We start from the raw sequence: 474,138 nt of genomic DNA, 5'->3' as shown, positions 1-474,138 counted from the left end.
GATAGTTATTGCGGGAGTAAGCAATGGCACTGATACGAGTATTAACCATGTCAGGATTCATGTTGAGGCTTGACATTGATCAGGAGAAGATCTATTCTGTGAGCACCTAGGCTATTCTTTTTTCTTCAGTTCATAGAAGAACGCAATAAATACTACTGGCTATTTATAGCACCGGCATCTGCTAATGACACCTAATATGAAGCCATGGAAATCTGATTACATTTTTTGCACACAGCTTATCAGTTTAAATCAATTTTCCGCACGACAGTCGGGGACCAGGAATAATTTGCTTCTTAGATACACATTACGAATCCATCAAGCCAATCTTCCAATCATCCACAGGCTGGCATCTATCACAAGTGTATCTGCAAGCTCAGCTCCACTCGAGTCCACTCGAGGAGTCGGCCTCTGAATGGAGATCGAGCAGCTCTGCCATAACACTAATACGCAACTATTACCGGCCTCATAGCTGACGGCCTGGGACTGGTTTGCTTTATGGCCCGAACAGTTGCTGCGTTGGCTCAGAGGCCTCAGCCCCCATCGGCCCACGGCTGGGGGAATAAATTAAGCCAACGTTTATGGAATGGCGCTGGGGGCGGTTATGATGCATTTTTAATTGGCGTTCATTTGAAGAAACGCGAAGAACACTTCAATTCAATTATGCGCCGCTTGCCAGCCGCTTGCCTCCACTGCTACCTCTCTGCAATGAGTTGCAGTTGAAGCTCCAACTCCGTCTCTGTCTCTGACTTCGACTCCGATTCCGACTCCAACGGCGTGTCCAACTCCGACCCCTGTCCGGGCCATTAAAGGCACTGGCAACGGTTTTGGGCCAAATTGCCACTTTGTGTGCAAATTTGAATTGTGGAAATGCTGGGCATAAAATGGGAATCGCGCGCCTGCCCATTGTCGAGGCAGTGAAGCAGGCAGTACCAGTCGCCGTACGGGCATTCGTATCTCTCGAATGCAATCTCGGAACACACACTTTAAGCGCTGCAGCTCGTCAAGAAAGCTGTGTGAGGTGCCCCACCCACGCTTTTCAATTACCGGCACCAACGTTGGTGGCAGGCAACTCCCAACAACAGCACGCCCAATTGTTGCACATACAGTTGACAGGCGGTCGGTGTCGGTGGCTCGACGGTGGCACGTCAACTTATTCATTAATCCATCAAATCCGAGTCTCGCTTTGGAATCCCCTCACGATTTATTCGCAACGCGCAATCGCAATCGCTTTTGCAGTCGTCGATAGTCTTAATTGGCTTCGATTCGATTGTATAAAATAGTCGTTAGGAAACGTGTTCTGCTTAATTGGAAAATTTGTATGTCTTGTCCGTTTCTCGGGCCTGGGTTTTATTGATTTTCCGCCAGCGGAGCGCAGTTCTGTGTCCAGGTCGTGGATCCTTGGCCAAATCCAAATAACGGTGGAACGAGCTTCAAATGAGCGTAGATGTTCCGTTAGTAAAAGACGTTAAAAGACGTCTTAAACAAGCTAAACTAGAAGGAAGTCTCAGGCCCAGGCATAGGCCGATGGATCAGATCTGATTTGAGTTATGAATCCTTTCAGGAAATCATTTTCGAATGCCATCTTTGCTGGAATTTGGTTATTTTTGAAACTCCGCGCCGTTTAAGCCCGAATAATTGTGGGGCAACCAATATGCCGGTACCAAATACCTAACTTTGTGCATCGCCCTCGCCCTGTGCCCGCAGCCCAGGGAAGAGCTCAGGGTGCCACCTGGAACGCCACTTCGATTTACCTGCATTTGACGATGTTCGCACACAAATCGGCGTTAAGTTTAAATCCGCAAATATTTATAAATCCGTATTAAATTCATAATGCAGAATGCTTAATGCATAAATACATAATAAAATTTTACGACTTTTACCTTATCTTGTCACACAAAAACCATAATAAACTTTCATTTTAAAACGAAACGGGACATTTTTTCAGCCTTTACTCCACGCTGTACCATTTTACGAGTATTTTATTTGTGCACGTTGCAGTTGCAGTGGCAGTTGCAGTGGCAGTTGCAGTTGCAGTGGCAGTGGCAGCACACGTGCACGGACAGGCGCCACATGCGGCTGGGGCAACCAATCGAGCGCCAAACAATTTGTCATTTTTTGCCCGTCCAGCGGTGGGTGCGGATACTTGGATTGGCGGCGTAGGACGAGACGATGATCAATGCTTTGAATTATGATGAGGATTTATGCTTGACACTGTCCCAATGTGGCAGATAGTGCCGGACAGCTCGGACAGCAGATGGATGGATGAATGGACAAGCATTTACTGCCCTCCCACTTCCCACTTCCCACTTCCACTATCCACTTTCCACTATCCCATGCCTCTATCCAGTGGCGCTAGTTTTATGGCTTCCACTTCCACAGCGACGAAGCGTCGTCAATGGAATGAAAACGAACTCTGTCGGCTCCACTCCGCCCTTCCATCGAGTCGATCCCATGGCCCCTCCTATGATTTATTAAGTGTTAATAAAGAACTTAAATCCGTTGGATTGCATTTCGCATTTCGCATTTCACATTCTGCATTCTGTTTGTGCTTCTGTTTCGCTCTCTGTTTGTCTGGACCCGCTTTTGGGTCGGAGTCCTGGCAGAGCAGAGCCCGGACTGGCCCTCAGGATTTCCTTATCAATGCGTTCCATATTCGCGGCGCGCCGATTTCATTTGTGCCCTCGCCAATTTCGCAATAAAATTTCGCCGGCCTGCAAATTAAAATTGCAATGTAATTGGTTAATCCATGCGTACATTATGGCCGTGCTAGCCGGGCCATTCAAATTTGCAGGAAGTGTGCCCGGTAGTTCCATTTTACCATTTCTCTCTCATTTTTTGTGGATTACATTTTTCATTAAATTTTTCGGCGGGGGCTGGCCATGTGTGGGAAATATCTCTGGTGGAATTTATTTTAAAAAGTCCATGTAGTTTTAGTATCTTTAATCCTCTATATTGTTTATCCCGAAAGAATAATAAGAGGAAATTTCCACTTTTTGGTAAATAAAAAACCAACTGCCCAGGCAAAAAGCAAAAGAAGAGCAACTGCGTGTAAATTCCTCAAAGAAACTCGATTTGCGCGTTGGATTAAGGAATCGAAATCATCCCTGGGATTCACTGGGTCTGTGATTATTGCGGTGAAATATGTTTTAAAAAACAATTCTAGTGGGAGGGAAATATTTTGATTATATCTAGCCGTTGAGTTGATGTTCCACCGAAGGCACTTCACAGCCAATCGATTGATACTGAAGGCATTTGAGTGCTGCATGCATCAAATTCGCCCATTTGTCGCCCCATCAAGTTGTCGACACCATCGAAAATCAACGGGTTGGGGCTCGGACTCGGACTCGGTCTCTTCAAAGCCCATTCTGACAGCAAAATGTATTGACTTTGAAAATTGTGAACGATTGGTGCAATAAATCTGGAGAGTGGCGATAAAAGCGCCCTTCAAACCAATATCGAACACGCCACATCCCCCATTCAGCGTCCGGCATCCAACAGGTGCCAAGCGAGGATGAGGATGAGGAGGAGGAGGAGGATAAGCGCCAGTAGCCACCCGAAAAAAAAGAGCCAAAATCTTTATAGACAAATGCATAAACAAAGACATGTGTATGCGAGTACGGGTATTTTGTTGAGCATTTCTTATGTAAATAAACCTCCATTTCTGTGCGTTTGATCTCTGGTGGCAGAGGAGAGCTGGTACTGGCCTTTTGATGTTTCGACTGGCGTCAGCGCCGGCGCTTTCAGCTGCCGAATTGCTGCTTTATTAGCTGCGTAAGTGGCTGACTCCCAGACCCAGTCCCTCCCCCTGCTCCGATATCTGTTTTGGGCCATGATTAGATTGTCTGCACCTATCCCTTGGTCGCATCGCTTGATTTGAGCGGTTATGGACAATAAAACAGCAGGGACAGGGCAATGAAACAGCTTGTCTAATTGCCCTGCACCAGTTTTCGAAAGCGAATACAGCCCCAGCCCCCATCAATCACCCAGTACGAGGGCCGGGGTGGCGGAGGAGTCACAGGTACCTCTGCCTTTGGGGCTAATTGGCCGCGCTTAGCACTGTCCATAAGCAATGGCCACTCCGGACAGCTCAGGTGTGAGCTTTTCAGCCCCCAAGCCAAACGAGGCCAGAACGGAAGCTCCCGTAAATTTTCGCCACAAGCTACTGTTGACAGAGCTGGCAGGGAGCGCCTGCCGAGGAGGGGCAATATGAAAATGAGATCGCTTTGTATGCAAATGCCTGGGAATCAAAATTCGAATTGAGAATTTCTCAAAGACAATTCAAGATTCAAGTAGTTGATGTGCGGGGGCCAGCAGTTCCTGAACGAGAATTAAACTTCTTCGGGGTGATCTGGCTAAAAAAGAATATATTTTGGCAATACAGAAAAAGGACGACAACTCCTTCCACTAGCACAGGCTTCTAAAAAGTTAATAGAAGGAACTTAGAAGCCTCTTATATTATTGCTTACATTATCTGGAAAATCAAGAAGAGCTCTAAATAAATTAGGTCCGTTTTGAAATCGATGGAATAATAATGGAAAAGGTAATTATCATCGTATTTCAGCTACAATTGCCGAGTATTACTTACAAAGCATAGAACCCTAAGCCTAGCACATCTCCCATCTCCCATGGCCCATCTCCCACGTTTTCAGTAAAATTTAATCACTAAAGTAAACGCTGTTGGAAGAAGGCAACTCTGATTCAATTCAAACTTCAAAAAGCTACCAAAGAAAAGGTCGAATGATTCTATCAATCACGAAATGTAAGGTAACCCCGCATAACACATTACTTTCCCCAAACCACAGGAAATACAACCATCGATTCCAAGAAAAAACACTCACCGAATCATGTCCTGGGCACACCGAGCTCCTACAGGAGCATCCGCCCAACGACGGCAGTCAGACAGGCAAGAGCCAGAACCAGAACCAGAATCAGCCCCATTGCATACCCCATAATGTAGCAAGTTTGAATATACTCATACTCGTAAGATTCCCGAGTATATTAGGTAGCAAAATTTTTACGAGCTCATTATGGCTCATTTCGGCGATTGTTGTGATCCTTTTATGCGCCTTCGAATGGCTTCAAATGGTTATGAGGCTATTTTCTCTGTCATCCCCGCTTCGGCAGGGCTGCTGCTGTTCCTCCTGTGGCTTGTGTACGGGTACGGGTACGGGTCCGGGTCTTGGTCCTGGTTCCGACGCAAGATATTTAGTTTGCACTTGCGACTGCGATTTTTACTTCTCCGTTTTGCCGTTCTTTCGGTTGGACTTGCTTTTTGCCCTTGCCACCCCCTGCCCCCTGCTGCTGGGGGCTTCTGTGGCTGCCGCATATTTGGAAAATGTCGCCGCGTCTCCGACTTCGATGTCTCTCTCTCTTTGTGCTGGACTGTGTGTATGTGTGTATCTCTGTATGTTGTGCAAGTTTTTGTATCTTTCGCTTGTTGTTGACATTACAGACTTGGCACAGAGCGCGAGTTTCAACTGTGGCATCTCAGACACACAACACACCCCGGCATAAAGGCATAGGGGCATAAGGGCAGGGGCGGGAAAAGTAAATTTCTTCTTATAATAAGTTTATTTTGCAAACACTTGTGGCAAGCAACTTTGTTTGTTCGTCGTCTTTCTGGTTTCTGGCTTAATCTACGAGCCGTTTGTGCGAATGTGGAAACGTTGACAAATATTTACGAAACTTTCGCGATGGACGGGATCCGATCTATTTTCATTGTGCATTCCAATTTATTAGCATCTATTCTCGGCCACATTTACATTGACATTAATTTACCATTGAGAGGAGAGTCAAGCGAATTCGTCTATTGAACACACAAACCAAGGTTCAACCACACTTTACATATATTTCAAATATCATAGTTTTAGTTTATCATTCAGATGCATTTCCTATAATCCATTTTTTCCCATATGTACATACATGAGAAAAATGCAATCAAACGAACGGTTGGATTTTAAAATATATCTATATGCATTTGTAAATTTAGATCTACGATGTTTTTAAAAGGAACTTTTTGGGTTCCCAACAGAAGCTGTTTATAGTATTCTTTAGTTTATAGAATGTTATATTAAGCCATCTCTTCAGCAATATTTATTTGTTCGTGTGTCATGGAAATGGAATTCATTTTAATTTCTGGCCTTCTTGATGCCCGAAAATCTATCTAGATATAAAATATAACCCCATAAATATAAGTCCCGTGATCAGTAGACTGTAGAATAAAAGGAATAACTTTATTGATTGTATTTATTCATTATTATATTGTAGTATTATATATGTTATAAAAGAGGTATTTAAATTAATTTTGTGGCTTTGTATAAGCATATTAATCGATCTATATATTCTTTTGAAGGAAACCCATAAGATATTTGGTTCAAGTCGTAGGTCGGCCTGTGTGTCCCAAAGTGTATAGTATTGAAGCTTCTTTGAATCGTTTCTCTCTTCAATTTCGACAATCTCAGCTTACGATTTCCTTGGTAAAATGATAAATGATTTTCCCCTGAGAATCTGTTGTTTTTTCCCTAAACTAACAGTTTTCTTAGTCTCTAATCAAGTTGGCAACCATTGGGGGGATTTCGACATTGAATTTGGACAGTTCTACAGTACTAGTAATAAAGTGAATCCTTGTCCAAAGACTCGTAGTGACCACTTGGGCAAATCACAAGAACATGGCTCATTGAAAACTAAATGTGCGAATTCTTTTGTTCGACTTATGTAATAAAATTACGATTATAAAAAATAGCCATTCTCTCCATTAGCAGAACACTGCTAATACTTAAGTCCGGCCCCGTATATTTGAGTAACTAAATACAGATTTTGATAACACCTAATGGGTCCATCAAATAAACTCAGATGTTTTAAAATGTATCATACCAACCGAGTTTAAACGCTTGTAATATCTTTAAAAATGTATCAATCCTTGTGATTTGTTTCATAGATTCTTTAGTGAGAAAGAAAACAACAATAATTTCAATTAAAACAGATCTTTTTCCTTAAAAGATTTTAATTTTTTAAAAGAAAGTCCATGTACATATGTATCCACTTTTGCACGTTTCAAATTTTTTTACCTTATTCATTTTCTTTAAATATTTTTTCCAAAGAGCCTTATCATAATAATTGAAATTATTATTTTTTCTTTTTCACTTTTAATAAAATATTTATATTAAATTATTTATTATTCATTTAATTAAAATTAAAATTATTTAACAAATTTCTTAGGAGTAGCTTTCTGCAGCTGCAGGTATTCGGGTATTCAGATGAAATTAATGAAAATACAAATTCTGAATGTTCGGAGATCACACAGCGCGCTATTAGGGTTATGGTAAATAATAATATTCCTTCCCAATATCATGGAATTATTCTAAATTAAAACGGTCTGGTCCATAAAGCTTGTCAATAGCTCAAGGCTTAATAGCTCGCAAAACGTTTAGCTTAAGTTTTCAAAGCGGAGTAGCTCAATTATTAATACGGAACAGGAGAATCAAGGGTCTTTTTGGGGACTAATTTGCTGGCATTTAGGCTCATCGTGGCACAAAACCTACGAATAATGCACAATTGATTTATCGGAATGCACACCATCCACGCTCCCCTGTAAATAAACACAAACATGTGAGAAAACTTAATTTTGTAAAAAGAACGCTCTCTGAGGCAGCCATAGACATGGACATGCCTCAAAATGTAGCATAGCGTATCGTACACTGAATTGTCGACTGGCGACTGGAGAGTCGAGAGTCGAGCAGCAGTTGCTGGCTGCCAGTTGGTGTCGGCTTCGAGTCGAGTGCAACTCGATTGAGTGGAGAGAGGGCCGCCTATAGGAAAATCAGCCCTCCTGATGAATTTTCCACCCGGAGCGCGGACGTTGGACGGTGCTCAAAACATGTTCGGAGTGAAAATGAGCGCAAACTCAAATAAACGCAGCGCTTGAGTGTGAAGGCGTTCATTTCTGAATCTCGTGTCTCGTTCTGCTTCGGCTTCGGGTTCGCTCGCGCTCACGCTCACGCTCGCGCTCACTCACTCGTCTTGTTTTCTCTCTGTTTTGGCTGCTTCTTCTTTGGGTTTCGGGGAGCAGTGGCGCGGCGCGACAGCGACAGCGACGTCAAAATACGGCCAACTGCGATTTGGTGGCCCATTCACTCGATAGCAGCGAATTCGCTCGGTTCGGTTGGCTAGAAGGCGCGCGCTTTGTTTTATTATCCACAATCCACATTATCAGCGGCATTATCGTTACTGAATGCACTCGCAGTGGCCGCGCGAATATCCGGCAGTGCGACTCCACTTCCATCTAAATCTGGATCCGAATCCGAATCTGAATCACAATTTGAGTTTGAATTTGTATTTGAATTTCGAGCGGCATTCGTGAGATTGTTTGGGAACCGCGCGCTCGTCGCTGTCGTCGGTCGTTCGGTCAGCAAAAGCAGCAGCAGCAGCAGCAACAATAAACCCAATAGAAATAAACATAAAAATAAAAATAATAATAATAATTGTAATAACAATAAGCATAAGCATAACAGTAATCGTAACGCTAACGAGCCCTCGATAGTGCCCCAGAAATCCAAACAAGTGGAAGTTCCCGTGCGACTCGAATGAGTGCCGAGCAAGTGCAATTGGAATCGAAATTAAATGAAACTTAACAAAGTATACGAAACATTTGTGAACATTTGTGAATATTTAAATTTAATCATAGTACTATGCCAGCGGAAAGTGCAATATTTAAAATAGGATAATTCCATCAAGTGCTATCGAAAAGTGGAATCAACTCAATCAGAACCGAATTAAATCTCGTCTGAACATAATTAACTAAAATCCAAACGCCTATCGCCCATCTCGAACTCGATCTCGATCTTAATCCCGATCCCGATCCCCGAGCAAGGATCAGCTAGTTCAAGGAGCTGCCAGCAGCAGCAGCCCAACCGCCAAGATTCTCACCGCCAGCAGCAGCATGAACTCGTACTTTGAGCAGGCCTCCGGCTTCTACGGCCATCCGCACCAGGCCACGGGCATGGCCATGGGCTCCGGCGGCCACCACGACCAGACGGCCAGCGCCGCCGCGGCCGCCTACCGGGGCTTTCCCCTCTCGCTGGGCATGTCGCCGTACGCCAACCACCATCTGCAGCGCACCACCCAGGACTCGCCCTACGACGCCAGCATTACGGCCGCCTGCAACAAGATCTACGGCGACGGGGCCAGCGCCTACAAGCAGGACTGCCTCAACATCAAGGCGGACGCTGTCAACGGCTACAAGGACATCTGGAACACGGGCGGCTCCAACGGCGGCGGCACAGGCGGCGGAGGGGGCGGCGGCGGTGCCGGTGGCAATGCATCGAACGGATCGAACGCTGGCAATGCCGCCAACGGACAGAACAACGCCGCGGGCGGCATGCCCGTGCGCCCATCCGCCTGCACCCCCGACTCGCGCGTCGGCGGCTACTTGGACACATCGGGCGGCAGCCCCGTCAGCCACCGCGGCGGCAGCGCCGGGGGCAACGTGAGCGCCGGCGGCGGGGGCCAAAGCGGCCAAAGCGGCGCCCCAGGCGTGGGCGTCGGTGTGGGAGTGGGCGTGGGCGCCGGGGCGGGCACCGCCTGGAACGCCAACTGCACCATCTCGGGCGCCGCGGCGGCCCAGACAGCAGCCGCCAGCAGCTTACACCAGGCCAGCAATCACACATTCTACCCCTGGATGGCTATCGCAGGTGAGTGCCCAGAAGATCCGACCAAAAGTGAGTGTCCACGGTGCCATTGCTCATCCTCATTGCCCAACCCCTGAATCCACAACCCGCAACCCCCTGACAAAGCTTTGCTGTTCTTCGCCGTGTGTTTTCCCAGTTGTTATCGATGGGTTCTATCAGATCTATTAGACATCGGACCCAACAGATTTTCAGATTTTCAGCTAAAACAACAGCAATCATGTCAATCGTTTAACTTCCTGGGAAATATGTAGGTGTTGCTTTATTTCGTAGTAAATGAAGAGCTTAGATCGAAAAAAGTGAAGCAACTAAAATAATAATAAATAAAGCTGCGTGAACAAGATTTCAACTTTAGTCTATTTTAAGCCGCTCATTCAGGTCTTCAATCTGCCGATGGTTTATTCGTTGTCCGGCAATTTAAGCGATTTAGCCAGCCCATAAATAAAGCCAGTGAGCTCCCCAGGTCCGAGGCAATCTCTATCCGTCCTCTTCCACCTGCAGGAGTCTCGCACACCTTGCAGCGCTCCGTCTGCCTCATAATTTTCAACACTTTGTTTACTAATTTTTGTCACCTTTAGTTTTAATGATGCTCAGCACCGCACCAGTGGGGGCGACTGAGGCAGCGTCCTAGTCGTCGTCGTCGTCGTCGTCGTCGTCGTCAGTAATTGTTGCGTCGGCAAAAGTGGCAACAAAAGTGAGCTGCAATTTGTGCAACAAGAGAGCTGCGAGTCGGCAACATGAACAGCACACGGCGAGCAGCGTAAATTATGGCATGCTGCTGGAAGAGCCACAGAGCAGCCACAGGAGCCAGCTCTTTTTCAGAAAAATTCAGCAGCAAGGAACGGGGAAAAACGAATCCTTTCAGGACACACACTGAGAGCAGAAGTCGCGCTTATTACAGTTAACTACGCCATTATGTAATTATGTTCAGGACCTCGCACCCAGCCTGCAGGGAAGCCACCAGCCGAGCGAGGCGAACGGCTTGAGTTTGAGATTCCAGTGAGGGTCAGAACAATGGCTGGAGTAGGTCACGGTTCCCCTTCTGGTCCTTGGCGGAATCTAGGCGGCCAGCGATCGAATATAAATTACACTTTAGAGCTCCGAACTTGCCAAGTTCTCTGAATTCAAGAGGACCAGAATTCGCTCAGAAAATCAATCAAATTTCACTTACAGGCACCGCAAAGAGCTGGTTAAAAAACAATTAAAGTTGAACTAAATACGAGACTAAGGGCTGGCCGGAGAGAGGCCCCAAGACTACTACGACAGGTTTTCAGACAACAATCTGGCCGCCGCATTGGGGCTCAATCAATCGATTCCGTTTATAAGGCAGCGAGATGATCAGCGTAATGAAATTTATGCGCTGTCCCAGCCCGGTCTGTACTGTCGGTGATGACGGTCTGGTGCCCTGCCGAAAACTCTCCATACAGGGTGTCTCGATCGGGCAGCCATCAAACCTTCAGTGTTACAACACCAAGTGGGATTCCCACAGAAGAAGTTCTAACAGAAAATCGTCTTACCTGAAAAAGGAATTAATTAACACGCCTTTTGGGATTTCTTTTCTTGCACCTTATACGATACAAGGGCTCTGTCTACTTCAAGTCAGAAACTTACGTGAATTTGCTTCTGATAAGAAAACGATACAAGGGTTGGGACTACGATATTCACCAAAGGGCGATCGTTAGCACCTTGAAAGATATTTGAAGTTGAAATTTCACTATTCTTAAAAGTCTGATTAGCCATATACTGAAAGTAAAACATATAATGGTAGCAGACTCCATAGTCCTTTACTAGAATTCGAGTTTCCAATCAAACTATGCAATAGATTGATGAACAGCTCCCTATCGCCATTTCATCCATCCAAAATCAATATCAGGAACCATTTGGAAATCGCTATCGCTGGTTTGATTTATTCCCAACCCCAATCCAGGCATATAATGTGAAAATAATTTAATTTGCATCGATCCGCTCAGAGCAGGCTGATTAAATCGGGCGACTGGGAGAAGCGGGAAATCAAGTCATAAATAAATCGGCGCACACTTGCAGCGATCATCGATCATTTGCCGCTGATCGCCGGCCAAAATGCAAACCGAATTCTATTTTATCGTATCTAAACATGGTTTCAGATTTGAAAACCTACATCAGTGCCTGGCTCCGGCTCTGGAGTTGGGGCCCAGTCACAGTCCCAGTGCCGGCGAACACGGCGATCGGCGGTAGAGGCGCATTAAATCATTGTCCTGAAGGCTTTTAAGTCATTATCGATAAATTTCAACATAAATTCGTAAATTTGCTTTATTTGGCCTGGCCAGCGTGTGAGGTGGATGTTGAAGTGGTTTATTGGTTCGTCTGTCCGACTGTCCGACTGTTCGACTGGCGCTCTGTCCGACTGGCGTCCGAAATTTGGATAAGTAGTGCCTTATTTCGGCCTGGCCTGTAGTTTTGGTCCACTCCAAGGGAGCACAGAGCGGTCCGTGTTATTTTTTTTTGTCACCCAATGACCTTGAGAATCGCCGGCCAGGCCTGCAATTGACACGTATCGAGTAATCATAATTCATATTTGCCACAGTCCCTTCCCGCTGTGACGCAATTATCAGGATGCATCCTTAGCCGGGCCATGTCTATGCCTGCCGACCCGATTCTACCTGCACCACCAGGGCAATTGTGGTCCGCACGTACAAAGGACGAACCGAGGGCACGTCGGGCCCGGTCAAGGTTAATGTGCCATTGTGGATCGCGGATGGCCAGAGTTGCCACTGCACTGCGACTGCAGCATGCCATGCAACAGTTAGAGCACTTGCAACATTCCATTAATAGGCCGCAAGTGCCACCACCTCCGCCCCTTGTAGCAGAGAGTGAGAGAGAGAGCGGAAGCCAGACGACGATGTTGATGATGATTATGTAAATGGGAGTGCAAGCACACACAGGAAAGCATTTCATCGCGCGCTTTTAATCATTTTTTCGCCACACAGCATCAAAATCAAAAACCAAAAAAAAAATCAACAAGCACGAATCGAAAAATGCGAAATGCAAAATGCAAAATCAGAAACGAATCAAAGCGCTTCAGAAACAATTTTGTTGCGGCGGATGCGTCGGACCAGCTGATGGGGCACGGCTCCCCCCATGCCCCCGCCCGAGCTCTTCTTTTTCGGGGATTGGTTTTCGGGTTCTGGCGCAGCTTCTTGCATTTTTTTAATGTATTTTTAAATAAGGAATTTAATAAGCACCTTGGCGGTCCTCAAGTCGTTGGACTCCGACCACGGGTCCGCGTTGCAAGACCTCGACAACGACGACAACACAAAGTGGCCCAGACACATGGGCCAGCCACGACGTGGATTGCAGCAATTTTGGTCTCCCTTTTTGCCCGATTCCCTCGCACAAACTATGGGCAAATGCCAGCGATTTTGGTCACAAAAAATCCACGGGTTTCTTCTTACCAAAAAGGAGTCGAAGAATCCGATGGCCCTAAGAGTAAAGCAAAATCTAATCAATAACTAGCTCTAATCACACAACACTACAAATTTCTCTCAGGGAAAGCAAAAACATTTCTCCAGCCTCCAGAAAATTTAAACATGTTTAATGCAGATCGCAGAGAATATATTTGGAGTAGACTGAGTATGATCCGCAGTGTAAGGACTGTCTGTAGTGTAAAGAAACAATCGACTTTCGATACTTTTAGAAATTAAGTTAAAGCCTATCGTTTTTAAAGGACGTTGCTGAAATCAAATTAATGTTTTTATTTTTTCTGTATAAAGATTAATAGGAAAATCGTTACCGTAGTTGTAGCATTGTTTCGCTTGGCAAATTTTGAGTGTACTCAACAACTCACTTGTCCCAAAAGCCGTCTTATATATATTTATATCCGTATTCCACATCAATGTCAGCCCACTGTGCAGCCGCCTTTTCGTGGCAGTTGCAAAATCATGTTTTAAGGTGTTTTTGATACCTAATAAAAACAACAACACGGCCCGACAACACATCCAAAAAAGAGCGAGACAGAGGAACAGAGAAGTCGAGACCGAAAGAGAGAGAGAAGAAATGCATGGAAAACGCGCCATGCCAAAAGGGCCAGCTCTGAATGGGGGAGTAGGTAGTAGGAAGCAGGGAGGTTCAGAAGGCAGCCGTTAGTGACCAAAACATAAAGCAGAGGGTCCGGACCCCGGACCCCGAACTCCACAGTCCCCCAGTTCTGAATACGTCATAGCCGAGGAGACGTCGACGACGACGACGACGACGCCAACGCCAACGTCGTCGTCGTCGCTGTGCGGTGCGGTGCTCGGCGCTCGACGCCCGACGCTCGACGCTCGGCGTGTTTATTATAAAACAACAAATCATTCATTATAACCACTTGTGTGTATGGATGTGCCATACAGATGCAGATGTATGTAGGTATGTACATACATACATATACATATGAGAATGTCTGAGAAAGTGGCGTAAACATGAAACGACCTGGACCGGACCCCCAATTCCATGTAGTTTCCGATAATATGCATATTTGCGTATTATTTTGATTTTAATAATGATTTATTTATTATTAATAATTCATTGGTGGTGGGCTCTCGCCGGGATTGGGCCTCCGCCTCGCTGCCTGATTGCGATCTGATCGCCGGCTAGAGCACCGCTCCCCTCCTCTCTGACATCCCCCCAGCTGGGGGGAGCTGGGGGAGCTGCCAGGGTGGGTGCAAAAGCTGCCCACGATCTCGTTTGAATATCGGTTGTCTTCGGGTTTTGTAACAGAAGTTGCGCTAGTCTGGTAGGAAACGCATATTATAATGAGCTTCAATTAAGATAGAAATCTCGAAGACTAAGGAGACAAAGATTTATGGGTTCACAATTGTTCAGAGGCTGCTCTTCCGATAGAAGTAGACTCTGAGCGGACGGGGAGCGGGGAACGGACAGCGGGGAACGGACAGCGGACAACGGACAACGGACAGCGGACAACGGACAGCGGACAACGGACAGCGGACAGCGACAGCTGCTACACATGTTCCAATGCCACGAATAGAAAGAGTAATCAACGGACTTGAGATCATCGTGTTGGAGTTTTTTTTCAGCCATTTGTTGACCAGGCCAAAAGGTTGCTATCAAAAAGAGTTTAGTGCTCCACCGAGGAAAGTCTTCATAGAGACACAGGCTAGCAGATCATCTGTCGAAATATCCCGATTGAGTGTAGGCCATCACACTTTCGTTGAGGCCCTTCTATCGGGCCATCTTCCACGGTAGATGGAGCGTGTTTTCCCTGTTTCTGTTTCGGCCGAAATGTGGGTAACTGTTATAGCCGTTCGAGCAAGATTTTTTCGCTGCTGGGTCATCGAATCGATTTGTTCGTAGCGCCCTGCAAACATTTGTTTATGCAACTTAATTTATAGGCACTACTTTGATTTATTCTGTCGTACGTTGAACTCTGTGGTGCAAAGTTTCGATTCCGTAGGAGGTCGACACGGCGGACCCTGCCCTACCCCTCGGTAGGGGGCTCATGGCTCCCAGCTCCCTCCCACATTAATGTCAATTTAATGTTTCCTTAATGACTTCTTTGGCTGGAACTTGTTGTTGTTGTTGTTGGCTGGAAGTTGTTATCTGGGCCCTGGTCAAACTTGTCGGCCGGCTGGGAAAGTGTTTATGCTAAACAGCTAACGAGTTTTCCCCCCCCCCGAAAGTGAACTGAAGTGAAGTGAAGTGAGGCTGCAACTGAAGTGTCTCGTTCGAGATGCATTGTCTCCCAAAAGTTTCGGATCAGCATCAGCATCAGACACTTGGCTCAGTCGATGCCACAGCCAGTGCCAGTGCCACTGCCACTGCCACTGCCATGTGCTTGGCGTCTATTTATTTGGGTCGGCAATTAAGATTTATATCTGCCCCTTTGATGGGGCAATAAAAGCCCAAAGACGCCGCAAGCTGCAGCCAGAAAATGGAGCAAATCACGCGCTCTCTCTCCCTCTCAGGGTGCAGTCTCTCTCTCTCTCTCTGTCTCCGTGGCTGGCTGCCTCATTTATGCGGCTGGCGACTAATCCTCCCACAGAACAAGGCGTGCGCCGCCTTAAAGAGTCATAAAAATCATTTTATTGCCCCTTGCCCCTTGCCTGTGCCCCTGCCCATGCCACAGTGCCACAGCACGGTCCAAAAGGTGTGAAAACGCTGTGCTCCGAAGGGTGGAGGGATGACTCTTTCGGTGGCCAGGAGTCGGAGTCTCGCTGGAAGCCGCAAGCTAAATGTTTAATTTTTACAAGTCGCGTCGCATGTAAACACTCTCCGGACCCCCCTACATGCAGCATCTCCCTCCCCCCCCCCCCCCCTACACCCTACCCCCGCCAACCGTTTGTTTGAATTTGTCTAAAGTGGCTGCTGCCCCTGGCCGTGCCCCCAACCTCCCCCACGGCTGGGTGTTTTTTAGTTTTCCCCTTCTTGGCTTTTCATAATTTTCATTTGCGGCTGCCACTGCAAAAAAAAAACATGAACCAACGTTTGTCAAATTTTCCATTTTCCTCTCCTCTCCACCGCGACCATAGTTTTTGGGGCTTCTTTTTGCTCTTTCGTTTCATTTGGTTTCTTTTCTTTTTAATTTGATATTTTCTTTGTTGTTTCCTTTTTGTCTATGGCTCGGGATGGGCATCTGTCTGGGTTTTGGCCCTGGCTCAGGGTCCTCTGCGCGTTCCTCTGCTGGAAATTACGTTTACTCAGGCGCCGGGCGCGCATATTTAAATACACACGTGTTTTATCGCTGCCATTAAATCATATTTTTATACTTTTACCTTTTCTATGGAAAACTGCCGACGCCCCCCTTACGCCCTCCGCCCACCGCCCCCCTGCCCGTTCGAGGCGTTGGCATTTCTGATTGTTTACATTTTGCACTTTCGCGGCATAAACAAACGGAGACGGCGCTAAATATCGTTAAAAGGAGGGAAATGTGGGGCAGGGAGGCACTGTGAATCAGACTGAAGGGGATTGATCGTTGGATAGATACGCCCTCGTAGTGCCAGACGAGCCATTCAAGTGCTGTTCAGGGCACGAATTTCGGAGCAGCCGAATACCGTTCTCTAACCGGTTAACCGGATCGACAAGTCTGTGGGATATGGGATCCTTTCAAAATAAGGACATTCTGGAGACAGATGAGACTTGGCTATATTTTAGGGAGAACTTTCATAGTTATAATTGAATAATGAGTTCCCCTTCCCATCCCAGTTTGTCTTCTACTTTCTTTCAACCTGAAGAGTGCCCACTGTAGAGGTTACACTGGCCGACAAGAACAACAAAGCTCTGTTTAGCTGTGAAACACGTGCGGCTCCTTAACCTGAAATCTCCCTACCTCCTCCCTACCTCCCTACCTCCCCACCTCCCTGAAACATCCCCACAGCTCCCCACAGCTCCCCGCAGATCTGTCCGCAACGCAGCGGAGAGCAAACCATTCTGATTTCACATTTTTTAAACGTTTCTCCTCTCTGCTTTGGTTGCATTTTCAGGTAAGATAAGATCTGATTTAACACAATACGGCGGCATATCAACAGACATGGGTAAGAAAATTTCCACTTTTATTCTGATTCATTATTCTCTTAAGTTGCGAATAGCTAAAAACTAGAGAGACTAGCGGTAGAGTGTGGGCATGTCTACTACTAATGGTATCCCTATCCTAGAAATTAAATCTAATTACGATTACGATTACGATGGTGTCGGTGTTGGTCTCTTTACCCTAGCATACACCTAGGCGATCGCGCGAGATGCACTGCGGTGGAGGCGTTGCCGTGGGTGGACCGGGAAAACCTGGAGGCCGCCGCGTGTGGAAATGATTGATTCACTCTCCGCTGATTAGCTAAAAGCTTGCCATGTTGCTCGCTCGCGCTCTCCTGCTGGCAATTAATATTAAACATGGCAATTCAATTGGCCACCAAAGCCGACTGGGGCCGACACGCACAGCGGCAGGTGGGGAGGGGGTTGTGGGCTTGGGGCTACCTCGTCGTTGGCTCACTATCGGCCCCGGTGCTATCAGCATTTGTTCTTGCCGAATGCCTACCCTACACTGGCAGGTAAACACCGACTATGCAATGGAGTCGAAGTTGGATTTAACACTCCACTGGGGGAACTGACTTATGCCCCCCCCTGGGCTGGTCTCCATCACTTGGGAGGCCAGAGATCCGGTCAGGGAATTCCGAATTCGTTTAGATTCGATCCATGCCCCATGGCCACTGCAGGCGTGTATGCCAGTCTGTTGTTTGGGACCTCTTGATGCGAGGTTATCAATCAGCCTGTTCGATCCGGACGACTCAAGCAGCTACTTCTCAAAAGCCAATTACACACGTGGAAAGGGAGGGGCATAGGAAGAGGGCGCTGATCAGCCCCGGTTCTCGGTTCCCGTGTTCTGCGGTGAGGGGGCAAGCCTCTCAAATTACAGGCATTGATGGCAGAGCATTGAGGCGAAAAAATTGCAGGGGCATTCACGAGAGAGCCACCCAGGGTCTCCTGCTCGTGCTGGAGCTCCCACTTATTATTTATATTCAATTGATAATCTCGTGCAAATCGGTAGCTAAATATTGGCACAGGCTCAACAAGTGGGCTTCGCTTCGCTTCTCGCAGCGATTCACGATCCAAGATCTCAGGTCTATGCTCGTCGGGTGGGCAGCACTTTTGGCACTCACAGATAAGATCAGCGGATAAGCCGCTTCCAAGTAGGTGCTACCACAGGAGCTACTGCAGCTGTGGATTACGGGATGCCTAGGATAGCTGCACCAGGGGCAGGGGCAGGTGCCGGGGCAGCAAGAGAATGCTCTTCCGGCTCGCCGGCACATTGAACGCGGTGTTTCGGGCCGCCGCCGCCGCCGCGAGAGATAATTAAATTGCGGCCCTAATAGAATTAAATGCCGTGTTTGCATTTCAAAATCCGCAACGTGCCAAAATGGAATGGGCCAATGGGCCCTCGCTGCCTATTTGTGCGTCCACCTGGCCCGAACCAAATGGCCAGCAAAAATGTCATTTTGGACAAGTTTTGATAATTGTAGGTCCGCCAGACGCGTCTCCGCGTCTCTGCGTGGTGGTGGCTACTGTGCGGCACGTTGCACGTACTCGCTCGTACCACGTCGCATGTTGCACACTGTCAGGGCTAGGCCGGGCTGGACTGGGACTGGGACTGGGGCCATGTTGCATGTTGCAGTTAATAATTATTGAAATGTGCGGCCTGCGAGGAATTGTGCTGTGCTCCTTGCGCTTCCTGCGCGGCTTCCTCCGTCCGTCCGTCAGTCAGTCATTGGCTGCCACATCCCTCGGCGTCCGCAACGTCTGCATGCTTCGTTACCTCTGCCTCGTTGCCTGGCCAAAAGGCTAACAATGCTTGCATTTTCCCACCTTTTTCACATAACTTTTCTGTTTTACTTTGTTTTTTTTTTGTTCTGCTGTGTTTTGTATGTTTTGTTGCTGCCGCAGCCACTGCCTCTGCCACTGCCACTGCCGCCAGTGGCAGGGTAAACAAGTCGGCCACTTGGCCAACTCGTTACTTCCCCCAGGGACCCCCCCCCCTTTCCCCTGGCACCGCACATGTCGATGCCGATGTCGAAGTTGTTACCACTTTGAACGCGCGGCCGGCCTCCGTCGGACGCCGTCGGCTGGCACCCTGTAATAAATTCGTATTCAAATTGTTAATTGAATATTATTTGTTAAATTTGCAAGCATTAAATGTAAATGTCAGTGGCGGATGTCCGACGGGGCGTGTCCAATCGGGGGCGAGCGAATTTTCAGCCTTCTTCGAGCGTGTTTCGGGTCTTATTTATAATTGGATTTATGCGATTTTAATAGCGGAATGCCGCACGAGAGAACTATGGAAACCAGACCTTATAAACGGGTGGAAATATTAGAGCTGTTCAAGCGTTTTTCGGCCATTTTTCGCCGTCAGTCCCACCGAAACTCGGTCACTGTTCCAACGACCTCAAAATGGTCTGCATACAGCCGAGACCACCCAAAAAAAAAACAGACCCCTCCCAAGAGAGTTTTAAAATTTGCAAGCAAATGACAAAAGCGGTGCAAAAAAATGTGCCAAATGCGATTGAGTCTGAGTGGGAGTGTGAGTGTGAGTGCCAGTATTTTGAATACCGAGTGTAAGTGAGCGAATATTCAGACTCGGGTTTGCTCTGCCGCAGTCCGCTGTCTGGTGTCTGGTGTCCTCTGCCTGTGCTGGTCGTTGTCCTTGTCGTACTCCTTGCTATTGCGGGGCAATTTCCATAATTCATATTCATAGACGTTGCACAACAACTCCCAGCAGAGAGACAGAGACAGCGAGAGTGGAAAGGAGGAAGAGAGGCAAGGGGGCAAAGGGGCAGAGAGAGACAGAGTCCAGACAAACAAACGACAGCACCTGCAATACGGACAAGTGTCTGTTCGAATGCTACACCCAAAAAAAAAGGAAAGTCGAGCAAAAAATGTGCAGTGCAAAAATTCCACATATGCTAGAGCCAGAAACGAGAAAAGAGACAGGGAGAATCCATAGAAGAGAGACAGAGAGAGAGCAAGGCCACGCTTATGCATAAATTATCCATTCAGAGAACTCGAAGAATATTGCCATTAACTTGATGGAATCACGGGCAAATTAGGCCAGCGACAGCACCAGAGACACAGACAGATACAAAGTATCTGAGAGCTACTTACTCTCCCCACATCCGCCCATCCTCACATCCACACATCCGTACATCCACACATCCACAACGTGCCAGCAATTTGATTTTACACACTTCGAAATTATTAACTGGGGAGCATTTTGTGCGGCAAGTGTAAGTGCCGTGTCCTCTCCAACAGAACAGAGCAGAGCAGAATAGAACAGAAACAGTTCATAAAATGGCAACACGGCACTTTCGTTTTTACCGTTGGCATGTGCAGTATGTGGATAGGTCCAGATAGGGGGGGAAACAAGAGAGGGGGGGCTGGGACAAGGGTCCATGGTCCATGGCATGTGCCGCCTGCGAGTGTGATGCTGTGGGAAAGGACATCTGGGCCTGGCAGGACTTTCCTGGTGTGTCCAGGTTTCAATTAATGAATTAGTAATTTTGGCTTCATTGCTGTAATGAACACTTTGGGGAGGGCGACTACTGAGGGGGGGCAAGGGCAGTGCCTAGTGTGGGGGGGTAGAGAGTTTTGCTAATTATACGAGCTCAGGTGTTGAGGGATGAGTCGGAATGGGAGATAGAATCAGTCTACCAGCTGTATTAGAGAATGGAACAGGAGAATGGAACAGTCTTCAAGACTCCAGAGCCGCATAACTTACGTTTGAATTAGCAAAACGTCTATTTTGAATCAAGAAACAAATATATAAAATGATTCACATTTAACTTTTCAACCGGAGATCTAAGATATTCGGCCACAGACCTCACAGACAACATCTAAAATGGGTTCCATTTGCACTCAGATATTACCCAAATAAAGCCATAAACTGGAATCCATTACTGCTCCGCACACACTGTTTAGAGTCCATATAGCTGTGGGTTTGATTGCAGGGTATTAGGAGTCCCGTTCTGTTGTGTCATTAAGGCTTATCACATCCATAACCCCTGAATAAGGGACTAATCAACGGTTTGCTGGCTTATGTTTGCCGAGAGCTTGCAGCTATGAATCGGAGTAGGGTCACGCCCCCTCCGTGGGGAATTGTGACTGCACTTGGGTGAAAGCAATGCAATATTTACTCAACAGCAATTAGAAGACATGACCGGGCTCGTCCCGGTGCCAGCCTTATCAGTGGGGAATCAGCGGGCATTCCGCGTAGTCCATCTTTCGCATTCCTCACTCCACACTCCACACTCCTCACTCTCCACTCCTTTTGGGTTTGTTCGATCTCACGACGCTGTAGGTATGCAATTAGTCAATTAATTTGAAAATTTATTAACCGCCAAAAAGCAATTTGCTCCAGATCAACAAGAACACACACTACTACACAAACAAACAGACCCACTCGGTCGAAAACCGAAGATCGCGAAATGCCGGCGGTAAACGGGTCCCGACCCTGACCAAGACCAAGACTGGGGCCGAATCGGATCGGATCGGATCGGAACGGAACGGCGGTCACCGTGTGTGTCCGTTCGACGCGTTGGTCAGATGGCAAATGAAGAGTAGTCCTGCCAGGCTAAATGTGGGCAAACTTATAGAGATTCGCTTGAAACTTGGAATTTGAAAAGGTGGAAAGGAAAGGAGCTCGAGCTGGATCTGGATCTGGATCTGAATGCGGCATTCGCATTCATTCAGTGGGAAAATGTGCTGCAGATAATTTATGGGTTCAGCGGTAGCCCCTTCCTCGCCCCTTCCTCGACCCTTGCTCGCCTCTTTCAACCCGCTCATCAGCGGAAGTGCGTGCTCCGTTCTTGTGTGTGTGTGTGTGTGTGTGTATGTCCATATCTTGCAGATACGAATCGCAGCTACTCGGGTTTACACAGAGCTCTCGGAGCTGACCGATTTTCTAGGTCAATTTGCTGGTGGGAAAAGCAAGGCAAAAATAAAATCACTAAAATAGGAACACAAAAAAATAAATGACTTTTGTGCATGTCGCGGACTGCTTGCCGTCGGCTTGGCTTGCGGGCTCCAGGCCATAAATTTTCCGAAATGTGTTCCAAAATGTTTCTCAAATAGTTTCAAAAGCCGCTGCCACGTGCTCTCGCTCGCTTACTCGCTTACTCTCTCGCTCTCGCACTCTTACCTAAGGCAGGTATGATTAATAACGCTCAGCCGAAACCTGCTTTTGGCGGCCATCATGATCAGCTGATCCGCAGCCGAAAGAAGACGAAGAAGAACCGCAGCAGCGAACCAGCGGCAGTCGAATGAAATGGCACTTCAAAAGAGATCTCTAACGGATGACTCAAACTGCATGTTTGAGCATGTCTGTTTGTGTGGGTGTGGGTGTGTGATAGAGAGAGAAAATAGAGAAAAACAAAACACAGTTGAAACGTCACCTGATGCTGATGCTCACTCTCGCCCCCCCTCCCCCACCTCTTCCCTCTATCAGTCTTCTCAGCGCACAGGCACAGGTATGCGCGCCCTCTACCATTATCGCTCTCTCTGCTTTGGCGCTCTCCGCCGCTCTCTGCTCTTCGAGGCGATGGTGATGATCGATCATCTTTCGGCTCAGCCGGTTTTCGCCCCTCGCCATGTCTACCTGGGCGCGAATTTACGTGCAAGTTGTGCTCTCATCTAGCGAGAAATCGAATTGGAATACTGCCGCGGTGGTTGACCGTATACGATATTCGCCTGCTGTTCGTTTGAGTGCGAGTCGTCTGATCAGAAATTTCGAAGAGAATCTTGAAGATGTGTTTTATACAGGTAGTTCTTACCTGGTTCTAACTGCTTCAAATGGGAATTTCGACTGGATATTAACTGTTTACAGCAGTCAGCTTTTGTAAGGTAATGCTAAATGATAAATATAACAGAAACTATCAAATGAAAACCTGTAAGTCATCGATTACCCATTTAGTTAAGGAATATCCGAATCAATGAAAGGAGATTGACAATTTTTAGCCGTAAGGACTAAAGAAGTTTATCTGGTGGGGCTTAGTTTCAAAGAATTCAGATGGGAAGCCATTACAGAACAGGAATGTGATCCTCCCATAGCTGGTGTTCTCCTATGCTATAGGATAAATATAGAACTAGATTGATCAACACCATCACGTTCCGAAAAGTCGCCTCACTTCAACGGAATTTCACCGTGACTGGACCCACCGCGTCGCGCCGTGGATTAGAGCAGTTCCCTGTAATCACAATCGATGATCTATTAACGAGTGTCCATAAAAATTATGCAACTTTCCGCTGCAGCTACAAAATGGATGGCCGCATCCACTACGGCTACAATGCCAGAGGGAGAGGGAATGCCATTTCCTTTGTCAGCAGGGACTATAAATCTTGGACATATTAACATGGACGTACGATGAAAGTGCCAGCCAAATATGTCATTGTCAGCTGAGACTGGGTCTGGGTCTGGGTCTGGGTCTGAGTCCGGCTCTGGCCAGGGACGGGTCTCGGGGCTCAGGGTTGGTCAGGGGATAGAGAGGGGAGGGGGGGACTGGGATTGGGACGCCTCTGCGGCTGCCGTATGTGAGTGTATTGACACCTGAGCAGGCCAAGTTTTGACTTGGATGCTGATGAAGAAAAAGAAAGTGGAACTGGAATTAGAGTTCTCTCTCTCGCTCTCTCTGGTTTGTATTGATAGAACAGGTAGTTGGGTAGGTGTGTTTTGCGTTAAGAACACTTTCGGCCATAAATCACTGATTGGCCGGCCGTAGGGGTGGGGGGCAGATAGCTGGCCGAAGTATTTCGGTCTGTTTATCGTACATTTGGAATTGGTCAAAGTATTTCTGTTTTTATTTAAACGAAATTTCGGTGTGTGGCTGTGTCACAAACACAAAACATGACCAAATTTTAGGGCGTGAACACCACACAAAAACACTCGGGCAAAGGCAGAGAGAAAGAGAAAGAGAGGGAGAGAGAGAGAGCAAGAGCAACAACAACATGGCTCAAAAGGCAGGCGACGTCGTCGTCGTCGTCGTCCGGCGTGACAGCGCACATAAATCTCTGTAACATGACACTTTTGGCAATGGAAATAAAATATGGCAAGCGGCGCACCAAAATGTCGCACCAGCAGCGCTGGATCTCTGCTCCTTTTCTTTTTTTTTTTTGGCAGTCTGCGCGCTTTGTGGCCCCACGTGGCCCACTGTGCCATGCGACACTCGGCCCAGTACTGCATTCAGCTAATTACAAATGAAATTACAATGGTCTCCCCATCACCGTCCCCGTCCCCATTCGCGGTTCCGATCCTCTTCTGCCTGCAAGCTCCTGCTCCTACTCCTGCTCCTGCTCCTGCTCCTGCTCCTTCTGCCGGCCAAGTGTCACTTGCTGCTGTCATTTTCGTTTCGTTTTCATGTGTCACTTGGCGCGCCTGCGCACGCGTCCCGGCCAACCTCTGAGCGCAAGGCCCGTCCTTGTAATAAAGCAAAACGACTGAGCATGCGCGCAAGTCGCTCAGCAGCCAACACCAACAACAACAACAACAACAACAATGGACAAAGCAACAACAACGGCAACCGGCTAAAGCCGCTGCCTCTGTCAGATTTTGTGAGTGTCACTTGGGCCAGCTTTGTTGGGGACGGGACCCGGGTCCGGGGTCCGAGACTTGGGTGTTATCTGTCGACCGTCGACCGTCTTCAGTTTCGCTGCCGGGATGCAACCCGGGCCCAGACCTTGGCCTGGCTCTGTCTGTGGCTCTGGCTGTGAATTCCTGGCTCACAAAACACGCAAAATCTGCGCGTCTGCGTATAAAACTGTTAACTAACTCAATTTTGTAGCTGTCAGTGGGTCTCCTCTCCTGCCCTTACAGATGTTCCAGAGTTCAGCATGGGTTAATGAGCTGTTGCCGTTGCCTCGGCAACGTGCCGCTTACATGTGTCACAACAAATTGCTTACCGTTCAGCCTGGCCTGGGGTCTGGCCAGCAAAGCCTCCCCAGATCGTAGTCTGACGAATGTGGAGCAGGACCATCTTGAATTACATTCCTGGATGCCCCTTGGATCCCCAGGCGCGTGTGACACGGGACACTGAGCGGACTCACGGATGCACGCGCACATGTCTGTCACAGAAATGTCACTTAGAGTTGCAAACACCGCGGACGCATAACAATTTCATAACTCCGAGGAGAGCTCGAGGGAGCTCTGGAGAACGTACAATAGAGCCCGGCATTGTGTATTCGGAGCGCGTTGACGAGGCAGCCAAGTGATCTACTACGATACAGAGGATCTGGCCCCGGACAATATTCGCGGAGGAAGCGGACGGACGCGGGGTTGACAATTCAATCATCGAACCCCACAAGGGCCTGGCTTCTGGAGGCGCCAGGGGCAAGCTCTATAGAAAATAGTTTTCTCTAGTTAGCTACTACAAGACTTTTCCCCTTTTATTTTCATTCTTTTGTTCGTGACACTGGGCAGGGCTAGCAGCAAGGGACTGGGGCAGGGGCAGGGGCAGGGGCAGAGCATTTGCAACAACAACGCTGACAACGGCAACAATTGCAGTCGCAACAGTAACATGGGAGGGGGGGGCGCACCACGCGGTAATTCTGCCATGAAAGAGTTTCCCACACGCATACACTCATAGGGACACACACACACGAGTACGAGTACGTGTATGTGTGTTTGTGTGCAGGCAAACAAAACTTGGGGCCATAAATTTCCAACGGATCACATAAATCACATTCAAGTGAAGCTTAACACACGCGCCCAAGTAGAAGACAGACACACATACACACACACACACACACACACACACACATACCACACACACACTCTCCGCAAGGCCCTGCTATTTGGTGTGCCTGTGGATGGGCGAAAAGACACAGTTAGGAGCTTGAAAAGGAGACCTTTTCATTAAAGAATTTCTAGGGTGCAAAGTGCCACACGGGGTCAAAAGGAGACATTTCGTATCGAAAGAAAAGGTGAATGGTCTATATAGAGGGGGACTTTCGACTGCTAAGTAACCTGATTCCTAAGTTCTTATCGATGGGAATCGGTGCATCTTACTGCTCTCAGTAGCCATCCAAGAGATATATGTATCTCACTAAAGCACCTGATACTACCCCGTATGTATTCCTATAACGTTTAAATGACTATTTAAACCTCGAAAGAGCTGAGCTCGCTGCTCGAAAGTCAAACTTTCGGGCCAAATTAACTAAACGGTTAAAGCAACAATTGCGAATTGGCAACAAATTCACAGATCATAAAGTGAGCGACCAACAAGCGCGGGACTGCGAAGAGAGGAGAGTAGAGGAGAGGAGCCCACGGCCAAAGGTGGAGCAGTACCAGGCCCAGTCCCAGTCTCGTCTTCCCCTTTCAACCCCTGAGCATCATTTCATTTGAAGAACTTTGCCATTTGAACTTGACATTTAGCACACGGTTCTGGAGGGGCTTCTTTGGAAAACAATTGCAGGCCAGGCCAAACCAGCACACAGCCAAAGAGAGAGAGAGAGGGAGAGAGAGAGAGAGACATAGAAACAGACAGCAATGCAGTTTTGGCATTCCTCGACTCGACTCGACTCCGACTCCGACTGCCATGGAATTCCAGAGAACACCCAAACAGCAGCAACAAGACGGAAACAGTTACAGCAGCAGAAGTGGAAAAGAAGGGATGAAGCCCAACCCCCGGCCTCTGCGAGAGAGAGACAGCGACAGCGGGCGAGTCGGGGGATGGCGATGGGAGGCCCACTCAGACGGTCGGCCATTGCAGCACCTGTCGGCCATGTCGTGCCGTCGCAGTCGACGTCGACGTCGACGCTTTATTTGCTTCCCGGATTTTGCGCCATTAAAAATATGGTTTTCCCTTGTTCCGAGGGGAGGGCTTGGACTTGGGCAGGGACATCGGCTGGCGCAGAGAGTGCCGCGCCGTTGATTTGCTTATAAATTAACCCATTGGCGAAATTAAAATATTGTCTGTTAATTGATCAATGTGTATGCAACGGGAGTGCGGCTGGCCCTGCTCCTGCTCCTGCTGCTACACACATACTCGTGCGGCCTGCCTAATGCAGCTAAAATTTAATTAGATTCCATATTTGTTGTTGCACGAGTAGTGTTGCAGCCAGGCAGGCACCAAAGCGCTTAGTTCGGCCCCGGGGTCGGGGGTCGGGTGGGGCCTCTGGTCTTGGCTGGCTCGCACACACAGCCGTACTTTATGTGGTACGTGCAAATTTATTGTTATTGAAATACAATTGCGAAATTAACTGTCAAAGTGTGCGACCCATCGTCGATGCACTGGCCCTCCCCATCGCAGGCAATATGTTTCCCCACTTGTGAGAGGGGGGGGGGGGGGGTCCTTCTCCGATGGTGTGCGTGTGGGGGGTATTCCACCCTTGGCGAGGTCCTTCAGTGCAGATTCCACAACTAAAGCTTCTCCCATCGAACAGCTGCCATTGTGTCTCCTGACTGGGAAAGTACCAATTATTATGGACTGGGTATAAGCCGGACTCTAAACGTAGAGCCTGGCACTCCACGGATTCATTCAGTTTTCTCCTAATCCATGATCAATGTTTTCGTGATGCAAACTTTTGGATATTATCGGGTTAGTCCTCGTACTAAAAGCACCGAATGTCCTCAATCAGCGACCGAAACTCGCCCCTGTACGCTGGCAGGGGGGTGGCACAACCCCAATCAAACCCGCCACCCCTACCGCCCTGCCGCCCTCCCGCCCTCTCGACTGTTTGCGCTAAACGAGCTTTGCATATTTACTGTACTGCCAGCAGACATTTTACGATATATTGAGAATTATTTGCAATATATTTTGCAACGGGCAACAGCAGCAGCAACAAGGACGACAAATGTTCCACCGACAGCAACAACAAAAGCAACAGCAACACCAGCAACAACAACATCAACAACAAGTGCAGTGTTCGGTGGAAATGTGGAAATGTGGAAATGCAGGCAGGGAAAGCTTCTAATTCCGGCACTGAAACCATAAGTCTTTGTCGCATTGTACACACAGAGCCACACAGTGTGGCAGACACTGCTGAACCCCACTCTTCTTGCCCCGATTTGGATCGGGTGGGGCAAGACGGGTAAGACGGCATTTCAGCAACTACTCCAGGGCTATGGGAAAGGGGTCCTCAGAGTCCTAGGCCTGACTAAGGACCGAATCGGAATGGGAGTCTGAAGTTGGACCAATAATTTAGGTTCGATACACAAGTTTCGCATATAAATTCGAAACTTATTTTTCTGTTTTCAAAGATTTTGTTTAATTTACGTAAATTTGCATAAGATACAATTGCACACCCCCCAGCCACCTCTGTCGCTCTCTCCCAGTCGGCAGTCTCGGGCTGTTGCAGTCTGTAAATTTGTACGAGAATTGAGCCAAAGTTCAGAGGCAACAGCAGAGGCAGCAGAGGCAGAGGCGGCGGCAGAGGAAGAGGCAGAGGCCGAGGCAGAGGCAGCCCCGAAAGAGGAGCATACAGTTTTTTTCTGCAGTTTTTATTGCCAGGGCCCGGACTAAATTTGAATTCAGCTCAAATTGAAAGTTTCCAAACGCGCACACATAGATACACAGATACACAGACACACAGATACTCTCCACTCTCCACGCACACACGCAAAGGGACACTGACACCACCCATATTTATGCGTTTTCGAATGCAGCTCAACTCAGCTTTAATTTAAATGGATTTCTCCGCCGGCAACCCTCTCCGCCGCCCGACCAGACATATGGCAGCATTTGCCATTCCAGCTTGGGGTTGGCGTTGGGCAGGGATGCCCGGGTTGAATGGAGGTCTCCGGACTCCAGGCATGGCTCCACTGACTGCTGAGGATTGATTGTGCTTGTTGATATTTTGTCAAATAACGCAAATAAATACACAATTACACACTCAAGTGAGTCCAGGGGAGGCAGCCCCGGCCCTCGCTCGGGGGGTGGCCGGAGGAGTCATGGGGTTAAACCGAGCATGGACGTGCTCTCTCTGTGTGTTATCCTCGTTTAAAGGATTTTCATTTGTTTAAATGTGCTTTATCGAAAATGGCCAAAAGGCCGCTGGTCATTGGAATTTATCCCCCATGCACAGTAGAAGGAAAGCGTTAAAGATGTGATGCAATCCTTCAAAAAGGTCCCATAAAAGAAGTTAGAGGACTTGAGTGAAATCTGCCTCTTTCGATGCGTTCGTGGCTTCGATGCCCAAGGTCCTTGGATCCTTGGATCCTAAGCAATAGTATTCAATGGAAGTTCATTCGATGAACCCACTGTCCAAGCACATATCTGCCAGGAAGCTTTGCAAATCGGCCCACTGTGGCTGTGCCCCGACTTTTGACTTTGACATTGTTTGTTTCTGCCTTTGGCTTGGGTTTTGTTTTTGTTGGGGTTTTTTCGCCGCACGCCCGTAAATTCCAATGTAAAACGCTGCATTTATCTTGTAAAAATAATAAATCCAGGCAGGGGACTTTACTCTCTCACGCTTGGCGGCCCAGAGAGTAACAGATTGGGATTGGGATTGGGATGATGCCTCCGCTGAGGGATGGCGGGGAAAGGGTTGCAGATGGGTTTGTTTTTCGGCCATTGTTAATGGCCAAATGGCTGAAGAGACGTAAATTTGGCTAATTTGGGCAGCCGTCAATCCTTGGGCAGCGGTGGGTGGGTGGATGAGGCAGTAGATGAGGGCGTGGAAGTAGTTGTGGCAACAAAAAATTAGCCCACAAGCAGCCATTAATTTAATTTATTTATTGGCTGCCGTTTTCATTGGCACGCATTTATTCCAATTCGAAAATCCCAAACTGTTCTGCGATAAATTGAGTCAAATGCGAAAATTGTGTTGCAGCATTTCCACTGCACTCGGTTCACTCACACAGATACAGACACAGACACGGACAGAGGGCTTTCATTATAAAATATTGTTCTAGGAAGGCATGGGAGAGGGGGATGGGTGGAGGAGGGCAGAGAGCCAGGCGACAGTGGCAAAAGAGTTTGCAATTTATTTAAAAATAAAAGTATCTAAGAGCATGACAAATACGAGTAGTGTGAGGAATGTTTTTGCGCACTGCAGCAGGAATCGCCACCCGCCCCTGCCCCTCTCAAACACGACATATGATGGGGCGCCACTGATTTATTTGCATACAAAAGCGCAGCAGACACCAGCAAAAAATCAGCACCAGGGGGGAACCCCTCTGCTCTTGGCTTTGCCACAGAGCCAGCCAGATCCAGCGAGCGCTCCGCCCATTTTTGACGCCGGCTTCTACGCGTCGATTGCCAACTGGGGGGCGTTCACGGGGCGGGGCGTTAGTGGGGGGGGGCAGAGCTGGCGGAGTTCATGAAGAGTCCATGCAATATCAAGAATCAAAAATCAAAGTACGGGAGGTCCAGTATGGAAGGTATTTAAAAATATATAATCCTAAATAGAAAACAAGAAGAAAATATTTCTCATCCCGTTTCTGAATGAAATAGATCGTTCCAAAGCGGGAAAGTACAATCTACGAAGTGTTTCGGCATAGTAGCTGAGCTTTAACCTCTGACAAATGATAAATCAAGTCCATAGTTTCAAATAAACAACAAATCCCATCCCAATCAGATTTGCCTAAATTGTTTTATCTACAAGGTTAAACATCGAGCCCATCTGATGTCGGATTGCTCTTCATTTTCGACGTATCTTCCTCTTCTATCTCTTCATCCCACTCAGAGTCGTCCTCCTCCTCGCTCAATTCATCATTTGGCAACATTTTGCCGAGCGTCAAGTTGCATTTAGTTGTTATTTATGCAAATTTTACATGTTTCAACTTTCTCGCCAAGTGCGTCGTGTCGTTTTCGATTATTTAAAACTTTGTACGGAATTTCCTAGAAGAACAGGGGGGGGCACGGTGGGGAGGAGGGATCCCTTTTTTAATGCGCACACCTGACGCGCTTCAACGTCTTCCTTTGGCAGCTCCTTCGGGACCGGGTCGGGTCCTGGGAGCAGGATTAGGGTAGGGTACTGTACTTGTCCAAGGCGTGCTCTCCGTGCATAATTTTGTGCGCTGCTGTTGAGCCAAATAAATTCCGGAGACGGCTAAAGTTATTAGATTAGCATTAGACGGGGGGAGGGCTTAGCATCATGATTTACCTGGGCTTATTTACATGCATATAAAGGAGGACCCAGAACAGCCTCAGATTGTGCAAATTTATGAAAAATTTAGCTCACTTTGAGGCGAGTCATGTGGCTTTTACGAGCATAGTTCCTCAAGGAACTCCCAGAACAGCAGCTTCGCCCGCAAACATTATAATTTATTAAATTTTATACAAAAAGTGGAAGTTTTCTGAAACACAGTACATACATTTCTATTTTGTGATATTTTTACTGCTGAACTTTGATTTGTTTCCGCTCTTTCCTCCTGATTTCAAAGAATTTTTACTTTAAATATCGTCGGATTACATTTATAATTTATCTTACATTTATAATTAATTTATTTCCCAACTAAAGATTGACCTATTGTTTATTTTCGTGCTACTAATATATTTTTTGAACCCTTCTATTTGTATTTATTTTTAAATATTAAATCTAACAGTGCTTATATTATAGTTTGGACTTGTTATAATTTTAACAAATTAGCTATTTTATTTCGTGCAACATTTGAGGCATTTTCCCGCCCATCGACGTGCCGATTAAACCCCGTTTTTCTCTTTCTTTTTTCCAGGTAAGAGATACTCAGAATCTCTTGCGGGCTCTCTTCTACCAGACTGGCTAGGTAAGTCGACTTTTTGTTCTATTTTGTGTATCCTTAGCTTATAGTTTCACCTATGATTTATTTTCAATTTTTGTGAGAGTATAATTTTTGTATTTTGTGATTTTTCGATTCGCATTTCTTTTTTGCGTTGCAAAGCCATTTATCATTTGTGAACAGACTCTTTTGATTTTGAGAATGCCAAATCCCCAACCCAGCCATCTTTCTGAGATCTACTCTACCCCTCCCTTGCTCCAATTCTCCAAACTGTCTCCAATTCTCCCACTCTCCAACCCACCAACAACAAGCCAACCAACAATCCAATCGAACCGAGCTTCTTTGAATTTTGTGTTGATTTTTTCGTTTGGTTGTTGTTGCTGCTGTTGATGTTGCCACATCATCATCATCATCACCATCATGATCATCATTTGTCTTCGTTTTGTGTCAGTCAAGGAAGCGCCTCCGCCCCTGCAAGAGTTCGAGAGGTAAAGCCAATTCAAATTCCAATAAATCTTTGTAAGTTTGTGTTGTGTGCATAAATACTCCTCATACTCGTAAATACCTCCCAATATACTCCTAAAACCTATCTATCTATGTTTCTGTGAGCGTTCAGCATGTGCATGCCCCATACTAGTCCTAGTCCTAGTCCTAGTGCCTAGTGCCTAGGCCCTGGCCAAATAAATTCTGCTCCTGTACATATATTCGTACTCGTACTCAGACTCGTAATATGTGAAATTATCAGCTCGTAAAATTTGCCCAAAATAATTGCCAATTATTCAGTTTGTCAACTCGGAGCAAACACACACACACAGACACACATACAAACACCGTTAGTGAGAAAACACACACGCACACGATTATAGTGAAAGGCTTTCTTCGGGGCACAATTAAAAAGCGAGCCAGCCAGGAGGCCCCCGGGAAAAGTATCACTTGGCACGCAAAGAAAATCAGCGAGAAAATTGGTGATGCCCGCCTGCGAATTGTACAAAGCGTATCATTTTGTTAGCAATTTTTCAGCATGCTGCACTTGACAGGAATCGCCCCGGGGCACGCCAGTGCGGCAGTACAGTAGTGCCTCACGATACACGACCAATTAAACACACATTTAATTTACTTTTGTCTGCCATGCCCGCTTAGGCACTTGAATAGTTGTTAATTCCTGTTTTTAGTTATGTTAACCAAACACTCTACTCTCAGGAGTACTCAAGAGCCAAGAGCACATACATATGTATGTCTGTCTGTCTGTATATGCAACCTCTGCAGTTTCCTATATGTTTATTGGCAATTTATACAGCCGTATAAATTACCAGTGCAAACATAAACAAAACTTCCATCCACCGAATGCCATTTGCCAATCGTAATCAATTCTGTCTGTCTATAAAAAGGCACAGAGCACTGGCAGGACCAGGAACCAAAGAGTCCTGTCGCCGACAGTGACAGCAACAAAGTCAGATCCGTGACCTCCTGCCCCTCCCCCCCCCCCCCCACCCCCCAGCGAACTGTTCGCATAAATATCTATCCGAAATGTGGAAATCTTCAACTGCAGAAAACGTAAAATCCATTAGAAAATTAATAAAGTCTATGGAGAGAAATGTATTCCTTTGAATGCGGTTTCCACTCGCCCCCTCCCCCCGCATTGGATCATTTTTTGTGGCTGTTTTTTGAGGGGCAAATGTGTATAATGCCGACGCTAATAGAATGAAATCCCATTGATTATAATAATGTTTCTTTGTCTGTATGTTTCCTTTGTCGGAGGCGTTTTTGCTGTTGGTGGGCTCTCAAGGACAATCCATTAGTTGCTCGCAGATGTTGCACGGGAAGGGAGACATGGATGTTTTTCGAATGTCAACAGAAATAAGTAGAAATAGCTTCTAATTGATAATAGCTATATATTTATTCCAGTCTATTTGTTCTTAGATTTCTTAGATTTTCATTTATAGCTCTGTAAATATTTCTCTAAATGGTTTTAGCAAGCAGTTTAAATATTTTATTTATACTCGTAGCTATATTTATAATATTTAAGCGGAATAATTAATATAATATATTAATATAATTTAGTCTTTCGTGGTTACAGCCAGAAATAAGATAATTCTCTACTCTACTGAATAACAAAGCTGATTCACAAGATATTTACACAGACACACACACACACACACAAATGCATGCATTCTCCCCTTTGCCTGGGGAGAATCTTTGATCGGTCTGCGGGCCAGATGTTTGCACACTCTCCGGAGGAGTTCGTTCTCTTCATTATCATGCGGATTGGGTCTATTTATAAGAGAATCGCTTGTCTCGACAAGATCGGCGCCGTCCCCTGCCCACCCCTCAGACACATCAGACACACAGACAGAGACAGACAGATAGCGAATGGCAGGCCATTCAAAATACTCGTAATAACATAATAATGTGCAATAAAGTATCTTAATTTGTTGAATTGTTGATAAACTTTGGCGCCACTTTGCTGCAGATAAACATGAAACAAAGCAATTGGAGGGAGAGTCGTTCCATTTGGTCGAACGGTAATTGTGGGTGGGCATTGGCCAGGCCAACATTTTCGATAGATCCGGAATACTTATGGCCTGCTCTTTCCGTTCGGGTTCACCTGACAATCGGCAACTTTTGCCTGCCTGCGCTGGTCTACCATTTCCGGTATTTCTTCCACACTCTCAGACCCAACATTGTTCTATTGAACCTATCTCTATTCTTGACTTTCGACGTGAGCAGGTGACCCAGGCACAAATTCCAACTGCAACAAGTGGATCTATCTCGCACTCACTCCTACTCGTATTCACATGTATCTGTGTATCTATGTACGTATGTGTGTGTGTGCACTTCCCTATCTGGTCGCTGTCCGTGTCCGTTTAATTGCCCCTCAGAGAGGGACTTGGCAAATTAGTTAATTGGCGGACAGTTCGCTTTGAACTGCTCTTGCTGGATGCAACGTGCTGTCGCCGTATCTCTGAGAGGCAAAGATACACTTGGAAGGTATCGCTGCAGTCCATTACCCATTACCCACTCCCAGATGCAGACCCTCGCCGCCTCCTTAGAGGTTTACTGAAACTCGGTAGAGCATTCAGGCTCCGTCATTGGCCCTGAATAATGATTATTTAATATTTAATAACTTATTCACTCAATGTTTCTAAACTTCAGATTTTGATTGATGGCCAACGAATTCGAATAACAATTTTCATAAGCAAACAACTTGGCATTTACCGAATTGTGAGCACAGAAATGAATGTGCCTCTTCGAATCTCCCCCTCTGCCACTCCATTCGCACGCAATTAAGACACTCGCCGTGCCACTCGCCCTGCCACTGCCACTGCCACTGCCACTCGCCCTGCCACTGGCTCCGGCTGTGGCAGGTGAACAGTGAACAGGCTTCTCCGGGGTCTGTGTAGCCTTTATTGATTTTTGTAGGCCATTAGATTTTGCACAGTTACCCATATTTTCCGCCATTTGCCATTCCAGGGCGGAGATCCACTCCGACACCCACCCATTGCCGAAAGCAATGTGGCAGATACTTTTCTTCTTCTTTTGCCAGCTCAGCAGATGAATGCGTATAATTTTCGGTTTGATTTATGGCCGATGACCCCGCTCCGGGCCACCTTAAGCGCACACATGGCCGGAGCCACCCGCGCTCGCCCCCGATGGCTGCCAACCTCAGATTTGTTACGGCTCTGGCCGGGGGCGGGTGGAGGCCGATCCTGATGCTGGCTTGTCCTTTTATCGCTCAGAATGCTAAACGCAGGCAATCCATTTCCCCCGCTCTTCCCTCTGGCTCTCGCTTTGGCTCTGGCTTTGGGGCGGGCTTTATTACATTAGGCGTTCGTAAAATAAAAATTGTGCCACTTTCTCAAAAACACGCACACAACAACAACTGCGGCAGCACAATAAGTGGGTGTGTATCTCTCTTCCTGCCCCCCAATCCGGATATCAACCTGCTGCGGCAAACTGCCGAAAAAAGGGACCCGGAAAATGCCAGGACCTGAATATGCTTGCCTGTACGCTTTTGTTGTGGCCCAGGCTCGAGCGAGTCCTAGCCGCTTTTGCTTACATAATCAGTCATGTTATCCTTGTTTCGCACGGGCACAGAGACACGCATACATAGATACACAAGGAGTCAGAGACAGAGACAGAGACAGCGACATAGGCATAGACATAGACATAGAAAAAATTATTTATTTATGTCGCTGGCCTCATGCAGATATCTCTTTTATATTTTCATTGCGTGCGGGCTCCAAGGGTGCGAAAACAGTGTGCCTGGGTTAAAAATCGGTTAGAAAATGAGAAAAAACATTCCAAAACATCTGTTGGAATGTGTCAGAAAGCATAAATGTTGGATTACCAATACTCTGCAACTCTACAACTCTACAAAAAACCATCACCCATCCATAGATGGTCAAATATGATCCATTCGCGTTTAAGTAAGTCACCCTTCCATTCAAGGGTTGGCAGCCATAACTACTGTATAGCCATCTCCCTCTACCATATGGGGAACTACAAACTCCATACTTATATGTCTTGTGGGGTTGGTTTTCCAACCATTACTACAGATTCCTATGAATGCAGAGGTATTTTAAAGTATATTTCATTTAGGAAAGCCATTACCAGGCTATCGTGCCCAAGTATTCGACTAGTGGATTGCAAAAGTGGATCCTTACACTGTAAGGTATTCACTATAGATGCCCGATTTTAGATACATCTGATTCCGATAACCGAACACTCTCTCCGCTCTACAGACCCACTTCTTCGCCACTTCTTTCACTCTTCCGCATTTCCCTTGGCTCTCACGCATTCCCTTTCTCTGTCGCACTGCTCATTGGACCTCCTCTCTCCTCTCTCTCTTGGGGCCCGGTCAACAACAACATTGTTTTTTTTTTGTGCTTTCCGCGCCGCATTCCGCTTGCCATTGATAAATGGCATTTTACTCCGAGTTTGTTGATTTTATTGCTCTCCGGCTCGACTCGACTCGACTCGACTTATTCTTCCTGCTCTTCTGGCACTTTGCTCTTGCGCTTTTCGCACTGCTTTTCGCACTGCTTTTAGACCGTTTGTCCTTTCGCAGTCACCGTCGCCGTCGCAGTCACCGTCGCCGTCGCAGTCACCGTCGCCGTCGCAGTCTCAGCCCGCTCGCCGACGGCGAAATGTTTGCTTGTTTCCACTTGCCTGGATCCGGCTTTCTCTCGCCGCTCTCGGCATGGAGTTCCTTTTTTCTGCTTGCTCGACGGAATCTGGGCTAGTTATTCACCCAATTTCTATTTTTTTGTTGTTCCTTTCGCTCCGCACATTTATCATTGTGCCTTCAGTCGCACACAATCACACACACACACAAACACAAACACGTAGTTCCACCCGCCAACTTATACACTTGCAGAAATTACATTACCCATCTACGACTCTGCGCTGCGACCTTCTGCCAGATACTTTTCCCTGCATCTATTTCAGGCTTTTGACATTTGCCATTCCGCATCATGTCTATAATCAACGATATTTTATTAATCATAATTGTCTTTATTGTTCCTTGTGTCTTTGGGTGCCGCCGTTGGAGAGGCACCGAACTGAGGTGCGGCAAATTCTCTATACAAATTACGCTTCAGGACTATTCGATTGGAGACAAATTTTTGGGATCATTTTTGAGCCCATATATAATAGGGAAACAAAAAATTATACTTCATTTAATGACTTATTTCGTAAATTGTCGACTCCCATCTTTCGCTGTTCTTTCGCACAGTTTTCAGCGAACCTCATTGGAAATGCCCCGTGTGTTCCGCCCCAACGAACTCATAAACAACTCTCAGGTTGTAGCGGATTTGTGCAGAATGGTTTGGCTACGCACGTTGAGCCCCATCCAGCGCCTGGCTGCTTGATGATGACGCCCTCGTGCGTGTGGAGAACCCGAAAATAGCTTCGAAGGCTTGGCCCGTTGCTGCTTATACAATTTTTGGGTTTCGTTTCTCCTCAGATTGTTGTTGTTGCTGTAGAGAAGGGTTAGAGACGAGCAAAGGCAAACGAGTTCATGTTCATCCAGCCGTTCTTGTTCCACCAACAGGGCCTCTGCCGGCCAGAAGCGGCACCACGACAGGCAGGACGGACGAGCTTTTGCTGAGCGCAAGCTTACGGGATCGGTTACACTGTGCAGCACGACACTCGGATGCGACCACATCCTCTCACCGACACACACTCGCACATACATACATATGTACGTAGGCTCTGGGATATTAAAATGCAACTCAGGCCCCCACGGACGGGTGGAAAAACATTCGTTTTGATGAGGTGTCGACTGTAATTTAAATAACAGCGTTAACGAAAATCAAAAACTGAATGTCAATTCATGCAATCGCCGATTATATAATTAACTCTCCCCACACCCACACCCACACGCACACCAGCAGAGCAGGCCACCCAGCCCAACCAAGCCTATTCCCAATGGAATGACCCATATACGCTTCGAATGCCGTTCCATGACGATAATGATGAGTGCTTTATGGCTCGCAGCTTAGCGAAAAAGCACTCGAGAGCGCGCTCTCAAGTCGTTTCGCGGTTCTGCTCTGTTCTCGAGTCGTTTTCGTTCATAAATAAAATCGATGAGCGTTCGAATGGCGCCGCTGGCAGGCAATATTCTTCTATTGATTTGTTTTGGTTTGTTTCGTTTTGTTTTGTTTTGTTTTGTTCCGCGGACGGACAGTCTCCAACAAAATGCGGCTTCTGCGCTGAGAAATGCAATAAGGATTAGTTTAAAAGTTAATAAAACATTGCAGAGTCGCTCTCGCACGCTCTCTCTCTGCGCGCGATTTATGGGGAGCGCCGCAAGTGCGATAAATTGTGGTGCCCTGCGGCACATAAACCATGCGGCTGGCTGCAGTTGAGTAATTCTCGTTATTTTGTGGCCCAAGCCATTCACGGAACATGCGCAAAAACCGAATCGAAGAAGCAGCATACCGCGTCGCGTGTGCTGAAAATTAAATACGTTTATTGTATTTGTATTGTTTTTAGCCAAGAAATACACTTACAGCACACGAAAAAGTGAGATTAACGAAAACAGCAGACACAAAATACAACAAAAAGCGAAACCGAAACCGAAATCGCAAAACAGACAAAAGCGCGCGTCGCGTCCCCCGCACAGTGGGGCTGAGCTGAGCGTGAACAAATTCGCACATAAATCGCGGCAGAAGACTCGCTTAATACCTTAAATGCGTATTCGTTGACATTTGCAAAACAAACCGAAATATTTACGGCCGAGAATTGTAGCTGAATTATTGTTTAATTATTGAGTTATTGTTGCTCGTAAATCGCACGCCGCGCAAATACACCGCGAGAAATAGTTAACGATTTAACAATGCGATGAGCCACTTGAGCATTAAGCAGTTTGAATGGAACAAAATTGCTGACAAGCAAAAGCAAATTAAGTAGCGACGCGGCGGATAATTAAGAAATAAAGTGCCTCGAATATTATTCGAAAACATTTATTAATTGCGTGACAGTGTCTGGTCGCCCGGCAGAGAGAGCGAGAGAACTGCTCTCTGAACGGCTGCTCGGAGCCTGATTTATTTCCCGTAAGTCAAAGCGTGGGCCAGAGCGGGACGGCACCAGCGCAGCGAGAGAAAGAGCGCACATAAAGAAGAGATGGGGCTGGGTTATTTGTCTTGCGGCATCGCCATTATTCATTGCCTCAGCGCTCTCTTTCACTCGTGTTCATTTCTCACTTGGGCGGCGAGTGTATTCTCTCTCTCTCGGCATTCACTCGCTCTCTCGCTCACTGTGATTTTAATGGCCGCTCTGAAGTGTTTATCGTTGGCACACAATATTCGCAAAGTGGCATTTCTTATGGCAATCGTCGTCGTGTTCGTCGTCGTCGTCGTCGTCGTCGACGTCGTCTCGGCCCTAATAACGCCGACGGCCAAGAAACCGCCCGCCCCCTATTTCGCTCGCTCTCGCTCTCACTCTCTCGTATTCGCTCTCTGGATTGTTCCTGTTGCTGCTGCTGCTGCTGCCGCTGCTGCTGCTGCTGATGCTGATGCACTGCACTCTCGGAGTTTTCTTTTCTTGGGCTTTTCTTGGCAGCAGTTGAGAAACCGCGCCACAATTGGCAAAGCGTCGTTGCCTCTTCCTCTTGCTGTTCATCTTCTTGGCAAAAAGAGTTGTTTTAAAAATTGTTTATGGCCGCGCTGCTGACGCTGTTCATTTTCCCCCGTCTACGAAGGGGGGAAAACTCCTCATCTCCATTCTCATTTTCCTCTTCTTCGCCGTCTGATTAATAGTTTTATTTATTTTTAGCGCTCATCTTCCAAGTCTACGTCGTTTTTGTCGCTTTTGTTGTCGTCGCTGCCCGGATTTATGAGTCTTTATTAAATGTTGTATTTCTCTTGTTCCCATCTTATTTTACCCTCATTCTCGTTTTTTTATATACATATTTTTTTTTTTTTTATCAGTAAAACTCAATTTTGTTTTTATCTCACTTTCTGTCACATTCCCCTGATTTATTGGGCCCTGTATTTTATTTTTCGATGTTTTTCAAATAACGAGATCATCAAGGGTGAAGTTCTGTAGAAATACCAAACGGAAAGCGAAGTATATAAATCTGTACTGCGGTGCTATTCTTGGGGCCCCGGGAAGTGTTAATTGATTCGGGAAAGAGTTTTATGGTTCCTCAATTAGTAGATTTATGATATTGAATAAACCATATATGCTGCAGTGAATTCTCGATTTTATTAGAGCTCAGTAATTTGAAAAACCCATTTCAGAAACAGAGACAGAAAAAGAACAGTAAATTACAATTTCTAATTATTGGGAGAATTATTCGTAATTTTATGAGAAATCAATGTTAAAATGGATCATCTGAATTGTATTATCTTTGAAATTGAGTAGTTTACAGATCGTAAAAGTGCGGAATTTTTGTGTTCGAATACTACTTTTCGAATAACATCGAATGTGAAGATATTTGGGAAGATATTTCCCCCGACTTTGGCCACGGATTATATTGGTTCAAAATTTGTTTCGGCTTTCAATAATACACCGAAAATACTTGTTCTGTCTCGGAATCGGTCCATACGTTCCCTACTAGTCTATGCGGACTTTCAAAACTAATCTTGTGGAGTCCAGAGATACTCTTCGGTGCTCTTCATGTTTGCCCGGGCGACTTCTTTATCGCGGACCGTTGACAACGTCTGCAGTTCTGCTCCCAGAGAGCGGCACGACGACGACTCCCAGCTGAACCCGAACCCCGCTGACCCCGGGGGCCGCATGTGAGAACATTGTTCCTCCATCTGTGGTCGCGTCGTGTCCCTGTCCATGTCCCTAGCCGCCGACTGAGCCAGAGTCCTCGCTGGACCAGAGCAGCGATCGAATCATGACAAGATTTTCGTGCTCGAGTCGGGCCAAATGAGAAATGTGGCCATACCACGATAGTATTTCTCTGCGGATTTCGGCGGGAAAACGTTGTAAATTCTCGGCCAGCACGAATTCGAATTCGAGCCCAAACCCGATTTGCGACCAACAATCGTTAGAGTTATCCTTGACTTGGTCATTGTCTGTTGGTTTTTTAAGAAACCCACTCCCGGGCCAGCGTCTGAGCAACACATGAAAAACATTCAACATTTTTTAGTGCTGGATCATTAACTTTGTGACGGCGCTGCCAATGCCAGGAGCTGTGCGATGTCAAGGCCTTGAAGGGCAGGCCTTTCGCAGCCTTGGATCGGCAATCAACCAACAGCGGGAAAAATGTGTGCAATTTTTTTACGATGCCATAAAAAGTGCAACGCTAAGTGTCGCCTCGGTCGGCGTCATAAACAAAACGCGCGCGTTGAAACGGAGGCAGCGCTGCTAATTTGCACTTCCGCCGAAAACTCAGTGCCGCAGGATGCTGCCAGATAGGACTGGGACACGGACATGGCCAGGATACACGCTGTCCCCGGGCCCTGGCCTCGCCGTCCACTGCCATTTAGGTAGATGGACCCCTGCATTTGGCAGTTTTTTATGGGCCCACTGGCAACTGCCAACTGCCTGCCAGCAGGAGACGCAAAAAAAACACATGCAAAGAGAATACAGCAGCAGGTAAATGCCTCAAATTTCACTCCCTGTTAGGGCTTCACCTGATGAGTTTACCAGGACCTGCTAAGCAGCAAGGATTCGCTTTTGATTGGATGTGTTTCGGAGATCATTTCGGAATACTAAGGAACACTTCAGAAGAATATAGTGCGCGTTCCGGAATATTCAGGAAAATAAACACACGTCGGTGAGATGAATAATCCCAAATGAAGGCTCGTGAGCTTTAAATATAATTTGTGGCTTAGATACTTCACTATTCCTTATACATATGTATTTCCAGTAGGACCTTAGATATTCCACTTTAGCAATTTATGGCCTTAGCCGTGCTTCTCTGTGAGCTGTGCTGGTTCCTTGATAAGAACCCTCTAGGCCTGAGAAAGGGGCAACGGCAAGAACAAGATCCAGCACGGGAACCACTCGAGTGCTTTGTTAAAGCAAATTAACTGAGGCGCAATTCGAGTGGAATTCTTATCAGATTTCTAATTAATTTAATTCTGCCCCGTCTGCCCAGCCACCCCCCAGCTACCTCCCTCCCCTCCCCTCCACAGAGTTAGGGCCTGAGTCGACAAAAATGCCCGAGACTCAGGTGGAGCTGGAGGGGACGAGGACGCAGACGGACGACGCCTGACTTCCTGACTCTTGTCAAAGTTTGCTGATTAAATCAGTCATAGAAATGTCGAAAGGAAAACAGAGACAGCGGCAGAGGCAGAGGCTTGGGAAAGGAGAGGAGAGCAGAGGGAACGAAGCCACAAATGAAAAACCTTTAGACCAAATCAAATATTTGCCTGGCCAGGATGGGGCTAGGACAGGCCAGACCAGCCATTTAACCGTTAGTTTTGTGGTCTTATTATGCAAGAAAAAAATGAAAAGAAACGAGTCGAAAAAAGTGTACACAGTGGGACCACCACCAGACCAAGGCTCGACTCGACTGGAGTGGAGTGGAGTCGAACGGTCGAAAGAGCCACGACACAAGAGGAAAAAAGTCAGCTAAAACCAAACACGAAACAGTTAAAAAAGGCCAAACCGAATGGGGGGAGGAGCGTGGTGGCAAGGGGCAGTCGCAGTGGCAGTGCCAGTGGCAGGGGCACAAACGGACGTACAAGGAAAAAGTCATCGTCATCGGCAATTCAAACATATGCACGCCTCTGCCTCTGCCGCTGCCCCCAGTCGCTGCCGCTGCGCAGCTGACGTCGCTGCTGCTTAGTTAGCCTCATTTAGAAAACGTTTGTTATGCAATGCCAACATTTGTATTCGAAAATGTTTTTTATTCAGTTGTTGACTTTTTTCGCTGCCTTTGTATTGTTGTTGCCTGACTTGGCGCGGCCTAAATGGCTGACTGGGGTCTGGGACTTGGACTGGGCCCGGGACTGGGCCTGAGAACGTGGTCGTAGGAGATGGCGATGGCAATGGCGACATGGCTTTGTGCCGACTTCAGCTGTTTTCCGACCCGACCCGGCTTGAACCGCGCTCGAGTTTGAATTTTAAATGCAATCATTTCCTTTGCCGCAGTTGGTAACCCTCTTCGAGACTCCTTCCGTGCACCCCCCATGGAGGTGGAGGTGGAAGTAAGGACTTCGTGATTTTTGCTATGATTGTTTAAAATGTTTCACCAACTAACGAACCGAGAAGAAATTGTTTAAATATGCGCCGAGATACATATAAAACATTTCATTTCGTGACAAACGAGCGCTTAGACAAAGCCTCACAGTTCGATGCAAATGAACACAGTGGAATGGGATTGGGAATGGGATTGGGAATGGGGAAAGAGTCCCAGTCAGTCGCAGACGTTTTCGCTCAGTGTACGAGTCGCGTCGAACACTGATTTTGATCGCTGCACGCCCGCAGAATTTCCACAAAATCCCAAAACAAAAGTCTCGCTTGATTTATGCCGAGGGCCATTTATAAAGATGTCGACTGCAAGTCTCTTGATATTTCTATATACTTTTACTTATAAAGCATACATTTTTCGAGTTTTCGAGTTTCACGTTTTGGGATACGTTTACCTGAAACTCCCCAACGGACGCCATCAGCTAAAAAAGATACAAAAAAACATTCGAGTTTCGAGTTATTTCGTCGCTGACGACGCTCGCTGTCAACCCAATTCAAATTGTGTACAAAATCGTGAGGCGCATAATTAAAATTTATTTCTTATAATCATGGAAGGAATTCAGACAGAAATTGAGTTGTCTCTGGAGCAGGATGGAGCTGGGAGAGCGCCTAAACGGGCCTTCAAGCGGTGCCCATTGAAATTCAATCAACAACATGTCTCTAAGATACACAGGACATAAGGTAGAATCCATAGGTATCCACCTAGGTATACATATGTGTTCATAGATACATGGTATATGGTATGTGTATTTGTAGATCTAAGCAAATCGATTGCCATGCGTATTTAGTACTTGACTTAATTGTTGTTTATTCAGTTGCAATTTAGTTTGATTAGCACTTGGCAAATGACTTGTTAGTCATTACGAATCGGTTTAATGATCGATCTGAAGGCAGGTCGAGCCGTTAGCGGCTATTTTTAGACAAGTCATCGATCAGCAGCAGCGAAATCGAGGCGCCAGCTAGGGGGGGGAGGAGCCAAGGAGGGGACTGGTCAGGGCCGCTACCATTTTTGGTGGCGATGCGAAAAGCTTTACAATGGCAATTAAAAGTAATTACCAAAGTCATTAACGCAGCACAGGCAGCAGTCGATACCAAAATCGGAAAACGTCAGTTGAAATGCAAGAAAAAGCCGAGCCAAAGACAAAAAAAATGCATGTAATTTATTTGTCATCAATCGGCTGGCAATAAGTCAGACAATCACAAAAATGCTGTCAACATTAAGACATGTGAATACGAATACATTTGCAACAGCGGCAGCAGCAGCGGCAGCAGCAGGAACAGTCACAGATACAGATACAGATACAGATACAAAGTTGCTGCCGTTGCAGTTGCCGAGACGATGGCGACAACGACGACAACGATGTCGCCGGCATTTCAAGATTTATGGGCGTGTAACCTGTTTCTTTAATTGCACATTTGCAGCCCCACGACGACATCAGGGGGGGAGGGGGGGGCAGCGACAGCAGCAACAAAAACGTGAAAAATGAATTAAATAAAAATGCATACAAAGCAAACAAGACGATTTGGAAAATGAACTGAAAACAGTAGCAAAAACACTCGAGAGCTCTCGAAACAAAAGCAACAACAGCAGCAGCCACAAAAAACTTTAATTTAATTCGCCTTTTTGTTGCAGGCTGCTGGTTGGTTCCTGTTTCTGTTGCCGCTGTTGCCGCTTGGCTGCACTGCATCAAAATTGGAGGCTGCAACACTGCGGCTTGGCAAGAGAAAAGGTTTCCCCATTCGTCAACGACTCTGCGTGGCAGTCTCTGATTTGTCGCCATTTTTGGGTTTTCCTTTTGCGACGTTGCAGCTGCAACATCGTTAGCCGCTCTCCATATAAGTGAATGCAATCCATCATTAAATTCTATAGCAGGCCAGCGTTTAGGTGATTCGGAGCTAACGAATAGAAATTCAGCTCTGAAGATAAACTATTCAAGTGCATCCCCATGTACTTTTCTCGTAGGCCCCATCCTGGATGAAGGCGATTTGCACATCAGTTAAAAAGATTATTAGTAGACCTCGGATTTTGCATATTTGCATATTTTTAAAGGATTAAGATAGAAAAATTCTGATGACTCGTACTCGCAGCACCTCCGATCCTCCGATCCCCCAGCCAAGTGCTTTTCAACTATAGTCAAAGGAAATCAATTGAACAAAAATTAATAATGAGCCCACGACTATGCTGATGAATCCGAGGTCTAATTATTAGTTAAGTTAATTTATAAATTATTTCCATTACCAAAGGGAGCAGTCTTTTAATCAAAAATCCATATCGCAATGCTGCCACAATAAATAATTAGATATGCCAGCTAATTTGGTATCTTTTGGAAGCGGCAACATTATACGTTCTCGTGATTGTTGTTGCTGTCCATGGAAAATGGGAATAAATACACAGACACAGATACAGACACAGACAGAGACAGAGACAAAACTCAATGAAAAACTTGCAGGCAAACAACATCCCAATAACAGTTTTGAGTTTCGTGTTTTTGTCGAATTAAAATTTGCTACAAGGCACGTTTCGGCGAGCGCCAAAGTTTGCTGCCGCTGATCCTGGCCCAGGACGACCCACTTGCCTCCACTTCCTGCGCCGCTCCTTTGCCCCCGACTGCCCCGCCCTTGCTTAGTTATTCATGTACATTTGTATCCTGCGCATAAAATTGCGGCTGCGGCTGCTGTGCGGAAAGGCAGCAGACAAATAGTAATGAAAACTCTTCTCGACTGCCAGGACACTATTTCTTCTGCTGCTCCTCCCGGCTTTCCATTGTTCGTATATATGTGTGTGTGTGTGTGTGTGTGTCTGCGGGAAGAGAACGGCAACATTTCGACATAATGTAAACTAATTAAAATTCAAAAGCCATAAACAGATTTTGCCAATAAAACTTTGCTAGCTAAATATTTTTTGCACACACCCCTGGCTGGTGGGGGGGGGCGCCGTCGGGAGGGGAATCCCCGGGGGAAAACAAAGAAAACTTCCGACTACACAGAGAGTGGAGAGGATTTTTGGATTCAAGTTTTTCTTGCTCCTTCTTAGTATTTCGTGCTCGATTTTGCTTTCTAGCCCCGGGCCAAAAATCCCAACTTAAAGGCATCTTCAAGGCAAGTTTCAACCCGAAGACACATTCTCGGTTGTTTCTCGTGCCATTGTGTGTTGTATATGTACAGGCGGAGATGTATAGATATGGATGCAGATGGATGTACGTACGTATGTGTGTGTGTGTCGGTGTGGATGCAGCTCGAGTGGAGTGCAGGAAGTGGAACGTAGGAAGTGTGGCCAACAACATTTTATACTCGAGCGCATAATATTCATATGCAGGCCATAAAAAACTTTGGCAGCTCAACGAGAGATCTTCTTCCGACGTACCGACATCCCTCCCTGCCCCGGAGCCTGCCCCACCCACCTAGAGACGGCCACAGTGGGCCGGGGGAACATGAATTGTGCTCAAAAATGTACCATGTTCATATTTATATTCGATATGAATCTCTTATTAAGTTTCCACGAAGATATATTTAAAGTTCATCTGATCCAAGAACAGGCTAGGCGAGACTTTTCGGGTTAATATCGAAACTTAATCGAACAAAATCTATTCGAATGCATAGATTTGTGCCAGAAATGCTATGATGGAATAATTTGCCAGTTCAGATAGGAAAAGGTACCAAATGAGAGCATTTTTCGTTCGAGGTGTTCCCTCGGTTGTATTTTGATGAATTATTCTCCAGGCATTCCCACAGTGCCCCCATAATGCAACGCTCGATTGTTGGGCAGACATTTGTGCAATATACGAGACACAAGTCGAGTCGAGAGCCAAGCAGCGCCGCGTCCCCTTCCCCCATCCCTGTCCCTCTCCCCATCCCCCTTCTCCTTCCCTGTCTCTGTCTCTTTCCCGCTTGTTTGTGTTTGCTGCCGAACAATTGAAGTTCGCCGGCGAAAATATAAAAAGTGGGCAAAAAGTGCGAGCAGGACGGGGCGAGCGATAGAAGGTGAGAGAGAGCGAGAGAGCGGGAGAGAGAGAGACAAGTGGGAACGCAGAGAGTTGAGCTCTCAGCTGAGTGTTGTTGGTGTCTTTCCTGCTGCAACGCCTCCATTTTGCAGAGCTGTGGGCAAAGTTGTGGAAACGGGAGCGGCGGGAGCTTAACTTAACTTTGCTTTTACTGCGATAAAATGAAAATTGCACACGCGCCATAAATAAGGATTCTCGCAAGGATAATTTATAAAACTTTGCTCACAAGCGTTTTACTTATGAGAAGCGGGCGGGCGACTCCACCAGACAGCAGCACACTCCACACCTGGAATGGGAAGGGGAATGGCGGCCTCCCCCCCGAGGGCTCCTGTCCTGCCCGAGACCCTCACCGAATGGAGTTTGTAAATTCCGCCAGTGCCGGGGACGTACCTGACCCACGCCCGCTCCCGTGGACCCGTAGGTCATCCCCGGCATATGCCGGACGGACGACCTATACGGCCTCCCAAAATGGCCAAAACCCGGAATGCGGGGGGGGGAGCGACACTCGCAATTGTAATCGATGTGCGAAATAAACAAAAGCGGACATAATTATCAAGTTATCGCGCGGCGCCTTGCTGCGGGTGTGGCCTGCCTCCGAGTCCTTCCCCCCCTTTGCATCCCCGCTCTGCCAAATGAATGGGTTCTGGCCTGGTTGGGAGCTAAGCCCGCACCGAAAATTTTCGTTACGACGGCAACGCATCGATATTTATGATGTCATGGATTTTATTGCTGCCTGCTGCAAAATATTCATATGCGTCGCTCCCTTACAGTCCAGCCCTGGCCGGAGTCCTGGCCAGAGTGCTGCCCCATGCCCCATGCCCCACTTCCCCGTGTTCCCCTCTCCAGCACGGAAACAGTAAAATGACCATCAGCCATACAGGATGTAAATTTTGCAGTAAAACGAGACAACGCACAAGGATGTGGAATGCGGAGAGAGAGAGGGAGGGAGAGAGGGAGAAGCCCATAGAATGAATGTTGTGTTAAAGGCGGGTGGAGTGGGCGTCGGCGATAAGGCGTGTGGCTGGACGGCAGAGAGATGACGCTGCTGCGATAGTCCTGGAGCGTCCGGCAGGATGTTCAGAGTCAAATTTGAGCAGGTCGTGGCCCCCAGTATGCCCCTCCCTCACCTAGTCCCCAGTCAGCGGATGCTCTAGGTCAGAGGGCAATAAAATGTTGCCGATATTATTTCGCTGTTGCTGCCGTTCTATTTTTTTCAGTTGCCTGGCTGCTGGCTGCTGGCTGCTCTCCTTCCTTTTGTTTGCCGTGCGCTGCCTATTGCCTATTGCCAAGTTTGATGGGGTCCGGCTTTGGCCAGCATCAGCATCAGTTAAGCTCCCAGCCAACATCGCACGGAAGTTGCACATATGCCTCGGACCCTACCCGATCCGATCCGATCCAATGATGCGGGCCGGGGTCGTTGGGCCGGTCCGGTGGTGTCGGATTGCCGTTGTTGTTGCACTTGAGTTATGCGCATAGATTGAAAATCGGCGATAACCGAAAAAGAATCGCACGAACTGCCGCAACAACCAACAAACAGCCAACAAGCCAACAACAAACACGCGCAGAGGGCAGCCTGGGATGTTCGATGTTCGATGGTGGGGGTTGGGGCAAGGTGCGCCCCCTCCGAGTGGGCGTGTCCACACGAAGTTGCAACGCGTGATGCAACACGCCATTATAAAGTTATTAAAAGGGAACAACGCCGAAGAGGAGACCAGATAGCAGGGACAATCGACAACAGGTACAACCGCCAGGATGGGTCGCTCAGAGGGTGGGACAGTGGGGCAAGTGTGTTGATAAAGGAGAGCCAAGTCTATAGCTCCAACTCCAAAGGACCCCCACTCCAAAGGACCCCAATCAATCAGATTGAGGGAAGATCCTTCCTGCCTGGCAATGGAATTTTCCTGTGATATCTGTGCAATGGGAAACTTGTTCTTCAATGGGAAAAATACATATAAGATATGTATATTTAAAAGAAAAAAGGAAATTAAGCTATAATTGTCCTTCCACTCTCGTTCTTTGTTCAATTTAAATATATTTGTAGGTACTTTTTCCACAATACTCGTACTTTTTTGGTTGAAACTGACTCTTCTACAACCTTCTGCTTTCTGCTGGCAATCAGAGCGAATTCAAGTAGCAAAAAGCCAATAAGGGGTGAGGGGTGAGGGGTGAGGGTTGAGGGTTGAGGGAGACGCAACAATACAGAAATTGTTTATGAGATTAAGCTCATAAACTGTGAAAATGCATTTTAATTGAAGTGCAGCTTTGGGACTTTATAATATTTCGATTTTTTGCCGCCATCGTTCGAAACGTTCGTTGTTGGCAGCATTGTTGCTGCCTCTCAATGTGGCAGGCTGCTGCTGATAGTAAATTTTGCAATATCGGGGCAGAAAAACGGAGTCCAGTCCGGATAAAATGTCCGGACAGAGTCCAGGGGGAGGCCCCTGGACAATGGTGTTGATTGTTTGAACTCTGGCTGGCGCCTCGATGGATGTTTTTTTTTTCCAATCTTGCAATAAATTGGCAATAAGCATAAATCGTGCGGATTTATGGCCAGCAGGCTTTTGCGTGCTCGTATAAAATAAATTAGTTTTTTCCCCATAAAGCAGAATAATGAGATTAATTAACAGTGTTGACGGCCAGAGTTCAAAGCTAGTGTTGGAGTTGGACAAATTTCTGATCTACTAAAGGTGGATTTGATTTACATTCCTGCTCCCAACGGATGCGGATGTTGCACTCAAGATGCAGCGGAAATGCCTGCAGACAAGGCAGTAATTGGCCGACGGCGGGTTGGCTGGGAGGTGCAAAGACCCGGACCCGGGTCCTTCGACCTTCTCGACCTCATAAATACGACATGTTTTGCATGAATTCGAAATGAAGTGTTGTCTGTGCCGAAAATACAGAAAAACATGGCATATAATTTGTATGGAATCCATCAGCGATGGAGGATCCTTTGTCTTGGCTGGCACTAAAAAAAAAAGCGGCAGCGACCAGTGAAAGGGGAAGCCTCTGCCTCTGCCCCTGCCTCTGGGTCCCCCCCCCCCCAACCAGCTCCTTTGCAGTTTTCATGGCTTTGTTCAAAATTACCATCAAGTTGACAGTTCTATGGCGCGTTGACAGTTCACAGATAGACACACACACCGACATACACACACACATATGCAAATGTCGCCAACCCGTACTCGTTGGCTCATTCTTGTGGAAAATGTTTTTCTGGTGGGTCCCCAACGCTGTGCAGGAAGGAAGGAACTTCTGGCCAAACGAAACGAAACGAAAGAAGAATGAAGAATGTGCCCGCAAAAAAAGTGCAGAGCGAAAGCTCAGAGAAGGGTGGAAAAAGTGGAAAAACGCTTTCCACCAACTTGAAAATGCAAATAAATGTAAGTTTTGTCATTTTTCAGCCCTGCTGCCCCGCTGCTGGCCACGTCACGAATTCGTCACCGTCCGTCCACGTGAGGTTGCCCGTCTCCGCCGCACTCGGAACTATTTTAGTCGTTGGCATTTAGAGTGCCACATTTATATGGGATTTTTATACGGTCGTACGAGTATGACACCTCACATCCACCACCACCTTGGCTCCGCCACGCAAATGTGTGAATTTTTCGTTGCGCCTGGGTTGGAATTTTAAAATGTGGCTTCTCCCTCTCCCAACTCTGGGGCTCATCTCCATCTCCCAACTCTGCCCAGCCAGCCCCCATCTGAATGGTCGACAACGACACTTGAATGGCCCCCATTGTCAGGAGGGGATTGGGAGGCTGGGAGGTTGGGACGTTGGGAGGGAGCTGGCTGGAACTGACGATTGTAATGTATCTTGTCAATTATATCCTATCTCCATCCAAATATAGCATCACCAACTATTTTCCTCCAATGTGGAAGAGTATTTTAAGGTTATACTTGATCAAATAATTTCCTCATTTCACTGTGAAAATGGGCTTATGTAAGATTTATTCTGTTGTTCGTCTTTGGAACGATCCCCCAGGAAGCCAAGCCTTGGGTTACAGAAGAATTGATGGGAAATCGTTTCTTGACAATGGGTAGAAGCTGATAAACCCCAAGAGACTTTCAGAACTCTCTTATCGCAAGAGATAATTGTGAGGCCACGCAAGGCATTCGAACTCCAATTACAACCATTCTTACCATTCGCTTTCGTTTCTCGCCCTTTCTCTGTCTCCCTCTTATTTTGAAAATACAAAAAAATGGAAACATATTAGATCCTTGTCTTTGGAAAACATGGCAGCCATTACTCAAGTGGCGCACACAAATGTCGCTATTTTTGGCCGATTCCGAGGTTCGAGTACTTCTTCCCACCACTTCTACGGGGCGGCCGTGGCCTTCTCCTTCGCCAGGGAAATGTCTCACTAACTAGCGCATATGCGCACATTTCTCTCTCTCTCTTATAGAGAGGTGGAGGGATATGGACTAAGTACCCTTGAGCCGGCTACAACATGTTCCAATCATAAATCATAGCTCAATATGGAGTACAGCCTCCTCTCCCACTCACACTCGGTCCGAGGGCAGAGGCATTACCACAATTCAAATGAAATATGAATTAAAATTGCCTACCAATCGGCCGTGCTGCTGCTGCTGTGGATATGGATATGGATATGGTAAAATAAAACCCGATCGGCTCTAGGGTTACAGAGCCATGTCCAATTACTCCCCGAACTCTCGGTTGTGAGCGATATTTTTCCGTGGAAATTCATTGTAATGTGAGTTCTGGTTGGTGCCTTTCCCTTTGCCCTGCCTCTGTTTCCCTCTCCCTGGGACTGAGGCAGGGGCAGAGGCAGAGGCACTAGTCCATCGTTCATTTGCCAGACTTAGTCGAGTGCTAATTGCATTAAATCACATGAGGATTTCGGCCGTCTGGGCCAAATGCATGTAGTACATGTCTCTGGTCAGTGGGTGCTTCTTTTGGCAAGCAATTGAATTCCGGATTGGCCAGCGGCTAGCCGAATGCAAAGTATCTTTGGCCAACCGCAAGGAATTAGCTGAACAACTAAAGGCCAACTAAGAACCCAAAAAAGTCCGCATAAATTGCCTTTGTGATCCCAGAGTTGGCATACAAGTCGGCCAAAAGATGGCTGCGACTTTTCAGGCGGATTACGGAAGGATTGAGACACAGAGCTCACATGATTATGCAATGAGCACTGGCCCCTCCTCCTTGCCGATTCCCATTTCCCAGGCCCATAAAGAACTTGGCAATAGTTCGATGACATCGATGTCGATGCCAGCATCCAGCACAGAGGAAGCGGTGGAAATGCCTGCTTGAGATTTAAAAGTAAAAATAGCTACTTATTCATCTTCGATACACGGAGCAGCTGAGGAGCACGGAGCACAGAAGGTAGGGGGGAAGGGGGAAGGGGAGGAGTGGCATCCTCTTGCTACCCGCCAATGGGGGTTCAAGTTGCAGTCCCAGTGCCAGTCCCAGTCCCAGTCCCATTTCCATTCCTATTCCCGGAACGTGCAATGGCAGCTCGCATGTTGCATGCTGCATGCTGCATGCTGCCTGCTGCACGCTGCATGTTGCACCGCGTGTTGCTTTATTTGCATACGACGACGCATCCAAAGGGATGCTGCATGCCGCACAGAGGCAGACAGATGCTGGAGATTGTCTCTGGGTGTGGGTGAATGCGGGGGAAATGCAAATCAGCCTCCACGACGAAGATGCAACTGCAGAAGGGAATCGCAAGAGGAATTCAAGTTTAAAATGGCGGCATTAAGAAAGTTTTGGAGAAATTGAGACTATACTTTGGCTGAGCTGCACGCCACTAAAAGAATCGATCTATGGCCTATGGGGAGAGTTACTTAATGAAGAAGGACAGGACAGAAGGATACTAAAATGGACTGGGAAATATCTCGGCATCTAATAGAAGCAAAGCCATCGGCTATGCCCAAAAGATGAAGTCACATCAGGGGACTTTCTCGGAGAGCATTCAGGATTCGATTTAGGGACTTCTGTCTTCCAACTCACCTCGAATCCTTTTCCTCGCTTTCGATGCCGGTCTTTCCATTGTTTTGGCATATTTGGTGTATCTGTGGATCTCTTCCCCACATGCAGCTCCCTTCCAATCGCCTCTTGGGCCCCTCAGAGCGTCAGAGCGTCGTTCGTCGGAGTTCGAAATGCTGTCGGACTTGCCAAAAGATTTGCTTTTGAGATATGCCCACAATAAAACACACAAATAAAACTTGCAAACCTGCAGCAAACTGCGACTCACCTTTGGCTGCCCCCAGCCCCCTCATCCCCATCCCTGATCCGTGTGTATCAGCTTCTTGGTTGCGTTTTCTTCTTCTCTGCTCTACTCGCTGGCCAAAGCTGGCGGCGGCAAACCTTTTGTTTATTTTATTATCTTTGGCTATTTGCTGCTCCTTGTGCTTGCCCCTGCCCCCTGCCCCCTGCCCCCCACGGCAGTCCCAGTGCCAGCCCCCGCCATTCCCCCGACCCCGCATCTCGCCTCTTGCCCTTCCTTGTATATGGAGTGTGGCGAAAACGCTTAAAACGAAATTTATTTAGTCGGCCCAGCGGAGGTCGCGAGAGATTCGCAATGCGACAAAAATGCGACTAAAAATAAGGCAAAACGCGAAGAAAAAAGAGTCCGAAATGTACGGAAAATGCGGCTGGGAAACTAAAAATAAATAGAAACAGAAACACAAACGGAGGCAAACATTAGCGGGCGACAGCAAAATTAGTTTTATTTTCTATATTGCCGGGCGAATATTTTATTTGAAAAATGTCGCGTATGAGAGGGCGGGAGGGGGGTGGGGATGTGTGTGTTCTGGGGCTTAAAATAGCTGTCGAATCAGTGGAAGAATCTCAATCTGAATCCGAAACCGAAACCTATTCGGAATCGGCTGCCAAATCCAATTTTATGATGGCGCGCAGACATTTGCATAAATGTTTTCCCCCACTGGGGCGAGCGGGATGGCAGCTGAAGCCGCGCGAGAGAGAGATGGGGCTAGGGACAGCAGCAGCAGCCGCAGCAGCAGAGGCGCAGCATGTGGCAGCCTTGTTGATGTTGTTCGAGTGGCGAGTGGGGCGAGTGGGGCGGGTGGGGCGGCTGGGGTGGAGGCACGGACATTGGAGTGCATTGCATGTTAGCCGTGTTCTGCAATTCTCACATGCAACAGCAAACAGCACGCGAAGACAGATTAGAAACGGGCCAGCCGGGGGCATGCTACAGCACTTCTGTCGAGGCGGCCCAGAGGGCGGCTAGGGCTAGGGAGCAATGGGAGGCCTGTCTGTGTCTGTGTCTGTGTCTGTGCCTCGTGTTATCATTGCAAACACAGCGGGCAGCAGAGCATTGCTACCACACGAATGAGAGACTGTCCACCGAATCTAAGCTTCAAATTGAATATTGGGCACAGCCCGAACAGTGCCTCAAGCCAAGTATTATTCCAGGCCGACATATCTTAAATCCTAGGTAAGTCCTGGCGATTCATCAATGCTCAACCTTTGAACTCTATCAACAGAATCTCTCCCGCCATTAAGCTCTTTGGTGCCTTTCGAAGGGAGTTTCTAGTAAAATATTTCCACAAGTGAATGCCATGAAACGTATTCTTTAAGCAGTGGCTTCATTACTTCACCTCTCCCCTCTCCCCTCTCTCCATTGCCCCCTCGTGCGGCATGCTCAAGTTTAGTTGCATTCTGGTAAAAATTTGCATATGCTGCCAGTCGGCAGCGCGATGAGGGGGAGCCAAGGGGCACGGTGCGGCAAGAGCTTCTTAGCATTTTCCTCTTTTGTTTGGTTTCTGTTTTTGTTTTGCTCCACTTGCCTTTGTCCATTTGGCTTTGCAACTGTTGGCATTTCCATTCCATGGCTGTGGAAAACTTGCATAGAAATACGAGCCCGGACTTGAGGCATGGCCAGGGCTTTTATTCAAACAATTTCTTTAATTTTCTAAGCGATTTTAAATTTATTGCCACTGTTGCAACAACAGCCAGCATACAACATCTTCTTCAATTATATTCCGTCTCCAGTCTCCAGGTATGGAGTGAGTCTTCCCTAGGGGCATGGCTGGCTAGTTGAAGCTGCAATAATGTTAATTTTTTGCAACTATTTGCCTCGTCCCGCGGTCCATCTTTTGCCGCCGCCAAAAAGGGTTTAATTTCATTTCGAGTTTCGCGTTGCACGTTGCGCGTTTCGCGTCTCTCGTCTCCCATTGCCCCAAGTACGCTTAAGTGTGTGTTTATGCTGGGGCAGGAGTCGGCAGCCGTTGTTGCCGTTGCTGCCGTTGTTGTTGCAGGCTCTGTTATCTGCAAAACTCCATTAGAAAGGCAAAGGAAGCAAATGGCGCGCTCATGGCAGCTAACGAAGGCCAACACAAAGGAGGTAAAGGCACTGGCAGTGGCAGTGGCAGTCGAAGTGGCAGTCGATGTGGCAGGGATCGGAGTCGGAGACAGGGCCGAGGCTGGAGCCAGAGACAGGCGCAAAAAAACGAACGACGTCGCTTAACGACTTTAAAGAAAAATTAAAAACATCCCAGAAGGAATACATCTTCGCCCTGCCGCATACTCGTACATCGACATGGCTGGAGCTGAAACTGGAACTGGGACCGAGACTGAGACCGAGTCCGAGTCCGAGGATGGGAGCTCACCGGGCATGGCTGTTGCATGTTGCCCATCCGCTGTCCATGCCGCGTCCCGCGTCCCGTCCCGTCCCAGCCGATCCGTCTGTCCGCTCAACATTGTTAGTGGCTCTCGAATTTATTTTAACGAACTAGTTTGGTCACTTCATACAACATTTTTTGCTCTGCTGGGGCAGGGACTGGGGATGGGGCAGGCAGCAGAGGCCGCTCGCTGTCCGGCGGGACTGGGACTGCATTTGCTTCGGGTTATAAAATATATTCGCCTTATATAAATAAATAAATTGGTAAATGGCGTTTCATTTGGAGCTCTGTTCTCCATCCGCCATCCTCCATCCGCCATCCGTCGTCGCTGATGCGATGATAAATGCGACAAAAACCTGTCGCAGCTCCCTCTGACCAGCAGCAAATTGAATTTATTCGCTCGCAAATGTCGCCGACCAATGCATTGGCCAAGATGGAGACACAGCCAAAATGGGAACAGAAAACAGAAAACGCACGAGAAGTGCCTTTTATGGCTTACAGCGGCTTGGGCTTGTCTGATTGCCAGCAATGTTGGACATTCGGAGAGGAGGAGGGTGAGGCTGGAGGCTTGAGGCATACTCGTGAGGCATGCATCATGAAGGGACTGGCTCTGAGAATTGTCAATCATCACATGCGGGCCCATAACGAAGACAAATCTTTACCGAATCGGGGGTAAATAACCCCAGAGAATACTTTCCCCCGCATTCCACGATTAGCTTCAAAAGTATCTCTCCGTAAAGCTTATTGTACAGCGCTGCCAAGACATGAGATAAACGAAACGGAACCACTTTTCGCAGCTGACGCGCCATTTCTTGGCCTCCACTTCCTTTCCTTCCTCAGGGTGGGGCAACAACAGCAGGAGCTGCCCCACAAATGAACAAAAAGTCGCACACAAAATGCTTAACGAGCAGAAGGCACTTGCAAAAATGCTCAAAAGCAAAAGCGAACGGCCAAGAATTATTTACTTCGAATTCCAAGTGCAACATAGAATTCGTGCGGCGGCAGCAACATGCTATGCACGGCAGCAACATGTTACCGAAAGCAAGGGAATGCGGTCGGGGAGGAGTGGGGGCATGCAGCTAAAACGCCGATAAAAGCAACGTTGGTAGTTCAGCTTCGTTTGCTGCTCAGGCGGCCATGTTGCAGATTGCCATTGCCATTGCTGTTGCTGCTGCCGTTGCCGGCCACTCGTTGCAAATGCAACACAACTGCGCGCCTTTCTCAAGACTCTGATACTTGATACTGGATACGACGACAACGGTCGGCCAGCATCATTACTTCCATTCAAGCTGTTTGGCTTGGCGTGTACATAAAAAAAATTCAAAAGCACAAAAAAGTTGCCCCCAACCTCTCAACCTCTGCCTCTGCCTCGGCCCGGACCATTTTGGACAATGCGACTGGGCAGCGAGAATGGTTGCCATTGCATGTTGCCGCAGTTGCTGTTGCATCAGCAGCTCCCAGCGAGCCACTGCCAAATAAAGCAAACGCATTGCGAATTCCTTGTCTGCCGTTGTTGACTCTTTTTGTGGCTGCTCGCTGCCTTTTAATGATTTAAAATTCCATTTTAAGAATTTTATACTTAATGATGTGTTTTGCGTTGTATAGCATCGTTGGCCGAACGGGTCCGAGGGGCCCTCCTCCTGCCCCAACCAGTCTCCTCTGTTGGCCAGCTCCCTCCTGGCAAATGGCGATTGTCGTCGTCGTCGTCGTCGTCGTCTTTGCTTTTGATCTAAACGCTGCGTGCTTTTCGTAAATTGCTTTTCGTTGTCGTCGTTCAGACCTGGCTCTTACCTTTTGTGGAAGCCGCATGAAATGTGTGCGAGTTTCTCTCTTCCTGCCCGTGCCCTGCCACATCGCAAAAAGAGCAAAAATTAAGTGCAATTGCAATTTGAGGGCATGAAATCGCAGCAACCAAAATATTTGCCGCCGCACAAACAAATAGCGGAAGCAGATTTATGGCCCCCGTCCTGCCTACTACAGGTTGTAAATCAAGGACAATTTTCCTTTTTGCCAACTGTTGCAAAATTGTCAAAATTCTATTGACGCATGCAAATTTCACGGCGCGCCTCCTGCTGGTTGCCGCTTTCACCGACTGCGGCAGGTACGGAGTTTTTCCATTTCCCAGGCCGGCCAAGTGCGTGCCGAAATATGAATTTTCATAATTTTTTTGGCACAGTTTGCGGTTTGCAAAAAAGGTCGACTTCTGAGCGAGAGGGTCATAAAACAGCTGCAGCGAATATTTCATTTCTTTTTTTTGGCATTTCTAATAGAAATTCCGTAACAATAGAATGCCAGCTTGGAGGGGTTTTCATGTTTTGTGCTGTTTAGAAAGTGCGTTATCTGGCCTGCTCGGAAATCGGCCCAAGAGACAGAGAAGAGCCTGATTTATGGCAGGAGAAAGTGATTGGAATACGAGGAAAGCTGCCACAGCAGCGGCGGCAGCGGCAGGTCACTCTGTGGAAACAACTGAGAGATTCTCTGGGCACTGCTGCTGGTTCTCACTGGAGCTTTGGATGGAGCAGGGGGGAGAAGGCATAAAAATTCAATTATCACTTAATAACAAGAGGAAAATGAAATGAAAATTGCGTGCGGGGCTGCACAGCCGCAGAGGCAGTGGCAGTGGCAGTGGCAGTGGCAGAGGCAAAGGGCAGTGGCATTTACGCATCGTTATTGCTGTTGCAGGAACTGTCCTGCAGGTGGCAACATTTGCACTTTGCGTTATTAACAGAGAGGTCGTTAAGGCACTGCAACTTGCTTTACGCGTTGTCCATATTTCCATTTTAATTATTTCATTTTCTGCAATTACGAAACGAAACGGAAGTAAAATCTTGGAAAAATAGTGCTTGAATCTTGTTGGCTGACAAATGGCTTTGCAACTAATTGGAACGGTAAAAGTTCAGATTTAATTATTCCCTATCAGCATGATTAACCCAAGTAGACTCTCAAACTTCTTCCTGTACGTACGAATATCTGTGTATATTCTGGAAATTATTAAACACCCTTTAACTAAATAAATATATGTTTTCTTCTCTTCTTTTAGGTAAGTGTCAAACAAATTATTCCCATGTATCCCACCTCCAAAAAAACATTGACAAAGTGAGTAGATATATAGAACATATAAGGATAGAAGTAGCATACCAGCTGCAGGATTTGTAATCCCCCCCTTTAGCCGATCCCCAGCTAGCATCATCGACAGAAGAAAACCATTTTCCAGATTAGCAGGAGATGTGAAACAAAAATTGGAAAATTACTCATGCGTGTTACCGCCACCCCACTCACACACACACATGACGGGATTTCCTTTTGCCCCAAAGGCAGAAAAACTTGCAACTTTGGGGGAAATTGGGAGAGGGAAAACGAAGCTGAGCGGAGCGGACTCCACGCCCCCATTTAAATTTATTTGCACAAGTTTACTTTCTCATAGCATGAAATCAAATCCAATCAATAAGTATCTTAAATAAATTCATGGCACCCACCACACACACCCCACCACCCACCACACACACACCCCCCTGCCAGCCACTCCCCCCCTTCTGGGACAGCCACCCACAGCCACTTAGCTACCTCATTTTTTGTAATGCTAAATAAATTTATTTGCTAATGTAGTTTTTCCACACCACTCTCGCTTCTCTCTCTCCCTCTGTCTCTCTCTCTCTCTCTGTCTCTTGAGAAGTGCAGCGAGGCAGAGCAGGAAGATGGAGAAACGAAACGAAACGGAATGAAAAAGAAACGTTGGTACTTGTTAGTTTTATCTGCATATCATTGAGATAAATTTGGTGCCGATCAACTGTCCCGGGCGAAGGGCTTGTGGCAAGGGGGCATGCGGCGTCTGTCGGCTGCCGTGCGGCAGCTTTGGGAGGCGGCAGCACATACAAAAAAAACTCTGCAGAAAAGCCGCTGATTTGCATACGAAAGTAATTTGATGTCTTTTGAGCAAAACACACACTGAATCCGGGGAAAAGGGCCCGACCTGGAGGGAAAAATTCGATGGCGAGGGCGAGGGAAGCCGAAGGAAAGCCGGTATCAGCGTAGGACACGTCATGGGCCGCATTTCCCAGTCATCGATAAGCGTGCGAATCGGCCGAAAACAGGGAAGGAAGGGGAGAGAGTTGCAGAAGCAGACTTTGAAATAATTTAAGAAAATTAAAGACCTTTGAATTGTACGAAAGTTTTCATAAGGAATGGTTAGGCAGTCCGCATAGAAACAGATGAAATGTTTTTCAACACTCCAAAAATACAGATTCATTTGAAATAATTGGAAAAGTTGACATAAATCAATACCTCTACCATACATATTGTGTATCGAAACCTACTATGAAACATGAATGCCACAATTATTCATCGACCGGAATGTGGCAGCCAGAGTGATCATCAGAATCAGGATTTATTGCCATTTCCACACGTACTAATCTGCCATTATATTCCCTGTTTTGCCAGGAACTATGTTTCCCGTTTTCTAATTTGGTTTCTGGAGAATTTTCAATTAACCGATTGTCGGCTGAGCCGCCCCCTGCGCCTCCTGTCCGTTGGTGGACCATTTTGCGAGGCCATAACAGTCGCGGCCATTGCAAAATGGCTGCCACAGAGGGAAAATTTAAATTGAAATTTCCCAGAACTCCCCAGAACTCCTGCCACCCCTGGGCGCACATAGTTTTATAGTTGTTTGGTCAGTGCATATGGAGATTTTCGGCTGACCTGACAAAAGGCCGAGCCCACCCATCCCACCATCTGCCTGCTCCCCGGCGACCCCCACACGATTTATAGTCCTGCAAAATTCCTGACACTTAATTGTCTGCGTTTAATGAATGAATAAATGCTCTCGACGTGGCCGAGTGAGGGAGGGACCGGGGCCGATCCAGGACACCAGCAAATAATTATCACAGCCGTCGAGGGGCTCCATTAGCTCTCGATTATTATTAGTTTTTATTCGGTTTTTCCATTTTTGATTTTCGATTTTAATTGAATATTAATGAATTTAATGTGGCGTGCGCCGAATGATTTTCGAATTTATGCCTACGAGAGTTTTAATGGCTGGCACTTTCGGAGTTAATCAAAGCAGGCTTGATTATTATTTTCGCTAAATTAAATGTTAATCATAATTCGGTGGGGGATTTATTTCGCGTGCAACACTGTGCAGGGTCGTTTTAATTAGTTTGCACTGCTCTACAAAATTCTCCGAGTCTTCCACTCCCACTCACACTCTTTTATCCCCCTCCATCGCTCCGTCTCCACTCGGAGGACGACAAACGTTTTATTTTCGTTATCTTTTTGCCGCAGGCAGCTGCAAATGCCACGCAAATTAAACATGCTACCTTTTTTCGGGCCTGCCCTTGCCCCTGCCGCACGGCATGTCCTTTCCTGTTGTTGGCTGCTCGGTTGCCTTGCCTACTGATTTTTTTACCTTTTGCCGGCTGACAAAGTGCGCTCTCCATTCTGTGGGTCTGAGGAGGCCATGGTTTTGGGGCATCCGGTTATTAAACACCCACTTATTAGCTCTTTTTATTTACATATTCATGCGGTGCACTCCCCCCCCCTGCCATCCACACAGCTTTAATTGGCAGCCTTCTTATTTGGCCACGTAAATCTCCCACCCAACTCCTTGCAACCTGAGCAACGCCAGCAGCCACGACTGGGCCTGACTCCTGCTAATCGCATCATAAATATTCCGAGTGCTTCGGTTCGGTTCGGTTCGGTTTTGATTCAAGTTTTCACACCCTCGGGCGTTCGGGGCGTTTAACATGCTTTATGGCAGGCGCACAGAAAGTGCTGCATACTTCGCGGCGCACGCATGTGAAAGGGTTTCTCTGGCACTTCGGGAGGCTGTTGCGGACCATGGCATAAATAATTTCACTAAATTACACCACATGGAGAGGTGCGACGCGACGCGAGCAGCCTGTAAATAATTTTTCGGCCAAAAGTTTGTTGAACTTCCCCATTGGACTGTGGGACTGTGGGACTGTGGGACTGCCGACCCGTCCCGCTGCTCGGAAATTAATTGCTTAATTAGTTACGGCCAAACACTTTGAAATATGGCCGACATCGGTCGACTGTTCCCGACTTTCAACTGCTCATAATTGCTCTATTAAATGGGCTTACGCTCCTCTTATTTTATTTTTTCGACGGCCAGCCTGCGCTAATGGCCAGAGACAGTTTGAGGCGGTTTGAAAGCCTTTCGGGCGCATCGCATTGAGTTATTGGATGACTTTGCCATTAGGCATGCAATATATTCTATATCGTACATACTGCCGTACATACTGTCGGCCACTGCAACAAAAACATGGTTTATGTCGCCCCTAATGACCCCGGAGCAGGGCCAGAGACAGCGTCGAGTCTCGAGGCGACTCTCTCTCGAGTCCTCCTCGGCGATGTCGCACTTAATCGCTTTGAATTGCAAAAGCAAATAATGTGCAAAAAGGCATAAGGATAAAGGATAAACCAAAGCGTCGCCGGCGGCATGTGTGTGTGTGTGTGCGCTCGTCCTAGCGGATCCTCTTGGCGTCTTTGTCGACCACCACCCCCGTTCAGCTACCCCTCCCCGGTTCGCCGGCGACCACTGCAGAATGACGCCATTATTTTGACAAATTTTTTGGCAGTCCTTGCTGTTGTTGGGGCTGATGCTGCCCCCTGCCCCTGCCCCCCGGCCCCTGCCTCTCCGCCCGGCTTTTAGCTGCGACTTCTGTCAGCTTTTGTTGGTTTTTAAATTGCATGCAATAATTCAATTTTATATTTCCGCAAAAAACTTTATCATTTTTATTGGCGAGCGGATTTCTCGCATCCAAAAGTTGTTCGCCAAGGATTAGCGCTGGGGTGGGGTGGAGCCCGAGTTCCTTGGAAAAGATTTTGCATGAATTTAATTGAAATAAATTGATTAACTAAGACTAACCTTAGGGGGACATTACGCTTATCCCAAACACAATTAAAGATTAAAGAACACATTTTTTATATATATATTTTATATATATTTTGTTATATATTTGGGCCCTGTCCATTCCATTCAATACGATTCCATTTCTATATAGATGCCAAAAATTGCTTATTTCGAATATTTGTCGTTTTGGAAATAGTCACAGAAATTGTTTTGCCATCGAGTTTCGAACAAACGAACACAATTCCAACTATTCCGAGTTTATAGCAAACTTTGCTCAATGGAGCACAAATATTCGAAGTCTCCTCCCGCCTGTGGCGCCACATAACTGTCCCCCATTGTTGTGGATGCTGCCGCTGCTGGCTGGCAGAGGCAGAGCCAGATAGCAAATATTTGCAGGAAACCCTGAGACCCTTAATTAGTGTAAAGAAGCCTTGAGCCCCCAGTCCCGAGCCCCCAGCCCCGTCGAACCACTCTGTGGGGCAACTCCACTCGTAAAATGCGAGCAAGGAAGCAATTTATCAAAGTTTTGTTGCTTAATTGTCGTTTGTGCGGTGTTTGGCCAGTGAAAGTTTTGACTGTTGTGGGGGAGGAGGCGGAGCTAGGGCCATGGCCGGGGGCGTGTCCCGTTCATTTGCCCCTCCCCGGCCAAGGACGAGTGTAATTATCCTGATAAATGTGGCTCAGGGCGGGCAGAGGGCAGAGCAGAGCAGAGAAGATCCCCATCATCATTATCGATTTCGCCTGCCCGGAATCGCCTTCCCCGATGCCTTCCCTGATGCCTGCCTGTGCAGTTTTCAAGATATTTTCCACATCATAAATATATAAGTACGCAAAGTGCGGCGGATGGCTGAGTAAACACACGGGTCCGGGCCGGGGCCGTCGCCGTCGCAGTCACATTTATAACAATTTAAAATTGCTCGAAAAAATGGCAATAAAATCCCACAGACAAACGAAATTACGTGACCAATGTGTTTTATTACGATTTTATTGCGAAAATGCCAAGAAGAAGTCAGGTTCGTGCGGCGCTTGGGCCGGAGGTGGACGAGGATGAGGATGGGGGGAACCGCAAATATGACTGCGTCTGGGTGGAGCGGTAGAGCGGCAGCAGATTATTTATCTTTCGGCTGAAATCGGCACAGAAGCGAAAGATGGTAAACAGGAGCGGGCAGAGGCAGAGGCAGAAGCAGAGGCAGCATGGCCAGCAGAGGCAGGGTGGCAACGTGCCCCGCACGTGAGACATGGCCGAGGGTGGCTCTGGAAGTTGGTGAGGATTTATGTCTCTGCTTTACGGAGCTATGCCGCATCAGGTTAATGCACAATTTATGAGGACAAACAGAAAACTGAGGAGAGAAAAAAAAGAAGGTTTAATTGGATCTCCATCGAGGCGGAGGAGGCGCAAGAGCAGGTCCATCATTCCCGGGAACTGTGTCACATAAGAGATTTGCACCGCCAACCCTTGTTCAGAGTTCAGAGTGCGAGATGGCGGTCCGAAAGGGGTTGGGCCTGGCCGGGCACGAGGGTAAACCTTAATGGCCAAACACTAACGCCCCTTGTCCGGCAGAGCGAGACGGGCTGAGACTGAGGGAGAGAGGGCTAGAGAGAGATATTGGTCTATTGAAAATGTATTTTGTTGTTGACAACATTTTATTAAGTAATTTGCATAAATTTCCATTGCCATATGCTCCTTAAACCAGAGCAAGGGAAGCGATTTTAAAGGGGTAATTGTGGAGGTAATCTGAAAAAATGAGACAATAACGAAAGAAGCAGATCTATTGTCTTTCTATGAAGTTTCATGATTAAGAATCGAGTGCGCAATGAGTAAATTTAATTAAAGAAAAGCGACTTACAATCGATTTTGAGAATCCGATTATTCGCAGGCATTTAATCGAAGACTCCGATAAATTTCTATATCTGTTGACTTTGTGAGGGCAGCACAAAACATTCCCATAACTCCAGTTCCCCTTGGCCATTTCGCTAATCTTGATGGCTTGATCAAATGGTTTTCAATATTTTTGATTGGTCCGCTCCAGTTGCTGACTTTCGGACCATCCATTTTCCAGCCCTTCACTGAGCCAATCCCGCGCTGCAATCCATCTCGGATAATAGTTGGAGCTGCCATATTGTCCGTGGACGTATATTGATTAAAGGTAGGGGAAAATAAATTACGGGTCTCCGGGCGGGCTGGGGCCAAGCAGGGGGCCATGGTTATGTATAAAATGTAATTTTCAACAAATTATAGCAATTTTTATGCTTATAGAAAAGCGAACTCTCCCCTCGCCCGACGACCAACGACTTGGTTGGCATTCAACTTGCAATTTGCTCCACTCGCTAACCCTAAAGGGTAAAGAGCGATTACTTTTATTATTCAACCGGACCGGGACTGGGACTGGGACTAGACCGAGCACTTGACTGGCCTGGACTGGACTGGACTTGGCCCTGGCTTGCCAGCCGGAGGAGAGCCACAGAGTGCACGGTGCAGGTCAATTCCCTTAAATCCCAAACTGATTGATGGGTGCCTAGGCAATATATATGTTTCGTAAATTACAGACAGATATTATTATACGAATAATGCAGAATGTGTTATTACGAGGCCAGCAGGAATGTCCTCCCTCTGAGGATATCTGTACTATCCCGTACCCCTCGTAAATCGCATCCAGCTGTCCACAGTTCTTAACTCATTTAGCCATTTAGCCAGGCCAAGCGACGAAAGAGCCAGGGCATAACGCGCGACGTTTATTGGCTGCGTCTGGCCATTTATTTCACTCCTATGATCGTTGGCGGAAGCCATTAAAGCCACCACCACCGACATGGGACAAGCATGGCCAAGACGACGACAACCGGCTGCCGGACCCAGACTACCTGCCCACCGGAGAAACCGGTTTGTCTGTGCTGCAATGGAAACCATTTAACCTGGCCAAATGCGAGCAGCGGGCAATTCATCAGCCGCAATGCATCTCAGGGAGCTCAGGGAGCTGTCCCTCTTTTGGCGACCCATTAGGCCATCGCGCTCCTCCACGTGGCTTCTCCACGTACTTAGAAGTGGCATGCCACAGCCCTGCCACAAAGCTAATCATATGCGCAAGTGCTGACGGCGAGCCGGTTTGGCCAGTCCCGGATCAGCCTGTGTGTGGTCTCCCGGCACCAGGTCTATGAGGCCCCTGCCCACTGGCGATCGCGGGGCCTGAGCACAGTCATTAGTCTAATTGTACTGTTTATGGAGATGCAGTCGGCGATGCTTGCATTCGGTATCGAAATCGGTATCTCAATACCCGTCCCCCCGTCGCCCCTCGGCCCCTTCCCCCTGCTTATTAGCATTTCGCATGCCGCGGAACCATTCCGACCACGTTGTTTGGTCTGCAAGTTTTAAATTAAATTAAATTTAACGTCGGTTAATAGAAAATATGTATATGCGAGGTGCTGGAATAAGCGAGGACTGGCCTTCATAGCCATTATTACGTTTATCAAGAGAGAGATAAAACAGAAATGCTTTCTAGATCCCCAAGGGTCCGGGCAGCTCTTCACTTATTTTCATTGCAATTCCGCGCTCTCCCTGGACATCGGGATATCTTAATGGAGATCGAAGGAACGGCAACAAATTGCATGTAATGTGAACAATCAATTTGGCCAGCTCGGTTGTGTTCGGCTCAGCTCGGCTCGGCTCGGGTTATCGACGTTCGAGCGACGAATGCGAGCAGCAAAACATTTAGAAGCAAATAAAAGCAAATTTCAAAACATACTTAAAATCAATTTACTTAATAACTGGGCAATTTGAAAGCGAGGGGACGCGACGCATGTGTACCCACTAAACATGTTGCATGCCACAGAAACCCCTTCTACTTCCACTTCCACTTGTCCTCCTGCTGCTCCTGCTGCCCCTCGGATCCGGCTGCTCAATTCATTTTGGCATGCGAATAATAATTTCCAGCCAAAGCAGAACAATGGCCGCAACAAGAGGCAGGGGCACGGCGTTGCACTTGTAAAAAAAACAACAACAGCAAGGAGAGTGCACGCTTAATAATAGTTGTTCCGACACATACCAAAAAGCGAGCCTCCTAGCCGGCGGGTAATCGTTTTACTCACCCGGCAAACTGGGAAACGGGCAACGTGCAACGGGGACGCGGGGGGCAGCGTGCAACGGGCAATTTGAAAGAGAACAACAACAAGAGCAACAACTGGCCAAAACAAATCAACAGAAACAGCAAGAGCAACAGCAGCAGCAGCGCCCAGAATGAGAGCCAGAGAGCCAACCTGCTCCTGCTCCTACTCCTACTCCTGCCCCTGCTCCTGCTCCTACTCCTACTCCTGCTCCTGCTGGCCAGTCGCAGCTCACTCTTCTGGCCATCATCATTGCGATGGTCATCGGGCTTCGTTCCTTTTTTTCACGCGCCCAGGAGCATATCCCTATCCCTCTACCTCTCCCTCTACCTCCACCTCTCCCTCCACCTCTCCCTCGCCATCGTCATCGCCATGGCCGGTGTTCGGTGCGTTGCATGCCACGCAGACGGAGCGAGCAAAAATATGCAATGTCGGACTAAATTGTTGGGGCCCCCACTCCCCTCCGCCTGCCTGCCACATCTCGTGGCAAGTGCAATCAACTCTGGCTGCCCTCGGCGTGCATAATTCGTAGTTGTTGTTGCTTGTTGCTCAAATTGCAAATTTATAATAAATAGAAGCCTCCTCGCTGCGTTAATCAACTGAGCCACGGATTAGTGAATGCATTGCCCATCGGAGGGGGGGGGGGGGGATAGGATCTCTTTAAGCACACATTTCATTTACTTACCTTCAATGGCAGTCTCGTTTACAGGTTCTCACAGTGTGAGAAAAATCCTGAAGCTACACATTTCAAAAGAAGGGGTTCTCTTTTTAAAGATTCAGAGAATATTCGAGAATATTCATTAGAATTCTTAGTGAATTGACGATAAAGATTCTTCTTTGGCATCCGGTATCAGAGCTTTTATTGGGCTTCCATCTCCTTCCGAATCGTTTGATAATGGGAATTTCTATACGAGCGAAACGTTTCCTTTAAATTGGAGAATATTCTGCAGCTCAACTAATTAAAACTGAGCTTTTTTCTAGCAACTTATTTGTCAAATCCACTTTTGGTCACGTTCTCGTTGCTGCCACACACGCTCCATGTATGTATCTATCTATGTATCTGCTGGATGCCTTTTCTAGTTAGTTTCTGCTGCAGCAGCATTCAGCATTTTAGGGCAGAGTTTGTTTTGTGGCTATTTTATTGCATATATTTTGTGTTATACGAGTACGAAGAGCAACAACAGCAGTATTAATACAAAAAAATATACATATATATAGATATCGTATATGTGTGCTGTATGTGTGTGTATCTATCTGCAGAAATGTGTGTGTGTGTGGAGATAAAAGTGGCAGGGCAACTTGTCATAATAAATTGTTGCTGGCTCTGTGCTGGCTCTGTGCTGCTTTTTGCCGGGTTTTATTTATGCGCTTTTCATAAAACACAATAGCTTTTGTTTAATAACGGTGCGATTTATTTTTAAATATGCAACCAAAGCAGCAACAACAACAACAACAGCCAGCAGCCGTGGCAGCCTTAATGAAGCCGCAGCCACGGCACAGACCATTTCATGGGCTTCGATTTCAGCTTTTGTTTTTTTCCCGATTTCTGTAATTAAGAATTTGCATAAGTTTATGCTCGCTTTAATAATCTGTTGCTGGGAAAGCAGAGAAAGATGAGAGTCCGATGTGCAGCCAGAGCCAAACAATGGAAAGTCGAAGCAAAAGGTTTATCAATGACTGCCAGCCCAACAAATAACCATCGTCCGGCGATGCCAATAAACTGCAACACTGTTTAGAGACTTCCCCCCCCCCCCTGCCCCCCGCCCCTGGTCGAAAACAATGTGCAGCATTCAAATGATTAAAACAGCTCCAAAATGCTGCAGCCACAGCCACAGCCAGGCTCAAACAACGGCCACAAGAAGGGGCAACAAAACGGGGGGGGGGGGGGGGGGGCAGCAACAACTGCACTGGCCAACAACTGGCTGTGTGTGCGCCACGTTAATCTTTGAAAATCCGAGTGCTGTATGCGGTATTATGCGAAAATTTATCTGATTTAACACCTAATATACAATAACTTAATATGCAGTGTGCTCCAGCACTTGCCCGAGCGCGCCCGGCCTGCAGTCATCCAGCAAAGCCGAGCCCCAGACTCCACCACCGTCATCCCTTCTCCGTGGCTCTGATCACGGCTAGGGCTAGGCCAGGCACAGTGGAACTGGTTGGCGAGGGAAGCCCACAAAATGCCGATTTGGGTCTTGGGTCTATGAGAAGTTTAAGGCTTTGTAACAGCCTTTGTTGCCAGTCCACTGTGATTGAACACATCGAAATGGCCTTGGCTCTGTATGGATTATTTTGCCTGGCTAAGCTGCTCTTCGTTCCACTGTATTTCAGCAGGGACAAAGGCAAAAACAACAACTGCAAGCTGCAATGCTCGGCGCACATTTGGCGCCCAAAAAAGCTCCAACAATTGCGGCTGGACTCAGTCTCCCTCACACGGATACACACGCACACCGATCCCCACACATGGATGGGGGGGGCATACATATGCACATTTCACAGACGCACGCTTGCAGTGTCCGTGCCACGTCCTCATCCCATGCCCCCCCGTCCGCCCTGTCCGCCCTGTCCTTTACCCTCTTGTGCCTGCATCCGTGTGCTCTTCGAATGCTGCTGCTGCTGCTGGGTCTGGTATGCGGCGTTTGGAAAATGTGAATATGAACTGCATAAATCTTCCAGGGGCAACGGCGGCCGAGGCGGCACTCTTTGCCACTGCGCCTACCCCACCGTCCATCGTCCATCGTCCATCGCCCCACCGCCCACCGTCCACCTCCCTTTAGACGATTCCCCCATTCAAGGCTTTACGGCTTTTGAGCTTCGTAGTCGGAGTTGACTCGCCAAAAAAAAAAAAAGAAGAGGAATAACAGGCGGCCCGCTGGCGACGGAGCGAGTCGACGGTCGGTCCTAGTCCGGCCAGGAGAGATATATGGTCATAGGTAGTTGGAGCCCAAATGCGAATAGAATGTGGCGGCATCAAAGTTCAGGCTCACTTACTCACCCGGCGATGATGGTCGGGGAAGGACGGGGACGGCCAGAACTCTGAAGGACTCGATGGGTGGGGTGGGGGGAGCTGCAGCGCTTTAGTTTGCTGCAGTTTTATGCCTCCGATCGGGAGTGGGAGTGGGGGGTGGACGGCGGGGTCTGGCCGGGTCATAACTCTCGTATTATTATGCATTCATATCGCCATTTTAATCACACTCTCACACGCACACAGAGATGGGTACTGCAGCCAGAGGATGGGCTTTAAGCCGGTGATATGCGATTAGGGGGATTAGGGGGATTGCTTTTCGATTGGGTATTGGGACTGGGACTGGGACTGGGACGGGGACCCCTCTGAATGGAGGAGGCCAATGGATGGACTACTGACTCCAAATGTTTCATCTCTCTCCGTTTTCGATCGAGTACCTTGCTCCAGACCCCACTCTATCGATACTCGAACTTCTCGGGCAGTCTAGCCTCCTTCGCTGGCATATGTCGCAACATCCATCCTATCCACTCTCCCCGAAGGATGTGTGGCAAGCCGCATATAATTTGTAGCTAAACAAATTCCAACTGTGCCGAGCATGAGATCTCGGGCCCATGGAAGTAACACTTTGAGGCCCCCCCCAATGATTTATTACCCAATTTTACTGCCATGTTTTCTTAATTTCGCATTCGACATTTCCCGTGCACCTCCTTCTGGCATGCGCACCGAACACCACCACCCGCCCCCCGCCACCGCCCCCGCCACTGCCCCCGCCCATGCGGCACCACCCACCCCTAGGCGGAAGGGAAAGCGTATACCGTTAGATGGTGGATTGTAACTCAACGAAATAAAATAAAACACGCACCAAAGCACATTCATCCCTCGAGAAATATCGCTTATTTGGTCGGTAATAATTCTTGGGCCGTGCCAGGCCCAAGAACCCACCCTCCCCGCTCCAGGCGCACTCGGAGTAAAACAAAAGGAATGCCAGGCGGCGGCAGCATCTTCTGCTTCTGCTCCATGCTCCTCATCCTCCTCCTCCTCCTCCGCCTCTTGCCACGTGCGTGAGGCTGAGGCGGAAGGCGTGGAGCGCCGCAAGGAGAAAGTTTTGTGCGACCAGCGAACGCAACTTGAGCAAGACGCATGGACCCAGAAAGGGACAGAGACACGGGCAGGATCTGGGGCAGGGGCAGGCACAAGGATTGCCAGAGAGAGAGAGAGAGCGAGGTAGGGAGACCTCAGCTGAAGCTGAGACTCTGGCAAATTTTTCTCTCGTAGACACTTTTTACGAAATATTTCATCGAAATGTGTCCCTGGTGTAACATTTAATATTAAAGGTGGGCGAGTGCGGTGGCCGCGGCGGCGGGACGCACCGAAGGGGGGGCGGACCCCATATAAATTAGCTTTATTTTCCGAGACATTTTGTTGCGAATAAAGCAGCGCCAGGAGAAAGTTTACAAAATGAACCATGAGCCAGGAGACCAAAAACCGAAAAAGGAAAAAGGAAAAGGAAAAATGGAAAAACGAAAAGGAAAACATCTAAGAAAAGCAAAGAAAATGAAAGAAAAGGCCGCAAATGAAGCGGACCCTCAGACCGAAGCAGAGACGAGGAAGAAAGCAAAGAAAGCCAGGAAGAGACCGCTAAAAACTTGAGCCAATAAATTACAAGTTAATTACAAGCCGCGTATTAACTCAAGGCAGTGCATCCTCCGCCCACACACTCAACCACCCACCACCCCAGTCCCCCCCATTGCACCCCCACCCTTCGGGCTACAAATTTCATAATTATATTTTATGCGATTTATTTGTTCCTCGTTGTCATGTCTGTTTGCCCAAAGATAATGCCATGATGCCAACGTTTGTCTGTGTGTCTGTGCCTCCCCCGCCCCCCTGCCACGTCTCCCTCCCCTCTCTCTCTCTTAATTGCCGAACTTTTCCCGATGGGTTATACGGGGGCTGGGTGGGCCTGGGCAAAGGGCCATTCGAATCTCTCGAACCCTCCGCTAACAAATCAAATGAATTACTATGATTATTAATTTTATTGGTCACCCATCTGTATATGCTGGCTCTTCAGCAGTTTCAAAGTACTCCAAATAAACACTTTAGTATTAGTAGGAAAGAAGTTATCAATCCACTTCAATGCAGTAGAGCAATACAATCCCCCAATTCGCACCCCCCAAATCCCACTCGGATCAGCCCCTCAATTAAAAATATATTTATTTAATTTGATTGCCTGCTTACCATATTCATGATGTCACTTCCATAGCAGTTCCTCTCATAACTCGCCAAGTTTTCTTTACCGAAAAGTTTCGTCTCGGACAAGTGCGTCCTGGACGAAGGACAAAGAGAATTGGCATCTGGTCGAGGCTCGAGGCTCGAGGCTCGAGGAATTTTCACTTTATAAGACAAAAGTTTTCATGGCCCTCTTTCTTTTTGTTTCGCTTCTCTGTTTAATGTTTTTTATATACTTTTGTGCTTTTTGCAAGTAATTTACATATTTCCAGCCCACGATCCATCTGGGCCTGCTCTCCCTTTATTCATTAATTCAAAGTCCTGCGACATAAATTAGTTAACTTCGAGTCGGACGCGGAATCGAGTATTTCTCTCAAGAATTTGTAATCTGAGGGGGAACTCTGAACCCCCGGGGACACCCAGAACTGACATCTTTTTTTGGGTGTGGGAAGGCGATGGCGAAGGCCTAGCATAAGCTGCGGTTGCATGTTCGAGCCAACAGCCAACGGGAAACCAGCAACAATCGAAACTCTGGAGCAGCAGTGCTACGGGGGGGGGGGGGGGGGGGGGGGGGGGGCTGTGCCAACTCAAGTAGAAAAATACTCGCGTACAATGCAATAATACAACAAGAAACGAAAAACAGACAACAGAAAGACCGAAAAACCGAAAGGAAAAAAGCACATTGTAAAATGAAACAACGGGCGTGAGCATGAAAAGCGGGCGAGAGCCCCAGCCAGGGTCGGGGAGGGGTCCGGGTCCGGGTCTAGTTGGTTGGGCAAAGTTTTCCTTTGCTATGGCCCAGCCGATCCGTTCCTCTGTTTTGTTTGGGCTTGCAACAATCTTGAACATTTTGGCGCTGTCTTTGCCGTGAAGAGTGGAGAATGGGCCCCATTGGGGATTGGGGAATGGAGAATGTGGGCCGCAGGCGGAAACACCCAATACAAGTCACAGCTGGATTTATGTCATGCCTTTAATTGGCTGCTGTGCCGATGTCGAAGCCGATGCCCATGCCCAGACCAGCAACAGACCCAATCCCAGACCCAGCACCAGACCCAGACCCAGCACCAGCCTCCTCTTCCAAAAGCAACAGCTCTGCCTTCATCCATTAGCTGGAAAATCGAGTTTTTTGCCCACTAAGGACCAGAGAGAGAGAGAGAGGGGTGGGGGGGGGGGGACTAAAAAACACAAGTGGCAATATTTCTGCTGGAGTCTGGGGATCCGGCATACTCCGGCATACTGCGATTCTGGGCAGCAATTAAAATTAAATTTTTCTACCAGCCGCCATCTTCGGGATTTCGCGATGGCAATTAAAAACGAATTTTGCGCGGCTTCATTAGGCGATGGCGGAGGGCGGCTTAAATATTCATACGAGACTCCGTTTCGATCTAATAAGGAATGAGGAATGATATAGGTGCATACATAGATACAGATACAGATACAGATACAGATTCGAGCGAGGACCCGGCTATCAAGTGCCAGATGTTGCGGGGGCCATTGTGCGAATTCAAATTAAATTCAATAAATTTTTGGTGTATTTTTTCTCCGCACTTGCAGAAGTCAAACGAGCATCGAACGAAATATCAGCACTTGGGAAATGTGTGAGGCGGCTGAAGGGTTACGGCGGGACTTGAGGCAGTGAAGCAGAAGCCCAGTTCCAGTCCCAGAGCCGAGCCGTCTGTGCCCCACTTGCAATTTATGCGCTCCGGCGACAACATATGGTCACGTAAATTCATGCGACAATATACGATATGATGTCACACACACATGACTCGGTGCTTTATTTTTTTATGCAAAGCGTTGTAGGGATTTTTTTCTGTTTCGGTTTTCTCCCTTCTTTTTTTAATATGTGAGAAAAGACTTGAGCGCTTGGGAAACTCCCGCAGCCAGCCCCCGGGAGGAGGCGCTCCGGCTCCAGAATCGAGTGGGGAAGAGGTCTGATTTACGGGAGACAGCCGGACGCCATTCGCTTCACTTAATAAGCGTGCTGGGCAAAAAGAAATACAATCATTCCGCCGGATAGCCTCGGCGAAAGTCGATCCGGAAGATGATATTGGAACGGAATTTGTATGCCTGTAGATGGAAGCTACAGCTTTCTGGATTTCAATGGTGTTCGATATTAGAATATTCTTTTCATAAAATATTATTTAAACTGTCCAAAAATGAATGTACTCATCATTACGAATGTTTCCTGAGTTTTGGGTCTTCAAATGAGAAATAACTGAAGATCTTGCACATGGAATCCCGTGTGTGAGCAGCTAGAAATGTCACAATATTTTCCACATTTTCGGACCATGTCCCTGGCCCATCCTAACCCCTTGCCTTGGCGCACCTCGTGCCTCAGCAACCTATTGGCTGGAAATTATTGCCCGCCCTGCAGCGTTTGGCAGAGTGTGAAATTGGCAAGGAGCAAAATGAAAAACTTTCGGCCAGGCGGAAGGGACAAAAGGGAGTGTGGGGGGAGCAGTCCAGCCAGCCATGCATCCAGCCAAGTTCATAATTCCCAAAGAAGATTTCACAAAATATTAGTTAAACAAAACATAAACCAAAACCCTGCAGACGTTTGTGCATACAAACGTGGGCTAAATCACCTAAAAGCATGCAACATAACTCACCAGACGCCAGCCAGCTCCTTGGCTCCCCAATGCACACAGCACACACACACACACACATGTGAGGGGGGGCATCCCAAGAAGCGACGAAGCTCATCGTTTCCGTTTCCTCAAGCAGCACTCCAGCGCCAGCGCCAGCGTCAGCTCCTGCCGCCACCCACTTTTAATGGCTCTGGCCGGGCACAGTTTCCGGCGGTTGGGGATCCATCCCCAGCGTCTTTTGCATGTGCAGACTAAGTGAATCGGGAGTCTGAGACGGAGCGTAGTCGGAGCGGAGTCAGAGTCAGAGTCCGGAGCACGCATGGGGCTGGGGACATCAGCAAGGTTGACATTAGCGGGCACGGCGCACAACGAAACCCAATTAGAAGGAAGATATACGACACCAGAGCGAGGCGACGAAACAACATGCAAAATGGAGACCCTCGACGCAAGCGGGTCCATCCAAGATGACTGCCCCAGGAGTAGCTACTGCTCCTGCTCCTGCCCCAAGTCCTCTTCCTGGGTCTGTTCCCTTTCAACAATGAAGCGTGTAATTACAAGCGTAAACGGCAGCCAAAGACTCGGCGGTGGGTGGTGGGTGGTGGTTGGAGTACCAAAAATCACACGACAAGAGCCATTTTTTGAAAAGGGTTGCCTTGCGACTGAGTAATGCCTGGGTGTGGTGATGATGGAGGCGCCGCCTTGGGGGTGGTTCAGCTCTACCACCGCCAAGGTGGCACATACATACATACCTACACGTACGTACGCGTCGCAGCGCATAATTACTTTACAAGTTCATTATAAACCATAATAAATCTGCGCAGGGAAGGAGGGAGGACAATGGAAATGGAAATTTCAACTTTGTCACTTTCTTCGCCCAGAACACCTTCCCTTCCCCTCTGGGGCTCACTGGGCTCAGTCCTGGAGCCCATTCTTTGTCTGAGGGATGAGCGAAACAATGGCAAGTAATTCACTTGCGAAAATGTTATTGATTGCAAAAAAGTGTGGGAACTGTGGGGGGAGGACAGCAGCAGCAGTCGACCAACTGCATCCCCCCCATTGATACAATGGGATGAATGACTGGGCAAAAAGTGTGCGACTTACATATACATACATACGTATTCATGTATTACACATACAGGCTACATATATAAAAGATAGATACAATTTTGAATAGTTGTGTCCTATTTAAGTACGATTTGCCCCACTGTATCTGGGCATCGTTTTTCGTTTTGTTCGATCTGGTGCCACGGCAATTTCCACATAAATCTTCCCAACGACACTCACACACTCACAAATACACTCATATACAGGACGCCGTGGACGCGCAGGATTCGCATCCGGAATCGGCATCGGGTGGGGGAGGGGGTGGGGGCTGCAGTCTCGAAATTAACTGTTAGTTTCACACGTTCTAGCAGGGGAGATGGGGCTTAAAAAAACAACAACAAATACAAAGAGGAAAAGAATTGTTGCTCTTAACTTTCACTTTTTTCACAGTAGAAACAACAGACAGAGACAGAGAGAGAGAGAGAGAGAAAGAGAAAGAGGAAAAAAAGAAAAAGCGCTGCCGTGAAGCAGCTGCTGTGACCCCAAAAGACCGAACACAGACCTCAGCCCGATTTCGAACCGAATTGCCAAGGACCAGGACCAGGACTAGGACTGGGGGGCTCTGCCTGCTCTCCGCATGCGACTTGCACAGTCGGACGGACCATAAGTTTGTCGTTCAGTTGGGGCCAAATAAAAGTAAAAACTTCAAGTGCCAATTATGTGTGAAATTCCGACACTTTTCGCTTGTTTACTTTTATGTGCCCTTAATGAAGTTTCGGCTGCACCCACAGTCCACCCCCCCACCGCCCTCAGAGCGGGGACTGCGAGCTAATGGGTAATACGAGCCAAGGTGTTGCATGAGATGGGATAAGCGGAGCTTTCCACTTTTAATTATTAGCCAAAGTTGGGCTCCACTCGAAATTTGACTAAGCGAATATGAGAAAAATGGTACCTTTTATGGAGGTCTTTTCCCAATGAGCAACACTCTGGGAGGACATTGGTTGGGCCCGAAGAAACACTTGTCTGAGTTCCAAGTTAAGTCCTAAGGCAGGACTGAGATATGCAAACGTATATTTTTCACTAATTGTAATCATTTAAGGATGAATATATGCAGTGGCATAGCCTGGGGCCATACTTCGATTTCGAAGAGGCAATTAAATACAAATTCAAAGCGATTTTCTTGGCCGATAAGGGAGAAGAAAGAGACCGTAGACCGCAGTAAACCAGAGTCGCAAACGAGTGGGCGTGACAGATCAGATGGGCGCACTCGCACTCGCACTCGCGTGCAATTAAAAGATACAGATACAGATACACGAAATGGCGCTGCAGCCGCCGTCCGATCTGTATCTGAGAGCGTTCCGCTGACACCCACCCCTCCCTCAGACATACTCCTGTTTACGAGCCGGAGTCTTATCGGAGCGGCAGCCATTTTTTCTTCACTCCAAGGCATTTCTTTGCCGGCTATCGGTAGTTAGATTTGACATTTGGCGCTGATTTTTACGAGTTGTGGCCCGTTTTTGGGTAAAGTGCGGAAATGTTGCACATTTCCGTTCCCGAGCTGCCATAACTCCAATCGATAATTATCGGGGGCAGCCTGACGTCAGACCAGACCCATCCCATCGTATCCCATCCACCGAATCGTATCTATCCGGGCGTATTTCTGAGTTGTGCGTTTTTAGTTTTTGTCTAATGAGCTCTGAAATCGAAAATATACGAGTGGCATTCCGACTGGCCCGGGGCAGAGCCAACATCGTTGTCCTGCCTGCGATGCTCTCCGCAGATATGAAACAGCTTGACATCGTGCCACTTATTTATTTATTCAATGTCCGTCCGTCCATCCGTCCGCCTGTCCGGTTCGGTCCGATCCGAGTCTGCTTTCTGATATCTCTGGCTGTGAATTCTGTGCTTTTTCCCCCATCGAACAACTTCATCTTCGTAGTCACGCTCTGTCCGCATCTTCTTCAAATGCCTTTGCTGTGTTTCGTATTTGAACTGTTAAGATTTTGTCTTTGTATCTGTATCTGTATCTCTGAATGTATCTGTATCTCTATCGATGCGTTCCGCCAGCTGTCGCTCGTCCGTGGCAGTGTGTGTGCTCCCGCCTGTGTCTGCGGAGATGAAACTGGAAATGGAAATAGAACTTGAAGCGGAGCCAAAATAGAGTCGTTGATTATTTTAATGATGACGCCGAGGTTAAAGCACGATGAGAAGGCGTTTCACACACACACACACACATACATAAACGGCTCTATATGGTTTGGTTTTGGTTTTGGGTCTTTGCAAGTATGGAAATGGCGGGTCGCCCCCTAGGAAAAAGGGGTACGGCGTAGCAGGGCCATTAATTGAGCTATTAAGATAAACCCACATCAAATGCCGCGTTCAGCTTCGTCGCGCTCTGGCCTAGGCCTAGGCCTGGACTCGGGCTAGGGGTTGGGGTTGGGGTTGGGGTTGGGGTTGGGGTTGGGGCACTGGGTCAGTCGGCTCCCTGCCAGTGTCTGTTCGGTGTGCCAATGATGGCATTATTATACAATTCACATTCAAAATCGAGACAATAAACAGTCGAATGTATTCATTCAAACACAAATTTTGTTTTAATTGCCATGACAAGGCAGCCAAATTCAATTTGATGGACTGCGAAGAGAGAGGGAAGACGTTCAGGCTTTCCCCGATATGAAAGGGAAAACGTTTGAAGATTACCCTAATTGTTATTTCGTGTTTTTCAATTGGTGGCAATCAATGGGAAGTGCAGCTTTACAACAAGTGATCGATGGGTTTAAAGATGTTCTTTGTATCTGCTTTCATCGCTGGTCTCCTCTCGGCTACTGCTCCCCCAAAATAAGAACAGTCCCTACTAAATTGCTGGCTCAACAGTACATGCCCAGCCATAACTCAGAACCGAGCACCCTGCTCTTCCAGCCACAGAGCACCCTGCTCGCTGGTCACTGGCCCTGGGACCCATCGAGGACCCGTCGAGGATCCGGCTACCTGTTGCAGCGTCAGCTACCGCAGTCGCAGTCGCAGTCGCCGTCGCCGTCGCAATCCTCCTGCAACCGCCGTGGCAATGAATTATTTTAATGACGAGCGGGTCCCTGCGCATGCGCAAGAGAGACGCCGCCATGTCGGGGTAGGGCCCAAACCAGTTTCCCTTTCCCCTTGCCCTTGCACCGTGCCCGTTCCACTTCTCAGATCATCGGGCGGCCATTGAAAGTTGCGCACACAAGCCACAATTACCAAAAATCGAACACAAGTCGGGGAAATAAACCGTGCGTGCGGCTTATGCCCGTTCGTTAAGCCGATTTTATCGGCGATCTGACAGAAATTTCACCAACGCGTTGCAGAGTGAGTTTTCGGGGCACAATTATGCTGAAGTACAATTTGGGAGGCTGTACGCGCCACGAATCCACGTCGATCAGATGAGTGGCATTGGGATGTGAGCCACACATTCCGCACGGCACATCCTTTGGGAGAGAGCGGAAGGGCAAGTGGCTGCCAGGTGCCACCACCTGCTCCTTTGTGGTTGCGGGAATGCAGATGCAGTTGCACTGTAGTAGAGGTACTCTCCTCCTCGAGAGGAGGGGAGTGCGCCAACGAAAAGTAATTAAAAACTGATTGCCCCCGCCCGCCCCAGTCTAGGATATTTGAGAAAAATCGCAAAAGCCCAATGCTTTGAGGCAGGCTTCGGGCCATAAGATACTTTTGGGGGGTTGCCGTGGTGGGGGGGGGGGCACTCCCTAAGCGTGTATCTCAAAATTTGATAGCCACACGCACACACAGTCGCCAATCCGGGCTGCAGTCTGCCGTTTGCCAGCTGCAGATACCTACATATGTGTGTGTTTATCTGCAGTGTGCGTGTATCTCAAAGATTGCGTCCGTGTTCGTGCTCGCAATTGCAACTCAATTGCGCATTTGCCACCGCAAGCATCAACATCCCGCATAGCCATAGGCATAGGGGCCATAATCACGTCTGAACACAGATCCAAGGAAGCCGGCTCACCGTCCGCCAACGCCTTTCCCTCGTTCTCCCTGCGGCCAATTTAATTGACAGATTTAGTGGTCCTCGATTGGCAGTGCGGAAAATTAGTTTTCCGTCTCCCAGTAAACCTCAACCGACTTTCTGTGGCTTTTGTGCGTCGTCGTCGTCGTCGTCGTCGTCGCATTTAATTGTTTTATAGACACTCCAATTCAGAGGGGTGCAAGTACTACGCAGATATATATGTACAACAGATGCCTATGTATAGCCAAAGCCAGAGTGTGGGTGGGACGTGGGTGGGACGTGGGTGTGTGTGTGCACATCATAGGCAAGGTGAAACACGCCCATGACAAACACGCACGAAAATAGATTTAATTAAATTGCGAATAAAACTCGTGAGGCAGGGGCTGGATTCGATGGGTTCGATGGGGTGTTAGAGAGACACATATGTGCCAAACGGACCAATTAATCGATTTGCCATTGATTTCTCCTGGTCGGGCCCGAAAAGGGTTTCTCCCAAGTTCTTTCGCCCCTCCTTTCGTTTGCTCGAAAAGGGGAATCAATTTCCGGTTGATCCAAGTCTTGGCATACCGAAGATAGATGGATTCCAGTTCCCAGTAATCTCTGCGCATCTAAATGTTGTGCCTTACAGATACCAAGAATAGGTCCTCTATCGTAACCCCTACAGAAATTCCTGCATCAAGGTGGAGAAGAGCTACGCGACAGAAATATCAGCTCCTATATAGGGCTCTCTCGGACAGGCTCGTGACGATGGCAAGAAAAAGAAATAAATTCGAGCAGGAGGAGGAGGAGGAGGAGGAGGAGCAATTGGGTGGGAGAAACCGAAAAACAAAATCGAATTAAATATAAGTAGTCCTCCCCACACACACACACACACACAAACGCACGACATACCACACATGCACTCATACAGATACATTTGTATCTGTATCTGTATCTGTGCTTGTATCTGGGTATATAAATAGTTATAATAGAAGCATAGATCACACGTTGTGCCGCATGCAACATGGAGTCGCCGTCACCTGGAGATTTATTGCCGCTGGAAACGGCACCCGAACAGGGGTGAGTCAGTCCGAGGGACACACACCCATAGATGGATAGAGAAGGAAGACACAAGGAGCGAGCGAGAGAGAGACGGAGAGAAGCTTCTATCGTTTCGTTTCGTTTCGGTTCAAAGTTCGCTGCAAATGGGAGACACGTAAACTGTCAAAACTTTAAATCCCTCAGGAATTTAAGTTAAAAAATATAACACGTACTGAGGACTCGACACGGGCACAGCTGCTCGCCCAAAACGATGACGGAGACGACGACTACGACAGAACCTTGAAAATGTATCTCCAGAATGGGAAAAGGAAAAGGAAAACTCAGGGTGGCCCCACGGAAAACCAACTGGAAAAAATAAATATTCTGGAAAAAGATTTCCACTTCTCTCTGCTGCTCCGACTCCGACTCCACCATCCATCCTCATTCCCGTTCCCATTTCTCTCTCTTTCTCTCTCTTTGGCTCGTTTAAATTATCTACGGGAAATTTCGCGCCTTTCCATACAAAGTTTTATTGTGCCGCCCCCTCGACCGTACCCAGCCCCGGCCCAACCCCGCCCCGCCCCGGGCCGACCCCTCACATACCAGCATTTAAATTATGTACTTAGAAATACACAAAAATTTTCGAAAAGTCTACAAAAGAAACTGGCACAGCACAGCACAGCAGGACGCAGATGAAGAAAGAAGCCAAAGAAGCAAAATGAATTTCGCACTTTTTCGCATAATAAATTTTGAAACTTGGCCAGTGCGATGGAAAAAAATCCAAGCGGGAGAGGAAAAGCGAAGAAAAGGGAAGAAGTAGGGGCAAACCAAAGTTTCGTAAAAAGTTTTCTTTTTTTTTGCATATACGAGTACAAGGCATGGCAGGGCTTCGGGGCGGCCATCTAAATAGTCGGCCGCCGAGTGACAAATTCCATTTAAAATTGTCGAGCACAGCTCACGTACTCCGCTGCCGGCAGCCCCAGAGTAAGATGAAACTTTTGCTAAAACCCCGGCGTGATGAATACTCCAGGAGGAGCGGGAGCGGATTTAAGTTAATCAGCAAACAGGTTTAGGGCTAAATAAATTTATTTATGCGTTCTACGCTTTTCGTTTTTCCTTATTGTGTTTTATCTCGATATAAAAAAGACGACTGCTTGTGGAAATGCTATTATATTTAAAATAAATCTTAACTAACTGCTAGTATTTACCTAATATATCTTAATCGTATCTACATACCTCTGAGCCTCAGTGTATTCTACTGAGAAGCATTCGGACTTGTCACTGGCCAATTTTCTGTCACCTTTAATGGGTGTTTACAATTCTTTCACTTTGATGGCTTTATAAATGCGTTTAAAAATGTATCTGCAGATATATAGATACTCGTATACTCGTGCATATTATATGGATGATTATTTTCTTTGTTGGATGCTGCCAACTTTATTTTCATATCATTTTTATTGTCTATAAAAATTGTTCGCCATTTATATCACGTAAGTCTGTCGCACACGGACACACACACACACAAGTGCACTCGCCTCACATATACATATGCAAGTGTAATAATCGGGCTGGGCTCGTCTGTGTATGTGAGAGTGAAAGATAAATGCGTTTTCACTTTATGACTTTCGTGTCGGCATAAATTTGTTAATACCTTTAGGCCAAATTTATAACATAATAAATGCTCATAATATTTAACTTAACATTGCGCCCAGGCTCAAGCCCAGGCCGAGGCCCAGGACCAGGCCCAAGCCCAGAATCGGAGAAAGAGACTCGGAATTCAAAATGCGAAAGTTAACATTGCCCTTTCGTCCGTCCTTCGTTTCGTGGCGAGGCGAGGCGGAAGCGGAGAGTAAATTCTGATAAAATCAGACATGGTCTGGTTCTGCAGAGACAGAGGCAGCCATGGATGAATAGGGAGAGTGAGAGTGCGAGTGCGAGTGCCTTGCAACACACACGAAATTGAGTTATTGCACTGGCTGGCAAATTAAACTTCATAAATATTTAAAATCAGAGATTAAACACGCCAGCACCGACTGCATGTTGATGAGACTCAATGCCTGTCCGACTGCCTGTCCCTGTCCTTGTCTGACTCAGGTTGCCAATTAAACGGGCATTATCCGGCATAACTGCAGTTTAAGTAGACAACTCTCCCCGACTATACCCCGTTGCCGAATGCTCGCACGTTTCTCCTTTTCATTTTAATGTTGCAGCAATGACAGTCGGCAGCAGCAACATCAGCCTGCCACAGCAGCAAACGATCAATTTAAAGTAACGATCTCGCCAAAGAAACAAAAACCGCAAATGCAACTGGCAAATGGCCATACTCGTAAAAATGAAATGTATTTTTTGCAGTTGAGGTTTCTGCCGCTGGAGAGGAGATCTCCTTTGCTTTCCTTTCCTTTCCTGCTGGCTGCAATTGCTGGATGTTGCTGCCTACGTCTGTGCTGATGATCGTTTCAATTTGAGTTCGAGGAGGGGAATTTATATTTACGACATTAGCCAAACAACAGCACAAATGTTGAGTAGCTTGTTGCAGTTTTTCAATTTTATTTGGCCGATGAAAAAATGTATAAAGTCGGGTTTTTCGACTTGCTCATCAACGCACAGCCCAAACGGAAAAGACATACTTCCTTTCCTGATGGAAGCGAGCTAGAAAGACTTTGTCAATGTTTTATATAATTCCTTAGGAGCCCTACTAACATTCTCCTTGATCTTCTCTAGGTACAAATGGTCTGCGAAGACGCGGCCGACAGACATACACCCGCTACCAGACGCTTGAGCTGGAGAAGGAGTTCCACACGAATCACTATCTGACCCGCAGACGGAGAATCGAGATGGCGCACGCCCTCTGCCTGACGGAGCGACAGATCAAGATCTGGTTCCAGAACAGGCGGATGAAGTTGAAAAAGGAGATACAGGCGATCAAGGAGCTGAACGAGCAGGAGAAGCAGGCGCAGGCGCAAAAGGCTGCGGCGGCAGCAGCCGCGGCGGCGGCCGTCCAAGGCGGACACTTAGACCAGAATTAGGCGGAATTACAAAATACAAATACAAAGCAACTCTATATTGTAACAAAAGAACTATTTACTTAAATGAATAATATTTAAATTGCGATGGTAATGTGCGAATACGAAACTAATCTAAAGGCATTATTTCAAGCGTTTGAGAAGCAACCGAAAATACGTAAAACAAAACTACAAACTAATTAAATAGATTAAGTAAACAAAAGTAGTGGAAGAGCGCAACGCAGGCGGATTACAAACCTACTTAGAAGTAAAACTAAAAAAAAATACAAAATATACGAGAACAAACACAATTTTAATTTAGTTTCAAACAAACAAGAATGGAAATTGATTCGCGGCGTAAGATTATGTTTATAAAAATACATACATACATATGTAGAAGGTCTTTCCAAATTCGAACAAACCCCTGCCCCGCCCACCCCTTTGTTGCTTACAGGTATGTTTAAATTATGTTTCGCGAAAATACTCAAAAATACAAAAATAAAAACTACGAATATAAATGTTGAAAGAAAGCATAGTTCTGTTGATATGAATTTTTTGGTAAAAAAAACAAGTTTTAAACCAATTTAAAGATATGTATGTAACAGAAAGAAGGAAAACAAAACAAAAATGATTGAAAAGAAACCTATTAAAATGTAACTTAAATATAAATAGAATTTGTTAGCAAAGTAAAATATTACGAGAGGGAAACCGAAGAGGAACGTATTGAAGGATACTCGTATAATATTTGAATGTGTATAGTTTGTGCTAATGGAATAAAATAATGCAATTTTAGTTAACTCTGTTTATTTGTAAACGAATTTGTTTAGTTCGCGCCGAAGTTCGACTAAACTGAAGCTGTTTCTTTAAGTAATGTGTAGTGTTTTTAACTCTTAAATTAAATTAATTCCTAATTTTATTATTATTATGTTTAGTTTAATGACAAAGCGTTGATGAGATTATCCGACAGTAGCCCCGAGAAGGAGGACGACGACAAATCGTTTGCCCTGGCAAACGAAAATAAATTATTGGTTTTGAAAAAATCTAAAAAACAAAGAGAAAACGAATTGATTATTGTGTTATTATTATTATTATTATTTTTATTTTTATTTTTATTTTAGCTATACCATCTTGTTTTTCTCCATTTGTTTCTCTAGTCTCTGGATAGAGCATAGAAACAGAGACCAGAGACACCAGAATATTTGAGAAATAGTAGTAGTTCGCGAGCTCGCTTTGTTTTCCCGCTCGCATGCGAAATTGCTTTTGATCTCGTTCCGTTAATTGATCGTAAGTTGTACGCTAAAGAGAGATATGATACCCGTGACCCCATACCCATACCCATACCCATACCCATACCGATAAGGATAACGGTACCGTTCCCGATACCAATATATAGTTTAGTAGATTCAACGAGCTGTGCTCGAACCAAGCCACAAGATACATCTAACCCGACGTGTATCGAGTCTTTCTTCGTCTTTCAGTTCAGTTCGGGAACTTATCCCCAATTTATTGAGGGTTATCCGAAAGAAAACCCACACAAGATGTATACGTAATTAGAGCCTAAGATTCGAATATAGATATACACATATGCAGATCTTGATATACATACATATATACATTTATGTATTTACGTGGAAATCAAGTATAAATGGACAAACAATAAGAGAGAAAATATCTGCAGAACGGAAACAGATGCAAATACGTAACTAAGAAATAAGTTAAATGTTATAGATTTTAGATGCAAAGGCAGCGGCAAAGGCCAACGCCAACGGCGGATGCAACCGAAATACGTTGATGTATACATACACTGAAACAAAAAATTAAAAGAAGAGCAGCGTGGATCGAGAGGGTATTCCATTCCCCGCCACCGTAAACCACAGAATAGACGCTAAAATACAATACTTACAGATTTAAATGTGGATTAACTTAGTAACAGATATACGTAAATAGTAACAGTACAGTACAATATCTAGTACTACCCCCCTACCAACTACTTAAAAATGTAATAATACCACGTACTAAAGTGCGTAATTTCTAGTGGCTTTTACTTTAATCTCCGACCCGCAGACAGACGGAGGCCGAAGAGATATTTGAGATACTTCTTCTCCTCAATATGTATTTCCGTCAGACCTATCTACAACTTCTTTGCCGTTACATTTTCTACTTGAACTCTACTTCCCCATCCCCCCGCATAAGGGGGGTCCAGATCTCCGATCACTCGGGCCCCGCCAACACTCCGTTTATACTTAACCTACTCGTATGTAACTCTAATTTAAAGCCATTCTATGCTAGCTCCGTAAGTTGTAAATTATCAATATAAAATATACGTATAAAAGAACAAGCACAAAACAAACAGCAACCAGTGAGAATGTGGAAATGAAACAAATAAATTAAACAAAACGATTTAAACCATTTTTGATTCAATTTTGGATTTTGGACTTCCAGCTGAAGCTGAAGCTGGAAATCGCTGTGCCCGAAATGTGTTAATCAAATGCACTGGAAAGACTTTGTTGATCATTTATCTGAAAATTATCTCTTTAAATACATATATGTATATGTACATATGTATGTATCAATGTGCGTTCTATTATTCACTTTCTCTGAACATACCATCTAAACGGAGGGTCCCTTTTCGCCAAATTCTTCGCATCTTCAATACGTACATACATATGTATCTTCCACGTTTTGGAGTGAGGAGCAACCAATTACACTAGGCAACAAAATTGAAAATAGAATTTCCGCTTCGAACAAAACAGTTTCTCTAATAATTAGAGTTGCCAGATCTAGTGCAATACATCAGTGTTATGAGTCTCTCCATATTTACGGTATATTTTGAAAATGAGGCGGTATGCTTCGGTATATTTCTGAGGGTCGGACGGTATATTTTATTGATAAATCCGCGGTCACACTGCCCACTACTCCGCCCTGCCTCAGCCCCCTGAAGACGAATTCTTTAGAGGATGGGGGTGGAACAGCTGGTTCGGACACCGGCGTTTCAGGATTCTGGCGTCTGGTGCGTCTGTGCCGTGTGGAATGGGGCCTGCTCCACCTCTGCATGTACATGTGCCTGCCGCCTTCCTGCTGTTCTCGCGCCAGTACAGCGAGGGGATACCCTTCAGGATGTGGGCGATGCGTACGCCCTAAACGTGTCGGTGGCGGAGCGGTGCATCTACTGGACTGACCAGCCACATCTACTGGTCCGTCTCATCGAGGTCGCCCGCCTGGATGGCAGCTGTCGGCGCGTCCTCTTGTGGAAAGGGTTGTAGTAGCCGCGTTCCCTGGTCCTCGAGCCGCGTCGCGGGGGTACATGTACATGAGCAGACTCCATACGCCGCGCCACAATGGACGGATCCAACCAGCAACCATGGCCGGGAGTTTATATTCGACCAGGAGACGAGACGAACTGGTTGGCTGCTAGGACTACGTGTACTGGAGCGACTGGAGCACCGGGGACATTGATCAAGACGGGCCAGAGCCGCAGCCTGGCCAAGGACGTGACCTGCATCCCCCAGCTACGACGGACTGCCCGAATGTGCCGCTGCCCAGGTGAAGCTCTCTCGCCTATTCAGCTGTGTTCTAAAACGTTTCCTCTTTTAGCTTCTTGGGCGAACTCGCAGAAGCCTCGAAACATTGCCGTGCATGCCACGAAGGCGAGGCGTCTGCTCTTCTCGACAGATGTCGGCAGCCATCAGGCCATCATTCGGGCCCGAGTCGATGGCAATGAGCGTATGGAGCTGGAAGGAGGAGTCACTGTGCTGACCCTGGACCAACAGTTATACCATGCGTATCAAAGTTATAGACATCAATGGGAAGAACAAGTAAGCTACCATATTGGACACCTCTGGACACATATGTAATCTCCTGTTCCCTCTACAGAAAAACCTTTGCTTCCATGCATATCCTGCAGGTGAACAACATTACTGCCTAGGGGGGATTTGTGTACTACTGCTGGACGACAAGACCGGATTGGAGAGGATCACTGTTAACGGAGAGCGTCGTTCCGTAGAGCTGCAGCGTCTGTCGCATTTCACGGACATCTGGGTCGTGTGGACACCGGATGCAGTCACGCAGTACTCACGACGACTGCTCGTGCCCCAAGCATCTGATGCTAATGGAGGACAACGAGAACTACGGCGTGTATCCGGCCAGATAATTTTAAGTGGCGGGATTAGTGACATGAACAACGACTGTATATCCGCCTCCTGGCACTGTGACGAAAGGACTGCCCGGCGGATCAGTTAAGCTGACAGTCAGCCGAGGGCAGCGACAAGGCTCTGATCTGCGATGGTACCACCTGTGACAACTGTGACAATGTCCATGAGGCCGACTGCTGCAAGCAGCCAGGAGAGTTTCAGTGTCCCATCAACCAGGTGAGTGGAAAGACACGATATCTGCCCAAATTCCTAAACTAACAATATCCTACTCCACCTTCCCACCTTCTACTAACTACTTCCCGCCCGATCAAAAAATTAAATTGAATCTAAAAATATCGTTGCAATGTATGAAATCGATGATTGCAAATTGGATGTTTCTCCCAAAGATTTCTTTCGTGCTACAAGAAACCTTTGTTTAGGGAAAATCCAATAAAAACGAGTATTTAAATTAAGCCAATCAAGTAGAAAATTGATTCATCAATTGTATAAAATTATTTGGGCATGGCTAAATGTTCTATATAGCTGGTAATATTCCTTACCAGTTGTCTGTTATATCGCCATGTATCTTGGAGGTTATATGCAAACTTACTCATTTCTTAAGAGACTGGAACTAAAGCCGCAACTGTTGTATCAAATTCAGTCTAGCTGCTCTTCACACTAAAATCAAGTCCGATCTGACGCTCTTTAAGCTTCAAGATTATTTTAAGAGTATTCATCATATTATAAGATTCAGCTAAAACGTATATTGAGTCAGTTCGATTTGTGAGCTCGGTCGGATTCGTTCAATGTTCGGTAGCGAGTGCTGTCCGATGAATTTAATATCAACACGCATTTAAGCCAAACATAAAGACACACTTGTAGGGAGTACCGATTGTTATGTACTTATGTACATATGTCCGTGTGCTTCATTGACACTCCATAGAAATCAGCTTCAAAACGGAAAGAATGAAGCTTAAATTATATTTATCGAATTTATTGTACTTATGGGCGGTAGTGACGTTAAGGTCCAGAGCAAGTGAGTAAAGTTCGAAATGATAATAGGAACCATACGAAAATAAACATATACTATGTACAGAATATTCACAATGTATGCTACGTATAGTACACAATTCACGCTCACAGCTTTATTTACTCTCTGAGCACGTCTTCCAGCATGTTGATGCACGATGCTAAAACAAGATTTGAGGCGGTTCATCTTGAGATCTCTCGTATTATTTCCATACAAAATCTCTCTCTCTCTCCCTGCTTGTATTATTCTAAGAGAGATAAAACAGTATGCTGAAACTGTGTTCGGATTGAGTGGTGTCGGAAATAAACTAAACGAGGGGCAACGTTGTGAGTTGCTGCGGACGCCGCACTGATAGGGACGGACAAACAGACAGGGCTCAATCGACCGGCTATTGATGCTGATCAAGAATATACATATATACTTTATGGGGTCGGAAACGATTCCTTCTGGACGTTACACACATCCATTTTCTACTCATTTTGAGTATCGGGTATAAAAATAAATATGCAAAACATTTAATCAAACACTTGATGCAGGGACAGCATAAAATAGCTAACTAGAACTCGACTAGCGAAATCCAAAAAAAAATTAATGGAGTACATTTGGATTTCTGAGATCTGAAGGGCAACATATTAAGCAAAGCAAGGTTCTGACAAGAGCCGAATACAATTGGTACAATTGGTACAATTTTTTAACAATTTTTAATTACAGTAAACGCTCAATGTTCGACTTCCCAGTTTGCGTGCGAAAATGGCGGTTGCATTTCGCAATTCGACGTTTGCAACGGCGTGAAGAACTGCCCCGACGGATCGGACGAAACCCCGCTGACGTGTATCTCCCAGCGGCAGCACTGTTTGAAGCCCTACTTCCAGTGCAGCTACGGCGCTTGTGTCATAGGAACAGCCGGATGCAACGGAGTCAAAGATTGCGCAGATGGCTCCGATGAAACGGTTTTGCGCTGTGGCAACGAGGACGATTTGCGAGAGTTCGACCGCCGTTCACAGGGTAATTGTCAGTGAGTAGAAGACTAGTAGTAGAAGAGGCCGCAATCGGTAATTTTACTCAATTATCAAATCTTGCAGAGACGACGAGATCAAATGCCCATCTGGCATATGCCTAGACAAAAGCAGGTCTCTCTGTGACGGCAAGGACGACTGCGGAGACGGCACCGGCTTCGACGAGTCGGTGGCTTTGTGCGGGCACCTGGAGTGCCCGGGCTACTCCTTCAAGTGTGGCACCGGCGGCTGTATTTCGGGAGCCCTGAGTTGTAATGGACAGAACGATTGCTTCGATGGCTCGGACGAAGCCCCACTCCTGTGCAACACTACCAAGAAGGTGACTTCACCTACCCCCGTCGTCATACCGCTGGAGCAACTAGGCTGTTCCTTGCCGCTGGAAGATGAACGCCCAATTCTAAAGGATCACTACGATCGTGTTCTCCTTCCGCCGATCACCAGTGGCACGGTCCGCTTCTCCTGCCAACCCGGCTACATATTAGAGGGCCTCGAAATAAGTCACTGCGCTAACAGACAGTGGAGTTCCGAGACAGTGCCGAAGTGCGTGAGTGAGTAGATCCCTAGATCCCCACCCTGCCGATATCAACTCTTAAAGCCTTCTCCGCTTTTCCCTGCAGAATACTGTGATTCCAAGGGCGAGTTCGATGGGTATTCCACCAAGGCCATATGCACTTCCGCTGGGCAGAACGTCGACTGCAGTCAGCGTTATCATCCGCCAGGCACTGAGGTCAAGTTTGTATGTGCCACCGGCTTCCAGACTCGCCGCACCACTCTCCCGGATATGAAGTGCATGAAAGGGGGGTACTGGAATCGCCAACGGCAACGCTGCGACCAGGAGTGTGGCCAGATAGCCACGCCAACCAAGAGCTTCTCGGCCAACGGGTACACCATCAACAACACTGTGGTCCCGTGGCATGTGGGCCTCTACGTTTGGCACACTGAGAAGAGCTATAGCTTCATGTGTGGCGGTTCGCTGCTGACGCCGGACCTGGTGATCACTGCTGCCCACTGCGTGTACGATGAAACGGTACGGCGGGCCTACAGCTATGACACGTTCCGCGTAATAGCAGCGAAATTTTATCGGAACTACAAGAATACTACCAGCGATGAGCGCTGGCAGGACGTGCGGGACATCATTATAGCGCCGTACGTACAGTTCAGACAAGCTCTCGCAGATGGTTTATTACCATAATGTTTATTACAGTGGCTACAAGGGCAGGACGAACAACTACCTCAACGATCTAGCCTTGCTAGTTCTGGTCGAGCCCTTCGAGTTCAGCCACGTCATTCGGCCGATCTGCGTCCATTTCTCAGAGTTTGCCGAGAAGGAGACCATTAATAACGATGTACAGGGCAAATTCGCTGGCTGGAGCATCGAGGATAAGCGCGAGCTGCAGTTTGTGCCGGCAGTGTCCAAGATGAACTCCGTGTGCCTGCAAAATTTCCCAGACATTCAATCGGACAAATTTTGCATCTTCACACAGGGCAAGTCGCTGGCGTGTCGGGGCGATAGTGGCGGTGGATTCACCGCCGTCCGCCAGTCCTACGCTTTCTCCCGAGACACTTCCCGCCATTTCCTGTACGGTATCATCAGCAACGCACCCAATGCAGATCAGTGCGCCCACAGTCTGACTATACTGACCAACATACAGCACTTTAATAAAATAATAACCACTGCAATCGAAAATAGCATAAATACCAGATCCTGAGCGCAGAGTTCTCAGCTGTGACCTAGACTAGAGTATATCCAAGGCTGGATATTTATATATATACATATCTACGATTATTTTGTTTAAGATTCAAATAAAACGAATTAGAACCGATGCAAGAGTTAGCCGTGCAAAAGAAAATTCTATGGGTGCGTTTAATCATTAGGCAATAACTATTTATTAGGGTTCTTAATGCATGAGCTCCAAGAATAAGCGATACTTTATTGTGGTGAGTTTATGATAATGATGTTGAGAGAGTAAAACAGCGTAAGATTGTCCATAGTTCGAGACTCATGCAAGTACATAATTCTTTCTTAATTCAAAGGCATATTTTAGTATTTCATATTTTAGTATAAATAAATCGATTAATTAAGACGGTAACAACAAGAAAAAGTTTGACCGAACAAATACTAATTAATAATTTAAATAGTGTTTAAATGTATTGATTAGAGATGAGATGAGACTTATCTAGTTCTTTGTTTTAGCCGATTCTCGGATGTTGAACTTGGGCACACGATCTTTCTTGGCCAGTATCTTGTTTGAATTGTCCTCTATATTAATCGTGCTGATAATGAGATTGACTCTACGCTCTATTACGCCAATGAACAGCTTTACATTGTGGACAGTTAGAAAGGTCTTGGTGCTAAGGACGTTGAGGATGGGAGCGTCGTCGCAGGCCAATTGTCTGGGAATTGTTTTTATTTAGTTACAGAACTTGACTATCCTCCTTGCCAATATCAAAAATCTTACCTGAATATATCCTCGATCCCCTTAAGTAGTTGCTCAAGTCTGATGCTCAGAGTTTGCTTCTTTTCGCTGGTCTCCTTGGCCAGTTGTTCAATGCGACCCCGCTCTGCATTTAAATAATCCAACGCCTCGGTCTTTAGCTTCAACTCTTTCTCGGTCTGCTCCGATTTTTGTCGTTCTATGGTAATTGTCGTTAATATGAGTGTAGATTTGACCACATCACGTGTAACCCACCTATTTCATCAGTTAATTCTTGAGTGGAATCGTTTAACACCTCCACCTCGTGACTTAGCTCATTAACGTAATTAAAAAGAGCGAAGTTCTCATCCTCCTGGCGCTTAAACTGAGCCACCAAGCGGTCCGGATCTTCTTCGCCATACAACTGCTTGATCTTCTCAATTATCTCCTTGTATTCGAAAAGTTGTCGCTCATAGTTTTCCTTTTGATTCTGCTTCTTATCCAACTCTCGCTGCTCTAGCTCTGGATTAAGCCGCTTTTGCCCCTTGATGTCGAAAAACTTCTGCAACTTGGCATCGTGCTCCAGACGCCTCTGCATCTCACGCATCTCCTGGATGTGCATCACCTTGTCATTCTCATTGCGGTCCTTCAGAACGGACAACTTGTTGCAAAGCTCCTCGCGCTGATCGAAGGCCAGCGTTGATTGGTCAATCAAGTCCATTATGAATTTCTTACCCTCATTGAACTGAGTGACCATCGCTTGCCACATATCATTGAAGTTAGCCCTGAAGCAATCGGCACATTTAAAGCGTTTGTGGGGCCTTCCCAGTTGTCAAAAACATCTCACCGATCTTGCAGCATGTGGTTTATGGCATCTCGCATTTTGCTGTTCTCTGTGAGGACATCGCTGCACTTTTTGTTGACCACATCCAGACGGTTCTCCAGCTTGACAACGCTTTTTTGAACCGTGCAAATTGTGTGCTTGTAGCAGCTGTCGGGCACCTCATTACGACGAAGACCATCGATTTCCTTTTCCATTTTCCGTATGTGCCCCTCCAGCTCCCACAGATTGGTTCGCTCGTTTTGAAGCACCCTCTGCAGATCCGTCTGCTGTCTCTGCAGTGCTCCCAGATGCCGTTCCTTCTGCAATTAGAGTACAGCTTAGGGTATCCCTATTAATTTGACTCCCTCTCACATTTGTGTTTTTCCGTGCGTGCGTTCCACCCTCCAAAGTCTTGATCTCTTCCCTCAACTTCTGATGCTCGACCTGCAGAACATTTATCATGTTATTTTGCTTCTTCAGTCGCTTGGCTTTTTCTTCTAGCAGGCCTCGAAGATCAAGTTGAAGCGATCGATGTTGTCTCTGGAGCCTCAGCAACTCTGCTGTGGCCAACTGGTCCAGTTCGCTTTGGTCCGCCATGATGTAAGTACGATTATTCAAACGATTTCCTTGATTCCCTTGATTCCTTGATAATTTTACATCTATTGATTTCAATTGTAAACAGCGTTTCTGCGGTATTGTCGCTTAGCTACGGTTCATGGCTTGCGCCGTTTCCTTCGACATTTCAGTGCAGTCCAACTGAAAAATGTATGCGTATGTATTCTGTTGAGTGGAATTATCTTGTAATTGAATTTTAGAGTTACGATTTTATGCACTTGCATATTATTTGAATCAGCGGCAAGGACTGCCGCTCTACTTTTAATCTTCGTACTCAGATGCGGCTGCTCCCTCTCTCTCTGGCATCTATCTTTTGGTATTATATGTTGACGCTTTTTTATTAAAATTGGGGTTTTTCTTGCCTATTTTATATATATGTACATACATATGTATATAGATTTGCTACTTGATACACCGCAACAGAACTTGCTTCCCCTGTCTTCTGGGAGATCTCAGCTTCGGGTGGGAGCTCTCACATTCTGTTCTCTTCTGGAATTGTGAATATGTTTGTCATCCCAGGAAAAACACAATTTATTTTCAATATATTTTAATATTATTCAATATTATTTTCAAAATTTCAACGATATTTGAAAGCTTTTAAGTCTTCTTGTACGGACCAAGAATGGGTATCTGGATCGAGATATATATAAACAAAACACTCATCATATACATGAATATGTCTAAAAAATATCAATTTTTACGTTTTATCAGTACAGTATACTGTATGGTTAGTGGTTTTATATTCGTATCAATATTTATACTTTCATATAAAATTAACAAAATAGGGTATACACTACGGCTTACACTTACAATATAGCAACTAATTTTTTGTTGAACTTTTTCGTTAAAACCGTTTTTTACACTAAATACATTAAAAGCAAGGATTAAAAACTATCCAATCTTGTAGAAAATTTATTCATCAATGGGATAAAACTATGATGGCATGGCTAAATGTTCTATATAGCTAGTAATATTCGTCGGAATATCAAAAACGAGGAATATGTAAAATAGAATTTCAATTCGTCAGTATATTTACACGGTATATTTTGAAAATGAGGCGGTATGTTTCGGTATATTTCTGAGAGTCGGACGGTATATTTTATCGATAAATCCGCGGTCACACTGCTCCACTCTTATCAATGTTATCAATGAGAAAATGTTGACGCTGCATACAAAAACTGAGAATGAGCGATTCGCGGTCTATTTGGATCACAGAAGACTTATTAATGAAGCCTACAGTACTGGAGATGGTGCGAAAAGTACATATCAGCTCAAGGCGGAACTGTTTCAGTTTCAAGCCAAAAGAGCTAACCAGCCGGTTAGCGAACAGAAGAAATCAAAGAAGCGCAAGCGAATACCGGACAGCATACCAGGCGCATCGGATTCACAGACCATCGACAGGTACCTGGATCTCTTGCCCACGCCCGTTGGCTCTGAGTCAATTACGCCTCTATCACGGTGTTGGGAGGCTCCATACATCCTTCCCCAGTTGCACGGAGCCAACCAGAGCGGGCAGGTCCAACGCTTTCCAAGCGGAGACGAGGCCAACACCATCTACCTCATACCGGACAGGGCTCGCTTCTACAACCACAATGTAGACCATCTGCCGGCACTATTGCCCCAACTCTTGCCCAGCTACGATCTGATTGTAGTCGATCCTCCGTGGCGCAACAAATACATTCGCCGGCTGAAGCGTTTCAAGCAGGAGCTCGGTTATTCCATGCTAGACAACGACCAACTGGCTCTTCTGCCGCTTTCCAAGCTGACCAATACACGTACCCTTGTGGCCATTTGGTGCACGAATTCAATCCAGCACCAGACGGCTTTGGAAACACAAATTTTGCCTAGCTGGAATCTACGCCTACTTCACAAACTGCGCTGGTACAAACTAAGCACGGACCACAAGCTTATTGGCCCTCTTCAATCAGACCCCACCCAGAAGCAGCCGTATGAAATGCTATATTTGGCCTGTCATGCCGATAGCCATGAGAATTATGGAACGGATATAACAAAAACAGAGATGATCCTCAGCGTTCCCAGTATTGTACACTCTCATAAGCCGCCCCTTTTGCCATGGCTGCGCCAGCATATCAAATTGGACCTCAATCAAGCGGAACCCAACTGTCTAGAGCTTTTTGCACGGTATCTGCAGCCACAGTTTACATCCATTGGATTAGAGGTACATAAATATAATTCCATAAATAACAAGTAAAACGAACTTAACAGAAACTATATTTAAAAAAGGTACTAAAGTTGATGGATGAGCGCCTGTACGAAGCTCGTACCGAACTATCAAGATCTCCATAGGTAAAGTTTAGGTATGGTATGCCAAGGTATACACTAGTTGTATTGAGTTTTCCTATGACCTCCGCCACTGCTCGTTCATCTTTTGTGCTGGCCGCAGATTATAGACTGTATATAATCTGAACATATGTCCCAAAGTATGTACTTTAAATCGTCATGGACAGCTTAACTCACTAGCTTAAATGCTGGCTTGGAGTCAGTTGTTGAAGTAAGTAAATCATTAAAAATAAACAGTGCTTGATTTTGACAGTTTTATTTGTATACGGATTGTTAATGAGAGAAAATGCAGCGCAAAATTTTGTGTGGGAGACAAGGGGCAATCTGCCTGGGTCTCTTAGCCCAAGATAAATGTTAGACATTTGGGTGTGATTGGTGTGTGTGTGTTTTGTGTGTTAAATTAGATATTACAATTTATTAAGCATTATTAATACACATTGTGTTTGTTCAAAGACTATTCCTGGCCTTGGGCCATGGCGGCCGGATTGGTTGGCTCGTTGCCACCACGCTTCTTTGAGCCGGAAACAATGTCATCAATGCGCAGCAACAAGATGGCTGTTTCCACGGCGGTTTTATAGGTCTGCAGTTTGACGGCCAACGGCTCCCAAATGTTCTTCACGTTCATATCAACAATCTCGCCGGACTCGCCATCAATGCCCCAGGCGCACACACCGTCGCCGGTATGGGAAGCATGCTTGGCACGCAGGGCGGTGAGAGCGCGAATAGTGTTGGCACCACAGTTTTGGGCCAGGGTACGAGGTATGATCTCCAGGGCATGAGCCACCGCGGTATAGGGCCCCTTAACTTGCTTGCGAGAAAGAAGCTGTGAGACAGCCATCTCCACAGCCCCACCGCCAGCCACAAGACGCGGCTCCAACACCAGATTGCGAGCAACATTCAAGGCATCTTGGAGATTGCGCTCAGTTTCATTGAGAATATCCTTGCTGGCACCGCGCAACAGTATGGTGCATGCCTTCGGGTCCTTGCACTCCGTGACAAAGGTAAAGTACTCATCGCCAATTTTCTTGATCTCAAAGAGACCGGCTCCAGTTCCAACATCCTTCTCGGTCAGCTCTTCAGTACGGTTGACAATGGTGGCTCCACAGGCCCGGGCAATGCGCAAGTTGTCCGTCTTGCGCAGGCGACGGATGGCAGTGATGCCTGCCTTCAGGAGATAGTGTTGCGCCAGATCCGAAACACCCTTCTCAGTGAAAACAAGATCCGGCTTGACGGCGATGATGTCAGCACAGATGCGCTGGACAAACTCTTCCTCGATCTGCAACATGCGAGTGAAGTCCTGCTCTCCAATGATTTCTACATTGGTCTGACTCTCTCCTTTTTTGTATTCGAGAGAGCAGTCGAGCAGAACGATGCGAGGATTCTCAATATAGCGACGCATTTTAGGATGCGTCACATCCTTGTTGATCATAACGCCCTTCAGAACACACGACTCTTCGATGGCACCACCCGGAATCTTCTCCACCTTGGCATAACTGTCGGGATGAAAATACTCTAAAAAAAAAGGACTCAATAAACGAAATTCAAGCCCTTACCGCTTGATGTCCACCTCCAAACGGCCGTTTTCATTAAGCGTAACTGTCTCCACTGCATCCAGTGCAATTTTGACAGCCAGATCCGACCACTTGCCAATGAATTTCGTACCAACACAGGCCTTGACCACTTGAGCCATCTTTGCCTTGTCCTTGACGTCCAACTCCACACTTAGGCCAGACAGCAAGTGACCCACGATGTCTTCGAGGGCCTCACGGTAGGCGCGAATGATCACTGTAGGATGGATTTGCTGCTGAAGGAACGGCTCGGCGGCGGCCAGCATCTCACCAGCCAGCACAATAACGGAGGTGGTACCATCGCCTACCTCTTCGTCCTGTGTGCGGGCTATTTCAATCATGCTCTTTGCCGCCGGATGCTGAACGGTGATCTCACGGAGTATGGCATTTCCGTCGTTTGTCATTACAATGCCGCCCATGGGATCCATCAGCATTTTCAGCATTGCCTGTGGTCCTAGGCAAGTGCGAATGACATCGGCAATAGCCTAGAAAACAGCAATAATGTCAGCAGATGGTCACCAATGCAGGCGAGGAGCTCTCGACAAACACAGCCATGTGAGTCACACACGCACACACTTACCTTTCCGGCTTGAATATTCTCCAACTGCACTTTGCGGCCAGATTCGCGTTTTGTGTTTTGACCTACGGACAAAGATTGTAGGCCCTGGCGAGTTTAAATTGATTAAAATTCAATACTTACTCAATACGAGTATTGGTTGCTGTCCACCAAACATTTTTTTATATTCTTTAATTTATCTCTACGTGAAAACAAAAGAACTCGTGCTGCTGTCGCTGCCGCTGTTTGAAGAATGAGTGAGGTTATAGACGCCGATGACACACGATTCTAGAAGATTCGATAAATATTTAATTGGAATGTCTAGTTTTACTGATCTTGGCCTCTTCTATAACAATTTGGTAATAATTATAATTTAAGCACTTGATATTTTGATTTAAAATCAAAGATATTGTTCAAAGTTTGAGTTTACCGTGGAACAATCGTGTTTCTGTCGATAGATTGAAAACTGAGTTGGCATCCCAGTAGTTACCAGCTGTGGAGGCAATGAATGCAGACGGTATTTTTTCACTGGAAATCAGCTATAAAAGAAATAATTTGTACACATCATTGTAGTCATTGTAGTCATAATTAAAGATTCCCGACTCATCCCGTACAAGCTCGTTTTAATAGAATAAATAAAATATCCTTTCGGTATATTGAAGAGAGAGTTGGCATCCTCGTTGTTTATCAGCTGTTGCGGTTTTGTTTATAAATCTTTTGTACACTATAATATACAAAGGGATAAATAAAAACGCCGTGCAAGCCATGGACACAAACAAAATATCATTTGGCTTTATTAAAGTGGCCAAGAAGCCGAACATTTTGCCCAGCAAAGTCGCAAAAGAGGAAAACAGAGTGGAGCTCATAAAATGCGTGGAGGGAAAGGAAATCAAGCTGGTCGCGTAAGTGAATACTTGTCTCACAAAAAACCATTTCATTCAAGGGCTTCTGGCTTTTCAGCGAAAGAGCAGAGGCTGCGCCGCTGGTTATACAAATGCAGCGCAATCAAAAGACCTCTTCGGCGCTTGCAAGTTTAATGAAAAGGAGGCAAGTTCTGCTTGGAGAGGATGAGCCAGATCCCGATGAGTCGACATCCGCACCTCAATCAATTGCCGAGGTCACTGCAGCAACTTCGACTGACAGTCTGGAGCAAAGGGCAGCACGTGAATTGCTAGCTGCTGCCCAAGCCAATGGAAGCGAAAATCTGAATGGGGAGAAGCTCGTCCTGCCTGCCGTTAAGGCGGATGATCTACCCCTAGAAGGTGCCAAAGAAGCCAGCTTAGATGATTATGAATCCATACCCATTCAACAGTTTGGCCTGGCCATGCTGCGTGGCATGGGGTGGGTAGACCCCCCACCCAAGAAAAAAGGATCAGCACCTGTTGACGAGGCGCCATTCCTGCGGCCAAAGGGCATGGGCCTTGGAGCTGACAAGGCACTCAAACCCAAGGCCCTTCTTGTGCAGCCGGAAAATAATGAGGTGCTGGAGATCAAAAAGCAAGCATTTGTCCGCATCCTAGGTGGAAAACAAATGGATCAATACGGGCAAATAGAGGGATTCGATGACCATGCGGGGCGAGTGATTGTCAAAATGGCAATTGGTGGCAACAAGGAGGCATTCAATGAGTTTCTCTGTCAGCCAGTATCCCGGAAGGAGTACTCGCAGTATGGAAAGTGCATAAGTAAGTAAACTCAAGAGAAATCAAAGAAAGAAACCATAACTAAAAATTGTGATTCGAATTTCAGATAGTGCCAAATACAATGAGTTCAAAAAGCAGGAGAACGAACATGGCCAAATCATTGTGAGGCAGGAAAAACCATCGGAAGTCAGAAACAGAGACCGTAGGGAGGAGAGCAAGTCGAATAGGAATGAAGATAGGGAGCGAAAAAGCTTTAAGAAGGAGCATCAGAGATCATTTAAAGATGAAGACCGACGGAGCTGCAAGGATGAAGACCGCAAGTCATTAAAAGCGGAAAATGACAGGTCGGAGAAATTCGAAAGCAGACCCAACAAGGCGGAGGATCGAAAGCCACAAAAACTGGAGGACCACGGAGAAAGAAAGAAATATATCCAGGACCCGCGAAGCAGCAGTACTTCCACATCCAGGCCGAGCACCATACATGAGCGTGAGCGGCGTCGATCCCCGAGCCCAAGAAGCAGTCGGAGGCAGAAGAGCAGCTCAGACGAGGCGGACGACACTGGAGAGTCCACGGAAAGTGATTCGGACTCTGCCTACGAGCGCAAAAAATACAAAAAAAAGTCTACTAAGAAGTCCAAGAAGCACTCAAAGAAATCTAAGAACAAGCCGTGTCGGGCCAATGACTCCAGCGCGGAAAGCGATAATAGCTTGGAAGATCATCGCCGGCACCCAACGAAGCACAAAAAGAAAACAAAGAAGAGCAAGCATGCCCGATCACGGTCCAGATCGCGGGGACGGGGCAAATAATAGGCTGATTTGATCTATTCACTTGAATTCTTTATTTAATATAGTTAGACGCTTAGGTCTCATTTGTATCTTAGGCGGAATTATCATTAAATTTCAGTTAACTCAAAATAATCACAAAAATGTCTTTTGTTGCGCTTTCTATTTCTCACACCCGTCGCCTCTTAACCAATCTGACAATCTTTTGTTACTAAGAACTTAAAGTGTAAAATATGATGGAGCTACCGCCACGATGGGCTCTTCCGAGAGTTTTAGAGATGGATTACTTATAGTTTATGATATAAATAGTTCTTGCGATGCTCCACAGTTCCACAGATGTTTTTGTTTTGTAAATGCGTATGCGATGTGCTTGATGTGATGGCAAGTTGACTTAGGTTTGTTTAATATTTGGTCATATGTGATGGCTGTGTGTGGTGCATAAGTGACGAGGAGGAGCAGCTGCTTAGGTTTCTACTGCAGCTTCCGTTTGCCGCATTGAATTTTCTCGTTGATAATCTTGGAGGCCTTCTTTGTGATGCCCTTGAAGACATCCTTTTCCTGCAGACCAGGCCACATGGCAATGAGAAGAGTGCCCAAGTACATCAACAGAAGATTGTTGACGATGGCTCCAATCCAAGCCAGGGCCACGAGGAACACGCCTATCATGATCACGAACTGGGGAGGTGAGCGAATCCCAAGATTTAATACGTTTGTGGGAACCAATTGAGTAATCATTTGTGTACTCACCACTGTCGACTTGCGCTCCTTGAATAGATACTCATACCATACGACCAGGTTTGCTTTGATGTTGTACATCTGTCCGCACACATCCTCGAATTTAGCCTCGTGGTCTCCGTCCCAATTGACACCACTAAAGAGCAAGCGGGAAATTGTAGGGAAGACATAGTCCAAAACGGTAGTCAGCAGTGCCAGGAGGGACAGCATCGTTATGACCGATAGATCCATGTACCAGAGTACGAGAAAAATTACGCTTATGCTGCCAAATACCACCCCTGGGTAGTAATTTTTCTCCCAGGTGAGAACGCCATAAGCACTCACTATAGCTGTACGAAAAGGCTCCAAATCATGCTTGAGCTTGTTCAGTGCGCGCTTCTGCAATGTTAAATTTTCATTAAAATTGAGGCGGCGTGTTTTTGGGTAAATTTTTTTCCATAATGGCGACGCTATTTACCCCGACGCATTTCGAGTTCAGCGCATCGACATTTACTAACCTGATCAACCTGCGAAGTTGTCATCTTTGCTGTTCTTTGTTTCGTTTCGACTTGGATTGCAGTTGTAAACGTTAGTTGTTGCCTTTAATTAAAGTGAAAAATCAATTTGTTTAGCGCCAGCCAACGCCAACGCTGTGAAAGCAGTGTTAACAAACGCCAAAAGGCAACGTAGTCGAGCTTTTCCCGATTACTCGTTCACTACTCGATAGATTTGAAAGTGACTTGAACAAATTTGTGAGCACAAGCTAAAAAATTGTATTTGTTATTTATTTTATTAATTCATAAACTACAACATGAGCTGTCCTGGATTTGGCGAAGTTAATATACCCTCGTCGCGCGCCTTTTGGGACGACTGCGAGGAGGACGAATTTGAGAATGTCGGCCAGGCCGAGAAGTGAGCGATTCTGTACTCTGTTCCTGGCATATTCCTTATGAATTACTTTCCGAAACAGGTTGCAGCTAAAGTTCGACGGGGAATCTGGCCAGAATGTAGCCGCTCTGCAGAGTGAGATTCTAGTTGTTGTTGAGGGTCCGAGCGTAACACACTTTGGCAGCTCGGTGCTGCTGAATGGCACCAAACGAATATGCGGAATTCCTCCGAAGACATCTTCGCTGCACTGGAATCCGACATCCAAACAGCTACTGGCCGTTCTCGAAGATGACCTCACAAGCAGTGGGGAGGTCACAGAGCTGCTCTTACCATATGCCAAATTGGCCAAGAAAGCGGTGACCATCACGCTGAAGTCAAAGGTCGACTTTAAGAGCGAGGAAATTCAAAAATATAGTGACGATATAGCCATTGTACGTGGGGTTGGAGTGAACGGGACGGATACGACTGAGCTAGAGGCTCCCAACTTCATAGCCGGTGTGGCGGCGGGCAGTAAGTACACTGAGGAAGCGACGAAGGACCCCAAATTTCTAAGTTCTTGTGTTTATTACAGTTGCCAGCTGGCGAAATCAGGCGGACCTGCCCGTGAGTTCGTTTGTAGTCTACACTGACAAGCTGCCTTTGGACTCCACGGCTGCCCAACCAGTGCTCAAGCTGCTCAAAGCAGTTGGAGTGTCGTGCAGTCCCAGTTACGTGCCGGCTCGCAAGGAGAGCTCTTACTTATATATGTAAACTAATTGCGGTGCAGATTTTTATTTTTAATGCGGTTTTGGTAGCAACATTTCACAATAATATACAATGATGGACCTGATTTATTTCAATACATCAAACATGCTCAAGTTCAAGTCCCGGCTACGGCTCTCCATGTGAGCCTTGGCGATAGCAATGAATTGCGGGCGCTGGAGCATCGAATAGGCAGGCACTATCAGCGAAGATGCAAGCATATGCAGTTCTTTGTGGCCGCTGCTGAACAAGTCGATGCCCAGCTCCAGGGCACTACCGAAATCGCACTCATCCACAGCGATAATAGCAGCGTTGGCCACCGGCTGCAGCTTCTCCAGCACAGCTTGCTTGGCAAGGCCATCGCCGAGATCTTTGCGCTCAAATAGTGCTAACATCTTCTTGAGCTCGGCGTCGCTAACAGAGAGAGGACGGTAGCCCAGCTGCGTCTTGCGATCGAAGGGCACCACGATGCCACCTCGGTGGAACGCCTTAGCGACGACGCGTTTGTTGCGCTCTCGTTGCAATCGATCTAGCTGCGCCAGCTCCAATGAGTTTTCCGCCAAATACTTTTGTACTGCCTTTTTGGTGGCGGTCACTTTACCGGTCGTAAAAGGCGTGCCGACAAAGTCGTGCTCCAGATAGTAAAGGAAAGCGTCGAATATGTTTCCGGACACAAACTGAAACTCGCAGCCATTGGTCATGTCGTTGCGGGCAATCAATAAGTTTTCCTTATCCTGCGGCACGTCCCTCCAATAGCCGTAGTGAACGCCAGTTCCCCTCCGCACAAAAACCGTCTGGAACTCGGGTGGATCATAGTAAAAGCGCCAATGCCTTAGGTAATCTCCGGGCTCGCCCATCGTGGCCCGATGAAAGGCGCCCGACAGAAACTCAAACGGGCCCACCAGCTGCAACTGAAACACAGTCTCGAGGTGTTCGACGGCAGCGCGATTGGACTTCGAGGAGTCTTGTGTCAGGGTATTGATGAACTTCCAGAATTCGTAGAAGTCAGGCGGCATTTCGACGAGGAATTTGTGCCTAATGAACTCGTTGGACTCACACAGGGTATCGTACTCCTGCTGCACTGACAATCGGATGCGCTTCTCAAGGATTTCCATGTAGTTTTTTCCAGATATGTTGCTCATGGCCTCCCTGTGCAATTCGGCTGTCTCCGACTCGAAGGTGCCTTTCGCTTCCCCATGACTCTTTTCCATATTCTGGCTCTCTCCACTGGAATTGCTTGTGTTGGGCGCGACAGCCTCTTCCTCCCCGCAGGACGCTTCCTTTCTTTTTGGCGCCAGTTTTACTACTTCTGCTTTGTCCTGCCCGTCATCTGTTTTGTCTGGGTGGTTGTACTTGGCGAGATGGGCAGCATTGCGTTGATAGCACTTTTCTCCGTATTTGCAGTCCTCTTTTGGCATTTTCAGTTTAAGATTATAAATGATTCAACAATTGGTGTAAACAAAAGAATAACAAACAAACTTTTCTGTGCATAAAAGATATTTTGCAGTGAAGCAGTTCACGTGTTGAAAAACGTCAATGTTTCTGTCTATTTTTTGACGGTCTGGCAACATCCTACGATTTGGATTTGAGGGATTTTGTTTGGTTTTAATATTGTAGTTCATTCAATGAATACAAACTGCGAAAACATCGAAGAAATTTTGATGGTTGGATTGTTAGTAGAGCTACAGGTATATATGGGCAGGCGTTTTATAATAAAACACAATCTAATAATAGAATAAGCAACTAATCCTCGACAGCACACATGACCGAGTATACGCACTCCTCCTTGTTGATCAAGTGACATGTTTTGTTCACCAGGGACATCAACTGATTGACATCGGTTGCCCAGTTGTTCAGGATGTCGGAGGCACTCTTCTTCGTGGTGAAATAGATAATACCAGCGGGGCGATCGATCTTCACGCGAATTGTGTCGCTGTTGGCCAGCTTGGACAGATATTCTTCACAGCGGCTGGCGGGCAAATTGAGGAGCTCACTCATGCGCGCTATGTGAAGCCGGGAGTAGTACATAGCAATAATGCGAATATTCTGAAACAAAATGTATACGATTATTATCAAGAAATAGAGCAGCCTTCCAGTACATATCAGTTTATCAGCTTACATGCTCTATTAGACGATCCTTGAGCTCGGCAATGCACTTTTTTCCATGCTTGGTGGCGTCCTTGAACATATCGTTCTCGGCCAACACTAAACCAAAGTCGGCGTTAAATGTATCGAAGTTAATCAGCTCCTTCGACATGAACAGGCGCAGAATTTCCCTAAAACAAAAATTTAAACTCAAATCTGTGACTAATTTGCTGTTTCTTTTCATACTTGTAGACGGGCACATCCTCCAGTTTCTTGTTTTTGGACAAGTGAGCCATCATGTCGCTTTGTTCGTTGTCGAACGGGGCCAGGACACAATAGATTACAGCACAGACTAGCTTATCCGTCAGCTCCTTTTTCTGCGATTCAGTCAGTTCGACCTCGACTTCCGGCTCTGCTGCGGCCTCAGTCTTCTTCTCCTTTTCATCATCGTCCTTCTTTTTCTTGTCATCATCTAGTTTCTTCTTGTCATCCGTGGCAGAGTCGACGGGTGTAAGGGCAGCTTTTTTACGCGACGGCTCTGCAATAGCCTGGTAGTGACGCGAGGTGTTGAGAAAAGATGTATCGCGATTCAGTTGAATCATTAAGTTGTAGAACTTTAGCTTGAGATCATGCTGAGCCGGATCGTCAAAGAACTTAATGCTGATCTTCTTGGCTATGATTTGAGTCGACACATTGTCCTCCTTCAGTAGACAGAGACGCATTTGCTCCAAAATGAGCTCCACCTTCTCACGCTTGTCCATGGAACCGTACGTCTCTACCTGCAGCTCTTCCATAACAGACGCTGCCGCTGCGACGTCGCCATCGGCCTCCTTGATGTCGGCCAAGGTTTTGGTGAGTCGAGCCCGCTCTATTTCCACATAGATCTTCCCCTCAGTGACCGAACGTAGTGTATCTATCAGCTTGAGCTTGGTCTCCTTATTGGGCGTTTTGTCAACGTACGTGCAGCACTCCTGGATCATCTTCACGACAGCCTGCTTAAGCTGGGAGCGCCTACGCACCAGAAGGGTGACGTACTCATTTAGGGCATTCCAGTTGGATGCATCGAAGCATATCTGGCAAATCGCGACAAGGACGCGCGAGCACGACACCATGTCAGCGCCAAGACGCGTCTGTTTCTCCAGTTGCAGCATCATCTCGATGGCTTCGTGAAAGGCGTCGGGATTCTTTTTGGCCAGCTCCTTTGCCAGAGGAATTTTCTCATTGCAGGCAGGCTCATAGTCCACCTCCATTTTAGTGATGCGGCCGCCATCGAACAAGTAGGTATCCATTATGAACTAACAACAATCAATTCAAATCAATCATTCAATTCAATGCGCATCTCGAGGCGGAGGCGGCTCTGCTTCGGTCTGCGGTCGCTATGACGAGGCATTTTTGTAACTTACCTCTTTTTCTGCTGTTATTCCGCAAAGATCAGATCAAGGTAGTTTTTAATGGGGAAAATGCTAATAATCCAACAAGTTCGTGCTAAGCTTTCACGTTTCCTCCTTCTGGATGTTGTTTAAAACACAAGTGCCGCTTTTTTTGATTAATTATATTTTACTGCATAAATTCTGCTTACAAATGCTGTGTTAGAGGTGTCAAACCATCGATGGTAATATCGATAGTAACGATGTTTTAAATAATTCCATTCACAACTATCGAGTGCGCGCCAGTTTCAAGGAGACTATGATTTTTAAATATAAATCAAATGGAAATAGTTTTTTTTTAATGACATTTCTCTTTCTATGGAATAACAAACAAATATTAGACAAAATACGATGCAATTTCATTGATAATTGATAAGTGATAATGAAAAAGCGAGTGGTAAGTTGTGCAACACTTATTGCGCCTCTTTCGTTTTTAACACTGTAAATTATTTGGCTTCGGTCTTTTGTTACCGCGAAAAATTTTGCTAACTAACAGACCCGAAAGCGTTTGCTATTTCGACGCTACAGCTATCAGCACATTTTGCGGCGCAATTTTAGACTCTGCAAACGCAGACCGCCCAGGTCAGTGAAAAAAGCAAGAATGGCTCAAATCCAAGAATACCAGGAGTATTTGCTGGACGCCCTCGAGGTGGTCGACTTCAAGTTGAGTAAGTTGTTTACAATTCACCTTAATCTTCTATTGCAATACGTCTGTTTCTAGTACGCGACAAGGCGGACATCAACAACGATGATTTGATTTTTCACCCCGTTATGGCTCATCAGATATTTGGCGAGACTGAGACAATTTTCGGATATCAAGATCTGCACGTGCGCGTATTCTATACGGCAGGACCGTTGCACATTTACTTGGGCGTGGAGTATGGGACTCGTGTAAACGAAGTGTCTGCCGGTGAAATGAATGCAGACGATGTGGTCGGAACCATTGCACATAGTTTGCCAGACGGCTGCTACTTCATCAACCTAGACGAGTTTCTGAAGACGCTGGACAAGGCAGACAAGTTCCAGCCCTTCGGCGAGAAGATCGGCGAGTACACACGGCCCTCTGATGACGGCAGTGAGAGGCTATTCGAGTTCTATCAGTGCGACTACAAAGTTCCATCTTTCTTGAAATTCTTTGCGCGCCTGCAAACTTTCATACTGTGGTTCGTGGACGCTGCCTCATACATAGACACTGATGACGCCCAATGGTGCTACTTTGTTTGGTAATAAGGGAGGGCTTTACTATTTTTTATTGTATATTCTAAACGACTTTCTTCCAGCTATGAAAAGTATAAGAACGGCGATGGCCAGTATCAGTATGCCACAGCTGGCTACACAACCGTGTACGAGTACTATGCCTATCCGCAGAACAAGCGGCCACGGATTAGCCAAATGATGATATTGCCCCCCTTCCAGAAGCTGGGTCTGGCCACCCAACTAGTCGAGACTATATACAAGTACTACCAGTCGCAGAAGAACGTGGTGGACATCACTGTAGAAGATCCCTCGGAGGACTTTCAGCGGCTGCGAAATTTTGTAGATGCGCGCTTCTGCAAGGAACTGAAGTCATTTGCCCGCAACGAGATCGTCAAGGGCTTCAGCAAAGAAATGGTGAGGGAGGCTCGCGAAACTCTTAAACTAAATCCGCGACAGGTGCGAAAAGTATACGAGCTGCTACGCCTGTACTACACCAATGTGAATGATGACAAGGAGTACAGAAGCTATCGTCTGGAGGTAAAGAAACGCCTTAATGCAGTTTACTATAAGCAGATCAAGGACCTTAAGAAAATGGAGCGCCACAAGATGGACACGGAAATGCTGCGAGCTCGATTGCCCAACATGAAGCAGCGCATGGAACAGCTTCAGGAAGAGTACGCCGTGGTCGAGGAGGGCTACAAGAACACTCTTGCCAAGCTAAAGGCCTAAAAGAAGGAATCGATCCAATGGTGTCGAGTAATTTATTTTTTGTTCTAAATATGTTGATTACAAAATACATTTTGTTGCTATAAGCCTTCTGTAGGATTCTGTCGAATAAATATTAAAAATTACATACGTCCTTTATATGTATATATTTGTGCATCAGATTACCATGTGCGCATAGGGTTTGTGGCTGAGGGCTGAGAGCTAAGAGCTGAGAGTGGGGCACTTGAGCAATTAAGCGTATACAAAATAATTATACATAGCTAACGCATATTGTTTATACAGAATTAATAAACAGTATTGCAATTTTAGGTTGGGCTGGAAGTACGCAAGGGGGAATACAATCATAGAGAGGGAGAGTGCTGTAGCAGCAACCCGTACAACTAGCAGGACCCGTACTCCTCCATCCACTTCTCGAAACGTGCTACATCCTCGGCCGAAACGGACTTCTTGGTGCGCTGTCGCGCGTCCTGGAAGTCCTGCAGCGTGATTGGTAGATCCACGTCCTCGCGGCGTATCTGCTTAATCTCTTCCGGAGTTCGTCCCGAAATGAGTCGACGCATGGCCATCATGGACGCGTCGCGGCACACGTTGCTGATGTCCGATCCGGAGTACCCCTGCAGCTCCTCCCCGATCATGGACGTGTTGATGTTAGGGGAAAGGCAGACATCCTTCAGGCACAACTTCAGCAGTGCCGAGCGCGTTTCCTCTGTCAGGGGAGTCAGTGGGAACTTACAGTTGACTTGATGAGGAACAGGACCGCCTCAGGCACTTACCGTTCGGCAGAGGGATATATATCCGCTTCTCGAAGCGTCTCCTGAAGGCCTCGTCGATATCCCAGGGATGATTTGTGGCTGCCAGAACCATGATGACCTTCTCCTCCTGCATGCTCGCATTGAGACCATCCATTTGTATGAGCAGCTCCGCCTTGAACCGCCGGCTGGCCTCGTGCTCTGAGTCGCTGCCCCGCGATGCGCAGAGTGCATCGATTTCGTCAATGAAAATCGTGCTCGGCGCATAGAAGCGCGCCATTTCAAAGAGCAGACGCACTAGCTTCTCGCTCTCCCCGCGGTACTTGGATGTGAGTGTGGAGGAAGACACGTTGAAGAAGGTGGTTCCACACTCCGTGGCCACTGCTTTAGCCAGCATGGTCTTGCCAGTGCCCGGCGGACCCACCATGAGAACGCCCCGCCACGGCCTTCGAATTCCCTTGAAGAACTCCGGCATGATTACGGGAAGTACTACCGCCTCCTGCAATTGAACGCCGTGGACCGTACATCATCAGTGATTGGACAGAGGGTTAAAGGTAAATAAAGAAGCAATAGATTCACCTGCAAGATGGTCTTGGCCTCGTTTAGGCCAGCCACGTGGGTCCACTTAATGCAGGGGTGGCGCTGCAGGATGTCCTTCTCCAAAGTGTCCACCAAGCGCCCTTCGTAGCCCAGTGGTGAGAATTGCTTTGCCTTGGTCTTCGGGGACCACTTGGGTGTGTTGTGCGTGGTGGAGACTGATTGTGCCTGAGAGTTGTCCTCCAAGGACGTGGTGGCATCCTGGTCGTCGGAGTTCGAGTTCTCGTCAAGCGAGTTCTTCTTCACCGGCTTGTGCTTGAGCGTCATTTGTGCGTTTGTGCTTTGCTTGCGGGCCCGCAGGCGCTCCACGGATCGACTCTTGCGCACGGCAGCAGTCAGAGCTGAAGCCCGCCCTGGCCGTCCAAACCGCATTGCTCCCACACTGGGGGCGCCTGAGGGTCCACTTCCCACCAAGCCTACTCCCACATTTCCGGCACTGCCATGGTGGCTCTGACTGAGACCCTGGCTGTTGCTGTTGCTGTTCGCATTGCTGTTGATGGAAGGCAATGTGGGCTGGAGCTCTGGATCGCGGCGCCGCAGCGATGACACCCAGCGGTTGTCCTGCTGCTGGGAGGGGAAAGGCATTGACGGCTGATTGGAGCGTGGCTGGGGGGCAACTTCTGCGGCGGACACTGGGTTTTATCAATGAGGTAAGGATATTTTCCCCCTTGGAGCACTCACCTTGTGTGGGCAGACGGTTGCTCCGCAATGGAGCAGGTTCGCCGATCCCAAGCCCGGCAGGAGCATTGGCCCCCAAATTGTTGACCGGCCTGTGCTGGCGGGCGGCTGGTGTCGCGTGTCCGCTCTCCACCGTAGTCTTCTTGACGGTATTGGAGGTGCGTGAGGGTCGGCTGGTCGCTGTTATCTTGGTGAAGCCGAATGGCGACAGTGAGTCCAGTATTAACGTGTCCATCATTCGGGCCACATGCGACAGGCTTGTGGGCGGTGTGGATGAGCTGCAAGTGTAGAGAGTTCGCTAAAGTTGATGGTTATGCCATATCAAGGTCTACAGCCCGAAAATATCCCTCCACCGCTTAAAATACGAATCACTTACATCGATCACTATACATATAGTAAAAATACCTTAATGTTAATGGTGAAAATTTAATTAAATAATCAATGAATGAACATATGTACATACATATCTGCATTCTCCTTTGCACACCCAAAGCCCTCAACATTTCCCATTTTCATGGTCTGACAGGGTCGAGTGCCAGGTGATTTCTATCCCTACCAAAGACTCTTTTCCGCAGCAGAACTGAGAACCCCCATGTGTGTTACTTTTGTTGGGAACCACCATTTCTTTTTGGTTTATAACCCATAAGTTTTAAGCTTGATCCTGGGCTCTTGCCATTCAACTTGGCCGTGTCGCAAAGGTCGTTTGCTTATCAGCCGCTTACAGCAGTGGCGGCAGGTCCTTTGCGTGTCCTGTTATGTGCATACATACACACATTTTCTATATTCCTTGTGTCTGGCCAAGTCTGGCCAAACAGCCTGTCTAATATTAGCTAGTCCTTTCCCTCTCACCTTCACTGACAATGCTTAGGAATTTCCAGGAAGCGACGAGCTAGTGCGGGGGCCCAGCACAAGCCATATGCAGAACAGTCAGCCGCTAGCAGTTGGCTGGAGGGTTCAATAAACTTGTTGGCTCTCCACACAGGTTATTGACGTGCCGGCGACAATTGTTAACTTTTTATTCGCATTTGGGGCTGCGCGCCCCTTGCTATTTGCATGCGTCATGGGGAGTCATTAAACCTCTTGCATACCATACCAACATTGTAGAGCAAGTTTTTAGAGCTACCATCTATCTGGGAAGTATACCACAGTATGAGTATTCTTTGTGCGGCTAATTGAGTTGGCCGCAGCATTGCCATGCCATAACTCTTGTTTCTGCCGCCTGCCGCCCGCATCCGCTTCATATTTATTGTGCGCTGTACTCGTTGAAATTTGGGTTAATGTTTCCTATGCGCTCGCCTACGGTTTCCGGCTGGGCAGCGGAATGGGCAGCGATCCACTGATTAGCAGCAACTAAATAGGTCATCTCGGACCCCGATTGATTTGCGTTTATTTTTCCTACTCCCATACCTAAGGACATGGCTTTGAAAACTGTTACAAGGCCGACACTGGAATGGAAAATTCCCAAACACTGGCCCTTCGACGATGGCGGAGGCCGGAGTCTAGTCTTAGTTTGTGACATTCTCTTTAAGATTCGTGTCACCAGAGCTAATAATGCTAATTCCCACCAAGCAAAAGCCATTGCCACTGCAAAAACAAAAACACTTTGGCCTATGCAAATTACAGTCAGCAATGGCAATTATGACTGGCATAATATGTTAGAAAGCCTAAAGGAAACTTAAGGATGGTGTGGGGTCACACGGTGCATTATGTCGGAGATCTTGGGAATGGGATGATTAGTCATTAAATGAATCGAAAGGTATCTATTATTGGTTACAACATCTGACTTTAAGATTCATAAGGTACTAAAGTATAAGGAAGGAAGTTAGTTTGTCTACTAAATCTTTCAGTAGATTATTGGGTATGTATGTGGTAGTTTCATGGTTTCGTCCTCCTTACCACTGGTGCAGATCCCATAGCGAATGATATGGTGTGTGTCTGTAGGCAGAAACGAATGGTACGGCCACCTCGTACTCCACCTGCAGATTGGGTGGCGATTGTGGACGAAGAGCCAAGGTAGAGCGCTCAAGGGCTGGATTGGAGCTAGTCAGGGAACGCTGGCGCATGAAAGGATGCTGCTGCTGCTGCTGTTGGTGTTGGTGGTAATGATTCGATTGGACCCCTCGGGAATTATTGTTCAACAGCTGGGCAACACCGCCGGCGGGAGCCGTCGAGGTCTGCCCCATGCCGAACCAGTTCTGGGTACTTGTGTTGAACATATCGCAGTCGTCGCCGGACGATCGGTCGGACGGATAAAAGAAACTTTACTTCAAATTTAAAGACACACACGTGTAAGAAAACGATTCATAAAAATGGATTCCCTGACAGTATTTTCTGAGCCGGGCAACCGAAGGCAACAAAAAGTATACGGGTCGCGAGCCGAGGCGTCCACCTGACGACTCAAGGGCTGTGCACCAACTGACCACGGAACTGGACGACGCGTCCACAACAAACAGGACCAACGGCGACGACGCTGCTCGAAAGCACGGCGGGTAGTTTTGGATTTGGATGAGTGTGTGTGTGAGTGCGAATTGAGGTTAAAGGAAGTATTGCCTGGGCGCTGCTTGGGGGCGGTTTCAATCATACATAAGTATTCCCACGGATAGGGTATAATAACTTTAAGGAAATAAAGCTGGACAACATACATAGACTAGATCGATTGGCTTTATGTCGGCTCTTAATGCTATTGCAACAGTTTCGAACAGAGTTTAACTAGTATTCCTTCTCGCTTTACATAATTATAATGAAATTCAGTTTAAAAATTGGTTTGAAAAATTGTCAAATTCTACTGGGTTTCAAGCGAATCTTGCATGGATTGCACTCTAAAATATCGGCAAATAATTTGAAAGGAAATTCAATATTCGATGTGTTTTGTTGGTTGTGTTACTCAACGTCTGGCGGACAGTGGTCAATGCACGCTACGGCCAAGCTACCGTCAGCTCAAGCTGGATATTCCATCGATTTCCGCGAAAGCAAGGCGCTACACAAAAGGAAGGTGGCATGTGTGTGTATTTACCCACTCAAGTGGGAACGAGTTCTTAATAATTTGCCGGCAATGTAATTTAATGGCTGGCTTGCATGCCGGGTCTCGGTCTCGAGCTGCAATCGGAGAAGCTAAAGAATAGCATACATTCGAGAGCAGCGAAAGCGGTTCTTCTGAAGTGCTCCGTCAACGGTATGAGTCTCGGTAAACGATACCGAAGGTCGCTACGGACGCATACGTATACGTATAACGGCTATACCTATATCTGTAGCAGCATGCGAAATCAGCTGCAGCCGAGATAAAAATCGATGCCATAACATACGCACTCAGAAGTCAAGGCAGAGACCGGCACGCCCGTGGCAGAGCTCCACCTCCATCTGCTCCCCCATCCGTGCTGTGTGCTGTGTGCTGTGGTCCCCCTGCTCACTTACCTGGCAGGACTCATCACGGGCAGGTAGGACGTGCAGTCTACGGTCCGGATGGTCGTGTTTCCACGCAGCACAATTTTCTCGCGGGTCGTCCGCCTATAGGTCGTCTCCTCGCCGCGCATCTTTGGTTTTCGATGTTTCTTAACTTTTAAGCAATTTGGAATTTTCGTCACAATTTTAAAAAAGAAAAAACCAAAAATATTCTTGTTTACTTTGATCCAAAATGGTGAGTGGTGTGTTGGAAAATTTTCTATGTGCTTTTCTCACAGTCAGCCGAGTAATAAGGACTGAGAGCGCGAGCGAGTGGGATGGATGCTGTGAAAAAGCTCTGACGGCTCTCTCCTGTTCAGTAATCTCATAGCTTTTTCTCTCTTCTTGCCTTTTCCTCCCCCCCGCAGTCTCTCCCGGAGTGGCCAACAATTGCGCAATTTTCGACAACAACGCGACGAGGACGATTACGAGGCTGTTGCTGTGGCTGTCCTCCACTCGCATCAATGCACAAATGGTCACTAAAACGTCGGACTGTTGTGGCCAGTTTCGACCACATTGCAACGGTAGCACTAGGGGGTTGATATGATATGCATGTGTGTTGGGGTATTTGCTTTGGGAAAGCCAACAAAAAATATTGCCTCTAAAGCAGTACAATAATAAATAAAATTCTAAATTTTGTATAGCAATACTTGTGATTATTTTCTGTATTTTTTGCTTGCGCGATCAGAGAATTCTTAGGTACGATTTTGTTCGGATTGAGATAGGGACTTGCCGGATAAGTTTCCTCTGCTCCATACTGGTTTGGGTATATTCTAGTATATCAAGTGATTTTAAATTCTTCAGTAAGAGGTGATCTTTAGTTCCCTTCTATCAGCCAGTGATGCTCGTTTTTTTTTTGGATAAAGTAATTTATAACAGACCAATCAGAAAATGAAATTGGTTGAGCTTGGCTTTTGGAGGATATTTTCTGATTCAAACGTACGATGGAATGAAAATTTAAATTGGCAATTGAAGAGAATTGTTTTCTTAAAAAACTCTTGCACCGATTGTCACATAAAGAAGACGAGGTGTGTTTTTTAACCCACTCAGAAGAACAAATATATATGCATTTTTATTGAGACATTTTTAAAAAACTACCTAAAAAGTTGGAGAACAAGATGCGATTTAAAAAACAGGTTGACTTTAAAATTAATTTCTCAATCTATTGTATTTGATTTGTTTGTTACATTTTTCTGATTTGTCTCTCGTTTTACACAGTACACATATAATAGGTATTATTGACGATCAGAACTGGATAAACTTTGCTTCATATGTCATATGTATGTCAGTGTATACCTGGATAGTAGTAGTTGTAAATAGTATGGGGCAATCCTCTCAACACTCAACACACAGGCTGATTCTGTGTGCTCAAAATCAGTTAAAAGTAAAAAATAATAAGCGAAATGAATAACCAACGGATTTGAAAGTCGTAGAAAAAGAAGACTAACTAAGACCTAGCGACGAAGTACTCATCCATAGACATGAACACAGATATATATGCGTGTATATATATATACTGTATATATATATAATTGTGTGTAAATATATATAAAACGTTTCTAACAAACACGAGGCACGTCGAAATGTAAGTAAGCAAAAAATGAAGTTGTCTAAGTTTTTGGTTTTGCTTCCGACTCGGGGAAATTTGGTGGCTTCAGTTGCTTTGTCTTCAGTTGACTTCACAAGGCTGCGTGTGTACACATTAGGGTGTACATAGTATTTATGTATGTATATGGATAGTGTCTGTTTATTTAATCTTTGAACGGTTTAACTTTCAACTAACAATAACTTTAACGTGATTCTCGTTTGGCCACGAAAATATGTGCTCCTCTCCTGTAAGACTAAAATGTGCGATACCTTAACAGCTGTTTCGTTTAGTTTAGTTTCTGTACGCTTTGTGCACTAGAGATTAGTTTAAGTTCCAAATTATTTACATCTAGCCCTACAGCGTTTCGCTTTGACGTTTTAGTGATTTGGCGAGTATTTAGTACTTTCTCCGCGACCTCGACTTCGACTTTACTGGAACTTGCGCGTGGCAGTTCGGGCCTTCCAGACCTTGACTAGATTGTAGGCGAAATACAGCGTGAATCCGTGGACCTGGAAGCCCACAAAGCAGAAGGCGTACCAGAACACACCATAGGGGTAGCCCTGCAAGCAAGAATTCAGAATTTAGTCGGTTTATACAGGAGCAGGTGTATTAGATACTCGATGGAGGTATTTTTCACTTACGCGCCAGATGAAAATGTCCGCCTCGTCCAACTCCACGGACTTGTCCATGGTCGCAAACTCCCACACGTCCGAAAAATAGTAGGCGAAGCAGTAGAGCAAGGGCAGGATGGCAAACACCAGGATGGCGATCATGTATTTCTGCATTTCGCGCACCTTATTGCCACGTGCCGCCGACAGACCCAGGAACGAGGTGAGCAGCGAACCGGCCCACACGTACTCCCACCAAAGTGGCGAAGGCACCTCCAGTTCCTCAATCTCCAGCACGAAAATGTCCAGGCGATCCAATATGTCCGAGGTCAACTTGGCCAGCATCACGAAGAAAAGAAGAGCATGGAAGAAAATGCAGTACTTCAATCGTGATTTATTCAACAAACTGCAACGACAAGAGAAGGTTTCCACCGTGAATAGCTGTCTCTGCTTTACTTCCTTCTCAAACATGTACACAGTGTTACTGCCTCTGGCAGCCAGGCTCATGCCATGCCATGCTGGCACATTGCCCACCAGGGTAGCGTAGCCGACTGCTCCGTCTGAATGTGTGTTCTGTCCACGGTGTGGGTGTTGGGGCCCACGGTCGCATCTCTCCAGCAACCTGCTTGGCTAAGTATGCTGTGGCAGTCGCAGCTACTGTGGAAGCGGCTAGTAATTAGATAATTTCCTGCCGTTGAGTGTAGGTGTTCTGGGGAAGGGTTTTCGAGTGTTATTAACCTAATTTGATATGTGCCAGCTACGCGCTGTCTGAACTCGAAGTCGTTTCCGTCGGTGCCCGCGACCATTGGACCGCCGCGCGTTGCCATTTCGTTGTCGTCGTATTTCGTTTTTACACGTCGTTGCTTTTATTTTTATAAATAATTGCTGGATATTTTGTTCTTACTTATCGATATACCGTCCGATATATACCGATGAAAAAACGAACTTAGCCCACCTCAGCCCCTTTATTTAAACAGGTCCACAGTTTGAATACAACCGCGGAAAATAATACATCATTATATACCGATATATCGTAAAAATATCCTTAGCTCAGAATATACAGAAAAGTATATACAATACCGTAAATGATAAATAATGGGGATCGATGTATATACAAGTGATACATCGATATATAGATACAGTGACGAACCAAAGTATTGGCACAAAGGAATATTTTAGGTTGCTGCCTTTTCCACAGTAAATGCTTAGCATTTTAAAGAATAACTAGTTTAATAAATTCAACAAATTTAAGACTCACTTAAATCATAGTCATTTAAATACTTTAAGTATACTTAATTAATGACAATAATGATATTGATATTTTTTAATGAACAACTATCGTACTGTGCATCGTGACGTGACGATTTGCTTCAACAATCGAACGGTTCACTATAAAAGCGCTAAGGTGCAAGAAAATCCCGTTTCGGTTACTTTTGAATTTTATTTTGAAATATCACGATTTTAATTAAAGAGGATGCAGATTGCAGATAGAATGTTATCCTGTAAGATGGTAATTAAAAGCAGAAGGAGAGAATTAGGGACGGAACCATCCCATATCATTAGAAATGTAAGATCATAACGTTTGGCTTGGAAACTCGTTGCGACTACGTCAGAGTGAAATTATCATAATTCAGGGCACTTACGAGTAGCATTAGGCAAATTGCATCCAGCTGAAAGCTTTGTCCTCCAATCAGCTTTAGTGCGGTAAGAGTGCTCGCCCGCCCACTGCTTCTTGAACTTAGGCCTATTTCCCCACCTGTTGCACCTAAATCCATAAATCAATCTGGCAGAATAAGGAAAACCCATGGGGAAAGCTGGTTGGGAAGGGAGGGAGGGTCTTTGGGGCATAATGGCGGGATGGTGCATATTTAAAAATAAAATAACGAATTTTGCATTCTTGCTCTGCCGCTCGCGGGCTTTCTTTATGCTCTGCGTCTACAAAAGACGAGCATGCGGACGTGTGTCATCAGTTCTACGGTGCTGTTTCTCCCGCTTGGACGTTGTACACGTACCCGCATGCGATCGGTCGAACTTTGGTGTAGTTCTTTCTGCGGTTTCTCCTTAATGTGCGTTGTTGATAATTTCTGTGCGAATGTTGACGCCAAGCTCGGCAGTTGAGAGATCGGAATTAAGAGATTAAACAGCTCCGGAACTTACGGTTTTATCGGTAATTTCCCAAAATAACCCGAACCCTCATAAGATGTTAATGAAATTAATTGCACTTCTGCGCCAAGTCGTTGAATATTGTTTGTCTTTCACTGTGGCCGCCACAAAAATTATACGTATGTATGCATATACATACATATGTATGTATATAATATCAGACTTTGTTGTGGGACTGTCCCCTGTCGGGCAGCAGCCCGAAATATATGTACATACATATGTACATACAATATATGAATATGCCTCGTCTTACGAATAGACTTCCGCGAACCTTGTGATATTTGCCTAAATATTAGAACCTGACATCGAAATCGAATCGATCAACTGCTTAAGATAAGCGACTTCTTCAATATTCACAATAACAATAACTTTAATCCCTTTCTTCGATTTATTTTCTTTGCAGTTGCGGTCGCCCCAACATCCTATCCCCAGTGATACCTTGAGACCCACCCAAGCATAAGTATATCCCATCCGTTGCCATGTCTGCCATTGACAAACGCGCTTCCTTCGCGCGCCGCGCCGAAAGCCTGGTCGAGCGGGTGAGAATTATGAATGCCATTTACGAGGTACTGGTATCAAGTGACCACAAATCGTGAGATATATGATTCTGTTCTGTTTGTTCTGGCTTCCCCCCAGTAGAGCTCCGTATGTATGCACTGGTAGATGCGTTCTGCTTTCCCTTCCTTGCTTGAATCTATTTGGCCAAAGTCATGTGCTGTGCGCTTGCATGGCTCGTATGTCATCGCTCGGGCGGAAAATGTATTTCACACTTTCACACAATTCAAAACAAAGCAAAACGAAAAGACGGACGGCGTGGAAAAGTACAACACTACGAGTATCCGTACAGCAGGCCCGCCCCTGCCACTGAGCAGTGGCATCCGTGTGCCATATCGATATTTATTTGATTAGTGGCAAATTGCTCGTGGGCGGGGGTCAGACACTCAGGTCACGTACCGTAAGGCCTCTGGTGTGCGCCTATGCTTGGCTCGGCTCGTCTGCTTTAATTAATCTAAAATACATACATACATTGTACACATTGGCCCAATAAGTGGGGCCAAAATGTACTCGGATCAAGGTCACAAGAATGCTTGACGCTATCACAAGAGTGATTGCTGGCCTTTTACGGGTGTGTGCCATTGACGCTAATGCTCTTGTGGCTGTGGCTGTGGATGTGGATGTTGTTTTAGGCAACGCCATGCCCGGAACGGGACAGAGAAACTGCTTGTCTGTTGGACCCAAATAGAGGGGACGGGATACTCCTGAGCTAGGACACGAACCATTTGGTACACTACTCGCTTTGACTGACTTACACACTGCTTTTTATTGGGTTAGTTGGGTTAAGGTAGAATAGGGGAAATTTCTCAACAACTCGGCTTGAAACTACACTGCTCTGCGATAGGGACAGCAATTTTAGCTTAAATCAATACTGAATCAATAATGCGACTTGGCTAAAAAGAAATGTGCCAGTGACCATCTATTCCTCCTCAATATCGAGCGTACATTGAAAATACACCAATACTATATATATGTAGCAGTCTATATAGTACGTTTACCCAATTATTCGGAACTTCTGGGCAATGCATGCCATATATCCATGTTCGTAGGGTATTAACAAGTCATTGCTCGCCGTCTCTTCCGTTGTCGGGCTAAAAATAAATGTCCCAATGCGAATACCCGATCCGAAATTGCATGGTCATTGTGGCAGTGGCGGGGGCGGGGGCTGTGGCTGTGGCTGTGCTTATGTGCATCTACGGAACTGCAGCACAATGGAATTCCAACAGAAGAACAAACAAATTTGTCAGTGTAATAATTGAACGACAGCGAAGAGTTGCATCGGAGTATGGACTGACATTTACTCGTATTCCACGTCCATTTATTAAGCGGGTTAACCCAGGCACACACAGATGCACGACTACGTACCCATACACCCAAGCCAAGAGCAATTTCCCGAGTTCATTGTACCACCGAGCGATGTCCGACCCATTTCAATCCATCTCTGTGTCTGTGCGAGAGTGTAAAAATGCCTGGGTAAAACATACTCATAAACATTTGAATATTCATGCGAGTCCCATTTGCAGATATGGCAACGAGACCGAGAAGTCCCTCAAAAATAACCCTGATAAGCAGTGTGTGTCCATATCACAACTGCTCCCGCAAACATGATGACAAATTTGTCATCACGCTTTAGTTTTTAGTCGAAAGACCCAGTATTTTTGACTGATTTTCGCACAATAATAATTATTAATCGGGATATACGAGTATGTATAAATCTCATATGACCTATAATTAACTAAATAGCGGTAAAGGTGTGGCAAAGGTACCTTCAACCTTAATGTGTCCGCGACTTCTTCGCCGAAAGAGTGTCCCATCTGCTGTCATATTTGAATAAATGCATATATCATGTATCAATCAATGAGGAATTTTGCCCAAATGCACTTTCAGCTCACTTTTTGTAGATTTTACTATTTTAGATAACACATCTAAAAATGTAAATTTTATTTTCTTTGTTGGCCACGAAAGAGGAAGAATAATAAATATAATATTTAAAAATGTATTTCGTCATTCTTGCTGTGAAAACGATTCGATTGTGACGGTTTTTGGCAGCTCGTAAAACTTTAAATATTCCCCAGAAATGCTCAGATAAAGATTCTCCTTATTCTGCAATAAATTGCTTATATTTCTTGCCTTTCATAGGTACCAAATTGCCGAATACGGCGGACTGTTGTCCGTTGATGCCACTTTTCTTGTTGTTGTGGCTAAATATAGACCCGTGGTAAAAATATTCCCTTCGTTTGAATTGTCGGGGGCTTTCAACCTCACCCCCACCCCCACTTTTAACCCCCCAAACGTAGGAGGTGTTCTTAAGTATTGCAAAGTAGAGGAATTAAAAATGTTAATTGAATTTTCGGGGCTACAGAGGCCTGTAATTCGTTTAGCTTGGACCACAGGGTGGGGAGTGGGAGAGATATGTATATTTGAATTCCAATTTGGTCGAGTGGAATCCGGTGGGGATGGTGATTATGCTTATCAATCAGCTGGGGGATTTGGGTGACCAACAAGTTCATTTGCATTCCATTCGGATTCCGCTCCCCTTATAGCCACCCCCCGCATGGATGATCGATGTATTTATCAGGCTTATGCCCGTGAATGCTTGTACTCGTACGAACGATTGTGTGTTGCCTCCTTATCGACGGCTTGGGAATTGCGCCGAACAGTCCAAAAATAGCAGAAAAAAACGCAAATACGAGAGTCGCGACGCGAACCTAACGAGCAAAATAAATGAACGATAAAAAGCTAATAAAGAGCAGCATAAATAAATGCGTAAATATCGAGCAAGAATTCATCTGGGAGGAGGGGAAAGCCCCTCTCGGAGCTCAGGAGGCGGGGGAGGAGGGAGCAAGTCGCTGTGCTTGCGGTACTAGATGCTGATTGCTTTCTGTTGGCACTTGCCACACTGTCATCCTTCGGCTGTAGGCAGTCATCCTTCCTAACACGTGTGTTTGTGTTGCCTTTTTGGGCCTAAGTGTTCCTGCCTGCTCCGTCAGGGATCCACTTCCTTCAACAGCCTCCTTAACCGGTCTGTAAATGTTTGCATACAGTTTATGGAGTGCTTTTAAGGACCGTTTTGAAGTATAAAAATTAACCTTATGCACTGGATTCTTCCAAACGAAAAGCCACCATAAGTGGCTTATATTTCATTTTGAGTCACTGTGATCTTGAAAGGGTAAATGTAAATATAGACATAGATATTTTATATTCCACGCACTCCCACTCCATTTTATTCGTACATTTTTGGAGCAACGAGCAATAGCTCGTAAGGTTTCTTTGCGAATCAAATATGTTTCTGGTTGTACCTTGAGTAATTGTTGAGCTGTATTCACTCTTTATATCTGCTTAAGGAGTTTTTGTTTCCGTTAACCGTCTCAAGATAAGACGTTATTTACCCCGCAAGTATTTAATGTTTGGGGGCGAATGCAAGTTGGGTTTTTCCTTACTCCTCTCCTGGGGTTCCTTCGCTTGCCATATTCCAGTCTCAGGCCCAGTCCCAGTCTCTTAGCACTGCCAGTGCCACTCCCACCTAAACTTGTGTTTTCATACGGCTGCCGCCTTCGGCAATCGGCTTACAGACTTTCAATTGTACTCATCCGTGCCTCGTGCCTTGTGCCCTGTGCCTCGTGCCCCGTTTCCCTGCCCCTGCCATCTCTTGGCCTGGCTGCCTGCGGGGTTTGGGGTCTCCTGGTAGCTTTCCCATTGCTTGTGAGCTGCGCTTGCCACACCTCACCATCTTACACCCCCACCGGCTAACCGCTTAAGTAACGCGTATCTTGAGCTCATTCGCTTTTGTTTTCCTCGACATTTTCCTTCGCACATGCATAAATCGCTTTCGTTGTCGCTGCCTGGAAAATGGTTGTTTGTGCACCGTTGTTTGTGCCCCTGCCACCTTTGTTTAATTCCTTTGTCAGTCATACGTCCTCTGCTGGCTTTATGCTCTTTTTATCATCATCGTTGTCGGGGCGTTGCTTTTTGTTTAATTAAAGCGCCAGTGAAAGTGGAAACACAAATACTGAATGGATATCGAACGTGAATGGAAAGTGGCGAGCTGTAAACAATTAAACAAATGCTGTAGGTAATGTAATGTGCATACATACATACATATATCTTAAATTTAAAATTTCCACTTTTCATAGATACATATAACAATTCATAATGCTATGCTTCCGTCTGTCAAACGATTTCAACTTTGCCTGCATTAATTGAAGTTTAAAGTTCTAAGGACTTTATCTGGCTTTCCATATTTTCTGCAGCACTTTGTGGTGCTTCGCACGCCCCTCTTCGGTGCGTCGTGCCTTTTTTCAATTTAAGTTTAAATTACTTTGAATTTATTCAGCAAGTTCGCGCTGCATCAGCGCATCAGAGGGCGATGCCAGCACGATTTCTATACATATTGATGTACATATACATACATACATACATCCATGTGTACGTTCATATTCCTCAATCATTCCTTTATATCCGTCCCGAAATTGTTTCGCCAAAGTGCCACGCCCCCGCATGCCCAGCTTGACCTAGGACACGCATATTTCTAATGCGCATTTCGTTTCGGCAGCGGGTGGGAGGGCGAGTGTAGAGGGTGGGTGGTGGGTGGTGCGTTGTGCGTGGGGGGGTGGGGGTTGAGGCTGCGGGGTGTGCGCATTTCCCGCGCGCTGGCAAATTAGCACATCAAAACAAAAAGCCAGCGTTCGCTGGCTGAGCACACCGACACCCACAACAACGGACTGCAACAGAAACAATGAAGAGTCTGCTCCACAATACGGCAGAGAGCAAGGCTCTGAGCGAAGTGAACAAAAGATGCTTTTTGTACTACAGTACTGGCATAAGCCCCAGGAAAAAGCCCCCATAAACATAATCCAAGACACATACACAGACACACACACACACACACGAAGAATAAATGGACATGGACAATGTGTGTGTGTGTGGGTGGGCGCCAAAAAGCTGCGCGCTTTAAAGTAGGCAACGGAATTGGATTGCTCTGGGAGTTGCCAGATCTGCAATGATTAGGAATCATTCTGTTACGTGTTATTCTGCAGTCTGCAGGGAATTTCCAGTATTTACGCCTCGTTTAGATTTTCGAATTTTACAATTTCGAAATTACGCAGTTTGCGTGCGACTGTCTGGCAGCTCTGTGGCGGGCATCGGAAACAACACCTTCCCCACTAACTGCCCTACGGCAACATTTCAACACTCATTTCAACCCCTCACCGCACCTCACCCGCTTATCTGGGGCAAGGCACATCTCTTCTCTGTGAGAGAGAGAGAGAGAGAGAGAGAGAGACGAGAGCCAGCTACCGATGCCGTTTTCCCATTTCATCTTCCATCGTTTTGTTTTGCTCCCCACTTCGTCGTTCGCTTGACTTCGTTTCTCTGCCGCGTCGCACAGTGGGGGGTTTCCTTCGTACAAGGCGGTCTCTATTTTAAAACTATCTATATAGTTAACTAAAGTAATGCCACAGCAAGTAAATCTACTTCAAACAAATATTTCCTATTTACAAACGAAATATGTATATGATTCGTATATCCCTTTATGTTGTATATATGGATCCATGAATTAAACGACACTTTTCGGATAAAACCCCATTGTGAAGCGTCGGAGGCTTTCGGGTCTTGCATGATGCGACGACGATGGCGATGCGATGGCGATGCGATGCCATGCGATGACGATGACTGGCTCGCGTCGCTGGTTCGATTCTGATAAAGCTTGGCACAGTCGTCGGTGTGCTTTGAACGTTGCAATACAGAGGAGCAACCCAAGCCGGAGGCCAGTCAAGAGCGTTCTTACCCGATTCGGTGTCGAGTGCTGCTGTGCGCCTATTAGGAGCGATTCCAGGACACGACGTTTGTGCGTTGACTCAGAGCTAGAACGCAATACGCAATACGCAATAAGCCCAGTCCGCGTGGAAGAACCGCGTCTTCTCCACTGACTGAACCATGTCGAAGCCGGGCACACCAAAGCACGGAGGCAGCGCCAGCTCCTCCTCTGCGGCTCCCGAGAAGATAAGCGTAAGTTTTGACGGCTTTGGGTTCAGATTGCACTACTTTTTGTCCGTCCCAGCATTGCCGTGTCCTGTCAAGTGCCCGAATGCGCTTCTTGAACTCTCAGTGTGTGTGTTTAATTGTGTATGAGTATGAGTGCATGAGTGAGTAGTACATTCAGTATCGTTCAGTTGTTGCTCAAGGAATACCCTGGTTGTATTCAACATTTTTGCATTAATCACGAAATTGTATTTGTGTGTCGGAAACTCGCTTATGGGCGAATTTTCAACAAATTCAGACGCTGGGAAATTGTTCATTGTTATAAGAATATATTTCATTTCTTCTATTACAAATTATTATCTAGCAAAAATCTATTATACATACATATTGATATGTATTCAATGCAATTGAAAAATAGATATTTAAATTATATGATATCCTAGTACACCTAGCTACGGTTCACCACTAGATATATGTAGCTCTAAACTTGTCTCTAACACGAGCGGATGCCTTGACAGGCCCGAGCCCCAGAGCTTAACTATGGTAGCTGCTGCTGTCGGCCTGCCATTTGCAATTTGGTGCTGTTTTCCGCTTACCTTTTCTCTGGGGACTCGGTCAAAGGGCATATCCGTAGCATACTTTTTGGCTTGCGGCTCATAAAAATTGCATAATTGTCGTCCTGCATGAGCTTGTGTGAGGCTGTGGCACGGCACTGTGTGGGTGACCATTACATTGAATGCTTCTTTTTACGACCCATCTGCGGTCGCATCTGGCACATAATAATTACGTGGGCCAGGCCAAAGATATTTAGGTGCTGAAATGGCACAAATTATTGTCTTTGCTAGCATAAAGTCGCCTTTGTTTTCTTGATTAACATTGCTAATTGGAAAGAACACGCTGGTTTTCGATTTACCAGACTTTGCTAAGAAAGAAGTCTTTAGACTCAACGCAATGTTGTCATAGACCCCACATAAATATGTAAATAACTTTGGTAGTGGAATTCTGCATTCCACACTGAAGTCGCAGAACTATTGCAAACAAAAATGAAAACTTGAAGAATGGCATATTTGTGTCTTGGTTATTCTTGAATGAAATTAATTTAAGGGAAAACTTGAGAGGGAGCAAGAAAACAGGGACTGTTTGAGCCTCATAAACCCTTCCATTCCAGGGAATGATTTCCTCATCTGCTTGGCCCGAGAGCCCCGAGAGCAGGACCAGGCCAGGAAGGGGCTGCACTGCAATTCAAATATGCTGACGAAAGAGCTGTGGCTGGCATAAACCGCAGCTGTATATTTGTCTCTTTGCTAGCTTGTGGCTTTTCTCAGGTCTCAGTTTTCCGCTCTTCGCTGACTGCCCATCCCTTTATGGGAGGATAAATGCGAGGGGATTTAATTAGGGAAAACGCACAATGTCGAGGCGGCTGAAACCATGACCATACGAGCCCAAGTCTATGCATTATACATGATATTCCCCGGGCCCACTTTCATATACGTACATATGAGCTGCATGTCGTAGACACAAACGCGCTTTTCAACGGATTTTTCTGCCTTTTGAGCTCTTGACTGAATAATAAAGGGCAGCCCGCGGGGCTTCCATTTTCAGGGCCCGTGGCAAATATCCTGGAATTTGTCCTGGCTACACGCTGCGCTACCCCTGGACAGTCCCTTTGAGGTTCATGGCATCAGTTGGCCAAGTCCTGCACATTGAACGAACTTCCATTCCCCCACACGGAAAAGTTTATTTTCTTTCGTTGGTTTTTCCGTGAGCACATGAAATTTCCTTTCCTTTGTTTGGTATCCCCTTACGGCTAGACCGGAGGTTCTTGTTGACATCGCCCCTGGAAAAGCCAGCTTCCCATTTATCTAATTGTATTTTGTATTATTCTTCCCCGTTCCTATGCGATTCGGTCTGCCTCCTGTAATAGCTCTGCCATTGGAAAAGTGTCAAACTTTTCAAGGCAACGTTGCGCATACGCCGCGTGTTACCTTAACCTGACGTCCCCTTCCTGGCTTCCTGCCCAACTTAAAAAACATTTAATTGGTGGCTTTTAGCACCGGCCTGTCCTTTTTGTCTATTAAAAACCGCTCTCGCCTCAAAAAAACTTTTTGCATCTCTGCTTTGAGAAGTTTTCCATAAGTTTCCAACACTTGCATATAATGGGCTTGGCAGCATTTAGTGCAGAGATATGTTGGCCTTCTTAATGGGTTCGCAAACTTCCATCAAGGCAGTCTGGCTGAGAGAGTGTGTGAGAGCCTTGAGAGATCATATAGCAGCATCCTCCTGTGAATACATTCCCGAAATTCTCTATGATTTGCGATGGCATGATTTCATTCAAATTCAAATACATATATCGCGGAAACTACGTTTGCAGAAAATCACATTTTGTATGTGTATCCTGAGACCTTCTTATCATTTGCCCTCCGTCCAGTGTACGCACGGAACATCTCATTGCAACATGTTGAATCCACACAATTCGCCCTGCGGCCTTTTCAAATATTAATTAAGATTAATGCGCTTTTAATTGAGCTCATTCCGGACTGTCAAAATGCAGAGTCATAAATACTGCAGGCTAATTAAATTTGCATTAGCTTTACGCATGCTGGTCAGCAATGGACCTGCAGAAAGAGAGGCATCAATTTCATAGCCCACCATTGGTGGCTTGTCCTGCCCAGTCCTGCCCTCATCCAAGGCGACTCCCGGCGGGATTGGGCAGGCATGGATGTGGAGTGACAGGGACGACATATGACAGCACTTAACCACGAGTGGGTCAGGGCGCGGTTGGGCCTGTGGGCAGGGGGGACAGGGGGGGCAGCAGACTCCCCAAAGTGCTTCGCTGCAAGTGCGGTTATGAAGCGAAAATCCATTTACTTGAATACTTTTTCGAAACGAAATAAACTTTCCGTCCGGCCATAAACAAACCAGCCCAAGATTTTTCTGCACAGAGCAAGGGCAAAGAGGAGAAGACAGGGGGATGGGCTCTGGGCGCTTCCCCTTTAAATTACGAATGCAATAAATGTAGCCAAGAGAGAAATCCCGGCGATTGAGTTAGGCGTGTCTGGCAAGGGAAATGCTGATTAGCGGAACGGAAAACCGAAAACAGTGGAGGAGCGTGGCAAGTGGCAGAGGAAGGAGGAAGGACGAAAGAGGAAGGAGGAAGAGGAAGGCAGCAGGAAAGCTGTGGCTGTGGCCAGGGATTGAATGGCCAGCACTTTGTTAAATAAACTTTCTGTTGGAGTGCCGCACACTTCTGCCAGGTACTTGACTCTCTCCCTTTAGAGTACTCGACTCGGGCCTCGGCTTTGTTCTCCACCGAAGCTCATGAGCTGAACAGCTGGACAGCTGAACAGCTGGACATAGCGCTGTGGTGGCTCCGGGGCCAGATCACAGACAGATTGTGACCCATTTCCAGCTGGGGCTCATTGCACAGACAAACCCCGAGATTTGAATGGGGTTGTGGATCCTCCTAGTGGGTGGTTGTTGAGGGGAATTATAGCCGGAATATACCTCTCCCGTCGGTCTATTATAAGTGTTATTCTTCTAGAAAGGAAACATGAAAGCCTGTGCACACTCGTCTAGACCGAGTTAAGCCTTTGCTAATTGCTTTAGCAAACATTTGGCAACATTCCAAAGATAGATTTCCATAGATTAGGAGATGACGGAATAATCGAACCGCTTGAACAAATTAAAATAAACATGGATTTCAACTTAGTATCCGCTCTGCGGAAACGGGATCCATCATCCGTCATCCGTCATCCATCAGACATCAGAGGCATCAAAACCTTTTCACTGCAAAATCCATCAGGTTACAGCAGAAATCCAAAGGAATCAACCGAGTGACAGACGGGCCAGGGCAAACACACACAGGGCACACGAGGGAAGTGATATGGGGCTGTCGTGCGTAATAGGCACTTAGGTCTCTGCCACATGATTACGACATTAGGCGGGGAGTCGTGATGGGTGGGGGAACGTGAAAGGAAGCAGGATCTGGCTCAGCACTAAAAGTGAAAGCGCAGTCAGCCAGGAAGCTGCGAAAAGCTGCAACACTGGCAACGTCAGCGAAATCAGGAAAAATATGAAACAGTGGCTGGCGAGGGCGCGTACCCTGCATCCTGCTGGGGAACACGGAACACGGAACACGGGGAAGGCAGGAGCAACGAGGTCAATGAGTTGCCACGTACCATGTAGCAGTGGCAATGCCTGAGGGCAATGCCTCAGTTATGCGATGGCCTCCGCATCTCCAGCCAAAGCCACACCCACACCCAGTCGCAGGCTCACAAGAATCTCATTCCATTCCCCTTCTGGGCCAGCAGCAAGAGCAAGTGATACAGTTTCATGCATGTTTTCCAGGCATTCGAGCTCCGTTGCATGCAACAAAAGACAACAGTTCGGGTGCAGTGCGGTGCATGGAAGACATACGAGTGGTATGCAGATGTATGCCATGTTTGCCACCTAAATAGGGGTACATCTGCTCCGGATACCCGACGAATCAGATTGAAACGATACTCCGACTATAGGTTACTCTCGATTCAGCTTAATCTATGATGGATGTTCTTCCGCCCCATTTAAATACCTATGTATACGAATCCATTATCCTTGTACTCTACGTGTAGCTGGTATAAAAATGCTGCTTCAAATTAATGCAAACTTTGGCAACAGAACATGAAAATGCCATTCGTGTAACGAACTTCTTTGTTGCACAATTCGGTTGATGGAAAAATAGATTCCGTGTTTTCAGCCCCATCCCACATCTGAACGTAAAGGATGTGTAAAGGATACTGGGGAAACAGCACAGGAGGACTTTACACAGGTTTCCGCATGTTCCCTGAAAAAAAAAAAGTCAAATGAAAAGAGCTTTGGTGCGGTTAAGGTCGAAACGGAAATTTCGAGAGGAACTACATTAAAATGATTGCAGAATATAAATTCTGGTGAATGCCGTGGGGCTTTGGGGATGCAAATATTGATTGATTAGCATCTGGCAGTTTTCAATTGAGCCAGCTGACCCAGACGAGTTCCCATCAATTTTTCCCTGCACCAACTACACGTGTTTCCGTCACAGGAAAACTAGTCATCCGCCGTATGTCTCAATCAATTCCCGGGGATCCAAAGTACTACCGTTGGGCAGTCAATTAATATGCGCGCTTTCGTGGGACAGACGGGGAGGGAGGGACACATTCCAAGCATAAATCAAACGATTGAGCCAAATGGGCTTTTAATTGACTGATGGCTCCGACGATGTAAACAGCCAGCAAACAAGCTGGAAACTGTCTCAAAAGCCCTTCTGACGCAGACGACTCACATTATAATTGAGCCGACAGCAAAGGAAAACACCCAAAAACCGGGGAGAAATTTTACTTGAAAATAAAACAACCTTTCCTCTTTTCCTGACATATGTATACGTGCATACTCGTATGTGGTGTTCATGTCCTTGTATGTATGGCTATATATAAAGATATACGGGTAGCCGGGTAGACGGGTATACGGGCATTGACGGGTAGCAGATGCTACATTCAATCCGAGTCGAGTAAAGTCGCTGTGGCAACCGCAAGACATCAATCATCAATAATGCCAGCATGAGAGGGCGAATGAATGAGTATCGGCATGTCGTAAAGTGCTATCAGCAGGTGACGCACTCTCCTGCCCCCACAAGTGCCCTCCGCTCGGGTTGCACACACGATTTCATTATTTATGAGCGATTTTCATGGCATCAGTGCTCTGAACGTGTTCATATTTGATAGTTCAGTGCGGATGACAGGTGCATTCAAGGTTTAGTTAGTGGACACATTTCCTGATGGCAGTTGTTCGCTGTGGAAACTTCTCCTAAAAAGTGGAGCCTTGAAGAACGAACCCCCTGAGGGGTCCACTGTTTATATTCCAACAATAGAATATGTACATTTCTATTTCAGAGTGGAAATTGTCGATATTTAAGATCTTCCTCCTCATTCCTAGACCCAACGATGGTCATGATTCTAATCATACCTTGGGATTTGGGGTTTTTCACACGGTATAGACCGTCGCAGTCGAAGAACCTCCGCCACGTCTACGAGTGTGTCGAACCACTTAAGTTGGGGCTGAACATTTTCCATTATTCTTGTCTTTTACTCACACACACTCGTAATCAATTAATGCCAATTGATTTGTGACGACAATGTGCGCCACTTTGTTGTTGTTTGCTCTGCCATTATTCCGGACTGCCATTGCCAGACCTCCCATTCCTCCCACTTGGGCAGTGGGCCCACAGCACCGCTGTGGTTGTTTGTCGATAGTCGTGTCGTGCCAGTGCTACTGGCTGATCCTGCATCCTGTCTCGGCTCTGTTGGACCAGCTGGCTTTCAGATATGCAAATTCCGCTCAAGAGCCGCATGCGAATAAAGGCACAAACGCAAACGGGCATCATTTATGATTTATTTATGCTTTTAATTTGAATGCAACATTTTTATTGGCATTTTTGATCCTCGCAGGTGGAGCCTCGAAGTCCCTAGCTCAAACGAGCAATTTACATAATACCAGTACTCGTTCCGTTTATTTATCTATGTACTTGCTTATACAAATCCGCCTCTGCTCCACCCCACTCCCAGGAGGGACTAAACGGAACGAATATTAAAGAGCTTAGATATTCTCCGTATCCGTCCTTGGCAGAGTTTGAGTTTTCCCTCTGCTGGTCTTTTGACACTTGTACAGTTTCACTCAATTTCAATAAGTGTTTGATGGCTTTATGTATACATATATACTGTGTATGTATTCATGCGTGTGTGGGTGCGGCTCTGAGTGTGTTTGTCTTCATAAAGGATGCCCAGCCCGCCTGGCAATGGACCGCCTCCCCGGCCTCCATGCGGGGGGAGCTTTGTGAGTTTATTTGCTGGCCGCTTTAATATATTTTGAATTGAGCTTAGGTAGAGCAAGACCCATCTGAAGTTGATAGCCAAACACAACACCTTGTTCCAATATTGTATACAGTGGGCCCCGCGACATTTGTGGGAAGTTTCAGTTTCAGCGATCGATATCGAGGAGCTCCGAACCAAGCGACTGTCGAAAGAAGTAGTTTATGGAGTTGAGATAGCCAATGGCATTCGTCCGCTTCTGAAAAGACCCCCGAAAGATATTTTACAAATGAGAAAATTCCACAAACAGGTGGCTGGTACTTTCTGTGGATTTTCATAGCCCTGAGAACAAAAGTTCCTTCTCACTGCATTTCCTTAAGTTCCACTTTCGCCAGTGTTTAATTTCCATGAGCATTGTCCCTGGGTGGGTCGTCATCAAGGACCTGTCAAAAGCAAACGCACACAAAGTCAACAACATTTTTTGGTTCTCGTTTCTTTTTTTGGTCATTTCATGCCCGTCATTTTTCACGCTTGAGTTTGTGTTTATAGCATCGTGACATTACTTTCAAAGTTTTCAAATTTCCGAGCATTCCGTTCGTCTCACACTTCATTTATTGAATACCGTCTTTGCAGAAATACAACATCAGCACAGAGAAATGCGGAGATCTGACTGTCATAGTGCAGGTAAGGAAACGAGACGAGGACGAGGACACGAGGCGGCCGTAGTGATGGCTCACACTGTTTTTCGTGGCATAATTTAGGGCGACCTGTCGCAGCAGGAGAAGCGAGCAGTTTTCATCACTGTCCATGACCTGGGCTGCAATCGTAAGTAGAGCCTATAGATGCTGAGTGTCGTTAAAGCCGTCTGCTAACTTCCCGAATCCGAATCCCGGCAGATAATTCCTTCCAGGAGTTCGTGAGCAGCCCCTGTATGACAGAGATAAAGGAGCGCTCCTGTTTCATCCACGTCGATGTGCCTGGACATGCCGACAACGCCGAGGCCCTGGCCGATGGCTTTCCGTTTCCATCGCTGCAGTCTCTGGGTGAAGACCTGGTCACCGTTCTGGATTATCTGCATGTGAAGTACGTAATTGGCCTGGGTGAAGGGGCCGGCGCCAATGTGCTTGCCCGGTTTGGCCTGGCACATCCGGGCCGGGCTCTGGGACTCATTCTCATCAACGCCACGGGCAGCGCTGCCAGTGTTCTGCAATCATTCAAGAGCAAGGTAGGTCCGGCGGTGTGATTGCCCACTTCATGAGTTGCCCAATTAACTCCGTCCCTTGCAGTTCATTAGCTGGAAGAGCGATGAAGTGGCCCAGTCGGCTGAGAGCTTTCTTATGTATCACAAGTTCGGACATGTAAGTAGTTGCAATTACAGTCGTGGCCACAGATGTTGTGCCCGCCCTCTCCGTTCAAATTAACCACTGGTTGTGTCCCTGGAGTGTGTGTTGTTTTACCTCGGTGTTGTACTCACTTTACTTTTACTCTATTTTATGTTCGATTTTGTAACAACCAACCAATCGTCCGAACTCTGTTCGTCTACGCTTAAGGTCATGGAGGTAAACAAATCAAATCGTTTCTTACACAAGTCTCTTCCAAAGCATACCATACCATACCTCATTTTTCAATTGGTACAACAACGCTTGTCTACAAAATTTCCCTGAATATTCCCAGGCCCATTTTTAGCATGATCGATTATTTATTTATTCGTTTAATTTCCCCTTACCTTCTTTTAGCGCTGGGTACGTACATATACTAGTTTCCAGTCCTAGCTTGATCCAACAAGAAATCGGCCTGAAGCCAAATTTACCAACACTTTCAAAAAAACTATCAAAAAACTGTCAAGTGCTTTCCCCAGTTGCTTTTGTATTTTCTGCATTTTTTCCTTTGTGCATGACTGTACGCTGTAGCCGTTGTCTTAGTGTTGGCCTGTTCTTGCTAATTGATACACTGTAGTATATAGCTTAGTGTTCAAAACTTATCAAATGTTCTGCTTACTTACACTGCGCAAATAAAAAACATGGGAAAAAAAACTTTATAGCAAATCGTTGGCGAAAATCCGGATAAAGACAAGATTGTGGCCGAATATCAGAAGCGTTTGCACCGCTCGTTGAACAGCAAGAACGTGGGACTCTATGTGAAAGCATTTATGAAGTGAGTTTGCATCTGGATTCGAGCCATTATTTAACATTCAATACCACTTGCCTCTCGTAGTCGAAAGGACCTTACCCTCAAAGGCTGCAAAGTGGATGTTATATTGATTACGGGTATGCTTAGCCCATATGCCTCCATGGTGGAGAAGCTGCATCGCGATGTTGAGAAGGAGCGCGTGACTATCCTGAAGATCGAAAGGGCTGGCGATGTTCTGGCCGATGCAGTGAGTTTACTCAGTTGTCCTTTCTGTATAAGCTTTCATGTCTCAATACTTTACTCAATACGTTTTTAGCCCGGAAAAGTGGCCCAATCCATTCTACTGTTCTGCAAGGGCCAGGGTCTGCTAACCTCGGTGGTGATGCCGGGTGTCGATCGTGGACGCGCCTTCTCCACCGCCAGCTCGGGCTCCTTTGAGAGTGCCAACGGGTCACGACGTCTGTCGCGTGGCATCTCCATGGAGGACTACGACAAGCCGAACATTCGGCGCCTGAGCATCATGAATAGTGAGTTGGCAAAGAAGGAGTAAACTCGACCACACAAATTGCTTCAGCCACAGCGAGAACCACAGCTACAGCTACATTTTAGCATCGTTGGAAGATTACACATAATTGCATACTTAATTACTTCAACTAGTGAAATATGTTTAGTCTGACCCGAAAACAAACATCCGTGTGAACATTGAAGCCAAACAATCATCTCAGATGTAATCGTATTACCTTTAGTCAAATGAGCAACATTTTAAGCCAAGTTTTAATTAGCAATCGCTTTGAATCGCTTTAAAAAAACAACAGCGCAAACACAATATTATATTATATTCTATCCTAGTGAAAAGTGAGCAGACAAACGATGTTAGCTTCTTTCTAGGCTTAGTCTTATGTAACCCCAAGGATCCCACCTGTGAAGACGAAACGAAAGCAAAGAACTCATATCTACTCGTAAATCTTCCAATCGAAAGAACTTAAACACAACTGCTAAATACTACGAAGAAGCAATCATCATTGTAATACCTCCGATTAGTAAACTGTACCTAAACACGTAGAAACTAAATGAAAGTACTCTCAATGTGACTCCTTTCCTAACTTATTTCCCCCAAGTTTTGTACATTTTTTTGAACAGACCCAATCGTTGCTGTTTTGATAAAATGGAATCATATACATACATATAAAATTTACATAGCATAAGCACCACAACGTAAGCGGCTTATATAAAGTATTTATAATAAATGTAGTAGGCACACGGATTCCATTACACATATGTAAACAATCAAAACCAAAAGCAATTTAAAAACCAAAGAACAATTGATAGCTGTCAAGCAACCTTTTTGGAGCAAGTATTCAGCTGGTTTTATCGCATTGGCTTTTAGCATAATTTTTAGTGTTTACAACTTGGTCAACCGAGCACTCAGCATAATAGATGCAACAACACAGTTACACAATAAAGTTGATAAAGAAACAAAGTGCAATTCTTTTATTCCATTTGCTTAAACCAAAACAAAAATGACAAGCGCCAAAACTCATGTGAGAACCGGCTTACACGCACACATATGTACATGTAAATGCGCTGCCGAAATGACAGCCGAACGCGACATTTCCTAGCCGAAGCTGACATCTCCGAGAGCCGAAGACCTCTGGGAGCTGTCGTTGCAAATTCGCATATATTAAGTGCACACTGTGTGGTTAGTGGTTAGAGCCGATATATCGAAACTTCGAAAGTACCCTCAATAGTTTGACATCTGAACAATCGATAGTTAAATCGATAGTTTGCATGGCCAATTATTCATTTTTGTGCTGATTTTTTGCAAACAAATTTAATAATTACCGAGATTACAATGTTAATACAAAGCTAACTTAAACTACTATCGTTCACCAGGACAACCGACCTATATTTTTAACCACATCTACATGGACGCTCCCCCGCCAACAAAGCCTCCCAGGGGCGTGAAGTATGGCAAGGATGAGGTAAATTTCTTCAAGCCATCGCTGAAAATGATCTTCGAAACGATAAATAGATGAAGTTCTCATTAGTATAGTACAAGTATTCAATAAACAAGTACTACGAATCTGGCCTCTGGCCCATAAAATTGTTTGGTAACTTATTATTTTGTGTGCTGTGTCCCACAACCAAGTTGATGACGACACCACTACATTGGACTGTGGGTCGGTTTTTGTTGTTGCACGCCCTCTTTTGTGATATTTTGTTATAATATGATCACTGCGGGCCTGACTTGTGCGTGTTCTTGCTTGTGTAGTCCGCAGGTTGTGGTTTTCTGGTCAACGTCATCAAATCCCTGGGATTCAGCGAGACGACTGAGGAGCGTCAGAAGGAGAAGCTTAAAATCGAACAGGAATTTAAGCGCTCAGACCTACGTCTCAATGAACTGGTGTCTCGCCACGATCAGCAACTCACACTAGTACTGCCACTCTTCAGCCAGGTATCTACAGAGGTGACGGCCAGCAGGGAGCGAATACATGCCGTGAAGGAGAATCTGAGTGCCTGCAAGCGATTGCTCCAATGCCGACGGGATGAGCTTAAGAAGATGTGGACAGACGCAGTTCAGCACAAGTACGTGCTGGAAATGTTGGAGCAAATGTAAGATTATTCGCTTACAGACTCGACGGATCTAATTTCATTCATTTACTTTTAGTCAGGAGCTACGAAAGGTCCCTCAGCGTGTTGTTAGCTACACCGCCAAGCGTCAGTATTTGCATGCCAGCAAGGCGTTAACAGATGCACTAGCCACGCTTAATGGACCTCTGCAGGCTGTCGATGGCCTCTCCGACTTGCGGGCAGATCTGCAGACGCGTCGTCAGCAGCTTTATCAGCGACTGCACGAGGAGCTGGTCACCCAGGTCTACACGATTTCGGCCAATGAAGCGTTCTCCTCGTTTCAGCGTACCAATTCCAGCCGCCTTAACTCTAACTTCATTCGGGGAATAGGATCTCGCCGCTCAACAGATCGCATTGAAGCTAATGCTCGTGTTCGCAAAGCCCTTTCCGAAATGGCCCAGTGCTTCGATCTAGAAAAGGCCGAAATTATCGAAGATGCAGATCTTATATACCCGGAGTTAAGCATGAGCTACTTCGTTGCCATTATCGTGGAGTCATTTGGCATGCTGCACAAGGTGCCCGATTCCCTGGAGACGCTGCGAGTTCAAATACAAACGGAGCTGCTCAACGTGGTGCGTCACACAACGCACCAGTTATCGCTGACTGCAGGAGCTGGTGATTCCAACCCGCTGCTCATGCTGCTGGAGATCATTTTCAAGCAGTTTAAGGCCATTGCCAAGACGCATACGCTGCTACTAAAAAACTATTTGTCTGTGGGCCAGAAATATTCAGTAGTTGGGCCGCAGCCCTACGATCTAACAGACTTTTGGGCGCAGGCTCAGTCAGTGGTTAGTACTCGCTCGATAAATGTAATGTCTTCATTTAATTTCATTCTAACTTGTGAAAACTCGTTTTATATTTACAGCTGCAACTGCTGCTCACCGACTATTTGGATATACAGAATGGAGCATCGGACGAGAGTGCCCAGACAGGGTTTACGGAGCCAACCAGCAGTATAAACTCATTCTTCCTAAGGCGTAAGGTTCCAAGGTGTGTGGCTGAAGAAGAATTTCAGTTAAACGATTAATATGTTCTAATCTATCGGTGCGTTCCACTTGTTCGACAGCACAAAGAGATCAATGTTCAAATTTGACAAGTCCTCGCACGTAGGCAATGGTCCTCGTAGCAGCAATGAACCATTAAAGGAGCATCGTCGCAACGCCTCGGATGCGTCGGTAGATGATAATCTGTCCGCTCAACTGGGTGGCAGCGGCAAGGGCTCCAACAGTGGGCTCTTCCCCCACGAGAAGAAGCAGCGGGAAAAGCTGTTGATCTGCACTCCCGATCAGAACATTATAACCAAAGTCTACTTACCTTTAATGGGATATATCAAGGAGATAGAAAACTTTATGAAGTGCAAGCCGGGGTAGGGTGTACACACCGCACCGTAAAAAAGTTCGATGTTTTTACCATCTTTGCCTTACTTCTAGCCAACCGTGCAGTCTTCATGACTTTGTGGACAACTATATAAAGGATTCGTTCCTGTCTAAGGGCCACAACCGAAACTTGCAGCTGACCATCGAATCGTTGTCGAAAAATCAAGACGCCTGGCGGACAATCATCACTCCGGAGGAAATGAAGTCGCTTAACTTGAGTAGACCTCTTCTGCAGTCCACTGTGATGGTCGAACGGCGGCTTATGGAGACGAAAAGCCTCATCCATGACTTGCCCTGTTACTCGGAAGACCTGCTCAAGATGGTGTGTGCGTTGTTGAAGGCGTATCGGGAGATATGCCAGGGCGCCTACAGAGGGATCGTGCAGCCAGACTCAGAGGATCGGAGAATCTACAGCGTCGCATGGCTCAAAGACGAAGACATAAGCCGATTCTTAAAGTAATTATGGGATGAAACTAAGACTAGGATAAGATTTGGTACAATGATGCAACTGATTGCTCTTCTTTCAGGACACTACCAAACTGGACGGACCTCAAAACCTCCAGTCAAAGGTCGCGGTACAATCGAAAGCTGCAGCGGGGAAGCTTTGAGCCCTCAGAGGAGGAGAGTCCCTTGCAGGTGCAGCAGCGAAATATTCGTGAGGCAGAAATGCTAACCAGTAATTTGGGCGAGGGTGGCATCACACAACAGGAGATTTTGGTCGAGATCAGCGTCCTAAAGGAGCTGGCCATACTTCAAGAGAGTATGGAATGGTTTTCCTGCCGCGTTTCAGAGTTCGCCAACGACCTACGTCGGCCGATGGTAAACGGATTGAACGCCGTCTCGGCTGAGTGCACCGCCGACATAACCGTCAAGGATGGGACGATCAAAGTGATGACCAACTTGGCCCTGGAGTTCGATGAGCTGGCAAACACATGTCTGCTTGTGCTTCATTTGGAGGTTCGGGTCCAATGCTTCCATTACTTGCGTTCAAAGTCCAGTGTAAGAACAAACAGCTACGTTGGTTCCAAAGACGACATTCTTGAGCCGGATCGTCAAGTGCAGGTACTAACCAAGCGACTGTCCGAGATGGATGAAGCCTTCAGTGCCACTCTTCATCCGCGAAAAACCAGGGTATGCTCCTCAACTCCCCCCCTTGAGTTCATATCTATCTAATCCATTATCTTTTAGTACATTTTTGAGGGTCTGGCACATCTGGCGTCGCGCATACTTATCCAAGCATCAAACTACTTGGAACACATTGACCAAATCACCGTGCAGCGCATGTGCAGAAACTCGATTGCCCTGCAACAAACGTTAAGCAACATAACCGCATCCAGGGAAGTGGCTTTGGATCAGGCTAAGAATTTCTACGAGCTCCTCTGCATGGATCCAGACGTAAGTGAGAGATATATAAGCTGAGACCCGGTGGCTAAACGTTTTTACTTGATCCAGGAAATACTGAATGCGTTGCTGGAACGTGGCACACAGTTTTCGGAGATGCAGTTGCTCAATGCCATGCACTTGTCCTGCAAGGCCTGCAGCATAACCGACGCCAATTTATTGGCTTCCTATCAGCAAAAGCTTTCGGATATACTGGGCGCCAAGCCCTCCAAAGGTGTGGTTGTATAATGTTCGTTTAAAACAAAAAAAAACACAAATTTTAATATGTGTTTAAGGGTGGATACCATGCACACACACATTGGCGGTAGTGTAAGTGCAAAATGTATGTTGGTCTTAAACTAAAAATGATTATGAATGTTTTGAACATGTTAGCACTTGGTGTTGCGATGCAGTCGTTTCTGTGTATTTACATATTCTAGAATTCATTAACGATATTTTAACGGCTTATACACAATAAATGAAATATTAACAACGAGGTGTCTGGCGGCTACTATATAGTTGTCAATGTACTGATTTCTTTGTTGAGATTTTCATACCCAGAAAGTGCGTAATAATGGTTCACCCTGGAATTCTCTCGAGTAAAAGATCAGGCTTTATAATAACAGCGGGTGTATTAGATTTGCGGTGAAAGTGGATATGTGTAACACCCTGAAGAAAGCGTTTACGACCGCATAAAATATATAAATTCTTAATCATCATTAATAGCCGAGTCAATAGAGCCATGTCTGACGATCCGTCGGTCCTTCAGTCGGTCGGATCAGCTGGAAACGAAAATGGAACGTTTTTGCTGAAAGCGCAAAACGCAAAAGTAAGTGAAAACCGGAGCCTATTGATTCAATAACTTGCTGCGAAGAGAGGGATAGCATGATAGACATAACGCTTTTCGCCAGCAATATTGATGTACACCCACATTTCACAGTTTTAACTGATAAGATGCATACATATGTATATATTTTTCGTCCTTACTGCATGCTTTTCCTCTCTCACCAGGGCATACACTGGATGTTATAGAATTGAGAAAATGTTTGTCATCCTAGGCTCCAATTAATACAAAAAGAATTTAGTCTCAGTATTAAATATCACGATGATTTTTTGCAGTTTATTGTCTTCCTACAAATACCAAGAATAGGTATAAGGAGATATATATGTATATATACAAGATAAAAATCATATGCATAAATATGTCTATACAATATCAATTTGAGAAAATTTCTGTATTAATTTCGGTTTAAAAACAGTTCGGAAAACAGGATCTTCATATTAAATTAACGAAATAGGGTACACAAAGGCTAAAACTTGCGACTGTTGTTTATTTTTTGTTGAACTATTTTAAATAAGCCAGTTTAGTAGAAAATTGATTCATTAATCGGATAAAATTATGTGGGCATGGCTAAATGTTCTGTATAGCTGGTAATATTCGGCGGAATAAAGAATTGAGCAATTTGAACGATACTCGTTTCTTTATGCTACTGTTGTATGAGCAAAAGTGCCTTGTGCGTCTGCCTACAGTGGCTTCGAATAACAGTAAGTTCTGATGTCACAGGGCACTCCCAAAAACAACCGCTGATCCTCGGCTATTCCGTGCTTTCCACCTTCTTCGCATTTACAGTAAATGTCGAGCCACAGAGTCCGCAGTTGCGATGCCGAAACGACGAATCCCGCGTCATGCGATAGTATCGATAACGCCTCGCATGTAATTTTAGTTGTTCCAAGTACAACACAACAAGGCAAAACTTCCCATCTCTAAGGAAGTATAATGGTATTTACAAATTCTTTGAAAAAGAAAACATCAGCGCGTACCAAACACTAATTGACTTCATCGACGAAATTGCTGTAAAGCTATAAACAGTAATCCAACATCTTCAATTCTTTGACTTGGCAATTTCCACCTTCAAAAGGCGGGCGGCCAAATAATCCCACGCTACGCACGGGTGAATGGTAACTTAAACACTCAAAAAAAAAAAAAAAATAAATAAAAAAATAAAATATCTTCAAATGCCGGAACAAGTGGAAAATTCAGAAGTGAAATCGCCGACCTATGATATTTCAAAGTTCCGACTTAAGCGGATACTTCAGAACAACAGTGTTCGAAAGAGTATTGCATTGCTGGGCACCTTCCCGGATCTCTCCGAGACAGACGATGCCATTGTGGTTTTTGAGAAAAATGGTGTGTTTAAAATGGTAAATGACGCGGTTCTGAAATGTGTTTTACTATCAGTTATTATTCTCTGCAGCGTATCAGGAGAGCGACGTGTCCACGTCCAAAGAGTTACCGGCAAAACCAAGTTACTTTAGCGCGGAGTTAAAGGTAGACACGGAGTTCATTAATAACATATACGGCAGTTTTCAGGTTGTGCCCAGTCCGGATCTATGCGGCAAGTGGAAATCGGTCGCCTTTGCTGCTCACGTAATCAAGATTTTCCCATTTTATAGGTGTTAAGAGCACAGTGATTTATCCGGCCACAGACAAGCACGTCGAGAAGTATTCCATATGCCAGAAGTATCTCATTAGAGAAACGCCAGATCTCTACGAAAGCACAACGCTTCCGTACATCAACCTGAGCCAATTCTCTCTGGAATGGGTCTACAACATACTGGAACACAAGAAGGAAACCGAGAGAATCGTATTTGAGGATAACGATCCAGAAACCGGCTTCATTCTGCTGCCAGATCTAAAATGGGATGGTCGGAATGTAGAAAACCTCTACCTGCTCGGTATAGTTCACAAACACAATATTAAATCCCTTCGTGATCTGAATGGCAGCCACCTGCCGCTGCTGCGGAATATGCGCCAGTCCGCTAAGGATGCCATCTCGAAACGATATGGCCTCAATCCCAACCAGCTCCGAATGTATTTCCACTATCAGCCCTCGTTCTACCATCTGCATGTGCACATTAATCCCATTAGGAACGATGCCCCAGGCATTTGGTGCGAGAAATCTCACATGTTGGACACTGTAATAAGCAACTTGGAACTTTTGCCAGACTTTTACCAGCGCGCCACTTTACCCTTCGTCTTGTATGAGGGTAATAAGCTATTGGATTTGTATGAGGAGAAGATAACCGTTCGCAGTGTAGCAGCACCGATAAGTGACTCGAAAGAGCTGGAAAAAGTGCCTGCGGTGGAATCATCTATCGAAGGTTTTAGTGATGATGACCCAGGAGAGAGGGAATGCAAACGCATAAAGTTGGCCACACCAGAGCCAAAGGAGGCCGAGGTACCTGCTCAAGCGTGTGCATAGGCTTAAATCAAGCAAGCCCACGAAATAAGAGCAAAATAAACGATTTCTTCGGAAGTACATACCACTTTAATCGTTACCTATTACGGGTACGCTATTACCTTATCTGCAAAAGAAATCTAATGTTTTATCTATCAAAATAGTCTAGTTTTTATACTTTATTTAAAGCAAAATAAAAAGAAAACTATTCCATTTTTGGGTCACTTGCTCACTTCCTGGATTGTATAATAATTTTTCTGGAGAATTTATTCTGCTACTGATCAAGACGTGAAATAGCCGTGTGGAATTATTCATCTATCTCAAGTCAATTGACTTACTTTGAGTACATATATTTAACGCTTCGGTTGCTGTGCATCGCTAGTCGAATCTCAAGCGCACTGTCTTAACTAGGCCACCTACGCTACTAAGCAAGCTCTGAGCTTCGGACATCTGGTCTGTTTATCAGAACACATAGACGAACTGGCTAGCTAATCAAGTCCAATTGCCAGCTCGATTAATTGAAATGAAATGCTCGCGAAACATGTCTAGAGTTAGTCAGCTGTTTGCCTTCTTTATTTATCAATAGTGTAGCTATGTCTGTTGTGTATTGTTTTTTTTATGCTCTGCCTGTGTTATATATTTTGTTTTTTATTTCAATAATTTATTTAATATTTTTTCGTGGCCTTGCGTATTTGATCATATTTGTAATACAGTTAAATACACGCCACTGCCTTTAGGTTTGTTCTCGTCTCGGCGTGGCTAAACTATCAAATTTTATGTAATTCTAGATGTCATCTTGTTGGCGCCAAGGCGCTCTTTTGAAACGTGGGGGTTTCGTTATTTTTCTGGATTTAGTTTTCGACTTGCGTTGTGTTTAGCTTTGAGAACTGCGAATTCGATTCGAGTTCGCTCCTTTGAGCGGAGCTATGCTAAGCGAATGCTTGGATATTTTAAGCTCGTTAGCTGCTGCGTGTCGTAAGTGTCATGTGTGTGGGCGTGTCTCGAAATCATCAGCATGGAAGCCTGGTTCAACATCTTTTATGGTACATACATACATAAATATTATTTCGAATACATACATACATATACATATACATATATAGGTATAGGCATATATATAAAAATAACAAATAATCGTAGTAATAAAATCGTAATGTGTAATTTCCCAATACATATAATAAAAACAATACGATAAGCGCCGGCTTGCCCTGAATACTAATCATATGCTCTCTCTCAATTGCTCGTCGTGCCCGATTGATCAACGTCCGCCTCCTGCTGCTGCTGTTGGTATTGCTGCTGATCCTGTGGCACGTACATCATAGCAGTTGCTGGCGAGGACATGCTGCTCCCCATTGTCTTATCCGCATCGGAAATTGACCAGTTACGCTCCAGCTGCTCCAGTGCCGCCATGGTGGCTGTCGTGGTCACCCCAGCTCCCGAGCTTTCGGCACCAGCCCCATCGCTCATAACGCCAGCCTTCAACGTCTCCTCCAGTAGAACCTCAATTTTGTCTTGGTCGTCGAGATGAACAAAGCCGAGACGAACCAGTTCGCTGGTGAGATCAGCCGCCGTATCATTCTCGTTTACTTGACACGTCAGCTGGCGATTCATTTTGTCATCCATGCGTAGAAGTATTGTCATTATTATGTCATTGCTGTCCTCCTTTATCTTCACGCTGCACATCATGTTGACAATGCGACGCGACTCCGTGTCCACCGGCTCTGGGGTTGCAGACTTAACAGAGTCGGCCCGTTCCGGCGAGGCTGCCCGTGAGCGAAAGTTGGGCGGCTTCTTGCCGTTGTACGTGATCAGCGGATATACCCCATACTTGACGTCCTCAACAAACTTCTCCAGCTTGTCTGCTCCGGCTACATCGGCCAGTCGGTACTGACGTTCCTGTCCGCCAGACATCAGCTGGGCCATTATCACATCTGGCTGATAGTAGCGCTGCATCAGTCCGTCGAATGCAGTCTCTGAGAACATGGTGCGGTTGGCGGGTGAGAAGACCAGACAGTGGGCGGTCAGAAGTTTGAGAGAATGAACCTGCAAAGGTCAAAGATGGGATGAATCTGATGGACTGACTACCACAGTAAGCATGCCACAGGACTCACCTCAAAAAGCAGTGGATGAAATAGCAGATCGTTTGCGCTGGGCCGGCCCTGGGGTTGGGGGTTGAGACACTTCTCTATCAGATCCCTTTGCAGATCGCTTTCTAGGCTGCAGATTGTGCGCTGTATGGTCTCTTCGTTGATGGCAGTCGATTCGCTGTTGCTGGGCTGAATTTCGAGAGCTGCCATCTCTAGGGCGCACATGCCGAAAGCATAGATGTCTAGGGCGGCAGTCAGCTGCTCGGCGGCTCCATACTCCGGCGCCTGGAAATAGTGCGCGCCTCGCTCACGCTCCTGCTCTCGAGCGCTTTCGCGGTCCCACTGCCGGCGAACGCTGTAGTGAACAGCGTCGGGCACCACGGAGCCGATCTTGACCAGACCATTGTGCTGGATGAAAATGCTATCACAGGTTAAATTTCCATGGATGATGGGCGGCGTGCAGGAATGCAAATAGCTGAGCGCGGACAGGATCTGAGTACACCAGCGTCGCCACGACTCCAGCGGCAATCGCTTGGCGTTGCGCTTGGTGCGTTTGAGGAACTGTTTTAGAGACCCGGATGACATGTACTCCGTAATGAAAATCACCCTCGGCCTCTCCGCCTGTTGCGTGTCCGTCCAGTAGCGATGGAACTTGACGATATTCTGATGATCCAGCTGCAGTAGATTGTCAAAGACCTGACGCATCTTCTCCTCCTGAGACTTAAGCTCCTGCATATTGGCATATTGCACCTCATTCCAAACGACCTCGACACCCTCCTCCGTGTCCATGGCCAGATGGACACAATCTATCCCGGGCACATCCCGCTGGTCGACCTCCTCGCGCCGCTTCAGCCACCGACCGCACGGCGACTCTTCCAGAATCTCGCTCTCATCCTCTGAATCGTCGCCGGATTCCCTAGGCGATGAATCCAAATTGACTCCCTCGCTTCCCCCTGCGACGACCACACCAACCCCGCCACCAGCATCAGCTGTTGAAGCTCCCACTATGTGAGGTGGTGGCTGCGGCTGCGACTGCTGTTGCTGCTGCTGGGGAATTGTTGACGCTGGCGTTGCTTGAGAGGATGCATTCGTTGTCGTCAGGTTGGGGACCAACGTGGCCGATCCCGACGGGTTCAGGGTCGGTTCATCCGCGCTACCGCTGCTGCCGGCATTCGCTTGACTATTTGACATTAGGGTGCGGTCACCGATGCTGCTGCTGCTGCTGCCTGCTGCTACTGCTGCTTTCCACCTCAACAAACCTTCAGTTTCGCGGCCCAATGTTTGTTTTCTCTCTCTCTCTTCGCTCTTCGGATTCGTCGATGTCGTCTATGTTTGCTTTTCGTGGTATCCGCGGTGCCTGTGCTCCAAACTACATCCGCTGCTACTCCACAGCCGCCACCTCTGCCCACTCACAAGCACACACATACACACAGGCACGCGCGCACACACACACACACACACCTCCCTCTACGCCTCCCCGTTGTTCAATAACACTCTGCGTTTCGGCTGCGGATGTTGGCTGCCAATGAGCTGCGGCTGCTGGGGCGTTTTTCGGGCTCCTAGCGCCTTCGATTGCTTTATTTTTCAACTGCAGCGCGGACGTCAATCAATTTACTGCACTTATTTGCTGACACGCGGCCGTTTGGTTTATTTAGGCGTTTTTTCACGCTTTTTAAAACACACAAAAAATGTGAGTAAATCGATGCAATCGAGTCTATCGATACTCACCCATCCGCTCATTAGTGATGCCAACTAATAAAAGCAAGAAGCTAATTTTCATTAAATGTCTATCATATTGTCTTTTCCGACACATTCGTCATTCGTATCGGGCTTATAGGCATATAGGTATTTGGCCTTAAAATGTAGTACCACACAGTTGGAGAACAAAATATATATTTTAAAAAGCAGATTTTAGGCTACAGATTTCCCATTTGTCTAGCAATCAAATATCTGAATAGCAAACAGCTATAAAATAGCTGAGTTCGCAGCACTGCCGCTCATCGATACATCGCTTGGAACTTACGCAAATGTGAGCAGTGCAATATCGATATAATTCTATCTTTTTGTGTCATCTGTGCCGAAAGGGTCAATCAAATAAATACATTAAACACTAAGTTTAAACGAATTAAGTATTATCTTTCAAAATGGACAGTATAATTGGGCGCAGTCAGTTTGTCTCAGAAACCGCCAATCTATTCACAGATGAAAAAACAGCCAACGCACGAGCCAAGGTAATGTACTGTTCACTACGCCGACGGCGCTTCTAATTTACATTGTTCTCTATGTTTGTATATCCAGGTGGTTGAGTGGTGCAACGAGTTGTCTGCGGCTCCTGCCACAACAAAATGCGAGCTACTGGTGAAAGTGCAGGAAACCGTTTTAAGCTCCTGCGTGGAACTAGCCGAAGAGTTCCTGGAGCCAGTTCTGTCGTTGGCACATGATCAGAACATGGACGTGAGAAAGCAAGTGGTTTGCTTTGTGGAGCAAGTTTGGTAACTATCACCAGCTCAAGGAAGATATCATAACAGTGGTCCATTATAATATCTGACTTACAGCAAGGTGAAAGTGGAGCTGCTTCCATACGTGATCAATATAATCTCCATGCTGCTGAGAGACAATTCCGCGCAAGTCATCAAACGTGTGATCCAGGCCTGTGGTAGCATATACAAAAATGGCCTGCAGTACTTATGCAGTCTCACAGATCCCAGTGACAGCGCCGAGCAGGCATGGAATATCCTTAGCTTGATCAAGGCTCAGATTTTGGACCTGATTGACAACGAAAACGATGGCATACGTACCAATGCTATTAAGTTCCTAGAGGGCATTATAGTCCTGCAGAGCTATGCCGACGAGGACAGCCTCAAGCGGGAAGGCGACTTCTCCCTAGTAGACGTTCCCGAAAATTGCAAGCTCATCCGCGCTCAAAAATTGCAGGAGGAGGGTACCAACATATTCGACATCATGCTGCAGTTCCACGGCACAACGCACATATCTTCTGTGAACCTGATTGCCTGTACCAGCAGCCTGTGTACAGTGGCCAAAATGCGACCCGTTTTCATGGGAGCTGTGGTGGAGGCCTTCAAGCAGCTCAATGCAAATCTTCCGCCCACACTCACCGACTCCCAGGTGAGCTCAGTCCGCAAAAGCCTCAAGATGCAGCTACAGACGCTGCTGAAGAACAAAGGAGCCTATGAGTTCTCTGCCACGATACGAGGCATGCTTATGGACTTGGGTTCCACGTCCAATGAGATACAGAAACTAATACCCAAGATGGATAAGCAGGAAACGGCTCGACGACAAAAGCGCATTTTAGAAAACGCGGCCCAGAGTCTGGCGAAAAAAGCGCGGATCGCCAGCGAGCAGCGTGAGCAGGAGACGCGGGAACTGGAACTCGACGAGGAAGAGCTAGAGCGCCAGCGACAGAAGTCCACCAGGGTCAACGAAAAATTCCTGGCCGAACATTTCCGCGCTCCAGAGGTGGTGGTCAGCTTGGTGGTGGAGTTTCTGCCTGGACTGCCAGTGGAGGTCCCTCAAAAGTTTCTCACCGAGTATACGCCCATCAAACAAATGTCTCTGCAGCAGCAGGTCAGCAACATATCGCGGATCTTTGGTGAGCAGCTTACAGAAAATCGCCTGGGTCCAGGCGCTGCTACCTTCAGCAAGGAGCCACCCATGAGAGCCAAGAAGAGTCGAGAAGTATCTACTACCTCTGAAGCTCCTCAGGTCACACCAATGGACGTGGATGAAGAATCGGATCGCAAGTTGAGCGAGGAAGAGCTGCAGCGCAAGGAAGAGGCCACGAAGAAGTTGCGCGAGACCATGGAAAGGGCTAAGGGCGAACAGACTGTCATTGAGCGGATGAAAGAGCGCGCCAAGACGCTGAAGCTGCAGGAGATTACCAAACCCCTTCCCCGCAACGTAAAGGAAAAGTTCCTGGTGGATGCAGTCAAGCGAATACTGAACTCGGAACGGCAGTGCGTCAAGGGGGGAGTGTCTTCCAAGCGCCGCAAGCTGGTAACTGTCATAGCGGCCACATTTCCAGATAATGTGCGCTACGGAATCATGGAGTTTATTCTAGAGGACGTCAAACAGCGCATAGATCTTGCCTTCTCCTGGCTCTTCGAGGAGTACTCCCTGCTGCAGGGTTTTACCAGGCACACCTATGTCAAGAGAGAGAATCGCCCAGATCATGCCTACAATGAGCTGTTAAATCAGCTCATTTTCGGAATTGGCGAGCGCTGTGAGCATAAGGAGAAGATAATTCTCCTCCGCCGTGTGTATCTGGAGGCGCCAATCTTACCAGAAGATGTCGTGGGGGACCTGGTCCAGCTAAGTCTGGTCGATGAGTTTTCACAGCATGGTCTGGATCTGATCAAAGATCTGGCCGTACTAAGGCCTCCGCGAAAAAACCGCTTTATACGAATTCTACTCAATTTTTCTGTACACGAACGTGCTGATCTGCGAGACCGTTCTCTGAGCCACTTGGTCGACCTATACCATGTGCACAAGATTCTGCCAGCACGGATCGATGAGTTTGCTCTAGAATGGCTACAATTTCTTGAGCAGGAGAGGCCCCCGTCCTCTATTTTCTCACAGGACTTTGGCAGGCCCACCGCCGAGACAGACTGGCGCGAGGACACCACCAAGGTGTGTCTGGGCCTGGCTCTCACGCTGTTGCCCTACAAACCGGAAGGTAAGTGAGGATTTCAAACAATTAGTTCAAAATAAGCATATAAAGTGAATCTCGTTCTCGTTCCTCTTATTATAGTTTACGTTGAGAAAGTATGCCAAGTTTTTGTGACCACTTCCGCGGAGCTGAAACGCACGATCTTGCGCAGTCTGGACATTCCCGTAAAGAAGCTTGGTGTGGAGAATCCTACCCTTCTACAGTTAATAGAGGACTGCCCAAAGGGAATGGAAACCCTTGTGATCCGCATCATCTATATACTAACAGAGCGGGTGCCGACACCACCTGTGGATCTGGTGCGACGAGTGCGGGACCTTTACCAGAAAAGGTTGCAGGATGTGCGTGTTATGATACCCGTGCTGAGTGGTTTGTCCCGCTCCGAACTGATCAGCGTGTTGCCCAAACTGATTAAATTGAATCCTGCCGTTGTCAAGGAGGTGTTCAATCGGCTGCTCGGCATTGGGGCCGAGTTTGCCCATCAGACGATGGCTCTGTCGCCCACTGATCTCCTGGTGGCCCTTCACACCATCGATACGAATGTTTGTGATCTAAAGTCCATAGTAAAGGCTACGTCACTATGTCTGGGCGAGCGAGAGTTGTACACGCAGGAGGTACTCATGGCCGTCCTTCAGCAACTAGTGGAAGTTGTTCCATTGCCAACCCTGATGATGCGAACAACGATCCAGAGTCTAACGCTCTATCCGCGACTATCTAACTTTTTGCTGAATCTGCTGCAGAGGTTAATAATGAAGCAGGTTTGGCGACAGAAGGTCATCTGGGAGGGGTTCCTCAAGACGGTGCAGCGCCTTAAGCCACAGTCGCTGCCGATTCTATTAAACCTTCCGCCAGCGCAACTTCAGGACGCGCTCCAGCAGTGCCCAGACCTGCGACCTGCTTTGCTAGAGTATGCAGAGAGCGTGCAGGATGAACCGATGAATGGTAGTGGGATTACACAGCAGATCATGGACATCATCTCAGGAAAGGCGGTAGATGTCTTCATCACGGTAAAGAGTATTTTTCCCCTTTCATAAAGATTTCTTTAATAATCTGTATTCGCAGGACGAAAGTGGCGGCTACATGTCTGCGGATCAGATTAAAAAAGAGGTGCAGGACCCCTCAGACATCTGCGTGATTTCCACAGTGCCCGTGCTGACGTCTCTGACGCCCTTGCCCGTTCCCGCACCAGTCTCTAGCGATCTTAACCAGCCCTTGCCACCTGGGGAGGAATAGGGTGTATCACGAGGCGAAATATTAATTGTTTTGTTTGGATACAGATTAGATTTTTAACTTTAATGAATAAGAAAAATATTAGACTGTTACTTCGGCTTCCATTTTTCCTCCTGTGAGGGCAGCCAGGATATTTCTCGCAGTGATGCGCGACATTTCCTTGCGTGTTTCGATATCGGCGCTTCCAATATGAGGCAATATGACCACATTATCCAATTTAAGAAGAGGATCATCAAGAGGCAGTGGCTCTGGTGTGGTCACATCCAAGCCGGCAGCTAGAATACGTTTGGATTCTAGTGCTTCATGCAAAGCCTTTTGGTCAACAACCCCACCACGCGCAGTATTTATAAAAATGCAATTGGGTTTCATCTTCTTAAAAGCGCCAGCGTTAAAGATCTCCTTGGTTTCCGGGGTCAAAGCACAGCAGGCCACGATAAAATCGGAGTTTCGCAGCATTTCGTCAAAGTCCACATGACGGCCGTTCACCGCTGCCGCCTCTTGGGGCCGAGCCGTGCGGGTCGTGTAGGTTATCTCTGCTGGCTTGAAAGGAAAAATTCGCGCTGCTATCTCCTGACCAATGCGTCCAAAGCCCAAGAGCCCCACCCGCGACCCCTTCAGGCCCTGACCACACATCCACATGGGCGCCCAGGACTTCCAGCCGCCGTTGTAGACTTGCTTACTCGCCTCAAACAGACGTCGATTGGTAGCCAGCAGTAGCGCGAGCGTCAACTCCGCCGTGGCATCGGTCAGCACATCCGGAGTAAAGCCCACTCGTATGCCACGTTTCCTGCACTCCTCTACGTCGATATGCTCATAGCCCACTGAGATGGTGGACACGCACTTTAGCTGAGAGCCGGCAGCATCCAATACCTCTGCATCGATCTTGTCTGTAAGAGCGCAGTAAACGGCCTCACAACCCGCAACCTCACGAAGCAGTACTTCCCGAGGCACGGGCAGAGCTTCCTTCCAAGTGCTTACATTGCAACTGAAAGATAAATAGTCTATTAATTAAATATGAATTTTATCTCAGCAGATTACTAGACCACCTCTTACGCAGCAATTCCAGACCGCTGGCATCAACATCTGGTCGAGTCACATACACTCTTGGTATTGAGCTCATTGTTCTTGTTCCACGTAATCGTAATACCGGCAACAGCTTTATGCTTTGTGTCAATAGCAATCGTGGTTGCATTAATAAAGAAGTTTGAAAACTACAAAGAGTGCCAACCAAGTAACAGGTTTCAGCCCGGTACAGTGTTGTCAATTAAGCTCTTTTCTCGTCAGATCTAGCTTTTTTCAAAACAAGGAGAGGGGAAAAATTCAACACAAATTCCTGCTCGCTATCCTCTTATATTCTAGTTACATATCTACATCTAATTGAATGCATTACACCCATAAATTCGTTCAATGCCAGGTGTAAACATGATTTTGATTTCTGTCAATCTAGCTGTTTTGTTGATTTATGCTATCTGGCAACACCGAACAAAACATCATCGTGAAACGCCAAACAAAAAATAGCAACCTTGTTGTTACCGGTCAAAAAGTTCTCGATGCATGGCATTCGTAATATTGCAAAGCTGATCAAACAAGTACGTATTATTCCTGTAGCTATTGCCTCACATCAACGCGGGTTGAATACACGGGCCAGTCGAATGGGGCCGTCTACTCCACCAAAGGAGCTGTCAGCCGAAATGGTCTCACAGCTTGGAAAGCCACCGAGAATGCGTGCGGACCCTGCGTTCACGAAGGTAGATACTCCCGAGTTCCATGGCATTTTTACTCCGGAAGTGGACTCGTTGGTGTCCCTCTTCAAGAAGTATGACTATGAGATAAGAATTGCCGGCGGAGCCGTCCGCGACATTATAATGGGTATCAAGCCAAAGGACATTGACTTCGCGACCACAGCCACGCCAGATCAGATGAAGGATATGTTTACCAAGGAAAACGTGCGTATGATCAACTCCAAGGGCGAGAAGCATGGAACCATTACTCCGCGGATCAATGGCAAGGAGAACTTCGAAGTTACCACTTTGCGCATCGACGTCCGCACCAATGGCCGACACGCGGACGTCGTTTTCACTACCGACTGGCAACTGGATGCGAACCGTCGTGACTTGACTATAAACTCTATGTTCCTCGGCTTTGATGGCACTGTTTATGACTACTTTTATGGCTACGATGATTTGCAGCAGCGTCGCGTTGTTTTTGTTGGTGATGCTGACATACGAATCAATGAGGACTACTTGCGCATTTTGCGCTACTTTCGCTTTTATGGACGCATAGCAAAAGATGCAGAAAGTCATGATCCCAGCACCTTGGCCGCCATCAAGAAAAACGCTGAAGGTTTGGCAAGGATCAGCGGTGAGCGAATTTGGTCAGAGCTGCAAAAGATTATTGTGGGAAATTACGGAAACGAGCTGGTGTTGGAGATGCACCGCTGCAACCTGTTTCAGCATTGCGGGCTTCCTGTTAAGCCCAATTTGAACGAATTTCAAATCCTTTGTGAAACCTTGGACATTTTTGAGAAGCCCCACTATCCCATTTTGTACATGACGGGGTTGCTTCACTCTGTTGAAGAGGCTATGATGCTGCACGAGCGCTTAAAGCTGTCCGCTTTCGAAAGGGATCTGGCTTTGTTTATTACACAGCAGCGAACGAGGGTAAATACAACGCTCACTCCCGGTTAAAGATATCTTATTAAAATGCTTGTTTTCCAGGTGGACTCGGAGTATACTACCCTACGCGATTATCAAAAACTATGCCTGCAGCCGTACGCCAAGCGCGATTACGTCGAGCAACTTCTCAAGTATACCCGCAAAGTGGATCTCTACAATCAATTGAAGGCATGGTCTACCCCCAGTTTCCCCCTCAACGGCAATATACTCAAGGATCATGGACTTTCTGGCAAGAATATTGGCACTGGTCTATCACTGTTGCGTCTTATGTGGGCAGATAGCGACTTCCAGCTAACCTCTGGTCAGTTACTGGAGAAGATTCCACAGATTTTAGAGAAACTACAGCCACCTACAGGTGCACCAAGCAAAAAGAAACGAACTCAGTAGCACGATCTGTAATCAATAATCTAAATTTATTTTCTGTATATAGCTTTACCTAAAATCCTCCTGTTAATGAAGTGCTTTTCTGGAAACTATACAATCACCTTTTATTTGAGCTTATTCCGGTTGGCATCAAATAACTACACTTTTTTAAATATTTGAATGGGTCGCTTGAATCCAGTTTTGCAGTGTTCAGGTATGCCCATTAGCTCCATACTGGCAAAGCCCACCTCTGGACTGAGCAGATATTCAGGGAATTGGTCTGGTCGGAATTTGATGGAATTGTAGTTTTCTCGGATGTTCTCCTAAATGTGAAGTACTTTGAAAGTGAATGATTACCATTTACGAGAAATATGCACTCACTTACAGATATTTTTTTACGTCTCCTGTAGCCATCAAAAGATTGAGGCTCTAGGATGAGTTTTCCGTCCGGCCGCAGCTGCAAGAACATGCGGCGGAAAGCCTGCTTCAGGCCAGCATCACAGAAGTTAAGGTGAATCCACTTAGTGACTGAGAGACACAATATCACATCGAACTGGGGACGCTCTATCTCCAGTAGTACATCGTCATCCAGGACATAGTTGCCATGCAAAAATTTCACATTGTAAGGAAACCTAGACCCTGGAGGCGTCAGGTGCTTCAAGGAGCTAATGGTCATTTGAGCATCCTTCACAAGACCGCGGTCAATGTCCAGGCCGACGAGACTCTTGGCATTGAACTTTTTGCAAATTTCAATGGACAGATGCCCAGAATTGCAGCCGATGTCGAGCAACTGCTTGTCGCGGAAAAGCTCCGGCTGAGTGCCCAGCACATCCAAGCGTATGTCGTGGAAGTCCTTATCTAGTATGCGCTTCCCGTAGTAGTGCTTGTAGTTACCATACAAGAAATTAAGATCTTTGTTGCGCTTGGTTCTGTTGTTTTGAGGTTTTCCGTCTAGTTGCAAGCGCTTTTTTGGGCTCTGCGGTGGAGGCCGAGGTGTAGTCTCCACCTCGGAGCAGTCCTCTTTCAGTCTTTTGATTTCCAGTGGCTTGTCATCGAAGGTAGCTTTTCTCTTCTCGGGACACTTTTCTGGTGTATTTGCAGGTAGCTGCGTGTTGTTATTGTTTTCCACTTCCATGGTGAAATCTACTAAGTTTTAAAACAAAGCCAAATGGTGGTTATATTTTTATTTTTTTGAGTGTTTGTTACCATTCTACACGTGCGTAGCGTGGGATTATTTGGCCGCCCGCCTTTTGAAGGTGGAAATTGCCAAGTCAAGGAATTGAAGATGTTGGAGTACTGTTTATAGCTTTACATCAATTTCGTCGAGTCAATTAGTGTTTGGTACGCGCTGATGTTTTCTTTTTCAAAGAATTTGTAAATATCATTATACTTTCTTAGAGATGGGAAGTTTTGCCTTGTTGTGTTGTACTTGGGACAAATAAAATTACATGCGAGGCGTTATCGATACTATCGCATGACGCGGGTTTCGTCGTTTCGGCATCGCAACTGCGGGCTCTGTGGCTCGACTTTTACTGTAAATGCGAAGAAGGTGGAAAGCACGGAATAGCCGAGGATCAGCGGTTGGTTTTGGGAGTGCCCTGTGACATCAGGACTTACTGTTATTCGAAGCCACTGTACGCAGACGCACAAGGCACTTTTGCTCATACAACAGTAGCATAAACAAACGAGTATCGTTCCAATTGCTCAATTCTTTATTCCATCGAATATTACCAGCTATACAGAACATTTAGCCATGCCCACATAATTTTATCCGATTAATGAATCAATATTCTACTAAACTGGATTATTTAAAATAGTTCAACAAAAAATAAACAACAGTCGCCATGTATACCCTTTGTAAGGCCTTTGTATACCCTATTTCGTTAATTTAATATGAAGATCCTTAATTGATATTTTTAGACATATTTATGCATATGATTTTATCTTGTAATATATCTCCTTATACCTATTTTTGGTCTCTGTAGGATGACAATAAAATGCCAACAATCATCGTGATATTTAAAACATAGACTAAATTGTTTTTGAATTGATGAAATAAATGTTGTGCACCCCTGAAGTCTAGTGCTGGAAAACGTGTAAGCTTAATATAATTAGTGAGACCAGCTCAATATGAACGTTGGCGCCCAATTCAAATTTGTTTCTTCTTCAATTTAAATTTCAAGTAATTCGATTTTATTTCTTACATTTGCATAACAAAGCATGCGTATACGTTTATGAATTTGCAATTTTAAATCATGACAATTGTTTGAAATATTCGTTAAATGTGTATTCTGGTAGCCGGGGGCGAAGCGTATTCCTGACCAGTAGAGCGCACGCCGCATGTTGACCCCGCTCCGCAAAAGGGCGAGCAAAGTATACCAATGATAATTCGGACAGGGCACTGGTATAATGCCGGCAAGGGTTGAATTTTAAATTTTTCATTAGTTGACACACGCATAACATAACAATGATCTGGCAGCGACTCGGGTATGTCCGACATGTGGGTGATTTTTATAAGAGGGAAGTCTTCGTAAAGAATATGTAGATATACGACGCCTTTGTTTATGTGGCTTCAGCTATGACTTCTAAAATCCTTTTAATTTCCCAACGCCTTCCCAACATACCATTACCCAAAGTGCTCATTAGGCGGCAAGAGATAAATTCTATCAAAATAAATTGTAAATTTTACAGAAAAAGAAAGGGTTTGCACAAGACATTTCCCAGGCAGAACTTGCCCAATGTGAAAGGAAAAATTAAAATAAAATTTCAGTTCGAATTTTGAGACACGGCAAGGCAGGGGAGAGGGTTGGTCTGCCTAGAAACCAGTTTTAGCTACTTTCCTGAACAAAAGGATGCAACATCTATTAAAACTTCAAATGACTTGTTGTTTTTGCCCCTCTGCAGCTTCCGCCCGTCCGCATCGTCCACGTCCCTTGATGGATGGGTCACGCACACACGGACAACTGGCATCCTGCGGCATATGAAATTCAAAACCCGTTTGTCGTGCTCGACTGCAAGGAACCAAAGCTGCACAGCGTCCACCAGTAATCTGCTGCACATGCGCAGCACTCGGGGCTCGGAGCAGAAGCGAAATTAGAAAGGATTTGTTTGGTCAAATCCATCGGAGGGCATGAAAAAATTTGAATACCCATATGCACGCCGTTGCCCTGTAGGGCGGCGTCGCTAACAAGCGCACCACGCACAGTACCCGGAGTTGACAACGCGATGGGCAAAGCAATGAGCTGCGGCTGTCCAAGGGTCCGTGGTCCAGCAGCAGGGCCCTGGTAATTCAAGTCGTTCGGGGGTAGCAAAGGGTTGCCCGCGCTATTGTAACTTTATAATTTTGGGTCAGCGTGCTGGTCTACTCCCCATACGAACTCCGAGCCCACCTCCCGCCATCCCTTCCACATCAAACTTTTTCCTTTTGGGCATACAAATGTGGCATCAAATTATTTTGAAAAATCTATGTTCTTGTCGTTGTGTGGCTGCGGCTGCATCTATCGATCATTTGCATATTTACTGTATGAGTGGTCCACTTTTTTTTCTACGAAATATCCATTTTTAGATAAAGGTAGAATGTGTATACCCTAGAAGAGGGTATTATGATTTTGACCAGATTTTTACAACGCACAGGAAGAAGCAACCTCCGACCCCACAAACTATATATCTGCATACTATGAAAGAGTATTTTCTTGATCAGAAGACAGATCAGAAAACTGAGTCAATATAGCCATGCTCGTCTGTCTGATTCTAGAGTCCTCTGTCCGTCAGTTTTTAAACTTTTTGGCTAAAACACTATGCAGACACTAATATTGATACCTTGGAACCGCCAAGACCTGTCAGTGGTCCAGCTTGAACTACATATGATGCAGTTCATACCTTCATCTGAATGTATTTCAAAGGATAGAAATTGGTGTTTTATTGGTACCATATTTACCTTAATGAGATAATATGGCATTCCTAATTCCACATATTGCCCGTTTTAGTATGAGTACGAGCATATACGTATGACGACTAGTCCGTTTCGGTTTTTCCAATTTTAGGTTGTGCTAAAGTGCAGAACTTTGCATAGTCGAACAGAAGATGGCGGTTCACCTTTGGGACACTCTCTCATTAATCTGCATGACTATCGGCACTCGATGCCATAAATCCAGCTTAATGCGGCACAAAAACCACAAAACCAGGCCGTAGTCGAGGCCGGATACCTCTCCTTAGTCAGCAGTCTTCACGGGTGAACGCATTTAGCAGTTCAAGCTGGCATAACAAAAACCGAAGGCGAACTCTGAACCTACCCCGCAGTCGGGTCAATGAAAAATCGTTTCAGTTTTGAGGCAAAAATCATTAAATTCGTCACAAAAAATAGAAGAAAAGGGGGAAAACTAAGGAAAACTGCCAGGCAAGGGTTGGAGACCTCAGACAGACCTTTGGCAAGGAGTAGACGATCTCCTTTTGTTTGTATTTCACCTCTACGCGTAATTTACTGTGAACCCTGCGAGGATCAGGGCTGAGGATGAGGATGAGGATGAAGAAGGCTGATGACTATCTTCGACCCAGTACTGGGTATTGGGGTTGGTGCTGCAGCCTCGGCAAAAGTGACATCATAAGACGTGACACATTTGAACTCGAGATCGGAGCATAGGACCTCTTGCAATACTCTGCACCCTTTGATACCTGGCCTGGGGTTTTCGGTTATTTGATCGCTCGTAAATTTCTTTTCGCTGGGCTACGTTTCATGATCTCAATCGCAATCTTTTGGCGATTTTTGCACTGTGGGAAATTTTTGCGGAAGGAAGCGCGATCATGATCGATGGCTGTATAGAGTTTCAATAGGGTTAAAGGGGCGGCACTCGTTGGTCGCCTGAACGACCCGTCCGGAATGGGGAGAAAGGAAACTTTTTGTGCGCAGAAAGCGAAACCAGAAACTCAAGTTCTTTAATTGTAATTTGTTTTACAAATGCGCTACATTTCCTCAAATTTCCGTTCTGAAGTTTAACCGCTTAATTATTGCCTAAGTGCATTTTCACACCATTTTCCAGGCGTTTTTCGGGCGGAAAACCAGTTTTCCCAAATCGTGTTATGGTCTGCCCATCGTGTCTGACCACAGCCCATTTTGACTCTACCGTTTTGATAAATTTTCATTGTTTGTTTGTAGGTTTTCGTGGCGCGTGTCCAAACAAGTTAACCCCTTGACAGCCAGGAGTGACCGCTTGACCAGCGCCCGGCACGATTCCTGCTCGACCTGGTGTTGTCCGCACATCCTCTGGGCACGAAACCCAAGCACGTGCGTTTAATTAGGAAGTCGCCTGTGGTCAACTTGTCGGTCAGTGAAGGAAAGGTTTTCAAGATCTCAATAAGGGAAATCATAATGCCAAGATACACGCATAGGTACACACATACATAATATGTACATATGTCTAACTATATATGTATTTAGGTACTACATAGACCCACTCATGACTGGGATCTCCTGCTGGACTTGCATTCACCTCCCAAGCCCATATCCACCCTTTTTTTGTTGCCTCTCAGCTCTTTATTTTCGTTGGAAATTGTGTGATTTGAAAAATTTATAAATGCTACATTTTGGCAAAAGGCTGTCATTGTCACGGCCATCATGGAAAGGGGTAGCTGGGCTCCTATGTACTGAAAGGATAAAGGATGCTGTGCCCTGTCGCCTGACAGCGTGTTCAATTGTTGAGGACATAGAAAAGCGTTACGCGCTCAGATGTTTGCTAAATACAACAAAAAATTGGCTGACCTTCCCGCAGAATTTTCGAAAATCTGTTCACTGAGAGAGGGATAAAATGCGCAAGAGGGGGGAAAGTGTGGTAGGTTGAAAGAGCGAAGAGAGAGAGAGAGAGAAAGAGACGAGACCGTATTCCCTGCGTTCTCTTAAATGGAATTGGAAACTCAAAGTCAAAAGTTTTGGGTTTTTTAAGGACATCAACGCATTATTAATATTTGCTTGAACTTTTACGATCATCTATCAATCGATCTATTGTCAGTATATCTTAAGGTATCTAGGCTTTGCTCGCGACGGCAAGTCAAGAAAATCAATGGGAGATTCTCGTGTGGGGCGAATGAATCAATCTGCTTGTACTCTCTAAAAAACGAAACGGATAGTCCTAGAAATCTTAACTCTTAACTTAAGAGCGCAGGTCCATGTGCCATAAATATCTGGACTGGTAAACATCACCTGGTGGGTTGAGTCTTTAAATGTTTCTGCAAAGATTTCTTTAAGCAATGATTGCAATGATTTGAGCAATGTTTCTCCATGAAAATCGTATCGGCTTTATAGTTTTCAATATTTTAAGTATCATGTCGGAAAAAACTAAAACTGAGTGATCTCAAGAACAGAATATATGTATAAGCTTTATTATGACTTCCGACTTCCCCAGTGCCACTTCCTAAATTCGAAATCCTAGCAGTAGAAAAACTATAGCTATAAAAATAATTTTATTCAGAGAGCGTAAGTTATAAATGATAAACTGAAAATGGCGTTGCATATATTTTCCGAGAATTCATTCCGCTAGCATGCAAATTTTCCACAGCCTCCTGCCGACAAATGTGACCCAAATGATGCACATCTGAGTTTTTTGTGAAAATTTGCATAATTTTGGCATTTTCAATTAAGCGGGTGTCCGTGGGTCCTGGCCTGCAGGCGAGGGATGAGATTGGGCTGGGCCGGGGGATGCGGGACTCATTTTTGACTTGTGCCAATGTTATGCAAATTTCCCGGATTCAACACCCCGGCCAATGGGTTAGAAGTTCCCGCAGCCAAGTCCTTGATTTCATTTTGATGCGTTTTTGTTTGGCAAGCACAGTGCTAAATGTTAATTCTCCTCAAGTGCCAATACGTTCGTCTTGAGCCCGGTATTCGTTTGGCAGGCAACTCCTTTCAATCCTTTTAAATATTCATGAAATTCAAGGCGCATTTACAAACGATGTTAGGTTGTATGAAGTCGATTGGAAATTGGCAAATATATGATTAAGTAATGAGGTCGGGCTTCCATTAGGAGAACAGTCGGAAAATTTAAGGAAATATATGTAGGGAGTTGCAAGTCTAAGATCTCGCAAGGTAGAGACTTTATCTTTATCCTTTTTTGAGGTAATAAACTATTTACAATTTAAATCTCCTGGTTCCACTTAAGGAACACCGTGTGAAATGTCAAGATGTCCTTACATAATATCTTTTAAATACCATTCCATCTTTATAAGCAATACAAATTATTCAATGCTCTTTTCGAGCATATTCTGCAAGTGTTTGGAGACCAACAGACCCATATGATATGTTAACATATCGGTTATTCCTTTGCAAAGATCACTTCAACATATGCCACACATATTTTGTATATTCCAAAAAGGGGAAAAGAGAGGTATTCGAAGGTATTTCTTTGCACTAATGAATAGTTTTTCTACTTCCACATCGAACTCTTTACGAACAATCAATTTCCGCAATCTTGCTCTGAAATTTTCCCAAGCCTCAGATATCGGCAATCTACGAATGCAAAAATGCTTTTCTGCGGAACCCTCAACCCTTTTGCCGTCTTCAATCAATTTATTAATTTCCCATGCTCCTTGTTTATGCAATTTGCAGTATCGAATGTCGGGGGAATGGCAACAATCGTGGAAAAAATACACAGTAATAAGGAAGGAAAGGATTAGGCATGAATTTTCGATGCAGCCCGGGCAAAAGGAGCGCAGAATGCAGGTTTCCCTTGTGCGAATCCTTTTGCTCAGACAGGCAGAAACACGTAAATACTTTTTCTTTTTTTGCATGAAGGTTCCCCTTCCCCCCGGCAAGGGTTACATTACCCTTTCGGAAGGAACCACCTCGAGGAGACTTTCACATAAATCTTGGTTGCAGCAGCTGACATCATTAGGATGGCATTTGTCATTCGATTTCCGCGCAAGGGATTGGTGTAAAAAGTATCAGTTTTTCGAAGGGTTTTCCTAGTAGGAAATTCGAGACTTTCATAGTCCGTGGCCGTGGAGAGGGCCAACCCCTGGCAGGATGATCAATAGTTTTTGACCAGGCATAACCATCAATCAATGATTGGAAGATCACGTAACGGACTAGGCCTATTTTCGATGAAAGGTTCCTTAAAATTCGAGTAGCTAACAATTTGACTATTTGGCAGTTTCGGCCACCCCTGAGCTGCTGCCAAATGACCAATGGAACTTGACCTCTGGCCAGTCAACTGTCAACATAGTGCCTATGTGTCCTTGCATATTTAATCCTATTAATTGCTTTATTAGCAGGACCAGACCCGGGACCAAAGCGAACGTAAACAGCTCAATAATTTTTGTTTTTGTGTGAAAATGTGAGAAATTTTCCCAGGCAAATGGCAGATAAAAAGCAGATCTTAAGCGAAAGTAACCCTCAGTCGAAGGGACAGCGCCAGCTGATCTGATCGCTGCCTGCGATCATCATCAATATCATTTAACCTAATGGACCCTGACCTTGCCCGAGCGAGCTAAGCTGCGGCAAAAGTGCCTTCATGCCTGACTGGACGGGGATTTAAAGGAGAAAACCATCTTCCTATCTCTTCCTATTTTTCTTTAATTTCCGTTGCCGAAAAATGGCAAAACCATGGGGACCAAGGGTGGGTTTCGCTTCCCTCCCGGGCGACTCTTCCTCTTGACTGTCCAAACAAATATTAATCAAAGTTGGTACCTAATTATTTGCTTAGGCCACCAAGATTCACCGCCATCCCACTAAAGCTTAACAGTTTTTTCCCAGATCCTTAAAGAGTTCGCAACCGCCGATAATAAAGTCAGCCAAACTTAATTGTTTCGCTTTTCCAAAGTTTGCAGGCGAGAGAGAAAGAGCTGACTGCCATCGGACATGGCCCTTCAACGCCCTTGTTTGACACTCAATTTGCATAAATTTTGGCTGTCATTAGCAGACTGTTGATGTCGTCAGCTCGGACAGGTCCAGGGGCGAAGTGCAGGGCGAGAATATTGATTGAGACTTAATGATTGTGTTTACGTTTCGAGGTTACACGTATCGAGGAATCCCCTTTGCACACTGTTACTTGGATACATTCAAACCCCAGATCGCATTTCCACTTTCTGGTTATTCTTAAATATTACTATTTTTAACAACTTCCAGTAGAGCTCTGGCTTAATGTGAACACATACAGACTGCAAAGAGGTGACATAACATACGATCCTCCCGTAGATAATTAAAGATTTTCAGTAATTATCAGCAACTAACTAAATATTGTTCTTAAGAAGTTACTGTGCGATACAGCGCTGATATCCTAAAATATGTTTTCATGTTTGAAGCTAACTATATATTTTTCTTATGGCAAGGTGTTTATTTTTTTTTATTTATTTCGGTTATCTAGTGGTGCTAGATCCCAGCAACACAAGCTAGTAATTACGAAAATTGTCCAATAAATAAGGTCTAACATTTTTAGTAAATCAACCCACCTTTTTTTTATTATTGTATTATATTTGGTAAATTATAGAACGTATTATCCCATTTTAATTTGATCTACAATACAATTATCTTATCAAAATAATGCAAAACAAGAAATATATTCAAGGAATAACACTAAATAGTTTTGAAACACCCATCTGAAAATTGTTGTACAACATTACGTTCATAGTTTTGATTGAATAGATCAGATCAGGATCAGAAATTGTATTTAAAGATAAGACAAGAACTATTTTGAAGGACAGTATTGGACGTTGTATCAACTTAGAGGTTGCATGGCATTCCAGAACTGGCATTGATGTTCCTTCCTTCGGAGACAATGGAAACGGAAACCCAATCAGGCTGCAAACGTGCCCTGATCATGATATCCCGATCCTGTTCCCTGGAACAGTGTTGGCGTTGTTCGGCTGATTGCGCAACTGCCAAAACCAAAACGAAAATTAAATCAAAACTAAAGCAAGGTCGGAGCATTTTCCACTAAACAAGAACGGAATTTGTACAGAAAATGCCAAAAAAAAAAAGAGGAAACCGATTGAGTATCGAGAATCCACCCTCAAGCTGCGAAGAGAGAGGGAGATGATGCCGAGCACATAACAAGATGTTCCCTCCAAAGCATTTGTCTAAGCATGCTGCGTAATCCTTTTTGTAAGGACACGTCTCATTGTGTGCGCCGTGCGGTGTGTGTCTGAAAGGATTGCTCTGCGAAGAAGGGAATTCGGGACAAATGTCGGTATCTCCGGCCGGTGCGCAGTTTCCTGGCAGGCAAGCATCCAGCAATCCAGAAAGGCAGCTGAAGAAGATCGAAGGATGCCATGCCCATGGGATGCCAAGGGGGCGCCGAGTTGCGCTGTTTGTTGTGACGATGTAATAAGATTATAATTCCATATTTCTCCTTTCGGTTTTCTTTCCAATTTTTATTTTCTCCACATTCGCGCTGCAGAGTTCAGGGAACTTTGGCAGCTGACCCCTGGCAAGGACATTCGCTAGGGGTTGCAAAAATGCGGAAAATGAAACTTTACGAAACTCCTTGAAAACGAAACCCTTTCCTGTCAATTAGAAAATTCGCCAGATTCTATGCTCTCCTACCTGGCAGGGATGCGGAATAGAAATTGCAGTTTCCTAAATTAAGGCAACATTTCGCCCAGAAAAAGGGTAAATATTTGCAGGGTGCTCCGTAAAGTATCTTATAACATCGCTTGCGTTCATTAATTTTAATATTGCCATTAGTTTTACGAAAAAAACCCTCCAGAAAATCGAAAAAAGATGCCCCGAAAATCCTTAAAAACTCGTGAGAAATTTCTGCGATCGGTAACTTGACTCGGAGCTAATGATTTCTCTGGCAATCCTGGAGACAAGTCCAAGGAACTCATAACGATCATCAATCAAGTCGGACAGCTGCTGAAAAGGCAAATATTTTTGATAAATTGTTCTCCAAGTTTTAGGTTTTGGTTCCCTAAAAAGTGTGAAAATCTTTCTGCCAGAATCTTCCTCTGCGAAAATGCTCAAAAATGCATTAAACGAAGTCTAAAAATAAAAATCAGCTGCTGACAAAAAATAACGACTATTTGCACTGCAACCCTCCGCATGGCCTATCCCATGTATGTGATTAATAAATTATGCAAATTTCCAGCACGAGAAGGGACCTGATGCCCAAAACGCATTTAACCAATATTTGCATAATTTTGGCACAGGCGACTTTTCCACCAGGGCCTTGCAAGGCAGGCAGCCGGCAGCCGGCACCAGGACACGGGCACGAGAACCGACACCGAGCCAGTGTTATGCAAATGGACCTGCAATTCCGTTCTCAGTCGGGGAGGAGGGTTACATTACACTCCAGGCCCGCAGCACGCAGATCGACTGCGCACGCGCGCCGTGTGGAAACTTATGCAAATCAGCGAGGAAATCCCTCGAACATCGAACAAATCGATTGGCGAAGGGCGGAAGCTGGGGGACGCTTCGGCTACGGCTGGGCTGAGGATGGCTGAGGCCATCGATTGATTTTGAATTTGCATTTGCATTCGGTCCTGGCTAAGCAAGGCACAGTGGAAGCATGGAAATAGGAAGGATGGAAAGGAGGAAGGAAAGGAGCTGGTTTGTCACTTGGTTGGCGAATCGGGATTGAAGTGGATTTTCCAATTGTTGCCATAATTGAGTGACATGGATAACACAGAGAGGGACGGCGAATGAGAGGGAGAGAGGGAGAGATAGGAACTAACCCATGTTCTGTGCTATTGATTACAAAAAAGGTTCCACGCCAAAATGGCAACTGGAATGGAAATCTGCATGAAAATGCAGACAAAAGCCCATACGTTTCCATAGTATAAAGGCGATCCATAGGTCGGTTCAAGGCTTGTTTTAATTCCCCATGTAGGGTCATTCATAGTTGCTTTTATGCTTTCACATTTACATATGAGAAATTCATATTCAGTTACAAATGGAAAACTTTTGTAAGTCACGTTCAGTGTTTTTACTGCTGGCTCGGTTGATTGCAGTTAGTCCTGAGGAGTCATTTATTCAGGGGACACCAAGCGACAATTATTATTTCGGGCTAAACTTTAGAATTAGCATTACACTGGGAAATCAATTAGGGAATACCCACCATAGGGCCACCATGATCGCTCAGAACCAGCGACCTTATAGAGTTTTAATTGCTGGCGAATTTCTCTCCTATGTTGAACAGACCCCGGGAGGAAGACGGCTCTGAGTTATCACTGATGTCATCAACGTGAGAAAATCCCTGGGAACAATTCCAGCACTTCCAGTGGATAGCGTATCTCCCATCTTTGCCCCTCATTACGTCAATTGCCTGTGGCACTTCGATCCGATCCTCACAATCTCTACGATTTATGCTAAAAAGTAAACAAAAAACGTTTGAATATTCTGAATATTCTGGAGGGGCGCTTCATTCAGAGGGCATACTATGCACACCCCATTTACCTATTTTCCTTTTCTTGAATATTTTCTCTATTTTCCTCCTCTTTGTGATTCTTTGTTTTGGGATGCGTTTAGCCACAGATTTATTGCCTCAACAAAATCTCAACATCTATCCCTGAACAGGATGCGTGTCTCCTTCCCTTGATCGATGATATTTCAATATATTCATTGGCATCCCTCGCACTCTGTTTCTCCAACAATGCTGACCCTTGGGCTGCTGCCTTTTTGCATACGTATTTGGCAGCTGGGGTCGGGCCATCAATGACCACAGGGAAGGCTAATAGGATCTTCATTTGCGAACGATCTGTCCACACTCTTGGAGGGAGCACTCGACCACTTAGGGATGCAATGGATATGGATGGACGGCGGACAGTGGCTCAGGATAAAGTCATTGCATATGACAATGCAAATGTGTGAAGTGTCGGGTCCTTGGGCTTGGGTTCGTTCTTAGGGGCAGTTTGTCCATCTTCGACTGACCAACCCCGCGAATGACACGCGTCCGAGTGCTTCGATCGATTAGCGCTGGTCAAGAACCAGTTTTCGAGGGTTAAGGATTAAGAAAAGGGTTTGGAATGGTGGTCAGTATGGCACGCGATACCCGGGGGCACTGTCCTACCATCTATCTGTCTATCGGCGCATGTTGAGATCTCTTATTTGGGGTTCCATTTGGGTTCCCATTGATTTGTTTCGTTTGTGGAGTTCTTGAGAAATTTCCGTTAATTCGAGAACATATTTGTGTTTAACAAAATGGCCGACCTCTCGCCGAGGAGCCATAGCTTCCCAGGCGGGACGGGGTCATTGGTAAACATGCTGAGAACAAAATAGAAAGATAATTTGAATGCATGACCGCAAGGCTACCCTTTGAACCCGGTCGCCATTGTCCTGTCTGTCCAACTTTCATGCCCGACTGCCACCCCAAAGCTGGCAGACGCAGCAGCTTCGGGAACAGGATCAGGATCAGGACAAGGACCATCAGCAGCCGTTAGGGGACACCCAATACCCAAGCTGGCTGAACGAAAGGTGATGCTGCCGCCGCCTCTAGCCTCTATGCTTCCATGTTGACCAGATCCCGCTATGGACCGACATATGGTCCATATATTCTTCTATGGTCCCATCCTTTCGTCCTTTTTTTTTGCTTTACTGTTGAAATTTTCTTCGCTGCCTTTCTGAAAATTAATGCCGATGTCCAAACCGGTTTGCTTGTGATTTTCATTTTTGATTCGTGGCCACGAGTCCGGTCCGGTTTTGGGCGAGGAGATTCGTCGAGCGACCCTTCAACCCTTTTGTTACCTTTTAATGTACGCTTCCGAAAGGATGCGCAAAAGCGAGTTTAATTGCAGCATTCGGCTTTGCTGTGTTTGGCCTGACCCAAAGGGTCGGGATTGTATGAGAAATCTTTCTCAAGTTTTTTTTATTCCTTGAAGGATTCCTTTGGAATAACCGTTATAAATTAGCCAATGTAGAAAAATAAGTAGGACTGACGGAAAATGGCGCCGTGTCGGCGTGACCATTGACCACCTCAATTACCCCTTGTTGTTGTCCCATCCACGCGCCCAAAGGATGTCCGACTAAGATGACCACTGAGCACCCTCCAATAGAAAACCTGTTTGACTACCCAATAAGTAACCCATTATCCTTCACCAATAGGCACGCGCGCTGACCATTGGTCAAGGCGATCCCTCTCCATTGTCCCTCCATAGATAATCTCCGATTTCACGCCCGTGTCCAGCTTATTCCTAAGATCCTACGCGTGTCCATTTGCATTTCATTAGCATTTTTGATCATCATTGGCATCCAACCAACTTCCAGCATTAGCCAAGGGTCAGCATTGTTGGAGAAACAGAGTGCGAGGGATTCCAATGAATATATTGAAATATCATCGATCTAGGGAGGGAAGACACACATCCTATTCAGGGATAGATGTTGAGATTTTGTTGAGGCAATAAATCTGTGGCTAAACGCATCCCAAAACAAAGAATCACAAAGAGGAGGAAAATAGAGAAAATATTCAAGAAAAGGAAAATAGGTAAATGGGGTGTGCATAGTGTGCCCTCTGAATGAAGCGCCCCTCCAGAATATTCAGAATATTCAAACGATTTTTGTTTACTTTTTAGCATAAATCGTAGAGATTGTGAGGATCGAAGTGCCACAGGCAATTGACGTAATGAGGGGAAAAGATGGGAGATACGCTATCCACTGAAAGGAAGTGCTGGAATTGTTCCCAGGGATTTTCTCACGTTGATGACATCAGTGATAACTCAGAGCCGTCTTCCTCCCGGGGTCTGTTCGACATAGGAGAGAAATTCGCCAGCAATTAAAACTCTATAAGGTCGCTGGCTTTGAGCGATCATGGTGGCCTTCTACTTCCCTAATTGATTTCCCAGTGTAATGCTAATTCTAAAGTTTAGCCCGAAATAATAATTGTCGCTCCGTGTCCCCTGAATAAATGACTCTCCAGGACTAACTGCAATCAACCGAGCCAGCAGCAAAAACACTGAACGCGACTTACAAAAGTTTTCCATTTGTAACTGAATATGAATGAATATTTCTCATATGTAAATGTAAAAGCATAAAAGCAACTATGAATGAGCGTACATGGGGAATTAAAACAAGCCTTGAACCGACCTATGGATCGCCTTTATACTATGGAAACGTATGGGCTTTTGTCTGCATTTTCATGCAGATTTCCATTCCAGTTGCCATTTTGGCGTGGAACCTTTTTTGTAATCAATAGCACAGAACATGGGTTAGTTCCTATCTCTCCCTCTCTCCCTCTCATTCTCCCTCTCATTCTCCGTCCCTCTCTGTGTTATCCATGTCACTCAATTATGGCAACAATTGGAAAATCCACTTCAATCCCGATTCGCCAACCAAGTGACAAACCAGCTCCTTTCCTTCCTCCTTTCCATCCTTAGCCTAGCTAGGACCGAATGCAAATGCAAATTCAAAATCAATCGATGGCCTCAGCCATCCTCAGCCCAGCCGTAGCCGAGGCGTCCCCCAGCTTCCGCCCTTCGCCAATCGATTTGTTCGATGTTCGAGGGATTTCCTCGCTGATTTGCATAAGTTTCCACACGGCGCGCGTGCGCAGTCGATCTGCGTGCTGCGAGCCTGGAGTGTAATGTAACCCTCCTCCCCGACTCCCCGAGTTGCAGGTCCATTTGCATAACACTGGCTGCCAATGGGCCCGAGGACGAGGTTGGTGCAGACCCCGATTCGATCGTCTCACCCGCTCTGGCCCCGGGCGGCTATGCCAAAATTATGCAAATGCTTCTGCGTGCCAATATTTTACAACAATAATTTATGCAAATTACTTTCTGCGAGGGAATCGGTGCGCCTGCGCAGCGGATGTAACATGTCGCCTCCTTCGAATGGAAAGCGGCTCCTCGAACGGTTTGCTCTTGTTCGGATTTTCTGCAATGGTTTTTTTTATATGCAAATTTTTTTTGCAACGGCTCTATGAAAATTTGGGTATTTTTGCACGATTGTAATGCAGATTTTTTGCTCGATTGTAATTTTAATTTTGAACAATTTTTCTATGGCGTAAAAATGTATGTTTTATTTTTTTGCATTTGAATGGTTTTCATTCGATTATGTCTCTGAGGGAGAGCAGCTGCTCCAGTTCTAAGGCGCGCCAATCCTTTGGGTTTTGTTTGGTTCTCAGTTTTGCCGAAATTCGCCCGAACAATTTGCATAGAGAAGCGATCCTCCATGATCCTGAATGATCCTGACAAAGATGCGGCATGTACACTTTGTGAGACTTTAGATTCGATTATAGTCGTGGAAAACAGTCAATGCTGTTGGGTAAAAATTGTAGATTGAATTTTGCTAGTGTGGGAAAGTTTTAAGACAATGATAAATTAATCAAAAATATATTGAAATTATTAGGCAGCTAGCTTAGCTATTATATGTATATGTGAATATATGTATATATATACATATATATATATAGTGGGGTGAGATGTATGCCATTAGAACTATCGCAGTAATGCCTTTTTCATTCAAAAAAGATTCGTATTTCAACATTTACACAAGAATCTACACTCTGCCAGCTTTCGAAATACGAGTATGTCTATCGACCATAAGTTAATAGTTAATACTTTATAAGTACCTAATATTAGCTGATCATCATTTTCTTTAAAATATTTATAAATGCATGCATAGTATGTACAAATGTATTTCTATGTAAACAATCTTTATGAAATTCCCTCACTCGTCTATTTACTGCTCTATAGTCTCCGCTCTCGCTCACTCTTTTGGTTGAGATACATAGATTCCTCTACATTCTCTCCTCTCTTGCATTCAATGACATTTTTTACCTAAAAAACTCTCTTTTGCAGATAAATTTACATGAATGCTGGCATTTTATTGGTCGGGAAAAAAGTAACGAAAAAACGGCACCAAACCGAAAACACGTAACGCAAGGCAGCGAAGAGCATGGCATTTTCCGAGAGCATTTTCCGGCTAAGGGTCGCTAAAAAACTAGGGGTTGTGCGGCCAGCCCAGCCGCCACAACGGGGTTGGTTGGCCGCCCGACCGTTTTTTAAGAGAGTCGAGAGCGAGCGAGATCGTTTGTGGCACAGAGTGTGGCAGCAGAGGAGAGGGTTGCAGCTCGAAGTTTGGGCTCGAGTTTGCGCAACTTCTGCTATATTAGCCGGCGGCCGTGGAAGAGTTGAGACACTCGAAGCCGAACTTCGATGATCGCCAGACGGCCGTGCTAGACAGTCGATCGAGGACGAGATTTCCGTGTTCCGCTGTGCTCAACAAACTGTGCTGTGACAAAAAACAAACCAAAAATCTTCAAGATCGAGGCCAAATCTTAAGAATTTTTTAAAACGAAACGAGAGAGATCTTAGTTCAGTGCTGTGTTTGACTAGAAAAATAAATAAATAAAAGTGCTTTGCCAAAATGTCCAATCAAATGGAGTTTATAATGCAACTTTATATGATGAACTTGCTTCAGCAGCAGCAGCAGCAACAGCAGCAGCAACATCAGCAGCAGTTGCAGCTACAGCAGCCCCAACAACAGCTGGCTGGATACACCTATACACAGAACGAGGACATCTCCAGCAGCACATGCCTGCAACAGCAGCAGCAACATGAACAGCAACAGCAACACCAACAGCAGCAACAGCAGCAGCTCGAACCTCTCAAGACACGAACGCACAAACGCATTAGCTCGCAAAACACGACCTGTAGTACTCTTAGTAGCCGTAGTTGTAGTCCCAATAGTAATTTGATTGCTCTTCAACAACAACCATTTGCCCATGCTGCCGCGTCCACGCCCCCAGCAACTAACCACTTTGTTGGCCAGATGTTGCTCAACACATTGCCCCCCCTGACGCAGTTCATGCTGCAGCAGCAACAACAACAGCAGCAGCAGCAGCATCAGCAACAGCAACAGCAGCAACACTTGTTGGCAACATCGAACCTCCTACTAACACCCACCCACACGCCCAGCTCCCTGAAGCAGGAGCAGCTGCAACAAAACATGATGCTGGGCCAGTTCTCAAACGCAGTAAATGTCGAACAGCTTACCACAAATAATTTTTTGCAATCCTCCACAGTGACATCAACGCCAATCGAGAACGCAGCGCAACATGCTGCCGACGCAGCCATCACTCCAGCAGCAACATCTGCAGTGGCTCAGGGGGCGCATGTTGCCAGCAGCCTTTCGGCCGTCACAGTCAAATTTGAGCAGGATTTCGACGATGAAGATGAAGATGATGATGATGATGTTGACGATGACGATGACAAGCCGCTGTCCAGCCTGAACAGCTGCAGCTCCTCGGGGCTGGTCAGCACCAATGCCAGCTCCGAGAAGCTGCTGGTGATGTCCGGCGTGCAACCGTTGGAGTCGACGATAGACAGCGTTGACTCCCCCAGCATGGTAAGTAGTTCGTTGGATCACATTGGGGATCCATTGGTATTCCTACAAGGCGAATAGAGTGAAGACAAAGCTCTATTATTCGAATTTTCCATGTCTCTCTTTTTGAACTTTAAATGGTGGGTGGGTGATACATGGAAAATATGGGGAATATCCCACGCTTTTGTAATTCGAGTGATACACCAAACGATTCGTGATTCAAGAACTTTTTTGCGGTTTGCTTGAGTTTGAGAGTAAACAGAAAGATCTCGATTCCAAAGAAAACAAACAGCTGTGTCGGCAGCGCGCGGGGTGCCAGCTGTGGGCACCAGGCAGTCTGTCCGAGACGAGACGAGACTCCACTATCTTATGTAACATCGTTCTCATCTTCTCCTCTCGCCTTGCAGTACACTCCCGTCAAGCAGCCGGCGGACTCATCGTACAACATCACGCCCCTCGACAGCGAGCTCACTCCCAACACCCCCATAGCCCAGACCCAGACCAACTCCCTCCTGACGCCGCCCTCCAGCGGGCAAAGCAAGAGCATTGTCAGCCTGTCGACGGCGAGCAGCCTGGACGCGTTCCTGCAGAGCGAGGATAGCTTGAAGAACCTGCGAAAGGTGTCCTCGTATCTGGAGTGCGAGAACAGCCTGTGCCGGCAGGAGAACTTTCGCGAGCATTTCCACTGCCACGACGAGCCCTGCCAGGGCAAGATCTTGAGCAAGAAGGACGATATCATCCGGCACCTTAAGTGGCACAAAAAGCGCAAGGAGAGCCTCAAGCTGGGCTTTGCCCGCTTTTCCTCGGCGGACGACTGTGCCCCGACCTACGGCAAGGGCTGTGCCTACAACTGGAAGCAGACCCACTACCACTGCATCTACGAGCACTGCCCCAAGGTGTATGTGAGCACCAGCGACGTCCAGATGCACGCCAACTTCCATCGCAAGGACTCCGAGATAGTCAACGAGGGCTTCCGACGCTTTCGAGCCCACGAAAACTGTCGCATTGAGGACTGCCCCTTCTTCGGCAGGAAGATATCGCACTATCATTGTTGTCGCGAGGGCTGCAACCACACATTCAAGAACAAGGCTGATATGGGTGAGTGTCCAGCGTAGAGCCATGTTGGTGGTCCATGTTGAATAGAAATTTACTCGGGATTCGGGATTATCTGTCCGCTCCTCAGACAAACACAAGACCTATCACCTGAAGGACCATCAGTTGAAGATGGATGGCTTCAAGAAGATCCTGAAGACGGAGGCCTGTCCCTTCGAGGCTTGCAAGTTCTCCACAGTTTGCAACCACATCCACTGCGTCCGCGAGGGCTGTGACTACATCCTGCACTCCAGCAGCCAGATGATCAGCCACAAGCGAAAGCACGATCGGCAGGACGGTGAGCAGGCTTACCAGCAGTTCAAGAGCAAGCAGGAAGTGGAGGAGTCCTCGCTGGAATCCGCGCCACAGCCAACCGCCAGCGCCACTCAGCCCCCGATCAGTGCCTCCAGCAGCAGCAACACCTCCACCCCTCTCTCCTCTCTCTCCGCCGAGCACTTCCTGGCCCGCAAGCGCGGCAGGCCACCCAAGAAAATTGTGAGTATATCAATAGATCACATAAGTCCTGCTGGGACATAGTATCTGATAAATATCGTATATCATTCACAGCAACTGCCCGCCGATGCTCAGCCACCAGAGGCGAAACGTCTCAAAGTCGAGGATGATTCCAGCAATCAGACCCTGCAACAATCCGTTCCTCAATCTTCTATCAACCCACTCGCCAATGGACTGTTTCCCGGCCTCCTGCCAAACTTCAATGTTGGTGCCACCGCTGCCGCTGCAACTGGGGCAGATGCCATGGCGCCAAACTTCCAACTGACCCATTTGATGGCCCTCTTCCAGCTACAGAATCCCCTCTTGTACCAAAACCTCTATCCCGGCCTGCCACAGAACACCTCCATGCTGGGAAACTTGGCTGCCTTCAGTGCGGCCTCGGCAGCGGCGGCGGCGGCGGCAGCAGCAGCCTCCGGGGGGCAGCAGCCCAAGGCGGAATTTAGCGTTAAGCCAGAGTTGAAGGAGTAGGTCCGTGATCCTGCCCAGAATTTCTTGGGGTAGTTTCTGTATATATGTATGTGTGATAGTTTGACCCACTGACGTTGACGATTCGATGGACAGCAGCCAGGCGCGCGCTTTAAGCAGGTCCCTCCTCCTCTTCTTCTGACGATTTCGGGGTCAGCCAGCGCTGAGGCAGGACCGCAACGGACTTTACGTTCCTTTACTCCACAAAAGCAAACTCCGCTGCACTCTGATGAGATTCGCGATGCTCGTCAGAGTGCTGTTGAATTTGCTTTTTCAAAACAGTTTTATCTTAATGTTGATATTTTTTAAAATACGCGTATTCTTCCCTTAGCCTAGTTTCATCAAGTGCTACGTTAATTTAAAAAATTTTCAGCCATCCTTAATAAAAAACGAAATTCTTGAATTTTAGTTTGACTAAAAACTGTGATGTTTTCATTAGATCTGACCCACTTGCTTGCTAGTTAGTTAGAATGCTGAAATGGCCTGACTTAGGAGATTTATTTGTCAATAAATGTATGTGATATACCTACCAATAAAATAATACAAATTGTTTAGACTTTATCCATTAAGATATTGATAAAATAAAAATGTAAAGCCCAAGTAAATGCTCCTTAATTTAATGGTTTATGATCCCGAATGCTTATGAATTATGAATGCTTCTGTTTTACGGACCAATGATCCCCCCAGGTCGCGAATATTTAATTGAAAGACTCAATCTGGTATCGATTAAATAATTTTTGTTGACTTTATTACTGTTTTCATATAATTGCTGTTGATTTTACTCATATTGTAACCCAAATCAGCTAAACAAACTCCGGGCGCCCGATGAAAAGCATCCCGGGCTAAGCAATAGATACATAAGTTAAGTACCTGATACAGAAGCAATTTGTTTGTTTTGATGTTTTTGTATATATTTTCCACATTTTATAGTTATTGCATATAGTTTGTAATTTGTTTGTAATTAAATCAATACAATCCAAGTACCATAATCGTAAGAGAAGAGATTTCAGAAAATTGTATCCTACTCGTATTTAAGAACCCTACTCGTATTTACAAGCGAATCTCGCCGGAATACAAGTGTCGTTTTATACATTAGTTTCTCATTTAAGTTTAAATTGCAAATAAAAACCCTGGGGAGAAATGTACAATAGAAATATATAGTTACAACTTAGGATAATGTTAAGAACTAATGTACTATACTAAATGTAACTAAAGCAACGAAAATCGAGTAACAACAAGTAGCTACTAAGTAAATTCGTTAAACATTAAGGTAATAGTGAAAGAAAAACTAAACTAAACAAGCTACAGACTCTTTTATTAATGCCCCGTGTAATTTGGTTTATTTTTCGCTGTGACTGTGGATGAGGCGTCAAGCATCGATTTCAAAAAGGTAGCCAAATCTATAAAACCTTGAAAAAGCATTTGTCCAATTCCTTCGTATAAGCATACTACACATACTATACATGTAGGAGTGTGGGGTTTATATTATTCTGGGAGTGGGGGTCAGTTTATAACGATTGCGTGACTTGCGGAGCAATATATATGGCAACATTTTGTGCGCGCATTGACACAATTTGAAAACGAAGTAGTTATAGGTTGACTTTATATCTAAGCCGCAATAGAAGTTCATGAGTAGCATGGGTAAGCTGTCCGTCCGTGTCCAGGTGCTGGATTCTGCTCAGGGGGTCGGCTCGGGATAGAACCCGCGAAGCAGCTTGCTGATGAATCAAAACCGTTAGCTGCGGCCGGTAGTCGCTGCAGGAGGTGCCAGCTCCACCGGAACAGGCGCCACACCCACAGACGACTCTGTGCTGGACTGGTGCTGGACACCTCCAAGAGGAATCGCTCTCATGTGGTGCACAGGACGTATCGACTTGAGCTGGGTGGTGCCCTTGAAGCGCACATTCACATCGCCGCCCACCATGCTGAGCGGGTGCATGGCCTGTTCCTCCTCCTGTGGCAGAGCCGCAATAGTCATTGCGGGTGGCACCTGCTCCATCGGCCCCGGCGCCGGTGCGGTGGTGATGGCAACGGCGCTGCTGCCGTACGTCTGACGTGTCGCTAACGGAGACAGCGCTGGAGGCGTGGTCTTGTAGCCCATGCGACTGAAAATACTCCCCCCGCTGCTGTTACTCGCAGTACTGGGCGGGCTGAGGGGCGTGCCCACGCCAGAGTCCACCTCCAGTGGACTCTTGATATTGGCGACGAACTTATCCACGTGCTCGGGCAGCTTTAGTTCGTCCAGCTTTGTTTGAATGACGGTCCGTGCACTGGCATTGTCGAGCAGGCGATTGGGCCGCGAAGGTGGTGTAGGCGCGACAGCGGAGACCACCGGCTCATTGGCCGGGACATTGCTGGACTGACCATTCATGCGGTGCTGCTGCTGCTGACGCAGCTGCTCAAAAAAAGGTGTCTTCTCCTTCTTCTGTTTTTGTGGCGAACCATGTTCGTCTCTTTCGGTCAGCTCTTCGAGCACCTTGAGGGGAAACCCCAAGTGACTGTTCACTGAGATGGATTTGCCGATCTTTCGGTCGGCAAAGACCGGCCGGCGGCGCTGTCGCTCTAGGTCGTCTAGCTGCTGGAGCATGCGCCTCACCTCGTTGGGCAGCTCCAGGTCGGGATTGTGCTCCACCAATTGGCCCACATACCGGCCCAGCGTCTGAATGGTCAGCTCCAGCGACTGCACTTGCGACTGCAGCGAAGTTATCTGGGATTGCTGGGAAGAGCGCGTGGTTTCCAGCTGAGCAATCGAGGATTGAGCGAACTGCGGAAGGAGGAAGTAAGTACCGAAGGAAAGTAAAGACATCGATAGAGCACGAACCTGCAGCTGCTGCTCCAGATGCTGATTCTGCGTCTTTTCTCTGTTCAACATCTCCAGGTGATGGTTGGTGGTTGTGATCTCCTCTTGGAGCACGTTGTACTCCACGTTGTACTCGGCCAGCTGCTTGCCAATGTCCATGGAGAAGACCAGCTTCATGATCTTCTCCATGCAGTTGGGCTCGATTTTGGGCACCACCGTCTTCAGGTAGTCCATGATTTCCTCGAAGTTATCCTTGGCGAGCAGCTGCTGTTTGTGCACGGAGAGCAGTGCAATGGAAAACTTGAAGATCACGTCGGAGGACTCGAGGAAAATCAGATCGAAGACGCGGGCCACGAAGCCCAGGGGGAACTGGGAGCTGAACACAGTGAGGATCCAGGGAGCTGCGTACAGAGTGGGCGACACATCGTTCTGATCCAGCCACACATACAGATCCGGCAGGTGGTCCTTGACCAGGCGCGAGAGCTGGTATAGTTGCAGCTGAAACTTCTTCATGTCTGGCAGGTATTTGGTGCGCATGTTGCGGCGGAACATCAAATGCTTCAACAGCTGGAAGGCGCTGGCCTCGTCGCACTGCAAAACATAAGTTATATTAGGACACAGGAAGCCAGGAGCTTCTGCCAAGCCAAGCCTACGTGCAACAGCAGAACGCCACAGATGAAGCCGAGACCCTGGCAGTAGCCCAGCTCTGGGTCGAGTATGGAATAGGCCTTCAGCAGATTGAACAGCGAGAGCTGTCCCAGGCCCAGGGGATCCTTGTAGAACTGATGGTTGGGAAACGTCCTGCCTAGGTCTATGAAAATAGCGTGTTGATGCTCCGTGAGGTGCTTCAACAGCGTGTGATATGGCGTGTTGAAGTTGGGGAATCGCTTGGTGTCCACCGGCGCCGTGTTCATGGAATGCTGTTCTGCTAGGAAGGTCCACACATCACCGCGCTTCGAGCGAGGAACTCCGGTTCGGATGGCATGGCCCAGCACCTTGGGGTCCTTTTTGTTGCCGATCTGCGTGGAGTTGCGCTCGATGATCTGCTCCCAGCGCTCGATCAGCTGCTTGTCGCACGGCACTATCTCCTCATAGTCCAGCTTGATGCGCTTCAGCTCGTTCTCGTTCTGGCGCAGCTGCAGCATGGCATTCTCCGTTTCCATGCGGTTAAGCATGATTGTCTGCCGAATGGCCGTGCGCCACAGCTCCCGCAGCTCGGCCGCATCGCGCTTTCCCCTCTTCACAGCTGCAATCGGACAATGCCATCATCATCAAACGACAATTGAATGAATGAAAGTGTAAAAAAACTTACGCTTGCGCATGGGCGACAGGAATTCAGTGGGCACCTCGCTGTCTAGCCCCTTGGAGGGGGTGACTACGCTGTTGAGGATGGCCTGCCGCCAGGAGCCCTGATGTGTCTCTGCCTCCTTGGGGCTGTTGCCCACCTTGATGAATCTGCGCGCGGATCAGAAAGGGTGCCATCAGTGGGGCAAGCAGTGAAAGTTTCGAATGACTCTACTCACATGTCCATCATGGGGCTCTTGAGCTGATCGGCGGTGGGCTTGTTGCTGGGACTCGCTCCGACGGTGTTCGAGCGAGATCGGAAGCCCTCTGGAGGCGACTCGGTGCCTAGGGGTTCAGCTGAGCCCTCCCTTATGTCGCGCAGGTTGTGGGGCGGCACGGCAATGTCGTCCTTGGAGGGCTTGCGCTTCAAGAGATTATCGAATGAGTTGGTCAGGGAGCGCTTGGCCTTCATGAAGATGGTGCTGCCGCCGAGATACTGGTTGAGGAACTCTGAGCGGTTCTCCGCGGTGTCGTGCACATGCCGCTGCTGTCTGGACTCGCAGTGGGCACGCAAAAGCATCATGAGGAACTGGTTCTGCTCGGCCACCGGGGAATTGGTCTTCTCGGAGCCACAAAACTTGGCCCACACGATCTCCTGCTCATCGTCGCTTAGGGTCTCGATTCGACGCAGGATCAGGGCCTGTGTCTTCTTCTCGGACAGTCCCTCCACGTCCGTGCAGAGCTTGTGGTACCACAACATGGGGCAATGCTCGCAGCTGAAGATCTGCGTCTCCTGCTTCTTCTTCTGCTCCGCACAGGTGTCGAAGGCCTGGGCGATGGCTGCCACAATGTCGTCGCACACGTGCTCCGACTGACACTTGAACACGTACCCGATGTAGCCCTCGTTATTCAGCTCGCGGCAAATGATGCCGAAGTGGTCCAGCGACTTTTGGCCGTGCACACAGCTGGCCACGTCCTTGAAGTCCTTGTAGAGCAGCACCTGCTTGCGGTCCGGCGAGATCAGCCGCAGATCGCAGCGTCCCACCAGGAACACCATCGTCCGGTTCTGCTCCACATACGGCGGGATGCAGCCCTGCGAGGCGGAGCGATCCCTCTGCTTTGGTATGCTGCAATGGATGGATCAATTTTGTCAACGAGCTGCACACTAGGGGCCACTAGCCTCTAGCCTCTAACTGGGGAGGGGTGCATGTGCATTCTGTGGCGTCATGCGATAAAATAGAGGCAATGGGTGCTGCTGGGCAGGCGAAAAAAAACGAAAAACAAGAAAGGAACCAAGAAATCTAGGTCTACAAATACATATACTATATTCGGTGGCCTTCATACCTTCACTAGAGTGCTGAACCTCATGCGTACTGTACATATATTCAATATTTCGACAATAATTTGAGCGCGAAACAAGCAACAAGAGTGACTTGGTCATGCACGCGACATGTATTTCTTTTCGCTTTGGAGTCTTTAGCTTTGGTTGTGTGTGTGCCGTATATAGAATATAGTACGCATGTAAATATTAGATATATATGTACATAGTACATAGTCTAGCTACATAGTCGTAGTTTCTTTGAGGATTTATTACTTGAATTGTTACCGCAATGCGTATGGAAGGTCACTGAATAATTGGTAAACGAAAAAGCGAATCAAAGTATGCAAATCATGCGGCGGGATGGCGGACTACTGGGTGGCCACTTACTTCTCCAGCGCATAATTGGGATGCAGCTGACTGGGGCCGACTGGGGCAGCTGCCGAAGCAGAAGCACTGGCTGATGCCGCGCCCTGGTCCCTGGGCGGCGTGGGCTGCTTATTAACAATGACATTGGGCGTTTCCGGCTGGCTATCCTCGGTTTGCCTTCGAGGTGAGGTTTGGCATGACAAAGAAGTTTTGGGCGAAATGTCAGGGGAAAAGTACTTGAGGGGGGCTGGCTACTTACTGTTCCTTGTGGCCTAGTTCAATCTGGCTCTGGCCGCGCAGCAAAGGGCGCTTCTCGGGCGACTTGTTCTCCTTGTTCTCCTCAAGGGGACGCGGCGCGGCCCCCTCCTCAGCGCCTGTCAGCTGCAGCTGCACTAGAGGCCTTCCCGGGGGCTCTTCCTCTGGCTGCTGATGCTGCTGCTGCTGCTCCTGCTCCTCATCCTCCTCCTTGAGGTCGTGGCTCTTGAGACTACTTGAGACGGTCTTGGCCTCGATGCCCACACCCCCCTCGCTGCTGAGGGACATCTTGCGGTTCTGCAGGAGCCGCAGGCGCTGCGCGTCGTACGCCTTGAACTTGGGCAGGGCGTCGTCGATGAAGGAATTTGGCACCCGCTTCTGGGACACTCGAATCTTGCCCACGTACATCACCTCGAAGAAGTGCGTGTGGTTTGGCGAGATGTCCGCCAGCAGGGAGAGGTTGCTCTGCGCCGAGGTGGATGTGGGAATGTTCACCGTGCCGGAGGAGCTGCTCAGGCCGTGCGTGTACGACTTGGAGGCCTTCATCTTGGAGCTGATCGGATTGGGACTCGCATCGTGCTGGGCCTGCCGCATGGCCTCGCTCATCTTCAGGTTCGTCGCGGGTGTGGCGTGAATCCCGTTCAGGGCCCCATTTGAGGAGCTGTGTCCTCCTGCTCCTCCGCCGGCGCCTCCAATCAACGTCTGCGGAATGCTGCCCACCGAGCCGCCAAGAGTGTGGGCCGGATCCCGCATCTGGTGCATCAGCTCGGCCATCTGTAAACGGAACGGCCAGAACTCGTGAGTCACTCAATTGATAGCTGTCTGGGATTGGGATTGGGGTTAGGATTAGGATGGTACTAGTTTCCACGTGCCCTCAATACAAGAAGAAAGTCTATGTCTCCTCCTCCGCTCCGTCTAGCCTTACGACTCCACTCTCTTCTCCACAATCCCTCCGACTAGAACCCACTATGACCATGTTTCATCGAACAAAAATTAACCGAATGCCATGCACCCATGCTAGACCATAAGTGGTATCCTGTGGTGGTTGCGCTTAGAATCTATACCGCCTCAGTAATGTCCAATGTCAATGTTGGGCACGTCCTTGCTCTCAACTGACCCCAGAGATCAGAGATCTATTCTGTGATCAGAGGCACAAACAGAGAGTGCAAAGGAGAATGCCCGCGAAGGGAAAAACACAATACATGTCGTGTGCATGACGAGGCGAACATTAATGCTGGACTCGAGACTGGGATCGAGGCTATAAGTCGTGTGGATGACAGGGACGTTGTTGTTCGCCGAATGGGTTGTTTTTTGAGAGACTGCTCCCAGATTCATATCTGATTAGGGGCAGGACGCACTTGTACTCGAATTTGAATTTCTTAAGAATGGGTTCGTCAGCATCTTCCGTGACTCAGTGATCATGTTCCATGCTCATGGCGCAGACATCGCGTCTGCTCTGCTCTGCCACCGACTTCTTGGGGGCCTCCCTCGTGCCTCCCCTATATTGCCTGTAGGCCCAGTGTACTCGTGCTGCAAGTGGATGCATCAGCTGCTGCCGGCGTGATGCTGGTCGGATCTTCTCTCTGCTGTTCATTCAGAGAGCGGTGCAGCGGTGCCCCCTCATGCTGCCCCCTTGCCCCATTTTGGGTTCATTGAAAAGCTGCCAAAAATGATGGCAGCGGCTGCCAGCAAGTTAAAAGTCCAATGCCAACCCACTCTCGGGGCATGCAGCTGTCTGTCAGATGCGTTTCGTATACATATGTATGTATCCCGAAGATACATACAACTAATTGTCATTTATCAGCAATTTTAAGGCACAAATTTAAGCAAACGAACGAAATAGTTATCATCCCAAATTGATTTCAATTTTACTTCTGCTCTTTTGGGGATACGAGGAACAGAATCGATTCCTAGTAGCGTCGCCGTTGATCAGCCACTCGCCGAGTGATCGTGATCGTGACGTCATGTGCGGGCCAAAATTGACCAAAAGACACATCTGTACACATACACATGGTATTATGTACCCTATATACTACTCGTATATTATATATCTATTTAGATTTCTGTGGCACGCTTGACAACGCGTGTTTCCCAAAGTGTGCGCCAGTAGTGCCTTTCAGTATACATATTTCTCTTTTTTTTTTCTTTTTCCTTTTATTATTTTATTATTTTTGTTTACGAAAACAAGCACTACACATAAATAATGCTGAAAACGCTCGCAGGAATCCAATTGAACGTCACGTTCGCCTCGCGTTTCACTCGACGCCTTTTTTTGTCTTTTTCCTCGTTTTACGTGTTTGCGAAATTTTTTATTATTACAATACTTTTACTGTTGTTGTGTTATTGCCTTTGCATAAAAACATTCATATTAAATGTCGAATCAACAGTACTCGGCCTCTCCGAAACAAAACAAAACAGAACCGAACAGAACAGAAACGAGGGGGAGCGTTGGGAGTTGCTGCTGCGACCGCAACTCTACATTTATACCCGATACATAGTCAGTATTCATATTAAATGTCGAATCAACAGTACTCGGCCTCTCCGAAACAAAACAGAACAGAACAGAACAGAAACGAGGGGGAGCGTTGGGAGTTGCTGCTGCGACCGCAACTCTACATTGATACCCGATACATAGTCAGTGTGGCTCTCCTCGGCCAAACACCACAAAGGGTACGTGCGAAAGAGACACTGTAAACCGGTTTACTCCTTTTCGTTTTAATAATGATCCGATCTGATCCAGATTCGGCAATCTAGTAGATATGGTCATTGAAAATTGTGGATACACTTGTAACAGGGACATATCAGAGAAATCTGGATCGCTGCTCTAGCTCTTATAGTCTCTGAGCACTAGTCGCTCATAGGGACGGACAGTCGGGCATATAAACATGGCTCTATCGACTCGGCGATTGATGCTGATCAAGAATATATGTATATAGTTTATGGGGAAACGCTTCCTTCTGGACTCTACACATTTTCACCACAAATCTAATATACCCCTATACTCATTTTGAGTATCGGGTATAAAAACCCCTGCCCTGACAAGCCCCAATGCCAGCCAACAAACTCAAATTCAAAGTCAAATTAGAGGCGATTTACAGGCGATTTGCACGCGCTTACATATAATCTCCACTCCACCGATTTTATGACATTTTCGCGTCCCGAACTCCCCAGCCCGGACCGAAAACCGTTTAAAGCCCACAGACAGGAAATGCAACTGAAAAAGCAAAAACTGTTAACAAACCTCAGTCAGTGACAAGATGACCTGCACATGCCCTTTACTAGTATGCCTACTCGTGTACTTGAGTGATGTAATTTAGCGGGAAACAACAAACAAACAATAAAATACATTTATTTATGGCGATTTCTATAGATGAACAAAGGTATAAACGTACATTCTGTGGGGATTTTTGCGTCTATTAACAAAAAAATGGGACTATAATAATTAATAATTTGTGACAAGTGCACTGCGTGCAAAGTGCACAGAGAACACTCTAGCTGGGGGATATCTTAATGGAAAAAGTAGAACCGGAGAGACAATACAAATAATTGAATTCAAATCCAACTTGATTTTCCACTATGAAGCTGAAAGTGGAAAGCTGTAAGCCCGAGCTAAACCTGAGATGGAAACGTATAATTTATCCAAAGTCTATTACTGACCTGCGGCTTTTAAGTTCCTTTCACGATACACTCTCATGTATCTCATGCAAACATGTCTAAGTTACAACGTTAGACCCAGCAAAATGTATGATGATATTAACCAAATTATACCAATCAAGTTCGGAAAGGTTCGCGAGCGACCCACTGGCTACGGTCTGTCGTTCAGTAGATGGAACTTCCCCCCATTTCGAATATGTATCTGACAGAATCGACAGAATCTACAGAGTTAAATGTTTCGCGTCAGCATTTTCGTGGCTAGACGTGTCTGCTGTTATCGCAGCTGGAAGTTGGAAAACTGTAGAGCCCGGGTGCCTAGTGAATAGCAAAACCTGGCATTTCAAAGAGTGGCAGCACCTGTCCTACCTGGAGCGGAGCCCGTTGAACCCAGTCCCAGTCCCAAGTCTAGAGGACCACTCAATCTGACGACAATGGACAGCGGCAGCGGCATTGCAAGTGCTGGCAAACCTCTAACGAGCTTGTTTACATTCAATATAGACTCGTTTTAAGGTCAAGACTGTATGCAATGCGTTTCCTTGCCAATTTGTACCGCTGCTGCTGTCGCTGCCGGGTTCGGTCCGGTTTGGGTTAAGAGCGATTTGTTCCGGGCCATTTGAATAAACAAAAGCAGGTCCAGCTCACGAGTGCCACATGTATTGGGAGTGCAACACCCGCCGAAATGCGATATTTGTTTTCATTAATCCGAGTATCGGTGTCTGCCACTTCGATTGAATGTTGGACTTTGTGTACTGGAATCTAATGTGATATTCCAGCGGGTAGCTCGAATTATGGTTTTCTATCAAATTGCATTGACGCTTAGTTTTCCTCGTAGACAACTTTGTGCTCTTAACTATTCGGTAATTTGTGACCGGTTTATCGAGGGGGAGAATACAAATCGAATACTAGAGGCCGGGCTGGGCACAATGGGCTCTACAATATTGTTTTAATATCTTAAATACCTTATTCACTTGAAGCTTTTGCAACTCCTTGGCTCGAGCAAAAAATAACACCAATGGTTTGGGATGTTGAACAAATTCTGAAGCCCCTTAGCAGGTAACATGGAAAGTCAAGTCAGCTTTTCCTTTCCCTTTCCCAATTGTGACGCTCTTTTAGACACCAGGGCCAGGCCATGGCCATGGTCAAGAGGAAACTTTTTCTGGCGCCTATGCCGGCTAACAGTAAATTCCCTGACTCTGCGACCCTTCGACCCTTCGGCCACTTGGCACGCGCGAGGAATTTAATTTGATGAGAAGTTGCAGGATAGGATGGAAAATGTACACAGAAACACTTTATATGGTAATGCCCAAGATGGAATATTCAAAGCATTTGCCTCGGAATTGTCTCTTCTCTTAAGTTTCAATAAGATCCATGAAAAGTGGAGGGAAATGGGGAAACGAAACGACATCTACAGAGTGCCATGGCAGAGGGGTGGACCGCCTCAAGGGTAAATCAATTAATGACAAGTGGAAGCCAGGGTTAGGTAAGAGAGAGCTAGCTTTTAGCTTGGCCTAAACGCTGCAATTAGTTGGGAACAAAAGAACAATGCAATGCAATCAAATCGAATCGAATCACGGCGGTGCATGCATAACAAAGCCATTGCATAAGACGGCATTGCACAGAGGCAAACCAACATGAAGTAAAACAAAAACGAACACAGGCATAGGCATAGAAATCAATTGAACGGATTAGCTCCGTTCTGGATCTGGTTCTGAATCTCTACGTACGGCCCGGCTCTTGTTGAGCACCGATGCATCGCTGACCGAGGTCGTCAGGATGGTGTCCCGGTGGAACGGCACAGTAAACATATTGAAGCTGCTGATCCTCCGCCGCCTCTGTACGAGTATTCCTGTCCCAACTTACACTTGCAACTCACGCCGCAGGCTATTATCACAAGGTTCTATTTTGAGCGTGTTTCTTGTTTTGGTTCGAGGTCAAAGTTTACGTATAAGTGAATATCACAAGTTTTCCATGGTAAAAATAGTCTCTTTTTTTTATAGAAAAGTTCGTAAAATGATGTAGCTGTTTCAAGAATATTTAAACATATTTTATTTATTTTGTTATTAGTGTTGTAATTAATTTTTATTAAACATAAGCAAAATGTGACACTGTGAATAGATTCATTTGTTGCTTTTTTATATCGTTTTAATTTAATAATTATTACACATTTTATTTGCTGTATTGCATTTAGTTGAACTTTTTATTTCGATAATTCACTTTTTTATTTTTGATGAATAATATTAACACCACTTTTTGACAGCTAATTTGAAAAAGAGAACACTGCTTTTATTAATACTCGTAGATTATTTTATTAGATTTTTTCCTCACACTTTGTCAATGGCCAATTTTAGTGTATTTTTATTATCAGATATTTTTGAATTATCATCACATATGTACATCACACACCCCCGCCCCCACTTTCAGTGAGCCAAAGACTACTCGCTCTTGGTGTATCCACTCGGGGCGCTCCCTATACGTTAAACTACATATACCGGACCTTACACGATGCCCATTTACTTTGAAATGACCATCAAGGCCCGTGACAAATGCGAACCGAGTGTGCTTCGATAGCCAACAGATTCCCCGCGACTAACGAAAGTATTTTCGAATTTCGAACAAACAGTTGTCGGCCCAACGGATCAGCTGTTGGCGAGAGAGAGAGGGAGATGGGCCGATGGGCCGATCGGGAGACAGAGTAGGGACGGAAGGGTCAAAGTACTGTCAGCTGCGCTTGGCTGCCCGATAAATCATTATAATTAAAAAGGTTCCCAGAGCTGCACTTGTCTCTAGAACCTCCGGCTCAGGGGAGTACCGGGGAAACAAGCACCGATAATAATATATTCTCCTACAATACAATGTCAGTGTGTATTTATAACTGTATATATAGATATATATACATATGTACATGTGTAGTAGTAGTAGTTCTATGTGCATTTGTTTATCCATCTATCTTCTATCTTTATCTCGCGCCTCTGCTAATTGTCGCGTTAATTGACTTTGCTTTGGGTCTCGCTTTGCTTTGCTTTGCTTTTGGGTCCGAATTGATTTCGATGTCGAGATGTTTGCGAAAGGCACTTTGCGGATAGCCGTTATACTCGTACGATATTTGGGACAATGAAAGCCTATTGAGAAGCCCAGAGAACTTCAAGCAAGGTCGAAGGTCGTCCTTCTGCCTACCATATGATCATGGATTATGATGGATCCGTTCCAGCTTCGACTCCACGTGAGTGGGTCTCAATTGATTTGTTTATGCTCTTCAAGTGGCATTTCAATTGTGCGAAGAATGTGAAAATTATGGATATATCAAGGCAGACCGAAAAGAGTATGGATCTGTATGCATATGTATTTTGCTATGGATTTTATTTTTATTTAACCGATTTATTTTTGTTTTCTATACGTTCTGTTTACGAGTTTTTATTTGCTAATCACTTTTTTGCATTTTTTGCTAAAATCAAGTTTATTTTTTGTGTTCGTTCCAGCAATTCGTTGAAGCGAACAATGGTAATGCCTTTAGCCCGGTTTGCGCTCAGTAACTCGTATTTATTTATTTATTTATTTACTCTATGTTTATTATAAGTAGTTTCACAGCACTCTCGTTGGGGGGGAGCTGTCGCCGCCTTCACAGCGGAGCGCGCACGCGGTTCGATTGCCGTCAGACGACTGAGGGCAGCAGCAGATCCCCCAGCCAGAGACAGCGACAGAGACAGCGACAGCGACAGTGACAGCCACTTCCACAGCCACAGTCGAAGCAGGCAACAACTGAATGAATGAAGCGACCTGCGCATGCGAAATCGAAGAAGCTACAGCCACAGCGGTGAGAGCGAATGGGAGAGCGCCAGAGAGTAGTGAAGCAGTGAAGGAACATGCGGAGAAAGATGGAATGGAAAGCGAAAGGGAGACAACGCTGCGAATACTTGATACGTGGTAAATAAAATCATAAATTACAATCAGCGGATCCACAATCGATAATCCGTTGTGTTGTCCGACGTCAAGGGTTCAATCAACATTTCGTTGAACAATATAATTAATATTCATGTAACTTCATACAAACGAGTGTCAATATTATATTCTGTGGTGGCTATAAGGATTCTCGATCCATAGCTTACAGGGGGAGAGACTGGAAGTGATCCAAGGCTGGTCAAGAGTATTTATTGTCATGGCCATAGCGGGAGAGGCCAGGAACATCAAGAAGAGGCACTCGTTGCGAATTCTCGACTTGAACAAGGACGTCACTCGGAGCTACCAGGCATATCTATCAGGGCTCATCCTAGGTGAAGGCCCTGCACTCTATAGAAGGAAATCTCAGCAGGAGTACTAAATTCCATTAAAAGCTTAAATATACAGATTTCTGCCATTCTGTCGTTAAGTTTCATTCGTACGACAAAAAGTAAACAAAAAATAGTCACAAATTCCAGTATTGAAAAATACATGTATTTGACCCTATATGACACTAATCGAATGTACGGTTTTAAAGATTGAAGCCAAAGAATGTCCTGGCGTTACGTCTGGGCGTTACGGCTGGGGTAAGAAATTGCAAAACTCTATATAAAATATTCAGTGTTCATTTTCCATGCACATCCACAAAATAATACCGGCAGAAAAGTATATGGAAATCGGTGTTTTCTTGACATATAATATTCGTTAACATATGGTCTAAAGATGATATCGTTGTTGAATCAGTTGGCAATCAGTTGAATCAGGGAAGAACATGTTAACAAAACATATGATCTTAATAATAAAAAGAGGTCTTTGTATCTAATTCCACTAAAACATCAGTTCTTCAGCAATCGTGTTTGTTCAGATGCAATGGAACATCTTTTCGTGGCAAAAGCCAGGCAGCAGAGCTGCGAATATAATCGAATCATAGAGTACTTTCTCATTCCTAAATGGTTCCAAGTTCTTCGAACGTCCCTATTCAATGGGAGGGGGGGGATTCGAGGCATACAAAGGAAGCCGAAGAATAGCATTTGTTGCATGCAAAACGAGGAAATAAAAATGAGAGGCAATTACTCGTATCGGAAAGAGCGTGCTCCTCTTCCCACCTCCCTAGCTCTGAAATTTAGTTACGAAAAGTTTCTTTGTGCCAAGAATGGATATGGTACGAGTATACTCGAATTCCTACCAAAAAAGGTCTGAGTCGGTTTGAGCCCTTTTCTGTGTGCAGTCTTCAAACTGCTGACAGTCAGGACACAGGATGCAAACCCACTCGAGGAAATGACCAACCGAGATGGCCTAGGTCCTGCCCAGAACCAGGTGGGTAGCCCAAAGTTTAAACAGGCGAATGGCACCTCTGCGCCACGCGTCATTTAGCAGAGGACAAGGCACGGATCCGCCTGCTAACCGGGACAGGCCCCAAACCGAACAGGCGGGGCGGGGCAGAGCCCTTAAATATTTATGAGCCTATGATGTGGTTGAAGTGCCGCAGCTGCTTTGGAGCACCTATGCGCCTGCTCCCCAGAAGTATGCCCTGCTCATCAGGGCCCTGCATTTACCCCTCTTCCTGCATTTACCTTTCCGGGTGGAAAGGAAGGAGTGTATGGATGGCGGTTAAGTGCGTTTATCTTACCGCCTAATGGCACCAATTAGTGCCTCAGTTGGTGGAGTGTATCCAGAGGGACGGCTGGGCATTTATGTCGAGGTGTGCTCTGCTTATCACACCTTTTCCTTGGACCTTTTTGCTTAAGAAATTGATATTTATATCCCCTGTGGAACCCAGTTAAAGTCAAAAAAGTTATGTGACCCAGTTGCCATCGGATAGCCAAGCAGCTGAAAGCAGACACAGATCGGGGCCAAACTCTGCAACTACGCAAACACTCACCCGCCGAGACCTCGCAGTCAACAACCAGACGGGGTCCACATCAATGCCAAAACACAGGCCAACTGCCATGGCAAAGGGGGAAGAGGCCGCCATCCGGACATGGTTTAAAGCGCTTTTGACATGCAACGAGGCAACAACGAGGAACCCACACACACACAACACATGCAAAATCCTCAGCAATTACGCTTAAATGAACTGGAAAAGCGTTCAATGAAAAAAATATATGAAAACACGAACTGCGATTTTCGCCAAATAATTCGATGTCCTATATTTATGGTACACGCATCACAAAAGGTGAAAAACAAAAAAACGCATGTGAAATCGATTTCACATCAATCTGGCATAGAGTTCTCTTAACATATTCGTACTCGGACGAGTACGAGTACTGCTAATGACTCGCAGCATCGAGCTGTGACGAGCTGTGAGCTCTACGGTGGACGGTTACACGCCTGGTGGCTCCATCAACGTCGATACCCACATAGAAGATACAGGCTTGAAAAGAAGAAGCGAACGGGATTCATTCAGTGTCCAACCCATTCGATCAATAAACACAGCAATACAACTCGAAGAGCCATCCCCATACATATGTGGAGCCTGTTGGGTGGGTCCTAAGGTGACCTGTAGGTCCTAAGTCCTAAGGCCTAAGGTTTTGATTAGAAAGGCAAGCGGAAGTCATTTATGGCGTGCTGGGTGCCCACCAATACCACCACCACTTTCGCCTAATGAAGAGGTCACACGTGCAAATAAAACACGCCCGTGAGGGTTTCGTGATAAGGAAAAGGGGTCAGATGTGGTTCGTTGTAGCGTTGAACCAGTGATTGGATGGACATAGTATTCGGTTGTTTTCTCCGGGCACCAAGCGGAAGACTGCGACTACAGTGGCTCAGTAATTTGTTTACAACATGGAAAAATGTTTTTATTTCAGTTTCTGGGTCATTAACTAGTCGGTCGTTAGCTACTTTACGGAATCAGAGGATAAATTAGTGTGCAAGCTAGTGCTTCACTTCTAGGTGACAGCCAGAAATCATAGAATATTGGTTGGTCGTAATATGGTCGGTAATATCATCTCTTCAAATATGTATATGTTGTAATCTCGGTGCATGAACTGGACTACGAGATTGTTCTCAGCCTCTGCTGTTCCGTTCCTTCCTGTGTCTCCTGTCACCGCCATTTGGCTGTCCGTTACTCTTGTCGTTTGGTAGGAGAGTGCGTATAGGATGATGACAGGTGATGAGAGTGCACTGTCTGTCACCTCTTTGGACCTCTTTGAAGGTTTTTGATATTTGATAAGTATGGAAAATATCTTATTTTTGTCTTATACCTAACCCACAAAAATATCGATATTAAATGATATTTAGAAAAGTAGATCCATTCATTCTATACCAATATTTAACATCCCTAGAAGACAGTCTCGAAGAGTCGCGTGTGAGTGGCACCACACCACCAAATAAGCAAGAACTCGTTAATGGCAGATCCATTTTCTATTTGCATTCACAAGATTTATAAGTCTACTTTTGACTGGACTACAATATGCACCTTGGAATATAGTCTGTATGTAGATATCCCCCGCTCTTCGGCAGCCTCCACTACTTCTCAGACAAACGGCAACTAAAAATGAGAAATGCAATTTGAAATTCACATCTGGTAGATTCTGCAACCAGAAGTCGTCGCTCATTAAGCATCCCGAGCCATTGTTCCACAAACAAAGCCGCAAAACCTTTAGAGCTTAGGAGCTTTAGAGCGCTTCCTTCCCCGGTTCTGTGCAATTTAATCCGAGTAGTTTCCATGGAAAACTATTGTGTGGTAACTTTTAAAAACATTTCCATTTGACGGCATTTGAAAAGGCCACCGACTGTCCCCACACATGCATTCCACATGGCTCCTACCACAGACACACAACTGACACAATGTCGGCCCAGGCTGTCGACAAGTTTTCCCATCCGTCATCCGTCATCCGGCATTCATCTGGCTTTCCTCGGGCTCTGAGTGGGCCCTGAACTTACCTCCTCGATGGTTTCGCACTCAAACAGATAAATGTGCAGCAGCGGATCCTTCGGATCCTTCAGCAAGTAGACCAGTCCAGTGATGGGTCCTTGGAATTCCATGAAATTCTGCAACTGCTCCGCCGCTCCACTCCCATCGGAAATACCCGCCGCAGCCGCGGCCGCTGCTGCCACTGCTGCCGCCGCCGAGGCCGCCGCCTGCTGCTGCTGATAAGCGGAGGCCGCGCTGGACGAGAGCGAGCCGTAGGATGTGGACGCGGTTAGGGTGTGCCGCAGTCCGTTGGCGGCCAGCGAGCTGCTGCTGCTGCTGCCACCAGGCATCGAGGCGGTGGCGGCGGCGGCGCTGGAGGGGCCACTGCCTGCCGCCTGGCCAGCGCTAGATTTGAGCTGGAGAAACCCATTGCCGATGCTCTTGGCCTGCGGCTTGTGTACGATGCGGCACATGCCCACGATGTGCTTCAGGGGATGGCTGAACTGCAGCTCAAAGTCCGAGTTGTACGACTCTAGTATGCCATTCTCAATGCCCACCGATAGCTGCAAGAAAACCAACACAACCAAGATGATTAGTATGTAAATATTTCACAGGCTCGAGCACAGAATTGAGCATTGCTTGAAGTGGGGATTAGATGAAAGATCTTATACATAATACAAGCATATCGTTCCTGTATTTAGTACTAATATTTGTAATTTCCTGTATTCTTAGCTCCATTTTATAGGGGTGTATAAGATTTGTGGGCAAAGTGGTTGTGTGTAACGTCCAGAAGGAAGCGTTTCCGACCCCATAAAGTAAATATGTTCTTGATTAGAATCTATAGCCGAGTCGATAGAGCCATGTCTCAGAGACTATAAGAGTATCCAGACTCTTGAGATATCTCCCAGCCCCCACACAGGGGGGAGAGCCTGAGCATCGAGTATAAGTGTAGAGTCGCGGCCGTAGCTGCGACTCACAACGTTCCCGCTCGAACAGAGCAGCGACTAGAGGGAATTAACCACGTTATGGCATCTTTTGTGAGAACGTTTCATTTCCACTAGGCGAAGCAGATTAACAGTATTAAATTCTTTTTAATCAGTTTACATACTTGCCTGCACAAGTAGAAAAAAATGGGAAAAGAGGCAGCAATGACAATGTGACATGCCTGCCAACACGGCAACGTGGCAACGTGGCAACATGGCAACATGGCCGCTGCTCCATTTCCGGCAGAGCAGAGTCCTCCGCATCCGCCGCCACCTCATCAGCTGGTCTGCGTTTCTCTATTATTTTCTGGTTGTATTTTCGTTTCATTTTTTCACGTTTTCGTTTTGTTCTTGGCCCCTTTTTATGCTAACAACTACGAAAGCCAGAAAGCCAGAAAGCCTGGTAGCCTGGTAGCCAGGGAGTGTCAACAACTATGAGCGGGAGACGATGGTGATGGGGGGCTGTGGCTCTGCCTCTGGGTGTGGGTGTGGAAATTGGGTTGTGTGCTTAGAGCAGCGGCAGGGGCAGGGGCAGGGGCAGGGTGCGTCGTTGTTGTGGCGGTACGAAAAGCAGGTCGTTATGTTCTTTAGCCCCATTGGGGGATCTTTGTACGAGTACGAGTATATTGTGGGCCAGCACTGGTAGGACGGCAGGGGACTCTCCTTCAGTCTCGCGTTCTCAAAGGTTTTAGATGTACGGGGAATGTGCAAAGAAAGCGTATTTGTTTGCCAATTTAGTTCACGGCGTACCAAGGGGAACGAGAAAACATCCGTGTGCTCTCTAATGGACTTTGAACTGCCTTAAAATCTTACATTTCGCTAATTAAATATCGAAGCAAGTTAAATGAAAATCAAAGCACAGTAGAGTGTTGGGGCGGATCCGTGGGGGGCTCCTGGGGCTGGGGGCGTCAGCTCTGAAAACTAAATTCGAAGAAAAACAGAACGGAAAACTTTTAACTCAATCAAAAGGAGAAGGAGAAGGAAAAGGCAAGGGCATAGGAAAGAGGAAAATAAGTTGGGAGTAAGGATACTCCATTGACCCTTCTTCTTAGATTGGCGAACCAAAACCCTGCAATTGATGTCCTCTGAGAAAGCTGCTGCGGGAGCACGCCTAATGACTGGGCTGCCTGGCAACCCCGTAGCCATTAGGGCCGCCGCAGTCTTGGCCTGGGTTCCCGGCGGTCCCCGGCAGTCCCCGGCTTCGTTTCACCGTTTGGCATTTAATTAAAATTTTGAAAACGTCTGACACACATATGGCAGCAGTTAAGTGGAGGCCCCGACCGTGACAATTTATTTTAATTAATTTCCTTCGACTCTTGACGAAGGAGCGTCGCCTACCGTCACCCACCGGGGCCGACAGAGCCCAGGGGCCGGGTAAATGATTGATCTCTTTCTCGGTTCCAGTTTCCGTCCACGCACACTTTCATTACAAGGAAATTGAAATCTGAAAAGGGGTACTCAACTTTTCTACTCAACTGTACCCAAATAAGGCTGGATCGTACATGTGTCCTGCATTCGCTTGTTCTTCCATTGCTGGCCAACAACCGCATTGAAATGTAAATGCGTCAAGAATATAATGCAAACTGTGACGCACGCTGCGTATACGTAATATGGTATTTTTCCCTAGAACAATTGACGGCTTGACCTCTTTAAACTCCACTTTGACCTCCCCCGCTCCGGCCCCCTCTGCGTCACTTCAGGTCTAATTGAAGGAAGGTAATGCCACGATTCTACATGAAATTACACCTGCATGTACATACATGTATTTGCCCTAGAGATGGACACGGGTGGGTCGGAGCTTTCAGTCACGGACTATCAATTGAGGCACTTGAGACTTTCGACACTCTCCCATCTAATCGCAATCGGATCATTACAATCGAAAGACAATGGACACAATATCCCGTGTCGCTCACGATCGCGCAATCGATATCGATGATTTGTGCACGCATGATGCGGGAGGTCCCTGAGCACGAGACCATCTCTAGATTGCTCCTCGGCCTCTCGTAGCTTCGTAGATACGAGTATTGCCGTCTAGCTCGCACGCCCACCCATTCGCACTAAAGTGCAGTTAGACGCCATGTCAGAAACAGCTGTTGCTGTCGCTGTTGCTGTCTCTTTCATTTGAATGACGCTGCCGTCGCCGTCGCGTGCTATCGCCCAGTGATTTATACATTTTAACCGTTTTTTGCCCGTGTCTCCATGCGGCAGCAGACGCTGCCCGTTGGCTGTGGCTGTGGCTGTCGCTGTGGCTGTTGCCCAATAAATTGTCCACAATAGGTTTTAGCTTTGTTCGTTGTTGCTGGCCGACTGTAGCCATATAATTTGCATTAACTACATTTGCTTTACTGCCACTGACGTCTTTAATAACGGGTTGCACGCTTGAAATACTACTGGCAAAGGGTCAGGTCCAGAGACCTGGTCTCTGGCTTCCACAAACATGTTCTACGGAGGGCCAATTACCATTGCTTATTTTTCTACTCTCATGAATCCACACTTTCGTCGACGATCGTATAACAATAGATGGTGGTAGGGTGTGCCCTAGGACGCTGTCTGTGAATACAGATCCCAATAACGAGGGGTCCCTAGAGGATCCACGACTCCTAGCCATGTTCTATAACCCTAACCCGATACGAAGAAGAGTACAGGAGCTTATATTAGTTTTGGGGGGGAAAGTGGATGAAAGTAGAAAGTGCTAGCACCATCCGCAGATTTAATTCGGACCCATAAAAGTATGCTACCTTAATTCTACTTGATTTAAAGCCCTCCCAGGGCTCCATTAAGGCATGAATTATTCACGTAGTATTCAGCTTCAGCCCCTCGCCCCCGGCAGGGTCGACTTTCAATAGAAACAGACGGAAAGACACCTTTTAGGAGACTCCTAAAGGGGTCGACTTCACTTTTGCTTCACCGAGTAGGTGGCTCGCGTTGACAGCTGAACATTTCGGAACTGTCAGATCCAGTCTGGAAAGCCCAGCACCGGCACTGACACAAGCCAATACCCTAGGGATCTGATCTGATCCATAGATACCAAATACAAATTGCATACCAAACTATGGGGGACACATGCGAAAGCAAGTCGAAGATGGCCGGCAAGATCAGGCTAATGACCGAGTTCTGCAGCCAATCCAGCCTGGGGCCAGAGGCGCGGATAGTCAAGCACCAGGACGTGCACCTGTGGGAGATCTCGCAGGCATATCACGAGCTGATTGCGTACATCAACACCGTGAGCACGACGATTCAGGGCCTGCGGCTGAGCGACAGCATTCCGGTCAGCCCGGCCATCACGCGGCTGGCAGGTATCTTCGACCAGCTGGAGGCGATGATCCACAACAATCCGCCCATCATGGTGGACAACGCGGCGTCGTTCGCCAGCTCCATTGAGCAGGGGAATAAGGCCTACCGCCGGTGGTCGCGCAGCATGCTCCGGGGCATCTACCCGATGGTGGAGAAGGCGGTGCCCGCCAGCAAGTGCCAGTACGTGAACGAGCTGGGCCAGTACCTGTCCGGGTCGTTCGGGAACGCCACCAGGATCGACTACGGCACCGGCCATGAGCTGAGCTTCCTCTTCTTCCTGTGCTCCCTGTTCCGGGCGCAGATCCTGCAGGAGGACGACGTTGCCGCCTCGGCCCTGGTGATCTTCGCGCGCTACCTGAAGTTCGTGCGGCGTCTGCAGGTGATCTACACCATGGAGTCGGCCGGCAGCCACGGAGCCTACTCCCTGGACACCTTCCAGTTCATGCCGTTCCTCTGGGGCGTGGCCCAGCTGAGCTACGAGGCCCCCTTCTCGCCGCGGCAAATGCTCGACGCGGACGTGGTCTCCCGCTACAGGTCGGAGTACCTGCTGATCGGCAGCATCGGGCACGTGTCGGACACCAAGATGGGCACCTTCGCCATGCACTCCTGCCAGCTGTGGAGCCTGGCCGCCCTCTCCTCCTGGACCAAGATCTACCGCAGCTTGCTCTTCATGTACCTCAACGAGGTGCTGGCCCACTTCGAGATCATGCAGCACATCCGATTCGGCAAGCTGATGCCCTTCAGCGAGGCCGCGTTGGGACGACAGATGGAGCACGCCAGGCTGGGAGTCATGTCCCCGCTGCGCCGTCGCCAGCTGGAGCTCAAGCTCGAGGAGGAGCGCCGGCAGCAGGCCCCAGACCAGGCCCAGGCCCCCAAGAAGCCTGCCCCAAAGGTCGCGCCTCCGTCCCCGGACTTCGAGGACTCGGAGAGCATTCTATCTGCTGGCACCACAAACACCCCTTTGACCGATGCGAGTGTCTACCTGCGCTCCCCGTCCAAGGATGATGTGGAGGCTGCCGACAAACACTTATAATCCCTTCTTGTTGACTAAAAATAAAATTGATTGCAGTTCGTAGCTGGATTTCTCTGGGGTTTTAAGTCGGGGGAACACACATGCCTCACGTGCCTCCCATCTGCATCTGCGTATGCATTTGCTGACTCGACTCGTACGCAGAGTGGCAGCGATGCCAAGGGAGCGGCAAACACGTATCCGGAAACCAGCAGACCACAAAACAGAGTCCTGTCAGCCAGTCGGAAAGGAGTGGGTGGGCGGCCGAGTAGTGGATGCGAGTGGCGGGGCAGCTGACGATGATGAAGTGCGAAACCATTTATGCCGCGGCAGATACCAGTAGGGGGAACAGTAGGGGACGGGACGGGACGGGTCAAGTGACTCTGGCCAAAAACGGATAACCAACGGGGCTTGAGTGACTTCCCGCCGGAGCAGGCAGCAGGCACGGAACAAGCACCAAAAGTGGCATCAAAGTGCGAGCCAAAGCAAAATGGGAAAACGAAACAGAAACAGAAACAGAAACAGAAACAAGCTGCGTATTGATTTTCTTTCCCGTCCATGCCGCAACCAGGCCACTCTTTCCCTCCACCTCTCCTTCCTGCCACAACTTCCTCGCGCTGTGACGTCAATGAATGGAAACAAGCGTCGACAACGGCGGGGGACTTTTGCTCCTGCCACCCGAAAGGTAGCGCCGCCAGAGAGAGAGCCACCTCCTCAGAGATGGTCAGATTTGGGAGCACCAAAGGGAATACGATAGATACGATGATACGATACAAATGTTGTGCTATCCATGATTCGTGCCCTGCTACGATGACCTGCATGTGGCAGGTCTCACAATATACGTATTCGGCGATAAAAACTATTTGAAGTGCCCTGTCCTATGATCCCCAAAGACGCCTCTATTTCACGGAGTCATGGCAAATGACGTGCGATACTTGGAATTTGCTTTGAATTTGAACCAACTGATTCTCAGCATTCTCGCCTTGAATACAATAAAATAGAGGTATATTGAGCTGTTGCATCCCGACACCCCGCCGGACCACTCCACTCCCGGGATCCATCAATTGCCAACTGATACGAGACTGTACCCCGAGAAATACGAAGACACAATCGGATACGTATCCAAAGGTGGAAAGCAGAGCCAAAAATGTTTATTCAGCAACTTGCACTCAAGCCTCGGATGTTGGAATGTTGTTGCCTCACATGCCTCACTTGTGGCGGGGAGGGGGTGGTGCTGGGTGGTTGCACCATCCGTCCGTCCGTCCGTTCGTCCAAGAAGTCAGCCTGTTATAATTTTCATGCGCTATTTAACATAATAAGCAATAAGCAGCCACACGGAGGAAGGGGAGGAGCTTCGGCAAACATTGTCATTCATGCTGCCCCTCTGCCCCCTCTGCCCCACTCCTCCCTCCACACGGGATCTCTCTTGATGTCTCTCTTCGTTCTCTCTAGGTGCGTGTTTATTTAGTGTCAATTTACAAGCAGCAGAGAGAGAGAGAGACTAACAATTTGAATAAACAAGTGTGTGCAGGCTTGAGTAAATATTTAAACAAGAAAATACGAAGCGAATTATGGAGTCTGGTCTGAAAAGTGTCAGTCATGGAATACCCAGAGCCAAGTGGATTGCGAGAGCACGGATAAAGTGTCACTCGAGCCGGAGCTAATGGTTCTCGAAAGTGATATAATATCCAGGCTGCAAAAGAACAGAGCAGGTACTCGTATTATAGTTGCAGAACCGCAGTACCAGCCGTTCCCCCTCCGGATTCTGGCCAACTATTTATTTATATGACACCCCGGCTGTTTGGTAAGCTCCAGCTCCGACCGGTCCCCAAGCCCTCTCCGGGTACATTCGATAAGCATCAACAACAATTGCCAAAGCAGAATCCTCCGGGGCATGGCCACAGGCACGTAGAACGGATTCAGGGCTTCAGGTCCCAGCAACACGCAGCCACCAGCCATGCCCCTGAATGAAGCCAAACTGGACAAAAGAAAGGCGGAGTATTCACGGCAGACTCTTTGCATGGTTCTTACAGTGCGTTTCATAGGCATATTTGAAGACTGAACTTTAAAAATGTTGTTTAATTGTGTTCCAGTTCAATCTAAAGGACGGTAGCCACCTAGATTTCTATTTTAAGCCTTAATCGAAGAGGGGCGAGGGGGGCCAACTTGTTGCCTCACGTGCCCCACACCTCGGCGTAATCTCTTCTGTGCCCTGGCCATGTGAATCACCCCCCGAATCAGTATTGGAGCCTCACAATAGCCCGTTTCTTCCGTCATCGTTTATCCTGGTGGTATTTTTAGGGACACCCCACAGGCCACCCCCAGGGAACGCAAGCTAATGGGTCACCAATCGGAATAATCATCCTTCATGGAGCGCAAAATGATTAATTAAATTTCATTGGCTTTTCGGACTGCCTCTTTTGCCGTCTCTCACGGCTCATAATTGATTTACTGAGCCGTAATAATTGCAAATTGCTTTTAATTGCGCCAAAGGCACAAAACTGATAGGAATGCCAGTACTACGATATAAATATACGAGTAGAGAAGTAAGGGGGTGGTGTGGGGGGTATTGGATTGGATTTTCAGGAAACACATTCGCACATAATTTGGAAATACTCGTAGTCTGTGGAGCATTAGCTCCACTTTGAGTTCGAAGAACACCAAATGCCTTGAATGGATTATGTATTCATCATATATCTGCATACATCTGTAGCCTTTGATGCCGGAGTTGGGGAGAACTCAGACTACAATAGTAGTGGAATTCCACATAGGTTTTCGGGACTAGTAGTAGTTCTTAAAAGTAAGACTTGTGTATATTCGGAGTGTTGACTATAGGGACTTTTGACCGACTTTTCGCATCATTTCCAACGTTCAGTGGAAAAGAGGGAAACGATTGGAAGGCACTTGTAATGCCTCCTAATAAAGTAGTAATAATAATTCCCGTGTTTTCCCCTTCTAACAGCCGGACTCACCTTTGTGTAGCTCTCCGTGGATCGTATGTCGTTGATTGTCCAAGGCAGCATGGAGGCCGAGTAGCGGGGATCGACGGATGCACTGCCGCGATAGGTGAGTGAGACCAGACGCGTTTTCATCTTGCTCCCTTGCTTTGCTGTGTTACGTATTTTTACTGCACTCTGCGCACTGATGCCGCACGGTAAAGAGTTAAAATTGTGAGCCCAATCGAGTTGCGGACCATTTAGTTACATGTTTTGCGTTTTATTTGCTGTGCAAATGGCTTTTTAATCGTTTTTGTAGCGTGTGCCGTCTGCAGAGTGGAGGAAGCAGAGTCCGAATCAATATTTAATGGACCCACAGTAGGGGCAGAGTTGCTGATGGAATTCGAAGTTCGTGTCTTGCATGAGTCACCAGCGGGAGTGTCCTCGAGGGGAAGGAGTGCTGGGTGACAACAGCCACCTGACTGCGCCACTTGAGTGTGTCTGAGACGATACGAGATATGTGGGGGTATGTGCTGATGTCCTGGCTAACATCCGAGGGGAGCAGCGAAACTTACTATCAGTATTGATTTTTTTTCTGCCACTCGCCGTCTTTGTTTCCCCATATTCATGCACACACATTTGCTGGGACACAGACAGTGGCAGGCGCAGAGGCGGTGGAGGGGGCCGGGGGCTGGAGCTTGGCAGAAGAGCAGCACTAAGTGGGTGAAAGGAGAAGTTGGAGGAAGGAGGAAAAACCAGCCACCCCCACGTTCATTGGGAAGACGGGGAAACGGGGCAGCGGCGTCGCCACCTGGAGCAGCAGCAGTATAGTGTGGCTGGCGGGGAGAGGGAGAGGAAGACGGACTGGGAGAGAGTCCACCCCTAAAAATGCCAATGTTGGAATTTACTTTTGCATAAACTTTTTACTCTTCTATGGTTTCCACAGACACACACACACACGCACAGGCACACGCACCAATAGTTTACTTTCTTGCCTCTGTGTTGGTATGCTTTTGTGTCCAAACACACAGGCACAGACTCGCGAGCGATTTGCAACAATGAATATAGAAATGAACACGGGAAAGTCCGCAGACAAGTTCTACTTCCTTGCACGGCTTCGATTCGATTGCTCTTTGCTCTACGACTTTGACAGTTCTCCTGCGTCCTTCGTCCTGCCGACCGTCGAGGAGGACGCACTGCGCAAGCGCCTGCATGACATTGAGATAAGTTTATTCGCGGCACTACTTTCTCGCTTTTCCGATCTCATTTAATTGCATTCATCTTTATTCTGCATTTACTTCATCACATTAAATAGACAAAAGTTGGGAAAAAATTGAACAAATGCGCGTCGTTGCTCCGATTGCAAAACAGCTGTTTGCTTCTTCTTCTTCATTTTGCCATTCGCTTGAGCAGTGTTGGAAATCGTCGATGTTTGCGCGCCAGCCCTAGAATATTTAAATATTAATCAAATGTACATTAACGTTTTTGATTTTTGTTATCATAATATTGAAAGTCATGTTCTTTTAAATAATATGGACTTCTTCTGTGCCATTGTTGATGGCGGACGAGGTACGGGTAGCAGCAGCAGCGGCGACACTTTCTTTTCGGCTCGGCGACATGATTTAATACATGATTAAGCATGTGACACGACACTTATAGTCTCATACAAAAAGTAAGTAATCACGGTATCCTTGAAAGACTTTAATATTAGCGAGTTTCATGATGTTCTATCACTAACCATACATTATTGTTATACTGTATTGTTATACTGTATGGTTAGTGATAGAACATCAATTCGTCAGTATATTTACGGTATATTTCGAAAATGAGGCGGTATGTTTCGATATATTTCTTAGGGTCGGACGGAATATTTTATCGATAAATCCGCGGTCGCACTGATACTAATTCCATGTAATAACTATTGCCTTGCTACTTTTCAATTTGAATTTATTTTCTTTTCGTTTTGCCAGCCCTGGTCGTTTAAGCCATCGCCTTACCGTGGCACGTCTTGGCTCAAAGCCTCTTGTAAGGTAAGGTAAGCGAAGCCACCTATTCATTTAAGCTGAAACTCGCTAAGCAACAGGTGCGCGTGCGCTGTCAACTTAACGTTTTCCCCGCAGTCTCGTCTCTCTGATTCTCCGTGGCGCCCTAAGCCAGCCATTGATCGTGTGTTGATTTTTGTGTTGTGTGCGTGCTAGAAGAAGAGACTTTCACTACGGGTCACTTTTAAAACTGAACCCCAAGCCATCCATAGCTCCAGCTCGCTCCGAGGCTTAATTAATGCGCTTCGCACGCGTTGTCATGGCCATATAGTAGTAAAAGAGCTGGAGACAGGGCTAAAGCCAGAGTTGGAGTCGGCGGTCCCAAACGTGTTGTTTTTATGCTTTTTACTTCGCTGTGAAATTCGTGTTTTCGCATTCGCGCATACCTTGTTGTAATATCTCGACTTCTTTTCGTTTATTTCTCACCCAGAAAACAGAAACAATAAACCCGAGAGAGGCTCCCTCCAGCCGAGTGTTTTAGATTTAGTGAGAAAAGTCACTAAAGAGATACATATGGAAAGAAAAACGCAAGAGGCAGTTGTCGCGTCGGATCGGATTGGCAGAGTGGTACCGTTAGTGCGCGAGTGACTGTTTAAACACAATTTAAATAATGATGAATCTGCGGTCGTAATTGATTTAAGTAGCGCAGCAGACAAAAACAACAACACCAACAACAGCATTTGCATAATTTTCCCCACTCTCACACACGTACACACACACTCATGCAGGCCACAGACACTTGTGGTGCTCACAGACAAAGAGCGAGAAAATTCGTTGCGCTTCTAGCTGCCACTGCAGTGGCCGAAGCAGCAGCAAGTGCCAATTGTGTCGGTGTGTGTGTGTGCGGTGCAGTCATGTGTGTGCACCAATGTTGTTGTTGTTGTGTACTTAAATGGACAAGTTAGAGTCCACATTCCACACAGAACAGAATAGAATAGAACAGAGCAGAGAAGAGCAGAACAGAAACAGAGAAGAACAACAGCGACAATGGCTGGCCAAGAAGAAACGGCAACTTTATCTATTACTTTGTGCGAAAATTTTAGAATAATTGCACATACCCATTCTCTGACCGATGGAAGAGAGTGGAAATTGTGCACTTGATGTGCATTATTTGTAATTTGTGCTGCATCCAATCGTACATACATAATTATGTTATGTTCATGTGTGGAACGGAAAGTATCCCCTGCGCCTGCGTGCAGTTCTTTTACCTTCCACCCACACAGACACCACACACCACACACACACATGCACATTCACATTTGGATTTTGTGTCAAGCCTCGACAGCTTCGCTGCTCTTTTCTGGCCCACACACATGCCTATTGAACTGAATCCATAGCCCTGACACTGCTGCTCTGCTGTTGGCCTTAATTAGCATACGAGTAACAATAGACAATAACGACAACGGCTTGACCCTCTGAGATGGAGATGGAGCAAAAGAATGGTTACAGTAATATAATTAGAACGGGCGAAAGGCGGCAAAGGTTGCACAGTGGGTCGAAGTAGTATTCGGGAGTCGAGTGGAAAAAACATCTGCTCGCCAATCCGGTGTGACCAGGTCGAGTGTAAGATGGAATGTGACTGATAAAGAAGGTCTCTATCCTCCAGGGGATAGATTAATGAATGGGAAATGGATGATAACAACAGTTGTATGATATTCCTATCTTCATCGATTCATCTTCATTATCTACTTATGATTTCTTATCTTCAATGAACGACAGCTTCAACTACATATGTATGTATGTATGTATATGTAGATGCAAAGTGCTTTTTGGATGTTTTGAGTTGAGAACTCTATTCTTAGTTATACGAGTATATTCATCATATTTTATGATATATTGACTTCTCGACCTACAGAGAAATTTGAGCTATTAAAGACATACATACGCTCTTCCAACTCTGCCTGGGCCATCTTCACATACAAATACATACATCTTCCATACAAATATCTCCATTGTTTGCTGGAATATATTAACACTCAAATTCTATTCTGGGCAGCCGAGACAAGACCCTCACGTATTTCACTCCGTCCGCCCACAGCACCGGTAGAGGCAAAGGCAGGGGCACGGGCAGGGGCTAAAACTGTAAATGTGAATACAGCAGAAAGCCAACAACAAACACCCGGTTTTCAAAGAATTCATAAGCACGCGCTAATGCGAATACTAATTCCATTCCATGCAATGCTCTACGCGTCGCTCTGCACCGCGCCCCACTGCGCCACCTCCGATCTCCGATCTGCCCCACCAGTGGAGCAGCACGACTAGTGCGCGGTCGGTGCGTGAGGTGTCTCGAAGCACCTGTAGTCGGGCGACAATCGGGCAACGTAACCGACTGCCCCTGCGTGCTCGGGTTGCGTCTGGTTAGAAGCCGCACTCGTACACTCGGCTACCTCCGGGCAGGAAGGAAAAAAAAACCAAAAAAGAAATATAATAATAATAATAAAGCAAAAGAAAAAGAAACGAGAAACGAGAAAACTGCGCTGAAAACCGGTTAATGTGAAAATGAAAGAAAACTTTTGAATTTATTTTTTCCTTGTGGATAATGTTGCTGAAGAGTTGGTTTTTCTTCTTTCCACAGTTCGAATTTGGTGAAATCAATGCGTAGAAAGTGAATCCGAGGTTGGCGCTGACGTTACGCAAAGCCGTGGAAAAGTGAAAAGCCGCGGAAAACCTGGCCGCTCTAAAAGTGCACCAGCACCTGCCCATTTGGATATTCGGCGACTGATTGCCGTTGCGTGCGCCGCCTGCTAGCCAGCTCCTAGGCTCTAATTGTCGGCTGTCAAACCGGAGCAACACCTGGCCGATCGTCGGCCCCCCTGCCGGCACAAAGCGGCCGCCGCATGCGTCTCATCCAAACGGCCACCGGCGGTGCTGCTGCGACTGTTCTGCAGTCCCACTCCCAGTCGCAGTACAACTACACCAACATGCGCGAAGATGATATCGAGCTGGCCATCAAAGTGGTAAGTTTCTGCTGCAAGGCTGTTATGATGCAACCACACCTCACCTGCGGAGAGATCAGGCCTGGAATCGCGAGGCTGCCCCTGCCCCTGGGTCTGATCTGAGCCATAATCTGTGCAATTATGAGCCTCTCCAATGCTCCAATGCTGATTCATTCCTAATTATTTGCGTCGATTGTAACAAAATGTATGTATGTACATATGTACATTGGGCTTCGGTTAATTACTTCAATACAAGCGCAAGTGATCTGGTGGGGGCTCTGGTAATCAGAATGGGCAAAAGAATGGCCCCCGGCTAGAAGAACGAACCACAAGAACGTTGGAACGAAATTTTAAAAACGCATTCTCTATTCGCAGGTAATTGTTGGAAACGGCGGCGTTGGCAAGTCCTCGATGATCCAGCGCTACTGCAAGGGCATATTCACCAAGGACTACAAGAAGACAATCGGAGTGGACTTCCTGGAGAGGCAGATCGAGATCGATGGGGAAGATGTACGCATAATGCTGTGGGACACAGCCGGGCAGGAGGAATTCGACTGCATAACGAAGGCTTATTACCGGGGGGCACAGGCTTCAGTGCTCGTGTTCTCCACGACTGATCGGGCCTCGTTCGAAGCTATCAAGGACTGGAAGCGCAAGGTGGAGAACGAGTGCAACGAGATACCCACGGTGATTGTGCAGAACAAGATTGATCTGATCGAGCAGGCCGTAGTCACTGCCGACGAGGTGGAGACACTGGCGAAGGTGCTCAACTGCCGTCTGATACGCACGTCCGTAAAGGAGGATATCAATGTGGCCTCCGTGTTCCGCTACCTAGCTACCAAGTGCCATCAGCTGATGACTCAGAGCTACGACCAGACCGGCAGCCAGCAGCACTCGTCCAACCATCCGCCCTACAACAGCACGCCCACAATCAGCGCCTTCAGCCCGACCTTCACCAAGTCCAGCAGCGGCACCATTGTGCTCCGCCCGGCCAAAAAGGGCAGCGGGTCCAGTGCGGCGCGAAAGCGCAAAATAGTTCTCAAGAAGTGCGGCATCTTGTAATGGAAGGGGATCAACGCCAGCCAGCCAGGAAGGTTGTGCCAGCTAGGCAGGCAGAGGCAGTCAAGCAGGGAGTATAGATGGATGGATGGACGAGATGTTGGCAATTAATAACTGGAGCATATTTAACGCTTAATTATTTATGAGCCTAATGAAGTTGTGGCCAGGTGGCGGTGGCCAGCCAACCGTTATATGCACAGCCACAGCCAATCACTAGTCGTGCACAGACTCCGCGTGATGTGGCCCAGACATGCGAGAAAGCAGCGATAATCGGAACCAGTAAAGTGCACCTTCGGGACACACCTCGAAGTGAAGATACCCTTGCAGATTTACATACATACTAAGGCACTAAGAACTAATATTTAATTCAATTAAAGGAAGCCAAGTTTAACCTTGAGAAGCGCTCGTATATGGTCGATTTGCAAGCTACAAAATACATTCAAAACCATGTAGAGTGCTTTGTGGTATCTAGACCAATATCTAGAATATTCGAATCTACCCGCGATCTGCAACGGTATTCGAGCTCTCAAAACCATAACAACCCACATGCATTATCATATGCAGCTACTCGAAAACTACCCTAATTAGATATAGATATCAAATATCAAATCAGACGGGATGTATTGTATTATGCCCCCCTTCTATAACGGAGACTGATGCAGCAATGCTCCTCATATCGGATATGTACATATGTATACTTTTATATGGGTTCTCGTACCGGCCTAACCAATTATTAAAATTAAAAGGCTATTCACCACGCTAGCGCAGCCCAGATGTTCATGTGAGATAGATCCCTCCGCCAATTAGCTTTGGAGAATGTGCAATTAATAATTCAGCTTATATAATTATTCGCGAATTGCGAGTCATGACAAAGCGCAATTCAGCTCGTCTTTATAGGGAACCAGTGTCCAGTGGTCCACGTTCTATGCAAAAATCCCCCATCGATTCGGAGCGGAAGTTTAGTTTGCTCGCAATACAACAATATATCAAACTCTATCCCTATCCTAAGCCTATTCTCATATTGTATCTATATGTTTAATTTTGTATTTAAAATATACCTACAATTAATAAATTATTTTTGTATAAATGGACCCAAATAATAAATTCATATCGAGAACAAGCAACAAGGGCGGACTTGAAGAGTCCCACTAAAAAATAATAACTGCTTTTAATACCCATCCAGATGGACCGATCTTATAGATCCTATGATTATCATATGGTAATTCCATTTTGATTCGTTTAGGCATTCATATCTACACTTTATACTCCTCTCGAACGGTTCGACCGATTTATATACAATTTTTTTTGGGTATTAAGTAGGCATTAGAGTCAGGTTATTAAATGTTTTTCACCCTCCAGCCAACAACTACTATTTTCTAATCGGGATTTGTAAGTCCAATATTTGCGCACCGATTTTCATCAGCAGTTTGAGTGTGTGCTACAGTGAACAATGGCGAACATGCGAACATGCGAAATAGTAGAGCAGAAAGAACTGACGAATCCACAAAGATACCGATAATGTGATTTAATCATAAACGACAATTGGAATAGAAAATTACAGGCAACGACAACAGTTACATCGAGCATTTACATCCTATTCGTTCCTTCGTCTCGCATTCGAGTAGGTGGCAGATATTGAATATTTCGCTAATCCGAAAGTGCTGATTGCCGCAATAGACAAAGAATTGTTACCGTTATCATGCGCTCAAATTAAAATATGAGTCAAATTAAATCACCAACAGAACAGCTTGCTCATCGGGACGAATCAAACATACAATTTCTGAAGCCCATTCGCATGAATATAATTTTATTGAATTTTACACTGATACATTCAAAACGAAAAGACATGGCTGTACCAAATCGTTATATACAATTCAGTCGAATAATGTTGAAATTCAGTAACACTCCATTTAAGGAATTTTTGTTCCACCTGAGGAATCAGTGCGTCATTTGCTCTACAGTTCTTAAAGATACTCCACTAACAGATGCCAGAATTAGCCAAACTTAGATTCTTATTTTAAAGGAATTATGGAATATGAATACGGTAGATAATATCTGTACTTCCATCCTAGTGGACAATAAAAAGTCTCCAGTTGTAGTTTTCAAATGTTTACCATTTTTTATTTGATTTTCGCTTTTACACTTGTTTTTTTAAGCTTGAAAATTTCGCAATCCGCTTTTGTTACACCATCGCTTACACGTTTCCTCATTAAATAGTTAAAGTAATATATAGTTTTAATTTAGTTTTTGTGTGTGTGTTTATTTACAATTCGCGTTAAAAAATCGTCGCCCTAACACGCAAAAACCAATAAATGTGTTTATATCCTACATTGTTGTCGTAATTTTCAAGTGTTTCCTGGTTATGAATAAAGGCATAAATAACTATTCGTCGATTTCCGTTCTTAATTATTTACAAAAAGTCGAAAAATCAAGACACCCTAGATATAGAGAGGGGGGAGAGAAAGTAGACACTATTAGGGGGTGTCGAGGAAGAGAGAAAGCTGAGCATAAAACTGTGTTTTGTTCTTCCGGGCTGAGCCCAATATATAGCATGTGAGTGTGTGTGTGTTTTGTGTGTGTTCTGGTCCTTGAAAAATCCTATAAAAATATCATTTTGTCATCCAATCAATTTTTACTCGCTACGGAACTATGCAATGTGATTATAAATTAAAATTCTTGGCACTAAAATAAGCAAAAAAGAATCACATTAAACCAAAAACTAATTGTTTTGGGTTCAATTTTTGATTTAAAAGTAATTGTCAGCGTACCTTAATTTTATTTGAAAATTGCAAGTTGTGTGTGTGTGTGTGTGTGTGTGTGTGTGTGGGTGGGTGGGTGGTGTATGTAGAAAGGGAGAGGCCCTCTTCGAACTCATTTACAGGAGTCTTCGATTAGGTTATAGTACATTATGTAGACTACAATAAAACATTTGCTTTCCGTTTTAGCTTTAGCTTTTGCTATAGTTATTGTTTTTCTTTTGAATATATATGTATTCTGCACTTGTTAAACTTTAAATTATTTAAGTATGTATGTCTAGCGTTTCACGTTGCTGTTGCTGGTTTCCGTTGCTGTTTTAGGGGAGTGGCTGGTTTTGATGTTGTTCTGTCGGTGTCGGTGTAGAGGGTTTTGTGGCCCTGCCCGGCCCGGCTTAACGTTCGGTTCGGTTCAGTTCCTACATAGAGTAAAAGATCTAGCCTAGATACACACGCCATATATGTACATAAATATGTATATATGTACGTAGTTATATATATTTTACTCTCAATTATCGTATCCTATTCGGAAATGGGAAAATCGGCATCAGCATCGGCCTCCGTGTCCTCCCTGCCCTCCAGCGAGCGGTACTCGGTGTCAGAGTCCTCGCTTATGGCCGCCGTACCAATCGGCATTGGTATTATGGGTGCTGTAGTGGATATAACAGGCTCCTCCGCCCCAACACCCGCAGGTTTTCCCGGAGCTGCGGGCACATAGATGGTAATTGGTTGTGGCTCCTTCGCATCTGCAGTCGCCTCCGACTCGCCGGTCGCTGCTTCATTCGGATTCCGACCCGCCACAGGTGCTACAGGCGCTACAGGCGCCACAGGCGGTGCAGTCGCCTCGTCCTGACGCTCTGGTAGTTGTGTTAGGGGTTGTGTTATTATATCAGCAGAGGCCAACAGTAGATCCAGTTTAAGTTTGCTCGATGCCGTTGGCTGCTCTGTTATCACAGACTGTGCTTGAGTTGCTGCTCCTGCCCCTGCTTCCGCTGCAACCGCTAATGCTGTTGCCGCTACCGTTGGGACCGTTGCTACCATTGCTGTGCCGCCTGCAGCAAGCAGTTCATCTTCTTCGCTCACGCTAATGTAGCGACAGCGCTCGCTGAGCAACGAAGCGGACTCGTCGTCCTCCTCGTTCACGCTCGTGATGCTCACAGTGCGCTGCTTGAAGCCCAGATAGACACTGCTGCCGGATGTGCCTGGCGCATCGACTGCATCTCGAGTCAATGATGCCACTGCCACTGGTGCTGAGCCTGTCGCTGAGGCGGCTGAGCTCGCTGAAGAAGAAAAAATACAATTTCATATAAGTAAAGGCTCGTAGTAATTCATTTAACGCACAAGATCTGCCATTCCTAGCAGACTAGAGCTGCAAAAAAGACATAATGTTTGTTTTAAGAGGTCCATTCCAAATAGCTTATCAACATGTTTAGCCTTCTAAGAGGCTCCTAATAACCCTATCGAAAAACTCCTCTGAACACGCGCTCGGACTCTGTGGAGCATGCAGGAGTACACAAATACTGTTCGGTTCGATATCGATAGTTGACAAGTCGAGAATAAACAGAGTAAATCGAGAAGAAGAACTTTATGTTCGAGCCGAAATTAAAATTATACTATTACGAAGGCCCAATAGTAAGGATTGTACCGTAGGCGCTGACCAGAACTCAAATATATGATACCTGATCACCGACCCGTTGTCCTGATGAATGCGGGCATGAATATATCCGATCCACAAATAGGTAGAAGTAGTCTCAACCGTTTTCCGGGGCACATTTTCAATGCATCTCTGATTACAGCTACTTACATTCTAAACGCTCTCGCCGCGAAGCATATCGAGACGGCATGGGCGCCAGCTTGATCCGATAGAACTTGGAGCCCCTACTGACGCGGTACCGATTGTCGTCCTGCAAAAAGGGCGCATTCATTAGCAGTCATCCTATGAGAAGGCCATGTGCCCTTTGATGGCACTTACCTTTCGCGCCTGGCAATACTCTTTGTCCACAACTCGACCAATGGCATAGTAAGGCATAGGGATTTGATTCAAATCCGCTACGGCCATGGGCACGGGCATGGCCACGGAGGCGTCAGCAGCGCCAGAAACCGGAGCGAGTGTGCTTGGAGGCGTCAACTGGAGTCCGGCCAAGCTATCCCCATGGACAAAGTAGAGGGTGAGCGAGTCCTGTACGACCATGAACTGGGCATGGCGCATGCTCCACACGACGAAGACTAGATCGCCCCTGGCGCAGCCCTCCAGGGCAATGGACCGATGACAGGAACCGCTAGCCGACTTGGAACGGGTCAGAGTACCGCCCATTGAAGGCATATCGTAGCTGGAGCTACAAATGTCAGAAAAAACATGGAGTTTCAAAGAATAAATCAAGGGCAGAATGCACTCCGAGTCATACCTCTTCATGGTCGCCACACTGGTCTCCATTTCCAGGCGCTTGGTCCTCTCTTGGTTGAGCTCCTCCTCAAGCCGACACTTGTCCCGATTCAGATAGTCGATCTTCTCCTTGAGCCAGCTGTTGCCGTCCTCGTTGGTAATCATCTCCAGGCGCGTCTTCAGCTGGTACGACTCCTGGGTGAGGAACTGGTTCTGCTCTCGCAGCTGCTCCAGCTGCCTCTCCTTTTCGGCCAGCATGTCCTTCAGTATGCCCACGTTGGCCATCACAGATTCTGAGTTCAATGGGAGCAGGCGCGACTGCCACAAGGAGCGCTCCGACTCCACGGCCTCGCTGATGGCTCGCTCGTGCCGAGCCAGCATCTCCTGGCGCTGCTGGCACAGCAGCTGGTCCACATCCACGGTGGCGCTGGCGCTGGCCACGCTGGCACTGCTCGTGGGACGCTCCAGCTTCTCCAGACTGCTGTCCGAGGGCGAGCGCTCCATGGAGGTCATCAGCTTGAAGCGGCAGCGCAGAGACTCCAGTTCTGTTTTGTGCTCGTGGATCAGCTGCTCCCTGGCCTGGGCCACAGCTGCCAGCTTGTCTCGCTCTGCCACCTCCAGCTCGTGGCGCAGCTCCTCCAGCTGCTCCTGGCTCTGCCGCTCGCGCTCCTCGCACTGCATGCGCAGCACGTTCCACTTATCCTGCAGCAGCTGCAGCTCCGACCGCAGCTCGTCCTGGTAACTAGTGGCGTCGCTACGGAATGTGCCCAGGTTGGCACGAGCCTCGGAAAGACAGGCCAGAGCCAGTTTGGACATGTCCTCGATGGCCCCGCGCATCCTCTGGACGCTGGCCCCATTCTCCTCGGTGAGGGTGCCGGCACTGAGCATCAGCAGCTCCTCCGTGGCCGTGCTCCTGGCTATCTGCTCGCCAACGATGCCGCTGGTAGTCGTGCTCACGGACCTGACGGCCGTCGTCAGTTTTTCAAACTCTGTTTCCGTGTCCGTTTCGCAGTCAGATGTGGCCGCGGCTCCTTGCAGCTCAACCAGTCGAGGAGCCAACAGAGGAGGCTCCTGCTCGGCCTCCTCCTGCTCGCGCTCCCTGCCCAAACCAGATCGATGCACAAAGAAATCTATCACAGGCTTCATGTTCGGCAACTGGAGCTGGGCGGCCAGCTCTGGGAGCTGCACAGATAGCAGCTCAATGTCCGATCTGTTCAGCGGCGGGAGTCGCGTATCGAAGCTGAGGGGATGCTCGTTGGCAAAGGCGGGCGGCATGTCGCCCATGCCGGGAAAGAGGATGTTCAAGAAGTGGCCGTCGAAGCTGGCATTGAACTCTGCCCGGCGACGCAGCTCCTCGCTGTGGATGCGGTCGAAGTCGATCGAGAGCCGCGTGGCCCACTGACGGAACTCATCGGAGAATATTTTCCGACGCACCACCTCCGCCACAGCCGCCACATAGGTGCAAGGGGCCCTGTGGATCTGCTCGATGATGCTTATGTGCCGCTCCGCCCGCCTCAGGCAGCGGTGATTGAAGAGAAGTCGGTTGTCGAACTCGCTCATGCCGTTCTCGATCCACACGATGCGCCGCAGACGCGTGTGCAGGTTCTTGCCCAGCTCATCCTTGGAGTTGGCGATGCAGCGGCAGTATTCGCGGATCTTAATGTGGTTCTCTAGCATCACCTGCAGCTGAGTGCAGTGCGAGAGGCACAAGTCGGGCAGCACGGAATTGTCGCGCAGATTCTGCGCACACGCCTCGTTCTGCTGGAGGGCCAGGGCCTGCTCCTTCTGCTCCTGCACCATCTTCTTTATACGGAACTTGAAGTCCTCCAGTTTGCACAGGCGGTCGCTGAGCCCCTTTATCTCCTTAACATCGCCCTGATTGGCCAACTTGATGATTTGTTGCACCTCCTCCTTGAGCTTTTCATATATATCCGCGCTGAAGATGTGCAGCCCTTGGATGCACTCGTCCGACATCAGCTGCAGCGTACTGTGGTTTCCCTTCGAGCTGATCCACTGCAGTAGATTCAAATTGTGGCGACGCGCCATGGAGCTGGAGGTGGTGGAGGTCTGGGACACTCTGGTTGCCGCCTGCGTGTCGTCCGCGGGCACGTCCTGGCCTGAGCCCTCGTCACCAGCCCCCTCCTTCTCATCGCCCATCTTGAGTTTCTTGTTGGGCGAGTCTGCTTGCGACGATTCATTCAGACCCTGCTGCTGCTGCTGCTGCTGCTCCTGCTGTTGCTGCTGGGCAAACACATCATCGTTGTCCAGCAGCTCGTCGAAGCCATGAAAATCGGCCTCGGCGAGAGCCATGAGGCCAGGCAGTATGGGAATCCTGGCAAGCTGCTTGAGATCATCGGAGAAGTTCCTCAACAGCTCCAGGTAGCTGTCCCGCTTCTGCAGATGCCGATCGAAGGCCAGACAGAAGTTGTGGAAGCGCTCACGGAACTCGATGGTCAGATCCTCCATATTGGCCACCACAGCCGACCAGCCCTGCTGCTGCAGGTGCTGCTCGTGGACCAGTCGCTCGCAAAGCGCCTCCTCCTTGCGCGCCAGCTCACGCATGTGCTGCGCCAGCTGGGCCCGCTGGCGCACTGTCTCGAGGGCCGGCGGCAGTCTGTGGCTCTCCTCCACCTGACGCCGCAGCTCCGCGTCGGCGTCGTTGTTCTGTATCGTGGGAGCCAGCCGCTCGTCGCCTGTGAGAAACATGTAAATGGGATTGGTGTCGGTGCCAGCCGAGTAGCACGACACCTGGGTGGAGTGCGTCAGCATCTCGCCCCCGCTCACCAGCAGCACAATATTGACGGCGGGAATGCCGTGCAGCTTCTGTATTGTCTCCTTCAGGTTCTCCACGGACTGCAGGGCCACGTTCATGTCGAAGCTCAGCATGCGACCGACGTCCACATGGAATACGTACAGCATCATGGAGCTGTTTCTCTATCCCTTCTCTCGGTGTATCCCCCTCGTGAGCTCCACCGCTTTCGTCTCCTCTCTGCTCGCTACACTTATGGTTTGGCAGTGCTTCAATAGTATTGGTTTTGTTCCTTCATCTGTACGTGTGTGCTTGCGGTTTCGTGTAAGTGTGTGTGTGTGTGTGGCGCCGAAGTATGGTGCTGCCACCTGGCGGTTATGCTGGAAAACATAAGAAAAGAGAGCGGGAAGCAGGTTAGCAAACTTCAGTTCACAGTTGCTTATTTTAATGAAATAAGTAAACAATTTATAAAACAACAAACAAAAACAGGAATTTCGGGGCCCAAGCCAGCCAACAGAAAGCTCTCTCACTTGGAGATGCTCAATTGGCTTTTTGTGGGACTGGCTAGATTGATTAAAGATCAAGGGAGAAACTGAAATTAAATTTCCCTCTTTAAAACTGGTTCTAAGCACATAACGAATCGTACATTTTTTCAACTATTAGCTTTTTTAAATTCAATGCTCTGAGAGACACTGCTCTGCTAGCTACATTTATCAACAGCTGTTAGACATTGTGACGCTGCCTCTCTCTGTTTGCGTTTGCTCTCTGCCGGAGGTCGGAGTGTGGGGGCAGCTCCAATGTTAATGACTAACTGGAACGGTTTCGAGTCGCAATAAAAAATAGCACAGAAACCATGTGCACAGCCGACTATTCAATTTTATTTTTATAATATTGTTTACAGTTTGTCTGGCGCAGCTTGGGTGCTTGTGTAAAACGTTGATAAGGCGCACATTACAGTAACAACGAAGCAGCACACTTTACACACGCGCACAACATTTGCAAGTTGTAAGCGAAAACAAACTCTACGAATTATCAACGCACCTTAATTTAAACACGTCTAGACTAGCGGGCGTATCGAAAAATAGTGACTGTTGTCGCGTCACCACTCACCCTCCGAGAGAGAATGGGAAAAGAGAGCGCTGCACGTGTGCGATCGCACACATAAGCACACACACACGTACATATGTACATATGTATGGACGTAAATATAGGGAGGCTGCTGTTCGTGTGTCAATGCCAAGTACACCGCCGACGCTCTGCCCTTTACCTGCGGACATATTCCTTTTTTACCTAAACGAATTTAAGAATGTTTTATGAGCAGATCTGTAGTTTCCAGGAGATTGACAACATTTCTCAAAATTTTCCACCGTTAGAGAGAACGTGTAACGGAACATGATTTTATAGCGGTGATGAAATACCTGGAACGATCGGCTAATTACAGCCCAAACGACCAAGAGAACATCTGTAAGCTACTTTTTAGCAACTTGATGAAATACTAGCTGCCGACACTGAGTGATTAAAGGCAATAATCGGCCCATTAGTCATCCCTGACATGCAAGAGTGCAGTCAAAGTCCCCCACCTGGGACAACCTGACCAAGACCACATCAACGGACGAGCGAGCGAGCCCCAAACTGATAACTTTTTATCAGCTGCGCATTTTACAAATGTAAAAGTATATTTATGAAATACATAGCATGGGCTGAATTATCATATACCAAAATCGAAATTGAAGAGTTTACATATGTAGTTACATAAGTTCGCTATAATACACGTATCACGGAGAACCCGTTTTGATTCCCAAACTGACTTAAATTTATACATCAGAATGTAAATAAGAGGTAATCATTTGCAGGAAGATCACTAATGATGAAATATGTAAATATCAAAGATAATACCATGTGAAACGTTTACAAATAGTTGACGTCGTCATGGCTGCTGAGAACTCCGAATATCAGTGTGGCTGGAAGAAATACAGTAACCCTGAACGTGTCTGCCCCCACACAGACTTGTCCTATGCTAACTGATTACACAAACGTTAACGACACCCAAAGAGCAGAGCAGAGCTGTCAGAGTTTATCAGCTCCTCTCGGTCTGTGCCCGTTGTGGGGGGGCAAAAACGAAAAGAAAAACACTTTCACACTCGTAGGGTCATGGGCAATTGGTGAGGGGACATCCATACACACACGGGGAGATTTCGTTAATTGGGAATTATAAATACAGACTTATGTGAAGGGGGCGCTTGTAAATAAGTTCAACCAAAACACTAGGGCTGGCAGACTTCAAGGCAGCGCTAAAAACAGTAAACAGAAAACACAGAAACGATAAGCTAGACGCAAACAGTGATTAAACAGTGATTAACACTCGAAAATTTAACTGAAACGCCACGATCAGCTGATTCTCTTGCACCTAATATCGATATTCGATTCCGCACTTTACGTTCTCTTCTGCTCTCACTCTTGCTCAGCTGTGAAATGTTTTGCTTTTATTTTTTTGCACTCTGGGGTTCAAAAATAAAGAAAAATACCCATTCTCTGCGCAAACTAAAACGAGTGCAGGGGCCAGGCACAACTATTCTCTTAAAATATGTAAATGATTGCAATTAATTGTAATTTGGCTCGAACTGACGCATAGTCAACAACAAAAACAACAGCAGCAATATGCAAGGGTTGCTGGCTGACGTTCGCAAAAGAAAATGGCAGCAGGTGTAGCTGCATTTGCAATTCAGCGGGGTGGGTGGGACGCGAATATAGGAAAAGGGAGAGATTTATGCCGTAAAAAAGGCGTCGGCGGACGTTTGTGTGTGTGAATAAAAACTATAACTAACGGTTAATTAATGCACCGCTCACATTCGCACTTACCTTGTAATCTTTGATCAATTTTCACAATGGCGCGCCTGTGTGGGTGTGGAGCGTTTGTGTGTTTTGGTTTTAATCAATTGTAAACGAGCACGAACACAAAAGCACTGAAAATTATTTTACATCAGCTGTGGCCGTGCCTGTGTTGTTTTTATTTGTGGCCAGCGACAGCAGCGCTGCGCAGCGTCGACGCCAACTCGAGTCAACAACAACACGACAAGCCTCTTCTTCTTTGCTTTTTGCTTTGGTTTTGCCTTCTCTTCTGCTTCGTCTCTTTCAGCTCGAGTATTATATTGTTTTATTTTACGTTTACTTCAAATGATTTTCTTATTTATTTTGTATCGCTTTGCTTTTTCCGCTGCTTCTTCTTGCTTATGCTTATTACTTATTACTTTAAAGCTATTTTCGTTGCGTATCAAATACGTATGCAAGTGTGTAAAACCGTTTGCTTAAATTTATTTCTGTTTTTCCTCATTAATATGTTGTTTATGCAAAAATATATATCCCCATTTGCCCCCGCAGTGCTTGGGTTGTTGCGTTTTGTGGGCCCTTCTCTTCGTTCTCTTTTGCTGTTTTCTTCCCTTATTAATCTATTTCTTTGTCTATCACAATTGCGTTGTTGTTGCTGCTACTGCTGTAGGTGTTGTTTTTGCTTGTTTGCTTGCTTATGCTTTCTGCATCTGGTTGTAGCTGTTGGCAGTTTTATTTCGCGTCAGTTTTAAGCCAGTTACCCGAAGTCATTTAACCCGTTTTGGTTTTTGGAGTCGCACAATTTCACTCACGCATATTGTTGATATTCTTATATTTCTAATTAAATTAAATGGTATAAAAATGAAATAACGCACTTCGTTCTCACTTATGCTGTGAGAATGACGACCAAATATTTTTGGTAATATCGATAGCATGAGTAAATCATCGCATCGCCCAAGAGTGTTGATACGTACTGTTGCCATATCAGCAGTTTTCTAGCTAGATCTTTCAAGTTTGATTGCTATACAAAGTTGAAAATTACTATTGCCTGAAAAAATATATAATATATTTATAAGTTTTTTTTCAAAACCTTCACTTTTGGAGGTCTTCCCACAGGTCAACTATTTGAAATCCAAGCTCAGGATGAGATACCGTTTTCGGAGGTATCCAAATGCCGACCAAATCGTCGAAAAAGACAAAATTATGGGAGTTTCATGAATAGAAAATAAAATTTGGCTTTTTATATACAGCTACCTTTGTAATTTTTTACCACAAAACTTTCTATAAATCCTGTTAAAACAAAAACTATGCATAATTAATTGATTATAAACATGAGATACTGTTGTGTTTGGTTAACTTTTTTTTATGTGGTTTTCTTGTGAATTCCTCCTTCAAGTGTCTACTTGAATTTTAAAATCAACAATAATTTCATCCCATCTCTACTTGCAGTTCATAAAGAAAAGCTATCGATAGTCACCCACCACCAGCGAAAAAGTGCAAACCCAACATACAGAAAATAATATTAAAATTTCTTTTTAGCAACCAGCGCGCCGTTGGCATAAAGTGATAGCATTCATTTCATTTAAGTAGCATTGACAAGGTTCTGACATTTAAAAAATAGAAACCCACAGTGGAATAGACGGACCGGACACAGAATTTTCACCCATTTAGGCACACATAAATACATACTCACGTCGTCAAATGACAGGGGCGGTATTTCTGTTCATCTAAGGTGTTCTTTGAGATAATTTTTCTTACCCCAGGTGTAACTTTTTCTGTGTATTTGGTAAACACATAACAAAACGATATCTATTTCCGTATTTTGCCCCATTTATTAATTACATTACATTGTATTTTGCCGAAAATAACTCCACATAACATATGTACATTGAAAAATGATCAACATTCAGACTATAGAAAATGTGGCAGACTGCACACCACTTTACCTGCCCCACAGCTTGTATCTCAAGCCGTGGGCAAAAATGCAAATCTCCGTTTCATTGCCGAAAATTAAATCCGGCAAATCCGTATCCAACTTGGAGATAATGGACAAACTGAGCGCTGAGCTCAAACCGGACAAGTTTCTAGTGCTCAAAGTATGTACCTAAGCTATATCAGCAGATGGGATGCGTCTTTAACTTCTCCTTGGATTACAGGTATCCAAGAGCACTGTAGACTACATACGCTTCGAAGCGGAGCTGGACGAGCGCAAGCGTCTTCGTTTAGCCCGAGAACGTTTGGACGGCATTTCGTTGCGCATCTCTGGCTTCAGCGAATCTTTCCGAGTACGATGCGCCGAGTCCAAGGATGAGTTTCCCACACGTCACGACTGGGACTCGTATTTTCGCGATGCCCGAAACATGGATGAAATGAAGGCAGGCGAGCGGCCAGATACCATTCATCTAACGCATCTACCCATGCGTTGGTTCTGCCCAAGGCACTCGGAGCACGAGGAGCAGGTCAAGCCGAGCGAAAGCATTTTCAAGCGCATCTTCGAGAAATTTGGTCGCGTCCGTGCCGTAGACATACCCATATGTGATCCTTATCGTAAGAGCATGCAATCGGACATCAACGGAATGCGTACGTTCAGTTTCGACCAAGATGTTCTCTTCGAAGCGTGAGTATTACATTCCTGATCTGTGCGAATAGATATTTCGTTACAATTTGAATCCTTGCTTCAGCTATGTACAGTTTGAAGAATACACCAGCTTTGTACGTGCTATGGATGAGTTCCGTGGCACAAAGCTAGTACGAAAGTTCGTGGACAAGACCCAGGCCATCAACATTTGTGTCAACTTCGACAAGCAGAAGCATCTTAGCGACTCCCATGTCCAGCGCCGCGAACGCATGAGAAAGCGGTGCATTGCCAAAGCCCAGGCGGAGGATGAGGAGCGGGATCGCTTAAAGAAACAACAGGCCGAACAACTGGAGCGCGAAAGGTTTGATATTTGTTCGAGTCAGGAAATGAAGTCAATAATCAAGATAGGCTAAAGATTTGTTTTACAACATCTCTTTTAATCATATATTATTCCTTGCACACTTCCGATTCTTCATTTAGTTTTTATATAGAGTTGTATAACTACTGCGAGTATTATTGGTTTCATATCCTGGCGTTTGACATTTTTCTCTCACAAAGAGTATTGCTTTTTATGTTTCTCACACGGCGGTCGTTGGGCGAGTGGGGCCTTTAGCCTACCCTACCGTTCTCTGTATCTTCTAGACGAACAGTTAACAAAAAAAACTATTTTTATGCATATAACAAAAAATATAGACAAGACAAAAAAAAATCCTGCAAAATTGCAAAAAAAATTACAGGCAAAAGCAAGAAGAATTGAAATTAGCCGAGGTGGAAAAGCAGCGTGAACGGGAAGAAAAACGAAAAGAAAAACATCTCAAAAAAATCCAAGAGCGCGGCCAGGTGGAGATCTCTCAAAAGATACGCATCGAGGAGCGCAAGCTGTTGATAGCTCAGCGCAAGCTGGAGAGCATACGCACCCTGGAGAAGCTATTTGACCGCATACAGGTACAGATACAAGCGGGAGCTACACAACACTTTCAATGTTTATTGATAGCATTATTTGTTTTCTCTGTAGTTGAAGCAAAAAGATAAGCCACGTCGGGCCCGACAAGATGAGGCCAAGGACATTCAACGTGGCCGTCTGGTGGAGAAGTATAAGGCTGCCACAGAGAAGCTGGTTTCTGAACAGCGAAAAATTGTTCAGGAGATCAAAAGCAATACTCCATTAATGGGTCTGCTAAAGAGTAAGTCCAAGAAGAACTCTGCTGCCGATTGCAGCAGCGACGACGAGAACGCCAAGGGTGCCAGCAAGAAGCATAAGGGAAATGGCTTGGTCGCAACTGCAGCTCCCGGGGCTGCAGATTCCCTATCAAATGACGCCAGCTCCGCATTGAATCCATTCAAGCCCGCTACTGCCATGCCCGTTGGCGCTTTACCAGGCCAAGCCGCCTACAATGCCGAAGCAGCCAGCGAGTGGATGCAATCGCTGTCCATGTTCGGATACGGCTTACCCGGAGTCTTTCCTGGAGCTCTTTATCGCCCCGCAGCTCCATTTCCCGTCTCTAGTAATTATAGAGGATTTGCCCCAAGACCCCGCGGTCGAGGTCGGGGTCGTGGTGCAGCCTTCCGTGGTGGTCGGCCTGGGTACGATGGATCATCCTCGTACTACAATCCTAAGCACGATCGCTATGGCGACGAAGATAACGACAATGGCTACCATCACAAGTCGTCGCGTGCAAGGTACATATATTGTAAGCATCTGGGAATCCTTGTATTACATGTTGATCTATTGTAATTGCAGGCATCGCTCGCGTTCTGACTCGTCCTATTCCAGGAGTCGTAGTAGATCGCATGGACGACGGTAAGTAATTCGCTTCAGAATGGTGTTTTTCATATTTTTTTGAACAGAATCATCTGTCGTTCCAGACGCTCTCAGTCGCGCAGTCGCAGTCGATCCCACTACCGCAAATCATCTTACTCATCAAGATCAAGGTAACGCAGCAACAGCCCGCGTCATTTCATCTACTGTATTTTACTAATTGTGAAATTCTGTATTTATAGACGAAGTCACAGCCGATCTCATTCGCGCAGTCGCAGCAAGACGCCGTCACAACGAAAGAATCGCAAATTGGCCTCCACGCGACGATCCCGCTCGGTCAGCTATTCACGATCCCGCTCCCACTCTCGAAAGCGCTCTCATTCCCGTCGCGAGCATCGCAGTCGTCACCGGAGTCGCAGTCGTAGTCGCAGTCACTGTCGCAGCCCCAGTCGCAGCCCCAGTCGTAATAATACGGACAGAAACATTGTTCTGGAGGCTGACAAACTAGTTGCCTCTGCTGAGCAAATTCAGCGCACCATCGAGCAGCACACCAAGGATCGAATGCGCGAAGAGGAGCGGGAGATAAAGCAGAATTTCCGGCAGCAGAGAACCAACAGCCACAGCAGCAATCATGTGGACACCAAACTACAAAAGGAATCAAACGATGAAGATAGACAAGGCGGCAGCAAACGGAGCAGTCGCCGCAACTCTCTGGCTGCATAGATTTCAATTATTTTAGCATTGTTTTGTAAGGTTCCACACAAAAAATAAAATTCTAAAATTAAATTCTGAAGCCTTAAGAGACAGTTTCTCTACCTTTACAGAGGGTATTCTGAACTGTTTTAAGATATTTGTAATACAGAGAACAACCGGAATAATCTTCCAAGAATACATTACAAAAATATACGTTTCTCTATTTTAGTGCTCTAAAAATATAATTTCCTCTATAGTAGTATTTGCACACTCCACAAAAAGCTTTTTCTTCATTTGTAATAACAAAAAATAATTAAAAAGAGTTTCTTCTGTTTCCCATACCGGGAATTGAACCCGGGCCTCCCGGGTGAGAGCCGGGTATCCTAACCACTAGACAATATGGGATAGACACTTATAAGCGAATTCCATTCCAGGTTCACAAAAATAGATGGTTCTTTATTTTATAGATTATATATAGAGTTGGTTTTTTCCATACTTCCAAACGAGGGGTATTTCTTTATAGGAAGACGTAGTGGCCAATGGCTTTTAAATATAGAATAGAATAATCTAATAGAATATTCAATTGAAAGAATGCAAAGTCTATGCAAATTTTGATCCGCTCATCGAAAAATATTTATAGTTTAAGCTTTAATTGACACTAGACATGCTTTTGTTTGCCCTTGATTGATGTGCCAGGAACTCCGCCACATAATTTACTGCTGAAGGTGGTATCGATCATAATCATGTCTGAATTATCCAAAATTATAAGACGGTACGTAGTTGTCCGTCAAGAAAGTGATGAACAAATTCAACTGACGATCATCAATTCCGATTATTAGTCAAACTGGTCTTCCATACCAGTTCGAGAGGATTCAGGATCCCGTTTGATTGGCTTTTGCGATCACAATTAATAATAATTCGCAAGGCCAATCGTTGGAACACTGCGGGATAAATCTCGAATTTTCCGAGTTTTCGCACGGTCTACAGCTGACCGTCTTTGACCTTACCTGTCTTTGTTGTTTGTTTTACCGCGGGAAACAAATCGAAAAACATTGTTTATCATATCGCTCTCAACTAATTTCGATTCAATTCAAATAAATTAGATAGAAATTTGCCAGACGGGGAAGTGCGAAATATGGTGATGATCGATCTTGAAGTGAAGTTCTGCAGCCACTCGCGCCTCATGAAAGCACACACACACACAAATGTGGTACCGCTTACATTTGGAAATCATATCAATAGGCCTGGGAAATTCTTTTACTAAGACGTTCTGATAAGTTCGAGCAAAGACTATACAATACCAAAGACTATACAAAGACTATAGTCTTTGGTACTACACATATATTTCAAGGCTTGACAAGTCTTCGTGCTCAAACTTTATATAAAAATATACATATGTACTATATAGAATAAAGCTGTGAACAATTTTAAAATTAGTAGGTGAAATGAGGGATGACCACAACGTGGTTTGGTCGGGAAACCGAAAAGATTGTGATTGTGATCATATTGGGATCACTGAAGAATCCTGGAATGAAAACACATTTTTGGAATATATTACAATCGGATTTTTTCTTTATAAAACAATACATAGCGAGTGTTCGCATTAAAAAGCAGTGTTGCATAAGTGATTGTGTCAACTAAAAGAGCGTGCTTACAATTAGAGAATGTACGGATAAGAGATGGTTCCAAGATTTGATTCTGTTTAGAAGCGTCTGTTGTTTCGCCCTCGATTTCTTCCGCTCCCGCTGCCGCCACCTCCCCCACCTCCGCCGCCACTGGAGCCGGAGTTGTTGTTGCCACGCCTGCGGCGTTGCTGTCCGCCACTGTTGGAGTTGTTGTTGCCACTCTTTGGAAACTGGTCCCGCTCTCGCTCGTTGAAGTTGTCTGAGCCGTTGTTGCTGAAGCCATTGGAGCCATTGCCTCCGCCCCCGCCGTTTCCATTGTTCGTCCAAGGAGAATTGGCAGCCCATGGATTGGGTCTGTTCGATTGGGATGGATCTCGTTCCCGATCTCGCTCTCTCTCGCGATCCCTCTCTCTCTCCCGATCGCACTGCTCCAGTGGTGGCTCATCCACAAACTCCGTGTTGGGCTGTTGTGCCTTAACGGTGACGAGCGAGGGCAGGAAGGGCTTCTTCAGGAGCAGGAGCTCGCGCACGCATACCAACTGAGCGTTGTGCTGTCGGGGCTCAAATCGCGACTTTTTCGTTGGGGGCGAGGCAACCTCGCCGCGAGCCTCCACCGCAGGGGAGACAGATCGTGATCGGTCCTTCAGGGGCACCACATCGCTCAGTTCCTCCAACTTGCCAGCGTCCACGTACTTGTTGAGGAAGTCCGCTCCCTGGCGTATAGCCCCCATCAGACGCGAATCGGGATGCACGCGAATGAAGCGATTGTAGGCAAAAACCCCGACAATTGTATGAGGATCGAGGCCGTTCAGCATACCACTGGCCAGAATGCCCTCCAGGGTGTTTTCGCTTATCTGCTGGTGAGTCAGGCCGTTGGACAAGTCCTTGGCCTCTCGAGCTGCCAGTTCGTCGTGGATTGTGAGCACACTAGGATCGTCGGCACGGCGAGGACCCGCCCACTGCACCTGGAAGTTCCGTGGTATGGGCTTGCTGTAGGGCACCTTTTTCTCCCTGTCCCGATCGCTGAGCGCCTTGCTGGGATCCAGATCCAGGCCGGGAATGAAGCCCTTGTCGGCTGTAAGACTCTCGGTAAACTCCACCCTGTCCTCAGGTCCCATTCCGGGTATTATGGCGTCATCTGTAAGAAGGGAATTACGTGAAGAAGATCCGGAACACTCTCTGTTCGAACCGTCCAAGACAAGACCCTACCGTATTCACACTCATCCAGTGCAGCCAAGCTGGCGGGCAATGTGTTCAAGTTGTATTTGTCCCGCATAAGATCTCCCGGACGATTCCTGGTCCAGAACTTAATGGTATGGTCGTTGGAGCCCGAGCACAGGATGTGCCCGAGCGGATGCCAGGCCAGAGTCCACACAATGCTGTCATGGGCCGTCTCCACGCAACCGATTTCCTTATCCGTTCTGCAAGAGATGCATGATTTATTTAGAGAATCACTGCTAAACTCAAAGCCAAACGCACCCAACATTCCAAAAAAGTATGGACCCATCGGAGCCGCCGGAGCAGAAGAGGCCTTCGTGAATCGGATGCCAGGACACAGAGCTAGCCTCTTTTTTGTGGCCACGGAACACCTGGACCTCCTCCCGCAGATTCCGTATGTCGAAGAGCTTGAGCAGATGGTCCCTCGAGGCGGTGACCAGCCAGTTTCCATTGTCATTCCATTTTAGGTCCATCACCGTGGACTTGTGGGCATGCCTGTGTAAAATCGGACGTGATTCAATGAAAGGTGGCTGGTGGTTTAGTCCTACTGGGGCGATACTCACAGCGTGGCTAGGGCAATCCCGCTCTTGGGGTCCCAGATCTTGATGGGCTGCTGGTTATCCTTGCTCCCACTCACGATCATTCCTTTGTGCGGATGCCAGTGCACGCACTTGACATCGGCACCATGACCTATGTAGTCCGGAAAATGTTTGCATTTAATGTTCCACGTCTACCACTGTCATCTAGCATCTGGCACTTACCTCGCAGCACTTGCTCCTCTTGGCAGCGCATAAAGTCCCAGATCCGCAGGGTGCCGTCATCACTGCCGCTTACAAACTTGCTGTCCGTGGGACTGAAACTGCGTTTAGTGGATTGCATTGGAGAAAGGTTAGAACGTAACGAAATACGGATTGAGGTGTGTGTGTGTGTGTGTGTGTGTGAATTAATCATGTCCTACGATTATGAATGAATGCCGAATGTTATATATCTTATATATTTCTTCTTTCTTAGTTATGTTGTTCTTCACCAGAAAAGGAAATCGTCAATTAGGTATTCCATGTAACGATAATTTATTATTTCTCTAAAGTTTGGCGTTTCTCAAATTCAATTTCGCTTCCAATCGTTTCGGCTAATTCGGGTAACCATATATTTTATTGCTCTTATTTTGGGGTTCTTTCTTATATATTCTTCCAAATGTCATCCGCAATTCATTTAATAAGCCAAATTAATTAATTTTTGTGGTTTTATATGAAGGTTATCACAACAACTACGATTCATAAGGAAAAATAAACAAAGACCATAGAACATATTGAAAGGTTTTTAAATTTTAATTTGAGTTATTTTTCGGGAAAGCGATCTCATTTAGAACCCGCCGTATCCATTACAAAAGCGTTTAACAACAGATGCGATGCCTTCTGGAGTTTGGCGTAACTATGTTTTCTGTGGGTAGATACGCTCGCAAGATGTCGACCCAGTCGCCGGAATTGTGGTAGGCCAGGCTGGGACCAGGCAGATCGGCATCGGCTCACAAAAGAAAACACTCGAACCCCCGAATTTTTAAACAATCAGCTGTTGCATTCAGTTTTTATTTTATTTGTTGTTGGTTGTTGTTGATGCTGTGTCCTCGTAAATAAAATGGTGCAGTAGTTTCGTTTTGAGTTAAGTTGGTTGCTTTTATTGTTTCTCAGGTTTCTCAGTATTGCATTTCACTTTCAGTCTTTAATTCTTTACAGCTATAACACAGATATGGGGAGGTATGAGATTCGTTCTTTTGTGAACTTTTGTTAATCGTAATTGCCTCAGTCAAGGAAGGCAAGGAGGAATGGCTAAGAAATGGAATGTTACTCGAGGGATAACTTTATTGATAAACAGCAAAAACAGCGCTGGTAGTAACCGATCTATTAAACATCCAACAAGGTATCTGAGGAAGTGAATGCACGCTACTGCCCCCGCGACCCGTGCCAAATCGTCTAGCGAGACAACGGGACTACAACGACAACGACAACGACAACCACCATGAGGGTAAGCTCCGCGAGCTAGTGTTTTAATTTGGACTAAGTTCTGGCTTTGCCTGTGGCTGCCACTTTGACTTGCTATTGACGGTGGCCGAATGCTTGCGTCAGCGCCTACGAATGGGTAAATAGTACAGTTGACAGTTACGATTAAATGGCTATACCTTATTCCCCTAATGGCCTCCTTGTGGGCCTGGTACATCTTGACGTTGTTCATGTTGGACTGCCAGTACTTAACATAGCCGCCGTGGTCTCCGGTTACCATCCAGCTGTCGTTGTGTGACCACACCATGGTGCGCACCGATATATCGTGGGCCTGGGCGACACATCACTTGATTAGCTTGGCTCCGCTTGCTGGCGGGGTTCCAACTTACCTGAAGGATCGTCTCGAAGTTAAATGTGAGTCCGTTCCATAGCGTAAACTCGCCAGAGCTGGCTCCGGTGACCAGACGCCTGCCCTCTGGCGTCCAGGCTAGCGTAAAGATGGGACAGCGCATTTTGTTGGTGGCGGTCTTGACGAATCGCGTTGTCACCGCATTTGAGGGATTGTCTAGATAGCTGGAAGGCGGCAGCATATGAGGCACATATATGCTATCAGGCTGCAGGGCCAGTCGATCCCTGTGATCGCGCTGCCAAAGACGATTCTGCAAGCAAGTAAAATATTTTTAGAGTTTGCGGTGCGCCTGAAAGCCTCCCACTCACCTCCAGGGCCTTGATTATGGATGCATTGTAGTCCACGGTCTTTCGCATTACACTTTTGCGTAATCGCTTCCCATCGAAATCGTCCTGCGACATGCCAAAGGGCCGCTGAAAACCACCTGGCATGAAGGGCTTGAACTGGTTATAGCCATGCTTGTTGGAGCCGTGATGAGGATGGTAATGTCTGTAGTGTTGTCCGCCCATCGAGGGAGGAGGGAGGGATGTGAAGTTCGTCGCCAGCGCAGATGGCGCCGTCAGCAACTGAGGCGGGGGCTGTGACACGTCCATTGCTTTTTGCCGTCTATTTTCGTATTTCTTCTTAGCTTAGCTTAGTCCTGATAAATGTATCTGTAATCCTTTCTTTCTCTTTTTAACGAATTTTTCGCTACGCGTCGTGGACCTTTCTGCAATAAAATTTTCTTCGTTCATACACACACACACACACACACAATCACACGGCGCAAAACTCTGTGTCGATTTGCTCGCTTCGGAGCTAATATTTAATTAAACGAATTATGCTGGCGACAGCCACTCTACTTACTTGTTATTCTACAGATATTGCATTTGCTTAAGGCTTATAATAATGTAATTTAAATAAAAAAGGCGCATTGAAAATAATTGGGAATAAAGCGATAGCGCTGTCGATACTATCGACTAAAAATAAGCCGACTATCGACTATTTCGGTTTACCATCGAAAGTATCGCACCGAAAAATGTATACTATCCCCACTAACTGTCGCAAATGAACTCTTTGGATTAGATCCCACGGCCCTGTCCTTCTGCTACCGCCGCCAGCCAGTGATAATATATCAATATAATATAATATATAATAATAATACAATTTAAATTAAAAAATAAGAAACCCACCATCATAAAATTGGAAGGGATGTGAACCCGGTTTTTCAGGGAGACGGGTGATTTGCCAGAGTACCCACAACAAAACCTCACAAGATGCGCACTGAGATTGCGAACTTGTTTGAAACTTGCATAACACGGATCAGATCATGAATTTCGCTGGTAAAGTTATTTTAATTACAGGAGCGAGCTCTGGGATTGGGGCCGCAACTGCTCTGAAATTTGCGAGGCTCGGCGCCTGCCTGGCCCTGAACGGACGCAATGTGGATAATCTTAAAAAGGTAGCCCAGCAATGCAGTGAGGCGAGCAAGTCCGCCCCAGCTCTAGTTGTGGGTGACATCAGTAAGGCGGAGGATATTGAGCGTGTATGGGCCGATACCCTTCGGGCGTATGGCAAGCTCGATGTGCTGGTGAATAATGCGGGAATCCTTGAGACGGGCACCATTGAGAATACCAGTCTGGAGCAGTACGATCGCCTAATGAACACTAATGTACGCGCCATCTATCACCTCACCATGCTGGCCACCCCCGAGCTGATCAAGACGAAGGGAAACATTGTGAACGTGTCCAGTGTGAACGGAATCCGATCTTTCCCCGGCGTGCTCGCCTATAATGTGTCCAAGGCAGCGGTGGACCAGTTCACCCGCTGCGTGGCCCTGGAGCTGGCCCCCAAGGGAGTGCGGGTTAACTCTGTTAATCCGGGAGTGATCATTACCCAGCTGCAACGTCGTGGAGGGCTAGACGACGAGGCATATGCCAAGTTCCTGGAGCACGCAAAGGTTACCCACGCTCTGGGCAGGCCCGGAGATGTGTCAGAGGTGGCAGCTGCCATTGCTTTTCTCGCTAGTAATGAGGCCAGCTTCACTACGGGAATAAGTCTGCCCGTGGACGGTGGTCGCCACGCCATGTGCCCCAGATAGAATTCGCAAATGAGCTCCAGTCTGATCAATTCTTGCATTTATTTTGTGCTTTTTCTAATAAATATACATATGTACATACATAGCTTAAAATGAACAGCTAGTAGAGGGACACATTACTTGCTTATGGCCCCCCGCATTTCGGCTGACAAACTGTCATAAAACATGCCTCATCTTGCTCAACAACTGTGGGCAAGGCATGTAGTTCGAATAGTTTAACAGTTCCACCGTTTGGATTCCCTCGAATTATTCCAGGATTAATCCGACAAGTAAGATAAGTACGCAGACCCCACATTCAGGCAGAGATGTGTGCCTGATCGAAAGGTGCCTCTACTTTGAGAGGATCTCAGAACATTCCACCGGGATCGCTGCAAACTGCTTACAGTTCCTTATTCACCTTTAAACATTCATTGCTGCCCATTGAAATTAAGTTACAAATTTAGAGACTGCAAGCAACAAAATATATTTAAATTATTTTGGACACTCGGACTAGGAACAGCACATCTTATCGCGGACACATGGCGTGGCGACCACCGTCCACGGGCAGACTTATTCCCGTGCTGAAGCTGGCCTCATTACTAGCGAGAAAAGCAATGGCAGCTGCCACCTCTGACACATCTCCGGGCCTGCCCAGAGCATGGGTGACCTTTGCGTGCTCCAGGAACTTGGCATATGCCTCGTCGTCTAGCCCTCCACGACGTTGCAGCTCGGTAATGATCACTCCCGGATTAACAGAGTTTACCCTCACTCCCTTGGGAGCCAGCTCCAGGGCCACGCAGCGGGTGAACTGGTCCACGGCTGCCTTGGACACATTATAGGCGAGCACGCCGGGGAAAGATCGGATTCCGTTCACACTGGACACGTTCACAATGTTTCCCTTCGTCTTGATCAGCTCGGGGGTGGCCAGCATGGTGAGGTGATAGATGGCGCGTACATTAGTGTTCATTAGGCGATCGTACTGCTCCAGACTGGTGTTCTCAATGGTGCCCGTCTCAAGGATTCCCGCATTATTTACCAGCACATCGACGCGTCCGTGCTTAACCAGCGTGGCAGAAACAATCTTCTCGACATCAGATTCCTTGTTCATGTCTGCAGCAATCAGCAGGGCCGGGGCTCCTCCAGCGGCGACAATCTCATCCGCTGTGGCCTTCAGCTTCTCCACATTGCGTCCCACAATGGTCAGGAGGCCGCCCAGACGGGCCAGGTGAACGGCAGTGCAGGCCCCAATCCCGGAGCTGGCACCCGTCACAATAATAACCTTATCTTTGAAACAGGGCATGTTTGCGTTGACTCTTCGAACGATCCGCTGGAAGTGGAGTGGTGTTGGGTGTCGAGGTTGACATTGAAGTCGATAACAATATCGATAGCGCTAGCTTTTGTGTTATGGCAGTTTCCAGTCGTTGTGAAATAAAGCAGAGTGTGAATTGTAGATAATTATCAGTTTAATTCACGCACTATACAGTTCATATTTCGAGTAGGAGATAGCTGCTATATACACTGCTAAATACAGTGACGAACAACATTTTTGGCACAGCAAAAAACTTATTTCAAAACATAGTAATAGTAAAAAACAAAAAAGTACGGCATATTTCGATGAGCAAATTTTTGGTAGAGTCTCCCCTATAATTCTCCATTCTTCCATTAAGGCTTGTTTTAGGTAGGCTTTTGTCCTTATAGCCCGCTTTCTAATGCTCCTATCCAATTCCAATTGTACATACGCTCACAATGTTTAGTTTTTTAAATAGCTTTCTTTCGACTCTTAGCGAGAAGATAGCTCGTAAAGAAACTTCGTCGCTTCAAAGCGTTTTTACTGTAGTCTTTATCTGAGGCGACCAATAAATCTCTACTATACGATCTTTCAAATCTTACCAAACATAGAAATTTCGCTACTTTTGGAAATACATACCTACTGAATCTACGATAAAGTGATTTTAAGCTAAAGTATTTTAGTTGATCATCTTCCTTCTTTAGATAAAAAGTATTATTAATCAAAGAATCCTTTAAACAGATGAAATAGCCTGAATAAGTTTGCTTGGGCTGTTTTGTTTCTGTGTGTACGTATTAAAAGAATAAACTGTAGCAAACATTTCATTTGTAAAAATTTATTAACGTATATGCACAGATATGTACTTTAAATGCCATCGGTTCTTCCATCGGTGTTTCCAAGCGTTTTAGCGGGGACACATGGCATGGCGACCGCCGTCCACGGGCAGGCTGATGCCAGTGGTGAAACTAGCCGCGTCGCTGGCTAGGAAGGCAATTGCAGCAGCCACCTCCTTCACCTGACCAGGGCGACCCAGGGCGTGGGTGACCTTACAATGCTCCAGGAATTTGGCGTACGTTTCCTCATCCATGCCGCCGCGCTTGTGTATCTCGGTGATAATTACGCCAGGGTTGACGGCATTGACGCGCACCCCTTTGGGAGCCAGTTCTAGGGCCACACAGGCTGTGAACTGATCCACTGCGGCCTTGGACACATTGTAGGCCAAGACACCAGGAAATGCACGGACTCCACACACACTAGACACGTTTACAATGGTTCCCTTGGTTTTTATCAGCTCGGGAGTGGCCAACATAGTTAGCTGGTACATGGCACGTACGTTGGTGTTCATAAGGCGATCGAACTGCGCGAGACTTGTGTTTTCAATGGATCCAGTTTCCAAAATGCCCGCATTGTTGACCAGGACATCGATGCAACCATGCTTCTCCAGGGTGGCGGCTATTATCTTCTCCACATCCGCCTCCTTGGTCATATCAGCCTGCAGCTGCAATGCCGGAGCTCCCCCAGCAGCCAGAATACCGTCAGCGGTCTCCTTCAATTTTTCCACATTGCGTCCCACGATTACCAAGAGTCCACCGAGACTGGCCAAGTGGACGGCAGCTCCTGCCCCAATACCAGAGCTGGCTCCGGTTACAATTATCACTTTGCCTTCGAAGACCGACATCTATACTGAGTATCTGATTCTGCAATGAAAAACTCTTGACACTGGAAAGTTTTTTTGCATGCATCCCTGTCGGAGACAGCTGACTGGAATCAGCTTTCCCAAAACAGCTGTTCTTGGAAAAATTAGCGATAATAACCTAGCTGGCATAACCCAGCATAATATTATCGATGTTAACTCGAATAACTTTTACTTATCAGATCCGCAATGCTTCTCGCTCACCATGAATTCCCTCCACCATGCCCTTCCGGGCAGGAAGGAGGATGCCGAGCATATTATATTTTCTTGTGGTAGATTCTCAGCGCAGCGCCACTGGCTGGAGGAAGCCCTGGGCGGGGCTGGCAAAACCTGGTGCAGTATATGCTTCTGTCCCCGGATAACTGGGTGGCGACTATCAACTTCGCGGCTATCATTATGCGCCAGAGAAGGGTGCAGCTAGCTTAAGCAAAGCCTCCAAATGTGTGAAGCATTGCCTCACCGCCGTACCACACATGTTGGGCTCGCATAGTCCTCCTCCTATTTTCTCATTAATTATAAGATAGGTTGTACATATACAGATGAGTAAATAAATTAAATTACAAAAAAAAAACCCATAAATATCTACACAATACGATTGTTTTTTAAACTTAGATGTTGTTTTATTCCCTTTAAAAAACTGCTACGCATCTGCCGGTGTTTTTGTTGTCCTTAAACCTCGTAGCCATAGGATTTGATGATTTTGTTGAAGGGCTCAGCCGCCTTGGCAATGTTTTCACGTGCCTGAACAGTCAGCTTCTTCAGCTCGCGGTTGTGCTTGAGGGTGACACGCAACTTGGCCTTGCGCTTACGCTCCAGGCTCTTGATCACATCCTGGTAGTGCCAGCCAACCTCGTGCGACAGACGGCCGACCTGGCAGTACTTGCGGTCGGAGCGCAGTGTCAACACACGCATAGCGATGGGGACAACGACGCGGCGACGCTTGTCGTAGGGCGATGGGATGCCATCGAACACACGCAGACGAGCGAGTGCAGCCTGGCCACGCTTAGTCTTGTGTGGGATCATACCTGCGAGGGAGAAAAACCTTTGCATTAGTAAAGACACTATAGCATAAACAGGCTTGATGATCTCATGAGCGGATCAGTTTGAGGTTGGTTACACGACTTCTCGTTCAAATAATGTAGGTAAGATAATAATCATCACGAAAGTTAGTTCGGAGGACCTCTGAAACTCGAGCTTACCTGAAAGAAAATAAAAGGCAGTAAATACATGATTTCAGAGGGGAGAGGCAGGAATGTGTTGACCAGCTTCACTCAGTTATGTTTTGTTTACATGGTTTCACATTCAAATAATGTAGGTAATATGATTGAAAACATCACAGATTCGCTGAACTCCACTCGCCTTAGGCCTGTACATACCTCTGACCGCCTTGTAGAAGATCCTGGACGGGGCACGGAAGTGGAAGGGACCACGAGCTGGGTTGACGTTGCAACGCTTGCGCAAGTAGGCCAAGAACTTGATTTTGTTTCTGTAGAAGTGGCCGGAGAGGTTCAGCTCCTCGCAGCGAACGACGGCCACCTTGCCGCCCTGCAACAGGTACTTGGCGACGACGGAAGCCAGACGGCCAAGCAAATGGCCGCGACCATCAATAACAACGGTCTGCAAGGGGAGCACAAAAACAATGTCAGAAATGTGAGGTTATGTTTTGTGAACGCCGTATAAACAAATTTATGCAGAGCATTTCCCGCCAGTTCACGTTCGTCAAAAAACTGTCGTGCACACATTTCACTCAGCCCAATGCTCATTGTGCGCACCATTTTAACATTTTCACATATGCCAGGCTCCCACTTTTAGCATGGGCACGTGTACTGTGCGAAACGGTTTCGCCACTAAAAACACAGTATTTTCGGTGCTATTCGCAGCATTTTATCACTGTCACCACAACTCCACATGGCACTCAACGCTTCGCATACATTTTTTCGATAAGAACGTCACATTAGATAGGTTTATTTTCCATTTTTGTTGGCACTTACCCTATTCGTTAAACCAGTCATGTTTAAGAACCGCACGGAAAGAAAGCGGAAACTGCGTTGACAGCTCGACAGAGTGACTTTGGTCGATAAATGATCAAATATACCGTCCGACCGTCTGAAATATACCGTCTCATATTCAAAATATACCGCTGGTATTTTTCAGTATTTATATGTCCACTTTAACGAGATTGAAAGAAAGAAACAGCGATAGAGCGCTGCTCTGTCTAAACTAGAAGAAGTCGTTCTTATTAATGGTGTTACTTTTAATGCCATGACATTGCGATTTAATTTTGATTCTTATTATGCTATTTTTTTTTAAGAGAACTTAAATTATCCATGGCTATCTCAACTCGGTGACTTTGTGTCGTGGATTTTGGGGGAACACTCCCAGGAAAGCAGCTACAGTACAACAGAAAGAAAAGCAGGTAAATTAGATTTAGATTCCAAAAATGTAATTTCAATTGCAATTGACTCACCTAGAAGCTGAGGCGGTTGCTGTTGATGTCGAACAACGAAGGTACCAAAATGCCGACCATTAAACTGCAGTCTTCGAACGGGGAAGACTTCGACGTCGACGTCAGGTTCCTGAAGTGCTCGGGAATCATGAAAGGCTTGCTCGAGGATGGCGACAAGGAGGATAAGAAGAAGGAACCTCTTGTTCTGCCGAAAGTGAATTCGGAAATTTTGCGCTTGGTCATGATCTGGGCCGAGTACCACAAGGACGACCCCGAGCTGCCTATGGGCGGTCCACCGATGACATCATTCCCTGGGACATCGAGTTCCTCAAGAGCCTGCTTTGGCTCTGTTCTAGTCTGATCTCCAACCTTCTTTTATAAGCAATGTAATTTCTTAGGAAATTAATTTAGTAATAGGATAATATTACCTTGAAATATTCGACCAAATATAAAAAAAATGGAATGTGATGCGACTTAACTACAAATAATTTGTCAGTATATTTACGGTATATTTTAAAAATGAGGCTGTATGTTTCGGCATATTTCTGAGGGTCGGACGGTATATTTTATCGATGGATCCGCGGTCACACTGGTGTGTTGTAAAAAAAACCAACTGCTGTCGGTCGCGCGGGGAAAATTGCAAGATAAATCGTGAAATCATGACTAGTTTTGGCCAGTGCACGTGACAACAATTGCCTGCGGATCAGGGGATATAATATAATAAATGTGAAACGCGTGTGCAACAAAAGAATCAAACTGCTACAAGCCCAGTGACGGTGCACACGTAAGGGTAATTCGACAAAAATTAAATATCCTGCGAATCACAATATAGAAGCATATCCCCGCATACGACAGCGACGTCGACAACTTATGTATAAGGCAAGTCTTGGTTTTTTACGGCATCCCCATTTGGTTCCCCCAGAATGAATAAGTGAATGCACTCTGCCCCTTCTAATTGGGGTTGCCTTTCCCCTCCAGTCCCATTTTCTCCACACTTGGTAATTTTAAAATTGGGTCATTGTATGCGTTGCCAGCCGATTGGCGAAGCGACATTCGCCGTCCTGTATATGTTTATATTTTTGGCTGCTGCTGGCGAACCAGTTTGCTGACCTTCTTTCCCCTTCTCCAAGTGCAATTGGGGCTTGACTTTTTGACAATATGTACCACTTTCGGTACATGATACATGTGTGCCAGAAAGAGAGACGGAGCTAGCGCGCGTGTGTGTGTGTGTGCGTTTGCTTAAGAGTGACAACTTAATAGACGCAGCGATGAAAATTCGACTCTTTTTTAACGGGACATTTGCGCGATTGGCTGAATGAGAATTATGGTTGAAAAACACGCAAAGAATTTCTATGTACATATTTTAATAGCCGCCTAGCAACACGACAAACACCCAGCACACTCCTCCTTGGGGGCATTTCCGTTTTCAGAAACAAAAGGAAGTTTTTACGTGGGGAGTGGCCATGGTTGTGTTTGGTTTGGTATTGATTTAAGTTGCTGTTAATCATTGCGATCCGTGTTTCGGGAATTATCATGTAAACAAACAATAAACAGCTCTTGTGGCGCCGAAAATAGTGACAATAAAACTGAAATTTTCGCCTGGAAACCAAAAGAAAACATGATAAAGGGATATTTGGCGGCCTGCCAGTTTGTTTGTATTAAATGTAAGTATTTACTAAGTCTAATTCAATTTTCACTCATAGATTTATTGTGAACTTCTTGTCTTGCAGATGATGCCCGACTTCTATGAGGTCCTCAAAGTCTCAGAGACGGCCAATTTTGAAGAGATCAAAGGCAGCTACAAACAATTGATACTACAATGTCATCCCGACAAATTACAGCAGCATGATGTGGCTGACCCAAATCGGAGAATTGTGGGAGAAGGGGAGCGGAGATCTCAGAATCTGAGCGACTTCAACGCCATAAATGAGGCCTGGAACACGCTTAAAGACCCCATCAAGCGTAAACACTACGATGCCGAATTGCTCCAGGCCAGGTTTCAAGCGCACAACAACATTTATGCCCACATAACTGCCAGCGACATGCGAAGCATCCAAGTCGAAGGCTCGGAAGATAGGGGCGAGGCTGACGGTGACGCAGACGCAGACGCGGACAAAGAGACGGCGACAGTGTGGAGCTATGCGTACGATTGCCGTTGTGGCGGCCAATATCTGCTCGACGGAGCCGGAGACCCCGATGAGTCACCCGGACAAAGCGGTCTGGTCGCAAGTGACGCGATTGTGGAGTGCAGCGAGTGTTCTTTGGTGATTATTGTGAAACAATCTCCGACAATGTCTGAATAAAGAGTGGAATATCGATAAACCCCCCGTCTGAGATAATCCATGTGATTCCCAAACATTCAATCAAGACTTCTATTATTTCTTATCCCTTTCTTATAAACAATTAACGTTGATACAATGGCCCCTTTATTGGTTTCTTGAACCCTTGCCCAACGAACGGATCTCTTGATATGCAAAACATGTTGTCATCGGCATCGATGGTTGGTCGTCCGTCGTGCACGCACACACTCATGACCATGCCTCTGCCCATTCGCTTTCGTTTCCGTGGCCCAACTTTGTCGCTTGTCTCCCCAAAAATGATGTAATATTATGGCACACATTAGCTTGGTTGCATCTCCCACTGCCAGTTCCTGCTGCGGCTTGCATAAAGAAACTTTGATGTGTTTGGCGCGTGTGAATTGTTAGAGCATAGATAATATTCGTATTCCCATCATTCGGGGCGCTTTCTGCATACGATGTTGGATGTTTGGAATCGCTTGAAGTCGTTTTCCTGTGGGATATGGGCTCCGAATGTCGTGGAAAACATTGCACAGAGAGAGTAATATCCTGGCTTCTGCGAGCTTATGCCCGTTTCGAGAGGTTAGAGAGGTTCTTCAGCACGTACTCGTGTAACAGTTTATGTTTAGGCTTCAGTATTTCGGACTTTTTACATTAATTGCGGGTAATCATGACGTCATCATTCATTCCCGTTAGGCTTTCATCCGCCCAACGTGCGCAGAGACGGCTGTACTTGCAAGCGCCCAGTTTTGCGGATTTTAATTTTGTGTTAAAATTCAATAAACCCGCCCGATGTTCGAGGTTCGATGCCTGGTGCGCCAGTCGCGATGAAGACATGACGACGATGATGTCAGCAGCTGCAAAAACAGAGAGAGAGAAAGAAACACAGAACATGTTTATAAATGTGGCAAAATGGAGCAAACAAAAGAAAAACCGCACTCAGCCCATCGGGAATCCATTTGTTTACGATTATTGCACAGTGCTTCCGAGTATTTCGCAGTCGGCCGGGCAGGGGCCCCCTGCCACTGCCACAGCCACAGCCCCCGGCACAAGAGAGAAGCCGAACCGTACCGTACCGAGCCGGCCGGAGTGTTTTTTTATATTTTATTTGTATCTCTCTGGCTCCATCTCTTTCCCCTTTCCTGGGCATCTTGCCGGATAAGTACGATTGATAATTAACAATGTCTAGCTTTCGATTTCTATACAAATATATACATACATATGTATGTACATATGTGCATATTGTAATTCATATGAAGCACCATAAAAATAACCATAATCACTTGATATTCAACCAAGTTTATGTGCAGCAGCAGTAAAGATAATGCAATCTGCAGAATGGGATATAATTCTATTTAGCGTGTAGAGTTTTTGGGACTTCGAATTAGTATTATTCCAAAAACAAGATATTTGTGACATAGCAATACGTGTATTACGTTTTTTACCCAACAAAACGGATCTTACCCTTGGCCATTTATGATAGTAAAATACTTCTATCCTGGCTGTTCCGCCACTAAGAAGGCTTATACCTGAAGCTAAGAATCTTTTCAAATGCAGATATGATTGAATTTAGATGTAGAGTGAAAGACATATGTACGGGCAGCTTTCACTAAAGACTTGACAAATCATTTTATTGAATCGGCGATCAGTCATCTATGTACATCCATCAGATCAGAGGTCGGCACGCACATATTCACTGGTTATATTCACTGGTGTTATACACTCAACAGCAGCTCATTTTCCTAAGAGCATAAGATAGGGCCTAGGTATGTTGCCTGCATGCAACATCATTACTTTTAGATAGGCTCTATCTTTACTGATACTATCTTAAGCGGTTGCTATTATTTTGACCGCCAATGTGGGAAAGTGTGCCTCTGCTCTGTGGGTCTGTGGCCATTTCTCACTTTAATAACCTTTTGACACAGAAAATTGAAACGCTTTAGCGCATTTGCCGCTCTTCCCGCTCTTCCCGCTCTTGCCGTCCGTCAGTTAATGCTCCGCTCTTGTTGCTGTTGCTGTTGTGCCTGTGACACGCGTCACGGCCCGATGTCAGATAACGCTCGCTCTCGGGCAATGCAGATATATATATGAAATTATGCCGACTCCTCCAGTCTCCGTCTTACTCTGCCTGCCACTTTCATTTTGGTTTCACTGAGCATTAAAGCCGCTTGAGCAGCTTTAATTGCCCCAAACGCGGACAGAGACATAGGTAGGTAGAAAGCAGTAGAGCAGTTCACCGATCGATGTCGGGGAAAAAGCAGAAGGCGGGAAATTCGTTTTAAATGAAGGTTCTTTCGGTATCTAGATGGAATTGGTGGGTTCGTTGAAGGGGGGACAGTCGCAAATACGTCGCTTACTCTGGATAGTGATTAAATATGAATCACAGATAGCGCTGTGATTCCAAATGTGTCCAATAGACACATGTTTTCCAGCATTTTGTGAATCAATCGATTCCATTCCCCCGATCCAGCTGCTGCCTCCGAATAACAAAATACGATGTACGATGGTTCCCCATTTTCCAATCGTACAATAAAGGGTATTTATTCAAGTGAGGTGGGATCCAGCTGGAATGAAGGAGGCCGAACAAAGGGTAGATATAGATATTCCACAGAACCCGTTGTTGGAACAGCAGCAAGCAAGCAGCAAGCCAGCCGCAAAGATGGTGAGTGATAGCTTCGACTTGGTCTTGTCCAGTCGCTCGGTGACTGGCTTTTTGTCTTATTCTCCTAGCTCTTTCGTCGTTCGGTTCTGTCTTTCTCTCAATCTTAATTACACAAAAGTGCCAATTAATTGTTGTGTGTGTTTTCTTGGCTTTTTCTTTCGACACACTGCTTGCCACTCTCTTGCCTTCCCAGGCAGGCAGCTTCCCGACACCTCGAGGCTACATTTTGTTCATTTTATTGTTCTGTTTCTGCTGCTGTTTGACGAAAGTTCTGTCGATCTGTGGATGCTTCGTGGGTCCCGGAGTGTGAGTGTGAGTGTGGTGCGAGGGGCAAGATACACACATACAATGGAGGGCGACAAGTAGAGCAGACAACCTCCTCCTACACATCGCGGATCTCTGTAGTCGGCTGCCTTTCTGGAGCAAAACGATTCAAAATCTAATTCTCCCTCCCATCTATCTTTGCAGTCGTTGCCGTGACAGTGCGTAATCCACGCCAACGGACGTCAGCCTGGCTGGAAGCTGCAGCCTCACCATTAGCAACCACCACAAGACTGAAACGACGCCGTCCACCAGAATAGCAGCCCAGAAGATGGCCAGTACCGGGGAGATTTGGCTGCAGTGGTTCTCGTGCTGTTTTCAGCAGCAGCGATCGCCCTCCCGCCGCCCGCACCAACGCCTGCGCATCGACCGATCCATGATTGGGAATCCAACAAACTTTGTCCACACCGGGCACATTGGCTCCGCGGACGTGGAGCTCTCGGCCAACCGCCTCAACGCGATCTCAACCCAAATGCAAGGCAAGGGCGGCTACGAGGCGACATCGAAACACTCGCTTCATGTAAGTATCCGCGGAAGAGCATCTGGTCTGCCAATGTACAGACGAAGTCAGCCTTTCTGGGGTGCTTGATCTGTTGAGTATACGGGTATATTAGGCTTCTGGTGAAAATATATGTGTTTAGCGTCCAGAGGAGGCGTTTCCGACCCCATAAACTAAATACATATATTCTTGATCAGCATCAATAGCTGAGTCGGTTGAGCCATGTCTGTCCGTCCTTATGAGCGCCTAGTCCTCAGAGACTATAAGACCTGGAGCAACGACAATTTTTATCCAGACTTCTGTGATATGTCACTGCCACAAGTGTATTTCAAAACATCGCCCCATCCCCTTCCGGCCCCACAAAGGACATAGAGAATAACCATAGCTACCATACCATACCATATCTATCAGATCGTTATTACAAACATAAGGAACAAATATGTAAATTTGCAGTGGCTATGAAGCGCCCGACAACGCCCGTTCGTCATACTGACTATGTATCGGGTTTAAATGTAGAGTTGCAGTCGCAGCAGCAACTCACAACGTTCCCCCTCGTTTCTTGCTGACTTTCTGCGCTCTGATACGCTCTGTTAACGTGCGAATCACGACTCGATGGAAACCAGCAATGGGAAAAGAGAACCTTCCAGACCCATTTAGCACCTAACAGATTATTATAATAGATTGATAGGGCTGATTGTTACATATACTATACATATACCACGTTTCAGTCTGAAGTTCAGTCTTAGAATCGAAATATGTTTCATGACAGGAAGAGAACATTTTTGCAACAGCAATTGCAGGAAAAGAGCACCAGCTCCACAGTCTCGCAAAATTACAGCCCTGTCTTCGAAATACTTGTACTCTAAAGGCTCGTGAAAGAACAAACAAAATGTTAAATGTTCCATAGAATCTAGAAACTACAGATGTTGATAGAGGCAATCGTGCACATTGGAAGTGGTAAAATGTCAAAATAATACATAAGAGATTTCCAAAATTGTTGTCTATTATAAAGCATTTTTAGATTGGTGGTAATGTTGATTTTGGGCAACTATTCGTTTTCGAGATTTTTCCAACGCCCAGAAGTAACTGTTTTTGACCCCATATGGAATATATAATGTCTTCTTGTCTGTCCGTTCCGAAGAGCGTCTTGATCTCAGAGACTACAACAGCTAGAGAAACCAAATTTTGTATCCAGAGTCCTGTGATATCTCACTGTTACGAGTGTGATTCCAAATTTCAGCCCGCTCCCTTCTGCCCCCACAAAGGACGAAAATCTGTGGCATCCTATAACTAAAAACGCAGAACTATAGAGAATGACTATATCTATCAGATTGCCGAATCTGATCAGATCGGACTACTATAGAAAAAAGGAACAAATCAATTTGCAGTGGCAACGCAACGACGTCCACGGGCTTACTCATTTTCCGTCGCTCTCTCACTCCCCCTGTGGCACTTTCATGCTAAATATGCATTTACTTGGGGTGGTCCCGTGATGATAAGATCTGCCCCACCTCCTAACCACCGCCTAGCCCCTGTCCAAGTCGCAGCCAGTGGATGGATAGTGGGTGAGACAGTGGCCGTGGGGTACTAAGTACATACGTAGTGCATAGTGCAGTGGACACGGTCTGGTACATCGCTTAAACTACTTACATATACTGGGAACAACAAAAGCCATACATCCATACATAATTATATATATTTGCGTGCATATATAGATACCTACATATGTATATATTATAATAATAATCTCAATTGATGTTTCTTTTGTTTTTCCCCTTTTTTTTCGCAGGCTTGCTGATCGTCGCGTCGCTATAAAATGCATTTTGTGCAATTCTTACAAGAAGCAAAGAAGAGAGAGAGTGAGAGAGAGAGAGGGTGGCACTTTTTACAGTTCTTTGTTGGAGCGTGTTATCAGGGGACGGCGCAGGGAGACAGCGATAGCACGAGGGCCGGACGGAGGGGAAAGGTGCTGACAAAAACCGAAAGCAAGAGCTAGAAGAGAAGACTAAAACCTTAACTGTAACGGACAATGGAGTCCACCGTGGTGATGGTTTCCAGCTTCGGTGGGGGGTGGAACTTGTCAGCTGTCAGCTGTGTTTGTTTAGGGATTCCTCTGTTCGGGCTGTTCGCCTTTTGCGAGTATTATGTAAATGAAAAATCGCAGAAAGTGCCAACCGACTAAACCAGCAAATAATTGTTTAATCAATTAAGCATTTCACGATATATCACGTAGCATTTTTCGATGTACTTAATGCCAAAAATCAGGATCACGCCATCCAGCGTGGAAAGGACATTTAAATCCAGTCTCAATTCCAATTCCTGTCGCGTTCCATACAGAAATACATATAAAAGAAAATCTCTTGGCCTACCATAGACAAAGTACGTTCGCATTGAATATATGTAACTAGACTACGGGCCCTAAAATCAGTTGCACAACCAACAACAATAGTCTGATCTACTTGTATGATATTTATATACAAATGGTGCAACAAGCAAACGTTTTTTTGCAACGCTGACTTAGCCTTTAGATAATGTTATTAACTATATACGGACATTATGGACAACTGTCGCACAATCATATTTCACACACAAGAGAACCTAGAATATTTATGATATATTCCCCCAATTCGAATAATTGTTTACAGAGCAGAATATGTATAATATTTGTTGTACTTCTAGAACGAGATCTAGATCCGATCCCATGCAAATGCTAGAAAAGTGTAGATCAAGTACCTTTGTAGAGTCCGCAATGAGAGAATGTACCAGAAAACATAAGATAGAGTATATATTTGTAGACTAAATGCAGTTGTAGATATTTGACATAAAAACAAATCAAATAAACTGAAGTTGGAACATGCGTTGGGTTTTAACCGTATAGTCTAATTGTAGAAATAAAATATTTAAGCAATAATTTATGAAAATATATACACACATATATTTAAAAACCAGTTTTGATCTTGTATCGCCTCCGGATTAAAGGGTTGCACGTACATATAATTGCAGTAGTCTGTAAGTGCTCTCAAAATATTGCAGATGCTGAATGGCGTTTGTCCAATTTACCCATCGGATTGTAAGTAAATGGCACACAATCTAAACAATCAAACAAAAAGTATATATTCTTGATTGATGCTCAATAGTCGAGCCGATATAGACATGTCTTTTTGTCCGTCTTTAAGTCTTGTTTAACGTCTAGTTCTTAGAGACTATAGGAGCCTGAGCATCCACATTTTGTGTGCTATTAGAGAACGATCTCTATCCGATTGTAGGATTAGGCTCACTCAGCTTGGATAACTATTATACCAAGCGTAAAGAAAACGATTTCCCTGCCGCGCTATCGCTTTCACACTCCAATCTTCAAGTGAGATATCACAGATGGTACAGCCTGGTGCCGTAGAGAGAGAGAGGGATTGTTGGTTGCAGGTACCATATCATGTAGCTGATAGAGGAACGATTATATTCATAGTCCTTTGAAAGACGGGCTTTATTATTGGGACAAGAAACGAGCTAGATTCGAGCAAGGTCATGCCTCTCCATTAATAAGTATTGTGCTATATGGGAGTACCAACTGTTTAAGCTTTTATTACAATAATCAAGGAAATAGACAGATCTAATAGATAATTTATTCATTGTCGCTTCCTGAGCCGCTGCCGGAACCGCTTCCACTCCCACTGCCACTGCCGGATTTGCTGGTGCCGCTTTTGCGGCTTCCATCGTCGTCGCTGCCGCTGGCGCTGCCCGCTCGGCCGCCACTTTTTGCGCTTTTGGCACTTCCTGCGTCGGACTCGCTGTCGGAGTCCCTGAGTGCCTTGCTGGCCTTGGCCTTGTCCACCTTCTTGCTGCGGCGCGCCTCGAAGTCGGAGCCCTCATCCTCGTCTGAGGAGTAGATGGTGGAAGCCTTGGGCTCGGGCTGGACGCCGCCGGCGGATCCTTTCTTGTAGCGATTCTTTATGGCGCTAAGGCTGATGGCATTCTCGTCGTCGCTGCCGTCATCGTGCTGGTAAGAGGAGGTGCCACCGCCGATGAGCGGCTCTCCCGTTCCAGCCTTCTTCTTCTTGGGCTGTGCCTTGTGCTGATTGCGCATGGCCTGGCGCAGCTTGGCCTCCTCCTCCTTGAGCTGGCTGGGGCGGTCGGTGGTGGGGTCCTTGCCAACCTGCGTGAGTATCTTGATGCCACTGGTCTTGCTCGAGCGGTCCGCCAGCGACATGGTCATCTTCTTGTGAGTAAACGACTCCGTCGAGTGCGGTCTGAAGGTCAGTTTGGTGCGAAACACGGCCTGACCCTGGAGACCGGTGCCCTGGCGTATGAAGAGATGGTTGTGGTCGCCCAGCAGGGGCTGTCGATAGGCGTCAAAGATCTCATTGCCCAGGTGGAGGGACATGCTCCCATCCGACCATCGCACGAACCGGGCGTTCGACTCCCGGACCATGTCCCCCTTGTTGTTCATGAACTCGCGCCAACGGATGGTGTTGCTCACCTTGAGCTTGATGCGCTGGCGGCCCTCCTCGTCCATGGTCTCCTCCTCGTCAATCTCGTCTTCGTAAGTCTCCGGGTCAAAGGGATGCGTAACCACAGACAAAAAATTTGGCAGCTTGATGAAGTGCTGCTCCTTGCCGAGATCCGCAGCTATGCGCGGGATTTCCGCATCGATTCGGGTTTCGGGCAATGGCTCCGGCTCCAACTCCTTGGGCGCTGCTTCCGGGCGCGCTCTGGCGCGGGACCGAGACCGGGACCTGGACCTGGACCGAGATCGAGAACGGCTTACGGAGCGACTACGGGATCGGGACTTGCTCCTGCTGCGACTTCGCGAACGTGGAGATTTTCTTGTGGTCGGCGGCTCTTCCTCGTCATCGCTGATGTCATCCGCATCGCCAAAGATGTCCGCGGCGGCAGGAGCTTTCTTGGTCTGAAAATGTTGGCATTAAACGTTACATAAATTGCCCAATCTTTAGATGGGATAGGATTACCTCTTCCTTGTCGCTTTCGCTATCCGAGTCAATCAAACGCGACTTCTTGGCCTTTGTGGGTGAGGTTTCCATGTCGCTGTCGCTTCCGCTCTTGCGTTTCTCATTTTCCGAGCCACTTGCCCGACGCGGCATCTTTTTGGGCGCAGCAATGTCGCTGCCGGATCCAGAGCCGCTACGACTCCGGCTACGCGAGGGAGTGCCCGACTTGGAACGTGGCGAACCCGTCTTGGAGCGGGACCTGGAGGTGCGACTGCCGCTGCGGCTGCGGCTCTTACTCTTTGAGTTGGCGCGTTCATCGTCAATTTGAAGATTTGGAGAATTCGAGCGCGATTCCTCATTCCCGCTGCCTTTCGGTGTGGCGCTACGGAAGCGACTGCGGCTGCGACTGTGGGATCGGTTGCTCTGGGGAGAACCAGAGTGCTTGCTGTGGGCAGAGTCAGATCGTCTGCTGTGGGCAGAGCCAGACCGTCTGCTGTGCGCTGACCCAGATCGTTTGCTATGGGCAGACCCAGAGCGTTTGCTATGCGCAGATCCAGAGCGTTTGCTATGGGCAGACGCAGAGCGTTTACTGCGGACAGAGTCAGCTCGTTTGCTGTGGCCTGATCCAGAGTGTCTGCTGTGCGTCGACTCAGAGCGATGACTTTGCCTGGATCCCGAACGACGACTATGGACCGACCCCGAACGGGCACTGCGGTGCGATTCAGAGCCTGATCGGGATGATCTCGAGACGGAACGTGAACGGGGACTTCCGCTTCCAGATTTACGACTTCGTGGAGAACTAAAATGCAGTTGAACATGTATTTCCTTTCGTATTCAGTAAGAACACTTCAAAAACCTACCCCGGCGCGCTACCGTGCGGAGTGGCACTGCGACTGCGGCTGCCACTGCGACTGGAACCAGACGAGCCTAAGGAAAAAGCATTTAGTACAGTTGCCGCAAGATCTGGGCGTAATTAAACATACCACTTTCATCATCTGAGGTTGGGTCGCCCATAATTTGTTTGATTTTTGATTAAAGTTCCGATTTCTGTCTGCAAATTATAATTCTTTAATTGTATCGATTTGGCCGATACTTTTAAACCTTGGTGCATCGATATTTTGTGTGCAAAAACCGAATCTTTGCAGCACTACACTCTAACAGGCGAAGAAAGTGCCCTATATATAAGAGAGCAGTGGGCTACTTTGTACAAATTTAATAAAGCAAATGTATGAGTCTTAAAAGATTATATTTGCTTGTTATTTGAATTCCTTTTTATTTCCAGAGAGATGCCAAGGCAACGAAGCCGCGACAACCCTGTCGCTGAAAAACTATCGATATGACATTTGCATCGATACCCAAATTTTACATCCCTAATTCCTGTGTGTTTGTATTCGTGACAGCCACAAAGTTTTTGCGGAACATTTTTTGTGTACAATTTAAAGCCATTTGGGGCGCTAAATAATTGTTTATTGCCTATCAATAGTAAATTACACACGTTTCCCTACAACGAAGCGAAGTGCATTAAACTGTGAGAGGCGTAAAAAATACGCAAATCACGCAGCGAAATTTGCCCAATTCGCTAGCTCGGGTGAAATTTCAATGAACTGAGAAAACAAAGACAGACACACACAGACACAGTACTTGTGCAGTAGGGAAAGAAGCAGAGACAACAGCGCAATAGCAAGCAATTATTTACTTACAAAATAAAACCACTACAATAATATACATAAACCAAGGCAAACAATTGCATTAAAACGCGTAAGACAGACGTTATACCCAGACATCAAGTTTCGTGCGAAGTTTGCCAAGTGTAGCATTGTACGTGAAATTTGTGGACCCCACAGCGGCGCAGAAAATTGAAAACTTTTTGCCTCTGAAAGGCATTAACATCCTTCGGTACTCCTTCCCTCGTGAGCGACGAAGACCACGCTGCATACAGACGAAGCATATACACATACATATATATGCAATATATTTAGGGACGACACGGCGCGGAAAAATACTAACTAACCTCTCCTCTCGCTACCCACTACACTTTGCGCATCATCGCCAGCATCGGGCTGTGCTTGTGTGCGTGTAAAGGGAATACATATATCCTGTGTGTCCCGTTTGAATATTTGCCGCCCGCCGCGCTCTTCTCTCTCGTGTGTGTGTGTGTGTGTGAGCGCGCAAACAACGCTGAACGCTAACCTCCGACTGCCCATCAGAATAAACGTAGGCCAGCAGCAGCAGATCGCCCAATTGCTTTCCCTTCGGCCCATTTTTCCCTGTGCCGCCGAAACGGATACGGCGCCAGGACCACGACGACGACAGCAACGACGTCCACCTTGTCGCCTTGGAATGTTAAATGCGGTGAGAACGATCGGTTCAGTGTATGTTGTTGTTGGTAGCAGTTCGAGTCGATTGCAAGCGAGTGGAAAGCACACATTAACAGTGGAAGTGGAAGAAGGCGCACTATCATCTAACGTTAATTTAGGTAAGTCGAGGTAGAGGCAGAAGAGGTTTTGTTGTTCCAAGGCTATTTTGCCATCGCGACCAAAACTACACTCGAGTGTTTGTTGTAAGCGCCGTTAGCATCAGAGTAGTGTTGAAAAGCTCCCGCCTGGTCAGCTGATAAAGTTACACACGCACGTAAAATAGATGGCATTGGCGATGTAACCCGATTATCAGTCTCTCTCAAGACGCCTTGGCTTCCAAAAAAAAAAGCAAAAATGAGCAAACATAAGTGGCATGTAATATCCCAGTACTGACGACAGACAGGTGCCTGCCGCATACCTGCTGGGCCTGAAGAACAATGGTAATGCTGCGCTCGCACAAACACCAACAAAGGCAGATAGAGTGCTGAGAGTGCGAGCGTGAATCGCATACCTTTTCGCACTGCACTCCCTACATCCATAATTGATCGAAAGACTAGTGCAGGAGTATCCTTTTACATTTCACTTATTTCTCCTCGTCTTTCCTATAGGCATCCTGCTGCCGCGCATTCTGGTTCTGGCTTTTTCACCTACACCATTGTACATGCATACATACTTGTACATGCATACCATGTGTACCACGGCCAAAGAGAATCACCAATAATTGCTCCAGCCTTTATGTGCTACACATATGTGTGCGTGTGCCCTTCTGCTTTATTTGTTGCCTCTCTTCTGATATTCTGCACATTGACAGCTGACTGGCGGCCATTTAATCTTATAACTTATAGCGAAAGGTGCTGCAAAGCGAGCCTGCAGCTTCTGTTTACTCGCTTTCAGCAGCACTTCACTTCATTATTGGAGTTAAGCTCAGCATTTTTGTGGAGATGATCTCTCTGTCGGGTTTGGGTTTGGGTTGGAGTTCAACTAAAACTGGGAACAGTTTTGGGTTGTTTATTGTTTATTGTGTCTCCTGTATCAGGCATACATACATACGGATGTGCAAATTCAGCGGCGGGCGATGTTTATCTGTGGTGTGGGGTTATCAAATTGTAAGCCAAAGTGAGTCATAATAAACAAACTTTTGTTTATACACCAGAGGACACTGATTTTGGAGGCGCTTCGTATGGCGCATATGGGCTCGCTCGCGATAGCCCCAATCGTACTATGAATTTAGATAATACCGTTCATGGAAAGGTTGGGGATTGGGGATGGGGATTGACCCAGCCAACATCTAATTAAGCGATTCTTTGCCTTTGCAGATTATGGCGAATTTAAATTTCCAACAACCCCCAAGAAGCATAGCGAACGCGGCGTTAGCTGGACGGACAACGGGCGGCTTCGGTGGTAGCTCTCTGACCGGCCATGTAACACCCACGTCTGGCATGTTCCAAACCGGTAAGCAAGTGTAACGCCTGCATTTCCAAACAAGTATCTTGTTATAACCCAGTGCTTCAGACTTTGCCAACTCTTATCCAGGTGCAGCGAATTATGGGCAGACGCAGCAACAACAGCCACAGCAGCAGCCCCAGTTATCGCCGAACCGCAATGCGCAGCTATCGGTTGGCGGGCCCGCCTTGTCGAGCGGCAGTCGAAACGCGAACCTTTTCGGACAGCGCCAGTTTGTGGAGCGGCGTGCCATGCAGGGGCTAGGCAGTGGACCCATGGTAAGTCCCCTGCAGGAGGATTTCCTCTGCGGACATCTGACATCTGATTTCTGACTTCTGACTTCTGTTTTTTTCCGTTCCACAGTCGAACATGGGAAACTTCATGCAGACGGGTCGCGGCGGCTACGGAACGGGTGGCGGTGGGGGTCCATTGAACAACTTCCACGTGTTCGGAGGCAGTGGAGCTGATGTCTCCACACCTGCCCTACTCGATCCCACGGAGTTTCCGTCGCTAACGTCGCGCGGCCAGAACGACCAAACACTGCCCCAATCGAATCCGCTCCAGCCGCCGGGCAGCAAACCCTATGGTAATTTCTTTACCTCTTGTGAGTTCAAATCAAAATCCACTTCTTTTTTATTATTATTTAATGTTTACAATTACGATAACTATTTGTGGCATGTGTGTCCCGTGTGTTCTGTGCATCCTATCTCTTGTATCTCTTGTATCCCGTGTGTTGGCTCGGCCTGTTGATCGGATCGTATCGGTTCGGTTCGGATCGGATTACTACTGGCTTGATCTGTTTCTGTTTTTGGCCCACATAATTATGCTAAAGTATTTGTCTGTTACTAATTCGGAGAAGCGGTGCTGTTGTAGCCATTAGATAAACAAATTGATACGCCTTCCCAGCTGAAAGCACTTCACTCATCCACACTTTCTGTTCAATTTGCTTTCGATTCGCTTTCAGTTGGCATGGTGAAGCAGCCGACGTCAGAGCAATCGGAGTTCACGATGTCCAACGAGGACTTCCCTGCGTTACCGGGCACTCAAAACTCGGATGGCACAACGAACGCAGTGGGGAGCAGCAACAGCGGGGGCGTTGGCTCTGGCGGCTCCGCCACTGGCGGAGTCACAGATAACCATCTGGACGGCACGGAAAAGGCAATGAACTCAATTGTGGTCAGCGGATCCAGCGGCACCAGTGGTACCAGCGTCGGCGTTGTAGGCGGCAATGGTCTTGGCGCAGTCGGCAGTGGACTGGGCGGCGTTGTGGTCGGAGGTGGTGGTGGTGGCGGCAGCGGAGCCATTGGTTCCGTTGGCAGCTCGCACGGTGGATTGGTGGGTAGCAGTGGTGTCAACAGCGTGACAAGCAGCAATGCCATGATGGGAGTCGGCGGCGGCCTGGGCAGTGGTAGCGGAAGCAGCGTTGGCGGCAGTGGATGTGGTGTCGGCGAGCATCTGAACGATAATTCCAGCAATGATAAACTTGTGAAGAGCGGCGTCCAAACATCGCCGGATGGTGAGTATTGCCGCACTTCATTGAATTGAACATTTAACACTGCGTTAGGTTAGACATTAATGGCCCTTATCTCCCACCCATAACCGCAGGCAAGGTCACAAACATACCAGCGACCATGGTGAACAATCAGTTCGGCATGGTAGGCCTGCTGACGTTCATACGGGCCGCCGAAACAGATCCCAACCTGGTAACGCTCTCTTTGGGTACGGATCTGACGGGTCTTGGCTTGAACCTGAATTCACAAGAGAGCTTGCATACAACATTCGCTGGACCGTTCGTGGAACAGCCCTGCAGGTGGGTCGATGTATTTCATTTTAGATCATATTGGTTAAATTATAATGAAGGTGTTGGATTTGATGTAAAATACCTGAGACACGGCACAAATCAATGCTAATCTATGTAATAGATGATAGAAATAGATAATAAAAACCACAACCGCCCTGAACCTAATACTAATTTAAAGATTAGCAGAAAAATCAGTGTTCGGAAAGTGGTGTTTGTTTATACTTAAATTAATTGAATTATTATTTCTTAGAGCACAAGACGTTGAGTTCAACGTGCCACCCGAATATCTGATCAATTTTGCGATAAGAGATAAGCTTACGGCGCCGGTACTGAAAAAGCTGCAAGAGGATCTGCTCTTCTTCCTCTTCTACACAAATATCGGCGATATCATGCAATTGATGGCAGCTGCTGAATTGTACGTGATTACGTTTTATTAATTTTTTAATGTAATATTTTCTAATCGCTGGTTTGGTTTCTTTTATTCAGGCATAGTCGCGAGTGGCGGTATCATGTGGAAGAGAAAATATGGATAACTCGAATTCCTGGCATTAATCAATATGAAAAAAATGGTACAAAAGAGCGCGGCACCTTCTACTACTTTGATGCGCAAAGTTGGAAACGATTGTCCAAGGTTTTCCAAATAGATGCCGAGAAATTAGATAAATGTCCCAATATAAGTGCGTTTATGAATGGACAGTCTGTATAAAATTAATAAAACTGAAAAAAATTGAAAAAAGAAAAAATCCGTCTAGAGTATTCATAGATGTACAAAGTATCAAACAGGACTGTTCTTGAATTTGTCGTTTCAGAAGCTGATCTAAAAAATCAACATAATTCGTTCTGTCAAATTGGTATTCGATAGGGGTTCGGAAGCAACTCTGAATGGCATTTCTACATGATTCCTACACGTCTGTCACAAGGTGTACTAGGACAAGGAGGTGCGTATGTGTCCTAGAGAAGTGAGTTAGAAATATCATTACTAACGATATTACGATAACTATCAAACATATATTTTACGATATTTTTTTACGCAAAATGTTTCTGGGCATACCCTGGGGGAAATGGATATTATCACTAACCATACAGTATACACTAACCATATACTGTATGGTTATTGTATACTGTATGGTTAGTGATATTATAGAGTTGAGAAAATGTTTGTCATCCCAGGATACAATTAATGAAAAAACAATTTAGTATCTGTTTTAAACATATTTCAAATATATTTTGCAGTTCATCGTCTTTCTACAGAAACCAAGAATAGGTATAAAGATATACATATATATACAAGAATAGGTATAAGGATATACAAGATAATAATCATAGGCATTAATGTGTCTAAAAAAATGTCAATTTGTTTTTTATCTTTGTTAATTACGTTTTTAAAACAGTTTAGAACATCGGATCTTCATATTAAATTAACGAAATAGGGTATACAAGGGCTATATACGCATAATTTTTCAAATACCAGAAACGTTGCGACTGTTGTTTTAGCCAAAATGCAATAAAAGCAAGGATTATATATAAAATTATGTGGGCATGGCAAATTGTGTTATCTAGCTAATAATATTCGTCGGAATATCAAAAACTAGGACCATGTAAAATAGAACTTGAATTCAGTCATTATATTTGCGGTATATTTTTAAAATGAGACCGTATATTTTGGTATATTCCTGAGGGTCGGACGGTATATTTCAACGATAAATCGTTAACATCGTTGTTTCTCCAGCTCTAACAAAAACAAAAAAGCCAGCGCTTGCTGCATTGGCGCGGGTTGTTTCAGACAACAAATGAACATGAATACGCCGGGCATGAGCCTTTTTCAGGGGGCTGAGCCCTTAAACGTGAGTTCGACACTGGAGCGTCAAGAAGAAGAAGAAGCTCTAGAGGATCAGAAACGGCGCGACGAGGAGGTGCGTAAATATTAAATTAAAAAAAAAACATAACATACATTATTACTCTGCGGTTTTAGCTGGGCAACTTGTTGGAGAATGCCTTCGATGATCTGGATGATGACGAAAGTACAATCGATTCGACTACGAATTACCAGTCAGATTTGTTGCCCGAACAGCCGCATCACCATCACCCCGTTCAAGGTGTACAGCCACAGGAGGATCACCATCGGCATGCCAGCGAAATTCACAAGCTAAAAATGATGCTGGAATCCAAGTCTCACGAGCGCGATCATATCAGTCAGCAAGCCACAGATGCTCTGAAGAAGCTGGATGAAGAGCAAAAGCGCGTTCGCATCTTGCAGGCGGAGCTGGACCGGGCATTGCGAGAGAAGCAGAATACACATGAGCTGCTGGTGGATACGAAAGCGAAGTGCTCAAACCAGGAGAGCTGCATGGTGAAGCTGCGTGATGAAAAGAAACGTCTGGAAGAGGACAACACCCAGCTGGAGGGGCAGCTGGAGTTGACACGGGCGATGGTTTCCGATCTAAAGTCCAAGTATGACATGGTGGAGCGTGATGTCCACAAGCGTGACGATCGCATCGCGGACTCTCGCATTAGGATGTTGGAGGAGCATAATCGAGCACAGTGCGAGCTTCTGCAGGAGCAGCTAAGCCAAAGCACAGATCAGCTGAACAAAAAACAGAACGAACTGGAAAAAATGACCGCTCGCTACAACGCACTGCAGTCCAAGCTAGATGCCACCCTACGAGAAAAAGCAGCCACGATAAATGAGCTGAACGGAGCTCTAGATGTGGCCCAGAGTCGGTGCCAGCAGCTTGGTAGCAAGCCCAACTACGAGCAAGAGTGCACGCGACAGCAGCAGTACATCAGGGAGTTGGAGGCCAAGATCGCCGCCATGGAGCAGACCATAGCCCTCCTGAACGGGCATCTTAGTGGGACCACAGCAGAGCTGGATCTGATGGATACACTGTTGATGCAAAACCAAACGGACGGAAGCAGCCCACGGGCTGCTTCGACGCGTTTGGTAGGGGGCACGCCGCTTAATCCCGCCGATCGCATAGGTCACATCAAGCAGGAGCTCTACCGAGCTCTGAGCAATCTCAAGAACATGAGGGATGAAGTTCGCAAGCTGGAAAAGCTGCTGGAAGAGCGCAACCACGAGCTGCGCCTCCTTCGCGGGCAGGAGAACCAGTCCCTGGTGCAGCTTGCCACGCTAAAAGAGGACAAGATGCGTCTAGAGAGCCGCATTAAGAACATGCAACAGGAGCTGGAGGAGCTGGAACATAGGTCTAAAGTTGATTCAAAACTGCAGGACGAGGTGAAAGCTTTGATGGCTGAGCGGGATGCGGTGAATGAGCAGCGCCAGAAGATCGACAACCAGCTGAAAAAGGTTCAGATGGATCTGGAAAGGGTGAACCAAGAGCAAGATAATCTCAAAAAGAACTATGAGCAGCTTCTGCAGGATAACCGCCAGCTGCGCTCTCGCGACACAACGGACAACCTTCGTCTGGAGTTGGAACGACACAAGATCCTGCTGAAGGATGCCCAAAGCGAGGTGGAACGGCTAAAGAAACTCTACGCAGACATTGCCAATGACAAGGATACCCTCAGCTATGAGCTTCGCAAGCTACGCGACCTGGACACTGTCAAGGAGCTTCAGGAGCAACGACAGCTGTTGGCCAATCTCCAGCGCACCGTGCAAATTGCCGAGCTCAAGTCGGAGGAGCTGGCGAGCATTCTGGAGACGGAGAAAGCCAGTCACCAGAGAGAGCTGCAGACCCTGCGCGAAAAATGCGAGCAAGATAAGTGCGAAGAGGTGGCCGCAGTGGCCAAGGAGAGCTCCGCGAACTGCAGTAGATGTGTGGAAAAGTGTTCCGAAATCGCAAAGGTAAGTGTCTTTTCGAGCCTACTGTATACGTATACTTTTACATGATGAATGCGGCCTCTTTCAGGCTGAGATCCAAATGCTCAAGCTTGAGAATATTAACTCAAGGCAGGCCAAAGACTTAAAGCAGCTCTCGGAGGAGCTGGAGCAGTCCAAAGCCTTCCAGATTGAACTCGAGGATAAAATTAAGCAGTCCATCGAGCAGGAGAGTCTCCTCAATGAGCTCAAGGAGAAGGCCAAGAAAATGGAGAAATACATTGTACAGCAGGAAGAGGCGAATGCGAAGGGAGATCATCAGAAAAAGACGCAAAGTTCCCCCGAGGAGCCCTCGAGAGAGCTCAGCCAAGAGCGAATCAAGCGCATCGAGCAGCGAGTGCGTGACGAAATGGCCAAACTGTTTGCGGTGGAGCTGAAGAGTTTCACTCCCCGCCTGCAACAGATGGAGGAGAAAAACCTCGCCCTTCAGCGCAATTACCAACTGGTCTGCGGCGAGCTCCAGCAGCGCCAGAACGAAGTCGAGCTGCTCAAACAAACCATACTGGCGGAGCGGGAAAAGATCGGAGAAATGTTGGAGGCCAAGGAAGAGAAGCAGAAGGCCATACTGCAAAAATGTCGCAGCGAGCTCCAGGCAAAGAACCAGCGCATAACCGAGCTCATACGGACTCTGGACGAACAACATGCCAGCATCGACTCTGAGCGCAAGTCAATGAAGGCAGTGATGGCTCAGTGGGACGCACAAAAGCAGTCTGTGGAGCAGGTGGAACAGCATTGGCGCGAACAGTTGCAGATGCTGCGCGACACCCATGAGGAGGCGATGCGATCCGCGCACCAGCGATATCAGAGTGCCAAACGGACGGCCCACAACTACAAGCTCTATGCAGAAGACAAAGAGGCGCACATGAAGCGAGAGTACGACCGCATCAAGCACGAGTACGAATTGTCGTTGGCCAAGATCGAGCTCCAAATGAATCAGCGCCTGGAGAGAAAGGGTCGCGAGTCGCATCGCGACAAGGAAAACCAGCCCAGCAACAGCAATAGTAGATAGGTTTACTTACCGTAAGTAGGTCGTTAAAAGCATGTTCGATTACTACCCAATTGTTTTATGTACAGGCAACTAAATATACTCTCCCGTACATTCCGACATTCAGAATGATTGCAACATTTTTCTTGGATTATTCAGTAAGAAGCCCCCCTGTAGCTTAAATTTCAGACCGAGCTTCTCCGCCTCGCCTGTTTCAATCGCAAGCGTTGCAAAAGTCATGGCTATGGGTTTCGTTCAGAGACCGTAATCATTATAAGTAATATAATAAGAATTACTTGGTAATGATTATATTTAAATTTTTCTTCACTGATAATCATTATTTTTGAGTAATTTTATAAAACTTAGACTTAATCATTATTCTTGATAAAAAAAATAAAACTCAAAAATAATGATTATTTTAAAATAAAATTCAACAGGAATTTACGGCTTCTGTGTTAGAATGTTCGCCAATATTATTGCATATCCTTGTTAAAGAACCACAATACAAATCTATATTATACTATATTTTTCTCAAAATAAATCTCTGCATTTATTTGTGTTATTTATGTAAATATATATATTTTTATTTATTGAAACTACGTTATAACAAACACCAGCTTCCGATCGGCCACTGCTGTTATGTATCAATACAAAATAAAAGATAATGAAAGCTAGTTACTCATAGTCGTACCTAATGGCGGAAGAAGACTTACTTGCGCTTGACTACGCTCATCCAATTGTTTTATCTATATTTAGAATTGCTTATCCTAAGCCGCGAGTGTTAATGCATTGATACTTAGTTTTTCGTGGTCATTCTTAGTCGCGTTGCAAGATGGGCCAAGATACCAGCTGGCCAAAGTGGTGCACTCAGTTCCTGCGACGCAAGTTTCGGCACTCAAAATAATGCTCACTGATCAGAGATGCAACCTCGCGGACTTTTGTAAAATTAAATAATAAAAAAATTTAAATGTATTTTCAAAAAGAAAATTTTAGCGCAGGGGGTAGCTTTGTGGTCCCTTAACAAGGATATACATCCCACTGCATCCCACTGATCCGACGTTGCCTTTCGTCCAGATGACAGCAGGATGTTTTATACCCATCTAGCCAGTCAGTCTGGCTGGGAATGAGTAAGCGCGTGGAAGGCGTTGCGTTGCAAATTTAGTTCTTCATTCAAATATCCTTGTAAGAATGTGATATCGCAGAAGTCTGCATACAAAATTATAGTCTTATAGTCTATGAGATATAGGCGCTCATCGAGCATCGCTCATTACTGCTTTCTTTTTTCGGCTCCTATAGTTTCTTTAATGCTAATTAAATAAATAAATTAATTAATTAAATAATACTGATTATTGTTTGGTTTTATTTTCGCTGAGCGACTGGCTGAATTTCGTCCAGCATTTGTGAAAGATCTTAAAGAACTTATCAATCTCTTCTTGAGTGATGCCCAGGGCAGCCGCCACGGTGAGATAAGGGATTTCCAGGTTCGTCTGGTGGGAACCGAAATCTGAATAGAACGACTCCAAATAATATCAACAATCCATTACCAGCAAATATGTATTTTCGAACTGACCTGAGAATGCATGTCCATCTATAGTTTTCTTCTGACCGGGGATCACTACGCGCACCCCAGAGACTCCGCGCATGTGCAGCATGGATCCCAGCTGTGTAATACTTGACCCTTGACCCGTGGCGACACAGAGAGTTCCTAATGTAATGGCCAACGATATGAAGTTTTCCCTGCTTTCGATAACCTGTTCGCCATGACTTTGTGCGAATGCAATTAGCTGTTCCTTGAGATAATTAAAGTTATCCTCCCGCTTCTGGACCAACGAGTGATAACCGCTCCGTCCCAGTGACAGCAGCGTCATGAAGACATCCAGCGTTTGAGAACCACTCGCTCGACCCGCATAGCTACTGCCCACCAGATGCAGAAGGGTCTGGTTGAAGCTGGCCACAATGGCACCACCCACGGGTACCAGGAAATTCTTGTCGCTGCTCTGCACAAAGTAGTCGATGCGGCCCAATCGCTGCGCCCGTTCCAACTGTCGCGAGATGGTACTAATCTGCAGCCCATATGCATTGTTCACGATATGGGGAAGGTCGCAGCGCTTGGCCAGCTGGGCAATGTCAACGATGCTATCGCTGTTTCGTGGGGCAAAGCAGCTTGTGGTCGTGTAAAGACATAGGATGGTTTCGGCACCTAGATCCTCAATATGTTGTTGGAATGCATTTATGTCAGTGCTTAGAGCTTGATGCTGCACCAGGCAAGGGACTATCATAGGCTCTAGACCTGCGGCCGTAATGGCTTTAAAGCACGACTTTTGGTCGATGCGTGACCAGAGGACATATTTGGCGTGTGGACGCTGCTTACGCAGACTCTGCAGGCACAGTGTGATGGTCATGCCGGTGCACATCGGCACCAGAAAACATCCTCTGCAGCTGGGCAGGCCAAGGCCCTGCATTAGATCCAAGATCAGTGCATTCGTGAGGTGTGCGAGCAGAGTGGAACCAGCTGCTTTGGGCTGTGCCTCTAGCAGATCGCCAGAGCGTCCTATGCCATGTCCAAAGTTGTAGTGACGTCGGGACACAAGTCCTGCGTGGGGCAAGGTAAAATATGTATTAATCTTTCAGATGACACCTAACTGAACCGTTACGTACGGCAAGTGATGCGCGCCTCCCGCTCGCCTAATCCCACTTTGTGAGGAAAGTTGTTGCTGTCCAATGACGCTATTTGGTGCACCAGCTCTTCAATATGCTCATCAGGCCACCCATTTGCTGGCAATTTTCGCTGCAATTACATTTGATGATTTTGAGAATATTTACATATTAGTTTTAATCAGTATTGTTTACCTTTTCAAGGAGCTCTTTAAATCCACGCTGCTTGGGGCGCTGCGCTGCCAGTCCCAGCTGCCAGTAGTTGTCAGGTACTAGTTTTTGCGGAACATTAATATTATCAAAATTCATTATTAATAAACCAGATAAACAAATGAAAATGATATATCGATGTATCGATAATTTTTAATATTTTATATCGATGGTGAAATCATCGTCAGGCAGCGCCGATTGTGGCCCGCGTCTGGTATCACTATCATCTTATGGCGTCAGTGTTGGAATTTAAAAATTGTGTTAAAATTTCAGAAGTATATATTAAGTTTAGCTGGAAACGTATTGTTTAAACTCATCAATAACCAATGAAAAGTGTAGAGCAGTAAAATGTATGTTGCCCCTAAGGGACCAAGACTGAGAGTTCAGCAATAAAATATGTTTTTCTCATTGGCTGTACATAGGTCGAAACCCAAGAAAGATAAAACAGCGCTTGAGTTGGACGATATTTTAAGCGAGCCTATTACAAACTCACAGAAGCTTGCCGCATTCTTGCAGCGCAAGGCAGCGGAAGCTCAAAAACCCAAGAATGACCTCGTCTTTGGGAACCTTTCCTTTGACCTGGATTTTGATGTACCGGTCATAAGGAAGCCACAATCAGAAGGTACTCAGGGGAACAAATTGATGCCTTTACAAGAATTGGGTAATGCCAATGCGAACATTCTAGCAGCGAACGAGACCCCCGCTTCGGACGTGGCACATCCACCTCCAAACGTGGCATCTTATGAGAATCTGCCGCCGCAGTCAGGCAGAAATTCACCCTCGCCCACCCGTCGGCGTCCTCCCAGACGTAGTGGCACAGGCGGCCATGTTCCTGGCTCTGATCAGCTACGACGCCATGCTATACGCAGGCGGTCGCAGAGTTGCGGCCGTCGTCAACTCTTGCAGGACTTTGATGACGCAGCTAATCTAACTCGGAGCTCCTCCAGTCCATTTCCTTTTGTAAGTCACAACAGAATCAATTCCAATATGTTGGTAATTTAGTCTATGTTATTATCCCTGTAGGTGCCAGAAATAAGCAGCACTCCAAACTGCAATGACAAAATTCTTGAGAATCAACCACAGTCTCGGCCACTAACACAGCCACAGCCACAGCCGGCTTCAGATGCACAGCCCATAAATAGACTAGCTTCGAATGCAGCCTTTGCTGCTGAAATCGCTGAAATCTGTGAACAAAGGTTTGCCCTGTTTGAAAATAGTATGGCGCAGATGGACCACAAGGGGGATGCACCATCCGCGCGCCCGGTATCACGTCCATTGACTCCCTCTGAAAGGCATCGGACTTATACGATTGAAAAGAGATCTATACCTGCGCAATTGTTGCCATCGCCATCGTCGCCAAATATTTCACTATCAAAGAAACCAGTGGTGCGTGTGAGACGTTTTGATACTCTTCTGTCACCAGGTACTACCAACAGTCTGCACCAAAGTGAACGGGTATCGGCACCGGTGGAGGAGTGCTATGTACCGGAAACACAGCCCCAGCAGTCCCAACAGCTAGCCGAAATTGTGCACAGTCTATCGAGGAATAGCAGCGTGGTAGTTATACCATTAGGTGGAGCCTTTAGTCCCAAGCCAGATGCAGTTAGGCCTTTGGCACAAACACATTCACCGGTTGTATCACAAGCTGGAGCTGCAGCAGCTCGAACAGTACCTGTTGGTACTCCCGAATCAAGTTCTCCAACAGCATCTGCTGATACCCACAAGTCGTTAAAGTCGAAGACAGTTTCCCCTCACAGAACACTTCAAATTGTTGAGGACTTGGACGCAATCTTGACCGATGATGAAAGCGACGAACAGCCAAGCGGTTGTGCTTTGAACCTGGCGCCGACCGGTGGTAATACTACCAGGCAGAGCCGGATTCGCAAGCGTAACAATCGGAAGGCATCTGATGACCAGGAAAGTTCCATGAAACTTCTCAACCTCCACCGCTCGAATAAATCAAGCAAGTCAAAGTCCAAGGGTGCAACTGCTCCCAGGCTGAACAAGGCGCCTAGTGCCCCAATCAATGGTGAACAGTTTGCCAAGGAGCTGCAACGGATGAGCAACTATGAGATTCTTGATCTGCGCAAGAGAAACTCTCTCGGCAGGGTGTATCCGCTGAATGGGCATAGAAAGCATAGTGCAGAGCAGCAAGAGGTTCTGGAGCAGAATATTCAGTGGGAGCTAATCCGCAGGAACCTGCCAACAGAAACAGAAACCGAGGCATTGCCCAGCTCTGTATCTTTACAGCACAAAGAACTTGATTATAGGGAGGAGGCAACGGATATGCCACCGCCAGCTCCCCTCGGCTTTAAAGACAATTCCCAAAGGGAGAGCCGCGGGCAGTCCAAAGATCGGCGGGAGCGACCCTCACGATCCAGACGTCGTGAGGCTCCAATGGTAGGTAATCGAAAACAAAAAAGGACAAATAATGGTTTCTATTCAAATTTCAGACAGCAGAGCTTATTAACTATATGGCGATCTCAAAGACTATGGAAACCCGTAGAAAATCATCCAGGAACTACTGCAAACGTAGCCTTTACACTAAGGGTAACTCGGAAGTGGAAGATGTCGACTCGGTGTCACCGGAGAAGCAGTTAAGGTTTAGTAAGACCTGCCAAGAGCCTACTCCAGGTGGTGCCAGGAGCATGCAAAGCCATGACGTTGGTGAGGAGGAAATTCCAATTGTTCCACCACCCCCTCGTTCACTCAGATATTCGCAATGTTTGCGGGATCTACGCCACAGCAGCAAGTCCGATTTCGATGAGGTCATGGCAACCGCGCACGTTTTGGATGATGGAGACAACCCTCGCTCCCAGTCGAATGGGCAGAAGAATATTTTGGATGAAATTGCTCCCCCTCCGCCAGAGTATAATGACAATACTGAAGAGGATGGGGTAGATGTGCAAGGGAAGAGCTCTTTTACGATGTCTTCTGATGCACAGCCTCGGCTATCCAATACTAGTGTTCGACATAGACGAAAAGAGCAAATTTCTCCCCTTCCTTCAGAGGAAAGGGCGGAAATTGATGACCAGTCAGATCGGATTACCAATGGGAACGGACGAAGGAGCAAGCGGTCCCCAGAGAAAAATGAGGCAGAGAGACAGAATGAGACGGTTGTATCTCGCATGTCGAAGAACAGAAGTAGGCGCTTATCAAGGATGGCTAATCAGGAGGAAGATATTGGTGAGCCGGCAGGTAACACTATGGATGATGATGCGACTACAGATCGGCGATCCGCGTACAAGGAAGTCCTGCCCATCAATACTGTAGTTTCTTCAATGTCAGAGGTCCCTGCCGTGACGGATGATCAGCCCAGTACAAGTCGGGCCGCACTCGAGGCTCTGACACGTAGAACCAATGAGCCTGTGCCTGAGCCTGAGTCTGAGTTTGAGGCCAGAGCCGTCGTAGAGGAGGAAGCGGTGGTATTTAAGAAACCCTTGGCGCGGGCACCGCGTGCTAAATCAAAGGCAAAAAGAGAGCTAAACAATTTAAGGAACTCCGTCATACATAATGAAGTGGAAGTGGATTTCAATGAATCTTGTAAGTAGTACCAAACGATATGTTATTGCAATATTTTCATTCAATTTTTTCGGTTATTAGCAGCCATTCGGCGGTCTCGGCGTGGTCAGGTACCATTAAAGAACACTTGGTGTCATACCGTCTCAGATCCCAGGCAGTTTGCCTTCGTCCGTAATTCCATGGATGTAACTGAACAAAAAACATTCAAACCGTCCTTGAAGAAGTCCAGTATTGCGAGAGTAACCAAAAAGTCTGTGCTAAATAGGCCACCATTGTGCAGCAGTACACCCCGGCTTTCACAAGAGCCCCTCCAAGCAGTTATAGAAGATTTTGAACCCCAAGAACCTTCTGAATGTAGTTCTCTGGGAATCGCGCCTCTAAGGTGGGAAGAAAATGATACAAATGCCGCACAAACAACTAAGAAACGTGAAAACAAAAAAAAAAACAAAAGCCAAGCGGTCGAGATGGCATCGGAGCCAGAGTCAGAAGCGGCTGCCTCAATGCCTCCACCAGCTCCTGTCCCAAAAAAAAATGGGCGAAAAAAGAAGAAACAGGCGCCGCAGTTGGAATGCGATCCCGATCCAGTAGCACCAATTCCTCCGACACCGAGTCCAAACGTTTCGGATAACCATCAGGCTGCTCCCATGCAACTCATGAACTGGTTACGAGGCTACAGTAGCAATCAGCCAACATTCAGTATGGAAGACAGCAGCGGAAACCGAGTAGGAAAGACTGTCTGTAAGTATATCACTGAATCAATCTATGCATTGGAGAAGATATAATCTCGTATTTCTGTTATTGTCAGCAATCTGTAATTCGTTGATCTCGGAATTTAACTTGGCTTAATTTTGCATTTGCAGCTACTGTCGGTGAATTAATGTTCACCAACTTGGACGACATTGAGTACGCTTTCTACGACACCAAAGACAAGGCGACTGTGGGGTATATGCGCTTCCAGCCGTTACAGCAGCGAGAGAAGAAACGGGCTAAAGGCTTTTCCCTGGTATGTACTTGACAGATTCTTTGATATCTGTTTCTCAACACTTCTCATTTATTCCTGGATTAGAAATTTGTTGTTCTTTTTGGACAATTTGGCATGGACTGCAGTGTCGCGGAAGTGGAGGAAGATGATCACTGCATATTAAACATCGGTGACATGGTTGAGATCGAGAAAGGTAAGACATTTATCAATCGACCATTGACTGCCAGCTTGTACATAAGTGCACTTTCCTACTTCTTTTCCAGGCACCCGTTATGGTATTCAAAACTTATTGGACGAAGTGAGTGTGCTGATGGTTATCCGCAATTAGACATTTGTACTGCTGATGTTACTTTTCACAGAAAAATTAACATACTTTGTAATGTACATATAATGTCTATATTGCCTCTGTCTTGTTATCAAAAAAAATAAAAAATTAAATTGGATGGAAAATAAATACTCGTAAAAGTACTCCTCACCTCCTTCCCACACCGGAATTAGTCATTACTAAGTGGTTCATGCAGTCTGAAAATAATAGGATAAATCATAAAATTAGGTTTAAAGAAGCTAAGTACTAGCCCAGCCTGTGTGCTCTCAGGGCTCAGTCAGATCGCAATAATACGTACAGTACCGTACCTTAAACTATCTGCTCTGCTTTGTTCCGGTACAGGTCCTGCGTCTAGCCGCTCAAAATTTCAAGTTCATTTAATTTTCATTTTCTCTACATTTCCCAAGCCTCCCGCTGCTGTTGCTGTTGCCGTATGGGTATGTATATTTACTCGTATTGTCCTGCGTGGGTGCCTGGGTGTCACTGGGGACTTCAAAAGCGAAATGGCAAACAAGCGGAACGAAAGCAAAAGCAACAGAACAGTATGACGATGATGCCAGCTCTTCCATCTCGACTCCACATGCATCTTTTGAGGCATTTTGCACGTTTTCTTTGTGTAGCACTTTTTCGAAAGTACACAAAAATATACTCAATCTCACACACGTGCCTAAGCAACAGCAACACAAACATAAATTCGAAGAAGAAAATTAAATCAACAGACATTTGCGGAGCTTGAAAGCGGCAGGTGTGCTTCAGTATTGGCACGCAGGACTCAGGACCTCTGTCCCAGCGCGATGCCTATGTCAGAAAACGCTCTGTGGCTGGAACAGCATTTAAGATTAACAAAACACCATCCGACATTCATTACAAAAGCGTCAAGCCTTTGATCATCCCACACCTAGAGGCACGCGCGACAAACATATGTACATATGTATGTACGAGTATGTATGTACCTCCCTCACCGCTGGATGGTGTTCCCCGATGGTGTCGGTGTACTTCAGTACTGTGACGCTGTGGAAGTACTGTGGACTGGAATTCCAGCTGGACGTTACGACCGATGCCAATCAGCGAAGCACAGTTCTTCCAAAAGTCGGGGAATGTTTAAGGGCTGGTTTATTTGGTTTTGCCCTTGATCTTGAGAAGTCTACTGCTTTTCCTTAGTAATGCCTAATTGTATCATTTTAAAAATTGTTGTACATATATCTGCTTAGTTGTATAGTAGCTAAAGCTCAATTCCTCAATAGGTTTTAAGAACTACTTAAAGTTTAGTAATTATCAGGCCCATCCCCAATATGATGACGTTGGAATTGATCCCGTTGATCGTGGAACTTTAAGCGAACATCAAACACTTGAAATCAACATTTGAAACAGATAATACCCAAAATTCCAAGGTTTTTGTTGTCCTTTTCAAGTGCTGCAATAAATTTTTTTGGGGTCTGCACTCTAACTCTCCATCCATTCCCACCCATACTCCCTTTAGTTGGTGTTCTGCGGCGTGGAAATAAGGTTGCTGCCGGCACGTTTGTATGAGCCGAGTGTGCCAACACAAGCGGCCAAAAAGGTGCTCATGCATATTTAAAAAGGGCTCAGTAGGTGGGTAAGTATGTGCGATGCTGTCAACAGATCCGTTTTGGAGGTGGCTAAGAATACAGATATTGCTGGACTCGCACGCATTTGCATTTCGGACAAGAGTCGAAACTTTTTTGTTTTCCGAGAGCAGCTTATGGGGGTGTCTGCCAAATAACTAGACCCACATCAAAATATAATTTCATTGTGGGTCAGTCCGATATAAATACCTTTAAACATACATACAAATATCTATACATACGACCGGGACATACATATTTACATATTTATATTCGTCTTGGATCTAGACTTGTAATTGAAAAACCCAACCACTGACAATTGGTTGACTCTAAATTCTAATTAGTTGACTTACTATTGATTATATACGGCCAAATGGTTATCGAATGTTTAAAAAATCTGCTATGTTAAGAGTCAAGAGTAAATTATATATTTCAATAATTAATTGTTATTCTACAGTTCAAGCTGTGGCTTAAATGGTGCCCTTCGACCTCTCTTCATTCAAGTAAATATGTTTTAACTTTGTATAAATCCATGCAGGAGTATTTTTGCGAAAGTCAGACGGAATTTTGGTTTCTCTTTTTTCCTTTCAATATTTTTAGCTATTTCCAGCCGCACCAGCCACAGTACAGTCACCGAGAATACCACATAATCTGTCACCGTGCGACATCCCATCATGTCCGTTGTGTCCACTCGCCGGCACAGAAACCTTAATTAACAGCAGCTGCATTTGCGGTGGATTAAACCATTGTCGCCACGCCGCCGCCTCCCCCACAAAAATGCAAGCCCGCACCTACATATGTCAGTCCCTGGCTCTGGGTTAGCGCAAATTAGTTTTGCATTAAGAGTGCAACGAACGACCGCTCAGATGTCCACTGCCGGAGCCTGGGCTAATGCTAATCAGCCCAACGAGAAATTGGTTTGCGGAAGTGGGGCCATCGCAGCTGGATCACCCGATTAATAGGTTGCACGTCTGTCGCTGTCCACCTGCTCTCCACCGACTCTGAATCCAGTTTAATTAATGCTGTTCCTGTTCTCGCCGCTGGACGAAAATAAAATATTCAAATTAGGTCTCGCTTTGCATTGAATGATTTGAGAGTCTGGGTGGTTAATATAGGAAGTGGCGCTTTGGCTGACCAAAGACAGTTCTTATTTGCGGTAAGGGAAGCTCAGAAAGTCCCGTTATTCAACCCCGCACAGAGGTTTCAATGTGTGCGTTTATTGTTTTTGGCCCCCTTTACTTATGATGTGAAAAGCTTTTAAAAGTTAAAGTCTTCTTTTTCAACTCCAAAAAAGCTGTCAACCCATTAAAAGACGGCTGGAAAATGGTCAAGGGCTGGCGCTAATGGCTTAATAGGGATTTACACTAGTCTGCCTATCATTGATATATGTACCTTATATATTAATCTCGTATTTCAATGGGCGTTGATGAATTTAAACCGATATATAGGGATATTCTATATGTGGTAGATTCTGATTAATAAACAATAAAGGACAACCTTCTCAATGATAACAACCCAATGAGTACAAATGTATATTATACTTATTGGTGTAGATGCAGATTGCCTTTGTTTAAATGTTGCTATAAGAGCTAAACTAACCGTTTTTGTGTTCAGACTCCTGAACAGCCCGAAATCGCTAGAAAAATATATACATACATATGTATGTATACCGAGTGCAGAGAAATATTATATAATTCATATATAAAGAGAGACAGAGCAAGAGATAATGACATTGTTTTCTTGATTCTGGCTATAATAATTATACGATCTGGTTCAGATTTTACACTCTGGAAGATATAGTCATCCTCTACGATTCTGCTTTTTCTGTTTTCCCGCATATGTGTATTATACTAGTGTCGAGCATCAACGTCAATGCTGGGTATAAAGCTGTGAAAGTATAAATGATATTGAGTATCAAGTATATTGTATTTTCGAAATGGTATCAATTAGTTAGAACCGGTCTGAAAAGGATACTTTTTGAGACAAACAATCCACAGCTTTATATTTAATGTTACTTTAATTTATTGCCCAAGATTCATAGTCGTTTCTGCACAGTTCAATAGAGATTCTAATGCTATTTGCATGGATTTGCAAAAAAAATGGTTGGAAATTCGAAAATTGGAATCAAATATAAATGACAGTCCAGTCGAGGAGGCGCCTCCGCTGGCGAATTGGCACGTGCCCGATTTTTAGCTTTTCTGAGTTCCGATTGAGATAAAAAAGCAAAGGTTTGTAATTTAATTGCACAGCGGAAATGCATCGATGCATTCGGGTGGTTTATGCATGGCAGAAATTTCGCATCCTGTCTCCGATAAACGGTGCATTAGGGGGCGTGCAGGCAACGAGATGGGCCAGAAGAGGAGAAGATGAATGCAGCCAATCGATGAACCGAAACATAAACACACAACTTCAATTTGGCCATCAACATCACTCCGCCCGCAATTGCATTTCACTTCACGCCAACCCATCGCAAGGTAGTCATCCCAAAACCAACATCCGAGGATGATGTGGTGGGGGGCTTATAAAAACCACTCAACGCTGAGAGTGCAGACTCAGCAGTATCGGCCGCAGTGGCACGAGAAATTGTTTCTGATGGCCACGACCTTTGGAAATGCCTAGGCCTAGGTGGTCCATCGAAGGTCCATCGAAAGTGTTTTCATATGTATGTAAGATGCACACGAAAACGTGTAAAAACTGCATGCAAAGTGATTGTGTGATTGATTCGATGCACAGCCTGCCCCAGAGCCAGGACAGCGCTATGTGTGACATCGGTTGATGTTAGTATCAGACCACCGGTTAGGAGCAACAGTTCGCTTTCCCGTTTTCCAGTTGGGGCATGTTGGCCGTGGACTGGGGGAATTGACGCATGCGTGGTGATGACTACGGCTAATAGGAGTAGAATAGCAGTAGAAGGCGTACCTACTCCTAAAAGAGTAGCAGAATTGGAAGGACGAGGCCCCTCCTATTTCATCCTGGAAAATATAAAGTCAACAATTGAATTATAAGAAATGATCCATAATTGTATTTCAGCTTAGATGAAGATAAAATAGTAAATATTATAACTTTTGATTAGGTTATTGCAGAGACTCTCCTGTCGATAATAGGTATTCCAAATTTAAAGTTTCATTTTAGGGGAGACAACTCGGAGACATTTTAGCGGAGACAGCAGATCACTTAAGAAATAGTTTTAACAGGAATACTCCAAAAACCAAACATAAATCTATTTGTCTACAAAGAGATGGTTTCATGGTTTAGTTAAAAATCGAAAATTCGGTTACCGAAGCTAATATTTTAGTTATATAGCCGGTGCTCAAAAAGTACAGTGGTACATTATTTTGTTGTTTTTTTTTTGAATTGTTAAAACAATATTCATAAGGAATCGATACTCGAATGCAAGTAGGAGTCTGCTTTTAATCTGGTTAACACACGTGCATACATATGTATAGAAAAACTAACATTCATCGTTCACCGAACATCGTATACGAAAATAATAAATTAATAAATTAAATTAGTTAAGCAAAAATACGAAATATGTAATTCTCATTATGAATATTATTTTAATATTTTAAGACCGGAAATACAAAACCAAAGTAGCCTTTTGTTAGAATTATAAAATCATTTCTTCTAGCCAATATATTCTTGTTCGGCCGTCGCGGCAGTTATACTCATCAAAACTCCACTCCCCATCCCACACACGCGGAGAACCTGTGCAAGGACATCAGCTGTTGGCTCTTTATTGAGCAGCTGGTCTGGCTGATAAGACACGGCCCACAGGCCGCCCACTTGCTCGCTGGAAAAGCCTCCACTGTATCTGGAAGCCCTCTCCTTCGTGGGCCGTCGGCTGTTTCTCGGGTGACAACGGTCGTTGGGCTCGTGTTTATGGCCACTGTCGCAACAGTTTGGCCAGTACATCCGCACATTCCAGTTCCTGTACGACGTTGCACGTTAACGGTATCGGTATCGTATTGAAAGCGGATAGTTTCCCCGTTGGCTAGCAATACATTGGCGGCGGTCGCCCGAGCGCGCACAACAAGTGACGATTCCGAATTCCAATACGTTTTTGAAAAGTGTTCTGCAACGAATCGAGGTTCTCTAAAAGCGCCATTCGCAGTTTAAAAAGAAAAGATAATCTGGATAGAATATTCAAATTACAACAGTGGGATACGTGGCTTTTGCATAATATTAAACAAACAATTTAATGAACGTAAACCATCAATGAATGCAAATAGACGAAGAAACTGAAGGTGATTGTTTGTAAACCATTAATTTTTAATTTAAATGAAAGTCTATTACCATTGGAAAGTGTACAACTGTTGGTCGGAAGTGAAGTGTCTTTATGTTCCTTAAATAGAGCAACGAAAACCTTTATCCAAAAGATTGCTGGGGGCTTATTTACTGTATAATTTTCTTATGTACTTGGAAGTGCTTTATTTTCGTTAGGGCTAATAAATAATACAAGAAAATACATCTTCCTAAAGGGTTTAAAATTATATTGTAAGAAGAACTTCTTTCTTACCAATTTTTTTAATTCTTATTCTTATAGTCTCATCTAAAGTATTCCTACTTTTTAGGCACGTATCTGGCGGAACGTTTCAGTTTACAATATAGTTCTTCCCAATTTATATATTGTCCTTATTTGAGTGTTGTATTTAGATGTCTGTCTACGAGCTAGCAGTAGGACTTTTTACTTATTTATTGGAATCTCTGATTAGCACAATATTGTAATGGTAAATAGGAGAATGAAATTCCAGGAAGAAATATGCAACAAAAATTTATTTAAAATTATTAAAATATTATGTGCATACATATGTATGTCCTTACTATCATTATCAAATATTTCTGTTGTGCTTTTTCCTGAGTTTACTGCTCATCTATCATTCCAATGACATATTTTCTCAAAGGCGCTGGGCACTCCTTTAAAGGAGGATGCCTCCTGAAAGTTGAAGAACTGGTAATGACTTTTCAGTCCACAGCTTTATGTCGGGGAACCACTTTGTTTCATGAGCTAGTTCTTCATGACAATGTATAAACTTGAAGGATAAATTCTTGGATTCTTGGAACAAATCGAACAAATCGATGTCTTCAAGATCCTCCTGGTAATATTAGTCCTGCTGAGACGATTACTATTCGTATTTGTGTGAGAGGAGTTTTCTTTTTTGGGATTTGCTGTATTTGAAAGTCCATGAAATCCATGTCAACTGTGGATTTGTAGTTGTGTCGAAGCTCAGTAGGATTTTCTAGTAGTCCATTTGCTGCCAATTGTATAGGAAATGGTATATTGGATTAAAGAAAGAAATACTATTTAAGAATATATGTATATTAGTGCCTATGGAGTAGACGGAATGAGCCAAGGTCGTATGCTAGAGGGCCCCTCCCCTCGAACAAGTCAGATTGCATCCTTAAGTGCACAATGCCGTGCCATGTCAACGGTAAGAGCGCCTGCAATAATATTTTAAGACCATTAAAAACCTTCAAACACTAAAACCCCAAAATAACAATAATAATGGTATGGCAGCGAAAAATAGGAGAAATGCAGTAAATCCACATTTTCCCCGGACAGCGAAGCAAATTTTCCTTTTCTGTGCTGAGCTCGTTGAAAACAGTATGACGACGGGGGAGGAAGGAGGAAAGAGGAAAAGTGGTCTGCAAATGCAGAAATTCGAAATTTCTCTTTCATGTTCCTCATCCTGTGCTCCATCTACTCGTACTCCTACTTTCTTCCATTTTGCTTTGTTTCGCTGTGTCCGTGCTTGCAATTTGTTTTTCAATGACTTTGTAATTGAGTTAAAAGTTTTGTCCTAATTTGGGTTTTATTTTGAAATTTCAATAACAATAATGTTAGGCGCAGAACGACGGCGAAGGTGCTAGAATGCTGTCGATTGAATTGAACTGAAGCAACTATCACAAATCATTGAGAGACCCCGAAAAAATCCCTCTACTGCCTCCAGCTAACGCCCAGTGGATTATATAGCCTAATGCGGTTCATAAAACTCGTTTGCGGGTCAATAAATTAAACAATTAATGGTTCAGTGTAAGCCATCAATGGAATTGCAGCATCATCCTTCAAGCCCAGATCGACGGGAATCCAATTCTCTTCCGGGTCATTTTCGAGACTTCGGAGGAGTCTCCGGCTTATCCATTACCCACCGATAACAACGATGGGATTGCGAGCTGGCCGGAGTGCGTGGCTGACAATTAAAAAGCTCGTAAAACGTGGAATGCCTGGTACGGTTCGCTAGCCACAAAAACAAAGAGCAAACGACCATTGAACAATTTACAGGCGTAACCAAAATGCCCAACGTCATGCGGACAGTGTCCGGGCGGAGGACAAAACAGTCCGTGAAGTGAATGCGGCGTCCATCAGCGGTTCACGTCACGTTTTTTTCCTCTTGCATTCTTCGTTGTCGGTTTTGTAGTCTCCACTTCCACTCTATCCCTCTTTCTCCCTCCTTCTCACTCACTCTCACATCTCTCTCGCTTTCGCTGGTTATTAAGGGTACAATTTTTAATTAAATTCTCGCTTGAATTAGCCCCATTTCAGTCACGTGTTAATAATAATAATCAAACGTCCGAGATGACAAACAGCGGTGACTCCTCAAGCGTAATCATCGTACACTCGATTCGATGTGACCATGACGTAGGACACCTACACCTCCAGAACACAACCCCTTTGTTCAACCTCGGAAAAAGCTCTGCGGCTTTGGTCTGTGCAGTGCGGAAAATCCACCATAATAAGTACAACTTACTACGGCCAATTGATTTTTTTGTTTTGGAACTTTTCCTGCTGTTACGCGTACTGCTCTCCGTTCGTTTTGTTCCAGATTTATGGCCCGGGGCCCGGGACTGATCGGGCGCAGGGCCGAAGTGATTATAATATTGCTTGACGTTTGTCGTTTGCTGGCCCGTTGTTGATTAAGGCCAGTTACAGCCGTACCCTGCAGTGGGCTTATACTCGTATCAACTGGTAACTGGACTACATATAGATATACGTGTACGAGTAAAGGTACCTTACGAAGCTTCGGTTATTTATATTTATTAGCAATTGAGGTAGGCGCCCACTGAGAATACACGTAGTTTTGTTTACCCAAAATATTATGCTAATGAAATTTTCGTCACATGGAAGTTAACGAGACACGCTTAAGCCCCAGGATTAAAGAATTATTGTTTACCCGCAAATATGGTAATTATCAAAGTTTCATTCCATTCGGATATACCATTTTTGTCTTTATAGTTCATCTGGGTGGCTTGACTTTCGTTCCATTCCGTTTCGTTCCGTTCACTTGTAAGATAACCTATAATAATCCGATAAGATAACTTTTCTATGCATAAACTAGCGGTGTCTTTTTGTGGTTAAATAGTGCTTAAATGCTAGCATTCGGGACAATTGGATGATGAACCTTCTCAGAAGATGCGACGGATAAACGGCTCACATTTCTCTTTTAATAAGCCTTAAGATATCCGCTATTGCTTGGCTTATGAATATCTAAGTTTGAATCTACTTTAATACTTCAGGAGGAAGTATGCATGTCATGTCCCCATGGTTCGTCACGTCAAATATTTGATGGAAAGATACTCGTACTAGGAAAAAATGTGCTGCTGTTTTCTTCGCGGAATTTGTTGATATCCTTTATGTAAATATTTAAACATTAATGCTCGGAAAACAACAAGAAGAAGCAGCAGCAGCAGTATAGTGATTAGCTTCGAGCCGGAGGCACCCTCAACTACAGGCTCAAACGCTCTTTCAAAGTAATAGATGCCCACATCTTGGCTGCCAAGAGGAGCCCCTATCGAGGCATATGGCTGGGGAGACAGGGCGCATGAATTCCCACATTACCATGTCTTCTTCTATCACCCACATACTCGCAGGCATCGTCACCGCGTACTTGTCGCCGTGCTTAAATCAATTTACGCGCGCCTTGGCGTATTTAGTGGCGTAAAACAACACAACATGCTGCATGAAAGCTTGAGGCAACGACGGAGTGGCAAGAGCGAGGGGTGGGGAAACGGGGAATGTGAAAAGTGGCGTTGACAGATTTTTCCCCTTTTCGGCTGGCTCCTCCGGCTTAAAAGGGGACATGGACATGCAGCAGACACTCTACAATTTATGAGTGCAAAAAATACCGAAGGAAAGCGATGCCTTACAGGTGAAGATAAATCTCAATGGAATGCTATACGGGTACATGTGCCGCCGCTACATCAGTTAGGGCCACAGGCTATTTTATGCGCCTATTGTCTTCATTAGGTTGCAGGAGAATACACTCCCCGACACTTGAATACGACATACTAAAATGTACACTTTAGGCACCAATATTTCCGGCACAAGCCAAAGAAAACGGTGAATTTGAATTTTCCTCAAATCTCTATTCAATTTAGCATAAATTAAAAAAAAAATAATAGCAATATTCATCAAAGTAGATTGAGAAAAAAAATTTAATTGACATAACTCAAATTTCCGCTCCCAAAAAATGCGACACTTGAATACGACATTCGCATTGAAAAATTTTTTATTTTTGATGTGGTCGCGACCGGACATTGAATAAATTCTCAAAAATCAATTAGGGTGTCCTTATTACGAGAAAAAAATGTGGGTTATGGTAAGTCCTTTTCAAAGGACGAAAGCTCCACAATAAAAGCCTCGAAGGAAGTAGGTCCATCAATAATGAAAATAAGTGATGAAATTGGTAGAACTAGGTGTGTTCTGAGTGATTTCATAAAGAACGGGTCAAATTATGGCAAAAACATAAAAAACCGAACCAAAATTGCTACTTCCGAGACCTCCATAAGATCTCATCTGCGAGCCGCATCTAAAAAACACGACTAAAACTCGATTTAAAAATCGAAAACTGTACTTTTAGCTAGTGCTAAAATAATAAAACATGTTTTTTCGAAGACTCCACACCATAAGGGACTGTAATTAATAAAAAACCCCTCAACTTTGTTGCATATTTGATAAACTCGACTTAATGAAAAATAAACTGGTCCACGCCGTTTTAGGATCTTGCTCACCACAGAATAATAGCGCTCACACTGCTGTGAAAACTATCCAATTGTAATTCTTCTTTACTCCTCACTTCATTTACTTCCTTGAGTCCTTATAAATATAAAAAAGAAACCCTTATGACCCTTCAAATTAAAATTTTTGTCCCTTTGAAAATGCTATATAGCGACAGTCTCTACTCCACGCCATATGAATATGCAAAAGTACGGGAGTATTCTAAGTTTTCGTCCGTTGGCTGAGGTTTTTTATTAATTACAGTCCCTTATGGTGTGGAGTCTTCGAAAAAACATGTTTTATTATTTTAGCACTAGCTAAAAGTACAGTTTTCGATTTTTAAATCGAGTTTTAGTCGTGTTTTTTAGATGCGGCTCGCAGATGAGATCTTATGGAGGTCTCGGAAGTAGCAATTTTGGTTCGGTTTTTTATGTTTTTGCCATAATTTGACCCGTTCTTTATGAAATCACTCAGAACACACCTAGTTCTACCAATTTCATCACTTATTTTCATTATTGATGGACCTACTTCCTTCGAGGCTTTTATTGTGGAGCTTTCGTCCTTTGAAAAGGACTTACCATAACCCACATTTTTTTCTCGTAATAAGGACACCCTAATTGATTTTTGAGAATTTATTCAATGTCCGGTCGCGACCACATCAAAAATAAAAAATTTTTCAATGCGAATGTCGTATTCAAGTGTCGCATTTTTTGGGAGCGGAAATTTGAGTTATGTCAATTAAATTTTTTTTCTCAATCTACTTTGATGAATATTGCTATTATTTTTTTTTTAATTTATGCTAAATTGAATAGAGATTTGAGGAAAATTCAAATTCACCGTTTTCTTTGGCTTGTGCCGGAAATATTGGTGCCTAAAGTGTACATTTTAGTATGTCGTATTCAAGTGTCGGGGAGTGTATGCCCCACATAAGATTATCTTGATAACGACCATCACTTTGGTAGCCTATCCAAACTATAATGCGAATAAACGATAATTCCAAATTAGCTTATCATTATCCTGCAAGCACCGTCACCGATGCGTTTCTGTTTCAATTAATGTCTCATATATGAACATACAGGGCTCCTATTAAATGTTGTAAAAGTTTACGGAATATGGCTCCATTGGTTCAACCAAAGCTCACCCTGCATCCGAGGAATAATTACTTTTGATTTGCCACTCGACCAGTTGCACCTATGCCAAATTCTCAGCACGTTTTCATACGTATTTTTTCTCAGAATAATAAATTTATTGGAATTTTAAATTTGTTATTAATTTCTTTTCCATTGGGACATTGGGCTGCAGCTTATTGCTCATATTTTGAGAATTGATAGTCCCTCGAATAAAAGATGGTTCTTATTTACGATTGTGGTGGATTGATAAAGAGCTGAAGAAAACTTCAAATTAATTGGTGCAACGGGTATTTTATTAATTAATGTATCTATATAAAATAGGCAGTGCAATCGATCCACGAAGCCTAGGGATTTTAGCGTCTATCAAGATTTAAATAATTTCTTACATCGAGCTCCTATGCTTTACCTGAATGCCAGGGAATCAGTTATAGTGTGGGGAAATTTAGCTCAATTAAATTATGTTTGTGATAAAATTCATAAAGTAAGATTCAGCCACACGGAACATGCTGAAGGAAATCAAAAAGTTTTCGACATTTCAAGACTTTTGTAGTTTGCGCATAGTTAAAGGAGTTTATAAATTGAAATTAATTAACTATAAAATGGAAGAAAAACATGCTGGTATGGTGGGGTGCATTGATAAGAGAACAAACTTAGAAGAGTATACAGATATTTACATACTGATCGCTTCAATTAGGTGCATGGATGCTCTTGGATTCGATTTTCATAGGCAACTCAAGCAATGTGTATCCCCCAAATGTCCCCATGCCCTTTTTTCCCTATTTAACTTTTTATTGCCAATTTTGTAACCTTTTCTTTGGCATGTTATTGTTGGATGCTTAGGCCATAGCAACAATATTTAAATTCCTAGCTGGGTGAGAAAAATTGATGGGATTTAATGGCATTTGGGATGAGACAGCTCGGCATCGATGCTGGCAATGCCAAGCTCCCGATAAGCTACCCCCTAATAAAATATCATCGTTTCATACATATGTGTGCTTGGGAGGCCGTGTCAAGGGATAAACTGTTTAGTTTCGCCTTCTTCCATTCATTCTCCGGCATCATAGGCTTTGATTTATGGCCCGCATATTTTGGCGCTCATTAGAACGCCATAAAGTGTTCCCATTAGGCGATATCCCAATAGATATCCAAGTGCTAAGCTAAGCCAATAAAAACCTCATTAGCGTAATGTGCAGCTTAGTACGTTGGGATGACAATGGATTACAGAATAGAATGGAATTATTTTAAAAGCATATACACATATGCTTTCCAGCTTCTTGCCATCATTGCATTTGAAGGAGACAATGGAATGTTTTTTCGCAAATTCTCCACTAAAGCTAACCCGATGGACACATTTGATTCCATTTTAATTACAAAGAGAAAAGTTTTATTACCTCTCATTCATTTCTGGTCAAGCAAATTAATTTCCATAATTTTTAAACATGTTTAACTTAACCACAACAAAGTTAAGTATTTACTCTTAATATACCTAATTTGTGTTCCAGACGAGTTTTAAATCATTTACACAAAGTTTCAGGACAAGTAACCAACGAAATGTAATCATATATGTCTTTAAAATGAAGTGCATCGCATCTTCAGAGCGATGTAAAAATATTTTAAATTGCATTTATCAATGTTGGTTGTCGTTTTAGTGGTTGTCTTTGATTTATATTGTTATCAATAGGTATTATTATCATTTGTACATATGTATATTTGTAGCACAGCTACCCCGTGTGTTGGTCCCTGATTGCATCCTGCCCATGACCGCCCACACCGTGGGGAAATCACATGAAGAGCATTTATAACATGCATGAACATGAGTTTCGAGTGCGAGCCATTTGCGGAGCTGCCAAGTTAATTAAATGACCAAGCCAGGCCGAGCAAATAACTATGCAGTTAGTTGTACAATTATATTTGCCAATAAATATTTGATTTCATTTAAAAGTGCAGTATTTCACCTCATACAGACATGGAGAGCTTTTCCAGTTCTACAACCAGTGATAGTGGCTGTGGCCTTCTGGTCTTCGATTTTCATACCCGATACTCAAAATGAGTATAGGGGTATATTAGATGTGTGGTTAAAATGGATGTGTGTAACGTCCAGAAGGAAGTGTTTCCCCATAAAGTATATATATTCTGGATCAGCATCAATAGCCGAGCCGATTGAGCCGTGTCTGTCTGTCCGTCCCCATGAGCGCCTAGTGCTCAAAGACTACAAGAGCTTTAGCAATGGCATTTTGTATCCACACTTCTGTGATATCGAACTTGCACAAGTGTATTTCAAAATTTCAAACGTATGCTGGGGGAAAGCCATAGTGACTACGTATCGGGTATAATAGTAGAGTTGCGGTCGCAGCAGCAACCCACAACGTTCCCCTTCTTTAGATTATAGCACAGACGGAAGCACAAAACTCGGTGGTGCATTGGTTTTTGCCGAATCTACATGTAGATAATTGAATGTCTCTTGCTACGTACCCGTATTGAGTGTTCTCCTACGGAAGTGTGAGAATGTATACGGAAAAAATGTATCTGCAGAATAGGCAGAAATACCATATGTATGGTTTTACCTCTGTAAATATTGATATTATACTCATGTTAAATAGTTTTTATTTTATAGAAGAATGAAACAAAAAGAAAGTGGCATTTGGGGACCTTTTTATCCATAATACTCTTGGAATACCTTTGCCATTATAAATTTATTATGACAAGACTGCAAAGACACCACGATACTTGCCTAAAATGTGTTTCCAACGGATAATAGTGAAAAGAAGTGATGCCCAGGTTCTGTTCCAATAGGAATAGGCAGAGCTCAGAGCATCTTTCATGGGACATTTCACTTAAGAAACGTTGCATATCGATAAATTTCATGAATTTGTGACTCTAAAAGTGCCTCTTGGGTGATACTTGGGTGGTACTTGTGTCCATTTGTGTGTGATAAGGGCACTTTACACGCATTGTGATGAGTCTATGCTTGTATTCGATTTATATGTAAATGTGTGTGTTTGTTTGTTTGACACAACGGTGCACTTTGTTGTCACAGCTAGAAAGTAACCGAAAGTGTTGCACAACTTCCGTCTCCCCGTTGAAGTCGACCAAATTGTAGCGCTGTATGTTGCATGTGGCTAGGATGTGCGTGTGCCGACCATTTGACTGCTTGCCATGCCGCAGCGATGCCTGCCGCACTGGCTTCGACTCATGGGTGCATGCACAATTGATTGCAATGATTGCCAGGGAGCGGACTTTGTCGTGCGACTGCGAGTGCGAGTGCCAGTGCGGATGTATGAGTATGAGTGGGTGTCTGCACTTGTTGTGGCCATAATTGAATTTTATGGCCGCTTATTTTTATTGCTCCCCCAAACCGAGCAGCCTCAAAACGGCAGCTGCCAATTTATGACACAAATCGAAAACGACGCAAGGGTGGACTGTGCGGTGGCATGTGCTTGTCTGTCGGTTGTATTGTGGCACGGTGGTACGGTGGCACGGTGAGGTGGCCCAAGTTGAGATATATACATAAATAATTGATGCACGCAAATAGGAAAATGTGTCATCAAAGTTTGCTCCGATATTCGTGTCCTGAACCGTGAACGGCGAAAGTGGGAAAGTGCGGTCAACTCTTGTATCGCCTGTTCGGTTCCTGTTTGTTCTTATTAATGTCCAATCTATTTGGAGTACATCTACTATAAGTACGTAGTAGAACGTAGAACCATACAAATTTAGCTTATTTTATCTATTTTAATTCAGCTTTAATCCAGTATACAGCTTTTTGTACTCATTACCCTTAGAATTTTAGCCAAAATGTCAAAATTAAGATCATACTCAGTTGCTATCCCTCTCCAAAATGATAATATGCATATCATTCGGGAACTCTTATTTAGACGATAGATAGATACATGTTGGTTTTATCTACCGAAATAAATCAAATATATCGCTATCGAAATAATAATTAAATAGAGCCCTAAATGAATTCACAGTAAACGAATCTTTGAACACAGTAGTATGTTTCAGATTTATTTGAGTATACATAAGTACTCTTTTTGAAGCACTGTAGCACTGTAGGGGATACGTAGCGGATACTTTGTGGACTACTTAAATTTTGTAGTTGAGTGAAACAATGCCTCATGAGGTGGCAAAATCAAGCACCGAGCGAAATGAAGGTAACCTAATATTTTGTTCATTCCCCATCGAGATGAAAGAAGAGCAATCTATTGCCACTTTTACTTTACTTTAAGTAATTTGTCTTATTTTGTCACTGGCCGAATCAATATAATAAATTATATGCTTGGATAGTATTTTGCCTGGGTCTCTTCCCGTGATGTGACCTAAAAATTTTCCCTTTCGGCGCTTGCTATGCTCTCGCTGTGGCTCCCTGGCAGGTGTGAAGCCTGCCGAACAGTAATAATGGAAGACAACATGAAAAATGGAAGCCAGATAGCAGATGTGAATGGACAGCAACAATGGGGATGTGGCTGACCTAGGCTCACATCAGTGCGCTCATAAATCTCAATTTGATTTGGGTTTTCTGTGCCGGGTCTCCTCTTCTGAGCTGTCGCCTTTGTCTGGCTCTGGCTCTGGCTTTGGCTCTGCCTCTCCCTCTCCCTGTTCCTGCATGTTCGACGATTTTTGTGTTTTATTCTCCATAATTTATTTGATTTTCTCCGGGTGTCTTCTTCGGCCTTGACTTTCGCTCATCAGCAGCCTTAAATCTTAATTCATACGTTTGGGTGGGTGTCTCAACCACGCCCCATTGCGCCCAGTGTCCCAGTGTCCTTCTAATTGTTTTGCCATTGTCAATTTCCCATGTAATTGCCTAGCAATTAGGCCGTTAAATGAGCTTACATAACTCATGTGGGCGAGGCGATGGAGGGGCGTGGCTGGGCGTTCTCCTGTTGTGCAAACAATCAAAAAAGTCGATGGAAAAGCCAGCCCTCTCAGAGCGATTTAAGTCACCGCCTCTTAAAGATTGCTACTCATACATTCCGAAGAGGAGAAGTTCCGATGAGCCCGTGCCGGGCTTTGGATAATTAGTTTAGCCAGCTTACTAATTGCATCAGCCACTGCTGCTGTTGATATTGGCCCCTGTGGAAGCTTGACTCGGCACAACTCTGTCCCGCCTTGGTCCTGGCTCCTGGAAACACACGCGTCCCATCTCTAGTTCGCACTTTCACACAAAGATCCTCCGCCCTGCTCGTTCTTTGTGACACACACTGCCCTTGTGTCTGGGTCCGTCTTAATTGCCTGCCCCCACGCATAAGAATTTAATTTATAGCCCACGCTCTAAGCCACGCTGAGCTCAAGGGTCGCCAGTATCGTGCCCGACTAGAGATTTGTCTGTGCCAATCTGTGGTGTAAACTATTCGGGCAACATGGAGATACATGGGGGAAGCGGACGCAACATTGTCCTGGCACAGTTTTTATCCAAAGGATTTTTTGTCGTCATCGGTTCGGGCTGTGAGCGGAAGCAGAAAAGAAAGAGGAAACAGTAAAGAAATCAATTAAGTGTGTGTGACCATGTGGGGAAGTGGGTGGGGTGATTGCGATAGATAATAATGAACGATAAGTGTTAGAGTTGCCGCCTCCATCAGTCACGCCTCAACCTCAACCCATCCTCAGCCCCAGTCCCAGTCCCAGCATCAGGCCTGACAATAAGCATCGAGAGCATTGCCTGATCCCCTTCTGCGCTGTTTTCCGTGTTGACTCTGCGTTGAGTGCATGTGTAAATTTAGCTAACATTTTAAGTGTCAACTTGCTATGACAACTAGTCGGGATGTGGATGTGGGAGAGCTCAGGCGAGATTCAGGCGAGGAGAAAAGAGGAGCGAAGTGGGTGGCCCCTTCGTAGGTTTGTGTGATTAATGGAGCGCCCCAAGTATACTACTCTGAGTGAAAATAGCAAAGAACACTGCCATTGTACGGGCAAGCAGAAGCTGCCATGCTCTAGCCCCTTGAAAATGAGGAGAAGCACTGGATAGTAGCAGGGAATCAAACGTTCGGTGTAATATGACTGCCATGAGATGGAATGCATAAGGAGGCTAAACAGAATACGCTTGTTTATGAAGCGAATTACCATTAGTGATAATTAATTAATTTCATTAAAAAATAACTAATTTCAAGTCATTCAAAATAATGCTACCCATCCATACTCTCGTGTGTCTTTGCCAGGCGTTCCATAAGTCACCACAAAGTTACAATACCCGAATATTGACTGCATGCAAATATTTTTGCAGGTTCTGCGTTCCTCCTCTACCAGCAGTAAATGCTACCACTACATAGGAGTATAACTGTAACTGTGATTAATCGTTGGTTGCCTCTTGGGGCGGTCTTCCCGCAGTGGGTGCGGCTTTCTGGCTTGCTTGACGGAATGGAATTATTTTCAGGAAACCGGAAAAGTCTAGTTAACAGAATATTACGCATTACATCAGCAACCAAAAGTAGACAACATGCATGCATGCTTTTTTGTTTCTGCCAGACAAATCGGACAGAGGAAGGGGAATACAAATTTCCCGTAAATGTGGTTCTTTCTCAGTAGCCGAATTGGAGTGTTCTTAGGAGACAATTGTAATAATTCTTAATCAATTTGAAGCCACTACTCACATCAAATGAACCAGCTTCATATGTTATTTGATAAGCCGACCTGTATGAAATATTCATTAATGTATGAAAACGCAAGGAATTGGATTGGTACACAGCAAATGTCATTGTCCTGTTCACCATTTCCGTGCTGAGGCTAAAATTCAACTTCAATGACCTCAAAATGTTTTGGGCCACGCTGCGCTTTGCTTTGATCGTTGCTAAAAGAAAGCATAAATATACAATAACAAGAAAAATTAAATCAAATTGCGTGCCTTGGCTGCCAGGCCAAATACAAATGCCGAGCAACCGCACCTGCTTCAGCTGTTTCCTTTCCTGTCCTTTTCAGCGCTGCCAAGTTTCCTCTTTCCAGCATTTCCCCGGTGGCCGCTTGTCGCTGACATGTGAAAGATATTTTAAAGCAAATATTTGAGCAGCGTTTGCTGTACCTCAGATTGTGTGTTTGCCCCACAGGCAGCCAGGTATCCGTTCGCAGGGGAGTGGGAGATGGAGATCTGGCGTACGTGGCGTATGCGTGATGCGACGTACGCGAAACGATGGGCTCTGTGGAAATGCCAGATTACGCTGCAGATAAGCAATGTGCCGAAGGATAGGCGGCGGATGAGCAATGAGCATGCGATTAGCTGCACTTATCCCCCAGGACAGTGGAAATGGCCTGTGACTGGAGTGGAGCGAAGTGAAATTGAGTTGAGTTGAAATTCTGATCAGATTGGGGATTTATATTTGATTTGCAGCCACACTGAGCTGGATACCAGCACAAATACGAGTAACGGAAGCTAAACTAACGTTGGCATTTCTCAGGGAAATCTTTGATTGACTATGCCAGACAGATTATCTGGAAATTATAAAAAAAGATCGAAATACACAACTAAATGCATTTACGTTCATACGTGCTGTTGATTTACTCATTCAACGCAGGATCCATGTGGACAATTTGGCAATTCTCCAGTTTTGAGCTAAGCTAATTTAAAAGTTAATGGTCATCAATATATATTGATGTATATATTGTTTGTACATGGGATATGATCCCATTTGTGTGTTCAGCAAAGAACATTTTTAAATATTTTCAGATTATTCTTTTTATAGGATAAGTCGAGAAACAAGAAAGAGTGCTAAGAAATATTGAATCCGTGTGGGGGTTTTTTTGCGCTTTTCTTGTCTATAACTGTTTTGTTTACCAGCCTCAAGTACGTTTGGTAAATTATGTGTACCGGACCGGATACCTTAAATTTGTTTCATTTATTTATTTATTGACTTTGACGGGGGCGTCAAACAGCCAAAATTGACCTACATAGTTAGCTTACGTACAGTCGTATCAATGACCAATGTTGGAAGACAAAGAAAAGCCCTCTTGCCCCACCTTGCCGGGGTTTGGGACCCTGACGGCCTGCTGCTGCCTCACACTTTGCTACTTTTCGCAGTTTTACGACTTAATGACTCCACCGGGATTAATATGACTAATGGCGCGCTGGTTTTTATTCGATACCTGGTAGCCGGTGCCTGGCTACCTAGCCATAACTCAAGCACCGCCCTCCCCGGATAGGAATACGGCTTTTGTGCAATTCATGTCCGAACGGTCTGCGCCAGGAGGGACAAATAATAATTATGGGCTCTGCGCTTGACTTTACCGGGTTCGTATTGTGCTGACATGCTATTTCAGCCTGGGCCAAGCATTACACCAATTATTCGAAGGCTTGGTACCCTGGTAAATGGTATCTGGTCTTGGAGTTGGAACCTTTTCAACTTAACTCAAAAATATGGTAATCATAAGGCTAAGCGAAAGGAGCTGGGTGTAATTTTTAGCGCCTTTAAGAATGTAAATCAATATTTAAATTGGTTCTCATATTTCAAGCCAAGTAAAATGTAAATTTAAGTACAGCCACTAATGTTGTTTCAACACAGTTGAATCAGAAAAGTATTGAAAAGAAAGTATTGGGGTATTGTATGGGCTTCAAGTGTTCTCTGATTATTTTTTTTGAGACAAATGACATCTGAATAGCCAACGCTACGTAACATATTCCTCGCCTACATATAATAGTGGCAGTTGGAAATTTAAACACTTCAACAGCACAGATACACTCGACACGCATTCGACCTGGCATTCTGGGGAGCGGGAGAGGGAGCGAGAGCGGGCATGGCTGGTAGGGACTACTAGGTAGGAGTACTGCTGAAGTGGCCTTTTGGCTGTCATTAGCCGGCTGCAGTAACAGAGGGACCAACAACACCTTCGACAACGGCTCGGACAAGCAAACAAACAGTTTATCAAGCCACCGCCTGGACTTTGGTAAGGGTCAGCCCTGAGTAGGGCTCCGCTCCTCTTATCTAGTGGCATGCATCAGTCAGTCAGTCAGTCAGTCAGTCGGGAAAATTAATTAACAGCAACATTGACACTCGAACATTTGACAGAACGTGCAGACAGCTGGGCAGGCAGAGTGGGGCAAGGTGGGGCAAGGTGCTAGGGGGCAGGGCTACCACTCGGAAAGTCAACAAGGTGTTGTCAAGTTGAGGTCCTTTGCCAAAAGTTGCTCGAGTGCATGTTGTTTCGCCATTGTTTCTGAGATTCTTGTTATTGTGGGTTGTATTGGTCCTGTTTCTATTTCTGCTGGCTGGCTGTACTGCCTGGCTGACCATATCGGCTTCGTAAATAGCCCAACCAGTCGGTTTCCTCCTTCAGTTATGCTTTTGCGACTGGTGAATTGTGTGTTTCCTTTGTTTTGGAAATGAATTTCATTTAGTTCTGTTTTGGGGTATAATATTCAACCGATGCTTGTGTGGCTTTCCCTGCGGTTTCCTGACTTTTGTGGTCTGGTTTCGGGTTTCGGGTTACGGGGTTTGGCTTTGGCCTGGCACTTTAATTCTGCTGGTGCTTGTATCTGACTGCCGAGTTCCGAGTCCCGGCGTGAAATATGTCTCAATTAATTATCAATGTTTGTGACATCGCATTGGGGAGAATTGATTTGATTTTTGTTATTGTTCCTTATCAATATCGATTCCGATTATTCAAAGTCTGCTTCCCCCAGGGCACCCTCAGGACTAGGTTCTGCAAATCAAATGCAATTATGTCATCCATTCGCCTGAATGGAAACCTGTGAGTCGGGCAAACCCGAGTGGATGGGGTCTCTGATAATTTATGGCCGTCACTTAATTATTATTCATATACATATATGTATATATGTACAACTTATGTATATGGTGTTCTGCGGCGATCTTCGGGTATCAAAAAGCGATAACAATAGATATATATATATAGCGTTCAAAAAACGATACCCAAACTTCACCAGGCCTTCTTCAGTCCCACAATATTTACCATTCAAACTTAACTTTCTATGAAAATTGCCAATTGAAATAGTTTTCTTTAATTTGTTCGTTCATTCTCTCTGTTTCTCCCCTACAGCACAAACTTCCGGCAATTTCGTGGCATAAAATGTTTGCGACCAATATCCGTTTGGTTGCTCATGCTGCTGTAGACGTTGTGGTTGGGGATCCCTAAGCCCCCAGCCAGGAGCCAGCCAGGAGCACAGTCGACTCCAGTTCTTCGAGCTATTTGTCGTTGGCCCGCACCTGGTACCTGGTACCTGGTACCTATTTCCGGTGCTGTCGTTTCCGCCATTTTACATTTGCAATTCGAATTGGCGCGTGAACGTTTTTTTTCTCATTTTGGTTGCATACTCGTATGCGTGGGCTAATTAGCATGCGGCATTGCCGACGACAACAACGGCAGCAGCTAGACCCGCAATCAGAGTAGAGTACACAAAAGGACTAATAACCCGCGTTGGGCTGAGACCATGGAGGAGGATGTGTATGCCTCGCTGGGTTCCTACAACGACAGCGGCGGCGACGGTGGATGGAGCAGTGCGGAGACCAGTGTGGAGCAGCTGCAGAACCTGCTGCTCTGGGAGGACGGGAGGAACCTCAGCCAGCAGCCCAATCAGCAGCGGTGGAATGCCAGCAATTCCACCGGAGAGCCAAAGCCCATTGATGAATCCCCGTTCGACGCCAACAACTACTGGGCCCTCCTCGCCCTCGTGCTGGTCCTGGGCACAGCTGCCGGCAACATTCTGGTCTGCCTGGCCATCGCCTGGGAGCGGCGTCTGCAGAATGTGACAAACTACTTTTTAATGTCGTTGGCCATCACGGATCTGATGGTCGCTATGCTGGTGATGCCGCTGGGCATTCTGACCCTGGTGAAAGGTAAGTGCCTTGCCACTCATCATTGATGAGTGATCAGGGATAAATCAGCACTAAAACCAGCGGTGATAATCCTAGCTAAGAAATTAAACATTTAGGTTTCTTTGTTTTCTTCACTAAAATTGTATTTTCCTCATTTTTCTCATTGAAGCTAAAGCTGATCAATATGAAACGTTAAATTATTCTATTCAAAGATTGTAAGGATAAATTAGACAAATTAGTTCGTTGATTGTGCTGAAGTTTGGAGATCATCTTAAGAGTGTAGATATATAATTTTCTAGAAAAGCAATGCTCTGATTTACCAACTAAAAAACTACCAACGACGTTTTATGTGTAAGGAGTTTGACAATTATTCTGCCCTGACCAAATGTGATCAGGAATATCTGAGCTGGAAAATCTGTGAGCTAGAAAAAAACGCTGGCTGGTAATCAGAACGAGGATAACCCGTTGTCGGTAACCTGAGCACTGGACGCATTTAATGAAGCTGTTGTTGATGCTGTGGCAGGAGCCGTCGATTGGATTATCTCGAAGGAGCTTTGATCAGAGAAACTATGGAACAGTGGTGTAGAAAGGGCGAAGGTTCAATACAGTCACGCAATTTAATAAGCGCGCTGCCTTTGTAGTCCGGGTCTGGCGAGATGCTGCCAGACACAGGACCGGAAACAATGACAAGACGTTGCCGAACGGAAGCGTGTTTTTCTTTGGAAAGCCATGGAGCAAGTGCAGCATAAAAATTGCATTAGTCACGTCAAACGAGCGCGGGCTCTGCCAGGGATCCAGCCGCGTTTTGTTCGGATTCTGCTCTGCCCTCTCCCCCTTTCCCTTTCCGTGGAATTTGCAGGACCGATGATGACAGTTTTGCTTGTGCGCCTTGGGAGCCATTACAAACAGAAACAGACACATGGCACACTCACAGATACCCAAAACGTTGACACCTGGGGCGTATACTTGTCGTGGGACTGGGGCCTGGTATGGCGAGCAATGCAGAAGGGGAAGGCCCGGAGGCTGCAGTGCAAGCAAATGGCTGCCTGTTATATCAAGTGTGAAAAATATTTCCGGCAACAGGCACATGCCCGGCCATGGCAGCTACGTGCGCATCCTAAAAGCAAGAGTCGAAAAACGAAAGTAGGATTTGAATGTTGTCAAGAGTTTTTTGAGAGACAGCACAGCCAGGCTAGGAGAAACTGTCGCACATGCGAGCAGGAGGCATTAGATGCCAAAGACTTGGAACTCACAGGGAAACGGCAATAGTCTGCCAGTCGGGATGTGAAATCTGGCTGAAGGCGGCTGGATATGGATAGAAGACTCGTACTGCATAAACTGATAATGAAAACGTGAAAGACGATAAGTCGTTCCTTTCTGGAAGGTCTTTCTGTGCAGGTCTGGAGCTAAAAATAAAACCTATTTTGAGAGCTCCAGCTCCTTCGGCTTCTCTACCAGCAAAGAGTGGAGGTAGATGGCTGCCTCCAATTTTCGACTCCAGTTATCGACACCTTTGCCATCTGACTCGAGCCATTAAACATGCAGCCACATGTCCATGTCTGACCACATGGCAAACTCAATTAATACGCTCTGTGGACAGAGTGCTCTCTCGAACAGGGCACTTTTTGCCTGATTGCGGACGCGCTGAAAACGCGTGAATTATGATAAAGAAATTACAACATAATTACAACATAATTAATTTCATTTAAAAATCTGCATGAAATGCCAGTTAATTAGTATCTGCAAACGCAATTAATGCACATCCATCAAACTGTGTGGCAGGCGCCCATAAAAGAGAAAAAAGGCAGCAAATTGAATTACGGCTCAGAATACTCGTACTTGTCCGTCCGGCGAATGGCTGTGAATGTTTAAGCAGAGGCGAAAAGCTCGCAAAATGTTTGCTACTTAATAAATTATACACGGCGCGGCAAATGATAAATAAGAGGAGAGCCGCAAATAATAAATAAAAAAGGAAGAGCCCCCAAAAACCAGAGAAAGAAACATCAAAATTAATTGAGCGCAAATTGGCGAAGCTGCGATTTACAAGAGAATGAGAAAAAGAGAGAAAAAAAGATATTTTAGAGCGGAAGCGCGGAACTGTACTCAAAATGGACGGATGGACAGATGGGGGGGATGCCAGAAAGTGCGTGGCTCGCCCGAAAATATGAGCCTCCCCCACATTGGGAATGTGGAACGAAGAGGAAATTTATCATTCTACTGTAGCTGCGGCTCCTAGTGCTCTGCCACTGCCACTGCGACTGCCTCTGCCACTGGCATTGCCACTGCCTCTGCCACTGCCACAGTCCCTCTTTTGCTTTGTTGCTGTTGCTGTTGTCAAAAAGCATTTTAAGCGCTTAAGCTAGAGTATAAGCTGCGACACGCACAACGGTACAGTGGGTGGCAGCTCCGGCAGCTCCAGCTCCAGCTCCAGCTCCGGCTCCGGCAAGGCGATTCCGTTCCGTTACTACAAAGTGTTTCCCTGGAAATAGCATCTGGCAATTCTCTTTCAAAGATTTCCGCACTGCTGACAATAGAAAATAGTGGAATTGTTTTCTCAGATTGGTTTGTTTCTTCGGGAATTCCCAAAATAATATGGCGAAGTCTAGTTGAAAAGAAAACCCGGAAGGCCTCGTTTGTCATTTCGCCCGGGTGGTTGGAAATCAGATTCATTCATTTCATAGATAAACGAGCCGCAATGAGCCGATGCCGAAGTTAAAGCCAAAGTTGGATAAACTTTTCCCCTCGCCAGTCCCCGCTTCGGCGGGCGTGCTGTCTCCACCCACTAGTTGGCTTTATCATAAATCTTTAAGCCACCTGGAAGCACAGAAGGAGATCGGGAGCAGGAGCAGCAGGGGCAATGGAGGGGCTGGGCGGGGCGGGGCGGGGAATTGACATGTCTACGCATAGCAAATGGCAGGCACAAAATGGCAGCTGTCCTCTGGCTCAGAGCAGCCAATTAATTTTTGGTCAGCTCCCGCAGGAAGGCAGTGTTTCCTCTGCCGCCTACGTACCCCAATTCACAAATCGAGGGGATAGAGGAGGGGAGCGTAATGAAGTCGGGCCTGTTTTTATGTTTAAAGCACCGTTATCGAGTATGACGTAGGTGAACTGGGGCGTGGCCAAAGAACCCTTTTGGCAATCAGAGCGAAATGTGTTTTTTGTTGTGTTTTTGTTTTTGTTTTTGCGGTCAGCCAGAGCTAAGAGTCAGCGGGGACTGAGAGGCAGGGCAGGACAGGACAGGGCAGGACAGTGTAGGAGCAGCTGTTTGACACCCACCCATCAATCAAGTTGTCACGGAGAGGTCTCTTCTCGTGCAACTCTCTGCACGACCCTTGTTCCATTATCCAAGGGCTGGCCCCGAGCCCCAAACTCGGCCGTGTGTGTGCAGCTTTGTGTGAAAAGTCAGGGGATCTCTCGCTCTGCTGAACAGCGCTGACAACGCTTCAGTTCTAGCTTTAGTTTCGGTTCCTCCTTCCGCCTTCCGGTAGGCGGCCTTCGCGAGGGATCTTCACCCAGTCTCACCCATATGCAGAGGCGGACGGCCAGAGGGGGGAGAAGACGTTCGCCTCCGCTCATTACTTATGCAAAGTCCTTTTTAGCTGTTAAGTGTTTTGTGTCTACTTACAAATGTAGCTGTAAATCAAGCGGAAGTCTTTTGGTGGGTTACAGAAAGGGGGAGAATCGTAGGAGGGAATTGACTGCACGGGTTGTGGAAACATTAAATTTTTCATTCCGTGCGTTTACTATTTCCGTAGTTGCTGCGCGCAAAAGTACACCACTTTATGGCGAACGTAAATGCAGCCTTGTGGTATCCGGCGAGGATACCCCACTGGGTGAAGAAAAGGGGTTGGAGTTAAATGTTAAAGACTCGGGAAATTTTATGGGGCCTCACGCGTCGGCATACGTGTATGTAAATCCCCAGAGAAAGATTGAGCACGAAAATTGATTATATACGTATTGCTATCCAAGAGGATACAAAATTTCTATAGCTCATTAGGGCACGGCACTAAACCTGCCCTTGTCTACTCGGAGACCCACCATTGTCGGCCCATAAAGTAAAACTGTAAAACTGTAAAACGGGTCCTGACTCTACTACGTTCAAATATTTTCCCAGCAAGTTCCTGGGGGTAGGCTAACGTTTACTCTAACCGAACCACAAAAACTGCCTTCGGGGTCACCACACGTGGTTGGTAATACTATGGTTTTGTTTTAGTTTAATGTAGTAAGTACTCGTAGTTTCCACACACAGCGGATGGATATATTGCCATGGGGCACAGCGGCTTTTATTTATTAAAAATAGTTTTGCTTTGCCGCGGACTGCGTTCCATTATTTCTCGACCGAATCCCGTCTGCCGGAATGGTAAACTCTGGTCAGTCCATTCCAAATTTGGTTCCTCTAGTTTGTATAGACTACTAGATCCCGCGCCACGAGCTTTTTGGATATATGAAGATCCCCTTCGACAAAGCTAGATAGACTTAATATCCAGAGTATCAAAATATGCTTTACGAAACGTCTTACCCATACCATATCTGCCCATCAAATAGCAACGCACTGGAATGGTGCATGCATTGAACTTTCTATTGTTACTGCCAGAAGCTAAATTGCACTTTACATGATTAATTGAACAAGAAACAGCGACAGCGACAGCCACAACGACCCAAGCAAAAGCAAAACTGAAAGAAATTGAAAAAGCCATTACTCTAATAATATTTGTCTTGAATCGATAACAAGTCTAAATTGCAAATAGGTTTTGGGGGCAACAAACGACAGCGACAATGCCAAGGAGTATAACCCTAAAAGAAGCAAACACTAGAGGCACAGAGAATGGTGTACAAAGAGTCGGAGGGGTATGGGTGTTAACTGACAAAGGCGTGCACGGAAAGTGCAGAGAAGAGGGTAAACACAGAAAATATATCGAGACAAGTCAAGGCAGTCGGATCTCCTGGAACTACATAGAACTAGGTGGAAATGCAGCTCAAGCACGAAACCGAGACCAAGACCAAGACCAAGACCGAGATTCTCACTGGATTGCCTTGACAGTCAATGCCAAAACAATTGAGGCTTGGCACGGCCCCGGACACAGACCCGGACACGGACACGGGCACGGACACGGGCGTGTGATGGAAACAGACATATGCTCAAGATACATGTATTTGCCCTTGTGGCAGTCGCCTCGAGACTCGCATTGGGCCTGGGCCACCGCCAGTTACAGAGCAAACAGGCCAGCCCCGGGCCACAAACAACTGACTAGCCGAAAGACTGACTTACGGAAACACGGACACACTCAGGCTGCTTGAATGGCAACGAATCATAGTTACTCTGTTCTTTACGAAAATCTCTGATTCTGTGCATTACTTTAAAGATAGGAATCTTTTGTCGAAATGCTAATTCTAATACTAATTTATATGGAGTGAAATTATTCACTTCTTTGTATTAAGGTGATAATAAAGGTATAACCAACGTTTTTTTTTTGGATACCATACTTGTATACGCTTACGTGTGCGACCATTTCAGTACCCACTCCATATCCATATGTAGAGCATCCAATGAGGCATTGGTTAAGGCACAGGCGGAAGTTGGGAATGCACTTTTGTAAATGGTCTGACAGACAGATTGCTGTTGTCTGTCTGTCGCTCTGCAAGTGCGAGCTTGAGAAGGACTGTAATTTCTCATTCATCGATTGTTTGCATGCGCCCGTCTGAGTGCTGCAAGGACACCGCCCCGAGTCTTCTGCCGCCTGTAGCGGAAAGGAGCTATTTTTATTATTTTTACTTAACTGGCAGTGCTAATGGATTAAGAAATGCATTTTTTATAGTCGTCACTCTTCTTGCTGGCGATTGCCAATTCAATATTTAATTCGGGCCTGGCAAGGGCCTGGACCTGGCTTTCCCATTGTACGTGTATTGCCGCTCTCTCGCCTTAAGTGGCCGCAAGTTCATTTGCCGTGCGTCGGGCAAAGCGCAAAGTAAGTGGCATGTAATTTATGTGCCCGCTTCGCTGACATTGCAGAGTGTGAAAGAGCGTACCAAGGCGAAAGCCTCTGCAGTGGCTTTTCTTTCTTTCCTTTTAATGCCCCAGTGGTGGCGAAGCACTGCAATGGCGTCCCAGAGACCCTTTGCGGCTGTCAGCTGGAAAAAGATTTTGAATGCCACGTTCTGTCTAAAAAAGTATTTATGTGGTTATGCAGACGTAATGCTGCAATTTTCATTCTCCGCAAAACTCAAAATCAATGCAAATATTTCGCACAGCCAGACACCGACTGACTCATCATGGTTCACTCCATTTATCAGGCTTTGACAGTGACAGCGAGTCCGCAACTCCCATCTTTTCGGGATTTGATAAACGAGCCGTGGCTCCAAGCAACTTTTGGTCAGACTCTGGCTTCCAAAAAGTCCAGCAGCAACTACTGTGGTCATGTTTCATTTTTGGTCGGCGCCCATGCCCACGCCCACGCCCACGCCCACGCTGGACAAATTCAAATGAAACATCATATCTCATTTGTATCTCGTTTTCTACGTTCTGCACGGGTGGGAGAAGCGGGCTTCGGGTGGGTCGAGTGTCGGGCGACAATAAGCGACGCATTTGCTTGGCAAGCTCGCAGCTGTCCTCCTACTTCAGGTTGACTGTCAACAAGCGGGGCGACCTTGCAAGAGTCCTTTAGACATGCCTCTAAGACTGCTGCACGTTCTTGCCCTTTGACACCGCGGCGTATGCGTAATGTGGCCCAAGAATACCACCATTGCCCCATTGCCACCGGCACTCCAACTGTTTGGCACGTGAGTTATAAATAATTATAGACAGCAAAGCAACCATAAATTATAACATTAGACTCGAACAACATGCCAGGCACGTCTGGGCTGCTTAGCCTTAGCCTCCTCGACTCGTATACATACTCGTATAATGCCGCAGACAGAAGCGCAGCGCTCGCTTATACATATTTAACGGGCGCGACCGCCACACGACGTGACGTGCCCCAAATTGGAATTATTGCCATCATGTCACTCGATTAGTGGCGTTAAATTGCCAAGCTACCTCTCTGCCAAGTCCCGGCAACTCCTCCCAACAGATGATTTGCATCTGTTTTGATACGCCTTGCTTCCTTCCCTACAGCAAAATTGTACTCCCCGTACATTTTCTTCAGCGCTTTATTGCTGTCTTCGTTCCTGCCGACGCGCTGCGGCGGTTGTCGCTGGCTATCATTTAATATCCTGTCACTTAGAAACGGTCCTGGCCGTCCAGCGCAGGACACCGACTTTTTTTTTATTTTGTTCTTAGTCTCCAGTGGGAAAATATTTGTAAAACATTTTACGAAACTACTTGGTGCTATGGCAGCTATTTAAATATTGCAGGGGTTTTATATAATTTTGAAAGGTTTCCACAGAGCGTTAAGTAATTTTTTATCGATTTGAGATTGAACTCAAAATACATGAGTTTTTGGTTAAAATATCCGGCTGTGAGAAGCTATGTACATATTTTTATGTCATACAATCTCGTCTCTGGGCGTGAGTGCATGGTATACAGGTATATTTGTATTATTTTTGATTTCGGTGTAGTGTAGTGTTATGTTCAGCTCTTAACCAGTTTGAGTGTAGCAGAAGCCACTGCAAATTTTATTTAAATTAATTGGCACACGCCTTCAAGCCTCCTCTCTCTCGTTATACACATTGATGATTTTTTACTTTTCCCATTTTTGGCCTTTCATTAAAAGTGTTGCACAAACAACATAAAAGTATAAAAGTATTTCAACTCTCCCCCCCTCAATACGAGGTTGGATGTGTGAAATTCTGGCAGGGTTATGGCTCTGCCAGGGTCAGAGCAGAGCTTCATTTAGAGTGCCGTATGTATTAACTGTGATTTTCATTCAACATACATATGTATCTTTTGGTCAGCATTTTTCATGTGTGTGTACTGAAGGAAGCAATTTGCTCTGCTAATTCCAACGTTGTCGAAAGAGAACCTTGCCCAATCAGTGCTAAATATTGAAATTAATACGTGTACTTTGAATGTAACTATACTATGGTTCGTTTTATATTATGAGTACAATCATCAAATCTTAGAGGGCATAGGACTTCAGTCCACAATCCAAGAGTTGTATCGATCTCACAGTCGATCGATCGATGTATGTATCTAAGAATAATGTATCTATTTTAGTAACTTTTTTGCGATGTAAATATTTTCGCTGCGTAAGTAAAGCCGAAGGTCTAAGCGATTAGCCAAATGTTGCCATTCCCAGGGATGTTTACGTACTTTTAGATACTGGCTTTGAATTTATAATGTCAGAAGCCAAATGAAGCGAGGCCAGCACCAGCCCTAGACGCGTGATAGCAGAGCCAATTCAAATTATGCATAAATCTCAATATAATTGACATTGAGAGGCAAACTTTTGCTACTTTGCGGAGAAATGTTACGAGACTATTTTTACCATTTCCGAAGGCGTCCTTTGGACTCAGACATTCTATTACAGTCAAGTCAGAACAGTTGCAAAAAGTTGCTGAACTTGAATGAAAAGATGGCTCAGCTTTTCCCCCGCTACAACCCCAAATCTCTGCTCCAAACAGAAGCTGTCTTTGGCATGTGTGCTCATTGTGAAAATTATGCGAAAAGTTTTCTTGCCATGAAAATGACGCTCGAAAGTACGAGTATATTAAATTTGGCAGTGCACTGCCAGACCCAGTTGCACTTGGCAGCAGCAAAAGCTTCTAGAATAGCTCAAAAGCATTTTGCGGCTGACTTTACGGCCCATCCCGTCCCGTCTCCGTCCGGACCCATTATGACTCTGCTGCGGTTGCCCAGTTGTCGAAAAGTCAAGCCAAACAAAAATTGTACCATCCCGTACAGAAGAGTTTTGTTCTCTCCTTGTTTTCATATGGCGCTATTCATAAATAAGTACAATTCATACAAACTGGACCACCATCTGTCAAGTTTTGGACCCCACAACGACTTACAATGGTTTATATTCCATGCTATATAGGGATATACCTTATCTTATATGTTCCCAATTGATTAACTGTATGAAATGCTCAGCTTGAGGCACTATGGCAACATCTGCATCTGAAATACTCGTACTTATCAATGTCGAGAGAGGCTCTGCTCTCTCTCATAAATGTCCCAGAAACACGATTGTGTGCGACCGAAAACAAACCCATAAAGATGAAATATGTGTGTCAGGCCCATGCATTGCTCACATTCCCAATTTGCCGGCGCCGACATCTTGTAATTTTATTTTATTATGCCCAAGGAGGACGATCAAAATACCTCCAGCACGGGGGTATGCTGGGGCAAACGAGCGAAACCTTTTATGTTCATAAAGAGGAAAGTTTGTAAAATGTCGTGCTGTTGCGGTTTTGTGCTCAAATTGGTAGGGAAATACACTAAATAACAAAAACTGCCGGCAGCCGCCGGCTCTCTGGCTATCTGGCTCTCTGGTGACAGGTCGCCCCATATTGATTGCACGGCTAATGACCTTGAAAGTGATATGGGATTGGGCGGCACTTACCCTTTTTTTCCCTTTTCCTTTTCCATTTCCTTTTTTCCTTTTTCTTAGAGTTTGTTTTGCAAAGTTTCATCATAATTTGATTGAGAACAGTTTGACGACCCCGACAAATTGAGCTCATCTTTTGAGCAGTTGAAGCAGTTTAAGTTTACTTTTTTAGGCCTCTCAGAGTTTCAGTAAACCGTATTATAAACAGTATAGATCTACACCTACACCCAGGTGACTGTCGCCAATATTTGTTTAGCCCTAAGTCCTCGGGCCTCGGGCAATTGAAACTGATGGCAACAGTAAGGGAAACTGCAGGCAAAATGGTGAAATGAGCTCATCAATAAGTTTTGCGAGCATGAAGAGCTATTTACGAAAAGTTGCAATAACTTAGCGTTGCACAGCAACAGCAGAAAAGAAAGGTATTACAAGTGCTTTGTAATCTATTTGAAAACTTTTGCCGGGAAGCAAACACACTCCAGTCGGGAGCCAAGAATAACAGCAGCAGCAGGAGCAGTGCCCAGAACACAAACAGAACAAGACGAAGACGAAGAGATAGAGATAGAGAGAGAGCGATGGAAACCATAAGAAAAGTCTCGTAATAGACAAACAATGAGTATAATGAAACGTTAAAGCGTCGTGTAATGACGCAACGGAAGCAAAGCAATTTACGTAAGCTTCCAGAGAGAGTTAGGAGTTTAATGAATGCGGAGAATAGAGCGCTCAACTTAATGACGATACTGAATGGGTGGAATGGTGGATGGGGTGGGGTGGGTGTGGGCTAGGGGAAATCGAAGCAGTCGCCACTTTATTTGCCACATTAGAGCACTGTCAATAGCAGGAGCAAAAGTTGTGGCAAAAATGAAAGCAGGAAGGAAGGAAGCGGGGACACGTCGCCCACTCCCTGTGCCCTGTGCACTCCTGTTCAGGTTCAGCGAGGCGTTAACAATACAAAAATAAAGCTGTGTAAACATACAAAAATAGGGCCGGTGGATATATGTGGGTGGTGACCCAGTGCCCACTGCACGATAGGGGTTTTAGTTGAAAGGGCAAGGGCAAAAACGGGACGAGGAGTGAGACCAATAGCAATTGAGGAGACAGCAAGAGCCACAACAATTATAACAGTGTTAATAAAAAATGAAGTAGGCCTGAAGTAGACCCCTATGAGAACCAACCGAACACAGATACTCTAAGAAATCGCTGTGGTCCAAAAAGATACATATACACAAGTACATAAATCGGTTTTCCGTATCACTTATTGTACAAATAAATACTAATCATTATTCTAACTTCTATATTTTCTGCATGGATGCAGTCATACTGAGGTGCCCCTCGGTTCTTTGTGCCACTTGATGGTGCACTTATTGAAATTATTGATTCAAAAAGTATTATGTTTTTCAATAGTACTTAGCAATACTTATAAGAAGTCTGTTGTTTTTGAACGCTTTATACCAAATCCAATAAAAAAAGTTACCCTCAAAATCAGCTCATAAAGAGCATTAAAAAATTCTATCTGCTCTGCTTTCCTTTTATGCAAGTTTGTGTTATTTCTCTCCATCTCCATTTGCCTCTATTTCCCTTTTTTTTCTGTGACTATGGTCCTCAAATTTGCTGAAGTGTAAAAATAAAGGGGAACCCCGAGGCGGTGGGGCACCTCTGGGTCTGTTGGGGATTTTCTGTGAGCATTTGCCGTCGACCCTGCGGGTCTGATCTGACGAGGAATGGCAACTGTTTGCCGATTTGTGTGGGCCAAGGCAAAAAATACATATTAAATATTCAATGCGGGGAATCTATTAAAATAAAAAATGTGTTTACATAAAACTTGTCGGAAATTTAATTGAATTTCGTGTCCGCTGCTCTATCTGCTAGAGCTCGTCCAAGTACCAGGCGATTTTTGCTCAAACAAGAGTTTATACATATTTGCTTTGGGACTCAGACAAGGACAAAGGATATAGGAGACACATAGACCACTCCACTTACATACATACATACATATGTGTACGTATGTATATAGTATGAGAATTTGTTGGTGCCTTACTGGTGGTTACTGTTTCTTCCCTGCTAAGCCGACAGCTGTCAATGGCGCGGGCTCTGCGCGAAGCTGAACGAAGTGCCGAAGGTTTGCTTAGTCAGAACGACACAAATCGTGGCTCTGCCGAGCTACGAATAATTTTGGGTATATGGATAAAAAGTCGGTGAATCTTGATATGGGGCAAAGGGACAAAGTTTCCGATGGAGCGACACCAATGAGATGAGAAAATATCAATGCTGTGAGATGATACGCATAGGATACTTCCTTCAAAGCTGGAGAACATTCAATTAAATTGTTTACTCCATTGTATTACTGATAAAAGGTAGATGATAGCAATTAACTCAGCATATATGAGACATAATATGTATATATAGGGACGTTGAAATGCAATTGTTGCATTGCAATGCAAGGACTGCTCCATCAAGCGACCCATGAGACACCAAGCAGAAGCCTGTTAGACACGGATCCCCGGCAGAAATGCTGCTCCTCTCACGCCCAAAGGACCGAGGAGCGCTGCCGCATGACGCCTGACGACTATCGACAGCAAAAAACTGCGAAAACCGGAGCATGGCTGATTACCACGTTTTTGGCAGCACTTACCAGAGGTCTGCATGAATGGAAATACACCGCTATTCGAATGAACAATGCGCAAAATGAATAGAGTGAACACGAATGCCACGAAGATATAATTTGAGTGAGTGAGTGAGTGTCCGCCAATCCTTTAAGATCTCAAAGATTTCTCATGGTAGATTTACATCCGGAAGTACCGCTGGCTCAGAATCATTGGAATGCAAAATTTTGCAAATATTATCACATCTTATTATGGCATCTTATTGAACAGAGTTGGCTCCAGCCTGTTGTCTGAGGTTTCCTCATTCAGTTTCCATTTATTCGGAAGCCCTTGCAAAAATATTTAAATTAAATTGCAGCGACTCGACTGTTTATCGTGAATGAACAGAGATTTCTATCAATCGCTTTCAATCCAGACTGCATAAGTAGATTTGATATCCATAGAAGGTAATATTTACGCACACACACTGGAGCGGAAACCTTTTTCAAATGCAAATGAGCCCAATAAATCTCTTGGACTGAGGCTGAGGTGAACGAAATAGCAATGTCTGCAATGCACTCATTTTCCGCTGCTTTCTCATTCATTTAATTTCCTTTTGCCTTTGCCTTTGATTGGTTTCGTTCGCACTGACCGACATCAAAAGAAAATCGGTGAAAATCGGGGAAAATGTGCTTCGGTGTGACACTAAATATAGAAGTGTCAGCGACACTACAAAAACGTTCCACAAAGGAAAAGTTAAGGTCAGAGCCATAACAGAGCCAAAGCACCTGGCTACGAATAAGGATCTGCTTGTGGGTCACACGGAAGCCAAAGCCATTTGCATTATTACCAGACCAGCTGTCGCTGTCGCTGTCGGTGCCCACTTCAGAATCTTGTGTGGATTAATCTTTGTGAATACGAATACTGAGAACTTGAAACGGAATCAAAAGTCAGAGGAGGCGACAAGAGGCAGTGTGAAAACTGAAAATGAAGATGCCTCCTGTCGAGGCAAATTGCGTAAGGAAAATGGTTTCGAAGAGGATGATAAGAAAGCAGCAACCCCTAATCGACCCAGCCATCCAGCTGCCCAGCCCCCCAGCCCCCCTCCTGTGCCAGCCCCGACGAGCTGCTTTCGATTTCCGTTCAAGCTCCTCGTCCCGAGTCGGGGGGATGTGGGAGGCAAACGCGTTTATGGCGCAACGATAGAAATCGAAAGCCCATTAAATAGTTTACTTTATGCATGGCTGGCAGATCTTCGCCTTGCGGCTATTGACTCTATTCAGTTTACTCATCATGGAGATGATGAACCCGTCAGCAGGATGGAGCAAGTTAACAACAGCCAGAACACAGGCCCCTCTCACTCACCGCACTTTCCTATTTTTCGGTCTAGGCCACAACTATCACGTATGGCTCGAGTGTGTTGGCGTTGGACTGCACGTAGTCGCCACATGTTCCTCTTTGAGTTTCTTGGCCCGCCTCGGCTCCTCTTCCGGCTGCTCGGCAAGTTGTGCGGAAGTGTCTATCATATGCATGTTAATAACTTCCACGCTCTGGCAGTGCCAACAGACCTTGCCTAGCCGCCATATGCTCGTACTTTGCTTTGTGGTCTTTATCTGGGGCCAGCATTTTTAGCTCATGAAAAAGCAGTTAAAGGGATCGGATTCAGGTGGTACTGCTATGTCTAAAGTAAAAAGGTATAGAAGGGAATTTCTTTTCCAAACAACAGTGCAACTTTTAAAGAAATCACAGTTACTTTATGTAAAATTTCAAATTCTATACGGAAATTATAGATTTTTAAGTTCTATTGACTGTGAAAGCATTTGATAGACTTAGGGTTCTATCAAAATTGCACCTAACGACTTAAAGACTGAAAAATTCATAAGAATCTTGAATCAAAGTGCACCTCTCACTTACTCATAAATGAATAATAGGTAAATAAATTCATAAATCTCTTTCAGCTATGGTATGAATTCCATGCCACATTAATTCATTATTCACGCCAGCCCACGAATAAAGTACAACTCACACAAAACCTAAATCCCTTTTTGCGTCCACTACGATATTTTCATTAAATTAAAGAAGAAGTGCATCTAGAATCCCATAGGCGATTTTTCCATAGCAACATTTTTTGCATGCTGGCAACACACATATTTGACCACACGGGTAAACAGAAGTAACGCCCCGCCCGCAACAAACCCAGCCAGCTAGCAACATCGGTTACCAGCAGCAACAGCTGCGCATCAACATTTGGTTGGACATCCAAAAATGTTCTTTTTACTTAAAATCTTTTAAGGATTCGTCGACTTTTTGGTTTTCCTTAACAACAAAGTTAAATGGAATGATCGGAAGATTCAAAACACATACAATTGATCAATTAAATTTCATTGCATTCAATTCATTCATGGAAATACTCAGAAATATGTTCTGGATGTAGCCAGAAATTCCAGTAAATCCCTTCGAAAGATATACATCCAAGGGGGATTGAAGGGTTTGTTGTACTGTTGATAGTGGCGTCCTATACACACTTTAGTACCCTGCTTTTCGGCAGCGCCATAGGGATCAACCCAAATACATCTCGTGAGGGCCACAGATACCCGCAGATAAAAATACATACATCCATATGAATAAACATATGCATGGCCATGCAAATAGGATATATGTACATACATATGTGAGAGGGACGCGAGAAATGCAAATGAAAATGATATGTATTTACATGCAGACGTGCTAAAAGTCAAAAACTGCTGTCAACAGGCAAAAAGAAAAGCCCCAGCGGACTACCGGCCCCACGCCCCGCCTTCATCCCACTGCTCCCCATAAATTTGGATGACAGCAGAGGTGACAACGTGTCAACAAGCGCCGCGGGTTGCTCGTACACCCACGCAGTCAAAACACATAAACATACTGTACGAAACATGGGCAAAACAGCCGGCGGCAGTGCGGCCAATTAGAGGAAAATTTAAAGATGTCGCAAATCGAAAAAATATTGTAATTGTGTTTGGTGCTGGGCTCTAAACCAAAACTGGCCTAGTATTTAACTTGGCCGATTACTTCAAGACTGATACTCCTTCTACTCCCCAATGTTCTTTTCTTATCGCTGGTATAAGTGTCTGTGACAGACATATGCCAGGGGCCAGACACACATTTGGGCCGTTCTCAATTCTGAGATTTGCTATGAAAATTGTTATTGTTGATGGTTTGTGGAGCAATATACAGAGCAGCGAATCGGGTTGGGTTGGCTTATTTTATAATCACGGGAATTTTCGAGTCTTCGCTCAATGATTTTTGCTTTTCTCATATTTGCATTTTATTACCGTGCGCCCTTTTTATTGACACAAATCATTTGGATTGTGTTCGTGTTATTTCTGGGTTCCTAAGTACACGTAAGGTAGGGGAGGTGAACGGTTGGGGATGTGATGTGCGAGTTTTATTTGGTGACAGGTATTTGATATTTCACTTTTGATTGGTTTGGGATTTATGCTGATGTTTATTTTGTTTGCCAAATAATTTCAAAGCGTTGCAAAGCATAAAGCAAATTGAATTTAAAGCTATCGAAAAACGAAGAAATGTCGTTTCTCTTTTTCAGTGAGATCTGTTGTTTCTTCTTAATCTGCCGAAACCCCAGAATTATACATACATATGTTTATGTATTTAATGAATTTTGAATTGAATAAATAGTGCAAACTATACTAAACATAAAAATGTATGTACATACGTATCTACTGACGATATGTGCATTTTTGTATTACAACTAGAAAAGTAAAATTTTGATTTTCAAGGGTTCAATGGTATTTAAATACTCAATTTTATTTTCATGTTTTCCATGATAATAGAAATTTTAATTCGTTCGTATATCTCACTCATTCGTATATCGTATTTAAATCTGATGTAGCAGCGATATAAATATTCCAATCCCAATCACTACGATATGTCTACTTCTAAAAATACTACATACTAAATATTATTCATCGGTAAAATCCACATAAAGCATTCGGCTAACCAAACAAAAAGCACCGAACCCTTTTATCCTGTCATTGGCTCATTTAGTGGGCAAACAGTTTAAAGATAAATGTATCTAATTGACTAAAGATGCTGTGCCTCAAGTTGCATGCAAGGAAACGGCAGAGCCGAAGCCAAAATTGAAATCGATGCCGTGCCACAACAACAACAGCCACAAAGGATTACATTACACAGCCTTGCACAGGGATCAGTCCATTCATAAATCATATGCTCCCTCGATATTCCACCATTTTCCGACCACCTTCACCGCCGGCGGCGCTTTGCGATAACTGTTTGCCTGAGTTCAGCAACGCGGAAAAGCGTGCAAATATTTGCCCCAGTGGCCCCAGCTCATACCAAAGCTGGGTGGGGGCGGGCTCAAACAATAGTTAGCCATAGCCACTTCATCTTCGATTGTGTGGGAAGATTTTTTCAGCTGGACTTTGGTTTGTCATTCAGTCTATTTGGGAAGCTGCCGAATCATTAGCGTGGCAGAGCCAGGCCAGAACCCCTCTCGCTATCCACTTAAACTTACAACAAATTAAATAAGTTTCAACTCATTTACCAAGTCATTTTCCCGCCAACTTTGCTCGTCATCAGCCTGCTCGGCTATTTGTGTTTTAGTTTAGTTTTATGAGGACTCTTTTTCCCGCCGGCTGTGGGTGGTGGCATGCAAAGCGAAACACAAAAGAAATCAGCTAAAAATGTATTTACCCTGACTCCAGCAGGGGAACAGCAAAGTTTTGCGCTTTTGTTTGAAATTTGTTTCGCATTTGTAAGTTGAAATGTTTTTCGTAAGAAAAGCGCCCAAAAAAGGGAACAAAAACACAAATAAAAGCTTTGTCCTCGGTCAGACCCCAGCTTCCAGTCCGTAAAGTCGGCGCAAGGGTAAGGGAGGAGCATCCGGAGAAAGCGGTAGCGACCCGAATTTCAGGTTCCTACTGAAAATGTTCTTTAGTTTCCTTTTGTGCCCGGCCAAAGCCAGATTTTATTTAATTTAACTTACTCCCCGTATTTCATTGGACTGTTGGCTTCCAGCTTAAACAAATTTTCTCGAAGCTTGATGGGGGGGGTCCCTTTTAAAGGACCAACCGTATGGTCTGCTCCCCAAATTGATCTTATTGACACTTTACTTACGATACAAATCGTCTGGGACCGGCCCATTTGCAGCCGGGCCCAATGGCCGTGTCATTCGTAACATTTTCTTTTCGGTCTTTGGAACAGGCAGCATTATTGCAATTTGAGCGCCTATGGAAACCGATGGTGGGAGTGGGGACAAATGTGACAAACCTTGGCTGCCCATAAACAAAGCTTAATGGGCTCTAGAGGGCGGGAAGTGGCTGGCAGCGTGGCATGCAACAGATACTGGTGCTCGGGGCTTTCCATTCAGTGCGCTGGGAAAATGGAAATTGAGAGAAATGGGTAAGTCCCCGATTACACTCCCGATTATTACTCCAATTTGTCGATGCTGGCTATTTAGGAATTACAAATTGGTTAAATGGGAAGGCCAACTAATTTTTGACCGATGGGCAAATGGAACCCCATTTCACTTTTCTGAACACTTTTATCGATCCAGCCATGGCCAAGAACTGCCTTTCCCCTTTGCCATCCGTATACATGTTGAACCAGATTTTGGACATAAGTCCCGCGCACAAATCTCCCCCACACGCACCCCGGCAGCGGGCACCCCACAACAGGGTAAACACAAGTATCACTCATTCGATACGCCGGCCTGCCCTACATCCAGCTAACATGCCCCTTCCAGACACCATCCCAGAACAATTGTACTTTTATGTGAGGGACATGGAGAGACATGGGGAAATCGCTGAGTTATGGCGTCCAACAGCTGCGCAAAACTATGTCCACAGCGCCCTCGGAGCTGGACAGGAGCAGCAGCAGGAGCTTGACTATCGTTTCGTATGGGCGGCACAAATATGTTTCATAAGCCCCTGAGGGGCACCCATAAGGCACCAGGCAATATCATTTGGCAGCATCCGATGGAAGAGGTAGGGGGCAGTAGTGAACAAAATATGACCAGAAAAAACCAAGAAATATTAAATAAAAATGGTCAGGCGACAGTTGGAGGTTGTTGGTCCTCTAGACTGCATTGCTGCCTAGGTATCGCATCGCACAATAACCAAGCATCCTCATAGTATATATAGGCACCACTTTATGGCGTCATAAGTAAGGGGCAGAATACTTACAACTTCACCTAATATAAAGCGAACCGTTCTCCTACTCTTGTTCACCAGGATACTTTCCCTTGGGGTCCGAGCACTGTTTGACCTGGATCTGCCTGGATGTCCTTTTCTGCACGGCCAGCATAATGCATCTGTGCACCATCTCCGTGGACCGTTATTTATCGCTCCGTTACCCGATGAGATTTGGTCGGAATAAAACGCGGCGAAGAGTCACTCTTAAAATTGTTTTTGTATGGCTGTTGAGTATTGCCATGAGTTTACCATTGAGCTTGATGTATTCCAAGGTAAGTAATGTGTATTTAAAAAATTAAAAAAAAATACGAGTTGGCCGATATTCCTCCTTTTCTTCTTTTAAAGTCATTAAAATTTTCCTTTGATCATTCAAGAATGTTTAATTGAATATTTCATTTTGAAAAAGATACGAGAGATTCGCGTCCGCTTTAAATATTTTTCTAATTACTCGCCATTCTTTTTACATCTTGTAGTTTTCAATCTGCTCACTCTTCTTTTCTCTTGTGCTTTCTTTCATTTGATTCTAGAATCATGCCTCAGTGCTGGTGAATGGGACTTGCCAGATACCGGATCCGGTTTACAAGCTCGTCGGGTCCATTGTTTGCTTCTACATTCCGCTGGGCGTGATGCTGCTGACATATTGTCTGACCGTGCGACTGCTGGCCCGGCAGCGCCAGAACTTGGGCGGTGGCCATCAGACGGCAGCCGCCACACCCGGCTGGGCCAGCGGGTGGTTGGGACAGACTCCAGCCTTGGGTAAGCTTCGCTTTTACCCTTTTCTCCCTTTGGTGGGTGCCACGACGAGCGGCTCGGGCTTAATATGATTTTCAGTTTGCCTAAAATTTGCATTTCGTTTTTTGGTTGCACTTTTTTTCGTTTTTCTTTGTGCCATGCTAAGAACTTTGCATGGCACTCGAAAAGGGCTGGCAGAGGAGGAGCAGGTGTTGTAGGCGGTGGGCTAGACAAACAATGCACATCCATGTGGGGGATATTTCCAGTATCTGCATCGCATGAATTTTAAAAGGTGGAGTGCTGGGGGCAAAGAGCTGTTAAGCCGCAGCAGTGCACACAGAATCGGCATAGCCATCGACACATTGTACCGGGAGGAAAAGGGTAAGCAGCTACACACTTTCACTCCCACACTTGTGCAAGTGGAATCCATATAGCCTATACCTACCCAGCAAACTAACAAACGTGCCTTTTGCGAGAGTCCGCAAAATGCTCGCAAGCGAGCTTGTTTATCAGGGATACATTTTTGAATCGAAAACTCTCGCAAACGAGCTCGCAAAAGTCTCGCAAACGCATAAATTATAAGTCTCGCATGCGATATCATTTGTGAGCGTTAGGTTTACACGTACATATGTTTAGATAGCCAATTTCGACTTGCCCCAAATATAAAAACCGGCATAGCAAATGCATTGTAAGGCTGCGATAGGGTTACAGAAGTGCTTGACTTGTCTTAAATTCGGAGCTTCGAGATAAAACTTTAGATGTTGATGCATTTCCTGTTCAATTAAAAATATTTGAAACGGCATAAGGGTTTTAGAATTTGATCGATGACTTTTATGAGCTGATGCGGCCAGAACAAGTTAATGGTATTCAAAGTAGTACTACTTTAAATCGAATAGCAATTGAACAGCAATTTTATTAAACAAAAGAACAAATACAGTCATAATTTCAGATGTTTGAAGTTTTGTTAGTTGAATTTAGAGTTAGTTGAAAACGAGAGGGAACGTTGTGAGTCGAAGCTACGGCCACGACTCCACATTTGTACCAGATACTCAGTCAGTATGGCTCCCCTCTGGCAGAGGTCGCACACATTGCACGGCGAAGAGTAGTGTGTGAAAGAGAGACAGAAAATGAGTAGGCGCGTGGACGGCATTGTTCCTTCTGGCTAATAATTAATTAGGATTAATAATCCGATCTGATCCCAATTTTGCAATCTGATAGATATGGTCATATTATATGATTCTTTGTTTTTGGTTTTGTCTCATCTTTAGAATTGCGGATTGAACAGATTTTCGTTTTTTGTGGTGGCGGAAAGGGGCATAGCAAAATTTTTAAACAAACTTGATTCGATGTGATATTACAGGAGTCTGAATAGGATACAAAATATTGTTGCTCTAAGTATAACTAGCCTTCAAATAAGTAAGACGGATAGACGGACAAACAGACATAGCTGTATCGACTCAGCTATTCATGCTGCTCAAGAATATACTTATACATATGTATTCGCTTCCTTCTAAATCTAATATACCCCTATTCTCATTTTGAGTACCGGGTATACAAAAGGAAACCTTTGACGCTAATCACAGCACACAAAGTTGATAGGATTTTGGATAATTTGTTGTTAAATTCCACCAAAATGTTCAGCACGGTTAAGTGGGTACGTAATAGTCCTGTCTACCTTCTGAATGGATTCACTTCGGCTCTATTTTGTATCCTATAATTTAGCACCCAACCCATGGCCATGGTCCGCCGCGATTATTTGGGCAGGACCTGGGGGCTACGAAAGCCAGCAAGCAGTCAATGCGCAATAGGAATATTAAATGCACTCTTTCTACGGCCAGGCTGCTGCTGGAATCACATGCATTGCAGCCCATTCGTGTGGGCCAAACTAGCGTTTAAGGGCGCGGCACCCTTTCGCTTGAGTGGCGCTGAGTGCACTAGTGGGTGGGGTATCGGTGGGGGTCGGGGAGCTGGCGTTTGGCCAGTCAGTTAAAGCCAAATCTCTGCAGTAAAGCGCTCCATTTGGGGCGGCACGTAGCTGGATTTTGTAGATTGTTCTTTTCGTGTGCGTAGGGGAGTGTGTTGGTTTGTGTACTCGTGCGAATTTATTAGCGCATTTGTGACTTTTGTGCATTTTTGCTCTTTCCTTCCCCCAGAACGGCGGTGCACTTGGCGTCGTCTGCTAAAGCCGGGTCCAGGCCAAGCCTCCTCCGTGCTGCACGCCCACTCGGCCAATTCAACGGATACGGATCTTAGCACCTTGGACAATCATGAGCTCTGGCTACCCGACTCCAGGTAAGCGCTCTTAGGATTCTGCAATGCTCGTGGAACTCGGAATACAGCATCTATTACTTACTCCCACAGCATCAAGGAACCCACGCCCACAACAATGACAGCATTGCATCAATTCGGAGCCGAGATGCTGAAGCTCTCCCGAGGCCTCGAGTCAGTGGGCTCCTCATCCACCACAGGATCGCCCACCAAGTCCGAGTTTTCCATATCGAACCACCTGCAGTTCCCCAGCAGCCCCCAGCGCTATGCAACCCATAATCAGTTGCCGCATCCCCAGCATCTCCATGGAAGCGTCTACCACCAACAGACCTCGCCCAAGAGTCGGCACGGAACCACAATTCTGGGACTGTCAACCACAACCCTGGGAATAGAGCGAGAAAGCACCCGGAACTCCTTGGCTAGCAGCCGACTCGGAGGAGACCAGAGCGACGGGTAAGTAGGGCTCGAAGGGATACCTATTGAATTTATAATTGCCTGGAATGGGGTCTAAAACGAAGCGCAAGAAAATAAACAAGAGGCGCTGGGATTTTCGATGAATATGGGGTACCCTTTACCACTTTTAAAATCTGTTCTTAGAGCTATTTTAACTTATACTTTTAAGATCTTATCGGAATAAAATCCACACCCCTTTTCAGCAGTATTTTAGTTGCTATATATAATATATATATAAAAATATACTCTTGTTAAATTACAAAAATTTCCCTTACAAAAATGCTGCAAATAGAAGGCATGTTTTGCTATACCCTTGCTATACAGAGAGAGCTTTACAGAACAGCTTTATTTTCACGACGAAATCCTGGGAAGTACTTTGGAAAATGTGTCTCCTTACCTGTCAAAAGGACAAACAGCTGCTACCAGCAAACCGTTTTGCACGAGTGATCCTTTCTAGTCACTGGCCATCTTTGTTGTTTCGCAGTCCCAATCGCATTCCACTCCCGCCGAGTCTCAATCCGAGTCCGAGAGCGCTGACCACACCAAAAGGCAAGGCCGGAGCTCACCTCAAGTCCTCTCGTTTTCGTTGCTTTGTGACTCGCTTACTTTCCTCCTGCCTTTTCTTAGTTTTGTGTGCTCCTTTTTGCGGCATTGCCTTTTATTGTCCTTCCGCTTTTGACTTGTGCAATTTTTCGTAATAATTAATTTTGTTCGTTTTCGTTTTCCCTTTGTTGGCGGCAAGGCTGGAGCGGGACTCCACTTTTATTTGGCATTCGAGCTGCTCGAGTGATTTGGGCGTCAGACCCAAGCCCAGACCCAGGCCCAGGACCAACGCCAACGCCAACTTCGACGTCGGCTGAGGCCTTTTGCGTAAATGTGTTTTTCATTAATTTTCTAATTTTAGTTGATGGCTTATGTTGGGATAAGAGATGCGCCGAGAAATTCAATTAAAAAATTGGAATCGTAGAAACCAACAATTTTTGCTATTTCTGGCCATGTAAGAATGGACCGAACGAATGAGAAGGGCATGGTAATGGGGCAGTGAGGTGGAAATAAGTCCAATCGCTTATGATGTGAAATTCCTTGAGGAAGTACGTTGATCTAAGTTGCGCTCAATAAAATCCTTAAAAATTAGAACACCATAAGCAAAGAATTTCGCTTGATGATTTTTTAACTTAAAGAAGTAGCGTCATCAAAAGTCGAATTAAGCAAATCATAAATAGTATTTTTACAACATTCCTAAAATTCTTTAAGCCTCTTACGTGGATATCCAAATTGCTACATTGTAATATCAATTGTTTATCCATTGGATAGATATTTTTGCCCATAAACAGCTTAAGAGGAACAGTCACAAGCTTATATCAGAGCAAAGGAAATTTTCCAATGTATCTAATTAATTACTCTCAAGATTTAAGAAAGGTCTGCGTAATGGAGCCAATATTATTTAGCTTTAAACTCCTTCATAGGTCCCCAATAAATTTCGTCTGAGCGCATTAAATTGGGGCAAAATATACCCCGGCCTCCTCCTCTTTCGATTTTCCACTGGCACGTTCCACGTAAGAATATGAATCATTCTGACTGTGCGCTTTTTTAAGGCATTGGTTCAGGCATTGTGCCCTCATATTTCCCAGTTTTGCTTGACAGTTGATCGAATTTGTGCTATCAATAAAATGGATTTCAGTTCTGGCTTTTTGTACGCTCTGGAGGCCCTTAGGGGCTCTGCTTTGCATTGAACAAGAAGCCCAGACCGTCGAGATGGGTTGAGTTGGGAGGTTTTAATTGTTTGAAAATTTGTCGCCTCATGCACTTCTGACAGGCCCAAAGAAGTTAACAAATGATATTGGCTTTGGTTTTTGTGGCTGCGCTGGCAGGCAGCATTCTAATTTCTGAGTTTTTTTTCACACAATGACAACGGCGGAAGTGACTGTGGGGGGAGCGACGAGTGACGACGGGGGCTGAGACCTGGTCTTGAGTGGAAGTTGGCATCGGCAGCCGCCGCCGCCGCCGGGAGCCTGCAGCCACGTCGTGATGAGCTTGGCAGCTGTTTAATTCCTTTGTGGCTGAAACAATATCAAACTTGGCATCAGCCGGCATTGTTTTACTTGCATAATGAGAAGTTGGGCGGCTCCTGCCTCCCTGCGTCCCTGTCTGCTCCTCCGCCATTGCTTGGTCTTGTTCCAACGCATCTCAATTTATGCGCACGTCTTGTGCAAACAAATCAAAAACGCGAAGGATGCATAATGAGCCGACATCTTTATCCCCCATCTTCCTAATGCCTGCCCTGCACTTGCTCCTGTCGTTCCCTGTGTCTGGCTAACGCCTTCATTAGCAGCCCACCAGGCCTCTTAGTCTTCGTCCTGTCTGCTCCGTTGCCAAATAAAGCTTGCCTTGCGCGCATTTTCTTGCACAGCAACATGGCGTCAAAACAACCGCGACCGTAGCGCCCTGCCACCAAGTAGCAAGGAAAACCCCTTAAAGACAGGAATTTAACAACCGCAACAACTACAGAAGCGGCACATCATATCGGGATGCCACAAAGCGCAAACATAAGAAAAAGTTTCCCTTCCTTCCAGCGGGAAACAACAGACAGGGCCGCAGAAACGCGATGACCACAAAGCGTGTGGTTGGCTACGGGGTTGGTTTACGAATGCTTTCGGACAGAGTTTAGACAATTGGCTCAGGTCATATTTTAATTAACATTTTCAGACTGAACAGGCGAGTAGAATTTTGAAGGGACGATCGTAGCATATACAGAGGGAAACACACCACTCAGAAACAAATCTCATAATCTTATTAGGAAATTCTTCTAGGAATTCTTCGAAGATATATTTTAGCATTTTTATACCCGATACTCGAAATGTATCAAGACTTTTGTGATATGTGTGTGCCTGTTACAAAGGTATTTCAAAACTTCGCCCCGCCCCCTCAAAGGTCGAAAATCTGTGGCATTCACAGATCTCAGAGACTATTAAAGCTAGAGAAATCAAGTTTTACTGTTTCAAGTGTATTTTATAATTTCGCACCATCCCGATTCGCCCCCACAAAAGACGAAAATTTGTGGCATCCACAATTTAGAAGAATGACCATATCTACCAGATTGCCGAATATGGATCAGATCGGATCATTTTTATAGCCAAAAGGAACAAATCAAATTTGCAGTGGCTACGCCAAGTATCGGGTATAAATGTAGAGTTGCGGTCGCAGCAGCAACTCACAACATTCCCTCTCCTTACTATTTCCATTATTAATTTGATACAAAATTAAAAGTGTATTTGAAATATATAGAATACGAATGTATCTTGAAACGTTTTGGTCTTATATATACCATAGTTCAACCGCGAACACACTAAGCACTAAAATCCCCAAGAAAAAAAACGAAAACTCACAATGTTTTATTTTTTAACGATTTCGAGATTGTAACATAAGTTGGAGAATCTCTTTAGAGGAGATTTAAGGAAGTTGATAAATTTCCAATTAACGTAGACAATTTTTTTAGCGAAAGCTTGAGCTCAAGACATTTCCATCCTTCAAGGTCTAATCGATTACCCCTTCGATCCACTTGAGTACGCCATCTCAATGCCCTAATTATGGTAAATTAAGAGTTTTCACACTAATTTGTTAGCTATTAGATCATCGGTCATCATCTTAGATGTCGTATTTAGCAATTATTGACCACCTTCCCCGTTAAAAGTATTATTATACTGACTTTGCGAATCAAAAGTCATCCTTAGATACTGTGTTCTTCCATATCTTGTGTCCACACCAATTGAACTATGTATTGATGGTCTCTTTTAATACCTAATCCAATTTACTCTTCCAGCACTCTCTCCCAGCTTTCGCAACGCCTGCGAGCCTACAAGCATCGTCGTCGGGCTTCGTCAGCAGTTCCGGGACGCGAACGCCGCGCAGGCATCGACGACGCGCATGAGGATCCGGACACCCCAACAACGACGCTGAGGCGCCACAAACGGCACAACAGTTTGCCCAAGAATGCGCTCTACACAAGACACACCACCGTACAGGAGAGCATCGATGACGACGATGTCGGAGAAGAGTCAGTCGATGTCATGGCGCACCGTGATCAGCAGTCGAGGTCAACTGCGAATGGCAAGGGCTGTCACTCGGATACCGAGTTAGATCCACCGCAGGTGAAGCAGTGCCACACTGGCGTCGGTGGCCAAAGCCAACTGTCGGACTACATGCAGCTGCCCTCGGTATGCACGTGTCCCTACTTTGGAGATCGGCCGCTGCAGAACTGTGTGAAGACGGCCGAGGTGAAGATAATTTCATCAACCTTTCGGGTGACCACGACGACAACGGCGGTGAGTAGTTCCCCAAGTGAAATGGAACTGCTCCTTTGTAGCAGCGGAAATAAAAAGGCCCTGACCTCCAGTGTGAGTGAGGGCATAACGGGACCAGGTGGCACTGCAGTATGCGGTGGAGGAGCCGCCCCGCCCTCTGGCAGCACAACCCTTAGTCCGCACTCTACCCAGAACCAAAGCAGCTCCCTGACGGTCCAGAGCGATGGAAGCGGCTACCTAGCTGCTCCCGGAACCCCCTGCCCTGGAAGACGCAAGCTGAGTATCTCGAAAACTGCTTCGGTGGTCACTTGGGACGCCAGTCGCCATCGCCGGCGGGGAAGCAGCTTCGGAGGAGTCCGAACTTCACTGCTACTGACTCCGACCAAGACGGCCGCAGCGTCCACTGCATCTACGCCATTGAGGCGCTCGGCCACGTTGCGCAGCCACCAGAATATGAATTACCAGGCTGGGACGGAGGGCGGAGGAGGCGGCGGAGGCAGCAAGACTAGGGCGACCACATCTTCACCATGCATGCTGCAGCGGCAGCAGACTGTTCGCTCTCACCATTCCAGAAACTCCAGTGTGATCTCGAGGAACTCGTCGCGTCACGGCAGGATCATTCGGCTGGAACAGAAGGCCACCAAGGTCCTCGGCGTCGTTTTCTTCACATTCGTCATTCTGTGGTCCCCCTTCTTCGTGCTCAACCTATTACCCACGGTGTGCGCTGAGTGTGAGGAGAGAATCAGCCACTGGGTCTTTGACGTAGTCACCTGGCTGGGCTATGCCAGCTCCATGGTCAACCCCATATTCTACACCATCTTCAACAAAGTCTTCAGGCAGGCATTCAAGAAGGTCCTACTGTGCCGCTACTCCAGCACGAGCGCGTGGAGACCGAGCAGATAGCAGACGCCAGTTAAGCCTGGCAAACTCAAGAAGAAGCCCCAGAAATGCCCCAGCGTGGACTTCCAGGATTCCATTGCATTGCAGCCGCCAGAAGGACGCCAGCGGCCAGTCCCTGCCGGAGTCGCCAAGAGAAAAGGGGCAATGGGAAGCAACAGATAAACCCGCAAACAGAGAAAGAGCGCTGTGCGGCATCCCAGTCCATTTTGCCTGCGGTCCACCGCACAACGTGTCGTATACCCAATTTGTTGGTCGCTCCACATGTCCTCATCCCAGTGTTTAGCGTGTGCGTGACCGAATGTCCTCAAGGCTTAAGCGCCTTTGTGGCTCTAATTAATTTCAAATTCAATTTGCATACCGAAGACACATGTCTGGTCATTCCAATTGCGGGTATACTGAAAACTAAATTTGTCTTGAATAATGCCTTGAATGTGGCAAATAGTAATTTAATCCCATTCATTTTAAAGTTTCTGTTCTGCTCTCTGTTCCCATTTGGGACAAGTGTAGACAGAAAATCCATTTCTTCCTTTCGATAAAGCTAACAGAGGGAGAATCAGCAACGGGTAATCCCACCAGATCCATTGTGATCAGATCATTATTATCCATGCAAGATGATGAAAAATATGTATCCCAGCGTTGACTCTGCCTCTCCTTCTTGTGCACAATTCATGGCTTTTACGTGTTTTGATAGTTTCATAGATTTTCATAAATGCATACATATGTATGTATGTATATTGAAACTGTGTTGTGCGTATCTTTAACGCACGAGTTCCCGAAAGAAACCCTTCCAGCTCGTTTAATAAATATTTACATATTTACGAGTATTTTTTTACACAGGAAAACTCCCTTCGAGTTGTGATATTCGATAGAAATACGCAATTATGCAGTGAATTTATGTGAAGTTTGCCATCCGCAAAATGCACGAGAATTTTATAAAAAATCATTTAAGGAACCGACACGTACACAAATCCAGGAGAATTTGTGACTTTTCTTGTTTGTTCGTGTGCTTGATGGCGATGTGGCTTGTGTTGTTGTTTTTTGGCTTAGCAGATTGCTATTTTTATTTGAAAAGTTCATTCATTTTGTTTTATTTCTGTGGGCAAATGAAAAATTTCAGCTGGTCACGTAAGAGCTTGACCGGACCCTGGAGACGGTCAGGATGCGGGTCGGTGGTCGGTAGCCATAGCCATAGCCATAGGCATAGCCGTAGCCGTAGCCGAAGCAGATGCTTAAAAGACATCAAACAACAACAGGATAACAACAGCAATAATAATAGCCATTGGGATGAAAGTTTTCAATTCTTTTCCCCAAGTTTAAAGCGCCATATCGCCAGGCGGCTGCAAAGTACCCAAGGAAGCGCAGAGGAAGAGACGAACAGAGAAGTGGCCTGTGAGAGGAAGATGATGCGTAATGACGCCATTAGTGGCAGCCACTCAAAGATGCTGTCGCGACACCTCACAATGCCAAAAAATTTGTACATTTTTTACTGACAAATTTTTAGCGCCTCAACTTCTATCCATGCCCGTACAGCAGAAGGCCCTGCAATGCCGAGCACAGACATGAGGAAGCTCTGGCGGCACTTTGAAATTTATAGCAATTTTATCGCCAGCGGAAATATTTTTTCCACTTCATTGAATCAATGGTGAATCAGGTCCCTGTTGGGCTGGCCGTCGGTGGAGTGAGTCTGTGGTTCGCAAAGTTTCACACCCATGGAACTTCATTGAACTTTAATAGCAGGCCTCAGGGCAAACAACAAAGACAGTCGATGGCCCGGGCGCAAACGGGAGGGGTTTTCCCCCTTCCTTTTCCTTTTCCCCATCCGCTTTTTTGCCACATATGTTCTTTAAATGTACATACTCCTATAAGGACTATCTCAATACCCTAAAAAGTACAAAAGTACTGAAGGTGCCTGCGACATCTTTAAAACATTCCGACCATCAAATTTCTTCACAATAAATTTTCCTGGAAACCTGCACTCGCTCCTAGTTTACCGAGCTCTATAGGCTTACGAATTTCCATATTGATGTTCCCGGCCAGAAATCTTTGTGAAATATTTTGTCTTATTAAAAAGTTGGCAGCTTGCAACTTCTCTGGCAGGAAAAATATTTTACCACAAGCAAAAGATCAATGTTTAATGATAATATAAGAATACTCAGTCATTGCAACAAAATAAACGTTTTATGCAGAAAATATTCAACAATAATGTTAGATAAATACGAATTTAAAGCAAGACAGAAAATGGAAAATACTATGTGCTTCGAGTGTTGCTTGAATTTATTTTTTAACATTGTCTATTGTATAAGTAAAATGTAGCTTACTGTAAAATTACTGATATATTTTAGATTGATCGTTGATCTGTGTATGTATAATACCTATAAGTCAAAAAGGGGAGCATTGTGACAAAACGCTTTTACCAGTAGTCCTAGATATAACGAACAGCACCCAAATACGAACTGTTCAACTGTACGAGTCTCTATAACCGAAAACTGAGCTTTTTGACAAGCCAAGTACTGTATATACCATATTTCACGTGACTACAATAACACCCTAGGTCATAATAGTTGTGTTTAATTCGTGTATAGTTTAAGTTTAAGAGTTTAGAATCAAAGAGCCTATCCAGCCTTGTCCTGACTAGATTATATTTTAGTGAAGATTGAATGAGGTGATATATGATTAGATAGTAGATGGATGTATCTGATAGAGAGCTGATATCAATGTATGCACTGTACTGTAGGTTCCCAGCTAGAACAGCTATTATTCTATATACCACCAGCAGAACAAGCGTTAAATCAGAGTATTTTCTTTTGATTCAAAGGTTTCCACGTCCCTGAAGCGAGTTTTGATGATATATTTTCGAACTTGTAAACATTTTTAAAGATACAAAAGAAATGGCTCAAATTGTTACTGATTTTAGCTATGTAAAGCTATATGTTTAGCTATAGAAGCCGGAAAAATTAAAATTTCATTCACCGTAGCAAAAACAGACGGGTAAATAAAGATAATCAGAAGAAATCTAAACACTCCAAAGCGACATATCCCCATATAAATGTGTATTTTACGATAGCCATAGCGAGTCCTTCCTAAACTAAGTCAAAGACACTGAAACGTAGATAAATAAATATGTGAAACATATTAGCTATAGTGTATTATGCTTTATATGAATGTATTCCGATTGTTTATGATTTGTATTAAATGTCTATTACATCAGAGTCCTACTGAGTTTTATTCCACGCATGAAACAGTATTTTTTGTGCGGGCAAAAATTGATACTCCCACGGGTTCGACGAATCGAATGGGACTGAGAAGGAGTCAAGTCGACGTCAAAAGACTGAATCTGTCGCTTGGTTCTCTCCCTTGCCTAACGTTTGATTGCCATGCCTTGATTTCCATGTAAAATTCCATTCAATTAAGCATCAGGCGAGCAACGATGTGAGCACTCCGCTTCGATCCACGGCAGATAAGTACCTAAACATTTTGCGGAGTCGAATGTACCTTAGGAAAGAGGCAATTTAAAGGAAAAATTATGACAATTCAGTCAATCTTGCATATGTATGAATGTACTTGCAATTACAATTGGATCTGGCCTAATCGACAAGAAGGACCATAATTAAGAATACTACCTACCAAGTCTCTGATCTTTACCTCAACATTTTCATTCAATTTTCTTATTAGAATAAAAATGATATTAAAAAACTCTAAAGCTAGTACTTTTTATCTATTGTGTCTCGTACTCGTACATATGTATATAGTATTCATAGAAATGAATGAATGATAGCCATGAATAAATGATGCCAATGTAGCAGCACTCGAATTGAAGGACTCTTTTTCCCGTTAATTTATATTTTCAGAGCCTTTCAGCTCTAACATTTCCAGCGAAAGGACCAAAATAGGCCAAAAGTTTATCTAAAACTGCAATTGAAATGCCACCGCCCACGTCAACCAAATTCGTCCACGTCCGCTCGTGCCCCCGCACGTGGCCTCTTGTAGAGGGGGTGCAATTCGCCGTGGGTGGCCCTCCAGGGGCCAATCCAAGCGGATTCGGGCCTTGTACATTGTCGTTATAGCCTAAATGATAATTATTTCAGGGAACTTGGCGGATTAATGCACACTAATGCCGCGCAAATTTGTGCTTCAAGAGGCCTTTTAAAGCAGAATGCGCTTAGAAGGAAAAAATGGCCCTACAAAGTAGCGAACGGAAAGAAACAAACCCGGAAAAAATGATCAGAGGGAAAATTGTGACTACTCAGCGTCTCTTAATTTTATTTCCAGCTTTAAGAGGTCGTAAAGTAGCACGGAATCCGTGCCGGGGTTGATGATAGAGGCCGTTTAATGGATTCCCTTAGCCCCAGCTCCAGCACCCGCTCCCGCTCCAGCCCCAACCCTGACCCCTCCTCTACCATTCGCGACCCCCACCCCCACTTGAGAAAAAAGTTACTGTAATAAACGGTTTTTGGGCGAAGCAACAACGCCGCCAACTTGAAATTTTCGCCCGACAAGGCCCCAGGGCAGTCCACAGAAGTGGAAACATCCCAGCAGCTGCAGTGCACTTTCAGCGCTTTTAATCTCAATATGTGGGTGCAGAGGCTGAGGTGGTGTGGATGATAGTTTTTTCGATAAATATTTCAGCTGTTCGCCGTATGCAAAAGCACACGAAACGGTTGAGAATACCGAGCGGAAAGATGCTCAAAAGTGGAGGCCTACAACGGGAGAGCACGTGAAAAAGCCCATTTACATTTGTTTGTTTATTGGTCGGACATATCAGCGGAAAAACAAAGAAACCAACAGCCGTGGTTGGCGTTAAAATGCTTTTGGCATCGAATGAATCACGTCCTTATATAAAGAAATCGACGCTGAGATGCCCTGCACCCATTGTAACATAAGTTTACGGTTAACCCGATTAAATAGTTTTATGTCGTTACCTATCGTACATTTGTTAACCATTTTCAAATAAAATCTAGGTGAAATCGAAGGGTTCACACATCATAACATCAACAAGCGTAAACTTGACTCCCAAAATAAAGTAAGAGGGCAAAACCAGGCTCTAAAAGAGTGAGTCAAACACCCAAAACTGTCTAATTGACGCTCATCCGAATGTGCTGATTGGTGCTATGTACGAAGACTTTTCTGACATTGCCATACGCCCAAATTCAAAAACGATTCAGATGATATGTGTTGCACATCAGGAAAAGTGCCTGAATTTGAGACATCTGTCATCGGGACAGATCCAGATTCATTCAATCTGTTCCTGAAGTCCATCTTTATATTCCATCTTTAAAATGATTTCAAATGGCATGGCTTGTTTCCCGGGTCGGCTAGTATCATTATAATTTAAAAAACGTTATGTTCCCTATACCAACTAGTATGTCTTGTAGTTTGTTTATTTTTCCCAAAACAGGGAATGTAAGGACCCAGCACATAACGAATTGAACTTGGCTTTCAGCAAATGGACAAGCAAATGTATGCATATCGGGGAAGCGGAAAGGAAAATATATACCACCTGATATGAAAGACGTGTGCATTTATTTGATTTCCAGATACTGCTAGATGCCGCTTGTTGCGCATTTCGCCATTTCGATTGGACTTTTGGCTGCTGCACCAAAGCCACCTCTGGATGCCATGCAATTCCGGAATATTTGAAAGCAGCTTTAACGTCAAACCAGGCCACAAACAGAAGGCGTTCTGGGGCAGCAACAGCCCGCTCAAAATCAAATAGCAAGCTACAATAGTATATAAGGAGGCGAGCAAACACCCTCTCCGGGCGATCTACTGAATGCTTGCGTTTGAATGGGTTTGCCAAATTGTCGAGTAGGTGAAAGCTGCCATTAGCACACACGCGCCCACCTGACTGGTCACACACAGCACACAGATCGCTTTGATGGTAAATTATATTTGTCACTGTTTGGTTCCTGTGTCAGTCCTTTGTTCTGTTCACAGGCCAGAGCCCGCCAGCCGAGCTGCTTGACTTTCGTATGACAGTTTCAGCCCAAACACACAGAAAGCCCCCTGGGCTTCCTAAGAATGCGTACATGGCAGTATGCTCTATCCGAAGGCAATTAAATTCCAAAACTCACAAAACGTTACCGAAGGCAAATCTAATAAAAGGGCAAAAATCAAATTATTCAACAGGTACTTGGCTATGGACAGGCCCTTTGACATCCTTATTAGGTTAAAGCCTTGTCAACAGACACTGCGTGTGAGGATATTACATTGAAAGGTGCCATGGCGTTGTAATTCAGGGTTCATTCCATCATGATTCAGACACCATGTATATGGGCATCGAAAACGAATGCCTCTATAGAACCCCGCTACTCTTGTGATTTGGTGAAATGGCAGAAACCAGACGATATGAGTACGGAGTACAAGCCAAAAACACTTTAAAGTTGCCTGCGACGGAATAAGTCTTCCCACCCCTTGAGGATGAGTTGAGATCAGTACTGCCAACTTTGTATCAAAAAACGAGGGGGAACGTTGTGAGTTGCTGCGGAGACCGCAACTCTAACACCCGATACTTAGTCAGTATGGCTCTCCTCCGTCCTCCGGCAGACGCCGCTAATATTAAAAGACACGACAAAGAGTGCGTGCGAGAAAGACAGAAAATCAATCTGAGGGTGACGTCGGGTATAGAAATCCAGTCTTCAAAAAAAGCCAGATCTGACTGGAAAAAAGCATAATCGGCAGCACTGGTTGAGATGCCGTTGCTGGTAACCTATATCGATTGCTTTCAATTAAAATACCGCCATCTGACTGCTGAAAAAGTTGACATGGCATGCCTTTGTGTTAATTTAATTTCCCGAGACTTCTTCAAAGTTGTCGAAAGGGGTTGTGGAATGAAGAGGGGTAGGGATGGGGTTTTGACAACCATGCTTGCGGCTAAATCCTGTCAATGGTATGCAGGCACTCTAGACAGTTTTTGTTGGCCCATTGCCAGACCATTGACAGAACGGGTTGGGCGGAACAGGCAGGGAAAAGAGAAGAAAATAGCCTTTTCATTCACCCGCTCAACTTCTATGGCCTCGGATTCACTCAACTACGGCTCGGTTTAAAACATAAATTAGTTTTATTAACACAACTGATATTAGAGGTACTGGGTGACTGGAAAGTTAAAGTTCAGCCTACTGGGGCGAGCTATAGGCCAATTGGACCAAGACAATTAAGAATTTCCTCGAAATCTTTGTTCAAACTTTCAGATAACCAATACTAAATGATGAATAATGAATGTGCACACATGTATGTATGAATGTATGAATTTATTCCAGAAAATAACTTATATACCACTAGTTTTCTCTGTCTGTTCAATTTATTCGCGGATTATGATTAGATGTTGCCCTTGGCTGGATTTATTCACGATTTATTTCGATCATTGGACCAGCCTAAGCATCCATTTTGAAAGCTTGACTGGCTTGCACATGCTTCACAGCTGCCTTTGGGTGCATTATTTTTGCGGACCATAAGTCTGGGCCATCGAGGACCGATCATCTTCCTGGCTGTAGCCACGACACCGACAGGCATTTCAGAGAAATATGACCAGCCAATTTATCTAGGGCCATGAGGGCTCAAGTATGCATTGCGCTTATCAAATATCGTGTAATACAAATGGGCTGCTGGCCCCAGCAGACACGCATAAAGGTAGTTAGCGTGAAGTGGAAGTAAAAAAGTGAAAGGAATTTCCGCAGCGCAACAAAGCCGAATGAAGGCACAAAAAGCACAATACTCGTACAAAGGACTCAAACGGTAATCATCTAAGCACGATGGCGCCCAAATGTTGCCAGCAAAAACTGAAACAAATGAGTCTCTATAAATACACTCGTAGCACTGCTCACACGGGCGCGGGACTAAAGCCCTACCCCGCCCTCAAAGAAGTAAACTTTTTGCCAAGTTGGTGTCTATGGGTGCACGGGTGCGTGTTTGTATCTGTGACACAATGAAAAATTCACAGCGCAAATGAGTTGAAAACTTTTCCATAAGTTTATATGCGTACCACGTGCAATCGCGAAATTAAAGTCAACTCTTAGGCGTTTTCCAAAATCTCAGAACTTTGCCCAACAGATAAGAGGAGACAGCTCAAGTACCCCAGTCAGAGTGGGTGAATTCAATAAGTCAGAGACATTGCCACATGTACGGTGGCGTACAGTTCGCTCTTTGCTTATATTCCCGGCTGCATTAGAGATATTTTTAAGCCGATCTTTAACCCAAGTCCAATCAGACTATAAACAATTTCCTTACGTTTTTTAAGCTACCAAAAGATTTTCTAGACTTCGATTATATTATATCGATATATTATATATTATATTATACTATATATATATATATTTATATATACATACATATGTATATACTATTAATGAGAGCCCCTAAAGAGTATCTTCATATCGGCTTGATATGTGCACACAGATTGAAGTTGGTTGCGTTTCGAAAAGTACTGTTTATCAGTCACAAGCCAAAGGCAAAAGAGATATAAGGAGTCGAGAAGCACATCTGTCGCTGTTCCGAAATGTTAGGCCAACAATGAAATGTTAGGCCAAATATTTGTTAGCTTTTGTTCGATAAGGTTTAAATGTGGAAAATAAATACCAACGTTCACAGTTCACAAACAACGCGAATGAGTGTTGTTCCAGTTTAGGCCTCCATTGTGGCTTTCTTGGCGGCCAACTTCTGGAGAAGAGTCAGGAAACTGAAGGCTTGCGTTATAACCTGGAAGAAGAAAGAAGGTTCTTAAGTGACGTGATAGCCGCACGGCGAAACAGGAACTTTTCACCGATCTCAACCGATTCACATCCATCACATAGAATTTTCCAGCTGTGACATACACTGCCCGACGACTGTTAACGAGAAAGATCAGGACGTCTTGGCGCAAGAGGTGGGCGTGCTTCCACCATCCGCCCCTCCAGAAGGCCTCTCCGGATCGGACACTGTGCCGACTGAGCAACTCTCCGCAATAGGTGAACATCAGCAGTTCGAAGAGGGTAAGCGCCAGATACTGGATCTGGTTGACGATGCGCAAGAACTCCCGCGTGCCAGACACGCCGACGAACACAAGCAGACAAAGCTGTAGTGTGATCTGCATAGACTTTACCAGGCAGTACGGGCTAAAAAGGTTCTCCAGTTCCGCGCAGCAGTACAGGATGAAGCGGTGCAGTCGCACACACTCTACGAGTGCGCTATGAAATACTTTAACTTGCGCAAGATTTTGTGATTCAGCTGAGATTCTTAGGAGATCTGTGGCATGCTCCTGAAGCACAGCATATTGATTCAGCTCTCTTGTAAATGCGCCCTGGAGCAGCTCTCTTTGCAGCAGGCTAAAGAGGCAAGAAGAGAAAACAGGACTAACTGAAGTTAGTTAGTCCAGTTAGATAACAGTCCACTCACCCTAGCCCCGCGATCGTCTCGCCTGAGAGCAGCTTTGAGTGCGCATCTAAGTTCTTTAGGCTGCAGAAGAGCACATCGAACTGGGCCAGCAGCAGCAGGCACAGAGTAACAAACAGGGAGCCACCAAAGCCGAATGTGACTCCCACCGAAATTTGTCCAAATAGCTGAGTGGCATACACCGCCGTGTAAGTACCTGGGGACAGGGCGTCGAAAGGATACCAGCAGGTCAGGGGAAGAGTCCGTATGCCCAGCATCAGTGGGGACACGCCCCAGGTGATCACACCCACCAGGCAGGACAGGATCCATATGGTCGTAAAGCTCCGGGACCACCTGTGGGCAGCGTGGCTACTCACAAAAGTAACGCCTGCGAGCGAGTGATGTCGATACTCCCTATTGATATGGTCCATGAAGGCCAACAATCGCTGCGACCGCACGCACCAGTATATGTTTGCGTAGGCCGTAAAGAAGTATATAATGGTCATAGTCAAGGCATCCGTTATGGCCTGCAGCTCGCCCGTTGGCAGAACGTCCAATGTGGTTTTCGTGAACAGCAGACCCAAGTGGAGCGAGGTGAGGATTACCATCGAGCAGTAGGCCTTGGCCATTAGCCCGCCCACTGGCCGCAGCCAAGTGGGCCACCAACTGGGCAATCTCGGAGATGGGTTCATTCCCATCGCCAGCTGCAGTCCCATCAGCAGTCGGAACAATTCGGGCTCACGGGCAGGATCCAGCGTCGCATCGTACCTGGTGTCCGCATCAATATTGCCGTGGAACTGAAGACTTGCCATATACTTAAACTTACACTCGGAATCCAACTGTCTATCTGGAGGCTTCGTGCAGCTATTTAAGGCAGCCCTAAATGTATGCATTAATGAGTTTTTAAAAGTTACCCCTGCGAAGGTGCCTGGAGGGGCGTGCCCTATAATTAACATTTTCGTTATTTTGTTGTTTTTGTTGCTAACTAAATGCCTAATTGACTCTCCAAATTTCCTCCGAATGACAAACTTGAAAGTTTCTTAATAAGTATAAGAGCAGAAAGAGGAAAAGTATAAACTGAATTTCTTACTCATAATCGTACCAATTCATAATCATATTTACACACATAATCGTATAAATATCTAAGAAGATTCAGGATTTATATCCCCGTTGGAACTCGTATTCACGATTAATCTATTATCCCCAAGGCATCGCCTTTTGGGCTATATTTTTTGTCCTCTTAAGAGGACATCTACATATATTTGCTAACATGCTGCGATAATCGCGCCAGATGTCCAACATAAGCTATAACCATCCCCCATCCCCAAGCTAATGCAGTTAGTTCCATCCAAGTTGACAGGAGACCCATTGAAGCTAAGAAAATACACCAAAATCCAAATGTGAGATACATTTGTTTCAGTGTGATATCACAGGAGGCTACACACAAAATTCGGTACATAATGAGGTTTTCAAACATGTAGTCGTACCTATCAAGAGCTCGCCAGATTCAGAAAAATTTTAACGCGTATAATACCTACAAAAAAATATCTTTTTGGTTCGCTTGCTATCTTCATTAAGCTTCTTACATAAGAGGTAGAAAGCTCATTGGATTTATAGGAAATTTAATTGAATGCGCTAACGTCACACTTGACCTTTAGCCGTCGAATGGGGGCAATTAGTGGGGATATATTCTTAGAAATAATTGCAGTGAAATTTGCATGTATTGAATTCGAAAATATATAAGGAAAGTTCAATACATCAAGTTTCCCTACAGCCTTGATAGTAGCGTGGCTCTCCGCATCGATGGAAGGAAGCATGTGAAATGGCTCATAGAAAATGCTAATTACCAAGTGAACTTTGCACACCTCACAGGTGGCAAAAATTCTCCGTGCGGAAGACCAGACCATATACATATATGCGTGTCGTACGGTTTGCTTCTAATTCTGGTGAGGTATTTAATTAGCCCTCAGCCCCATGCAATTAATTTCACAAAATATTTAGAGAGCTATTGAGGTTGACAAGTGGGGAACCCAAGGTTTGCGCCCGGCGCACGAAGTGGTTTTATTTCACAGAATGCTCCAGATGATACTCGTATACAAAAATGTGTGCAAGTTTCGGGGACATCAAATATAAATGAACACTAATTTAATTGCCTCCGAGCTGGCGCTGCTGAGAACCGGGGTTTAGTTTTTTAAAGAAATTGTGACACACTGTTGGTAAATGGCCAGTTATCTCGGGTGCCTGGTCGCTCCTTGGCCAAATTATTGCCAGGCCATAAATGGGAAAACTTTCCACCAAGGCGCCGTGTGCCCGAAGCTAAGCTTAGGACTTGTTCTCCAGCGAAGTCTGGCCCTGTGCTGTATAAAGTCAGTAACATTCTACATATATGTGCAGATACTCGTACTTGTATCTTTAGTCTGCTCTTTAGTCCGCTCTTTGGAGTGTCAGCCTGTGCTCACGCGTGTCGGGTCTGGTTTCAACAGAAATTTACCTGTTGTGATTTATTCAATCAACTTGTGCGTCGCCCCAAACAGCGCGAGCGCTCCCATTATTATTTAGACATCTTTGTTGTCCCTGCCAATGCGCCTTATGGGACTTTAATGTCACTTGCCCGGCTAAGCAAACTTTGCTGCCACATTTAATCTGCATAATTTTTATAAAAATTACCAAAGGAAAAAGGAAATACGAATACTGAAAACAGACAGCGCAGCTGCCGAATCAGATACATTTTAAGCCAAAGACGTTCATAGCTTCATTGAATATTTTTAGAATTTGATGAGCTGCCTTAAAGGCTGGTAAACACTCTAGCTGAAAGCGGAGCTGAACTGAAGGTTGAGTTGAAGGATGATCTGAAAGCTGATGGACCTGATCTACATCTACAAAAATAAATCTTTACAAACAACTGATACCCGCATCATCAGTCTTGCAAAAAAGGATCAGTTCATGTCTTCCAAGGCCATATACGCTTAAATTGGCAAAGAAATATAAGGTCTAATGATGATAAGGTGAGCTGATTTCTGCGAGTTTTTTCAGCTTTCAGATCAGCCAGCAATACTGTGTTTGTTTGTTCGGAGCTTATAAGTAAGTCTTCAGCTCCGCTTTCAAGTGAGCACGGCCTAATTGTCGTCACATGTGGCGTACTTTAATGAAAACTGAAATTCCTCGAAGTCCTATTTTGTAAAATCATATTAAATAATCTATAGCTTTGCGACATATTGCTTATGCCCTTAACATTTTTATAGATATACCTTAAGATGTGAACAAAAATATGAATTCATAAATTGATTGGATTGAATTATTTCTTACGACAAGCTCCGACTATTTTATATTCGAGCTCTGCTCATTTTAATCTTCATTCATAATATAATTCAATTTCATAGCTATTCATGATACATTTCCGTAATCAAATGCTTTATTTTTTGGTGTACTGCCACCTGGCATATGCAAAATTTTTAATTAAATTCTCTCAGCAGGAAAAAAAAAACAATTTAGCGCATTTTTCGGCAGCTGGAAAAATATTTGTAGAGCTTTGTCTGACGACCATTCTGTTTCAACCCATCCCATCGCGTCGCATTCCATACAGGGCCAATCCCCACACAAACGCCTTCCCGTGCTGAGTTCATTGCGATTGCATTTTGCAGCAAACTTTTTAATTAATTGCGCTAGCCAATTTTTCGAGGGATGAGAGTACTTTTATTTCCCAACGAAGGTCCGAGTGGAAAAGGCTGACGTCCAGAGGGCGGAGAGTGGAGAGTGGACCACACGAACATTGCTAATTTGCTGCAGCCAGACAAGAGGCCCTCCTGTCCTCTTCTCTGGTTGGTACCACCATCACAGCTCCCCCTACTCTCCGGAGAGTAGGTAGTCAATCAGTAAGCCATTTGACGGTAGCGCCGGGTGTGAGTGCGGAGCGGAGCTGGATCACGGGAGGCTCCTCCGCAGATGCGAGAGTTGCGCGCACCGCTCGCCTCGTGTTTGCTAATTTATGCGTCGCTGCAGCCGCAAGGCGAGCAAAAGAGCGGCAAAAGTTAGGGTACTGACGCAAGGGAGTGAAGGAACCACCAGACGACACGGAGCGAAGTGGCAGTGGAATTTTTGTTGTTTTCGCTGCTCTTGTTCGCGCTTTAAACTCTGTTCTGACTTCGGTTCCGGGTCCGATTCGTCCTCCCCCTACATTTTTTTCACATGATGGCACCGTCCACGTCTCCATTTTGTTTCGACAGCGTTCTTATTCCCATCCCCATCTCGATCGAATCCCCGCCTACAGTTTAATGTTGCCTTTTATTTCCTCGGGCGGCTGCACAAAACAATTTGTCAAACAACAAAACTTTCTCCAGTCACATAAAAGGATAAGGGCCGAAGAGTTGAAACACATTTCCACTTTTCAAGAGCGAACAAGGCCATTTAGGATCGAAACCCGTCCCCTGAGGAGGGCCGAATGCATCAACGTTTCAGTATAAAAAATCTTTAGTTTTTTATTCCAACTACACAATGTTTTTGTATTTTTTAAGTTTCATAATTGATTGAAGTTGTATATCAAAATATTACAAAGCGACAAGATTAAAAAATCTTTATGTGCAAAAATAATTTTTTTTACTTTTTAGGTCTTTAAATAAAATAGAAACGCACTCATTCCAATCTAATGATATCCCGATCAAGTATAAACCGCACAATGGTCAATCCATGTGTCAATAGTTCATGTGCCACGACACCACCTCTCCGAACCCATGGCCATGGGACAAACAGGGCACCACCGTATTGCTCTATGATCAAAGTCTGCAATTGGACAGGATCGTCTGCATATGATACGGACTTTGACAAGGACATACCTGATACAATAATGCGGCATGGATCTCATTTGGTAAAGCGTAGGACATTTCCTTTTTCAACACCTGCTTGCAGAAGCGCTATTCCCAAAATTGGCCCAAAAGTTTAAGCCTCCTTCCAATTTCGGCCTTTTTGAATGATAATTGACCTCACCATCTCAGCATTATCTAGCGCGATGCACATTTGCTCCTCATTCGTTGGACTACCTCGACAAGTGCCCTTCACATAATAATGGCAAACGGGTCCAAATTATTTGGGCGCATGATTACAGACACACTTACCGAATATAATTCATTCGTGTACTCACGAATACCAGCTTGATAACTGAAGCCTGAACAATATCTTCCACAACAATGACTAAAATTTTGTTTGGTCGTTTTGTACGGCAATTTTGCTGAGCATGGTAGAAAAGATTGTAATGCAATTTTGTGAAATATTTGCACTGTGCTTTACTCGTGGTTAGGCCCCTCGAAAAGAGTGAGCGTTGAGCCTACACTGATAAAAACGTCAAGATGCAGTGTACTAGTTGATCCCACAGAGCTGTTGAGTGTGAAGCGTATTTTTTTGTCAGTGTATAGGCTTTGTGAGCTACCAAATTGAGTTTAGAAGTTGCAAACTGTCTCAACTGACGACCACATATGAGTCTAATTCAATTTGAGGTAAGCGGACAGGCACTTTCGACTCCTCCACGTTCCGCCCCGCCCCGCCCCGCATGTTAACTACAATAACAATTAGCATTAACATTGATAGGGTCTGGGTCTGGCCTCTCCCGGCCTGCGGTCGGCTGCTGTCGAGAGGGTTGTGGCCCTTTCCATATTGTGGTTTGCTTGCCAGGTTTTCCCGGATAAGATTTGCGCTTGGGTCCCGCGTGGCGCGTGTCTCATCAAATAAGAGTAAACTTAATTACTCCTAGGATCTGTATGATGCAGCAGCTGCTTGTTAATGCGGTTTTCCTGCCGGTTTCTATCCTGCCTTCCTCCCATCCGCCATTCCGGGCTTTGAGGAATGTTATGTTTATTAGCAGCTCTTTCACATGTATACATACATACATACTCAAGTATGTTCATGCAGGCGTCTTGGTAAATGTTTTACTGTAATTAGAGCCCCAGGCCTCGACGCCCACAGCTCCACTTATTGTTGTAGCTCGACCAAGTGTTACCTGCTTTGTGGCTTAGCTGGAATTGAAACAGAATTGTCAAGTGCGTCGTTTAGCGGAACACAATTAATAGAGAGGGACTCCAAAAAAGATCTTTAGGCACATGGTATAGTATAGTTTGAAATCGTATATGTAAATGGCTGATTTACATAGAAAAATAAATGTGTAACTGAAAGTTATTTCCTAATTGGTGCCAGTACACCGACCTTGACTAAGATAATGAATAGAATACTAAGATTTAATTTAACTAACTAAAGCCAAACTTATGGATGTATGTTTCCACTTCAATTGCCTTCCATGACGATATAAAGAAAAGGAAATTATTGAAATTAAAGTCTGATTAATGCAGCGTACAAAACCACCGGTCTGCAAGTGGCATAAGTACGAGTAGCCCAAGCTGTTTCTGCTCCTCGTATTCAGGTGGATGCTGCCTTGATATTCAATTAATCAAATGATGCAGGCTGTCGGATTCAGTTAGAGAACCCGGCCGGAGTGCAGCGGAGCCAAACCGAGCACCATAATCAGCCGAGCACTGCCCTGAATGGAAACAACGTCTCGGCTTGTTATACAAATAGTTGGTTGCTAGTCAATTATTGGGACTGGCCTGGGAAATCCAGCTAAATATTTTATTATGAGCCACCGTTTGTCTTGATTATTCTCCAGTCGGCCGCGCGAAAGGGGCGTTGCTGGCGGGCAACGGTCGACGGGTGCATAACTAATTGAAAACTTGCAAAACTTTTGCTCATTAATAATAAGCCACACCAGAAACCCAGAGACCCTAAGAGCTTGGCGACTATTTGCCTAAGAGCTGGAATCGTAGTCAGAGTCGAAGTCGGAGTGGAGGGGAGTGGCCGTTGCTATCCTTTTTGACTGCGTTATCTTCTCATCCGTCAGTTTGATTTGTTGTAAATGATTTAATTACTTATTGCAAAGCGCTCCAAAAGCTATTATTAAGTTGGCTGCCCGCCAGGCCGCACTAAACACGCGTATTAGATTAATGTTGTGATTACCCAGCCATCCCCGACCGGAACCGTCTGCAGCAGCTGCTTCTCCCTGTACAATATTTCGAAGCATTAACGAGTCACAATCACTTTTTGCATACTTTTCCGCTCTTCTCGTGCGGGGTTCTTCTGAGGACGAGTCCACTTTTGCAAGGACGCTTCTGCTATTGAATTATTTATATTTCGTTGCAACTTGCAACCAGGGACCCTTAAGTAACATGAAAGCTTAAGACGCTGTCGAAAGTTGGAATCGATAGAGAAAAAAAGAACTGTGTACTATTAATATTTTTGTTGCCTACCAATTAAATTCAGTTTAACATATAGATAAAGAGTAGCTGTTCATAATTCTATATTTCATACAAATAAGTGAACTTTAAAAGGAATCCTTGTGTCCAGAGTATTTTTCTATGTCTAATCGCTTGTAGACGAAGATCTGGGGCATCCACAAATCTCAGAGACTATTAACGCTAGAGTAACCAAATTTGGGGTTTTATTTAGAAAATAATTTAGAATTGGAGCCTTTATTTTAGAAAGAATTTATATATTAAAAACAGTGCTGATAATGCCTGTTTGTCCAACAAGGTCGGTGTCGTTCAATGTCGGTTGAGCACCAGTCGCCCATTGACGAGTTCAGGCTGGCCCCCGGTGCCTGTGGATTGTACGGAAATTGAGGTATACCACCAGTGGTATAGTGAATAGGTGAATAGGTCACTGGCGATGGGGTATTCCAGTAGCCAACTGGATAAAGCGCAGGAGCAGGACTGGGACCTGGATTGAAAACGCTGTAGCTTCTATCTGTTCCGTATTAAGTAACAGGCGTTTGGGGGGCGAACTGAGATGCCTTCTGATAGCCGGGAGTACTTGGATTGGAGGCAGAAGGTAATCCATTAAAGCCATTTGCAAGCATGCAATTTACGCTAGGCGGAGCGTCAACTAACGAACAACCCGTAAAAGTGAAACAAATTCAATTTACAGCATGGAAAATGAAAAAAAAATTACATTTTTAATTGGAAAATTACAACAACAAGACGTTCGAGATGGAGTGCAACGAGGGCAGGACAAGAGCTGAGGACATTGATGGAAGATGGAAGCCTGGCCATTTATTACCTTCGCTTCACCCGGCACAGGGGATAGTTACTCAATTTGAGCGATATATTTCCCTTGACCAGGAGCTGATCCAGCCGGGCCTCTGTGATGATGCGATAGCTCCGAAATATCTTGGCCAGCAGCAACTTCATCAGCATCTGAGCATACCGGTAACCGATGCACATGCGCAGACCCTTGGTAAATGGCACAAAAGCAAAGGCATGACGGGAAGGTGCCTCGGGTCCGAAATGTGCGTCCGGATTGTAGGTGCGGGCCAGTGGTCCCCACACCCGTTCGTCCCGCTGCATATTGTAGATGTCGATCCCGATCTGGGTGCCGCGTGGGATTAGAAAATCGCCGTCATCGCGACGGAGAGGGAAATCCTGAGCTGCGGAGCGAAGGACCATGGGAACGGGTGCAAAAAGCCGCATGGCCTCGTTGATTGCCATTTCTGTGTAGGAGAGGCGCTCCAACTGATCCAAGGAAATGTTTCCGTTAGGCGGAAGTTCCGCCACTAGCTCCTTATGTAGCTTCTCCTGGTAGGTCGGATGCATGGCCAGGCAGAGTATGGTGAAGTAGAGAGCCGTTGATGTGGTCTCAAAGGTCTGTCCGAGAGAAAATTTCAGTGTAGGCTTCAGACTTTTATCTAGAGTCTCTTACTTACCGCTGCAATGGTGACATTGGCCTCATCTCTGACATCCTGCCAACTTAGTTGTCCACGCTCCACATGCTCCCTCACCTGTTCAATAAAAATTGACTTCGATTTACTCTTCGACTCCTGTTGCAATGGCTCCTTGGAGGTGTCGAGATCCACAACCGAGACAATCGGGGACAGCAGCTGTGGGAACATGCAAATCATTGGTCATGGCACGGAATTGCGTATCAATTTACCTGCTCCACAAACCCACGGAGAACGCCGACAACCTTCGTCTGTTGGACAAAGAGTCGCGAGCGTCGATAAATGAGTTCCGGATAGAGCCAGGGCGACAGCATTCGCTTGACACACACCTCCGTCAATCTTTAAAGGATACATACATATACAAGCAAAAAATGTTAAGCTCTGCAGGTCCTTGGCACCATTAAGGTAGAACGAGTTGCAATGCGCGAGAAGAGCATTTCCGCCTGAGATGCTACAAGATTGTAATTAGCTAATAGCTAAGAAAAAACTAAAAGGACAAAAATCATGAAATGATACTTGAACTTCTACCCTGCTTTCCAAGGACAGAGTCTCCAAAAGGAAGATGAACAATATGGTTGCAACTGAATTACTAAACTGAGTGGTTATTGAGCAGACCTGTGTCGGAAGTCCAGGAACTAAACACTTGTATGATATTACAAATGCGGCATACAAACATACGATTTATAGTGAATATCAGATGCTTACATCAAAAGACTCACCCATTGTAAGCCTCGAATATTGCCGCAGAACCGTCATGCTGGAAATTCATTTTCCTGCCCATGGTTGTCTCTACATCAGAATTATGTAATTGGAAAATGATATGCAAAAGTGTTTCGTGGCTACTCACGACATGCCGCTTCCAGTACAATCTTCTTCAAGATCTGATATATCTCCAATTCCTTGCCATGCTGTACACCCTCCAGATCCAGCTTCAGCAGCAGAACCTCCGCCTCGGCATTAAAAATGGGCAAAAAGTTGCAGAGGATCTGACGTCCAAACGCAGGGTTGATGAGTCGACGATGCTTGTGCCAGCGAGGAGCGCTAGATGTGAACAGTCCATCGCCTATCGCCGAGCTCAGGAAGCGGTAGAAGTCTCCCTTGTTGGTGCAGTGGTTCGAGTTAAAGACTTGCTCCACAGTTTGTGGGTCGTTGACGTAGAGAAAGCAACTGGTTCCCATCCAGGAGACGAAGGGTGCTTTGAACTTGTGCGACAGTTTATCCATGTACTGCAGAAAGGCTGCAAAAGACAGTTAGCCACAGCCTAGATTGGCTTAACTCCGGCCGCTCTTACTCTCGGTATTCATCATTTGCAGCCCCATGCCGATTAAAGGCCAGCCGATAGGTCCCTTTAGCTGCCAGGCGGCCTTGTAGTACCGTCGTCGGGTCCACAAAAAGTACGTCCAAACCAGAAGCAACCAGATGGCTAGAATGATGCAGGTGCCGAGCAGCATGTCGTTGAACTCGGGGGTCCCCAGTGCGCGTCAGAAATTAATTGTTTATCGCGCAACGTTCAAGGCAACACTGAGTCTAGGCAGCCCAGCTCAGGCACCCATTGAGGTTTCTATATGTACGAGTATATGGATGGAGCGTCAGTGTGGAGATTACGCATTTGTGGCGTAATGAGGAACTTACCATGCCCGCCACGTTTGAGCCTCTCCTTAAGGTGTTCCATTCGCATGCTAGTCGCGTGCCCCTAAAAATTATGCCAATCAATAATAAAATGCAGTGAGGCAACGATGTTAGGCCAGTTTGAATGTACTCTTTAAACTTTTTAAAAATGCTCCGTATATTGGTAATAACTGTTTTTTTCTATACTGACAAGCACGTTAAAAAAAAAATCAAGATACCCTACCTTGGCTGAAAACGCAGCTGGGCACAACACATCGTGGTATGTTTCTTGACCTTATTTTAATTTAGTAATTGGTTAATTATTGGGAAAACGGATACGTCATTTAGGTAGGCGGCAACCCTCTGCTGCTGCCCAACACAGCTCATTCCCCACCCCCATTTAAACTCTTTAAAGATTCATTTGGTTTTTTAATTATGCTTTTTATTCGCTAGTCATATTTTTACAAATTGTTTTAGTTGTGTTTTTGTTTATTTCAATTATGCATTACTTTTTTTCAACAACGTACTTTAATATTATCTTCTGTATTTCCTTGACTTTTAATTTATCCTCTTGCGGCGAATCAGTTTCCATTTGTTACTTTAGTTATGTTGAGATAGAGAGACACATGCGGAAATGGAACATACATATGTACATACGTATGTATGTTGATAGGCTTGTTGGTAAAACTTAGTGCGCTCTGTGTTGAGTGAACGTCTCCGGGTGTTCCAATGGATTCCACATTTTAGGATCTGGACCATATATTTGGATCCTTCGAAATTCTACAATGCTGCACTCCACTCTCTTTTTAAGTTTAAGCTAGGTTTAAAAAGTTTGCGATATTTGTTTTTTTGTGGACGTTGCGTTTCCAGTTTTGTCATTGGTAAGTTTTAGTTTGGAGTTGTAAGTGGTTGCTTCTGCATTATACTAAAGGATGTGTTCGGGGTTGGTGTTACAATTTTTCAACCGGCTGTCTTTCGGCATTGATAAACGTAAGCACGATACTGCCTGACTTGCAGTTATTACACAGTTTAGTATATAAATATATGCCAGTCATATTTCCTTAGTAGGTCTACCTTATATACACTTTCCATATGCCTAGCCGTATCTCGAGGGACCTAAAGTTTGCCCTGCTTTATAAATAAATTATACACCTTTTTATTGTCAAAAATATTGACGACTCGCGACAACTCCGTTTGTGGTTTTCCTGGCATTACACATAAGTTGTACAAGAATCAAGAATGATCTGCCCGAATTCATACATACATACATACGTAGGTAATTGTTTTAAACTATACCGAGTTGTTAACTAGGGTAGACTCAATCTTGGGGACCTTCAGTTGTCACCTTGATCTGTTTTCTTTAGAAACTTTTCGAATTGCAGATAAGATATGTACGCCCTTACAAATGGTGCTGTGGCTTGTGGCTTAACGAAGAAGAGTTGAAAAAAATGCCAATCCTCATCTATCCTTTGATTTGATGAATACAGCGTGTGTTATATCTGCTGCAAACATCATTGCATCTAATATGTATTGGCATCGGTAAGGGCATACACGTATCGGCTTGCCGGGCAGTTCATTCTTAAACAAATTTATTTGCAACTCTTCTTGACTTATTAAAAATATATATATATATATATTTTTTTTTTTTGTTAAACTGCTTTTGCTGTATATTGTAGGTGTTTTGTTTTGCAAATTAATTTCAAACAAAAAAGAAAATCCTGCTGTTGATCTTAATCTATGTATAGGCAACTCATGCAAATATATTATTCCTTGCATGTACATATAAATGTATACAAAATAAACTTTGCTTTCACATTGACGCTTGCATAAAAATTGTAATCAAAAAACACTGGCATGGTTCGTTTGTGACTGTTTGAGATGGGGTAAGACGGTGCAATTGCTCATTTTTTGTGTGTTTGGGGGCGGAGGACAGATATGGTCTATATGGTATGCCATGAGCATTGTGGGAGGGGGGCAAAAGCTAGGCTAAAGAACCCGATGCGGTTCCTGATATTAGATATTAAATGGCTTATGACCTTTGATGGAATTTATGTGGTTAAATGTTCATCCTATCATTCCTTTATACTTAGGCACAATAAATTTATTTTGCTTTTTTCATTTTTACTCGACTTCTTGAAGCTGTAACTTTTTGCTAAATATTTTGCTTCGCTTAAAAGTAGTTACTACGTGTGTTTTTTTGTGTGTGTGAGCGGTGTGTGGATGTGTGAGTTGGTGTTGTGGCTAATTATTTCATATACATATTTGTTAAGCGATTATTTTTTGCATATTCCTGCAATTATTTCTACTAAAATTTAAACATTTAAGCCGCTGGCCAATCATTTAAAGCTTTTCACAATCATGTTTATATGCAAAATAAAAAATATGTATAATAGGATTACAAAATCTACTCAATAAATAATGCATCATTTAATTGTATTGTTGAACTATTTCTATTGCACGCTTTGGGGCGCGTGTTGGTGTTTCCATTAGCTTGTACTCGTATAGATAGTGAACTCTTGATTTTCATAATTTCCGTTTGTTCCTACAAACCGTTTTAATTGCTTGGGTTTCTTTTGTTGTTTTTCGTTTTCTCTTAATAACGCAATACGTATCACTTAGCGGATGTGCCATCGAGAATGATAAACGAATAATTGGAATTATATAAAAATGCTCGCTGGCTGAACGTAAAGGGACTTGGAAATTGGGGGATAGCTCTTGGGCAGATGTTTGCTGCCATCTTTCAAAGCAAATCCGCAAACATCGGCCCAGAACAGTTGGCTATCTCTTCTATCTGGCTTTCTCTAAACAATTACAATTTGGGAATTTATTTTTTCACACATTTTCAACGCACGAATACAAAAATTATTGCCGTACAATAGTTTCTTTCTCTTGGGAATTAAACTTTACACACAGCTCTTCTACTTTCAGCTTACACACTTTTCATGAGCTTACTTTTGTTTTTGTCTATAAACAAAATACGATACGAATGAATGCTACAGAATAGAGAAAAACTTATGTTTTTATGTTTTTTTCTGTTTTTAGTTTCCTTTTTTTGTTGTGTTTGTTGCTGATTCTTAGCTAATTCATGACTTCTTCTTTGCTTCGAGATGATTAACTCTCCGCCTGCTGGTTGGCCGTGAACTGCGTGATGCCATCGTTTTCCATGGACTCGAGGATGTCTGCCACGTAAACTGCCACATCGGTGTGGCTCGTTTCGCCACGACGTATGAAGGGCATCTCCAGCAGTCGGCTATACTTGGGCCTGTCGCTCTCCTTTTTAATCAGGCTAAAACAAATGGAGCAGTGAAGAGCGACTTTATATCCAAATTATTATTATGTAGTGCTTACCAAGTATTGACAAATTCTACAAACTCTTTGGAGAACTCCATGCCATTATAAGAGGTCATTAGTCTCGGCGGTTCGCCTTGAACAACCTAAGGAACATAAGAACCTAAGACACATTCCCGAAGCTTAGCATAACTTTCAGCTCACCTGGCACAGCTGCTCAAACACCGAGTCCCATTTCCGATATGGAAAATTACCTGTCGCCACCTCCATCAAAGTGATTCCCAAGGACCAAACATCGCTTCGCACATCGTAGCCCTTGGCACGTTCTGGATCGATGCGCTCCGGCTGCAGAAAAATTCAAAATCAAAATCAATCAATCGATAATGATTTTGGCAATTGGATTTTTTCAGTTTCCTTACCGCCATGTAGGGCCTGCAGCCCGCATCCTTGGTCTTCGCTATAGAGTCAACTAATTGGCCTGAAATCCCAAAATCACACAGCTTGATGTCGCCTCGGCGATGCAGTAGAATGTTGCTGGGTTTTACATCCCGATGTATTATCTTCAGCTCCTCCTTCAAATAGTTCAACGCATTCACCGTGGCAACTGTGATTTTGGCGAGGATAGACTCTGGTAAGTGACGATGCTGTTTCTCGAATATGTACTTGTAGAATTTGTCCAACGACGTATCCATCAGTTCCATGCATATCCAGCAATCGCCCTCTTTGAAGAGCGCTCCATAGAACTGAACAATGTAGATGCATTCATTGGACTTCATTACCACTTCGAGATCCATAAGCAGCTGCTTTTGTTCCTTTTCGTCGACGGTAGAACGGATGCGTTTTACTGCCATAACCTTATCCAACTTCTTGAATATCATCTTATTGACTGCACCAAAGGCTCCGCGCCCTATCTCACCCTCGTCCTCGAGATCATCTGACGTAAACTGATGTGTGTTCGCAGCACCCTCGCCAAACTGAAGCTTGCCACAGGCCTGCTGGCGTATACGCTCCCGATGGCGGTCTGTAGCAGTGCTGCTGCTGCTACTGCTGATTGAAGCCGGCGCAGGCCCACCTCCACCACCGGCGCCACTGCTGGTGACTATTGGGGGCTGGGCACTAAATCGCAGCGCCACATTATTATGTTGAGATGAGGAACTGGAGCCTGAAGATGTAGACCCGGACGAAGTCGACGAGGTTGACGAGGGCGGATGGCGAATGCTTAGGTTGTTCAGACTGAGCTGATCGGGAGGGTTGCGCGAACGACTGGGTCCAGCTGTAATTTATTAATGTTTTGTGCTTACTTTTTTGGCTTATCAACTTTGCGGTGTGTGCACTCGTACTCCCTCAGATATGCGTCAGTAGTAGTAGCAGCACTTATGTGTGTGCGTATGTACGTACAGATTTATATATGTATGCACATATATATCAGATGGTGGTGCTATGGGTATGTCGAGTGCGTGGGCAGAGCCAGGAAAAATAAATACTCACTTGCAAACAAATTTTTCGGTCGCTCGGCCATTGTGACTGACGGCTGCTTCGGGATACTGGCAGAACAGAAAGTATTGATATTATATTGCTTTGTTGCCAAAGGATGTCTGTCTCTGGTCTTTTCAGTGGGCGCCGCGCCCCTAATACAAAACGTTGATTGGGACTGTGAAAGGGCCGAAGGTTGCGCTATGTTCTTCCGTCGATTGGTTTGCTTGAGGGTCCAACTCAACACTTTTCTTTTCTACGGTTAAAGTGCACATGCACTTTTTAGTAATTTACATAAATACCCAACCAAAAGGGCTAGAGATGAAACATTGATTTATTTCGCGGTATCGATAGTGCACACTCCAACGGGCGATATGCGTCGATAGCTAACGAGTCCAAATATGGTCACACAGCATTAACCATAAACAAATCGCATAATCATGTCCAGCGGATTTGCACGAAGCTCGTACAAGTTGTTTGTGGGCAACCTGCCGTGGACTATCAGCAGCAAGGAGTTGAAAACTTACTTCTCCCGCTACGGACACGTGGCCAATGCAGAAGTGGTCTTCGACAAGCAGCAGGGTCTGTCAAAGTATTACGGATTCGTGGTCTTTAGCCAGCGCGATGCTTACAACAGCGCCAGCAATCAGAACACCCACTTCCTAGAGGGCAGAGTACTCAATGTGCAGCGCGCAAACGAAAGCCAATAAAGTAAATGGAAGAATATAGTATTTAATTGCGTGTACAAAAGCCATACAAATATTTTGATTGTTTCATTTTTATTTCCTAAAACCCTGTGTTTTTTACTTGGGTAGGTAGAACTTTGAGTTAGTCCCAACCACCGACTGTATATTGGAATGTCCTCGTTGGGTGATTAGTTTCGAGAGTTCGTCCTTGATCTGCTCAACGAGATAAGGGCCCTCGTAGACCAGGGCCGTATAGATTTGGACGTAAGAAGCTCCCGCCTCAAACTTCTGGTACGCGTCATACCCAGATGAGACACCGCCGACGCCAATTATGGGAACTTTACCGTTGGTGAGCTGGTACATCTGGGCAATCATTTCTGTGGAACGGGCTCTCAGCGGCTCTCCGCTCAACCCGCCTGCCTCGGCGGTCCACTTTGCGTCGTGCAGATTGTCGCGCGACACTGTCGTATTAGCCACAATGAGACCATCCACGCGACTCTTTTTCCGCTTAATGACGTCTACTATGTCGCTCATGTCAGAGATCTCTAGGTCGGGCGAAAGCTTTAGCAAGATCGGCACATTACGATTACTTTCCAGACGCGACCGTGCCTCGTTTACTTGTTCCAGCAATTCGGTTAGCTTCTCCTTGCTCTGCATATCCCTCAGTCCTTTCGTATTGGGACTGCTAACGTTGATTACTAGGTAATCCGCCACGGGACCAAACAACCTGACTCCCTGTACGTAGTCAGCGACTGGGGTCATGGTGTTTCGATTGCGTCCCAAGTTTACGCCCACTATGGCATTAAAATTCTCCTTTTTACGCGACTCACTAAGCCGCTGGAGAACTGCTTCATGGCCATCGCTGTTAAATCCATAACGATTTATAATGGCTTTGTCCTCGGACAGGCGGAACACTCGAGGCTTCGGATTTCCCTCCTGAGCTGTGGGCGTGACAGTTCCTACCTCAACAAAGCCAAAGCCTAGATCTTTCAGGCCGTCAACGGCCTCGGCATTCTTGTCAAACCCAGCGGCGATACCAATCGGATTGCTCAGCAGGCGACCAAAAAACTGGGTATTCAGATTGATGTCATCTTGGTATTGGGAGGCTGGATAGACGCGATACTTGCATGCCATCACAGCCAAGTTGTGGCTGGCCTCTGCGGGCAGAAGACGCACGGCCGGCATTATAAACGTGCGGAAAAACCGGTCCTTGTTGTTATACGCCGTAATACCCATAAGCAAGGCGGTGGCCCCTGTTGTAACAATTCCCAGCGAGCGCATGCGACTCTAGAGAGACAAACGTAAGACGACCTCATACTTTTTTCATCCATTTTAATACGAACTTACAAATTTCTTAGATTTCTCCATCGACAGTAATTGATCTTGGAAGAACAAAACAACAGAATTCTTGAAAAATTTAATTTGTTGGATTTCGATTTCTAAATTTGCTTTAAAAGGAAGTAAATGTATCGATAGACAGATTCTGAATAGCTCACTTGCACATCTCTAGGTTTAGTCAGATGTTTGTTATTGTTCTTTACCAGCTGAATTGAATTTTGTGAAGTAAACTGGCCAAAACATGAAAGGCGGAACGTTTCGCAACACGCAATGGGACCCCACGCTGCTGACCGCCCAAATCATTTCGATGCAGTTCTGCGTGTACTTCACACTTGGCCTCCTTGTGTTTGTAGCCAACAAGTTGTCTGGCGACAACTACACACTGGACCATCTATTCGAATATCGTGTATGCATTTTAAACAACAACCACTATTAAAATAAGCTTCATGGATCGTGTTTCTGTTTCACCATCTAGGAAATACACATATACGACCTAGGCGGCAAGCTGGTCATTTGCGCCTTTGTCGTAAATGCGTTTATGGCTTCGCTGGCTCTGTGGTGCATAGTAAGACGTGCGAAGCTGTGTCTGGACTTCAGGTGATTATTCTAGCAAAAGCACTTTCCGTTGTTCTAATCTGTCTCCCACGTTCATCGGTTTTTGACGCAGTTGCACCTTTCATGTCCTGCACTTGCTAATTTGCTGGTGGTACAATCGTTCATTCCCCGCGAACGCGTCCTGGTGGCTGCTAAACGTCATAACAGGAACCATTATGTGCATAGGCGGGGAGTTTCTCTGTCTTCAAACCGAAATGAAAGAGATTCCAGTGGGCTATGCTGCTCTCAACCAGAAGTCGGACGTTTGATGGTCGAAATTGCCATTCACTTGTGATGCTTGTTAGCTTTCCCAAGCCACCCAATTCTCTAACGTACATATAATTTATTGTTAAACTAGAATACGATTACATAGCATTATACCCTGTTGTGCGTTTGGACTAATGTAATATCTGGTAGACGAAGGGCGGCCCGTGCTTCAGCTTGAGTCCCTCTGGCACCATTCCCGGGAGTATGGAGAACTTTTCTTCTGGCCCGGTGTAATTGCGCGAAATCAGCGACCATAAGTGCACCTCCCGTGGAACAAACATCCAGTAACTGAAGGCCAGCGTTAAGGTGAGGATCAGAGAGCCCAACAAAAACAGCATCCAGCACAGACCACGTTGTGACTTCTGCATATTGTCTCGAAAGCAAACTGACACACGAAAATGTACACAGCCGATCCGCAAAAAATTAAACAAATGAATGAATGCAGCAAAAAATGCCCGTAATTGAACAACACCCGAATAGCTCGCGCGGGTGTGGTCGTGCGGCAGGTAGCTTCCATTTAGGTCACGCCCATTTCCTTTTTTAAATTTTAGCGACAACACAACGCAAGAAAGTTGCGCCGCAAGCTTCGAGCTTTACTCTCTACACAAATTTATCTGAGAAGACAAACAAAGAATCGACAGCACGAGTCCGCTCCTCTCCCCTGCAACTGCCCCTGTCTCTGCCACCACAATGCAAAGCGAACTAATCAGGTTTGTCTAATCTAATCTAATTAGTTTATGGGACCACGATCGTTATTTCCGTCGACAGGCAGCCCAACAGACTTCGCTGTACTGGTATTTCCCAATTACTCTCGTCGCTGGATGCTATGCTCGTTCGACTCGAAACCTTTTCGGATCGCACATCGCACTCATCAAGTATGTTACATCTCATACGTATGAAGAGTGCACGCATCATCTATGCAATTCGTTTTTTAATTTATTTAAACGTATTTTTGTTCGCCTGAGCATAAAATAAATTGAAATTATCAAGAGCTGCCTAACATATGAGAAAAATCGGCTTTTAGCTGTAAACATGCTGTAATTGGGATGTTGTAACACTGTAAGCTGGAGACTTTGAAATGGCTGTTATTAAACTATGAAATATAGTTAATATCATACCGTCAGCTTATATTTCTATAGCAATTAGACAACATTCAGTGTAGCATAGCAGTCACTTCCTTACGTAATATCATACATACATAATATTTCGCTGTTTGATATTTTATTAATCGCCAGTTAAGTCATGCTCGTAAATTATTGGGTTTGTTGCCTGGGAAGGATGCTCTTTGAAAGATATATGTAGCTATGTATTGTACGGCGCGACAAAATTCGTTTCCATGCTGTTTTAATGTGTTAAGCCGAACCTTTTTTGGAATAAAATATTTACGAACACTAGCTTGGATCAAAAGGGCTGTCCTGAGTTGGGGTCGTTGCGCTGTAATCTACAAAGGACCACTAACATTCTACGGCCAGGAGCCCGATGCGACGGCTCTCGATCAAGCCCTGCAGACCAAGAAATTTCGGACTTTCCCCTGAGGCGAGTGGACCGATCTTGAGAACAGATAAGAACAGAACTAAACTCTTCCAGATGTTCCTGATCTATATTACCTAGATTTAGCAGCTCCATACTCCTGATTAAATTTATTTAAAACTCCATACGAATAAAGAACATAAGCACATATGTACATAAGTTAAAGAATTCATATACAACGGCTTTCATCTTTAAGCATCGACGCAATGTGTCTCATACAAACGTAGCTGTTTATTTAGGAAATATTTTAAGGAAAAGTTTTTTGTGAAACTACATTCAAAAATATTAAACTAATTGAAATAATGAGGATCGCATTTGGAATCGAAATAAAATATTTTTAAAATAATATTAAGGCTTGGGAATTACTTTTTTCTATCTCAATTAATATTATTTAAACTTCAGCTCATTCAAAAATATTTGTATTACTTCTTGGCTTTATTTTATCGTTGCATTGAGATGACCATTCGTGGCATAGAGAGAGCCAACTTAAGAAACTAACTTTGTATCTGATTTTCAAAACTCCAAGAAGAATGTGACGATATGCGAGTATCTTTAGAAGTACTGAATAAGTATTCGAAACTACAGATAAGAAATTTCTATGATTCTGCGTTTTTATACCCGATACTCAAAATGAGTATTGGGGTATATTAGATTTGTGGTAAAAGTGGATGTGTGTAACGTCCAGAAGGAATCGTTTCCGACCCCATAAAGTATATATATTCTTGATCAGCATCAATAGCCGAGTCGATTGAGCCATGTCTGTCTGTCCGTCTGTCCGTCCGTCCGTCTGTCCGTCTGTCCGTCCCCTTCAGCGCCTAATGCTCAAAGACTATAAGAGCTAGAGCAACGATGTTTTGGATCCAGACTTCTGTGATATGTCACTGCTCCGCAAAGGACGAAAATCTGAGGCAACCACAAATCTCAGAGACTATTAAGGCTAGAGTAACCAAATTTGGTACACACACTCCTTTAAGATGTCACTATAAAACGTATATCTCAAAATTTCGTCCCACCCCCTTCCGCCCCCACAAAGGACGAAAATCTGTTGCATCCACAATATTGCAGATTCGAGAAAACTAAAAACGCAGAATCATAGATAATGACCATATCTATTGCTGAATCTGGATCAGATCAGATCATTTTTATAGCCAAATGGAACAAATCAATTTGCAGTGGCTACGCAGCGCGTAGCTCAGACTGATTTTCTGTCTCTCTCGCACGCACTCTTTGTCGTGTCGTTAAATATTAGCGGCGTCTGCCAGAGGAGAGCCATACTGACTTAGTATCGGGTATAACCGTAGAGTTGCGGTGTCCGCAGCAACTCACAACGTTCCCCCTCGTTTGTTCTGCTGTTTAGGAATACGCATAGTACTTTAAAGTACCTTATGAGGTTTTAGGGCTCGCTCAGCTCCGCTTCCAGCTACAGTGTGCGCCTAAGGGCTGTTAAATTCTGTTAAAACTAATTTTTACTACTACCTTCCCCTTCTAATCCGTTATATGTATGTATGTCCTTTCAAAAGCATTGGTATACAAATACAACTGTGGTCGAAGCCAACCCGGACTTTGCAAACGGTTTTCCGCCGTCCACCTTGTGTATCTTATCGAGCTGCGCTTCAATGAGTGGGACTTCGAAAACAGGGTTTCTTTTTCTTGTACAGATTGCCCCATAAAGTTGCAACGTTCAGTTGGTAATGAAGCTAATTATCATAATGTATGGGATTTTCATATATGTATTCTATTCAGAATAGAGTACGAAATCTTACATTTAAAATCAAACCAAAATCAGAATACATATATCTTTTTTTTTCATTTGCTAAATTATTAAATTTATGTTTAGCAAACTTTGTTTTTTAATATTTTCTTTGTGTTGATTTCTTGTTTCATATCGTACATATATCATTACTATTTATCGTTTCATGTTTAAAATCATCAATTGAAGTTCAAGTTTTGCGCATTCATCATCTTGATCCGCTATCGACAGTATAAATATATATATTTGTATGTATATATATATATTTATATATATATATTTGTATTTGAAAATTCCAAGAGAAATTATGTGAGAAGTATACCTTATGGAAAAAAATTCAAAATTGTATCTGTTGCTTAAATATTCTTATATTGTGGTGTTTATCATATTTGTAATATGTGTGTGTGTATGTCTGTTTTTAAATCCTTTCCTTTCTTTTCGCTTCAATGAATTTGTTGTTGCTGTTTCGTTGATGGGGCAGATGGGGGATGGATGGGCCTGAGTGTACGCTCTTTACATGAATAACATACTTTTTAAGTTTATTTTTTAGCATTTATTATTTTTGCTTCTATTGGGTATGGGGTTGGGTTATGGTTGGTGTTAGTGTTGGTGTTCGACTTGAGGGATAGCTGATAAATGGTCTAGATCTATTTCTGTGTGTCCGTGTTTGTGTGTTTGCTGTTTTGTGTGTGTTGCGCTGCGCACAGACAGATCCTCTTTCACATTTGCTGTTCCTATATAATATATGTATGTATGTGTACATAATATATAGTTTCTATCGACTGACCAACTGATCTCTGTTTGTGTTTTCTCTCCTCTCTTTAGTTCTCTTTAGTTAATTGCGAAAGTTGCTATGATGCGAGTGCGACTGCTGCTGCTGCTCCCTCGGCGTGGCGTACACAGGCCGTTGGTACCCCTGGCCCTGCGGATGAGGCCTTTCTCATTGACCCCACCAATCCGGACCGTTGCTTGAGTGCGAGGCGGCGCCGCCGCCATACGAGCCGCCATAGGATCCGCCACCACCGCCGCTGCTTCCGTAGTATCCGCCACCACCAGAGTTGCCTCCTGAGATCAAATTAGTGCATATGTGAGAAAATATCTGGAACCCGGAACCTGCTTGTTCCACTCACCAAACTTACCGTACGAGTTTCCATTGCTGCGGAAGCTTCCGCCACCACCGCCTCCAGCGCCACTGCTGCGGGGAGGGGGCCCACTGCCGCCGCGACTACCACCGCCGCCGCCGCCGCCGCCAGAGCTCTGGCGGTAATCGCGTGAGCCAAAGCCAGAGCCGCCATAGCGGGCGCCAGGACCTCCGCGACGCTTTGCTCCGCCATGCCCACGATCCGAGCTGAGCAGATCCTCCAGGAAGTTAGGAATCTCCTGCTTCGTCTCAATCAGCAGCTCCAGCAGATCCGAGCAAATGTTGCGGTTCTTTTCATTGAAGAAGGACGTGGCCACGCCGAGATTGCCCATACGGCCGGTACGGCCAATGCGATGGACATACTCCTCCACATCCGAGGGCAGATCAAAGTTGATGACATGCTTAACATGTGGAATGTCCAGACCACGGGCAGCCACAGCGGTGGCCACCAGAATTGGGCAATCGCCGGAGCGGAAGCAGCGCAAAGCTTCCTCGCGCTCCTTTTGCGTGCGGTCTCCATGAATGCTGGTCACCGGATGGCTGCACTGATAGAGGAACTCCTCCAGCGAGTCCGCCCCCTTCTTTGTCTCCACGAAAATGAGCGTCAGGCTGTCCTTGCTATATTCGGGCCCATCCCGTATGGAGGAGAGCAGATCGAGAAGATACGAGCGCTTGTCCTGCTCGTAGACCCAGAGAATGGTCTGAGTAATGTTCTCGGACGTAGAGCCCACTCGGCCCACGGCGAGGAAAATGTAGTTGCTGAGAAAATCGCTCGCCAGTTCCTGAATCTGCTTTGGGAATGTGGCCGAGAACATCAGCGTCTGCCGCTGCCCAGTGGGTGGCATATTTAGCTGCTCCACAATGCGACGGATCTGCGGCTCAAAGCCCATGTCCAACATGCGATCGGCCTCGTCCAGTACTAGAAAGCGAATATTTTCCAGACCCACCTTGCCGCGCGTGATCATGTCCTCCAATCGCCCCGGTGTGGCCACAATCAAATGGCATCCCCGGTCCAGCTCGCGCATCTGCTCGCTGGTGTTGTTTCCGCCGTAAAGAACGGCCGGACGCATGCGAGAACGGTAGGCGAACTTCTTGGCCTCCTCAAAGATCTGTGTAGCCAGCTCGCGGGTCGGTGCCAGCACCAGACCCAACGGATACTGCTTGCGCCGGCTATACTGTCGATTGTTCTGCGGCGGCGCCGACATACCGTGCTCGTACATCTGATTAAGAATGGGCACGAGAAAGGCGGCCGTCTTTCCGGAGCCGGTCTGGGCACAGGCCATCAGATCACGTCCGCTGATGATGATCGGTATGGCGTGCTTCTGCACCGGTGTCGGTTTGTCATAACGCGCAAGGCTCACGTTGTTGCGAATAATCTCCGTCAGCTGCACATCATCGAACGTTGTGATATTAGGTGGAACATTCTGGCCCGTCGCCTCCACGGGTATATCCTCGTATTTGTCAAAATTGATGCCCGTGTTGCCGACGCCGAACAGCTCCTGCTCCAAACGCTCGTCCCTGGCTCCCAGTTTTGTGTAGTCGGTGTTGCCGCCTCCGCCTTCCTTCCAGCGACTGTTGTAGCCAGAGCCGCCTCCGCGTTCGCCGCGATTGTTAAAGGTTCTGTTTCCGCCTGCTCCCGGAGCGCCGCCTTCGACACCGCCATCAAAGCCGCTTGGGCGCTCTGGCTCCTGCCAGCGATCATTGCGTGGCTGTTGCGGCTGTTGTTGGCCCTCATCGGGCTGTTCGTCAAGGGCAGTACCACTGCCGCCTCCACCACCGCGATACGAGGGACCTCGCCGATCCCCACCGAAGCTTCGTCCACCGCCGCCACCACTGCGATTCCAGTCGCCTCCACGACGCGATTCGAAATCACCTGTGATAAGAAGTGCAATAAAATGAGATGAGAAACTCGCCCTGCAACGGTCGAACCCCCGACTTACCGTTGTAGTTGTCCTCAAAGCGACCGCCACCACCTCCTCCACGACGTCCTCCGCCGCCAAAACTTCCGTACTCGCCGCTCTGACGATTGTAGCCACGACCACCGCCGCCGCCGCCTCTGCGATACTCACCGCTGCGGTTCTGCTGCGGTTCCCTGCTGTCGGCGCGCGGATTAGCGGCTCTCGAATCGAAGCCCTGGCCTTGGCCCTGGCTATCTACCTCCGCTGCGTTGTTGTTGCCACCACCACCACGAAGATGCGGGGGCACATAAACACCACCGGTGACCGAGTTAGTGGAAGTCTTGCTTGTTATGGGGCCGCTGTAGTCAGCTGAGCCGCCATTCAAGTCCAGACCAGCAACCTGAAACGAGAAGCAAGTCGTGCGTGACACGAGCGGATCCGTGAGTATAAAATTGACGTCGTGTGTACAAGCTACTCAAGTTCATCGAATGGCAGCCCAACCCGGTGGCATAACAAGTTTTCTCCTAGAACTCCATCCCATATCCCTTTCTTCTCTTCCACCACCTGGCAACATGTGCGATTTCTTTCTTCTTTCCCACACACTGAACACTCGTGCACACCGTGTAGTCTCCCGCACATACACAGAGAGGCGCAACTAGTTTAAAGCCCCGATTTTCGGTCTTTGCCATTACACAGAGAGGGTGCCCGCCTAGCAACACAACAACAACAGGGCCACCCACAAACACACAAACGCAAATCTCAGACAAGCTTCATGTATTGGTAGGAGGTTTCTTAGCGGCGAATAATAAGCCCAGCTGTGGATTGAGAATCAGTGGAAAGTGTGGAACGCGTGTTGTAAATATAAATACAAGACAGGGTGTCTGTTCATGCGAAAATGGTTAAGGTATAGTAAGCATTGAAAATACAGTATACCGTAAATATTACCAAGGTATAAATATTATATTATACATTTTTGAATAGCACCCTCTACATTTGTGATACAACCTTTTTATGCCTGACAACCCTATTTACAACACTCAGCTTCCACATGTGCGCGCAAGCGAGAAAAAAGAGCGGAACACTGACACACGCACGCACACAGGCACACAAACACAGCAACGCACTGGTTTAGAATTGCGGCTCTGCTCACACTAACATTAACATAAAAAAGACGAGCACTTTCACACACACGAAAGATTGGAAGCAAACGGGCAAAAATTATACAAAAGAAATTACAAATGTGAATAACGAAGAAGAACTTGGACACAAATACACCGAAGACCAGTGCACGTACACAGTTCACCGTTGTAAATGAGAGATACGCTTGACAGCCAGAGACATTTGCGTGTTATGAAATCAATAAATTTTTAGCCCGAACATTGTCCAATAACCGCATGAGCCTCGTCATACAAACTGTCGCACACACACACAGTCGAACGGATATACATATGTCTACATATGCATATAATACTTTTTCCGTATAATATATATATTTCGCCCAGGATTCCCCCACCACTCGACTAACCAACAGACGACATTTCATTTGCTTTACTTACTTGCTGCTCTAGACCTGTGCCATTTTGGTTAATAGCATTACTCATATTATCCTCCAATCAGTTGCTTGTTTTTTCTTGCTTTCCGTTTAGGAAAATTTTGCAGTTGTTACGCTTTGTTCGGGTGCACACTTGCTATTTGCGACAAAAAAAGATGTGTGAAAATTGTTTCTCTCTTTCTTTAGTATTTGTGTTGCACTTTGTGTCTATACGTTTTTCATTAGTTTTTCCGACAACTTCTTACGTTCCACAAGCTGCTGCTACTACGTTATTATGTGGAATTTCAAATGAAGTCTGTACTTCTCACAGTTCCTTTGTTCAATTTGTGAATCGATCAACTTCGAACTTATACGGCCTGCTTGTGCCTCGACAATTACAAGCGGTTTTTGTAATTGTGCTACGCTTGGAAATTTTAATTTTTCCGACGAGTTCGCGTTTTTTATGCTCAGACGCGTGTCTAAATCAGAGATGAGAAGAAAATGAAAGAATTGGAGGGCTGCAAAACCATCGCTGACACATCGTCTCACCTCTAAAAAGAAACTCTCAACCAATCGCTCACACAAAGAGCGAGAGAACAAGGCCGTTCGTGAGAGAATTAGAGGGCTGCAAAACCATCGAAGACACTATCGATAATATCTTTCGAAAGAGAAGAGTAGGATTTCGAATTTAAAATGGATGTGGAAACCCAATCTCCCAGTCTACAGATCCGCTCTAATACTGGTGCATTGAATTTATTTAATTTTCGATGGTTATATAGATGGTTTTGCAGGGGGAAACTTGCCTATTACGGGCTGCTAGAGATGACAATGATGATAATATATTTTTCTATGGCACTGCCGGACTGCGGCAGTATCGAAGGCGGCAATTGGATGATTTTTGAATGGAAGAGAAATCTTGTGAAGCTGACTTAATTTTGTATTACTTTTGCCAAAAAAATTTGTGTTGGAATTTTTTTAAAGCGTACGACGCCTTCCTATTTTGGGATCTGACGCAAAACGCATATAAGTTAAAACTGGAATAAATATGGTTTAAATTAGAGGGTGACAAATCCTTGGCCTAAGTAGGAAACCGCCACTTTTTACTTACAGTCTTCTTTGGACTTTATTAAACGTTCATGCTAATAATCTGACTGGTCAAGGTCCTCAAAATAGGAATTCGTTTCACAGATAATTTGACTGAAATCTCTTGACACCTTTTTTTTTAGATTTTCAGATAGATAATATTGGCGGAAATTCCGGGGATTATGATAGGTGTCGAACCAATTTATACAATGTTTCATAACAACTACCATTCATCGTTTCAAATGCGGTGGTTAAGAAAAAGAAATTCCTCAGTTCGACTTCCATATACCGAAAATGCATTGAGAGACATGAACTAAGACTAACCAACAAATTTTTAATTCATCCAACGGCTAGCCGTCCTTGAAATTTATGTATGTATATATGGATGTGTACATTTTTATATAGAATAAATGCTTTTGGTATTGGCTATAGCTTCTGTCCTAGCTTGAGATTACATAGTGGAAACATTAAATACGGCCATATATTGCTATATATATAGTTAGCTGTGTGTAAATATATGTAGATGTATATGTATGTATGTATATGCTACATATGCTATATATGTATCAACTAAACCCTGTGCAGTATCTCGTATGCAAGTCGCATCGTCGTTCTGCTGGGACTAGCCCTTGATCAAGCATCTGGAATAGAATTCTCTGTCAATGGCATCGTTCGGAATGTACGAGCTCCACTTAAAGATCAGGGACAACGTGTCGCTGGCCGTCAGGTGGTCGAGGGCGATGTTAAGGAAGCAGTTCCAAGTGTAAAAGAAATGTCGCGTCAGCTGGTCCTGTTCCACGCTCGACACGCACTCGCAGTTTACGCAGATTAGGCGTCCACGCTGCAGCTCCGCAAACTGCTCGAAGCAGCGGGCCCAGGCAGACACGTTGAGCTGTCGCCCCACGTCCAAGAGCAGCTCCGGCTGTCCATAGTTGAGTACAATGGGGATGACTTTATCGAGGTTCTGCTCGGCCAAATAGAACTTGGCCAGGACATCAAGCAGGGCAGGAACGGCTTGTACCACATCGAAGCACTTGAGTTGCTCGTTGCGAGACCAGAAGTAGCGAAGCAGGACGGCTCCAAGTTCGTGGTACTGGCAGGCGTTGTCGAACCGCAGAGGGAAGGCGCAGTGGTCACATCTAACGATCTCCATGCACTGCGGGGCATTGAGGAGCACAAATCCACTGGCAATGTAGTCCCGTGTGGAGTCATCCACCTCCCAGATGAGCTCGGGGTTCAAATAGTTAAAGTACATTTCGTAGCAATTTCGTTCTGCTTGCTCCTGCCCATCTCCGTGCTCCACCATCAATTGGGCCAGCTTGCCCATCAGAGCTATCAGCTCGCTGGCTGCGTACTCATCGAAGACGGCACGATAGCGCTCAACGCAGTGCGTCCGACTGAACTTGGCGCTCTTGCAGATAAGATAGAGGTTGTAGATGGTCTTCTCCTCGGGGCTGATGTGGGGCGCTTGCGGCGTAGGTCGCTTGCAGCGGCTCACGATCTCCTCCTCCCCAACATCACCCGATTCGTATCGGGCCTTGATGTCCTTAAATGGTAGAGACCGTTCACTGGCTGGAATGAGCTCTCTCACCAGCTGTTGCTGCTCTTCTGCGAATATGTTGAACTTGTATTTGATGATGTTCTTTCCAAACTTGCCGGTGACGGTAAGTAGGGCATCCTTAAAGTGTCCGGACTTCGGCTGTTGCTTTAGATTATCGCAAAAGGCGTTCTCCAGGACATACACACCCTTTGGCGGGCCCTTAGTGGTGCTTACTCCAATAGCTCTCATGCTTCCGCTACGCTCGGTGGCGGCCGAGCTGCCGCCAGAGCTTTGGGTATCCAGCGCAGTTCCTGTGCACTGAGCTATAGCATCGAAGATTACGGAAATGTCGTTCAGGAGCTCGTACTCCTGTCTTTCGATCAGCAGTTGCTTAAGCTGATTGAGCAACTTCAGCTCGTAGTTTTCCCTGGCCTTGTCCGCAAAGTACTTCACATGCTGGCGCAGTAGATTCGCGCATTGGAGCAACTTCGACTGATGCATTAGAGTGATGGAATACCCGTGGAGTGTCTGCAGCTGCACGCTGTACAATGAACCCGTCTGCGTGAACACAAATATCTCCATTCCGGATACACGGCAGTCCAAAATCCGCTCGAACTGGTTGCACCATAGGACTACGGATGAGTTGCGCACGTCGAAGATGTAGAGCCCCAGCTCGGTATAGGCCAATAGAAAATCATGGCTAAGCCTCTGCACCCTAGAGAACTGCAACTGCTGCGGCTGGTAGTCCAGCAACTCGTCGTTGGAGTCCAGCTCGTCTGCGTTGTTGTCTACGTTGGTGGTTTTCTGTATCTTGGCGGGGGCCGTGGCCAGGGCGGTCTTAAACTGATGGGTCAGGATGACTTCGCCCTCAAAGTCCACCTCCCAGATTCGGGTACCGGGCCGTGCGCAGTAGATGCGCGACGGCTGCACTGACTCGTGGGGCGAAATGAAAAAGCAGGCGCCGTAGGCGCCATCACGAGGACGGTTGCCGATCTACACATAGGGTAAAGAGGAAAACAGTTGTACTGACTAAACTTGTACTGACTTCGTTTAACCTATAATCACCTGTTTGTACTCCTCGTACTCGGTATTGCAGAGTATGCATTTGGTGCAGTTCGACACCAGGAGCAGGGATTCGAAGTCATCGATCTGGACAATGGGCGAGTCGAGATAGAGCAAGGGGTGCACAGTCATGTTGAGCAGCAGACTGTGGCCTATGAAGGAAGAGAGCAGGACAAGGTTCACCTGGCCCCGAGAGTCACCGTAGTAAAATTGCTTCTCGTCCTGCGTCCAATGGATGCAGCTGACCTGGACAGATTGGTCCAGATGAGTGACGATCACCTGCGGCGTAGCCTGGGCGGACAGGTTCACAACGTACACGCAAATAAGGGATCGCTGAGTGGAGAAGGCAACGTACTTGTTGTTGGCTGATATGCTCAGGTTGGTGATGGCTCCATGTTTGTTGGGGATGAGGTGCAGAAACTTTCCGTTGCGATTGAATAGATAGAGGGAGCCGGAGGAAGCTCCAAAGATGATGTAGCTGTCGGAGATGTCGAAGCATGTGTACTGCGGGAAAAGAAGAGGTTGTACAATGGTCGAGTACGGTGCATTAGATTGCAGATGAGCTAATATGTACCTTTATTCGATTGTGCTTCAGGGGCAGCGACAAAGACAACGAAAAATCAATAAAGTTCGTCAGACAATACTCATCCGCCATTATGCAACTTCTGATTTCAGAAACTGGTCTTTAAAAACATAGCGCGTCGGCTAAACAGCGTATCTTGAGTGTATACCAACAATTGAGCAATTTTAATAATAATTATTAATCATTTTTATCAAAGAACCACGCTCTGACCAGTTTGACCGACCCTAAGAAATATACAAAAATATACCGTCTCATTTAAAAAATATACCGTAAATATACTGACGAATTCCAGTTCTATTTTACATATTCCTCGTTTCTGATATTCCATGGAATATTATTAGCTAGATAGAACATTTAGCTATGCCCACAAAATTATATCCGATTAGTACATCTATTTTCTAATTGCCTGATTTATTTTAAACACTTTCATTTATTGGATTGCTATATACCGTTGAAAATGAAATTTAATAGATTGATGAAATTGTCAAAATTCTCCATTATAGACCGATATACTGTCGGTTAAATTTTGACCTAAAAAATACCTAAAAGTATTAAAAATACTTTTATATACTAAAATACTTTATATAAAATATACCGACAAACGTCACAAATTTCAAAATATACCCTAAGTATACTGACGAATTATTTGCATTTAAGTTCCATCATATTCCTCGTTTTTGATATTTGGTTGAACCACACTAACCATACATGGTATGGAAACCATACAGTTCCATACCATACTGTATGGTTAGTGGTGGTATGACGCTTTCGTGGTATGAACTGGAACATCTATGTATATACTGTATGGTTAGTGATCCTATGTATCAATCCAACATCGATGTTTGATTTTGACAACATCTATGGACATCGACATCGATGTTTTCATTCAAATTTACATCACTACAGGAAAACCAAGCGCCGGCGCCACAAACACCAACACAAACACTAGAAACACCAAGAACAAACCATGAAGACTAAGTAATAAGTATTAGTTGGAATAAGAATAAATAGCACCTAAGAGATAAAATACATGAAGACCTGCCATACAATTGCAAATGAAATAAACAGAAAAACCAACAAAGAAACAAAATAAACCTAAAACCACCAGTAGACGATCATCCCCAATGTGCCCACAGCACAGCCGCCAACGGTCACACCCCCAGCAGCACATTTTCAGCTCATCAGCACAAAACGCGTTAGGTACACACCAGGACGAAAACCAGCTGATCAGCACAAACGCGTTAGGAACATGCCCGTATGGAAGAGCTGCTTTTCGGAAATAAAAGGAGCACAGCCAGAGCAATCATCATCAGTTCGGCTCCGGCCAGTGGAGAGGCAGCAACCACCAACAGTCCCAGCGATCCTCCCATCCCTCTCGGATCGCACTTAAACCTCCGCAACCACACTTCTTGGAGCGTAATTGAACCTCCGCAACCACACTTCTTGGAGCGTAATCTAACCTCCGCAACCACACTTCTTGGAGCGTCATCGAACCTCCGCAAACACACTTCTTGGAGCGTCATCGAACCTCCGCAACCACACTTCTTGTAGCGTAATTGAACCTCCTCAACCACACTTCTTGGAGCGTAATTGAACCTCCGCAACCACACTTCTTGGAGCGTAATTGAACCTCCGCAACCACACTTCTTGGATCGTAATTGAACCTCCGCAACCACACTTCTTGGAGCGTAATCTAACCTCCGCAACCACACTTCTTGGAGCGTCATCGAACCTCCGCAACCACACTTCTTGAAGCGTAATCTAACCTTCTCAACCACACTTCTTGGAGCGAAATTGAACCTCCGCAACCACACTTCTTGGAGCGTCATCGAACCTCCGCAACCACACTTCTTGGAGCGTAATCTAACCTCCGCAACCACACTTCTTGGTGCGTAATCTAACCTCCGCAACCACACTTCTTGTAGCGTAATTGAACCTCCTCAACCACACTTCTTGGAGCGTCATCGAACCTCCGCAACCACACTTCTTGGAGCGAAATTGAACCTCCGCAACCACACTTCTCGGATCGCACTTAAACCTCCGCAACCACGCTTCTTGGAGGGATCTCTGGACATCTCTGGATCCGTATACACGGATGGATGAACATATTATGATCTCTATTTATAGCCACACTCTGGGAGCGAGGCTTAACGGCTGGCGTTGATGTGTGAAGAGTGAGAGCGGGTCAGATGTTGCGGAAACATATGAAATATTTAAAAATTCGCATAGAATAGGTCCTTGGGTGGCAAGGGGCAGAGCTAGAGACAAACAGTGCCAGGGCTTGCGGCAGTCATTGGCTCCGAGACCGGTTCCGGCAGATAAAATACATACGATATATTTATGCTGAGTCAGAGTATCGGGTAGAACTTTACAGCACACTTTACAGTACAAATACAAAATCCTAGAAACTGCGCTGGGAAAGATCTGCATCATGCCGAATAGAGCTGAAACTCGCGTTAAAAAAAATTCCGAGCAATTTATTGGCTTCGAGTAGGTAAATGGGGTGATCATGGAGTCCCATGGCGGCGGAGGCCGCAGTAATACCAAACACAAATACTTGCCTCTCTCTGACAGATCGGGGGCCAGTTATTTGTTATTCTATCATAGGAAATTGAATAGCCTCGATCCGCAGTTTCTAGGATTTTGTATTTGGTTATTATTTTAGCAAACGACAAATGTGTGACTGACTTTCTGTACTGTTTCACAACTGACGTTTTATTCTTTTGTTGTCGATTTGGTGTTAAATTGAATGCGCAAGGAGGCGGGCATGATGTGCTGTTAGGTGGTGATGGCAGTGATGGTGCCACTGTCGTTCGGCCAATGTCAGTGCTGTGCTCTGCACGGTGCTGTCATAGATCAAACGAATCTCTGAGATCTATCTGATCGTTTGGCCATGGCATCGATGCGTCTGGTGTTGGTCAGAGCATATGTTTTCTTGTTCGGTACTTTGCGATCGAAACGATGACCGGTGATCGGTCGGCACGCTCTCCGCAATATCTCACGTTCAAACACGCGCAATCGCTCCATTTGTGTCGATGTGATGTTGAACCATGCCACATGGCCATACAGCAACAACGGCTGAATCAACTTCTTGTAGATGAGTGATCGTATTTTGGTGATTTTCTCATTGTTATTATTATCCAGTGCCGATGACGACGACGATGATGTCCCGGTGTTACTGCTGCTGATTAAACCAAAATATCTACTCACTATCGCATTTGTCGCTTGGCTTTGCCCAGCACCAGATCGAGATGCTTGTGAAAGTTGTGCTTGTGATCGAAGACGACACCCAGGTATCTGAGTGAGTCCTTGACCTGAACCTGTACGCTGCCATTGATCACGATTAATGGCGTAAAGTTGCGTGCATTTCGGAACAGTCCCGCCTTCGATGGGCCCACAATCATGCAGCATTCACATTTCGGCTCGTTAATTTTCAAACGCCATTTGCGGAAATAGTAGCATAGCTGGTCAATGTACATGTTGAGCTGTACGTTCGCCGACACCTGACGCATGCCCGATGCCAGCAGCAGTATATCATCGGCGTATATGAGTGGCTGGATTTTGATCTGATTCATTGTGTTTTTCGATGGCGGCCGATAGTCGGGAAAATCGGCCAGATACAAATTGAAAAGCAACAGTGCGAGCAGTGATCCCTGCGGCACACCGGCCGTTATATTCCGTCGAGCGATACGAGCGTATGATGTGGGTTATATGATGGCTAAAACGATACTTTTGGATCATCTTGCATAGCAATCCGTTGATCCATACCGTATCGAATGCCTTCTCCAGGTCCAGGGCACATGTAATTGTTGGTCTTTTTCTGCTTAGATTGTCCGTTATGATGTTGTTGGCCACTGCCAGTGCATGGCTGGTCGAGTAACCATCGCGGAAGCCAAATTGATACACTTTCAGAATTCGCTGATCGATCACGTGCCGTTCAATGTGCCGCCGCAGCATCTTCTCAAAGAGATTGCTTACCGCCGACAGTACCGAGATCGGCCGATAGGCGAGCAATTTCTCACGTTTTATATTTGTCTTGGGTATCGGTTTAACTCTGCCAATCTTCCACGCGGACGGATAGTGACCAATGTGATAGCAATGATTGAATATCATCGCCAGATGCCTCAACACCATGTTACAGTGGCGCAACAGAAAGTTACTGGTGCCGTCGTGTCCTTGGGATTTCTTGTTGTTTTTCCATTTCAACCAATCGAACAATTGACGAGCGTTCGTAAATCCATATTGTTGTTGTAACCGCTGCTGCTGATCGGCTGGCCAATTACCATCTGCCGTTTGTGTTTCATTTAGTTGAATGATTGGCTGGTTCATATGGTTCATCGAAGTACCCATCAAATGTATCGTTTACATGTGCCGTGTGCTGTCTCAGTCCCATGGTTGTCATCGATATGTCATCGTTTTGCTGATGAATTCGCTCGAAAGACCATGCCAGCGCGTTTATCTTTTCAAAATCATCAGTGATGATTTTCGCCAATGGCAGATCGATCGCATTTAGTTCATCAACGGTCAGCTCAATGGCTGTATCGATTGTGTTGTTGCTACTACTATTGTTGTTGTTACTGTTACTCAACGATCTGATGCTCATCTTGGACGGATCGAGTGTTGTGATCTGTTTTTCAATATTTTTCAATTTAGCAAATTTAATTTGCTTATTAATGTCCTTGGTGATGATGGCGATCAGGTGTTTAACATTGGACCTACACTGTTCCGTTAGACGGCCATGCATACGGTGCAGTCCATGTCTGAGTAGTTTCTTGCACGCAATCAACTCGTGACAATATTTACCAAGTCGAATCGTTTTACGTGCCGTTCGTGTGCGCGCAAATGTTTCAGTATCGTTGCGTTCCACTTGATCGTATCGATTCGGTTGAACAGGCTATATTCGATCGGATCACAGTACTGGAACTGTCGGCCATTTAAATCGAGCCGTAACTCGATCCCAAGATGATCCGATGGGAATTCATCAAGGGTGGCCGCACAGCCAACACCGTGACCCAGCCCCGGATCATAATCATCCACACCCGTGTCCGCACTGATGATCGGCAGATCCGTGGTGCATATAAACACATCAATCGATGCATCGATGGCATTGCTGTTATTGTTACTGATTGGATTACGTCTCGTTGGCTCACGGCTCGGGTACAATATCAAGTTGGTCTGCTTGCCCAGCCAATCGAACAGTAATCGTCCGTTTTTGTTAACATGCTTCGGATCGTAGAATGGCCGATGCCAGCTTGGGTGCTTAGCATTCAGATCACCGCCGATAATAATTGGCGTATCGTTGGCATTTTTGTTCAGTGTATCCATAATCGTGTTGAGATCACTGGCCAGCAGCGGATCTCTCGGTCTCAAATAGAGTCCCACCACGACAATGGTTGCCATCGATTGCACTGGTGCTGTTGTTGCTGTTGCTTGTGTTGCTTTCGTATGAATTTTTAGGATCAATGCCTCGAGGAAACGCAACGATGCAAGCGGTTTGATGGTTGAACAGTTGACATTTTTGCGCACACAAATGCCAACTGAGCCGCCACGCGTACCCAAGCCGCTACGATTCCCGATGTCCGTTGCCAACTGTGTTTGCCTCACGAACGCGTAATGATCCAAATACACCCGATGACGCTCCAAGAGCCGGTGTTCAATGGCAATCAGAATGTCTGGTTGGTGTTTGTTCAACAGTGCATTTAATTCGATTCGTTTATGCTGCGCTATCAGCGAGTTGACATTCTGGGCGAGAATCTTTAGTTTAGTCATTCGATGTTGGCATTAGTGTCATTGGCGGTGGCGGTCGAGGTGGCTGCCGCTATTTGGAATGCCAGATCAAGCATAATGCTTTGCTTTTGCTCATGTGTATTCAGTTTGGGATCATAATTCCGAGTGGTCTCTTTGACAATCTGTATAAATTGTGTGAAATTCATGCCAAATATGTTCATGGCGTCTCGATTTAGATCGGCCAAGATCGATCACGGTGATGTCGACGATTGCAATCGGTTATTGACCGCGTGCTGTCTCAGCGCTTGGCTAATTGTCATTGTTGATGGTGTATTTTTGTTTTTGTTATTGTTGTTGTTATTATTATTATTATTATTAGCGGCCCGTTTGCCATTGGTGTTTGTGTTTGCGCTAGTGCTGGCATTGACTCCTTTAAGGAGCGATGCGAACGTTTTACCCTTGCGTATTGCCGATATGACGTCGGTTTTTCGTATTTGTCGTTCCGTTGTTGTTGATGTTACCATTCTATTCGCATTTAGTTTTGCTTTATGTTCGTTTTGGCGTTGCAGTGTCGCCAAACGAATTGGGCATATTTTAGCGTTTGCCGTATGCGCCCCCTTACAGTTGACACACTGGACAATCGGCGTTTCATTAGCGTTAGCGTTAGCGTTGGCCGTTTGCTCGTCACGTTTCTTGATCCGGCATTGGCCCGGCTGATGTTGTTCAATACATTTGACACATCGATATGCTAGCTTACAATTGCTTGCCGAGTGTGTGCAACGCTGGCAATTGCGACACTGTTGGATGCTAATTTGGCCATTGTTTGGTTTCAATCTTTCGACTGTAATCCGACAATTTAGTAGACTTTTCATTTTCATCAGTTTGCCAATCTGCTCGATGGCAGCATTGGTATTGGTATTGTTGTTGTTATTGTCATTGGTACATTTTTTGATCTGGATTAGCCAGAATTTGTCTTTGAAAATTTTAACAGATATCAATTCGATTTGTGGAAATTGTTCAACAATTGCCGATTGAATCTCCTGCGAATCCTATACGTTGGTGGGTAGCTTTTTGATTAGTAATGAAATTGGTTTGAGATTTTTGGGTGTGTACGTGTAATAGTGTACATTTTCTGTATTTAGTGTACTTATAATTAGTTGGTAATCGTTTAGGTTTCTTAACTGTACATAAACTAGATTCTTATTCTTAATGTTAAGCGTAAAGTTCTTAGATTTAATAATGTTTGTAATTCTATGTGCCATTTGTTTTGTGTTTACATTATATACAGCAATTATGGGTGGATGTTTGCCGTTATTGTTTGTTTGTTTTTGTTTTACCTGCATTTGCTGCTGTTGCAGCTGCTTTCGGTGGTGGTAGTTTTTTAGCAATAGTCGCCGCTACTGCTGCTGCTTGTACTGGTGTTGCTGCTGCTGTTGCTGTCGCTGTTGCGGTTTGCCGTTGTTGTCGTTGTCGTTGTTGTTGCTGCTGCTGCTGCTGATGTTGATGGTTTGTCATCATAGTATGACGATACAATTGGTGCATCGTCATCGTTGTCGTTGTCGCCGTTCATGTGAGTTGATTTATCGATACTGGTCTGTCTCCCATTGCACACTCTAGCTGGTCCGGAGAGCGGTGGGAATTCAGCCATATCGATTTCATCAGTACTGCTGTAGTCCTCATTATTATCATTGTCATCAATATGATGATAAACATCATCATCATCATCATGGCCATCGTAGTTGGTTAGTATGGCGAAGCAGTTGTTGTTGTTGTTGTTGTTGTTGTTCCTGCTGCTGCAGCTGTTTCCGCTATCATTGTTGATGTTGATGTTCTTTTGATATTTGTTAATTAATTTTTTATTAATTTTAATATTATTATTGTCATTGTCATTGTTGTTGTTGTTCTTGGTGTTTGGCAAATTATTTGAGCTAGTATTTTGCATATGTTCGATGAGTTTTCCAATTTGCTCAGTTAATTTGAGATTTTGAGCTTTGAGCTCGGTAATTTCTGCAATATATGCAGCATATTGCTTATTATTATTATTGATTATTTTGTATTATTTTCTTTTTTCTGTCCTTTTGTTTCGGTTGCTGTTTGAGTTTGAGTATTTTTATTGGTTTAATTATATTGTGATTTTTTTTATTGTTATCATTGAGGATTTTTATAATTTTTTGATATCCTTGTCCGCTGCTGCAATCGTGCCGTGTTAAATTGCTCTGTGAACCTCCGGCTATACTCAAATCCGACTTGCAGTACTTGCACTTTGCCTTTTTGTCATCTATGGCGTCGAAGTGATTCCATAAAGCACTAAATTTACGTTTAAGCGACATTTCAAAACAGTTTAATTTTCTTTTCAACTTTCTTGCCAGAGTCCGCCACAACAAAATGTGAAAAGAGCTGCCATACTAACTCAAAAATAGCGAACAAAACGAAATGAGCAAAACAAAAAGAGCTGCCATACCAGCTCAAACATAGCGAACATGAGGAACAAAAACGAACGATGAACAAAAAAGAACGACAGATGAACAAAAAGGAGCGATGAACAAAAAAGAACGAACGGAAAAGAACGATGAACAAAAAAGAACGATGAACGAAAAAGAACGAATAAGATGAACTTATTCAGTTCGTTCACTTCCATGAATAGTTCAATTTTGTTCGTTCGTTCACGAACGACCCAACACTAGTCATCGGCACTGTTGGAGCGTCTCGATGTGTAGCTATTGCAGTTGATGGTGCTGCAACTGATGCTGTAGTTGATGTTGTAGCTGTAGCTGTAGCTGGTGCTGTAGCTGTAGTTGATGCTGCAGCTGATGCTGTAGCTGGTATTGTTGTTGTAGCTTGATGAGTTGTTTGTGGTTGTTTTAGCGCTACGGCTGTTGCGGCATCCATTATTGCCGCCGCTGGTGCCGCTGCTGCTGCAGCCGCTGCCGCCGCTGTCTCTGCTGTTGATGTATTCATTGTCGCCGCTGTCGTCGCCGTTGTCGACGCCGATGATGCAGTCGCCGCCTCTATTGTGGTCGCCGGATGCGTTGATGCCGGCGATGATCGTGGCGACGACGACGACGACGATGATGATGCCGAAGTTGTTGTTGTTGTTGTTTTTTTATTTGTCTTCTTTCTCGATTGAGATTGCTGCTGCCGCTGCTGTTGTTGACGGGTCGATTTCTTCATGTTGAAGTTCGTTTTTCCCCAGATGCGTAGACGGGTAGTGGTTGGTGGTAGTGGCAGTGATCGGTGTTGGTATCAGGATGAAAATGGGGGACTTTCCGAAATACAGAATCACAAGACATTTCAGAAAAAAAAATAAATAAACGGCCGTGGCAGCAACATTGGCTTCCCCATCCTTTTTAGCGGTCGTCATTTTCTCTCCAAAAAGGAATGCGATCTGCCCTTACCTATCCCCCATATATATAACACCCCTCAACCACAGAACAGAACCAAATACACAAAACAATCACAAAACACGGACACACACCAAGGCCAAGTGTATGTACGTATGCTATGCTTATGGTTTGTTTATGGTATGTAGATGACAGATTATTTCGTACAGGGCACTTCAAATGGCCACAGTACGGTCCAATAACAATAGTAGATAAACGAAAACAGTAGAACAAATCGGCAAGTGAACAGTGCAAAAATAGGCAGCACAGCACACCCCCACACAAACAACAACAAGACAATATATACGCAATCTCTTTGAAAATATCTCTTTGTTATTTTTTTGGTATTTGTTTTTTGTGTTTCTGTCGGCTTCCGCCAAAAAGGCGCCCAACCCAAAGGTTGCATCTGTCGAGAAGAAAGTTAAAAGTAAGAAGGTGGCGTCATCGTCGTCGGCGGCAACCAAGAAGACAGCAAGCCCTAAAAAAGCAGCCGCTGCCGGTGACAAGAAACTAAAGGTGAAGAAGTCAGTCGCCACCAAGAAGACCGCCGAGAAGAAGAAAACTGAGAAGGCAAAGGCTAAGGATGCGAAGAAAACTGGAATCGTGAAGGCGAAGCCAGCAGCGACAAAGGCCAAGTCGAGCCCAGCAAAACCAAAGCCAAAGCCAAAAGCAAAGGCTGTAGCTGCAGCGGCATCTGTCAAGCCCAAGAAGACAACGAAGAAGCCAGCAGCTCCCGCCACTGTAAAGAAGCCGAAAGCCAAGACGACAGCGGCCAAAAAGTAAAGTGTGAAACAGTACACGTTGGTGTACAAGGTCGCATTCGAAATTTTAGATGTATCCGTCTGAAATTGATTTAAACAAGCCCTTTTCAGGGCTACAAAACTATATTCAAAAGAGATACAAATTATCGAGCCTTGTCTTGCATACAGTATATACAGCATACGAGTATGCTACAGATATTTAATATTTAGCATCCAGTTCAAACGTTATTCAAAGACTTATTCGGAATGCATTTTCCCCGAACCGAATCAAATACGTAAATATGTACATATGTATGAAAAACCGTTCACACAGACGCTGTATCTCAGAGGTCGGCAATTGAATAAAATTTGTATTGTATTGTGCATATATTTCTTGCGTATCGATGAAATTATACATAGTATATTGAAAATGGAATTTCTTTGGAAGAACATTTTGTGGCCCTGAAAAGGGCCTTTTTGGGTTTTGTTCGAAACCAATTTACTTGGAGCTGGTGTACTTGGTGACAGCCTTGGTTCCCTCACTAACAGCGTGCTTGGCCAGCTCTCCCGGCAGCAGCAGGCGCACAGCCGTTTGGATTTCCCGACTGGTGATGGTTGAGCGCTTGTTGTAATGAGCCAAGCGAGACGCCTCGGCAGCAATGCGCTCGAAGATGTCATTTACAAAGCTGTTCATGATGCTCATCGCTTTCGACGAAATACCAGTGTCAGGATGGACTTGCTTCAGAACTTTGTAAATATAGATGGCATAGCTCTCCTTCCTCTTGCGCTTCTTCTTCTTGTCGTTCTTGGTAATGTTCTTCTGAGCCTTTCCAGCCTTTTTGGCTGCCTTTCCACTAGTCTTGGGAGGCATTTTTCACTTCACTTTATGTAAAACACTTAATGTGTTTGAACGGACTGGGCTCAGAACCTTATAGTTTTATTCGAGTAGTCTGTTCAGGTTTAACATACATTTCGTAGCGGGCGAAAACCCACCCCTTGGTTGAGCGGTCATGCAGTCGGAAAAGGTATAAATATGGCGTTCTGTGGGGTTGGACAACATTCGTGTGTGAACAGTGAAAAAGAAAAGGAATCTATTAACATGTCTGGTCGTGGTAAAGGTGGCAAAGTGAAGGGAAAGGCAAAGTCTCGGTCGAACCGTGCTGGTCTTCAGTTCCCTGTTGGTCGTATTCATCGTCTACTTCGCAAGGGCAACTATGCCGAGCGTGTCGGTGCCGGCGCTCCCGTTTACCTGGCAGCCGTGATGGAATACTTGGCCGCTGAAGTTCTCGAGTTGGCTGGCAATGCTGCCCGTGATAACAAGAAGACGAGAATTATCCCTCGCCATCTGCAGCTGGCCATCCGCAACGATGAGGAGTTGAACAAACTGCTCTCAGGCGTCACCATTGCTCAGGGTGGTGTGTTGCCCAACATCCAGGCCGTTCTGCTGCCCAAGAAGACCGAGAAGAAGGCATAAATGTTCCAATAGCAAAAACAATTTACATTCTTGTACAATATATAAACCAAAACGTCCTTTTCAGGACGACCAAACTATGACTAAAGAATTAAGAGAATTTTCATAATTTATTATCATTCATTATTATCAGTTGAAATAAAATGCACATATTTCTGCAGGCCAAACACGCATATTTTTGTTTTTTTTGGTACAGTTACAGAAAGTACAGTTGCGTCCGACTCATCTGAACAACGGATGAAATTCAATGTTTGCTTGCCAAGAAAGAACCCAAATTTTTCCTACCTACCCATGTTTCTACCCAAGTTTATCTACGAGAATACTTTCGACCAAAAAGTGCCCATCTTGGAAAGATGGCTGAACTGACTTTTTTTTTTTTTTATTTATTTATTAAGCGTTGAATCCGTACATTGCATATATCGTATCTTAACAACACAGGTAAATAGTATTAAGGAGACCAAACCTATTGCTTTATGCAAGAGGACTTATAGAGATATAATATAGTATAGTATATAGTAATAATAAAAAAAAAGTAATATTATAATATTGGGAGGGAAACTTAGAGTTGGCCAATAGTTTTGGCAAAACCCAATCTCTTCAACCGCCTCAAAGGCCTGGCAGGTAGTAATCGTCTGGCGAGCATACTATGGTGTCTAATTAGCCTGTCACTGTAGGCTGAACTGACTGAAAGAAAGAAAAACACCACTATATGCAGCGCACATACATACATAGTAGATGGGAATTGCGTATTGCAATCAATGACTCGACAATCAATTCATTTTTTCTTTCTTTTTTATTATCAAGTACGATTCATAATTTTGAAAATATGTTTCTCTTCTAGATTATTTTGTGGTCCTGAAAAGGACCGATTGTTTAATTTATGGTTACTTTTGAACAGCAGACTATACTGATTTTCTTAACCGCCGAAACCGTACAGCGTGCGGCCTTGTCTCTTCAGAGCATACACAACATCCATGGCTGTGACTGTCTTCCTCTTGGCATGTTCGGTGTAGGTGACGGCATCACGGATAACGTTTTCCAAAAACACTTTCAGCACTCCACGAGTTTCCTCGTAGATGAGTCCCGAGATACGTTTTACACCGCCACGACGAGCCAAACGGCGGATAGCGGGCTTCGTGATACCCTGGATGTTATCACGCAGAACCTTGCGATGACGCTTAGCGCCTCCCTTTCCCAAGCCTTTGCCACCTTTACCACGACCAGTCATTTTCTTTCACTATGTTGTTTCACTTTACGACACGAAGAACGAATGCCATCCACATTTTGTATCGCTTGTATTTATACAAAACACCATCGAAACACGAGTGAGTCCGAATGATATGTGCATCTCGCTCGTGAAATGAAATAGCATGCTTCGGCAACTCTCTCGTTTCAACCCTCCACCAGAAGAATGCTATATAAGTAAGTTGCGGGATGAGCTATAGATTATTACAAATTCAGACTTTGAAAGTGAATAGTGAAAATGGCCCGTACCAAGCAGACTGCTCGTAAATCGACTGGTGGCAAGGCGCCGCGCAAACAACTGGCTACCAAGGCCGCACGTAAAAGTGCTCCAGCAACCGGAGGCGTGAAGAAACCTCATCGATATCGCCCCGGCACTGTTGCCCTCCGTGAAATCCGTCGCTACCAGAAGAGTACCGAGCTGCTGATCCGCAAACTGCCTTTCCAGCGTTTGGTTCGTGAAATCGCTCAGGATTTCAAAACTGACTTGCGTTTCCAGAGCTCGGCAGTAATGGCACTCCAGGAAGCTAGCGAAGCCTATCTGGTCGGTCTCTTCGAAGATACCAACTTGTGCGCCATCCATGCCAAGCGTGTCACAATCATGCCCAAGGACATCCAACTGGCCAGACGTATCCGTGGCGAGCGTGCTTAAGTTGATATTTCTTCGTCAGGCGCATATAAATTTCATACAAATCGGTCCTTTTCAGGACCACAAAATAATTTCCAATGAGATTTTTTATTTCTGCATACTCGTACTATTTTTTCCAAATAAAATATTTGTAATTTTGTCTTTGCTTTGTGCTAGAGCGTTGGTTTAGATACAAAACAGAATGGGATTGGGAGAATACCGTATACGATCCGTATTAAATGTATAGTTAGACGAATGTTTTGACATCTTCGGGTTTTTCATTAAAGAATTATGCTGATTGTAAGAATTCTAAAAGGGGGACAACATTTGTGTATGGTTAAATTGCGGCGATATATATGTAATTTCTATGTATTTGGGAAACAAAAAATATATTTTTGTTGCGAGGTGACAAACCTATCAGAAACAAACAGCTAGAGCTGCGGAACTAGAATAGAATACAAACCCTTTTAACGTAATTTTAGATTTTTCCAATGACCAATAAATTGCATTTGATATTTTTCGAATCTACTACTGGTATACTCGTATGCAATAAATGGTCGTTATAAATGAAAATATATGAAAATCTTCAACAAAAGTAAATGAAATATGTTCTTAAGATTCGTATAAATTGGTATAGACAATAAAATTTAAGTAAAATTTATTTTTTCGATTTTTACTTTGAGATGAACCTAATTTGTAGTGCTATGTGGGTAAGAAAGTATGTTATTTTTGGGTAAATATTGGCAAAAATGGATCAGAAATAATATAAAATTGAAAATCGTGTTCATTTCCTTAAGAAAAATGGCTTTAAACAATATATTTTTAAACATTTATATTTGTTGACCCCTAAATTCAATGTTGAACATATCCAGAAAGTGGTCTTTTTCTACTCGATAGGGTTATTTTCAAAACGATTTTAAAATACCATACTAAACGATATGTGAATATATGTTTATTGTCTCTTAAAGTAAATTGTTCAAATTTTATGTTTCAAAAAAAAGTTTAGCAAAATGAGCCAGCATTGTTATTTATTAATATCATTGAATCCGAAATATAAGAGTTGGATAACTAGTTGTCAAAGTTTGCACAATTATTAAAAATCGATGATGGACGATATTCACAAAATAAATGATTTACAGTAATATTTGAAATATTTAACAATATGAATCAATGAAAATATATTACAATTATTTAATAGTTATATATAGAAAAGCAAAAATAAGACAGACGTTCAATGAAACTTCTAACAAACAAATCACCATTGCTAAAATCATCTTCGTACTGCCCTTCTACTCGCTTCTCATTCGAACGAGGGACCATAGCCCAGGTCTGCAACGGTGTTTTTTCATTGAAAAGTGTAATTTTGTAAAGAATAATGTCTGATTCTGCAGTTGCAACATCCGCCTCTCCAGTGGCTGCTCCACCAGTGCCAGCGGAGAAGAAGGTGGCCGCCAAAAAGGCATCTGGATCCGCTGCTGCTACTGCAAAGGCAAAGAAGCCCACAGCTCCACCATCGCATCCCCCAACTCAGCAAATGGTTGACGCTTCGATTAAGAGCTTGAAGGAACGTGGCGGCTCATCGCTTTTGGCAATCAAGAAATATATTACTGCCGAATACAAATGCGATGCCCAGAAACTGGCCCCATTTATCAAGAAGTACTTGAAGTCGGCCGTTGCCAATGGAAAGCTGATCCAAACAAAGGGAAAGGGTGCATCTGGTTCGTTCAAGCTGTCGGCTTCCGCCAAAAAGGAGCCCAAGCCAAAGGTTGCATCTGTCGAGAAGAAAGTTAAAAGTAAGAAGGTGGCGTCATCGTCGTCGGCGGCAACCAAGAAGACAGCAAGCCCTAAAAAAGCAGCCGCTGCCGGTGACAAGAAACTAAAGGTGAAGAAGTCAGTCGCCACCAAGAAGACCGCCGAGAAGAAGAAAACTGAGAAGGCAAAGGCTAAGGATGCGAAGAAAACTGGAATCGTGAAGGCGAAGCCAGCAGCGACAAAGGCCAAGTCGAGCCCAGCAAAACCAAAGCCAAAGCCAAAAGCAAAGGCTGTAGCTGCAGCGGCATCTGTCAAGCCCAAGAAGACAACGAAGAAGCCAGCAGCTCCCGCCACTGTAAAGAAGCCGAAAGCCAAGACGACAGCGGCCAAAAAGTAAAGTGTGAAACAGTACACGTTGGTGTACAAGGTCGCATTCGAAATTTTAGATGTATCCGTCTGAAATTGATTTAAACAAGCCCTTTTCAGGGCTACAAAACTATATTCAAAAGAGATACAAATTATCGAGCCTTGTCTTGCATACAGTATATACAGCATACGAGTATGCTACAGATATTTAATATTTAGCATCCAGTTCAAACGTTATTCAAAGACTTATTCGGAATGCATTTTCCCCGAACCGAATCAAATACATACCATACATCAAATATGTACATATGTATGAAAAACCGTTCACACAGACGCTGTATCTCAGAGGTCGGCAATTGAATAAAATTTGTATTGTATTGTGCAAGTTAACGTACCCAATTCCATTGAGCTCTTATACGAGTTGTAAACAATCTTTGGCTTTCCAAAACGAAAACAATTTCAATCTTGGGCCTCCGCCTAATTGATTTCTAAGATGTACAATCTCAAGCGCCCCCGCCGCAATCCCAATCTTTGACACTCGCCTAAATGGAAAACCAATGTTTGCCCACACCCGGCTTCTCATAAACAATCTCACTCCCGGCTTTTTGCAGATCCTGCACTTTAGGCCTTTTACAGTTCTCTCTTTGGATGACGAAATCCAATACTCGGGATGGCGAAATCAATTGAAATGTTTATAGAAAAACGATTCCCGAAAGGGATCAACGAGGCAAAGATCAGAAAGTTCAAATCAGTCTTGATCGAGCAGCGACACCGCAAAGTCTAGATAAATATTAATATCGCGCAATCCCTTGCCCGGAACTCCTTTGTGACCCTCTACTTATATCTATATCAGTGAAGTTAAGTTCGAAGTAAAATAAAAACCTTTTTAAAAACACAATCCGCTGCCGCAGTTGTTTAATTGGCGCCCAACGTGGGGCGACGTTGTATAAAAAACACCGAATGATAAAAGTGTTGCGTCGTGCCGAAACCCGAAGGACAATTAATTAATGGAATAAATCCTTCAAAATTAAAAACGCGGAGTGACTGTGTGATATAGATAAAAAAAAGTGAGATAAAAAGGAAACAAACCGGAGCTTAGGGTGTGCAAAAACAAATACAAATACAAATACAAATACAAATACAAATACAAATACAAATACAAATACAAATACAAATACAAAAACAAAAACAAATACATATACAAATACAAATACCAGGCAATTCGTAAATACAAAAACAACCAAAGAAACCCAAAGTTTAAAAAGAAAAAAAACAAAACCAACAAAACCGACAAAACCAAAATACAAAGAAAGTGAAACGATCAGCGAAGCCAAAGAAGGAAGACCCCCAGAAGACCCAGCTGAGCAAAGAAATTTAAGAAGGAAGACCCGTTCGAAGATCTGCCAAACTAAGAAGGACGACCCCTACCGGATATTTCGTGAGCAAGAGTTGTATTAATAAATATATAAGTTCAATTAGGATATATAAGATTATAAAAAACCTAACATATAAGAAAAATTAAAAGTGGATCAGCTAACTTTAGATTTTGAAAAACTAAAAATGATTAACTCTCAAGCAAGGACCGATCTCACAGCAGATCTGGTCAAACAATTGATAGCACTTCAAATTTCACAAGTTCAAGAGCAAATTGTAAATTTAAAACAACAAATAGAAACTAAATCCGATCAGGTATCGGATTATCAGGCAGAAACAATAGACGAGACAATAAGAGACGACACCACATTAAAGGTAATAGAATCCCTACCAATTTTCAATGGTGGATTAAACCAATATGTAGGATGGAGGGAAGCTGCAGAAACTGCAGTGAAGTTATATAAGAAAGGAAGTAAGCAATATTATATTGCATTAACAATTTTGAGAAACAAAATAACAGGACCAGCACATGACGCACTGACCAACCACGGGACAGTTCTAAATTTTGATGCCATACTTTCACGGCTTGACTTTGTTTACAGTGACAAGAGACCTATTTACATAATAGAACAGGAGTTAAGCGTTCTCCGACAAGGGAACCTTTCAATTATAGATTTCTATAACGAGGTTAACAAGAAAATGACCTTGTTAATAAATAAGACAATAATGACTCACGGAAAGGACAGTGAAATCACCAAAGAATCAAATAAAAAAATTAGAGACAATGCCTTACGCATTTTTGTCACTGGCCTAAACGGCGGCATTGCTGAAATCCTATTTTCATTGAATCCCCCAGATTTACCGAATGCATTAGCAAAGGTACAGGAATTGCAATCTAATAACATTCGGGCCCAATTTGCCTACCAATTCAGCGGTCCCAGAAATTCAGGGAATAATAATTTTAATACCTTAAGATTCAACCAGCGACAATCTAGGACTAACAGTTCACCATTCGACCAAAGAAGGGATTTGCAGAGGAATAACATGTCTTGGGGACAACCCTATTTCTTGGGTAATAAACAACAAAATCAGGCCCCAGAACCAATGGAGGTAGACGAATCGATACAAATCCGGAACCGACAGAACAGCAATCAATTCAGGGGAAATAATAACAATAGAAATTATCGGGAGAATACTAACGGTTATTATAGGAGAAATAATAACAATTATAGCCAAGCCCAGCATTTTAGGGCAAACGTAGTACCGAATAATCAGTCTAACGACAATCAAGCGCAGAAACGAAAGCCAAACGAAATGTCGGAACAACCGGCTAATAAAGCAATGAGAATAAATAACATTGAGGAGGATCATTTTTTAGACCAGCCCCCGAAGTAGGTCTGCCCTACCTAAAAAGAGTAGACAAAAAAATAAACAGAGAACTAAAAGTTTTGATAGATACGGGAGCAACTTCCTGTTATATAAAAAAAGGAATTTACGACAATAAAAAAGAATTACCAATTTATAAGAAAGTCGCTACAGTGAATGGGTTTTCAATAATTAAATATTTCCATAATATAACAATTTTCAACACAAAGCAAGTGTTTTATGAAATAGATGGAATGGAGGCAGATTTACTAATAGGATTTAACCTATTAAAGAAAATCGGAGCGGTTATTGATACAGGAAAGGGGACTTTAAGTTATAAAGACAATGAGGAGAAACTAATATATGACGAGGTCCTTTCTTTAAACAAATTAACCTTTATAGAAGGAAAAACCATCCTTCCGTTGAAGGAATATATAATAAAAAAATATTTTGAAGAAGAAAAAGAAATGAAAAGTGAATCAGTAAACGTAGAAGGAAGTTTATATAGCTTGGGATCAAAAAATCCTGAGCACGCCGACGAAGAATTATCCGTCAATAGTTTGGGATTCAAATATCCTGAACCCGCCGTCGTTGAATTATCCGACATCCAAAGTTTTAATAGTTTGGGATTAAAATATCCTGAGCACGCCGTCGTTGAATTATCCGACATTAAAAGTTCGAATAGTTTGGGATTAAAGAATCCTGAACACGCCGTCGTTGAATTATCCGACAATGAACAATTTAAAAGTTTGGGATGCAAAAATCCTGAACGCGCCGTCGTAGAAATATCCGACATTCAAAATTATGCAAATTCTGAATTGAAAAAAATGAAATTGTATAACACAATAACCTACAAAGAGGACAATTTAGAAAATCTCAGAGAGAAAATGGTATCTATCATCGAAGAAGACCATGCCAATATAAATTTACAGTTACCGTTCAGAACGGATATAAAAGGAGAGATTAACACTGAACACGATACACCGGTATATGGCAAGCAGTATCCATACGCTTATTCGGTTAACGATTTCGTTAATAACGAAATAAGTAAAATGTTAGATGAAGGTATAATCAGACCTAGTAAAAGCCCATATAATTCACCGGTAATAGTAGTACCAAAGAAGGGAGTAAATGAGGACGGAACTCCTAAGCATAGATTAGTAATAGACTTTAAGAAACTTAATGAAAACACCATACCGGATAGATACCCTATGCAAGATCCTTCAGTAATCCTTGCCAATTTAGGTAAAGCGAAATATTTCTCGGCCATTGATTTAGAGTCAGGTTTCTATCAGATTTTAATGAGGGAATCAGATATTGAAAAAACATCTTTTTCCATAAATAACGGCAAATATGAATTTCTAAGAATGCCTATGGGATTGACGAACGCTCCCAGAATTTTCCAAAGGGCAATGGACGATATACTTAGAGAACAAGTTGGGAAAACTTGTCACGTTTATATGGACGATATAATAATATTTTCAAAAACTATAGAACAACATTATAAAGATCTAATTCATATAATTCAGATATTGCAAAACGCTAACATGAAAATTTCACTAGAAAAGTCTAAATTCTTTCAATTGGAAACCAAATTTCTGGGATACATTGTTTCCCAAAATATCATTAAAACAGATCCAGACAAAATCTCCACAATACAAAACTATCCAATTCCTAAAAATATCAGAGAGCTACGTAGCTTCTTAGGACTAACAGGGTATTACAGAAAATTTGTCCGAAATTATGCCACAATTGCCAAACCTTTAACAAAATATCTGAGCGGAGTAAATGGGAAAGTTTCACGAAGGGCATCCAAGAAAACATTAATACAGCTGGATGAACCAGCAATTGGAGCATTTAATAATTTAAAGGACAGTTTAATAGCACATATTGAATTAGTACAACCAGATTACAATAAAAAATTCACATTAACCACAGATGCATCGGACATAGCAATAGGTGCAGTTTTGTCGCAAGATGGGAATCCCATAACATTTATTTCTAAAACTTTAAGTAAAACCGAGCAATTATATGCTACTAATAAAAAAGAATTATTAGCTATTGTATGGGCATTAAAAAATTTGAGAAATTATTTATACGGAGTGAGTGGAATTGAAATACATACAGATCACCAACCTTTGTCCTTTGCAATGTCGCAAAAAAATCCAAATGTTGAAATGAAACGTTGGTATTACTTCATAGAAAGTTTCACACCAAAAATCATTTATAAGCCAGGCTCAACTAACGTAGTAGCGGACGCGTTATCTCGGATTAAAATAAATCATATGACAGATAGTGATGTCGACCAAACAGAATCAGAATCAGACATAAATACTCAGCATTCAGCAGAGAGTAGTTTCGAAAACGTCATTCAAGAGACTAGCAAGCCTCTAAACCAATTTAAACAGCAGCTACTATTAGCGCAAGGGAGATTCACAGTTCATGAGTTAGTAAGAGTTTATGAAAATACCCGACATATTATTGAATTTGATACGGTTGACAATCTGCTAATCATTTTAAAAGAATTTATCCAGCCTCACTTAACCACAGGAATACACTGCACTTTAGAAGATTTATACCTTATCCAAAATAAGCTAAAGGAAAACTTCATAAATAAATTTCTCTTCACGAGAAAGTTCCTTCAAGATGTAGTAAATTCAGAAGATAAAGCTATAATTATAGAAGAAACACATTGCAGAGCCCATAGAGGACTAGACGAAAATTACAAACAAATAACTAAGCTGTATTATTGGCCAAACCTGCACAAAAAATTAAAAGAATATATAAAAAATTGTGAGATCTGTAACAAAAACAAATATCAGAGACATCCTGTAAAAATTCCAATTGGGGAAGCTCCCATTCCAGCAAAAGAAGGAGATCAATTACACTTAGACATATACTATGCCCAAAACCTAACATTCATAACTTGTATAGATTCTTATTCCAAATACTTGGTGGTCAAGGAAATTCAAAGTAAACTAAACATTGAAAATAAGGTAATGGAAATTTTACAACACTTTCCGCTAGCAACATCATTAATGACTGACAACGAACCAAGCTTTACTTCAGCACAATTTAGATCATTCATACAAAGAAGTAACTTAACTATTTATTATGCTGATCCCAGACACAGCACCTCAAATGGTCAGGTAGAAAGGGTACATTCCACACTAACAGAAATAGCGCGGTGCATCAAGGATGAACTAAATCTAACAGATTATTCAGAAATAATAATAAGGGCGGCACTGAAATATAACCTGACGATACATTCAACGACCAATCAAATGCCATATGACATATTGTATAACAAAATAGAACACAAACATAATCCAATATTACTTAAGGAAGCTCAGACCAAAATGCTTAAGATACATAACAAAGATAGAAGAGAAAAAGATTATAAAATAGGAGAAGTAGTCTATGAAAAGAAATTCGGGGAAAGAAATAAACTTCAATCCCGATACAAAAAGCAGGTAGTTAAGGAAAATAGACCGAATAAAATTATAATCAACAATAGAAACAGAATTATACATAAAGATAACATAAAATATTAAATATTTTTTCCAGAAAATGTATGCGAATATACTAATACTGACTTTTGTTATATTGACGACTGCGGAAGTAATTGACTATACGCATAGTGACTATCTATTGCTCAAAGACGACAGAGACGTTTACACTTATGAAACATACGCTGAACTTTTCCATATTACTAATTTGAGTTTTTATAGAGAGATAATTGATAAAGAATCCAAATATGTCAACAAATCAATTAATTCAGACGATGAGTGGGAAATATCAATGGACTTAAGTCTATTAAAATTAATGATTTCAGAATTAGTTCCAAAACGGAAAGAAAGGGGAATAAATGAATTAGGTACCATTTGGAAATGGATAGCAGGCAGCCCTGATCATGACGACTTTTTGAAAATACAAAATAAAGTAATTGAATTAACTGAAAATAATAATAAACAATTTGTAATAAATTCCAAATTTTTCAAAGAAATTGAATTGCTATCAAATTCATTAAAGAATGTCATCTTCAATGAAGAAACGATACTGAGAAAGCATCGTTTAAAATTAATAACTTTTGACCTACTAAATTTAGTTGATACCATAACCCTCTTAAAAGTAAACATTTTCAATACAAAAATTTTAAATAAAAACGAAATAGAGGACATTTATAAGCATGAAAAACATAATGTTGAACTGTCTGATCTGTTGGACATTGCAACGGTTAAAATAATTCGAAATGCAGATTTAATAATCATTTACATAAAATATCCTCAAATTAAAGATATTTGCAAGTTTTACCATGCAAGAGCCATCTCACAAAATGATGGAATGTTAGTTATAAGTGAAAAAGTTTGTGAATGTAAGGAGAAATACTATTTAATGAATAATTTTAAAAGTGAAACTTTTAACAATTACGCACAAATAAATTTAAAGAGTACCTGTTTCACCAATTTACTTAATGGCTTTAAAGCCAACTGCACTAAAAAAAGGGAAAAAAACAAAGAAATAGACATCATTCAGGATGGTGCCATATTAGTTTCAGGCAAAAATATCGTAGACAATACTACTTTGTTAGGATCGTATCTCCTTATATTCAACAACACAATTGTAATAAATAATATAACCCACATAAATGATAAGGGTAAAATTCTAAAATATATATCGCATCATAGATATAGCGATTTTGAATTAGTCGATTATATACAATCGAATGATAAGCAATTTTCTTTTGATAATGTTAATATTTTAAATCCCCTTATAACATTAGGTAATACGGCCTTACCATTAACAACATTATTTTTAATCATTTTGATATTGTTAATGTTATTTTACTTCGGCTATAAATTAACCAAATTTGTACTTATTAAATCAATAAGAATACCGTCAGAGGAAATAGTGGAAAGCAACATTCAAATACTGTCAGAAGAAATTAGAGCTCTATCAGAACTTCAAAATGTATCGGGACGAAACATTTAAGAATGGGGGGAGTTAACGTACCCAATTCCATTGAGCTCTTATACGAGTTGTAAACAATCTTTGGCTTTCCAAAACGAAAACAATTTCAATCTTGGGCCTCCGCCTAATTGATTTCTAAGATGTACAATCTCAAGCGCCCCCGCCGCAATCCCAATCTTTGACACTCGCCTAAATGGAAAACCAATGTTTGCCCACACCCGGCTTCTCATAAACAATCTCACTCCCGGCTTTTTGCAGATCCTGCACTTTAGGCCTTTTACAGTTCTCTCTTTGGATGACGAAATCCAATACTCGGGATGGCGAAATCAATTGAAATGTTTATAGAAAAACGATTCCCGAAAGGGATCAACGAGGCAAAGATCAGAAAGTTCAAATCAGTCTTGATCGAGCAGCGACACCGCAAAGTCTAGATAAATATTAATATCGCGCAATCCCTTGCCCGGAACTCCTTTGTGACCCTCTACTTATATCTATATCAGTGAAGTTAAGTTCGAAGTAAAATAAAAACCTTTTTAAAAACACAATCCGCTGCCGCAGTTGTTTAATTTGCATATATTTCTTGCATATCGATGAAATTATACATAGTATATTGAAAATGGAATTTCTTTGGAAGAACATTTTGTGGCCCTGAAAAGGGCCTTTTTGGGTTTTGTTCGAAACCAATTTACTTGGAGCTGGTGTACTTGGTGACAGCCTTGGTTCCCTCACTAACAGCGTGCTTGGCCAGCTCTCCCGGCAGCAGCAGGCGCACAGCCGTTTGGATTTCCCGACTGGTGATGGTTGAGCGCTTGTTGTAATGAGCCAAGCGAGACGCCTCGGCAGCAATGCGCTCGAAGATGTCATTTACAAAGCTGTTCATGATGCTCATCGCTTTCGACGAAATACCAGTGTCAGGATGGACTTGCTTCAGAACTTTGTAAATATAGATGGCATAGCTCTCCTTCCTCTTGCGCTTCTTCTTCTTGTCGTTCTTGGTAATGTTCTTCTGAGCCTTTCCAGCCTTTTTGGCTGCCTTTCCACTAGTCTTGGGAGGCATTTTTCACTTCACTTTATGTAAAACACTTAATGTGTTTGAACGGACTGGGCTCAGAACCTTATAGTTTTATTCGAGTAGTCTGTTCAGGTTTAACATACATTTCGTAGCGGGCGAAAACCCACCCCTTGGTTGAGCGGTCATGCAGTCGGAAAAGGTATAAATATGGCGTTCTGTGGGGTTGGACAACATTCGTGTGTGAACAGTGAAAAAGAAAAGGAGTCTATTAACATGTCTGGTCGTGGTAAAGGTGGCAAAGTGAAGGGAAAGGCAAAGTCTCGGTCGAACCGTGCTGGTCTTCAGTTCCCTGTGGGTCGTATTCATCGTCTACTTCGCAAGGGCAACTATGCCGAGCGTGTCGGTGCCGGCGCTCCCGTTTACCTGGCAGCCGTGATGGAATACTTGGCCGCTGAAGTTCTCGAGTTGGCTGGCAATGCTGCCCGTGATAACAAGAAGACGAGAATTATCCCTCGCCATCTGCAGCTGGCCATCCGCAACGATGAGGAGTTGAACAAACTGCTCTCAGGCGTCACCATTGCTCAGGGTGGTGTGTTGCCCAACATCCAGGCCGTTCTGCTGCCCAAGAAGACTGAGAAGAAGGCATAAATGCTCCAATAGCAAAAACAATTTACATTCTTGTACAATATATAAACCAAAACGTCCTTTTCAGGACGACCAAACTATGACTAAAGAATTCAGAGAATTTTCATAATTTATTATCATTCATTATTATCAGTTGAAATAAAATGCACATATTTCTGCAGGCCAAACACGCATATTTTTGTTTTTTTTGGTACAGTTACAGAAAGTACAGTTGCGTCCGACTCATCTGAACAACGGATGAAATTCAATGTTTGCTTGCCAAGAAAGAACCCAAATTTTTCCTACCTACCCATGTTTCTACCCAAGTTTATCTACGAGAATACTTTCGACCAAAAAGTGCCCATCTTGGAAAGATGGCTGAACTGACTTTTTTTTTTTTTTATTTATTTATTAAGCGTTGAATCCGTACATTGCATATATCGTATCTTAACAACACAGGTAAATAGTATTATGGAGACCAAACCTATTGCTTTATGCAAGAGGACTTATAGAGATATAATATAGTGTAGTATATAGTAATAATAAAAAAAAAGTAATATTATAATATTGGGAGGGAAACTTAGAGTTGGCCAATAGTTTTGGCAAAACCCAATCTCTTCAACCGCCTCAAAGGCCTGGCAGGTAGTAATCGTCTGGCGAGCATACTATGGTGTCTAATTAGCCTGTCACTGTAGGCTGAACTGACTGAAAGAAAGAAAAACACTACTATATGCAGCGCACATACATACATAGTAGATGGGAATTGCGTATTGCAATCAATGACTCGACAATCAATTCATTTTTTCTTTCTTTTTTATTATCAAGTACGATTCATAATTTTGAAAATATGTTTCTCTTCTAGATTATTTTGTGGTCCTGAAAAGGACCGATTGTTTAATTTATGGTTACTTTTGAACAGCAGACTATACTGATTTTCTTAACCGCCGAAACCGTACAGCGTGCGGCCTTGTCTCTTCAGAGCATACACAACATCCATGGCTGTGACTGTCTTCCTCTTGGCATGTTCGGTGTAGGTGACGGCATCACGGATAACGTTTTCCAAAAACACTTTCAGCACTCCACGAGTTTCCTCGTAGATGAGTCCCGAGATACGTTTTACACCGCCACGACGAGCCAAACGGCGGATAGCGGGCTTCGTGATACCCTGGATGTTATCACGCAGAACCTTGCGATGACGCTTAGCGCCTCCCTTTCCCAAGCCTTTGCCACCTTTACCACGACCAGTCATTTTCTTTCACTATGTTGTTTCACTTTACGACACGAAGAACGAATGCCATCCACATTTTGTATCGCTTGTATTTATACAAAACACCATCGAAACACGAGTGAGTCCGAATGATATGTGCATCTCGCTCGTGAAATGAAATAGCATGCTTCGGCAACTCTCTCGTTTCAACCCTCCACCAGAAGAATGCTATATAAGTAAGTTGCGGGATGAGCTATAGATTATTACAAATTCAGACTTTGAAAGTGAATAGTGAAAATGGCCCGTACCAAGCAGACTGCTCGTAAATCGACTGGTGGCAAGGCGCCGCGCAAACAACTGGCTACCAAGGCCGCACGTAAAAGTGCTCCAGCAACCGGAGGCGTGAAGAAACCTCATCGATATCGCCCCGGCACTGTTGCCCTCCGTGAAATCCGTCGCTACCAGAAGAGTACCGAGCTGCTGATCCGCAAACTGCCTTTCCAGCGTTTGGTTCGTGAAATCGCTCAGGATTTCAAAACTGACTTGCGTTTCCAGAGCTCGGCAGTAATGGCACTCCAGGAAGCTAGCGAAGCCTATCTGGTCGGTCTCTTCGAAGATACCAACTTGTGCGCCATCCATGCCAAGCGTGTCACAATCATGCCCAAGGACATCCAACTGGCCAGACGTATCCGTGGCGAGCGTGCTTAAGTTGATATTTCTTCGTCAGGCGCATATAAATTTCATACAAATCGGTCCTTTTCAGGACCACAAAATAATTTCCAATGAGATTTTTTATTTCTGCATACTCGTACTATTTTTTCCAAATAAAATATTTGTAATTTTGTCTTTGCTTTGTGCTAGAGCGTTGGTTTAGATACAAAACAGAATGGGATTGGGAGAATACCGTATACGATCCGTATTAAATGTATAGTTAGACGAATGTTTTGACATCTTCGGGTTTTTCATTAAAGAATTATGCTGATTGTAAGAATTCTAAAAGGGGGACAACATTTGTGTATGGTTAAATTGCGGCGATATATATGTAATTTCTATGTATTTGGGAAACAAAAAATATATTTTTGTTGCGAGGTGACAAACCTATCAGAAACAAACAGCTAGAGCTGCGGAACTAGAATAGAATACAAACCCTTTTAACGTAATTTTAGATTTTTCCAATGACCAATAAATTGCATTTGATATTTTTCGAATCTACTACTGGTATACTCGTATGCAATAAATGGTCGTTATAAATGAAAATATATGAAAATCTTCAACAAAAGTAAATGAAATATGTTCTTAAGATTCGTATAAATTGGTATAGACAATAAAATTTAAGTAAAATTTATTTTTTCGATTTTTACTTTGAGATGAACTTAATTTGTAGTGCTATGTGGGTAAGAAAGTATGTTATTTTTGGGTAAATATTGGCAAAAATGGATCAGAAATAATATAAATTGAAAATCGTGTTCATTTCCTTAAGAAAAATGGCTTTAAACAATATATTTTTAAACATTTATATTTGTTGACCCCTAAATTCAATGTTGAACATATCCAGAAAGTGGTCTTTTTCTACTCGATAGGGTTATTTTCAAAACGATTTTAAAATACCATACTAAACGATATGTGAATATATGTTTATTGTCTCTTAAAGTAAATTGTTCAAATTTTATGTTTCAAAAAAAAGTTTAGCAAAATGAGCCAGCATTGTTATTTATTAATATCATTGAATCCGAAATATAAGAGTTGGATAACTAGTTGTCAAAGTTTGCACAATTATTAAAAATCGATGATGGACGATATTCACAAAATAAATGATTTACAGTAATATTTGAAATATTTAACAATATGAATCAATGAAAATATATTACAATTATTTAATAGTTATATATAGAAAAGCAAAAATAAGACAGACGTTCAATGAAACTTTTAACAAACAAATCACCATTGCTAAAATCATCTTCGTACTGCCCTTCTACTCGCTTCTCATTCGAACGAGGGACCATAGCCCAGGTCTGCAACGGTGTTTTTCCATTGAAAAGTGTAATTTTGTAAAGAATAATGTCTGATTCTGCAGTTGCAACATCCGCGTCTCCAGTGGCTGCTCCACCAGTTCCAGCGGAGAAGAAGGTGGCCGCCAAAAAGGCATCTGGATCCGCTGCTGCTACTGCAAAGGCAAAGAAGCCCACAGCTCCACCATCGCATCCCCCAACTCAGCAAATGGTTGACGCTTCGATTAAGAGCTTGAAGGAACGTGGCGGCTCATCGCTTTTGGCAATCAAGAAATATATTACTGCCGAATACAAATGCGATGCCCAGAAACTGGCCCCATTTATCAAGAAGTACTTGAAGTCGGCCGTTGCCAATGGAAAGCTGATCCAAACAAAGGGAAAGGGTGCATCTGGTTCGTTCAAGCTGTCGGCTTCCGCCAAAAAGGAGCCCAAGCCAAAGGTTGCATCTGTCGAGAAGAAAGTTAAAAGTAAGAAGGTGGCGTCATCGTCGTCGGCGGCAACCAAGAAGACAGCAAGCCCTAAAAAAGCAGCCGCTGCCGGTGACAAGAAACTAAAGGTGAAGAAGTCAGTCGCCACCAAGAAGACCGCCGAGAAGAAGAAAACTGAGAAGGCAAAGGCTAAGGATGCGAAGAAAACTGGAATCGTGAAGGCGAAGCCAGCAGCGACAAAGGCCAAGTCGAGCCCAGCAAAACCAAAGCCAAAGCCAAAAGCAAAGGCTGTAGCTGCAGCGGCATCTGTCAAGCCCAAGAAGACAACGAAGAAGCCAGCAGCTCCCGCCACTGTAAAGAAGCCGAAAGCCAAGACGACAGCGGCCAAAAAGTAAAGTGTGAAACAGTACACGTTGGTGTACAAGGTCGCATTCGAAATTTTAGATGTATCCGTCTGAAATTGATTTAAACAAGCCCTTTTCAGGGCTACAAAACTATATTCAAAAGAGATACAAATTATCGAGCCTTGTCTTGCATACAGTATATACAGCATACGAGTATGCTACAGATATTTAATATTTAGCATCCAGTTCAAACGTTATTCAAAGACTTATTCGGAATGCATTTTCCCCGAACCGAATCAAATACATACCATACATCAAATATGTACATATGTATGAAAAACCGTTCACACAGACGCTGTATCTCAGAGGTCGGCAATTGAATAAAATTTGTATTGTATTGTGCATATATTTCTTGCATATCGATGAAATTATACATAGTATATTGAAAATGGAATTTCTTTGGAAGAACATTTTGTGGCCCTGAAAAGGGCCTTTTTGGGTTTTGTTCGAAACCAATTTACTTGGAGCTGGTGTACTTGGTGACAGCCTTGGTTCCCTCACTAACAGCGTGCTTGGCCAGCTCTCCCGGCAGCAGCAGGCGCACAGCCGTTTGGATTTCCCGACTGGTGATGGTTGAGCGCTTGTTGTAATGAGCCAAGCGAGACGCCTCGGCAGCAATGCGCTCGAAGATGTCATTTACAAAGCTGTTCATGATGCTCATCGCTTTCGACGAAATACCAGTGTCAGGATGGACTTGCTTCAGAACTTTGTAAATATAGATGGCATAGCTCTCCTTCCTCTTGCGCTTCTTCTTCTTGTCGTTCTTGGTAATGTTCTTCTGAGCCTTTCCAGCCTTTTTGGCTGCCTTTCCACTAGTCTTGGGAGGCATTTTTCACTTCACTTTATGTAAAACACTTAATGTGTTTGAACGGACTGGGCTCAGAACCTTATAGTTTTATTCGAGTAGTCTGTTCAGGTTTAACATACATTTCGTAGCGGGCGAAAACCCACCCCTTGGTTGAGCGGTCATGCAGTCGGAAAAGGTATAAATATGGCGTTCTGTGGGGTTGGACAACATTCGTGTGTGAACAGTGAAAAAGAAAAGGAGTCTATTAACATGTCTGGTCGTGGTAAAGGTGGCAAAGTGAAGGGAAAGGCAAAGTCTCGGTCGAACCGTGCTGGTCTTCAGTTCCCTGTGGGTCGTATTCATCGTCTACTTCGCAAGGGCAACTATGCCGAGCGTGTCGGTGCCGGCGCTCCCGTTTACCTGGCAGCCGTGATGGAATACTTGGCCGCTGAAGTTCTCGAGTTGGCTGGCAATGCTGCCCGTGATAACAAGAAGACGAGAATTATCCCTCGCCATCTGCAGCTGGCCATCCGCAACGATGAGGAGTTGAACAAACTGCTCTCAGGCGTCACCATTGCTCAGGGTGGTGTGTTGCCCAACATCCAGGCCGTTCTGCTGCCCAAGAAGACTGAGAAGAAGGCATAAATGCTCCAATAGCAAAAACAATTTACATTCTTGTACAATATATAAACCAAAACGTCCTTTTCAGGACGACCAAACTATGACTAAAGAATTCAGAGAATTTTCATAATTTATTATCATTCATTATTATCAGTTGAAATAAAATGCACATATTTCTGCAGGCCAAACACGCATATTTTTGTTTTTTTTGGTACAGTTACAGAAAGTACAGTTGCGTCCGACTCATCTGAACAACGGATGAAATTCAATGTTTGCTTGCCAAGAAAGAACCCAAATTTTTCCTACCTACCCATGTTTCTACCCAAGTTTATCTACGAGAATACTTTCGACCAAAAAGTGCCCATCTTGGAAAGATGGCTGAACCTTTAGACTGAAAGAAAGAAAAACACTACTATATGCAGCGCACATACATACATAGTAGATGGGAATTGCGTATTGCAATCAATGACTCGACAATCAATTCATTTTTTCTTTCTTTTTTATTATCAAGTACGATTCATAATTTTGAAAATATGTTTCTCTTCTAGATTATTTTGTGGTCCTGAAAAGGACCGATTGTTTAATTTATGGTTACTTTTGAACAGCAGACTATACTGATTTTCTTAACCGCCGAAACCGTACAGCGTGCGGCCTTGTCTCTTCAGAGCATACACAACATCCATGGCTGTGACTGTCTTCCTCTTGGCATGTTCGGTGTAGGTGACGGCATCACGGATAACGTTTTCCAAAAACACTTTCAGCACTCCACGAGTTTCCTCGTAGATGAGTCCCGAGATACGTTTTACACCGCCACGACGAGCCAAACGGCGGATAGCGGGCTTCGTGATACCCTGGATGTTATCACGCAGAACCTTGCGATGACGCTTAGCGCCTCCCTTTCCCAAGCCTTTGCCACCTTTACCACGACCAGTCATTTTCTTTCACTATGTTGTTTCACTTTACGACACGAAGAACGAATGCCATCCACATTTTGTATCGCTTGTATTTATACAAAACACCATCGAAACACGAGTGAGTCCGAATGATATGTGCATCTCGCTCGTGAAATGAAATAGCATGCTTCGGCAACTCTCTCGTTTCAACCCTCCACCAGAAGAATGCTATATAAGTAAGTTGCGGGATGAGCTATAGATTATTACAAATTCAGACTTTGAAAGTGAATAGTGAAAATGGCCCGTACCAAGCAGACTGCTCGTAAATCGACTGGTGGCAAGGCGCCGCGCAAACAACTGGCTACCAAGGCCGCACGTAAAAGTGCTCCAGCAACCGGAGGCGTGAAGAAACCTCATCGATATCGCCCCGGCACTGTTGCCCTCCGTGAAATCCGTCGCTACCAGAAGAGTACCGAGCTGCTGATCCGCAAACTGCCTTTCCAGCGTTTGGTTCGTGAAATCGCTCAGGATTTCAAAACTGACTTGCGTTTCCAGAGCTCGGCAGTAATGGCACTCCAGGAAGCTAGCGAAGCCTATCTGGTCGGTCTCTTCGAAGATACCAACTTGTGCGCCATCCATGCCAAGCGTGTCACAATCATGCCCAAGGACATCCAACTGGCCAGACGTATCCGTGGCGAGCGTGCTTAAGTTGATATTTCTTCGTCAGGCGCATATAAATTTCATACAAATCGGTCCTTTTCAGGACCACAAAATAATTTCCAATGAGATTTTTTATTTCTGCATACTCGTACTATTTTTTCCAAATAAAATATTTGTAATTTTGTCTTTGCTTTGTGCTAGAGCGTTGGTTTAGATACAAAACAGAATGGGATTGGGAGAATACCGTATACGATCCGTATTAAATGTATAGTTAGACGAATGTTTTGACATCTTCGGGTTTTTCATTAAAGAATTATGCTGATTGTAAGAATTCTAAAAGGGGGACAACATTTGTGTATGGTTAAATTGCGGCGATATATATGTAATTTCTATGTATTTGGGAAACAAAAAATATATTTTTGTTGCGAGGTGACAAACCTATCAGAAACAAACAGCTAGAGCTGCGGAACTAGAATAGAATACAAACCCTTTTAACGTAATTTTAGATTTTTCCAATGACCAATAAATTGCATTTGATATTTTTCGAATCTACTACTGGTATACTCGTATGCAATAAATGGTCGTTATAAATGAAAATATATGAAAATCTTCAACAAAAGTAAATAAAATATGTTCTTAAGATTCGTATAAATTGGTATAGACAATAAAATTTAAGTAAAATTTATTTTTTCGATTTTTACTTTGAGATGAACTTAATTTGTAGTGCTATGTGGGTAAGAAAGTATGTTATTTTTGGGTAAATATTGGCAAAAATGGATCAGAAATAATATAAAATTGAAAATCGTGTTCATTTCCTTAAGAAAAATGGCTTTAAACAATATATTTTTAAACATTTATATTTGTTGACCCCTAAATTCAATGTTGAACATATCCAGAAAGTGGTCTTTTTCTACTCGATAGGGTTATTTTCAAAACGATTTTAAAATACCATACTAAACGATATGTGAATATATGTTTATTGTCTCTTAAAGTAAATTGTTCAAATTTTATGTTTCAAAAAAAAGTTTAGCAAAATGAGCCAGCATTGTTATTTATTAATATCATTGAATCCGAAATATAAGAGTTGGATAACTAGTTGTCAAAGTTTGCACAATTATTAAAAATCGATGATGGACGATATTCACAAAATAAATGATTTACAGTAATATTTGAAATATTTAACAATATGAATCAATGAAAATATATTACAATTATTTAATAGTTATATATAGAAAAGCAAAAATAAGACAGACGTTCAATGAAACTTCTAACAAACAAATCACCATTGCTAAAATCATCTTCGTACTGCCCTTCTACTCGCTTCTCATTCGAACGAGGGACCATAGCCCAGGTCTGCAACGGTGTTTTTCCATTGAAAAGTGTAATTTTGTAAAGAATAATGTCTGATTCTGCAGTTGCAACATCCGCGTCTCCAGTGGCTGCTCCACCAGTTCCAGCGGAGAAGAAGGTGGCCGCCAAAAAGGCATCTGGATCCGCTGCTGCTACTGCAAAGGCAAAGAAGCCCACAGCTCCACCATCGCATCCCCCAACTCAGCAAATGGTTGACGCTTCGATTAAGAGCTTGAAGGAACGTGGCGGCTCATCGCTTTTGGCAATCAAGAAATATATTACTGCCGAATACAAATGCGATGCCCAGAAACTGGCCCCATTTATCAAGAAGTACTTGAAGTCGGCCGTTGCCAATGGAAAGCTGATCCAAACAAAGGGAAAGGGTGCATCTGGTTCGTTCAAGCTGTCGGCTTCCGCCAAAAAGGAGCCCAAGCCAAAGGTTGCATCTGTCGAGAAGAAAGTTAAAAGTAAGAAGGTGGCGTCATCGTCGTCGGCGGCAACCAAGAAGACAGCAAGCCCTAAAAAAGCAGCCGCTGCCGGTGACAAGAAACTAAAGGTGAAGAAGTCAGTCGCCACCAAGAAGACCGCCGAGAAGAAGAAAACTGAGAAGGCAAAGGCTAAGGATGCGAAGAAAACTGGAATCGTGAAGGCGAAGCCAGCAGCGACAAAGGCCAAGTCGAGCCCAGCAAAACCAAAGCCAAAGCCAAAAGCAAAGGCTGTAGCTGCAGCGGCATCTGTCAAGCCCAAGAAGACAACGAAGAAGCCAGCAGCTCCCGCCACTGTAAAGAAGCCGAAAGCCAAGACGACAGCGGCCAAAAAGTAAAGTGTGAAACAGTACACGTTGGTGTACAAGGTCGCATTCGAAATTTTAGATGTATCCGTCTGAAATTGATTTAAACAAGCCCTTTTCAGGGCTACAAAACTATATTCAAAAGAGATACAAATTATCGAGCCTTGTCTTGCATACAGTATATACAGCATACGAGTATGCTACAGATATTTAATATTTAGCATCCAGTTCAAACGTTATTCAAAGACTTATTCGGAATGCATTTTCCCCGAACCGAATCAAATACATACCATACATCAAATATGTACATATGTATGAAAAACCGTTCACACAGACGCTGTATCTCAGAGGTCGGCAATTGAATAAAATTTGTATTGTATTGTGCATATATTTCTTGCATATCGATGAAATTATACATAGTATATTGAAAATGGAATTTCTTTGGAAGAACATTTTGTGGCCCTGAAAAGGGCCTTTTTGGGTTTTGTTCGAAACCAATTTACTTGGAGCTGGTGTACTTGGTGACAGCCTTGGTTCCCTCACTAACAGCGTGCTTGGCCAGCTCTCCCGGCAGCAGCAGGCGCACAGCCGTTTGGATTTCCCGACTGGTGATGGTTGAGCGCTTGTTGTAATGAGCCAAGCGAGACGCCTCGGCAGCAATGCGCTCGAAGATGTCATTTACAAAGCTGTTCATGATGCTCATCGCTTTCGACGAAATACCAGTGTCAGGATGGACTTGCTTCAGAACTTTGTAAATATAGATGGCATAGCTCTCCTTCCTCTTGCGCTTCTTCTTCTTGTCGTTCTTGGTAATGTTCTTCTGAGCCTTTCCAGCCTTTTTGGCTGCCTTTCCACTAGTCTTGGGAGGCATTTTTCACTTCACTTTATGTAAAACACTTAATGTGTTTGAACGGACTGGGCTCAGAACCTTATAGTTTTATTCGAGTAGTCTGTTCAGGTTTAACATACATTTCGTAGCGGGCGAAAACCCACCCCTTGGTTGAGCGGTCATGCAGTCGGAAAAGGTATAAATATGGCGTTCTGTGGGGTTGGACAACATTCGTGTGTGAACAGTGAAAAAGAAAAGGAGTCTATTAACATGTCTGGTCGTGGTAAAGGTGGCAAAGTGAAGGGAAAGGCAAAGTCTCGGTCGAACCGTGCTGGTCTTCAGTTCCCTGTGGGTCGTATTCATCGTCTACTTCGCAAGGGCAACTATGCCGAGCGTGTCGGTGCCGGCGCTCCCGTTTACCTGGCAGCCGTGATGGAATACTTGGCCGCTGAAGTTCTCGAGTTGGCTGGCAATGCTGCCCGTGATAACAAGAAGACGAGAATTATCCCTCGCCATCTGCAGCTGGCCATCCGCAACGATGAGGAGTTGAACAAACTGCTCTCAGGCGTCACCATTGCTCAGGGTGGTGTGTTGCCCAACATCCAGGCCGTTCTGCTGCCCAAGAAGACTGAGAAGAAGGCATAAATGCTCCAATAGCAAAAACAATTTACATTCTTGTACAATATATAAACCAAAACGTCCTTTTCAGGACGACCAAACTATGACTAAAGAATTCAGAGAATTTTCATAATTTATTATCATTCATTATTATCAGTTGAAATAAAATGCACATATTTCTGCAGGCCAAACACGCATATTTTTGTTTTTTTTGGTACAGTTACAGAAAGTACAGTTGCGTCCGACTCATCTGAACAACGGATGAAATTCAATGTTTGCTTGCCAAGAAAGAACCCAAATTTTTCCTACCTACCCATGTTTCTACCCAAGTTTATCTACGAGAATACTTTCGACCAAAAAGTGCCCATCTTGGAAAGATGGCTGAACCTTTAGACTGAAAGAAAGAAAAACACTACTATATGCAGCGCACATACATACATAGTAGATGGGAATTGCGTATTGCAATCAATGACTCGACAATCAATTCATTTTTTCTTTCTTTTTTATTATCAAGTACGATTCATAATTTTGAAAATATGTTTCTCTTCTAGATTATTTTGTGGTCCTGAAAAGGACCGATTGTTTAATTTATGGTTACTTTTGAACAGCAGACTATACTGATTTTCTTAACCGCCGAAACCGTACAGCGTGCGGCCTTGTCTCTTCAGAGCATACACAACATCCATGGCTGTGACTGTCTTCCTCTTGGCATGTTCGGTGTAGGTGACGGCATCACGGATAACGTTTTCCAAAAACACTTTCAGCACTCCACGAGTTTCCTCGTAGATGAGTCCCGAGATACGTTTTACACCGCCACGACGAGCCAAACGGCGGATAGCGGGCTTCGTGATACCCTGGATGTTATCACGCAGAACCTTGCGATGACGCTTAGCGCCTCCCTTTCCCAAGCCTTTGCCACCTTTACCACGACCAGTCATTTTCTTTCACTATGTTGTTTCACTTTACGACACGAAGAACGAATGCCATCCACATTTTGTATCGCTTGTATTTATACAAAACACCATCGAAACACGAGTGAGTCCGAATGATATGTGCATCTCGCTCGTGAAATGAAATAGCATGCTTCGGCAACTCTCTCGTTTCAACCCTCCACCAGAAGAATGCTATATAAGTAAGTTGCGGGATGAGCTATAGATTATTACAAATTCAGACTTTGAAAGTGAATAGTGAAAATGGCCCGTACCAAGCAGACTGCTCGTAAATCGACTGGTGGCAAGGCGCCGCGCAAACAACTGGCTACCAAGGCCGCACGTAAAAGTGCTCCAGCAACCGGAGGCGTGAAGAAACCTCATCGATATCGCCCCGGCACTGTTGCCCTCCGTGAAATCCGTCGCTACCAGAAGAGTACCGAGCTGCTGATCCGCAAACTGCCTTTCCAGCGTTTGGTTCGTGAAATCGCTCAGGATTTCAAAACTGACTTGCGTTTCCAGAGCTCGGCAGTAATGGCACTCCAGGAAGCTAGCGAAGCCTATCTGGTCGGTCTCTTCGAAGATACCAACTTGTGCGCCATCCATGCCAAGCGTGTCACAATCATGCCCAAGGACATCCAACTGGCCAGACGTATCCGTGGCGAGCGTGCTTAAGTTGATATTTCTTCGTCAGGCGCATATAAATTTCATACAAATCGGTCCTTTTCAGGACCACAAAATAATTTCCAATGAGATTTTTTATTTCTGCATACTCGTACTATTTTTTCCAAATAAAATATTTGTAATTTTGTCTTTGCTTTGTGCTAGAGCGTTGGTTTAGATACAAAACAGAATGGGATTGGGAGAATACCGTATACGATCCGTATTAAATGTATAGTTAGACGAATGTTTTGACATCTTCGGGTTTTTCATTAAAGAATTATGCTGATTGTAAGAATTCTAAAAGGGGGACAACATTTGTGTATGGTTAAATTGCGGCGATATATATGTAATTTCTATGTATTTGGGAAACAAAAAATATATTTTTGTTGCGAGGTGACAAACCTATCAGAAACAAACAGCTAGAGCTGCGGAACTAGAATAGAATACAAACCCTTTTAACGTAATTTTAGATTTTTCCAATGACCAATAAATTGCATTTGATATTTTTCGAATCTACTACTGGTATACTCGTATGCAATAAATGGTCGTTATAAATGAAAATATATGAAAATCTTCAACAAAAGTAAATGAAATATGTTCTTAAGATTCGTATAAATTGGTATAGACAATAAAATTTAAGTAAAATTTATTTTTTCGATTTTTACTTTGAGATGAACTTAATTTGTAGTGCTATGTGGGTAAGAAAGTATGTTATTTTTGGGTAAATATTGGCAAAAATGGATCAGAAATAATATAAAATTGAAAATCGTGTTCATTTCCTTAAGAAAAATGGCTTTAAACAATATATTTTTAAACATTTATATTTGTTGACCCCTAAATTCAATGTTGAACATATCCAGAAAGTGGTCTTTTTCTACTCGATAGGGTTATTTTCAAAACGATTTTAAAATACCATACTAAACGATATGTGAATATATGTTTATTGTCTCTTAAAGTAAATTGTTCAAATTTTATGTTTCAAAAAAAAGTTTAGCAAAATGAGCCAGCATTGTTATTTATTAATATCATTGAATCCGAAATATAAGAGTTGGATAACTAGTTGTCAAAGTTTGCACAATTATTAAAAATCGATGATGGACGATATTCACAAAATAAATGATTTACAGTAATATTTGAAATATTTAACAATATGAATCAATGAAAATATATTACAATTATTTAATAGTTATATATAGAAAAGCAAAAATAAGACAGACGTTCAATGAAACTTCTAACAAACAAATCACCATTGCTAAAATCATCTTCGTACTGCCCTTCTACTCGCTTCTCATTCGAACGAGGGACCATAGCCCAGGTCTGCAACGGTGTTTTTCCATTGAAAAGTGTAATTTTGTAAAGAATAATGTCTGATTCTGCAGTTGCAACATCCGCGTCTCCAGTGGCTGCTCCACCAGTTCCAGCGGAGAAGAAGGTGGCCGCCAAAAAGGCATCTGGATCCGCTGCTGCTACTGCAAAGGCAAAGAAGCCCACAGCTCCACCATCGCATCCCCCAACTCAGCAAATGGTTGACGCTTCGATTAAGAGCTTGAAGGAACGTGGCGGCTCATCGCTTTTGGCAATCAAGAAATATATTACTGCCGAATACAAATGCGATGCCCAGAAACTGGCCCCATTTATCAAGAAGTACTTGAAGTCGGCCGTTGCCAATGGAAAGCTGATCCAAACAAAGGGAAAGGGTGCATCTGGTTCGTTCAAGCTGTCGGCTTCCGCCAAAAAGGAGCCCAAGCCAAAGGTTGCATCTGTCGAGAAGAAAGTTAAAAGTAAGAAGGTGGCGTCATCGTCGTCGGCGGCAACCAAGAAGACAGCAAGCCCTAAAAAAGCAGCCGCTGCCGGTGACAAGAAACTAAAGGTGAAGAAGTCAGTCGCCACCAAGAAGACCGCCGAGAAGAAGAAAACTGAGAAGGCAAAGGCTAAGGATGCGAAGAAAACTGGAATCGTGAAGGCGAAGCCAGCAGCGACAAAGGCCAAGTCGAGCCCAGCAAAACCAAAGCCAAAGCCAAAAGCAAAGGCTGTAGCTGCAGCGGCATCTGTCAAGCCCAAGAAGACAACGAAGAAGCCAGCAGCTCCCGCCACTGTAAAGAAGCCGAAAGCCAAGACGACAGCGGCCAAAAAGTAAAGTGTGAAACAGTACACGTTGGTGTACAAGGTCGCATTCGAAATTTTAGATGTATCCGTCTGAAATTGATTTAAACAAGCCCTTTTCAGGGCTACAAAACTATATTCAAAAGAGATACAAATTATCGAGCCTTGTCTTGCATACAGTATATACAGCATACGAGTATGCTACAGATATTTAATATTTAGCATCCAGTTCAAACGTTATTCAAAGACTTATTCGGAATGCATTTTCCCCGAACCGAATCAAATACATACCATACATCAAATATGTACATATGTATGAAAAACCGTTCACACAGACGCTGTATCTCAGAGGTCGGCAATTGAATAAAATTTGTATTGTATTGTGCATATATTTCTTGCATATCGATGAAATTATACATAGTATATTGAAAATGGAATTTCTTTGGAAGAACATTTTGTGGCCCTGAAAAGGGCCTTTTTGGGTTTTGTTCGAAACCAATTTACTTGGAGCTGGTGTACTTGGTGACAGCCTTGGTTCCCTCACTAACAGCGTGCTTGGCCAGCTCTCCCGGCAGCAGCAGGCGCACAGCCGTTTGGATTTCCCGACTGGTGATGGTTGAGCGCTTGTTGTAATGAGCCAAGCGAGACGCCTCGGCAGCAATGCGCTCGAAGATGTCATTTACAAAGCTGTTCATGATGCTCATCGCTTTCGACGAAATACCAGTGTCAGGATGGACTTGCTTCAGAACTTTGTAAATATAGATGGCATAGCTCTCCTTCCTCTTGCGCTTCTTCTTCTTGTCGTTCTTGGTAATGTTCTTCTGAGCCTTTCCAGCCTTTTTGGCTGCCTTTCCACTAGTCTTGGGAGGCATTTTTCACTTCACTTTATGTAAAACACTTAATGTGTTTGAACGGACTGGGCTCAGAACCTTATAGTTTTATTCGAGTAGTCTGTTCAGGTTTAACATACATTTCGTAGCGGGCGAAAACCCACCCCTTGGTTGAGCGCTCATGCAGTCGGAAAAGGTATAAATATGGCGTTCTGTGGGGTTGGACAACATTCGTGTGTGAACAGTGAAAAAGAAAAGGAATCTATTAACATGTCTGGTCGTGGTAAAGGTGGCAAAGTGAAGGGAAAGGCAAAGTCTCGGTCGAACCGTGCTGGTCTTCAGTTCCCTGTTGGTCGTATTCATCGTCTACTTCGCAAGGGCAACTATGCCGAGCGTGTCGGTGCCGGCGCTCCCGTTTACCTGGCAGCCGTGATGGAATACTTGGCCGCTGAAGTTCTCGAGTTGGCTGGCAATGCTGCCCGTGATAACAAGAAGACGAGAATTATCCCTCGCCATCTGCAGCTGGCCATCCGCAACGATGAGGAGTTGAACAAACTGCTCTCAGGCGTCACCATTGCTCAGGGTGGTGTGTTGCCCAACATCCAGGCCGTTCTGCTGCCCAAGAAGACCGAGAAGAAGGCATAAATGCTCCAATAGCAAAAACAATTTACATTCTTGTACAATATATAAACCAAAACGTCCTTTTCAGGACGACCAAACTATGACTAAAGAATTAAGAGAATTTTCATAATTTATTATCATTCATTATTATCAGTTGAAATAAAATGCACATATTTCTGCAGGCCAAACACGCATATTTTTGTTTTTTTTTGGTACAGGTACAGAAAGTACAGTTGCGTCCGACTCATCTGAACAACGGATGAAATTCAATGTTTGCTTGCCAAGAAAGAACCCAAATTTTTCCTACCTACCCATGTTTCTACCCAAGTTTATCTACGAGAATACTTTCGACTAAAATCTTGGAAAGATGGCTGAACCTTTAGACTGAAAGAAAGAAAAACACTACTATATGCAGCGCACATACATAGTAGATGGGAATTGCGTATTGCAATGAATGACTCGACAATCAATTCATTTTTTCTTTCTTTTTTATTATCAAGTACGATTCATAATTTTGAAAATATGTTTCTCTTCTAGATTATTTTGTGGTCCTGAAAAGGACCGATTGTTTAATTTATGGTTACTTTTGAACAGCAGACTATACTGATTTTCTTAACCGCCGAAACCGTACAGCGTGCGGCCTTGTCTCTTCAGAGCATACACAACATCCATGGCTGTGACTGTCTTCCTCTTGGCATGTTCGGTGTAGGTGACGGCATCACGGATAACGTTTTCCAAAAACACTTTCAGCACTCCACGAGTTTCCTCGTAGATGAGTCCCGAGATACGTTTTACACCGCCACGACGAGCCAAACGGCGGATAGCGGGCTTCGTGATACCCTGGATGTTATCACGCAGAACCTTGCGATGACGCTTAGCGCCTCCCTTTCCCAAGCCTTTGCCACCTTTACCACGACCAGTCATTTTCTTTCACTATGTTGTTTCACTTTACGACACGAAGAACGAATGCCATCCACATTTTGTATCGCTTGTATTTATACAAAACACCATCGAAACACGAGTGAGTCCGAATGATATGTGCATCTCGCTCGTGAAATGAAATAGCATGCTTCGGCAACTCTCTCGTTTCAACCCTCCACCAGAAGAATGCTATATAAGTAAGTTGCGGGATGAGCTATAGATTATTACAAATTCAGACTTTGAAAGTGAATAGTGAAAATGGCCCGTACCAAGCAGACTGCTCGTAAATCGACTGGTGGCAAGGCGCCGCGCAAACAACTGGCTACCAAGGCCGCACGTAAAAGTGCTCCAGCAACCGGAGGCGTGAAGAAACCTCATCGCTATCGCCCCGGCACTGTTGCCCTCCGTGAAATCCGTCGCTACCAGAAGAGTACCGAGCTGCTGATCCGCAAACTGCCTTTCCAGCGTTTGGTTCGTGAAATCGCTCAGGATTTCAAAACTGACTTGCGTTTCCAGAGCTCGGCAGTAATGGCACTCCAGGAAGCTAGCGAAGCCTATCTGGTCGGTCTCTTCGAAGATACCAACTTGTGCGCCATCCATGCCAAGCGTGTCACAATCATGCCCAAGGACATCCAACTGGCCAGACGTATCCGTGGCGAGCGTGCTTAAGTTGATATTTCTTCGTCAGGCGCATATAAATATCATACAAATCGGTCCTTTTCAGGACCACAAAATAATTTCCAATGAGATTTTTTATTTCTGCATACTCGTACTATTTTTTCCAAATAAAATATTTGTAATTTTGTCTTTGCTTTGTGCTAGAGCGTTGGTTTAGATACAAAACAGAATGGGATTGGGAGAATACCGTATACGATCCGTATTAAATGTATAGTTAGACGAATGTTTTGACATCTTCGGGCTTTTCATTAAAGAATTATGCTGATTGTAAGAATTCTAAAAGGGGGACAACATTTGTGTATGGTTAAATTGCGGCGATATATATGTAATTTCTATGTATTTGGGAAACAAAAAATATATTTTTGTTGCGAGGTGACAAACCTATCAGAAACAAACAGCTAGAGCTGCGGAACTAGAATAGAATACAAACCCTTTTAACGTAATTTTAGATTTTTCCAATGACCAATAAATTGCATTTGATATTTTTCGAATCTACTACTGGTATACTCGTATGCAATAAATGGTCGTTATAAATGAAAATATATGAAAATCTTCAACAAAAGTAAATGAAATATGTTCTTAAGATTCGTATAAATTGGTATAGACAATAAAATTTAAGTAAAATTTATTTTTTCGATTTTTACTTTGAGATGAACTTAATTTGTAGTGCTATGTGGGTAAGAAAGTATGTTATTTTTGGGTAAATATTGGCAAAAATGGATCAGAAATAACATAAAATTGAAAATCGTGTTCATTTCCTTAAGAAAAATGGCTTTAAACAATATATTTTTAAACATTTATATTTGTTGACCCCTAAATTCAATGTTGAACATATCCAGAAAGTGGTCTTTTTCTACTCGATAGGGTTATTTTCAAAACGATTTTAAAATACCATACTAAACGATATGTGAATATATGTTTATTGTCTCTTAAAGTAAATTGTTCAAATTTTATGTTTCAAAAAAAAGTTTAGCAAAATGAGCCAGCATTGTTATTTATTAATATCATTGAATCCGAAATATAAGAGTTGGATAACTAGTTGTCAAAGTTTGCACAATTATTAAAAATCGATGATGGACGATATTCACAAAATAAATGATTTACAGTAATATTTGAAATATTTAACAATATGAATCAATGAAAATATATTACAATTAGTTAATAGTTATATATAGAAAAGCAAAAATAAGACAGACGTTCAATGAAACTTCTAACAAACAAATCACCATTGCTAAAATCATCTTCGTACTGCCCTTCTACTCGCTTCTCATTCGAACGAGGGACCATAGCCCAGGTCTGCAACGGTGTTTTTTCATTGAAAAGTGTAATTTTGTAAAGAATAATGTCTGATTCTGCAGTTGCAACATCCGCGTCTCCAGTGGCTGCTCCACCAGTGCCAGCGGAGAAGAAGGTGGCCGCCAAAAAGGCATCTGGATCCGCTGCTGCTACTGCAAAGGCAAAGAAGCCCACAGCTCCACCATCGCATCCCCCAACTCAGCAAATGGTTGACGCTTCGATTAAGAGCTTGAAGGAACGTGGCGGCTCATCGCTTTTGGCAATCAAGAAATATATTACTGCCGAATACAAATGCGATGCCCAGAAACTGGCCCCATTTATCAAGAAGTACTTGAAGTCGGCCGTTGCCAATGGAAAGCTGATCCAAACAAAGGGAAAGGGTGCATCTGGTTCGTTCAAGCTGTCGGCTTCCGCCAAAAAGGAGCCCAAGCCAAAGGTTGCATCTGTCGAGAAGAAAGTTAAAAGTAAGAAGGTGGCGTCATCGTCGTCGGCGGCAACCAAGAAGACAGCAAGCCCTAAAAAAGCAGCCGCTGCCGGTGACAAGAAACTAAAGGTGAAGAAGTCAGTCGCCACCAAGAAGACCGCCGAGAAGAAGAAAACTGAGAAGGCAAAGGCTAAGGATGCGAAGAAAACTGGAATCGTGAAGGCGAAGCCAGCAGCGACAAAGGCCAAGTCGAGCCCAGCAAAACCAAAGCCAAAGCCAAAAGCAAAGGCTGTAGCTGTATCTGTCAAGCCCAAGAAGACAACGAAGAAGCCAGCAGCTCCCGCCACTGTAAAGAAGCCGAAAGCCAAGACGACAGCGGCCAAAAAGTAAAGTGTGAAACAGTACACGTTGGTGTACAAGGTCGCATTCGAAATTTTAGATGTATCCGTCTGAAATTGATTTAAACAAGCCCTTTTCAGGGCTACAAAACTATATTCAAAAGAGATACAAATTATCGAGCCTTGTCTTGCATACAGTATATACAGCATACGAGTATGCTACAGATATTTAATATTTAGCATCCAGTTCAAACGTTATTCAAAGACTTATTCGGAATGCATTTTCCCCGAACCGAACATATGTATGAAAAACCGTTCACACAGACGCTGTATCTCAGAGGTCGGCAATTGAATAAAATTTGTATTGTATTGTGCATATATTTCTTGCATATCGATGAAATTATACATAGTATATTGAAAATGGAATTTCTTTGGAAGAACATTTTGTGGCCCTGAAAAGGGCCTTTTTGGGTTTTGTTCGAAACCAATTTACTTGGAGCTGGTGTACTTGGTGACAGCCTTGGTTCCCTCACTAACAGCGTGCTTGGCCAGCTCTCCCGGCAGCAGCAGGCGCACAGCCGTTTGGATTTCCCGACTGGTGATGGTTGAGCGCTTGTTGTAATGAGCCAAACGAGACGCCTCGGCAGCAATGCGCTCGAAGATGTCATTTACAAAGCTGTTCATGATGCTCATCGCTTTCGACGAAATACCAGTGTCAGGATGGACTTGCTTCAGAACTTTGTAAATATAGATGGCATAGCTCTCCTTCCTCTTGCGCTTCTTCTTCTTGTCGTTCTTGGTAATGTTCTTCTGAGCCTTTCCAGCCTTTTTGGCTGCCTTTCCACTAGTCTTGGGAGGCATTTTTCACTTCACTTTATGTAAAACACTTAATGTGTTTGAACGGACTGGGCTCAGAACCTTATAGTTTTATTCGAGTAGTCTGTTCAGGTTTAACATACATTTCGTAGCGGGCGAAAACCCACCCCTTGGTTGAGCGCTCATGCAGTCGGAAAAGGTATAAATATGGCGTTCTGTGGCGTTGGACAACATTCGTGTGTGAACAGTGAAAAAGAAAAGGAATCTATTAACATGTCTGGTCGTGGTAAAGGTGGCAAAGTGAAGGGAAAGGCAAAGTCTCGGTCGAACCGTGCTGGTCTTCAGTTCCCTGTTGGTCGTATTCATCGTCTACTTCGCAAGGGCAACTATGCCGAGCGTGTCGGTGCCGGCGCTCCCGTTTACCTGGCAGCCGTGATGGAATACTTGGCCGCTGAAGTTCTCGAGTTGGCTGGCAATGCTGCCCGTGATAACAAGAAGACGAGAATTATCCCTCGCCATCTGCAGCTGGCCATCCGCAACGATGAGGAGTTGAACAAACTGCTCTCAGGCGTCACCATTGCTCAGGGTGGTGTGTTGCCCAACATCCAGGCCGTTCTGCTGCCCAAGAAGACCGAGAAGAAGGCATAAATGTTCCAATAGCAAAAACAATTTACATTCTTGTACAATATATAAACCAAACGTCCTTTTCAGGACGACGAAACTATGACTAAAGAATTCAGAGAATTTTCATAATTTATTATCATTCATTATTATCAGTTGAAATAAAATGCACATATTTCTGCAGGCCAAACACGCATATTTTTGTTTTTTTTGGTACAGTTACAGAAAGTACAGTTGCGTCCGACTCATCTGAACAACGGATGAAATTCAATGTTTGCTTGCCAAGAAAGAACCCAAATTTTTCCTACCTACCCATGTTTCTACCCAAGTTTATCTACGAGAATACTTTCGACCAAAAAGTGCCCATCTTGGAAAGATGGCTGAACTGACTTTTTTTTTTTTTATTTATTTATTAAGCGTTGAATCCGTACATTGCATATATCGTATCTTAACAACACAGGTAAATAGTATTAAGGAGACCAAACCTATTGCTTTATGCAAGAGGACTTATAGAGATATAATATAGTGTAGTATATAGTAATAATAAAAAAAAAGTAATATTATAATATTGGGAGGGAAACTTAGAGTTGGCCAATAGTTTTGGCAAAACCCAATCTCTTCAACCGCCTCAAAGGCCTGGCAGGTAGTAATCGTCTGGCGAGCATACTATGGTGTCTAATTAGCCTGTCACTGTAGGCTGAACTGACTGAAAGAAAGAAAAACACTACTATATGCAGCGCACATACATACATAGTAGATGGGAATTGCGTATTGCAATCAATGACTCGACAATCAATTCATTTTTTCTTTCATTATTCTGATTTTACTTTACTATTATCAAGTACGATTCATAATTTTGAAAATATGTTTCTCTTCTAGATTATTTTGTGGTCCTGAAAAGGACCGATTGTTTAATTTATGGTTACTTTTGAACAGCAGACTATACTGATTTTCTTAACCGCCGAAACCGTACAGCGTGCGGCCTTGTCTCTTCAGAGCATACACAACATCCATGGCTGTGACTGTCTTCCTCTTGGCATGTTCGGTGTAGGTGACGGCATCACGGATAACGTTTTCCAAAAACACTTTCAGCACTCCACGAGTTTCCTCGTAGATGAGTCCCGAGATACGTTTTACACCGCCACGACGAGCCAAACGGCGGATAGCGGGCTTCGTGATACCCTGGATGTTATCACGCAGAACCTTGCGATGACGCTTAGCGCCTCCCTTTCCCAAGCCTTTGCCACCTTTACCACGACCAGTCATTTTCTTTCACTATGTTGTTTCACTTTACGACACGAAGAACGAATGCCATCCACATTTTGTATCGCTTGTATTTATACAAAACACCATCGAAACACGAGTGAGTCCGAATGATATGTGCATCTCGCTCGTGAAATGAAATAGCATGCTTCGGCAACTCTCTCGTTTCAACCCTCCACCAGAAGAATGCTATATAAGTTAGTTTGCGGGATGCGCGATCGATTAGTACAAATTCAGACTTTGAAAGTGAATAGTGAAAATGGCCCGTACCAAGCAGACTGCTCGTAAATCGACTGGTGGCAAGGCGCCGCGCAAACAACTGGCTACCAAGGCCGCACGTAAAAGTGCTCCAGCAACCGGAGGCGTGAAGAAACCTCATCGCTATCGCCCCGGCACTGTTGCCCTCCGTGAAATCCGTCGCTACCAGAAGAGTACCGAGCTGCTGATCCGCAAACTGCCTTTCCAGCGTTTGGTTCGTGAAATCGCTCAGGATTTCAAAACTGACTTGCGTTTCCAGAGCTCGGCAGTAATGGCACTCCAGGAAGCTAGCGAAGCCTATCTGGTCGGTCTCTTCGAAGATACCAACTTGTGCGCCATCCATGCCAAGCGTGTCACAATCATGCCCAAGGACATCCAACTGGCCAGACGTATCCGTGGCGAGCGTGCTTAAGTTGATATTTCTTCGTCAGGCGCATATAAATATCATACAAATCGGTCCTTTTCAGGACCACAAAATAATTTCCAATGAGATTTTTTATTTCTGCATACTCGTACTATTTTTTCCAAATAAAATATTTGTAATTTTGTCTTTGCTTTGTGCTAGAGCGTTGGTTTAGATACAAAACAGAATGGGATTGGGAGAATACCGTATACGATCCGTATTAAATGTATAGTTAGACGAATGTTTTGACATCTTCGGGCTTTTCATTAAAGAATTATGCTGATTGTAAGAATTCTAAAAGGGGGACAACATTTGTGTATGGTTAAATTGCGGCGATATATATGTAATTTCTATGTATTTGGGAAACAAAAAATATATTTTTGTTGCGAGGTGACAAACCTATCAGAAACAAACAGCTAGAGCTGCGGAACTAGAATAGAATACAAACCCTTTTAACGTAATTTTAGATTTTTCCAATGACCAATAAATTGCATTTGATATTTTTCGAATCTACTACTGGTATACTCGTATGCAATAAATGGTCGTTATAAATGAAAATATATGAAAATCTTCAACAAAAGTAAATGAAATATGTTCTTAAGATTCGTATAAATTGGTATAGACAATAAAATTTAAGTAAAATTTATTTTTTCGATTTTTACTTTGAGATGAACTTAATTTGTAGTGCTATGTGGGTAAGAAAGTATGTTATTTTTGGGTAAATATTGGCAAAAATGGATCAGAAATAACATAAAATTGAAAATCGTGTTCATTTCCTTAAGAAAAATGGCTTTAAACAATATATTTTTAAACATTTATATTTGTTGACCCCTAAATTCAATGTTGAACATATCCAGAAAGTGGTCTTTTTCTACTCGATAGGGTTATTTTCAAAACGATTTTAAAATACCATACTAAACGATATGTGAATATATGTTTATTGTCTCTTAAAGTAAATTGTTCAAATTTTATGTTTCAAAAAAAAGTTTAGCAAAATGAGCCAGCATTGTTATTTATTAATATCATTGAATCCGAAATATAAGAGTTGGATAACTAGTTGTCAAAGTTTGCACAATTATTAAAAATCGATGATGGACGATATTCACAAAATAAATGATTTACAGTAATATTTGAAATATTTAACAATATGAATCAATGAAAATATATTACAATTAGTTAATAGTTATATATAGAAAAGCAAAAATAAGACAGACGTTCAATGAAACTTCTAACAAACAAATCACCATTGCTAAAATCATCTTCGTACTGCCCTTCTACTCGCTTCTCATTCGAACGAGGGACCATAGCCCAGGTCTGCAACGGTGTTTTTTCATTGAAAAGTGTAATTTTGTAAAGAATAATGTCTGATTCTGCAGTTGCAACATCCGCGTCTCCAGTGGCTGCTCCACCAGTGCCAGCGGAGAAGAAGGTGGCCGCCAAAAAGGCATCTGGATCCGCTGCTGCTACTGCAAAGGCAAAGAAGCCCACAGCTCCACCATCGCATCCCCCAACTCAGCAAATGGTTGACGCTTCGATTAAGAGCTTGAAGGAACGTGGCGGCTCATCGCTTTTGGCAATCAAGAAATATATTACTGCCGAATACAAATGCGATGCCCAGAAACTGGCCCCATTTATCAAGAAGTACTTGAAGTCGGCCGTTGCCAATGGAAAGCTGATCCAAACAAAGGGAAAGGGTGCATCTGGTTCGTTCAAGCTGTCGGCTTCCGCCAAAAAGGAGCCCAAGCCAAAGGTTGCATCTGTCGAGAAGAAAGTTAAAAGTAAGAAGGTGGCGTCATCGTCGTCGGCGGCAACCAAGAAGACAGCAAGCCCTAAAAAAGCAGCCGCTGCCGGTGACAAGAAACTAAAGGTGAAGAAGTCAGTCGCCACCAAGAAGACCGCCGAGAAGAAGAAAACTGAGAAGGCAAAGGCTAAGGATGCGAAGAAAACTGGAATCGTGAAGGCGAAGCCAGCAGCGACAAAGGCCAAGTCGAGCCCAGCAAAACCAAAGCCAAAGCCAAAAGCAAAGGCTGTAGCTGTATCTGTCAAGCCCAAGAAGACAACGAAGAAGCCAGCAGCTCCCGCCACTGTAAAGAAGCCGAAAGCCAAGACGACAGCGGCCAAAAAGTAAAGTGTGAAACAGTACACGTTGGTGTACAAGGTCGCATTCGAAATTTTAGATGTATCCGTCTGAAATTGATTTAAACAAGCCCTTTTCAGGGCTACAAAACTATATTCAAAAGAGATACAAATTATCGAGCCTTGTCTTGCATACAGTATATACAGCATACGAGTATGCTACAGATATTTAATATTTAGCATCCAGTTCAAACGTTATTCAAAGACTTATTCGGAATGCATTTTCCCCGAACCGAACATATGTATGAAAAACCGTTCACACAGACGCTGTATCTCAGAGGTCGGCAATTGAATAAAATTTGTATTGTATTGTGCATATATTTCTTGCATATCGATGAAATTATACATAGTATATTGAAAATGGAATTTCTTTGGAAGAACATTTTGTGGCCCTGAAAAGGGCCTTTTTGGGTTTTGTTCGAAACCAATTTACTTGGAGCTGGTGTACTTGGTGACAGCCTTGGTTCCCTCACTAACAGCGTGCTTGGCCAGCTCTCCCGGCAGCAGCAGGCGCACAGCCGTTTGGATTTCCCGACTGGTGATGGTTGAGCGCTTGTTGTAATGAGCCAAACGAGACGCCTCGGCAGCAATGCGCTCGAAGATGTCATTTACAAAGCTGTTCATGATGCTCATCGCTTTCGACGAAATACCAGTGTCAGGATGGACTTGCTTCAGAACTTTGTAAATATAGATGGCATAGCTCTCCTTCCTCTTGCGCTTCTTCTTCTTGTCGTTCTTGGTAATGTTCTTCTGAGCCTTTCCAGCCTTTTTGGCTGCCTTTCCACTAGTCTTGGGAGGCATTTTTCACTTCACTTTATGTAAAACACTTAATGTGTTTGAACGGACTGGGCTCAGAACCTTATAGTTTTATTCGAGTAGTCTGTTCAGGTTTAACATACATTTCGTAGCGGGCGAAAACCCACCCCTTGGTTGAGCGCTCATGCAGTCGGAAAAGGTATAAATATGGCGTTCTGTGGCGTTGGACAACATTCGTGTGTGAACAGTGAAAAAGAAAAGGAATCTATTAACATGTCTGGTCGTGGTAAAGGTGGCAAAGTGAAGGGAAAGGCAAAGTCTCGGTCGAACCGTGCTGGTCTTCAGTTCCCTGTTGGTCGTATTCATCGTCTACTTCGCAAGGGCAACTATGCCGAGCGTGTCGGTGCCGGCGCTCCCGTTTACCTGGCAGCCGTGATGGAATACTTGGCCGCTGAAGTTCTCGAGTTGGCTGGCAATGCTGCCCGTGATAACAAGAAGACGAGAATTATCCCTCGCCATCTGCAGCTGGCCATCCGCAACGATGAGGAGTTGAACAAACTGCTCTCAGGCGTCACCATTGCTCAGGGTGGTGTGTTGCCCAACATCCAGGCCGTTCTGCTGCCCAAGAAGACCGAGAAGAAGGCATAAATGTTCCAATAGCAAAAACAATTTACATTCTTGTACAATATATAAACCAAACGTCCTTTTCAGGACGACGAAACTATGACTAAAGAATTCAGAGAATTTTCATAATTTATTATCATTCATTATTATCAGTTGAAATAAAATGCACATATTTCTGCAGGCCAAACACGCATATTTTTGTTTTTTTTGGTACAGTTACAGAAAGTACAGTTGCGTCCGACTCATCTGAACAACGGATGAAATTCAATGTTTGCTTGCCAAGAAAGAACCCAAATTTTTCCTACCTACCCATGTTTCTACCCAAGTTTATCTACGAGAATACTTTCGACCAAAAAGTGCCCATCTTGGAAAGATGGCTGAACTGACTTTTTTTTTTTTTATTTATTTATTAAGCGTTGAATCCGTACATTGCATATATCGTATCTTAACAACACAGGTAAATAGTATTAAGGAGACCAAACCTATTGCTTTATGCAAGAGGACTTATAGAGATATAATATAGTGTAGTATATAGTAATAATAAAAAAAAAGTAATATTATAATATTGGGAGGGAAACTTAGAGTTGGCCAATAGTTTTGGCAAAACCCAATCTCTTCAACCGCCTCAAAGGCCTGGCAGGTAGTAATCGTCTGGCGAGCATACTATGGTGTCTAATTAGCCTGTCACTGTAGGCTGAACTGACTGAAAGAAAGAAAAACACTACTATATGCAGCGCACATACATACATAGTAGATGGGAATTGCGTATTGCAATCAATGACTCGACAATCAATTCATTTTTTCTTTCATTATTCTGATTTTACTTTACTATTATCAAGTACGATTCATAATTTTGAAAATATGTTTCTCTTCTAGATTATTTTGTGGTCCTGAAAAGGACCGATTGTTTAATTTATGGTTACTTTTGAACAGCAGACTATACTGATTTTCTTAACCGCCGAAACCGTACAGCGTGCGGCCTTGTCTCTTCAGAGCATACACAACATCCATGGCTGTGACTGTCTTCCTCTTGGCATGTTCGGTGTAGGTGACGGCATCACGGATAACGTTTTCCAAAAACACTTTCAGCACTCCACGAGTTTCCTCGTAGATGAGTCCCGAGATACGTTTTACACCGCCACGACGAGCCAAACGGCGGATAGCGGGCTTCGTGATACCCTGGATGTTATCACGCAGAACCTTGCGATGACGCTTAGCGCCTCCCTTTCCCAAGCCTTTGCCACCTTTACCACGACCAGTCATTTTCTTTCACTATGTTGTTTCACTTTACGACACGAAGAACGAATGCCATCCACATTTTGTATCGCTTGTATTTATACAAAACACCATCGAAACACGAGTGAGTCCGAATGATATGTGCATCTCGCTCGTGAAATGAAATAGCATGCTTCGGCAACTCTCTCGTTTCAACCCTCCACCAGAAGAATGCTATATAAGTTAGTTTGCGGGATGCGCGATCGATTAGTACAAATTCAGACTTTGAAAGTGAATAGTGAAAATGGCCCGTACCAAGCAGACTGCTCGTAAATCGACTGGTGGCAAGGCGCCGCGCAAACAACTGGCTACCAAGGCCGCACGTAAAAGTGCTCCAGCAACCGGAGGCGTGAAGAAACCTCATCGCTATCGCCCCGGCACTGTTGCCCTCCGTGAAATCCGTCGCTACCAGAAGAGTACCGAGCTGCTGATCCGCAAACTGCCTTTCCAGCGTTTGGTTCGTGAAATCGCTCAGGATTTCAAAACTGACTTGCGTTTCCAGAGCTCGGCAGTAATGGCACTCCAGGAAGCTAGCGAAGCCTATCTGGTCGGTCTCTTCGAAGATACCAACTTGTGCGCCATCCATGCCAAGCGTGTCACAATCATGCCCAAGGACATCCAACTGGCCAGACGTATCCGTGGCGAGCGTGCTTAAGTTGATATTTCTTCGTCAGGCGCATATAAATTTCATACAAATCGGTCCTTTTCAGGACCACAAAATAATTTCCAATGAGATTTTTTATTTCTGCATACTCGTACTATTTTTTCCAAATAAAATATTTGTAATTTTGTCTTTGCTTTGTGCTAGAGCGTTGGTTTAGATACAAAACAGAATGGGATTGGGAGAATACCGTATACGATCCGTATTAAATGTATAGTTAGACGAATGTTTTGACATCTTCGGGTTTTTCATTAAAGAATTATGCTGATTGTAAGAATTCTAAAAGGGGGACAACATTTGTGTATGGTTAAATTGCGGCGATATATATGTAATTTCTATGTATTTGGGAAACAAAAAATATATTTTTGTTGCGAGGTGACAAACCTATCAGAAACAAACAGCTAGAGCTGCGGAACTAGAATAGAATACAAACCCTTTTAACGTAATTTTAGATTTTTCCAATGACCAATAAATTGCATTTGATATTTTTCGAATCTACTACTGGTATACTCGTATGCAATAAATGGTCGTTATAAATGAAAATATATGAAAATCTTCAACAAAAGTAAATGAAATATGTTCTTAAGATTCGTATAAATTGGTATAGACAATAAAATTTAAGTACAATTTATTTTTTCGATTTTTACTTTGAGATGAACTTAATTTGTAGTGCTATGTGGGTAAGAAAGTATGTTATTTTTGGGTAAATATTGGCAAAAATGGATCAGAAATAACATAAAATTGAAAATCGTGTTCATTTCCTTAAGAAAAATGACTTTAAACAATATATTTTTAAACATTTATATTTGTTGACCCCTAAATTCAATGTTGAACATATCCAGAAAGTGGTCTTTTTCTACTCGATAGGGTTATTTTCAAAACGATTTTAAAATACCATACTAAACGATATGTGAATATATGTTTATTGTCTCTTAAAGTAAATTGTTCAAATTTTATGTTTCAAAAAAAAGTTTAGCAAAATGAGCCAGCATTGTTATTTATTAATATCATTGAATCCGAAATATAAGAGTTGGATAACTAGTTGTCAAAGTTTGCACAATTATTAAAAATCGATGATGGACGATATTCACAAAATAAATGATTTACAGTAATATTTGAAATATTTAACAATATGAATCAATGAAAATATATTACAATTATTTAATAGTTATATATAGAAAAGCAAAAATAAGACAGACGTTCAATGAAACTTCTAACAAACAAATCACCATTGCTAAAATCATCTTCGTACTACCCTTCTACTCGCTTCTCATTCGAACGAGGGACCATAGCCCAGGTCTGCAACGGTGTTTTTTCATTGAAAAGTGTAATTTTGTAAAGAATAATGTCTGATTCTGCAGTTGCAACATCCGCGTCTCCAGTGGCTGCTCCACCAGTTCCAGCGGAGAAGTAGGTGGCCGCCAAAAAGGCATCTGGATCCGCTGCTGCTACTGCAAAGGCAAAGAAGCCCACAGCTCCACCATCGCATCCCCCAACTCAGCAAATGGTTGACGCTTCGATTAAGAGCTTGAAGGAACGTGGCGGCTCATCGCTTTTGGCAATCAAGAAATATATTACTGCCGAATACAAATGCGATGCCCAGAAACTGGCCCCATTTATCAAGAAGTACTTGAAGTCGGCCGTTGCCAATGGAAAGCTGATCCAAACAAAGGGAAAGGGTGCATCTGGTTCGTTCAAGCTGTCGGCTTCCGCCAAAAAGGAGCCCAAGCCAAAGGTTGCATCTGTCGAGAAGAAAGTTAAAAGTAAGAAGGTGGCGTCATCGTCGTCGGCGGCAACCAAGAAGACAGCAAGCCCTAAAAAAGCAGCCGCTGCCGGTGACAAGAAACTAAAGGTGAAGAAGTCAGTCGCCACCAAGAAGACCGCCGAGAAGAAGAAAACTGAGAAGGCAAAGGCTAAGGATGCGAAGAAAACTGGAATCGTGAAGGCGAAGCCAGCAGCGACAAAGGCCAAGTCGAGCCCAGCAAAACCAAAGCCAAAGCCAAAAGCAAAGGCTGTAGCTGCAGCGGCATCTGTCAAGCCCAAGAAGACAACGAAGAAGCCAGCAGCTCCCGCCACTGTAAAGAAGCCGAAAGCCAAGACGACAGCGGCCAAAAAGTAAAGTGTGAAACAGTACACGTTGGTGTACAAGGTCGCATTCGAAATTTTAGATGTATCCGTCTGAAATTGATTTAAACAAGCCCTTTTCAGGGCTACAAAACTATATTCAAAAGAGATACAAATTATCGAGCCTTGTCTTGCATACAGTATATACAGCATACGAGTATGCTACAGATATTTAATATTTAGCATCCAGTTCAAACGTTATTCAAAGACTTATTCGGAATGCATTTTCCCCGAACCGAATCAAATACATACCATACATCAAATATGTACATATGTATGAAAAACCGTTCACACAGACGCTGTATCTCAGAGGTCGGCAATTGAATAAAATTTGTATTGTATTGTGCATATATTTCTTGCATATCGATGAAATTATACATAGTATATTGAAAATGGAATTTCTTTGGAAGAACATTTTGTGGCCCTGAAAAGGGCCTTTTTGGGTTTTGTTCGAAACCAATTTACTTGGAGCTGGTGTACTTGGTGACAGCCTTGGTTCCCTCACTAACAGCGTGCTTGGCCAGCTCTCCCGGCAGCAGCAGGCGCACAGCCGTTTGGATTTCCCGACTGGTGATGGTTGAGCGCTTGTTGTAATGAGCCAAGCGAGACGCCTCGGCAGCAATGCGCTCGAAGATGTCATTTACAAAGCTGTTCATGATGCTCATCGCTTTCGACGAAATACCAGTGTCAGGATGGACTTGCTTCAGAACTTTGTAAATATAGATGGCATAGCTCTCCTTCCTCTTGCGCTTCTTCTTCTTGTCGTTCTTGGTAATGTTCTTCTGAGCCTTTCCAGCCTTTTTGGCTGCCTTTCCACTAGTCTTGGGAGGCATTTTTCACTTCACTTTATGTAAAACACTTAATGTGTTTGAACGGACTGGGCTCAGAACCTTATAGTTTTATTCGAGTAGTCTGTTCAGGTTTAACATACATTTCGTAGCGGGCGAAAACCCACCCCTTGGTTGAGCGCTCATGCAGTCGGAAAAGGTATAAATATGGCGTTCTGTGGCGTTGGACAACATTCGTGTGTGAACAGTGAAAAAGAAAAGGAATCTATTAACATGTCTGGTCGTGGTAAAGGTGGCAAAGTGAAGGGAAAGGCAAAGTCTCGGTCGAACCGTGCTGGTCTTCAGTTCCCTGTTGGTCGTATTCATCGTCTACTTCGCAAGGGCAACTATGCCGAGCGTGTCGGTGCCGGCGCTCCCGTTTACCTGGCAGCCGTGATGGAATACTTGGCCGCTGAAGTTCTCGAGTTGGCTGGCAATGCTGCCCGTGATAACAAGAAGACGAGAATTATCCCTCGCCATCTGCAGCTGGCCATCCGCAACGATGAGGAGTTGAACAAACTGCTCTCAGGCGTCACCATTGCTCAGGGTGGTGTGTTGCCCAACATCCAGGCCGTTCTGCTGCCCAAGAAGACCGAGAAGAAGGCATAAATGTTCCAATAGCAAAAACAATTTACATTCTTGTACAATATATAAACCAAAACGTCCTTTTCAGGACGACCAAACTATGACTAAAGAATTAAGAGAATTTTCATAATTTATTATCATTCATTATTATCAGTTGAAATAAAATGCACATATTTCTGCAGGCCAAACACGCATATTTTTGTTTTTTTTGGTACAGGTACAGAAAGTACAGTTGCGTCCGACTCATCTGAACAACGGATGAAATTCAATGTTTGCTTGCCAAGAAAGAACCCAAATTTTTCCTACCTACCCATGTTTCTACCCAAGTTTATCTACGAGAATACTTTCGACCAAAAAGTGCCCATCTTGGAAAGATGGCTGAACCTTTAGACTGAAAGAAAGAAGAACACTACTATATGCAGCGCACATACATACATAGTAGATGGGAATTGCGTATTGCAATGAATGACTCGACAATCAATTCATTTTTTCATTCATTATTCTGCTTTTACTTTACTATTATCAAGTACGATTCATAATTATGAAAATATGTTCTCTTCTAGATTATTTTGTGGTCCTGAAAAGGACCGATTGTTTAATTTATGGTTACTTTTGAACAGCAGACTACTGATTTTCTTAACCGCCGAAACCGTACAGCGTGCGGCCTTGTCTCTTCAGAGCATACACAACATCCATGGCTGTGACTGTCTTCCTCTTGGCATGTTCGGTGTAGGTGACGGCATCACGGATAACGTTTTCCAAAAACACTTTCAGCACTCCACGAGTTTCCTCGTAGATGAGTCCCGAGATACGTTTTACACCGCCACGACGAGCCAAACGGCGGATAGCGGGCTTCGTGATACCCTGGATGTTATCACGCAGAACCTTGCGATGACGCTTAGCGCCTCCCTTTCCCAAGCCTTTGCCACCTTTACCACGACCAGTCATTTTCTTTCACTATGTTGTTTCACTTTACGACACGAAGAACGAATGCCATCCACATTTTGTATCGCTTGTATTTATACAAAACACCATCGAAACACGAGTGAGTCCGAATGATATGTGCATCTCGCTCGTGAAATGAAATAGCATGCTTCGGCAACTCTCTCGTTTCAACCCTCCACCAGAAGAATGCTATATAAGTTAGTTTGCGGGATGCGCGATCGATTAGTACAAATTCAGACTTTGAAAGTGAATAGTGAAAATGGCCCGTACCAAGCAGACTGCTCGTAAATCGACTGGTGGCAAGGCGCCGCGCAAACAACTGGCTACCAAGGCCGCACGTAAAAGTGCTCCAGCAACCGGAGGCGTGAAGAAACCTCATCGCTATCGCCCCGGCACTGTTGCCCTCCGTGAAATCCGTCGCTACCAGAAGAGTACCGAGCTGCTGATCCGCAAACTGCCTTTCCAGCGTTTGGTTCGTGAAATCGCTCAGGATTTCAAAACTGACTTGCGTTTCCAGAGCTCGGCAGTAATGGCACTCCAGGAAGCTAGCGAAGCCTATCTGGTCGGTCTCTTCGAAGATACCAACTTGTGCGCCATCCATGCCAAGCGTGTCACAATCATGCCCAAGGACATCCAACTGGCCAGACGTATCCGTGGCGAGCGTGCTTAAGTTGATATTTCTTCGTCAGGCGCATATAAATATCATACAAATCGGTCCTTTTCAGGACCACAAAATAATTTCCAATGAGATTTTTTATTTCTGCATACTCGTACTATTTTTCCCAAATAAAATATTTGTAATTTTGTCTTTGCTTTGTGCTAGAGCGTTGGTTTAGATACAAAACAGAATGGGATTGGGAGAATACCGTATACGATCCGTATTAAATGTATAGTTAGACGAATGTTTTGACATCTTCGGGTTTTTCATTAAAGAATTATGCTGATTGTAAGAATTCTAAAAGGGGGACAACATTTGTGTATGGTTAAATTGCGGCGATATATATGTAATTTCTATGTATTTGGGAAACAACAAATATATTTTTGTTGCGAGGTGATAAACCTATCAGAAACAAACAGCTAGAGCTGCGGAACTAGAATAGAATACAAACCCTTTTAACGTAATTTTATATTTTTCCAATGACCAATAAATTGCATTTGATATTTTTCGAATCTACTACTGGTATACTCGTATGCAATAAATGGTCGTTATAAATGAAAATATATGAAAATCTTCAACAAAAGTAAATGAAATATGTTCTTAAGATTCGTATAAATTGGTATAGACAATAAAATTTAAGTAAAATTTATTTTTTCGATTTTTACTTTGAGATGAACTTAATTTGTAGTGCTATGTGGGTAAGAAAGTATGTTATTTTTGGGTAAATATTGGCCAAAAATGGATCAGAAATAACATAAAATTGAAAATCGTGTTCATTTCCTTAAGAAAAATGGCTTTAAACAATATATTTTTAAACATTTATATTTGTTGACCCCTAAATTCAATGTTGAACATATCCAGAAAGTGGTCTTTTTCTACTCGATAGGGTTATTTTCAACACGATTTTAAAATACCATACTAAACGATATGTGAATATATGTTTATTGTCTCTTAAAGTAAATTGTTCAAATTTTATGTTTCAAAAAAAAGTTTAGCAAAATGAGCCAGCATTGTTATTTATTAATATCATTGAATCCGAAATATAAGAGTTGGATAACTAGTTGTCAAAGTTTGCACAATTATTAAAAATCGATGATGGACGATATTCACAAAATAAATGATTTACAGTAATATTTGAAATATTTAACAATATGAATCAATGAAAATATATTACAATTAGTTAATAGTTATATATAGAAAAGCAAAAATAAGACAGACGTTCAATGAAACTTCTAACAAACAAATCACCATTGCTAAAATCATATTCGTACTGCCCTTCTACTCGCTTCTCATTCGAACGAGGGACCATAGCCCAGGTCTGCAACGGTGTTTTTTCATTGAAAAGTGTAATTTTGTAAAGAATAATGTCTGATTCTGCAGTTGCAACATCCGCGTCTCCAGTGGCTGCTCCACCAGTGCCAGCGGAGAAGAAGGTGGCCGCCAAAAAGGCATCTGGATCCGCTGCTGCTACTGCAAAGGCAAAGAAGCCCACAGCTCCACCATCGCATCCCCCAACTCAGCAAATGGTTGACGCTTCGATTAAGAGCTTGAAGGAACGTGGCGGCTCATCGCTTTTGGCAATCAAGAAATATATTACTGCCGAATACAAATGCGATGCCCAGAAACTGGCCCCATTTATCAAGAAGTACTTGAAGTCGGCCGTTGCCAATGGAAAGCTGATCCAAACAAAGGGAAAGGGTGCATCTGGTTCGTTCAAGCTGTCGGCTTCCGCCAAAAAGGAGCCCAAGCCAAAGGTTGCATCTGTCGAGAAGAAAGTTAAAAGTAAGAAGGTGGCGTCATCGTCGTCGGCGGCAACCAAGAAGACAGCAAGCCCTAAAAAAGCAGCCGCTGCCGGTGACAAGAAACTAAAGGTGAAGAAGTCAGTCGCCACCAAGAAGACCGCCGAGAAGAAGAAAACTGAGAAGGCAAAGGCTAAGGATGCGAAGAAAACTGGAATCGTGAAGGCGAAGCCAGCAGCGACAAAGGCCAAGTCGAGCCCAGCAAAACCAAAGCCAAAAGCAAAGGCTGTAGCTGCAGCGGCATCTGTCAAGCCCAAGAAGACAACGAAGAAGCCAGCAGCTCCCGCCACTGTAAAGAAGCCGAAAGCCAAGACGACAGCGGCCAAAAAGTAAAGTGTGAAACAGTACACGTTGGTGTACAAGGTCACATTCGAAATTTTAGATGTATCCGTCTGAAATTGATTTAAACAAGCCCTTTTCAGGGCTACAAAACTATATTCAAAAGAGATACAAATTATCGAGCCTTGTCTTGCATACAGTATATACAGCATACGAGTATGCAACAGATATTTAATATTTAGCATCCAGTTCAAACGTTATTCAAAGACTTATTCGGAATGCATTTTCCCCGAACCGAATCAAATACGTAAATATGTACATATGTATGAAAAACCGTTCACACAGACGCTGTATCTCAGAGGTCGGCAATTGAATACAATTTTTATTGTATTGTGCATATATTTCTTGCATATCGATGAAATTATACATAGTATATTGAAAATGGAATTTCTTTGGAAGAACATTTTGTGGCCCTGAAAAGGGCCTTTTTGGGTTTTGCTCGAAACCAATTTACTTGGAGCTGGTGTACTTGGTGACAGCCTTGGTTCCCTCACTAACAGCGTGCTTGGCCAGCTCTCCCGGCAGCAGCAGGCGCACAGCCGTTTGGATTTCCCGACTGGTGATGGTTGAGCGCTTGTTGTAATGAGCCAAGCGAGACGCCTCGGCAGCAATGCGCTCGAAGATGTCATTTACAAAGCTGTTCATGATGCTCATCGCTTTCGACGAAATACCAGTGTCAGGATGGACTTGCTTCAGAACTTTGTAAATATAGATGGCATAGCTCTCCTTCCTCTTGCGCTTCTTCTTCTTGTCGTTCTTGGTAATGTTCTTCTGAGCCTTTCCAGCCTTTTTGGCTGCCTTTCCACTAGTCTTGGGAGGCATTTTTCACTTCACTTTATGTAAAACACTTAATGTGTTTGAACGGACTGGGCTCAGAACCTTATAGTTTTATTCGAGTAGTCTGTTCAGGTTTAACATACATTTCGTAGCGGGCGAAAACCCACCCCTTGGTTGAGCGCTCATGCAGTCGGAAAAGGTATAAATATGGCGTTCTGTGGCGTTGGACAACATTCGTGTGTGAACAGTGAAAAAGAAAAGGAATCTATTAACATGTCTGGTCGTGGTAAAGGTGGCAAAGTGAAGGGAAAGGCAAAGTCTCGGTCGAACCGTGCTGGTCTTCAGTTCCCTGTTGGTCGTATTCATCGTCTACTTCGCAAGGGCAACTATGCCGAGCGTGTCGGTGCCGGCGCTCCCGTTTACCTGGCAGCCGTGATGGAATACTTGGCCGCTGAAGTTCTCGAGTTGGCTGGCAATGCTGCCCGTGATAACAAGAAGACGAGAATTATCCCTCGCCATCTGCAGCTGGCCATCCGCAACGATGAGGAGTTGAACAAACTGCTCTCAGGCGTCACCATTGCTCAGGGTGGTGTGTTGCCCAACATCCAGGCCGTTCTGCTGCCCAAGAAGACCGAGAAGAAGGCATAAATGTTCCAATAGCAAAAACAATTTACATTCTTGTACAATATATAAACCAAAACGTCCTTTTCAGGACGACCAAACTATGACTAAAGAATTAAGAGAATTTTCATAATTTATTATCATTCATTATTATCAGTTGAAATAAAATGCACATATTTCTGCAGGCCAAACACGCATATTTTTGTTTTTTTTGGTACAGGTACAGAAAGTACAGTTGCGTCCGACTCATCTGAACAACGGATGAAATTCAATGTTTGCTTGCCAAGAAAGAACCCAAATTTTTCCTACCTACCCATGTTTCTACCCAAGTTTATCTACGAGAATACTTTCGACCAAAAAGTGCCCATCTTGGAAAGATGGCTGAACCTTTAGACTGAAAGAAAGAAGAACACTACTATATGCAGCGCACATACATACATAGTAGATGGGAATTGCGTATTGCAATGAATGACTCGACAATCAATTCATTTTTTCATTCATTATTCTGCTTTTACTTTACTATTATCAAGTACGATTCATAATTTTGAAAATATGTTTCTCTTCTAGATTATTTTGTGGTCCTGAAAAGGACCGATTGTTTAATTTATGGTTACTTTTGAACAGCAGACTACTGATTTTCTTAACCGCCGAAACCGTACAGCGTGCGGCCTTGTCTCTTCAGAGCATACACAACATCCATGGCTGTGACTGTCTTCCTCTTGGCATGTTCGGTGTAGGTGACGGCATCACGGATAACGTTTTCCAAAAACACTTTCAGCACTCCACGAGTTTCCTCGTAGATGAGTCCCGAGATACGTTTTACACCGCCACGACGAGCCAAACGGCGGATAGCGGGCTTCGTGATACCCTGGATGTTATCACGCAGAACCTTGCGATGACGCTTAGCGCCTCCCTTTCCCAAGCCTTTGCCACCTTTACCACGACCAGTCATTTTCTTTCACTATGTTGTTTCACTTTACGACACGAAGAACGAATGCCATCCACATTTTGTATCGCTTGTATTTATACAAAACACCATCGAAACACGAGTGAGTCCGAATGATATGTGCATCTCGCTCGTGAAATGAAATAGCATGCTTCGGCAACTCTCTCGTTTCAACCCTCCACCAGAAGAATGCTATATAAGTTAGTTTGCGGGATGCGCGATCGATTAGTACAAATTCAGACTTTGAAAGTGAATAGTGAAAATGGCCCGTACCAAGCAGACTGCTCGTAAATCGACTGGTGGCAAGGCGCCGCGCAAACAACTGGCTACCAAGGCCGCACGTAAAAGTGCTCCAGCAACCGGAGGCGTGAAGAAACCTCATCGCTATCGCCCCGGCACTGTTGCCCTCCGTGAAATCCGTCGCTACCAGAAGAGTACCGAGCTGCTGATCCGCAAACTGCCTTTCCAGCGTTTGGTTCGTGAAATCGCTCAGGATTTCAAAACTGACTTGCGTTTCCAGAGCTCGGCAGTAATGGCACTCCAGGAAGCTAGCGAAGCCTATCTGGTCGGTCTCTTCGAAGATACCAACTTGTGCGCCATCCATGCCAAGCGTGTCACAATCATGCCCAAGGACATCCAACTGGCCAGACGTATCCGTGGCGAGCGTGCTTAAGTTGATATTTCTTCGTCAGGCGCATATAAATATCATACAAATCGGTCCTTTTCAGGACCACAAAATAATTTCCAATGAGATTTTTTATTTCTGCATACTCGTACTATTTTTCCCAAATAAAATATTTGTAATTTTGTCTTTGCTTTGTGCTAGAGCGTTGGTTTAGATACAAAACAGAATGGGATTGGGAGAATACCGTATACGATCCGTATTAAATGTATAGTTAGACGAATGTTTTGACATCTTCGGGTTTTTCATTAAAGAATTATGCTGATTGTAAGAATTCTAAAAGGGGGACAACATTTGTGTATGGTTAAATTGCGGCGATATATATGTAATTTCTATGTATTTGGGAAACAACAAATATATTTTTGTTGCGAGGTGATAAACCTATCAGAAACAAACAGCTAGAGCTGCGGAACTAGAATAGAATACAAACCCTTTTAACGTAATTTTATATTTTTCCACTGACCAATAAATTGCATTTGATATTTTTCGAATCTACTACTGGTATACTCGTATGCAATAAATGGTCGTTATAAATGAAAATATATGAAAATCTTCAACAAAAGTAAATGAAATATGTTCTTAAGATTCGTATAAATTGGTATAGACAATAAAATTTAAGTAAAATTTATTTTTTCGATTTTTACTTTGAGATGAACTTAATTTGTAGTGCTATGTGGGTAAGAAAGTATGTTATTTTTGGGTAAATATTGGCAAAAATGGATCAGAAATAACATAAAATTGAAAATCGTGTTCATTTCCTTAAGAAAAATGGCTTTAAACAATATATTTTTAAACATTTATATTTGTTGACCCCTAAATTCAATGTTGAACATATCCAGAAAGTGGTCTTTTTCTACTCGATAGGGTTATTTTCAACACGATTTTAAAATACCATACTAAACGATATGTGAATATATGTTTATTGTCTCTTAAAGTAAATTGTTCAAATTTTATGTTTCAAAAAAAAGTTTAGCAAAATGAGCCAGCATTGTTATTTATTAATATCATTGAATCCGAAATATAAGAGTTGGATAACTAGTTGTCAAAGTTTGCACAATTATTAAAAATCGATGATGGACGATATTCACAAAATAAATGATTTACAGTAATATTTGAAATATTTAACAATATGAATCAATGAAAATATATTACAATTAGTTAATAGTTATATATAGAAAAGCAAAAATAAGACAGACGTTCAATGAAACTTCTAACAAACAAATCACCATTGCTAAAATCATATTCGTACTGCCCTTCTACTCGCTTCTCATTCGAACGAGGGACCATAGCCCAGGTCTGCAACGGTGTTTTTTCATTGAAAAGTGTAATTTTGTAAAGAATAATGTCTGATTCTGCAGTTGCAACATCCGCGTCTCCAGTGGCTGCTCCACCAGTGCCAGCGGAGAAGAAGGTGGCCGCCAAAAAGGCATCTGGATCCGCTGCTGCTACTGCAAAGGCAAAGAAGCCCACAGCTCCACCATCGCATCCCCCAACTCAGCAAATGGTTGACGCTTCGATTAAGAGCTTGAAGGAACGTGGCGGCTCATCGCTTTTGGCAATCAAGAAATATATTACTGCCGAATACAAATGCGATGCCCAGAAACTGGCCCCATTTATCAAGAAGTACTTGAAGTCGGCCGTTGCCAATGGAAAGCTGATCCAAACAAAGGGAAAGGGTGCATCTGGTTCGTTCAAGCTGTCGGCTTCCGCCAAAAAGGAGCCCAAGCCAAAGGTTGCATCTGTCGAGAAGAAAGTTAAAAGTAAGAAGGTGGCGTCATCGTCGTCGGCGGCAACCAAGAAGACAGCAAGCCCTAAAAAAGCAGCCGCTGCCGGTGACAAGAAACTAAAGGTGAAGAAGTCAGTCGCCACCAAGAAGACCGCCGAGAAGAAGAAAACTGAGAAGGCAAAGGCTAAGGATGCGAAGAAAACTGGAATCGTGAAGGCGAAGCCAGCAGCGACAAAGGCCAAGTCGAGCCCAGCAAAACCAAAGCCAAAAGCAAAGGCTGTAGCTGCAGCGGCATCTGTCAAGCCCAAGAAGACAACGAAGAAGCCAGCAGCTCCCGCCACTGTAAAGAAGCCGAAAGCCAAGACGACAGCGGCCAAAAAGTAAAGTGTGAAACAGTACACGTTGGTGTACAAGGTCACATTCGAAATTTTAGATGTATCCGTCTGAAATTGATTTAAACAAGCCCTTTTCAGGGCTACAAAACTATATTCAAAAGAGATACAAATTATCGAGCCTTGTCTTGCATACAGTATATACAGCATACGAGTATGCAACAGATATTTAATATTTAGCATCCAGTTCAAACGTTATTCAAAGACTTATTCGGAATGCATTTTCCCCGAACCGAATCAAATACGTAAATATGTACATATGTATGAAAAACCGTTCACACAGACGCTGTATCTCAGAGGTCGGCAATTGAATACAATTTTTATTGTATTGTGCATATATTTCTTGCATATCGATGAAATTATACATAGTATATTGAAAATGGAATTTCTTTGGAAGAACATTTTGTGGCCCTGAAAAGGGCCTTTTTGGGTTTTGCTCGAAACCAATTTACTTGGAGCTGGTGTACTTGGTGACAGCCTTGGTTCCCTCACTAACAGCGTGCTTGGCCAGCTCTCCCGGCAGCAGCAGGCGCACAGCCGTTTGGATTTCCCGACTGGTGATGGTTGAGCGCTTGTTGTAATGAGCCAAGCGAGACGCCTCGGCAGCAATGCGCTCGAAGATGTCATTTACAAAGCTGTTCATGATGCTCATCGCTTTCGACGAAATACCAGTGTCAGGATGGACTTGCTTCAGAACTTTGTAAATATAGATGGCATAGCTCTCCTTCCTCTTGCGCTTCTTCTTCTTGTCGTTCTTGGTAATGTTCTTCTGAGCCTTTCCAGCCTTTTTGGCTGCCTTTCCACTAGTCTTGGGAGGCATTTTTCACTTCACTTTATGTAAAACACTTAATGTGTTTGAACGGACTGGGCTCAGAACCTTATAGTTTTATTCGAGTAGTCTGTTCAGGTTTAACATACATTTCGTAGCGGGCGAAAACCCACCCCTTGGTTGAGCGGTCATGCAGTCGGAAAAGGTATAAATATGGCGTTCTGTGGGGTTGGACAACATTCGTGTGTGAACAGTGAAAAAGAAAAGGAATCTATTAACATGTCTGGTCGTGGTAAAGGTGGCAAAGTGAAGGGAAAGGCAAAGTCTCGGTCGAACCGTGCTGGTCTTCAGTTCCCTGTTGGTCGTATTCATCGTCTACTTCGCAAGGGCAACTATGCCGAGCGTGTCGGTGCCGGCGCTCCCGTTTACCTGGCAGCCGTGATGGAATACTTGGCCGCTGAAGTTCTCGAGTTGGCTGGCAATGCTGCCCGTGATAACAAGAAGACGAGAATTATCCCTCGCCATCTGCAGCTGGCCATCCGCAACGATGAGGAGTTGAACAAACTGCTCTCAGGCGTCACCATTGCTCAGGGTGGTGTGTTGCCCAACATCCAGGCCGTTCTGCTGCCCAAGAAGACCGAGAAGAAGGCATAAATGTTCCAATAGCAAAAACAATTTACATTCTTGTACAATATATAAACCAAAACGTCCTTTTCAGGACGACCAAACTATGACTAAAGAATTAAGAGAATTTTCATAATTTATTATCATTCATTATTATCAGTTGAAATAAAATGCACATATTTCTGCAGGCCAAACACGCATATTTTTGTTTTTTTTTTGGTACAGGTACAGAAAGTACAGTTGCGTCCGACTCATCTGAACAACGGATGAAATTCAATGTTTGCTTGCCAAGAAAGAACCCAAATTTTTCCTACCTACCCATATTTCTACCCAAGTTTATCTACGAGAATACTTTCGACCAAAAAGTGCCCATCTTGGAAAGATGGCTGAACCTTTAGACTGAAAGAAAGAAAAACACTACTATATGCAGCGCACATACATATGTACATACATAGTAGATGGGAATTGCGTATTGCAATCAATGACTCGACAATCAATTCATTTTTTCTTTCATTATTCTGATTTTACTTTACTATTATCAAGTACGATTCATAATTATGAAAATATGTCTCTCTTCTAGATTATTTTGTGGTCCTGAAAAGGACCGATTGTTTAATTTATGGTTACTTTTGAACAGCAGACTACTGATTTTCTTAACCGCCGAAACCGTACAGCGTGCGGCCTTGTCTCTTCAGAGCATACACAACATCCATGGCTGTGACTGTCTTCCTCTTGGCATGTTCGGTGTAGGTGACGGCATCACGGATAACGTTTTCCAAAAACACTTTCAGCACTCCACGAGTTTCCTCGTAGATGAGTCCCGAGATACGTTTTACACCGCCACGACGAGCCAAACGGCGGATAGCGGGCTTCGTGATACCCTGGATGTTATCACGCAGAACCTTGCGATGACGCTTAGCGCCTCCCTTTCCCAAGCCTTTGCCACCTTTACCACGACCAGTCATTTTCTTTCACTATGTTGTTTCACTTTACGACACGAAGAACGAATGCCATCCACATTTTGTATCGCTTGTATTTATACAAAACACCATCGAAACACGAGTGAGTCCGAATGATATGTGCATCTCGCTCGTGAAATGAAATAGCATGCTTCGGCAACTCTCTCGTTTCAACCCTCCACCAGAAGAATGCTATATAAGTAAGTTGCGGGATGAGCTATAGATTATTACAAATTCAGACTTTGAAAGTGAATAGTGAAAATGGCCCGTACCAAGCAGACTGCTCGTAAATCGACTGGTGGCAAGGCGCCGCGCAAACAACTGGCTACCAAGGCCGCACGTAAAAGTGCTCCAGCAACCGGAGGCGTGAAGAAACCTCATCGCTATCGCCCCGGCACTGTTGCCCTCCGTGAAATCCGTCGCTACCAGAAGAGTACCGAGTTGCTGATCCGCAAACTGCCTTTCCAGCGTTTGGTTCGTGAAATCGCTCAGGATTTCAAAACTGACTTGCGTTTCCAGAGCTCGGCAGTAATGGCACTCCAGGAAGCTAGCGAAGCCTATCTGGTCGGTCTCTTCGAAGATACCAACTTGTGCGCCATCCATGCCAAGCGTGTCACAATCATGCCCAAGGACATCCAACTGGCCAGACGTATCCGTGGCGAGCGTGCTTAAGTTGATATTTCTTCGTCAGGCGCATATAAATATCATACAAATCGGTCCTTTTCAGGACCACAAAATAATTTCCAATGAGATTTTTTATTTCTGCATACTCGTACTATTTTTCCCAAATAAAATATTTGTAATTTTGTCTTTGCTTTGTGCTAGAGCGTTGGTTTAGATACAAAACAGAATGGGATTGGGAGAATACCGTATACGATCCGTATTAAATGTATAGTTAGACGAATGTTTTGACATCTTCGGGTTTTTCATTAAAGAATTATGCTGATTGTAAGAATTCTAAAAGGGGGACAACATTTGTGTATGGTTAAATTGCGGCGATATATATGTAATTTCTATGTATTTGGGAAACAACAAATATATTTTTGTTGCGAGGTGATAAACCTATCAGAAACAAACAGCTAGAGCTGCGGAACTAGAATAGAATACAAACCCTTTTAACGTAATTTTATATTTTTCCACTGACCAATAAATTGCATTTGATATTTTTCGAATCTACTACTGGTATACTCGTATGCAATAAATGGTCGTTATAAATGAAAATATATGAAAATCTTCAACAAAAGTAAATGAAATATGTTCTTAAGATTCGTATAAATTGGTATAGACAATAAAATTTAAGTAAAATTTATTTTTTCGATTTTTACTTTGAGATGAACTTAATTTGTAGTGCTATGTGGGTAAGAAAGTATGTTATTTTTGGGTAAATATTGGCAAAAATGGATCAGAAATAATATAAAATTGAAAATCGTGTTCATTTCCTTAAGAAAAATGGCTTTAAACAATATATTTTTAAACATTTATATTTGTTGACCCCTAAATTCAATGTTGAACATATCCAGAAAGTGGTCTTTTTCTACTCGATAGGGTTATTTTCAAAACGATTTTAAAATACCATACTAAACGATATGTGAATATATGTTTATTGTCTCTTAAAGTAAATTGTTCAAATTTTATGTTTCAAAAAAAAGTTTAGCAAAATGAGCCAGAATTGTTATTTATTAATATCATTGAATCCAAAATATAAGAGTTGGATAACTAGTTGTCAAAGTTTGCACAATTATTAAAAATCGATGATGGACGATATTCACAAAATAAATGATTTACAGTAATATTTGAAATATTTAACAATATGAATCAATGAAAATATATTACAATTAGTTAATAGTTATATATAGAAAAGCAAAAATAAGACAGACGTTCAATGAAACTTCTAACAAACAAATCACCATTGCTAAAATCATCTTCGTACTGCCCTTCTACTCGCTTCTCATTCGAACGAGGGACCATAGCCCAGGTCTGCAACGGTGTTTTTTCATTGAAAAGTGTAATTTTGTAAAGAATAATGTCTGATTCTGCAGTTGCAACATCCGCCTCTCCAGTGGCTGCTCCACCAGTGCCAGCGGAGAAGAAGGTGGCCGCCAAAAAGGCATCTGGATCCGCTGCTGCTACTGCAAAGGCAAAGAAGCCCACAGCTCCACCATCGCATCCCCCAACTCAGCAAATGGTTGACGCTTCGATTAAGAGCTTGAAGGAACGTGGCGGCTCATCGCTTTTGGCAATCAAGAAATATATTACTGCCGAATACAAATGCGATGCCCAGAAACTGGCCCCATTTATCAAGAAGTACTTGAAGTCGGCCGTTGCCAATGGAAAGCTGATCCAAACAAAGGGAAAGGGTGCATCTGGTTCGTTCAAGCTGTCGGCTTCCGCCAAAAAGGAGCCCAAGCCAAAGGTTGCATCTGTCGAGAAGAAAGTTAAAAGTAAGAAGGTGGCGTCATCGTCGTCGGCGGCAACCAAGAAGACAGCAAGCCCTAAAAAAGCAGCCGCTGCCGGTGACAAGAAACTAAAGGTGAAGAAGTCAGTCGCCACCAAGAAGACCGCCGAGAAGAAGAAAACTGAGAAGGCAAAGGCTAAGGATGCGAAGAAAACTGGAATCGTGAAGGCGAAGCCAGCAGCGACAAAGGCCAAGTCGAGCCCAGCAAAACCAAAGCCAAAGCCAAAAGCAAAGGCTGTAGCTGCAGCGGCATCTGTCAAGCCCAAGAAGACAACGAAGAAGCCAGCAGCTCCCGCCACTGTAAAGAAGCCGAAAGCCAAGACGACAGCGGCCAAAAAGTAAAGTGTGAAACAGTACACGTTGGTGTACAAGGTCACATTCGAAATTTTAGATGTATCCGTCTGAAATTGATTTAAACAAGCCCTTTTCAGGGCTACAAAACTATATTCAAAAGAGATACAAATTATCGAGCCTTGTCTTGCATACAGTATATACAGCATACGAGTATGCAACAGATATTTAATATTTAGCATCCAGTTCAAACGTTATTCAAAGACTTATTCGGAATGCATTTTCCCCGAACCGAATCAAATACATACCATACATCAAATATGTACATATGTATGAAAAACCGTTCACACAGACGCTGTATCTCAGAGGTCGGCAATTGAATACAATTTTTATTGTATTGTGCATATATTTCTTGCATATCGATGAAATTATACATAGTATATTGAAAATGGAATTTCTTTGGAAGAACATTTTGTGGCCCTGAAAAGGGCCTTTTTGGGTTTTGTTCGAAACCAATTTACTTGGAGCTGGTGTACTTGGTGACAGCCTTGGTTCCCTCACTAACAGCGTGCTTGGCCAGCTCTCCCGGCAGCAGCAGGCGCACAGCCGTTTGGATTTCCCGACTGGTGATGGTTGAGCGCTTGTTGTAATGAGCCAAGCGAGACGCCTCGGCAGCAATGCGCTCGAAGATGTCATTTACAAAGCTGTTCATGATGCTCATCGCTTTCGACGAAATACCAGTGTCAGGATGGACTTGCTTCAGAACTTTGTAAATATAGATGGCATAGCTCTCCTTCCTCTTGCGCTTCTTCTTCTTGTCGTTCTTGGTAATGTTCTTCTGAGCCTTTCCAGCCTTTTTGGCTGCCTTTCCACTAGTCTTGGGAGGCATTTTTCACTTCACTTTATGTAAAACACTTAATGTGTTTGAACGGACTGGGCTCAGAACCTTATAGTTTTATTCGAGTAGTCTGTTCAGGTTTAACATACATTTCGTAGCGGGCGAAAACCCACCCTTTGGTTGAGCGCTCATGCAGTCGGAAAAGGTATAAATATGGCGTTCTGTGGGGTTGGACAACATTCGTGTGTGAACAGTGAAAAAGAAAAGGAATCTATTAACATGTCTGGTCGTGGTAAAGGTGGCAAAGTGAAGGGAAAGGCAAAGTCTCGGTCGAACCGTGCTGGTCTTCAGTTCCCTGTTGGTCGTATTCATCGTCTACTTCGCAAGGGCAACTATGCCGAGCGTGTCGGTGCCGGCGCTCCCGTTTACCTGGCAGCCGTGATGGAATACTTGGCCGCTGAAGTTCTCGAGTTGGCTGGCAATGCTGCCCGTGATAACAAGAAGACGAGAATTATCCCTCGCCATCTGCAGCTGGCCATCCGCAACGATGAGGAGTTGAACAAACTGCTCTCAGGCGTCACCATTGCTCAGGGTGGTGTGTTGCCCAACATCCAGGCCGTTCTGCTGCCCAAGAAGACCGAGAAGAAGGCATAAATGTTCCAATAGCAAAAACAATTTACATTCTTGTACAATATATAAACCAAAACGTCCTTTTCAGGACGACCAAACTATGACTAAAGAATTAAGAGAATTTTCATAATTTATTATCATTCATTATTATCAGTTGAAATAAAATGCACATATTTCTGCAGGCCAAACACGCATATTTTTGTTTTTTTTTTGGTACAGGTACAGAAAGTACAGTTGCGTCCGACTCATCTGAACAACGGATGAAATTCAATGTTTGCTTGCCAAGAAAGAACCCAAATTTTTCCTACCTACCCATGTTTCTACCCAAGTTTATCTACGAGAATACTTTCGACCAAAAAGTGCCCATCTTGGAAAGATGGCTGAACCTTTAGACTGAAAGAAAGAAAAACACTACTATATGCAGCGCACATACATATGTACATACATAGTAGATGGGAATTGCGTATTGCAATCAATGACTCGACAATCAATTCATTTTTTCTTTCATTATTCTGATTTTACTTTACTATTATCAAGTACGATTCATAATTATGAAAATATGTCTCTCTTCTAGATTATTTTGTGGTCCTGAAAAGGACCGATTGTTTAATTTATGGTTACTTTTGAACAGCAGACTACTGATTTTCTTAACCGCCGAAACCGTACAGCGTGCGGCCTTGTCTCTTCAGAGCATACACAACATCCATGGCTGTGACTGTCTTCCTCTTGGCATGTTCGGTGTAGGTGACGGCATCACGGATAACGTTTTCCAAAAACACTTTCAGCACTCCACGAGTTTCCTCGTAGATGAGTCCCGAGATACGTTTTACACCGCCACGACGAGCCAAACGGCGGATAGCGGGCTTCGTGATACCCTGGATGTTATCACGCAGAACCTTGCGATGACGCTTAGCGCCTCCCTTTCCCAAGCCTTTGCCACCTTTACCACGACCAGTCATTTTCTTTCACTATGTTGTTTCACTTTACGACACGAAGAACGAATGCCATCCACATTTTGTATCGCTTGTATTTATACAAAACACCATCGAAACACGAGTGAGTCCGAATGATATGTGCATCTCGCTCGTGAAATGAAATAGCATGCTTCGGCAACTCTCTCGTTTCAACCCTCCACCAGAAGAATGCTATATAAGTTAGTTTGCGGGATGCGCGATCGATTAGTACAAATTCAGACTTTGAAAGTGAATAGTGAAAATGGCCCGTACCAAGCAGACTGCTCGTAAATCGACTGGTGGCAAGGCGCCGCGCAAACAACTGGCTACCAAGGCCGCACGTAAAAGTGCTCCAGCAACCGGAGGCGTGAAGAAACCTCATCGCTATCGCCCCGGCACTGTTGCCCTCCGTGAAATCCGTCGCTACCAGAAGAGTACCGAGTTGCTGATCCGCAAACTGCCTTTCCAGCGTTTGGTTCGTGAAATCGCTCAGGATTTCAAAACTGACTTGCGTTTCCAGAGCTCGGCAGTAATGGCACTCCAGGAAGCTAGCGAAGCCTATCTGGTCGGTCTCTTCGAAGATACCAACTTGTGCGCCATCCATGCCAAGCGTGTCACAATCATGCCCAAGGACATCCAACTGGCCAGACGTATCCGTGGCGAGCGTGCTTAAGTTGATATTTCTTCGTCAGGCGCATATAAATTTCATACAAATCGGTCCTTTTCAGGACCACAAAATAATTTCCAATGAGATTTTTTATTTCTGCATACTCGTACTATTTTTCCCAAATAAAATATTTGTAATTTTGTCTTTGCTTTGTGCTAGAGCGTTGGTTTAGATACAAAACAGAATTGGATTGGGAGAATACCGTATACGATCCGTATTAAATGTATAGTTAGACGAATGTTTTGACATCTTCGGGTTTTTCATTAAAGAATTATGCTGATTGTAAGAATTCTAAAAGGGGGACAACATTTGTGTATGGTTAAATTGCGGCGATATATGTATATGTAATTTCTATGTATTTGGGAAACAAAAAATATATTTTTGTTGCGAGGTGACAAACCTATCAGAAACAAACAGCTAGAGCTGCGGAACTAGAATAGAATACAAACCCTTTTAACGTAATTTTAGATTTTTCCAATGACCAATAAATTGCATTTGATATTTTTCGAATCTACTACTGGTATACTCGTATGCAATAAATGGTCGTTATAAATGAAAATATATGAAAATCTTCAACAAAAGTAAATGAAATATGTTCTTAAGATTCGTATAAATTGGTATAGACAATAAAATTTAAGTAAAATTTATTTTTTCGATTTTTACTTTGAGATGAACTTAATTTGTAGTGCTATGTGGGTAAGAAAGTATGTTATTTTTGGGTAAATATTGCCAAAAATGGATCAGAAATAATATAAAATTGAAAATCGTGTTCATTTCCTTAAGAAAAATGGCTTTAAACAATATATTTTTAAACATTTATATTTGTTGACCCCTAAATTCAATGTTGAACATATCCAGAAAGTGGTCTTTTTCTACTCGATAGGGTTATTTTCAAAACGATTTTAAAATACCATACTAAACGATATGTGAATATATGTTTATTGTCTCTTAAAGTAAATTGTTCAAATTTTATGTTTCAAAAAAAAGTTTAGCAAAATGAGCCAGCATTGTTATTTATTAATATCATTGAATCCAAAATATAAGAGTTGGATAACTAGTTGTCAAAGTTTGCACAATTATTAAAAATCGATGATGGACGATATTCACAAAATAAATGATTTACAGTAATATTTGAAATATTTAACAATATGAATCAATGAAAATATATTACAATTAGTTAATAGTTATATATAGAAAAGCAAAAATAAGACAGACGTTCAATGAAACTTCTAACAAACAAATCACCATTGCTAAAATCATCTTCGTACTGCCCTTCTACTCGCTTCTCATTCGAACGAGGGACCATAGCCCAGGTCTGCAACGGTGTTTTTTCATTGAAAAGTGTAATTTTGTAAAGAATAATGTCTGATTCTGCAGTTGCAACATCCGCCTCTCCAGTGGCTGCTCCACCAGTGCCAGCGGAGAAGAAGGTGGCCGCCAAAAAGGCATCTGGATCCGCTGCTGCTACTGCAAAGGCAAAGAAGCCCACAGCTCCACCATCGCATCCCCCAACTCAGCAAATGGTTGACGCTTCGATTAAGAGCTTGAAGGAACGTGGCGGCTCATCGCTTTTGGCAATCAAGAAATATATTACTGCCGAATACAAATGCGATGCCCAGAAACTGGCCCCATTTATCAAGAAGTACTTGAAGTCGGCCGTTGCCAATGGAAAGCTGATCCAAACAAAGGGAAAGGGTGCATCTGGTTCGTTCAAGCTGTCGGCTTCCGCCAAAAAGGAGCCCAAGCCAAAGGTTGCATCTGTCGAGAAGAAAGTTAAAAGTAAGAAGGTGGCGTCATCGTCGTCGGCGGCAACCAAGAAGACAGCAAGCCCTAAAAAAGCAGCCGCTGCCGGTGACAAGAAACTAAAGGTGAAGAAGTCAGTCGCCACCAAGAAGACCGCCGAGAAGAAGAAAACTGAGAAGGCAAAGGCTAAGGATGCGAAGAAAACTGGAATCGTGAAGGCGAAGCCAGCAGCGACAAAGGCCAAGTCGAGCCCAGCAAAACCAAAGCCAAAGCCAAAAGCAAAGGCTGTAGCTGCAGCGGCATCTGTCAAGCCCAAGAAGACAACGAAGAAGCCAGCAGCTCCCGCCACTGTAAAGAAGCCGAAAGCCAAGACGACAGCGGCCAAAAAGTAAAGTGTGAAACAGTACACGTTGGTGTACAAGGTCGCATTCGAAATTTTAGATGTATCCGTCTGAAATTGATTTAAACAAGCCCTTTTCAGGGCTACAAAACTATATTCAAAAGAGATACAAATTATCGAGCCTTGTCTTGCATACAGTATATACAGCATACGAGTATGCTACAGATATTTAATATTTAGCATCCAGTTCAAACGTTATTCAAAGACTTATTCGGAATGCATTTTCCCCGAACCGAATCAAATACATACCATACATCAAATATGTACATATGTATGAAAAACCGTTCACACAGACGCTGTATCTCAGAGGTCGGCAATTGAATACAATTTTTATTGTATTGTGCATATATTTCTTGCATATCGATGAAATTATACATAGTATATTGAAAATGGAATTTCTTTGGAAGAACATTTTGTGGCCCTGAAAAGGGCCTTTTTGGGTTTTGTTCGAAACCAATTTACTTGGAGCTGGTGTACTTGGTGACAGCCTTGGTTCCCTCACTAACAGCGTGCTTGGCCAGCTCTCCCGGCAGCAGCAGGCGCACAGCCGTTTGGATTTCCCGACTGGTGATGGTTGAGCGCTTGTTGTAATGAGCCAAGCGAGACGCCTCGGCAGCAATGCGCTCGAAGATGTCATTTACAAAGCTGTTCATGATGCTCATCGCTTTCGACGAAATACCAGTGTCAGGATGGACTTGCTTCAGAACTTTGTAAATATAGATGGCATAGCTCTCCTTCCTCTTGCGCTTCTTCTTCTTGTCGTTCTTGGTAATGTTCTTCTGAGCCTTTCCAGCCTTTTTGGCTGCCTTTCCACTAGTCTTGGGAGGCATTTTTCACTTCACTTTATGTAAAACACTTAATGTGTTTGAACGGACTGGGCTCAGAACCTTATAGTTTTATTCGAGTAGTCTGTTCAGGTTTAACATACATTTCGTAGCGGGCGAAAACCCACCCCTTGGTTGAGCGCTCATGCAGTCGGAAAAGGTATAAATATGGCGTTCTGTGCCGTTGGACAACATTCGTGTGTGAACAGTGAAAAAGAAAAGGAATCTATTAACATGTCTGGTCGTGGTAAAGGTGGCAAAGTGAAGGGAAAGGCAAAGTCTCGGTCGAACCGTGCTGGTCTTCAGTTCCCTGTTGGTCGTATTCATCGTCTACTTCGCAAGGGCAACTATGCCGAGCGTGTCGGTGCCGGCGCTCCCGTTTACCTGGCAGCCGTGATGGAATACTTGGCCGCTGAAGTTCTCGAGTTGGCTGGCAATGCTGCCCGTGATAACAAGAAGACGAGAATTATCCCTCGCCATCTGCAGCTGGCCATCCGCAACGATGAGGAGTTGAACAAACTGCTCTCAGGCGTCACCATTGCTCAGGGTGGTGTGTTGCCCAACATCCAGGCCGTTCTGCTGCCCAAGAAGACCGAGAAGAAGGCATAAATGTTCCAATAGCAAAAACAATTTACATTCTTGTACAATATATAAACCAAAACGTCCTTTTCAGGACGACCAAACTATGACTAAAGAATTAAGAGAATTTTCATAATTTATTATCATTCATTATTATCAGTTGAAATAAAATGCACATATTTCTGCAGGCCAAACACGCATATTTTTGTTTTTTTTTTGGTACAGGTACAGAAAGTACAGTTGCGTCCGACTCATCTGAACAACGGATGAAATTCAATGTTTGCTTGCCAAGAAAGAACCCAAATTTTTCCTACCTACCCATGTTTCTACCCAAGTTTATCTACGAGAATACTTTCGACCAAAAAGTGCCCATCTTGGAAAGATGGCTGAACCTTTAGACTGAAAGAAAGAAAAACACTACTATATGCAGCGCACATACATATGTACATACATAGTAGATGGGAATTGCGTATTGCAATCAATGACTCGACAATCAATTCATTTTTTCTTTCATTATTCTGATTTTACTTTACTATTATCAAGTACGATTCATAATTATGAAAATATGTCTCTCTTCTAGATTATTTTGTGGTCCTGAAAAGGACCGATTGTTTAATTTATGGTTACTTTTGAACAGCAGACTACTGATTTTCTTAACCGCCGAAACCGTACAGCGTGCGGCCTTGTCTCTTCAGAGCATACACAACATCCATGGCTGTGACTGTCTTCCTCTTGGCATGTTCGGTGTAGGTGACGGCATCACGGATAACGTTTTCCAAAAACACTTTCAGCACTCCACGAGTTTCCTCGTAGATGAGTCCCGAGATACGTTTTACACCGCCACGACGAGCCAAACGGCGGATAGCGGGCTTCGTGATACCCTGGATGTTATCACGCAGAACCTTGCGATGACGCTTAGCGCCTCCCTTTCCCAAGCCTTTGCCACCTTTACCACGACCAGTCATTTTCTTTCACTATGTTGTTTCACTTTACGACACGAAGAACGAATGCCATCCACATTTTGTATCGCTTGTATTTATACAAAACACCATCGAAACACGAGTGAGTCCGAATGATATGTGCATCTCGCTCGTGAAATGAAATAGCATGCTTCGGCAACTCTCTCGTTTCAACCCTCCACCAGAAGAATGCTATATAAGTTAGTTTGCGGGATGCGCGATCGATTATTACAAATTCAGACTTTGAAAGTGAATAGTGAAAATGGCCCGTACCAAGCAGACTGCTCGTAAATCGACTGGTGGCAAGGCGCCGCGCAAACAACTGGCTACCAAGGCCGCACGTAAAAGTGCTCCAGCAACCGGAGGCGTGAAGAAACCTCATCGCTATCGCCCCGGCACTGTTGCCCTCCGTGAAATCCGTCGCTACCAGAAGAGTACCGAGTTGCTGATCCGCAAACTGCCTTTCCAGCGTTTGGTTCGTGAAATCGCTCAGGATTTCAAAACTGACTTGCGTTTCCAGAGCTCGGCAGTAATGGCACTCCAGGAAGCTAGCGAAGCCTATCTGGTCGGTCTCTTCGAAGATACCAACTTGTGCGCCATCCATGCCAAGCGTGTCACAATCATGCCCAAGGACATCCAACTGGCCAGACGTATCCGTGGCGAGCGTGCTTAAGTTGATATTTCTTCGTCAGGCGCATATAAATATACAAATCGGTCCTTTTCAGGACCACAAAATAATTTCCAATGAGATTTTTTATTTCTGCATACTCGTACTATTTTTCCCAAATAAAATATTTGTAATTTTGTCTTTGCTTTGTGCTAGAGCGTTGGTTTAGATACAAAACAGAATTGGATTGGGAGAATACCGTATACGATCCGTATTAAATGTATAGTTAGACGAATGTTTTGACATCTTCGGGTTTTTCATTAAAGAATTATGCTGATTGTAAGAATTCTAAAAGGGGGACAACATTTGTGTATGGTTAAATTGCGGCGATATATGTATATGTAATTTCTATGTATTTGGGAAACAAAAAATATATTTTTGTTGCGAGGTGACAAACCTATCAGAAACAAACAGCTAGAGCTGCGGAACTAGAATAGAATACAAACCCTTTTAACGTAATTTTAGATTTTTCCAATGACCAATAAATTGCATTTGATATTTTTCGAATCTACTACTGGTATACTCGTATGCAATAAATGGTCGTTATAAATGAAAATATATGAAAATCTTCAACAAAAGTAAATGAAATATGTTCTTAAGATTCGTATAAATTGGTATAGACAATAAAATTTAAGTAAAATTTATTTTTTCGATTTTTACTTTGAGATGAACTTAATTTGTAGTGCTATGTGGGTAAGAAAGTATGTTATTTTTGGGTAAATATTGCCAAAAATGGATCAGAAATAATATAAAATTGAAAATCGTGTTCATTTCCTTAAGAAAAATGGCTTTAAACAATATATTTTTAAACATTTATATTTGTTGACCCCTAAATTCAATGTTGAACATATCCAGAAAGTGGTCTTTTTCTACTCGATAGGGTTATTTTCAAAACGATTTTAAAATACCATACTAAACGATATGTGAATATATGTTTATTGTCTCTTAAAGTAAATTGTTCAAATTTTATGTTTCAAAAAAAAGTTTAGCAAAATGAGCCAGCATTGTTATTTATTAATATCATTGAATCCAAAATATAAGAGTTGGATAACTAGTTGTCAAAGTTTGCACAATTATTAAAAATCGATGATGGACGATATTCACAAAATAAATGATTTACAGTAATATTTGAAATATTTAACAATATGAATCAATGAAAATATATTACAATTAGTTAATAGTTATATATAGAAAAGCAAAAATAAGACAGACGTTCAATGAAACTTCTAACAAACAAATCACCATTGCTAAAATCATCTTCGTACTGCCCTTCTACTCGCTTCTCATTCGAACGAGGGACCATAGCCCAGGTCTGCAACGGTGTTTTTTCATTGAAAAGTGTAATTTTGTAAAGAATAATGTCTGATTCTGCAGTTGCAACATCCGCCTCTCCAGTGGCTGCTCCACCAGTGCCAGCGGAGAAGAAGGTGGCCGCCAAAAAGGCATCTGGATCCGCTGCTGCTACTGCAAAGGCAAAGAAGCCCACAGCTCCACCATCGCATCCCCCAACTCAGCAAATGGTTGACGCTTCGATTAAGAGCTTGAAGGAACGTGGCGGCTCATCGCTTTTGGCAATCAAGAAATATATTACTGCCGAATACAAATGCGATGCCCAGAAACTGGCCCCATTTATCAAGAAGTACTTGAAGTCGGCCGTTGCCAATGGAAAGCTGATCCAAACAAAGGGAAAGGGTGCATCTGGTTCGTTCAAGCTGTCGGCTTCCGCCAAAAAGGAGCCCAAGCCAAAGGTTGCATCTGTCGAGAAGAAAGTTAAAAGTAAGAAGGTGGCGTCATCGTCGTCGGCGGCAACCAAGAAGACAGCAAGCCCTAAAAAAGCAGCCGCTGCCGGTGACAAGAAACTAAAGGTGAAGAAGTCAGTCGCCACCAAGAAGACCGCCGAGAAGAAGAAAACTGAGAAGGCAAAGGCTAAGGATGCGAAGAAAACTGGAATCGTGAAGGCGAAGCCAGCAGCGACAAAGGCCAAGTCGAGCCCAGCAAAACCAAAGCCAAAGCCAAAAGCAAAGGCTGTAGCTGCAGCGGCATCTGTCAAGCCCAAGAAGACAACGAAGAAGCCAGCAGCTCCCGCCACTGTAAAGAAGCCGAAAGCCAAGACGACAGCGGCCAAAAAGTAAAGTGTGAAACAGTACACGTTGGTGTACAAGGTCGCATTCGAAATTTTAGATGTATCCGTCTGAAATTGATTTAAACAAGCCCTTTTCAGGGCTACAAAACTATATTCAAAAGAGATACAAATTATCGAGCCTTGTCTTGCATACAGTATATACAGCATACGAGTATGCTACAGATATTTAATATTTAGCATCCAGTTCAAACGTTATTCAAAGACTTATTCGGAATGCATTTTCCCCGAACCGAATCAAATACATACCATACATCAAATATGTACATATGTATGAAAAACCGTTCACACAGACGCTGTATCTCAGAGGTCGGCAATTGAATACAATTTTTATTGTATTGTGCATATATTTCTTGCATATCGATGAAATTATACATAGTATATTGAAAATGGAATTTCTTTGGAAGAACATTTTGTGGCCCTGAAAAGGGCCTTTTTGGGTTTTGTTCGAAACCAATTTACTTGGAGCTGGTGTACTTGGTGACAGCCTTGGTTCCCTCACTAACAGCGTGCTTGGCCAGCTCTCCCGGCAGCAGCAGGCGCACAGCCGTTTGGATTTCCCGACTGGTGATGGTTGAGCGCTTGTTGTAATGAGCCAAGCGAGACGCCTCGGCAGCAATGCGCTCGAAGATGTCATTTACAAAGCTGTTCATGATGCTCATCGCTTTCGACGAAATACCAGTGTCAGGATGGACTTGCTTCAGAACTTTGTAAATATAGATGGCATAGCTCTCCTTCCTCTTGCGCTTCTTCTTCTTGTCGTTCTTGGTAATGTTCTTCTGAGCCTTTCCAGCCTTTTTGGCTGCCTTTCCACTAGTCTTGGGAGGCATTTTTCACTTCACTTTATGTAAAACACTTAATGTGTTTGAACGGACTGGGCTCAGAACCTTATAGTTTTATTCGAGTAGTCTGTTCAGGTTTAACATACATTTCGTAGCGGGCGAAAACCCACCCCTTGGTTGAGCGCTCATGCAGTCGGAAAAGGTATAAATATGGCGTTCTGTGCCGTTGGACAACATTCGTGTGTGAACAGTGAAAAAGAAAAGGAATCTATTAACATGTCTGGTCGTGGTAAAGGTGGCAAAGTGAAGGGAAAGGCAAAGTCTCGGTCGAACCGTGCTGGTCTTCAGTTCCCTGTTGGTCGTATTCATCGTCTACTTCGCAAGGGCAACTATGCCGAGCGTGTCGGTGCCGGCGCTCCCGTTTACCTGGCAGCCGTGATGGAATACTTGGCCGCTGAAGTTCTCGAGTTGGCTGGCAATGCTGCCCGTGATAACAAGAAGACGAGAATTATCCCTCGCCATCTGCAGCTGGCCATCCGCAACGATGAGGAGTTGAACAAACTGCTCTCAGGCGTCACCATTGCTCAGGGTGGTGTGTTGCCCAACATCCAGGCCGTTCTGCTGCCCAAGAAGACCGAGAAGAAGGCATAAATGTTCCAATAGCAAAAACAATTTACATTCTTGTACAATATATAAACCAAAACGTCCTTTTCAGGACGACCAAACTATGACTAAAGAATTAAGAGAATTTTCATAATTTATTATCATTCATTATTATCAGTTGAAATAAAATGCACATATTTCTGCAGGCCAAACACGCATATTTTTGTTTTTTTTTGGTACAGGTACAGAAAGTACAGTTGCGTCCGACTCATCTGAACAACGGATGAAATTCAATGTTTGCTTGCCAAGAAAGAACCCAAATTTTTTCTACCTACCCATGTTTCTACCCAAGTTTATCTACGAGAATACTTTCGACCAAAAAGTGCCCATCTTGGAAAGATGGCTGAACCTTTAGACTGAAAGAAAGAAAAACACTACTATATGCAGCGCACATACATATGTACATACATAGTAGATGGGAATTGCGTATTGCAATCAATGACTCGACAATCAATTCATTTTTTCTTTCATTATTCTGATTTTACTTTACTATTATCAAGTACGATTCATAATTATGAAAATATGTCTCTCTTCTAGATTATTTTGTGGTCCTGAAAAGGACCGATTGTTTAATTTATGGTTACTTTTGAACAGCAGACTACTGATTTTCTTAACCGCCGAAACCGTACAGCGTGCGGCCTTGTCTCTTCAGAGCATACACAACATCCATGGCTGTGACTGTCTTCCTCTTGGCATGTTCGGTGTAGGTGACGGCATCACGGATAACGTTTTCCAAAAACACTTTCAGCACTCCACGAGTTTCCTCGTAGATGAGTCCCGAGATACGTTTTACACCGCCACGACGAGCCAAACGGCGGATAGCGGGCTTCGTGATACCCTGGATGTTATCACGCAGAACCTTGCGATGACGCTTAGCGCCTCCCTTTCCCAAGCCTTTGCCACCTTTACCACGACCAGTCATTTTCTTTCACTATGTTGTTTCACTTTACGACACGAAGAACGAATGCCATCCACATTTTGTATCGCTTGTATTTATACAAAACACCATCGAAACACGAGTGAGTCCGAATGATATGTGCATCTCGCTCGTGAAATGAAATAGCATGCTTCGGCAACTCTCTCGTTTCAACCCTCCACCAGAAGAATGCTATATAAGTTAGTTTGCGGGATGCGCGATCGATTAGTACAAATTCAGACTTTGAAAGTGAATAGTGAAAATGGCCCGTACCAAGCAGACTGCTCGTAAATCGACTGGTGGCAAGGCGCCGCGCAAACAACTGGCTACCAAGGCCGCACGTAAAAGTGCTCCAGCAACCGGAGGCGTGAAGAAACCTCATCGCTATCGCCCCGGCACTGTTGCCCTCCGTGAAATCCGTCGCTACCAGAAGAGTACCGAGCTGCTGATCCGCAAACTGCCTTTCCAGCGTTTGGTTCGTGAAATCGCTCAGGATTTCAAAACTGACTTGCGTTTCCAGAGCTCGGCAGTAATGGCACTCCAGGAAGCTAGCGAAGCCTATCTGGTCGGTCTCTTCGAAGATACCAACTTGTGCGCCATCCATGCCAAGCGTGTCACAATCATGCCCAAGGACATCCAACTGGCCAGACGTATCCGTGGCGAGCGTGCTTAAGTTGATATTTCTTCGTCAGGCGCATATAAATATACAAATCGGTCCTTTTCAGGACCACAAAATAATTTCCAATGAGATTTTTTATTTCTGCATACTCGTACTATTTTTCCCAAATAAAATATTTGTAATTTTGTCTTTGCTTTGTGCTAGAGCGTTGGTTTAGATACAAAACAGAATTGGATTGGGAGAATACCGTATACGATCCGTATTAAATGTATAGTTAGACGAATGTTTTGACATCTTCGGGTTTTTCATTAAAGAATTATGCTGATTGTAAGAATTCTAAAAGGGGGACAACATTTGTGTATGGTTAAATTGCGGCGATATATGTATATGTAATTTCTATGTATTTGGGAAACAAAAAATATATTTTTGTTGCGAGGTGACAAACCTATCAGAAACAAACAGCTAGAGCTGCGGAACTAGAATAGAATACAAACCCTTTTAACGTAATTTTAGATTTTTCCAATGACCAATAAATTGCATTTGATATTTTTCGAATCTACTACTGGTATACTCGTATGCAATAAATGGTCGTTATAAATGAAAATATATGAAAATCTTCAACAAAAGTAAATGAAATATGTTCTTAAGATTCGTATAAATTGGTATAGACAATAAAATTTAAGTAAAATTTATTTTTTCGATTTTTACTTTGAGATGAACTTAATTTGTAGTGCTGTGTGGGTAAGAAAGTATGTTATTTTTGGGTAAATATTGCCAAAAATGGATCAGAAATAATATAAAATTGAAAATCGTGTTCATTTCCTTAAGAAAAATGGCTTTAAACAATATATTTTTAAACATTTATATTTGTTGACCCCTAAATTCAATGTTGAACATATCCAGAAAGTGGTCTTTTTCTACTCGATAGGGTTATTTTCAAAACGATTTTAAAATACCATACTAAACGATATGTGAATATATGTTTATTGTCTCTTAAAGTAAATTGTTCAAATTTTATGTTTCAAAAAAAAGTTTAGCAAAATGAGCCAGAATTGTTATTTATTAATATCATTGAATCCAAAATATAAGAGTTGGATAACTAGTTGTCAAAGTTTGCACAATTATTAAAAATCGATGATGGACGATATTCACAAAATAAATGATTTACAGTAATATTTGAAATATTTAACAATATGAATCAATGAAAATATATTACAATTAGTTAATAGTTATATATAGAAAAGCAAAAATAAGACAGACGTTCAATGAAACTTCTAACAAACAAATCACCATTGCTAAAATCATCTTCGTACTGCCCTTCTACTCGCTTCTCATTCGAACGAGGGACCATAGCCCAGGTCTGCAACGGTGTTTTTTCATTGAAAAGTGTAATTTTGTAAAGAATAATGTCTGATTCTGCAGTTGCAACATCCGCCTCTCCAGTGGCTGCTCCACCAGTGCCAGCGGAGAAGAAGGTGGCCGCCAAAAAGGCATCTGGATCCGCTGCTGCTACTGCAAAGGCAAAGAAGCCCACAGCTCCACCATCGCATCCCCCAACTCAGCAAATGGTTGACGCTTCGATTAAGAGCTTGAAGGAACGTGGCGGCTCATCGCTTTTGGCAATCAAGAAATATATTACTGCCGAATACAAATGCGATGCCCAGAAACTGGCCCCATTTATCAAGAAGTACTTGAAGTCGGCCGTTGCCAATGGAAAGCTGATCCAAACAAAGGGAAAGGGTGCATCTGGTTCGTTCAAGCTGTCGGCTTCCGCCAAAAAGGAGCCCAAGCCAAAGGTTGCATCTGTCGAGAAGAAAGTTAAAAGTAAGAAGGTGGCGTCATCGTCGTCGGCGGCAACCAAGAAGACAGCAAGCCCTAAAAAAGCAGCCGCTGCCGGTGACAAGAAACTAAAGGTGAAGAAGTCAGTCGCCACCAAGAAGACCGCCGAGAAGAAGAAAACTGAGAAGGCAAAGGCTAAGGATGCGAAGAAAACTGGAATCGTGAAGGCGAAGCCAGCAGCGACAAAGGCCAAGTCGAGCCCAGCAAAACCAAAGCCAAAGCCAAAAGCAAAGGCTGTAGCTGCAGCGGCATCTGTCAAGCCCAAGAAGACAACGAAGAAGCCAGCAGCTCCCGCCACTGTAAAGAAGCCGAAAGCCAAGACGACAGCGGCCAAAAAGTAAAGTGTGAAACAGTACACGTTGGTGTACAAGGTCGCATTCGAAATTTTAGATGTATCCGTCTGAAATTGATTTAAACAAGCCCTTTTCAGGGCTACAAAACTATATTCAAAAGAGATACAAATTATCGAGCCTTGTCTTGCATACAGTATATACAGCATACGAGTATGCAACAGATATTTAATATTTAGCATCCAGTTCAAACGTTATTCAAAGACTTATTCGGAATGCATTTTCCCCGAACCGAATCAAATACATACCATACATCAAATATGTACATATGTATGAAAAACCGTTCACACAGACGCTGTATCTCAGAGGTCGGCAATTGAATACAATTTTTATTGTATTGTGCATATATTTCTTTCATATCGATGAAATTATACATAGTATATTGAAAATGGAATTTCTTTGGAAGAACATTTTGTGGCCCTGAAAAGGGCCTTTTTGGGTTTTGTTCGAAACCAATTTACTTGGAGCTGGTGTACTTGGTGACAGCCTTGGTTCCCTCACTAACAGCGTGCTTGGCCAGCTCTCCCGGCAGCAGCAGGCGCACAGCCGTTTGGATTTCTCGACTGGTGATGGTTGAGCGCTTGTTGTAATGAGCCAAGCGAGACGCCTCGGCAGCAATGCGCTCGAAGATGTCATTTACAAAGCTGTTCATGATGCTCATCGCTTTCGACGAAATACCAGTGTCAGGATGGACTTGCTTCAGAACTTTGTAAATATAGATGGCATAGCTCTCCTTCCTCTTGCGCTTCTTCTTCTTGTCGTTCTTGGTAATGTTCTTCTGAGCCTTTCCAGCCTTTTTGGCTGCCTTTCCACTAGTCTTGGGAGGCATTTTTCACTTCACTTTATGTAAAACACTTAACGTGTTTGAACGGACTGGGCTCAGAACCTTATAGTTTTATTCGAGTAGTCTGTTCAGGTTTAACATACATTTCGTAGCGGGCGAAAACCCACCCCTTGGTTGAGCGCTCATGCAGTCGGAAAAGGTATAAATATGGCGTTCTGTGCCGTTGGACAACATTCGTGTGTGAACAGTGAAAAAGAAAAGGAATCTATTAACATGTCTGGTCGTGGTAAAGGTGGCAAAGTGAAGGGAAAGGCAAAGTCTCGGTCGAACCGTGCTGGTCTTCAGTTCCCTGTTGGTCGTATTCATCGTCTACTTCGCAAGGGCAACTATGCCGAGCGTGTCGGTGCCGGCGCTCCCGTTTACCTGGCAGCCGTGATGGAATACTTGGCCGCTGAAGTTCTCGAGTTGGCTGGCAATGCTGCCCGTGATAACAAGAAGACGAGAATTATCCCTCGCCATCTGCAGCTGGCCATCCGCAACGATGAGGAGTTGAACAAACTGCTCTCAGGCGTCACCATTGCTCAGGGTGGTGTGTTGCCCAACATCCAGGCCGTTCTGCTGCCCAAGAAGACCGAGAAGAAGGCATAAATGTTCCAATAGCAAAAACAATTTACATGCTTGTACAATATATAAACCAAAACGTCCTTTTCAGGACGACCAAACTATGACTAAAGAATTAAGAGAATTTTCATAATTTATTATCATTCATTATTATCAGTTGAAATAAAATTCACATATTTCTGCAGGTCAAACACGCATATTTTTGTTTTTTTTGTTGGTACAGGTACAGAAAGTACAGTTGCGTCCGACTCATCTGAACAACGGATGAAATTCAATGTTTGCTTGCCAAGAAAGAACCCAAATTTTTCCTACCTACCCATGTTTCTACCCAAGTTTATCTACGAGAATACTTTCGACTAAAAAGTGCCCATCTTGGAAAGATGGCTGAACCTTTAGACTGAAAGAAAGAAAAACACTACTATATGCAGCGCACATACATATGTACATACATAGTAGATGGGAATTGCGTATTGCAATCAATGACTTGACAATCAATTCATTTTTTCTTTCATTATTCTGATTTTACTTTACTATTATCAAGTACGATTCATAATTATGAAAATATGTCTCTCTTCTAGATTATTTTGTGGTCCTGAAAAGGACCGATTGTTTAATTTATGGTTACTTTTGAACAGCAGACTACTGATTTTCTTAACCGCCGAAACCGTACAGCGTGCGGCCTTGCCTCTTCAGAGCATACACAACATCCATGGCTGTGACTGTCTTCCTCTTGGCATGTTCGGTGTAGGTGACGGCATCACGGATAACGTTTTCCAAAAACACTTTCAGCACTCCACGAGTTTCCTCGTAGATGAGTCCCGAGATACGTTTTACACCGCCACGACGAGCCAAACGGCGGATAGCGGGCTTCGTGATACCCTGGATGTTATCACGCAGAACCTTGCGATGACGCTTAGCGCCTCCCTTTCCCAAGCCTTTGCCACCTTTACCACGACCAGTCATTTTCTTTCACTATGTTGTTTCACTTTACGACACGAAGAACGAATGCCATCCACATTTTGTATCGCTTGTATTTATACAAAACACCATCGAAACACGAGTGAGTCCGAATGATATGTGCATCTCGCTCGTGAAATGAAATAGCATGCTTCGGCAACTCTCTCGTTTCAACCCTCCACCAGAAGAATGCTATATAAGTAAGTTGCGGGATGCGTGATCGATTATTACAAATTCAGACTTTGAAAGTGAATAGTGAAAATGGCCCGTACCAAGCAGACTGCTCGTAAATCGACTGGTGGCAAGGCGCCGCGCAAACAACTGGCTACCAAGGCCGCACGTAAAAGTGCTCCAGCAACCGGAGGCGTGAAGAAACCTCATCGCTATCGCCCCGGCACTGTTGCCCTCCGTGAAATCCGTCGCTACCAGAAGAGTACCGAGCTGCTGATCCGCAAACTGCCTTTCCAGCGTTTGGTTCGTGAAATCGCTCAGGATTTCAAAACTGACTTGCGTTTCCAGAGCTCGGCAGTAATGGCACTCCAGGAAGCTAGCGAAGCCTATCTGGTCGGTCTCTTCGAAGATACCAACTTGTGCGCCATCCATGCCAAGCGTGTCACAATCATGCCCAAGGACATCCAACTGGCCAGACGTATCCGTGGCGAGCGTGCTTAAGTTGATATTTCTTCGTCAGGCGCATATAAATATCATACAAATCGGTCCTTTTCAGGACCACAAAATAATTTCCAATGAGATTTTTTATTTCTGCATACTCGTACTATTTTTCCCAAATAAAATATTTGTAATTTTGTCTTTGCTTTGTGCTAGAGCGTTGGTTTAGATACAAAACAGAATGGGATTGGGAGAATACCGTATACGATCCGTATTAAATGTATAGTTAGACGAATGTTTTGACATCTTCGGGTTTTTCATTAAAGAATTATGCTGATTGTAAGAATTCTAAAAGGGGGACAACATTTGTGTATGGTTAAATTGCGGCGATATATATGTAATTTCTATGTATTTGGGAAACAACAAATATATTTTTGTTGCGAGGTGATAAACCTATCAGAAACAAACAGCTAGAGCTGCGGAACTAGAATAGAATACAAACCCTTTTAACGTAATTTTAGATTTTTCCAATGACCAATAAATTGCATTTGATATTTTTCGAATCTACTACTGGTATACTCGTATGCAATAAATGGTCGTTATAAATGAAAATATATGAAAATCTTCAACAAAAGTAAATGAAATATGTTCTTAAGATTCGTATAAATTGGTATAGACAATAAAATTTAAGTAAAATTTATTTTTTCGATTTTTACTTTGAGATGAACTTAATTTGTAGTGCTGTGTGGGTAAGAAAGTATGTTATTTTTGGGTAAATATTGCCAAAAATGGATCAGAAATAATATAAAATTGAAAATCGTGTTCATTTCCTTAAGAAAAATGGCTTTAAACAATATATTTTTAAACATTTATATTTGTTGACCCCTAAATTCAATGTTGAACATATCCAGAAAGTGGTCTTTTTCTACTCGATAGGGTTATTTTCAAAACGATTTTAAAATACCATACTAAACGATATGTGAATATATGTTTATTGTCTCTTAAAGTAAATTGTTCAAAATTTATGTTTCAAAAAAAAGTTTAGCAAAATGAGCCAGCATTGTTATTTATTAATATCATTGAATCCAAAATATAAGAGTTGGATAACTAGTTGTCAAAGTTTGCACAATTATTAAAAATCGATGATGGACGATATTCACAAAATAAATGATTTACAGTAATATTTGAAATATTTAACAATATGAATCAATGAAAATATATTACAATTAGTTAATAGTTATATATAGAAAAGCAAAAATAAGACAGACGTTCAATGAAACTTCTAACAAACAAATCACCATTGCTAAAATCATCTTCGTACTGCCCTTCTACTCGCTTCTCATTCGAACGAGGGACCATAGCCCAGGTCTGCAACGGTGTTTTTTCATTGAAAAGTGTAATTTTGTAAAGAATAATGTCTGATTCTGCAGTTGCAACATCCGCGTCTCCAGTGGCTGCTCCACCAGTGCCAGCGGAGAAGAAGGTGGCCGCCAAAAAGGCATCTGGATCCGCTGCTGCTACTGCAAAGGCAAAGAAGCCCACAGCTCCACCATCGCATCCCCCAACTCAGCAAATGGTTGACGCTTCGATTAAGAGCTTGAAGGAACGTGGCGGCTCATCGCTTTTGGCAATCAAGAAATATATTACTGCCGAATACAAATGCGATGCCCAGAAACTGGCCCCATTTATCAAGAAGTACTTGAAGTCGGCCGTTGCCAATGGAAAGCTGATCCAAACAAAGGGAAAGGGTGCATCTGGTTCGTTCAAGCTGTCGGCTTCCGCCAAAAAGGAGCCCAAGCCAAAGGTTGCATCTGTCGAGAAGAAAGTTAAAAGTAAGAAGGTGGCGTCATCGTCGTCGGCGGCAACCAAGAAGACAGCAAGCCCTAAAAAAGCAGCCGCTGCCGGTGACAAGAAACTAAAGGTGAAGAAGTCAGTCGCCACCAAGAAGACCGCCGAGAAGAAGAAAACTGAGAAGGCAAAGGCTAAGGATGCGAAGAAAACTGGAATCGTGAAGGCGAAGCCAGCAGCGACAAAGGCCAAGTCGAGCCCAGCAAAACCAAAGCCAAAGCCAAAAGCAAAGGCTGTAGCTGCAGCGGCATCTGTCAAGCCCAAGAAGACAACGAAGAAGCCAGCAGCTCCCGCCACTGTAAAGAAGCCGAAAGCCAAGACGACAGCGGCCAAAAAGTAAAGTGTGAAACAGTACACGTTGGTGTACAAGGTCACATTCGAAATTTTAGATGTATCCGTCTGAAATTGATTTAAACAAGCCCTTTTCAGGGCTACAAAACTATATTCAAAAGAGATACAAATTATCGAGCCTTGTCTTGCATACAGTATATACAGCATACGAGTATGCAACAGATATTTAATATTTAGCATCCAGTTCAAACGTTATTCAAAGACTTATTCGGAATGCATTTTCCCCGAACCGAATCAAATACATACCATACATCAAATATGTACATATGTATGAAAAACCGTTCACACAGACGCTGTATCTCAGAGGTCGGCAATTGAATACAATTTTTATTGTATTGTGCATATATTTCTTGCATATCGATGAAATTATACATAGTATATTGAAAATGGAATTTCTTTGGAAGAACATTTTGTGGCCCTGAAAAGGGCCTTTTTGGGTTTTGTTCGAAACCAATTTACTTGGAGCTGGTGTACTTGGTGACAGCCTTGGTTCCCTCACTAACAGCGTGCTTGGCCAGCTCTCCCGGCAGCAGCAGGCGCACAGCCGTTTGGATTTCCCGACTGGTGATGGTTGAGCGCTTGTTGTAATGAGCCAAGCGAGACGCCTCGGCAGCAATGCGCTCGAAGATGTCATTTACAAAGCTGTTCATGATGCTCATCGCTTTCGACGAAATACCAGTGTCAGGATGGACTTGCTTCAGAACTTTGTAAATATAGATGGCATAGCTCTCCTTCCTCTTGCGCTTCTTCTTCTTGTCGTTCTTGGTAATGTTCTTCTGAGCCTTTCCAGCCTTTTTGGCTGCCTTTCCACTAGTCTTGGGAGGCATTTTTCACTTCACTTTATGTAAAACACTTAATGTGTTTGAACGGACTGGGCTCAGAACCTTATAGTTTTATTCGAGTAGTCTGTTCAGGTTTAACATACATTTCGTAGCGGGCGAAAACCCACCCCTTGGTTGAGCGCTCATGCAGTCGGAAAAGGTATAAATATGGCGTTCTGTGCCGTTGGACAACATTCGTGTGTGAACAGTGAAAAAGAAAAGGAATCTATTAACATGTCTGGTCGTGGTAAAGGTGGCAAAGTGAAGGGAAAGGCAAAGTCTCGGTCGAACCGTGCTGGTCTTCAGTTCCCTGTTGGTCGTATTCATCGTCTACTTCGCAAGGGCAACTATGCCGAGCGTGTCGGTGCCGGCGCTCCCGTTTACCTGGCAGCCGTGATGGAATACTTGGCCGCTGAAGTTCTCGAGTTGGCTGGCAATGCTGCCCGTGATAACAAGAAGACGAGAATTATCCCTCGCCATCTGCAGCTGGCCATCCGCAACGATGAGGAGTTGAACAAACTGCTCTCAGGCGTCACCATTGCTCAGGGTGGTGTGTTGCCCAACATCCAGGCCGTTCTGCTGCCCAAGAAGACCGAGAAGAAGGCATAAATGTTCCAATAGCAAAAACAATTTACATTCTTGTACAATATATAAACCAAAACGTCCTTTTCAGGACGACCAAACTATGACTAAAGAATTAAGAGAATTTTCATAATTTATTATCATACATTATTATCAGTTGAAATAAAATTCACATATTTCTGCAGGTCAAACACGCATATTTTTGTTTTTTTTGTTGGTACAGGTACTGAAAGTACAGTTGCGTCCGACTCATCTGAACAACGGATGAAATTCAATGTTTGCTTGCCAAGAAAGAACCCAAATTTTTCCTACCTACCCATGTTTCTACCCAAGTTTATCTACGAGAATACTTTCGACCAAAAAGTGCCCATCTTGGAAAGATGGCTGAACCTTTAGACTGAAAGAAAGAAAAACACTACTATATGCAGCGCACATACATATGTACATACATAGTAGATGGGAATTGCGTATTGCAATCAATGACTCGACAATCAATTCATTTTTTCTTTCATTATTCTGATTTTACTTTACTATTATCAAGTACGATTCATAATTATGAAAATATGTCTCTCTTCTAGATTATTTTGTGGTCCTGAAAAGGACCGATTGTTTAATTTATGGTTACTTTTGAACAGCAGACTACTGATTTTCTTAACCGCCGAAACCGTACAGCGTGCGGCCTTGTCTCTTCAGAGCATACACAACATCCATGGCTGTGACTGTCTTCCTCTTGGCATGTTCGGTGTAGGTGACGGCATCACGGATAACGTTTTCCAAAAACACTTTCAGCACTCCACGAGTTTCCTCGTAGATGAGTCCCGAGATACGTTTTACACCGCCACGACGAGCCAAACGGCGGATAGCGGGCTTCGTGATACCCTGGATGTTATCACGCAGAACCTTGCGATGACGCTTAGCGCCTCCCTTTCCCAAGCCTTTGCCACCTTTACCACGACCAGTCATTTTCTTTCACTATGTTGTTTCACTTTACGACACGAAGAACGAATGCCATCCACATTTTGTATCGCTTGTATTTATACAAAACACCATCGAAACACGAGTGAGTCCGAATGATATGTGCATCTCGCTCGTGAAATGAAATAGCATGCTTCGGCAACTCTCTCGTTTGAACCCTCCACCAGAAGAATGCTATATAAGTTAGTTTGCGGGATGCGCGATCGATTAGTACAAATTCAGACTTTGAAAGTGAATAGTGAAAATGGCCCGTACCAAGCAGACTGCTCGTAAATCGACTGGTGGCAAGGCGCCGCGCAAACAACTGGCTACCAAGGCCGCACGTAAAAGTGCTCCAGCAACCGGAGGCGTGAAGAAACCTCATCGCTATCGCCCCGGCACTGTTGCCCTCCGTGAAATCCGTCGCTACCAGAAGAGTACCGAGCTGCTGATCCGCAAACTGCCTTTCCAGCGTTTGGTTCGTGAAATCGCTCAGGATTTCAAAACTGACTTGCGTTTCCAGAGCTCGGCAGTAATGGCACTCCAGGAAGCTAGCGAAGCCTATCTGGTCGGTCTCTTCGAAGATACCAACTTGTGCGCCATCCATGCCAAGCGTGTCACAATCATGCCCAAGGACATCCAACTGGCCAGACGTATCCGTGGCGAGCGTGCTTAAGTTGATATTTCTTCGTCAGGCGCATATAAATATCATACAAATCGGTCCTTTTCAGGACCACAAAATAATTTCCAATGAGATTTTTTATTTCTGCATACTCGTACTATTTTTCCCAAATAAAATATTTGTAATTTTGTCTTTGCTTTGTGCTAGAGCGTTGGTTTAGATACAAAACAGAATTGGATTGGGAGAATACCGTATACGATCCGTATTAAATGTATAGTTAGACGAATGTTTTGACATCTTCGGGTTTTTCATTAAAGAATTATGCTGATTGTAAGAATTCTAAAAGGGGGACAACATTTGTGTATGGTTAAATTGCGGCGATATATATGTAATTTCTATGTATTTGGGAAACAAAAAATATATTTTTGTTGCGAGGTGACAAACCTATCAGAAACAAACAGCTAGAGCTGCGGAACTAGAATAGAATACAAACCCTTTTAACGTAATTTTAGTTTTTTCCAATGACCAATAAATTGCATTTGATATTTTTCGAATCTACTACTGGTATACTCGTATGCAATAAATGGTCGTTATAAATGAAAATATATGAAAATCTTCAACAAAAGTAAATGAAATATGTTCTTAAGATTCGTATAAATTGGTATAGACAATAAAATTTAAGTAAAATTTATTTTTTCGATTTTTACTTTGAGATGAACTTAATTTGTAGTGCTATGTGGGTAAGAAAGTATGTTATTTTTGGGTAAATATTGGCAAAAATGGATCAGAAATAATATAAAATTGAAAATCGTGTTCATTTCCTTAAGAAAAATGGCTTTAAACAATATATTTTTAAACATTTATATTTGTTGACCCCTAAATTCAATGTTGAACATATCCAGAAGGTGGTCTTTTTCTACTCGATAGGGTTATTTTCAAAACGATTTTAAAATACCATACTAAACGATATGTGAATATATGTTTATTGTCTCTTAAAGTAAATTGTTCAAAATTTATGTTTCAAAAAAAAGTTTAGCAAAATGAGCCAGCATTGTTATTTATTAATATCATTGAATCCAAAATATAAGAGTTGGATAACTAGTTGTCAAAGTTTGCACAATTATTAAAAATCGATGATGGACGATATTCACAAAATAAATGATTTACAGTAATATTTGAAATATTTAACAATATGAATCAATGAAAATATATTACACTTATTTAATAGTTATATATAGAAAAGCAAAAATAAGACAGACGTTCAATGAAACTTCTAACAAACAAATCACCATTGCTAAAATCATCTTCGTACTGCCCTTCTACTCGCTTCTCATTCGAACGAGGGACCATAGCCCAGGTCTGCAACGGTGTTTTTTCATTGAAAAGTGTAATTTTGTAAAGAATAATGTCTGATTCTGCAGTTGCAACATCCGCGTCTCCAGTGGCTGCTCCACCAGTGCCAGCGGAGAAGAAGGTGGCCGCCAAAAAGGCATCTGGATCCGCTGCTGCTACTGCAAAGGCAAAGAAGCCCACAGCTCCACCATCGCATCCCCCAACTCAGCAAATGGTTGACGCTTCGATTAAGAGCTTGAAGGAACGTGGCGGCTCATCGCTTTTGGCAATCAAGAAATATATTACTGCCGAATACAAATGCGATGCCCAGAAACTGGCCCCATTTATCAAGAAGTACTTGAAGTCGGCCGTTGCCAATGGAAAGCTGATCCAAACAAAGGGAAAGGGTGCATCTGGTTCGTTCAAGCTTTCGGCTTCCGCCAAAAAGGAGCCCAAGCCAAAGGTTGCATCTGTCGAGAAGAAAGTTAAAAGTAAGAAGGTGGCGTCATCGTCGTCGGCGGCAAACAAGAAGACAGCAAGCCCTAAAAAAGCAGCCGCTGCCGGTGACAAGAAACTAAAGGTGAAGAAGTCAGTCGCCACCAAGAAGACCGCCGAGAAGAAGAAAACTGAGAAGGCAAAGGCTAAGGATGCGAAGAAAACTGGAATCGTGAAGGCGAAGCCAGCAGCGACAAAGGCCAAGTCGAGCCCAGCAAAACCAAAGCCAAAGCCAAAAGCAAAGGCTGTAGCTGCAGCGGCATCTGTCAAGCCCAAGAAGACAACGAAGAAGCCAGCAGCTCCCGCCACTGTAAAGAAGCCGAAAGCCAAGACGACAGCGGCCAAAAAGTAAAGTGTGAAACAGTACACGTTGGTGTACAAGGTCACATTCGAAATTTTAGATGTATCCGTCTGAAATTGATTTAAACAAGCCCTTTTCAGGGCTACAAAACTATATTCAAAAGAGATACAAATTATCGAGCCTTGTCTTGCATACAGTATATACAGCATACGAGTATGCAACAGATATTTAATATTTAGCATCCAGTTCAAACGTTATTCAAAGACTTATTCGGAATGCATTTTCCCCGAACCGAATCAAATACATACCATACATCAAATATGTACATATGTATGAAAAACCGTTCACACAGACGCTGTATCTCAGAGGTCGGCAATTGAATACAATTTTTATTGTATTGTGCATATATTTCTTGCATATCGATGAAATTATACATAGTATATTGAAAATGGAATTTCTTTGGAAGAACATTTTGTGGCCCTGAAAAGGGCCTTTTTGGGTTTTGTTCGAAACCAATTTACTTGGAGCTGGTGTACTTGGTGACAGCCTTGGTTCCCTCACTAACAGCGTGCTTGGCCAGCTCTCCCGGCAGCAGCAGGCGCACAGCCGTTTGGATTTCCCGACTGGTGATGGTTGAGCGCTTGTTGTAATGAGCCAAGCGAGACGCCTCGGCAGCAATGCGCTCGAAGATGTCATTTACAAAGCTGTTCATGATGCTCATCGCTTTCGACGAAATACCAGTGTCAGGATGGACTTGCTTCAGAACTTTGTAAATATAGATGGCATAGCTCTCCTTCCTCTTGCGCTTCTTCTTCTTGTCGTTCTTGGTAATGTTCTTCTGAGCCTTTCCAGCCTTTTTGGCTGCCTTTCCACTAGTCTTGGGAGGCATTTTTCACTTCACTTTATGTAAAACACTTAATGTGTTTGAACGGACTGGGCTCAGAACCTTATAGTTTTATTCGAGTAGTCTGTTCAGGTTTAACATACATTTCGTAGCGGGCGAAAACCCACCCCTTGGTTGAGCGCTCATGCAGTCGGAAAAGGTATAAATATGGCGTTCTGTGGCGTTGGACAACATTCGTGTGTGAACAGTGAAAAAGAAAAGGAATCTATTAACATGTCTGGTCGTGGTAAAGGTGGCAAAGTGAAGGGAAAGGCAAAGTCTCGGTCGAACCGTGCTGGTCTTCAGTTCCCTGTGGGTCGTATTCATCGTCTACTTCGCAAGGGCAACTATGCCGAGCGTGTCGGTGCCGGCGCTCCCGTTTACCTGGCAGCCGTGATGGAATACTTGGCCGCTGAAGTTCTCGAGTTGGCTGGCAATGCTGCCCGTGATAACAAGAAGACGAGAATTATCCCTCGCCATCTGCAGCTGGCCATCCGCAACGATGAGGAGTTGAACAAACTGCTCTCAGGCGTCACCATTGCTCAGGGTGGTGTGTTGCCCAACATCCAGGCCGTTCTGCTGCCCAAGAAGACCGAGAAGAAGGCATAAATGTTCCAATAGCAAAAACAATTTACATTCTTGTACAATATATAAACCAAAACGTCCTTTTCAGGACGACCAAACTATGACTAAAGAATTAAGAGAATTTTCATAATTTATTATCATTCATTATTATCAGTTGAAATAAAATTCACATATTTCTGCAGGTCAAACACGCATATTTTTGTTTTTTTTTGTTGGTACAGGTACTGAAAGTACAGTTGCGTCCGACTCATCTGAACAACGGATGAAATTCAATGTTTGCTTGCCAAGAAAGAACCCAAATTTTTCCTACCTACCCATGTTTCTACCCAAGTTTATCTACGAGAATACTTTCGACCAAAAAGTGCCCATCTTGGAAAGATGGCTGAACCTTTAGACTGAAAGAAAGAAAAACACTACTATATGCAGCGCACATACATATGTACATACATAGTAGATGGGAATTGCGTATTGCAATCAATGACTCGACAATCAATTCATTTTTTCTTTCATTATTCTGATTTTACTTTACTATTATCAAGTACGATTCATAATTATGAAAATATGTCTCTCTTCTAGATTATTTTGTGGTCCTGAAAAGGACCGATTGTTTAATTTATGGTTACTTTTGAACAGCAGACTACTGATTTTCTTAACCGCCGAAACCGTACAGCGTGCGGCCTTGTCTCTTCAGAGCATACACAACATCCATGGCTGTGACTGTCTTCCTCTTGGCATGTTCGGTGTAGGTGACGGCATCACGGATAACGTTTTCCAAAAACACTTTCAGCACTCCACGAGTTTCCTCGTAGATGAGTCCCGAGATACGTTTTACACCGCCACGACGAGCCAAACGGCGGATAGCGGGCTTCGTGATACCCTGGATGTTATCACGCAGAACCTTGCGATGACGCTTAGCGCCTCCCTTTCCCAAGCCTTTGCCACCTTTACCACGACCAGTCATTTTCTTTCACTATGTTGTTTCACTTTACGACACGAAGAACGAATGCCATCCACATTTTGTATCGCTTGTATTTATACAAAACACCATCGAAACACGAGTGAGTCCGAATGATATGTGCATCTCGCTCGTGAAATGAAATAGCATGCTTCGGCAACTCTCTCGTTTCAACCCTCCACCAGAAGAATGCTATATAAGTTAGTTTGCGGGATGCGCGATCGATTAGTACAAATTCAGACTTTGAAAGTGAATAGTGAAAATGGCCCGTACCAAGCAGACTGCTCGTAAATCGACTGGTGGCAAGGCGCCGCGCAAACAACTGGCTACCAAGGCCGCACGTAAAAGTGCTCCAGCAACCGGAGGCGTGAAGAAACCTCATCGCTATCGCCCCGGCACTGTTGCCCTCCGTGAAATCCGTCGCTACCAGAAGAGTACCGAGCTGCTGATCCGCAAACTGCCTTTCCAGCGTTTGGTTCGTGAAATCGCTCAGGATTTCAAAACTGACTTGCGTTTCCAGAGCTCGGCAGTAATGGCACTCCAGGAAGCTAGCGAAGCCTATCTGGTCGGTCTCTTCGAAGATACCAACTTGTGCGCCATCCATGCCAAGCGTGTCACAATCATGCCCAAGGACATCCAACTGGCCAGACGTATCCGTGGCGAGCGTGCTTAAGTTGATATTTCTTCGTCAGGCGCATATAAATATCATACAAATCGGTCCTTTTCAGGACCACAAAATAATTTCCAATGAGATTTTTTATTTCTGCATACTCGTACTATTTTTCCCAAATAAAATATTTGTAATTTTGTCTTTGCTTTGTGCTAGAGCGTTGGTTTAGATACAAAACAGAATTGGATTGGGAGAATACCGTATACGATCCGTATTAAATGTATAGTTAGACGAATGTTTTGACATCTTCGGGTTTTTCATTAAAGAATTATGCTGATTGTAAGAATTCTAAAAGGGGGACAACATTTGTGTATGGTTAAATTGCGGCGATATATATGTAATTTCTATGTATTTGGGAAACAAAAAATATATTTTTGTTGCGAGGTGATAAACCTATCAGAAACAAACAGCTAGAGCTGCGGAACTAGAATAGAATACAAACCCTTTTAACGTAATTTTAGATTTTTCCAATGACCAATAAATTGCATTTGATATTTTTCGAATCTACTACTGGTATACTCGTATGCAATAAATGGTCGTTATAAATGAAAATATATGAAAATCTTCAACAAAAGTAAATGAAATATGTTCTTAAGATTCGTATAAATTGGTATAGACAATAAAATTTAAGTAAAATTTATTTTTTCGATTTTTACTTTGAGATGAACTTAATTTGTAGTGCTATGTGGGTAAGAAAGTATGTTATTTTTGGGTAAATATTGGCAAAAATGGATCAGAAATAATATAAAATTGAAAATCGTGTTCATTTCCTTAAGAAAAATGGCTTTAAACAATATATTTTTAAACATTTATATTTGTTGACCCCTAAATTCAATGTTGAACATATCCAGAAGGTGGTCTTTTTCTACTCGATAGGGTTATTTTCAAAACGATTTTAAAATACCATACTAAACGATATGTGAATATATGTTTATTGTCTCTTAAAGTAAATTGTTCAAAATTTATGTTTCAAAAAAAAGTTTAGCAAAATGAGCCAGCATTGTTATTTATTAATATCATTGAATCCAAAATATAAGAGTTGGATAACTAGTTGTCAAAGTTTGCACAATTATTAAAAATCGATGATGGACGATATTCACAAAATAAATGATTTACAGTAATATTTGAAATATTTAACAATATGAATCAATGAAAATATATTACACTTATTTAATAGTTATATATAGAAAAGCAAAAATAAGACAGACGTTCAATGAAACTTCTAACAAACAAATCACCATTGCTAAAATCATCTTCGTACTGCCCTTCTACTCGCTTCTCATTCGAACGAGGGACCATAGCCCAGGTCTGCAACGGTGTTTTTTCATTGAAAAGTGTAATTTTGTAAAGAATAATGTCTGATTCTGCAGTTGCAACATCCGCGTCTCCAGTGGCTGCTCCACCAGTGCCAGCGGAGAAGAAGGTGGCCGCCAAAAAGGCATCTGGATCCGCTGCTGCTACTGCAAAGGCAAAGAAGCCCACAGCTCCACCATCGCATCCCCCAACTCAGCAAATGGTTGACGCTTCGATTAAGAGCTTGAAGGAACGTGGCGGCTCATCGCTTTTGGCAATCAAGAAATATATTACTGCCGAATACAAATGCGATGCCCAGAAACTGGCCCCATTTATCAAGAAGTACTTGAAGTCGGCCGTTGCCAATGGAAAGCTGATCCAAACAAAGGGAAAGGGTGCATCTGGTTCGTTCAAGCTGTCGGCTTCCGCCAAAAAGGAGCCCAAGCCAAAGGTTGCATCTGTCGAGAAGAAAGTTAAAAGTAAGAAGGTGGCGTCATCGTCGTCGGCGGCAACCAAGAAGACAGCAAGCCCTAAAAAAGCAGCCGCTGCCGGTGACAAGAAACTAAAGGTGAAGAAGTCAGTCGCCACCAAGAAGACCGCCGAGAAGAAGAAAACTGAGAAGGCAAAGGCTAAGGATGCGAAGAAAACTGGAATCGTGAAGGCGAAGCCAGCAGCGACAAAGGCCAAGTCGAGCCCAGCAAAACCAAAGCCAAAGCCAAAAGCAAAGGCTGTAGCTGCAGCGGCATCTGTCAAGCCCAAGAAGACAACGAAGAAGCCAGCAGCTCCCGCCACTGTAAAGAAGCCGAAAGCCAAGACGACAGCGGCCAAAAAGTAAAGTGTGAAACAGTACACGTTGGTGTACAAGGTCACATTCGAAATTTTAGATGTATCCGTCTGAAATTGATTTAAACAAGCCCTTTTCAGGGCTACAAAACTATATTCAAAAGAGATACAAATTATCGAGCCTTGTCTTGCATACAGTATATACAGCATACGAGTATGCAACAGATATTTAATATTTAGCATCCAGTTCAAACGTTATTCAAAGACTTATTCGGAATGCATTTTCCCCGAACCGAATCAAATACATACCATACATCAAATATGTACATATGTATGAAAAACCGTTCACACAGACGCTGTATCTCAGAGGTCGGCAATTGAATACAATTTTTATTGTATTGTGCATATATTTCTTGCATATCGATGAAATTATACATAGTATATTGAAAATGGAATTTCTTTGGAAGAACATTTTGTGGCCCTGAAAAGGGCCTTTTTGGGTTTTGTTCGAAACCAATTTACTTGGAGATGGTGTACTTGGTGACAGCCTTGGTTCCCTCACTAACAGCGTGCTTGGCCAGCTCTCCCGGCAGCAGCAGGCGCACAGCCGTTTGGATTTCCCGACTGGTGATGGTTGAGCGCTTGTTGTAATGAGCCAAGCGAGACGCCTCGGCAGCAATGCGCTCGAAGATGTCATTTACAAAGCTGTTCATGATGCTCATCGCTTTCGACGAAATACCAGTGTCAGGATGGACTTGCTTCAGAACTTTGTAAATATAGATGGCATAGCTCTCCTTCCTCTTGCGCTTCTTCTTCTTGTCGTTCTTGGTAATGTTCTTCTGAGCCTTTCCAGCCTTTTTGGCTGCCTTTCCACTAGTCTTGGGAGGCATTTTTCACTTTCACATGCAGTCGGAAAAGGTATAAATATGGCGTTCTGTGGCGTTGGACAGCATTCGTGTGTAAACAGTGAAAAAGAAAAGGAATTTAGTAACATGTCTGGTCGTGGTAAAGGGCCTAAAAGAAAGTACATTTATCTATGAGAATACTTTCGACCAAAGAGTTCCCACCTTGGAAAGACGGCTGAACTTTTAGACTGAAAGAAAGAAAGAAGGGAAAATAAATAAAAAACACTAAATACTAAAATAAAGTGGAAAATAGTGGATAAAAGTGGAAAAAAAACTACAACACGCATACGCTTGGACTTGATTTGCGTGCACGCGCCTGTGGTCCGGTATTGTGGATACTCGGCATTCCTTTCTGGACTGCCGCTGAGGCCAAAACAAACTCCGTTGGACATTAGCGGGCGGTGAGCCGGCGTGCGGCTGAGGGATGTTGCATGGGGGTCGGCAACGGCATCATGATCACGATCATAGCCGCAGCCCGATCCATAAGAGAACCAACATCAACAGCAATAGCAACAGCTACACCAATAGTTGCAGCAGCAGCAGCAGCAACGAGAGCGACTGCAACAGCAGCAGCGAACACGGTTGCGGAAAAATGTTAAAAACCCTCAACAATAACGATAACAACAGCAACAACAATAATAATAAAAAGAATCAAAGGAATCAAAATCACAATGCAATTAAACTGATAAATATACACAAACCGAGACTGCTACCGAAACAAAAGGACAGGAAAAAGAACATAATACAAATAGTTAACAACAATAACAAGCAATATGCCGCATATATTGCGGAAATTGCCGAGCTCAAGGCTCAAAATCACAAATTAACCGAGCAAATTGAAAAACTCATTGAACATGTGCAAAATACCAGCTCAGTTAATTTGCCAAAAACCAAGAACAACACCAAAAACAACAACGACAACGACACTGACATTGACAATGACAAAAATAAGAATAAGACTAAAATTAATAATAATAATAAAAATAAAAAAAAATCATTACCATTCAACAAACAACAAAGAAACATTAACATCAACAATGTTGGCGGCAGCGGCAGTAACAACAACAACAACCGCTTCGCCATTCTAACCGGCAACGATGGCGGTGATGATGGTGGCGATAGTGATGATATTGACGGCGATGACGGTGATGAGGACTGCAACGGCATCGATGAAATCGATATGACTGAATTCCCGCCGCTCTCCCTACCAGCGAGAGCGTGCTATGGGAGTCAGACCCATATCGACGAATCAATTCAGATGAACAGTGACGACAACGGCAACGGCAGTGATGACGATGATACACCAATTATATCGTCATACTATGATGATAAACCATCAACGTCAGCAGCAGCAGCAGCAACAGCTCTACTGCGGCAGCAGCGGCAGCACAAGCAGCAGCAAAAACAACAACAACGTCAAACCGCAGCAGCAGCAGCAGCAACAACAACACCAGCACAAGCAGCAGTGGCGACGATTATGAAAAAACTACCAACGAAAACGGCCTCAACAGCAGCAGCAAACGCAGGTAAAGCGAAATCAAGCAACAACGGCAAATATCCACCCATAATTGCCGTATACAATGTAAACACTAAACAAATGGTGCATAGAATCACTAACATTATTAAATCTAAGAATTTCACACTCAATATTAAGAATAAGAATCTAGTTTATGTACAGTTAAGAAACCTAAACGATTATCAACTAATTATAAGTACACTAAATAAAGAAAATGTACACTATTACACATACACACCCAAAAATCTCAAACCAATTTCATTACTAATCAAAAAGCTACCCACCAACGTATACGATTCGCAGGAGATTCAATCGGCAATTGTTGAACAATTTCCACAAATCGAATTGATATCTGTTAAAATTTTCAAAGACAAATTCTGGCTAATCCAGATCAAAAAATGTACCAATGACAATAACAACAACAATACTGTAAGGCAACCCCATATTAACCCTAACCAACCCCATATTAGCCCTTACCGATATTAACCCCGATCCCGATAGGTTTTATGCGATAGGTTTTATGCGATAGGTTTGATGCGATATGATACTGCGATAAGTCGGAGGCAATTAATTCGACGATCGACAAGAAGATAAAAAAGACGTAAAATAAAGAAGTTAATAAAAGTAAAACCAAGAACCGCGCCACAATACCAATACCAATGCTGCCATCGAACAGATTGGCAAACTGATGAAAATGAAAAGTCTACTAAATTGTCGGATTACAGTCGAAAGATTAAAACCAAACAATGGCCAGCGTTTCACACACTCGGCAAGCAATTGTAAGTTAGCATATCGATGTATCAAATGTATTGAACAACATCAGCCGGGCCAATGCCGGATCAAGAAACGTGACGAGCAAACGGCAAACGCAAACGCAAACGCTAACGCAAACGCTAACGCTAACGCTAACGCTAACGCTAACGCTAACGCTAACGCTAATGAAACGCCGATTGTCCAGTGTGTCAACTGTAAGGGGGCGCATACGGCAAACGCTAAAATATGCCCAATTCGTTTGGCGACACTGCAACGCCAAAATGAACATAAAGCAAAACTAAATGCGAATAGAATGGTAACATCAACAACAACGGAACGACAAATACGAAAAACCGACGTCATATCGGCAATACGCAAGGGTAAAACGTTCGCATCGCTCCTTAAAGGAGTCAATGCCAGCACTAGCGCAAACACAAACACAAACACCAATGGCAAACGGGCCGCTAATAATAATAATAATAATAACAACAACAATAACAAAAACAAAAATACACCATCAACAATCACAATTAGCCAAGCGCTGAGACAGCACACGGTCAATAACCGATTGCAATCGTCGACATCACCGTTATCGATCATGGCCGATCTAAATCGAGACGCCATGAACATATTTGGCATGAATTTCACACAATTTATACAGATTGTCAAAGAGACCACTCGGAATTATGATCCCAAACTGAATACACATGAGCAAAAGCAAAGCATTATGCTTGATCTGGCATTCCAAATAGCGGCAGCCACCTCGACCACCACCGCCAATGACACTAATGCCAACATCGAATGACTAAATTAAAGATTCTCGCCCAGAATGTCAACTCGCTGATAGCGCAGCATAAACGAATCAAATTAAATGCACTGTTGAACAAACACCAACCAGACATTCTGATTGTCATTGAACACCGGCTCTTGGAGCGTCATCGGGTGTATTTGGATCATTACGCGTTCGTGAGGCAAACACAGTTGGCAACGGACATCGGGAATCGTAGCGGCTTGGGTACGCGTGGCGGCTCAGTTGGCATTTGTGTGCGCAAAAATGTCAACTGTTCAACCATCAAACCGCTTGCATCGTTGCGTTTCCTCGAGGCATTGATCCTAAAAATTCATACGAAACCAACACAAGCAACAGCAACAACAGCACCAGTGCAATCGATGGCAACCATTGTCGTGGTAGGACTCTATTTGAGACCGAGAGATCCGCTGCTGGCCAGTGATCTCAACACGATTATGGATACACTGAACAAAAATGCCAACGATACGCCAACTATTATCGGCGGCGATCTGAACGCTAAACACCCAAGCTGGCATCGGCCATTCTACGATCCGAAGCATATTAACAAAAACGGACGATTACTGTTCGATTGGCTGGGCAAGCAGACCAACTTGATATTGTACCCGAGCTGTGAGCCGACGAGGCGTAACCCAATTAGTAAAAACAACAGCAATGCCATCGATGCATCGATTGATGTGTTTATATGCACCACGGATCTGCCGATCATCGATGCAGAACTGGGTGTGGATGATTATGATCCGGGGCTGGGTCACGGTGTTGGCTGTGCGGCCACCCTTGATGAATTCCCATCGGATCATCTTAGGATCGAGTTACGGCTCGATTTAAATGGCCGACATTTCCAGTACTGTGATCCGATCGAATATAGCCTGTTCAACCGAATCGATACGATCAAGTGGAACGCAACGATACTGAAACATTTGCGCGCACACGAACGGCACGTAAAACGATTCGACTTGGTAAATATTGTCACGAGTTGATTGCGTGCAAGAAACTACTCAGACATGGACTGCACCGTATGCATGGCCGTCTTACGGAACAGTGTAGGTCCTATGTTAAACACCTGATCGCCATCATCACCAAGGACATTAATCAGCAAATTAAATTTGCTAAATTGAAAAATATTGAAAAACAGATCACAACACTCGATCCGTCCAAGATGAGCATCAGATCGTTGAGTAACAGTAACAACAACAATAGTAGTAGCAACAACACAATCGATACAGCCATTGAGCTGACCGTTGATGAACTAAATGCGATCGATCTGCCATTGGCGAAAATCATCACTGATGATTTTGAAAAGATAAACGCGCTGGCATGGTCTTTCGAGCGAATTCATCAGCAAAACGATGACATATCGATGACAACCATGGGACTGAGACAGCACACGGCACATGTAAACGATACAATTGATGGGTACTTCGATGAACCATATGAACCAGCCAATCATTCAACTAAATGAAACACAAACGGCAGATGGTAATTGGCCAGCCGATCAGCAGCAGCGGCTACAACAACAATATGGATTTACGAACGCTCGTCAATATGGTTGAAATGGAAAAACAACAAGAAATCCCAAGGACACGACGGCACCAGTAACTTTCTGTTGCGCCACTGTAACATGGTGTTGAGGCATCTGGCGATGATATTCAATCATTGCTATAACATTGGTCACTATCCGTCCGCGTGGAAGATTGGCAGAGTTAAACCGATACCCAAGACAAATATAAAACGTGAGAAATTGCTCGCCTATCGGCCGATCTCGGTACTGTCGGCGGTAAGCAATCTCTTTGAGAAGATGCTGCGGCGGCACATTGAACGGCACGTGATCGATCAGCGAATTCTGAAAGTGTATCAATTTGGCTTCCGCGATGGTTACTCGACCAGCCATGCACTGGCAGTGGCCAACAACATCATAACGGACAATCTAAGCAGAAAAAGACCAACAATTACATGTGCCCTGGACCTGGAGAAGGCATTCGATACGGTATGGATCAACGGATTGCTATGCAAGATGATCCAAAAGTATCGTTTTAGCCATCATATAATCCACATCATACGCATCATACGTCCGCAGAGTAGTGGCAACGTGTCGATGCGACGGAATATAACGGCCGGTGTGCCGCAGGGATCACTGCTCGCACCGATGCTGTTCAATTTGTATCTGGCTGATTTTCCCGACTATCGGCCGCCATCGAAAAACGCAATGAATCAGATCAAAATCCAGCCACTCATATACGCCGATGATATACTGCTGCTGGCATCGGGCATGCGTCAGGTGTCGGCGAATGTACAGCTCAACCTGTACATTGACCAGCTATGCTACTATTTCCGCAAATGGCGTTTGAAAATTAACGAGCCGAAATGCGAATGCTGCATGATTGTGGGCCCATCGAAGGCGGGACTATTTCGAAATGCACGCAACTATAGACCATCGATTACGATCAATGGCAGCGTACAAGTAAAAATCAAAAATTATCTAAGATACAAAATCAATTTCCACAAACATTTGGATCAAGTACTAAGCAAAGCCAAGCGACAATGGCAATAGTAAGCGGTTATTTCGGATTAATCAATACTAACAGAGGAACACCAGCAACGGCAGCATCACCAACAAACAACAACAATAAAAAGTGACCAACACCAAGCGCATAGATGCCATGGCTTTGAAAATCACCGAACGATTTGTGGACAAAAATCAAAACTCCCAACTCGAACTCAAAGACAATCGACAAAGCTCAGTGCAGAGCAGAACGCTACTATCTGCCGAACGACAATATTTGACAAGTAAAAACTTGGACTCGCTGAAACAGCAACATATCCTATAGGACAATGACAATCAATTGATATTTTATCATCGAAAATTAAGAAGCCTGAATCCCCATAATCTAAGATACAAACTAGTCAATGAAACACAAGTATGTACAAAAAATGTTAAATTGAAAACAAAACAAAGCAAAACAAAAAACTCCTGTTAATATGTTATATACATATATAAGATTCATTCATTCACACTACCCCCTATCCTGTTTCCCCCTTCGCCCTCATCTCATTAGTTTGTAAGTACATAGTCCCTCCTGCCGCACGCACGCACACTCTGCAGAGCATAATCACAATCAGAATCATACAAGAACTAAGAATATATAAGGGTTTTCGTAAATTTTTTCCCTATAAGCTAAACTATTTTCTCCATTCGTCGCACAATGGGGAATTTCATACAATTTATCACAATTTTAACATATAAGATATCATTTGTTACAACCAAAACAAATCATGTACCCATACCATAAATCACAATCGTAAACTCGGCCTGTAAAAGATTCTCAATTGGTAAGAGATCGCAAGGCAAACACACACAAATACACAAAACAAAATCAAATGTTAAATAGCCATATGGATAAATATTTGTCAATCCATGTTGTTCTATATATAAGAATTGGAATATCCCTACATCTACAATGTATATACTCCATTTCACATATATGTATGTATGTATTTTGTATGCACTCCTATGTTTGTAGCAAAGTATCCCATATGTATATCTCCCCCCACATTTCTCTGACAAATAAACAACCATTTTTAAAAGTGTTTGAACGTTTTTTTTAGCGTTTTTTTATTGTCATATTTCATATTACAGTAGCACAGCTTCTGCTTAGTTATATAGTGTTACATGAGTGACAAGTTCAAGCTTACTTTATCTTATGTGTGTAATTTTACTCTGCGCTTTAAGCTTATCAGGGTGCTAGTCTTTTGGTTAATATTATATTAGAGATCTTATCTTTAGTTTAGGTTATGTTATAGTTAATATCTAGTGGTTTGGTGTTTTCCAGGAAAAATGGTTAAGATAAAAACCTGGATAAAGTTTACTTTTGATTTGGTTTAGATCTTATGGGCTAATTTTACGTGCTAAGCTTATTCTATTCTTATTTTACTGGATAAAGGTGGGTGGAGTGGAGGGGAGTATTTACAGTTGGTCGGGGAGTGGCTTATTGACTGGTATTGAATACCAGACCGTCGGCGTGACTTAGAGATCGATGTCTTCTGTGGTGGAAGATGAGGTTTTCGTCTTCGTCATAGATAATGCCCATTTCCATTAGATGGGTTAAATGATGGGCGGTGAGGAACTCAGTGTGGTAGTTTGCGGGTATTTCCGTTTGTATCGTATTATCTCTTTCGACCAGCTTCTCCAGTATTTGGAACATGAGTCTGTCTATCCTTGTTGTTTTTGTTAATGTTCGCTTGTTCGATATGTAGTGGCCCGTCAATGCGTCTCTGCTTTGAGTGCCGATTGATTTGCGAAGTATTTTTCTTTCGAACCGGCGCAGCTCTTCCATCTCGATAGTCTTTATGTTCATCCACGCTACATAGCCGTACATAAGAACTGGTTGTATTAGTTTTTTGAAGGCTAGAGCGCAGATTCTGGTGATGTGACTGATGTTCCCTTGATTGGAGGATATTGGCTTGTATATGTGTTGGATCTTGTGGATCATTGCACAAGCTCTTCTTCGGGCATTTGCTGTGTGTGTCTTGAAGTTCAGTTATTCGCCGTAGACAACACCGAGGTACTTGAACTGCTTTTCGTATTTGATTGCCAGTCTATCGTAGATGAACAGACTGGGCTGGAATCTCCTCGCATTCCTGTACAGGTAGCCCAATTGTGGGCCCTTAAGGATTGAGCTGGTGCATTTGCTTGCGTTGAGCTTGAGATGCCATTTGGTGAAGTAGTAGCACAGTATGTTCAAGTACCCGTTTAGCTCTCTTTCAGCGATGGCCATTGAACCGGAAGATACCAGTAGCAGGATATCATCGGCGTAGATTAGTGCTTTAATTTGTGTGGTTGAGCCGGTAGGGACTTGGTATTCGGGCATGTCTGCCAGGTAGATGTTGTAGAGGATGGGTGCCAGCAGTGAACCTTGTGGAACCCCTGCTGGGATCGACCTTATAAGGGACAGATCCGAGTCTTCTGGGCTGCTAACCTGAAATGAGCGGTTTGTTAAATAATTATGGACTATTTTTGTGATGTCTGGGGTGAAATTTAATTGGGTCATCTTGTAAATGAGTCCGCTGGTCCAGACTGTGTCGAAAGCCTTCTCAAAGTCCAGAGCACAGGCTATTGTAGCACGTTTGTGGGATAAATTCTCAAAGATGAAATCGTTTGCTGCGATGAACGCATGGTTGGTTGACAATTTCGCTCTGAAGCCATACTGAGTATCTTTCAACGTGCTATGTGAGTCCATGTGCTTCTGTATTTGTTGCATTATTATTTTCTCCAGCAGCAGACTTATTGCAGATAGTAGAGCAATAGGCCTGTACGCTCGGAGGCTGTGCGGATTTAATCCAGGTTTGTGAATGGTGATGATTCTGCTGTTCTTCCATTCGGAAGGAAAGTATCCTAAGTTTAGGCAGTGGTTGAATAGTGTTGCTAAATGTTTTAGCATTGGCATATTGCAGTGTTTGCTAAGTCGGGTGAACGGCTTGTTTGGGTTATTCGGGTTTATGGTTATTTTTGGGATTGCCTCATCAGAGTCAAGGGCTTTGGCTATTGCATTTGTTAAAGTATGTACGTGGTTATCTATGTCAGCTGTGTTTAAGTTTTGGGTGTTTGGGATGTGTCTTAGGTTCTGTAGAATTATTGTGTTTCAGTGGATCGGGTCTATTTTCTGAAAATTGTGTATCGATTTTGGTGGGTTGTAGTTTAGTCGGTTCCGTCCTAGATTTATGTCTATGGTTATTCCAAAGTGGTCTGATGGGAAGTCTTTGATGGTTTTGCAGCCGAAGGTAAATGTTGAGTAGTCTATTGGGGTTGAGGATGAAGTTAGGAAAAAATCTATTGAGGAGTCTCCTGTCTGATTGGGACGTGTGGGTTCTTGGGTTGGGTGGAGAATTAGGAATGGTTGGTCTGCCAGCCACCGCTCTAAGCTAATTCCTGACGTGTTGATGTGTTCTGGACGGTACGTGGGCCTATTCCAGGCTGGGTGTTTCGCGTTCAAATCACATCCGATAACGAGTTGCTCATGATCCTCTATTTGAGCTAGCGAGTGCATTAGAATGTCCAAGTCTGAGCTTAGTAAAGGATGCTGGGGACGTAGGTAGAGTGAGATTTCAATTAATCCAGTTCTTAAATTGCGTCTGTTTGTATAGAATATCTGCACTGCCACAGCCTCGATGTATTGCATTTGGTCGATTTTCACTCGTTCGTAACTGAGTCCATTTCTCACGCAGATGGCTACTGCTGTTCCAGGGCTTCTTGTGCTGTTCTGCGTGGATTCTAAGCTTGCTACATGTTGCCTCACGAATTGGTAGTTGGTTAATCCGGCTGAGTGCGTACTTCTCAGGTTGTGCTCAGCGAGTAGCATCAGATCTGGTCTGTGTTTGTTTAGATGCTCGTTAAGTTCATTTCGCCTACGCCGTTGAACGATGCCATTGACGTTTTGGAACATGATTTTTACTGGCATTTAGTTGAGCGCGATTTGGATCAGGAAGTCCAGAATCAATTGCTGTTTTCCCTTTTTATCCGAGCTGGAGTTTGGGTATTTCTTAATTAAGGATTGCATGATGTCGAAGCAGGTAACCAAATCTTTTCCAAATGCATCCACAGAGTCCCCGTTGAGTTGTTCAAATGAAAAACCGGCGTTGTTTGCCTGTTTCTTTTCTTGGCGTGGTCTCGGGTTTTCCTTCACTTGTGTAGGTGTCGGCTTGCTTTTGGCTGCTGAAGCGTAGCTTCGTCCCTTTTCAATTCGGCTTTGTAGCTGGACAGTTGCAGCTGCAGTTGCGATGGACTTGTTTGTTTTTTTTTTGGGTGTGGTTTCGCCTTTCGGTCATTTTTTTGATGTACTCAATTCGTACTGGGCAGATTTTAGCATTGGCTGTATGATTTCCAGAGCAGTTCACGCATTGGGTTTTTTGTGTTGTATCTTCTTGGCCGTCTTCCTTTTTCTTTAAGGTGCATTGCCCTGGAGCATGTGTTTTTGTGCATTTGACACAGCGGAATGCCATTTTGCAGTTGCTGGCAACATGGCAGAACCGTCGGCAATTGTGACATTGCTTAATTGCGTTTGGGTGCGGCTTGAAACCCTCGATGTTAATTCGGCAGTTGAGGAGTGTTGTTACTTTAAATATTTCGTTTATTTTTTCAGTTTTCTCCACTTGAACCATCCACATCTTTTCCTTGTAAGGCTTCACTGACAGGATGTTTAGCTCAGGCACGGCCTCAACTAGTGCTGTCTTGACTTCATCAGAATCGTACACTTCAAGTGGTAGTTTCCTTAAGATCACTGTGTGTGGCTTAACTTGCTTAGGCGTGAAGGTATAGTACAACACTTTGTTTTTGTTCAACAACTCTTTAGTTAGGTTGAAATCTGCCAATGAGAAGACCTTTACATGTATCACGTTTTTGTTTAGGATGTTGAGAGTAAATTTGTTTGATGATTCCTTCAGGAGTGTTGTTAGGGCTTTGGCGTTTTGCTGGTACGTTACTATGACCGGTAGACCTTTTTCATTATTGCCATTTTTGGTGGGTATCACCGTCTTTTTTGGTATACGAATTGGCTTAGGTGGTGCTTTGGATGTGGATGTGGGTAGTTTAGGAAATTCCTTATTTTGTACATCCTCCGGTATGGTTTGTTGGGGTTTTGTGTTGGGAATTTGTTTGCTTGCACTAGCTTTTTTTTATTTTTTGGGTGTAGTCGGTGCACCTTCACTTTCCTTCACATCCTCAGGTTTCGTTTTTTTGGGTTTTGGTGTTGTTTTTGGCGTCGCGTTTACGGCTTCGATATATTTTTTGTATTTAATGTGCTCAGCACGTAGAAAATTGAGTTTTTCCATGATGGAATCCCTTTCATCGCAGTCCATTATTACGGTATCTTGTTCCGTATCGCAATCACTTATTAGATCACTTTCGCAATCACTGTCAGAGGTTGATAAATCAGCTCTGGACCTTTTCACGTTATCATTATCATTTTCGGCTTCCATTGCCTCGTCAACGAGCCTAACATTGTCACTGGTTGCCGAATGTGCTGCCATTTTGTACGATTTTTTCACTGTGAAGCCTCTTTTCTCCGGCTTATCACATATGTAGAGGCACTCTGCTTCTAGCAGTATATTGGTTTTAGTTGCACAATGTCACAATGTCACTATTTTTAAAAAGTTCAGATTTTAGAGTTGCAATATATGCGATTTTCTTCACTTATTCCTTTTAGTCCTTCACTTCACTTTACTTCACTTGGCCACCTTTACCACGACCAGGCACTGTTTTCTTTATCACTGTTCACACTTGGTACGGGCCATTTTCACTATTCACTTTCAAAGTCTGAATTTGTACTAATCGCTCGGGCATGCCGCAACTTACTTATATAGCATTCTTCTGGTGGAGGGTTGAAACGAGAGAGTTGCCGAAGCATGCTATTTCATTTCACGAGCGAGATGCACATATCATTCGGACTTACTCGTGTTTTGATGGTGTTTTGTATAAATATAAGCGATAAAAAATTTGGATGGCATTCGTTCTTCGTTTGGGGCCAATCTGCTCAGGTCAGAATCATCAGCCCGACCGGTGACATTACAATCGCTTCAGTGCACTGTCCACCAAGACACCTTATAGGGCAAGCCTCCTTTAACGAGTTTCTGGACAGCCTTGGACCGAGGTTTATTGCTGGAGGTGACTTCAATTCCAAGCACACATGGTGGGGCTCACGGATTAGAAACCCCAGGGGCAAAGCGCTCTACAAATGTATCACCGACAGAAAAAGTGACTGCCACTCTGACGGGGTTCCCACCTACTGGCCCACAGACATTAACAAGCTTCCAGACGTTCTTGATATTGCTCTCTCCAAGGGAATCGATAGGCATATAATCCACACCAGCAATGTGATAGAGCTATGCTCAGATCACTGCGCAGTCAAGCTACTTATCAACATCCCAGCAAGCACCAACTCGGCAAGGAGCAGACTATTCAGTAAAAACACAAATATTGAACGATATCAGCAATGGCTACAGAACAACCTGGACCCTACAACAGAAATCTTCACCTGCGATGATCTGGACAATGCCGCCAAAACCCTCAAGGAGCTCCTTCACCATCTGAGAAAACAATCCCTGGAGCAATACTTGGAAGATGTGTAGCCAGGACTACCTCAACACAACCTATGTAGATTAACCAAAAGATCTGTCAAAAGGAAGGAGCCGGTAATGAACGCCAACGGAGCTTGGTGTCGTTCTGACATCGAAAGCTTTTTCTCCATTCTCAAGATGCTCTCATCTCGCGACGAGTTCCTCGACATACCCTACCAAATGGCTCTCCCCATCTCTATGGTCGAATGCGAGGAGCTGGTATCGGAAATCGCAAAGCTTAACGTGTCCAAATCTCCTGGGTATCACGGAATAGATGTCTCTGCCATCAAAGCTCTGCCCACCAACGGAATAAACCTTCTACTCAACATAATCAACAAATGCTTCCAGCTTGGACACTTTCTTACCCAGTGGAAATGCGCTGAAATAATCCTGATCCCAAAACCTGGGAAACCTGCAGCCAATTTCCCCTCTTATCGTCCGATAAGCCTATTGGCGGCACTCTCCAAAGTTGTCGTTGTTGTAATATGAAATACGACAATAAATAAACGCTAAACGCCGATCGATAAAAAAAAAACGGTTGAGGCTGCACAGTGGAAAAATCGAACAAAATGGCAGCACATTCGGCAATCAGTGACGATGTTAGGCTCGTTGACGAGGCAATGGAAGCTGAATATGATAACGTGAAAAGGACCAGAGCAGAATTATCAACCTCTGACAGTGATTGCGAAAGTGATCTAATAAGTGATTGCGATACGGGACAAGATACCGTAATAATGGACCGCGATGAGATGGATTCCATCATGGAAAAACTCAATTTTCTACGTGCTGAGCACATTAAATACAAAAAATATATCGAAGCCGTAAACGCGACGCCAAAAACAACACCAAAACCCAAAAAAACGAAACCTGAGGATGTGAAGGAAAGTGAAGGTGCACCAACTACACCCAAAAAATCAAAAAAAGCTAGTGCAAGCAAACAAATTCCCAACACAAAACCCCAACAAACCATACCGGAGGATGTACAAAATAAGGAATTTCCTAAACTACCCACATCCACATCCAAAGCACCACCTAAGCCAATTCGTATACCAAAAAAGACGGTGATACCCACCAAAAATGGCAATAATGAAAAAGGTCTACCGGTCATAGTAACGTACCAGCAAAACGCCAAAGCCCTAACAACACTCCTGAAGGAATCATCAAACAAATTTACTCTCAACATCCTAAACAAAAACGTGATACATGTAAAGGTCTTCTCATTGGCAGATTTCAACCTAACTAAAGAGTTGTTGAACAAAAACAAAGTGTTGTACTATAGCTTCACGCCTAAGCAAGTTAAGCCACACACAGTGATCTTAAGGAAACTACCACTTGAAGTGTACGATTCTGATGAAGTCAAGACAGCACTAGTTGAGGCCGTGCCTGAGCTAAACATCCTGTCAGTGAAGCCTTACAAGGAAAAGATGTGGATGGTTCAAGTGGAGAAAACTGAAAAAATAAACGAAATATTTAAAGTAACAACACTCCTCAACTGCCGAATTAACATCGAGGGTTTCAAGCCGCACCCAAACGCAATTAAGCAATGTCACAATTGCCGACGGTTCTGCCATGTTGCCAGCAACTGCAAAATGGCATTCCGCTGTGTCAAATGCACAAAAACACATGCTCCAGGGCAATGCACCTTAAAGAAAAAGGAAGACGGCCAAGAAGATACAACACAAAAAACCCAATGCGTGAACTGCTCTGGAAATCATACAGCCAATGCTAAAATCTGCCCAGTACGAATTGAGTACATCAAAAAAATGACCGAAAGGCGAAACCACACCCAAAAAAAAAACAAACAAGTCCATCGCAACTGCAGCTGCAACTGTCCAGCTACAAAGCCGAATTGAAAAGGGACGAAGCTACGCTTCAGCAGCCAAAAGCAAGCCGACACCTACACAAGTGAAGGAAAACCCGAGACCACGCCAAGAAAAGAAACAGGCAAACAACGCCGGTTTTTCATTTGAACAACTCAACGGGGACTCTGTGGATGCATTTGGAAAAGATTTGGTTACCTGCTTCGACATCATGCAATCCTTAATTAAGAAATACCCAAACTCCAGCTCGGATAAAAAGGGAAAACAGCAATTGATTCTGGACTTCCTGATCCAAATCGCGCTCAACTAAATGCCAGTAAAAATCATGTTCCAAAACGTCAATGGCATCGTTCAACGGCGTAGGCGAAATGAACTTAACGAGCATCTAAACAAACACAGGCCAGATCTAATGCTACTCGCTGAGCACAACCTGAGAAGTACGCACTCAGCCGGATTAACCAACTACCAATTCGTGAGGCAACATGTAGCAAGCTTAGAATCCACGCAGAACAGCACAAGAAGCCCTGGAACAGCAGTAGCCATCTGCGTGAGAAATGGACTCAGTTACGAACGAGTGAAAATCGACCAAATGCAATACATCGAGGCTGTGGCAGTGCAGATATTCTATACAAACAGACGCAATTTAAGAACTGGATTAATTGAAATCTCACTCTACCTACGTCCCCAGCATCCTTTACTAAGCTCAGACTTGGACATTCTAATGCACTCGCTAGCTCAAATAGAGGATCATGAGCAACTCGTTATCGGATGTGATTTGAACGCGAAACACCCAGCCTGGAATAGGCCCACGTACCGTCCAGAACACATCAACACGTCAGGAATTAGCTTAGAGCGGTGGCTGGCAGACCAACCATTCCTAATTCTCCACCCAACCCAAGAACCCACACGTCCCAATCAGACAGGAGACTCCTCAATAGATTTTTTCCTAACTTCATCCTCAACCCCAATAGACTACTCAACATTTACCTTCGGCTGCAAAACCATCAAAGACTTCCCATCAGACCACTTTGGAATAACCATAGACATAAATCTAGGACGGAACCGACTAAACTACAACCCACCAAAATCGATACACAATTTTCAGAAAATAGACCCGATCCACTGAAACACAATAATTCTACAGAACCTAAGACACATCCCAAACACCCAAAACTTAAACACAGCTGACATAGATAACCACGTACATACTCTAACAAATGCAATAGCCAAAGCCCTTGACTCTGATGAGGCAATCCCAAAAATAACCATAAACCCGAATAACCCAAACAAGCCGTTCACCCGACTTAGCAAACACTGCAATATGCCAATGCTAAAACATTTAGCAACACTATTCAACCACTGCCTAAACTTAGGATACTTTCCTTCCGAATGGAAGAACAGCAGAATCATCACCATTCACAAACCTGGATTAAATCCGCACAGCCTCCGAGCGTACAGGCCTATTGCTCTACTATCTGCAATAAGTCTGCTGCTGGAGAAAATAATAATGCAACAAATACAGAAGCACATGGACTCACATAGCACGTTGAAAGATACTCAGTATGGCTTCAGAGCGAAATTGTCAACCAACCATGCGTTCATCGCAGCAAACGATTTCATCTTTGAGAATTTATCCCACAAACGTGCTACAATAGCCTGTGCTCTGGACTTTGAGAAGGCTTTCGACACAGTCTGGACCAGCGGACTCATTTACAAGATGACCCAATTAAATTTCACCCCAGACATCACAAAAATAGTCCATAATTATTTAACAAACCGCTCATTTCAGGTTAGCAGCCCAGAAGACTCGGATCTGTCCCTTATAAGGTCGATCCCAGCAGGGGTTCCACAAGGTTCACTGCTGGCACCCATCCTCTACAACATCTACCTGGCAGACATGCCCGAATACCAAGTCCCTACCGGCTCAACCACACAAATTAAAGCACTAATCTACGCCGATGATATCCTGCTACTGGTATCTTCCGGTTCAATGGCCATCGCTGAAAGAGAGCTAAACGGGTACTTGAACATACTGTGCTACTACTTCACCAAATGGCATCTCAAGCTCAATGCAAGCAAATGCACCAGCTCAATCCTTAAGGGCCCACAATTGGGCTACCTGTACAGGAATGCGAGGAGATTCCAGCCCAGTCTGTTCATCTACGATAGACTGGCAATCAAATACGAAAAGCAGTTCAAGTACCTCGGTGTTGTCTACGGCGAATAACTGAACTTCAAGACACACACAGCAAATGCCCGAAGAAGAGCTTGTGCAATGATCCACAAGATCCAACACATATACAAGCCAATATCCTCCAATCAAGGGAACATCAGTCACATCACCAGAATCTGCGCTCTAGCCTTCAAAAAACTAATACAACCAGTTCTTATGTACGGCTATGTAGCGTGGATGAACATAAAGACTATCGAGATGGAAGAGCTGCGCCGGTTCGAAAGAAAAATACTTCGCAAATCAATCGGCACTCAAAGCAGAGATGCATTGACGGTCCACTACATATCGAACAAGCGAACATTAACAAAAACAACAAGGATAGACAGACTCATGTTCCAAATACTGGAGAAGCTGGATCGAATACGATTCGACAATACGATTCAAACGGAAATACCCTCAAACTACCCCACTGAGTTCCTTACTGCCCATCATTTAAACCATCTAATGGAAATGGTTATTAGCTATGACCAAAGACTATACAATACCAAGATGTTGCATGAGGAACAAATTCTTTTTCAATTTTCGTTTGACGCTTCATGGTACGGGAGCTCGGGGCTATTACTTCAATTCTCTTTTACGGCCGGTCGGACTTTGCATCATCTTTTGTTATTCCGCTCATATTGTACATCTGATTGCAATGATTGCTAAACAAGAAGTGAAGAAGCGAGCCTGGCACGAGCTCGAGCCAACCCAGAAATATGCTTGTAGTTCTGTATATGTGTGTATGTGCTAGGTCGGCACGGCCATAAACCGGTTTCGCCCGCAGCATATACGGCTTTTAGCTTCACACACAAGCGCACTGAAAGCATGTCAGTGGCTGCGTGCCGAAACCAGCCGAGAATTGCCGAACAAACGAAACCGTTGGGCAGCGGGGTCGCGGTAGAGAAGAAGTACAGCCGAAAAGGGAATTGAAACCCCGCGCGCTCCCTCGTGCCTTTTGGGTTCTAATGTTGGATGTCTTGGTATTGTATAGTCTTTGGTTACACACATCCATTTTCACCACAAAACTAATATACCCCTATACTCATTTTGAGTATCGGGTATAAAAACTATTCTAAAATTGCATGGTCTCCGCCCCCCTTCAACGTAGAACTTTTAAAATGGTGGAAGACAATAGTGACAGTGACACGAGCAAAAAATAGATAAGCAAACACATACATACATATATTAAAATCTAACATACATATGCATACATACATGTGTACCCAACATCAATTGCCATTGACCGCATCGTGTGTGCAAAGAAAACGAAAAATAAACGCAAAATCACCGCGTCGGTCGTGCAATACCCTGTTATGTTACATTTACCAAAAAACAGCCAATTAGTGGGAGCATCCAGCGCCAGAAGAGTAGTACACCTGGATTTTCCGATTTAATAAAGAGGTATTTGTGTAAAAATTTAAAGCTCATTGTCACCCCTCCCCCTTTCTCGTTTTCGTTGGGTAAAATATACATACAATATATGTATGTATGTATGTACATAGTTGGGTCAGCCAATACGCAGCTGCAACGGTGAATTTTCGTTTCGCTTTCGCTCCTTAGCGTTGCTTATCGCTATTCTTATCGTTTGAGGCCCTTGATCCAAGCCGAACGCCAAGTGACGCGCTACCCTGTTTTCGTCGGGTATATTAGTTTTGTGTCAGTAGAATCCAGTTATTAATTTAGACAAAATCGTGCTTCGCTAATCAATACTTAAGTCGGTACTTAGCCGTCCATTCGTGTAAGCCCTTGAAAGCGTATACAAACACACAGCATACAAACTTCAGAACTGCAGCGGTGTTTTTCACAATCGCTTTCCACCATTGCTGTTTGTTGATATTCTCGTGTGGTTTTTGTTTACGCGCTTGAGCCAAGCGTCGCTATACCCTAAATTTGGCGGGTATATTCATTGAATTCGATTATTGGAAACGACTTTTCGCTTTCAGTTGATTGTATTGAGAATCAATATGACCTCAAGAGCCAATAACAGTATCGTCCTTGAAGAGCTAAAGAGATATTCTGCTGGTGATGACGGAGCTCGAGTGCATCTAGTGCAGCTCGAAACGCTGATGCGTAGCATTGGCGCGGCATGTAAACTTCAAGAGGAGATTGATCATATAGACAATGACAAGGAGTTTGGAGAGAGTTGGAAAAACTCTCATTATGGTCTGATCTTCAAAAATCACATTGATGACCTATTTAGTCTTCCCAAAATGACCCAGCAATCAGCATCGTCCTTAAGGTACCTTCATCCATATATGGCTCATTGTTGTCGAAAAGGCGATGATAAAAAAATTTCGAATTCGATGATTATTCATCTCGTGTTGATCAGAGTCGACCCGGTGACCAAACAGAAATGGAAAGAACAGCCCGATCATAATAATCTGCCACTTTGGGCTGACTGTGAAAAGTTGCTATATCGCAGACTTCAGCATATTTCGGCCGAAAATTCGGAAAATCCAAAGCAGGAGCTGAAAGCTGTGCCAAGCAAGCCGCATAATCGGAGCGTGTTCTACTGCGAATACCAAAAACCAACAATGCAGCTACTGCAATGCGAAAGACCATTTGTTGACAGATTGCAGTCCATTTGGTCGGCTGGCAGTAATGCCGAATTGGCAAAAACTGCATCCCTATGCATCAATTGTCTGTAACAAGGCCACTGTGTAGTACGATGTAAAGCTAAAAAGTGTCGAGGACTGAGGACTTAGCACTTACAGATCCATAAGGATCAGTCGTGTATCCACTTTCTTGGTATTGTCAAGAAAAAGATACACACGGTGCTGAAGACGCGAATTACTGGTAGTGAATTTTCGGCCGGTTTATGTATTTTAAGTTCCATTTTGGAGTATCACCCTGATCAAACACTTAACGTGAGTGATTGGAAAATCCCGATGAACTTAACTTACAGACCCATATTTCTTTAGGCCACAGAAGATAGATATTTTGATAGGTGCAGAAACAATTTCCGAAGTTTTATCTTTCGGTCAAACTAGACAAGGTTCTGACTATCTAACTCTGCAGAAAACGCTTCTCGGGTGGATTGTGTCGGGTAGATACACTCCAAGGGTGACTGTCACCCAAGAAGCGAGGAACTGTTTGAGTGATTTTTGCAGAGGTCGGGAATTTTTCTACAAATTTTGTTATTATTTACATATATCATTATTGAGTCAATTCTTTTAATGTTTGCAATAGTGTATAGCTTTTTATTGTTAATATACTATATATATATATACATATTAAATATAGTGATTAGTTGCTAGATTTTTGGCACTGATGCCAATAGCGCGTCTAATAGCACGCCTTTCGAAAATTCTGATTTTTTCCATTTGAATGGAGCTTATGCTGAACCATGCTAGGTGCCGTATGATAGTATTGGTTGTAATACTTTTTTATATATTAGTGTTCTTATTTCTATTTTTTGTTCTTTCTTGTCTATATTCGGCTATAATGTTGGCTATTTGTATTTTTGCGTTCTCATCTGGCCAAAGCCAGATCGGATCCATGCGGATCTGGCCAAAGCCGGATCCTTCAACCCAGGGGAATTTGCCGCGAATCTGGTCACACAAGGATTCGCGGCGGAAATGGGATAGCAAGCGGAAGTGCTTTCTGGAACTCTGCGATGTAGCACCGGCGGCGCCAAGTAGGAACGCTATCGGTCAACGGGAACGGCAGGAAACAATGGCAGAGTGGCAGCGTAAATGGACGGAGTCGGCGAAGGGGAGATGGACTTACACCTTAATCCCAAATATCGAAGAGTGGTGCACGCGAAGTCACGGGAGTGTGAACTTCTACCTGACTCAACTTTTAAGCGGCCACGGTTGCTTTAAATTCTACCTGCATCAATTTGGCCACGAAATAGACGGAGATTGTCTACTCCCTCTCCCATCCCGTCCATCGGCC

General features: G+C 44.5%; 116 protein-coding genes, 5 long non-coding RNA genes, 1 other non-coding gene and 1 pseudogene across 169 annotated transcripts; 62 read left to right on the top strand and 61 right to left on the bottom strand.

The window, feature by feature from the left end:
- The first annotated feature begins 8,038 nt into the window (after positions 1-8,038).
- Ubx (Ultrabithorax) lies at positions 8,039-84,956 on the top strand. Of its 4 annotated transcripts, none has more exons than XM_015182109.2 (4): positions 8,039-9,716; positions 17,138-17,188; positions 31,804-31,854; positions 83,612-84,956. In XM_015182109.2, exons 1-4 carry the CDS (start codon positions 8,939-8,941, stop codon positions 83,914-83,916), a joined length of 1,185 nt encoding a protein of 394 aa, XP_015037595.1. In that variant the 5' UTR covers positions 8,039-8,938; the 3' UTR covers positions 83,917-84,956. The 4 variants fall into 4 exon arrangements, with proteins under 4 accessions (XP_015037595.1, XP_003736654.1, XP_003736653.2 ...); XM_001359029.4 differs by having other exon boundaries at positions 8,040-9,689; XM_003736606.3 differs by lacking the exon at positions 17,138-17,188 and having other exon boundaries at positions 8,039-9,689.
- On the bottom strand, positions 84,652-85,460 carry LOC117183408 (uncharacterized). Its single transcript, XR_004468566.1, has 2 exons — positions 85,017-85,460; positions 84,652-84,933 (listed from the first exon to the last, which is right to left on the bottom strand). It is a non-coding gene; the product is annotated as an uncharacterized lncRNA (long non-coding RNA).
- Positions 85,461-86,058: 598 nt separating this feature from the next.
- LOC117183407 (uncharacterized) lies at positions 86,059-86,725 on the bottom strand. The gene is made up of 2 exons (XR_004468565.1): positions 86,500-86,725; positions 86,059-86,411 (listed from the first exon to the last, which is right to left on the bottom strand). It is a non-coding gene; the product is annotated as an uncharacterized lncRNA (long non-coding RNA).
- Positions 86,726-88,791: 2,066 nt separating this feature from the next.
- On the top strand, positions 88,792-91,892 carry modSP (modular serine protease). Its single transcript, XM_001359028.4, has 5 exons — positions 88,792-89,058; positions 89,764-90,067; positions 90,135-90,616; positions 90,686-91,214; positions 91,273-91,892. The coding sequence occupies exons 1-5, from the start codon at positions 88,989-88,991 to the stop codon at positions 91,775-91,777; spliced, it is 1,890 nt and encodes a 629-aa protein (XP_001359065.3). The 5' UTR covers positions 88,792-88,988; the 3' UTR covers positions 91,778-91,892.
- A 71-nt stretch (positions 91,893-91,963) lies between these two features.
- Positions 91,964-94,520, bottom strand: Ccdc114 (Coiled-coil domain containing protein 114). 2 transcript variants are annotated; one of them, XM_033377286.1, is made up of 6 exons: positions 94,195-94,520; positions 93,678-94,061; positions 93,330-93,625; positions 92,759-93,267; positions 92,528-92,702; positions 91,964-92,462 (listed from the first exon to the last, which is right to left on the bottom strand). In XM_033377286.1, the coding sequence occupies exons 2-6, from the start codon at positions 93,900-93,902 to the stop codon at positions 92,246-92,248; spliced, it is 1,422 nt and encodes a 473-aa protein (XP_033233177.1). In that variant the 5' UTR covers positions 93,903-94,061; positions 94,195-94,520; the 3' UTR covers positions 91,964-92,245. The 2 variants fall into 2 exon arrangements, with proteins under 2 accessions (XP_033233177.1, XP_015037590.2); XM_015182104.2 differs by having other exon boundaries at positions 94,306-94,520.
- A 506-nt stretch (positions 94,521-95,026) lies between these two features.
- Mettl4 (Methyltransferase like 4) lies at positions 95,027-96,479 on the top strand. The gene is made up of 2 exons (XM_001359026.5): positions 95,027-96,099; positions 96,165-96,479. Exons 1-2 carry the CDS (start codon positions 95,077-95,079, stop codon positions 96,225-96,227), a joined length of 1,086 nt encoding a protein of 361 aa, XP_001359063.3. The 5' UTR covers positions 95,027-95,076; the 3' UTR covers positions 96,228-96,479.
- On the bottom strand, positions 96,462-98,836 carry CCT3 (chaperonin containing TCP1 subunit 3). Its single transcript, XM_001359025.5, has 5 exons — positions 98,727-98,836; positions 98,490-98,633; positions 98,370-98,431; positions 97,775-98,274; positions 96,462-97,714 (listed from the first exon to the last, which is right to left on the bottom strand). The coding sequence occupies exons 2-5, from the start codon at positions 98,521-98,523 to the stop codon at positions 96,676-96,678; spliced, it is 1,635 nt and encodes a 544-aa protein (XP_001359062.1). The 5' UTR covers positions 98,524-98,633; positions 98,727-98,836; the 3' UTR covers positions 96,462-96,675.
- Positions 98,837-98,905: 69 nt separating this feature from the next.
- On the top strand, positions 98,906-100,903 carry LOC4802068 (G-patch domain and KOW motifs-containing protein). The gene is made up of 3 exons (XM_001359024.5): positions 98,906-99,247; positions 99,306-100,027; positions 100,092-100,903. The coding sequence occupies exons 1-3, from the start codon at positions 99,111-99,113 to the stop codon at positions 100,790-100,792; spliced, it is 1,560 nt and encodes a 519-aa protein (XP_001359061.1). The 5' UTR covers positions 98,906-99,110; the 3' UTR covers positions 100,793-100,903.
- An 11-nt stretch (positions 100,904-100,914) lies between these two features.
- Arl6IP1 (ADP-ribosylation factor-like 6 interacting protein 1) lies at positions 100,915-102,156 on the bottom strand. Its single transcript, XM_001359023.4, has 3 exons — positions 102,001-102,156; positions 101,516-101,881; positions 100,915-101,443 (listed from the first exon to the last, which is right to left on the bottom strand). The coding sequence occupies exons 1-3, from the start codon at positions 102,022-102,024 to the stop codon at positions 101,240-101,242; spliced, it is 594 nt and encodes a 197-aa protein (XP_001359060.1). The 5' UTR covers positions 102,025-102,156; the 3' UTR covers positions 100,915-101,239.
- A 38-nt stretch (positions 102,157-102,194) lies between these two features.
- PSMG1 (Proteasome assembly chaperone 1) lies at positions 102,195-103,211 on the top strand. The gene is made up of 3 exons (XM_001359022.5): positions 102,195-102,394; positions 102,453-102,880; positions 102,942-103,211. The coding sequence occupies exons 1-3, from the start codon at positions 102,294-102,296 to the stop codon at positions 103,118-103,120; spliced, it is 708 nt and encodes a 235-aa protein (XP_001359059.1). The 5' UTR covers positions 102,195-102,293; the 3' UTR covers positions 103,121-103,211.
- Hpf1 (Histone PARylation factor 1) lies at positions 103,126-104,566 on the bottom strand. The gene has a single exon (XM_001359021.5). It carries the CDS (start codon positions 104,527-104,529, stop codon positions 103,201-103,203), a length of 1,329 nt encoding a protein of 442 aa, XP_001359058.2. The 5' UTR covers positions 104,530-104,566; the 3' UTR covers positions 103,126-103,200.
- Positions 104,567-104,695: 129 nt separating this feature from the next.
- On the bottom strand, positions 104,696-106,816 carry Rpn5 (regulatory particle non-ATPase 5). Its single transcript, XM_001359020.5, has 4 exons — positions 106,600-106,816; positions 105,443-106,491; positions 105,231-105,387; positions 104,696-105,157 (listed from the first exon to the last, which is right to left on the bottom strand). Exons 2-4 carry the CDS (start codon positions 106,483-106,485, stop codon positions 104,855-104,857), a joined length of 1,503 nt encoding a protein of 500 aa, XP_001359057.1. The 5' UTR covers positions 106,486-106,491; positions 106,600-106,816; the 3' UTR covers positions 104,696-104,854.
- An 80-nt stretch (positions 106,817-106,896) lies between these two features.
- Positions 106,897-108,675, top strand: Hat1 (histone acetyltransferase 1). The gene is made up of 4 exons (XM_001359019.5): positions 106,897-107,020; positions 107,120-107,291; positions 107,345-107,846; positions 107,904-108,675. Exons 1-4 carry the CDS (start codon positions 107,006-107,008, stop codon positions 108,547-108,549), a joined length of 1,335 nt encoding a protein of 444 aa, XP_001359056.3. The 5' UTR covers positions 106,897-107,005; the 3' UTR covers positions 108,550-108,675.
- Positions 108,676-108,795: 120 nt separating this feature from the next.
- kat-60L1 (katanin p60-like 1) lies at positions 108,796-114,215 on the bottom strand. 4 transcript variants are annotated; one of them, XM_015182102.2, is made up of 5 exons: positions 113,982-114,215; positions 110,574-110,848; positions 109,875-110,524; positions 109,320-109,794; positions 108,796-109,252 (listed from the first exon to the last, which is right to left on the bottom strand). In XM_015182102.2, exons 1-5 carry the CDS (start codon positions 114,098-114,100, stop codon positions 108,927-108,929), a joined length of 1,845 nt encoding a protein of 614 aa, XP_015037588.1. In that variant the 5' UTR covers positions 114,101-114,215; the 3' UTR covers positions 108,796-108,926. The 4 variants fall into 4 exon arrangements, with proteins under 4 accessions (XP_015037588.1, XP_003736652.1, XP_015037589.2 ...); XM_003736604.3 differs by having other exon boundaries at positions 109,875-110,512; positions 113,982-114,212; XM_015182103.2 differs by lacking the exon at positions 113,982-114,215 and adding an exon at positions 112,467-112,863.
- On the top strand, positions 114,091-114,651 carry LOC117184517 (uncharacterized). The gene is made up of 2 exons (XR_004469919.1): positions 114,091-114,204; positions 114,377-114,651. It is a non-coding gene; the product is annotated as an uncharacterized lncRNA (long non-coding RNA).
- Positions 114,652-115,111: 460 nt separating this feature from the next.
- LOC4802059 (exocyst complex component 4) lies at positions 115,112-139,732 on the top strand. Of its 13 annotated transcripts, none has more exons than XM_033382497.1 (20): positions 115,112-115,593; positions 118,771-118,933; positions 132,353-132,403; positions 132,481-132,544; positions 132,616-132,944; positions 133,006-133,077; positions 133,270-133,278; positions 133,456-133,461; positions 133,761-133,873; positions 133,934-134,096; positions 134,166-134,376; positions 135,743-135,831; positions 136,122-136,462; positions 136,518-137,268; positions 137,346-137,470; positions 137,547-137,846; positions 137,911-138,312; positions 138,384-138,987; positions 139,045-139,251; positions 139,309-139,732. In XM_033382497.1, the coding sequence occupies exons 2-20, from the start codon at positions 118,847-118,849 to the stop codon at positions 139,483-139,485; spliced, it is 4,101 nt and encodes a 1,366-aa protein (XP_033238388.1). In that variant the 5' UTR covers positions 115,112-115,593; positions 118,771-118,846; the 3' UTR covers positions 139,486-139,732. The 13 variants fall into 13 exon arrangements, with proteins under 13 accessions (XP_033238388.1, XP_033238398.1, XP_033238410.1 ...); XM_033382522.1 differs by having other exon boundaries at positions 115,116-115,593; positions 118,771-118,906; XM_015182090.2 differs by lacking the exon at positions 115,112-115,593 and adding an exon at positions 118,164-118,371.
- jagn (jagunal) lies at positions 115,736-117,102 on the bottom strand. 2 transcript variants are annotated; one of them, XM_001359017.4, is made up of 3 exons: positions 116,943-117,102; positions 116,238-116,610; positions 115,736-116,156 (listed from the first exon to the last, which is right to left on the bottom strand). In XM_001359017.4, exons 1-3 carry the CDS (start codon positions 117,029-117,031, stop codon positions 116,025-116,027), a joined length of 594 nt encoding a protein of 197 aa, XP_001359054.2. In that variant the 5' UTR covers positions 117,032-117,102; the 3' UTR covers positions 115,736-116,024. The 2 variants fall into 2 exon arrangements, with proteins under 2 accessions (XP_001359054.2, XP_015037587.2); XM_015182101.2 differs by lacking the exon at positions 116,943-117,102 and adding an exon at positions 116,680-116,912.
- Positions 139,733-140,972: 1,240 nt separating the features above from the next.
- Positions 140,973-142,710, top strand: Dcps (Decapping enzyme, scavenger). Its single transcript, XM_001359014.4, has 3 exons — positions 140,973-141,424; positions 141,492-141,632; positions 141,691-142,710. The coding sequence occupies exons 1-3, from the start codon at positions 141,253-141,255 to the stop codon at positions 142,497-142,499; spliced, it is 1,122 nt and encodes a 373-aa protein (XP_001359051.3). The 5' UTR covers positions 140,973-141,252; the 3' UTR covers positions 142,500-142,710.
- A 309-nt stretch (positions 142,711-143,019) lies between these two features.
- On the bottom strand, positions 143,020-146,326 carry Madm (MLF1-adaptor molecule). The gene is made up of 2 exons (XM_001359013.5): positions 144,587-146,326; positions 143,020-144,518 (listed from the first exon to the last, which is right to left on the bottom strand). The coding sequence occupies exons 1-2, from the start codon at positions 145,751-145,753 to the stop codon at positions 143,709-143,711; spliced, it is 1,977 nt and encodes a 658-aa protein (XP_001359050.3). The 5' UTR covers positions 145,754-146,326; the 3' UTR covers positions 143,020-143,708.
- Positions 146,327-146,610: 284 nt separating this feature from the next.
- On the top strand, positions 146,611-150,568 carry Sym (symplekin scaffold protein). Its single transcript, XM_001359012.4, has 5 exons — positions 146,611-146,793; positions 146,861-147,054; positions 147,118-149,255; positions 149,331-150,253; positions 150,309-150,568. Exons 1-5 carry the CDS (start codon positions 146,707-146,709, stop codon positions 150,477-150,479), a joined length of 3,513 nt encoding a protein of 1,170 aa, XP_001359049.2. The 5' UTR covers positions 146,611-146,706; the 3' UTR covers positions 150,480-150,568.
- Positions 150,513-151,752, bottom strand: LOC4802055 (glyoxylate reductase/hydroxypyruvate reductase). Its single transcript, XM_001359011.4, has 2 exons — positions 151,523-151,752; positions 150,513-151,461 (listed from the first exon to the last, which is right to left on the bottom strand). The coding sequence occupies exons 1-2, from the start codon at positions 151,666-151,668 to the stop codon at positions 150,558-150,560; spliced, it is 1,050 nt and encodes a 349-aa protein (XP_001359048.4). The 5' UTR covers positions 151,669-151,752; the 3' UTR covers positions 150,513-150,557.
- A 195-nt stretch (positions 151,753-151,947) lies between these two features.
- LOC4802054 (CCA tRNA nucleotidyltransferase 1, mitochondrial) lies at positions 151,948-153,635 on the top strand. The gene is made up of 2 exons (XM_001359010.4): positions 151,948-153,136; positions 153,194-153,635. The coding sequence occupies exons 1-2, from the start codon at positions 152,027-152,029 to the stop codon at positions 153,536-153,538; spliced, it is 1,455 nt and encodes a 484-aa protein (XP_001359047.4). The 5' UTR covers positions 151,948-152,026; the 3' UTR covers positions 153,539-153,635.
- Positions 153,543-154,961, bottom strand: LOC4802053 (probable RNA methyltransferase CG1239). Of its 3 annotated transcripts, none has more exons than XM_001359009.4 (3): positions 154,721-154,960; positions 153,900-154,660; positions 153,543-153,837 (listed from the first exon to the last, which is right to left on the bottom strand). In XM_001359009.4, the coding sequence occupies exons 2-3, from the start codon at positions 154,647-154,649 to the stop codon at positions 153,673-153,675; spliced, it is 915 nt and encodes a 304-aa protein (XP_001359046.2). In that variant the 5' UTR covers positions 154,650-154,660; positions 154,721-154,960; the 3' UTR covers positions 153,543-153,672. The 3 variants fall into 3 exon arrangements, with proteins under 3 accessions (XP_001359046.2, XP_033232830.1, XP_015037574.2); XM_033376939.1 differs by having other exon boundaries at positions 153,900-154,657; XM_015182088.2 differs by having other exon boundaries at positions 153,546-153,837; positions 153,896-154,660; positions 154,721-154,961.
- Positions 154,962-170,478: 15,517 nt separating this feature from the next.
- cas (castor zinc finger transcription factor) lies at positions 170,479-174,425 on the top strand. Its single transcript, XM_001359008.4, has 4 exons — positions 170,479-171,779; positions 172,163-172,853; positions 172,939-173,342; positions 173,415-174,425. The coding sequence occupies exons 1-4, from the start codon at positions 170,799-170,801 to the stop codon at positions 173,826-173,828; spliced, it is 2,490 nt and encodes an 829-aa protein (XP_001359045.3). The 5' UTR covers positions 170,479-170,798; the 3' UTR covers positions 173,829-174,425.
- Positions 174,426-174,545: 120 nt separating this feature from the next.
- Positions 174,546-200,918, bottom strand: plx (PTB_TBC1D1_like and TBC domain-containing protein plx). 8 transcript variants are annotated; one of them, XM_015182082.2, is made up of 10 exons: positions 200,493-200,918; positions 199,553-199,845; positions 191,324-191,857; positions 179,856-180,625; positions 179,618-179,773; positions 178,149-179,036; positions 177,938-178,080; positions 177,279-177,871; positions 176,647-177,216; positions 174,546-176,589 (listed from the first exon to the last, which is right to left on the bottom strand). In XM_015182082.2, exons 2-10 carry the CDS (start codon positions 199,670-199,672, stop codon positions 175,561-175,563), a joined length of 4,803 nt encoding a protein of 1,600 aa, XP_015037568.2. In that variant the 5' UTR covers positions 199,673-199,845; positions 200,493-200,918; the 3' UTR covers positions 174,546-175,560. The 8 variants fall into 8 exon arrangements, with proteins under 8 accessions (XP_015037568.2, XP_033241833.1, XP_033241830.1 ...); XM_033385942.1 differs by having other exon boundaries at positions 200,762-200,918; XM_033385939.1 differs by lacking the exon at positions 200,493-200,918 and having other exon boundaries at positions 199,553-199,976.
- On the top strand, positions 195,256-196,652 carry LOC4802049 (serine/threonine-protein phosphatase 2A activator). The gene has a single exon (XM_001359005.4). It carries the CDS (start codon positions 195,330-195,332, stop codon positions 196,602-196,604), a length of 1,275 nt encoding a protein of 424 aa, XP_001359042.3. The 5' UTR covers positions 195,256-195,329; the 3' UTR covers positions 196,605-196,652.
- A 550-nt stretch (positions 200,919-201,468) lies between the features above and the next one.
- Rab23 (RAS oncogene family member Rab23) lies at positions 201,469-206,644 on the top strand. 3 transcript variants are annotated; one of them, XM_015182079.2, is made up of 3 exons: positions 201,469-201,546; positions 204,134-204,515; positions 204,870-206,644. In XM_015182079.2, the coding sequence occupies exons 2-3, from the start codon at positions 204,396-204,398 to the stop codon at positions 205,554-205,556; spliced, it is 807 nt and encodes a 268-aa protein (XP_015037565.1). In that variant the 5' UTR covers positions 201,469-201,546; positions 204,134-204,395; the 3' UTR covers positions 205,557-206,644. The 3 variants fall into 3 exon arrangements, with proteins under 3 accessions (XP_015037565.1, XP_015037566.1, XP_033241612.1); XM_015182080.2 differs by having other exon boundaries at positions 201,472-201,551; XM_033385721.1 differs by lacking the exon at positions 201,469-201,546 and adding an exon at positions 201,561-201,599.
- Positions 206,645-208,486: 1,842 nt separating this feature from the next.
- Atg17 (autophagy-related 17) lies at positions 208,487-217,229 on the bottom strand. Of its 4 annotated transcripts, none has more exons than XM_015182078.2 (5): positions 216,298-217,229; positions 210,712-213,818; positions 210,279-210,642; positions 210,111-210,210; positions 208,487-209,586 (listed from the first exon to the last, which is right to left on the bottom strand). In XM_015182078.2, exons 2-5 carry the CDS (start codon positions 213,609-213,611, stop codon positions 208,829-208,831), a joined length of 4,122 nt encoding a protein of 1,373 aa, XP_015037564.2. In that variant the 5' UTR covers positions 213,612-213,818; positions 216,298-217,229; the 3' UTR covers positions 208,487-208,828. The 4 variants fall into 4 exon arrangements, with proteins under 4 accessions (XP_015037564.2, XP_001359040.5, XP_033232895.1 ...); XM_001359003.5 differs by lacking the exon at positions 216,298-217,229 and adding an exon at positions 214,480-214,595; XM_033377004.1 differs by lacking the exon at positions 216,298-217,229 and adding an exon at positions 214,338-214,527.
- LOC117183345 (uncharacterized) lies at positions 214,707-217,601 on the top strand. The gene is made up of 2 exons (XR_004468505.1): positions 214,707-215,277; positions 217,381-217,601. It is a non-coding gene; the product is annotated as an uncharacterized lncRNA (long non-coding RNA).
- Positions 217,602-217,713: 112 nt separating this feature from the next.
- On the top strand, positions 217,714-221,401 carry Xe7 (A-kinase anchor protein 17A). Of its 3 annotated transcripts, XM_033377007.1 has the most exons (9): positions 217,714-217,864; positions 218,175-218,360; positions 218,421-218,881; positions 218,946-219,203; positions 219,580-219,787; positions 219,858-220,522; positions 220,584-220,643; positions 220,691-220,774; positions 220,844-221,401. In XM_033377007.1, the coding sequence occupies exons 2-9, from the start codon at positions 218,247-218,249 to the stop codon at positions 221,322-221,324; spliced, it is 2,331 nt and encodes a 776-aa protein (XP_033232898.1). In that variant the 5' UTR covers positions 217,714-217,864; positions 218,175-218,246; the 3' UTR covers positions 221,325-221,401. The 3 variants fall into 3 exon arrangements, with proteins under 3 accessions (XP_033232898.1, XP_033232897.1, XP_001359039.3); XM_033377006.1 differs by having other exon boundaries at positions 217,714-218,360; positions 220,709-220,774; XM_001359002.5 differs by having other exon boundaries at positions 217,714-218,360.
- Positions 221,402-221,627: 226 nt separating this feature from the next.
- On the bottom strand, positions 221,628-221,699 carry TRNAE-CUC (transfer RNA glutamic acid (anticodon CUC)). The gene has a single exon. It is a non-coding gene; the product is annotated as a tRNA-Glu (tRNA).
- Positions 221,700-222,844: 1,145 nt separating this feature from the next.
- Positions 222,845-227,537, bottom strand: Wdr33 (WD repeat domain 33). The gene is made up of 9 exons (XM_001359001.4): positions 227,390-227,537; positions 226,852-227,252; positions 226,524-226,793; positions 226,314-226,465; positions 224,899-224,996; positions 224,701-224,827; positions 224,399-224,632; positions 224,129-224,340; positions 222,845-224,057 (listed from the first exon to the last, which is right to left on the bottom strand). The coding sequence occupies exons 2-9, from the start codon at positions 227,134-227,136 to the stop codon at positions 222,997-222,999; spliced, it is 2,439 nt and encodes an 812-aa protein (XP_001359038.2). The 5' UTR covers positions 227,137-227,252; positions 227,390-227,537; the 3' UTR covers positions 222,845-222,996.
- A 225-nt stretch (positions 227,538-227,762) lies between these two features.
- On the top strand, positions 227,763-228,739 carry LOC4802044 (glucose 1-dehydrogenase-like). The gene has a single exon (XM_001359000.5). The coding sequence runs from the start codon at positions 227,853-227,855 to the stop codon at positions 228,621-228,623; it is 771 nt and encodes a 256-aa protein (XP_001359037.2). The 5' UTR covers positions 227,763-227,852; the 3' UTR covers positions 228,624-228,739.
- Positions 228,740-229,058: 319 nt separating this feature from the next.
- LOC4802043 (cyclopentanol dehydrogenase-like) lies at positions 229,059-230,104 on the bottom strand. The gene has a single exon (XM_001358999.4). The coding sequence runs from the start codon at positions 229,897-229,899 to the stop codon at positions 229,126-229,128; it is 774 nt and encodes a 257-aa protein (XP_001359036.2). The 5' UTR covers positions 229,900-230,104; the 3' UTR covers positions 229,059-229,125.
- A 606-nt stretch (positions 230,105-230,710) lies between these two features.
- LOC6897440 (uncharacterized oxidoreductase TM_0325-like) lies at positions 230,711-231,608 on the bottom strand. The gene has a single exon (XM_002137554.3). The coding sequence runs from the start codon at positions 231,563-231,565 to the stop codon at positions 230,792-230,794; it is 774 nt and encodes a 257-aa protein (XP_002137590.2). The 5' UTR covers positions 231,566-231,608; the 3' UTR covers positions 230,711-230,791.
- A 567-nt stretch (positions 231,609-232,175) lies between these two features.
- RpL13A (ribosomal protein L13A) lies at positions 232,176-233,719 on the bottom strand. The gene is made up of 3 exons (XM_001358998.4): positions 233,572-233,719; positions 232,957-233,197; positions 232,176-232,605 (listed from the first exon to the last, which is right to left on the bottom strand). The coding sequence occupies exons 1-3, from the start codon at positions 233,590-233,592 to the stop codon at positions 232,250-232,252; spliced, it is 618 nt and encodes a 205-aa protein (XP_001359035.1). The 5' UTR covers positions 233,593-233,719; the 3' UTR covers positions 232,176-232,249.
- Positions 233,720-233,796: 77 nt separating this feature from the next.
- On the top strand, positions 233,797-234,499 carry LOC26534199 (S-phase kinase-associated protein 1-like). 2 transcript variants are annotated; one of them, XM_015182077.2, is made up of 2 exons: positions 233,797-233,992; positions 234,052-234,499. In XM_015182077.2, the coding sequence occupies exon 2, from the start codon at positions 234,073-234,075 to the stop codon at positions 234,385-234,387; it is 315 nt and encodes a 104-aa protein (XP_015037563.1). In that variant the 5' UTR covers positions 233,797-233,992; positions 234,052-234,072; the 3' UTR covers positions 234,388-234,499. The 2 variants fall into 2 exon arrangements, with proteins under 2 accessions (XP_015037563.1, XP_015037562.1); XM_015182076.2 differs by having other exon boundaries at positions 233,798-233,996; positions 234,052-234,494.
- Positions 234,500-234,580: 81 nt separating this feature from the next.
- Positions 234,581-236,389, top strand: Dph4 (Diphthamide biosynthesis 4). Of its 2 annotated transcripts, none has more exons than XM_015182075.2 (2): positions 234,581-234,905; positions 235,757-236,389. In XM_015182075.2, exons 1-2 carry the CDS (start codon positions 234,897-234,899, stop codon positions 236,327-236,329), a joined length of 582 nt encoding a protein of 193 aa, XP_015037561.2. In that variant the 5' UTR covers positions 234,581-234,896; the 3' UTR covers positions 236,330-236,389. The 2 variants fall into 2 exon arrangements, with proteins under 2 accessions (XP_015037561.2, XP_001359034.4); XM_001358997.4 differs by lacking the exon at positions 234,581-234,905 and adding an exon at positions 234,926-235,690.
- A 2,696-nt stretch (positions 236,390-239,085) lies between these two features.
- On the top strand, positions 239,086-242,675 carry Spec2 (CDC42 small effector protein Spec2). Its single transcript, XM_015182074.2, has 3 exons — positions 239,086-239,297; positions 239,454-239,826; positions 241,595-242,675. Exons 2-3 carry the CDS (start codon positions 239,578-239,580, stop codon positions 241,601-241,603), a joined length of 258 nt encoding a protein of 85 aa, XP_015037560.1. The 5' UTR covers positions 239,086-239,297; positions 239,454-239,577; the 3' UTR covers positions 241,604-242,675.
- A 681-nt stretch (positions 242,676-243,356) lies between these two features.
- Atu (Another transcription unit) lies at positions 243,357-245,943 on the bottom strand. 2 transcript variants are annotated; one of them, XM_015182073.2, is made up of 4 exons: positions 245,735-245,943; positions 245,609-245,675; positions 244,770-245,547; positions 243,357-244,708 (listed from the first exon to the last, which is right to left on the bottom strand). In XM_015182073.2, the coding sequence occupies exons 1-4, from the start codon at positions 245,760-245,762 to the stop codon at positions 243,425-243,427; spliced, it is 2,157 nt and encodes a 718-aa protein (XP_015037559.1). In that variant the 5' UTR covers positions 245,763-245,943; the 3' UTR covers positions 243,357-243,424. The 2 variants fall into 2 exon arrangements, with proteins under 2 accessions (XP_015037559.1, XP_002137588.1); XM_002137552.4 differs by having other exon boundaries at positions 245,732-245,942.
- Positions 245,944-246,105: 162 nt separating this feature from the next.
- Positions 246,106-251,092, top strand: Rga (CCR4-NOT transcription complex subunit regena). Of its 3 annotated transcripts, XM_015182071.2 has the most exons (8): positions 246,106-247,224; positions 248,422-248,557; positions 248,618-248,826; positions 248,912-249,152; positions 249,513-250,064; positions 250,154-250,358; positions 250,600-250,764; positions 250,836-251,092. In XM_015182071.2, exons 2-8 carry the CDS (start codon positions 248,425-248,427, stop codon positions 251,053-251,055), a joined length of 1,725 nt encoding a protein of 574 aa, XP_015037557.1. In that variant the 5' UTR covers positions 246,106-247,224; positions 248,422-248,424; the 3' UTR covers positions 251,056-251,092. The 3 variants fall into 3 exon arrangements, with proteins under 3 accessions (XP_015037557.1, XP_033232892.1, XP_033232891.1); XM_033377001.1 differs by lacking the exon at positions 246,106-247,224 and having other exon boundaries at positions 248,639-248,826; XM_033377000.1 differs by lacking the exon at positions 246,106-247,224 and having other exon boundaries at positions 248,912-249,134.
- A 957-nt stretch (positions 251,093-252,049) lies between these two features.
- On the top strand, positions 252,050-255,725 carry asl (chromosome segregation ATPase asterless). Of its 2 annotated transcripts, XM_015182070.2 has the most exons (4): positions 252,079-252,262; positions 252,322-254,154; positions 254,219-255,207; positions 255,262-255,725. In XM_015182070.2, the coding sequence occupies exons 1-3, from the start codon at positions 252,140-252,142 to the stop codon at positions 255,194-255,196; spliced, it is 2,934 nt and encodes a 977-aa protein (XP_015037556.2). In that variant the 5' UTR covers positions 252,079-252,139; the 3' UTR covers positions 255,197-255,207; positions 255,262-255,725. The 2 variants fall into 2 exon arrangements, with proteins under 2 accessions (XP_002137587.3, XP_015037556.2); XM_002137551.3 differs by having other exon boundaries at positions 252,050-252,262; positions 254,219-255,709.
- Positions 255,726-256,504: 779 nt separating this feature from the next.
- On the bottom strand, positions 256,505-258,164 carry SecS (Sec synthetase). Its single transcript, XM_015182069.2, has 4 exons — positions 258,023-258,164; positions 257,831-257,960; positions 256,743-257,765; positions 256,505-256,676 (listed from the first exon to the last, which is right to left on the bottom strand). The coding sequence occupies exons 1-4, from the start codon at positions 258,134-258,136 to the stop codon at positions 256,519-256,521; spliced, it is 1,425 nt and encodes a 474-aa protein (XP_015037555.2). The 5' UTR covers positions 258,137-258,164; the 3' UTR covers positions 256,505-256,518.
- An 83-nt stretch (positions 258,165-258,247) lies between these two features.
- Cenp-C (Centromeric protein-C) lies at positions 258,248-262,995 on the top strand. Of its 3 annotated transcripts, XM_015182068.2 has the most exons (9): positions 258,248-258,387; positions 258,460-258,659; positions 258,723-258,997; positions 259,061-260,437; positions 260,491-261,580; positions 261,641-262,297; positions 262,420-262,562; positions 262,626-262,734; positions 262,805-262,995. In XM_015182068.2, coding segments are annotated over exons 1-9 (3,918 nt in total). In that variant the 5' UTR covers positions 258,248-258,385; the 3' UTR covers positions 262,870-262,995. The 3 variants fall into 3 exon arrangements, with proteins under 3 accessions (XP_015037554.2, XP_001359031.5, XP_015037553.2); XM_001358994.5 differs by having other exon boundaries at positions 258,460-258,997; positions 261,644-262,297; XM_015182067.2 differs by having other exon boundaries at positions 258,460-258,997.
- A 5,250-nt stretch (positions 262,996-268,245) lies between these two features.
- Positions 268,246-315,464, top strand: 5-HT2B (5-hydroxytryptamine receptor 2B). The gene is made up of 7 exons (XM_033385943.1): positions 268,246-268,696; positions 284,553-285,349; positions 303,641-303,873; positions 304,129-304,357; positions 306,487-306,625; positions 306,695-307,054; positions 310,875-315,464. Exons 2-7 carry the CDS (start codon positions 284,944-284,946, stop codon positions 312,256-312,258), a joined length of 2,751 nt encoding a protein of 916 aa, XP_033241834.1. The 5' UTR covers positions 268,246-268,696; positions 284,553-284,943; the 3' UTR covers positions 312,259-315,464.
- Positions 315,465-320,610: 5,146 nt separating this feature from the next.
- Positions 320,611-322,472, bottom strand: Or85e (Odorant receptor 85e). Its single transcript, XM_002137549.3, has 3 exons — positions 321,622-322,472; positions 321,011-321,551; positions 320,611-320,946 (listed from the first exon to the last, which is right to left on the bottom strand). The coding sequence occupies exons 1-3, from the start codon at positions 322,407-322,409 to the stop codon at positions 320,872-320,874; spliced, it is 1,404 nt and encodes a 467-aa protein (XP_002137585.2). The 5' UTR covers positions 322,410-322,472; the 3' UTR covers positions 320,611-320,871.
- Positions 322,473-329,555: 7,083 nt separating this feature from the next.
- On the bottom strand, positions 329,556-331,893 carry Cyp313b1 (Cytochrome P450 313b1). Its single transcript, XM_001358992.4, has 6 exons — positions 331,638-331,893; positions 331,194-331,583; positions 331,066-331,135; positions 330,559-330,685; positions 330,332-330,505; positions 329,556-330,272 (listed from the first exon to the last, which is right to left on the bottom strand). The coding sequence occupies exons 1-6, from the start codon at positions 331,795-331,797 to the stop codon at positions 329,685-329,687; spliced, it is 1,509 nt and encodes a 502-aa protein (XP_001359029.3). The 5' UTR covers positions 331,798-331,893; the 3' UTR covers positions 329,556-329,684.
- A 1,876-nt stretch (positions 331,894-333,769) lies between these two features.
- Mkk4 (MAP kinase kinase 4) lies at positions 333,770-337,044 on the bottom strand. Its single transcript, XM_001358991.5, has 5 exons — positions 336,731-337,044; positions 335,662-336,515; positions 335,447-335,587; positions 335,303-335,388; positions 333,770-335,240 (listed from the first exon to the last, which is right to left on the bottom strand). Exons 1-5 carry the CDS (start codon positions 336,759-336,761, stop codon positions 335,066-335,068), a joined length of 1,287 nt encoding a protein of 428 aa, XP_001359028.1. The 5' UTR covers positions 336,762-337,044; the 3' UTR covers positions 333,770-335,065.
- A 59-nt stretch (positions 337,045-337,103) lies between these two features.
- On the top strand, positions 337,104-337,477 carry SLIRP2 (SRA stem-loop interacting RNA binding protein 2). The gene has a single exon (XM_001358990.4). It carries the CDS (start codon positions 337,156-337,158, stop codon positions 337,423-337,425), a length of 270 nt encoding a protein of 89 aa, XP_001359027.3. The 5' UTR covers positions 337,104-337,155; the 3' UTR covers positions 337,426-337,477.
- On the bottom strand, positions 337,428-338,872 carry Dhod (dihydroorotate dehydrogenase 2). The gene is made up of 2 exons (XM_001358989.5): positions 338,749-338,872; positions 337,428-338,688 (listed from the first exon to the last, which is right to left on the bottom strand). The coding sequence occupies exons 1-2, from the start codon at positions 338,767-338,769 to the stop codon at positions 337,519-337,521; spliced, it is 1,191 nt and encodes a 396-aa protein (XP_001359026.5). The 5' UTR covers positions 338,770-338,872; the 3' UTR covers positions 337,428-337,518.
- Positions 338,873-338,941: 69 nt separating this feature from the next.
- On the top strand, positions 338,942-340,591 carry Sys1 (Sys1 golgi trafficking protein). Of its 2 annotated transcripts, XR_004468403.1 has the most exons (4): positions 338,942-339,145; positions 339,215-339,336; positions 339,407-340,310; positions 340,369-340,591. XR_004468403.1 is itself a non-coding variant. In XM_001358988.4 (3 exons), exons 1-3 carry the CDS (start codon positions 338,981-338,983, stop codon positions 339,600-339,602), a joined length of 483 nt encoding a protein of 160 aa, XP_001359025.2. In that variant the 5' UTR covers positions 338,942-338,980; the 3' UTR covers positions 339,603-340,591. The 2 variants fall into 2 exon arrangements, 1 of the variants encoding a protein (XP_001359025.2); XM_001358988.4 differs by having other exon boundaries at positions 339,407-340,591.
- On the bottom strand, positions 339,657-339,998 carry LOC6897433 (uncharacterized). The gene has a single exon (XM_033376577.1). The coding sequence runs from the start codon at positions 339,966-339,968 to the stop codon at positions 339,732-339,734; it is 237 nt and encodes a 78-aa protein (XP_033232468.1). The 5' UTR covers positions 339,969-339,998; the 3' UTR covers positions 339,657-339,731.
- A 2,637-nt stretch (positions 340,592-343,228) lies between the features above and the next one.
- On the bottom strand, positions 343,229-348,172 carry bel (ATP-dependent RNA helicase bel). Of its 3 annotated transcripts, none has more exons than XM_033376576.1 (5): positions 348,000-348,172; positions 347,476-347,929; positions 345,962-346,319; positions 344,011-345,894; positions 343,229-343,945 (listed from the first exon to the last, which is right to left on the bottom strand). In XM_033376576.1, exons 2-5 carry the CDS (start codon positions 347,518-347,520, stop codon positions 343,821-343,823), a joined length of 2,412 nt encoding a protein of 803 aa, XP_033232467.1. In that variant the 5' UTR covers positions 347,521-347,929; positions 348,000-348,172; the 3' UTR covers positions 343,229-343,820. The 3 variants fall into 3 exon arrangements, with proteins under 3 accessions (XP_033232467.1, XP_015037549.1, XP_002137583.1); XM_015182063.2 differs by lacking the exon at positions 348,000-348,172 and having other exon boundaries at positions 347,476-347,607; positions 347,717-347,975; XM_002137547.4 differs by lacking the exon at positions 348,000-348,172 and having other exon boundaries at positions 344,020-345,894; positions 347,476-347,974.
- Positions 348,173-348,847: 675 nt separating this feature from the next.
- Positions 348,848-351,973, bottom strand: p (WD40 repeat domain-containing protein pink). Its single transcript, XM_033376575.1, has 3 exons — positions 351,710-351,973; positions 351,139-351,639; positions 348,848-351,066 (listed from the first exon to the last, which is right to left on the bottom strand). Exons 1-3 carry the CDS (start codon positions 351,788-351,790, stop codon positions 349,156-349,158), a joined length of 2,493 nt encoding a protein of 830 aa, XP_033232466.1. The 5' UTR covers positions 351,791-351,973; the 3' UTR covers positions 348,848-349,155.
- A 9,032-nt stretch (positions 351,974-361,005) lies between these two features.
- On the top strand, positions 361,006-361,698 carry LOC117183919 (histone H1-like). The gene is made up of 2 exons (XM_033379468.1): positions 361,006-361,014; positions 361,087-361,698. Exons 1-2 carry the CDS (start codon positions 361,006-361,008, stop codon positions 361,606-361,608), a joined length of 531 nt encoding a protein of 176 aa, XP_033235359.1. The 3' UTR covers positions 361,609-361,698.
- A 327-nt stretch (positions 361,699-362,025) lies between these two features.
- On the bottom strand, positions 362,026-362,497 carry LOC117183560 (histone H2B). The gene has a single exon (XM_033377791.1). It carries the CDS (start codon positions 362,434-362,436, stop codon positions 362,065-362,067), a length of 372 nt encoding a protein of 123 aa, XP_033233682.1. The 5' UTR covers positions 362,437-362,497; the 3' UTR covers positions 362,026-362,064.
- A 100-nt stretch (positions 362,498-362,597) lies between these two features.
- Positions 362,598-363,113, top strand: LOC117183555 (histone H2A-like). The gene has a single exon (XM_033377777.1). The coding sequence runs from the start codon at positions 362,599-362,601 to the stop codon at positions 363,037-363,039; it is 441 nt and encodes a 146-aa protein (XP_033233668.1). The 5' UTR covers position 362,598; the 3' UTR covers positions 363,040-363,113.
- Positions 363,114-363,891: 778 nt separating this feature from the next.
- LOC26532710 (histone H4) lies at positions 363,892-364,339 on the bottom strand. Its single transcript, XM_015179654.2, has one exon. It carries the CDS (start codon positions 364,262-364,264, stop codon positions 363,953-363,955), a length of 312 nt encoding a protein of 103 aa, XP_015035140.1. The 5' UTR covers positions 364,265-364,339; the 3' UTR covers positions 363,892-363,952.
- A 112-nt stretch (positions 364,340-364,451) lies between these two features.
- LOC117183559 (histone H3) lies at positions 364,452-364,987 on the top strand. Its single transcript, XM_033377789.1, has one exon. It carries the CDS (start codon positions 364,520-364,522, stop codon positions 364,928-364,930), a length of 411 nt encoding a protein of 136 aa, XP_033233680.1. The 5' UTR covers positions 364,452-364,519; the 3' UTR covers positions 364,931-364,987.
- A 1,273-nt stretch (positions 364,988-366,260) lies between these two features.
- LOC26532398 (histone H1-like) lies at positions 366,261-367,145 on the top strand. Its single transcript, XM_015179655.2, has one exon. It carries the CDS (start codon positions 366,282-366,284, stop codon positions 367,053-367,055), a length of 774 nt encoding a protein of 257 aa, XP_015035141.1. The 5' UTR covers positions 366,261-366,281; the 3' UTR covers positions 367,056-367,145.
- Positions 367,146-372,600: 5,455 nt separating this feature from the next.
- Positions 372,601-373,670, top strand: LOC117183564 (uncharacterized). Its single transcript, XR_004468665.1, has 2 exons — positions 372,601-373,236; positions 373,331-373,670. It is a non-coding gene; the product is annotated as an uncharacterized lncRNA (long non-coding RNA).
- A 1,722-nt stretch (positions 373,671-375,392) lies between these two features.
- Positions 375,393-375,852, bottom strand: LOC117183562 (histone H2B). Its single transcript, XM_033377798.1, has one exon. It carries the CDS (start codon positions 375,789-375,791, stop codon positions 375,420-375,422), a length of 372 nt encoding a protein of 123 aa, XP_033233689.1. The 5' UTR covers positions 375,792-375,852; the 3' UTR covers positions 375,393-375,419.
- Positions 375,853-375,999: 147 nt separating this feature from the next.
- Positions 376,000-376,460, top strand: LOC117183556 (histone H2A). Its single transcript, XM_033377785.1, has one exon. The coding sequence runs from the start codon at positions 376,020-376,022 to the stop codon at positions 376,392-376,394; it is 375 nt and encodes a 124-aa protein (XP_033233676.1). The 5' UTR covers positions 376,000-376,019; the 3' UTR covers positions 376,395-376,460.
- A 786-nt stretch (positions 376,461-377,246) lies between these two features.
- LOC117183563 (histone H4) lies at positions 377,247-377,694 on the bottom strand. The gene has a single exon (XM_033377806.1). The coding sequence runs from the start codon at positions 377,617-377,619 to the stop codon at positions 377,308-377,310; it is 312 nt and encodes a 103-aa protein (XP_033233697.1). The 5' UTR covers positions 377,620-377,694; the 3' UTR covers positions 377,247-377,307.
- A 112-nt stretch (positions 377,695-377,806) lies between these two features.
- On the top strand, positions 377,807-378,341 carry LOC117183558 (histone H3). The gene has a single exon (XM_033377787.1). The coding sequence runs from the start codon at positions 377,875-377,877 to the stop codon at positions 378,283-378,285; it is 411 nt and encodes a 136-aa protein (XP_033233678.1). The 5' UTR covers positions 377,807-377,874; the 3' UTR covers positions 378,286-378,341.
- Positions 378,342-379,588: 1,247 nt separating this feature from the next.
- LOC117185630 (histone H1-like) lies at positions 379,589-380,499 on the top strand. The gene has a single exon (XM_033385826.1). It carries the CDS (start codon positions 379,636-379,638, stop codon positions 380,407-380,409), a length of 774 nt encoding a protein of 257 aa, XP_033241717.1. The 5' UTR covers positions 379,589-379,635; the 3' UTR covers positions 380,410-380,499.
- A 349-nt stretch (positions 380,500-380,848) lies between these two features.
- Positions 380,849-381,308, bottom strand: LOC6903937 (histone H2B). Its single transcript, XM_002136544.3, has one exon. It carries the CDS (start codon positions 381,245-381,247, stop codon positions 380,876-380,878), a length of 372 nt encoding a protein of 123 aa, XP_002136580.1. The 5' UTR covers positions 381,248-381,308; the 3' UTR covers positions 380,849-380,875.
- A 147-nt stretch (positions 381,309-381,455) lies between these two features.
- On the top strand, positions 381,456-381,916 carry LOC26534208 (histone H2A). Its single transcript, XM_015179642.2, has one exon. The coding sequence runs from the start codon at positions 381,476-381,478 to the stop codon at positions 381,848-381,850; it is 375 nt and encodes a 124-aa protein (XP_015035128.2). The 5' UTR covers positions 381,456-381,475; the 3' UTR covers positions 381,851-381,916.
- Positions 381,917-382,388: 472 nt separating this feature from the next.
- On the bottom strand, positions 382,389-382,836 carry LOC26532670 (histone H4). Its single transcript, XM_033385835.1, has one exon. The coding sequence runs from the start codon at positions 382,759-382,761 to the stop codon at positions 382,450-382,452; it is 312 nt and encodes a 103-aa protein (XP_033241726.1). The 5' UTR covers positions 382,762-382,836; the 3' UTR covers positions 382,389-382,449.
- Positions 382,837-384,732: 1,896 nt separating this feature from the next.
- LOC117185631 (histone H1-like) lies at positions 384,733-385,642 on the top strand. The gene has a single exon (XM_033385827.1). It carries the CDS (start codon positions 384,779-384,781, stop codon positions 385,550-385,552), a length of 774 nt encoding a protein of 257 aa, XP_033241718.1. The 5' UTR covers positions 384,733-384,778; the 3' UTR covers positions 385,553-385,642.
- Positions 385,643-385,991: 349 nt separating this feature from the next.
- Positions 385,992-386,451, bottom strand: LOC6903933 (histone H2B). Its single transcript, XM_002136545.3, has one exon. The coding sequence runs from the start codon at positions 386,388-386,390 to the stop codon at positions 386,019-386,021; it is 372 nt and encodes a 123-aa protein (XP_002136581.1). The 5' UTR covers positions 386,391-386,451; the 3' UTR covers positions 385,992-386,018.
- A 147-nt stretch (positions 386,452-386,598) lies between these two features.
- LOC117185637 (histone H2A) lies at positions 386,599-387,059 on the top strand. The gene has a single exon (XM_033385832.1). It carries the CDS (start codon positions 386,619-386,621, stop codon positions 386,991-386,993), a length of 375 nt encoding a protein of 124 aa, XP_033241723.1. The 5' UTR covers positions 386,599-386,618; the 3' UTR covers positions 386,994-387,059.
- Positions 387,060-387,531: 472 nt separating this feature from the next.
- LOC26532680 (histone H4) lies at positions 387,532-387,979 on the bottom strand. Its single transcript, XM_015179650.2, has one exon. It carries the CDS (start codon positions 387,902-387,904, stop codon positions 387,593-387,595), a length of 312 nt encoding a protein of 103 aa, XP_015035136.1. The 5' UTR covers positions 387,905-387,979; the 3' UTR covers positions 387,532-387,592.
- A 1,896-nt stretch (positions 387,980-389,875) lies between these two features.
- On the top strand, positions 389,876-390,785 carry LOC26534267 (histone H1-like). The gene has a single exon (XM_015179648.2). It carries the CDS (start codon positions 389,922-389,924, stop codon positions 390,693-390,695), a length of 774 nt encoding a protein of 257 aa, XP_015035134.1. The 5' UTR covers positions 389,876-389,921; the 3' UTR covers positions 390,696-390,785.
- Positions 390,786-391,134: 349 nt separating this feature from the next.
- Positions 391,135-391,594, bottom strand: LOC6903935 (histone H2B). Its single transcript, XM_002136546.3, has one exon. It carries the CDS (start codon positions 391,531-391,533, stop codon positions 391,162-391,164), a length of 372 nt encoding a protein of 123 aa, XP_002136582.1. The 5' UTR covers positions 391,534-391,594; the 3' UTR covers positions 391,135-391,161.
- Positions 391,595-391,694: 100 nt separating this feature from the next.
- On the top strand, positions 391,695-392,202 carry LOC117185636 (histone H2A-like). Its single transcript, XM_033385831.1, has one exon. The coding sequence runs from the start codon at positions 391,696-391,698 to the stop codon at positions 392,134-392,136; it is 441 nt and encodes a 146-aa protein (XP_033241722.1). The 5' UTR covers position 391,695; the 3' UTR covers positions 392,137-392,202.
- Positions 392,203-392,663: 461 nt separating this feature from the next.
- On the bottom strand, positions 392,664-393,111 carry LOC117185640 (histone H4). Its single transcript, XM_033385836.1, has one exon. The coding sequence runs from the start codon at positions 393,034-393,036 to the stop codon at positions 392,725-392,727; it is 312 nt and encodes a 103-aa protein (XP_033241727.1). The 5' UTR covers positions 393,037-393,111; the 3' UTR covers positions 392,664-392,724.
- A 1,880-nt stretch (positions 393,112-394,991) lies between these two features.
- LOC117185634 (histone H1-like) lies at positions 394,992-395,911 on the top strand. The gene has a single exon (XM_033385829.1). The coding sequence runs from the start codon at positions 395,054-395,056 to the stop codon at positions 395,819-395,821; it is 768 nt and encodes a 255-aa protein (XP_033241720.1). The 5' UTR covers positions 394,992-395,053; the 3' UTR covers positions 395,822-395,911.
- A 322-nt stretch (positions 395,912-396,233) lies between these two features.
- Positions 396,234-396,691, bottom strand: LOC117185639 (histone H2B). The gene has a single exon (XM_033385834.1). The coding sequence runs from the start codon at positions 396,628-396,630 to the stop codon at positions 396,259-396,261; it is 372 nt and encodes a 123-aa protein (XP_033241725.1). The 5' UTR covers positions 396,631-396,691; the 3' UTR covers positions 396,234-396,258.
- An 86-nt stretch (positions 396,692-396,777) lies between these two features.
- Positions 396,778-397,284, top strand: LOC117185635 (histone H2A-like). The gene has a single exon (XM_033385830.1). It carries the CDS (start codon positions 396,793-396,795, stop codon positions 397,231-397,233), a length of 441 nt encoding a protein of 146 aa, XP_033241721.1. The 5' UTR covers positions 396,778-396,792; the 3' UTR covers positions 397,234-397,284.
- Positions 397,285-398,099: 815 nt separating this feature from the next.
- Positions 398,100-398,547, bottom strand: LOC117185641 (histone H4). The gene has a single exon (XM_033385837.1). It carries the CDS (start codon positions 398,470-398,472, stop codon positions 398,161-398,163), a length of 312 nt encoding a protein of 103 aa, XP_033241728.1. The 5' UTR covers positions 398,473-398,547; the 3' UTR covers positions 398,100-398,160.
- A 1,881-nt stretch (positions 398,548-400,428) lies between these two features.
- On the top strand, positions 400,429-401,348 carry LOC117185633 (histone H1-like). The gene has a single exon (XM_033385828.1). It carries the CDS (start codon positions 400,491-400,493, stop codon positions 401,256-401,258), a length of 768 nt encoding a protein of 255 aa, XP_033241719.1. The 5' UTR covers positions 400,429-400,490; the 3' UTR covers positions 401,259-401,348.
- Positions 401,349-401,670: 322 nt separating this feature from the next.
- Positions 401,671-402,128, bottom strand: LOC6903934 (histone H2B). Its single transcript, XM_002136548.3, has one exon. The coding sequence runs from the start codon at positions 402,065-402,067 to the stop codon at positions 401,696-401,698; it is 372 nt and encodes a 123-aa protein (XP_002136584.1). The 5' UTR covers positions 402,068-402,128; the 3' UTR covers positions 401,671-401,695.
- Positions 402,129-402,214: 86 nt separating this feature from the next.
- LOC26533162 (histone H2A-like) lies at positions 402,215-402,721 on the top strand. The gene has a single exon (XM_015179656.2). It carries the CDS (start codon positions 402,230-402,232, stop codon positions 402,668-402,670), a length of 441 nt encoding a protein of 146 aa, XP_015035142.1. The 5' UTR covers positions 402,215-402,229; the 3' UTR covers positions 402,671-402,721.
- Positions 402,722-403,536: 815 nt separating this feature from the next.
- On the bottom strand, positions 403,537-403,984 carry LOC26532676 (histone H4). The gene has a single exon (XM_015179643.2). It carries the CDS (start codon positions 403,907-403,909, stop codon positions 403,598-403,600), a length of 312 nt encoding a protein of 103 aa, XP_015035129.1. The 5' UTR covers positions 403,910-403,984; the 3' UTR covers positions 403,537-403,597.
- A 1,889-nt stretch (positions 403,985-405,873) lies between these two features.
- On the top strand, positions 405,874-406,791 carry LOC117185632 (histone H1-like; annotated as a pseudogene).
- Positions 406,792-407,140: 349 nt separating this feature from the next.
- On the bottom strand, positions 407,141-407,600 carry LOC117185638 (histone H2B). Its single transcript, XM_033385833.1, has one exon. It carries the CDS (start codon positions 407,537-407,539, stop codon positions 407,168-407,170), a length of 372 nt encoding a protein of 123 aa, XP_033241724.1. The 5' UTR covers positions 407,540-407,600; the 3' UTR covers positions 407,141-407,167.
- Positions 407,601-407,686: 86 nt separating this feature from the next.
- On the top strand, positions 407,687-408,216 carry LOC26532290 (histone H2A-like). The gene has a single exon (XM_015179646.2). The coding sequence runs from the start codon at positions 407,702-407,704 to the stop codon at positions 408,140-408,142; it is 441 nt and encodes a 146-aa protein (XP_015035132.1). The 5' UTR covers positions 407,687-407,701; the 3' UTR covers positions 408,143-408,216.
- A 487-nt stretch (positions 408,217-408,703) lies between these two features.
- LOC117185642 (histone H4) lies at positions 408,704-409,141 on the bottom strand. Its single transcript, XM_033385838.1, has one exon. The coding sequence runs from the start codon at positions 409,064-409,066 to the stop codon at positions 408,755-408,757; it is 312 nt and encodes a 103-aa protein (XP_033241729.1). The 5' UTR covers positions 409,067-409,141; the 3' UTR covers positions 408,704-408,754.
- Positions 409,142-411,023: 1,882 nt separating this feature from the next.
- LOC26533245 (histone H1-like) lies at positions 411,024-411,887 on the top strand. The gene has a single exon (XM_033385745.1). The coding sequence runs from the start codon at positions 411,086-411,088 to the stop codon at positions 411,851-411,853; it is 768 nt and encodes a 255-aa protein (XP_033241636.1). The 5' UTR covers positions 411,024-411,085; the 3' UTR covers positions 411,854-411,887.
- A 411-nt stretch (positions 411,888-412,298) lies between these two features.
- Positions 412,299-412,742, bottom strand: LOC117185614 (histone H2B). The gene has a single exon (XM_033385753.1). The coding sequence runs from the start codon at positions 412,679-412,681 to the stop codon at positions 412,310-412,312; it is 372 nt and encodes a 123-aa protein (XP_033241644.1). The 5' UTR covers positions 412,682-412,742; the 3' UTR covers positions 412,299-412,309.
- Positions 412,743-412,828: 86 nt separating this feature from the next.
- On the top strand, positions 412,829-413,358 carry LOC117185609 (histone H2A-like). The gene has a single exon (XM_033385747.1). The coding sequence runs from the start codon at positions 412,844-412,846 to the stop codon at positions 413,282-413,284; it is 441 nt and encodes a 146-aa protein (XP_033241638.1). The 5' UTR covers positions 412,829-412,843; the 3' UTR covers positions 413,285-413,358.
- Positions 413,359-413,846: 488 nt separating this feature from the next.
- Positions 413,847-414,284, bottom strand: LOC117185618 (histone H4). The gene has a single exon (XM_033385757.1). The coding sequence runs from the start codon at positions 414,207-414,209 to the stop codon at positions 413,898-413,900; it is 312 nt and encodes a 103-aa protein (XP_033241648.1). The 5' UTR covers positions 414,210-414,284; the 3' UTR covers positions 413,847-413,897.
- A 1,881-nt stretch (positions 414,285-416,165) lies between these two features.
- Positions 416,166-417,029, top strand: LOC117185608 (histone H1-like). The gene has a single exon (XM_033385746.1). The coding sequence runs from the start codon at positions 416,228-416,230 to the stop codon at positions 416,993-416,995; it is 768 nt and encodes a 255-aa protein (XP_033241637.1). The 5' UTR covers positions 416,166-416,227; the 3' UTR covers positions 416,996-417,029.
- A 411-nt stretch (positions 417,030-417,440) lies between these two features.
- On the bottom strand, positions 417,441-417,884 carry LOC117185612 (histone H2B). The gene has a single exon (XM_033385751.1). The coding sequence runs from the start codon at positions 417,821-417,823 to the stop codon at positions 417,452-417,454; it is 372 nt and encodes a 123-aa protein (XP_033241642.1). The 5' UTR covers positions 417,824-417,884; the 3' UTR covers positions 417,441-417,451.
- Positions 417,885-417,984: 100 nt separating this feature from the next.
- Positions 417,985-418,500, top strand: LOC26533430 (histone H2A-like). The gene has a single exon (XM_015179649.2). It carries the CDS (start codon positions 417,986-417,988, stop codon positions 418,424-418,426), a length of 441 nt encoding a protein of 146 aa, XP_015035135.1. The 5' UTR covers position 417,985; the 3' UTR covers positions 418,427-418,500.
- A 498-nt stretch (positions 418,501-418,998) lies between these two features.
- On the bottom strand, positions 418,999-419,436 carry LOC117185619 (histone H4). Its single transcript, XM_033385759.1, has one exon. It carries the CDS (start codon positions 419,359-419,361, stop codon positions 419,050-419,052), a length of 312 nt encoding a protein of 103 aa, XP_033241650.1. The 5' UTR covers positions 419,362-419,436; the 3' UTR covers positions 418,999-419,049.
- Positions 419,437-421,358: 1,922 nt separating this feature from the next.
- Positions 421,359-422,186, top strand: LOC117185606 (histone H1-like). The gene has a single exon (XM_033385743.1). It carries the CDS (start codon positions 421,379-421,381, stop codon positions 422,150-422,152), a length of 774 nt encoding a protein of 257 aa, XP_033241634.1. The 5' UTR covers positions 421,359-421,378; the 3' UTR covers positions 422,153-422,186.
- A 405-nt stretch (positions 422,187-422,591) lies between these two features.
- LOC117185615 (histone H2B) lies at positions 422,592-423,051 on the bottom strand. Its single transcript, XM_033385754.1, has one exon. The coding sequence runs from the start codon at positions 422,988-422,990 to the stop codon at positions 422,619-422,621; it is 372 nt and encodes a 123-aa protein (XP_033241645.1). The 5' UTR covers positions 422,991-423,051; the 3' UTR covers positions 422,592-422,618.
- A 100-nt stretch (positions 423,052-423,151) lies between these two features.
- On the top strand, positions 423,152-423,667 carry LOC117185610 (histone H2A-like). The gene has a single exon (XM_033385748.1). The coding sequence runs from the start codon at positions 423,153-423,155 to the stop codon at positions 423,591-423,593; it is 441 nt and encodes a 146-aa protein (XP_033241639.1). The 5' UTR covers position 423,152; the 3' UTR covers positions 423,594-423,667.
- A 498-nt stretch (positions 423,668-424,165) lies between these two features.
- Positions 424,166-424,603, bottom strand: LOC117185616 (histone H4). Its single transcript, XM_033385755.1, has one exon. It carries the CDS (start codon positions 424,526-424,528, stop codon positions 424,217-424,219), a length of 312 nt encoding a protein of 103 aa, XP_033241646.1. The 5' UTR covers positions 424,529-424,603; the 3' UTR covers positions 424,166-424,216.
- A 1,927-nt stretch (positions 424,604-426,530) lies between these two features.
- On the top strand, positions 426,531-427,414 carry LOC117185607 (histone H1-like). Its single transcript, XM_033385744.1, has one exon. The coding sequence runs from the start codon at positions 426,551-426,553 to the stop codon at positions 427,322-427,324; it is 774 nt and encodes a 257-aa protein (XP_033241635.1). The 5' UTR covers positions 426,531-426,550; the 3' UTR covers positions 427,325-427,414.
- A 349-nt stretch (positions 427,415-427,763) lies between these two features.
- LOC117185613 (histone H2B) lies at positions 427,764-428,223 on the bottom strand. Its single transcript, XM_033385752.1, has one exon. The coding sequence runs from the start codon at positions 428,160-428,162 to the stop codon at positions 427,791-427,793; it is 372 nt and encodes a 123-aa protein (XP_033241643.1). The 5' UTR covers positions 428,163-428,223; the 3' UTR covers positions 427,764-427,790.
- A 116-nt stretch (positions 428,224-428,339) lies between these two features.
- Positions 428,340-428,839, top strand: LOC117185611 (histone H2A). The gene has a single exon (XM_033385749.1). The coding sequence runs from the start codon at positions 428,391-428,393 to the stop codon at positions 428,763-428,765; it is 375 nt and encodes a 124-aa protein (XP_033241640.1). The 5' UTR covers positions 428,340-428,390; the 3' UTR covers positions 428,766-428,839.
- Positions 428,840-429,337: 498 nt separating this feature from the next.
- On the bottom strand, positions 429,338-429,775 carry LOC117185617 (histone H4). The gene has a single exon (XM_033385756.1). The coding sequence runs from the start codon at positions 429,698-429,700 to the stop codon at positions 429,389-429,391; it is 312 nt and encodes a 103-aa protein (XP_033241647.1). The 5' UTR covers positions 429,701-429,775; the 3' UTR covers positions 429,338-429,388.
- Positions 429,776-431,699: 1,924 nt separating this feature from the next.
- On the top strand, positions 431,700-432,583 carry LOC26532116 (histone H1-like). Its single transcript, XM_015179652.2, has one exon. It carries the CDS (start codon positions 431,720-431,722, stop codon positions 432,491-432,493), a length of 774 nt encoding a protein of 257 aa, XP_015035138.1. The 5' UTR covers positions 431,700-431,719; the 3' UTR covers positions 432,494-432,583.
- A 349-nt stretch (positions 432,584-432,932) lies between these two features.
- LOC117183191 (histone H2B) lies at positions 432,933-433,392 on the bottom strand. Its single transcript, XM_002136547.3, has one exon. It carries the CDS (start codon positions 433,329-433,331, stop codon positions 432,960-432,962), a length of 372 nt encoding a protein of 123 aa, XP_002136583.1. The 5' UTR covers positions 433,332-433,392; the 3' UTR covers positions 432,933-432,959.
- A 116-nt stretch (positions 433,393-433,508) lies between these two features.
- LOC117185601 (histone H2A) lies at positions 433,509-434,008 on the top strand. The gene has a single exon (XM_033385738.1). It carries the CDS (start codon positions 433,560-433,562, stop codon positions 433,932-433,934), a length of 375 nt encoding a protein of 124 aa, XP_033241629.1. The 5' UTR covers positions 433,509-433,559; the 3' UTR covers positions 433,935-434,008.
- A 497-nt stretch (positions 434,009-434,505) lies between these two features.
- Positions 434,506-434,943, bottom strand: LOC117185604 (histone H4). Its single transcript, XM_033385741.1, has one exon. The coding sequence runs from the start codon at positions 434,866-434,868 to the stop codon at positions 434,557-434,559; it is 312 nt and encodes a 103-aa protein (XP_033241632.1). The 5' UTR covers positions 434,869-434,943; the 3' UTR covers positions 434,506-434,556.
- A 1,924-nt stretch (positions 434,944-436,867) lies between these two features.
- On the top strand, positions 436,868-437,751 carry LOC117185600 (histone H1-like). The gene has a single exon (XM_033385737.1). It carries the CDS (start codon positions 436,888-436,890, stop codon positions 437,659-437,661), a length of 774 nt encoding a protein of 257 aa, XP_033241628.1. The 5' UTR covers positions 436,868-436,887; the 3' UTR covers positions 437,662-437,751.
- Positions 437,752-438,089: 338 nt separating this feature from the next.
- Positions 438,090-438,534, bottom strand: LOC117185603 (histone H2B). Its single transcript, XM_033385740.1, has one exon. It carries the CDS (start codon positions 438,497-438,499, stop codon positions 438,128-438,130), a length of 372 nt encoding a protein of 123 aa, XP_033241631.1. The 5' UTR covers positions 438,500-438,534; the 3' UTR covers positions 438,090-438,127.
- A 142-nt stretch (positions 438,535-438,676) lies between these two features.
- LOC117185602 (histone H2A) lies at positions 438,677-439,129 on the top strand. The gene has a single exon (XM_033385739.1). It carries the CDS (start codon positions 438,728-438,730, stop codon positions 439,100-439,102), a length of 375 nt encoding a protein of 124 aa, XP_033241630.1. The 5' UTR covers positions 438,677-438,727; the 3' UTR covers positions 439,103-439,129.
- Positions 439,130-439,670: 541 nt separating this feature from the next.
- LOC117185605 (histone H4) lies at positions 439,671-440,119 on the bottom strand. Its single transcript, XM_033385742.1, has one exon. It carries the CDS (start codon positions 440,036-440,038, stop codon positions 439,727-439,729), a length of 312 nt encoding a protein of 103 aa, XP_033241633.1. The 5' UTR covers positions 440,039-440,119; the 3' UTR covers positions 439,671-439,726.
- Positions 440,120-441,989: 1,870 nt separating this feature from the next.
- LOC117183568 (histone H1-like) lies at positions 441,990-442,863 on the top strand. The gene has a single exon (XM_033377837.1). It carries the CDS (start codon positions 442,056-442,058, stop codon positions 442,827-442,829), a length of 774 nt encoding a protein of 257 aa, XP_033233728.1. The 5' UTR covers positions 441,990-442,055; the 3' UTR covers positions 442,830-442,863.
- A 405-nt stretch (positions 442,864-443,268) lies between these two features.
- LOC117183589 (histone H2B) lies at positions 443,269-443,728 on the bottom strand. Its single transcript, XM_033378015.1, has one exon. It carries the CDS (start codon positions 443,665-443,667, stop codon positions 443,296-443,298), a length of 372 nt encoding a protein of 123 aa, XP_033233906.1. The 5' UTR covers positions 443,668-443,728; the 3' UTR covers positions 443,269-443,295.
- Positions 443,729-443,844: 116 nt separating this feature from the next.
- On the top strand, positions 443,845-444,344 carry LOC117183581 (histone H2A). Its single transcript, XM_033377947.1, has one exon. It carries the CDS (start codon positions 443,896-443,898, stop codon positions 444,268-444,270), a length of 375 nt encoding a protein of 124 aa, XP_033233838.1. The 5' UTR covers positions 443,845-443,895; the 3' UTR covers positions 444,271-444,344.
- A 499-nt stretch (positions 444,345-444,843) lies between these two features.
- Positions 444,844-445,281, bottom strand: LOC117183610 (histone H4). Its single transcript, XM_033378135.1, has one exon. It carries the CDS (start codon positions 445,204-445,206, stop codon positions 444,895-444,897), a length of 312 nt encoding a protein of 103 aa, XP_033234026.1. The 5' UTR covers positions 445,207-445,281; the 3' UTR covers positions 444,844-444,894.
- A 1,934-nt stretch (positions 445,282-447,215) lies between these two features.
- On the top strand, positions 447,216-448,084 carry LOC117183621 (histone H1-like). The gene has a single exon (XM_033378183.1). The coding sequence runs from the start codon at positions 447,225-447,227 to the stop codon at positions 447,996-447,998; it is 774 nt and encodes a 257-aa protein (XP_033234074.1). The 5' UTR covers positions 447,216-447,224; the 3' UTR covers positions 447,999-448,084.
- Positions 448,085-448,437: 353 nt separating this feature from the next.
- On the bottom strand, positions 448,438-448,897 carry LOC6903936 (histone H2B). Its single transcript, XM_033377983.1, has one exon. The coding sequence runs from the start codon at positions 448,834-448,836 to the stop codon at positions 448,465-448,467; it is 372 nt and encodes a 123-aa protein (XP_033233874.1). The 5' UTR covers positions 448,837-448,897; the 3' UTR covers positions 448,438-448,464.
- A 99-nt stretch (positions 448,898-448,996) lies between these two features.
- Positions 448,997-449,513, top strand: LOC26532855 (histone H2A-like). Its single transcript, XM_015179653.2, has one exon. It carries the CDS (start codon positions 448,999-449,001, stop codon positions 449,437-449,439), a length of 441 nt encoding a protein of 146 aa, XP_015035139.1. The 5' UTR covers positions 448,997-448,998; the 3' UTR covers positions 449,440-449,513.
- A 500-nt stretch (positions 449,514-450,013) lies between these two features.
- Positions 450,014-450,451, bottom strand: LOC117183603 (histone H4). Its single transcript, XM_033378099.1, has one exon. The coding sequence runs from the start codon at positions 450,374-450,376 to the stop codon at positions 450,065-450,067; it is 312 nt and encodes a 103-aa protein (XP_033233990.1). The 5' UTR covers positions 450,377-450,451; the 3' UTR covers positions 450,014-450,064.
- Positions 450,452-452,328: 1,877 nt separating this feature from the next.
- Positions 452,329-453,202, top strand: LOC117183574 (histone H1-like). The gene has a single exon (XM_033377865.1). It carries the CDS (start codon positions 452,395-452,397, stop codon positions 453,166-453,168), a length of 774 nt encoding a protein of 257 aa, XP_033233756.1. The 5' UTR covers positions 452,329-452,394; the 3' UTR covers positions 453,169-453,202.
- Positions 453,203-453,601: 399 nt separating this feature from the next.
- Positions 453,602-454,041, bottom strand: LOC6897430 (histone H2B-like). Its single transcript, XM_002137545.3, has one exon. The coding sequence runs from the start codon at positions 454,004-454,006 to the stop codon at positions 453,635-453,637; it is 372 nt and encodes a 123-aa protein (XP_002137581.2). The 5' UTR covers positions 454,007-454,041; the 3' UTR covers positions 453,602-453,634.
- Between the last annotated feature and the right edge of the window lie 20,097 nt (positions 454,042-474,138).

The sequence above is a fragment of the Drosophila pseudoobscura genome, chromosome 2 (assembly GCF_009870125.1).
Source record: "Drosophila pseudoobscura strain MV-25-SWS-2005 chromosome 2, UCI_Dpse_MV25, whole genome shotgun sequence".
NCBI classification, from domain to species: domain Eukaryota; kingdom Metazoa; phylum Arthropoda; class Insecta; order Diptera; family Drosophilidae; genus Drosophila; species Drosophila pseudoobscura.
The sequence above is the reverse complement of the archived record's forward strand: the minus strand, read 5'-3'. Positions and strand labels throughout refer to the sequence as shown.

Excerpts from the sequence above, each read along its gene's own strand:
- LOC117185630 (XM_033385826.1), top strand. The coding sequence starts at position 379,636 with ATGTCTGATTCTGCAGTTGCAACATCCGCGTCTCCAGTGGCTGCTCCA.
- LOC117183589 (XM_033378015.1), bottom strand. The coding sequence starts at position 443,667 with ATGCCTCCCAAGACTAGTGGAAAGGCAGCCAAAAAGGCTGGAAAGGCT.
- cas (XM_001359008.4), top strand. The coding sequence starts at position 170,799 with ATGTCCAATCAAATGGAGTTTATAATGCAACTTTATATGATGAACTTG. Across the intron at positions 172,854-172,938 it reads CAAGAACAAGGCTGATATGG|ACAAACACAAGACCTATCAC; the intron begins GTGAGTGTCCAG and ends TCCGCTCCTCAG. Across the intron at positions 173,343-173,414 it reads GCAGGCCACCCAAGAAAATT|CAACTGCCCGCCGATGCTCA; the intron begins GTGAGTATATCA and ends TATCATTCACAG.
- LOC26532680 (XM_015179650.2), bottom strand. The coding sequence starts at position 387,904 with ATGACTGGTCGTGGTAAAGGTGGCAAAGGCTTGGGAAAGGGAGGCGCT.
- LOC117185604 (XM_033385741.1), bottom strand. The coding sequence starts at position 434,868 with ATGACTGGTCGTGGTAAAGGTGGCAAAGGCTTGGGAAAGGGAGGCGCT.
- Arl6IP1 (XM_001359023.4), bottom strand. The coding sequence starts at position 102,024 with ATGACAACTTCGCAGGTTGATCAG. Across the intron at positions 101,882-102,000 it reads CAACTTCGCAGGTTGATCAG|AAGCGCGCACTGAACAAGCT; the intron begins GTTAGTAAATGT and ends TTAACATTGCAG. Across the intron at positions 101,444-101,515 it reads AGGAGCGCAAGTCGACAGTG|TTCGTGATCATGATAGGCGT; the intron begins GTGAGTACACAA and ends TCACCTCCCCAG.
- LOC117185607 (XM_033385744.1), top strand. The coding sequence starts at position 426,551 with ATGTCTGATTCTGCAGTTGCAACATCCGCCTCTCCAGTGGCTGCTCCA.
- LOC6897433 (XM_033376577.1), bottom strand. The coding sequence starts at position 339,968 with ATGCAGAAGTCACAACGTGGTCTGTGCTGGATGCTGTTTTTGTTGGGC.
- LOC117185610 (XM_033385748.1), top strand. The coding sequence starts at position 423,153 with ATGGCGTTCTGTGGGGTTGGACAACATTCGTGTGTGAACAGTGAAAAA.
- Cyp313b1 (XM_001358992.4), bottom strand. The coding sequence starts at position 331,797 with ATGCTGCTCGGCACCTGCATCATTCTAGCCATCTGGTTGCTTCTGGTT. Across the intron at positions 330,686-331,065 it reads ATATTCGAGGCTTACAATGG|ATTGACGGAGGTGTGTGTCA; the intron begins GTGAGTCTTTTG and ends TATCCTTTAAAG. Across the intron at positions 330,273-330,331 it reads CCAATGTCACCATTGCAGCG|ACCTTTGAGACCACATCAAC; the intron begins GTAAGTAAGAGA and ends TCTCTCGGACAG.
- LOC6903934 (XM_002136548.3), bottom strand. The coding sequence starts at position 402,067 with ATGCCTCCCAAGACTAGTGGAAAGGCAGCCAAAAAGGCTGGAAAGGCT.
- LOC4802053 (XM_001359009.4), bottom strand. The coding sequence starts at position 154,649 with ATGGAAGTGGAAAACAATAACAACACGCAGCTACCTGCAAATACACCA. Across the intron at positions 153,838-153,899 it reads GGAGACGTAAAAAAATATCT|GAGAACATCCGAGAAAACTA; the intron begins GTAAGTGAGTGC and ends CTTCACATTTAG.
- LOC26534199 (XM_015182077.2), top strand. The coding sequence starts at position 234,073 with ATGTCGAACAACGAAGGTACCAAAATGCCGACCATTAAACTGCAGTCT.
- LOC26532116 (XM_015179652.2), top strand. The coding sequence starts at position 431,720 with ATGTCTGATTCTGCAGTTGCAACATCCGCCTCTCCAGTGGCTGCTCCA.
- LOC117183574 (XM_033377865.1), top strand. The coding sequence starts at position 452,395 with ATGTCTGATTCTGCAGTTGCAACATCCGCGTCTCCAGTGGCTGCTCCA.
- Dcps (XM_001359014.4), top strand. The coding sequence starts at position 141,253 with ATGCCGGAACAAGTGGAAAATTCAGAAGTGAAATCGCCGACCTATGAT. Across the intron at positions 141,425-141,491 it reads TGTGGTTTTTGAGAAAAATG|CGTATCAGGAGAGCGACGTG; the intron begins GTGTGTTTAAAA and ends TATTCTCTGCAG. Across the intron at positions 141,633-141,690 it reads GCCCAGTCCGGATCTATGCG|GTGTTAAGAGCACAGTGATT; the intron begins GCAAGTGGAAAT and ends CCCATTTTATAG.
- LOC117185636 (XM_033385831.1), top strand. The coding sequence starts at position 391,696 with ATGGCGTTCTGTGGGGTTGGACAACATTCGTGTGTGAACAGTGAAAAA.
- LOC117185602 (XM_033385739.1), top strand. The coding sequence starts at position 438,728 with ATGTCTGGTCGTGGTAAAGGTGGCAAAGTGAAGGGAAAGGCAAAGTCT.
- RpL13A (XM_001358998.4), bottom strand. The coding sequence starts at position 233,592 with ATGACTGGTTTAACGAATAGG. Across the intron at positions 233,198-233,571 it reads TGACTGGTTTAACGAATAGG|ACCGTTGTTATTGATGGTCG; the intron begins GTAAGTGCCAAC and ends CTCCCCTTGCAG. Across the intron at positions 232,606-232,956 it reads CTTCTACAAGGCGGTCAGAG|GTATGATCCCACACAAGACT; the intron begins GTATGTACAGGC and ends TCTCCCTCGCAG.
- LOC26534208 (XM_015179642.2), top strand. The coding sequence starts at position 381,476 with ATGTCTGGTCGTGGTAAAGGTGGCAAAGTGAAGGGAAAGGCAAAGTCT.
- LOC117185638 (XM_033385833.1), bottom strand. The coding sequence starts at position 407,539 with ATGCCTCCCAAGACTAGTGGAAAGGCAGCCAAAAAGGCTGGAAAGGCT.
- LOC4802055 (XM_001359011.4), bottom strand. The coding sequence starts at position 151,668 with ATGCAACCACGATTGCTATTGACACAAAGCATAAAGCTGTTGCCGGTA. Across the intron at positions 151,462-151,522 it reads CTGGAATTGCTGCGTAAGAG|TTGCAATGTAAGCACTTGGA; the intron begins GTGGTCTAGTAA and ends TTTATCTTTCAG.
- LOC117185639 (XM_033385834.1), bottom strand. The coding sequence starts at position 396,630 with ATGCCTCCCAAGACTAGTGGAAAGGCAGCCAAAAAGGCTGGAAAGGCT.
- LOC117183560 (XM_033377791.1), bottom strand. The coding sequence starts at position 362,436 with ATGCCTCCCAAGACTAGTGGAAAGGCAGCCAAAAAGGCTGGAAAGGCT.
- LOC117185608 (XM_033385746.1), top strand. The coding sequence starts at position 416,228 with ATGTCTGATTCTGCAGTTGCAACATCCGCGTCTCCAGTGGCTGCTCCA.
- LOC117185635 (XM_033385830.1), top strand. The coding sequence starts at position 396,793 with ATGGCGTTCTGTGGCGTTGGACAACATTCGTGTGTGAACAGTGAAAAA.
- LOC6903935 (XM_002136546.3), bottom strand. The coding sequence starts at position 391,533 with ATGCCTCCCAAGACTAGTGGAAAGGCAGCCAAAAAGGCTGGAAAGGCT.
- LOC117185611 (XM_033385749.1), top strand. The coding sequence starts at position 428,391 with ATGTCTGGTCGTGGTAAAGGTGGCAAAGTGAAGGGAAAGGCAAAGTCT.
- Dhod (XM_001358989.5), bottom strand. The coding sequence starts at position 338,769 with ATGGAGAAATCTAAGAAATTT. Across the intron at positions 338,689-338,748 it reads TGGAGAAATCTAAGAAATTT|AGTCGCATGCGCTCGCTGGG; the intron begins GTAAGTTCGTAT and ends TTGTCTCTCTAG.
- Atu (XM_002137552.4), bottom strand. The coding sequence starts at position 245,762 with ATGGGCGACCCAACCTCAGATGATGAAAGTG. Across the intron at positions 245,676-245,731 it reads AACCTCAGATGATGAAAGTG|GCTCGTCTGGTTCCAGTCGC; the intron begins GTATGTTTAATT and ends CTTTTTCCTTAG. Across the intron at positions 245,548-245,608 it reads CCGCACGGTAGCGCGCCGGG|TTCTCCACGAAGTCGTAAAT; the intron begins GTAGGTTTTTGA and ends ACTGCATTTTAG.
- LOC26532855 (XM_015179653.2), top strand. The coding sequence starts at position 448,999 with ATGGCGTTCTGTGGCGTTGGACAACATTCGTGTGTGAACAGTGAAAAA.
- Mkk4 (XM_001358991.5), bottom strand. The coding sequence starts at position 336,761 with ATGGCCGAGCGACCGAAAAATTTGTTTGCAA. Across the intron at positions 335,588-335,661 it reads GCTGCAGGCCCTACATGGCG|CCGGAGCGCATCGATCCAGA; the intron begins GTAAGGAAACTG and ends ATTTTTCTGCAG. Across the intron at positions 335,389-335,446 it reads TGTTTGAGCAGCTGTGCCAG|GTTGTTCAAGGCGAACCGCC; the intron begins GTGAGCTGAAAG and ends TATGTTCCTTAG.
- LOC117185642 (XM_033385838.1), bottom strand. The coding sequence starts at position 409,066 with ATGACTGGTCGTGGTAAAGGTGGCAAAGGCTTGGGAAAGGGAGGCGCT.
- LOC117185631 (XM_033385827.1), top strand. The coding sequence starts at position 384,779 with ATGTCTGATTCTGCAGTTGCAACATCCGCGTCTCCAGTGGCTGCTCCA.
- kat-60L1 (XM_015182103.2), bottom strand. The coding sequence starts at position 112,786 with ATGTTCAACACAAGTACCCAGAACTGGTTCGGCATGGGGCAGACCTCG. Across the intron at positions 110,525-110,573 it reads CAACCGTCTGCCCACACAAG|TGTCCGCCGCAGAAGTTGCC; the intron begins GTGAGTGCTCCA and ends GATAAAACCCAG. Across the intron at positions 109,795-109,874 it reads AGGCCAAGACCATCTTGCAG|GAGGCGGTAGTACTTCCCGT; the intron begins GTGAATCTATTG and ends GTTCAATTGCAG.
- Madm (XM_001359013.5), bottom strand. The coding sequence starts at position 145,753 with ATGTCAAATAGTCAAGCGAATGCCGGCAGCAGCGGTAGCGCGGATGAA. Across the intron at positions 144,519-144,586 it reads TTCATCCACTGCTTTTTGAG|GTTCATTCTCTCAAACTTCT; the intron begins GTGAGTCCTGTG and ends TGACCTTTGCAG.
- p (XM_033376575.1), bottom strand. The coding sequence starts at position 351,790 with ATGGCGGATGAGTATTGTCTGACGAACTTTATTGATTTTTCGTTGTCT. Across the intron at positions 351,640-351,709 it reads TGAAGCACAATCGAATAAAG|TACACATGCTTCGACATCTC; the intron begins GTACATATTAGC and ends CTTTTCCCGCAG. Across the intron at positions 351,067-351,138 it reads AGTACGAGGAGTACAAACAG|ATCGGCAACCGTCCTCGTGA; the intron begins GTGATTATAGGT and ends CCCTATGTGTAG.
- LOC117183555 (XM_033377777.1), top strand. The coding sequence starts at position 362,599 with ATGGCGTTCTGTGGGGTTGGACAACATTCGTGTGTGAACAGTGAAAAA.
- LOC117183558 (XM_033377787.1), top strand. The coding sequence starts at position 377,875 with ATGGCCCGTACCAAGCAGACTGCTCGTAAATCGACTGGTGGCAAGGCG.
- LOC117185637 (XM_033385832.1), top strand. The coding sequence starts at position 386,619 with ATGTCTGGTCGTGGTAAAGGTGGCAAAGTGAAGGGAAAGGCAAAGTCT.
- LOC117185619 (XM_033385759.1), bottom strand. The coding sequence starts at position 419,361 with ATGACTGGTCGTGGTAAAGGTGGCAAAGGCTTGGGAAAGGGAGGCGCT.
- LOC117185616 (XM_033385755.1), bottom strand. The coding sequence starts at position 424,528 with ATGACTGGTCGTGGTAAAGGTGGCAAAGGCTTGGGAAAGGGAGGCGCT.
- Hpf1 (XM_001359021.5), bottom strand. The coding sequence starts at position 104,529 with ATGCCAAAAGAGGACTGCAAATACGGAGAAAAGTGCTATCAACGCAAT.
- 5-HT2B (XM_033385943.1), top strand. The coding sequence starts at position 284,944 with ATGGAGGAGGATGTGTATGCCTCGCTGGGTTCCTACAACGACAGCGGC. Across the intron at positions 285,350-303,640 it reads CATTCTGACCCTGGTGAAAG|GATACTTTCCCTTGGGGTCC; the intron begins GTAAGTGCCTTG and ends CTTGTTCACCAG. Across the intron at positions 307,055-310,874 it reads GGAGGAGACCAGAGCGACGG|CACTCTCTCCCAGCTTTCGC; the intron begins GTAAGTAGGGCT and ends TTACTCTTCCAG.
- LOC26533430 (XM_015179649.2), top strand. The coding sequence starts at position 417,986 with ATGGCGTTCTGTGGGGTTGGACAACATTCGTGTGTGAACAGTGAAAAA.
- LOC6903933 (XM_002136545.3), bottom strand. The coding sequence starts at position 386,390 with ATGCCTCCCAAGACTAGTGGAAAGGCAGCCAAAAAGGCTGGAAAGGCT.
- LOC117185600 (XM_033385737.1), top strand. The coding sequence starts at position 436,888 with ATGTCTGATTCTGCAGTTGCAACATCCGCCTCTCCAGTGGCTGCTCCA.
- LOC26532676 (XM_015179643.2), bottom strand. The coding sequence starts at position 403,909 with ATGACTGGTCGTGGTAAAGGTGGCAAAGGCTTGGGAAAGGGAGGCGCT.
- LOC117185640 (XM_033385836.1), bottom strand. The coding sequence starts at position 393,036 with ATGACTGGTCGTGGTAAAGGTGGCAAAGGCTTGGGAAAGGGAGGCGCT.
- asl (XM_015182070.2), top strand. The coding sequence starts at position 252,140 with ATGAACATGAATACGCCGGGCATGAGCCTTTTTCAGGGGGCTGAGCCC. Across the intron at positions 252,263-252,321 it reads AGAAACGGCGCGACGAGGAG|CTGGGCAACTTGTTGGAGAA; the intron begins GTGCGTAAATAT and ends CTGCGGTTTTAG. Across the intron at positions 254,155-254,218 it reads AGTGTTCCGAAATCGCAAAG|GCTGAGATCCAAATGCTCAA; the intron begins GTAAGTGTCTTT and ends GGCCTCTTTCAG.
- Mettl4 (XM_001359026.5), top strand. The coding sequence starts at position 95,077 with ATGTTGACGCTGCATACAAAAACTGAGAATGAGCGATTCGCGGTCTAT. Across the intron at positions 96,100-96,164 it reads TTACATCCATTGGATTAGAG|GTACTAAAGTTGATGGATGA; the intron begins GTACATAAATAT and ends TATTTAAAAAAG.
- LOC117185618 (XM_033385757.1), bottom strand. The coding sequence starts at position 414,209 with ATGACTGGTCGTGGTAAAGGTGGCAAAGGCTTGGGAAAGGGAGGCGCT.
- LOC26533245 (XM_033385745.1), top strand. The coding sequence starts at position 411,086 with ATGTCTGATTCTGCAGTTGCAACATCCGCGTCTCCAGTGGCTGCTCCA.
- CCT3 (XM_001359025.5), bottom strand. The coding sequence starts at position 98,523 with ATGTTTGGTGGACAGCAACCAATACTCGTATTGA. Across the intron at positions 98,275-98,369 it reads AGAATATTCAAGCCGGAAAG|GCTATTGCCGATGTCATTCG; the intron begins GTAAGTGTGTGC and ends GCTGTTTTCTAG. Across the intron at positions 97,715-97,774 it reads TTGGAGGTGGACATCAAGCG|TTATGCCAAGGTGGAGAAGA; the intron begins GTAAGGGCTTGA and ends TCATCCCGACAG.
- LOC26532670 (XM_033385835.1), bottom strand. The coding sequence starts at position 382,761 with ATGACTGGTCGTGGTAAAGGTGGCAAAGGCTTGGGAAAGGGAGGCGCT.
- PSMG1 (XM_001359022.5), top strand. The coding sequence starts at position 102,294 with ATGAGCTGTCCTGGATTTGGCGAAGTTAATATACCCTCGTCGCGCGCC. Across the intron at positions 102,395-102,452 it reads AATGTCGGCCAGGCCGAGAA|GTTGCAGCTAAAGTTCGACG; the intron begins GTGAGCGATTCT and ends TTTCCGAAACAG. Across the intron at positions 102,881-102,941 it reads AGCCGGTGTGGCGGCGGGCA|TTGCCAGCTGGCGAAATCAG; the intron begins GTAAGTACACTG and ends TGTTTATTACAG.
- Cenp-C (XM_015182067.2), top strand. Across the intron at positions 260,438-260,490 it reads GACGTCGTGAGGCTCCAATG|ACAGCAGAGCTTATTAACTA; the intron begins GTAGGTAATCGA and ends TTCAAATTTCAG. Across the intron at positions 262,563-262,625 it reads GGGCTAAAGGCTTTTCCCTG|AAATTTGTTGTTCTTTTTGG; the intron begins GTATGTACTTGA and ends TTCCTGGATTAG.
- LOC117183581 (XM_033377947.1), top strand. The coding sequence starts at position 443,896 with ATGTCTGGTCGTGGTAAAGGTGGCAAAGTGAAGGGAAAGGCAAAGTCT.
- LOC117183191 (XM_002136547.3), bottom strand. The coding sequence starts at position 433,331 with ATGCCTCCCAAGACTAGTGGAAAGGCAGCCAAAAAGGCTGGAAAGGCT.
- SLIRP2 (XM_001358990.4), top strand. The coding sequence starts at position 337,156 with ATGTCCAGCGGATTTGCACGAAGCTCGTACAAGTTGTTTGTGGGCAAC.
- LOC117183556 (XM_033377785.1), top strand. The coding sequence starts at position 376,020 with ATGTCTGGTCGTGGTAAAGGTGGCAAAGTGAAGGGAAAGGCAAAGTCT.
- LOC6897440 (XM_002137554.3), bottom strand. The coding sequence starts at position 231,565 with ATGTCGGTCTTCGAAGGCAAAGTGATAATTGTAACCGGAGCCAGCTCT.
- LOC117185612 (XM_033385751.1), bottom strand. The coding sequence starts at position 417,823 with ATGCCTCCCAAGACTAGTGGAAAGGCAGCCAAAAAGGCTGGAAAGGCT.
- Atg17 (XM_015182078.2), bottom strand. The coding sequence starts at position 213,611 with ATGATGCTGTACGTATTCCATGTGGACGTCGGTCGCATGCTGAGCTTC. Across the intron at positions 210,211-210,278 it reads AGTATTGCCAGGCGCGAAAG|GACGACAATCGGTACCGCGT; the intron begins GTAAGTGCCATC and ends CCCTTTTTGCAG. Across the intron at positions 209,587-210,110 it reads GCGGCGAGAGCGTTTAGAAT|CGAGCTCAGCCGCCTCAGCG; the intron begins GTAAGTAGCTGT and ends TTTCTTCTTCAG.
- modSP (XM_001359028.4), top strand. The coding sequence starts at position 88,989 with ATGAAGCTTAAATTATATTTATCGAATTTATTGTACTTATGGGCGGTA. Across the intron at positions 90,617-90,685 it reads GACAGTGCCGAAGTGCGTGA|AATACTGTGATTCCAAGGGC; the intron begins GTGAGTAGATCC and ends TTTTCCCTGCAG. Across the intron at positions 91,215-91,272 it reads CGGGACATCATTATAGCGCC|TGGCTACAAGGGCAGGACGA; the intron begins GTACGTACAGTT and ends TGTTTATTACAG.
- jagn (XM_001359017.4), bottom strand. The coding sequence starts at position 117,031 with ATGGCAACGCGCGGCGGTCCAATGGTCGCGGGCACCGACGGAAACGAC. Across the intron at positions 116,611-116,942 it reads GCTGGCACATATCAAATTAG|TTTGTTGAATAAATCACGAT; the intron begins GTTAATAACACT and ends TTGTCGTTGCAG. Across the intron at positions 116,157-116,237 it reads CGGACATTTTCATCTGGCGC|GGCTACCCCTATGGTGTGTT; the intron begins GTAAGTGAAAAA and ends TCTTGCTTGCAG.
- Rpn5 (XM_001359020.5), bottom strand. The coding sequence starts at position 106,485 with ATGGATACCTACTTGTTCGATGGCGGCCGCATCACTAAAATGGAGGTG. Across the intron at positions 105,388-105,442 it reads GAGGATGTGCCCGTCTACAA|GGAAATTCTGCGCCTGTTCA; the intron begins GTATGAAAAGAA and ends TTTTTGTTTTAG. Across the intron at positions 105,158-105,230 it reads AGGATCGTCTAATAGAGCAT|AATATTCGCATTATTGCTAT; the intron begins GTAAGCTGATAA and ends ATTTTGTTTCAG.
- Xe7 (XM_001359002.5), top strand. The coding sequence starts at position 218,160 with ATGATCAACATTCAGACTATAGAAAATGTGGCAGACTGCACACCACTT. Across the intron at positions 219,204-219,579 it reads GAACAACTGGAGCGCGAAAG|GCAAAAGCAAGAAGAATTGA; the intron begins GTTTGATATTTG and ends AAAAAATTACAG. Across the intron at positions 219,788-219,857 it reads AGCTATTTGACCGCATACAG|TTGAAGCAAAAAGATAAGCC; the intron begins GTACAGATACAA and ends TTTTCTCTGTAG.
- LOC4802044 (XM_001359000.5), top strand. The coding sequence starts at position 227,853 with ATGAATTTCGCTGGTAAAGTTATTTTAATTACAGGAGCGAGCTCTGGG.
- LOC117185603 (XM_033385740.1), bottom strand. The coding sequence starts at position 438,499 with ATGCCTCCCAAGACTAGTGGAAAGGCAGCCAAAAAGGCTGGAAAGGCT.
- LOC117185641 (XM_033385837.1), bottom strand. The coding sequence starts at position 398,472 with ATGACTGGTCGTGGTAAAGGTGGCAAAGGCTTGGGAAAGGGAGGCGCT.
- LOC26534267 (XM_015179648.2), top strand. The coding sequence starts at position 389,922 with ATGTCTGATTCTGCAGTTGCAACATCCGCGTCTCCAGTGGCTGCTCCA.
- bel (XM_033376576.1), bottom strand. The coding sequence starts at position 347,520 with ATGAGTAATGCTATTAACCAAAATGGCACAGGTCTAGAGCAGCAA. Across the intron at positions 346,320-347,475 it reads GCACAGGTCTAGAGCAGCAA|GTTGCTGGTCTGGACTTGAA; the intron begins GTAAGTAAAGCA and ends TTCTCGTTTCAG. Across the intron at positions 345,895-345,961 it reads CTTTGAGGACAACTACAACG|GTGATTTCGAATCGCGTCGT; the intron begins GTAAGTCGGGGG and ends TTCTTATCACAG.
- LOC4802049 (XM_001359005.4), top strand. The coding sequence starts at position 195,330 with ATGGGGGACACATGCGAAAGCAAGTCGAAGATGGCCGGCAAGATCAGG.
- LOC117185605 (XM_033385742.1), bottom strand. The coding sequence starts at position 440,038 with ATGACTGGTCGTGGTAAAGGTGGCAAAGGCTTGGGAAAGGGAGGCGCT.
- LOC26532290 (XM_015179646.2), top strand. The coding sequence starts at position 407,702 with ATGGCGTTCTGTGGCGTTGGACAACATTCGTGTGTGAACAGTGAAAAA.
- LOC117185633 (XM_033385828.1), top strand. The coding sequence starts at position 400,491 with ATGTCTGATTCTGCAGTTGCAACATCCGCGTCTCCAGTGGCTGCTCCA.
- Spec2 (XM_015182074.2), top strand. The coding sequence starts at position 239,578 with ATGGCCAGTACCGGGGAGATTTGGCTGCAGTGGTTCTCGTGCTGTTTT.
- LOC117185613 (XM_033385752.1), bottom strand. The coding sequence starts at position 428,162 with ATGCCTCCCAAGACTAGTGGAAAGGCAGCCAAAAAGGCTGGAAAGGCT.
- LOC117185615 (XM_033385754.1), bottom strand. The coding sequence starts at position 422,990 with ATGCCTCCCAAGACTAGTGGAAAGGCAGCCAAAAAGGCTGGAAAGGCT.
- LOC117185617 (XM_033385756.1), bottom strand. The coding sequence starts at position 429,700 with ATGACTGGTCGTGGTAAAGGTGGCAAAGGCTTGGGAAAGGGAGGCGCT.
- Ubx (XM_015182109.2), top strand. The coding sequence starts at position 8,939 with ATGAACTCGTACTTTGAGCAGGCCTCCGGCTTCTACGGCCATCCGCAC. Across the intron at positions 9,717-17,137 it reads CCCAGAAGATCCGACCAAAA|GTAAGATAAGATCTGATTTA; the intron begins GTGAGTGTCCAC and ends TTGCATTTTCAG. Across the intron at positions 17,189-31,803 it reads CGGCATATCAACAGACATGG|GTAAGAGATACTCAGAATCT; the intron begins GTAAGAAAATTT and ends TCTTTTTTCCAG.
- Ccdc114 (XM_033377286.1), bottom strand. The coding sequence starts at position 93,902 with ATGGCGGACCAAAGCGAACTGGACCAGTTGGCCACAGCAGAGTTGCTG. Across the intron at positions 93,626-93,677 it reads ACGCACGGAAAAACACAAAT|AAGGAACGGCATCTGGGAGC; the intron begins GTGAGAGGGAGT and ends CTCTAATTGCAG. Across the intron at positions 92,463-92,527 it reads GGGATCGAGGATATATTCAG|ACAATTGGCCTGCGACGACG; the intron begins GTAAGATTTTTG and ends AACAATTCCCAG.
- LOC117183621 (XM_033378183.1), top strand. The coding sequence starts at position 447,225 with ATGTCTGATTCTGCAGTTGCAACATCCGCGTCTCCAGTGGCTGCTCCA.
- Rab23 (XM_015182079.2), top strand. The coding sequence starts at position 204,396 with ATGCGTCTCATCCAAACGGCCACCGGCGGTGCTGCTGCGACTGTTCTG. Across the intron at positions 204,516-204,869 it reads TCGAGCTGGCCATCAAAGTG|GTAATTGTTGGAAACGGCGG; the intron begins GTAAGTTTCTGC and ends CTCTATTCGCAG.
- Sym (XM_001359012.4), top strand. The coding sequence starts at position 146,707 with ATGGACAGTATAATTGGGCGCAGTCAGTTTGTCTCAGAAACCGCCAAT. Across the intron at positions 146,794-146,860 it reads CAGCCAACGCACGAGCCAAG|GTGGTTGAGTGGTGCAACGA; the intron begins GTAATGTACTGT and ends TTGTATATCCAG. Across the intron at positions 147,055-147,117 it reads TGCTTTGTGGAGCAAGTTTG|CAAGGTGAAAGTGGAGCTGC; the intron begins GTAACTATCACC and ends TCTGACTTACAG.
- LOC117183610 (XM_033378135.1), bottom strand. The coding sequence starts at position 445,206 with ATGACTGGTCGTGGTAAAGGTGGCAAAGGCTTGGGAAAGGGAGGCGCT.
- Or85e (XM_002137549.3), bottom strand. The coding sequence starts at position 322,409 with ATGGCAAGTCTTCAGTTCCACGGCAATATTGATGCGGACACCAGGTAC. Across the intron at positions 321,552-321,621 it reads GAGACGATCGCGGGGCTAGG|CCTGCTGCAAAGAGAGCTGC; the intron begins GTGAGTGGACTG and ends TTGCCTCTTTAG. Across the intron at positions 320,947-321,010 it reads ATGTGAATCGGTTGAGATCG|GTTATAACGCAAGCCTTCAG; the intron begins GTGAAAAGTTCC and ends TTCTTCTTCCAG.
- plx (XM_015182082.2), bottom strand. The coding sequence starts at position 199,672 with ATGAAAACGCGTCTGGTCTCACTCACCTATCGCGGCAGTGCATCCGTC. Across the intron at positions 180,626-191,323 it reads AGTGCGAAACCATCGAGGAG|ATGGCCGAGCTGATGCACCA; the intron begins GTAAGTTCAGGG and ends TTCCGTTTACAG. Across the intron at positions 177,217-177,278 it reads GTGGCGTTCTGCTGTTGCAC|TGCGACGAGGCCAGCGCCTT; the intron begins GTAGGCTTGGCT and ends TATGTTTTGCAG.
- LOC26533162 (XM_015179656.2), top strand. The coding sequence starts at position 402,230 with ATGGCGTTCTGTGGCGTTGGACAACATTCGTGTGTGAACAGTGAAAAA.
- LOC117185606 (XM_033385743.1), top strand. The coding sequence starts at position 421,379 with ATGTCTGATTCTGCAGTTGCAACATCCGCCTCTCCAGTGGCTGCTCCA.
- LOC117183563 (XM_033377806.1), bottom strand. The coding sequence starts at position 377,619 with ATGACTGGTCGTGGTAAAGGTGGCAAAGGCTTGGGAAAGGGAGGCGCT.
- SecS (XM_015182069.2), bottom strand. The coding sequence starts at position 258,136 with ATGAATTTTGATAATATTAATGTTCCGCAAAAACTAGTACCTGACAAC. Across the intron at positions 257,961-258,022 it reads TTAAAGAGCTCCTTGAAAAG|CGAAAATTGCCAGCAAATGG; the intron begins GTAAACAATACT and ends ATGTAATTGCAG. Across the intron at positions 256,677-256,742 it reads AGATGGACATGCATTCTCAG|ATTTCGGTTCCCACCAGACG; the intron begins GTCAGTTCGAAA and ends CGTTCTATTCAG.
- LOC4802059 (XM_033382497.1), top strand. The coding sequence starts at position 118,847 with ATGTCTGCCATTGACAAACGCGCTTCCTTCGCGCGCCGCGCCGAAAGC. Across the intron at positions 132,945-133,005 it reads TGCAATCATTCAAGAGCAAG|TTCATTAGCTGGAAGAGCGA; the intron begins GTAGGTCCGGCG and ends CGTCCCTTGCAG. Across the intron at positions 138,313-138,383 it reads GACATAAGCCGATTCTTAAA|GACACTACCAAACTGGACGG; the intron begins GTAATTATGGGA and ends CTCTTCTTTCAG.
- LOC117183568 (XM_033377837.1), top strand. The coding sequence starts at position 442,056 with ATGTCTGATTCTGCAGTTGCAACATCCGCGTCTCCAGTGGCTGCTCCA.
- LOC6903936 (XM_033377983.1), bottom strand. The coding sequence starts at position 448,836 with ATGCCTCCCAAGACTAGTGGAAAGGCAGCCAAAAAGGCTGGAAAGGCT.
- LOC6897430 (XM_002137545.3), bottom strand. The coding sequence starts at position 454,006 with ATGCCTCCCAAGACTAGTGGAAAGGCAGCCAAAAAGGCTGGAAAGGCT.
- Rga (XM_015182071.2), top strand. The coding sequence starts at position 248,425 with ATGGCGAATTTAAATTTCCAACAACCCCCAAGAAGCATAGCGAACGCG. Across the intron at positions 248,558-248,617 it reads GTCTGGCATGTTCCAAACCG|ACTTTGCCAACTCTTATCCA; the intron begins GTAAGCAAGTGT and ends CCAGTGCTTCAG. Across the intron at positions 250,359-250,599 it reads TTCGTGGAACAGCCCTGCAG|AGCACAAGACGTTGAGTTCA; the intron begins GTGGGTCGATGT and ends ATTATTTCTTAG.
- Wdr33 (XM_001359001.4), bottom strand. The coding sequence starts at position 227,136 with ATGGACGTGTCACAGCCCCCGCCTCAGTTGCTGACGGCGCCATCTGCG. Across the intron at positions 224,828-224,898 it reads AGAGGAGCAAGTGCTGCGAG|GTCATGGTGCCGATGTCAAG; the intron begins GTAAGTGCCAGA and ends CGGACTACATAG. Across the intron at positions 224,341-224,398 it reads ATACTTTTTTGGAATGTTGG|AACGGATAAGGAAATCGGTT; the intron begins GTGCGTTTGGCT and ends CATCTCTTGCAG.
- LOC117183562 (XM_033377798.1), bottom strand. The coding sequence starts at position 375,791 with ATGCCTCCCAAGACTAGTGGAAAGGCAGCCAAAAAGGCTGGAAAGGCT.
- LOC117185614 (XM_033385753.1), bottom strand. The coding sequence starts at position 412,681 with ATGCCTCCCAAGACTAGTGGAAAGGCAGCCAAAAAGGCTGGAAAGGCT.
- LOC4802043 (XM_001358999.4), bottom strand. The coding sequence starts at position 229,899 with ATGCCCTGTTTCAAAGATAAGGTTATTATTGTGACGGGTGCCAGCTCC.
- LOC117185609 (XM_033385747.1), top strand. The coding sequence starts at position 412,844 with ATGGCGTTCTGTGGCGTTGGACAACATTCGTGTGTGAACAGTGAAAAA.
- LOC4802068 (XM_001359024.5), top strand. The coding sequence starts at position 99,111 with ATGGACACAAACAAAATATCATTTGGCTTTATTAAAGTGGCCAAGAAG. Across the intron at positions 99,248-99,305 it reads AAGGAAATCAAGCTGGTCGC|CGAAAGAGCAGAGGCTGCGC; the intron begins GTAAGTGAATAC and ends CTGGCTTTTCAG. Across the intron at positions 100,028-100,091 it reads GCAGTATGGAAAGTGCATAA|ATAGTGCCAAATACAATGAG; the intron begins GTAAGTAAACTC and ends TTCGAATTTCAG.
- LOC117183603 (XM_033378099.1), bottom strand. The coding sequence starts at position 450,376 with ATGACTGGTCGTGGTAAAGGTGGCAAAGGCTTGGGAAAGGGAGGCGCT.
- Hat1 (XM_001359019.5), top strand. Across the intron at positions 107,292-107,344 it reads GGTGGTCGACTTCAAGTTGA|TACGCGACAAGGCGGACATC; the intron begins GTAAGTTGTTTA and ends GTCTGTTTCTAG. Across the intron at positions 107,847-107,903 it reads CAATGGTGCTACTTTGTTTG|CTATGAAAAGTATAAGAACG; the intron begins GTAATAAGGGAG and ends ACTTTCTTCCAG.
- LOC117183559 (XM_033377789.1), top strand. The coding sequence starts at position 364,520 with ATGGCCCGTACCAAGCAGACTGCTCGTAAATCGACTGGTGGCAAGGCG.
- LOC117185601 (XM_033385738.1), top strand. The coding sequence starts at position 433,560 with ATGTCTGGTCGTGGTAAAGGTGGCAAAGTGAAGGGAAAGGCAAAGTCT.
- LOC4802054 (XM_001359010.4), top strand. The coding sequence starts at position 152,027 with ATGCATGGCATTCGTAATATTGCAAAGCTGATCAAACAAGTACGTATT. Across the intron at positions 153,137-153,193 it reads TTACACAGCAGCGAACGAGG|GTGGACTCGGAGTATACTAC; the intron begins GTAAATACAACG and ends CTTGTTTTCCAG.
- LOC26532398 (XM_015179655.2), top strand. The coding sequence starts at position 366,282 with ATGTCTGATTCTGCAGTTGCAACATCCGCCTCTCCAGTGGCTGCTCCA.
- LOC6903937 (XM_002136544.3), bottom strand. The coding sequence starts at position 381,247 with ATGCCTCCCAAGACTAGTGGAAAGGCAGCCAAAAAGGCTGGAAAGGCT.
- LOC26532710 (XM_015179654.2), bottom strand. The coding sequence starts at position 364,264 with ATGACTGGTCGTGGTAAAGGTGGCAAAGGCTTGGGAAAGGGAGGCGCT.
- Sys1 (XM_001358988.4), top strand. The coding sequence starts at position 338,981 with ATGAAAGGCGGAACGTTTCGCAACACGCAATGGGACCCCACGCTGCTG. Across the intron at positions 339,146-339,214 it reads ACCATCTATTCGAATATCGT|GAAATACACATATACGACCT; the intron begins GTATGCATTTTA and ends TTCACCATCTAG. Across the intron at positions 339,337-339,406 it reads AAGCTGTGTCTGGACTTCAG|TTGCACCTTTCATGTCCTGC; the intron begins GTGATTATTCTA and ends TTTTTGACGCAG.
- LOC117185634 (XM_033385829.1), top strand. The coding sequence starts at position 395,054 with ATGTCTGATTCTGCAGTTGCAACATCCGCGTCTCCAGTGGCTGCTCCA.